Genomic DNA, 554,079 nt, shown 5'->3' with positions numbered 1-554,079 from the left:
AAGGGCAACTGGCGAGGGGGTTTTGGTTTTAATTGGGTTTGTGCTCCATTTTTCTTTATGAAGTAAAGAAATCACCTGTAAGCTTTAAGTAGCAGAAAGAACAGGTGGGTTCCAGCTTTCTTTTTACATTAGAAATATCAAGAATGTCAAGTTTCATCTTGTTTCGCCAGAGGATTTCTTGGGGTGGGGGTCTCAGGTGATGTTTGCTGTGAGCTGTTACACCTCAACTAAAAGTAAGGGGGAAATGATTCTTTAAGAAAAGGCTACCTTTCCCTCAAGCAATCATTATTTGTTGCTCTTAAACAGTACTAATAAAAAATACAGTTTCAAACAGTCCAATTAAACATTACTTCTCATTAGCTTAGCTTTCACTCTCGTCTCTTGTGATGTCACAGCTACACTGTCTCCATGGCAGAAAAGACCAGATTTCCACTTTATCAAACAAGCAGAAACTTCCCTAACTTTCTCCCCTCCCCCACCCACCCTTTTAGACGGAAGGTATTAAAATCTTTATAAGAAAAAAACCCAAAACAAATGAATTCCTACCATACACCTTGGAGGTCACCTTTAGTTTAAAAAAGGTGATTATTCATGGGCATGCAGTTATCAAACACAACTGTATATACAAAGAAGTGTACAGGCCAGCAACCCTGAAGAAGTCTGCAGAACTAATGGCTCTGCTTTGTCCAACTCAGTTCATCGTCCAGAAGTGCTGGAGAAGAAATGGCAGTACCCAGAGACTAAAGTATTTCTTGGGATCCTTTAGAGCTGGGACTGCACATCTGCATTATTTGAGTCTCTTCTCTGTTCCTAGAAACTAGCCCAAGAAATCAGTCGTTATTAACACTGATAAACAAGGTCCACATTTTGTGATTCCCCCTCCACCGGAGCGGTTCTCTGCCACCTAAGCCTCCTGTTGACAGCTACTTCCCATTAAAACCTTCTAGATCAGCGGCTCTCAAACTTCATTGCATCATGACCCCTTTCTGACAACAAAAATTACTACACAACCCCGGGGGGGGGGGGGGACTGATGACCAAGCTCGCCTGAGCCCCACTGCCCTGGGGGGGTGGGGTGGCAAAGCTGAAGCCCAAGGGCTTCCGCCCTGGGGGGTGGGGCATGTAACCTTAGCCCTGGGCGGTAAGGCTTGGGCTTCAGACTTGCTGGGGCCCAGGGCCAACACCAGACTTGGCAACCCTATTAAAATGGGGTCCCGACCCACTTTGGGGTCCCAACCCACAGTGTGAGAACCCCTGTTCTAGATCTTTTGCCAATGTGTGTGATGAATAGACTAACCTCAGATGCAGGCTTCCACCTGAATTAATCTGCAAGGGAAATCATGCGTGTCTTTTTGAAAAGGAGACCATACCCTGCACTGTTCTCCCCGCCAGGCTCTTCATTTAGTAGCCCCTTACTATGAAGAAATCTTGGAAATATCCCCTGGTCAAAAACCCTACGATGGGTGGGATTTTCAAGAATGCCTAAGCAACTTAACAGCACAAATCCATTGAAACTCAACAGGACTTGTGCCAAGTCACTTGGGTGTCTGAAAATCTCAGCCAGTCATTTTGCTACATCTCCTGCATCAAATCATATGAGAGTACTTGACATGATGTCAGAGGACCACAGCATTGTTCAGAGTTTCTGAACTGATGTCGTTTTCCCATTGTGTGTGAGGGGTGGGGGGAGTATGGTTAAATGTCAATCATGAGATTAAATCACGAGCATCACCCACCTGTTTCCTTCTGTCACAGCAGTGCCAGGCATTTGGTTGACTATGTTCCTACATGACAGGTTTCAGAGTAACAGCCGTGTTAGTCTGTATTTGCAAAAAGAAAAGGAGTACTTGTGGCACCTTAGAGACTAACCAATTTATTTGAGCATGAGCTTTCGTGAGCTACAGCTCACTTCATCAGATGCATGCCGTGGAAACTGCAGCAGACTTTATATATACACAGAGAATATGAAAAAATACCTCCTCCCACCCCATTGTCCAGCTGGTAATAGCTTATCTAAAGTGATCATCAGGTGGGCCATTTCCAGCACAAATCCAGGTTTTCTCACCCTCCACCCCCCCCACACAAATTCACTCTCCTGCTGGTGATAGCCCATCCAAAGTGACAACTCTTTACACAATGTGCATGATAATAAAGTTGGGCCATTTCCTGCACAAATCCAGGTTCTCTCACCCCCTCACCCCCCTTCCCAAAAACCACACACACAAACTCACTATCCTGCTGGTAATAGCTCATCCAAAGTGACCATTCTCCCTACAATGTGCATAATTAAGGTGGGCCATTTCCAGCACAAATCCAGGGGTGAGGGGGTGAGAGAACCTGGATTTGTGCAGGAAATGGCCCAACTTTATTATCATGCACATTGTGTAAAGAGTTGTCACTTTGGATGGGCTATCACCAGCAGGAGAGTGAATTTGTGTGGGGGGGTGGAGGGTGAGAAAACCTGGATTTGTGCTGGAAATGGCCCACCTGATGATCACTTTAGATAAGCTATTACCAGCTGGACAATGGGGTGGGAGGAGGTATTTTTTCATATACTCTGTGTATATATAAAGTCTGCTGCAGTTTCCACGGCATGCATCTGATGAAGTGAGCTGTAGCTCACGAAAGCTCACGCTCAAATAAATTGGTTAGTCTCTAAGGTGCCACAAACTCCTTTTCTTTATGTTCCTACATGACAAGAGAGCCTTTTGCATTGGCACATGGATTCCAGAAGCCTAGAGGGATAGGAGACCAGCCAGAGCCTGTTCAGAGGGAAGAGACTGATCTACAGTAAGGGCTCCAGCAAAGCATATGCTTACCTTATGCACATGAGTAATCTCATTCAAATCAATTGGACTACTCCCATGTTTAAAGTTAAGCATGTGCTGACCAGGGCCAGAGGCCTCAGCACCTTGCAGGATTGAGCCAGACATGAGAAATCCTGCTGTCTACTAAAGTTCAGCACCACGCTGATCTAAACAACCAGATCCAAATTCTGACCTCTTAACAGGGATTATTTGCAGTCTATCTGGGCCAAATTAAATTGATATCTTTAGCTACAGTGTGGAAAGTACGTCTCACCAATTCGCCTCCTTCCCCAGGCATAGCTATTGTAATTTCCTCCATAGGAGGCACAACTGGTTAGTAGAACATTATCCACAGACTGTTTTCAGTGTCTCCCCTTCTAAACACAGACTCCAGAAACTAGACTCTTGATAGCAGAATCCTTGAATCCCAGGAATAACTTCTCTGGTGAATTCCCCTCCTCCTCCATACAGCTGCAACAGTCTTCAAGGCCAATGCCTGTCTTGTTCAGAGTGTCTGCTCATCTCTTCATTGGTGCTACTTTTAACCCTTCCATCTTAATTGCTGCAGAACTAAATGGGCCCCTCAGGGAAGTGTCCTTTTCTAACGGAGTAACCAGAAGCTTGGTTCCAAAGGCCACCAGCTGCTCTGGAGACAAGCACAGCAAGCCAGGCTGACTTAGGTTCTTCTAACCACCCACATCACAGTTGTAACCGAACACCTCAGATTAGCTGTGAAGGGATTCAGTTGGTCAGGAATTAAGGGATTTGTCGTCTTCATAGTAAGATTGGTGCACTGAGGAAGGGGCAGTCCTTTACTGGACTCCCAGAATTGTTACCTATTTGCAAGTACCAAGCACTTGCCCCAGTTTGCTGGGGTATCGGCAAGATTTCTTTTGCTTGGAACCCTGTATAATGAGGTGTGACCACACCACTTCCCAATCAACCTACAGCGTTTAGTTACGGCAGTGGAGAGGTGAAGTCAGAGCAAGGCTTGGTATATACAGAAGAATGAAGCACCTAAAGCATTGTCTGCACAGAGGCTTGCTGTGGAATTAGGGGAAACACATTCCTGCCATTGGTACAACAGAGTACGTGGCTAACATGAATCCTCCCAGAGCAAGAGGCAACAATCCAGCACTGAGAAATAAGAGTTAATGGACTCGAATTTAACAGGTGGTGCCCAATTCTCTACTGGTGTAGACCATTTCAGCTCCATTAACCTCACAGGAGCTGCATCAATCTATATCAGCAGGGTATTAGCCATAGTGGGTTTTGACTGAATGCATCATCAAAACTACCGGCATTTACAAGTCTCCCCAGCAACACAACTCTCACTACAAATGTGATCAAGGAAGTCACTTCTAAGGCAGCTTAGCCTAGAAAGCGAAAGCCATAGAAACATATCCATAAGTCACCAATTAAGAGTTCTGTGTACTACCCTGGCTACAAATAAGGAGCAATCCACCTACCCCTTGAGGTACTGAAGCACATCAGAATAAGAGTCTAAGGACAAAAAAGAGCTGATGAAATCCAGGAGGATCCCATTTATATCCATTCCATGATTACCACATAATCCTAAACCATGGACTCAGTGGGCAGCAAAACCCCATCTACAACCTTCAAAATAAGATGTTGCCATTTTAAGTGTCTGGCCCCATCTTCACTGCAAGACCTCTCCAGTCCCCTTCTTTACTCACCAGAGCAAAGCAAAAAAAGAACTCTTTGCACAAGATCCTGTTATCAACAGCCTAGCAATTCATTGCAGCATTCAACCCTGCCACACTGAGGGGAATGTGTATGTGTGTCTGAACTGAAGCCTCAACTCCATGCCTGTAAATACTCAGAGCTCCTGGGGAGAGAAGCAGCCTATCCTCACTGGCCACTGCTGGCAGCAGCAGAACAGAAGGGCACCAGAGGGAGGAGGTCCTGCTCTCCTAGGCCATAGGACCCCTTATAAACATACATCAACCATTTAGAAAGAGATTGCTGCTTATCAGGCTGCAGATAGCTCTTGCCATTCTCAATTTGGGTGTTATTTTATTTACTCATCATCACCTTCAGCTCCTCCTCCAGCCAGGTTACTCACACAATTGCACACTGATCAGGTGAGCAGATCTTGTATGCTCACACCCTGCTGCACCCACTCAGGCATGGCAGTGGATAAACCATTATACATCATGGGTAGTCAAAGCCCCTCTAATCCTCTGGTCTGCAGTGCTAGTGTTGGGTGGGAAAGGGAGTGGTTTAAAGTCGTCTTTCTCCAGGCGGAGATGTAAGCAAGAGAGTCTCTAATTAGCACCTCTTTCACAAGCTCTTTATTATATTTCCCTGATGGTTGGTCAAAGCTACAGCACCTGGTACTTAGAGTACTTGCAGAAGCTACATAGTTTTCCCATTATCATGCAAGGGCATGTAATTATGTGGTATGTGGTAGCTGTCAAATGAACCAAGAGCAGTTGCCAGGGAAGGAGAGAGCTCTTACCTAACATCTGAGCTCTGGAACATTCTACGATAACACAGGTTTCAGAGTAGCAGCCGTGTTAGTCTGTATTCGCAAAAAGAAAGGGAGGACTTGTGGCACCTTAGAGACTAACCAATTTATTTGAGCATGAGCTTTCGTGAGCTACAGCTTGCTTGCAGGTATCTGATGCAGACAATGACCCCATGACCATAAGGTTTGGAGGGGGTTTCATCCTCACTTCCCAATGAACAGTCACGGCATCTTACAAAGTGGTACAGGACTGCCACCTCCCTACATGCAGCCAGCCTGTCTGCCAGCCCAAGGATCAGCCCCCGCTTCCCTGCCTGGAGCAAGGATTGCAACTGTCCTTCTTGCGCTCTATGCTCAGCATTGCACTCATATAGCAAGGGAGGATACAGCAGGCCAAATGAGAGGGTGGGTAAAGAACCATGGAGGTGGGAGTGGGGGGGGGAAGAGAAAAGGTGGGTGTGGACTCGTATGCCTTTCTTTGCCTAGGCACTGAGAAGCCCAGGCTGGCCCTGCTCTTAAAGGCTCTAGTGAGAATTCCTCTTGTATGTCTCAGCAGCAAATGGGTAACTACCTTCACTTGGCAGAACAACTGACCAGTAATGCTGCCAACTAACAGACAAAACCAGGGGTTCATGCTTTATGGGACAGGCAACACATGCCTGCTCTTATCCCCTCCCTCATGTTTGAAAGGAAATACCAGGGCTAGGAACATAGCATGGCATGGTAACTGGTACCCATTGCGCCTCACAACACTTACCACTCTAGGAGATTCCCCTGCTGAAGTTCTCAGCCACATGCTGGCAGCTGTTCTGAGTGGCCTGGAGCATCCTACTACGGGGGTGGGGCCTGTTTTAAAGGGGAAGGGTGAGACGAGTGAACTCCCCTCCCCCCGCTAGCAAGGATTGGGTGTCTGAGAGCTTGGTACTCCTCCCTGATAATTATGTATATGGGGTGACATCAGGCTGACTGAAAGATTGACCTCTTTGGCAAATGGGCCAATTAGCACCAGTTGCGAAGGCTGGTCCACTAGGAGTTAGAAGGAGACAACTGAACAACCGTCCAATGGAAACTGCTGGCCTGCCCGGGACAAGACTTGAGCTTGTGGCAATGAAAGACTGAGCCCCATTACTAGTCTCCCAAGTCCTGCAGATCCTCCCATGTTGACGTTATTGCGTGAAGTGTATTTGAATACTGAGCATTTCTTACGCTGCTTGTCAACAGCCAATAGGCTTGACAGCGTTCACTGCCCTGTGCTTCATTGGCACGGACAAATTATGCTTTCAAGAAAATGAAAGCACGCCAAACACTTGGGTTAGCTGCACCCCCCCCACACACACAGCAGAAGAGAAGCACTGTATTATAGCAGTGTCACGCTGTGCTTTAGTACACATGTAACATATTAATTGGACTAGGACTGGTGTCTCTCTAACTAGTGATCTATACTGTGCCCATCACGGATGTACTTGAATACATTTTACCTGGAGTTGCACTAGGCTATGAGGGAGATCCATGGACTAGTGTTCTGAGCACAGGACTGGGAGCTAGGAATGTCTATGCCCCGCTCTGACACTCACTTCCGCTGGGGCCCTGACCAAATCATTTCAAATTTCCTTCTCAGTTTACCCATCTGTAAAACAGAAATAATACCACCAACCCGCTCACAAAGCTGCTGTGTGGAGTGATGTGTGTTTTCAAGGGTTTTAAGGATGGTAAATGTACAGACTTACCGTTTTGGCTTGCACCAAAATAACACTTGGCTAGTACTGACTATCAGGATACACGGGAGACCTTTACTGCGTCCGTCCGTATTCCAGGCTACAGTTTTGTTGTGGCTCATGCCCTTGGAAAATGCAACTTCCCTGTCCATCCACTTACCCAATGTCACACAAAACCCTCTTCCTGTAAACCACCTCTGAGCAGCATTGGTAGCAGTGTGTGGTGCAGCGCTGAATGGGTTAATGTCATGTGTGCATCTGCTTGCATAAGTGCAGGCCAGGATCCAGGGGCATTTGTGTCACAGCGAAGCCAGGGATCACTTCCCTCTCATTATGTCTGGGCTACCATTGTTCCCCTTTCATCAGGTTGTCTCTTGCCTCCAAGTTTATAGTTTCGATTTCTTTGTACTGGGTCAGAGGGAACTAGTGCCAATTTCCCCAGCTGCACCTCCTGCAGTGGAGAGTGGGAGAGCTTAGCGCTGTCTGTGTGGGTGGCAGCATTCTTCTAATATAAACACTATTGTTGAACAACAGGAAGGGGAAGCCCTCCCAAACCTCTCTTGGGCTGTTCTCTTCTTCAGCCTACCTGCCACGCTTTCCCGTGGCATAGAGGACACTCAGTTTTTCCCTCTCCCCTGCTTGGGGACTTCAGCGTCTCAGCCTCTCTTAAGCCAAGAGAGGTAGTATGCATGGGTAAGTGTAAGAGGCCAAGGCAGGCTAAGCCTCCCTAAACAGCCAGCCTGCTGCTGAAAGGGTGCCCGGGCCATGGCCCCGCCTGCACTCTGCCCCAAGGCCCCGCTCCCGCTTGTTCTCCTCCCCCAGAGCTCTGCCCTTTCCCGTCCCCGCTCTGCCCTTAAGGGGGGCCTCAGAGGCAGGGGTGAAGAGGCACATGCAGGTGAGGGGCTGGCTGGCCAGTCAGCAGGCAGGTAGGGTGGAGGCCTCGGGGGAAGAGGCGGGTGGAGGGGGGAGACCTCAGGGGAAGGGGCAGGCAAGGGGGGGGCCAGGCGGGGCCACAGCCTCCCCAAATGGAGGAGTCCTGTGCCACCCATAATAGTATGGTTAGAGAAAGGGGCAGGGAGACAGCTGCTGGGTTCCATTCCCAACTCCACCACTGACTTGCGATGTGACCATGGGCAAGTCATTTAGGGACCAGTTTCCCCGGCCCCTGCGCAGAATGGGCAGGAGAGTGCAAGGAGGCTTCTCCCGTGGAACCCACCATGCAGGGCCATGGCCCTGTCCCCCTTCGCACCAGTCCATGGAGTGGGGCAGGCTGCATTCTTAAGGGATGGTGCAGTGCACGTGTCCCCCCTGCATGCCAGGGAGCTCAGGAATGGATTGTACCTCCCTGAGCTCTCCCTGGGGACTGGTGGTTCAGCACCGCCTCCAGCACAGGGCAGTGGATAAATGGCACCCTCTGGCCCTTTCCTTTGCTGTAAAATGGGGATGATAGTAGTGACCTGCCCTACGGGGTGCTGTGAGGCTCACTCACTGTTTGGTGCTCTGAGAGCCCCAGGTGATACGTGGTGCAGGGGAGTTGTTATTACTGCTCTCACTTTCCCGCCGTGCTAACACTTGCCGTGACCCTTCCTGCTGCATTATGTGAGTGCCCCCCCGCCGCACAGACACAGTGAGGTTGGCGCTGGGTAACAGACCTTTTGTGGAGAGATTAGATCTAGAACTCAAAACCCCAGTGTGGAGGCTTTTGGAGCAAAGTCCAAGCCACAAGCATCCATGGAATGCCAAGGTGTTACAGGAAATAGCACCTGTACAGAACCTGTGATGTGTTTTTGTGCCCCTGTCTGCACCTTATCCCTGGATCACACCTGCCATTTCTACAGTGGTCTGATTTTAATGAAGCAGAGGCTCAAATACCTTATTTCGGAACGAGGGATCAAATGAGGGGAGTCACCACAGTGACTAAATTTAACATTTTTTCCTGTAGGACAAAATAATTCTATTGAGGTCCATAGGCAATGCTCGCCAGCATGCTGAGCACCTCAAATTTTGACCACCCTAGCAGGTCTGGAATCCATGAATTTTGGCATCATAAGACAACACCGGCAGCACCAAGCCATGAAGCTGCAGCATCGTTACGCCCCGAAACAACATCAGGGTGCAAACATCCAGGATCAAGTAATCTGGGGACCTGTCACATGTCCTGCAAGCCATGTATGACTGCTGTGCGACAATCAGGTCCAGCAGCAATCCACAAGGGAAGCAAGGATTGTGCGTGTGTGTCGTTAGAGCAGAAGTTGAGGAGCTGCTTTACCCCTGGAGCCAGATTCAATGCACAGCTATGGGTCCTCGGCTGCAGAAAGTCCATGAGTAAGGATGCAGAGAAGCAAGGATGCACCCTTACTCTGCTGAGAGATCTGAAGTCAGCCACATGTCTATAAGAGGCTAACCCCAGAGCTGGCCCCAGAGCAACCAAGGCCAGGCCAGATGGAGGGAAGTTGTACTGTTCCACTATCTCACCTGGGCTCCCATTGGGTGAATCCCACCTGTCCCCCCCTCCCCCACTGCAGCAGCTGCAAGGGAGTCACACTTGCTCCCCCAGGGTGAATATGAATCTGGCCTCCGAGTTCTAGTCCCAGCTCTGCCACTGACTTGCCATGTAAGCTTGGGCAAGTGATAGTGCTCTATGCCTCAGTTTCCCCATCTGTAAATCAGGGGTAATGACCCTCACCTCCCTTTCAGGAGCCTTAGTTAGTTAATTGCCAGTGTAATGTAGCTGTCAGAGTGCTCTGCCATCCAGGGGTGAAAAGAGCTGTACAGAAGTGGGAAGGCAGACAGAGGGGTTCCCCTCCAGCTCCCCATTATAAAGACATTTCATCTCCTGTGGCAGGATAAGTGGATGCAGATGAAATACTTGAGCCATGACAGGCAGGGGGAGGAGGAATGCACCAATAGCCTGCAAAGGAGTTAATGCTAGGGAAGAATTCTCCTTGTGAGTCACCACAAAGGGAAGCAGCAGCAGCCACAGCCGCAGCCCTGGGAAAGATTCTTGGTACGAGAGCAGGAGTTCTGGGGATGTGTTGAGAAGAGAGAATAGAAACCAGAGGGCCCTCGCTTCTCAGTTAACCTGAGGCCCTTTTAAGCTACTCTGGCAGCATAAAGGGAGCTTAACGTACGTGGAAGCCAGCCCTTGAGAATACCCCCTGCACAGCTGGCTCCCCAGCCCATGTAGAACTGGTGTAAAGGCTCTGCATCAGCTCTGCTGCCAGGCCCCAGCGTGGAGGGTGAATCAGGCAGGCATATAGCCAGAGTGTACTGTCCCAGGGCTGGTCTCTGCTTCCCAGGGCCCCGAGACAGCAGAGCTTAAGTTTAGAGCAGCTTCATAAGAATAACTTACTTGATCTTATTATTAAGAATTATTAAGAATCCTGGGAAACTACATTAGATTCAAAAAAGGAAAATCTCATGGGAATTTTTGGCTACCGGAAAAAACCCTGCATGCCCCGCCTGGATTGAAAGAGTTTGCCGCCTCAAAGAGCGAATGGTGGCTGGGCGGGGTGAAAAGCCGCATAGCAATGGGAAATCCCCAACCTAAGGAAAATCCAAAACCATTGCTAGAGCAGGACAGGCTCTGAGATCAACCGCAGAAGCGTCCTGCAGCTCCAGCATTCTTTGTAATAAATGAGGGGGGGGTCTGCCCCTCCACTCACAGATGGTTAAACCAGCCCTGCAGCCCTCTGGGTTGTGCAGACTGGCAATGAACGTACAACCCATACACTTCTTTAAGTATTAACATTCTTTCCTGTTCCTGGATCCTGCATTGGGGCAGAGGATGAGGGGGGCAGGGCGGGGGCAACGCGGACGGGAAGTGAGAGGGTGTGATGACGGGACAATGGGTTTGCCATGAACCGGATGGCCACAGCGGGAGGCCGTTCCGCAGAGATGCCTGTGGGAAGAGCGTGGAAGAGGGGGCAGCTAGTGCGAATGGGAGGACACAGCTCCACTGACTGCAACTGGGGCTGTGACAACTGACAGCAGCTGAGGATTGGCCCCAGGGAGCGAAAGGCCTTCTAGTAGGAGGCGACAGCAGCACCAGCGTACAGTCAATTCCGTTTACATCCCAAATAAGCCTGTTTTATGATTGGCAAGCTGAGAGATTCTCTGGACAGGGTTCATCAAGGACTTCGCTAGTATCACAGAACTGCCTTCAGCAATGGGTGAAAGGATGCATTCATATACTGACACTCTCATACCCTGTGGACACATAATATAAAGCAAATATGTCAAGCTTATTCACCTTTGCCCAGGGCAAATTTTTTTCCCCCTGACTGGCAGGTAAAACATCTTTCCCCTCCTATTACAGTCACCTGTGCTGCAAATGTGATTATTATGTGTATTGTCCAAGAAGAGCCCAGAGGCCTCAGCCAGAATCAGGCCTCCATGGTGCATAAACACAGCAAAGAGTGAGCTCCTGGCCTGAAGAGCTTACGGTTTAAATAGACAAGACAGACAAAAAGTGGGAGAAAGGAACCATCCCCATTAGTACACATCAGGGAAACTGAGGCTCAGCGCGATCAGGTGATGTACCCAAGCTCACACCGGAAATCTGTAGCAAAGCCGGGATTGAACCCAATTCTCAGGGCTTTTACACCAAGTCCAGCCCTTCAATTTTGGGCCTGGTCTGGTCCATTTTCATACCAATTTTGCAAAGCGGCTCTACAGCACGGCCAGCACAGCAGCAGCTGAATGGGTTTTTAATGCACATCCTTCTGATGCAGTACAGGCCCCCAGGGACATGCCTGCCTTTGCTCCAGGAGCTTAAATCAGCAGCGTACATCTAAAAAACACCACAGGGAGCGCGGGGATCTTCAGTGACATCATAAGGGCCAAAGCATCATATCACTGCCACAACTTGCCGGCTGGGTCCACCATTATCACGCAGCACAGCGGGCGGAGGGATTAAGGGATGCTGAGCTGTGAAAGTGGCTACAGTGCGAGTTAACCTTCTATGTCGGGCAGAGCACTTACTTACCTCCCCCTGGGAAAGCTGGGCAGGTATCCAGCCTCGCAGACTCCAGTCTGCCCATGAACACATTTCATTGCCTCGGTACTGAGGTGAGAGGTGGCGAAGCTGCCTCCTCTGGTGTCTGTGAGCACGGCAAGAAATCTCACCCAGGAAGAGGATTTTTGAAAGCTCTGCAAGGGGATGCAGCAATAAAGAGCAAAATACTATTGCCCAGTTAGGGGCCAGATTCCCACCTGTAGACATGAGGGGTGTGTCTGCAGGGGCAATTGCGCTGGAATGGGAAGATTTACCCCTGCAGGAAGGGCAGCTGTGAAATCCAGGCAGAGGCTATGTGTGAGAAGCACTGAATTATTATTATTACGACTATTTACAATATGAATGCAGCTCAGGACCCCTATTGTGCAAATTACTCTGCAAACAGACCAAGACGCAGCCCCTGCCCTGAACAGCTTACAGTTGAATCTGTGCCTCTCCTGTCTTGCCCCTGGTTGGCTCCATCCATTTTTAGGGCTGCTGCTCCAGCAGCTAGTTTTGATTACTTGGTGCAGGGGGGCCAAGGGGTTGCAACCCCTGCTCCATGTGAGCTTACTGTAACCAGGGGCTACGATCTGGGGGTGAAGCCGGTCCCTAAATTAATGGAGCTTGCACAGGGCCGAGTGAATGATTCGCATTATGGAACTCGCTAGGCTAATGTAACATCTTTTCTCTGCTCATGCTCAGATTGCGATTTCTTCTGCTCTATTAATGAATCGTCTCTAAGTTCTTGCATTAATCATGAGTACTCAGTGTTCACGCTTGTGCTGCTTGGTAGGGATTGGTCACAAAAGCCACACGGTATTCTGTGTACTGAATGGGTGAGCAGCCGAGCACTTCCAGCATGAATTCTTGCGGCTGCAAATGAAACACTCCGTTTCCTTGAATCCTCCTATGCGCGACCCTAATAGTCGCTTTCCACAAATATTCATGCCAGCAAAACTCGATGGTGTGAATATTTGCAGAAAGCTAATGTAACAGCCCCCTGGTCTGTCACTGGGAGTTGACAACACCACCTCCAGCGCTAAAGAATGAGCCTCTGCAGCTGAGGCTAAAGGACAGCCCCCTTTGTTGGGAGCGGTAGCTGACTCCTGGCTCCTCTGGATGCACAACGGAGGGGGGGCACATAACACAGATGGAGCAGCAGGAGACACAAACATCAAAAGGGCGTAAGTAAGGCTGAAGTGAAATGGTTAAGAAATTCAAACCCATATTTTTGGGGAGTGCTTTGCATCATTCACCCAGCTCTGCTCCTGCATGGTTGCCGTTGGCTGCACTGGGGCGCCTGAGATGTGCTGTGAAGCAAGGACATTTTCCAAAGAGAGCTTCACTGATCCTTTTTCGGAATGCACACAGGCTGTATAACTGCGGCCGGCTGGGCTGGGCGGGCAGTCTAATGAACAATTGCCATCCCATGAGCAAATGGAGCGTGTCCTGAAATAGCAGGCTGTATGCTGCTCCTTAGCAACCCCTTCTGGTAGAGGCACGTCTGATGTAGGTAGGCTCTAGAAGCAATGGTCCTCACTTTCTGCTGCTAGAGGAAGGTGTGGCATGTGGTGAGGAGACTGCATATAAGAGGGGGAAGCCCTCCGCTCTGAGGACACCACCTGGGCAGGGGAAAGCCTTGACTGACTGACACAAAATTATATTTGAAAACAAACCATCCTCAAAGTACACATGCATCTCTTGCCAGCTCGGCCAGCCTGCTCCAACTAATCCCTCCACCATTCAGTACAGCTACCTAGAAGGCCGTGAATGCAGCTGGAGCATACGCAGATAAATGCTGGAATTCACATTTGGAATGCAACACAAACAATGGCACAGTCTCTTATGTGACAAAGCTCTGTCCTTGCCTCCGTGGGTCCCACGTTTCCTGGCGGATTTCACTAGCCTCAGAGGCTCACTGTGACCCTCCACGTAACCCTTACCTCTCTAGAGACAAGGGTCACACTCTACTGAGCCATTTTCATCAAAAACCAGCGAGGGAGGTGAGAAGAAGTTATCCTTCCTTGCACAGTCTCTGTTGTCTCCCAGTCTCAGTGATTAATCAGGGGGCAAAGGGGGGGGAGCCCAGGCCCACCCTCTACTCCGGGCTCCAGCCCAGGGACCCTAATAGTATCAGCTATGGTAGCTGACCTTTTAGAAACATGACATGTACAATTCCCTGGGCTACTTCCCCCACAGCAGCCCTCACTTCCTCAAGCTCCACTTCACCCTTACCTCAGGGTCTCCTTCCTTGTGCCTGATATGGTGTGTTCTACTCAGCTTCTCCAACAGCGCAACTTCCTCTCACAGCTCCTGACATGCACACCCACCTGACTAACTGGGAGGCTTTTAACTAGTTTCAGCCAGCCCCTGACTGGCTTCAGGTGTCCCAATCAACCTAGCATTCTCCCTGCCTTCTGGAAAGTTCTTAATTGGCCCCAGGTGTCTTAATTGACCTGGAGCAGCTGCCATTTCACTTAACCTGGTACCAGGGATTTGTTTAGCCTGGAGCTAATATATCTATCTCCCACTACTTTTCCATAGCCATCTGGCCTTGCCCCATCACATATCTCCTCCCCCCCCACCACCCCCGCTCAACACCATAGAGTTGGGCAACTAGGGATGCCAGGCAGTATGCTCGTGACAGACCATCAGCGTTGCCATAGTGGCATCCAGCCCTGTGCCGTATGCGGAACTGGAATGGTTGCAGGGATAAGAACCAACTGGTGACCCTTGCATTTTTTTCCTTATTCCGCTGCATCCACTGGAGGGGTGCATGGTCCGTCACAAGAGTAAATCGCCGGCCTAAGAGGTAATAACGCAGTGTCTCCATAGTCCATTTGACAGCAAGGCATTCTCTCTCGACTACTGCACATTTCTGTTCTCTTGGGAGAAGCTTTCGACTTAGGTAGAGGATCGGGTATTCCTCTTCTCCCACCATTTGCGACAGAACTGCCCCCAACCCCACCTCGGAAGTGTCTGTTTGTAAAATAAATCCCCTGTTAAAGTCTGGGGCTGTGAGTTCAGAGGGCCGTCCGAAGGTCTGTGAATGCCCATTCTGCTGCGTCGGTCCACTTTACCGTATCTGGACCTCGGGCCTTCACCAGGTCCGTTAGGGGACTTGCCCTAGTGGTGAAGTGGGGAATAAAATGTCGGTAGTAGCCTACCACGCCTAGGAACGCACGGACCTGCTTCTTTTAGGGCCAGTTTTGAATTGCCTCTAGCTTATTCGTTTGGGTCTTCACTATGCCCCTTCCCACAATATATCCCAGGTACCTAGCCTCTGCTAGCCCTATGGTGCATTTAGCGGGATTAATACTGAGGCCAGCCCACCTTAAGGTGCGCAGTACTGCCTCAACTTTCTCCAAGTGGGTTCCCCAGTCTGGCGTATGGATGATGACATCATCTAGGTATGCAGCTACATAACTAGTATGGGGGCGCAGCAGCTTATCCATGAGGCGCTGGAATGTGGCTAAGGCCCCATGTAGCCCAAAAGGGAGGACGGTGTACTGGAATAGCCCATCCGGGGTGGAAAATGTTGTCTTTTCTTTAGCTTCTTTGGTCAGAGGAATCTGCCAGTACCCTTTTGTCAGATCCAGTGTAGTCAAGAATCGGGCACTACCCAGTCGGTCAACCAGTTCCTTGATGCGTGGTATGGGGTATGCATCAAACTGGGATATTTCATTCAGTCGGCGAAAGTCATGACAGAATCTCATGGTACCGTCAGGTTTAGGCACTAGAACTGGACCACTGAGTGTAAGATTCTTCAATAACCCCTAATTCTAACATTTTCTTTACTTCGGCCTTGATTTCTTCTCTTTTGGCTGCTGGGATTCGGTAGGGTCTCAATGTTACCTTGGCTCCTGGGATCGTGCGGATATGATGATAGGTTTCAGTTGTCCGCCCTGGTTTTGTAGAGAACACATCTCTGTTGCAATTAGTCATAGAATTATAGAATATCAGGGTTGGAAGGGACCTCAGGAGGTCATCTACTCCAATCCCGTGCTCAAAGCAGGACCAATCCCCAATTTTTGCCCCAGATCCCTAAATGGCCCCCTCAAGGATTGAACTCACAACCCTGGGTTTAGCAGGCCATGCTCAAACCACTGAACTATCCCTCCCGCATTTTAATCAACGGTAGATAAGCAGTAGATATACATGTTACATATGAATTCCTTCCAGTGAAACATATTCCTATTTAGGATTTTACATGCTGCTCCTACATCTATAATTGTGGTTACAGAAACATTCTCCTTAATCAGAAGGCTGATCTGGGTGCTGTTCCATCTCACCATCTTTCTTCATGACCACAAGCATAGGCATGAAAAAATATTTTGATCTGATGGGTATTAAAATAAATTTGTTGAGTTAAACATGCTTAGCACTGACATGCTTTAGCATTGACATGCTGATTTTTATCTCAGACCCTAAGGTTACCATGCTTAAGAGCCAATCTCCAATTACTCTGGTCCCTTTTCCATTTTTAAAAGTTATTTTTACAAAATACACTAACTTTTGTAGCCCTCCTGCTAGGAGATAAGGACATGAGTTGTCTTTAAAGGGATTCAAGTATTTGAATCTTCAGAGTCACATAAATTTTGCCAATGTGTAAGGAAGAATATCCCAGGCTTAGTGTCTGAACAACTGTTTAAAAACACATGAAGAGTGTAAACATCAAGGAGAATAAATTGATTATTGTGGTCTGAGGAGCTATTCCAAAATGTAGGTGATGCCTCTAATAGATAGGAGTAATAGGGCAAAATTAAGAACTTCAGTTTAACAGTAGGAAACATTCCTAATGGTAAGATCACCATTCCCAAGAGAAGTAATGGAAACCTACCAAACACAAGACAAAGTAAAACAAAATAAAGCAAAAGGTAGCCTTGTAAATTGAAATAAAATTTACCAGCCAACCTAGAATATCATCTGTCCTTTCCCACAAGAATGAAAATAATAATGAACAAAAAAGTGACTCATATTTCTCTCACCTTGGTTGGACAAGTAGAATTTAGCAAAGCTGCTAACAATCCTGAACCGGCAAGGTGGAAGGTGGACAAGATACAGTAATCTAATTTGGCTTTTCTATCTCTAATTTTTATAATTCTTTTAAAACTGATCTGAACAGATGAATGAATGTATTTGTCCTTGTCCACTTTGTTAATATTGAATTTAGCCTGAAGGAAAATCCTGCAAAGGACATTATATGTTACTCAAGTATCACCCTTTGTGATGTTAGAGACAATAGCAAAACTTATAACAGATTTTATTTGGACTGGAAAAATGCTAAACAAGGCAAGTGCTTGCTCATGGAAATAGACCAAGGTGATTTCCAACATGTGAACATAAAATTAGATACAGTAGTAATTTAAGGCAAATAAATTGCATTGCAGGAAAATGCTTATATATTACTCCATATTCAGATACTGTATTTACCCCACATTTAATTTATATACAAAAGGTATATAAAAAGAATGAACTAGTAATTAAGTATTGACTTAATAGTTTCTTGAAAACAGATCTCATTTTGCAGCAGGGCACAAATGACTATGAGGAGTCAGAGGCTATCATTTACCTGGTAGACAGGTTTAATAATTGCTGTGTGAAGTTGAGGCTTTTACATAAAATGTATTGTGTTATTAGCCAATGGCTAGGTTTAGATTCCCGCTTTGAATGCTGTGGACAGACTTCTGCAATTATTACAGCAGAACAGGGTAAACAAAGCAAGAACCAATTACTTCAAAATCTCCATTCCTTCACGTTTTCCAGGATTTCTGATTAAAGTTTCTGTTCTGGGATTGCAGAACAAGACACATGGACACGTTGTATAAATGATATATATAAAGCTTCCCATTTTCAGTTTTATTTAATCTTATATGAAGAAAGAAAGAAAGAAAATTTTAGTGCCCAGTAATGAAGCTGGGAGGAGCTGCTGTTGCTGCAGAAACAGCTTTGGAGAAGTCCCTGACACCCTGAGACTGCTGATTGTAACATTTGCATTTGCAAACATAGCCCAGCAGATTGGCTGGGCCCTTCCACCTCTGGAGAGCCTTGTTGCTTTTTGCGAAAACAGACTCACACGGCTGTTACTCTGAAACTTGTTGCTTTATAGAAATGAAACTTTTACTTTCAAGAAGATCATGTGATTTCCAGGAAAGGAAGTGCCATATTTGGGCAGGACCAATAGAAACCACTTGCATCATCACAGCTATACTAGAAATATGCTCTGAAGAAGTTTCATGTTGTTGTTTTATTAACCCCCGTCTTGGTACAGGGTCCACTCTGATTGGCTACAGGCTGTGATCCCGCGAACACTGTTGCCAATGTGCTGGGCTGACGACATAGTCCAGAAGAGTATAAAAGGGAGACTCGTTGCTGGAAATACTTTGATATTTCAACTATTCACAAAATCCCTGGTAACATCCTCTGGTAACAGCAAAGGTAACTGATCTGTTTTTTACTGATGCTATTAACTGATTAGAGCTGGGGAGCAGTGGGAGGAGGGAATTGAAAATAAGAGATTTGGCAGCTTCTGTGGAAAAAGCAAGCAGAATTCATCACAATCCCATAAAGCTGCCTTCAGTAGCTTCTCTTGAAACAACAGTGCAGTTTTGAATGGGTGCCAGGAGATAACAAACGTTGGCTAGATTTCTTGGTAACTAGTGCACCAGGGGTGAGAGTGTGCATAAACTGGGGTGTGTGAGAGTGTGCATGCACTGGGGTGTGTGAGTGCAGTAGGGTGTGTGTGTGAGAGAGAGAGATTTTATGCAAGTGCTGCAAATTGTGCTGGAGGATGGAAGCTAGAGAAATTCCTTTTCTACACTTTGATTCCTGACGGTGCATGAACTGTAGCTTTGCAGATCCCTCTCCTCCTCCTCCTCTCTATTTTCTTGTGGTTTGCAGAGGTGCTCTGAGGCATGTTCGCCTATATCTGCAAAGGCCTTTGCGCGCCTCAGATGAAAGGCATGCAGAAGTATATCTCCAAATGCCAAATATATTCTGACGAGACTCATGCCTCAGCCTGCAGCTGTGGCTTCCCCTTTCTTCCCTCTATGAATGTCACCAATACATTACTCAGCTGATTTGCACCATGTTTGCAATTCAGGGGAAGAAGGAATAATACAGACTTCTGGTGTTTCAGTGCTTAGATTGAAATACCTATTATTTCCCATCTGCATAATGCCAAACAGCAGGCTAACTTTTACACTGGTTCCTCAGCAGTTATAGTTGCTCACTTAGCACTTGCATTGCAATTTGCATTTGCAAAAGCACTTCAGAATATCTCTGCTGAATCTCTGCAGCATCCATGTGCCATAGGTTGGAATCATTATTCCCACTACACAGATGGGAAACTAAGGTATAGAAAGGTGGGAGCGGGAGAACTAAGGCATATGGAGGTATTTGTAGCTTGCACACGATCATGCTGCAAATCAGAGATCGGGTCAGGATTAGAATTTAGCATCTCCTGACCCAAATACCTTATGGCTTCACCTTGTGAACCACTTCAGCTCTCAGTAAGGGGAATTTGATATTGCATGGATGAGACAGGCTGCCATGGGATTGGGTTGGCTCAAGAGCCAGACATTAGATGCTCCTGAGATAGCTTAGCCGTCTCCTCTACTGAAGATGGGTACCAGCTGAGTGAAGGGGGACTGATCTTGTGTAACATTGGAATACAGTGGAGAGTAAGGTGTGGCATGAATTGCAGAAGATTTTTCTTAAACTCAAGGAGGGCTGAGGGTTCAGCATGTCTGCGAATCCCCTTCCCTCTCTTGTGGTTTGTAGCAGGAAGCTAGAGAGGAGCGTTATAAGAAACACCCCAGCAAGTCAGGTTAACTATTGGTTCCTCAGCAGCAGAATTGTTCATTAGTCTGTAAGCTCTTAGTCGGAGGGACTGCGGGACTGCACCTGGGTTGCAGATGCAGTACAAAGAGGAATGGCTCTATCTGCCAGCAAAGCCTGCCAGCTGCATGTGCCCCTCCCTTTCCCTGAGACTGGCACCTCCTGGGGGTTTCTGCTGGGCAACCGAGCTCCCCGCCGTCCACCCTGCCCTGGCTCGGGGCTCAAAGCCACCAGTCGCCTTGCTCGAGTGGTTGTCAGCACACCCCAGAGAGGGCTCCGGTGCTGACACAGGAGTTGATTTGGGGTTCCATCATGGCGGCGAATGTGAGTGACTCTCCCTGCATCTGCCTCCAGTTCATACAGGTCCTGCTTGGAGGTTTCCAATTCACCCGCAAGAATTCCGTTTGGTACCAAAGGAGCGACCTCCCCAACCCTTCCTCCTGCAATTAACCCAAGACTGGCTGCCTGATGGCCGCATCCGAGAGCGAGGGGTAAGTGGCTTTGGGGGAGCCGGACGCGGGTGCGGTCAGTGCAGCCTGGGTGACGTACACAAGCCGGTGGGAGTAATGCAAACCTGCACTATCTGGCTGTAACCGCTGCCGGCAGGCCGGAAAGGACACACCCCTGAGCAAGTGGATCCCACGGCAACAGCTTTTGCGCTTATCTCCCGCGGACAGCAAAGGCAGCCATGCCTGGCTGATATCTGCCAAGGAACTGCTGGAGACTGGCCCTCGGGGCTGTAAGGGTCGCCGTCGTTCACCTAAGCGGCTGTCTACTGTGGCACATGGCTGCCCGGTGACTAGCTGCTCTGTTAAAGGGAAGGCGCAACTGCCGAATTGGACGTGAGACTGCCGTGCAAAAGTACTGTCATGATTACAGGTTTGCTGAAGTGTGAAATATGACCACTTCTGTCTGCTGCAGGAAACGGGAATGGGAACATCTCCGTGAAGTATTTTAAGTTAAGGAGTGCCTGCCCTTTCTTTATCATTTGTATTCCCTTCGTGCCCACGGCCCAGAGCTGCAAAAGTAACTAGGCTTCTAACGCTTATTGAAATCAACAGGAGCTAGGTGCCTAAATACCATTGAGGATCTGAGCCTAGAGGGCCCAAGTGAGATGGGAACTCAGTGGTGCTAGGTGCTTTGCCAGGGCTCACCACACTGGCGCCTCCTGCTGGTCTTGGATTAGCTCTGCGGGTCAGTACACCTACTCCCAGTGGTGCTTCACCCAGTGTCCCTTCTGCTCCCAGACCCTCATCACTCCAAGGACTGCGGCATTCTCGTCACGACCCAGCCCTCTGGACGTGTCATGATCTGCGTTCCCCCCTTCCAGGGGCAAATGTTGCAGTCTAACCGTCCCACCACTTTCCCAGTGGCAACTACAGCCAATTGTCCGGCCACTTCCCCGTGGTCCCAGCACCCTCTTCGTCCTTCCCTAGGGCTTCAGCCTGCAAATCCCAGCAGCCAGCCAGGAGCTTTTCTCTGGTCCCTGCTAGCCACACAGCTCAGTCCAGGCTGCAGGCTTCCTTCTGCCTGCCAGATACCCAGTCCTCCCTTCTTGCACTCTAGGGAGTAACTGACCCGACTCTTCTTATAAGGGCCTGCTGGGCCTTGATTGGCTGTTCTTCACAGCCACTCTCCTATTGGCTGCTTCTTGAGCAGCCTTCCTTGGGCCCTGTTAACCCCTTGGATGCCAGTGTGGGGCAGACGCCCCATCACAGTGCTGTAGAAACTCATCAATTCATAGATTCCAAGACCAGAAGAGACAATTGTGATCATCTGGTCTGCCCATGTATCACATAACAGTCCATGTGACTTCCCCACAATAATTCCCGTTCGAATATGGAAAGAGATGTACTCAATAGACCAGGTACACAACACAAAAAGCACGGGGAGGGAAAGGAACCATTGTCATCCCCATTTTATAGATGGGGAAACGGAGGCCCAGGAAGATAGAGATTTGCCCCAAGTCACACGGAGTTTGCAGCACTGAGGCACCTAATTTTCATATTAATTAATTATTGACTAACAATCCATTTATAGCATTTCTGTGAACGTGTTTCTTCAGAATAACTGCACACATCCACCTTGTGTGTGTGCTTTTATCTCTTCTGATAGATGCCTAGCAGCTGTTGCTTGTTTGCGCTCACCAGCAACAGAAACCTGCAGCTGATCAACTCTGTCCTCCCCATTCATTCCCAGGGAGAAGGCAGCATTTCCTTGGGCTGCATTTTTTCCTTCAGCAGCACACACTTAGCTGGAACAGCAGATGTCTTCCCTGGCGGCTCTGGTATTACTCGATTGCTGTTATTTGCAGGGGTTGGTCTTTGATCTGCCATTGGCCAATAGGCCTGGCATAACCTCTGTCTCTGTCTTTACAGGGGTTCTCAAAAATTACGGTTTGCCTGGTGGCTGATTAAGCAGATCAACAGTGAAAACTACGAGGGGCTCTGCTGGGTAGACAAGCACCGCACTCAGTTTCGCATCCCCTGGAAACACACTTCCAGGAAGGATATCAACCCTAATGACTACAAGATTTTCAAGGTAGGATCCCAAATGATTCTCTTTTCCCCATCCCCACCAACCCCCATCTCCTGCAGAAGCCAGTCCCAGTCCAGGGTAACTAATTAAGAAGAACTGGCAAAACGATCAGTGTCAATGCTCTGACATTGCTCTGTGACATTTGCCTTATAATGGTGTGTCACTGCGTGATGCCCTTGCACTGGGGGGAGGGATAGTTCAGTGGTTTGAGCATTGGCCTGCTAAACCCAGGGTTGTGAGTTCAATCCTTGAGGGGGCCATTTAGGGATCTGGGGCAAAAATTGGGGATTGGTCCTGCTTTGAGCAGGGGTTGGACTAGATGACCTCCCGAGGTCTCTTCCAACCCTGATATCCTGTGATTGTAAGGATGCATCATTGTCACAGTGTGGCACCGGGCAGTAATTGGCTAGTGCCCTTTCATTCGATGGAGTATCCATCCACCAGGGTAACAGAGCACAGAAGGGTTCCTTGGCAGAATGCACACCAGGCCTCAGAATAATGACCAGCTTCAATTCCCATGGCTGTGGGAGGACCCCGATGACCCTGGTATGGTTTGTAACATGTTCCCTTGCAGTACATCATCCAGTCACTTGCTGGCCCCATGTGCTGAATGTTTCTAAGTAGAGCGTGGTTTCCAGTAAACAAAAGGCAAAGCTGGAACTCAGGCAGCGTGGAAGCTTGTTTCTGCCTGTTGTTTCAGTTATTTTCTTTAATAAATACCTCCTATTTAAAAGACTGTTTCTATACATCATCATAGGGCTGCTGCCCCTTCTGGAATTTCCTGGACTTTCCACATTTTAATGGGGTCTTCCCTGCAGACTGCAGCTTACAGGCAATTGAAAGGTTCCTAGATAAATTCTGAGCATTATGAGAGGACAATGTTGTGTTGAGATGTGACATGAAATGTCTCAGCTCAAGCAGGTTAGAAATTTTCAGATGGAACGTTTTTCTGTTAGAAAATGCTGATTTGTCAAAATGGAAACATTTTGCCGGAATGTGTGTCAACTTCAGTGAAATATTGATGGAAACCAGGCAGGTTCCTAATCACACCCTGCCTGCCAGGGGGAGTTCCATAGAGCCCCTGCTTCCAGGTTCCCCAACCTGCCTCGCTCCCTGCCTGGTGGGTGGCTGGGATTCTGAGCAGCTCAGGGAGCTAGGGAAAGGTTTCCAAAAGATTGGAATGACGTTTTGGAATGTTACTTTTCTGAAACGAAATTTCAGAATTCTCCTTCCCTGGGAAATTTCAAACTTGCATTTTTTTTGTTCCGTTCCAGAATGATTTCCCCCCCCCCCACACACCCTCGAAATTTCAGAATTTCCTGCAGAATGGGAATTCCAGTTTCAGCCAGCACTAGGCACGGCTAAGAGTAGGATTAGACCCTCCCAAAGACTGAGCTGGCAACAGCCCTCAGAAATCCTGAAGCTGGGCTGTCTGACCACACTGAAAATTACAATAGTTGCAGTGTCACGGCTGGTAAAGGCCAAAACAATCTCCCAGTTGATTCTGCTTAACTTTTGTTTGTGATCTTTCCCGTGGCAGCCAATTAACGGGCATGTGCCTTGGAAAACAAAAATAGTCACCCAGGAGACAGATCTCATTTTCAGGCTTGTTACAAAGAGTTGGACAGAACTGTGTTAACAGATCGTAGGCAATTCAGGGCAGGGCCTATCACTATACTTGTATGGTGCATAGCACCATGGGGCCCCAGACACTACCATTATATAATAAATAATAATACAGAGCAGTTGGGAAGTAGCCTATTGTAATGAATGAGCCCAAAACAACAGTAATCGAGGGGGTACCTTGTAAGAAAAAGGGAAGGGGGAAAATGGGATCCACTGATGATTTTGCCTAGTATTTCTCCATTGTACGCTGCATGTCTGTATTTAGACCCACTGTCCAACATGCTTAGATGCTGTGATGATGGGAGACTGTATATGCACCTAGGCAGAGCACATGTCTGAAATCATGCTAAAATCAGCACCAGAATCCTCGGCATCCTAGGAGGAGGCTGGGTCAAGTTCTAAGCTCTTGGGTGTTTGAGTCCTGGACCACAGTAACAAAAAGGGAAAGATTACTCCACCACAGTGGTCTGAGTGGAGGTTGGGGCGGGAAAGGAGGTTTACACTTACGGCAAAGTGCTTGACGGATCCTTTAAAAAAACCAACGGTGCTAATAGAGAGCTTGGAAGGAATTGTACAGAGATCTTCATGCCTTGCTGCCCGTGGGGCTAAGATCAACATGGCTTTCTGCTTGACGGCACTGACAGACTGCTCCTTCTCTAATGCCTTCCTACCTGTCTTCTCTCCCCCAATCCTTCTCTTTATGGAAAGGCCTGGGCCATAACCAGCGGAAAGTACAACGAAAAGCTGAAAGATCCGGCCAAGTGGAAAGCCAACTTCCGCTGCGCCCTGAGAAGCACAAACATGTTCCTGATGATGCAGGACAACTCAAAGACCTCCGAGGACCCTCACAAAGTGTATAAAATCATCAGCCCAAGCCCTGATGCTGTGGCAGCCGCTAAAGCCACGACTACTAAAAGTAAGGATGCTGGCAATACAGGCTGAAGACAGGCGCAGACAGACATGGTTCTGATTTGTGCAAGGAGCTCTTTTGTTTTACTCTCTGCCTGGCACCACTCCAGATCCAGTCTGAATAGAATGTGGCGTCATGTGGGAGAGATGGGATTTTAGGTAACTGCCTTTAAAAGTGACCAGGGCAGGGGAGGGCAATATTTCAAAAATACTTGTCCCCCAGCAACTCCTAGCGTTCTCAGTCAATGGGAGCTGCTGAATACTCTTGAAAATTAGGGCCTGTGGCCTGAACTGTGGGTGACATGGTTGGCGTGAGATCATGGTGCTTAGTGCTGCTCCCTGCTGGTAGGGCAGAAGTGCTAACCGTACCGGATGTTTTCCGAGGGCAATCTCACTGCCCTTCTCCTGCAGATTTCTGCTTTGAGGAAACCCCGTGAGCCAAATTCTAACTTAGTTGCACACGCGTTACCCTGTAAAGTCAATGGAGCTGTGAAGGCTATGGTGACGCAGGTATAAATGAGGGCAGCTTTCAAGGCTTCCCAACAAAGTGTGCAGAAGGTCATGAAGAACTGGATAAACTGGTGGCATTAAGGGCAACATTTTCAGAAGTGCTCACTAATTTTTTGGGTGCACAACTCAACACCGTAAAGGGACCTGACATTGAGAAAGGGGTCTGCATCTGCCCTCTGAAAACTAGACCTCTTCAAAGTGTCTCAAGTTGGGCACCTAAATTCACCAGTCACCTTTGAGAAGTTAGGCCCTTGGTGTCTCCAGTTGGACTCCTAAACTTGAGGGAATCCAAATTAGTGAAGAGTTTTCAACATATGGGCCTTAAGCCCTGAGCAAATCCCACTTCTTGGAACTATGGATCATGCTTAACTTCCCGTGTGAGAGATTCCATTTGCTAAACCACTGGTTTTTTCCTCCCCATCCCTGTGTAATTTGCTGTTGTCTTTTAGACAATAACCTGCATGACAGTAAAGAAGACATCAGCCCCCCTTCTGAAGAAGCCCCTAATCTGCATCACCATATGCCACAGCAACTGCAGGTACCAGAACTGGGGACGGGAGAAACTGGGGAAGTGCTAAGCTTGAAGGAGCCCTGGAATCATCAGAACCTGATAACGTTTCACTAAACTTAGTGGCTCATGGGAAATTAACAGGGATAAACTCCCTACCCCCACGTTGCAGAGTTCTGACTCAATCAACGTCACTGCTAGAGCCCTCCACGTGAATGTGTCTCTAGACAATGTCCCTGGGAGTTGCTTATACCCTGCAGGGACAGAATCTGGCCCCAGGAAAACAGCTAGGCGAATGATCATGCATCTCTTTTTGCAAGAAGTCATGTTTGCAACACCAGATCTAAATACACACACAGCTAGCTCCTGAGCTGCAATCACAGAAGATGATCCAGCTCAGTCTTCTCACTGTGTGAAAAAAGTTTTCCACAACGGAATGAGAGTTTTTGCCTGGGGGAAAACTGCTTTTGTCTGCTACCATGTAACCTTTTCATCCACACAGTGGATTCAGGTGAGGAGGGAATAAAAATTACCTGTTCTGATTTTGGCATGAAAACATCCACACATTCAGGACACGCTCTCTCCCCTCCAGCTCTTCCAGGAACCATGTGTCTGTCAAAGGCCTTGTCTACAGGAAAAAGTCTAAAATTTAACTAAGGGTATGATTCAAAATCAGTTAAGCTAAACCAGGGCAAATTCTTGTGCAGACACTTTTGGTTTGGTTTAAATCAATCTTGGTTTGGTTTAGCTTAAGTCAGTTGGGAATCAGTTTAAAGCTAAACTAGCATAAGCTCCTCTTAAACTGCAATAAGTTCCACCCAGTTGTTTGGAGCGGTTTAGTTCAAATCAGTTTTAAGTTAACCTGGTGCAGCTTTCTCATGTAGGCCTAAGACCCTGGGAAGATTCTGTTGGCCGCTGTGGAACTGCTCTAATTCACAGCAGCTGAGAATCTGGCCCCTGGATCACACTGGGGGGAATTGTCTCCATTCCAGCCTCCAGTGGCCATATGCCAGCATAGCTACAAACCCTCATGTCCATAAAGAAAGCCACCATTTGCATCAGGGGTGCTTATCCCTGTGTCAAGCAGGCTCCCAGGTTCTCAGCCCCTCCCTCTTGGATGTGTCTTCAAGTCAAGAACGCAAAGCGTATTTGGCTTGCCTGCATATCTGAGTAGCCACTCTCCTTGGCTCAGGCTGGCCTTAGCTGGGACTTGCATGTTGCTGCTGGGCCACTGGGAAGCAGCAAGACTAGCAACAGAATGAGGCCATGGCTGAATCCACTTCGCTGGTCAAAGCCTCTCTGTGAACGGGTGCAGAAATGCCCAGCTAATTGTAGGGGTGTTGCTTCACTGATGCACTTTCTCACGCATATCTCTATGATGAATCCAATAAAACACAAAGAAAATGGTCTTGGGTGCTTTGTTTTGCAGCCGCAGATAGAATTAGATTTGGAGATGTCGCTGGAAAACCCTCCCCAAGGTAAGTTACTTGCTGGTTTGTTTGTTTTTTTTTTTTTTTAAAGTGTAAATGATTGGATTCCGGAAGATAAAACCCAGAATAGAAACCGTGGTGCTGCATATGGCCCTATGCTCCTCCATTGTTTGTTCATTGAATTGGATCTCTTTACTGAAGGCTTGGGCACTCGATTGAGAGTTGGGAGCCTGGGGTTCTCTTTCCTGCTCTGCCACTGATCTATTCAGCACCTTGGTTGAGTCTCTCAGCATTTCCACATGCCCTGGGGCAGGAAGCAGGATGAACTAGCCAGGAAATTATCCTGAGGCATACAGACTTTGAATCAAAGTCGTTGCTTCCTAGTGCAATAGCCCTGTGGCTTTTCCACCTTGTCTGGAATTCTGGTGGAAGGTCGGTGTTGCATTTAATTCTAATCAAATAGAACAGGAATGAATAAACATAATACATGCTTGGGAAGGAGATAAGAGAGAATAACAATATGGCGGAGCTGATAAACCTTTGCTCGAATAAGCAGTCAAGTTTAATCCTTGTTCAGTTCAGATTCAGTGCCCAGTAGTTGAACTGTGGTCTGATTGCCTTTAAAACCAGCCTATTCAAGATCAATTTCTAACCCAGCTATCAAAGACACCGCCCCATAGTCGGTGGGTCTGTGGCAACAAGTCTGCCAAAGAACCCCTGCGTGATGCCATCAGGGGCAACAGCCCTGGGCAGGTTCAACCGTGGTGCCAAGGTCATTGGGGAGACAGACCTTGGCCAACAGTGTCACACCCCCAACAGCTCGCTTTGGCCCAGCATGGTGAGGTCCTAGCCAAACCCCATGGGCAGGAGCAGGGCTATTGCAGGCTTCCACCGTGCAAAGCGAACTCCTGAGGAAAACCAGCTTCTAGTGGGACAGGTGGAGAGGTGCATGAGAAAAAACTTGTGACAGGCATAGAGACGTGCGTGTGATTGAGACCGTCCTCGGCTCTTGTTGCTCCACAGAGATGGACAGCGTGCAGAACGAAAGGCCAGCCTACGACCCTGGCAGGAATCTGTCCCAAGGCTACACCACCAATAATTTGGTGCCAAACGGCTACCAGTGCAGCCCCGACATACTCCAGTGGATTCTGCAACAGTGCAGCTTAACCCAGAGTGGCTGCAGCCCGCAGCAGCTGCCGTGGGCTCTGGATGGAGGTTCAGGTAGGCTGAGACCCCAAAGAGCAGAGCTGTACCCAGAGGCACCTACGTTTCATAATACAGCTGGCTCTCACTGGACCTCCCAGTGACTTCCTAGGCTTGTGTTAGAAATGTTGGGTGCGGAGCGTCGGGACAGTCCCATTGTATTCCAGGGGTGAGGGAATCCTGCCCTGCCTTCTGATGTGCTCGTCGAGAGCTGTGGTTCTTCACCGTCCCATGCCAGCAGAGCCTCCTCCCACAGCGTGGGCAGTTCCAGACAGGAAGCCAATGGGCTGCAGGGAGGTGCCTAGGAGGTATCCCTCTCAACAGCTGCTCCAGCCCACGTACTCAGCTCAGAAACCAAGTGGCAGGTTATTGTACGGCATCCAAGCAAAAACAATGAAGAGGATCTAAAGCAGGGGTGTTGCCCGCCCCCACCCTGTGGCCCTTGAGGCTCTTAATTGTGCGCCAAGGGCGACTGCATAGAAGAAAATGCGTACTTGGTTCTCAACGAACATGTGTCCCTGAGCAGCATCATGTGACTTTGCAATGCAGTGTTTGTGTCAGCCCGGTTGCTGCAGCAAGGTGCTGGGAATGCTGCTGCCCAGCCAACGCCCACTGCATCTCCCTCAGCAGCTCTGATGTGAGCCAGAAAGACGGGGAGCGGCTACTCTCCCTTCCCTCCTGCAGCTGCTCAGCAGCACCCCTGCTGGCTGCCTGCCGCATTACGGGCAAGAGAGGTTGCTCTCTTCCCTGTGGGGCTATGGGAGCTGTAGGGAAAGCAGGACAGGAGTTTGACTAGCACGGTGTGGGTCCTGGAGGAAAGCCTGGCAAAGGACTTAGTCCCCTTCCCCACACAGTCATCCAGGGCTGCCCAGGAGAAAGGAAAGCCAAAAGCCATTCTGATTCTCTGCCCCATAGGCTAGAGCTCCAGCTGTGACCCCTTCCTCCTGCATGCCCGCTGCTGGCAGGACATCTAGGAGCCAGCTGTGCTCACTCTGGCTCCTGCTGGGGACTCCCCCACATAAGCGAACAGTGTTGCCCACTCTCAGGATTTTAAGCATTGAGTCCTGGGCTATTTGATATCTTGTTGTAGAGCCCCAGCTCCTGGAGTCATGTGATGAGACAAAATTCCCACCTTTCATTTAAAAAATTAGAAATAAGTTTCTGGTTGCAGAGAAAAGCTTGAAACCGTGAACTTGAGAGGCTCAAAACCAGAAGGCAAATAAAAAGAGCCCCAAATTGGGGGCAGGAGGGTGGTTATGTTTGGGGACTTGCATGATGATTTGAGAGCAAGATGGGCTGGTGACACCATGGGAGTCCTGCTGGGTAGGTTCCATGCCTGCCTCAGCAGTGGAAAGCAAGCCAAATTTTGGATTGGGATCCCCCCTGCTCTTTCTGAGACGTCTGACCTTCAGGCTGGGAAGCTCTGGGGCCATTTCTATAAAACTAAAACAAACGGCAAGGGTCATTCACCCTGCCCACCCTGAGACCAGACCTATGCTAGCTGCGGGCAGCAAGGGCCCTGCACTGAGCCGCTCACCCACATCGGGTGTGTTGCATCTGGGTGGATCAACCCCCGAGGTCAGGGTCGGTCAAAATAGTAATGAAATCCATCTCCCCTCCCTGTTTGGATTCCCAAAAGTGAGGTTCAGGCGAGGGTTGGGAAGCATGGGGAGTGGTGGATACTGCAAAGGGCATTGCCATGGTAAAGCTTTATCCAATAGGAAGATCTTGCAGCATTTCCAAAAGGAGAGAGCGAGCACGCTCAGCAGCTATTGAATTGTCTAATGTAATGGCCAGCATGCTGCAGTGCCTTACCCAACTCTGGTAATTAACACTGGGTTTCTTTCCCCCTCCCCCCCTCCATCAGGGGAAGTACCATATGAAGACAGCCAAGGCTATCCAAACCAACATATGGGCCAAAATGGCTACCCACCGCAGGGGAGCGGAGCGGCAAATGGACCAGTGGAGAACTATCACCAACCCGTTGGCCAGTGGGTGACCCAACCCATGCAAAATGCTTATGACCCTTCTGCGGCCTCACTTCTACAGCAGCCCCTCCCATCCAGAACAGTTCCTGGCATAAGTCAGCTTCTTAATAGTGCAGGTCAGTATATCCCCATTATCTGAGAGCTGGCCGGTGTAAACAGGCACTTGAGACAGAAAAGACTTGTCGGATCATTGGAAGGTTACGCTCCCCCCAATAGCAAATGAAGCAGATATGGAACTAGGCTTCGGAGGGTTAGATTTTTATCGGTAAATGTCGGTAATCGTCGACTTCACTCTACACACAAACCGAGGAATAAATAGTCCATCGATAAAAATTGAAATGTGCAGAGAAGCAGCATTTTTCTTCCTCTGCTGAACAATTCATGAGAGTTTGGTTTAGGGCTATGGGCTGTGCACATTTTGACCAGTGAGGTTGACAATTCGGGTTCTAACAGTTATAAAGCTTTAGCTTTTTGAAATCAAGGTCGGTCGTTAAAGAATTACTGCCTGGCCTGGCCTGCCCTGCCATCTGACCCCCTCCAATCACTTCCCACAACTGTGAACATTTAAACTGGGGGAGGGGAGGAGAGGGGGGAAATGCTTAAAAATAAACAATCGCCATTATCCTCCAGTTCTCAGAAATAAACACTGAGCTCTGCCAAGCCTACTTAGAGCTGATCCCGCACAGGAAGCCAGTTTGCCAGAAGAGCTCAGCTCCCGTTCAGCACCGAAATGAAGCTGTTTGCTAGATCTAAAACTTCCCCAATTCCCTTGCAATTACTCATCCCGCACCAGCAGGACGTGAGGGGCATTCGGGAGACAGTCTCTATCCCAAAGAGCTTCCAGTCTAAATGTGGAGGATGGGAGGCAGCAAAAGCAAAACAACGAGCAGTGACGCTGTGCGGGCATCTGGGCAGTACTGTCGTTTGTGCAGAATGATGATATTGTTTCCTTTGGACAGACAGTTTAGGGCTCAAAGCAGGGGGTTTTCAGGAGGGACTGTAGAAGAGAGTGGGTGAAAAGAGCGGCGCTAAGCAGAAACTAACGGGTTCGTTACTGCCTACCCGTCTCACAAGCCTATTGTTCTCCATCCTAGCGGAAGTCCTGTTTGCAGGGAGACCTCACTACAATAACCACGCGGGCGTCCAGAGCACTTTCCCGAGCGAAGCGCCTGCAGGAAACGCAGTGATCTATCAAACGCTGAATGGCCCGGGAGAGAACAGTTATCACCAGCCGGCGAATCAGTGGGCAGCCCCCGAGCAGAACAGGTTGACCCTGCTGGCCGCCCCTCTCCCAGAGCAGCATCCTCCTCCCCCCAACACAGTGCCATCGCAGAACAATACAGGTCAGTGACGCCACCCCAGCTGCCTGCCCCAGGGAAGGAGACCTGCCCCAAGCACAGAGTACATCCGTCACCCACCCCTCCCTCTTCCCTCTGAAGGTGAACAAGGGCTGGGGCAGACTTGTCAAAGCTTTAGGAAAACACAGCTATTGGAACTGAATGGCACCGACCTTTCCCACCCCACCCCTAGATTAGAGGGCCCTCTTCACTTCTCTTGGAGGTTGAGACATCTCGGCTTCAGGTTTGAAATAGATACCCCGCCCCACCCCCATCTCCGCAGCCCCGTCTCCGCTTGCAGAGGGGGATCCAGGAAGTTCCATGGGGGACCAACTGCAGGGATGGACAGGTACCATAACGCTCAGGCAAATGCTCTGCTGAGACTCCCAACAAGGACACCAGTGGCAGCCGGGCGTGGGGACGATGGGCTCAGCATGTCGGGGGCTAATCCAGCATCCACTGAGGTCAGTGGAAGTGTCTTCACTGACTTCAGTGAGCGTTACATCGGGCCCTTGGCAAGCAGCCTGTTCGGAACCAGAGCACACCTGTTCCCGTCAGGCCCTATATAGTCCAAGCGTTCCCTCGTCTCTTGCAGAAACCATTCCTCCCACTATGGACATCACCATCTATTACCGAGGGAGGCCGCTCCACGAGGTGCAGGTGGCCACCAGCAGCTGCCTCTTCGCATACAATAATGAGGACCCCACCTTTGCTCCGAGCTGCACACAGGTGGTCCAGTTCCCAAGCCCAGATGAGCTGTCTGACCAGAAGCAGGCCCAGTTCACCAGGCAGCTGCTCTTGAACACAGGACTGCTGCTGGAGCAGAAGCACAAGAAGATCTATGCCAAGCGCCTGAATAAGTGCAAGGTTTTCTGGGCCCTCTCCAGGCACTTGGTGAACATGGCTCAGAGCCCTGAGCCCAAGCTGCTGCCACGCGGCACCGAGATGGAGATCTTTGACTATGAGGTGTTCTCAAAGGGTGAGTCTGCATCCGGGTGTGGCTTACTCTATGGGGCCAGATTTACGGGTAGCAGTTAGATTAGCTGAGAGAAACTCCAAGAGATGTTACTTACCATACGTTTTCCCCATGGGGCTCCAGTGTGGTCGAGGTGCGTAGGCTGACCAAGGGCCGGAGCCCAGCCTGCATAAGCACTGGGCTCCAGGTTTTGCCTGGGCACTTCGGGGAGAAGAGAGAATGGCCAGGAGCAAGGGTGAGGGAGCCCCAGAATCTTCTAATCGGAAAGCTCCTCTCGTGGCCACCGTCCCCTGACCATCCCAGGGCAGTTTATTTAATCCAGCCACCCCAATGCCTGCCTTGTCCTTTGTGCTACTAAAACCATCCTGTTTCCTTCTGCAGAGCTGAAGGATTTTAAGGAACATCAAAGGGCTGCATCTCCCGACTTCACCATCTACCTTGGCTTTGGGCAGTGCTTCTCTAAATCCAAGCCCAAGGAGGCCATGTTAATCCTAGTGAAGGTGAGCCAAGAAACATCATTCTCCCTTCGCTATGGAGGGAAGTGATGGCTAAATGCCAAGCATCCTTCGTCTCTGGTGGGATGGTTCAGGGGTTAGTGTTTGTTCACTGATGGTCAGCTCCACTGACTTCAGTGTTGACGTGCAGCCGCTAAGAGGCTGCGCCCCTCTTCTGTGTGGAGTGGCCATGGGTCCATGTAGCTGGTGAGGAGCTAATGCTTGAGTGGAGATCCCTGAGTAACCAGCGGGGAGAGATTTACCCCCCCACCCACTGAGCTTCACAGCCACATGGCAAGAAGTGGAGAATCCTCCTCTGCCTCTAAAGCTTTACAGTCCTGGGAGGGTAACTAAGCATCTCTTTCTAGCTTAATTATTAGTCCTCTTTGACTATCCAAATTCCCCTCCAGTGAGCCCTGCCAATGCACAGACCAGTCCTGGCTCGCCGCTGTTTGGGAGGGGTGGGAACGCATACCGTTTAGCACTCTGACACTACCATGACGGGTACCAAGATGAGAACCTAGACCGATCTGATGGGGCTGCAGCGTAGGCATAAGGGCCTTCTAGGGAATAGCCCCAGTGCAGAAACCCCTTCGGTCCAGTCACAGAGCCAGCCCTATGCTGCTTTCACAGCAGCCCTCGCTGCAGAGTGTAAGTTTAAGGAAGGAAGAGGTGGATCAGGCACAGAAAAGCTGTGGCCAAGACCGACCTGTACCCTGGCTATTCTGCATGCCTGCAAAGCCCACAGCAGGCTGTTGCAGCCAGCACAGGGCTGAATCTGGGGTTGCCAGACATAGGTGAGAGATGCACTTGCCACACGCTTGCACCGCAAGCCCTCACTTCCTTGTCTCTGGGCGTTGCTGACAGAGCATGTCTCCCCCAGCAGTCACCCCCTGGGGCAGGGGAACAGATGGAGGCTCTGACGGGGCCATTCACGTGGCTCATTCAAAAGAGGCAATGCATAGCAATGTGGCAGCACAGATGAATGCCTCCTGAGGGGTGTTTGTTTCTCTCTTGCAGCTGGTGCCCAAGTTCTGTGAGTATGTCCATGACATGGCCCTGCAGGAGGGAGCCTCGTCCCTGAACAGCGGGAACGTGAGCCTCCAGGTGTCAAGCTGCTTCAACAGCTTGTATGACCTCATTGAGCAGTACAATATGCAGATTGACTGAACCTCCTCCCCTCCCTAAGATCTGATCGGCACGTGGGAGAGCAGCATTGGCCCATCCTTGCCTAGGTCTCTGCCTGACTGGCCTGCCTTTGAAAACACTTCTGCCTTTCCCCTGCCCACTGGCATCAGTTTGCCCCCATCAGGAAGTGTGTGTGTGAGATGATGGGTGGCCTTGTGGCTTAGCCACTTCACTGGACTCAGGAAAGCTGGGTTCAGTCCATGCTGTGCCACCTCCTTAGTGACCTTGGGCAAGTCACTGCAGCTGGGGGCCTCACTTTCCCCATCTGTAAAATGGGAACAATTCCTTACCTCATAAGGTTGTTGTGAGGATAAATGCATGTGAGGTGCTCAGATATTACAGAAATAGACAGCTCAGCCTTCCCTACTCAGGGCCACCAATTGAAAATAGAGATTTTTTTTCTCCAGCTGAAATAAGCAGGGTACCAGACACTGTGTTCTGAAGGTAGAAGCAAGAGAATCTTCCTCTCTGCTTCAGGAGCTCAGCAAGAAAGTCAGGGTGTGCACGGGGAGGGGAATGACAGGGGGTGGGGCATACTCATCTACAGCACTGCAATGTAATGATCTTGTGTCTCTGTCTGGGCTGAGCAGGCTGGGTTTTAAGCTGACTGAAGGGTGTTGACAGGGAAAAAATCCTTATCCGCGCCTGTTGCTGACGTGAGTGAAGCAGGAGTCCTGGGGGTGGGTCGTACAGTAGCCCTGGCCAGCTCTCCTGGGGTCACAGGGTTGGTACAAGGTGAACTAATCCGTCAGACGGTGACTTAGCCACAGCTCCTAACTTCCATTGATTTGAATGGAAGTTTGGAGCCTAAATACTTGAGGATCTGGGCTTTAATCAGCTGATAGACCACTATGGAAAAATCCCCACCCAGGGCTAGGAACAGGGGAGAGGCCCCTACAGAAGACACAGACTCCACTTTCTCCTCATGCTATGTCCCTTTCAAGCGCTCGCCTGTCAGAGGTCTGTGAAATAGAAGCACCCATGGTTCAGTAGATCTGCTAGGCACGTCAGCTGTGCCCAAGTAGCATACAGACAGCTGAAGTAAGCAAGCTCGAGGAGGGCTGCTTTAAACAGCTGTGCCATGCCTCAGGCCCTCCCCTTACCCCAATGAGTTGAGAGGGGAACGAGGAGAATGAGTAACACCCTGAACAGTGTAGCGGAGGGGAGGCCCGGAAGCCACAACAGAGGCTGGTCCTGCTCCCAGTGGAATTTTGCCATTGACTTTCCTGGGAGCAGGATCAGTCCTATTCCAAAGTAGCTTGCTCCCCCAAATGTGCCCGGCTAATAAATTAAAGTTTAGCGCCGAACGCTGTATTCTAACCTCTCCACACTCTGCCTGAGTTCAGTTTGCAGGCCCAGCCGCGCTCGGCCTTGCGCATGTTGTATGAGCCCATTTGCCCTACAACTCCTTGTCGTCCTTGAGCAGGGGGCGGTCACTGCCTGAACCAAGTCACACCGACAACACTCCACTTCATTCTTTGCCAGCTTCTTGCCCCACAAAGCACAGTCACACAAGAGAAAAACATGCCGCCACCCTACCCCTTTTTCTGTCCCGCTTCCCTTGGACACCACAGCACGCATGCGCTGGCCTGCTGTCATCTGATGAACACACAGCATACATAAGCACAGATCCATAAAGCTGGCACTTTCCTAACCATACATGCTCAGGGTAACCTGTTGTTTTAATGGGCATAGGCCAGCAGTTCTTAAACTATGGTTCACTGGCTGACTACACCATGCTCCTTATTTCCTGCACCTCTTCTTCTTTTTTTGGTAATTTATTTATTTAGTACAGTTTCAGAATGCTTGTCAGGGGCACCCAGAGTGTAGGCTGGGTGCTTTTTTATTTATTTTTTTTCTTTTTAACTGCAGTGTAGCCAAAATCTCAACACCTTAATTGCCTTTCAAACAGCCGCACGGGCACTAAGTGCCACCGGTGCTCTGCCCATGTGAACAGTTGCGCTAGTGGCCACAGCGATGATATGTGATCAGAGCAACGCCGCTTGTGCGGCGGGATGGGTCATAAGACATTGGGTCGTGACCAACACTGGAGCAGTAGGGGAAGGCCAACTGCTGTAGACTACTGTCAGGCGAGCAGGCTGGACTCTGACAGGAGACCTGTATGAAACTGACATTGCACACTGGATGTTGTTTTCCTCCAAAAGCAACTACAGATGTTAGCTTTAGGACTCTTCCCTGCCCTAGCTTAGGGGTTGCTATTGCTAAGACACCTGAGTATCAGCATGTTATCTGAGCACTGAGCATCTGTGGAAAGCAGCAAGAGGGAGATGAGCTTATCTTCCTCTTTTTGCCTGCCCACAATTCTGAGCTGTATATATTTATTGTGTTAATATGATTCTGGGTAGTTTCAGTGATATGTCATTTGAAATTTCTTGCATTCCATGAGTTTAGGAACTGAGGGTGAGTGAGGCCGTAAACGAGTGGCAATCCACTTGGTCATCGCACTGTGTGCGTGTATCACACACGGAGGTTGGCCTCCTCACCAGCAGCTCTAATTGCTTCCTCCTTTTCCTTTTAAGGCTGCTTGGATCTTTATACAGGTCATCCTGACTGAGCTGTGAGTCTCAAAAATGCAAGTGTCTCAAGGACTGACAGCTGAAAGTTTGATTTAAATAGAAAAATTAATGGACTCCAGGAAGTCTCATCCTCTGCCCTTCCTTTGAGCAGGCAAGGGCATTTTAAGAAAAAAAAAGAAGGGGTGGAGGGGGCGTATATAAATCAGGGAAGCAGGTCTTCCCAAACCTATGCACTGATGGAGCCCAACACACCTTACGAAGGGTGAGTGAAACCCTGGCCCTGCTGAATTCAGCGGGTGTCCTGCCATTGACATCACAGGGGCCCGGATTTCACCTGGTGGGTCTGGCAGAATGTTAAGCACTAATACTAAAATATAATTTATAGAACACCTGCCCCACTGTGGTACTGTCCCTAGGTTTTTTTTATTGCTTAGGTAAATTGGGCATGTTTATGTTTTAGCTTCCTTTTATTAGCACAGGGCTCTGGGTTTCATCCAAATGGACTTTGGCCAAAGTTTTCAAAAGTGATTTTGGGGGCCCCGCTGGGACACTTTTTAAAAGGGCCTGATTGTCAGAACATGCAGAACACCTGCTCTCTCTGTCAGGCCTTTTAAGGTGTCAAGCCAGCACCCACAAACTGAACCCCTCTGCCCCCCATAAATCACTAGTAAATGTAGGTGATTGCAGGTCTGTGTACAACTCCCTGCTCCTGGATGGAATGTCACCTGTTTGAGTGGGTCCAATCTGGGGCTGACCTAGAGGACCAGCACTTGAGCAGCTAGCGAGGCCTTTGGCTTTGCAGCTGAACTGTGACTTCCAAATAGAGGCAAATCCCTTTACATGGGCTAGGGTGTAATTCAGTTGGTCTGGCAGTCCAGCCCTCTCCCAGCCAGCCTGAGAGTGGAGAGGGGCTCTTCTCCTGACATCTTGTACTGGAGTTCAGTTTTACACCACAAGTGGGTTGGTCTTTGCTGCTGGTGGCCTCACAGAAGTCGTTCCAGCACGAGCAGAAAGGCTTTAGGAGTCTAATCTGGCTCCAGTTGAATTCAGTGGCCAAAGTAAATGATTCCAGGGGGAGGTGAATCAGCCTCAAGGGGCTGCTTGCCTATAGCATGAGGAGGAGATAGACAAGGGCAAGAGGAGGGAGACATGAAAACAGCCCCACACGCAACTGGCAAGATGTGCCAAGCCCCTTCTCCCTCTTCTCTATGGAGCAGCAGCAGGTCTGGTGCCTTCTAGCTCAGGTGTTGAAGGCTTTAAGTAGCATTTGACTTTAGTAATATGCCTTTTTCTAATGTCATGTCTCATGCAGCCAGAGGGTTTTTGCACTCGCTGTAGAGCAGGCATTGCATTCACTGGGAGAGGATTGCACAGCCCGAGAACACTCAGTGGTTAACGAGACTGTAGCCTGACAGGGCGTAACTTGTCTCACAGTGTTAGTGCGGTGTGTGGGAGGGATGGATGAGTCACAAGCCAGTCCTTCAGAAGCAGGCTATAACTAGGTTCTAAATGGTCCTTCCTCGTTATCTGCTGTAAGGAGGAAGGACCATTCAGAACCTAGTTATAGCCTGATAATGATGCTCATGAGAAAAATCAAAGCACAGTGTATCCAACATGATTGCGTTACCAACAGCGTGTGTGGACACAAACTGGGTAGGGAGGCAGCCTCAGTACAAGCTGTACAGTAGAAGGGCCTCTCGCTATTGCCCTGAAATGCCAAGCTGATCTGAGTTGGGTGCTACGGACTATTTTGCCTTTTTAATAAAACGACCCTTGTGATTTGATTTAAAAATTGCCTAACTCGCATCACAGGTACAGGGGGGATTGATTGTGTTCTCTCACACCTCAGTTGTGATCATGGGAGTTCCACACAAAGCAACACATTAAAGCCCTTCATTTTCCTTCTCTCCACAACTTGGACTGCAGAAGGAAGTAGGAAATAAAAGGACACTAATGACCAGCTGCTTCATACTAAGCCAGAAAATCAAATTTCATGGATCAGCCTCTGCACTGCACCTTTGGGAGGCAATCAGTGAGAGTGTGTTAATTAAATATGGATTTTTGTAGTGTACTTTTTGATACTTGGTTAATTACTGCTACTTCCCATATGATGGAATAAATAGGCTGCTTCCCCAGAGGTTGTAAACTGGCATAGCTCCTGACACAAATCATGCTTTCAGCAAATCAGAAGACCCGGAAGTTCTGGTTCTTCGTTAAGAGGCATAAGGTGAATATTGTTTCTTAGTGAAGAAACAGGGCCTTGATCCAAAGCTTAACAGGAGCCTTTCCAAAGGGGTTCAGTGGGCTTTGGCTCCAGCTGCTAATGTTGAAGGGATCACAAAATCTGAAAGCTTCTTTCTGTCTTCATTAAGAAATGTTTCTTAGAACTGTAATTGAGGCCAACTGTAATTCTCTTCTAACACCAGGTCAGTTTTTATACATTGTGCCAGTTTTTTGTGTGTATTCTGAGTAGTGCAAACCTTTCAGCTACTGATGTGAGCGAAGCTCTCTGTTCACATTGCTCATCTATGCATCAGCACGGGCAGGAAAAGTGCCCTTTTCCCCTCTTGTGTCTGTGTAAATAAACTGACATTCCACTGTCCTCCAGTGGGTAGAAATTGTTTATTGCACAACACCGCCAGTACACACACTGCAAACAGTGAAATGGATCTTGCTGTACAGAGCGCTTAAGAGATTGCTTAGCGTGGCGCTCAACACGCTAGGAGTCTTGGCTAAAAGGACGTCCTTCTCAATGGACCTCTTGGGCAGGCCGAGTCATTTGTCCAAGATACTCTGAAATAAGAAAGACAGTGAGTAACTGCAGAGTTGCAGCTTCTGTTGCAAGAAAGCAAAGAAACTTGAAGTTTAAGCAGCCCAAAGTTTGGGAGTATTTGGCTCTGGAGTTCCAGTTCAGAACCCCACTTAAATAGAAAGAAAAAAAAAAAAACAACACTATCAAGTTGTCAGACCACCAACCCCAGAGCCCCCTAGGGCGTCCAAGAAGTACACAGTGCCTGTCCCTGGAGCACTGCCTCCTTCAGAAAGGAGGGAAAACAGAATTTGAGTAAAATCAAATAAACCAAACCTCAGCCTGGCTCTATGGTGCTGTTCACAGCACAGCATTTCCATCTTCCAAGGGAAAAATCCAGGGGGGGTTGCTGCTTCCATGTGCCAGACTGTGCAGCACACATTGTTCTGGGGGGTTTCCAAAGCCTGAAGCAAGACCTGAGCCTCTTCACTGACCAACTCAACAGCCACAGTGAGAAGATTTGGAAAAGTGCCTTTTGTGAGTGCATGTGCAGCTAAGGATGCGCCCAGATGCATCCAGCTCCCAAGACAGCAGGGTTCCCCTTGGTTGGTAATGCAACCAGTGCAGTTCCACTGGGCAAGAGGGGAGAAGTACACAAGGGGTACACACCCCACGTGAGATGGCCAAGCTCCGTAGGGGCTCCCTGCACTGGACAGTGGTGGGATCGCTGCCATCTGGGCTGAAGTAGCCTCTAGACATGGGGTTCCAAATCATGCCAAGGGCGTGGGGACGAAAGGACGCTTCCTTCATTCTCCCCCTTGCCCACAACCAAGTTTCCCTAGTGCTCAGCCCAACTATGCAGGCTGGGAACTGGGAAAAATTATTGGCTGCCCTGGAACAATGACCAAGGGCTGCCACGCCACAATGCTTTTACCAAGGCCAGCTCAACCATCCACAAGGCAATTGGCAGAGCGATGCTGCAAGGGTTTAACTTTCATTTCTGTTTGCTCCTTATGTAACCCCCTCATTAACTCAGGCCCTTCACAGGGTCATTGGGTGACAATTCCATGGGAATCTCCATGGGGAGGTAACACCTTGGAGAACCGAAGCCTTAGATTATAAACACCTTGGGACATAATTTCCCTGTCACCCCATATACGCCAACAGCACTATGATCTAAATTGTGCTGAGCACTGCAAGGACGGTCTCAGATTACACACCCATTACACATTTAAAGGAACTGACTTCCATGGATTTAGAATCTAACATGCCATCGCCCAAGTGATTTTTATATACATCAAGGATGGGGCTTTCAAAGTCCACCTGGGGATTTAGATGCCCAAAAATTCCCATCCATTTTAGAAAATCTCAGCCTAAACATACAGCGTCTCCAGTCATTTAGGAACAACACTGATAGACGCAGAAAGACTGATCAGGAAGAGGGGCAGAGACAGAAAGGCATCCTTCAAGCTAGCTGTATTCCTTAATAAAGAAGGATTGCTACATCAGGACGAATGCTGAGTCAGGATGACTGACACTGGAATCACAGGGTGAGGTTCTATGGACTGTGTTATGCAGCTGGTCTGACGAGACCGCCACATCGCTCTGTTCTGGGCTTGAAATAGATGGCTCTATGAAGTCTATCTGACCAGTGTTCCAGAGTGGGTATTTTCAGTTTGGCTCCCTTGTTGTTCTAGGGCCCACTCTAATTCCCATTAAAATCAATGGAAAAATTCCATCTATCTGTCCCTGATCATCGCTGTATCTGAGTGTATCATAATCAGTAGGTCACTTCCCCACCTGGGAAGTAGGGACGGGCTATTATTTCCATATTACAGATGGGAAACTGAGGCACAGAGAGGCTAAGTGACTTGTCCAAGGTCACCAGGAATCCACAGCAGAGCAGGGAATTGAACTTGGGTCTTCCAAATACCAAGTCGGTGCTTTAAACCACTGGGCCATTCTTCTCATTGACCATGATGGGAGCTGGTGTTAGCACAAGCCCAGCTCCCCACAACAGAGAAAGAACAGAAGCCAAAAGCCAAGAACAAAACATGAGGAGCAAAGCTACAGCCAAGTTACCTGGCGATGGACGTGGATGCTGCTGGGGCCGAAAGATGTAGTCCCATAGCTAGTGACATAATAGTGAGCAGGGGGCGGGGGCTGCGGAACCTCCAGGTCACTTGGAACTGAAAGGAAAGAGAAGGAGACATCAGCCTGCCATGCCACAGCCATGCAGTGAATCCCCAGAACCCCCCACCCCACTGACAGTGTAAAGTGCTTGACACATTAACTCATCCCTCCTGGCAGTGGAGGCAGAGCCTCAGCCGGTGCCAGCTGGCTTAGCTCCATTGACTTCAGTGTAGCTAGGGCGATTTATACCAGCTACGCATCTGCGCCAGAACGTGAGAGGCAGATAACAGAAGCCTGTTGTAAGGGAACAGCTGAGGGGCCAGCAGGAGTTGGCTGCCAAGTCACAGTGGTCTTTAAATAAAAAAGAGTGGGGAAAATGGCTCAGAGAAACTTGGGAGTTTATTAGGAGCAGTTCTTAACACTAGGGAGCTGCCTGTCAGAGATGGATTGTAGGACACTGCATTGTTGGGCCTTTTACAGATGGGGAAACTAAGGAAAAATGGTTATGCGGGTCAGGGCAGAGCTGGGATTAGAACCCAAGTGTCCCAATTCCCAGGCCTTGTGTTGCTGTAAGCCCTGACCATGCTTATGGTCATGCTTAGCTGATTACAGTCGTGCACTTAGAAGACTCAACTGAGATCAGGGTGCCATTGTGCTAGGTGCTGTGCAAACACGGCGAATGACAGGCCCTGCCCCAAACAATTCATGATCTACATAGACCAGAGACAGAGGAAGTATTAGCACCCCCAGTGTACAGATGGAGAACCACAGCAAAGACAGACGACGACTCAGGGTATGTCTACACAGGGATAAAAAAAAAACAAAAAAACCACAGCAGCTGACCCCAGGCTCCAGGGCTGAAAAATTGATGTATAGACCTTCAGGCTCAGGCTGGAGCCCAAATGTTGGGACTCTGCCAGGGGGGAGGGTCCCAGAGTTCCCGCTCGAGCCCGAACGTCTAAAGCAATTTGTAGCCCTGCAGCCCGAGCCCAACAAGACTGAGCCAGCCGTGGGGCTTTTATCCCTGTGCAGACATACCCTCAGTGACAGGAAATCCTTCTACCTTCATCTTGTGGCAGAAACTGGCCCCTATGCTATAGCCGGATTCTAACCCTCTGCCCGTACCTTTGGGTAAAAGCAGCTCAGTTCGAAACCGATGGCCACATGTTCCACAAGTTTTAATTTCTTCCTTCGTCCTTAAAATAAAAAGAAAGGAAAAGAAAAAAAACTAAATGAAAGTGCCACTAAACACCTTTACAGCCATGGAAGACTCTTTGGGATTCAAAACAAATCATTTCTAAACAACTGCTCTTTCTAAAATGTTATGGACAAAAAAAGAGAGAGAAAATGTTGCCTGTGGTCTAAAGGGAGGATTTTGTAGTTGAGATACTAGACTGGTAGCCTGGGGTTTATTCCCAGCTCTGCCATGGGCTTCCTAAGAGACCTTTGCCAAGCCACTTAAAATGAAGATTACATAGCAGCAAATGGAGTTCTTTGAGATGAACCCCTGCATATTCCTGCTTGTGGGACCAAGACACCCGGGCCACAAGCCGGTGGCAATAGGGGAGTGGGAATATGCAGAGGTCACTCAAAGAAGGACCACAATTTTCAAAGCTAAGTGTTTAAATACAGATGTAGGGTCCCATTTCCAAAAGGGCTCAGAGTTGTTCCCCTTGAAGTCACTGCCAACTTCAAAAGGAGCAGAGTTAGACCAGGCTCAGTGCTTTTGAAAAATCCCACCCATAATCCCTATTTACACACCACAATCAAAGTGGATCAATTTTCAGAAGCACTCAACTCCCAGTGGAAACAATGGGACTTCAGAGGCACTCCGCCCCTTTGAAAGCCAGTCTGCTTTGGTTTGGATGCCTAAATACGGATTTAAGGCCTGATTCAGCAATGATTAGGTGCTGAATTACTTAGCTGTCTGGGGCAGGGACTGTCTGTTCTGTGTTTGTACAACACCTACCACAATGCGGCCCATGACCAGGGCTTCTAGGAGCTACTGCAATACAAATAACAAATAATAATAGAAGTCAAGCACACACTTAAGTGCTTTGCTGCATAGCAGTTCAAGTGCCCAATGTTAGACACCCAAGTTTGAAAATTGTGTCCTTAACCTCTTGGCGCTTCTGTTTCCTGTTCCGTAGAATGGGGTCAGTAGTTATTTGCTTCACTGGCATGTAGTGAGGATTCAGACCGTTGTAATGCGACTTGCTCTGCTCTGATGGAAGGTATTATAGACATGCAAAGAATGGGTCTGTTTTTAGAACTGATCAACATTTGTACTGTGGTAGCAGGTGCTCACACCCCCACTGCAGATATTTCCTCTAGGAAAAACAGGTTACAGGACATACGTACACGGTGTTCTTGTCATCCACATCTGGCCAGAAAAATTCTGCAGGACATTCTGCCGTTCGACAAGGTGCCTTCATGCACATGTGGAGACCAGGCCACTCCTCTGAGAGCTTCCGGATGATGAAGATGATCGCCATGAAAAAATCCCATGTGAACTGGAATTCTTTAGATGAATAAGGGAAAGAACCGGCTGCTGTTAATCATCACAGTTACCTGGACTGAGTTAGCCCATTTAGAGCACAAATGGTAACGGGCAGGCAAGAGTTGCTTGTAGGCTGGGTTATAGGCAAACAGTTGCACCAGGTGGGTTCTTTCCAGTTCACCCAGACTAGACACCCTGGAGGAGCAATTTAAAGGGTGGGGGAAAGTATTGGTGGCCTGACCCCATCCCACTCTGTGACAAGATCTATGCACTATATGCAGCATAGGCAAGAGTGGTAACGCAAGAGGCCTACAGGCCGGCATCCTGTAAGACTTAGCTTAAGCTAAGAGCATTTGCATATGCTGGGCCGTGGTATTTTGACCCAGATAACGAACTAGGCCAATCTCTAGGCTAGCTCAAGTCCCTAGCTGCCCATTATATGCAACCCCCCCCCTTCAAACCTGCAAAAGCCCCTAGACAAAACGTTGCCACAAGCAAACTGCAGATCTTGATAACGACAAAGTGTGTCAGCACAGTGCTAATTATGATCCTGTTTACTTTGGCTCCTTATAAGGCTTTATGAACAATGCTTGAGTGATAAAAATTAAGGAAACGTATCATTTGACTTGAATGATAAAAAACTATAGAAGGCTGATATTCTAGGGGCAGGGCAGAGAGAGACCAGGGGGGCACCTGTGTGTGACCATCTCTGTCTTCCTCTCCCTGCGTGCTTGTATTCAAATAAAAAGGACCTTAGCCTGTTTGAACCAAACAGATGAGGTGACTCGTTTTCCACAACAGAAGCTGGACCAAAAAACAGTCCCCAAAAGCCACGTCGTGCCCTTCTTTGCTTATTATTTGTCTTGCCATAACACCAAGCAGCCCCAGGCATAGACCAGAACCCCAGGGCGCTAGGCACTGTATAAACCGAACAAAAACAGAGTTCTTGCCCAACAGAGTTTATGGCCTCAAACTTTTATTTAAAAGTATTTTTCCTGCTTTTATTCCCATTATGGTAGTGAGGCCCTTCTTTCTGCTAGAGCACCAGAAAACGGTGACACTAAGACACTGAGCCGTTGGAGGGGAGGGAATGTTTAAAACTCTTTTAGGAGGGGATGGTTGTGCGAGTCAATGCCTGTGTAACTCAAACATCAAGAAGAGTTCCCTTTGTGAAAACTTCAGTCTCGCTCTCCCCTTTGAAGGCTGAGAAAATTCTGTCTCCAACCCGCCAGCAAGGACAGGGAAGATGCGGTCTGAGGATATTGCTCCTCATGCCAAGGTAAAACATAAAACTTAATGAAAGGGAGGAAAAAAAAGTTTACTTTGAAAAATCTCAACCTGATCTTAAATCTGGAATCGGTCTCCTGTCATCCCAGGCAGTTTATTTTGAGAGAGACACTGTGGGACCCCGATTTCATTAAGATCTTGGGAACACCCAAATCTTTAAGAAGTTGGAAGTTCTATTAATCAGGGTTTCCCCAGGTTAGAGAGAGATGCTCCAATGGGACAAGCCAGGGGAAGTCACATGGTTCTCTGTAGGCTAGGGAGCTTCAGAGAGTTCAACTCTTGGAGACACAACCCAGCTGTGGCTAACCAAGAGTCAGTAAGTGGGGATCATGCTGTACATGCACTGGACCAGCATGCAACACAAGTGCCAGTTTGTTTAGGGGAGTTTGGGTGCAGTACACGAAAGCAGATGGCAAGCGGACAACTACCCTCCACTCCCAGGCCAGGGAAAGCGAAAGAGAACATACTCAGTAGAGAAATCAGTGCCTTCATTTTCACCTGTCCTTTGCGCTGGCTTTCTGCTCCGGAGTTCAATATAACTATAGCCCTTCTGGTTGTTCTCTTTGATCAGCAAGGGTTTGCCACTGCATATGAGCAGGCAAGTGACCTTCGCAATCCAGTGGGCCGAGTAGAAGGAGCAAGCTTTCACCATGAGCCTGCAATGAGATTGGAGAGACATCAGCCAAAAGATTGAGACAGTTCTGCCCTCCAGCATCATGGAAACTATTTTCAGCCCCACCTGCTGCCAGAATATATGTAGCCAACCCCAGTTGGGACAACAATGGGGATTGAACCAGGGACCTCTCATACTGTATTAAAAACATGAGCATCTACCGCTGGAGCGAAAGGACTGAGACCCATTGCTAGCAGCTGGAGCAGACCCATTAAGAGAGCTGGTTGGGAATTTTTCTACTCAACATGCAGATTCATTGGAATCAAAACTTTTTGCGAAAATGTTCCAGATTCAAGAAAAAACTTTCATCAGCAAAGGTCTTCGGATCCAGGATGGAATTTCTGGTCAAAAAATCAGACCGAGTGCCCAGAATAGTGCAGAACTCAGGGGTGAGGCAAGTCCCTGCTCTGACTGATTCAGAGTAGTGTCTTGAACCTGGCTCTCCATATCCCAGGTCTGTGCCTCAATCACCATTGGCTAGTCTGGGGTGGGAGGAGCCTCTGTCTCTCTTTGCACAACAAATTTTGAAAGGTGTCAGTTTCGTTCCACTTCGGAACAAAAAACTCCAAAGCCTCTGCATTTTTTGCAACAATTGAAATGTTTTCTGGGCTGTCCTACTCGTTAACCCGGTGATACTCGGACTGAAGCTCGCAAGCCACAAGCACCTCCTGTGTCTCTCTGCAGCACAGGATATTAAAACACTGTGATTTAATTATTTACCAGTCTAAGTTATTAACCAATCAGGATGTTTTTACTATTTTATTAACCAATTGTAGTTGATAAAATGTTAATACTTGGTCAGTCATTTTGCTGAGAGAGAGAGAGAGAGAGAGAGAACACACACACCTACAGTATGTATTATTTAGTATATAATATTTAGTGTATATATACACACTAGATATTTCCCCGTCATACTTTTAAATATGAAGATATTGTACTGTGGTAAATGAAACAATGAATTCATGCTCCTTTGGCTCTTTTGATCCCTTATTTGACTCCTGAATCACTGAGGTCTGAGTATCACTGCACTAACCTCTTCTGAGGCTCAGCCACTAGAGGCTGACAATCACACACACAAACTCACTCACTCATTTGTTTCTCTTTCTTGCTGGCTTTTCCTTCCCTTCTAGCCCTAGAAAGGCCAGCAGTCAAAAGCTTCTTCCTAAAGTAAATAGCTGCCCCATACATCAGACAGCCTGAGTGCTTGGTACATGTTGGGTAGCTAACAATCCCACAGGCAAACCACAATATTATTAGTATGGATGGATGGATTCATACACGCATCTCGGAGAGTGCCTCTTCCCGCTTCTCTCACTCTTGATGCAGCAAGATGACACTGATTTGAACAAGCTACCTTGCCAACATGGATCCGTTGGGTACAAATCACTTCTTTATGCAGAGATAAGAAACTTTAGAATGGATTGTTGAGTCTGCCATTCATTTTCTGGAAGGGAAGAAATGCCCTGGGCTCTAGTGTGTCATTCAGCAAAGAGGCCCAGCTTCCCCACCAGCTGTTAACAAAACCCCTCAATGCTCTAAAAGCTGCATGAACTGAAGCTTGGTGGCCAACTGAAAAGAAAAAAATTACCACCAAAACAAGACACTCCACTACACATACTTCTCCCTTAGTGAGAGGATGAGAGAACAAGTGACAGATGCGTAGTCAGGTTGCTTAATGCACTACTGGAAGGCACTCAGATACTACAGTGATGAGTACACCATAAAAACTTATACAGGGAGAATAGAATTAGATGTTCCTTTGAATATTGGGGAACCCCAGATCCTGACTGGATGGTATGATATGGCTGATAATTAACTCAAGAGGCGATGAATCCAGATCATGACACATTGTGTCCAAACTCATCCCCATGACTGGGTGAAGAGGAGTGTTTGTGAAGGTTCGGAGATGGGCTATCCTACAGGGTATAAGATCAACTGAACTGCAGGAGGAGGGAAACCTCACAACTTCTTCATATTACAATGACTCTGACTCTCAGCCTTGCCCTGGCTGTAAGCAGAGATCAACCAGAAAGGTAAACTACCCTAGCTGGATTTGTTTTTTTGCTGTGCTAACTCAGAAGTCACAGACAGCCAGACTCAAAAGGGAAGGCAATGACCCAGCAAGACACCCAGGACTGTCTGAGCTCATGAGATGAAGTAGAAGATGCACTCCTTCACCATGGCATCCAGAGTTTGGTTTTTGCCCCACCAAAGGGATGATTCCAAGGAGCAAAAGCTAGGTCTGTGGAAGTAGTTCGGGTGTGCTAGACCATATCTCCCTCTTCCCCATGAGTCCTTGCACAGTATATATGCCTCTTCTAGAACAGGGCTCTCTAAGAGATGAAGCTCAGCCATTGCTGGCTCTTTGTGAAAGAGAATATGGCTCAGCAAATGGGATTATGAAAGCGTCCTCCCCGTTCTCCTGTTCTCCCCTCCATAATGCTCCCTGCAGTTACTTTGTTCAGCTCTTCTAGATACTAATAGATGACTTAGCAGACCCATAAAGGCTGGAGACCAATGCTCCAGAGAACCCACCTCCCAGCACAAATCTCCACATGCATGTGGTTTGCCAACTCCCGGCGTTTCAGGATTACTGGCACACCCGCTTGGATAGAAATAAAGCCATAGAGAGGCATGTGACCAAAACAATATGCAATGACTTACACATGCAGCACCAAACACCACAAATGAGAACCATGCGTTATGAATTCCTGGGCAGTACACTGCTAACATGCCCTATTATTAATAATTTATATAACAGTAGCACCTGCAGGCCTCAGTTGAGTTCATAACTTCATTGGGCCGGTGCAGTACCCACCCAAAGAGATTTCCACTCTAGGCAGAGGGAGAATCATTCTTCCCATTTCACAGATGGAGAACCGAGGCTCCGAGAGAGGATGAATTGACTTGCCCAAGGTCACACAGAGTCTGTGGCAGAGCTAGGAGTTGAACCCAGATCTCTTGAGGCACAGTCCAAGGCCTTAACCACTAGGCCAACCTTCCTTTTGATAGCTATGAATTAATGTGTTTGTTTATACTAGTACCAACTACATGCTTCCCAGACAGACAAGAAGGAATGACCCCTGCGCTGACAGGCTCCCCAGCTCACATGGCCAAGGCAAGTGGGCTGGCTTCTTACCTTTGGAAGAAGCCCTCTGGGATCTCAGGTGAAAAGTAGGCCCGGATGTGGAGATCCTCCAGATGATCTCCTCCCCACCTCTCAGAAACCTCCTCGCTCTGGTTGAGATACGTGGGAAACAAGTAATAGGCCTCGCGGCAGTTCTGCGTTGTTTCCCACAGCTTCCCTGGCACAAACTCCCTGGCCCCTGGGTTGAGGTCCTTGGCATGCCTCACCTCCAGGCAGATCTCAAAGTGCTCCAGAAGGCTGAACAGCTTCCCCTTCTGGGCCTTGTGCCCTACCATCTCCTCAAAGACGTCCTTCATCCCTTCCAAGTAGAGCTGGTGCTTGACCAAGGCTCGCATGGCCCGCTGGCACAGCATGGCCTTCGACTTGAATGTCCACACCCAGTTGGACTGGTCTCTGATGGTAGCGTGTTCTCCCACCAGCAGGTCCACGGAGATGCTTTCCAGCTGCTGCACCAGGCGATATCTAACAAGGATCTGAACGGGAAGGAACAAAAGCTCAGCGAGCCAGGAAGATTTCAGTAATGGATGCAGTTTGGCTTAGGTACTTACAACACCCACATCACCATTATATCTGAGGGCCTCACAGTCTTTATTGTATCTATCCTCACAACACCCATGAGGAGGGAGGGAAGTGTTCTAATCCCCATTTTATGCATGGGCAACTGAAGCACCGAGATTAAGCAGCTTGTCAAAGGTCACATAGAGAAAGTCTGTAGAGAAGCAGGGAATTGAACCTGGTTCTCCCAAGTCCTCGGCTAGCACCCTATCCTTCCTCCTAGCCTCATCTCCCTGCAACACAGCAGGCACAAGGCTCCTCCAGCAATCACAGGGAATGGGACCAGGTTCCTTCTACACAGTGCACACCAGTACGAGGAAAACAGAGGCCATAGTTGCATCCAATGAATGAGCTGTAGCTCACGAAAGCTTATGCTCAAATAAATTGGTTAGTCTCTAAGGTGCCACAAGTACTCCTTTTCTTTTTGCATAGTTGAACTGAGGCCGAAAAGGACTATTTTTAAAAAGGGGGCAAGGGGAGGAGAATCCGAATCAGAGGCATTCATTCGCTCTTCAGGATAAATTCAAATGCTATTGGATGGCTTCAAGAGACTGGGGAGAGGATCATCTAAGCCAGGCTGGTAAGAGTAGGGTCTAACTGTATTGTTAAATTTATTCACCAAAATCTGGATTACTACAGATAATGCACTATAAGTATCTTATGACTTTTAAACCAAACTTTGTATTTGTGGATAAGCACTATACCGAGATGTGCAGACACTCGTTCCTTAACCTGTGTATTATATAATTTTAACATTAGCTTTAATAAAATGTTTAAATCTGCTGGCTGTGAAGATAAATTAGAGGCCTCAGTCCAGTTCCTAGTAGACAGTGTCCACATCACAGTGGTTAGATCAGGAGACTGGAATTAGGGACTCGTCGGTTCTATTCCTGTCCATGATTTGCAGCATGACCTTAGGTATTTTGCTTCCATTTACCTATAATGCTGACTCTTTCACACAACTTTGTTAGACGTCATTGATCGCTTGCAAAGTCCTTTGAGAAACTCAGCGGATAGGCCTTAGTAAGTGTAAGATCATCTCCGAGACTTGCCCCAGAAACTGAGGCATGGCTGGAGAGCAAAATGCCTTTCTTTAAGGCTTGTTCTTTCCAAACCACCCATCACTCTTGTGTCTGGACAATGGTGTGCAGGGTGGCATGAAACAGAACACGCAGGGAGGCAGGACACTGCTTCCCAGAGAAATAACCTGGTCATGGAGGGAGGGTTCTACAGGGACCCATACGCTCACCTTGAACATGGTTATTAGAAAGGCTGGCCGGAGAAAGACTGTGCTTTCCAGCTGCTTGATTTCTTCATACCATATAATCAGCCCGATGCGGTGGAGGTATCTCAGGATGTCCCGGAAAAGCTCTGTGCCCAGATGGCTCAGGTGCTCTCGGCGGGTGATTTCACTAAGTAAGTGGTTGAGGTCCATTATGCCTAGAGAGAGAACAGGATCACATGGACACTACTAACACAGGGTTTCAAACAGCAGCTGAAATGCCAGTGTGTGGGTGCTTGCCCGAGGCTGAGTCCTAAAAGGGCCAACATATATCAGTGCTAACACCCAGGTCTTGGCAAATCCCACTCCAGGTCAAAGGCGACTTCTGGCAGAACTGGACTCAGGAATCCTGAAGCACCAGGAGGGGCGGGGGGCACGGCGGGGAGCGGGGAGAAGAGAAGCTGAGTGCCTTTGTTTGCATGACAGTACCCAGGGTGTTTGTCCAACTCTCAGCTATTTCACTGCAGGGCTGTGGTAGGAGTATTCAGAACAAGCCAGAGGTAATTAGATATGCACACGTATACAGATATGTACCAGGCTCTTTGAAAAGGTTACTGAAATACACAGCTCTCCCCGTTATGGACCTAGTCCAGCAGTCCTTACTCAGATTAGTAGCTCCACTGAAGTCTAACCCTTTACATGAGGAAGTGTTTGCAGGATCAGGCCTTTGGCTGTGCACTGCCAATATGTTCCTCTAAGGAACTTAATGCAGCTCAATCTAGCCCAATTTAAACAAGAATGGACTTATTTACTCCCAATGAGCCCAGAGTGGAGACTGATCATTGGGGCTGCTACACTTCCCCTTACTCCGCACAGCACAGGAAGAGAAAATCCACACAAGAGGAACAGAGCCTGGAGCACCGAGATGGCATTTCAGCCTAACTTCTGTGTCTGACATCCCTGGCTCTTGTAGGTTGAGCCAATAGACGCAGGCACAGGAATGATCTACACTGCAGCCAGGAGATCCTGCTGCCTCCCCAGTCTCTGGTTCTCAGATACACTTTGCTCATTATCTCTAGAACCTCTCTAGGTCTAAGCTAATCCAAGGTGGGCTATTTTAGAACATAACTAGGCTGGCCATGTGCAGGGATAGTGCTGCTATGTCACTGGCTGGAAACAGCAGAGCTCCTTAGTTACTAGACATACAGTGAAATCGCAGCCCCCATTGTGCTGACGCGGGAATAAACGGAAGACAGAATTGACTAGAATATGGTTCAATGCTCTGCCCTGCAATAGAATGGGGTTTGCTTCCCAATCTCTCACCCCCTAGCCGTGCAGCGCCTGGGACTTGCTACAGGCCACCACCGGCTTAGCTCCTAGATTGGAAACGGTGTTGAATCTCTGAACTGCCACCGTGTCTCCAGTGGACTAGGGAGCAGTGAGTTTATTGGGCATCAAAGGGAGTCCTTGGCCAGCCTTCCTTAGCCAAAAAGATGGTGGCTGTGGCATAGGTCCCCTAACGCGGTGAACTCTCAGTGGGAAAGGGTGGTGGGGAGAAGAGATGATCTATTGACACCTACCATGTTCTGCTGTCCCCTCACTCTGCTCAGTATCTACGATTGCCGCTTCCACTTCCTTATAGACAGGGGGCAGCACTCGGATAACATTAGGAAATATTTCTTCATTCCTGACATGCTCCAAAATAGTAGTCTCAAGTTTTTTAATATCCCAGTAATTAGTGCAATTGACGGGAACAAGGTTTAAAATCTGGAAGGAAAGCACGCGGTTACTATGGAACACTCAGGGCGCCATATGCCATATTCTGTCTAGCTCGAGCCCTGATGCTCAAGCAAGTACTAATACATAACGGGTACCAAGGTCCTCTTCAGTCAGTGACGAAAGCCAAATGCTGACAGATTTTGGTGGGTTGTGGTGTTGGGGGGAGTTTTGTCGGTCATTTATAAAGGTGTTAAGCAGCTAGTAATCATGGGATGAGAAGGAAGATTGCCCAGTGGTTAGCGTGCTGGTCTAGGACTTGGAAGACATAGATTCAATTCCCAGCTCTTCCACAGACTTCCTCTGTGACCTTGGGCAAGTCATGTCATTCCTGTGTGTCTCAGTTCCCCATCTGTAAAATGGGGATAATAGTACTTCCCTACCGCCCAGGAGTGTTGCAAGGATTAAAATATTAGAGATTGCTCCTACTACTCGGGGCCCATATAGGTGCCTTAGATAGAGAGCAGCGTCCCAGAGGGGTCTAATTTCATGGGAAGAATAAGCAGCAGGTACAGGGACACAGGAGCTCTTTGAAATTCTGTTTTCATTCAGGTGTCCCCAAGAACAAGAGATGGGGTGAGGGGGAAGAAAAGAGAAACACAAAGTATCAGGGGGAAACAACAAAATGAAACTGTTTTCTTAATACTAAGGCAGATTGGACAGAATATTTTAAACTCCGAACTTGACAAAAAATTATGAATTTTGATGAAAAAGTACGGGAGGAGTCAAAATTTGTTGCTAAATATTTCCCCCATCCTCTCCCTTTTTTGTCCATCTTGTTTTTAAATAAAGCAGCTCTACTAATACAGATTTCCACAAAATTCACCATATAACCGTTCTTTATAACCTGGGGGTACCCCAGTGATGGGCTCATGATCCAGAGATTAAATTAAAAGCAGAGATTTAGTTAACCTCTCTGGGGCTGAGCACTAGAAGCTCCTTGGAAAAGAGACTGAGTCTCCCATTGGCCTGTACAGCATTGTGTACACCTATAGTGCTGTGTAATAACCAATCAATAGCCCTACAGTCAAGGTGCAGCTCTCCATCTCCTTCAGTCGGTCCCACTGGTCCACGTAGAACTCAGACTCCTCACTGCTTTCCAGGTTGTTGATGAAGTGGGCGAGGTTTGCCCTCCTTTCCTCCAGCATGGCCTGGATCTTGCTCATGATGTCCCGCTTCTTTTCTTCCACTTCCTCCTCAGTGCAGCAGTCTGTGTGGGTTCCCACGGGCAGGACCACGGAGTTTGGGACTCGCATGAAGAGGTTATTGATCCAGAAGCCAACCAGCTCCTGGAAGATGCCATTATTGAGCTGGTACCTGAAGAATCAATCAAACCAACACTCAGCCAGTTACTGCCAGTGCAGGGCATGACAATGTGCTCTGGGTCATCCCGAGGACTGAACACAACGCTGCCACAGTAAAGAGCCTGTGTCTCTACAGCTTGAGCTAAAGGACTGTGTCTCCTAACTGGGGTCTGTAGCAGACTCGTTTTCCTCTATGCATGAGGCAGAGAAGAGGACAACATACACTGAAAAGTGGCTTATCTCAACACCTTCCTCTAAAATAGCTGGTGTTGGATACATGAGACTGGATGATCATTCTATAGGCACTGCCCAACTGGTGTAGACTTATACATTCCACAATCAGCACTAGATACAGCAGCTGTTCAGTGGCTTCTGTAAAAGGAGTTTGATCTCCATCCAAGGGGCTGGCAGTCACATTGCAGAGAGGGCAGGCAGCATGCCTAGTGGACAGGGCATGGGACTGCACCTTGGGAGCCCTGGGTTCTATCCCCAGCACTGCTGCGGGACCTTGGCCATGTCACTTCCCTGCTCCGTGCCTGTGTTTCCCACACACATGCACACACCCTGTGCCTGTCTGAGCTAGTTAGATTGCGAGCTCTTCAAACAAACCCATTGCAGAACACTTACTTCTGGAAGTTAATGACCAGGATGACGAGGGCCTGTGGGGTGATGAACACATGGTGGGTCACGTAGTACTCCAGCTGCCCAGCAAAGTCCCAGAAGAGAAACGTGAAGTCCTGGATGTGGAATTCGCTGATCTCAATCCCCACTGTCCGCTCCTCCTCAGACACCAGAACCACTTGCCTCTGCTTCAGGCTCTTACAGATAGTGGATTTTCCTGCCAGCGAGGCCCCCAAGAACATGGTCTTCACCCTCCTGTCTTCCTCCACATGGCAGTTCTGCAGCTGGCTGAAGTAGCTCAGGATCTGCTGGATGCCCCCAGCACAGACTTCATTGGGAGGCTCCCGCAGCGGGTTCCCATTTGCCTTGAACATCTTCAGCGGCCTCCCTTCGAACAGCTCCCTGGGGAGCTGGCGCAACGTATTATTCTGCACATAGAGCTCCTGTAAACTCACCAGCTCCAGGACAGCTTGGGGGATGGCTCGGAACAAGTTGTTGGACAGGTTGAGGTACTGGAGGCTGCTGCTGCAGGTGGCCAAGTCCTTGGGCAGAGCACTGAGGCGGTTGTTGCTCAGCCGCAAGTGTTTGAGCCTCGGAAGACAGGAGAAGATCCCCTCCGGGATCACTCGGATTTGGTTCTGATTCAGTTCCAACTTCTCCAGGTGGACCAGGCTCTGTATTTCCTCGGGGAAGTCCGCGATCTCATTCTTGGACAAGATCAGCTTTCTCAAGTTGCCGAGCTTCGAGATCCCGGCGACGTGTTTCAGCTTGTTCCGGTCCAGGTTCAGGCTCTCCATTCTGGGGTCCTGCAGGACCGTAGGAGGCAGGACTCTGAGCCTCATTGTGGAGAGAGTCACTTTACTCGCGCGGTCATCTTGCTCCTGACCTAATGGACGGAACAGATCATTACAGTGTGTGAGCCTGATTTCCAAGAGCACTCCCACTGCTCTCGCCTAGAAATCTGGCTGCTCATTTAGGGGTCTGAAAGGAACGTGTTGGTGGCTGAGCACCATTAGCCCCACGTTAATGTAGCACTTTTCCTCCCTAAGGGGCTCAGAGCACATCACAAACTCTAAAGGGTCATTTACAGACCAATGACAAGCTGCTCCTGCAGTGAAGCACGGGAGCGGTTTTAGCGGTACCTGCCCTGCACCCCTTACACAGCACGAGACGACAGGCGGGAAGAGGACATGAATATTGCGTCTGATTGAAGCTGCAGGGACAGTAGAACTGCAGGGCTGGAAGGGATCACGAGAGGACATCTAGTCCAGCCCCGTGAGGCAGGGCCACATCAACCTAGACCATCCCTGACAGGTGTTGGTCCAACCTGCTCTTACAAAGCTCCAACGACGGGGATTCCACGACCTCCCTTGGAGGCTTATTCCAGAGCTTAACTACCCCGATCATTAGAACGTGTTTCCTAATATCTACACTAAATCTCCCTTGCTGCAGATTAAGCCCATTGCTTCTTACCCAACCTTCAGTGGACATGGAGAACAATCGATCACCAACCTCATCACAGCAGCCCTTAAATTACCTGACTTGAAATTTGACTAGGAGACAAGTTTAAAGAAGCCATACTCTCTCCCAAAGTGCCAAGGGATCTTTCATGCCAACGGCTCAGGGCCCCTGGGCAATCGGCTCAGGGCTGACTCAGCTAGAAATGCTACCTGCTGAGTGCTCACTAATGGGTTTCCCCTCAGGAACCTACTGAGCCGACCCACGCTCTTTGCTGGCAACAGACAGGGTCACAGCGTGAGGCACACCACTGCAGCTGTAGCCAGCTAGATGTATTCATGGCTCAGTGGTCAGGAGCTGAGTTCAGGACCTTCCCTCAGGCCCTCACTGCCCTTGAAGTCTAGGGACCCCCCAGGCAGATATATTGGGATGCCCGGGGGGGGGGGGGGGCGGAGACGGGACAGACACAAGGAGTTACAGCTTGGGAACTGCTGGCAGCCAGGGCGTCAGAGGGACTGGTGTTGCAACCAGAGAGGTCTGGGTGGGAGGAGCAGCTGGGTGAAGAACCACCCCTGGGGGCTCAGAGGGACTAAACCCCTCAAGCAGAAGCCTAGCTGGCCATCCCCAGCCCAAATAGGAAGGGTGCCTACAGCAGAGGGGTAAATGCTGGGGGGGGCGAGGTCTCTCCATGGGCAGAGGGGGCTGTTCTAAGCTAAAGTAAATGAGACCAACTTCTCCATTCTGCTTCCTGTCTGGGCCTACGGCTGTGGTGCATCCTCACACACAGCTCGGAGCTCAAGAGCTGAACTCAAATGACTCTCCCCACAGGACAGATCCTTGGGAGGTCTCACCCCTCATTGAGAAAGAGTTAACACCCCTCCTCTCCCCCCTCCCCGCACATCCTCCCCCCTCCATCCCCACATAGGGCAGAGAAAATACATCTGCCTCTCCCCATTCCCCCTCCCCTCCCCCGCTGGGGCAGTGAGTGAAACAGCAAAGGCAAATCTATCTCACTTCCTCCCTCCCTTCCCCCCCCCACCACGAGGAGTTTGGCGCTGGGCAGAAAAAATAGGGAAAGGGGGTCGTTCGCTACTCACAGGCTCTCTGCTGGGCCATGCTGTCCTTTCCTGCCTGCAGCAGCTGCAACAGCTGGATCCTTTCTGAACCTCAAACGTCCCTTCTGCAGTTCCCACCTCCTGTGGAAATGTTCTTTTGAGCCCTCCCTCCTCCACCCTAGAAGATGATTTCAAAATATCTTTATCACCCTTCTTACATAAGGCACAGTGAGAAGGAACTGGGTATTCATTAGTACACACAGTAAGAAGGAGAGAGTCCCTTGGGACCCCAGCTGTCCACTTCCAGCAGCCTCCAGTTAGCAGGGACAGCAGGTAAAGGTGTTGGTAAGTTTGCTTCTCCTCGCTCCTCAAAGGGGCTGCTGTCCTTTCCTAACGAACTGCCTTTTGAAAGGCAGGACAGGGTGGCTGCGTGATAGAAAAGCAGTAAACATACTAACGACAGATGGCTTGGTTATCCCCACACCCCAGCCAACTTCAGGGGCAATTGACATCAATGTATACCACATTCTCAGGGACAGATGACCATTCTTAGGAATCTTATCACAGTAGTGTCTAGGGACCAACCAGGAACGAAGATTGCGCTAAGTACTGTACAAACCATAGCAGACAGACAGTTTCTACCCCAAAGAGCTCAGGGTCTACATGCCAGTTCTAAGATCATGCCCAAGCCATGCTGTCCAGACCAGCCACAAGCCTTCTCGACACTATGGTTAAAAGGATACATGGTTCAGCACATGTGGATGTCAGGCAGAGGTGCCAAGAATGCAACTGACATCCAACAAGCATTTCCAAGACCATGTAAAATAGACAAAGATTTTCTTCCCGGAGGCCCCCTCAGCAGGGACAGCATTTTAAAGCCAAAGCACTGTCTGGACCTGCCCTCAACTTCACAATGGCCACCCACTCATCAGCCACGGTCAGCAGGGGCCGAAACATCTAAACAAGAGTCAGCAAGGCATCAAATGAGATTAAACTAGCTAGGGATAGAAAAGTGCAATAAGAAAACATTTACAAATACATTAGAAGCAAGAGGAAGACCAAGGACAGGACAGGCCTGTTACTCAATGGAGGAGGAAAAGACAACAGAAAATGAAGCAATAGGTGAAGTGTGAAATGCTTTTTTAAAACAAGGAGTCCGGTGGCACCTTAAAGACTAACATTTATTTGGGCACAAGCTTTCATGGGTAAAAAAACACTTCTTCAGATGTTTATGCCCAAATAAATCTGTTAAGTCTTTAAGGTGCCACCAGACTCCTCGTTGTTTTTGTGGATACAGACTAACATGGCTACCCCTCTGATACTTGACAAAATGCATTTTTGTTTCAGTTTTCACCAACAAGGTTAACAGTGATTGGATGACTAACAAAATGGGGTAGGATCTGAGGCTAAAATAGAGAAAGAACAAGTTAAGTTAGCTATCTTCAAGTCAGCAGGGCCTGACAAAAATACATCCTAGAACACTTAAAGGAACTGGCTGAAAAGATCTCTCAGCCATTAGCAATTATCTTTGAGAATCCATGGAGGATGGGAGAGATCCCAGAGGGCAAATATAGTACCTACTTATCTATAAAAATGGGAATGAGGACAACTCAGGGAATTCTAGACCAGGCAGCTTAATTTCAGTACTGGGAAAGATAATGGAGTAAAATAATCAATTTGTAAGCACCTAGAAGATAATAAGGTGATAAGTAACAGTCAACATGGATTTGCCAAGAACAAATAACGTCAAACCAGCCTAATATCCTTCTTTGACAGGGTTGCAAGCCTTGTGTGTAGAGGGGAAGCAGTAGATGTGATATATCTTGACCTTAGTAAGGCTTGACAATGCTTATGAGAATATCACGTGAGACGAACTAGGGAAATACAGCCTTGAAGAACCTACTATAAGATGGGTGCACAGCTGGTTGGAAAATTGTACTCGGAGAGTAGTTATCAATGGTTCAAGCCGTAAAGTCAACTGTAAAGGCATATCAAGAGGGATCTGTCCTGTGTCCAGTTCTGTTCAATATCTTCATAAATGATTTGCAAGATGACAGAGAGAGTACATTTATAAAGTTTGAAGCTGATACCAAGATGGGAACATATCACAATTCTGGGTGCAACCCAGACTAGTCAGGGGTTGTGTCACCACCTACCCTGCAACCGTGGGTGTCTCACAATGCTTTACTATTTTAACTCCCAACTTGGGTCACTCACAATCAGCCTGCCAGTGACACCGTGAGGTCTGTGTACAGCAATAGCCCTGGCCCAGCAACTCTGACCCCAGCAGCCTGTTAGCCGTGCTTTGGCTTCCAGCAGCCTTGGTTCCTACCTGCAGGTTGACCCCATCACACTCCTAGTTCTGAATTTTCCCTAAAAACATGTGCTCGGCACTGTCCAGCCCTCTCCTTGACAGTTCAGATATTATAGGTTCATTGCCCCTGTAAGGGGTTAATATACAACTCACTATTTCAATTGGATTTACCAAACAATTCAGTTTAACACACAACACTGGATTAGTTTGATTAAAGAATAAAACAAGTTTAACTCCAAAGAGATAGATTTCAAGTGAGTACAAGGCGTTAAAGTCACAAATGGTTACAAGAGAAAAAGATAAAATGTTCTCTAGTAACTAAAACTTAAATTAGACTTAGTTCAAGGTGAAATGCTTACCATGTGTTCCCAGCAACACGGCTGACCAGATTGTCAGGTCAGAATCCCTCCCAAAGGAGTGTGTATGTACGGGTGTTTTTGCCCCTCACTTTTAAAGTCCAGTTACCTTTTGAAATGCATTTTCCTGAAGGTCACCCCTAGATAAAGTTCCTTCCCACCATGAGGACGGAGACATGGAGTCTCATGGTGAAAGAGGTTTCATGTTGTTTGTTAAAATGCAGATCAACCTTTCCTGCTCCCCTCTCTTGCCATCTGGTTTCTAGAATTCCTTCTCCCAAAAAGCCTCTATACACGTGACGTGCTGAAGGCAGTCAAGAAGTTCCAGTACCAGGCCAGGCCAATGGTGACTCATTAAAAATAGCATTTGCCTTTAACAGCATTGTGTTATACACCTTCATTCACTTAGTGCAGTGGTTCTTAAAACTTTTTTTTTTTGCAGACCACTTGAAAATTGCTGAGGTTGTCAGCGGACCACTTAATGATCTTTCCAAGCGTTGTTTGTACCATTAGCTAACTATTCTACGGCGCTTTGGATAAAAGTGCTATATAAAAAAAAAAACCCTTAATAATAAAGTTTTTTTGGTTCTACAAATAAAAGCACACTACTCATATTTTAATATCAGCAGTCTTACCTTTCTAAGGCAATGGATGTGCCTTGTCTCCCCCGCCACAGCACCCACAGAGCTGAGGCTGGGGAGGAGGGCCGTTTCTCCCTGGCAGCCGCAGCCCTGGAGCTGGGGAAAGTCGTCTCTTTCTCTGGCGGCCGCAGCCCTGCACATCCCAAATTCCCCCCACCCCCTCTTCTCACTCCACTGCCCCCTCCCACCTACCCCCTTTCCCCCCTTTCACCACCTCACCTTACATGTGCATCTTCTCCACAGTCCAAGCACCTAATTAGTGGAGTCACGCCTGTGCAGGTCCACTAATTAGGGAAAATGCATTTCAAAAGGTAACTGGACTTTAAAAGTGAGGGGCAAAAACACACGTACATACACACCCCTTTGGGAGGGATTCTGACCTTCATTCTCATGGGCAGCCACCCAGGAGTGCACCTTAGAGGGAACTGTGGTCCATGGACCACAGTTTGAGAACCTCTGAGTTAGTGGTTCTTTAGACAGTGTTCCTTTTAAAACTGGACAGATGTAAGGGAAAGGGTTGTTCTAAGCCACATAATGAGATATCCAAGTACCATTGAACTAAATTACCTAATCTATGAAGTATTCAGTTGAGACAGTTCTGAGTTCATGTCAAAGAGCATGCAACAACGTAAACACAGACGTAGTTAAATAAATAAGATTTCCTGGTATGTTGAATATAACAAGAAGGACAAATTCACACACTTTATGTACTTTTATACATATTTTTCATGCAGTTGATCTCAACAAGTGTTTATTCCAAACAATGGCAGAGCAGTTCTAGTCTATATCTGTGTACTTGTGATCTTGTAACCTGAGAGCATGGCAAACGCAGACTGCATGCCTTGATGTGTTTTCCTTCTACCATGTAATCCTACCACAGATGATATCACATATAAATTGGGCCCTACCAAATTCAGGGTCCATTTTGGTCAATTTCACTGTCATAGGAATTTAAAAGTCGTAAATTTCATTATTTCAGCTATTTAAATCTGAAATTTCACCGTGTTGTAACTGTAGGAGTCCTGACTCAAAAAGAAGTTGGGGGGGGGGGGGGCATCACAAGGTTATTGTAGGGGATGTTGCGGTACTGCTACCCTTACTTCTGCACTGCTGCCACCTGCGGCACTGCTTTCAGTGCTGAGCAGCTGGAGAGCAGCGGCTGCTGGCTGGGAGCCCAGCTCTGAAGGCAGAGCCGCCGCCAGCCGCAGCGCAGAAGTAAGGATGGCCTGGTATGGTATTGACACCCTGACTTCTGCGCTGCTGCCTGCAGAGCTGGGCCCTCAGTCAGCAGCCGCCACTCTCTGGCTGCCCAATCTGAGGGCAGCAGCACAGGACTATGGGTGGCATGGCATGGTATTGCCACCTTTACTTCTGCGCTGCTGCTGGCAGGGTGGTGCCTTCAGAGCTGGGCATCCGGCCAACAGCCGCTGCTCTCTGGCTGCCCAGCTCTGAAGGCAGCGCAGAAGTAAGGGTGGCAATACTATGAGCCTCTAAAATAACCTTGCAACCCCCCTACAACTCCCTTTTGGGTCAGGATCCCCAGTTTGAGAAATGCTGGTCTCCCCCATTAAATATGTATAGTACAGGAGCACACGAAATACCAGATTTCACAATGTGTTTTTCATGGCCATGAATTTGGTACGGCCCTACATAAAGGAGTGATGAATTTCAAACCTAGTATTGTAATAAATACGTCTGGTAATATGTTTTATTAACATATAGCACCACCACATTTCCCTTTGAACAATTCTTGACAAGTTCAAGACTGATGCTGCAAGAAAATACAAATTAGGAAACAGTCAAAAGTTGTTTTAAAAGTCCACATTTTTTTTTATGAAAGTCTGGCAGCAATATGTACATCTCAGCACCCCCAGTGTTAACATTTTAGTGGTCAATTCATCAGAAAAGTAGTTACACAGAGTACACACGCACCCAACATGATGATTGACTCTACAAGCTCCAGTTCAGAACAAGAGCTCACTTCAACATCTTGTCCAGACGTTCTTTTGCTTCCATATGGCCCTGAACGATAGGACCAAAATAAAGGCTTTGCAGCAAGGGGAATAAAAATGTGCCCAACAAGCTGTGGGTTTGGGGATTTTTTTTTTTTTTAAATAATGGGTCAATATCCGATTCAAATAAGTAGAATGTTCACTCTTTCATGTGGCGCTGAAACAAATAAAAGGGAGACCAGATCTGAGAGCTGTGCACGAGCCCTGCAGCTGTGCTGTCGGGATCATCTACAAGCTAGCGAATGCTGCTATTTTTTGGGCAGTGGGCAGGAGGACAGAAGACCACTTCTCCCTCTTTTCCCCCACCTTGGTGGCAGTGCCTGTGAACTTAAAAAACATGGGCTGAGATTTTTTTTAGAGCCAACTAGGGTGTTCAGCCACACAATTTGCATTCAAATTATTGGAAGTAGTGTGGCTAGATGCCTTGGGGAGCTTTGAAAATTTCAACCATTTAATTGGTCTACTATTGCAGTCAACCAAAATCAGCTTCCAGTTACATACACATACCAATTACCAAGGCTAATGAAGGCGTAAGAGGGTAGCGTACTGCAGGGGCTTTCAACCTTTTCTTTCTGAGGCCCCCCCAACATGCCATAAAAGTTCCATGGCCCACCTTTGCCACAACAGTTTTGCTGCACATACAGTAGATTAAAAGCCAGGCCCAGCATTAGGGGGTAGCAAGCAGGGGAATGGCCTGGGGCCTGACACAACAGGCAGCCCTGTGAAGCTAAGTTGCTCAGGCTTCCGCTTCAGCCCTGGGTGGCAGGATTGGGCTTCAGCTTTCTGCCCTGGGCCCCAACAAGTCCAACACCGGCCCTGCTCTTTGGTTTATTTTGGTGGACCCCCTGAAACCTGCTCAGGGTCCCTTCAGGGGGCCCTCGACCCTTGGTTGAGAACCGCTGGAGTATTGTACGCCAAGCAATTATGCACACAAATCCAGGCTATTTACACACACTGTAAAGCCCTGTGTTACCTGGAGTGTCTCATTTTTTAAAATCAAATAGTAACGTAGCAACTCAGAATCATGACCCAACCACAGAGCTCAGAGGGAAAAGAAAGCCAAGGTAAATACTGGAAAGATAAGATAGTTGAAGATATTCAGAAGGGCAATATAAGAGCGGCTAAGGAAGTTCTGTCACATGTGAAGCTTTAGTTAAACCCTTTGGCCAAAAACAAAAAACACACTCAGATTTATCTATCTATTTAATTAAAAATAATGAGATCACCTAGAGGGCACCTTGTTCTTGGCAGATGAACCCACCATCAGTAGGGCACAGTGTATCCAAATGTGCTCCAAGAGGTTAGGTAAGCATTCGTCTTCTAAATTTTACTACACCTACCTTCCACAGCTTCCTACAGTCATGTATATTATATTCTAATTCTTATAACAGAGCCCTTTCCTGATCTGTAGCCTAATCGTTTCCACCTTAATTTCCTTACATATAATTCCCTCCCCTTCCCAAACAATAACATGGACACTGATCAGTTCAGCATATTAAACCCACCAAAAAACAACCTAAACCATTCATCAGCCATTACTTTCTAGGCATCTGTCTTGGAAAAGATTTGTGTCAGCCTGATTCTGCAGTACCTGGGGACAAACATTGCTATTATGAAGAAATCTGAGGTGTTCAGAACTCATTACATGTGCTGTACCACAATAATGTGAGCACCAGAAATCCTAAAAATAGGTAACACGTTAATTCAAGAAATTACACACCCGACACTAGAGGTATGTTTACACTACAGCGGAACAGCTATAGCAGTGTAGCTGTGCTGCTGTAGCGTAGATCCTTCCTATATCCAAGGAAGGGATCTTCCCATCAATATAGGTATTCCACCTCTCCAAGAGGTGGTCGCTAGGTCAACAGAAGAATTCTTCCGTCAAACTATCCATAGCCACACAAAAGGTTAGGCAAACCTAACTACTTTGCAGATGGTATGAAATGTTTCACAGCCCTGAGTGATGTAGCTGGGTCAATCTAATATTTAGATGTAGGCCAGGCCTTAAAAGGATACCCCAGGCTCTATTTAAGACCCAAGAGTGGAGATTTATACAGAATAGCTACTGAAAGAGTAAGATGCAAGGATAAGGACAAATAAATGACACTTTCTGCATGGCTAAAACCATTCAAAATAACTTTATAAATTCTTTCACATTTCTGCTTTGTACATCGTTCCCTCTCACTCCTCAAGCTTGTTACTGAAAATTCACAATCTTTGCTCTTTGTTTTCTCTGAAAGGCAGCTCAGTAAAACGCAAAAACAACCATCGGCACGTTATTTACAAAATTGCAACATAATCTGCCCCCCCCTCAAAAAAAATTTAAGATTCTCATTAACAAGATACTCAACAAAATGTAAATAAATGCCACATCTTGAGCAGTGGTTTCTGAAGACAATTTATAAAGGTTAGCTCACTTTTGCAACTCCTGTACGACTGAGAGCGAGTCAAAGTTTCACTCACCATCGACCAGGCTAAAAATACCACATTTCAAGTATTAAATCAACGTATGAGAAGTTTTTAAAGACAATCCATAGTTTGATAAATAACACAATGGAAACAGTCTCTCTCTTTATGTTCTGAATATAAAAATGGTGTCCAGTTTTAAACTGTTAGCAAGACAGGTGCACAGACCAAAAATGTGATCAAAGTAAACCCTAAAAACTGTAGCAACTTGAGAGCCCCCAAAATTTTAATATTTTCTAAGTCTCCGCTGAACTATGCTGCTGGTTTGGGGGCATTTGATTTCTGTCATTTGGATCTACAACGGGAGTTCATTCAAGACAAGAAATTCTATTCCCACGTGGAAAACAATTCAAGCTTCATTGGCAGATAAATCCTATTATACCCAGCTTCTTTATGTCTTCTTTCCAATGAGATGCAACTGCAGACTATTTATTCCCTCCAGAATAATGTCCTTGGCCAGGATAACCCCAATTTGCCTCATGATGGATCTTACTTCAATTCTCCATTTCATGCAGATCTTCTTCAGTGTCTGTCTTCTTGTGTTTCCTCATATGTTTGTATTTCTCAACATATGCCTTTACCAGATTGGCCACCTTCATGGGATTGATTTCTCCACTTTTGCTATGACAAATCTACAGGGCAAAAAACAGGTCATTCAGTTAATAAATATTGTTACAAGTGTCCAGAAGGATGAGAAACAGATGTCAAACTACCATTTGTACCTCAGACCTGCTTTCCCAATTATGCATTCATTGTGTAATATGAAACACTAGCTGATAAAAAGCATAAAAAATTAACATGTGAGCAGACAGCATATAGCACTGTGTGAACTCCAAGTGTATCCTTTAGCTCAGGGGTGGGCAAACTATGGCCCGTGGACCGGATCCGGCCCCTCAGGGCTTTGGATCCGGCCCGCGGGATTGCCCCCCGGGGTGCCGCAGGCCCAGTGCCGCTCTCAGAAGCGGCCTGCACCATGTCCCTGTGGCGATGGCAGCAGCGGGGGGGCTGAGGGCTCCGTGCGTTGCCCTTGCCTCCAGGCACCGCCCCCCCGCAGCTCCCATTGGCCGGGAACAGGGAACCGGGGCCAATGGGAGCTTCGGGGGAGGTCCCTGGAGGCGTGGCAAGGGCAGCACATGGAGCCCTGTGGTCCCCCCACAGAGCCTGCCCTGGCCCCGGTGCACACCGCTGCCGCCCCAGAGCCGCTTTAGATAAGCGGCACCAGGCCGGAGCCCGAACCCCTCCTGCACCCCTGCCCCCCCAACTCCCTGCCCTAAGCCCCGCCTGCACTTTGCACCCCTCCTGCACCCCAACTCCGTGCCCTGAGCCCCCGCCGCACCCCACACACCTCTTGCACCTCAACCCCCTGCCCTGAGCTCCCTCCCGCAACCCTCTTGCACCCCTGCCCTGAGCCCTCTCCTGCACTCCGCACCCCTCCTGCACCCCAACCCCCTTCCCTGAGCCCCATCATACACCCCGCACCCCTCCTCTGCCCCAATCCCTTACCTGAGCCCGTTCCTGCATACCACACCCCCTCCCACATTCCGCACCCCAACCCCCTGCCCCAGCCCTGCATACAATTTCCCCACCCAGATGTGGCCCTCGGCCCAAAAAGCTTGCCCACCTCTGCTTTAGCTGGCTTTATTGGTAACTCAAACGTAACAGAACACAGATGTCAGTCTAAGCTTGCGCCGCAGAAAGGGCTCCTCTGAGGTTTTCCCTGGAGGATTTCTGTCACTGGAGCATGATTCTCATCATTTCAGAAAGACTGACTCCTCTTATGTACCTACAATGAAGCTTATTGGACATAACGTCCAAGTGGCTTGGCAAAATCTCTGCATCTCTATGCAGAATTCAAAATCCTGAGACAGAATGACCCAAAATAACAACACTAAAAGCTACATTTAAAAGAATGTTTTACAGTTGCAAAGTCAAACACTCAAAAGTTAGGAAATGCCAGAATTCAGGTTGCCTGTGCAACCTTAATTCAGCCCCCTTGTGTTTATGCATTTGATATGGTCTTAAACACATGATCCACATATTATATGTTCCATAGGCCTCCTGCCTCATTCAGGGAACAGGATGGATCTGCTCTAGTGATGAATCAGGGTTGCGTAGTGAAGCAGCCTGTTGTCTATAGGACCCCAGCCTAAACTGTTGCAGAAGCTGGAATGTGTGCAATGGAGGAGTCAGGAGATTGCAGGAAGAGGAAGGGCAATCTCATAGTTAAGGCAGTTGAATGCTACCTTAGAGAATTGGATTCAATCCCTGCCTCTGCCACAGAGTTTCTATGTAATGCTGGGCAAGTCACCTATACGAAACTTTTCACAGGTGATCAATAATTACGTGTTCCTTAATTTCTGAGTGGCTGACTTGCAGAAGTGCTGAGCATGAAGTCACCAGGAGCTGTGCTTTGAATGTATGAAGTGCTCTATAAGGCTAAGAACTCTGAAAAATCAGCTCTACATGTCTCAAATTGGGCACTCAAAATAGTGGATTTCTTTAGGCAACTGTGGCATGAGAGGCCAATCTGCAAAATGGGGATAATGCCACTCACCACCACCACAGAAGTATTATGAAGATAATATTTGTGAAGCACTTGGATACTATTTTGATGAATGCCATAGAAAAACCCATGAGGAAAATAATAATTGTGTCTTTGAAGAATTTGATTAGCGAGCAACAAAAAAGGCCTAAAGCCACACACAGAACAGTGAGCATAAAACAAAATATTAAAAGCTGCTCAAGAACTGAGCACTGTACTGCATGATCATGTAATTAAAGACTGTATGATAATGAATACACACAAAAGGGCTGAATTCAAGTTGCACAAGCAACCTGAATTCTGGCATTTCCTAACCGAGTACTTGACTCTCCAACCTTAATGTTTTTTTAAAATGTAGTCTGTATGTAATTTCCTAGGTTTTTCAACAAAGCAAATTGAAAGTATAGAAATTCAATTACATGGCATCATGTACACATCCCTATGGGTCAGCAGCAGGGTTAAAACCTTTACATCAACTGCACAGACCTAATAGACTACCTGACAGTAGTAAGTTGTCACCCTCTATAGGGACCAGCATTTAGAATAGGATGAGACACATACTGTGCCAACAGAATTCATGGATATTTGCTGACAGCAGAGGAATGGCGAGACTCAAGAATCTCTAATTCTATTCTAGAATCAGGAGGTGAGTATCATCTAGTAGGCACAGAATATTTTGCCCGTTTCCCAAGCTTGATCCCTTCTGCCCTGTCTCCATCCCTGTCCCAGTTCCGTTTCTTCCATACCCTTGGCTCCTTATCCCAGTACCATTCGCCTTGTTTCCCCAATCTCCAGTTCCACTCTTCAGTCCCCAGTCTGCTTGCCCCATTGGTTCTAATAACCCCCTCCAGGCTCCCTAAATCCCAACCTCTCCCATGCACTGCCAGTCTCTCCCTCTCCCAGTTCCTCGTCCACTCTCTCCTGCTTCCTCCTCACTGACTCCTACTCACAGTCATTCTCCTCATTCAATTTCAGCCTCCCTTTGCCTACCCCATCCCTGGCTTCTTGCCCAGTCAGCCAGCCCAGTCTCCTCATCCAGTATCAATGTTCCACCCCCAGCTCTTGTTCGCCACCCCTCCATTTCCTTCATTAGCTCCTAGTTCTAGTCTCTCTCCCTCTGGTTTTGAATCTGCCTCCTTGCCCAATCTCAGTCTCTTCCCAGCCCGTGCCAGTTTCTCTCCCTTACCCATCCCCTCCCAGTCTCAGACACTAAGCCTGATCCAGCCTTGCTCTCCCCCAGTCCAGTTTTTATTCCCTCTGCATTTGAATCAAATGCTTCCTCCAAGTTACATGGATGCCAGCAGGGAGAGGTCAGGGAGAGTGCAGGAGAGAGAAACTCCCTGCTCTCACTGTCAATGCCCAGCCCACCCCAGAGCAGTGGGGATCAACTATTTCAAGGAAAGTCTGGCTTTTCCCCTGGAGTTCTGGGCTGGAGGGAACATGCTCAGCTGAGCTGTGGGGATGGTGCATGCGCAGCCTGGTCAGCACTCAGAGAAGCTCAAATGAGCTCCATGAATTGAGAATCTTCTTCCATTTTAGAAGCTAAAACTAAAGAAGCCCAAGTACACGTGAACCGCGATTTTTCAAAGTCTTACAACTTGGGCAGATTTTCAGGGGGATGGCAAAAGGCACATCTTTGATGAAAAGGCCACCTCCTGCCAAATGTCAAGTCCCTGCTCCAAAGCTTGGGGACATGTGCTGTTCCAAGAAAAGGTCACAGAATTTAGCAGGAGAAAAACAACGTATACTTCCCTAGCTCAGTCTTGGAAATGAGACTGTTTTGGCTGAAATTTTCCAAAGACAATTCAGCCTGAGGCAGAACCCCAACATGGAAAATATCAGCCCAACCAGTTAAAGCTTGGCAAAGTTATTAGCAACCGAAAAACAGGGTATTAAAACGGGAAGTGTCAGAGAACTTTAATAATAGGTGATGCTATCAGCACTGCCTAAAACACCTAGTTCTTATGTCGAAGCTCTGCAAGATCCCATGTAGAGTTCTAGAATCTGCCACTCTGTTACAGCATGTAACTACAAGAGCTTATAAATGTAATCCAAGCTTTGGCACCTAACTGTCCGTGCAGTTCCCCTTCTGTTTTAAAAGTAAACATTTTTTTTTTTTTTTTAACCTTTTGTACTGCTTTTCGGAGAATATCTTTGTATTCCTCCTTGGTAATCTCCCTCTTCTGGTAAAAGGGCTTAATGGCAAGTTTCACTTCTTCCACAGCCCTCTCTTGCATGTGGAGTTTCTTCATATACTACAAAGCAAAAAGGAAGAATGAGTAACCCAAGATTATCTGTAAGCAGCCTCCCAAGTCCAGCCCTATTAAAAAAGTCAGCTGACAAAGTGAAGATTTATTTCAAGACTTAAAGAGTTACAAGTGCAGTGAAACCCACTTATAGTGAACTAGAATGAAAGTCACACGTTGTGCAAACTACAATTTCTGTTCCAGTGAAACCCTGCTCAGTGCCAAGTTACTCTGAAAAAAAATGAGGGTTCTACTACATTTTGACAGTCATTCCTCAATTCACTTGTTTATTAATTTTTTGAACTAACCTCCCTAATCCAGCAGCCTTGAATGTGAAGCATCCATCCATTGATAAAGAGAGTACCTAAAAGGCTCTGAGATTGTTTATGAAGGCAAATCACAGCTGGGAAGATAACACTTCAACTTCAAATAGCCCTAACATTACACAGAAAACATAGGTAGTAGAGAGGTCTCCAAGATAAAGTATTACAAATCACATCAAAAGCAGCTTACAATTCTTCTGTTGCAACTGAATTCACACTACATAAAAATTGCTGCTCAGTCATGGATTATCAGTGTTAGTAAGCCTTTTTTTATGGACCCAGCAGTAGATATAATAAACGTGATTTTTAGGACTTGCACATAGGTGTTAATAACTATTACAGGCCCAAAGATAGATAGTGAATCCAATCAAGAAACCCAACTCAGCATCAAGGCACTGGCAGTGGATGTAATGCAGGTAGGACGAGAAGTAATGAACTTAATATGTAGCAAAGGAAATTAGATTAGGTTAGATTAGATAGCAGGAAAAAATTTCTAATTATAAGGATAATTAAGTACTAGAATAAGTTACTAAGGGAGGCGGTGGAATTTCTATCATTGGAGATTTTTAAGAACAGGTCAGACAAAATACCTGTCAGGGATGGTCTAGGTATATTTTGTCCTGTCTCAGCAAAGGGGGATGGACTAGATAACCTCCTGAAGCCCACTCCAGCCCTACATTTCTATGATTCTCTAACTAAAGTATCTAGACTTCTGCTGTACCCAAATTATGTCCATTTCAAAACAGAAGAGAATTAATTCAGGTATTTATGCAAGTTTGAACATTCTGGCTTTCAGGAATTTACCATTTGGCATTTGATAGTAGGTCAAGCATCCCAAATGTTTTAAACTGCACTCAAACACCCCTGCAGAGAAATTTCACACTTGTGGTGGTTTGATGCCAACAAATAGAAGCAAGAAACTGATGCAGTCCTAGTCAGTTTCATTGTGATGGGCAGGAGAGAGGGGTAGGTGGCTATGCAGAAAAGAGCCTCACCTCCTCTTTCTAAGAGCACTCAGCTACAGCAGAGGTCTGCTCCTGTGGTCTAGCAGAAGCTGCAGAGTGAAACTAACTAGGGTAGAGACCTAGGAATGGGTCTGACACACAAAAGAGTTGTCACACAGAGGAAGACCCAGATAAACCAAAGACAAGGTTGGTCCAGTGTTCCACTGGCAGCACAGTGATCCAAAGCAAAGTTAGTCACTCTGTGGCATTAGGGACAGTGAAGTCACACGGCATGAAATATTTGTGACCCTAAAACAAGTTAAACAAAACAGAACATCTCATTCATCTCTCATTTCTGATTATAGTGACAAGCCACGGAAGTGTTGCTCATGATTTATGACAACACACAAATGCCTCAGTGGGATTGGCACAGCCTGAGCACATAACTCTAGATATATGTTAACATCAGGGCTTTCACTCACTTCTTCATTTTTTGTTTTATCCAGTGGAGGCTTAGGTGCTTTGATTTTCTCTTCCACGTCTCCAACCGAAGCAGCCTGATTTCCTGGTTCAGAAGCCGTAGCCAGGCTGTCTGGCTCTGGAGTCAAACTCTGTCCTGCCACACAGCCAAGCAGAGGAAGACTCCCCTGCATTATGAACTGAACTGTGGGCTGACTGACTGGTGCATAGGGTGGCAGGCTTGAGGGCAGAGGTGGTGTCAAAGGTATATTTTGACTGTATACCTGCAAAATAGAGACACTTTGGCAAACGCTTCTTGATATTACAGTGCAGAAAAGCAGAGTTTAGGGAATTTAAAAGCAGCTTTTACCCACTGAAACAGAGAAGTGACTTACTGCTAAACATTTCTTTAAGTCAAAAGGGCTGAGGTTTCCATGCCACAGCAAGACTTCTGTGCTCCAGCAGCCAGCACTACTTCTACTCAACTTCTCACTGGCGGGCAGCACAGACGGACAAGCATTTATAGTATGAACCATGGCCAAAAAGCTGGGTTTTACAGCAAGACAATTTGTTCCCCAAAAGCAAGATTTTGGGGGGCAAATAAATGCTGGAAAACAGAAGCTATAAGTATATTGCAAAGTAAAGTAATGAACTTTGATTTTTAATCTAAGTGTGAGCACGGTTTGAAGGAATAAGCAGTTAGCGGATTGCTGAAGTGCATGGGCTGTATGGAATGTACTACACGCAGAGGAAGGAGCAGAATTCTGTAATGAAAGGGGCAGGGCACAACGAGGTCACGGATGAGGTGGAATGGCCTTCCATGACACTTCGCTTTTGGAGTCAGAACCAACCTGAGAGGAATCTAGATCAGGAAACATAGGCTCAGGAATCATATAATTGGTTGGAGGAGGCTCATTTAACTGCACCTGATTTAATGTTTGGCTCAAGTCCTCTGCTTTCCAGGCCCCTTCCTTCGCTCTCTGAAGTTTGTAAAATGGCACTCCTAAAATTCCCAAGAAAAAAAGCATTTAACACCAGTGATAAACCCAATGCATCACAAGTACAAAGCAAGCCGTAAGAAAAGCAAAAATCTAGCGATGTGACTGGCTAAGAAAGAATTCTGTGCAGTGACTAAGTTTATATTTCACAACTTCTGCTAAGTGAGGATTTTCAGCTGCAAAAAGAAAATATGATTACACACACTAGCCCACATTTTCAAAAGTAACTAGTGATTTTGGGTGACCAGCTTGAAACATCTGAATTTTAGAGGCTGCTCATCACTTTTTGAAAATCATGCCCCAATAAGATGTTTGTGATGCAGTTCTACTCTGAAAGAGGTTTAACAGCCTTGCAAGGACAGACTTATGTTCATATTGTCTCAATGATTTCCATATCACATGTGCTAAGTAAAAAGATGATTTTTCTCCCAGTCTTGCACACTCAACCTGGGATCTGAGTCCAGCTGGATTCTTTCCATCACAATCACACACAGCACTGAGGCTCCACAGGACAAAGAAGGTCTGTGGCTACACCTGAACAATCTCACTGCCTTTCAATTACGAGCCAAGAGACATCTGTGTAAGCCTATTGTTTTTATTGGGTTTGCACAAGTATAACTGATTGGAACTTGTCAAACAATTCAGTTGATGCACAAGAAGGAACAAAATCCCGTTACGTCCCTCTTAGCTGTGTTGGCTCTGCAGGGCTAACAAGAGTGAAGAGCAGTTATCTGTGCCACTGGTCACTTTAGACAATGAGAGACCTGGTCAGCACCTAAAAATTAGATTGACCCAGCTCCATCGCACAGGGCTGTGAAAAATTTCATACCCTCTGTGATGTAATTAAGCCAACCTAACCCTCCCTCCCCCCATAGATGCAGCCAGGCTGATGGAAGAATTCTTCTGACTACCTAGCTATTGCCTCTCAAGAGGGTGGATTTACTACAGGAATTGAAAAACCCCTTCCATAGCTGTAGCAACTATCTATGCAGTGTAGTTGCAGCTGTGCTGCTTGTAGGGTAGACATACACAGTTATGACAATGACTTTTCTTCAGAGTTTCACTACACAAGTGTGAGACAGCTTTCTATTTCACCAACACGGTCCCTTACAGACAACATACTCAATGCATTATTATTATGGATATGATTTTGTCACAGTAAAATTAGGCAAAATTCACAGAGAAGTCATAGCAAAAATGTACAGAATCATGGTGGGGCTGAAGCCCAAGCCAAAATAGTCAAGGAGATCTGCTAAAGTCATGGAATCTGTGACCAAATCATATCCTTAGTTATGACTTTTTTCTGGCAACACACACACACACACACACGCACCCCCGCACAAACTTACTTGGTGTTTTTTCAGCAATCAATGCATCACTTTCTTCCTCTTGTAAATTCCATGTAACCCTTTTCACAAGTGCTTTAGCTTTCAACACAGGACCCTGAGATACTGCCTCCAGCTCAGGCTTATTTACATCATTGGCTTTTTTATCTAACTCGGGGCACTCATCGTTAGCATCTTTCACACACTCCACAACTTTATTTTCAGATAAGCTTTGGGTTGGTGTTGCGTCACTTTCATCCTGCACAATAACTTCCTTCTCTCGAGGTGATTCTATTAGAGATGGACACACTTCAATATCTTCTATTTTAGTTGTAGTCTCCTCCAGGTTCACACTGTTGTGGCTACTAACCACAGCTGAATCAGTCCCATCTATTAATTCCCTCTCAAGGGAAGCATCTATATTGTCGTGTGAAGCAAGAAAATTTGTGTTCTCTGGCAGCGGGGGCGCAGCTTCATTTGTAAATTCCTCAGAGATTTGCTCCATCTCTGCACTCTCTTGGGCATTTTCCTGTCGTACAACAGTGTCTCTTGGAGTCTCCTTTTCGGGTATGCTGGCTGACTGGAGGTTTAAGGAAACATCTTCCGGTGTTGGCTCTTCCAGCTCTTGTTTCAAAGAATGACAATGTACAAAAACACTAGATACATTGTCATCTGAAGACCTCTGATCCTTCTCTGGAGTAGAAAGCGATGACCCCTCTTTTGGCTTGTGCTTTCTTTCCTTGGAGCGTGATCTAGATCGTGGCCTTTTCCCCCTAGATTTAGTGCTTTTGTGCTCCCTTGACCTCGATACAGAGGGTGACCTAGATCTCCATTTTCTCCTCTCCCGTGACCTGGATCTTGATCTCTTTCTCTCCCTTGGCCTTGAGCTATTATCTTTTTTATCGTATCTCTCATAGCTTTTGTCTCTCCTGTGCTTCCGCCTTTTAGTTCTCTCAATGCTATTTGATCGGGAACGCTCTCTTCCTCTTGATCGAGAGCCAGATCGCCTTTTCTTTTTTCGACTTTCATAAAACTCAAAAGAGGAGCTGTCAGGACTCCCTGAGCGTGACCGGGATTTCTTTCTGTCCCTGGACCAGGAACCTTTTGCTTTTTTGTCTTTCGTTTTATCCTTTGCTTTCTTTTTTTTTGATCGTTCATGACTACTGGAACGATCACTAGAAGACCTCCTGTTCTTGGATTTCAGTTTGCGCATTTTACTGTAGTCCTCTTCAGCTGACCAAGAGGCGGACCTGGAGCTTCTTTCCTTCGAGCGTGTTCTTGACCTGGACCTTGATGGGATTCTCTTATGTTCTTTGAGGAGTGTCTTTTTTCTTTTCAATTTTTTCCGGCTTCGGGAGCTGGAGTTTGACCGGGATCGGGAACGCGACTCTCTCTCCACTTGTTCTCTTTTATGGATTTTTTGCTGCCCATCATTACTAGAATGGCTATCTGGCTCCAGCTTCATATTAACTCTAGCTAGGTCTTCTGCATCAAAGAACACACGAGGACTTTCTCTGCTTTCTTCTTTTAAATACTCCAGATTAGAAGTTCGTTTGACTGCAGAGGAAGTACAGGGACTGCTTTGAGATTCTTCCTCATCCATTTTTTCTTGTTCAGTATCGGAGATCTGTTCCACAATCCTACCCTCTATTGTCACATCATCATGAGACTCTGTGTTACTTGATGGAACATCAGATGATTCAGCACCCGACCCAAAGATATTTTCTACCGTGTAAGGGGTAAAACGACGTACAGTTTGAAATGTTTGAACTCTGGGACTTTCAATCGAAATGGTTCTGGTGATATTTGTTAGCGGCACCCCTGAGACAAGCCTTTCAGGACTGCTGTTTGTTGAACTTGAATCTGAGCCTGTTGGATCAAAGGGATCGTATAATATTTCACTTTTGATCTGCTTTGGTTTTTTAATTGAGAAGAGAGGGGAAGGATTCTCTTTCCGTTGCACTTTGTTGTCTACAGGGCGGAAGGTATTACAAAACCCAGGATTAGACAGTCTGCTGGAATGCCCTGCATTTCCAGGAATATTAATCTTAAAGCTCTCAAAAGAAGAGCTTACACCTTTACTCCTGGATGACCCCAGCAGTGTTGTACTCCCATAGACACCTGTATTTGTGGAAAAAGAGCCTCCACTTGTGTGTGTCTGTTGTTGAGATTCCTTGGTATTTGACTTGTTGCTTTCCATCTTGCTACCTTTTCCTGACTGATTAGTGCTCCCTTTGCCAGTCAGCTGGGTTATACAGGAACTGGGGATGTCACAGTTTTGGTTCCCTGAAGGTTCTGATTCCGAATGCCTGCTGACGACTTCCTTTTTAATCTTTGGTATCCTGGGAAGCTCAGAGATATCAAGCCTCTTGGGAGCTGCTGGTTTTAGCAGCTGTCTCACATCTACACTTTTTGAACTCAAATTAGAGTTACTGTTGAAGGGTTTTGAAAATGTGGAGCAAGAGGGCACTGCATGTTTAGAATCCCCATTAAATCTAGGCATTTCATCTGATTTTAGACCAGGTCTGCTTGGATTTGCCACACTAAGAGTCTGAACAGATCTAGGAGTCATTGAATATTCTAATCTAACAGCTGCTCTTCCCGCTGTTGTCTGTGCCGGGTTCACTGCCTTCTTGAACCTGCTTAATGAGGATGATGTTGAAAATAAGCTTGATGAGGTGGTGTGAGGATTCAGCCCCAATGAAACTAAAGGTTCTGCACTGGAGCTGCTTGCTATGGTCCCTGAGTGCAATGTACTTGGTTGAAGATTTTCTCCTGATCCATCTTCTACTCTTAAGTCACTAAGTGAGTTTCTCTGCAGTGACGGAACTAAAACATACAAAAGAAAAAGTTAATCTTTTCAACATTTACTTCTTTTATTCCAAAATGAAAGTAACATTAACTCTGTACAAGTCTTAATCTTCCACTTTTGCCTGTGGAAGCATTCTTGGCAACAGCAAGCCACCACACCCACTACCATTTTAGTCAAATGCTCAAGGCTTATGTTGGACAATGGTGTCTTTGTGGCAATCAAATACCACTAGTAGAGTAAAAACTGCACTTGGAAACACCAAAGGCCATATAATGAGATGGTCTCTAATCTTTTAGCCATAGACCAATTAACATATGTGGACAGCGATATGTGGGGAACTAAAGAACAATTAGCTTTAAGAATTATGTTTAAGTTTTCAATATGAACAGATATTTTCCAAGATAAGAATGATTAAGTCAGGAGAGTGCATGTACCTGAATATATGAACACAGCACCTACCCTACCAAGTATTTAATTTTCTTGCCCAGCTCTTCATCGCTGTACTTTGAGCTATCTGTTCATACCATTTACAGTGTACTTCACAAATAAGAAGGCAGTAAACATGTAAAATTCCAGGAAAAATGGGTTTTAAGTTCCCTTTGCTTAATCCAGTTCACTGAGAGTTGTGATAAATGACAAAACAGCTACAGTGCAGTACTTATATATAGGGCCCTACCAAATTCGTGGCCATGAAAAACGTGTCACGGATCGTGAAACCTAGTCTCCCCCCATGAAATCTGGTCTTTTGTGTGCTTTTACCCCATACTATACAGATTTCACAGGGGGAGACCAGTGTTTCTCAAATTGGGAGTCCTGACCGACCCAAAAGGGAGTTGTGGGGGGGGGGGGTTTGCAAGGTTATTTTAGAGGAGTCACAGTATTGCCACCCTTACTTCTGCGCTGCCTTCAGAGCTGGGCGGCCAGAGAGCAGCAGCTATTGGACGTGGGCCCTGCTCTGAAGGCACCGCCCTGCCAGCAGCAGCGCAGAAGTAAAGGTGGCAATACCATGCCATGCCACCCATAGTCCTGTGCTGCTGCCCTCAGACTGGGCAGCCAGAGAGTGGCGGCTGCTGACTGAGGGCCCAGCTCTGGCAGGCAGCGCAGAAGTAAGGGTGGCAATACCATACCAGGCCATCCTTACTTCTGTGCTGCTGCTGGCAGCGGCTCTGCCTTCAGAGCTGCGCTCCCGGCCAGGAGCCACCATGCTCCAGCTGCCCAGCTCTGAAAGTAGCGCCGCCGCCAAGAGCAGCGCAGAAGTATGGGTAGCAGCACCGCAACACCCCCTACAACCTCCTTACGACCTCACCCACAATTCCTTTTCGGGTCAGGACCCCTACAATCACAACACCCTGAAATTTCAGATCTAAATAGCTGACATCATGAAATTTACAAGTATTAAATTCCTATGACCGTGAAATCGAACAAAATGGACTGTGAATTTGGTAGGGCCATACTTATACAGTGACAACCACCACCTCCAATTAAACCAGTTCTTCCAATGACCTTGTCACTATGCAATTAAAACAGAAGCATGGGTGTACATGTCAAAAGCTTACTATTTTGACCCTAGTTACTACCTACCACCCTGATCCCATAAACGTTTATGTATATGCTCAAAGTTAAGCACATATGTAGTGTTTATAGGATAGAGACCCATGTGACTAAATACGAAACAGTTAATTAAGAACTGAAGCCAAACCCTCACCTGCCCTCTTTGCTGTTAGTGAACCATCTCTGTTGATGACCACATCAGACCCACTCATCATGAGGAGGCTCTGTCCAGACAGGATGCTTCCCAACAGGTCAGGCGCAGGGGAAGCTTCTGTTTCTTGATCAGGAATCAAGACAGGCACACTTCTCCTGCATGTTACAGATGGGTTACATTTTCCTTACTTTTACATTGCTCTCAGACTGTACAAATGGATTACATTACAATGAGACTAAGATCAGCTATTGGGGGCTTGCAAAAGAACTGTGTGCTCAGCCAGTACAGTTCCCTTTATAGGAGCTGGCTTCACAAAAGGCATTCAGCTTCTGCTGCCCTCTGCTGAGAGGTGGTCAAAATACCTACTCTCTGGACTGGTGCCATACAATGGCAAAGTGAGTGGTTATATCAGATACCTGCATGTCTTCAGTATGCTCTGAAGCATGAAATCAGAATTAAAGCCAAATGCCTTCAGCCACTACGGTGGCCATCTGAAATAACACTACTTGGAAGTGTCACTCAATTGCTCGAAAAACACACACTTTTTTACCAAGACCTTATTAATTTTTTTAATAACCATAATGTGTCATTCAGAAGTTTATCATAAGCATATCTCCCAACATAGCTGTCTGGTCTATCTCAACCTTTCCTCCCCATTCCCCAGTTTACTTTTCAGCAGACCTATATTACTATCTCATAGAATTTACTTAAGTTAACTTAGTGGTTTATGGGCACCTATTGTAAAAGAACCGGAGTGCATGACAAATTAAATCCAAGAGCTAGATTAATGGGCTCAACTACAGACAACACAAAGCCCTCTCCCTGTATTACCTAACCATTAGGGAAATTACTTACCTATACTTTGTCTCCTCTGGAGACATCATTTTACTGGATGCCTACTCTTGGGTCTTTTTTCTAGAACTTCCATAACTCTCAAATATTATTGGCCCACTGAGGCACCAGTAGGCACAGCTGAAGGGCAGACTAAGTGCCAGTGTCTCAGTGCCGTTTGGGGCACTCCACTTCAGTTCATGATGAGCACAACGCAAATAGCAGTCCAACCTTTAAAGTATTATTTGTGCCAGAAGTTTATGCCTACATGACAGAACTACCAGATAGTGTAAAAATGTTTGCCTTCTAGCTCTGATGGGAAGATGAGCAGTAATTCAGTCAAGTGATGTCTTCAGAGCTGCTGAATTACAGGTAAGTAATTCTGCCTTCTGAACAAGAAGCTACCCCCAAAGCCATCCCACAGGATCACTGAGACTTCCCAAAACCTCTTCCTCCAAATGAGAGGTGGGGAAGTGGAGAAAAATATCAAATAGCCAAGAGGCATGACCACATTATTCCTGAGATTATCTTGCTTGCAAACTAAAGACAGGCAGCCACTTAAACCCATCATACCATCGGGGCAGTGAGATGACAACCTGGAGCTCCCTTATTTTTCCAGTGGGGTGGGTGGGTGTGGGTGTGTGTTTCCAGTCTTCTCTCCCCCACACTCACTTTCTCCTTGCTCTAGTGGGTTTTTTACTCTCCTTTTTCCTTTCACTCATACCCTAATCTGTCCCCCGGCCTCCCCTCATTCGCTCAGCTCTGTCCCGTCTCCGCCAGCCACCAACACACTGGAATCCTGAAGCTCTCACTGCACTTCCTTCAGCCAACTCCTCCAGTCAACTGCAACTGAACGTCCCAGTTCCAGCATTCCATTCCTGTTTATTAAAGGGATACTGTCCCAAATATTCTGCTGCTTATTTGAACAGAGGAAAGCTGAATCACTGACTGCCCAGTACACACAACCGGAGGTTAAAAGTGAACACTCTTTCTTCAGTCTCCTTCTAACCTCTATCAAATGGCAGAGGAAACAGATTAGTCACCCAAATCATCTGCTAGTTTACTGATCTCCTTCTCAGATTATATGCAGCTTCTTGCACCGCATTGTGTAGAACCAGTTATATGCCCACTCTTCTGAAGTGCAATATGAGGACCCTTTTTTGTGGTGCACGCCACTTCTCAGACACAATTTTTAACTGAGAGAGACTGCAGGTTCCTCAGTGCTCCCAGACAAATGTTGCATTTTAAACATATAAGGTAACAAATGGCCCGACCACGTCAGAACAAGAAGGGATAACTTCCAAATCTGAAATTTCAAAATGTTAGTTAGATCTACTGAATGAGGAGCAAGCAAGGAGGATGTAAAAATGGGATCCACTGAATCACGAGGAAAGACAGCCAAAGAAAGCATGACAGAGTTTAAAGCACAAGGCTAAGTGCTTTAAAAAAAAAATCTCCCAACTGCAGGTGTCTCAATGTGACTAATTGAACTGTTACTAGTGTAAAATGTATTATAGTTAAGGCTATGTTCTAGTCACAGGTATTTTTAGTAAAAGTCATGGACAGGTCACAGGCAATAAACAAAAATTCTCAGCCTGTGACCTGTCCATGACTTTTAGTATATACCTCTGACTAAAACTGGGGGTGGGGAGGGTGGCTCAGGAGGGCGGCCCTGGGGGCGTGGTGGGTGCTGGGGGGCATGCCGGGTACTTGGGGGGTTGTGGCATGGGGGGGGTGCCACAGTTGTTTGGGGGGGGTGGGAATTGCAGCCCGAGGGGTGCCGCGGGTGCTGGGAGGTGGTTCAAAAGGGTTGGTGGGGCTTGATCAGGATCCCTGCCCAGCTCCTGGGAAGCAGCAACCCCAGCTCCTAGCTGCATGTGCTGCCTCTGCTCCACCCCAAGCCCCAGGTCTGCAGCTCCCATTGGCTGGGAACCGTGACCAATGGGAGCTGCGGGGGCAGGGCCTACAGGCAGAGGCAGCATGTGGACCTAGGAGCTCAGGGAGGGGAGTTCCTGTCACCCTTCCGGGGAGCCCCCCACCCCGAGGTAAGCACTGCCTCGCACCCCAACCCCTAGCTCCCCGACTCCTAAACTCCTGCTGCTGGGGGGCAGGGGAGGGCCCAAGATTGCCTCAGCAGTGGCCGGTGCACCTGGCTTGGGGGCTGCCCAAGCTGCTCAGGCAGCCCCCAGACCAGGCGCATCCATGACTTCCGTGACAAACACAAAGCCTTAGTTGAAGTTCCTTAGCAACTGCCCAAGAAGGGCCAAAATGTGCTCTGATTCTGGATACCCAGAGTCAAAAAGCTCATTCAGTCTTATGACCCAGACTCCTTCGGTCTGTTTTTATACAATTAAAAAATAATAATAATTTGGCTGCCTTACCCAGAAAGTCCCACAGAAACGGGTCTAGCCACAGGCCGATGAGATCTTAATGCTGACTGGGAAAGAATTCTCCTTTTGGCGCTCACAGGTGAAGCTGGGTTGGCTGGAATCTCTTCATTACTGCAAACACACACAAAGGGAAACTGTCAACTTAAAAACCCTTGTTTAAACAATTATCTACTATTGACACCACAGCGAAGGCTACTAGACCTGAAAGAACATAGGAAAAAAGTTTCCTCCCTTTATTTTAGTTAACTTTTTGCATACAATAGTTCTTTATAGTGGTTTGTATGGGTGTCTCAAACTGCACCAGGAAGGAAGTTTTTTTGTTTCGTTTTTTTTAACATATGGGCAAACACAACTATAAAATCACAAAAGTTAGGGGGATATTCAAGGGAAGATGTCTTATCAGAAACAATCTTTAAATCTTTTCTAAAATATATTAGACTTCAATTTGGCAGTATCCCTTTAATGACAATGGTCAAATATGCTTTTTCAATTTAAGATTAAGCTTTAAAAAGAGGTTTCAGACTTATTCATGAGATAAGTGACTCAGAAGTGGCATTTTGACATGATCTGGCAGGATTTCTTCTGATTCAAGATTCTAAAATTGAAGGGGAATGGGAGAGAAGAGACCCATATAACCCCACAGATTCATTGTACTTTTAGAGTTAAGGCACTGCATCATTATAACCCCCAAAATTTGCTAACTACTTCTTAATAAAGAATATCACATTCAGTCACTAGTTAGTTAACAAGAATCAGATTCTAAAGACACTTAAGTAGCTTCACACACAGGTGACTAATGATTTTTGCATGCCCGACATGAGACTTCTTAAAATGGCTTGATTTTCAGCGGGTGGATATACTCAGCAATTTCTGAACATCAGGCCCCTCTAAAAAGTCTGAAGTTGGGCACAACCACTAGTCATCTTTTGGTCTGTAGTTTTATATTACTGGTAAATATTATGACTAAGGCTAAGATTTTGTCATCGTTATTTTTAGTAAAAGTCAGGGACAGGTCACAGGCTTCCATGAATTTTTGTTAATCGTCCATAACCTGTCCCTGACTTTTACTAAAAATTACGGTGACAAAAATGGGACTGAAGGGGTGATGCAAGCCAAAGCCTGAGCCCTACTGTGGCGGTGGGGGGCGGTCCAACACCCACCCCTTGCAGCAGCTCAGAGGTGTGGGGGCCCCCTGCCACCTGAAAGCTCCAGCTCCGCTGCTCCGGGGTGAAGCAGAAAATGTCACAGAGATCTCTGGAAGTCACGGAATCTGTGACCTCTGACATAATCTTAGTCTTAATTATGACCCCGCCTCCAAATACATATATATTTAAAATATTTAATTTTGAAGGCATCCAGGTATTTAGTATTAAAATATTTTAACAGCATTAGAACACATCTGAGAAATTATCAGATTTGTGGTCTTGATCCCAAGATCTTACCTGTCATATGGGTCCAGTTCATAGGGATCTCCAAACACAGACAGAGAAGCTGCACCAATATCTGCTCTCATAAGGCCAAGTGAGGGTTCTATCGTTTTATACACAGAAGGGAATGAAGCTCCATGTACAGGTTTACCAAGGCCAAGAGTTCTTGCAATACGGGAGCGTGCAGTAACCTCATTTTTCACCTGGACAGGATGAGGATAAAAAAGGTGTTAACTACTATGCATTGTAAGATCGGCTTCTATCAACATCCAAATTAGCTACAAGTGTAAGGAGGGAAGAGGGGGTGATACCTGGCACTAAAAGCATGTGGCAGTTTGCAAAAAATTGTTTTACTTTGATTTGGGTTGAAGTTTGCAGAGCGAGCAGGTTAAGAATGCGTGAGGTGTTGGGCATGAGTGTGCTCTGTGTTCGAGGCCCTAACTTCTCTCACTAGTGTCCAGCTGATATGGTGAGGACTGCAACGTTTACTATTTTTATTTAGTGTACTGTAGTCAGTATAATGGAACTTGCATAGGTTGATGAGGGTAATTTTACATTTCTGTGTAAAAACATTTTTATTGAACCTGTACGTCATGCTTCTAGTATATACACTCAGTAAGTTGCACATATTACATTGAAATGACCACTCAAGTTAATTTCTGAAATACGATACTTTAACACAAGGTTCTGTCATTCAAAAGGGATGCTATCAAACTCCACATGATCTTAACTACTCTAAAGACAGTGGAAAGGGAAAATTGTAACTGTAGGGAATAACCACCACTTAAAGCAGAGTATGACAAGCTGCAGCACTGCAGTTGTGCCACTGTACTGCTTGCAGTGTAGACATACCCTTAAGTTTGACATGGATGTAAAAATTCCATAGTTTATCAGTGGGCTTAGAAACAGAGGGTGATGGAGACTCACATTTCAAGTGAGCGTGGACTGCTGTCAAACAAAAGTGGCAGTTCATGCGCAAGAGCAGAGTGTGAAATCTGCAGGGTTCAGTTTATACATTGAACCATATGTTTAATTCCAGGGTTTGGCAGCAAGCCATGCAAATATGCTTAGATGTTAGTTCAAGTAGACTAACTTCCCATTCTCCCATACTGCAGAAGGAGTGAAGAAACTCCTGTTTCCCAGGGATTTCAGTGGAAGAGTTAGGGGCAGAAATGCTCAATCCCTAGCATTACTGGTCCAAATGAGAAACATGAAGAAGCTCTTTTCATACAGTGCTACAGTAGGAACACACAGTTACCAAAAGAAACTACACCATTTGCTCAAGAAACTCCCTGAAAACGCACAAGAACAAATCCGCACAGACACACCCCTAGAACCCCAAGCTGGGGTTTTCTGCTACCCAAGATCCATAAACCTGGGAATCCTGGACGCCCCATCATCTCAGGCATTGGCACCCTGACAGCAGGATTGTCTAACTACGTAAACTCCCTCCTCAGACCCTACACTACCAGCACTCCCAGCTATCTTCGAGACACCACTGACTTCCTGAGGAAACTGCAATCCATCGGTGATCTTCCTGAAAACACCATCCTGGCCACTATGGATGTAGAAGCCCTCTACACCAACACTCCACACAAAGATGGACTACAAGCCGTCAGGAACAGTATCCCCGATAACGTCACGGCTAACCTGGTAGCTGAACTTTGTGACTTTTTCCTCACCCATAACTATTTCACATTTGGGGACAATGAATACCTTCAAATCAGCAGCACTGCCATGGATACCCGCATGGCCCCACAGTATGCCAACATTTTTATGGCTTACTTAGAACAACGCTTCCTCAGCTCTTGTCCCCTAATGCCCCTACTCTACTTGCGCTACATTGATGACACCATCATCTGGACCCATGGAAAAGAAGCCCTTGAGGAATTCCACCATGATTTCAACAATTTCCATCCCACTATCAACCTCAGCCTGGACCAGTCCACAGAAGAGATCCACTTCCTGGACATTACGGTGCTAATAAGCAATGGTCACATAAACACCACCCTATACTGGAAACTACTGACTGCTATTCCTACCTACATGCCTCCAGCTTTCACCCAGACCACACCACACGGTCCATTGTCTACAGCCAAGCTCTACGATACAACCGCATTTGCTCCAACCCCTCAGACAGAGACAAACACCTACAAGATCTCTATCAAGCATTCTTACAATTACAATACCCACCTGCTGAAGTGAAGAAACAGATGGACAGAGCCAGAAGAGTTCCCAGAAGTCAGCTACTACAGGACAGGCCCAACAAAGAAAATAACAGAACGCCACTAGCCATCACCTTCTGCACCAGCTCTCCAACGCATCATCAAGGATCTACAACCTATCCTGAAGGACGACCCATCACTCTCACAGATCTTGGGAGACAAACCAGTCCTTGCTTACAGACAGCCCCCAAACCTGAAGCAAATACTCACCAGCAACCACACACCATACAACAAAAACACTAACCCAGGAACCTATCCTTGCAACAAAGCCCGTTGCCAACTGTGCCCACATATCTATTCAGGGGACACCATCATAAGGCCTAATCACATCAGCTACACTATCAGAGGCTCGTTCACCTGCACATCTACCAATGTGATATATGCCATCATGTGCCAGCAATGCCCCTCTGCCATGTACATTGGTCAAACTGGACAGTCTCTACGTAAAAGAGTAAATGGACACAAATCAGACGTCAAGAATTAACATTCAAAAACCAGTCTGAGAACACTTCAATTTCTCTGGTCACTCGATTACAGACCTAAAAGTCGTAATTCTTCAACAAAAAAACTTCAAAAACAGACTGCTGAATTGGAATTAATTTGCAAACTGGACACCATTACATTAGGCTTCAATAAAGACTGGGAGTGGATGCATCATTACACAAAATAAAACTATTTTCCCGTGTTTATTTTCCCCCCGTACTGTTCCTCACGCGTTCTTGCCAACTGCTGGAAATGGCCCACCTTGATCACCACTACAAAAGGTTTTTCTTCTCTCCTGCTGGTAATAGCTCACCCTACCCGATCACACTCGTTACTGTGTGTATGGTAACACCCACTATTTCATGTTCTCTGTGTATATAAAATCTCCTCATTGTATTTTCCACTGAATGCATCTGATGAAGTGAGCTGTAGCTCACGAAAGCTTATGCCCAAATAAATTTGTTAGTCTCCAAGGTGCCACAAGTACTCCTTTTCTTTTAGTAGGAACACTAGCACTCTCAACATTAAGCAGTCATGGGATAAGATGGAAGGTGCTCTCATGAATTGGTAACTGGTTAAGAGATAGGAAACAAAGGGTAGGAATAAGTTTTCAGAATGGAGAGAGGTAAATAGTGGTGTCTCCCAGGGGTCTGTTCTAGGACCAGTTCTATTCGACATACTCATAAATGATCTGGAAAAAGGGGTAAACAGTGAGGTGGCAAAATTTGCAGATGACACAAAACTACTCAAGATAGTTAAGTCCCAGGCAGACTGTGAAGAGCTACAAAAGGATCTCTCAAAACTGGGTGACTGGGAGACAAAATGGCAGATGAAATTCGATGCTGATAAATGCAAAGTAATGCACATTGGAAAACATAATCCCAACTATACAGATAAAATGATGGGGTCTAAATTAGCTGTTACCACTCAAGAAAGAGATCTTGGAGTCATTGTGGATAATTCTCTGAAAACATCCACTCAACGTGCAGCAGCGGACAAAAAAGCGAACAGAATGTTGGGAATCATTAAGAAAGGGATAGATAAGATGACAGAAAATATCGTATTTTCTCTGTATAAATCTATGGTACACCCACATCTTGAATACTGCGTGCAGGTCTGGTCACCCCATCTCAAAAAAAGATATACTGGAATTGGAAAAGGTTCAGAAAAGGGCAACAAAAATTATAAGGGGCATGGAATGGCTTCCATATGAAGAGCAATTAATCAGACTGGGACTTTTCAGTTTGGAAAAGAGATGACTAAGGAGGGATATGATTGAACTCTATAAAATCATGACTGGTGTGGAGAAAATAAATAAGGAAATGTTATTTACTCCTCCTCACAACGCAAGAACTGGGGGTCACCAAATGAAATTAATAGGTAGCAGGCTTAAAACAAACGAAAGGAAGTATTTTTTCACACAACACACAGTCAACCTGTGGAATGCCTTGCCAGAGGATGTTGTGAAGGCCAAGACTATAACAGGGTTCAAAAAAGAACTAGATAAATTCATGGAGCATAGGTCCATCAATGGCTATTAGCCAGGATTGGCAGGGATGGTGTCCCTAGCCTCTGTTTGCCAGAAGCTGGGAATAGGCTACAGGGAATGGATCACTTGAGGATTACCTGTTCTGTTCATTCCCTCTGGGGCACCTGGCATCGGCCATTGTCGGAAGACAGGATACTGGGCTAGATGGACCTTTGGCCTGATCCAGTATGGCCGCTCTTACGTTCTAAATTTACTGAAGACAGTACTGAGTAGTAAATAGATGAAAAAAGCTCCTCTATTAAGTATCGTTCTCATAGGACTATATTATATACATTGTACATAATTCACCTGTATTCAAGTCATGCTTGTGGCCATTAAAACAATGTATTTAGTGTGTGATGGCTTACAGTGTTACACCAGAGAAATTAAAATAATGGCAGAGACTTTTTTATACCAGCATAAACTGATATCTGAACTTACTCGTATCTTCTTCCCCTTTCTCCTCTTTACTCGACGCTTACGTCTCTTGATCCATGTCCCTGAACTCTTTTTTCCAACGGAAGACTTTGTCTGAGTTCTTTTTTTGCCTGCTTTCTTCTTTCTACCTGAAGAGACAAGCATAGCAAAGTATTTGACTGACGAGCAGAATTGTGTACACACACACGTAAAGTTTCCCTACAGACTACAAACAAGTTTACAAAAGAAAAAGCTGTGATGTGCTGCAAAGGATCCAAAACTAGAATTAAATAGTGCAGTTGGAAGGGTAGGGATATAAAAGCTCGGTTTAAATGCGTCACTGGTTTTTAACTGAATACAAGTTCTCTTTAAACGCATTAGAGTGATGTAATCATGCAGTACCATGGAGGTAAGCAGACATATCTACTGTACTGTTTTCAGTTTGTCTCATGCTTTGTTCACTGAAACCTTTTACTTTGTAGACTAGGAATCCTGGAAGGGTTCTGATCCCCTCACCTGTTTTTCTTTTCTGCCTAGCTGGCGCCCGTGGGTGCAGAGGTCGCTGGTATACCGCTGTGCTTAGCCCTGCTGCAACTGCATCAATTGTTTCATCAAGAAGAGAAGACATCAGATACCTCGGCACATGCTGCATTTCAGAACAAGAAATCACATAAGTTATACATATTGTAAATGAGCAACAAAAGTTTGAGATTGCTTTTTAAACAAGTGCAACAAAACTATTTGTGATTCAGCACCAAAGTTCGCTTTTCCCCGACCATCATGAATCAGGCTGTTAACAAGAAATGGTTCACCTTTAACATTAAGTCACTTGTATCACCAGCACATGCTGCATCTCAAGTGAAAACTGACATAGCATTTTAAATCTGCCTCAATGTTTAAAGCCAGGGACATTTTTACTCCAATGCTTTATTCTGTTGGGAGAATCTCACATCCACTGTCACTGTGAAACCTCCCCAAACCCACACAACTGTCCACTGGCTTCTCCCAAAGCAGGACTAATCCATACTGACCAAAAATGAAAGCAAAGTTGAGGCAGTGTGGGGCCCAAGATCTTAGCTTCCTCACTTTTCAGGCTACATTTTCCCCTTAAACCCCCACAGACACACCAAAGGCAGCAAATCTCAACACCAACATCCTGGAGCTAAGCTTAAGGATAAGAGAGAGACTCCTCTTCAGTGTCACTTCCTCGCAATAAGCAGGAACTACTATTTCATGGCTCAAGTCCCTTTTCCCTTGCACAAGAGGTGCGCACCCACCTCCAAGATCCAGCTCCTGAAGGTCCTGAGTTTGAAGTGCAAAACTCAGGACGTGAAGGGTATGTCTACACAGCATTTTGAAGCAGGCTGCCAACCTGGGCTGACAGGAGTAGGCTAGTGGGGCTTGCACTAGTGCTGTAAAAATAGCTGTACAGACAGCACTCTGAAGATGTGGCTCGGGCTGAAGCTCAGGCTCTGAAACCCAGGAAGGGGGGTGGGTTGTGTAGACCTAACCGAACTCTGATCATCCAGAGGAGATTAGAGAGCTCCCTTGATTGTCCAGTGGTAGCACAGCTTTTAGTAAAAAGGTAAAAAAACAACAACAACGTACTCTAACCCAGTAGTTCTCATCCAGGGCCATTGGGGGTACTCAGAGGTGTTCCAGGGGTATATCTACTCATCTAGATCAGTGTTTCTCAACATGGGGGTGCACAGGATGCATTTAGGGGAGTTGCAGAGTGCAGGGCTGGTGTTAGGGGGTGGCAACCATGCCACAGGGAGCTCCGTGAAGCTAAGTTACATGCTTCAGCCCCAGGTGGCGGGGCTTCGGCTTCAGGGGTACACTAGCTTGGAAAGGTTGAGAACTACTGCTCTAACCTAACCAGCTTGGTTAAGTGCTATGGTTTTGTGAAAGCCACATCTACACCACATATTACATTGAGAGTTCAAGGGGAAAAGCAATTTCAAACCACCATAAATTCAGAGATATTATTGCACTACTTTAGAATAACTCATGCTGATACAATGCTTGCAGTGTACCAGCCTATTACATTTGTATATATTTACATAAAATATGTAAACAAACTTACAAAAAATGACTTTTACATATAAACTCCTATACATGGCATACACAGGACAGAAAAACTGCTCTAGAAGTGTTTTATGGTTGCAAAGTAAACAAAATGGGAAATTAAACTATAGCTGACAGAAGAAATTTCATCTCAATGTGGTGTTAGCATTGAAGACTAATGAACACACTTTAAAATGTGAAACACACCCCACAAAACTTTTTCTTTAAAAGGTATTCATTAGGGCAGAACTGCATTTTAAGCTCTGTGGATGCCAACATGTGCCCCACACAAACATTTTCTGTTGGGGGGTGGGAGGCGAGAGGAGTAGGGGGTACCTAAACATTGAAGATTTTAACTATACCAGGTACATCTGGAATAATGCATGAATTACACAATGAAGTTTCTCCTTCCCCAAATACTAGAGGTAACTGAGGATATGAAATCAACACCTTTCTGTATGTGCCATGGGGCACAGCAGAAGAGCTTCTCTTAGCTATTGGATTTTTACTTGAGCTCTCGGGTCAAATTTAAGTATCAGCTAGAGTAAGAGAGGTGTGCTTTTTTTAAAAATGAAGTGAGCAATAATACCTTTCTAGGGAAAGTTTGTAATCATCTCTGCAGATTGGAGAAGTGGAGCTCGGAATGATTTCTTGAACAGGAAGTACTTGGCACCCAGTCTTGCACTACTATGCAACGATTAAGTCCCCGTGCACCACCTCTCTCATCTGCAGGGAGACAGCTACACACTGTATTTATAAAACAACAGGTAGGGAGAGAGTAATAAAGCACTAGCAGTTACCCTGCAAAACCTTTGATTTCAAAACACTTTTCTAGTGTGACTGTATTAAGCAGTTACCATCTAGGGTGAGAAAGGGAACATCATCTACCAACGACTTTCATCTATATTTTTCAAAAGTGCGTCCAACATTTTGTGGGATTTTTACTGTGTTATTGATCCTTTTTTAATTTGGGGGGCTGAAGATTGGGAGTGAGGAGTTGTGTCAACATACCATCTGGCATGACCTACCTCCAGAAAAGAGACTAACAAATTTAAGGCCTATTAGGGCTCTTTGGGGAAAGTCCTAAGATCATTTAACCTAAACCATGTTAAGGAGGACCCAGTGCATGCTGGAACCTTGCATGCACTTTGTTTTGATGACTGGACTTTTTGCTATATTTCAGATTGCTTTGAGTTTGTTCAAGATCTGTTTTTAAATAGCATTGTTTGAATTAGATGCACTACTGGAAAACTCTGAAAGGAAAGTAATTACTTCTCAGCCCATGGGAAACCAAGACAAGGTATCTTAGACTGAGTAACTTAGAAGGGAAAGTCTTGGTCTTTTGTTCTGCTTTTGTCATTTTGTTGCTTCTTTATGTCTCTACTTTGTTCTTCTTTATTTTTTGTTCCTAATTATAGGTATCAAGGCTATTGATCATCAGGCCATTGTTTTTCTCAGGTTTCATCTAGATTTTGTTTTACTGTCTTGTCTGATTGCCAGCTTTAACCATTGGGGGGATGGGAGGGAGGGAAGAGAAGCATCATCTCACCTCTGATCCAGCTTTCTTCCAAACCAGACCTCAGGATGATTAGACACTTTGCGCATCACTCAAACTGACACCAACCTCAAACTGACAATCACCACCCACTCACCCTCCACTGGACTATGAAAAGAAACCTATTTTTTCTTCTTCTCCCTTCTACTGTCTTCTCTCTTATCTATGTTTGACTATCTCTGTAGAATTTGACTTGACAAAGCTTGCAGCTTTGCAAGTATGTAGAGAACGTTTTGGTTGCAACTTAGATATTTTCAACAACTGAAACACAGATTGTTTTGCAACTTGCCAGTTTTCCTGTACTTCCAGCAAACGAAAGGGAAGGGATAACCTCATATAGCGTTACTGAAAAATTAAGTGTCTGAGACCATTAAAAAGAACCCAAAGATATACTGCCAGTCATGGGTACAGAAATAACCTCTAAACAGTCTATAAGCCATGACAGGTTGGGGCGTGAATTAAGAATTTTCAGGTTTATGCAAGTGAAGCCCTAACAGCATTGGCTAGAGCCTATACAAGAGCTTCCTGAGTTTTCAATGCACTTCAGTAGTTCTCATCTGGAGGACCCTAGTTATTCCAATCATGACCACGGAAGAAAAAAAACTAACAGTTTTGCACAACTGTGGGAGGACTTTGCACTGTGGACTAATATCCTCTGGGGTTTCAGAAGGATAAATTCAATTCCACTTGTGACTCAAGTATTAAAATGCAGGTCTCCAGAGCGGTCTGCAAATTAGTGGACTTCTCAAATCAATTTTGCATCTATATGATTTGCTCACACACTGCACAACTGGTACTGCAATTAGTCTCAATTTACCAGAATGCAATTATTTAATCCTGGACAATCAGAATTCCATTGCTACCAAACCTGCTGAGCTAGTAATGAGCGGGCTTGTTTTAACTCTCTTAAGAGAGCCTTTCAGAGACTTGATTTTAAATTTTAAGTTCATATTTCTAGGGCTATCTGGACACTTCCCAATACCTGAATTTGCTGTGCAGTTGTTATTCGGTTTCTGTTCACTGTTGCCCTAACTCGTTCGCTCTGCCGAGTCCTGGCTATTGCTCGAGTTCGGACGTTAAGACGTAGCCTACTGGTGGTAGGTGTGACATCAGCTACGAGGGCAGCAACCTCTTCTTCACTCACATGATCTGTATCTGAAAAGGAAAAGCCCTCTGGGTCACTTATCAGTATACATTCCTTCAAGAGTTGAAAGTTTTACTATAGAATCTAAATCAAGATACTCATTCTGTTTTCTGCACACATACACCCCCCCCTACATCACAGCAAACTGACCCTTTGGCAAGGAAGGCAGCACAAATATACCCAGAGCCAGATAACGTCACTCCTTCAGCCAGCTAGGTGATTTGCTGGGCATTGAGAAGAGTTGCTTCTACCCTGTCGTTCCCAGCCAGGCTAGGGCTGGTAATAGACCCACTTCCAAGTCACCACACTGTAGCTTACAATCGCTGAATAAAATCTTAATATACAACACTGCTTTCCCAGTCAATGAGCCCAAAAGTGGCTGCCCACCAAAACAAAGGTGTCAAATCTGGGACCTAAACAACTCGACAACATTTCTTCAAAGAACAGCTGTTTTCCATGATCAGAATCAGAGTAAAAAGTGTGATTTGATCAAAATACTTACCAGCAGCAGCAACAGCAGCATTAGCTGGTGCACATGCTGGACAGAACCATTCATCTACAGGTATCTCACTCAGAGGTGGATTAAGGCATTCCATGTGGTATCTAATACAAGAGCAACACACAATGAGAGTCTTATCAACACTGAAAGAAAAAAGCTTTTTTTTTTTTTTTTAATTTCCATCCAAGGGCCATATAAGGTAGTCATCTCATATGCAAACAGACACCTAATAATTCTGAGAACCACTGCCCTAAACTGTGGTCTATGGAGCTGCTTCTATTAGTTTTGAAAGCAATAATGCTTCCTGATAGTTATACCAGTGTCATGGATTCTTGCAGGATTTCCAGAAGTTCCTTTAACCACTTAAAGCTCCAATCCTCAGAAAATTCTGCACCCCTGATGGTTGCTTCGTGTTTTGTTGGGTATTTGTTGTGACTGGGATCAAATTCACAGAAAGAGATAGCAAATACAGAGCAGGAAAAACACTTCAAGGTGCTTTGGAGAAATTAAAAGCAGTGGAAAGGGTAATAGAGACATCAACTTGAAATAATGCTGGTTTCCAAGGATTAAAATAAGTGGTACTGTTGGAATCTTTACTTTGCCACACATCACAGACTGGATCTGCCTCTTAAATCGTGTAGTTTTGAATACCCGCTCCATATCAAACATAATCCAGGCATTACTCAGAGACGACTAACGTCTGCTGAAGTTTTCCACAATATCACAACCTTGTGTAACTGCACAGGCTAGGAGCTTCACATGCTCTCAAGGTTCACTCATATAGAGCTGTCTACACAACTGGGGCCCAAGTTTGCAGTCCTCCACATAACGTTTTACAGAGGCGCATATGTCCAGTTCAATTTTTAAGACAAAAAATGGGATAATGCTCATTCCATAATAAATATTTTAAAATGTTATTTGCCTAGCGATTTGAATTACTAGATTAAATTGTCTCATCAACTGTAGTCAACAGAAGCTGTACCACTGAGCTTTTTAAGATTATGCAACTCTGTTCCTTTTATTGATTCTACTCCATTTTCAACACCATTAATACAAGACAGCATAGCATTAGCTAAAGTCAGGATTGTCAGTGAAGTGTTTAATCTTTTGATGCAGCTTCTACTCAAACTACATGGCTACAAGACAATCAGTTTTGAATGGATTTTCTCCAGTGAATTACTCAACCTAAAAAGCTAAATGCTTGGACTGAGTTACATGCCTGAGGTTATACATTGTATTAGTGGCTCTCTCCAGCACAGATTTAAGACAATATCAACTATCAGATTAGTATGTTTCTATAATTGATGCTTTTTGCCACAAAGGAAAGCCCTCATGCAATTCTTACACATACAGAAAATCTGGACCTGTTTTCCTGGAGCATGTGACACTTTCTCCATTAAAAGAGAAGGATGACCCTATATATGTGATTACAAGCTATAAAGGGTGAACAGTGAACAAAAATGGGAAATATAATTATTGTTCCTGTTTCAGATCACTGAGACACAGGTAATCTTAGAAGTTAGGAGACTTAAAATTTGAAGAAAATAATTCTAGGTTTCTTTAGGACTTATCCTAGCCACAGCGTCCTACGAGAGAAAGCTAGAAGAGATGAAAAGCACTTTCTGAGAACAAAGCACTGAAAAAGTTGTAGTTCTGCAAAGAACAGATCTTTCTAAGAGTGAAGCTTATTTTGAGAAAAACAAAATTAGCTGAGATGCAAAGTGGATGAGGTATTATCTTCTATTGGACCAATTTCCATTAGTGAGTTGTCTCTCTAATACCCTAGGACCAACATGGCCACAACAACACTACATGCAAAATTAGCTGAGACAGTCACTTAAAAAAAAATAAAATCAGAACACAAAAAGTGAGGACAGACTTGCACAAGTAAGAATTTGAGTTAAGTTAAGAGTTCTACTTATCAAATCTTATTTTGTTAGGAGTTCTTTAGTTATAAATATTTACTATATTTGTTCAGTGTTTCAGCAATATGCCTGACTTTAAAGTTTCTACCTCCCAATCCCAACCATGAATGAATGTTTAAGTTCCCTGGGGACTATAGACTGTGAAGGCACGAACAAAGCTATACTTACTGATATCCATTCAATTTATTAAATTTCAATGGACAGTTTTGCAAGGTTGATACAAGTGGTGTAACAGCTTTAAATCTTTGCATGAGACTTTAGCCGCAAGCTATATTTGAATACCTTGATGCATCTGTATTCAAATATTTAAAATAAGAGTATTTTTTAAATTGCCTTAAAGATACTACCTTTTGCTTATTCTAAGTAAGGAAAAACAAGAAGAGAGCGAGGAGAAAGGTAAATAGACCCTTTTCCTCTCCCACTATAATAATCTCCTTGTTATGAATGGTAGCCCACAAATATTCAGTACTGAAAAACAGCTGTGAATTATAACCACTTCACTCCCTCAGAGGGAGCTCTTTGTGACCTCAAAGGAACTAACTCAGGCCTTCAACTCTTCTTACCCTGCATCACAGCCATCACACAGCAGCAGGCGGTCTTCTCTGTCACTTCTGCCACACACCTCACAAAAGGTTGGATCATCCTCCCCGCTATCACCATCCTGAGCTTTTGTATTCTCAACAGGAATCTAAACAAGAGAGTTTCACATTTTAAGTAGAAGCTTCTGTTCTTTTTATCCACCCTGTTACATCAGCAACAATAGTAGTTCACTGCTACAGTGACTGCCTATTCTACCCTAATAGAACCTCCATTTTATTCAAAGTATCTAGAACATGATCGTTTATGAGGTAAGTGCTACAACTTCCACCATCCATCTTCCTTATTTATGGGAGGTTTGACTGGATATCATCAGCAATAGAAAACTGCCATTTAAATCAACACATTAGGTCACAATTCTGAATAAGACTGAGATGAGAAAGGCCCAAGAGGTGTATAACTAAGAAAACTTCAAGTTTAGATGCTTCTGACTTCCTTGACATTAGTGGGATGCCACAAAGAAACACCCCTGGTGGTTATGAAAGTAGCACTATGAGTTGATTATTTCAAATTAACTTCACATAAACAGATATGATTAAAATAAATGGGAAATATGGTAGTAACACAGTAGAAATACATAAACTATCTTATGATAAGATGCCACCAGATCCCTAGAATTCTGAGAGAGGTTCTGTCTTCAAGACGGACAGTATGATGACTGACATGTTAAAGAAAAACGGACAATGCTAACTCATCAAGACCACAGATTATTAGAAGTTATCAATACATTGAACCTCTGGTGCTAGGAATTGAGACTCCATTATCTGATCTGTCATCTCCTCTTGCACATCTATTTACCAGTACAAAACAGTGCTAATGGGAAGAGTTCCATCACCTTATCTCTCCACATACAAATAGGAATAAACCCTGGTTAAATGTATTGCAGCAGCATGCACGCAGTTCTAGGCACTTTCTACTTAGTCAAAGATGGTCTCTGCCCAGAACAGTTTACAATCTAATTCCTTTTTTGCAAAATAGGTAGTTATGAAAGTTAAACATACCATATTCCCATTCCTTGTGACTTAAATAAGGCACCACACTTTGTGATGTGCCATAACTAGTATAGTTAGATAAAAGGTTTTAAAAAGCTAAAAAACAAACTTTCCCAAAGAAGTGATCAAATTAGTATGGAGGCAATCAGTCTAACAACTGAATATTAAATAAATCGTATGAGAGAAACATAAAATCTCTGAATAACTATTTTCTGGTTACATGGACTTTAGTTTTTTGAAGGTTAGTAGATGGCCTACCTTTTTTAAGATTTCACCACCAAAGCGCACCCGAATGCAAATATATTTAAAGAGGATTCGATCCACTGGACAGGAATTGGCATTCTAGAAGGAAAAAAAACCAAAATTTAGTACCTGTCCCATCAGTTAGGGTCATATGCAGAGTTCTCAACTCAAATCAGTTTTAAAAGGGCTGTTTCCATTTACTTGTGTGATATGTACCATCGTAGTTAAAGGACTAAACATCTACATTTTAAGTTTGCTTTCCTGGGTTTATTCCTTGACTGCTGCAACTTACACCAGACTTGCCAGACTAGAATCTTATTTTGCAGAAAAGAACATACTAAATTGTCTAAGTTAGCTCTAGGTCATTTAAATGTCCACACAAAATTGCCGAAGTGGTATAACCATTTTGCCAAACGTTTCCTTGGAAAAAAAAAACCAAAAACCCTGCTTTTTTTAAGACATGCAGACAAGCTTTTTTGAGGTTGGGAGTGGGGCAGAGTTAATGAGACAATGATAGCTGAAGCAGCCAATCAACAATTTTAAAATGTTGAAAAATGTTACTGAGTGCAAACACTACGTTTCTGTTTATTTGTTTAATTCTGGATTAAGACCAAGTAAGTTTCAGAGCAAATCATCTAGTCCGCCTTCTTGTGGCCCTTCCCTATGCTCAAATATGTAACAGATATTTAGCCTGATTCTGCAATAAGCGTGCAGAAATTCCGCTGAAGTCAGTAAAAATTCCATACAGAGCAGCTATGAAACTAGGCTCGTAACATGCATGCCTGCTTTTTAAACATGCAAGAAGTCACCCACTCACTCGGTAGTGACCTGCTCTACTATGCAAGAGACCTAAGATCAAGACTCTGAGCCCAATTTCTTACTTCCTAAAACAGAAGCCCAAGAGACAGTGGAGCAGAAGCAGTTTGTCATCTTGCCATCATTGCTCTCGATTAAATCTCACCCCTCTTTGGCCTTAGCTGCGAGAAGGGAACAAAAAGGGATGCAGGGAGACTGAATGGCTAGGAAGGGAAATAAGTTAACCCTCCACAAAATGTGATCGCTGCCAAATAAAGCAGTATCCAAGTTTTTGAAAATGTTTAATTAAGAAAGTGGATTTGAATATTCCAGCTACTTGCTGATATATCCTTACCATAACTCAATAGATCTTTACCAAGATATTACTGCAGGCTGATCAGAAGACAGACAGGTGTGAAAGCTTAACACGCTATCTTGGATAAAAGAAGATAAGAAAAAGGACTTACTTTAGACCACTCCACTATACAGTCCAAGCAGAAGTAATGGGCACAGCTCTCAGGAGTTCCAACAGCCTGATTCCTAAAGGTGTTGAGGCAGATGGGGCAGTTTTCAGCATCATCATCAGAAGAAATGTCCCCTCCATTTGTCTGTGGCGTTGTTTTCAGAGAAACGGTTGTTTCCCCAACAGCAGTTTCCATTTCTTCCTCTTCAGCATAGTCATCTTCTTCCTCATCTTCAGAATCTTGAATATCTTTAAAAAAAAAAAAAAAAGCTTAAATGTACTGCGGGGTTCCAGCATAGGAAGACACTAGTCCAGAAAGAATCCTGAGTGAGGAGATGCTTTTGGGAGGGAAGGGTAAGTACAATCTTTTTATCACAAGCCTAGACTGATTTTTCTCCCTCTACTTTATCAAAACACTAGATATTCCTTAAAAAAAAAAAAAAAAGGATGCTATTAAAGTCTCTCGGTAATCAGAGTTGTGATTAGTCTTGCAGAAGATTAAAAGGAGACACAGCAAAATAAGAAGTATATCGCTGGTGGTGGTGAAAGAGTATAAATCAGGTTGGTACCATTTTTCCATCACAATATTCAAAAAGAGTAGTCATTCACTTTTTCATAGGAACTCTAAAGGGTATAGAGCACAGCCAGACATTCCCAATCATTCCAGAATAGGAACAAGATTTTTTGGAAGCGACTAGCAATTTTGGGTGTCCCACCAGAAACATTAAAGTCTCGTTAAAGTACAGAGCACTCACCCTCCAAAAATATCAAGCCTATTAAGGTGTCTTCAGTGGTGCACCCAAAATTTGAGATCCAAAAATCACTAATCACTCACTAATTAGTATTAATTCTCATTCGAGGCAAATACCAGGGCATTTCTCCATCCACAATTTTTAGAGAAAGGTTAAGTGTCCAACAAATACATAATTCATCTTCAGAAAGGTTCCTAATGCAGTTATCAGATAACACCAAAATATTATGTAATACTTTCCTCATAAAACAGGAATAGCATATAGTGTATCATATATTTCACAGTCAAGGCTCAGGAATGACTATTTTAGAGGACTGATAAATATCTTTCTGGCACGCAGTGCTCAAATCAAATCTGTACTCAATCAATCTAAACAGAGTGACTTGGAAAACTCTGGTCCATTCAGCACATCTTGCAGGTTGTGGGGAAGAAATAATTAAAATCCTAAAATATTTGATTCTCCTGGTTGAACTTCAGTTTCAGTAAAGTACTACTCTACATAAGCAGACAATAATCACATAATTGTGAAATTCTATTAATTTCTCTCTGCTTCAGTTTGTTTGGTTTTTTTAAGTGAACATTATTAAGGCCAAACACACCTTGAAAAACCTGAAAAGTCACAGCATTTTATTCCCAAGGGTTATGCTCACAATTTTAGCTTTGTAACCTCATACTTACAAAAATCAAGTGTTTTTTGTAATAAGCTGTAGAATGCATTGCTGGCAATCTTACAGCATTTCCATATGCAACCTAGGGCACAAGTACGCCTCTAATACTTTGTTACAGTGCCACTTGGGCAAGCAGGTATTATTGCACTATACAAGATTCTGGTTCTTTAACGAATCCAGGCAATACTGCTTTTGTCAATTTTAACATATTACTTGGCAAGATTGGCCCAGCAGCAGCAGAGAACTGAGCACATTCCACAACAGCTGCAAGCTTTTTATTTTTTGAAACCACATGGCATTGTTCCTTTTAAGTTTTCTTAAATGTCTATTTAGATTGTGGTTGCACCCAGAACATGTTATGCACTTCCTAGACACAAAGGAAGACAATCCCTGCCCTAGAGAGAATACAAGCTATAAGGAGACAGACAGGTGGGGAAAAGGTATATAACATACAACCAGGAAGATTAGGACGATGCTGAAAGAAATTAAATATGTGCACTACAAGTGTAATAGTTGTTCACTGCATTTCTTTAACGAATTTCCCTAAAAAGCACTTAGCACAGATTCAGCACTTTCAGGACTTCAGTTAGAGTAGCTTGAGCACAGTCCATTTCACCAATACTTTCAGAATGACAGACAAAAATATAACCAGTCACTTAATACCTGCATGGATAGCTGAGTAATAAATGCAAAACCAACAAACATACACCCCATTTTACCACTGCCTGTAAAAGAAACTGAAGTTACAAAATCCTACTTTAGTTTGAGCATACAACAATTTCCACTGCTAGACTCTGAGAGACTCCTCTGCACCACTTATTACCTAAAATTGGTGGATTACTTTCCATGGTTAAGTTAGAGGTGTGTTTTGGTTCGTTTGTAGTTTATAAGCAGGGGGTCCCCTTCACCCTCCATAACATCATTTTGCCAACAAGGAAGTTACATTTGAATAGAAATTAAAAATGAATTGGGAAAAAACACAAGACTTCTGAATAATTAGCAGGTGCTAAGAGTACATTATTATTAACATACTATGGTGATAAGTGTCACAGAATATTTAATAAAAAAACATTCATTTATATGGCATGTGTAAGAGTGGCTCAAGGCCATTTCTTACCAAGATGCAGTTGGAGTAAGGGAAACAGTCACTAAATTCTACTTTATTAGCTTAAATACTAGCATTTTAGCCAAACAAGAGCCAAAAATGCTTAGACTCCTCTTTTAATGAATCATGAAAATGGTTATAAACATTGGATTTACATTTTGTTGCTACTTTTTGGAAGGAAAACCATAGCCCCAGTTTCTCTCTTCCAGCCATCAAAAACATTTGAGGTAAACAAACATACAAAAGCATGTTTAACAGACTCACCCTCTAAATCTTCATCTTCACCTTCTTCCTCATCCTCCTCACCCCCATCTTCATCAGTGCCATCTTCTTCCTCACTTCCTGTATCGTCTTCTGAATCCCCACTATTTCCATCATTGCTTTCTTTTAAAATGACAAAAGGGAAAACACTAATTGCATCTACTTTGCACGTGACCACTCAATAAGCATATACTGCAAATAAAAAGTATGTGGGATAGTCAAGTACGTATCAGAAATCCTGCTGTGCACAAATTCATATAGAAACTGAAACGACAGCTATCCAAGGTGCTTTTTGCAGCACATCATTTATTATCAAGCTGTGACGGCACTGTTCAGTGTTTAATTGGCTAGTAGTGTAAAAAAGCCAACAGCTGGAGGCACAGAACCTATGAGATGGCATAAAGATTTAAGTTTTTCTCCCCCAGAACAGATATTTATCTATAAATACTACTTATTTTGGATAGGCAAATACTATTTCTAACCAAAACGGAAAGTATACAAGTACAGAGAGTGGTTTGAGCTACCTGCTTCACTCAGGAGCACTAGATTTGGTTTTTTGCTTAGTGCAGCATTCTTGTTTATCAGTTCGTCCTGATTGTCATCATCCATTGCAGGGCATTGGGAATCAGCTCCCTGAAAAAAAGAAGACTCAAGTAAAACACACATTCTAAAAAGTTTGACAGCTCACTGTTTGAATAAGCATAATAATTTTCTGCTCAGCACACAATGAGAAACAGTGGCTCTAGAGAGGTATATACATTGTAGAGGATGTTTGTAAAATGCATATCATGCTTTAAGTGAAAAAGCCAAAATGCAAATCCCTCAAATGTGTAACTTGTTCCAGTTTTCAGAGATACACATTATGGGTCAGAAGAATGTAAAATTTGTTCCCAAATTTGTAGTTAACGTTTTTCAATCCTGCACCTACTGACATCCCTCTTGCTGAAAAGTGGCATTTCTGACAGCACCATAAGATCCCAAGATAAGACTACTAATATTAAAGCAGAATGTTAAACACTTCAATTGTTACTCCTTAAAAACAATTTTTCTTTGATTACTTATCACTTATGTAAGCTGGAAAAAAAAAAGGGTACTTATGGCACCTTAGAGACTAACAAATTTATTGGAGCATAAGCTTTCGTGAGCTACAGCTCACTTCAGCTGGAAACTGGCTTTACACTGGGCTCCCGAACTAGTCACTGACTGAAAGTGGCCACGCCCACTACACTTAAGGATACAAAATGTAACTAGAAACTTTGTTTTCCAATTCATTTCACCCATGATCCCCAGAGAACCATATTTTGTCAAGTAAAGTTTTAGAATGTTGTGATGAGCTAAATAGAGGCAGCTTTTTCTCAAGTTTGGTTTACACTTACAATTCAAAATTTCTTCGTTTGGGCCAGTGAGAACAAAAACAGGGAAAAGAGAGTATCCCATGTTATATCCAAGAGCCACAACTGTAAGGGGTTTTTTGCTTCCCTGGTTGTTAAAAGTTTAGAGTGGCAAGAAGTCAATTTGCGAATGTCAAGGGTGCTGAGTGGACCATTTATAGAGGAAGTTACAGATATCAGAGTCTACAGCTCACTGTATCCTTTGAAGGGAACCCAATCCTTGTACATAAGTACATAAATTCCAGTTCTCAACAGAATTCAAGGACTAATTGAAAAGAATTTATTAAAGTACCAAAGCACAATCTCAGTATTTTTTCCAGGACAAAAAACCAGGCAAAAGAACACGGTGTTTCAGACAGTCTAAATAAGTCTTTTCCTTGCACCGCTCCATAATGAGGTGTAACAAAAAACCCCCACAGATCCCATGACCAATCTTTCAAAGAAACAAGGAGACATGGTTTAGTGCACACTAATGCAACTAAAATTAATTGTTGTGGGTCAGTACAGGCTGGTAATAAACTGACAAACACTGAGTGATGTGCCAGGATACAAATCCATAATTAATGACAATCAAGCCATTGCTTTTACTCCACATGCTACGAGTACAAACTAAGAAACAAAGATTACTGTACAATTAAATATATTAATCTCTGGCTTGCTTACAGAAATCTTGTTTAAAAATACATGTGTTATGTCAGGATTCCTAGAGGCTCTCTTCAGAAAAGGGATATAGAAATTCTCCTATGAATGTGATGAGGTTCTAATTAGTTGCCTTGTTCTCCCTCCCACTGCGAATAATAGATACTAAAATAAGCTCTGAAACATCTCAGCGCTGTATGTTTCATTGAGATGCTCATGATGTGCCCTGAATTACACATCTTCACTCAGTCATTTCCTTTTGAAGCCATGTAGCATAACCCTGCACTAAATTAACAGCCTTAAAAATGCAGGTTTCACTAACCCATAAGACTAAACTATAAAAGCACTCTTTAATGTTAAGTGAAAAAAACAAAAAGTGTATCCTTAGTCAAAAGTTCCATTGACTTCAATGGGAATCTATCCTGAGTACAGGATTAAGCTTCTAGATGATTTAGTAACAGGGGTGTTTAAAAAACATTTACATTTGATGAAGACTGAATCACTTTCAGCCAAAGTCAATCAAAGTGATGTAACTGAAAGGATAAGAAGCACCTTAAAACTGCTAGTTTCCATTATCAGTTTTTCAAGTTTCAGTAGTGCATATTTATGTATTTAAAATGAGTCTCAAAGCCATCATATACAATATAATTAAATACTACACTAGTTGCATTAACTATACAACCATAATATTGTGGTAAAGTTGGGAAATTCCAAAGCTAAGATTCCTAGAGCAACTTTAGTCAGGCTACATTGCTGAGGTGGTTAAGTTTCTTAGAAATTCTTGTTACATTTATAGAGTACAACTTGGAATTTAGTTAATATTTCTATTAATGTTACATGTATCATCACAAAATACATAGGACAAGCAATGTGGCCAAGTTCACATCACTGTAAGAACCTTAATATTTGTACTTCCTGACCTTTTATTTTAATTTTCCATCTTTAATCCCAATCCAGGTTGATGCATTTCCTCTTTATCTTTTGACTGTTATTATCCACACTCACCCTTTTACACAATTTCCAAACTATCAAAGGTCCAAAATTTTAAAGAAAATGTGAAAGTTATGGAATCCATAGCTAAAATTCAGCTTTATCATAAAGTTCACCTTCTCTCCTTTCCCCACTCTCTTTACAGCATGAACTTCCATCTTTTCTCTCTGTCCTATGGCTTACAAATGAACTTGAATATCCCTATGAAGCTTATTACAACAACAACAAAATCAGACAAGAAGTGAACTGGAAGAGTAAGAATCAAACTTTTAATGATAGTTCTAAGGAATGGTCAAGTACACGTCTTCATGATTTCAAATGTACATGTATTCATTCATTCTGTTGCTTTGGAATGACATAGCCACTAGTACTATCTTAATTTGTACAATATTTTCACTCTGCTTCTCCAATGAAAGGTATCCATGAAGTACAAACGCAGCCAAATTAGCCACTGTTACTCCAAAAACCTACCTGATATAACTGATGACACAGTTATGACCAAGGCCCCATTCTGCATTTGCAATGTACTCAAAACACTCAGTTAAGTTAATGGGAAGTTTGCATTAATAAAGAACACAGAATCAAGCCCCAAAAAAGAAAGTTTCACATAGGCATTTGCTCCATGAGAAATTTGGGATAGAGAAGGGAGAAGACACAGCCTATGCAAATAGAAGGTGACAAACTGAAGCTAAAACAGATTCTAGTTTCTAAAGAGAGCAAACAATGGAGTTCACAAAAAACAAAATCATACTCGACAGCTGCCCCTTAAAAGAAAAACTGACAACGACAATGCATTTAAGGAGCAGTATTTTCTCAATGGCTCAGGTCCATTGTTTCTGGAATTCAATCCCACTGAGCCTGAGCCTAGCCACTTTTAGAGCAAGAGGATCTTTTTTTCCACCAGATCTGGAGTATATCATTTGTGCATTTACATATGTTAACCTTTCACAACTGGAGATGCGGGTGCAAATTTGGTTTGGGCCACAAGTGAAGATAATTTAAACGCTGTCCAGACCCTCACAATTAAACATGCTGTCAGAAATAACAGTCTCTATTCTGGAAAGCAACAGTACTGGAATACCACACTCGCAGATCATGACGGAGACACACTAGCAGACTTTGTGGAGTAAGACGGAAGCTGGGGAAGCTTACACAGTGATAGTACTGTGTAAGTCAGAGCCCTCAGCATCCATCCACCACACCACCAAACCCAAAGAGACCTTCACAGCCTTCTGATGTTCACCTAACTCTGAAACTTGCACTCTGGATGTTTTCTGCTTGGATGTGTCTTGCCATTAAGTGTTGGTCCACTTGCATCCTGTCAACATCCCCAGTTACTCAATCTCACGACACCTGTTCATTGTGCCTTATCATTCTCCCCCTATGAGTCCCCTCCCTCTTTACATATTCCCATCATACTCTCCCAACCCCTTCCCACAATTCTTTCCCCTTACCTTCAAACCCAACAAATGTCTCAAAAAAAATTAAAGCTAAGAGGGGGAAGGTTGTTACTATTTACTTCAAATTCATAAAAAATACTGAAGTGCACCTCTGTGCATATAGTTTACGCACCCTTCACACAACCTGAATACACATCTTATGTACACCAATTTAAAATAAGCCCTAGAAATAATCACTCACACACACACCAAAAAAAAAAAAAAAATTCAAGTGGCTGTAAAAACATTTAAAAGATGAGCTCTGCAACATCTTAATAAAACATCTATATATAAAACAATAAGTAAATGTCAGCTGCCCAGATCACTGCTTGTATGCTGATCCTTTCCCTCACTGTTCTTCTGTCTTCATCTTTATAAACTGTGAACTCAGAGCAGAGACTGTCTTCTGTAGGTGTGTGTGCACAGCACAGTGTGAGGTCTACCATAACATACATCATAACCCCATACTTTCCTGTGAACGTTATTTATTAGTCTCAACATAGAAACAGAGTTTTAAGTCATTTACATTTAATTATGAAATAGTTAAAAAGCAATTTTCAAACTTGTACTTGCAAGAGGTTCTCTGAAGGAACAAAAGATTAAATGCTGAATGAATCTGTTTTGGTGGGAAAGGGGTATAATAGGTCATTTAAAAATTACCCAGGACCCTGACATTTTTATAAATCAACATTTTAATCCAACTGCACTGTCATCTTCTTATGTTGGGTACTTCGAGCAACCTTTAGGTCTACCATTCATTTTAAAAAAATGAAAAATTTCTTTTAGTCTACTTGCAGAAGCATTCTGGATTACAGAGACTCATGAGCCAAGAAAGCAGAAGTCAGTTAGATTTTCTCATATCTTTGAGGTTTTCAATTCCATTATTTTGGTCAATTATTTTGTTTTGATGACAGTAATCGGGAAGATACACACCAGGGAATACCTACAACTAAACTTAAATCTCATAAAGACTCGGCATGTAACTTCCAGACTGCACTAACCAGGAAATGTCTATTTTATTTGGGTTTCATAGTACTGAAATTGTGCAGTTCCCACTTAATGTCTGACATCAGAAAATCACTGGATGTGATTCAGGTTTCAGAAGCTGCAGTAACTAAAAACGCACATAAAAGTTATAAAGATCAAAACCTCATGAGGCTGAGAAAAAGGCTGGAGATACACAGGTTGACGACCACCATGATATGCTGAATGTAAAGCAACTAGAAGTTAAATTGACTCGGAAAAAAAACAATAGACTTAGACATATTAGATAAGCTTTGGGTTAGCAATAATTCCTCTACAGTTTACTGCTGTATATTTCAACTACATTATACATAATGTTGGAATTTGCAACAATAAGTCTAAATCTTTATTCCAGGCAGATTACAATCAGACTTATGCCTACATATTAGGAACTAGAACCACATAACCAAAGCCCTTACTATATTTTAAATAACTGTAAGGAATGATGCAAAACAACATAATCAACTTCCTAGAGTCCCAGAACCCATAACTGCAAAAAATGTGACACCTCTTCCCCCAAAATGAGGAATCTGAGACTATTTCAGATCTCTCTGTAAGCATCCGATTTGGGTTTTAATATCTGGCCTAAAGAAGCTTCCAGTGACAGAAGCCATATGACAAGCTTTCAGCATGAGAAAAGGCAATCAGTGTATGTACAGTATTACAAGACTTGAATCTTGACTAAAGATTGCAGTCTCAGTATTAATGGTTTAGTGTGAGATCTTTAAGGGCTCCCATTCTTCTGATGATTAGATGCTCTAATAAATAGGCCAAAGCAGCTAAAATCAGAGTAGTCATAATAAACAGATCCAAACTATTACAGGAACTCAGAGAACCAGAAAGCCGCAGTTAAACTTGACTTGCATGTGGTTAGATAGCATGGGAGGCAAGAGAGGAGGTTTGCAACTTCCTAATTATCCACTCCCTGGCCTACAGTGGCTTTCACCAGATAACCCACTGACACTTCTGAGGTGAAAGACCAGCATGTTACAGCACTGGCTGAGTATCCCCTTGTGGGCCAACATCAGACTGCTGTATTGGACCCAATCTTTTGCTCCCATGTGCTTTTAGATACACTGGGTCCAAGCTGTGTCCAAATATTGTCTCTTAGTCTGACCCTTTCAGGCCCACTGTCAGGATAGACTCCACCCCTTCTTGGATGTGGTACCCCATAGTCCAGCTGCCCTGAGCCCCAGAACCAGTGCTAGCCCCTCAAATTTGCCCAATATCTTATGCATGCCCTCCCCCAAGCTCCACCATTGGTTCTCTGTGGTACTGTTTAGCCTTTCAGGGACCTCATGAGAATTGAAGTAAGTAACACATAGACTTTACAAAACATCTTTAAACCTTGCACGCTTCACTCAAAAAAAAACAAAAGATATACAGATATATGGAAAAATACCCCCCTGCAAGCAAGACGCTTCCCCAGTTTCCTCAACCTCCTGAGAGACCTGTGTCTTAGGGTCCTCCAGCATCCTTTTGTGTACACACACACACACACACACTCCTCTTTTGGTTCTGATCTCTCTTTGCTACAGAGTCACCTTTTACCAACAGCTTCTCCACTATCATTCCCCTGAGGCTTTTCCATTCTCCCATCCTCTATGGACAGGGACAAAAACAGATCAGTTGTGTCCCCCTTGGACGGCGGTACAACAAAACAATACAGGGATCAAGACCTGGTAAGTATCACTGATTGGGTTATCCACAGCCATCGTCTGCCTTCCTGCAATGTCTGAAAACACCCAGGACTACCTTAACGCTTTGCATCCATGTAGCAAACATCATGCTATAATACTCATAAGAATTATAGCTATGTAACACTATTTGATTATCTCTCATATCAGATCAGAGATAACATTTAGCAACTTAAGTTGCAAGAATCATACTACAGTCAAAGAACTGAAGGCACTGAAAGCAAGGCACCAGTGCTATCTGCACAATGTTAAAATGAAATTAGATAACACAAGGTAATCTATATTTGGGGAAAATACATTCAAGTATTAGCACCACAGGGTCAAATTTTAAAAGTCTCCTTCCAAATCTACACACAATTTAAATGCTGTGAAAAGTTTATACATGTAGACATGAAGGTTCCATGCAAGCCTCACCTATGCAGATAGCTGAGATGCCAACCAGCTGGAGTAATTCTAAATATTACAAAATAGTTTAAAACATGCGAAAAACTAAAGCTTTTTCCCATTGGCTGTTGATATCACACACACACACACAATCCAATAAATGACGTGTGATCATATCAACAAAACTAGCTAGTTTTCTTATCTTTCTGTATGTTTCATATGATCAGTAAGAGGCACTGCAAACAGGGCAATTACTACACCCAACACCCCTGAGGCAAGCTATATTCACCTCAATGTGTCTTTCACATCCAGTTTCATTGCTAAATTGTACTTCAGAGGACATTCGAAACACTGAGATCAAGCCACACAGTGCCCATATCAATGAAGTAAGCAGTTTTGTGATGGTCCGTACTTTACTAATGTTAACATTCTCTGCCTAAAGGCTTGATACTGCATTTACTACAATAAGATAGCTTTTTAAGTAATATTTTTAAGGGTTTCGTAAGAGACACCCAGAAGTTACAGCTCTGAGCTTTTAAAACCCTAGCCCATCTTGCTGGGTGGGTTTGACAGCAACCAGATCGTCAGCCTTTGATTTGACAGAACTGCAGTCCTGCCCCCTAAGTCACACGGAGAAAACGGCCCCTGCCACACATGCGTTTAGTAGAAAAACCGCTTCAGAGGGGTTAGCCGTGTCAGTCTGCATCCGCAAAAACAACGAGGAGTCCTTGTGGCACCTTAGAGACTAACACGCTTATGTGCCACAAGCGAACCTCGCTGTCGTTGTTTTGTTTGTCTTGTTGTTTTGTTTTTTTAAAAGAAAAAAAACAGCGTTTCTGAAATGTAACCTCCAGCACCTCGGTCGTGTTCCCAAAGGCCAGTGGCTACCGCTTATGTAAGCGGAGCTGGGGCTCCGCCACCCTGAGCGAGAGCGACCGCGGGGCGGGGCGGGGCGGGGGGGGGGACACGCTGCGGAGCGGCCCGACGGTGGAGTCCCCTGCCCGCGCGGAGGCCGGCTGGCGGGCGCGGGGAAGCGATGTGGTCTGTGGCCAAGGACGACGAGCGGCCAGGACAAGCCCCCGCAGCCAGCGCGCGCCGAGCCCCCCCCCCCCCCGCAGCCTGCGCGCGCCAGAGTCTCCCTCCCGAGCCCCGCGCGCGCTCCACCCTCCAGCAAGCCTCTCAGGGCGGGCTGCCCACCCGCGGGGCTCCCTGAAGGCGGGGCTCTGCCCGCGGGGAGCGGGGGGGGGGGACGCTCCGAGAGCTAAGCCGGCGGGGGGGGGGGCTCCGAGCGCTAAGCCGGCGGGGCCCTCCCGCTCCCAGCCTCCGCGACTCACCCCCGGAGAAGACCCAGCGCCGCCGTCGCGGCCTCGCTCAGCAAACGCGCCGCCGCCGCGCTGCCCGGCTGACAAGGAACTGGGGGGGGGGGGAGGGGGGGGCAGACTAGGCCAGGACACTGAGTGGGGGGGACGCAACGGCGCTGGGATCCCCACCCGGAACCGGGCTCGTAGCACTTCCGGGTCACGCCGCGAGCGCCGCTTCCCCCACAGGGCGGGGACACAAGCTGCCGGGTTGAACCATCGAGTCTACGGCGGGGATGAGGGGGAGGAAGAGTGGGAAGTAGCGGACCGAACCATTGGGAGGCTGTAAGGAGGGGGAGCGTGTATCTCCGCCCTGCCTGGGCTGTGCCTGTACAAATTTAGGGCAGCTCAGTAGCTGCTGAGGAGCATTCCCCCCTGCTAGGGGGAAGGGCTGTAGCGCTGGCTGCCATGTGGGGGGCACACACGCCAATCACCAGCAAATACTAGTGGGCAGGGGAGCCATATCACCCAGGTTTTGCTTGTCCCACTAGGAGCAAGACACCAACACCTCGAGGGCGCTGCCCCCATCCTCCGTACACCGCCCCCAGAGACCGCCCTGGGCATGCCGTGTGCCTCGCTGCCAGCATCGGGGTGGCGCATGCCAGGCAGGGATCTGCCATGGCCACAGGCCACATGAGCTGCAGCCTAGGGCATGCTGGGCCCATTGTCCACACCGTCATGGGTTCCAAGGCCAAATGGGACCAGTGTGACCTTGTCTACGCTACAAAATTAAGTCAACCTACGTTAGGTCAATATACAACCACCACAACAATTATTGCAGTTTTTCGTGTCCACACTACCCTCCTCACCAGGAGAACTTGCACTGATTGGGGGCGTGGGGGGGCCTCACAGCTGGATCCCCCCCCACCCTGCTTGCACAGGGCTGACAACTTGGCCCACCAGCCTTGAGGCAGAGGGGCACCACCTATGAGCCCACGCAGGGCTGACAGCCAACAGGTGAAGTAAGTAACATGTACATTGTGATCTTAACTACATCGACCCAAGCACTATGCCTCTCACGGAGGTGGAGCAGGTCGGTGCAGAGGGTGACTTACATCAGCGGTAGCAATGTTGTAGCGTACATGCTTACACAGTTAGGTTGGTGTAAGCTGCCTTACATCGACCTAACTCTGTCGTGTAGTAGACAAGACCTGTGATCATCTCATCTGACCTCCTGTGTAACAGGCCATAGCACTTCCACAACATTATTCTGAGAGCATATCTTTTAGGAAAAACATCCAATCTTGATTTTAAAATAGTCAGTGATGGAGAATCCACCACCACCTTTGGTAAGTTGTTCCAATGGTTAATTACTCTCACCATTAAAAATTTACACCCTATGTCCAGTGTGAATTTGTCTCACTTCAACTTCCAGCCATTGGATCATATTATACCTTTCTCTGCTAGATTGAAAAGCCCATTATTAAATATTTGTTCCCCATGTAGATACTTACAAATATTTTGCCCTCCCCTGCTCTAGGATGCTTCCTTCTAGTTGGATATCTCTCCCGTTTACCTTTTCTTTCTTTACTCAGGGATATATTTACAGGCTACAGGCCTGGGACACCAGCAATTAAAGGGCAACACCCACCAACCAAAAAGAATTTACCCATATTATTAAAAAAATCACCTTAACTTGACTTTTGTATAACTGTTGTTCAGACTAGATTTAATGGTCCCTTCTGGTCTTAAAATCTATGATCTCCCATATTACACAGGCCATAGAATTTCACCCAGTTACCCCAGTTTTGAGCCCAGTCACTTGTGTTTGATTAAAGCATATTTTCCAGAAGGGTATTCAGTCTTTATCCAGGGATGAAGAATCCATCCTTCCCTTGGTAGTTTGTTCCAATGCCTAATCACTGTCACTTAAGAAAAAATGTGCCTTATTTCTCATTTGAATTTCTTTGGCTTCCCCTGCCAGTGACTGGTTCTTGTTATGCTTTTTTATTATTTATTATTATTATTATTATTTTTGTTGCTAGATTAAAGAGTCCTTTTTTTTTAAATTCCCTATGAAGGTACTTATGCACTGTACACTCAACTCACCTATCCATCTTCTTTTCAGTAAAAGACTGAGCTCTTTAAGACTCTTACTATGCCATTTTCTCCAGCCCTCAATCAGTTTTGTAGCTCTTTTCTGTATCCTCTCCAATTTTTCAACATCTTTTTTAAAATATGGACACCAAAACTTTATGCCACATTGCTATATTAGTCTCACCAATACTGTATACAGAGATAAAGTCACCTCTCTACTCTTACTCACCCTTTTATACATCCAAGGATCACATTCGCCCTTTTTGCCACAGCTTCAAGCTGGGAGCTCACATTAAGTTGCTTCAGAGTAGCAGCCGTGTTAGTCTGTATTCACAAAAAGAAAAGGAGTACTAGTGGCACCTTAGAGACTAACCAATTTATTTGAGCATAAGCTTTTGTGAGCTACAGCTCACTTCATCAGATGCATTAGCTCACAAAAGCTTATGCTCAAATAAATTGATTAGTCTCTAAGGTTCCATTAGTATTCCTTTTCTTTTTATTAAGTTGCTTGTCCATTATGACCCATAAAACCTTTTCAGAGTTACTGCTTTCCAGGATACAGTCCCCCATTCTGAAGGTATGGCCTGCTTTCCTTGTGCCTAGACTATGACCTTTTATTTGGCTGTATTAAAACACATTTTGTTTGAATGGGCCCAGGTTATCCAGCGATCCAGATCACGCTGTATGACTGCTGTGTCCTCATCACTGTTTACCACTCTGCCAATCTCTGTGTCAACCACACATTTTTTCAGCAGTGATTTTATATTTATTTCCAGATTGTTGATAAAAATATTGAACAACATCAGGACTAGAACCAACCCCTGAAATCCCTAGTCAAGTTAAAGAGTCTGAGGCAGTCTTCGGTTATCTTGACCTCCTACCTCAGTTGAAACCTACAAATTGCCCTATCACTAGGATTTTGCCTCCAACGACATAACTCAGCATAAGAACAAGCCTTTTTTCCTGGTGAAGACAAGACCACAGAGGTTGGTGGAGTTCAGATACTTAAGTTATTGGAGATAAGAAAAAAATTACATATTTTAGCTAATTATCTATTTATTCACTGTCCAGTAATTCAGATAGGTCAAGAGATTTTTCCTCAACCTGTCAAAATCATCGTCGTCAGACTCTGGGCTACCCCAAGCATGGAGAGTTTGAACTCCAACCTTTTTCAGAATGTTATGAGCATGTGAAAATGGGAGGAAGGCTTTAAAATGAACATCTTGACATAACTACAGAGATTGCAAACTAGGAGGCATCTAAGATGAAATACTGGCTCTGTTGGAGTCAATGGCAAAATGTGCATTATCTTCTTATTGCCAGGATTTCAGCCCCTGGAATTTTTTTTACCTAAGGAAGAGGATTGTAGAGTTGCCTAATGTTGTGATTTTATCACAATTCTTGTGATACATGGTATTTTTCTAAAAGCCCAGCTGCTGGAATCTATAGAGCCTGAGAAAATCTTAAGAAGTTAATTGAATGTACTCTAAATGCTTAGAAACCAGAAGGCAAAAAAACCCCAAACCCCGCTCAAAATTTAAAAAAAAAAAAATACTCTTGTGATTTTTTAGCCAATTTCATGATTTTTGTGGGTGTGACTAATGATTTTTGAATGCCTGGGATTGGCAGTACTGGGAATGACAGAGGGACTATGGTGAAAAAGCAAGTTAGGATGGGGAAAAGAACAAGAATGAGAAGCAGACTGATGCATATAAATGCTTGGGGCCTGGTTTTATAGGGTTACTACTGAGCACCCACAACTCCTACTGAAGTCAACTGAAGGTGCAAGGACTCAGCACTTCTGAAGTTTTTCAAAGGGCTCAGCGGACAGCTGTTCCCGTAGTGCCATTATGGCCAGATTTTCAAAACAGTGGCACATCCAACGTTCTGAGCTCATGCAAGTCTAGCCCTGATTGTGGCGGGTGCTGAGATCGTTCGACAACTCTGGCCTTAGCACGTTCTAAAAATTCACGTTTGAGGGTACGATAAAGGAAACAATAAACTAGCTCCACCACTAGAGGTTGCTCCTATACTCATTAAGAACAGCACACCCTCCTATCTGACTAGCCCGCTGACGATGTATGTTATCTGCAGTGTAGCTGTAGCTCTGGCGGTCCCGGGATATTAGAGACAAGCGGGGCGAGGTAATATCTTTTATTGGACCAACTTCTGCCGGTGGGAGAGAGACACGCTTTCACGTCACACAGAGCTCTTCCTCAGGTCTGGGAAAGGTATCCCAGCCTCACAGGACAGGGCATTTTGTTCCATGGGGCGGTGGGTATAATAGACCAGGGAAGGCTAAGCGCTGCCGTCGCCATGGTGGCTCCGCCCCTTCCCCGAGGCCCCCACCACCTGCTGCTACTGCCTGCCATGTCTCCTCCAGTCCACACCCCACCCTGCTGCTTGCCGCGTCCCTCCTCCTCGGGGACAGGGGTGTGAGGAGGGACGCGGAGAGCCAGTGGCAGGCGGGGGGAGTGAGGCGGCTCGGCTGGGCGCTGGGGCCAGTGGCTGGGCCAGTGGCTTGGCTGGGGGGTGGGGCCTTCAGGGGCAACTGGGCCCAGTGCTCAGGGGGCTGGCCTGGGGCTCGGGGGCCAGCGGCTCGGGCAGGGGAGGGCCTTCAGTGTTGGGGGAACTGGCGGCGGTGGGTCTGGCCCAGCACTCACGGGGGCGGCGGGGTGGCAGCTCTGCCCACTGTGGCTGGGATAGGTGGGCCAGGGCTCCTCCAGTCCCGGGGAGGCCCCTCAGGGCTTCTCCTGTTACAGGGGGTGGTGGGAAAAGCAGGGCCGACGAGCTAGCCTCCCCAAAGCAGGGGTTGACCCGCCACCCATGTTTTGTTCCAGCTTGCCTTTTGCTGCGACACCAGGAGTACCTTTCCCAGACCCGAAGAAGAGCTCTGTGTGGCTCGAAAGCTTGTCTCTCTCACCCACCAAAGTTGGTCCAGTAAAAGATATTACCTCATCCACCTTGTCTCTCGTATCACAGTTAATAGAAGGGAGAAACCTCGTGCTATTAATGCTCAGAGCCAGAGGAGAGAACACAGCTGTTTCCATGCAGCCAGAGAATAGAAACTAGGCAGGACGAAAAGATCTGCTGATGACCACTCACCTACTGGCTGCATGCACATCTGAGAGAACCTAGGCAGTGCTCAGCTGACCTGTGCTTCGCTGCACTTACGCATCCCTGAGACCTTCAACTCCAGAGCAGCGATGAAGGACATAAAAGGATGCTGCAAAAATATGGTTTTAACAACACACTGGAAACCTGTGACCAATACACAGAGTGGGAGTTCACCTGAATAATAGAAAAGAGCAAAACTCAAAGGCTGGTAAGCAGTCTGTCTGCTGACACAGATACCTCAAGGTGCTTATTTTAATGGGGGTTGCCACACTAGTCCTGATTCTGCTTTATCAGGGTTTCCCCCGACCCTGCGAGCTGGGGAATGGGGGCACAGAAAAAGATGACACAACAAGGCAACCTTGCATTCCTCCAATCCCCCAGCTACCTCCCACCTGGTCGCTTCTTCATAGTACTCCAGCACCCACCCATCATGCCACTGATGGTACATTCTCCACTGCATTAACTGGTGGAGGGAAGAACTCTACTGGGATTTATGGAGGAATAGCTTCCCTCCTGAACTGGGCCAGTTCAGCTACAAACAAGAGCAATCCTCTTCCCCCTCTAAAAACATGGGACGGAATGCAAAGAAAATACAATGATAACGGAGACTAAATAGTAATATCATAGGTGCTGACTCTGTGGGTGCTCCCAGTGCCTCCCACCTGCCGTCGGCCCCACTGGTCAGTGCCGCCCCCCAGCACCTCCCGCCCGCCACGGATCAGCTGTTTAGCAGCTTGCAGGAGGTGCTGGGAGGGAGGGGGAAGAGCGAGGGTGGGGTGCACTCAAGGGAGGGGGCAGAATGGGGCAGGAAGAGACAGGGCAGGGGCTTGGGGGAAAGGGTGGAGTGGAGCAGGGGTCGAGCACTCTTCGGGAAAGGACAAAGTCAGCACCTGTGAGTAATATTACACTTCTTGCCTCCTCCAGGCCCAGATTCAATGCAGGCAGTGACTCAGGGAAAGGCTGGTGACCCTTTACCATGACATCTGCTTTGATGGTGTGAGTGCCTGGCCTCTGCCTCACATGATGCATAGTTCAGAGCCCCATGTAGGACAGAACATTTCAAAGCAGTTATTGGAGCAACTAAACAAATATATAGCAGATGCAAACATACCTGTGATACCTTATCATAAACATTAGGCATTGTGGGATAAGAGCTACAGTTGCAGTGTGATTCTCTAGTGTAGATGGGGCTTGCATGGGGCTGCAGACCCTTTGCCTAAGGTCGAGATTCACAAAGGTATTTAGGATCCTAACTTGCATTGAAATCAATGGAAGTTAAGAGCCTGTATACCTCTGTGGAGCTGGGCCTAAGATCCCAAGATGGCTGTTGCACTGTCAATGTACTAACAGTTGACCATAGAAGGGAGAAGAATTGGCAACAGGATATAGAGCTTCTGGGTCACCAGCTTAACTCCAGGCTGGAAGTTTTTACTATCTGATGGTTGATGTGCAGTGTGAAAGGAGTTTGGTGGTGCTCCAAGCCTTGATTCAAAGCCCACTGAAAAGACTCCATTGGCTTTGGAGAATTTTAGATCAGGCCCCCAGCTGGTTCATCAGGCCTGCAAGGTGTCAATACTGCAAAATCCTCTCTTGTGTAGTGCCAGCCTTTTCAGCAGTTGCACCAGGAAGGCCAAACAGAATTTCCCTCTGATTCCCTAGAAGTGATCCTCTCCCACCTCAACTTGGACTCTCATGGTTTGTTAAGTGGATAAGCAGAGGACTTCATCTTTCTCTAACCCCATAAAGACATGTAACCTCCATCCTGCACACCAAAAAAACCTGACTATGGTTTGGTGAATCTCATTTTGAAAGGAAAACGCTGGTATTTCTATGTATAGATGAAAGACTTGGAAGGAACGACTTGTGCCATCTAGTCAGACCCCTGGCAACAAGGAGTTCACCATCAGCCTATCAGATCTCACTCAGAACACCTCTGAATTTGCTGTAACTCCCTTGTCAGACATCCTGTTTCTCTCTCTACTTGGGATTTGAGTTGATCTCCCACACCCCCACCATTATCTCTCATTTACTAATGAAAGTGGCCAGTAGCAGCATTCCTATTTTCTAGCAGATGCACAGAGACACAAAACCAGCAGGGTAGCAGCTTTGCTTAATTTCTGTTTGTACTGTAGGCTGTGTTATCAGATGCCGTTTTAAACAGCAGGCTCTTTCTTTATTTACAGGACTGACGCCCACTATCTACAGAACTAAGTAAATGAAACAAGAGTGAATCACATCACAGGGGTGTGGATCTATATTGGTTTCTTTATAGTTTTATCACTTTATCTATACCCTACCCTCTTTCTCATTCTCCCTTGATTTTCCTGTCCCAGGAGCTGAGGTGTTTGAGTCAATTGCTAACCATGCTCCTTCCACCATCAGATTGTTTTGCTAGAGAGTTTTTTTAACCGAGTTAGCTAGAATGGGCAGGTGAGGATTATGCACTGTGACATATCAGCCAAAAATATTTGCTGAGGTTATCCTGATAAAAATTGTACAAAAAGTCATAGGAGTTGGGGGTTCTGGCTTCATTGTAATGGGTCCTCTGAGACATGTTACAGAAGGGAAAGCTGAAATTAACATAAAATAACTTACTGGAAATAAAATTAATAAATACACAATATAATATATTAGAATATTTAAAGATTTTTATATATCTTTTTTAAGTAATCAGGTTAGTTCCTGGTTGAAAATTTGAGATTTCCCTCTCAAATCTGCACAGCTGATCTCAACCTCAAATGTTTGGATCACCTGCTGGGGAAATCACACAAGAAGGGAGAAAATAATTTTTCCTGTATTATTTCATCCTCTACAGTCTTCTATAGGTCTTTAAATCTTGACAGACCATTGGAAAGGGGAACTGAACCCACATTACTCATGAGTCAGTCAAGAAAACTGCCCTATCTATTTATGAAAAAAGGAAGCAAAATAAAGCATTGGATCTGTGAAATCTGTAGAGCAATTACATACAGGTGCACGCATACAACCAAGAAACAGGCATGTTCCAGGGCCAGCACCGGGCTGGCACCTTGTCAGAAGTTGAAGAAAGAGAGAAACAGAATTCCCTTCCCTGATGATCCCAAAGGTAGCTAAGTGAATGTGTCAGTGTATTCTGTTATTTTCTCACTGGTCTGAGAGAGAGATGAAGAGAGAGGGGGGTAGAGGGCTGCCTTAAAGCAACAGAAACTAACCACTGTATACTTTAAAATAAAAACAAGCCCTTCATTTTGAAAATATTAGTTAAACACTGTTAGGATACAATATGAAATTGCACAGTTTTGATACAATACAGCATTTGTGGCCCGCTGAGAGAATCATTCTTATTACAGGGAACAGGAAAAGTCCAATCCTGGTCTCTTTTCACTAACAGAGCAAACAAAATAATTTTGTTCCTCTTTGTTTATGCCAGTTCTGGTACCAGTTTCACCTCGGCAATGACCCTAGCAAGGAGAGAGGCCATGCTGATTCCTATCCTACAGTATACCAGAGGAGGACATCTTCCATCATCCCAAAATGTGATCATCTTTAAAAATAAATTCCATCTTTTGCAAATTCTTGGTTTCAATGTGTTTTGAAACTGAGCTGGAGACAAAGGGCCAAATTCTCCATTTGGGTTAGCAAGTACTACTCCATTGAAGTACAGGGAGGTACTCCCATGAATGTCCCAGGGCCCTGGTCTACACTAGGACTTTAGGTCGAATTTAGCAGCGTTAAATCGATGTAAACCTGCACCCGTCCACACAATGAAGCCCTTTATTTTGACTTAAAGGGCTCTTAAAATCGATTTCCTTACTCCACCCCTGACAAGTGGATTAGCGCTTAAATCGACGTTGCCGGCTCGAATTTGGGGTACTGTGGACACAATTCGATGGTATTGGCCTCCGGCAGCTATCCCAGAGTGCTCCATTATGACCGCTCTGGACAGCACTCTCAACTCGGATGCACTGGCCAGGTAGACAGGAAAAGAACTGCGAACTTTTGAATCTCATTTCCTGTTTGGCCAGCGTGGCAAGCTCCAGGTGACCATGCAGAGCTCATCAGCACAGGTGACCATGATGGAGTCCCAGAATCGCAAAAGAGCTCCAGCATGGACCGAACGGGAGGTACGGGATCTGATCGCTATTTGGGGAGAGGAATCCGTGCTATCAGAACTCCGTTCCAGTTTTCAAAATGCCAAAACCTTTGTCAAAATCTCCCAGGGCATGAAGGACAGAGGCCATAACAGGGACCCGAAGCAGTGCCGCGTGAAACTGAAGGAGCTGAGGCAAGCCTACCAGAAAACCAGAGAGGCGAACAGCTGCTCTGGGTCAGAGCCCCAAACATGCCGCTTCTATGATGAGCTGCATGCCATTTTAGGGGGTTCAGCCACCACTACCCCAGCCGTGTTGTTTGACTCCTTCAATGGAGATGGAGGCAATACGGAAGCAGGTTTTGGGGACGAAGAAGATGATGATGAGGAGGAGGTTGTAGATAGCTCACAGCAAGCAAGCGGAGAAACCGGTTTTCCCGACAGCCAGGAACTGTTTCTCACCCTAGACCTGGAGCCAGTACCCTCCGAACCCACCCAAGGCTGCCTCCTGGACCCAGCAGGCGGAGAAGGGACCTCTGGTGAGTGTACCTTTTAAAATACTATATATGGTTTAAAAGCAAGCATGTGAAAGGATTACTTTGCCCTGGCATTTGCAGTTCTCCTAGATGTAGTCCTAAAGCCTTTGCAAAAGGTTTCTGGGGAGGGCAGCCTTATTGCGTCCTTCATGGTAGGACACTTTACCACTCCAGGCCAGTAACACGTACTCGGGAATCATTGTAGAACAAAGCATTGCAGTGTATGTTTGCTGGCATTCAAACAACATCCGTTCTTTATCTCTCTGTGTTATCCTCAGGAGAGTGAGATATAATTCATGGTCACCTGGTTGAAATAGAGTGCTTTTCTTCAGGGGACACTCAGAGGAGCCCATTCCTGCTGGGCTGTTTGCCTGTGGCTAAACAGAAATGTTCCCCGCTGTTAGCCACAGGGAGGGGGGAAGGTTGAGGGGGTAGTCACGCGGTGGGAGGAGGGAAAATGCGACCTTGTAACGAAAGCACATGTGCTATGTATGTAATGTTAACAGCAAGGTTTACCCTGAAAGAGTGTAGCCACTGTTTTATAAAATGTGTCTTTTTAAATATCGCTGTCCCTTTTTTTCTCTCCACCAGCTGCATGTGTTTCAATGATCACAGGATCTTCTCCTTCCCAGAGGCTAGTGAAGCTTAGAAAGAAAAAAAAACGCACTCGCGATGAAATGTTCTCCGAGCTCATTGTGTCCTCCCACACTGACAGAGCACAGACGAATGCGTGGAGGCAAATAATGTCAGAGTGCAGGAAAGCACAAAATGACCGGGAGGAGAGGTGGCGGGCTGAAGAGAGTAAGTGGTGGGCTGAAGAGAGTAAGTGGCGGGCTGAAGACAGGGCTGAAGCTCAAATGTGGCGGCAGCGTGATGAGAGGAGGCAGGATTCAATGCTGAGGCTGCTGCAGGACCAAACCAGTATGCTCCAGTGTATGGTTGAGCTGCAGCAAAGGCAGCTGGAGCACAGACTGCCACTGCAGCCCCTCTGTAACCAACCGCCCTCCTCCCCAAGTTCCATAGCCTCCACACCCAGACGCCCAAGAACGCGGTGGGGGGGCCTCCGGCCAACCAGCCACTCCACCACAGAGGATTGCCCCAAAAAAAGAAGGCTGTCATTCAATAAATTTTAAAGTTGTAAACTTTTAAAGTGCTGTGCTTAAAGTGCTGTGTGGCATTTTCCTTCCCTCCTCCACCACCCCTCCTGGGCTACCTTGGTAGTCATCCCCCTATTTGTGTGATGAATGAATAAAGAATGCATGAATGTGAAGCAACAATGACTTTATTGCCTCTGCAAGCTGTGATTGAAGGGAGGAGGGGCGGGTGGTTAGCTTACAGGGAAGTAGAGTGAACCAAGGGGCGGGGGGTTTCATCAAGGAGAAACAAACAGAACTTTCACACCGTAGCCTGGCCAGTCATGAAACTGGTTTTCAAAGCTTCTCTGATGCGTACCGCGCCCTCCTGTGCTCTTCTAACCGCCCTGGTGTCTGGCTGCGCGTAACCAGCAGCCAGGTGATTTGCCTCAACCTCCCACCCTGCCATAAACATCTCCCCCTTACTCTCACAGATATTGTGAAGTACACAGCAAGCAGTAATAACAGTGGGAATATTGGTTTCGCTGAGGTCTAAGCGAGTCAGTAAACTGCGCCAGCGCGCCTTTAAACATCCAAATGCACATTCTACCAGCATTCTGCACTTGCTCAGCCTGTAGTTGAACAGCTCCTGACTACTGTCCAGGCTGCCTGTGTACGGCTTCATGAGCCATGGCATTAAGGGGTAGGCTGGGTCCCCAAGGATACATATAGGCATTTCAACATCCCCAACAGTTATTTTCTGGTCTGGGAATAAAGTCCCTTCCTGCAGCTTTTGAAACAGACCAGAGTTCCTGAAGATGCGAGCATCATGCACCTTTCCCGGCCATCCCACGTTGATGTTGGTGAAACGTCCCTTGTGATCCACCAGAGCTTGCAGCACTATCGAAAAGTACCCCTTGCGGTTTATGTACTCGGCGGCTCGGTGCTCCGGTGCCAAGATAGGGATATGGGTTCCGTCTATAGCCCCACCACAGTTAGGGAATCCCATTGCAGCAAAGCCCTCCACTATGACCTGCACATTTCCCAGGGTCACTACCCTTGATATCAGCAGATCTTTGATTGCGTGGGCTACTTGCATCACAGCAGCCCCCACAGTAGATTTGCCCACTCCAAATTGATTCCCAACTGACCGGTAGCTGTCTGGCATTGCAAGCTTCCACAGGGCTATCGCCACTCGCTTCTCAACTGTGAGGGCTGCTCTCATCTTGGTATTCATGCGCCTCAGGGCAGGGGAAAGCAAGTCACAAAGTTCCATGAAAGTGCCCTTACGCATGCGAAAGTTTCGCAGCCACTGGGAATCATCCCAGACCTGCAACACTATGCGGTCCCACCAGTCTGTGCTTGTTTCCCGAGCCCAGAATCGGCGTTCCACAGCATGAACCTGCCCCATTAGCACCATGATGCATGCATTGGCAGGGCCCATGCTTTCAGAGAAATCTGTGTCCATGTCCTGATCACTCACGTGACCGCGCTGACGTCGCCTCCTCGCCCGGTATCGCTTTGCCAGGTTCTGGTGCTGCATGTACTGCTGGATAATGCGTGTGGTGTTTAATGTGCTCCTAATTGCCAAAGTGAGCTGAGCGGCCTCCATGCTTGCCTTGGTATGGTGTCCGCACAGAAAAAAGGCGCGGAACGATTGTCTGCCGTTGCTCTGACGGAGGGAGGGGCGACTGAGGACACGGCTTACAGGGTTGGCTTCAGGGAGCTAAAATCAACAAAGGGGGTGTCTTTACACCAAGGAGTATTTCAGGCAGGACTTCACGGAGGGTTCCAATAAGAAATGGTGCACCTAAGTTATCATTCTTATTGGAACAAGGAGGTTAGCCTGGCCTCTGATTGATACATGGCTAGATTTACCTCGCTGCACCTTCTCTGTGAGTGACTGCAGTGTGACCTAGAGGAATGAGTCCCCTAGACAGGGGAGGAGGCAAATGAGTACAAAACAAATCTGGTCTATTTCTTGTTTTGACCCACTCCATCTATCTTTTACATCTTTGGCTGGCAGCAGACGGTGCAGAAGGACTGCATGCCATCCACATCTCATGGCTGCTCGGCAGAAGATGGTACAATACGACTACTAGCAATCCTCATCTCTTGCCTGCCTGGCAGAAGATGGTACAGTACGACTGCTAGCAGTCCGTATCGCCTGCCCGCTCACCATAAGACGGTTCAATAGGACTGACTGCAGGACTAAAGAGAATGACCTGGTCAAGTCACTCCAAATTTAGTCCCTGCGCCCATGTCTGCCCAGGCGCTCCCAGCCGACGTGGCCAGGAGCACCTCGGACACGACGAGGACGACTACCAGTCGTATTGCACCGTCTGCTGCCAGAAGGCAATGGGTTGCTGCTACTGTGCAGCAAAGCCGTACCGCGTCTGCCAGCACCCAGGAGACATAGGGTGACGGTTACCTGAGCGGGCTCCATGCTTGCCGTGGTATGGCGTCTGCACAGGTAACTCAGGAAAAAAGGCGCGAAATGATTGTCTGCCCTTGCTTTCACGGAGGGAGGGAGGGAACGGGGGCCTGACGATACGTACCCAGAACCACCCGCAACAATGTTTTAGCCCCATCAGAGTGCTCCATTGTGACTGCTCTGGACAGCACTCTCAGATGCCCGATTGTTTGCCGTTGCTCTGACGCCGGGAGGGGCGACTGAGGACACGGCTTACAGGGTTGGCTTCAGGGAGCTAAAATCAACAAAGGGGGTGTCTTTACATCTAGGAGTATTTCAGGCAGGACTTCACGGAGGGTTCCAATAAGAAATGGTGCACCTAAGTTATCGTTCTTATTGGAACAAGAAGGTTAGCCTGGCCTCTGATTGATACATGGCTAGATTTACCTCGCTGCACCTTCTTTGTGAGTGACTGCAGTGTGACCTAGAAGAATGAGTCCCCTAGACAGGCGGCGGGGGGGAAGCAAATGAGTACAAAACAAATCTGGTCTATTTCTTGTTTTGATCCACTCCATCTATCTTTTACATCTTTGGCTGGCAGCAGACGGTGCAGAAGGACTGCATGCCATCCACATCTCATGGCTGCTCGGCAGAAGATGGTACAGTACAACTGCTAGCAGTCCGTATCGCCTGCCCACTCACCATAAGACGGTTCAATAGGACTGACTGCAGGACTAAAGAGAATGACCTGGTCAAGTCACTCCAAATTTAGTCCCTGCACCCATGTCTGCCCAGGCGCTCCCAGCCGACGTGGCCAGGAGCACCTCGGACATGACGATGATGGCTACCAGTCGTACTGTACCGTCCGCTACCACAAGGCAAGGGGTTGCTGCTACTGTGTAGCAATGCCATACCGCGTCTGCCAGCACCCAGGAGACATAGGGTGACGGTTACCTGAGCGGGCTCCATGCTTGCCGTGGTATGGTGTCTGCACAGGTAACTCAGGAAAAAAGGCGCGAAACGATTGTCTGCCCTTGCTTTCACGGAGGGAGGGAGGGAACGGGGGCCTGACGATATGTACCCAGAACCACCCGCGACAATGTTTTAGCCCCATCAGGCATTGGGATCTCAACCCAGAATTCCAATGGGCAGCAGAGACTGCGGGAACTGTGGGATAGCTACCCACAGTGCAACGCTCCGGAAGTCGACTCTAGCCTCGGTACTGTGGAAGCGCTCCGCCGAGTTAATGCACTTAGAGCATTTTCTGTGGGGACACACACACTCGAATATATAAAACCGATTTCTAAAAAACCGACTTCTATAAATTCGACCTTATTCCGTAGTGTAGACATACCCCCAGAGACTAATAGCTAGATCCATCCTCTTTTGAAGTCAGTGGGGGTCTTGCAGTTTACCTCAGTGGATACAGAACTGGACCTTAAAAATCACACCTCTTGCATTTTCCAATATAGCAAATAGAGCTGTTTGCTCGTTGAGACACTGCTTCTTTCCATATTGCTGTGTGGTGTGCTGGTTTCAGCCCCTGCTTTACACTATATGTTTTCAATATGAGGCACAGAGATTTAGCTTGTGCAACACTTACTGTATTAACAGTGGGAATCATGCAGCTAAGCCACCCAGAGCTGCTTTGAAAACACACTCTAGATCTCCTTTGCTTTTCACCTAAGGCTTGCATCCAGATTTAATAGGATTTCATTAGCACAAGGGGGCCTCCATCCCTGATTTGGGCCCAGGGGCACTGCTGCAGTATAAAGTAATAAATAAATAAATAATAACAACAGTTTGTAAGGATAACGTTTTACATGAGAAAACTTTAGATCTCTCATAGCACAAAGGGAACGAAGTGTGTCTTGGAAGTTAAACTAACATCGGTGTCAGATTTCAGAGTAGCAGCCGTGTTAGTCTGTATCCGCAAAAAGAAAAGGAGGACTTGTGGCACCTTCGAGACTAACAAATTTATTTGAGCAAAAGCTTTCGTGAGCTACAGCTCACTTCATTGGATGTATCTACTAGTCCATCTTGACTCACGGAAAAGGTTGAAGCACTTGTGAAATGTAGCCGGTGGATGAAAAGTATTGCAGAAAGAGGGAAGGATCTAGTAACTCCAACACCGAAGTTGTTAACCATAGTCAGAACTTAAGTCATGAGTAGGGAACACAGCAGAGGAATTGATCAAGTTGGCTTTCACATGGTTCTCCTCAGTTCCTCTTCTACTGTGTTTACAAGATCACCCAGGCTAGACAAATCATTGCTTTTGCCTTCATTTCTGAATGCATATATGGATCAGGATTAGATTCTCCAGTCTGGTTCACAGCAGCACAAAGTGGCCTTAAAGCCACTTTGAGAAAGGGCCAAGGGAGAATTGTCCCTGCCCAAGGGAGTTCTGCCCACGGAAAGCTGTAGGACTGTCCCAGGTTCAAGGTGTGGGGCACAGAGAGCGTAGGGAGAAGGGCTCTTACACTGGGGCTGCGCAGCTGTGGATCAGGAAACAGCAGCCAGCCTTCTAGGTTCCCTTTCCACTGTGCTCAAGCAGAACTCAGGCAGGATGGAGAATCAACAAACTCAGTGTACAAAAACAGGGCCAAAGGTAACCCTGGTGCAAGCAAGTGGCACTCCCATTAACTTCTAAGGAGATTGCACCTGCTTATATAAGTTGAATTTATCCCCCTTTGTTAAGCATCCAAAAAGAATCTTAGGTCAACCAGTTACCATGGAATCATGTGATGCATCTTCCAAAATGAGGCCAAAACCAAATGGCCAGAAAGAGCCAAGTTTGTGTCCTGCAAAGTAACTGCGTAGGGCACCATATCAGTCCCTGCTTTGTGGATCCACTCTATGGCCTCCAAAGTCAGAGCCAGCACACCAAAGGGCCACCAGTGAGCACATGCTCTTCAGCCATCTCTGTTCCTTTAAAGTACTATTAATCCTGCAGATTCCCTTATAGTGTGCTGCACTCCGTGGCATTCACCCCCATGGTCAGGCATAGGCCAGGTTAATAGTATCAGCTGTGTTTTCAGCATACTGCTGCAGAGGTGAGGACAAATGGACAGGTGCCAGTCCCCCATAAGATGCTGCTAAATGAAGCTGAGGAGGGAAACTGAGTTCCCCAATGACCCCACAGTGTCTTGCTTTAGCTGTCAAAGCCCTCCTGATCCTCCTGATGACGAGTGCCTTCCTTGACCCCAGTATTCCATATTCCATTCTGACTAGATTGATGTATTTGTAAGATGGGCAGAGCCTCGGGCAGACGCCTCAGATCCATACAGCTGACAGCTCCCAAGGCCCAGAGATTGCCATTATCTGCATTGTCACACAGAAGTACACGCCCCTCATCCTACCCCCCAAACTGCCCACACAGTGGAGAGTCATGGCATAGATGTCACTGCTGTTAATAAAATCACTAGAAATGACATAGGTGGTGTCATGATGCTTACTTACTCTGTAATATGGTAACACCCTGTCAAATAGAAATCTCTGATGACAGTATTTCTGTATAATGTCTCTGTAAACAAAAGCTAACTCTTGTACGGACTGTTTCAGTTCTGATGTTTGCATGGCAAGGATTTGTAAACTTGTTGAAGCCTCCAAAATAAATAAAGAGTTAAAAAAAAAAGAAAATGTCTTTGCTAGTTGGAGTGCTGGGTGGGCACCTTTCTTTCAGAGGTACATGAACTGGCTAGCACCAGTTCTCTGTATTACAGCACGTGATATCTTTAGTGTTACAGAATGAGGAATTCAGAGTAGCAGCCGTGTTAGTCTGTAGCCACAAAAAGAAAAAGAGGACTTGTGGCACCTTAGAGACTAACAAATTTATTTGAGCATAAGCTTTCGTGAGCTACAGCTCACTTCATCGGAGCTGTAGCTCACGAAAGCTTATGCTCAAATAAATTTGTTAGTCTCTAAGGTGCCACAAGTCCTCCTTTTCTTTTTGCAGAGTGAGGAAGTGGACTTTGGCTTCTGACTAAAAACCACCTATTGTCTTCACCCTGTGGATTTGAACCTACTCCAAGCTCTCCTCTCCACTGTGTGTCACGCACAGCTAGGCACTGTGATAATTAGAACAGCAGCTACATTCTCCTCAGAAACCCCATCCTGGCAAGTTCACATCGTGGCTGTAACATTTATCTCTGGAGCAAAAATTAGCAAAGACAGCCTAGTTGGGATGGTGTAGTGAGCTAAATGTCCAAGTTTGAAATCCTGAGAGTCCCCGGTTCACCTCTCAGCAGTGTTGTCTCAGCCCTTCATCTTTCCAGTGAAAATAAACTTGGATCTCTGCAGATTTCTATGTAAAAGCCTTTAACCTGCAACCTAACCACATGCCGGTCTATAAAGATCCATGGCATTCTTCGTAAGAAAACGAGCTTGTCCAAGGACACTAAAACCACCTGTCTCTTCCCCTTACTGTTGTGTTGTGTGCTGATTAGTGGAGGATAGTTTGATCATAATTTGTGTGTTGCTGTGAATGTTCTTGGCACTCCCTGGCAACCTGTGTGAGCTGATCCCCTGTAGTGATTGATTTACTAGATGATACCTGCTTGCCAGCAGCTAATGGAGTTCCTCAAGAGGTAGAAGATGCTGAAGCTTTTGTTTTCAAATCTTGTTGATGACCTCTGCGGGGGGATCTTTACATTTTCCGCAAAATTCTCAGTGAAGTCAATGGACCTGATTCTGATCTCACAGTGCTTTTACACCCATATAACTTTGTTGACTTACATGGCATTACTCTGGATATACGCCAGTGTAAATGAGAGCTGAATCAGGGCCCAAGGGAATTTTGCTTGAGTAAGGAATGCTGAATAGGACACTACATATAAAATATAACCATGGACATTAAAAAAAATAATTAAAAAAAGCTATAGCTGATTCTAAGCCAAACAAGGGTGATAATATATATAGACATTTATGAGACTTAATCATGTTTTTATAATTCAAAAACTTCTCTGAAGTTTGGGTGGGTGGCCATTTTCCTACATTTAATTAATTTCTCACCAGCTTCGGCGGGGATTGCCCAAACTTTGCCCAGCTGAAGGCAGCACTGGCAACTTTACAAGACTCTAATGGTCAAACCAAATTTGCATAAAATGGAACAGAGCCTCCCTCATTAGTACTACAGAAAGGTGGTCTGCAGAGTGCAAGACCCAGCATACCATGCTTCATCTTGATCCTGAAGACCACCACTTAGCTTTGCCAGCTATCCCAAAAACTCCAGGTTCAGGTTGGTTGTTGTGATTGCACCTCTGACAGAATGCTGAAGCTGCATGCCAGAGTCTACCACTGACTCATTGTGTAACCTCAACTAAGGTACTATTTGGGGCTTAGTTCATCTATCCATAAAAATAACTCTGGTATAATATAATTTATTTCATAAGGGTGTTGTTAGGCTTACTTAACTCTTGTAAAGCACTCTTGAGATTCTCAAGTGAAAGATACTATGTAAGTGACAGGTTTCAGAGTAACAGCCGTGTTAGTCTGTATTCGCAAAAAGAAAAGGAGTACTTGTGGCACCTTAGAGACTAACCAATTTATTTGAGCATAAGCTTTCGTGAGCTACATCGGATCCGATGAAGTGAGCTGTAGCTCACGAAAGCTTATGCTCAAATAAATTGGTTAGTCTCTAAGGTGCCACAAGTACTCCTTTTCTTTTTACTATGTAAGTGAAAAGTGCTACAATTGCTCAGAGGACAGCATCAAAACCCCAAAGATTACAGAGAATGTATCTGACCCTTCCAAACCTTCAAAGGATTGTCTTATAATTTGCCCATCATATTTTGGGGGAAAATGCTAACTTCTTTGGCCACACTAAAACCTTGACAATCACCCCAACCCCCTGCAATGTGTCATTTGTGCTCTTCAATAGAATCATACAGACACAATTATATGTACTGTACAATTTCCCCATCACACTTTGTTGAGCATCACCAATATGCTTAGTGGTAGGAGCATAGATACTGTACTGCAAACACCAGCCATGCAGGCTCCAAGGATTTTTACTATCTAGTGGACAGTCCATATAGCATAGTCACAAACATTTATCAGGTGACCAGGGACTTGAAACTCCCCTCATCAAGTGTTGTTATAGGATTACTTTGGAAGATTATTGTATTGCATATTATCATATTGTACAAATTCTTCATGCCCTCTTCATATATCATCTGCACCAGTTCTCCCCCCACCCCCATGTCTGCACTAGTTCTGCAAAGCCCATTGTGTGCAATGGAGTATTGGTACAATGCATATAATGAGCTCGGGGGCGCAATGCAAATAATCTACACCGTATCTATTCTCCGTGCAGATTACTACGCATTGCACTTTAAAGAAGATTCCATACGATGTGCTTTGGGAAGGACTGGTACTGTGGAAATCGGATGCACTATCTTGCACTGTAAAAATCTCTCCTTTCCCCGCCTCCTCTCCAGAGGACAGGTGGCGGAGGCGATTGCACGTTACTTTTAATCATTAGCGCTCAACAGCCCCCAGGCACAGGCAGACACGCACTCTGCGCAGACGGGCAGAAGGCTACAGCCCGGCAACGGGATGTGCAGCTCAGGGCGAGCGCTTCGCCTTGCGACGCTGCAGCCAGCAGGGAAACTTGCACGCGCAGCGGCAGGAGTGACTCCTAGTGGCGCGCGGCGGGGCAGCCACAGCCAGCACCGCGCGCCACCAGGGTCTTGTCCTGCCGCTGCTTCTGCGCTTGCTACGTGCACATTGACACTGTCCTCATGGCAAAGCCCAAACGGACCGTACCACTGCGCATCCCCTGCGAAGGGGGGGGGTGTTGGGATGGGAGCAACCACCACATCAATGGGTGCCGTCCTTCTCCCCCTACTGGGCGCTTTCCTGGTAGCCAGCCCCTGGCTGGGGACGTCTATTACGGGCAGCTCGGGGTCGGATGCGGGCGGGGACGTGAGAGACGGTTCCACAGGTACAAATGGTTCCGCCCTAAAATAAGGACGTGCAGAACCGAACGCGCCCGCACCCCGCGCTGTAACTGGCAGGGGCGGGGAAAAGAGCGCGGGCCGAGCCCGTTGTACAGCGGGGGCGCCCGCTGATTGGAGGGCGCGGCGGGGGGCGGGGCCCCCGGGCTTCCGGGCGCACTCCCCATTGGCCGGCGGGGGCAGCGCGTCACAATGGGTGATTTGCATGAAGCGGGTTGAGCGGGGGAAAGAGGGAGAAGGCGGGTTGCACGGCAGCGGCATGGGCAGGGCGAGGGAGAGAAGTTGCAGGCGGCTCCTGCCGGGGCTGGCTGGGCAGGACGCGGGGTGCCCGAGGCCAGGGGGCGCCTAGCGGGGCAGGGTCCCGGGGCAGCGCCGCGGACGGGACGAGCCCCGGGGGGAGGCAGAGACAGGAGCTGCCAGCGCCTCCGAAGTTGAGGTGAGCGAGGGGCTGGGAAATGGGGGTACGGCCAGGGCTGGGGTGCGCGGTTATCTGGGGGGTGCACCCCTCCCCCCCTCCCCCAAGAGGGGTAACCAGAGGCGGTGACTCCTGGCTTCCCTCCCGCCGGGGAACGTGCGCTGCCGGAGAAGGGAGCAAAGAGCTAGAAATCCGGGCTTCCCTGGCAAACCCAGCCCCCGCCTCCTGCCCGGCTGTGCGGGACTCTTCCCCAGTGCCCGCTCTCCCCTTCCTCCACCCGGGCACCGGCCATGGGTCTCATCATGGCTTTGCAGTCCCCCGTCCCAAACCATGGACCGTGTGTGCAAAGCCCCCCCCCGGACTGTGTCTCTCTCCAAATTCCCCGGGCAGAGTCAGATGCGCTTTCAGTTTTGCAATGGGAATGTTAGGGGTGAGGCTCTTCGAAACCTAATGTCAAGCGTTGAAGCGCCATTGTCATTGCGGCTCAAATAAGCGGCACCTTGCACTCCCTTCTCCCCCATCCACCCCAAAAGAAAATCATCAATTTAAACAAAATGCCAAACTTGGCTTTCAAAAAGAAAAAAGTTCATAATTTAGCAAGACCTGGCAAATAATCAGCAAAAGTGTATCTGAGCAGTTGGTGTTTTTAAAGGCATTTAAAAAAAAATGCATAGGAAACCTTGGAGATTAAAGTGTTCAATTTAGACAAGGGGGTGCTTAAGGTGGATTTTGCTGTGATAACTGCTGACTGCATTGTGTCATCCTCTGAAGACTTGTGCTGTCCCCTGTTGACAACAGGATACTACTCTGGGTGGACCTGATGTAGTAGGGTATTTTACATCATTTAAATTTTTTTATTGGATTGTAAACTCTGGGGCAGGGACCACAGCTTGGTATGTGTCATACAGTGGGGGTCCTGATTAGCACTGGAGCTTCGAGCTGAAGTTACAAGATATGTGTTAAATAGCTGGAGAGAAAGGAACCAGTTCAGAGTTAACCTGACAGGGAACTGTGAGCTGTTACTGACACACTCAAAAGGAAATTAATCAAACCACCAGCCCTATTGCATGTTGTGACTGACTCAAGCACTGCATGAAAGCTTTCTAAGGACTGACTGACTAGATTGCATGCCTTATGCCTAGGTTAGGGAAGGTCATAAATAAAGTACTCTCACGTCTCAATGCATAATGGTAGCTTGTCTCTTCCTGGCTGTTGATCTGATTTGTTTCTTCTGTGTTTCAGGTCAGTGTGCTGGGGTGGGAGGTTGTTGCTGGCTTCTTGGAAGCATGCATCCGTCTGCATTGGGTTAATCCTCCAGAAGCTGGTGAGCCACTGACTAACGCACATTGTGCTGTTAAAGACTCCACTGTGCGTGTGACAGCGGCTAACCTGCTTTTCGGACATCACTGTATACACGCCATCATCCTGCCCCATGAAGAGGCATTACTTGATCCTGGGGACTGCACCTAGCTTCCATCAACTTGGTAGGAGAGAGCTGTTCACATCCCGGCAGCAGCCCCTGACAAATTCACTGACCTGAACTATTGTGAAATCTTCAGAAAAGTTTGCTTGCAATTTGTTTCTTTCCTTTAAAACTCAAGCTGAGAGGGAGCACAGTACCTTTTCTTAAAATAAGTTCATTGATTGTACTATGTTTAATGAGTTCCCCTTGATACATGTGCCTTTCAGACACTGTGTGTTGTGTTTTTTTTGTTTTTTTTTAAATTAGCAACCTCTCAGTGGCAGAGCATTGAAAGACTTAATGCTTCTGGGCCATTCTGCTACAAGGACCCAGTGAAGTGTATACATTATGACGTGAACTAGGGCTTCTGTGACAGGAAACAGCTATAAAGTCTTCCTGGGAAGACTGCAAATGCGATAGCACATCTTCGAAAATGAGACCCTGCTTCCCTCCACCTCACCCATTCCTTCCAAAAAGCTAGTGACTTGGGGCTTTGTTTAAATCATGTTAGTTGGAGAAACTCTTCAGCCAGCCAGTGACATCTTGGTACCCAGTCAATGACTAATTGAACTCCTGCTGCCAAGGGTGTGTTAACAGAATAAACTATGCTTGGTATTGCCCTGGTGAGTCATTTTAAAGACTCTCTTAAATCTGTTTAGAAGAAAAGCATAAACCAGTTTCACCTTCCAGTTTTTCTTAGCACCTTTGCAGTTTCTTGTAGCTGGCTGTGTCTTAAATGAAGGCTCTGCTCCTTTCCAAGCCAGTTTTCTCTCCTGATTTGATCCTGCAGTGAAGTCTTACTGATAAAACTCAAGTGACTCCATTCATTTCTCTAGCAACAGAATGTGATGTCACAAATGCAGAATCAGCACTTCATTGCTTGCGTCATGCGGAAAGCAAAGGCGATGAGAGGGAAGTTTCAGATATTTGTGGTTGCATTAAACAGCAACAGTAAAGAGGACAGAGGAAGTGACCAAGCAAATTGTGTTTGGTAAAGTTCTTTCAGTTTTGCTCCATTATGGAAACTCACTAGCTACAGAGTTTGCTCTTAGGGTGAGGTGTGGGGCTGTTTTACTTCTAGATGACTTCATGACTCCAAGCCAGGTTAGTAGCGACCAGATACTGCTTACTGATAGCTGTTTAGTGGCCTCTGTGAAATGATTTGGTGCTCTCCATTTCATTCCAACCATACCTTGGGGGAAACCTAGCATTTCATCCCATGGAAAAAAAAAAGAGATGTTCTTTTAGTGGCCGAAAAGGCTCAGGTTTGTTTGTACGTAATTAGTAACACAAGAAAGTTTGAAGTCAGGTCTTTCTCATACAGCTACAAATCCGATAAAGCAAGAAACTGCTTTAAAAGAGAAAGTGTAAGTCTGTACCTTCCTGAGCAGCATATTCTTGCTAAGCATTTTTCCCTCACAACCTGAAGTGGGCATGTTTGCTCTCCTGAGAGGAAGTCAACTCTTCTGTCCTCTGATCACGGTAACTAAGTCCAGCTGGCTGGGTCAGAAACACAGCTGTGTCCTCTTAGCCCAAATAACCTGGAAGGGAGGAGAGCAGCTTTGGTAGCTGCTGGTGGCTACATCTACACAATAGCTGCCTGGCTCTCTTGTGATGTTAAAAATAGGATCAGGGTGTTTGTGGTTCCCCTACCCCCAAATACCCTGTCAAGAATCTGCAAATGCTCATAACCTCTCTCCCAAAGTTGGCTTGCTCAATAGAGAGGCTGAGAACTGACTGGGTCGCAGAGAATTAACAACCTTCTCCTAGGGCAGTTAAGAGGCTGGTCAGTGGAAGGGTAGAGCAGGGGACTCTTGTATTGTAGATATCTGTGATGCAACAAGTCTGCAGACAAACAGAGGATGTGAATTTCTGAGGCCTTCTACTCTGATCGCTATTTATATTACCACCAGTCAGTGGCTTAGCTACACAAGTGATTCTACTCACAGAGCTGCACTGGTGGGACACAGCAGTAGGGAAACTTGAAAACCACTAGTGTAGACCAGGCCTGGTGCTTTTGCACCTTTCTCAGTTCAAAGTAGGACAAAACTTGGCTATGGTATGGAAGCCTCCAGGACTGGCTCCAGGCACCAGCATTCCAAGCAGGTGCTTGGGGAGGCAATCTGCAAGGGGCGGCCGTCCATGCGCCATTAGAGCGTTTCCACGGCAGTGGCAGGAATTCGGCACGCTGCTCAGGAGAGCAAAAAACAGTAGAGCCAGCCCTGGAAGCCTCCACTTAATAAGTCTGCACTGAAACTTACAGCTATATAATGGGACAGTTCCTTATTTCATGTGTGTGTACATAGTCTATAACATGCATTGTGCTGAAAAGGAGACCCTTGGACTGGCCATGGGGAGGCTTTATAATGTCAAAATGTGCACTCCCTAGGCTGATACTTGCTGGGTGTGAGATCATCTTTGCAGACATGTTGATTTCAAATTCCTCTTAGGTGGTAGTTGCATTTCTACCTATGATATCGAAGTGTGACAATACCATACCTGAGAACCATATTTCCCCCCAAATTTACAATATTCTTGTACTAGTATCACATCCTGTGCAGCTCCAATAAGATAAGTGGGGAGTGTGAAGCAATAAACTCCCCTGCCCCCCCCTTGTCTATTCCCCATGGAGAATGGTGTGTTGCTGGTTGTTTTTTTTTTTAAAAAAAAAAAAAAAAAAAAAAAAAAAAAGCTTCTATGGTAAGAGTCTAGTGCCGTGATCAGACTAACCTGTTGTCACCTACAGTTCTCAATAAATACTACAATATCACTGTGTATACATTCATTATTACATTCATGACCCTGGGATGATGAAAGCTTAAGCAGATCCAGCTGTGAGGCATGATAGGCTGGCCCAAACAACTGAAAATGAAAATCCCTTCCTTTCAGTATCTCTGCTACATAATATTAAAGCCTCTGGGTTTTTTGCCTCTGCTTTCACTGCCTTGGCAGTAGTGGACTGTCCATTGGCTTGAGTAGGAAAGTGGAGTGGACTAGCTGTGCTGAAGAAGTGTGGTGTTTGGAGGTGTCTGTCTGTACTAGAACAAGCTGAAATGTTCACCTTACTTTCCTCTTCCAATAGCTCTGAGAAGAACCTCTCAGCTTTGAAGCATAAAAACCTTTGATGTAGGTGGGTTATAGTCACTCTGAAAGACAATTCTGCCCCCAGTTAAATGGTGTGTGCTTGTGTGTCATTTGCCTGGGGGGGCAGGGGTTTGTAGAATATAAAAACTTAGCAATTGTTAAACAAATACTATAACCTGGAATTCACATTTACAACAGGAAAGTTCAGGGCTAAATTAAAGCAAGGGCTTAAAAGCCGTTGGTGTACAGTCGGAGAAGTGAGTGTCTTGTAGTAGTGGAGGGTGCTGAAATGAAGCCTGTTTAGCAGAAAGATCCTTCAGATATTTTTATATTTATTCTGCTTTGATTTCAAAGCCTTGCAAAGGAGGCTGGTAGACCAATAGAGTTCACCCATTAGTGCTAGGAAATGCAAGCACCCTTGTGTGTTTGTAATGCACACGCCACTTGCAAATCACATGGTGTGTATTAGGTGCGTTTAGATCTGAATATCAATGAAGAGAAGCTAGTGTGTTAGGAATAAAAGAATAACAAAAAGTTAAAAGAGGGTCTGTGTTACTTTTACATAAGTGGAAGTAGGAGCTTATATAATACTTTTTAAAAAACGCTGCTGTAAGGAGATTCCATTGGGAGAGAAACTTGCTCATCCATAAACCACTAAGAGAATCTCCCAGAGCCCTCCAGGACAGAGCAAGAACCAGTGGGGAAAAAAATCATAAAGCAAGGTAGAATCTATTTTGTCTCTGTTTACCATGGTAGGCAATTATTTACTTTCATCATAAGGAGGAAAATTATGACTGTGCTTCATTAATCAAGTGATCTTCACTCCATGGCTTAAACAAATCACCCCTTCTGTGGTTTGTACACCCAGGAGCAATAAATAGAGCATTTGTAACTCACCTGGAGAGGCCGGGGGGCCAGCAGGTGCATTTTCCGCTAGTCTCCTCCACCTTGCATTATATAACATGCTGAATCCTGAAGAAATGCACTCTGTAGAAGCTACTTGCAAGAATTAAGAACCTAAGAATGGCCATAGTGGGTCAGACCAGGGTCTGGGAAGCTAAACTGCAACTTCATAACTGCAGTTTGCATGAAATAAACAGTCAGAAAATGTGTGTGTTTTGTTGCTGTTTGTTTCACCTAATAGAAACCAGAAAGCTAGAGTAAATTGCTTGTAAGAGCTCATTAACAATCTCAGTGAAGTGTTTTAGGGTAACAAGCAGAATGCTTGCCATAAGAACTGGGAATAAGATAGGCGGATGACTTTAGAAGTGTTTGATGCATGTATTTTTGGTAACTTGTGCTATGTTGAATGTTGGGTGGGCACGTAAGACAAGATACTACAAATTTCTGATCTTTAATTTCATTGTGGGAAGAGTGGACAGATGCCCAAATATGGCTGGCTATTACAGTAAAAAGACAGAACCCACTGTACGCTAGTGTTGTTTAGGGTGGGACGAGGAGTAAAGGGGTGTAACTACTACTCCCTGTAGCCTGTTTCTATGTTTTTGCATCCTGTCTCTTACATCCATGTTCTCTTCCCAGTCACCTCTCTTCCTCCTTTATGATCTACAATTTTAAACCTGTTTTTCCCCCTTTCTGGCTGCCACTAGTGCATGGAGAGTTGCCAAGTACAACTGTCTGCATCTAGTAAGGGTGGCACTTATTCCAGCGTAGTGCATGGCATGCAGGCTCACTGACCTTTGAAGAAAAATCATGTACTTGACACAAGATGACTAAAATTCTGCTCATGGTTGTGATCATTTCCACCCAGGAGCTTTCCAGATGGATGTAGTCCGTAGGTACGTTAGGGAGATCTTACTCATCCACTTTAGAGAGGAGAGGCTGGATTAGGTGGACCATTGGCCAGGTAAAATAAGACATTATATAATATAATATAAAATAAGACACATAAATCGGTATATCCTAGCTGGTTAAAAATCAAATGCCTCCACTGTGGTGAGCAGAGTAAATCCAATACAGCACATTGCTCGTGGCCAGCTGGGCTTGGGGGAAAATCAGTGTAGTCCTGGACTGAAGGGCAGGGCAAGGCCCTTTCTGACAGTCTGCTTGTCTGAATATGGTACTTGCTCTCTAAGGCTGTCCCTGGAAGTCTATGAATTTAGTTCTTTTGCGGTGGGAGCTGAAAGCATTTGTAATAGACTTTTTAGTATAGCTAGGAGTCAAAGTCAGACTGAAACCATCCATTGGCATAATGGCTGCTACTGGTACTATCTACATCAGCTGATGGGGGCATTTTGGCTTTTAGAGAATGACGTGACTGCTCTGCCTATATAGTATCTGCGTTTCAAATATAAATGTGTAGCTGTTAAGTTGTTTTTAAATACAAAGGCTGGGGGTGCATGGCAATGCCACAGGGAAGACCACACAGACTCTTGGAGCCCCAGGCCAGCAGCCCGCTCCATCCCTAGCTGGGGAAGGGAAGGACTCAGCCAGAGGGCGGCACTGTTGAGTGATCAAGCAGCAGCTATGCCAGGAATTCCCATCCATTTCTCTCTGGCCAGGAAGATTAGTGGATACAACATGAGGTCTTGGGGCAGTGGTTAAATGGGCAGATGAGGAGCGGGGCCTTGGGGTTCTGTTGGGGATGCAGAGTTCTTCCTTCCACTGCGGCAATGGAAATGGCAAAGCCCTGAGTTGCACAACAGGAAGAAGCAGCTGAGGGATCTGACTTTTAAGTGCAGATAGGAGTATGCAGTTGTGGGCTCCAGGGAGTTACCTCTGTTAATGACATGGGAGGAAGTTGCAAAAGCAACCTAGATTATAAAATAACTAAAGCAAACAGGAGTCCTTGCTAGACTCATCATCGTTTTCTGCCCCCTCATAATGCAGCAAAAGATGCCTGTTGCCTGTGTTTGTGGCCAGGGGCTAGGCCTCTTTAGTCAAACTGGCTCTGTAGGATGTATCAGACAGCAGTTTTCTATTCTGTGGGAGCATGTGCAGGAGCGATCTTGGGGCTGTAGCTTGCTGACTGTCTAGAGTAAGCATGGGGATGCAGTGTACACCAGGTTCAGGTGTGGGCAAAAGTTGCTTGCTATTCAAATGCATCCAGCCAACCAGTTCCAAATCACTCTGGCATCCCCCATAAGGCCCCCGTGTTGTCCAGAGGAAACGCATGGTGAATGTTCCAGATTAACTGGCTTTGTGGGGAGGCGGGGGACAGCTGTTGAGGGAGACTTTACAGGGTGAAGGGGACAAGAGGAAAACAGTTGACATGCAGCGTAGTTCCCCCTTTTTGGGATAATCCTCAGAACAAATCAGAGATTGGTCCACATGTTTATTACAGGCCATTATTTTTTTGGCTTCCTGGAATAGCTTGATACCAGGGCTATACTATTTTTATAACTGGCATAGCCTGACTCCTGGGGCAGAGGGGAGAAAGAGCTGCTTTCAGTATGAGGACATAGAGAGCCTACATCAATGGCAAGCTCACCTTGGATGAGGGCATCAAAGGTTGCAGGAGTTGTTACCTTTCCTTCCACTTGTGAGACAAGGAAACGGCTGGTGTTGTATTTGGGTGTCCATTTCTTCTTGTTTAATCCCCTTTTTCTCTTTTATGCAGCCCAGGGAACATCAGACTAATTTCAGTATTGTTGCCACTTCTAATTTAGCAGAGCGTGTTCACAGCCATTCTGAGGCCATCGGTGACGAGGCTTATGGCTGAGAATTGCATATGCCACGCTCATATATCCTGCACTACACCACGGGAAAGCATGAGCATTACCCCTTAGCACACAGCATTGAGAGACCTTGGGCCTCTGGCCTTCTTTGGACAGTTAGGATGTAACTGACACTATTGTTGTTAAACAACCTAGGGGGATCAACGCTTCTATCCTCACAAACAGGATTCAGGACAGGGTTGGGCCTGCACAATAATACAGTACACCATCACATGAGACAGGCTTTTATCTGCATTTTAAATACAAGGGATTTCTCTCTCTTCCTTCGCTCCTTGCTACCTTTTAGACTCCCAGTTTCTAGTAAAATCACCCACCAGCCACCTGGAAATAATTACTATGACACCTAATCACTCTTTTTCCTTGCAGACATCTTGTTTTTATTTGTCCATGTCAAGAGGGAATTTTTGTCTTTTAGCTGACATTTGTTCGTTCTTTTCCTGTTAAGTTTGAAGGAGAATTCAAGCCCTTCCTCATCTTGGGAAGAAGAGGGACTGCAGCTGCACATAGGGTTACATTCAAGTGCTGCTCTGGGCCACCTGCCAACACAGCCCAGCTGTTCTAGAAGCCATACCCAGAGAGCTGTGCTCTTCCTTACTGTGCCAACCAGCTGCAGTAGCCCTGTAGCTGTCAGGAACTGGTGGGAAAACGGCCACACTGCCATCAGCTTTCTAGAATTAATGAGGGAGGAGAGGGGTTGGATTTTGTCTAACCAAAGGACCAATAGCACTGACTTTACCTTGGCATACAAGGGGCAGGTATGTGGCAAGATTTACTCCTTCCACCCCACCCTGAAACAGCACTGGGCAGCTCCTGCTTGTCTTACCAATAACTAGCAAGAGCCTTCACATGCAGAGACTGGCAAACTCGCTTCACTTGTAACTGGCAGACTTGATCATATGCAAGCAGCAATGACACGCTAGTATCCTAACCCATGGGTGTCTGGCTCTTGAGGTTTTTTTAAAATCCTCTCTCCCACTGCTTTACAAATACATCTGCTGTCATCAGTTTATTTCCCTTACTATTTATATGTTACTAAAGAAGGGGTCCTGGGGGCTCATCCCTGACCTATTAGTAGACATCTTGCCTTTTGCTGAAGAGATTAATTCTAACACAAAAAATAGCAGGTGTGAGAGAAGCTGGTTTGGAGGCATGGACAGAGCAGTGTGGAAACTCCATCAGAAAGATTTCTAAAAATGGTATAGGTCAGCAATTTCACTGAGGCTTTTCAATGGAGCTTTAACAACATAGTACCTGAATGCCTCACAACTAGAAATCCGTTAATGCTTCCTACCACCCCAGGGGGAGGAAAGAGGTCATTTCCCCAGCTGGAGAAACAGAGGCACACCCATCTAGTTGCCCATGGTCATAGTACATCTGGCAGAATGAGGAACAGATCCCCGCTTAGCACATACAGCCAGTCCAGCATCTTAACTGCATGAGCAGCCCTCCTCCTCGATCCCCAGTACACACACTGCGCTTTATTTAAAATATATTTTTAAATATTGTAGCACAGGATAATTCCTTCCTGCTGCTCTGTCGTGGCCTAGAAAAGGACAGCATCATCTACACTATAGCACAATGGGTTTTCCCAGGGCATAAAATTTTAATTAGGAACAATCAGGCTGCCTTGAAATGGGAATTGCAAGCAGCAAAAGTCAAATCATCAATAAAATATTCAATGGCAAATTGTATTATTGACACAGCCTTAGAGCATGTAAGAGCTAAAAGGCAGAGAGCTGTGGCTAGTTAACCTAAGAGCTCTAGGTGCTGTTCAGTCTTGTTAGGTTAAATGCAGAAGGCATTAACTGGAAGCAAACGCTCACTTCAGGGAACATTGGCGTGGATCGGGGTTGTGCAGCAGTACTCCTCCAGCTATTACAGCAGAGGGGACGTTGGGCAGGGAAGCCCAGCTACTGAGAACTCCATAGACGACACACTTCAGGAGGGATTCTGGCACTTCAGCTCACTTACTGGAATGGTGTGGGGTGGGGGTTGTGCGCACAGGATAGGGGAGAGACTGCCTGGATTACCCCTTCAGTCCAAGCCTCTATGTTCTACAGCACAAAGGCACCAGGGTTAAACGGGAGATATTCGGCTAGAGCCGAGACTAGAAAATTCAGTTTGATCAGAACAAAGCTCAGAAACCTTCACCCGGAACTCGGTGTGCATGCCCCCCACGCAAACAGGTGCCAGGCCTGGGTAATGTATCCCCAGGGGAGGATTTCAGCGGTGCTAGCTACAAAAGGGTCAGGCTGAACTGCTCTGCATTCCCTCTTTCACACAGAGAACAGGCCAGTCGGAGCTGAGCGAGGAGGAGTGGATTGGCCGTTGGCTGCACAATTCTCCTGAACAGTGATGGTGTGAATTTGTGACCAGAGACCTTCACCTGAGAACAGCTAATGACTAGATTCTGTCTACATCAAATCAGAGTGTTTGGCTCCGTTACACATTTCAGTAACAGCTGATGTTCTGATAGGGCTCGAGGAAGCCCGAACTGCGGTAGAGAAAATGCTGTAAACAGCTTCCCTAAATCATAGAAGTGTCATGACATGATTGATATAGGTCATCACAGAGCCCTCTTGCACTGCAGGACCAGCCAGTCTGTCCTAGTTGTACTACAGCCCTGGGTGGACTCCAGGGCTCCGCACTTGTATATGGTTCAGTCCCTCACTTACATTCACTCCAGGTACTAATTATGTCAGGGCCCTGCTTTCTGTACTGTAGCTGGTGAAGGTGTAACTTGCAGCCAGCAAAGCATTACTCCCAAGTGAACCCATTTCAAAGTGCTTTGGGAGATGAATTTAATAGGCATGGTTGCAATCAACACAACCTTGGTAAAGGAAGGAGGGGGCACAAAGTAATCTAAAAATCTTTGATTTGCAAAAGTAGCAGAGGAGAGCATGTCCATGTCTCTTTACTGTTGTCTAAACAGTGGGAACTGTGATACTGAAATCTGTATATAAGTTTGTCTAACGGTGGAGACGCTATTCAAGAATCAACTTGCAAACTACCACCATCAATAGAATCCTCCAGGGACATTAGCACAGTCTCACTCAGGGAGGGGAAGTTGGCGGGCACATTTTCTATTCCACTTGGCCTTACTCCTCTCTTTGTAATGGCAGATGACATTGTAAGACACAAGGAGGGTCATTCACCAAAGGCATTTATTACCTTGTTAAACTCAACTGCCTTTGCAGCGGCTGGACAACGGTTTATATGAGGCCCACAAAATCCCACTAGCAGCATCGCCGGAATCTAACACGATGTAGCTGGTAGCAGTGAAAATGTCACTTTAGCCTTCAAACTGCCTCTCTCCCCCTCTCCTCTCCACACCTACACTTACTCTGAGAGGACAATTCCAAGCATCTCACTTATGGGAGTAAGCAAAAGAGCACCTGATCAAGTGTTCCCATCATCCGAACTTGGACCCATCTTGCCCAGGAATGAAATAATCAGGCCTTTGACAGCCACATGCCTGCTGTAAGAGCAAAACACAGGAGCTGGGTAGTTCAACCAGCAATTAAATGGTTAACAATGTTTAAGAGATGACTCCACCAGCAGAGTTAGAAATGCTCTGATTCAGGGCAATGCAGCAGACTCTAGAGTCTTGGAGAATGCTGAGGTTCCATGCTGGTGGGGTTTTCTTAAAACCATCCCTATAAGTGACAGAGTTTCTTTTGCTAATCTGAATTGAAATACACTTGCCCCCTTTATGCAGTCCATGCACAGCCTGGCCAAGCAGGAGCCTTCGGACAGAGCACTACAAGTAAGCTGTTGAATGGAGGGTGAGGAAAAAGAAGACTTGTTTTTGCATATTGCAAAAACATGACTATACACCAGGGTCACTCACATTCAAGCAGGAGTCACAAGGGCTCTAACTTCCTGAGGACAAAAGGCACATAACTGAGAAATAGCTCATTTATAAAAGAAGAAAGCTGGGTTGAGAAAACACTGGTTTGAAGCAGGGGTTGTGGGAAACCAGAGCGAAAGCAGCGCACTGCAGCCAGGCAGCTCATTTTTACTCTGGAAGAAAGCTAAATGTTAAGCCAAGTCCACCCCTTTTGGAGGGGATTCCCCCTCCCATACAGAATGGGTGTAGCCCATTGCTCAGATCAGCCTTGCGCGGGAGGCTCACTTATTCTCAAACACCCTCCTCTCCTTCATGAATGGGAAGAGTTCAGCTTCTGCCATGCAAAGCAGTGTGCTGGGCTGAGAACTTAAACCCATCTTGGATTTTATTTACACTGCAGGCCCTGGGGCTTCTGTCTCTAACTGTGTTTCATAAACTTATCTCCCTGCTTGCCCCTCCTTTTCTGGCACATACTGCAGATCGGATGCCATGCTCCAGCAGTTTGCTTTCCAGCAGCATCTGCCTCCTTGGCTGATTACTCAATGGGTGGTGAGCTTTAGCTCTGTCCCACTCTTGGCTTGCTGCGCCCTTTCAACAAATTGCAATCATTAAGTTCCTTGGCTTACACAGCCATCCAATCCCTGACCTATGCCACCCTACCTATTCATTCATAGGGATTTTGTGCAAGTGGCCTGGAGCAACTACTCAATCTGAAAATAGTACTGGCTCGAGAAGAACCTGGACACAAGCAGCAAGTCACTAGGAGAGAGCCAGCCTGTTTGCCATGGTAATCTGCATTTGGAAGGAAAGGGCCAAATTCCACCCTTAGAGCTGGCATGCATGCAAAACCTTCCACAAAAGTCAATGGAAGTTATGTGTGCATAGCAGAGGGCAAGCTCCAGCAGCTACACGTGCAGAAACTCAGCATCTAAATACACAAACCCAGTGAGTCTCTGGTACTGTGAAATAAAAAGTTTCTTTCCAATGCAGCCTGAGTGCTTCGAACACTGAATCTGCCTTAGGAGTTTCAGAGCTTGTTGAACCTAAACTGAGAGGGTGGTCAGAAGAGAGCATGGGTAAAAATGACAACTCTCTACTCAATAAATCTGCTCCCGGTGTGGATTCAGTCACATCTGCTCAATTGACTGAATAATGTGATTTTGCTTATCACCATCAGCCCTGCAGAGTCACTACAGCTTCGGAGAGCTCATGGGTCAAAGGGAGATGTCCATTCATTCCAACTGCTGGCCCCAAAATTTGCTCCCTTCTAGGCCTGTGCAGGGACAGGGAAGAGGAGCATAGAAACACACGAAGACAAGATGAGCACAGTTTGGCCAACAGCATGCTTTTTAGGGGGGTAAGGACAGACGAGACAGAGCCTACTCCACCTTTCAGACCCCAACCTAGTTTCCCAACAGACCACAGCAAGCATGTGGTAAAGCAACATAAAGAAGGGCAGGGGATCTGCTATAAGTTTAACAGTAGATATGTAACTAATGGATGGGATACAGACAGAACCAGCGGGAGCATGAGGGTCTGATGCTTTGCAATAAGCTGCAAGTATTGTAATGAACATCCAGTAGTTGATGGGGTTTGGTAGTTGGAAATTGAGACTACCTGGGTTCTAACTCCACAGGAACATACATCCCTAAGCACCTGTGCCTCAGGATTCCCACCGACAACACTTATTTCCCTCTCAGGGGCAGTGGTAACTTCTAAATTAAGCACTTGCAGAGCCTTGAGAGGAGGACCAGCTAAAGGGCTAAACGTTCTCATCAATTTGTATGGGGCTGGGTTCAGCTAAAAGCAAGAGAGGGGCTGTTCCTGAACCAAAGAGCAATTTTCAAACGTGCCTTAGGGATTTAGGAGCACAAACCCCATTGACAGTCCCAGGGAATTGTGCTTTGGAAGATTCCCCTCCACTTTCCCAGGTTAGAGATCTGATCTCCACAGCTGTAAGGCAGCATACCAGAGGAATTCCCCTCCCACGTCAATTGCAATCATCAAGCTAAAGGGAGCTTGTTTACTACATTACAGCACAGGCCTGTTTAGAATGGCAGCTGGAGCCCAGGGTTTATTAGCTAACCCTGACCACAGTTAGTCAGCCTGCCTTGGAGGAGGAAGTGAAGAGTGGTTAAAAGCAGCCAATTGCTCAGGACCCAGCCTGAACCATAGCTCCTTTTCCCCTTGGGGGCTCCATATAATGCTGCTTTTGTACCTGCCTGGCTGTTGGCCCTAGGTGTTCAGTCACTAACTGATCACATCTGGATTTGAGCCACTGCAGTCTGAAGCCACCCTCTAATCGGAGCCGTCCTATGCTACTTCTTTGCCTGTGCTGCCTGGAAGGATGGTGGGTATTTTGACACTAGCAGGACCCCATCTCTTGGGAGCAGAGAGCATGGCAGGGTACTTAGCTGTCACAGATACCTGCTGCAAGAGGAAAGGGAGGCGGTAGGGAAAGAAAGCAGCATGACAGATATAATTTAATGTGTTCCAATGAGAAATTCCAGTGAGGGAAAGGGTGTGGTGTCCTTGCACATAAGCCAACATTAGTTCAAGTCATGACAACGCTAGTAAGCCCTTCCCCCTCCAAAAACACCCAGTTCCTTATGTGATCTCTTCCTTCAGGATTTCTCCAGGAATGGTCTATCACCATTGCAGCTCTACCGGTGGGAGCACTGGTGTACACCAGGCACAGGTATTTCCATTGCATTGGCTAGACCCAACAACCCAAAGAGCCACCCCTGGCCTATAGTAATACTCCTCCCCCGCACTACTCCACTGAGCGCTCAGCCATGGGAGATCTGAAAACGGCCAGTGCAGATGCAGCCATGGAGGAGTCGCTCCAGCTGGTGCTAGCCCATCGCGCCACTTCGGGCGTTAGGGTTGTTTTCACACTTGAGCTGTTGGCACCTTGGTTAAACCCGGGCGGAAGGAGGCCAGACTAGGTGAACGCAATGGTCGCTGCTGGCCTCAAATTCCATCAGTCTATGAAAAGGGGTTTAAAAAGTCAGAGGAAAGACAGCTACAGCAAGCAACCAACCCTAATCTACAGAAGGCAACGCGGGAAGCTACCATGTTTTGTTGTTACTAGAAAGCTTTTCTGCCATTACTGCTTCCAGAAATCGTCCCTGCTGAGCACGAGGTGAGGGGACGATTTCCTGTGAAACAGGATGTTTTCCAGGTGGCAGCAGCTTGCTCCCAACACAGCAGTGAAGAGGTCACAGCTCTTGAGGAAGGGAAACAAAAAGTTCAAGTGACCCCATACTAGGCAGGTGGCCCAAAAAATACATTATAAAAATATTTTTAAAAAATTTCCAGGAAAAACTGAAAAGTTACAGAAAGCAATGGCAAAAGTTTCCCCAACTTTTTCCCTTATTTTTTGACCTGCTTTAGAAGATGAATGACCTTGTTTCATTTCTCTGCTTGTCTATTTTGCAAAAGACATAGTAAGATAGTGCATTAAAAAAAATTTTTTTTTAAAATCTCACAGTAATCAGTTCCAGACCATGTTAAAAGTGGCAATGAGACTTCACCCTAAAACTCTGAAAACATAAGGAATTTTTTTTTTGCCTGTGTGTGGGGGTGTATGCACACGCACGTTAAAGGTGGGATTTCAGTGTTTTTCTAGCAGCACCATGTCTGCAACCATGTGTACAAAGAGGTTTCCCAGTCCCTATAACAAACTCCATCCACTTGCAGAGCCAAGGCCAGAATGGATTCCAGGGGGGAAGGATAGCTCAGTGGTTTGAGCATTGGCCTGCTAAACCCAGGTTTGTGAGTTCAATCCTTGAGGGGGCCATTTAGGGATCTGGGGCCAAAATTGGGGATTGGTCCTGCTTTGAGCAGCAGGTTAGAGTAGATAACCTCCTGAGGTCCCTTCCAACCCTGAGATTCTATGAACTCCTAAACCCATCCCCCTCCATAGACCCCTCCCCTACATTCTCACTGAACTTGTGGCAGAAGACTCCCATTGAAATCACAGAGCCATGATTAAGCCCAAAGCTCTCACCAGAAGTTAACAACATTGCTTAATTACAACTTTTTGTTTTGTTGTTTTTTTATATAGCCAGTGGATGGATGAGTTGTTGGAGAGCTGCAGTTCAAAGGAATGTTTGAGGGGTTAAATAACATGCAGGTGTTGAACTAAAGGAAGGAAAATATTACACAAGTCAAAATTTCAAATCCGTTACATTTTTTTTAAATAGCCTGCAACTCAAACAGGTTTGATGCTTCTTCAAATTTAGGGGAAATGTTCTCTCTCCTCTGCCTCAAGATAAAAGTTCCAGGGCAAACAGATTTTTAATCTCTGGTTCAGACAGTGCTAAAATAGGGCTTTATAATAGAAGTCTGTTTGCAATATACACCATAGTCTGTCTCTTCCTCTGCTTTTCTCCCTGCTACTGCTTAAACTGGGATTTAATAGCAAATGGGAATTTAACTGGGCTTGGGTCCCTGGAAAAATCCACACTTTGACCTGCAGATACCCATTTCAGTAGTCCATTAAATAGCAGTCAGTAATATAGTAAGCAATCAAGGTGTCTGCTGTGTTTTCTTTTGCTATACACATGACAATGTTTATTCTTCTAGTATATTTTGTCTGCAAATTTACTCTTCAGTTCCTTTAAAGTATAAACAAACCTATTTCTCTCCTACCTTGTGAAACAGGATGGCAGATGCATCTAACTGCCTCCAGCTTCAAACAAGCAGGATCTGATGGCAGGGCATCTGCAGTGAAAAGATCCTTTATTATAGACCTCACACTCCACCTTGGCCCAAGAGAGAGTTCAGATCTGCTGACTATAAATTCTTGCTCCAAGGCTTTGGTTCTCAGGCTTTCTGGATGGAGGATGAGCAGGCTCAGATCAGTATTAGTGGTCAGTTAGCAGGTCTGTGGATATTTAATGTGTGCACATGAGTGTGTGTGTTTTTTTTTTTTTTAAGAATCAAACCTAGGGTAGCCAATTACATGTTTCCACTTTGCCTGATCACATTATGCCTAACCCACCCTGCATTCGTCATCTAATACCGTACTCTTCACTTCCTGTCCTAAAGCGTTATGCAGTATTAAAAAGCTGCCATGTTTCATCCCAGAGATGGCTGCTATTTCAGTGACGATTATCTTCGTCTCTTGTTTGTAAAGTACTTTAGGGGTTTTTAGAAAAGGCATCATGAGTGTAAAAATCATTTGCTCATAAAATACTTAAAGCTCTAATTCACTGCACATGTGAATGGCAAGAAGGGGATTATAAGGAAAAATGCTTACTTACCATGAAGATATCACTCCAATGTATATACATTGTCTTGGGGTTACAATTCTGGGCCTTGGCACTTCCAGTCAAATGGGGATTTGTCCCTTCATGGGTTCAGAGCAAGGGAAGATAAAGAACTCCCTGCCACTCTCAACACTTCTTCCTTCTACACAAGGCCTTACCTGCTGCCCTGGTCAGCTCCATTATATTACATGCCCAGTGAGGCTGATGGGAAGAGTTAAGAGAGAACCACTGGGGTTGTGGAGGGGGAACAAAACACTCCTCCAGGTTAGGGTAATCTCACTGGAGATGCAGAGCACACCGGAAACCAGAGCCTAAAGGGCAGGTCAGGTCTGCAGCTCAGCTTCCCTCAATAGCGGACAATTAGGGAGCTAGGTGCATGGAAAGGCCAGAGTTTCAGATGAGTAGAGCACCATAATAGAATTCAATAACATTAATCAAACAAGGGGGGTTGGTATACAGAGTAGCTGGTATTCTCCAGCTCAACAGGAGGAACAGTAGGGTCATACTGGAGTACATGTGCATTAATATCAAACACAGCTGCCCTAAACCCTTCTATGGCCCAATTCCTGGCAGCCAGCCATTGGGTGTTCAGGAGTTAGAGAAATGTTATAGTGGGTGTGTATTTATTCATACACAGAAGGATAAAGCATTGGACTAGGACTCAAAACATCTGAATTCAGTTCCCAGCTGTGCCACAGACTCTGGTACCTTGGGCAAGTCACTTAATCTCTGAGCCTCAGTTTCCCATCTGTAAAATGGGGGTATTTTTTCTGCCTTGTTTGTTTTATGTGGGATTTTCAGAAGCTCCTGAGTTAGAAGCACAAGCCCCATTGGAAGTCAGGGGGATTTATGCTCCTGTCTCTGAAGTGCTTTTGAAAATCCTTCCCTTCGAATGTAAACTGTTCAGGGCAGGGCTGGTCTTTCACTAAGAGTATGTCCAACACCTAGCACTGTGGGGCCTAGATCTTGGTTGCAGATGCTAGGAACTTGTAACAAATAGTGTGTGCGCGCGCACTTCAGAATTCTCCAGTACGCTTCTTCTGCGGGGAAGATGGAAAGCAAGTGGGATAATTTTGTGAAGGGGAATATGAACAAGAAACCTGTGAAGGAAACATACATTTGTGGGAGAGCAAGAGAGGCCCCCACTAAGTGTCTGAAGTCACACACACACACACACACACATTATGGAAATCACTTGACACAAATCCTTTCTGTACGTTTATTTAAACCGGACAATGTTTGAGAACACAGGATACATTCATACATAGAAAGTGTTTTTACAAAGAACACAGCATCCAGGTCACATTTTTGTAGATAGGACTTTTGTAAAACAAAAATCAGGACTTTGGGGCCCTCTAGGTATGTCCAGTCCCATTCCCTAGACTTGCCCATTTCCAATTCACAATTAAAATACAGAAAAACCTGTTAGGACAGAGGGGTTTTTTTTAAAAAGAAATTTTTTACTGGCCATCAAGTAAAAACATTGAGCATGAAATGTTGGACAGCGTGTCCATCATTCCGCATATCACACAACCCAATAATGTGCACTTGTTAAAGAGCTTGTTCTGATGGAGGCTTGAGAACACTTTAAAAAACAGGATTATGGTGAGAAAAGTAACTCCCAAGATGTGCTCACCTGTTCCCAGTCTCTTGCAGTTCAAGCCTGTTTCATTTAGACAAACATCACGTTTTTGCCTGTCAACCCTATCCAATTTGTACATTGAGTAAGATTTGAGAAAGCGGCTTGATTTTTAGAACTGGGAGGAACTCTCAATGAATCTCAGAGTGAATATTAATCCCAATGTCCTGTTCACAGTCTCTTTTCTGACCATCCCTGCTCCCCCTCCCCCCACATTGGAGAGTTTCAAGTTGAATGGTATCCATTCACACCTAGTAAAACAGGTCAGGGACAGCTAAGCAGTTACTCAGCCCTGGAAAGCAGAGGTTTATAAAAACTGATGAATGAGCACTACAGAATGTTTGGAGTCAACTGCTCTCTCTGCTCCTGAAAGTCTCAGGCCAGCAACACAGCCTGCTGCTCACCCTGAGAGGAGAAACATAACACAATGGTCATCTTTAGTTTGGGACGCATCTAGATCAGAAATGTTCCTAATGCAGTATGCATTAGAATGTATTTGTTTTTTTAAAAGGAGGAAGGGCTATTTGGGTTCCATCCTTTGGAACTGTAAAGAGAACCCACAATGAAAGACCAGGCAGCAAGCTTCTAGGGGTAGGAACTATGTCATCTTACACCTGGTGCAGCACCTAGGGACCCTGATCTCAATTGGGGCCTAAAGGTGCTACCATAATAAGTGCAGAATAGCAGCAAGAGGCTGTTTCCCTTCTACTCCTCTCGTTTTAGCTCATGTCTATTGTATGACATGAACAGCAGCCTGGTTCTGAACCAGAGCTTTTTCAAGGAGGAACATTTGGATTCTCTGCTGTGTATTTTAGGCCAATTAGGGCAGTGACAGCCACAGCGGAAAACCAATGGGATGCTCAAGTTAGAGGAAGCCACCATCTGAATAAACTTGTTTGCCAGTGTAAACAGTGAGCAGGCACAAGACAGCTGTCTTGACAAATGAGAGCGGCAAATACCTGACTAATGAACTACTCTTTTCAGTACTTCCATTAGGAAAAGGGTGAATGGCTGGAAATACTGGTTAATGGCAATAATACACATCACATTTTAGTATTGGGGACAACGGCCAAGACACTCCCCACAGAGCAAGCGTTCAACTTTCCTTTCCCCAGACCACAGCTCTCTCTGGATACAATCCAATCCTGGCTCAGTTAGATGTACAACTGGGCTTCTGCAATGTGGAACCAGGTGTAGACAGACCTTCTGCAGAGTTACAGGGCATGGTAGGTAGACATGCAACCTATTCAGCTGGCTGTAAGAGAGAGGCAGACATCTCTGGAGGAGTTATATGGGCGGAGGTTGAAGGACAATGAATCCCAAGTCAGGGTGAAACTACCTGTAGCAAAGATAGCCCTACTGGAAGCTTCATGCATATGCCAGTTTGCCATTCAATCATCAACATTTTTACCTCCATTTTTTCAATGACCTGAATGTGTTTTAGAAAGCAGGAGGGGTCCAGCATGTAAATACAAATATGAGAGTTGCGGTTCATTAGGAACTAGACGTCACTCCAGCTATTCCATTTCAACTCCTCTCTACTTTACAAATGATGCTGTTGGAAGATGATGCACTTGGCACAAGACATCATCATCAGCCCCTCAGTCCCATTATACCACATCTGGAAAGTCTTTGCTGACTCTGTTCAGCATCAGGCAGAAGCTCCTAGTCATGCTTCTGCCTGGTCCAAAGAGCAACAGGTTGTACAATTTCTCCCCCAGATCATACAAACCTGGCTTCCGCAGGACCACCAACCGAGTTCCCCATCTCCCAGGCAGCTGGATAGTTCCTTATGTTTCCCAATAAACATCCATTTTCCTCACGTTGGGTATTAACACGAGCGACCATAGGAGCGTCACAGTGCCTTATATGGGACACAGTCCTGGCTTCCATGGCTCCTTCATTGTACAGCAGTAGCACATAATATCCCCTGGGAAGTGAACATCAGAGCATGGCACAGAAGACCCACTATATGCTTTGAGTTTGTTTAGCCCAGACAAGTCTTGTATCCCTCATCAAAGGCAGTCCTTTGCTTTATCGACAAGGGTCTTTCGTCGTTTGAGGCATCTTATGAGGGCTACATGGATTCCCAGAAATATTTGCATCTTCATTTTTTGTTTTTAAAATAGATAAAGCATTTAAAAAAATACAACAGGTCTTTTTCATCCAAATGGGGTGGAATTGTTTTTGTTGTTATTTAAAACACATCAGTCTGTAAAAATACTTCGTATGGCCATCAACATCCATTCATGATACAAAGGAGTTAAAAAATATATATATATATATATATGGAACATGGTTTTACTTATATACAGTTACACTTGCAAGGCAAATCACTCCTCCAGTGGCTGGGCCTTTCTACCTCCAGATGCTCTGCCTTGTTGATACGACTGCAAGACATACAAAAATAAACTAAGTGACCCCATCTTGGTGGGTTAGTGTTTTTAAGAAGAAAAGAAAAAAGGAAGATGTATGCTGCAACCATGCATTTGCAATATAAAATTATATCCTTCAATCTAAAGGGAGTGGAGATGAACCTACAGACACCAAGATGATTCCCTCCAGATAGTGAAACGAGCAGATACAATATTCCAGGTCTGGTGTTTATGCTCTTAAAATGCTACAAGGGAGAATTACAGGCGGATCTTTGCTGTACCACTGGAGACAGGACTACGTGGAGAAATGCTCGTGTTATGCAGCATCTGTAAGTACTCAAGACAGTGTACACTGCTGTGTGTTCTGATATTGACCCAATGTTATGGTCACTGTCTCTTAGGATGTTAAAAAGGGCAAATGTTTAGCAGAGAGGGGAAAGGGCCAAAGAAAAGATCAGCACAATTCACTTGCTTTTGCTAAAGAGAGCAGGCACCAAGAAGAAGGGTGCAGGTTAAATTAGCATAATTAACTGGACGGTTCCCAGGCTGGTTCTGGGGGAGGGGCAGAGATGCCACGGCCTGGTATAGAAAAGCGCTGTTATGAAGAAGATCTGTGCAAAGTCATTCCTCTCCAGTGCCATAGGCTGGGTGGGAAGAAAGGGTCACCAGGTTTGGCATGCCCTGTGCAGCTCTTTGAAAGTGCTCCAGGGTTTCCTGGAGTTGACTGGGTAGGGCTAGATGCCAAGTTCCAAAGGGGGCTGCTGGGAAGAGCATGAAGCTCTCCCTTGTCAAAGGTACAAATTTCTACCTCCCAATAACTAATTGGGCAATGCCTCTTCGTGCCCTCTCCCACCCCCTGCCACTCCAGCATGAACCAGCTGGAACGAGGAAGAAACACCACCCAGTGAAAATTCAGGCAACAGACACATCCCTATAGGGTTTTGTTCAAAGCCCACTGAGGTCAATGGAGAGCCTCCTGTTGACTTTGATGAGCTTTGGTCCAGGACCTAAATCCTCTCCTTTGCAGGTCTCCATTCCCCTCCACCAGGACCAGCAAGAGCAGCATAAGGATGAAAAATCACAATCAGTGGTGAAGAAAGGAGAGTGACTCAGAAGCGACCGCTTGGTCTGAGAGGGAAGGTGCTTTATTTGAAATGGATGGCATTGGGCGGTGGCACCTCTACCCCCTTGGCTAAGTGTCTCAGATGGACGGGTGGAGTTTGTAGCAGTCCTTTGGCCTGCGAGAGGGGACGGCGCATTACAGGGAGGTGGGGGCAGCTGCGGCTCTTTCCCCGTTGGTCGAGGCAGGATGCTGCACCAGGCCAACTGATCTGGCACAGCAATAACTTGATTCTCTGCAGAGAATCCAAAAAAACCAAGAGACACTCTCCAGGTGGGAGCTGTAACTGCTCTATGTTGGGATCTCCCACGGGACGTCTCCGGCAACTACCAGCACAGGGGCAGGGGATTTGCGAGTCCTTTTGGAAGTGCAATACATCATGGGAGTCTGGGTGCAGGCAAATGGGTTCCTGCATGTGCAGAGCAATGCCTGTCACTTGCTGGTGAGGAAGCTCTTAGTACTCAGCACACAACGTCCCAACCCAGTGAGTTTTTAACGGGCTTGAACTAGCAGAGATGACCCTTTAGCTGAACAGCAAAGACAGGCTTCAGGAGCAAAGTCAACTGCAGCGCTTGCTATGGCAGCGAGCTTCTCCCTAGTGGTGGGACGCAGAGAAGGGGACGCTGCCAGGTATAAGCATCATGGTCACATTGGCACCTATTCGTAGCGCAGACATCACGCAGCAGGATGCTTTTAATGCATTATTTCACGCCACACCACCATGGCCCCACAGCCCATCGTTTCAAGTAGTATGGCTGCCAGACCCCATCCCAGCCCTCACGCTCTGGTTGCCGCTTGCTAACTATTATTTAAGGGCCCTAACGCACAAGGATTTACGGTAGGCACTGCAGGACAACCAAGCCTTTGCTGTTTTAGAGCAGCTATTCGTTTTGCAATCAAATACCAGAGAAAGGAGGAGAGAGCAGGAGAGAAACACCGAACGGTCTGAGAGTTGGGTCACAGCCTCCTCCACGCAGGCGATAGCTGCCACCGTCGCAAGGAGACTAGACCTTTTGCAGGGCTGCTTGGCAAGATTGGGCATTAGGAGCACAACCGGGCTTAGGCCAGTTCAAACATACACACCCTCGGGGTTCAGGCTGGACACCAATGGGTTCTGAAGGTTCCGTGGATGGCCGAGGAACTGCTTGGCGCTTGGTCGAGGAGGAGAGTCTGTGCTGGGATGGAGAAGGCCTAGGGAGGAAAAACAAGTTCACGGTTCAGTGTAAAGCTGGATTTGTTTTGCTAGCACCCTTGGAACAGGTCAGTCCAGAGCCCCCCAGCAGGGACGCTCATGCAAAACATGTCCAGGGCCTGTGCCTGGACTCTTCCCAGTAATAAAGGGGGATCAGAAGGGGCTTCCCCTCTTCTAGATTACTGTGGAGAAAAGCCTACCCTGACTCCACTCCTGGGGATCCTCTTTCTAAACCACTCATATGGCTCAGAGCAGCCTTTAAAGGCTATGCTAAAGCAGCTTCTTTATGGCCCAGCAAGAAGGAGTGCTACTGGAAGAAGTGGCCAAACCTTTGTTCCATGTCCTTCCTCCACCACCCTCAACTCAGATCCCTGTGAATAATCCCCGTCTCAAACACGTCTCTGTAGCCTTCCACACCCCACACCCCACGCGTTCTTTATAGTGCTGTGCCCGCTGCACAGGATCACGTCCTTCATACAGTGGGAGTTCTCAGCTTTGTGCTGCAGTCAAGGCAGGTTTTCCAGTCTAGATCATCAGTACACACAACTCTCATCTGCTCCAGCATCCACAGTGCCAGTGGCGAGCGAACGCCTCCTCGGCTAAGATCTTGCAAGTTGTAGTGGAAGTTGCACGAATATATAACTCACAATGGACAGACTTTACACCAGCTCTTCCTGAACTGAATAGCATCAAATCCCCATGCGGCTGTGTTTCTCGCTTTGTTACAAACCATGTGTAATACTTTGAAAACTAGCTAGCATTTACGCTTCCTTCCCATCAGCAAAAGGGCTTTTCACACCGTCGCACTCATGTCTCTGCACTCAGCCTAGGAATCAAGAGCTCTTCTGATGTCATCTTCCCGTGTAAAGAGGCTGAACTGCTTTTAGGGATGAATGCAGCCACAACTCAGCTAAGATCACTGAAGGAAAGGACTCCCCACCCCACTTCCAAAGTTGCACGTGGCTGCGTGAAGAACCCATCTTTGGCTTGCAGTCCCAGCTCGGCCAGAACAGAGATGAGTTCCGTCTCTGTGCATTAGGAGACACCAGACTGGTCTCTGGAATCACAGGATGTTGATCCAGGGCCAGACCCTCAACTGGTGTCAACAGGCACAACTCTACCGCTGTCAGTGGAGCCGTACGGATTGACACCAGGGGAGGACTGGCCCCGCAGGACATACAGAGCCGTAACTGAACGGAAGCAGATTCCCAGCTAACTGTCACTGCTCCGTGTTCCTCTCCCCCTCCTGCCAGCTACCACAGCATTTGGAATTATGGGTCGGTTCAGTTTCTCAGCCACCTGCTTCTCCACCCAGACACGTACATTTAGTGAGGTCACACAGTCGTCCAGAACGCAGAGCGGCCAATTCAGACACGTGGGCTCCTGACCCAGAGCAGAGCTGCCAATGGCAACAGAGCCGTATGAGACCAGGGCCTCTCCCCACTTCAGCTCTTTCTTGCCTCCTGGCTGGGCAGAAACAGCCTCTGCAGCACCACAGCGAGGAGAGGGCTCAAGTGTACCGTGTGCCTCTCCAGGGCTGGTCACTTCTGCCCAAAGGGGGTGGGAAGCCCCGGGACAATCACCTCAGGAGATGGGAACACCCCTCCACCCCAGACCCACGGGAAGGTGAACAGTCTCCTCTAGTCTCTGCTGCTAGAAGCCAGGAATTGGGTCTCTCTCTCACTCACCCTGTCCACCACTCACATAATGGTGGATGCAGCGGGAGGCCCAGCCGCGGTCCTATCACCCACATTTGCTGACAGCTCCCACCGAGACACTACTGACATTTTCAATGCCCGTACCTACAGCACAGGCTCCTACAGCCATACCTAGGCCCCTAAGTAGAAGCAACCTGTCTTTCAGGGGGCAGAATAATCCCAGCACCCACTGAAGCCACTTCTGTTTTAATGCACCATGGTTTGAAAGTGTTGACATATGGACTGTCCCACAATCGCTCCCTCTAGGAAAGGAGTAGAAGGGGCGGGTACACAGGTAGCAAGCCAAACCCCCAAATCCAGCGTCTAACACTGCTCAAAGTCGTGAGTTACAGCAGCGCAGATCTGTCAGATCACACCAGACCTCTGGTCCTCCAGCCCCGATATCCGGCCGCTAGCAGGGCCTTATGCTCTATGCTCTAAAGGAAGATGAAAAACCCCACAATGCACTTAGCCATGGTGAGGACAATCTGTTCCCAGCCCACATGGCAGATGGGCTGACACTGAAGCAGGAGCCCTGGTGACCCTAATCTCAACACATGTAACAACAGAAGTATTTTGGTCGCGTCCATCCAGCTTTGATATTTTAACTACGTCCAAGCGGTGAAGGAACCAGACAGGAGGCAGTGGCGGGTAACAGAAGGAGAAAGCTACAGACACCTTGACAAGGAAATCTCAGGGAGATGACAACAGTTAGAATGGAGTTAGGAGGTTTTAAAAGCAGCATTTCAGCCCAGCATAGTGGCAGGTCTTAAAGCAAGCGCCCCTCTCCTTAAATAAATGAGTCTCCAAACTGCGTTCTGACCTCCGTTTCTCTGGCAGGCTGGCAGTTCGTGGTTAGTTTGATCCAGCTGGGGTTCATCCTCAGGTCTGGACTGCAAAACAGTCACTGTGGCTCCCGTCTGCTGAATAAACTGCTGCAAATTACATTGCCTCAGCTCCTTATTTAACTCCTCCAGCTCTTGATTCTGGGCCTGCAAAATACAGGGTGAACAGGATGAGCTCCACAGCCGTGCCTCATCTGCCGAGCAGAAAGGGTATCAATACAGTGGGACCTCCAGAGATGAAGCTGCCAGCAAGGCTCCTGATTCCCCTCCCCTTGCTCACCTTTCATCCTACTACCTCCTCCGAGTCCCTAAATCAAGAGACAGCAGGGCCACCAAGAGAGCAAACAACATCACTCCTCTCAATACCAAACACGCCAGCTTGTGCTGAGTGGCCACCACGTCTGTGCACTTCACACGCCCTCTTTTGGGCTGCACTAACACAATACTTCCAAAGCCCACAACGGAACCTGCCATCCTCCACCTGTGAGGTCAGACCTGACAACGACACAGAGAACCAGCATGGCCCGAGGTGATTAAGCCAGTTCTCGGAAGGCAACATTGCCGACTTTGCCTGCTGTTCATTTTTAAATGTAAATTAAAACTCAGATAGGGCACCCAGGCCAGAAAAAAAAACAGTGAGTGCCACAGGGGCCGACGCACCAGCTGGCCACTTCTCCTACTGGGGCTCTTATCCAGCCGGGATAAAGGAGTCTATTTTGAGTCACCTCATCAGACTCACTGGAATGGGCCTTCTGCTACTTCCCCTACCTAGCAGGGCGTGTAATTCCAGCAACGTCCTTCCCACAAACTCCTTTTAGCCTCTTGACACACTACCCCACGGCACTCAAACTCAACTAGGCACTCCGTCACACTCGCCCTCCTTTCTCTCGCAAAGGGCAGACCCAGATAAAGACAGAGCATGCTTCCCAGCTGGCCAAGCATAGGCAGGCAGGGTTATTGCTCAAGGCTTCCTAGCAGGGTTCTGGTGGAGACGCCTGTCTGCAAAGAGATACAAACGCACGCTTTGAATTCATTGGGTGCACATATTTGGAGCTCTGACTACATCCACCTCTACTTCCTCCTCCTCCTCCTCCCAACTCATCTTTGCGAAACCCAGGAAGTATAGCAAAGCAGGTATCCTTGAGAGACCTCTCGTTTGGCTGCATCATAGTATCCAGATGACACAGAGGAACTATTCCTGAGACGACGATGGAGCAGAGCTGGACCAAAAGAGACAGGATTTCCACCCCCGGGCAGAAGGGGCCACAGGAAACCAAGCTGGGTCCTGTCTACATTAGGGTTTGAAGAGCTTTGGTTACAAACCATGCTATGCACTACCAGAGCAGTCTATAGCACTATCCTCATTAATACGTAGCTCTTATATAGCACTTTTCCTCAGTCGCTCTCAAAGCGCTTTACAAAGGAGGTCGGTATCCTTGTGGCTACAGCTAGCAGTCTGTGCACCAAGAATAGGGAAACCACACTACAGGAGCTTCAGCCCGGAGTTGCAGCTGGCACAGCCGTCAGCTGCAATGCGAACGAGGTTTCAAGAGGCATCAGAATGGAATAGGGGTCATCTCAGGACAAGACTGGCACATTCAAACCTACTGACTCCATCTGCAGCCTGAATCAGTCCCTCCACTTTCACACAGCCCGGCGGGAGAACAGAGTCGCCGGGAGGTAGTCTTAGGATTTCCTCCGAGATGAGGCAGCGCGGGGGGAAGGGGAAGGAGAATCAAACAGGATCCTCTCTCCGGTTACCCCACCGGCTGCTGGGCCCAAGTTAGAGAAACACCGGAGTGCAAAACTGCTTCAGTCACGGATGGTCAGTCACACACACATAATCACAAGTCAGTATTTAATCAGCGGGAATGCCAAGACAACATTCCCGTCGGAGGATATGGACTGAGGCTATGTCTACACTCGGAGCGCTTTACTGGGATCCCGCACTGGCAAAGTGCTCCGAAACGTGGACGGAGCCATACCAGCAAAGCGGCACTTTGCGCTGGGATAATCAAACCAACCTTGAAGTAGGAATTTTGAGAATGGTCCGTTCTCCATATGTCCACAAGGTGGCACCAGTGTCTACTAAACAGAAAAGGAAGAAAAACTAAAGCCGTGTGCTTAGCGCTTCTATTTAAGTAAAGTATAAGCACAATTACAAAACAGGCTTTGCAGCTATCCGCTCAGAGCCACCCACGAACAAGCAAGATGCTCTGATGGCTGCAAATGTAAGCTTCCCTAGCGAGGGGTGACTAATGCTGCTCTGTCCCGGGGGAGGCTGGGGAAGAAGTGTTTACGTTAAATCAGGCAGGGGTTAGGTGAACACAAGAGACTGGGAAATGGGGGCAATGTCACCTGTAACAGGCATCATACTAGAGCTGCCCTGCTTTTCTAGGGAGTTCAGGAGGGGTGAGAGCCTTTTTACACCAACAGGAACAAAGACATTACCCCCCAGCCCACCTATTCACCCAGACCCCAGAATCCACCCAGCCCAGCACCCTTGCGCCACCAGCAAGCCAGAGGGGCTGCCGAGTTGTTCCAAGCCAAACATACGCCCAGCTCCCATGCTGCTCTCCTAGCCCAGCATCACTGTTCACACCCTGCTCTCTCCCTCCCTGTTGCATGGAGTGACTGCTGTCCTGCTCCCGCTCCAGGCTTTTGGCCAGAAGGAGTCTGTTAGGGCACTGCGTTTCCAATGAGAAATGCGAGCCGGTTGCCATCCGGATCTCCCACTGGAGGTAGCATGGCCCAGGAGTCCGGACTGAGCCTCAGGACGGCTGGGTTCTGCCACTGACCTTGGGTAAATCACTTCCCCTCTCTGCGCCTGGTTCCTGTTCCACAGAGTTTGTCATCTTAGAGGTGGGGATTGTCCCTCTCTCCCCCCTAGTCCCCGCTCTGAGCTGGGGCCTCCAGGGGTGTCTACACTGCAGTAAGACTCCCAGGGCTGGTCCATGTCAGCTGTCTTGGGCTTGAAGGGCTGTACAATTGTAGTGTAACATTTGGGCTCAGGCTGGAGCCCACACATCTACCCTGCAGTTTTTTAGCCCTGCAGCCTGAGCCCCACCAGCAGACCGGGGCCAGGCGCACGTGTTTTATTGCAGTGTAGACACAGCTGAAGTGGTGCTGTCCTACAGCTAACAGCAACTTCCATTTTACTGGCAAACGAGTGCCAAGTGGCTGTGCAGGGGCTTGGGACGTTTCAGACGTAGCCTCCTCTGGTTAGTGTGCACAGGTCCTCGTCAATTCCACCCCCAGCACCTTATGCCACAAGCAGAGCGCAAGAGCAGCACCAGTCAGAGGAGAGTTCCTGGGGAGGCTGGATGCCAGCCGCACCTGCTACCTTGGTTTATTCCTTCCTAAAGCCAGAAGAGCAGAAGCCTTTACACCACTGGGTGGCTGTGAGGAGAGGCTGGGGATTGCTGTTAGCGAGGCAGCACATTTGGCTTCTGGCTCTTTTCACAGGCAACGAAGACAAAAGAGGGCAAGATCTGGTCTACACAGGGTCTGATCTCCAATTTAAATAGCACGAGGAAGCCAGATCAAGAGCATGTCTACACTACAGCGCCATGGCCGTGCTGCTGTAGCACCAGACTGTGGACGCCTCCTACATCAGTGGAAGTGGTTTTTCCGTCAGCGTAGGCGATTCACCTCTGTGAGAGGTGGTATCTAGGTCAATGGGAGAATCCTTCCGTCAACCTCACTGCTCCTGCAATGGGAGGGGGGGTGTGTGTTTGTGTGTGTGAGGTCGACCTAAACATCACGCTCTGTGAAACAGTTTTCACAGCCTGGAGCAACACAACTAGGTCGCTCCATTTTTAGGTGTAGACCAGGCCTTCGTGCTAAGCGACTCCCTCTGGGTGTGAGAAACTGTCCAAAAACACTAGGCCCAGGTGCACCCCCATGACAGCTGCCTGGGTAGCTTTCAGTCAGTCCCACAGGTTTTCCAGACACATGAGGAGAAAGATGCCATTTCTTGTACCTGCTATTTTAAAAGGGGCTGGTGGGCAAGGCAATTCTCTGATCTCTGCTCTTCTGCATTTTCTCCCTCCCACCCCACAGTCCTTGAAGAAGATTACACAATGAGCGAATTAACCTGAAGCTCTAGCTCACTGTAGCAACTGCTGTCCATACGGGACTCAGGTGTAGTGAGTTTTCCTCTCAGGACTTGTGATCCTCACTTGGGGTGGGGGCAGGGAGAGCAGGCTGAAGAGAAGGAAAAAGGGCCCCTTGCTTTGCCCTGAGATTCATAAAATCTTCCTGGGTTTAAAGTTTTTAAGAGGAATGATGTTTCCCTCCCGTCTTCCCTGCTGCATTTCTACAGCCACTGAAAAGCCCGCAGCACCCTAGGACCGGCTGCATAAGTGCTCCCTGGAGGGATGTCCCGGATACCACAGTCTGGGGAAGGACAAGTGCGCCCCTCAAGCACCAAGATGTGTGGCTGGAAAGCACCATAGAGCATTCCCTGCGCAGATCCCACTCCTAGCCTGAGCAGGCACGACCCAGCACCATGAAGCCAATGCTGCTCCAAAGAGCCACCCTCGATGAGCACTCTCCAGCGTGGACATAGATTCATAGCTATTTAGGTCAGAAGGGACCATTATGATCATCTAGTCTGACCTCCTGCACAACGCAGGCCACAGAATTTCACCCACGACTCCTGCAAAAAAACCTCTCACCTGTGTCTGTGCTATTGAAGTCCTCAAATCGTGGTTTAAAGACTTCAAGGAGCAGAGAATCCTCCAGCAAGTGACCCGTGCCTAATGCTACAGAGGAAGGCGAAAAACCTCCAGGGCCTCTTCCAATCTACTCTGGAGGAAAATGCCTTCCTGACCCCAAATATGGCGATCAGCTAAACCCTGAGCATATGGGCAAGATTCATCAGCCAGATACTACAGAAAATTCTTTCCTGGGTAACTCAGATCCCACCCCATCTAATATCCCATCATATGTTATCCCATCATACCATCTCCTCCATAAACTTAACGAGTTTAATCTTAAAGACAGATAGATCTTTTGCCCCCACTGCTTCCCTTGGAAGGCTGTTCCAAAACTTCACTCCTCTAATGGTTAGAAACCTTCGTCTAATTTCTAGTCTAAATTTGCTGGTGGCCAGTTTATATCCATTTGCTCGTGCCACATTGGTACTGAGCTTAAATAATTCCTCTCCCTCTCCGGTATTTATTGCTGTGATATATTTATAGAGAGCAATCATATCTCCCCTCAACCTTCTTTTAGTTAGGCTAAACAAGCCAAGCTCCTTGAGTCTTCATGTCCACAAGTGTTCCAGCCACATCAGGAGAAGCTGTGTTTCGCAAGAGTCAGTCCCTCTCCCCACACCCTGCACTGTAAGGTTTGCTAAGCTGGAGCCCACATGGCACTGAGCAGCAAAGCAGGGACCCATAGGAGTGGTACCACTGAACTCAGTGGGATTACTTGGGCACGTAAGGGCTTTGATTTGCATGATCAAGCCTCGGTCTGTTAATTCTCCCAGCCATACTGCACTTCTAGGGGCTTTCTATCCACCCAAGTAGTATTGAACCCTAACTGTTGGGGTTGTAACATTGCCCAGACCACTCCCACTATCCATCGATGGCAACCCGACCAGAGCCGCAAAGAGCTCTCTATTGGTCTGAACTGTCAGGAGGGTTCTGGGGTTTCAGGCCAGGTTCAGCAGCTGGTCTCTGGGCAGCTCCCTAACAGTCTTGTTTAGGCCCCGCTCGGGAGGAAGGTCCGAGCGCGAGCGGAACGCGGCTGCATTCCACTGCTGACTCCCAGGGGCACGCGTTACTGAGACTGTACCTGTAAATTCCTTTCGGCTTCTTCCAAGGCCTTCCCCACGCTCTCCAGGCTGCTCTCCAGCTGGGCGCTCTGCTTGGTCTTGGCTTCCAGATCCTTTTTCATTTTGGCAGCCATGTCCTCCAGATCTGCAGGAGCCTCCTTTGCCCGCCTGGCCCTCTCCGTGATCTCTAACTGGATCTCCTTCTCCAGGGCCTCCGTCTTGGTGGTCAGCTCGTGGATTTTCTGGGTGTACTCCTCCATGGTGGCCCGTAGGCTCCTCACCTTCTCCTGCCGCTCCCTCTCGCACTCCTTCTCCAGGTGGAGCTCACTCTGCCAGAACTCCTCTTCGCCCAGCTCCATCTCATTCCGCCTGATCAGGTGCTCCAGATAAAGGATCTGGTCTTCCTGGCTGGAGCCCCTGTCCTGCTCCCAGTGCCTGAGGTCTGTTTCCAGGGAATCCCCATGCACCTCCAAGGAGTGCAGCTGCTCCTGCTGGTGCAGCACAGTCTTAAACAGCTCCTCCTTGGATGGATGGCTGCGACTGGTGCTGTCCTTCGAGTCTACACTGTCCCTCTTGTGCAGTCTCAGCTTGCTCTTGGCAAGCCGATCGCTGGAGCCCATAGGGCCCAAGTTAAAGGTCATAGACTTTTTAGGTTCCCGGGACCTGGGCACCTCTGTGCTGACCAGCCTGGGTTTGATGGGAAGGCTGGCCCGGATGAATGTCCTCTCGGGAGCCTGGGGGGCACTGTCGGAGGAAGGGCGCTCAGCCAGGCTGGGGCCCGTCCGCTGCAATATGAACTGCACGTCATTGGCATACTGTCCACACTTGGCCAGCGACTCCAGAGGGCATTCATGAGGTAGAAGCTGCCTCTCCTTCTCCCGCAGCTTCTGGATGAGAATGTACCTTCCTGTCTGGCCTGAGAAGAGAACAGATGAGTCACTAGGAGCTCAGAGAGAAATGGGGAATATCACACTTGGCAACATTTCATCACGCTCAGCCGCTCCACTCCCCCGGCCTGTACCCGAGAGCCCATCTGCATTAGAAACACGTAGAGCCTCTGGCAGCACAGCTCACAGCCGTTACCTGATTGCAGCTCTTCCCCACCACACTAGGGGACAACTTACCTGTAACTGGAGGTTCTTCGAGATGTGCGGCCCCTCTCTGTATTCCACTGATGCAGTGAAGTACAATAGGGACCGTCACTTGAAGAAGAACCAGGAACCTGGGGGGGAGGGGGGGTGATTTCCGCTTCCACCAAAGACCACCAATGTCAGTGGCTGCAGCCAGGCAGCATGTGTTCCTCCCAAACAATGCTGTGTCAATGCACCTCCATCCAGCCCTATGGCTCCCCTGGTCCTATCTGACTTCACTCCAAGCAGGGGCATCAATCTTCCCCCCACCCTGACTTTTCATAGGTCTATGTACTCCACCCCCACCCCCAACCAACTTTGCAGACTATAATATAATCACACAACGTTCTATATACTGACAACTTTGCCCCCATTCCCCTGAATTCTTCTGAAATGACACCGCCGGGTTCCAAGTCCTAGGCATTGAAGACTCCCCACTGAGTAGCAGTGTTTTCAGCACTAGGAGAATCAAGTCCTGTAATTACCCATTGCACACTGCTGTGGCTCTGGGACTCACACCACCAGTTTGTCTGCTTTCAGGATTAGACAACACAGTGGTGACGATTTTCAAGCCCTAGCTATACTACTGTCTCCACCCTTGCAGCCACCAGTGGGGAATTACAAGTTTTAAAATGTTCCTAGTGTAGATGAGCCTAAAAGACCACATTTCACGTGTGACCTCAGGCAGGATTAGAACCTGGGTCTCCAGAGGGCCTGTCTAACATCTTATCTCACTGTACCACTGCAGCCTCCGCTTGCTGGATGGAAAGGATATTAGTCATTAAATAAGATCATGAGCCAGCAGGTTTTCTGAGAGCAGAAACATCATAACTCAGCTTCAAACACTTTCTGATGCTTCTGAGATGGAGTCAGGAGATTTCGAGCACACAAGGTTTTGGCCCTGAGCATGGGGGTGCTTCTCTACTTGCACGTCCAATTAATGATGCTGCAGGCAGAGACCCGATTTGCCTCATCAGATCAGAGGCATTTGTAACCTGGTGGAGGGCAGGAGCACATATTGATGGAAACTTCAGCTGCAATTTTAGTGAATTTCCAAATCCCTAGACAGGATTGCCACTCACCATTACCCACAGGATATTCAGACAGCGCAATCAGCACTAACATGCACAGCTCAAGTTCAAGGAAACTGCAAGCACAGGCTGGGTGACTCATAGGGTATCTCACGCTCCCAGGCCATGGCCTGGCTTCTGCCTGCAGAAGAGCACATGGCCACTGACTGTTGTTTGTGCCCGGGGAACACCAGAGGAGGCAGAACCTGGGGCTGTCCTGCATTGCTCAGCGTGCTGACGGGAGGAACACATCTGCCCAGCCTCGCCTGCTGTGTGGCTCGCTCTCCAGTACAGCGTTATGGAGTTCACAAGCCAGGAGGGCTCCTCCTCTCCCTCAGTGCAGGCTGGCAAGGCAGGCAGGACGCTTGTGGTTAAGGTACTCGCCTGGGACTCTGGAAATCCAAGTTCAGCTCCCACACCTGCCATGGCCTCTCACTTAGGAAGGCCCCTGGGGTATGTCTACACTGCAATTAAAAACCCCTGCAGCTGGCTGGAGATCGCAGGGCTCGGGCTAAGGGCTGTTTCATTGCTGTTTAGACACTGGGGCTTGGGCTGGAACCTAGGCTCTGGGACCCTGCGAGGTACTCAGATACTAACATGATGACACTCATCCAAACACCCATCTAGATAAAGCTGCAGGGAGCTCCAGGGCCAGACTCAGCCGCCCAGCTACAAACATGACCAAGGAAAGGTGCCGTTCTCGACCGGAAACGCCATGAGAGAGGAGGTCTAAGAACCACAGTACAGTGTTTAGTGCTATGGAAACCAGACTGGACCTAGCCACGTGTAATGGTGCCAAAGCCACCATTTCATGCTACAGACGGTTCAGCGAGCTGAGAGATTGAGCCCTGGCTCACATGGGACCCTTGTCCCTTTGAACCCAGATCTGTGCATGAAGAGTCCTCCAGGTCTCGCCACAGGAGGGTAAAAGATCTTTTATTCCATTCCGAGTCATGAGGGAAGATCCGCAAAGGAGAGATTCTGAAACGGAAACTGCGATCTGGAGATAGGGATCTTTTCAAAATCACAACCACAGTGTATCTGTCAGGCAAGGAGCAGTCCATGGTAGGACTGCTGTCCCCTGCTGGGATTAGAAGCCAAACACCAATTTCAGCCCTTCTGGAGGAAGGAAGAAAAAAGAAAAACCTGAGCTGTGCATCTAATCAAAGCCAGGGCAGCGGGGTTGTTTATAAAGCTGGCATTGTTAAAGATGGGGGGTTGTCACAGCTGGAAGCCCAAGGAACAGGTGTCAAATCAGAACGTTAACAGAGCCTCTCTCTAGTTCATGCTTAACTGCAGTTTTCAAAGACAGGGTTTTATTATCCTCCTTGCTGCCTAACCTGCTTCTTCCCTCTGGGAGCCCAACGGCTGTGGCATTACTGTAGCTCCCATGGCCAGATGGGTGGGCACCTATGCCCATCTGACCGGCTAAGGGTAGAAGGGATTTATGCAGAGAGATGCCAGACTCTTCTTCCTTCTCCTTCCTAGTAATTACTGCATTACCCATGCAATCCCTTCCTTCAATTCAGGCCCCACCCCCAGTACACCTGTAATCCAGCACCGAACCTTCAGTGCAAACAAGGAGTTAGCCACAAACACGGGGGCAGAGATGGGTAACAACTGAGCAGAGATTTCACCACAATTCCAAAGACATCCTGCCAGGTGGGCTGTTATAGCTCACATTTAATGTGACATTAATGACTCTCTGATGCAATAGGTTATTTTATGACTACATCTGGAAAGACAATATACCAGAGTGGAATAGAGGGAAAGTTAGGAGTGTATCTGAATTCTACTGGGAGGGGACGGGGAGAAAAAAGGAGTGAGTTAATTGGACAGTCCCCAGGGGAAGCGGAAGGGAGGTTATAAAGATAATCCCAAGGCATTCTTGCCAACTTTTAAAACCTCACAACAAAGCAGACACTAGTCTGTCTCCTCCACAGCTGCTGTAACCTTGGGCAGACATTGCCCAGGCAGCTGCATTCTCTCCTGGTAAAGTTCACAGCCTTCATGGGAGAACAAACATGCTTAATTCAAACAGAGGAACCTGGCTCAAACCTGAAGCTGCCACCATCACCCGGAAGGTCCCAGTGAGTCGGCAGTTTGATGTGGTATGATGCCTCCATCATACGGAGACAATGTTCTAAAGGTGGTACATTTATAACCACAGTGGAGGGCGTGCTAAGGTACAGGCCTCCAAGAGCCACCCCAAGTTTCTCCAGCAGGCACAGCCCTATGGCAGGCACCAGGCGACTTATTTAGCGCCATAACAGCATTTGCTGAGCTTCCATATGAATAGGGATTGAAATAAAAAGGTGATGTCCTAAAAGCAGAAGCCAGACGAGAGTCCCTGTGCCTAAGTGTATGTCTATCCTGCAATCACAGGGTGTGACTGCAGCTCCCAGAGACATACTCAAGCTAGCTTTCATCTCCCTAGCTTGGGTCCTGGAGCAGCGAAGCCATGGCAGCACATGCGTCAGTATGGGTTAGTACCGCGAGTAATTACCCAGGGCTCCAGGAGGACTTGTACAGCCCAGGCTGAAGTGGGCACTGCCTGCAGCTTCACTGCTCCGGGGCCTGAGCTAGCGGGATTAAAACAACCTCGGGAATACAGGATGCAGTCACACCCCATGACTGCGATACGGACATACCCTGAAGACCTTCAAGAGCCAGAGGCAAACTCAGGCAAAACTACCACAGTAAATTGATCTTAGCGACGCTACTTCAGTTACATGAATAACGCAACTGAAGTTGATGTAGCTAGATCCACTTATCGCAGCGTCTACGCCGTGCAGTGTCGACGGGAGACGCTCTCCCACCGATTTAGTGCATCTTCACCAGACCCGCTAGATTCTCGCTTGCAGCAGCGTTGAGTTAGCTCCTTAGCGAAGATGGGCCTTCAGAGAGCATGTGTGTGGAGCTGGGTCTTTCACAAGCCAACTGAGGCTGGGGCTCCTGGGGCAGGGCTCGGTATTTATGGACAGTGGGTTACTGGAGAGAGGCTGACATTGGCCCATGTTCTCTACTAGTGCAAAATGGAGCAGCTCGACCGACGCCAAGTCTGCACCAGTACTGCATTCGGGCCAGCACCTTGCAAATGTTACGCCAGGGAGTGCTGCTGGCTACTGCCCTAGGGGAGAAGAGGAGATGCCCATAGTCTGAGCAGCAAAACAGCACCTGACACCTATTGGCTACGCTAACAAAGCTTTGTTACTCTGCTCACCCACTGACTTTCCACTGCAGCCAGCTCCCCAATAGCTCCTGGAGCACAACCGGGCCAGAGTCCTGCCTCACTCACAGTGGTGCTGAGACTTCGTCAGTGCTTGTGAAGCGCTCCTGGATCCTCCGACGGGAGGGGACGGTGAAGGACGGGCTATTAGTACGATTAGAGGGATTTCTCTTAGAACATGGAGATTAAAGGGGATCTCAAAGCTTGCCTGTGCTTTAATTATGCACGTGCTCCAGGGCCTTCTCCCAGTGTCTAAGGCCACATCGAGGTACAGCCCTGCAAGCCATGCCTCGGTTTCCATTCTACTGCATAAAGTGAGTATGTAATAGTGGCAACTCCTTATTTCACAGATCAGCGGTGTGCAGTCTTAGATCCGCCAACTCCAGGGACAAAACAACATTTCTGTGGCTGGTTCCTGTGGTTAGCCCTGCAGAGCCAACAGAGCTAAGTGGGAAGGAGACAGCTGGGTTCTAGTCTTTCTTGTGCCTCAGAACAGAACCGTTTACTACAGTAAATCACGCTCAGTCACGCCTAAGCAAACCCAGCAAAAACAACGGTGTGGCTGAAGGCCCAATTACTCCTGGTGGTTCTGTGCAAGATGGAAGAACCCAGCTGGCGGCTCAGAGCCCAGGCTGACTTTCCAGAGCTGGGAGATAATTTTCTTTCTTATCTGTAAGAGTGTATGGGAAATCAGAGATCCTGATTCAGCGAAGCACTGAAGCCTGGGCTTCACTTCAAGAATCTATTTAAGACCCACTGAAATCAATGGGATGTAAGCATGCATTTAAAGGCTGTTGTGAATCTAGGCCCGAGACAATTAAATAGAACCACATTTTGGAGCCCATGTCTGCATCATTTCCTGATGCCAATGACTGACCTCACTGCCTATTTCTAATGCACAGTCTGGGAGGAAAAGGAGAAATAGCTGCAGACACCCTGCCTGTATCCGTGCTCTGCTGGGTCCTGTGGGACAGTCTACTATAGTACATGGACAGGTACTGGCCCAAGGAGGTTTCTTCTCTCCTATGAAGGAAGAGAATTTCCCTAACAGAAACACTTAGCTGTGCAAGAAAACACATACACCGCTTCAGATCTGTAGGTGTAGCCACCTCAGCCAAAGACCCTTGCACATCCACTGTTGAACTGCGGGTCAATTGTTTGACATAGTTCTCTGTGGTACGCTCCCTTTCTCCAGCAATCCCACCCCATCCTGGCGTGAGCTGCTTAGATCCCAAGTGAGGCAGTGCTGAAAGAAACAGCTGTACCAATGCAATTAAACACACTTGTGATCCCACAGACGATCGTTTGCATCATGCTGTTTATGTGGCAAAGATCTAGAGAGTTTAGCTGTGCCCTCCCTGTGGCAAAGACAGCCTCATGCTCCCTGGAGGTCTCCTGCTACCTCAACCGGAGATTACTGTGCAGATGTGGACATGAATTTAATTATGAAGAGATTGGTGGGTTCTGAGGGAGGGGGAGGGGCAGAAGCAGGACTATTTTAATGATCTTAAATTTTTAAAAGGTTGAAAGTTAAAACCTGTCATCAAAGAAGAACTGGCCTGGGTCAAGCCTTTTGTGTTAGAAGTGTAAGACTTCTAGAACTAATCCACCAGGAGGCAGCGTTGGCTGCTGGTAAGAACAGGGGACTGGAGTCAGGATTCTGGGTTCTAGTCCCATTTCTGCCACTCACTGGGAGACTCCCTTGGGCAAGTTACTTCATCTGTATGTCTCAGTTTCATCCAGCTCCAAAGTGGATAATAATCCTTGACCACACCGCAGGAAAGACTTGAGAATGTATAGAAGCACACTCTCAGGTATTGCAATTAAAATTGATGTAGGTCATTAATGAAACTTCACCAGACATGGTGATTCAACACCTTACTTACCAATGGCCCGTGCCAATGCTATGACAACCTCCTGGCATGTGGTCTGATCTGAGACGCCACACACAACCCTCTGGATACCATCGACCCAGACCTTCAGCTCCATCACCAAAGCTGCAGAGGAATTAGACTCTCTGGACCATCGCAAGGTGGCTTCCCTGTAGGGATAGAGAAACAAGCGCTTGATTTCATGTGTGCTGTCTGATCTACTGTGCCAGCCCCTAAACACTTCAGAACAATCAAATTAATAGGCATGCAAGATTCCCCTACAGAATACCCATTTGTCAAAATGGCCAAGAGGCAGTTTGTTAATGACAAGAATGGGAGTTAGCCAATGGAGCCATGTTTCGGGGGGGGCCTAAGATCAGCTACCATTTGATGCAGCCGATTTCAAAGAGCTTTAGAAGAATACAAGACATTTTAAAGGCAGAGGGAACACACCTATAATGCCAACATCTCTGTGCGATCATCCCACAGCAGCAAGCGGTATCCCACACTTGACTGGACCTAAAACCAGCTGCTTGAAACCATTCTCAGCTCAGCTCTTTGCCCCTTGCCCTGTTCCCTGGCTTCTTGTAAAGACCGCCAGAAATTAGTTTGTCTCAAAAGACATCTCGAGTCCAGGACTGGGCCTAGAGGTCAAGAAGAATTTGTTCATCCCATTGTAAACCCAGTAACATTGAGAGGTCTCAGAGAACAGTTCTAGCATCTGACAGATATCACTAGCTTGCACTTTTCACCTGACAGTCTCAGGTTAATCCTGGCTGGAATCTCTTGCTCATAGCTGGTTGTGGCTGCCAGCATTGCCACTGTCAAAGCAGACGATACGCTACACTCAGGTTTTAAGCCCTACTAGACAATAGTCTTTCTCTTGCAGTTTCACAGGCCGCCATCCACCCTGAACAAACAATGGGGATAAGATGTGCAAGTCACAATGACTCCATAATCCTCCACGCACAGGCAACTTCATGAGAAAGTACTTAATGTATCAGCTAACAGTTACCTTGCCTAGGGATTTTAAACTACATGGGGATTTTAAACCATGGGAGAACTACATTTAAACTTCTGAGCCCTATTTTAGAACAACTCATGACCACTCAGACACCACAGGAATGAATAGGGTACAATTGCCAGATGTGGCCAGCCAGCGTGACAGAGCTGGACTCAGATCAGAAACCGTGTTGAACAGTTTATAATTCAACACTGACTAGGCTCTGGGTGTATCTAGCCACCACAAATAGTGCTGCAAATAAAACCTGCAGCTCTGTTTTAGTTGCTGTTTGCCAACAATCAAATGGGCAAGGCTTTGTTCACACCCACCCTGCAGGTTAAAGGAAACTTGTGATCACAGAGTCATCCAATCAGAATGCAGAAACCATTTCATGCAACTTGGGTGACCAATCACAGAGTTTGAAAACATAGAATCATAGCAATGTAGGGCTGGAAGAGAGCTTGAGAAGTTATCAAGTCCAGTCCCCTGAGCTGTGGCATGGTCAAGTTAACCTAGACCATCCCTGACGGGTGTTTGTTCAACTTGTTTTTAAAAGCTTCCGATGATGGGGACTCCCCGACCTCCTTTGGAAATCTATTCCAGAGCTTAACTACCCTTGTCATTAGAAAGTTTTTCTAAATCTCCCTTGCTGCATTTTAAGTCCATTGCTTCTTGTCCTACCTTCAGTGACATGGAGAATAATTGCTCACCATCCTCTTTATAACAGCCCTTGATATTGGAAAACTTATCAGGTCCCCCACCTCAGTCTTCTTTTCTCAAGACTACACCTGCCCAGTTTTCCTAAGCTTTTCTCACAGGCCAGGTTTTCTAAGCCTTTTGTCATTTTTGTTGCTCTCCTCTGGACTTTTTCCAGTTTGTCCACATCCTTCCTAAATTATCACTAAGTATTTTCAACAGCCCGTAGGCTAAAATTTGTTCCCATAAAGTGACTGAACAATTAACAGACTCACCAATAAAACTCACTGTTCACAGGAAATTTGGAAGCAGAATAAAGGGGTTAGAGTTGAATAAGTTGTTCACTGCAAACATTTTAGCTAGTGCAGGCATGATTTGGCTCTGTCTACATTGGCCAGACAAAATGCCTTTTGCCTCATTGTTTCCTTGTGCTCCCAGTCTGTCTGTCTCCACCTGTTGTTGCTTGTCTTATATCTAGATTACAATCTCCTCAGGACAGTGGCTGTTTTTGTTCTGTGTTTGTAGAGTGCCTGGTATACCAGGGCCTACTCTACACTTGGGCTCCCTCAGTGGTACAGCAAAACAAAGACATAATGGGTCTGCACCTTGTTTTGGTTTATTTATAGAGTATTTAAAAGATCTGAGGTGTTTTCCAGCTTGTGCTTTTAGCTTTAGAAATATGAAAAGTGTCAGGTTGCTTCTCCCTTGTCCTTGCTGGGTGAAGCAAGGCAGGAAGCACACCAGATACCAGAAACCGATCGACAAAGATTACGTGAGCCACATCTCCAACAACAACAACGTTCCTATGGTGTGAATGTTCCTATCAAATCCAGCTTCCTATCAAAACTATGAAAAGAATCCCGAGTGAGGACATCTGGTGCTGCTACTCACACACCGGAATCCTAACTAGAAAGCCACTTTGCTGGCCACAATACCACACCTTGGTATGTTCCCTGCTGTCAGCCAAAGCAAACTCCAGAAATAGGACTTCACCCAGAAGAGACCACAATGCTCGGAGATGCCTAGAAAGTTGGGGGAGGAGGGTTCAACTCAACTAGCTAAATGCTTTGAATTCCTCTCTCTCTCCACCTAGGAACCCACTGCACTCTCTGTATGTGACTAACTCTGACATCTTAACTATTCACAGCTGTTGCCAGAAGACTGGGAGAAGGCAGGTGTAACGAGAAGCACGAGTGTTTAAGAGAACGCACTGCATACGTATCTTCTAGCGATGGATGAACTACAGATTGTCTGGAGACTTTGCCAAAGTCTATCTGAACCACAGGCACCAACTTTCCAATGTGCTGGGGTGTGCTTGACTCCCAGCTCTGCCCCAGGCCCTGCTCCCACTCCACCCCTTCCCCCAAGGTCCCACCCCACATCTTCCTGCCCCTGCTCCACCCTGCATCTTCCTGCCCGTTCTGCCCCCTCCCCTGGAGCACACCGCATCATTGCTCCTCCCCCCTCCCTCATAGCCTCCTGCACACTGCAAAACAACTGATCGCAGCGGGCGGGAACTGTTCGGGGGGCGGGGGAGGGTGCTGATTGGTGGAGTCTGCTGCTGGGCGGGAAGCACTGGGGGGAGCTGCCGGTGGGTGCTCAGCACCCACCTTCCCCCCCCCGCCCCGCCCCATGGGTGCTTGAGCGCCGGAGCACCCACGGAGTTGGTGCCTCTGATCTGAACTCTCTACATAAGGGCGATTGCAGCCTGGCTGAATGAGGAAGATTCCACAACCACCTGCTCTAGTAGGGTGGGCAGGACCACCCCAGGAATAGCTCTTCCCTACAGGATTTCAATACTTCCCCAAGCCAGCAAGGGCTGAAGTATATGATCATGGAATTTAAAACAAAAACAAAAACAAAACCCACCTTGAAAAATACTTGGTTTGAGTTTTGGGCAAGGATGGGATGACGGAAGGAAGGGACATTTTAAAGCTATTAATTTGTATTACAGTAACCCTTAGGAACCCAAAGAAGAACATAAGAATGGCCATAGAGGGTCACAATGCCAGATGCCCTAGAGGTAATGAGCAGAACAGGTAATCATCAAGTGATCCATCCCCGGTCGCCCATTCCCAGCTTCTGGCAAAACAGAGGCTAGGGACACCATCCTGGCTAATAGCCTTGATGGACCTATCGTCCATGAACTTATCTAGTTCATTCTATAACCCTGTTATAGTCTTGGCCTTCACGACATCCTGTGGCAAAGAGTTTCACAGGATCAATACCCCATTGGGCTAAGAATCAGATAGACATAACTATGTTAGCCAAAGCAACTAGAGAAACTAACTCATGGAGACAGTCACATTGTACACAACAGTGAAGTAGGTCTATTCCAGGCCCCCTTGTCTCCCCAAAAATTTATATCTGACTGGGAACAGCTGGTTTAAAAACACTCCATGATGAATTCCAGCTGTTCTAACATGGTGCGCGTGACCAGCATGGATGGGGCTGGGTTAGAGATAGGCACAAACTGCTGATTTCAGACCAAGATAGAACCTTTTGGCAAGACTGGACATGGTTTGGACTCATCTCTAGCCTAGAAGAGTCTCTGATCTCCATTTAACCCCCTTCCACAGCAGCCAGAGTACAGACCAAGTTACTACTGGAAACTGGTTCAGGCTATTTAAAAGGGGTTCAGGTTTCCCAGCCCAGCATACACAGAACTCAGAACAAGATGGCATCTCAGTGTCTGGCTGGGTAGTGGCTGTTGAATTTTCTCTGGCAATTAGATTTTCAGCCAGAAATGTTTTCTTCCATGAGGCTGGCTCAGTGCAGCGAAAGTGCCCAAGTATTTCTGCTGAGAGCATGGGTTCTTGTGGGTTAGCTGGATTTATTTCTTCTTTTTATTTCAATTACTCCAATGAGTTGGCAACAATTCACTGGGGATTTTCCAGGCAATAACTGAAGCAGAAAAAGCAGCTCTCAGTCATTCTCCCCGCCCCAGCTGTGGGGTATAAAGGTGATGGCGTAGGTATTTTCAAAAATGTTTTGTTTACTCCCAGTTATCTTTATCTGGGAGGAAATAAAAGACCTTTACAAAACAGCATAAGCCATTAAAAGGTTTCCAAGATGTACCAGAGGAGTGTGCTGAAGAAAACCTCAGAGCTCAGATTGCCTTTGACAAACTCATCATTGTAGAAGGTCTTTGTCAGAGTCCCCCACCAAGTTTATCAGCGTCCGAGTGAAACTCGCTACTTAATGCTTTACAGTGAGACACTGGGAGGCAATTTCTATACTTGGAAAAACGTATAGAGTTAGAACAACAACCTTTCCAGTACCCTGACCCCAGGTTAGAAGAGAAGGGTACTGGAACTCCTGCGCCCATAAGTTGCAAGATCTCTCCATCCTTACCATCTAGCCACAAAGAACGGAGTATAGTCACAACCTCCTGAAAGCTATTGCGAAGGCCAGGCTGAGAACCCATGTGTTAATGCACGTGTTCTACTTAGCACGAGGTTGCCCTTAAACACAACTGTCCTTGTCCACTGTAAGGGCATATTAGTTGGTCCTGGTTAACCCTAGAGTCTTATTTGACAGGATCCAATTAGCAATAGCAAGTTTGCATCTTTATGTATATCACAAGGAAGGGTTGGAAATGCACAGTTTAAATACTGGGGATCACCCAGCGACCATGAAGACCTGAACAGACTGGTTAGCCACAGACACTGCATACAGTCTGTTCCTTACTTTAAGTGAGCCCTCTCTTTCACACATTCATCTAGTCTGAGGTGGGAGGTGTCTCCATTTCAGTTTCACCTTAGACATGTTCTAGAGTTGGCCTACTTGGGTGTGAAGTCTCTCTCATGGACTCCAGTTTGTGTGAGATCATTGGTTCTGTATGTGGTAAGCTCGGTCTTGGTTTTGCACATTCTGCAGTAGTGTCATGGTCCGCTACCATGAAGACTACTGTGGGGACTGATAGCTACCTAGCTTGCTGGAGTTTTTCACCTTCTTTCTAGTAGGCAGTATACATCACGCTCACTAATTTTTGATAAATTGGCTATTGTAGATCCCCACAGCCAAGCGCCTGGAACAATCCTAAGACTTAAAATGACCTGCCAAGGAGTTTAAATATTTGGGCTTGTGCTCTTTATTATGTACAAAGGCAGGCCTGAAAGCTGAGTCTTTTAAAGCTTCCTTCAACTGCTTTTGCTTTTTTAAAACCCTAGAAAGTCAGCTCTGGTCTTCCCTGGATTTGCTGAGAGGGCCTATAAGTTGCCTTTGAGAATGCATGTGGTGAGCTCTCCTGCCTTAACCCAGGAGGCTCTCAGACTGGGGTCTATGGAGAACTGGCTGCCCATATGATGCTAGTGCCTTCTCAGTTCCAGCTCTACAAAAGGCAGCTAAAAATAGTTTCTTAACATGGCTTTTTCACGTGAGCCATCGCTTTAGTTGCCACAGGCCTATTATTCAATCAGCAGGAGGGCATGGTGTCCTGACGTGCTGCACACAACAAGCAAGTGCATAAGAGGAGGGCTGCATGAGGGAACTAGATGCGACAGACACTCAGCTTTGGTTAAAAATGCATTTCTAGCCCTTCTTCCATGCAAAAAGCCTTACAAACAATCCCAACACAAATAGACTATTAGGCCTCAACGGAACAAGCAGCTGAGCCCAATTTAAGCAGCATACCTGGGATGATAATTTGTTGCATTCCTGCAGTGCCTAACAGCTCCAACTAAGATCAACTGTGCTCGGTGCTGTATATACACTAGTAAGGGATAGTCCCTCCTCCAAAGAGCTTACAGTCTAAATAGACAAGGCGTTGTCCGGTGCTAGGGGAAATAGAGGCACAGAGAAGGTAAGTGACTTGCCCAAGGTGATACAGCACGTCAGTGGCAGAGCAGGGAATAGAATCCAGCCTCTCAAATCCCAGTACACTGCCCTATCCACTGGACCGCCACTGCTTCGAAGAGGATTCCTTCCACCCCAACAGTTTTTGGGTCAAATGAGAATCATCATGCCAACCGTCCCCAAAGTCAGGTTTTTACAGTGATGCAATCAATGGCAAATAGGAAGTCAGAAAAAAATGGGTCTGCAGGCTGGCCCAGAAGGGTGGCTTTCTTGATGATGCTAAAGAAATGCAAGTATGTATGCGAGAGAACATTTTTAACAAGCAAGCCACAACATACATATTTCCATTAGCTAGCGAAAGCCATGTAGCCATGTTTATTGATCCATAATTCTCAGATCTATCAGAAGGTTCCTTATTTGCACTCCTCACAAGTATGCCTGCAGAGCACAACTCCTTATAGAAAGGAACCCTTTGGAAGCATGGCAGGGCTGGTCAAATTCTAAGGCTTTTGCCAGTTTTTCTCCACAGGTTTCTACAGGACCATGGTTCTAAATTAGGCAATGGATGCTCAACGCCAACAGTTTCATATAGAAATAAACACACCATGTCTAAGAGCATGATAAATACGATGTTGCAGATAAATACGATGCTGTAGATGGCCAGGGGTATTGAAAATTGAAACACTTCCTGCTTCGCAATACTCCTAAGACACCCAATAGTGACCAGCTATTTTCCCCAACACTTAGGGCCCTAGTCAAAGTTCATTGCAATTGGTGGATGCTCTTTTCATTTGTTTCAATGTCCTTTGGATCTGGCCTTTATTCAAGTGGACAGTTCACGTGCATCGCTCTGGTCTCCTGCAAATTCAGCTGTGCCGATGCTACTTTCCACGATGTGTTTTCTCCCACAAGGCCCAATCCTGAAGGCGCCAAGTACGTCCTGAAGGGGGCCAAGAGTTGCTCACCACTCTCGGCTCCCATTGGCTTCCTCTCTCCGGAGATGGTCTGTGTACAGCCACCACACTGTATTTTTGTGCTGGTAGGCACAGAGATAAAGACTGGGCAGTATTTCCTGAACTGGGCAAGCACAACTTTTCACAGGGAGCAGTTAGTATCACAGCTGCCTTCTTCCCCGCGCGAGGCGAGGCGAGACACTCCTGTCACAGCTCATTCAGCATGACCCGTGGAAACTCGCACCCAGTTGCACAAGCACAGCTACTGAGTCACGCTGCTCAGAAGGATTTACAGGCAACACTTAGTCTGTGGCATCTGAGAGCAACCACTCTGACCCGATCGCAGCCTCCGTGCTGAGCCATTGCCTTCAGTGCAGAGCACAGCATTCAGCCAGTCACCCCAAGGAAAGTCAGACTCATAACAACTAAGGACTTGTTTCAGTTTGTACCATTTCCCATCCTCGTTACCAAGAAACTAGGTTCATGCTGGGCCATTCTCCCTAGTAACAATCCAGTGGCACAAGAACAAGAAATATGTATTTCCACTGCTGGAAGAGTCTGCAAGAGAATAAGGTTTATGCTAGTTTTTATTCTTACCAATCCCCTATGTTGACTGGCCCTGGTTATGTCACCTCATTCTCACAGGTTTCCGAGACTGTAATAGTAGCTGGAGTCAATCTTTGGGCCAGAAGCACTTTTCTAATTTCTTGCTTCCCCCTTCATGCTTTGTTAGAATAAAGGAGACATCCTGTTAGTCTGGATGCAGCGCTAAGTCTGCACTTGTATCCTCCTTGTTCGTCCCCTTTCTTTCGAGCCCAGCCTTGCAGGAACAAGGTTCTAAAAGAGTCACCTGCCCCAGCTGCAGTCCAGAGCGTCTTCCATAATTGCGCCCAAGCTGCAGATCCTCTGAGGCACTGCCCAAGTCAGACGTCCACATGCACAAGTGTAACCAGAGCACAGGAAGAGCCACGCTACGCCAATGGGTCCCATCTGCTTCCAAGCCCACCACAAGGCCCTTTTGACAGAGTGGGTTAGTCACATTGACAGCAGAACCCAAGAATGTTTTTCAGGAGACACTGACTCATGGGTGACTCAGGACCCACCTGTACCAATCATCCCTGCAATGACGTCGCCACACACATAGCCTCAGAGTTGGCTCACCACCTGGGCTCACTACCAAAGCCGCTACTTGTCCATATCGCCCAAGGCACCATCAGCCTGTGCCAGGCTTTCCACCCCCCCAGTCCCACTCTGCATGACTCAGGCAGAGGAGGAAGTGGAGTGGCAGGGATGCCAAATAAACAGACCTGGCAATATAGGAGTCAAACGATCAGGAGGGAGGAAGAGCAAGAGAGTAAGCCAATAGGGGACGGAGGGTGAGGGTAGACACGGAACGGGGTAAAAGAAGACACACCAGACAGAGAACCCCAAGCTAAATATTAAAGTTCTCAGCTCCATGGGAGGAACAGGACTTGGGAGGAAAGGAGGAGGAGAAGGATCAATATTTGCCCCACAGAAACCTCAGCGACTACCGATTTCCCTCACACATAAGGCAATATCATCAGCTAGACTGCAAATATGGTCTTCTGCTAGGACTTCTATCCCATCGTGTTATTTCTCGGATGGACGGTGGTGACAGGTTCCCTCCAAACCCACAACATTGCTTGCACCATGGCTACACGCCTCATAATCAGCCTACTGATATCACTTCAGAAGGCGACGGAGAGCAAGGTCCACAAAATTACGAGTTTATGTCATTACTCTGGTAGAGAGAACTGGCTTAGTCCCCCCCACCCCAAGGAGGTCTGCTATCTTAAAGGGACAGCATGAATTTACACCACATTGCTTTTTTTATCCTACTATTGATATAACACACACAACTATAATGAAAAGATTAGAGGAAAAAATACTTCCTTGAATCTTCTGCACTTGGCAATACATCAAATAGCCCATTTCACAGTTTACTGTTGGTGCAAATCTGAGTCAGTGACAGAGAAGAGAAAAACATTTAAATAAATAGGACATTAACCCCTCCTTCCCCCAAAAAGGCACAGGGATTCGGGGCAGCTAGTTGGTAACTCAAGCTACATTTCACTCATTTTTTAAATTGCCTATATTTCAAGTGGACAGCGTTCCTTTAATCCATTGGTAATCCTTCCCTTGCCTGCGTGTCACATTTTCTAAATGGATTGTTCTGTAGCAATGTCAGGTTCGAGGCATCAGAATTTCTTGGAAAGCATTTAACAACTGAATAGACCATCTGGTTGTTACACCCCCTCTCGCTGTCAGGTGGAGGAGGGAGATTAGCTCATACATTTGGTCTTCAAGGCAAAAACTGGTTCCTTGTTACGTGGCAGTGCCTATCTGACTGGACAATCCAGGTTGAGTCAAGGCACCGGCAGTTTGTACCTTGATGTGGCTAGGTGAGGTCAGCCCTATACCCCTCATCTGCAGTTGACCTTGTCTAGCTACACTGCCTTACAAACTACCTGTGCCTCGTCTCCACTAGGATTTTATAGTCTGACAGGTATTGCTGAAAACACACACTCTGTTTCGCAAGGTAGACATTAGCTATCGAAAAAACACAAAAATCAGACTCACTTGCCGTTCTTCAATAGGCAACGAGGAAAAGCTGGACGGCACAGCGTTGTGTGTGTACCCATCTACTTCCAGACACACACAGCTGTTTTCATGCCCTGGTAGCAAAGTTTACTTTGAGCATGTCAGAAAAAAGCGTTTAGCCCTATTGCCATTTGCTATAGCCCTAGCCAGCTGATTACTTCTGGCAATCATTAACCCACATTCCTCCAGCAGTCTCCCTCCCAGGGCACAAAGGGGGTGGGGTGGCGGGGGGGGGGGGGGAAGGAACCAGCTGAACTGGAGCTAATCATAAAGCAGGGTTGTTTTTTAAAATCACTTAAAATAGCTACAGTGACTAACAATTCTCTTCTGTTTATGGCCAACATAAGACTCCTTCCCTCACCCCAGGTAAGTGATTCTCTGCCCTGGCCTATTTTGGTGAGGAAGCAATACCAGCAGGCAGCATGGACAGCAAATAGAACAAACCGACCTCCCCGAGTCTCCCTAAAAAGAAGGGCTTGTCTTCTAACTGGAAGTTAAACCTTTGGGGGTTGTGTTGTCTGAAAAAACAAATACATCATCTCTTCTGCCTTCTACACCAGCCATGGACATCTCCTTGAAGCCTCTCTCTGTTCTCTTCCTGATTCTCTTCTCCACTGGTGCCCTCTACAATCATCCTCAGGTGACCTCATCCACTGCCCTGGTTTTGTACTTGTGCACCAACAAGTTCAAACCTACCTGCCCACCCCTGCCCTCTGCCCAAGCTGAGGGCAGATCCTCATGGAGATCCTGCCACTTCCTTGTACAAAACATGGCAAAAACTAAACTCATGGTTCCGCCAACACCCTCTTCCCCATCCCTGTTGCCGTCTCCTCTAAAACAGCGTTTTTCAAAGTGCAGGTCGCAACCAAGTACTGGGTCGTGGCATGTCAGGCACTGGGTCGCTCTGGTCAGCACCGCCGACCAGGATGTTAAAAATCCCATTGGCAGTGCTGCCCAGCTACCTGTTCCCACACCTCATTGTGCCCCAGAAGTGGCCAGCAGCGGGTTCGGCTTCTAGACAGGGGGCCACAGGGCTCCACGCGCTGCCCCTGCCCCGAGCACTGGCTCCGCGCTCCCATTGGCCGGAGCTGGGGGGAGGCAGTGCCTGTGGGCGAGAGCTGTGCAGAGCCGCTTGCAGTACCTCCGCATAGGAGCTGGACCTGCTGCTGGCCGCTTCAGGCGTAGCACAGTCCGCGGTGCAGGGACAGGCTGGAAGTCTGCTTCTGCACCCCGCCTGCGCCGCTGACTGGGAGCCGCCAGAGGTACGTCTGGGCCCCAACGCCGCGCTCCAATCCCTTGCCCCAGCCCTGCATCCCCCCCCAACCCGGAACCCCTTCCTGCACCCCAAACCCCTCATCCCGGCCCCACCCCAGAGCCTGCACCCACAGCCCAGACCCTCTCCTGCACCCCAACCCCCTGCCCCAGCCCTGAGCCCCTCCCGCACCCCAAATCCCTCATCCCCAGCCCCATTGGGTCACGGGCATCAACAATTTTCTTCAACTGGATCCCCAGAAAAAAAGTCTGCAAGTGACTGCTCTAAAACCTCTCATTGCTCAGCCTCCTAATGCTGGGGTTGCCTTTGCCTCCTCCTCATCTCGCCCCCAAATGCTCACTGGTTCTTTTTGTTGCTTCTCCCTCTAAAGGCCTTTCTAAAATTCATCCCTTCATTCCTCACCTCCCAATCCCAAGATCAGGCTCTCTCCTTCCTCTCCTGTTGCCTCCGTGACTCCCCTCTCCCCAACCTACCCAACATCCAGCACCTAACACGAACACTTTCCCTCCCTCCTGCCCTGACCAAAGCACCTCTCTCCTCAAGGCCCTTCACCGGTGGCCTACGTGTAAACTCCTCCTGGGCTACATTTTCTGAGGAAAAGGGGCTGTTATTTTTTAATATTAACTACAACCAGTATGTAAAGGGGAAGTAGGTGCAAGTGTAATGTTCTTAACTTCTATCATGCACTTCAGAAGTAACATTTGATTTTAGTTCTGCCTCAATTGTAGATAAGCTTCTTTTTTTTTTTAAACTTATGGCCTCCATCTGTCTATTATCCAGTAGAAGTTCTTAAATGTTCCCCAGTAAGAGGGCTTGAAGAAAATCCAGCACTGAAGTCATATAGCAATCTCTCCCAAATAAGTACTGTCATCTTCAAAATTTCAAACTCTCATTTTAAACATACTATATTAAGTTTCTAGGCTTGTGAAGGTGACCTTCCAAATGCAGTTCCAGTACCTCTGCTGGTATTCATAGCTCTGCCAAGCTGTAAAACCCAGATCAGAATTCCCTCAATTTTCAGGGATGCTATTCAGAATCCTATAGGCAGCACTGAAACTGACAAGAATAGGGTCAATTTCTCGTTGTTGCTTTAGAAAGCTACAAGCAGCAGCAGCACTGGCAGGCAGTGGACCTACCCCTATGGACTCCCAAAAATCAGAGATTAAGGGAAGGATAGAGTGCAAAAGACATTCCCACAATACAGCAACAAACAAGAGACAAGCCTGCTTGACACTGAAACATTAGATTTTCCTAGCTACATCGCTCAGAGCTGTGAAAAATTTCATGCCTTGAGTACCATCATGAGGTTAACCTAATCCCCAGTGTAGATGCAGCTAGGTTGATGGAAGAATTCTTCTGTCAACCTAGCTACTGCCTCTTGGAGAAGTGGACTTAATTTTATTAAGATGATGTTGAAGTAAAAAGAAAACGGTACAGAGTTTAAGCATAGACGTTTCTGGTTATCCGGGAATAAGGTACAGATTATCAAGGGCCTGGCTGGGATGATTTAACTGGGAATTGGTCCTGCTTTGAGCAGGGGGTTGGACTAGATGACCTTCTGGGGTCCCTTCCAACCCTGATATTCTATGATTCTATGAAGGGGTGCAAAATTCGGTTTAGGAACGGGTGGCATAAGGAATACATAATCTGCAATCTCCCCGATTGGGAGTAAAAGTTTAACGGGTCAAAGTACAGACATTGAGATATGAGGGTATGTTGTTCATATAATGACTATGTTCGGGTGTGGAGTGAGCGGATACGATGAGGAGGATGGATTGACCCTCATTTGGTGGGATTTAATGTTCAGTGAGTTTATGGTTCCCGTTCATATGGTCCAATGGAAAAGTCTCTCCGTCCCTTTCCCATAGTTGATGCACGATGTCGTACAATGGAAAAGCCCCTTCTGTCCACGTAGGAAGCGTCTACACAGCTGCATCACCGTGGCTGTACCATTGCAGCGACTGTAGTGTAGACATACCCCAGGTGGCAGAGCAGCAGAGACCATTCTCAGCAGCAAGAGGTTTAGAACGGGAGACAGAGAAGCAAGGAGAAAAAAAGAATGTGAGGGAGTTTTTTTGCTTGTTTGTTTTTAAAAGCTTGAGACATTTATTGTTAATGGAAGTTTGTTTCAGTCACAGGTAGGGCCAGGTGGTCGTTCCTCTCCCTCGGCTTCCGCAGTAACACCCTGTGCAGAGGATGGAGCTCAAGGGATATCAGAAATACAAGCACTCGTCACTGGCCCAGCAATTCCTGAGGCCTTTGAATTTGTCTAACACTTACTAGCCAAAGGCTAAACACTACAGATGAAACTCCCAAGCGGCGTCTAAGGAGAGGACCCTGGAAGGAATCTCAGCAGCTCCGAGGGTATTTGTTTTGCATTAGGACACTGGGATCCCCATCTTTCTCATCAGTCTGTGTGCTAACAGGTTTAGTCTGCTGTCAACGTTCATGCCCACTGGTGAGGATTTTTGAGGGGGGGGACAGGGAAAGAAGTGGAAGAAAGATAAACAATAGGGACGGACACACGCTTTCTGCCTGAGTTAAGTTTATTCACTTCCTACAGCTGACGTCTTTCATGCAGTAATTGCGTAAACTTCTCCAAAGCTACTAAGCGTGTGCGTGTGTGTTCACCTCCTACAAGGAGGAGGGGAAAGAGGGCAGGCGGGGCCACTTCATTCTGCTCCAATCTACTTTTGCCGATTTTCTTATAATCCATGATCTATTTCCATCAGAGATGGGCATGCTCTCTTACCATGTAAGGAACATTTAAATTCTTCAGACTGCTTCAAAACACATCTACCAAAAATCCCAAGACACCCTTCCCCAGGCACAAAACCTGCTGATAGAACAGGATCTGCCCACCAAACTGCCTTTTCAGCATAGCCTCAGCTTTTAACAAGATGGGCCTCAAGCCTTTTGTGTCTATCCCTCCCTCTTCTTAATCCACCCCTGCCCAATTCTTCCCTGTGCAACCAACTGTGTGCAAGGCACGCCCTTGTTTTAGGACTTAGGCAGGGGAGGTGGGGTTGGGAGGCTCAGCATACAAGAGGCCTGGTTTAGAGGGCAGGGGTTCCCCCCACCTGCACTCAGCCAACCTATCAAGAGTGTCATTGGGACAGCTGCTGCCCACACAGCTCCTTCAGGTGAGCAGTTTACAGCGGTCAGGGGTACCAAAAAAATGGGACAAATACACTGGAAAGAGTGACCAGGGTGTCCCAGGGACACACGATCATCAAATTCACACTACTCCCTAAACATCCCCACCCTTCCCTTCCCACGGGCCAGGCGTCTTCTCCCCATCTTTCAAATCCCTCCTCAAAACCCACTCCTTTGGCTTGGCTTTCCACTCCTCCCATCTCAACCTGCCTCAGCCTTAAGAGGCCACATAGAACCGATGTGATTCACCTGCTGTTTATTAGGATTTAATCCTCCTCCCTCCATGGTCTCTCGTGTTCTGCCTTCATCCAAATTGGGCCCCACTCCTGAAATTCATGCACATAGCCCCACTGACCTCAATGGGGCTCCCTGCACATGGATCCCTGCACCTGGACTGAAGCCCATTAAAATCACTGGGGGGGTCTGAGCTGATGCAGGAATCTGCTTGCAGAGAACTCACTGCAGGGCTGGGTCCTTAGACCAACGTCTTCAGGGTATGTCTCTCCTCTTCCTCAAATATCTATGAAGCACCACAGTGCTTTACAGACCTACACAAATGGCTGGTGTTTGTCTTACTTGTTTTTTTTTTTGGGGGGGGGGGGGGGGAGGGGGAGGAGGCAGGGAGAAGCAACCACCTCTCCAGGCCTGCTGAGCCCTTAGCCCTGTTCAGAACACTCGCTGGAAGGCATGGGAAGAGCCGCTGGTACTTCACTGGTATCACCTTTCAGGGACTTCCAATCTGATCTGTTTTGCAAGGTGCACTGGGAGAAGTTTGATGGAGGTTTTAGCAGAATTTATACCCCGGACTCTGCAGGAAATCAAATGCCAGCATCTCCCATCTGCAAAGCCCTCCCAGATCTTAGCAGCCCCCCACTAACCCCTCTTTTATAATACAAAGCAGCTCAGAGCCTTGATGTGGCCTTTCAGGGAAATGCTTTTGGCTTTTGTTCCGTGGAGGCACAAAGGGGGGGCTATTCTCAAGAGGTCAGACAGGCTATTTCCATGCAAACGTTTTGTTTTGTGAACAGAACGAGTTTCCCCCACATAATACCCACAGCTCAGGCATTCATTGGGAGCCTCTTTCTTCCCCTCACCCCACCCAGCGCAATTGGACATACCTCTTTATTGTGCATCCCAGGAGGGCTGGGAAGGAGGAACTGATGGGCTGATGCATAACAACAGGCATGCATCAGAAACCAAACTCACTCACCAAAGCACCTGGGCTTTGCTTGGATACAGCTATTTAGCTGGGCAGATGACTTGGGAAGAACTTTATTCAAGAATGCTCCTTCCCCAGTATTTTCAGGTCTCTGTGTGGGGGGTAATTTTAACTAACAGCTTTATCCCCCGCTCAGCCCAGTTTCTCCTTCTGCCTTGACCAATGAAGTCCTAACCATATTTTTATGACACCACTTTGTTGTTTGTCTAAAAGGTATTTATGTGGCCCGGACCCCTTACCATAGTATCTGAATGTCTCACCCTCTTTACACAAACACCCCCGGCAGTGCTATTATCCCCATTTTACAGATGGCGAACTGAGGAACAGAGAAGCTTAGTGACTTGCCCAAGACAACACAAGGCAGCTATAGCAGAGAAGAGAATTCACCCTAAGTGTCCAAGTTCCAGGCCAGCACCCAAAGCACTAAATCATTTGTTGCCTGAAGTATCAAATTCAAAATCAGGTAAGAAAGGAGTCAACTCTCACTGGAAGACAGCGCTGGTGTCAGAAAGATGAATTTCAGTTCTTGCATGTTATTTGAAAGTGATTCAAAGTATGCAAATCCTTTTAAAGGGATACTTTTACAAGGGAACTCTTATTTTAGAAAAAAACTCCCTATCCTTTAGGTCACCAACATGGTAATGTGGAAGACAACTTCAACTGTGAGCTCTTTGGGGCAGGGACGGTCTTTTTGTCCTGTGTTTGTACAACACCTAGCACAATGGGGTCCTAATCCAGAAGGCGCCAAGGTGCTGGGGCAACGCAAACAATTTCTGTTCAACGAGGAACCATGGAAGTTGCCACACTGATCTCTGGGACAATAATATCTCTGCTCTCCTGACTCCACAGTCCCCCTCTTTTAATTTCTCTGCCTCCGTCTGCACTTTTCAAAACACTGTTAATGCACTTTGAAAATACACCAATAAACGAAACCCCCTCATCCCACCACCCACCCACCTCCCACTCCTTTGGTAAAATTCAGAGAATATCCTGATATAGGAAGATGTGAAGAAACTGTGTCAAGTGAATGCAACTGTAAAACAAAGTTGTATCAAGACATATGTTTAAAAACATTAGCTTCCCCCCTCTTCCTATCATCCTCCCTGTAAAATGAGCCAGTAAAGAATCACAATGGACAACTTGCAGACACAGATTTTAAGGCCAGATGGAACCACTAGGATCATCGAGTCTGGGGGTTCCCAAACTTTTTATTAAGGTGGCTCACCAACTGCATTGTGTCCTTTTGTGCAAATCACCATTTCAGATTTGCACCCTCCACCCTGGCACCACAATCCTCATTGACACTCGGTGCAGAGGGGAGTGGTTGGAGCGTGAGCAAGCCCTACACTCACCCAGCAGGGCTGGGCCTGGCTCCCCTCTCTGGGCATTGCGACCTGGCACATGGGGTCGCAGTCCCCTGGGATCGGAGCCACCACTGAGTGGGAAGCGTGGGATGGGAGCTCGCTCTCCTGTGCGCATCAGGCTGGGTGAAGTGTATGTTTGCTTAGGCCAGGGCTCAGTGATGGGTTAATCTGGCCCTGGACATGGTAACCCAGCTAGACCCTTGTTGAGACATAGCCTTTGGGAAACTCTGATCGAGTCTGACCTCCCGCAGAGCACAGGCCAGAGAACGCCCCGCCCCCAATCCCATTTCTCTCTCTTCCTCCCTAGTAACCCAACAGTGGAACAATTGGGCTACAAAGGTCCAGTAATCCTTTCACAAACATGTAAGGGGCTTATCTCAAATGTTTTATCACTGGGGTTTAATTGAAAGATTTCCAAAAGTCAGGAAGAGCTGTGCCAGGTTCCCCACGTGTATGTCGTGTGTGAGTGTGAGAGAAAAAACCAAAAAACAAGGTCTCACACAGATAAAAGCCCACAGCCTCTCCTCCCCTCCCCAATCCCAAGTAACAGGTATTACCAGTTGCTGGGAAACATCAAACCAGTTCAAATAGACCTAGCTTTCTAAAGCCACCAGATCTCAGACAAAGCAAACCTCTTTATCTTGCCCAGCTATACTGCTTTCTTTGCAGTTAATCCTCCCAGACACTCACTCATTACACACATCCTTTTTCAAAAGATGCATCCCGGGAGAAATAATTGGGATTACTCAATTGCCTTCCCAGAAAGATACGTTCCCCCCCCCCCCCCAGCTTTGCTCTTCACTCCCAGTTAACGGCTACATGGGTCTTTAGAATTTACCCCCTGGGCCCAGGAAGACCAGAGTTCTCCCATAATTTAATGGGAAAGAATCAGAGCACTCAGATACTGAAGCACAAAAAACTACAGGACGTGACTCCAGAAGTGCTCACAACACACAAGTGAGCATGGCATCTGTGACACTTGAGTGTGGTTTTGCAGTGTGGCCGCTCACGCCTATACCAGGCTAACCTAGGTGCCACTTGCCTGAGTTAACTGCAGCAAAGACAAACCCTCAGAGCATACTGCTGTGGCCACTTCGGCCTCCTCTACAAGTTGGATGCAGAAACCACCACTGGTGCAGCTTTACAGTGGCAGCAGCAACAGTGTTAGGCCATGTCTACACTAGTGCCGCTGTAAGCTTGCAACTGGATTGATGCAGCTGCGCTGCTGTAAGATCGCTCATGTAGCCACTCTGTGCCGACGGGAGAGAGCTCACCTGCTGACATAGCGCTGTGCACACGACTGCTATGCAGGCATAATTTATGTCTGGAGGGTGGTTTTTTCCCCACACCCCTGAGCAATATAAGTTTTGCCAACATAAGCAGTGGTGTAGACATGGCCTGAGTGTAGACAGAGCTCCGATGTTTTGTCATGGTGTCATCTAACTCTACTCAAAATGGGTCTAACTGGCATGAGTCTGAAAACACCAGGGGCCCATTCACATTAGGGCTCCCAGCTTTGCTAAAGTTGGTGGAGCCAAACTGGTGTCAACATTTGGAAATTTTTGTAAGCTTTTCCATGTGTGGGCCAGGCATCAGGATATAGTGCCGTTTGTGAGCAAGGCAACGTTTCTATCACTAGCCAAAAGGGCGGATACAAATCCATCATTTTTATTTAATAAAAAGATTTTTTTAAATTAATTTTTATAATCTGAGTCATACTGTGGTTCTTTCTTCCCATATTAAAGTCTTAGATTGCTTATGTGGCTGTTCTATACTAGCTTCTTTCATTCATTTCCTAATTGACAGCCAGGAAAAAAGCTCTATATAAAATCTGAAATTGTACTAAAGTTTCAAACTTCAAATGCTCCTCTTCATTGATCAAGAAAAGTCCAGGGCTTTAACAACACCACAAACTCAAATGCACAAATCAATAAGCAAACAGCCCATGTGCTATTTTCAGCCTCTATCACCTTTCTACAGATAATGAACTTCCACAAGTCAAAAAAGCAGAACCGCTCTGAAAAGGCTACAGCTCTCCATCTAGGTTTGCAGTTTGAAGTCAGTGTGCTCTTAAGTAACTTAACTGCCTTGGAAAATCCCACTCTGACCTATCTACGGATGAGGAGAGAAGCCTAATTTAAAGCTCTTAATTTTTGAAAATGTTGGTCTGTTATGTATAAAGTGTTCTCAATATAACATATCAAAAGTCTAAATAGATTTTAATTATTAACACTGAAGCACTTTTTAAAACAATTTTTAAATTAAAAGATTTTATGCCACCAAAAAGAAAGAAAGAAAAAGACAGTGTTAGCCCCAGATGCTGCAAACAATTATGCAACACGCTTAACTTAAGCATGGAGTAGTCCCACTCACTCCAATGGCACTGTTCATGTGACTAAGAGTTATGTACCTGCTCTAGGCGTTTGCAGAGTCAGAAGCTTACTTTTCAAGGCTTTTAGGGTAAAATTCAAAGAAGATAAATTAGCAGCAGTGGCATTAAAAATGTTGTTATAATTAGGTTCATTATAAGTTTTAAAGTAGCAAAGGCACAAATTTGCATGTTAGTTTTTGGTTTGTTGTTTTTCTGTTTTTGTTTTTTTAAATAAAAGCCTCAACATGATAGAGATCTAGCTATCTGCTAGCCAAGGGATTTTACCTCATGATGGAGTTTCAGTTTCAACCACTCACATGGAAAAAAGTTAAGCCTAAACTAGCATAAGATGCTGGAAGACTCCTGATGCAGGCTTCCATTAGATGTAAAGTTTTAAAACACTCCAAGAGAGATGCTTTAGTCAAGCCATAACTAGGCTTGACATGGAAATTACTGGATGAAATTCTATGGCTGGTGTTCTAAAGGTGGTCAGACTATATGGTCATAATGGCCTTTTTAAAAAAACAACTATGAAACTAAAACACGTATTTGTCCTTCACTTCAAAAAGGCGCTGTTTTCCAAAGTTAGAACAAGACACTATAAAAACGAACACGTGTTTATTCACTCTCCAGCAGTCTCCAATTGCCAGGGTCATTAGTTGCATACACAAGAAGTTGTGCTGGTGTCCTACATGATGGTGTGACCTGCAATAGAAGGCAACTAGACTAGATGACATGGAGGAGGGTCCTTTCCAGTCCTCTGCCCCATGTCCTATTGTAACGAAGCATCCCTGCCCAGGTTTCCTGCACAGACAAGAGCAGCATTTATAAATGAAACATCCAATTACAGATGCCTTTGGGCATTAGCAATGGTTTGGTCTCCTCACAGAATCTGAAATAATAGCTAGACCAGCCAAGGCAGGCAGCCTTGTACGCAAAACACAGAAAAGCTTGTGGATAATCAGGCTTTTATTGGGGTGCTCGTTAGGCAATGGAATTCATGCTCCAATCTACAGACAGGCCACTGGACTGCCAACATCCCCCTCTATGGCTGCTGCCTTGGTGCACTTCTTGCACAGGCTTGGTCCACACACACACAACTAGTTGACATAAATTGGTTTATCAATTTAGTTAAAATCGGTGCAAACCCCTTGTGCAGACACTGTTAGATCAGAAAAAAGAAAAGGAGTACTTGTGGCACCTTAGAGACTAACGTGAGCTGTAGCTCACGAAAGCTCATGCTCAGATAAATTGGTTAGTCTCTAAGGTGCCACAAGTCCTCCTTTTCTTTTTGTGAATACAGACTAACACGGTTGTTACTCTGAAACCTGTTAGATCAGAGTGACCAATAACATTTTAGTTCATTCAATTATAAGGAGGCTGGACTTAATTAAGTAACCAACTCAAACTGATGAGTCAGACAGAGAAATCTCTGCATTTAGACAAGCCCTGTGAACAGCAGCAACTCCTTGCGATTGTATAATAAACTCTTTCATCTGAGAACCGCAAAACGGGCACGATGGCCATGTTACAGAGGAATGTCTGGAGCACACAAGGCAGAAGTGACAGTGAGAAGCCCTGAGCATCACCTGTTTTTTGTATGTTTGCAGAAACAATGCAGGCTGAGATTTTTAATAGGAATCGATCGTCTAAATCGCCAAGGCAGCTTTGAACATCACTGCTGTAGTTATGTGGTATTTTATTCCCCAGAACTAACATACTTCCATGCTTCTTTATAAAGAGTCCATATTGATCAGCAGACCAGCACTGCAAGGCAGTCTTACAAAATGCAGCTTGTGTTCAGCACAGTGGAGGAAGGATAATGTTTGGTTAGGAAACATTACGATTTTACACTCGAGAGAGAGAGAGAGAGAAGTTCTTCAGTGGATGGTTTCCTTTTAACAGAAGTGTGTGCTCTGAGCAGGCAACATTTTGGCCTTGGAAAATTTAGACTAATATCAGGTCTAAACTTCAGAGTAGCAGCTGTGTAAGTCTGTATCCGCAAAAAGAAAAGGAGGACTTGTGGCACCTTAGAGACTAATAAATTTATTTGAGCAATCTGATGAAGTGAGCTGTAGCTCAGGAAAGCTTATGCTCAAATAAATTTGTTAGTCTCTAAGGTGCCACAAGTCCTCCTTTTCTTTTTGAGCTCTAAACTTAAAACACTACATCGGTGCAGCTGCTACAATGCAGCTGGGCCTCTGTAGCACGTTAATGAAGACGCTCTATGCCGACAGTAATCCACCTCCACGAGGCGGTAGCTATGTCAGCAGGAGAAGCTCTCCTGCCGACATAGTGCTGTCTTCTACACTGGTGCTTAGGTCGGTGTAACTACATCACTCAGGGGTGTGGGTTTTTCACACCCCTGAGTGACGCAGTTATACCAAAGTAATTGTGTTGTGCAGACCTGCCCTACATCTGCTCCTAGGGGAGAGTCATGGGGTTGTTTCTACTGTTTATATTGAAAGGTGCCAAACCCGCTTCCTTCCACCACAAACTTCTGCCTCCCCCCTCAAAAAATTCCCCCAAACCAAGCCTCGGTATATCCTGGCTCAAAGACATCCCTTAAGTACCAGGGAGAAGGAAGAGGAGGCTACACTGTCAGTTTTGAACAAGACGCAAAGTGAAATTCAGAGACAGTTAGGATACGTCTACACTGCAAATAGACACCCATCCCATCCTGTGCCAGCTGACTCGGGCTAGTGGGGGTTCAGTCTAAGGGGCTGTGGGACCCTCCTACCTCATGGGGTCTCAGAGCTCAGGCTGCAACCAGAGCCCTAATGTCTACACCACAATTTAACAGCTCCTTAGTCCAAGTCAGGTGGCAAAGGCCAGCCCGGGGTGTCTAATTGCAGAGTAGACACCTCCAGAGGCCTTGTTTAGGAACAGGTATGTTTAAAAACGTATTTTCCATCCTAGGATTAACACCCTTAATAACGTGTTAACTGTGTCTACACTAGGTAAAGATAATGTTTGGAATGTGTTGGTTTTCAGACATGACTTTCTTTTGTTTAGAAAGGGACTTTACCTTCCTATAAGCTTTCTTTATCCACCAGAAAACCTAGTAGCCATCTTCTCACTTCTCATTTTAAAAATGCAGAAAACAGTGTTTTTTCTTGGCTAGTTACAGTACCTGAGCCCTCTCTTGGCTAAGTACGGTATCTGAACCTGACAGACTGTAAGCTCTTCAGGGTGAGGTCTCTACGTTCCAATGTGTCCATACAGCACCCAGGACCAAAGTGCCCCAACCAGAGTCTTTGGGCGCCAGAGCAATATAAACGAAGTAAATCATCCTCCATAGAATGGGCAGGTCACTCAAAATCCAGAGCACCGGGTGGAACGGGCTGAACTTTGGCTCAGCCGCCTACACGAGGAGCATTCCAAACTGCTTGATGCGGGAGAATGACTGCTAACTCTTGTTCTGCCAGAGACCAGTGCCCGGCAGTAGTGGGGAAACTCAGCAACGACAACAGCTTTGCAGCAAGCAAATCTCATTAAACTTCAAAAGGGCCAAAGAAGAGAGTTTTCCTTTCACGCTGTTTATGTCTGGGGTTGGGTTGTGGAGGGGCCCAGGGGGTGACTACTACTTAGAAAAGAGGGTTTGTTTTTGAAAGTAGGGTATTGGTAGCCATGCCCCCACTCGGGCAGATAATGAGCCTTTATGTTGTTAGACACCCTTGCTTTCAGCTGGGGGTGCATGACTCACACCATGCTCCATTGTCCGCTGGCAGAGGCCACGACGACAGGGACTATTGATTCAGTATCGCAGCAGGTGCCGGTGCTCTAGTGACCCGGGAAAATATCATCTGATGAAACTGGATACAGGGGAGGGGCAATTAATTAAAACTACCCTCTTCCCCCCTTCCGCTTTGGGAGAGCCTCAACTTACTTTGATCTGACAGATCATACAAAATAATAGGGCTGGCGGACGGTGGGAGGAGAGGAAATCACATCCCTGTTTGACACAAGGTCTTTTGGTAAATTATTGCAGAGCAAGCCAGAAAATCAACCACGCCCTGGAATAAACTATTCCTCTTTTGCACCTTCAGTCACCAAACAACAAACTTCTGTGTATTGAAACTAGGCATGCAACTAGGTTTTAAGTCCATCTTGTGCCGGCTGTCGTGTTTGTTACATGCAGATTAAATGCCTGGGTAGCAGTTTGCCATCTTTTCCGGTGGTAAAAGTTAACCTCTTCACTGCTGCGACAGACATGCCTTCCTGACGCAGTTAGGCTTTGTCCTCACTACTCACCTTTTAGCGACACAGCTGTGCGGCTACAGCCGTGTTGCTAACAGGTGCTCAGCGTAGCTGCTGTTTGCTGGCAGGAGACAGCTCTCCCGCCGACAAAGCGCTGTTCACACTGGCGCTTTTTGTCGGTAAAACTTGTGTCATTTGGGGGTGCGTGTTTTTTTAACACCCTTGAACAACAAAAGTTTTGTCAACTAAGTTCCAGTGTAGACAAAGCCTCAGATGCCTTGCCTCTCTACGCACAGGTGCTGACTCCGTAGGTGCTCCAGGGCTCGAGCACCTGTGGGGGGGGGGGGGGGGGGGGAGAGAATGGTGGGTGCTGAGCACCCACTGGCAGCCCCTCTATCAGCTTCCCCCTATACCCTCCCAATGCCTCCCACCTGCCAGCGGGCCCTGCCAATCAGCACCTCCCGCCCGCCACCATCAGCTCTTTCACAGTGTGCAGGAGGCTGGGGGGAGGGGGAGGTCAAGGCGCACTTAGGGGAGGGGGTGGAACTGGGCGGGAAGAAGCAGGGCAGGGGTGGAGCAGGGGCAGGAAGAGGCAGGGTGCGGGTGGGGCCTTCCCCCCAAAAGGTGGGCTGGGGGCAGGGCCTGGGGCAGAGCACTCCGCACTTTGGAAAGTCGGCGCCTGTGTCTCTAAGTACTTCCATGCCCTTCCATCACCTTAGCACCCACGCTCCTTTTCCACTTTGCATCCAGGTATTTACCCATTAAGCCCTCTTTGCATAGAAAACAATCACACTACAGTCAGTCTTCCAGAAGGCCTCGGATTCTATCCTGGGGCTAGATCGAATAAAGAGATCTAGCATAAGGAAATTGAAACACACACAGCATCCATCCATTCAAACCGCACCCCACCTGACATATAATTCACTATACTGTAAGCACCATGGCTATCACAAAATATTCTCCTACCCTACCCTTCCTAGCTTTCCCCTCTGCACACACCCAGACTTCCTACCCACCTTCCCCTCCAACACCATCTGCCCTCCCATCTAGCTCCTCTCCAACATGCCCCCAAGCAATTTGCTCCCCTCCACACACACGCTCGCACACACACACACACACAGCAAAGCAGCATTCAAAAGCAACACAGTCATGTTTTTGAATGGTGGAAGAACCCATGTATATTCTGGGGGTCTGGCCACAGGGGCCTTGTCGACATTAAGGGTCAGTTTAGATAAAGGCAAGAGGGCAAGGGAGGTCAGGGTCAACTAACACATGCTACAGTGTTTGGAAATGGAAGACAATGCTTCCAGGTCTACTCCGGCCATCTTTAATTTTGTTCCGCTGTCCAAATGGACCCATTGACAAAACCTCTCTAGCATGGAAATCGCTGGGCTCCCCAGAGCATTCTGTTCCATGCAGTGCATTTAAAAAACAGATCACGTCCTACCAGTGCACCCACGTAACTGAGCTATTGAAAGGCTAGTACTTTAATTGAACCATGACACCTCACAAGTGGCCTTCTTAACATAAATGGCAGCACCCCTGTGCTCAGGGCAAAAATAAAGCCCAGAAAGTATTTGGCAGTTTGGTCCAGCGTGGCCTTGTGGGGCGGGAGGGGGCGTGGTTCCAGACCTTCTTCGAGTTGTGCCCCTCCGTTGCCACAGGTCTAACCACAGAGCACAACTCCACTGAAATGTGCCTGCAACCCTTCTGGTGGGGGGTCATGACCTCCAGGTTAAAAGAAAAGGAGGACTTGTGGCACTTTAGAGACTAACAAATTTATTTGAGCGTAAGCTTTCGTGAGCTACAGCTCACTTCATGGGATCCACTGCATGCATCCGATGATCTAGCAGGGGTCTGGAAACGGGACCTCGGAAATTCTATGTCTAGCTCTAACACTAGCTGGATGCGCCTCACTTTTGCCACCTGTAAAGGAGGGGTTACTCCCAAGCTCCCGCACAGGGCTGTCGTGAGGATTAGGGTTTGTCATTTCAAAGCACAAAGCAGAGAACAACAGGAGTGCCAAGAAGTTCTCGCTAGGACTGGGGCCACAGGCAGCAAGAGGGAGAGGCGGATGCGGTCACCTTGGGGAAGGAAAAGCAACACCCTGGCCATCCAGATAATAGCAGGCAGTCTCTTAGCCATTTCGTCTTGGTTTTTAATCTGCACTTCCCACCACTTGCCCTGCCCCTTAAGCCAGGCTCATTTGTGTTCAGCGCTGTCTGTCACGATACCCTGGAGCTAAAAAAGACCGTCTTTATTTTCTACCCTAATTAGACCTGACAATTCAAAATCAGTGGCTTCTGATTGACAGAGTCCATCAGAAGCAAAAATGCTTCTTTTTTACTTGAAGGCAATAATGCTTTCAACATCAGTGCACAGATCCCCCACCCCTACCCCCTTATGGACTTGGGGGTGGAAAGGTACTTCCCCACTTACGGGTGGCTATAATCTCAGCTGCAGCACGGCCTTTCCATAGAGGTTTTGCATTTTATACTATTCTAATCAGCAGAGAACACGGGAGGGATATGAAGAGCCAGTGGCAAGAGAATCCTTTCAGAAGTTTAAAAAAAAAGTCTAATGGGAAGAGACTCAAATCGTTTTGGGATATGAAGTTAGACGGTTTCCAATGCACCCTTATGAGGTCTTAGGCCTTGTCTATAGTCAGGTATTTTACTAGATTGCAGGGGTAGGTGCAACAGTGCAACACCTCTAGCAATAAACAAGGTAAAGTGCAACAGGCTGGCTGCAGCTCACCTCTGCTTCAAGAGAGCGATTTCCACCAGTGTAAACAGTGGCTTTGCCTGTCTGCACTAGGAGTTTGCAGCTGTGCAACTACGCTGATGGCAAATTCCCAGTGTAGACAGAATCTCCATTTTATGACAAATCTCAGCCAGCAGTACCCACACCTACTACACGAGAGCAGCTCGCTCAGCGTTGGCACAGGAGGGAATGCTGCACAACATCCTGGATGTCAGCACATTCCTCTTCTAAGGCACAAAGGCCCCTGTCACAACTCTGCACTTCCCCGAAAAATAGCTACTTAGGCTGGAGGTTTTTCCACCTGGCCCATCACCACCCCATACAATGGCTTCCTCTGTGAACACAAAGGGCCCTTCAGAAGCAAATCCTAGGCAAGTTCAAAGATGGGATCGTCTTGTTGCATCAATGGCTTCCACGGGGCTTTGACCGAAGGTGCCTTTCACCTCCTCTCAGCTCATAAAAACACAGTGGGTTTCTCCCTCTCCCACAAAGATAGCCAGCGGCTAGATATCTGCTCTGGTTGATAGGTGTGCTGCCATCAGGGGTATGGCTGAGCTGGTGGTAGCAACCCTGGGAAGCTTTATGTAACATCACCATAGTGTGGACCAGGCAGTTGAGGGCCCACGGTCCTGGCCATGACATTACTCCAGAAGATGTCAGCAGGGATCTGCAATTCACCCTCTCGGTTAGTAGGTGATGAGGGAGGGTGCAGGAGGGACAAATCTCAACACTCTTCGGCAAGCTGAGGGCATGCTGGCAGAGATGCCGGGTGCTGTTTTTGGTGGAGGAAGCCTGCGTAACAGCTGGAGGAATGGAGACGATTGGGATTTAATCCTCACTATTGACCAGATGCCACTAGAAGCTCCATGTATTCAGATGGCAGGAAAATTATAAATGCCAGCCAAAGCCGAGTGCGGTCAGATCTGAACATAAGAGGAGCCACGTGCCAATGTCACGTATGTACGCTGGCAGGCACTATGAGTCAGAGCTCAATCAGCTGCTTGCAATGACACATCATAAAGTTATTTAATGCTCCCACAGGCCCCTCCCTGTACGAAAGGTAGCATCCTGCATAGCCAGTACACTAGCAGGGAGACAGATTACTTGTAAATATAAGAAAATAAACTAGCACAATTGGTGATCAAACAATCCTGTGGCAGAACCACAAGACGCTCTGTAATTTAAAGGGTGCTGCACCCTGCCAAACTCCGTGCTGCACAGGACATAGAGGGAGGCCATCCCTGCCCCAAGAAATGTCCAATCCCCAGCCCTTGAGGGCAACTATTTTTAGAAAACGTACATCTGATTGTGGATTGAAAGGGGGCTCCTTGTGCCATGCCCCACAACTTCTAAAACTGCAGCGGTTGAGCCAGCCCCATTGCTATGAAAGGAAACAGGGGCACTGCTGACCTCCCCACCTGCCCTGCAGCCTCCAGAACAGCTCGGGTTTGAGCTGGGAGAGCTCTGCAGCAGCTCTCTCTTCCTCACAGGCAGCCTGCTGCCTTACAGAGGAGAGAGGAGTGGCTGGCTCTCCCTGTAGTTCCCACAACCCAGGAGGGAAGCTGGCAAGGGAGCAACCTGGAGAGCAGGACAAGCTCAGGCAGAGGCCAGGAAAATAGTTACAAGTATTGATTGTGACCCTTTGACCTTCCTGAAATAGCGCTTCACCTCCAGGCTGCGAAGGTCACACACCGCTGCTTTAACGAGCAGTTTGAGCACGGCACGCCCTGGGCGATGGGGAGGACGGCTCTTCACCCAGCCAGCCTCGTTCTTCGCTCAGCTTCGGAGCCAGATGTGAACGGAGAGAGGCTGGTTGTGTAATAGGCATGGGAAAGTGCTCCCGAAGTTAGGGGTGACCGGTGGGGAGTGGGGGGGTGGGAGGAGCATAAAGGTAAGCATAAATAGAAGGCACGTTTAAGGACGGTCCTCCTGAGGGAAAGCCCAGACCCCAAATCCACCTGCTCTCCCCACCAGCAGCCATCCTTCTGCCCAGGAGTTTGCTAGTGACAAACTCGCCTAAGATCCCTACGTGGTCGTGCATTGTGCTGCCGTGAGCTCAACCCGCATTTCCACATACATTTGGAAGCACGGGTGATGGGAAATAATCCCCTGGCAAGGTGCCAATTAATCCCTAAAAGGCAGGAAGTGAGTTAAAAAAATTAAAAAAAAAAAGTCATGTAGTGTCTGGGAATGCAGGTGTATCCTTTTAACTCTTTTACAAGCCCTCTAGTGTCCCTCTCGGTCTTCCATGCTCCAGAAACCAGCAAAACCCTGCCTAGCAGCCTGTATATGAAGCTAATACTTGCATGCCGTCTGCAGCTATTAAACAGGGTTACCTGGACTCCAAACCCATCGGTTGCATAAAAGAGCAAGAGACAACAGTACCTTGGGATCATTCACATTGGGTAGGCCATTGTCTTCAGCCAGTCAGAAAGCACGACTCAACTACAGAGGCTTCTCCCCACCCCTCTAATATTATTCCAAAGTATGACCCCATTATACACTGTATACAAGCATCCCCATGCTAGTTATTTCTAATGACAAGAGCCAGCGTTGAGCAACACAAACACCCAGAAGCCAGTCAGGAGCCTAGTTTGTTAAAAATGAGGGACTGAATGCTTGATTTCCTTTTGACCCACTCTCCCCATATTTCCTGGCAGCAGTTTCCCAAGTCTCTCTCTTAGCTTAAGCGTTTTGTACCGCCACCCACCACCAGAGTATCTAAGCACCTTCCACATTCATTAGACTGACATTAGCAAGTTTAGGGAACTTCACAGAATCTGTCTCTTCCTCCTTTGCAAGTTCCAGAAAGCTTTCTTCAGTGTGGGGGGGAAATTGTGAATGTCAATCTGTCCCAAGCCACATGCCATCCTTGCTCTTTTAAACTGAGGAAGCAATCAGCTTTCTTTGGGGTGGGGGTGGGGGGAGATCCAGAGATGTGTGTGTATTGCATTTACATCATTTGCATTCAGGTTTAAGAATTTGAATGTCTTCATATTTGTGTTTGTTTTTCCTTTTTGCTTCTGGGAGCCTTTGTGGGACCAACACCTCCACAGGAAGGCCACAACTTGTGGCATTTCCATTGTCCAGGAATTCAAATGCCATGAGAAAAAGAGATCGTTGTGGGACCTACAGCGCTATCTGAAGTATTAAAAAAAAGGTGGTGGGGGGAGCAATAAAATCAAATACCAGAACTGCAGCACACCCATAAGAATGATCTCCCTGCTTCCTGTGGGAATGAAAGGAATAGTACACAAAGGTCATTTCATCTGTCCCTCCCAGGAGCAAAGGGTCAGATCCAAGCTGCTTGATCAAGCAAACTTTGGTTTACTTCACTGTGAGTTTGCCTGAACAAGAACAAAGTAAGGATCTCAGGATTTCCTTTGAGGGGCTGCACCATTCTTTCAGAGATCCTGTCGTATTCCTAGAGAGACAAGATTATGGGAAGGAGAGGCCCAACGCCTACTTATATAGGGAATTAATGGGAGGCTCAGAGTGAGCCTGGTTGGAAAACAATTCTATCAGCTTGTGTTTTTACCGTTTCTCTTCTCCTGCATGATAACAAGTCACTCTGGGCCTCAGCTCCCCATCTGCAAAATGGGGATGATACTTCTTGTGTCTGCCTTATCTATTTAGACTGACACTGTGGGGCAGCATCTAGATTACTATATGTTTCTGTACAGCACCTTGCACAAGGGAGCCTTGATCTCAGTTAGAGCCTCTAAGGCAGTGGTTTTCAAGCTGTGGGCCGTAGACCCCCGGGGGGAGGTCCACAGAGTGAGTAAGATTTCCAAAGGGGTCTGCACCTCCATCCGCAAATGAAAAAAGGTTGAAAACCACTGCTCTAAGGGTATGTCTACACTGGAATAAAAGACCCACAGATGGCTCTGGTCAGCTGACACAGGCTCTGGGAGGGCGAGGGGGGCGCTAAAAATTGCAGTGTAGATGTTTGAGCTCAGGCTGGAGCTCTGGTTCTGGATCCCTCCCACCTCGCAGGGTCCAGTGCTCGGGTTCCAGCCCAAGCATACACACATCAACTTTATAGCGCTGTAGCCCAAGCCCCACGGGCCCAACTTAGCTGACCCGGGCCAGATGCAGGTGATTCATTGCTGTAGAGACATACCCATAGGCATTACTGTAATACATGAGAAGTTTCTTCACTAAAAGTGTTCTCTTTAGAGCAGAAATCTGGATGGTTCCTTCCTATTACTGCCCTGAAATAGCTCTAAATGGCCTTGTTTAAAAATTAGCAGGAAAAAAAAAAATACACACACACACACAAAAATCAGCGAACAAAACAAAAACCATCCAGAATGCAGCCAGGGCCTCGGCAGAGTTCAAACAAGACTCTGTAATTCAGTGCAAGCTGCATGGTCTAAGAATTTCATCATAAGGCTGCAAAGAGGCTTTAAGTTTGTAGGGCTTCTGTCACCTGTAGCATTAGTTTATAGAGGTAGCATGCGACTGCATCAACACTGTCGTGTTCAGGGAAGCAAAATGCAGCCAGATAAAATGAGTCTGTCCGTGTGCATCTCTATACATCTGTACAGGACTAATGAATGCAGCAGTTCTAGGGGTTACAACGACCTAGACAGAGAGAGCCAGGTAAATAATGGATTAGCTATTTCTTGCCTGGTTGAAGATGTTAAGAGCTGTGTTAGGATTTCAGTAATTAAGGATATCAACATTTGAGGCACCTGAATGCCTCACCTGGCCAGGAAATAATGCTGCTGCAGATAAACTGGGTCACCTTTGGAGAGAAAGTAGAAGGTAATTGCTGATTCGGACCTTCCAGAGTAGATAGAGGGGCATATTCCGCCATGGTTCAATAGCCCACCCCCACTTACCTACCCACCTGGAAAAAAAGCCACACTACATCACCAGCACCCACAGCCACAGCTGTTCAATTAAAATGCAAGGTATTTTATTCACTGTAACTAAATTAGGTGTGACATACAAATTAAGAGTCCATAACTTTGATAGTTTTATTATTTCTAAGCTGGTAACTCCCATGAGATACAGCAGAAAATTCACACTGATGCTCTAGTGATTAATTAGGGAGGCCTGTTTTCCTGCATCTGCACATCTCATAACTGCAGTTGCCAGTGACATCCCAATACGACAACCTGCTGGATCACTAGAAACTGATTTGAAAAATCTTGTTTCAATGATTGTCTTACTCAAGGACAGAAACTTGGGCTAGTGCAACTGTCCTACTACAAAAATAGAGAAAGTGATTTCAAACATTAAATATTTGAAGACAAATAGGCCAAGGATGATCAAAGGGTGGTCCCTGGTTATTCTTTAATAAGGAGGCTACTTACCTAGGGCTCAGATACTAGAGTGATGAGGGCTACATAAGCATCTAGAGAGGTAGTGCTTGAAAAATCGACTTGTCCTGGCTAAGTGACATGCTGTGTGAGGGGCCTACACTATCACCACCTGCAGAATCCAGGTTCTCTCTGTTTTTAAAGGCTTGTCTACACAGTATGGTGTGGTGTATGCTGTTTCGAAAACACACTTACTCGTCGTCTATTAATTGGTCGATGTAGGCCCTGCTGGTGCACTTTAAGTGTCATTTGAAACAGTACTATGTTGAAGCACACCAGGCAATGTTTAGTTGCGCCAGCAGCGTCTACGGGAACTAATTAATGTGCAATAAAGTAGTGTGCTTCAGAAATCACACCTCCCCTTAGAATGCATTACCTCACTGTGTAGACAAGCCCTAAGTTTCTAACCCTTTTGATTGCAAAGATAGACCTCCACATGATTCTCAGATGGGAGGTTATGAAGTACTGTCTTCCTGAGTGCGCACAGAGCCAGTGCCTCTGCTGCAATGCATAGCTTTTGCCAAGCAGCAATGTGAAATTAACAAGTCTCTGTTCAGTTTCACTGCTTCTGTTCAGAATCTTGTAGGCAGATGTGAAACTACATATGTCTAATCAGCTTTCTACTGCTATTGGGAAAACCTACCAAGGCAAGCACTGCAGTTCTTTGTTTTTTATTTGTATTATCATAGTGCTTAGGAGTCCTAGTCATGGGACTACACGCCCTAGTCCTAGGCTACATGCTGTACGTTTACAAAGTAAATATAAGACAAGAGACAACAGATGGATACAGACAGTGGAGTACAAGGACACATTGCTTTTCTGCCTGCCACCCCCATTCACACTTTTCCATGCTCCCTAAGAAGGGCCAGATACCTCTTCTCCTGCCTCTCCATCTGCAGCAACCAGGAGGGAAGAATGATACCTATAGCTCCTCTGCTCTTTTGGTCATGGGAGCAAAGCTACCAACTCACTAGACACCTATTAACCAGAGGGAGATATAAGAGATGACCCCCAAACAGGATCCTGGGACAGCACGATGGCGAACTCCTGACACTCTCCCTTTTCCCAGTAACACAGAATAGAGCATGTGGGATTTTCACCACCGCTTTGCTCCTGAACCCAACCTCTAGAGCTCCTCTGCCTTTCATATGTATAGCTAGACAGAGAAGGCAGCGGCTGCAAGCTGCTTCATGTTATGCACAAGAGGTACAGCTCCACGAAACGACTTGCCATTCCATCCCTCAGCTAGACAATGTTAGAGCTGCTCCAACCTAGGACATTATAATTTTGAAAGCCAATGACCTATTTAAAAAAAAAAAAGGTTGTGTTTTACACTCCTTAATGCTGGATAACTTAAAAAGTTGCCCAACTGCATTTACAGCGAGCGAGAGCATGTCTACACACACACACGTCAGCCTGAAAGGTGGGGAAGAGGAGGAGGTCTATTTGCTGCTTTGTGTAAATCCCATTTAGCATTAACGGACGCTATCCTGTGGGGAAAACAGATCACAAAAGTGACAATTATGAAATTGGCCATAAAGATCAAGATTTACGAGGGGATTTGCTGGCAGACCCTTAACTATTGCTGTAATCACTGTGATCAGCTCTAGCCAAATTGACTAAAATTTGACTTCAGGACACCATGGCAGTCCTGTCCCCCCACATGAAGCAGAGTTAGCAACATGACCAGAAAAAAGGAAGCCAGGGAAATGAATGAGGTATGGTTCTATGGCGTGAGTCAGACCCTTAACTCTACAGTTTAACTTCTGCACTGATTTCCTCTAGGGCAACTGCACCCTCCCAGATAGTTAAGCACTTGGTGATTACTTGCCTAGGTAGCAATTCTAGAAGAAATGGCAATGGTGTGTCTGCTATCCACCAGTACACACGTATGCACACACGTTTCTGTCCGATGGTGCTCTTGCCAGCAGGGTTTCTGAGTTTAAAAAAAAAGGGGGGGGGGTTATACGTATTAGAGGGGTTTGGAAAAAGTCCAATTTTTCTCGAAATATTCCCCCAATATGTGCTCTCCCCACAGCTCTCCTGGCATTGCTAGTTGCTCAGAAGAAGGCCCACCCAGGAGCTCCCAAAGCAGAAGCGGCGTGATGTGTGCAATCATATACAAAGGAGATAAAATAGGGGCAATCCCTTCCTCACTAGAGATTTCCCAGTAAACATGGACTTTGAGGTCTAAATGCAGAGCGGAAGTGAGCAGCAATTTTAGATGCCTGTCACTAGCTGACTGGTCCCTTTAGGAGGGAACGAGGTCCAGTGCACCCCCCCCCCCATCGCCGCAATTCTGGGAGCTGCCCCCTCCCCGGCGGGCAGGGCCACCCGGAACGCAGGGGTTTTAGGGCCCTGGGCTAAGGGGGCCCTGGCCTGAAGCTCTAAAGCCCCTTTTGGAATGTGGCCCTGTGAGCACAGGCCAGAGGACTCAGGAGGAGCAGGGACAGCTGCACAGCCAGCGGCTGGAGAAAACCGGCGCTTCTCCCTTCAAAGTGGTGCTTCTCTCCAGCCGGCTTTGAAGGGAAAAGTGCCGCTTCTTTCCGGCTGCTGGCTGTGCGGCTGCCCCTCTCCTCCACAGGCCGGAGGACTCAGGGCCCCCCCCTTTTTTTCCCCCCTCCGGCAGTGCTCCTCCTGCTGTGCCCCCCAATCAATCATCTTGCGCACCCCACGGGGTGTGCGCACCCCACTTTGGAGGCCACTGGTGTAGAGGACCAGACTCCCCAGCACACTCATCCCACCACTCTTGTCTATCTCAACTGTACTGTGTGAACGGACTTCTCTCAGTACAGGAGCAGGACAGAATCAAATCGGACATTAGGGCAGGCCCAGTGCCCAAGGTGGCAGAAGTAGGGGTGAAAAACCACCTCTGGAACTCATAAGGCTTGCTGCTAAATGCTGACCAGCACGGAGTTTGTACCAGCAAGATGCTGCACACCCTCAATTCCGTTTTCCCCTCAGTGGAAGCTGAAGACATGCAGCAGCTCACCAGATCAGGCATGCTGGTGGTAGGGCTCCCCCTCCCCTGCCAACTACCAATGGGAAAACTAAGGGTGCTGATGATGCTGTGTCTTGAGGATGTTTTATTTTAAACCCATCAATTGAGGGCTATGGGAAAAGCTATTCAAACTGGTTATTTTGCAGGCCTGTCACCTACAGACCAGACATGCTCCCCTCATTAAATCACATCTCTTAGCGTTATTTGTGCATTAGGCAACCAAATTCTTCCAAGATCCTGCTCTGGAAACAAACTTGCACAAATTCCGAGGCCCTCTCTCCCGGAAAGATCTGTCCATTATTTGAGGCAGGCACTCGTGCTATGTGAAGGAGGAGAGAGTCTAACAAGCACTGTGACAGCAGGTATTGTAGGTAAAACTCATTTCAGAGGCAGGCAACCCATGTGGGGAAACCTATTAGAAGAGGCCAGCCATTTAGCCAGAGAGCAGACCAGGGGGTTTTAATGTCTTAGATGGACAAACATCCAAAGCCTTGAAAGCACAGTAAGCAAGAGTTAAGTCTTGTACTGCCTCCAGTCTGGCAAGGCTTACTTAAACTAAGTTATATTAAAGGATTGCTGGGGTAGAATCTAGCTACCCATCAAAGCTGTATACTTTGTCTAGTGAAAGTCCAATATGGCAGATCACGAACAGTTGTACCTGATTTAACAGGAGCCCACAGTGTGCTTGGTGCTGTACAGATAATACCAACTAGCTCTTGGGGTAAGTAACTTCATTTTACAGATAAGGAAACAGCGGCATAGAGAAGTGAAGTGACTTGCCCAAAGGGGCTCAGAAACAGAGTCAGAAACAGAACCAGGTCTCCCCAGTTGCAGCCAGTTCAGTGCCCTATCCAGAAACAGTCTTTGGGCAGTGATCATCTGTGCTGGTCAGCGAAAATATCCATTCTGTCCTATTCAGATTAGGTAGTGGGCTGTATTTTGTTTTTAAGTTGCCAGTCCTTCCCTTACAGCCAATGGGAGCCCTGTGAGCAGGCAGCGTGTGCATGTATTCAATGCAAGCAACTCATGGCCCTCAGACATTAAGTAAGGGCTCCTGAGACCAGAGAGTGGCTGAACTGGGGGAGCTAAGGGAGATACAAAGATGAGACTTTCCGGGACACAGTAGAGCAGTCCCACCTCCAGATCAACAGCCTCTGTGGTAATAAGGATGAAAGGAAGGAGAACATCAAGCTGGAACAGAGGGAAATGATCCCAGAGCTGGGACCCTCCTTCCAGATGATGTCATGGTATCCTCTCACACTGTGGCTACCTCTCCAGGGCAGGGGACCCCTGTTATTAGGAAGGCAGAGGTAACAGTAATAGGGGGAATTCTATTATTAGAAATATATAGCTGGGTTTGCAATGACCGGGGAAACCGCATGGTGAATTGCCTGCTAGGTGCAAACATCCAAAGACATCTCTGTAGACTTAAGTGCAGTTCCGAGAAGGAGACATTGGTTGTGGTATATATAGGTACAGAAAAGGTAGGAAACAGGTCCTGGAGACCGAATTTAGACTGCGAGGTAAGAGATTAAAGTCCAAGACCTCCATGGTAGCATTCTCTGAAATGCTTCCATTTAGACAGGCAGAATTGCAGGGTCTCAATCCGTGGATGGCACAATGGAGAGGGAGGAGGGATTTAGATTTATTAGGCATTGAGAAACCTTTTTGGAAAGGAGGAGCCTATACAGGAAGGTTGGGCGCCACCTAAACCAAAGCAGAACCAAATTGCTGGCATGTAAAATTAAGACTTTGTAGGGGAGGTTTTTAAATTAAGGGCTGAGGAAAAGCCAACAGGTGCAGAGGAGCAAACAGGTCAGACAGAGGCATCCCTTAGGGCAGGAGTTCTCAAACTTTTTCTTTCTGAGACCTCCCTCAACAGGCTATAAAAACTCCAAGGCCCAAGGGGGGTGGGGGAGGGGACTCAGGGCTCCAGGCCAAGGGGTGGCCCCTTGGGCACAGGCATAGTTTGACTTCTATTTGGGGGGGAGGCAGCTCCGCACAGCGGGGTCCAGGGAGGGAGCGCCACCTGGCACCCCCGATTCACCTCAACAGCCCACCTGGCCTGTATGGACTGTGGGGGGTATGCAACCAAAAAAAATATAACTCAAAGGCAGGGGGACTCAGCTCAAAAAGTTTGAAAAAACTGCTCAGGGTGCAGGCAGGGGGGTAGCTCAGGTTGCAGGGAGAAGGATAGCTAGGGGCTGTGTGCCAGGAGGGCTCCCCTCACAGTGGCTGCTCCCCGAGGGCTCTGCCAGCCCCGGAGCCGGGTCCCGCTGCCTGGGCGGCTCTTACCAACTGCGTGAGCAGCCAAAGAGGGCTGGGAGCTGAGGAGCAGCTGCAATCCCAGGCACCAGCAGCAGGCGGGGGAATGCCACAGCTGCCCGCTCCATGGAACCACAGCAAGAGGAGCAGCTGCCCTGCACTGCCTGGCTCTGGCTTCTTAACCTACAACCTGGCCAGAGGCCTGGGCCTGAGGGAGAGCAGGAAGTGGGGGAGGATGGAGCTGTCCCCGGACTGCCCCACTCTGGGTAAGGCACTGCGATTTTGGGGGGGAATTGCATTGTGCCCCCACAACTCTGCCCATGGGCTCGGGGCTTCTGCCCACACAGAGCGCTGGGGCTAGGGGCTTCAGACCCATGCTGCTCCCAGCTTCAGTGTGTGTGTGGGTGGGCAGGGCAGTGTTTGGGGCTCCTAGCTTTGGCAGAAGGGTGGCCACCGGCTTCAGCCCTGTGCTGCTCCTTGCTTCAGATGGGGCTGGGGGAGGGGGAGGAGCTTCAGCCCTGCACTCGCTCCTGGCTTGGGGCGGGGGGGGGGGGGGGGAGAGATATCGGCTTCAGCCCTGTGCCCACTCCTGGCTTCAGACCAAGGGGAGGGAGGGGGATGCTGGCTTCAGCCCCGCGGGGGTGTTTTGGGGCTCAGAGCACCAGGTTTCAGACAGACCCCTGGATGAGAACCGCTGCCTTAGGGGAAGATTTTATAAAAGGGATTCTTTATATCCTAGATAAGGAGAGGAGAGGATAGAAGTCGATAATGTAGAAACTGAAGAGAAATAGTAGAACAAAAATGAGTCCCATTCAGTTATGTCACATGAAGGCAAACAAATTTTATAAGCGCTTGTATGCGAATACTAGCAGTCTAAATACTAAGATGAGTGAATCTGAGTGCCTGGTATTAAGTGAGGGTATTGATATAATAGGCACCCAGAAACTTGGTGGAGCTATGGTAATCAATGGGACAACGGGTACAAAATATATAAGGATAACAGAGTAGGTCATGCTGGTGGGGGAATGGCACTATATGTGAAAAGAAGCAAAAAGTCAAATACAGTAAAAATCTTAAATGAATCAAATTATATCACAGAATCTCTACGGACAGAAATTCCATACTTGAACAACAAGAGGATAGCAGTACGAATATACTACCGACCACCTGACTGATGGTGACAGTGACTGTGAAATGATCAGCGAGATGAGAAAAGCTACAAAACTCCAAGTATCCTTATAATGATTGAGTACAAATCACCTCTGAATGGGAAACAGAGATAAAATGTCTAGAGACCATTAATGACTCCTTCTTGGAGCAGTTAGTCCTGGAACCAACACAGGGCATGGCAATCCTTGATTTAGTCCTAAGTGGTGCATAGGATCTGGTCCACGGAGATGAATATAGCTGAACCACTCAGTAATAGTGACCATAAGGTAACACATTAACATCCTTGTAGGGGAGAAAATACCAAAGAAACCAACCACAGTAATATTTAACTTTACAAAGAGGACCTACACAACAAGGAAGCTATTTAAATGGAAATTAAGAGGAACAGTCCCAAGAGCAAAATGCCTGGAAGCTGCATGGAAATTACATTTATATCACAAATAAAAAGCAAAATAGTAAGGGGACCAAGAAAATACCACCATGGCTAACCAGAGTAAAAGAGGCAATTAGAGACCAAAAGGCATCCTTTAAAAAACTGATGGTCAAATCCCACTCAGGAAAATAGAAAGGAGGATAAACTGTGGCAAGTCAACTGTAAAAGTATACTTAGGCAGGCCAAAAAAGAATTTGAAGAAAAACTTGCAAAAGGCATAAAAACCTAACAGCAAAACAAAAATTTTAGTACATTAGCAGCAGGAAGCCTGCCAAACAATCAGTGGGGCCTCTGGACAATCCAGGTGCTAAAGGAGCACTCAAGGAAGACAAGACCATTGTGGAGAAGCTAAACTAATTCTTTGCATCAGTCTTCACTGCAGAGGATATGAAGGTGATTCCCACACTTGAGCCATTCCTTTTAGGTGACAAATTTGAGGAACTGTCCGAGATTGAGGTGTCAATAAAGGAGGTATTGGAACAAATTGATATATTAAACAATAATAAGGCATCAGGACCATATAGTATTCACCAAAGAGTTCTGAAAGAATTCAAATATGAAACTGCAGAACTACTAACTGGTCTGTAACCTATCACTTAAATCAGCGTGTGTACCAGATGACTGGAGAATAGCTAATGTAAAAACCAGTGTGACTGGTACTACCAGGGAATTTGTTTACCCAATTTGTAGTTATTGTGTAATTTAATTTACCAATTTGTTTTTTTCCTTGCCTTCATGTGGTTTGCTGCCGTTTGTTGATTTTTACCTGTGTGTTGGTTAAACAGTTTAGCAATGTTACGCGCATTGTAAATGATGTTCAGCAATAATGCAGTAGCCAAGTTTAACTTAACAGTGGTTTCTAGCTCATTGCCAACTTAATTGTTCAAATATGGTAGATTGAGATTTATTTGAACAGTGGTTTTCTGTCATGTTAGATCACAATTTCTACAGAGAACAGCTCGCTTACTTACCAGATCAATGGTCATGGGTCACCAGTGTGGTTAGATGCTGGTAGATGTTTGGCTGCATGTGTTTTCCCTGTGTGCGCCGCCCCAGCACTGCGCAGACAGCTGGTCATGGCAGACCTCAAGCTAACCACCCAAATGACCACAAGATCCGTTAAGGGACGAAGGCACCCAGCCAGGTTTATTGTCGAGGAAGCACGGTATTAGTATCCCACAGACTTTACCAGACCACTAATACATGTATGCCTGAAACAATGGACCCCCTCAGTGAACGGCGGGACTTTCTGTTCCTCCTTAAGCCAGACAAAGATACTCCCTCTGAAATACATCTTTATACCCTGATACAAACAAATTAGTACTGTCCCCCTGACATAGTTAGTTACTGTCCCCTGACGTGAGTATTATTACTCATTACCTTGAACATGGTTCAAACAAAACATCTTTATTACGTACTATTATCCTGACCTTATCTTTTAGGAGGGGTCAGTGTGTTCCTGTTATCCTTGAGGAATGTTTTTGTACCATCCTTGACACTGGGATGTTTTGGTACCAGTTGGTATCAGGATGTGTTTGCGTGAGTACTTTGTGACTTGCACTTTTTAGGAATGTGTATTTCTGCAGTATCAGCCCTGTTCTTGCCAGATTCTGTGAGCAAGTCCTGCCTCATATCAGGCCTCTGATACCAGGGCTTATGTCTTAGGGTCTCTTCCTACTACAGCATCTGGCACCAGCCATCATCTGAAGACAGGCTAGATGGACCATTGGTTTGACTCAGTATGGCCATTCTTATGAGTGAAGCATGTTGTCCATTCTGCATGCTGATGCTACAGAAAGCCAAGAGGGGCTTAATCAGCTGTTAGGGTACCCACACCTCTTGCCACCAAGGGAGCAGATCTCCTTGATGGAGTAAGGGCCCAAAGAACACCCTCCTACCCAGCAAGAATAGCTAGAAGGACTACAAGCTAAAGAATTTTTTTTTTTAAATAATTGATTTCCTTGTTCTCTCCCCCTCCCCCCACAAGCAGGGATTACATAAGTCACCGAGATGAGCAGGAATCTACAATCATATAAAATATTAACTGGATTGAAGGCAGCAGCAGAGAAATGAGTATTTTACGCAAGAATTGGTGCAATCTTGATTATTTGTATTTCCAGAACAGTTCACAATTTTCTTTATAAAGCAGCTAGGTATTGAATAGTTGTTATCTGTGTCTCATGAGAAACTCTGTTGAATTACTCAATAAATATGCAGACACACACCTTTATGAATATTTATTTACACCTTTCTGGATTAAAAAGGCCTTTAAAATGACTGTTTGCCAAGAGTTGCAATTACCCCTCTGCCATACACACAATCAAGTAAACAAGAGACCTAGGATTAATCCAGGTTGAAACCTTTGATAAAAGACACTTGGGTACTTTTGAAGTCTCTGCTTTCAGAGTATCTCACATGTGATTAATTAGCCAAAGGTAGCATAAATCTTAACCAGAACACACACGTACATAATGGGCTCTTTAAACAGCTAAAACCCCACCACATCTGCAGTGAGGCAATTCAATCCCTTATCTTTCACAAAAATGCCTGGTGCTATCTCACCCTCCACAACAGCATTTGAGTTTCAGTTAACAGCCCTGTAAAAATAAACTGTTAAAGGGGGCTGCAGTACAAAAGAAAGAGCTTCCAATCAGTGAATACAAATCACAGTCTCACAGTAAGGTGGTGTTTTGAAGTTGAATGGAAGCAACAAAGATTGTGTTTGTTGCAGCTTCATTGATTTATCTGCACTTTTTAACGTTGCATTTGTAATCTTAGAATCTGATTTGCTAAAACAGAGAATCCTCATATTTATGGCTGCAAGACTGACCCATCTGAATGCTAGCTTAGCTATACACAGACCTGTTTCTCCAGAACCGGACAAACCAGTCCTTCTCAGTATGTAGGTGTTGCATTTTAAGTTCTCAGGGCCAGAACCTCAGCTGGCACAAGTTGGCACTGAGCCATTAAAACACCTGTGGAACTACATCAGATGCTAGCTTACAAAGTTTCCAGGTAATATGCACCATACTAGAACAGTTTAGAGCGTGGTACTTCACAGTTCCTCTCCATAGCATGAATTGGGGGTATATAGAAATCTAGAGTAACATTTTCAAAGGCAAATGACTTAGGAACCCAAGTCTTGTTTTCAAAAGTGACAGGCATTTGGGACTTTAAGTCTCAGAAGCTTTTGAAAATATGTTATCCCCATTTATTTATTTTTAAACTGTTTCTCTCTCTAGGTTGATATTAAATACCCAATAAAGGGACGTCAACTTAAGTCATATATATTATATTTGTAAACTAAGATTGTGTTTAAACATCTAAAATTACTGTAATGGGAAGTGATGAGAGAAAAAATATTTCTCAGTTTACTTTCTGCATTTGACAGCACACTGTAGCCGGTCAATTTCACAGTTTCCCCTGTTCATTGCGGGTCTTTCACACAGTATGAAGGGAGAGAAAAGCCACTTTAAAATACAGGAAAATATGTTTGCAAATCCAAAAGATTGTCAGGATGCCTAAGAGGCAGGTGTTCTTCTTGAAACAGACTAGATTTCAAGTATAGTTAAAAGCAGTTTCATAATATAGTTTTGTCCCCCTTAGACCAAAACCAAACAGGTAATGGTAGAGTCAGTTCTGGGGAAAGATACGGGAGCCATGCTGGCACAGGAATTTTGGCCACAGTGTAGCTACCCTGGGGCAAACCATCAGTGCAGGTAGAATCCAGCACTGTGGCAGATATTCCTGATGAGGGACAGTATGGTAGTGCGTCTGCCAACCAGGAACACAGAGTGTCCCCGCCCAAGGAGTTACGACCTAACTACAAGACAAGAGACTAAGGATGGATACAACAAACAGTCAAAGCAAGTGATCTGGCTTCAGGTCACAAGAGCAAGGCCTTGATCTAGATTTATACAAGTCCAAAGGAGGGGGACACAGGTACAAGAAAAAGAAACCTGGAACGAATAAAAAAAAGTAACATTAAGTTAATTACTGTAAGCAACAAACACTCGAAGGCACTCAAGAGCCCTATGACTATATAAGAAAGTCAAACATAAGTATTATAGCAAAAATTGTCACATAAATGAATACAGCTAAGAGTGGGGAAGGAGCTAAACCTTTCAGATAACTTTAGCTGTCCCTGTTGTAGAATCTGGATGAAATGCACCATGAACATATACAGATGTATAGCACCATAGTCCAGTGGGTAAGAGACATGGGGCTGGAACTCTGGTGACTTGGGTTCTGGTCCCAGCTCTGCAACTAACCAGCTGTGTGACCTTGGGCAAGTCACTTTGCCTCTGTCCTGCACCCTTTGTCTTGTCTCTTTGGGGAAGGGACTCTTACCATGTGTTTGCTCAGTGCCAGCACAACGGATCCCGCATCTTAGCTGGGATTTCTAGGCCTGACTGTAATACAAACCAAAAAGTGATGGCAGATACCACGGAGCTAAACTAAACTGTGTATTCTTTGAGATGGCAGATGTATTTTATCCAGCTCCCCACTTGAAATAGTCAATGTGACACAAACAGCCACAAGCAAAGACAAAACACTTCCCATTGTGCCCCTTGCTACCCCCAGGGAGCTGTTGGTGAAAACAATTCCCTATAGTAATAATTAGACTAACAAGAACACTGGAAGCATTCTTAGAAGACCTTCTTTGACATACTGATTCTGGGTAACTAGAAGTACAAGCTGGAGGCTTGTCTGGTTCTCCCACCTGTAGGCATTTGCTCTACCCAGACAGGCTAAAACAGAGTAAATATACATACTTTTCTCCTCCCACTACTGTGCTGTAGCAGAACGGTCAGACAGATTCAAGTCAGGAAGTAGCCAGTGGAGCAGAGAGCAGACTGCGCTATGCAGAAGTCTCCATAGCTGAAGCAGATTCCCCACCAGCATTTCACTTCAATAGGTGGAGACAATATTCCCCTTAATAGCATGCAAATAGATTTTACTTCACCCCGCCCACCCCCTTCAACTCAAAACCAGAATGGCCAAAGGCAGGTAAATCATTGATCAAGCCCAGTGTAAGTATTCCCATTAAGGTCAATGGTTGCTTGAGCAGGCCCATTGAGTATCTAACTCCTTCAGCACCTGCCTACGGAGAACCACGTGGAGTGTTTCATAGAATATCAGGGTTGGAAGGGAGCTCAGGCGGTCATCTAGTCCAACCCCCTGCTCAAAGCAGAACCAATCCGCAATTTTTGCCCCAGATCCCTAAATGGCCCCCTCAAGGATTGAACTCACAACCCTGGGTTTAGCAGGCCAAACCACTCAAACCACTGAGCTATCCCTCCTGCCCCCCCCCCCAGCCTCAGCCTGTCCCCAGCAGCTGGGCTCGCTTAGCCATTTTGCTGACTGGGGGCTCCCCCGCCAAACCCAGGACTCCCCTGCCCCACTTCCCCCAAACTTGGGGTTCCCCCATCCCACCCACCCCAATTCCCCTTACAACGTTGCTTTGTACAGCAAGTGTAAGAACATCAACTTGTCTTACGAAGAAGGCAAGTCTGGTAAAATATAAGCCTACACTGCAAGGCCAGGACTTGGGAAAACTATTTTCCAGTCCATGGTCTAGACTGGGATTAGGAAGTTTGGGGAAGAGACTCTTTCCATGCATGTAACTCATGGTGACACATTAACTTAACTTCCACTCAACACAAGATAGAGCATATTTCTGGCTGGCTGTTGCTTTAACCATTACCACCTTGTACAGGTTACCCTGATCCAACCATGTTCTTCTGAACCCTTTTTTTAAGTTAACCTAGCTGTAAGATACTGAATGAAGCAAATGTATCTTTTGTAAGATTACTGTCTCTAACTTCTCCCCCTTCCCCCGCAATTTCTCAGTGATCTAACAGTGACTAAATCAGAATGAACACTATAAAACAGACACACGCAAACACACACTCCCCAGCATATAAATGCATAGCTGCTCTCAGGAAGGCAAGACTCACAAGGCATGCCTGTGTATTACACATGGTGCATATCAAGCCCGATCTGTTCAATTATTATTTCAAGGAAACTCAATCACCCATCTATCTCCAGTTATTGTAGGCTGTGCCTACTTAAGTATCTGAAACGTGTCACAGGCTTGGAACTTGTACATCATTACCACGTGACTCAGGTGTTGTAGCATGAAGAAGCCAAGTTCAGAGCCAGATACTAGGCAGTGGGGTGATTGTCATCATCCTAGCAAAGCTAACATTAAGTAATGTGAGAGGCTATTATGTCACCATGAGCAGGTGCCTTTCCCAGCTTGTTCTAAAGAGAAGTCTACACACTGCCTAGGGTCAAACACTCACCCCTCACCACCTTCTTGAGTGTTTGACCTCATGGTGTCAATTATTTTAAACAAAGCTCAGCTCCAGACTTCTCTCCAAGCTTGGTTGCACCTATTTTGGGTGCCTAGTCTGAGGTTCTTGAAAGGGACCTGATTTTCAGCACTTTCTGAAATCCAGGTCCTTTTAGGGGGGAACCTAAAATTTGAGGCACCCAAAAACCACTAGTCGTTTAAGAATCTTGAGTTAGTTTTTCCTCTCCCTCAAAAAGCCATTGCCACCTCCCTTCTACCAAGATGTGGGAGTGAGCCACCTACCTCAGTGACTCAGCAGAACCCAGCACAATCAATACCTGCTAAGAGGGTGGGGTATTTCAAGCAAACAGGGTCAGCCTGCTACAATCACCCATTGTGGAACTAACTACTCCCAAGAACATCTGGAACCAGGGCCAACAGGTCCCTGTAGGGCTAATCTGCACACACAAGTTTCAGGAAACCAGTAGAGACCCTTGTGTAGACACTGTTAAAAGGGTTTAGCTGCATCTGTAAGGTGATCCTGTCTACATACAAGCTTGCAGCGTATGGACACACTTGTATTGGCTTAGTTTGCCCTCATGATTTATAGAAGCAAGTTCAAGCAATATAAGCCAAGTTTAAACACAGATAGGAGGGTTCACAAAGTTGCATGCTTTTTAAAAAAAAAACAACCCAAAAAACCAAAAGATAATTATACAGGTACAGCCCCTAGCGTGCCCGCAGTTCTACCAGTACATAATAGATGGTTTACATCATTAAAGCCTATTTTGTTTTCTGAACCAGCATAAGATATCCTTGTATAAATACTTTTATACTGGTAGAATTGCCTCTATGCTAGGGAAGGATTTCTACTAACTATGCTGCTATAGTTATGTTGCAAAACTTCCTAGTGTACACAAGCCCAGAGGCAATGGGGAAAATCAGAACAACAATGCAGAATAAAAATACCAAGAACAGCAGAAAAATGGAACTTAACGCTAAAAAGTGAACTCAGTCTGCTATCTGGTCATCTAAGGCCTTTGCAGGTCACATCTGAGACTCTGAAGTTCATTGTGCTAAACCAAAAGGAGGCAGAACAGCATAATAACCGAAAGAGCACTGGGCACTGCATCCTCAGATCATTCAATCAAATACTGTGCTGGATCCATTGTGCCAGGTAGCCAGAGCCAATTGCCAGAAGATTTGGACACAACCAGCAAGTTCTGCAGTAGATTTTTCATATTGTAAGTTTTTTTACCCAAGCCATCTGCAGATATTTAGGAACAGATACATTTCTTAGGACTCAGGAGGAGCTGTGGGTTGCTGTTTGCCTGGAGAACTGGATTTAAATCTTCAGTCTGCACATACATGAACATTGTGTGTCCGTTCTGAACAACCACTCACTCCTCTTCCCCATGCACAAGACATACAAGGGAAGCACAGGGCAGGACTGAAGCGTATTTACAGTTGGTAAGGAAGCCTCAATTCTCTCAGCCATGTTAAGCATGGGCTCAAGGCATCCAATTAATAAGCAGGGCTAGTTTCACATAAATTTGTTATTAAGGAAGGAAAAAAGATTTTAGTAAAACCTACACTTACCAAAAAAAAAAAAGGCAGCTGAAAGGTCAACAAGATATCATGCTCAGAGATAAGATAGGGGTTATTTTAAAGACATCCCAGAGGAGCCCATGATATCTGTGACAGAGAGAGCAGCACTGCAAAGCACAGTGAAGGATTCCTGGAATTCCAGCAGGCAAAAGGTCTTCAAATAAGTGAAATCTGAGGCCTCCCACCATGTCTTACAAAATTGCCCTGCACACCCCTGCCCTCTGGGAGTCATGCCTTTTCATTAATGGGATGAGAAACACTGCTACATAACCAGGGCAAGTGGGTTTAAGAGAGAACCTTCTACCCTCCATACACTTCCAATAAAGCTTTCAAGATACATGCACACACAATTTCCATCCAGCCCCCATTTTCCTTGTACAAGTGACTGTGTGTAGCCTTCTTTAGGGACATCCCCAGTACCCCACTGAGGATTCCAAGTACAGTGACTTGAATTTTCCTGGAACAAGGAGGAAACATGAATGGAAGTGTGCACAACCCAGTGTTCCTCTGCTGACAGCTCAAGGTGTCAAGCCACTGCAAGTTATGACTGCACAAACAATTTTCTTCAGAGGTTACCACACTAGGACCACCAAAGTTCTCTTATCCCAGAGCTTACTGGCATCACAGAATCCTGTAGCATTTGTGCTAGGAGTCTGCTGTGTTATTGGAGGGAGTGGTGAAAGTTACATCTTCTCAGAGATGCCTCTTTGGATCATTTCCATGAACACATCAAAACCTTCAGTACATCCTTCCCCCTCCCCAACTGAATCCATGCAAACTCATTTCTGATAAGTCCTTCCCACCCTTTTGGGACACGCTGTCAATCACTCTCCTTCCCACCTCACTCCAAACAACACACTATAAGCTTGATTCTCAGAAGTGCCAGCACCCAAAATTCAAATGGCAGTTAAGGGAAGTGGAGTTCTCAGTGCCTCTGAGGATCAGCTGCTCTAGGCAGGTCTACATTTCATCGGCACCACTGTAGTGCTTTAATGAAGATGCTCTATGCCAAGAGAAGAGAGCTCTCCCGTCAGTATAGTTAATCCACCTCCGCGAGAGGTGGTACCTCTATCAGCAGGAGAAGCTCTTCTGGCCACAGAGTGCTGTCTGTACCAGCGCTTAGATCAGTATAACTTTGTCACTTCGGAGAGTGGATCTTTCACCCCCCAAGCGACCTAGTAATAGTGATTTAATTCTGTACTGTAGAACTGCCCTGTCTCTAACACTATTGCACGGACAATGAACCAGAGTTAAAACCAGCTCCCCCCGCTCCCCAAACTGACCAGAGCAAGGATACTGGTGGTTACTTCTAGCAGGTGATAACTGAGCTTGTTTATGCTGCCAAACACACTTACTTTGTTCCAATGAAGTGCTCAAGGCTAAGTGGCCTCCTCTATGTCCCTATAACAGTATCCTATCAAAGGGCAGCTCCTTCCCCCCACCAGCCTACCGCTGTTTTTTGTAACTATAAGCAACAGTCACAAGGCAAGGGAAATTAAAAGGCAAGTTTATTCCTATTGAAACATGTTATGGACTAAGGATGAAAAAACATGATGAGCGTAATCATACTCTGCAGAAGGAAAGAATCGGAATGATGCAAACACGGACACTGGCCAATTTCTATTAAACTTCGCCACCACTCAAGACTCTCTCAGGTCCCAAGAGCTCCTCCTAGGCAATGTGTACTTGAGAGATTTGGAGAAACCTCAAAGCTTACATCTTTCCTTGAACTGGCAGTAACAGGAAAAGGATCATACAGAAGACACCAGCCTTTTTCTAGGGCTACTCCGGCCATGCCAGCTTCAGTTCATCCACCCACCCCGCCGAACATGCCTTCCACCAGCCAGCAAGCCCACCCTCTGCTCAACTCAGGGTGGTCCCCACAACAGCCCAGCCCGGCACCCAGCTCAAACAGGGAAATTTTTCATCTCTGTTACTGTAGAGATGGAGATGCTGTACGGAGATCATTCCAGCACCCAGCTGGAACCCTCCTACATCAGAACTGACTCCACTCTGGTGCTCCAACTAAAGCCTCCAAGACAGACAAAAATACAGTGCTTCCACTTGAACTCATGTGCAGTGTTTAAGGGATTTATTATTTATAATAGAATATCACTCAAGATGACACAGACAAACCTAAAATGATTTTTTATTCATCCCACATGCCTTTGCTGCTCCAATTCAAGTCCAGCTGCACCGGGGGGGAGGGGGGGAGCCTAAGCTGACTCATAACATTAAACAGCACAAGGACAAGCACAAAGTAGCTTTTAGAGCAGCAGCCGTGTTAGTCTGTAACCGCAAAAAGAAAAGGAGTACTTGTGGCACCTTAGAGACTAACCAATTTATTTGAGCATAAGCTTTCGTGAGCTACAGCTCACTTCATCGGATGCATTTTTGAGAGTAGCTTTTGCCACTGCTGTGCAGATGGTAAATGGGCTTAGAACCCTGCCAATGCCAGGAGGGTCATGGCTAGGACAGTTTGCACAGCTCACCAAGTCATTTTATCCTGAGCTGTCATTAAGAGATTTCAATTTTTATGGGAGCTGCATTACTGCGCCTGAAGCTGACAAACAAATCACGGGATCTCAGGATTTGGATCGTGTCTTCCCTCCCCCCCCCCTTTTTTTTTTTTTATAATACCCGTGAAGCTGGCCTCGCTAAGAGGTTATTTCACTTCAAAGGAAAAAAATAATGGCATTTGCGCATTTATACTCTGCCCACTTGAATTTTCAAATAAAATGAAAACCTACCATTTCTCTGGAGGGACTGACTGCTCCCAATTTATTTCTCAAGTGCCCAAGGCTAATCCCAGCAGGTACTACCTATTTCTTATTTTCAGGGAAGTGCAATGCAGCAGGGACACAGAAACTAACTCACCTACTTCACATTCCTAAATTAAATTACAATGCAAGCTTTTTGGAGAGGACAGTGTTTTACTGCATGTTTGTACAGCACCTAGCACATCCTTATTGTTGCCACTGGGCACTACCACAGAATATTACACCTCCTTATCTACCAGTAAAGATTTATGATCAGTTTGAGTTTGTTTATTCATTTAAGATGAAAGACTGAAGGAAACATATAAAGATATTAATTTCATAAAGCAAAAGTATTTCTACTAGGATCGACACACATTAGTGACTATTATTAGGACCCTGCAAAGACTTACGGGCTTAGCTTTACAGAATTACTCAAGGTAGTACAGTTAAACACAGATGTAACTGTTTTCCAGGATCAGGGTTTGTGTGTTATGAGAGTAATTAACCCCATTATTCTACCTGCTGTACATAGTAAAAGACTGTCCCTGCCCCAAAGAATTTACAATCTAAATAGATCAGCCAGACAAAAAGAATGGAGAAAAGCAACATTATTATTCTGATTTTACATACGGTGGATCTGAGGCATAGACAGATTAAGCGTCTTGCTCAATGTCATACAGGGCATCTGTGGCAGAGCCAGCAATTAACCCAGATCTGCTGATTCCCATCTAGTACCATAACCATTTTCTTCCTCCCCAAAAGCTTTTATAAGTGCCTAGTAGACCAACCACGTTAATACTCACTTCTGGACACCTGACATGTCAGGTCTTCATCTTAAGCATAAATTATACCCATTAAATTAGCAATGGAAAGGCTTTAAAAAACACCCGCAATTATATCATAAACCACACCAAAATATGAACTTTTTCAAAACTGGGACAGAGCTACTGAAACATAGGTTATTGTTCAGACTAAGATCAGACAGTGTGATCATGGGTGTGGATAAAGGGTCTGGAAAGCCCATAGTCAGATGGATGAACAAAGCTTTTACATTTCTATAGCACCTTTCATCTGGGAAAATCAGGAGCACTTTACAAATGTTAATTAGAATCTAACTAGCAACCTGGGAAATAGCTCAGTATTATACCCATTTGACAAAGACTGAGGCAAAGAAGGTAGGACTATGGAAGTTCTTGTTCATATAAGTGACTTAAAAGTCTAAGCTCTTGTTATCAGGGATATCTTGTGGCACATTTACAGGGCAAGGGCATTGGTTTCTATATTAAAATAATAATATTTGCAATTTTATTTTCTAGTCCATTTCTTCTGCAGTCTGACATTGTTTGCTTTTATTTTTTTACTGCAACTGCATGCTAAACAGAAGTTCTCATTGAGTTGTCCACACTGACACCCTGGTTCTTCTCCTGAGGGGTTACAATTAATTTAGAATACAAGGTGCAGGAGTAATTCAGATTAGTCCTTCCACTGTGCTTTACTTTGTATTTGCCCACCTATGTCAAAGGATTTGTCAACAGTCATAGAGCCAGTCAGTGTCAGAACTGGGAACAGAACCCAGGGGACTGCCTGGGACAATAAGGAGTAGAATAGAAGGGAATCAGGACAAGCCCCATAGCAGCAGCAAGGAAGACAGACTTGTAGAACAGGTACAATGGCATGCTGTAGTGTGTCTTAATGGAAAGAGCCATTAAAGAAGGTAAATGGACACAGCTTCAGGGGGCCATTTCACCTCTCACTGCAGATTTTACAGTACCTGTATTAGGCTGCACTGGTCTCACCTTCTCCCCAATATTTCTGCTATTACTGCTCTGTCTGGCATTGGAGTGAAATAGTTGTGGACGGAAAAGAGATCTGTTGTTCACCAAAAACCACAACAGGTCCACTTAAGACACATAAGAAGTGTTTAAACCCTCCATGCAGAAGTTATGCCATAAAACGGTATTGGTTTTAACTTAACAACTAGCTGTGAGACAACTGAAAATCCTGTTGCCCAAGAGAGGGTAAATACAATTACCTACACAACAAAAGCTAAACCTGCGGCAACCGGTGCCACCTGTACCCATTCCGGGGTGGCACAAAATCTCCTGAATGTCAGAGATAGTGACAATTGGCTGTCTCGGGGCACAGAGCCGGCACATACAATGGAATTATTCATTTGTTAGGTCTGCCAATGGTACAATCTTCTATTCACGCACCAACCCTGAGTGACTGGCGGGGGGGGGGGGGGAGGGAATACAGCTGGCTAGACAGCAAGTAAAAGGTTAAATACATGTGAGCCAAACACAAGGTGTAGCATGCATGTCTCTGAGCCGCAGCTGATTATGCCACATGCAAATCGCTTCAGACAGACAATCCACTGCATTAAATGTAGGTGGGTGGTTGTTGTTGATGTCTTAATTCCCACCCTGGGCTTTAATTTCAACAGATTGTATTTAAAAGCTCTTCCTAGGCTAGGCTAAGAACTTTTTAGTACTTATAGAAGAATAAATGAATTTCCTCCTCCACCACCCCACCCCCAAGCCGTGTCCCTCTCTCCTCTGCCTTAAGAAGAATAAACCAGAAACTCCAGATAATCTGATTTCACAGCAGGCTGCACTTCCATCTAAAAACAGCCCAGGAGATGAAAGGGGACTTAGACCTCAAAGAGTGGCATGTGGGGAGCGGAATGAGCCGCACACAAGAAGGCAGGCCAGGTGAAAAGCCCACAGAGAAATTTTTTTTAAAAAAAATACATAAAGTATTTTAAAGAAAGAGCTAAAGGAGGTTTCCTCCGGGGAGGAGAAAATAATGGAGCAGGTTGCCAGGGGGCCACAGGAGAAAGCAAGAGGGACAGTCATTGCACTAAGAGGCCGGGGGCAAAGGAAGGACGCTGGGTGGATGTGGGCTGCGCCCTGGGGGGAGGGGGGGAGACAGGACAGGACAGCAGGGAGGCGAGCGGGGGCACCGATCGCCGAGCAGCAGCAGCTGCACCTACCTGGCTGAATTTCCTCTCCCAGAAGCCGGGACAGACGCAGCAAAGCAAATCCTCTTGGCAGAGCACCTCACCCAGCCCGCAGGAGCAGCGCCTCCTCCCCGCGCACACACACAGAGCTCAGGCGGCGGCTGCTCTCCGCTCCCCTTTGCAAACTTGTTTGCGGGGAGCTCGGGCCCGATCCTCTTCCGGCGCCTCCAAGGCGCGGTGGCGGGGGGCAGCGGCGATCGCCCGAGCTCAGGCGGCGGCGGCGTCTCCAGCCGCAACTCCTCGCTGCGAAGGTCTGAGCAACCTGCAGCCTCCCTCTGCACGGCGCGGCCCCGCCCCCCGGCCCGGCCCGGCCCGGCCCCGCCCCCTGCCCTGCCAGGGCTCGCAGGTGTGGGCAGGGATCTGTGTAAAGCCAGAGGCTTATGCTGCTGGCCCAGGCTCCTCAGCCAGCCCCTCAGCTGAGCACCCCCCCACTCGTTGGGTCGGGGGGAGGGGGTCAAATTCCTACCCCACTCCAATTTTGGCCACATGCCCCTATCTTTAAAAGCCCCCTCCCACTCCCCCAAAAGGCCACAGATCCAAGCCCTGGGGTCTTCCAAATCCAGATCCTGTTCCTTATCCTGTGGCTTAGTCCCCTCACTAAAAAAAAGCCTGGGATTTTAAGGTCCCCTCCTGCACTTTTCAAATGTCTTACTTTTCTACACTCAAATCCGGGGGGGGGGGGGGCTGATCTGCATTCCCTTCAAGTCAAGGGGTGGCCTTCCATTGAGAAAGTCTCTTTCCCACCATTATCATTGTCACCCATGGCAAAATTTGCAGATGATGCAAAATTACTCAAAATAGCTAAATCCAAAACAAATTGCCAAGCGTTGCAAAGGGATCTCACAAAACTGGGTGGCTGAGCAACAAAATGGCAGATGGAATTCAATGCTCGTAAGTGCATGTTGGAAAACATAATCCTAACTATACATACAAAATCATGGGGGTCTAAATCAACTGTTACCACTCAAGAAATAGATCTTGGAGGCACTGTGTGGACAGTTCTCTGCAAACATCAGCTACAATTGCAGTGGCAGTCAAAAACCTCACAAGGTTAGGGACCATTAGAAAAAGGATATATAATAAACAGTGTATCATGATGCCTCTATAATAATCCATGGGACAGCCACATATGAATACTGAGTGCTGTTCTGGTTGTCCCATCTTGAATTGAATACAGAGAAGGGCAGCAAAAATTATTAGGGGGATGGAGCATCTCCCATATGAGGAGAGATTTCCAAGTTGAAAATTCCCGATCTTTTAAAAGAGATGACTAAGGGGAGAGATGATAAAGGTCTTAAAAAATATGAATGGTGTGGAGAAAAAGCATTATTTACTCCTTCTCATAACACAAGAACCATGGGTCACACAATAAAATGAATAGGCAGCAGGTTTAAAACAAAGATAAGGAAGTATTTCTTCACATAATATGCAGAGTCAACCTGTAAAACTTGTTGCCAGGGGATATTGTGAAGGCCAAAAGTATAGCTGGGTTCAAAAAAGAACTAGATAAGTTCACGGAGGACTGACCCAACAATGGCTATTAGACAAAATGGTCAGGGACGCAACCCCATGCTCTGGGTGTCCCTAGCCTGTGACTGCTGGGCTAGATAGGTGGACCACTGGTCTGACCCACTGTGGCCATTCATATGTTCTTATCAGAAATTCTGACCTGTCCCCTCCTCTCTGCCCACTTCCTTCTCTCCACAACTCTATCCCCCTCCTCTGAATTTTGCTTCTATTCTTTTGTTATCTTAATAATTTTTCTTTATAAACAAACTGTAAATTGTGTAATACAAATAACTGATTCATATCAAACTGGTCAAAATGATCTGGACAAACTGGAGAAACAGTGTGAAGTAAATAGGATGAAATTCAATAAGGACAAATACAAAGTCCTCCACTTAGGAAGGAACAATCCATTGCATACAGACAAAATGGGAAATGACTACCTAGGAAAGAGTACTGTGGAGAGGGATCTGGGGGGCATAGTGGACCACAAGCTAAATATGAGTCAATAGTGTAACTGTTGCTAAAAAAAGCAAAGATCCTTCTGGGATGTATGAGCAGGAGTGTTGTAAGCAAGACATGAGAAGTAATTCTTCCACTCTACTCCACGCTGATTAGGCCTCAACAGTAGTAGTATGTCCAGTTCTGGGTGCCACATTTCAGGAAAGATGTGGGCAAATTGGAGAAAGTCCAGAAAAGAGCAACAAAAATGATTAAAGGTCTAGAAAACATGACCTCCAAGGGAAGATTGAAAAAATTGGGTTTGTTTAGTCTGGAGAAGAGAAGACTGAGAGGGGACATCATAAAAGTTTTGAAGTACATAAAAGCTTGTTACAAGGAGGATGGAGAAAAATTGTTCTCCTTAAACTCTGAGGATAGGACAAGAAGCAATGGGTTTAAATTGCAGCAAGAGCTGTCTAGGTTGGACATTAGGAAAAACTTCCTGTCCTGGAATAAATTTAGGGAGGTTGTGGAATCTCCATCATTGGAGATTTTTAAGAGCAGGCTAGACAAGGATGTCAAGGATGGTCTAAATCAGGGGTTGGTAACCTTTCAGAAGTGGTGTGCCAACTCTTCATTTATTCACTCTAATTTAAGGTTTCGTGTGCCAGTAATACATTTTAATGTTTTTAGAAGGTCTCTTTCTATAAGTCTAGAATATATAACTAAACTATTTTTGTATGTAAAGTAAATAAGGTTTTTAAAATGTTTAAGAATGCAGAGCCCCCCGGATCGGTGGCCAGGACCTGGGCAGTGTGAGTGCCTCTGCAAATCAGCTTGCTTACCCCTGGTCTAAATAATACTTAGCCCTGCCGTGAGTGCAGGGAACTGGACTAGATGACCTCTCGAGGTCCCTTCAAGTCCTACACTAATATGATTTTTACCATTCATATTATATATGTACTGAAATGTTTAATGTATAGCTAAGGTTAGCTAGCACATGGCTAATACATTATGAGAAGTTTATATACCATTTATAATGTTTGTTTTTCTGTGTATTTTAAAGTTTAATAAAAAGTTAATAGAAAAAATACTGACCTGTCATGGAAAGCGTTATTTATCCTACATATCTTAAATCACCTCCTGTTATTTGTTCATTGTAGGGCCTTTGTTCCACCTCATCTCCCACCTCAGGGGATGGGGGGAGGGTTGAGAAGAGCTATGTGGAACCATAAAGAAATCCCAAACCAGCCCACATTCCCCTACTTCTGGGTTTCACTCCAAAACTGAAAATTCAGACTATGTTTGTGAACCACAGCAAACCTGGGCCATTTTACGGTTTCCAAGTACAAAATGACCATTCCAGTTTCCTGTCGTAGACAAAGCAGTTTGCCGTTGCACTACCAACTGCATTGTGAAGGCTTAAGAGAGCTCCATGTAAGCTCAAAAGCTTGTCTCTCTCACCAAAAGAAGTTGGTCCAATAAAAGATATTACCTCACCCACCTTGTCTCTCTAATATTCTGGGACTGACAAGGCTACAACACTGCTTAAAACTTCCTCAGCTTCCAGGGCTGTAAAGCTAGCACCTTTTATGAGCACACCACATTTCAATTTAAAAAACAAATCCCTTTCTAGTCGAAGTTAACTGGCACACCAGCTTCTCCGTTAAAACAATACATAAAGAGCAATGTGAATACAATGCTGTTGTTCATTACAAAGTGCTGAAGGTTTATTTCACTTTTCAAAGTTAGTGTTATAGACCAGTTGTTTTAGAATTAAAACCCAGCACCCACTTGCAGCTAAGCATTATAGTTAAGTACAGAAATCAATTATGAGGCCACCTTCTTCTCCTCCAATGCTAAATCTATGCAGAGTTAGTATCAAGGGCCCAGTCCTGCAGTGTAACCATAAATCTCCTCGGTTAGCATTTCAAAGTCAATAAATATTCTCTGATGTTTTACTCCTGGTGAATCTTCCTCTGCTTTCTATGTCACAGTATTGCTGGCCATCCACTTTCATTGACTAATAATAGTAACTTTTTAAAAGCCTAAAGAAATCCCAAGGTTCAGATCCTTCAAGGCCATAAAAGGTTAATGGTTCTTTAAACAAAGCAGCTCTAGGACAATGGCTGAGATAATACACACACAGAGAACTCAAGCTCAGGGCCTCATTGGCAACCAGGTGACAACAGTAATTGAAGCTGATATGACCACACAAGGGGGGAGTGCTCTGCTGTAATCCAAGCTGCACCTGTAAGAAAACAACCTGTTACACCATTTGAGCTGCTGCCAGCTAATCAGCTGGTACTTTCACCAAGTGCACCTGGAGTCCTTATGGGTCCAGTGCTGCTTACTTTTAAGTCAGTTGGAAGACTTCCAATATGAGCACAGGAATTGCCGTACAGGATTTGAATGACTCTATCTAGACAAGTATTCTGTCTCTGCCAGTGGCCTGTACCAGCTGCTTCAGAGGAAAGTGTAAGAAACCCTCCAGTAGGTGGTTATAGCATAATCTGTCTTCAAACAAAGTTTTCTCCTAAACTCCATAGTTGAGGGGCTGGCTTGTGCCCATAAACTGACTGATTTATATCCCTCCCAAACTCTCTTTTTCAGCCTTGCTACTACAACTCTGGATGTTCTTTTTATCCATAAAAATATCCAGTCCTTTTTGAAATCCTGTTACACTCTTGGGAGCAATGAGATCTTGTGACAATGAGTTCCACAGGCTATTTGCGTGGACAAAGCATTTCTTTGTCGATTTTAAAATTGCATTGACTTCAGTAGTGCAGAACCAGGCCATATATTTTTATTCAACTTCTTCCTTCATCCTCCCCTCTCTGTATCAAAGCAGTTTGTACTCAAAGATTGCAGGACTGGGCCCATGATCAGCTGAGAATTATCTCAATGTGAGAGTGAGCTAGTTTTAGATTGTTCAGACTCCACATGGCTCACGTAGGCATATGGGAAAGTTTTCTATCAGCACTGCTCAGAGAAGCAGCTCAAATGTTCCACAAACCAGGGTTACAAAACATCAGTCTGATCATATCACAGCGGCTTATAAGATTCCAGATTCCTTAATTACAGGCTTTAGTCTGTGAATTTTAAGGGAAATCCCTACAGCATGTTGATTTGGATTATTACTGAGTAAAAAGGCCAACAGGGAGTTACTATCAAGCACAGCAAGATAAACTTGCTTCATAAAAATAATTAAAAGCCTGTGTTTTTCCAACGATAGGGCTGTGCCATAAAACTGTCGCCTTTCTTCGCAGAGATCTACATGGGGTTTGAGAAAATAATCTCTGTTTAGAGAGGAACTGCCTGGAATGAAATGTGCCTACTTGATGTTTTCTAAACTCCAATCATCTGCCAAAGCCGTTAAGGATTAGAGCTTTAAAAGATCTGAGACCTGACTAAAGGACTGTGGGGCAGGCCCTTCATTTTAGGTATTTTGCAGTCTACCCACTACAAACTTAACAAACATGATACAAGGAGAAAAGGAGGTTTGGGAACATACAGGTGCCTCCCAGCATGGTGAAGGGCTATAGTAGTGGTGAAGGACTATAGTAGAAGGTCCCTGGTGCTGTGGATGTTGTAGTTTCTCCTCACCATTTTCTCACTCAGAAGACCCATTTCTTCCATGAGGCCCACAACATAAATATCAGTATCTACATAGAATATCTACCTACAATCTAAATATCTTCTCTGTGGGCCAGATTCTGAACCGCTTACTCCTGGGGATTCATACCTGATTCCACAAATCAATGAAGCTACTTGAGGGTAAGGTACTACTCAATGGGTGCAAGTGTATCAGACTCTGATCCTCTATGTATCTGTTAGGCCCTGATCCTGCCAAGGCTCATGTGCACATGCTTAGTATTAAGCATCTGAATCATCTCATCAAAGTCAGTGGGTTTGATGAGATTACTGTCACATGTTTAACATGAAGCATGACTAAGTCTTTGCAGCTTTGGGATCCAAGATTGTTAACTCTCCAGGAAAGGTACAGTGCCAAATTCATTATCTGATTTTAGCAAACAACAGATTACAAAAAATAATCCAAAACTCATCTCCCCCCGCCCCGCACCAGAGATACTTTGCATTTGATTCGCCACTAAATTACTTTATTTTGGTACAACTGCAATGGAATAACACCAGTATGACATTAGAGAAATGCAGGGATGGACCAGGCCCTTTGTTACTAAACAGCATGGGCTGGATTCTCTATTGTGGGCCAACAATTTGCTGCTGGGGAAGCGTCAGAGCTAATTGCCAGCACTCTGATTCTGCGCCACCAGTGCCAGCATTTGTTAAAGCAGCGAGCGGAGGACCAGCATAGCATTATGAAGCATCTCTGACACATCCTTCCCCTTCCCCATCCCTTGCTGGACAGTGGGGGGCAGCTACCTCAGGAGCTTTAAAGCAGCAGGGGGAATTCCACAAGGGAAATTCTCCACTGGCTATTTACAACTGACAGAGGTTCCATCTGTGATACCTGAGAAGTGCAAAGGGCGTGGAGTTCAACAGAGAATCTGGGGTTGTGTGTCATTAACTGGAACATGTACACTTTCTATGTGTTTTTCTATTCCCCGAAAGGTTTTTGTGGTGTGTTTCTATTTTGAGATTACTGGCGAAAGGATAGTATTCACGCTGGATCCTAGTTATTGTGGCGGTTGTTCTGTGACGGGTTACAGGACTGTTGGGCGGCATTACATTATTATACTTACATATGTATTACTTTATACTTGGCTAGAATACTTTGTATCCTGTTGGGTGAGCTGTGTCAGACTTACAGTGTCCCTTGGGGTTTGTAAGTGATGCAATAGGTTAGTATATTCCTGTCACCCAGCAGCTTTAAGTGATTTTTTAAATTAATTTTGTTGTTGTTTTGGATTACTATTTATTATTATTCATTATTTGTTAAGAGCAGATAACGCATCTGTCACAGTATAAAACAGTCCACTGCCCTGGAGAGTTTACAATCTAGAAGAAACAGAAGTGTATCCGCCTCGTCCGCCTCCCCCCACACACAAAAAAGACTATTCTGATAAGATTTATATCTTGGTTTTTGTTTGGACTCACTTGGACGATTTTGATCAGAACCAAACTAAATGGTCTGAGGTATGGTAGACTTCTTCAATTTAAAAAAACAAAAACAAAAAAAAACAAGAACCAAAAGAGATCTAAAATCTAAAGGAGGTCAGTGTGATACCTTATAGGATCCATAAAATAAAAACATACCAGTTTCAGGATCAAAATGGTCCTTTAGTCCCCAATCCTATGAACATTTATGCACATGAGTACCTCTATGCATATGAGCGATTCCACTGAACTTGGAAGCTGATGTGTTATTGAGACTATCCACTGAGATGGGTTTCAAATGTTAACTGTATTTACCACTGTCTTTATGCTCAACAACTATTTTGGAGAGACAAGGTGGGTGAGGTCATATCTTTAATTGGACCAACTTCTGTTGGTGAGACAAGCTTCTGAGATACGCAGAGCTCTTCCACAGGCCTGGGAAAGGTACTCAGGGCTTGTCTTCATGTACAGTGCTACCGTGGTGCAGCTGCACTGGTGTAACTGGTGAAACTCTCCCCTTGACACAGCGCTGTCTGCCCAGGGGGCAAGGTTGGCATAACTGCATCAGCATAGGGGATGTGAATCTTTCACACCCCTGAGCTACGTAGTTATACCAACAGAGGTCTGTAGACATGGCCAGACTATATCTCCCATAATGCACCATGGCTAGGGACTCCCATGATGGACTGCCTCCCTTCTCCAACTGTGGAGACCACAGTACATCATGGGAGATGTAGTCCAACAATGCGGGATCCCTGTCTATAAAGGAGAATGGGAGCTGGAGGCACCCGAACTGCAGTCTCCATGAGTCACCACACCAGCATTTCCAAAGCAAATATTTTGGAAAATGAATTTCTGCCAAAATTGAAGTTTTCCATGGGGAAAAAAACCACTTCTCACCCAACTCTACAATTAAGCACTGTGGGTCTGATTTTCAGGATGTGCTAAGCAGCTTCAGCACCCTCTGATCGCAAGTGGTGCAGTGTATGCTCAGTACTTGTGAAAAATCAGGCTCTCTGCAGTGCCCGAAGTTTATCACTAAATGTGTCTATTGCCTCTTGACCAACCAACCAGTGCAGCCTGGTGAAGGAGCTGGAGCTTATATTTCAGTTTTGAGTAGGGTGCCCTGTTTATATAATGCACACTGCACTATACGTTCCTTGTTTCCTCTTATAGAGGATTTTTCCTTACCTTGGGAGTATACCTCTTGACCTGCTGATGCTCCTGGAGTTTCTGAGTCACAGTTCTTTCCTGACTCAGCAGCTATATTTCATGTACTGCAGAGAAATTACACAGCACACTGGCTGCCTGGCTCAGCACATGAAAGGGCACGTTCTCAAGAGGAGGTTTTCCCACCCTAGAAAAGATAGGAAATACCAGAATCCAAGTGTTCCCAAAGAAGCATTTGCATCAACAGACAAAAAGAATCACTTTCTCAGCCTAAGAGGTCATGTGCTATGTTGGGGTGAAATTTTTCCATGAAGAGAAGCCCACCTAAGAGCTGTAACCTGACACCAGAAGTGAGGACAAGCGACCTTGGGTCTTGCAATAAATAAACCATACCATGTTAAGTGTGTGACAGGCTGCCTTAAAGGCAGACAAGTGCAATCTGGGAAGTATAACCCAGGTAACCACAATGTTACACAGCTGCTCAGTACCCTTGAGGACTGATCCGTTTTGTTTCACTGTGGGCCATGCTGTGAATCCATGGTTAATGTCTTTATTTATAGGCTTTTCGGAGTCATTTGAGCACCACAGTATCTGAGGAATTGGCGCCTGACCTACTGAAGTCTCACTGTAAGCTCTGCCCAGTTTAAAAGTTTCAGTTCTGCTGACTTTGCTGGCGATCAGGGCCCTGATTGGCATCACTGGACAAGAAGTGGCAGGAATAACACACGCTGTTTTGTTTTTCAGAAAGTACTTTCTGATTGATAGACAACGCATTGTGCAGAATATTTCAGTAGTGCCATCATTCAATATCGGTAGCGCTCATCGCCTACTGAGAGCCAGACTCACATTCACTGTGAAGGTGGAGAAAAAGGTGCTGTGTATGGTGAACAGAAGGCACCAACTGGTAGCTTTCAACGAGGCAATCCTGAAGGAAAACATTTCTAGGGAAGATTGGAGCCTCCTGGACGACTGCGATGACGATTATGAGAACTTCAGTAAGAGACTGAAATGTTTGTGAACTCAGCTGAGAGTGAAAGACCAAGAAGAGCTAGCGGAAGAATCTTGGAGAATACAAAGACTTTACTGGAGAAGAGGAGGAAAATGAAAAGAAATGGCAGCGACAGGCTTGAGTACTCCCTTCTCTGCAAGCTCATACGAATGAAGTTGAAGGAAGACTTCAAGAAATTTCGAACCGAAAAGCTCCTAAAGGCTGCTGAAGATCGTAAAAGTCTCAAAAAATTCAAACAGGAACTGGCATTGTACAGGTCATCATTATCAGCTTTGGAGAACAGGGACAGAAAATCAGTAACTGATCGAACAGAGATGGAGACAATTTGCAGGGATTTCTACACCCAGCTGTTTGCATCCCGTATAGATGTCCCAATGCCATCACTTCAACAAACCAATGAACACATACTCCCGGTTCTCATCAGCGAAGTCCGTCACGCCCAAATGAAAGAGGGGAAGGCTCCAGGTAAGGATGGTCTGACAGCAGAAGTGCTTAAGGAGAGAGGTCAGAAAGTTTGGAAAGCTCTCGCCCAAAGGTTCAGCCAGAAGATACCATCCAGTTGGAAAGAGTCCAATACCATCTTGCTGCATAAGAAAGGCAATCGAGAAAATCTAAAGAACTAGTGCCCGATCTGCCTGCTTTCGCATATCTATAAGTTGTTCACTAAAATAATAACAAATCAACTGTCGCGAAACCTGGATGAACAGCAACCTAGAGAGCAGGCTGGCTTTCAAAGGAATTACAGCAGAATAGACCAGATCTTCACTCTAAACCAACTACTAGAGCGTTCAAGGGAATACAAGTGCCCTTTGTGCATTGCCTTCGTGAATTATGAGAAGGCGTTCGACAGCATAGAGACTAACACTGTTTTTGAAGCTCTTTCAGAACAGGGCATCAGCGCGAAATATATCACATTACTAAAGGAAGCAAACTCTGGCTGCAGCACAGACATATTGCTGTTCGATACTCTCCTCCGAATCCCCATCGAGAAAGGTGCGAAACGAGGAGATACACTTTCACCAAAACTATTCACAGCCTGTCTTGAATTGGTTTTTCGACACACAAACTTGAAAGGTGGGATTAATATCAACGGCAAGCGGCTAAACCATCTCAGGTTTGCAGATGATATTGTGCTGATAGCCAAAAATACAGCCAAGCTTGAGAGAATGCTTAAACAACTGAACGCGAAAAGTAGTCAAGTCGGATTAAAAATGAACCGGTCAAAAACAAAATACATGAGATCAGATGTTCTGCCAAGAACCCAAATAACTCTTGGAGGAGAGCAGATCCAAGAGGTTGATAAATACTTTATTTGGGCCAGGAAGTCAATATGCGCCACGATCAGAAAGGCAAATTGTCACGCAGAAAAAAAGCTGGATGGTACGCATTCAATGACATCAAGGACATCCTCCAAGGAAAGATCAGCAAAACAACTTGTGCGAATCTTTTTAACTCGACCGTGCTTCCAGCAATGTTATATGGCAGCGAAACATGGTCGCTGACAAAGATTGAAGAACAACAACTGTTTGTCACACAGAGGGCGATGGAACGAATATTTTTGGGCATTTCGCTCCGCAATCACATCCCCAATGAAATAATTAGGCAGCAGTCTGGAGTGCGAGACGTTGTTGTTGAAAGCAGGCTCAGCAAAATGCGGTGGGTGGGACATGTGGCCCGACTCAGGGACAACAGATGGACCGCAGCTATATCCGAGTGATATCTGCGAGAACAGAAACGGCCATGCCGTCGGCCTCCAAAAAGGTGGGATGACTTCCTAACAAGGAGATATGGACAAGCATGGTGAAGGATGGCCAGAGCGAGAGAAGATTGGAAGACGTGTTGTGATCGGCTCAGTCTCAACTGATGAAAGACCAACAGTCTAAGCAGTTTTGTTTTTCATTAGGACAGATGGGCTCTTACATTTTCCCAATTATTCCCCACACTGAAAGGCCATGCAGTGAGCTGACTCGTCTTTCTATATGAGGAGAACTGGATATGCCTTCTTCTGTAACACAACCCTGCTACCCCTGGGTTCTTTGTCAGCAGTGTCAGATACCTCCTACTGCTCCCAGTGGAGGCTGAGCATCCTGCTACCACACCGCGCACAGCCCGTGGCATGAAGGATTGACCACATGGCCCAAATTCTGATTCACCCACCACTCAGTTAGCGACCAGGTCAGAAACAGAGTGGCTTTTCTGTTTAAACCTGTACAGTAATCAAACAAGCTCCTAGTCTTCTGTAAAGTGCCGCTCTACTATAATTTTTCCCACATTGATCTGAATTACTTTATTTCCACAGAGAAGCTACACCAGTTAGGGTGTCAATCGTGCAGTTTAAAAACCGGTGCTCTACAGATGTGCAGTAAAGATCTTGTAATTTTGATCAACTTAACTGAGGATCCAGTGACCACAAAAAAGTCATATTTCTGCACAAGACAAAACCTGGTGCCACTGACGTCATTCTCATTATTATTAGCATTGCAGTATCACCTAGAGAGGCTCCAACCAAGATCAGGGCCCCATTGTACGAGGAGCTATATATTCACAAAGCAAGACAGTCCCTGCTCCAAAGAGTTTACAACCTAAATAGGCTAGACAGATGTTATCATCCCCACTTTACATACGAAGTACAGCGAGATTAAATGGCACGCTTAAGGTTATACAAGAAATCTGTGGCAGAGCCAGGAACTGAAACCTGAACTCCCAAGAACCACTCCAGTTCCTCAGCCATCCTTCCTAAGTCCTTAACAAAACTCCCATTGCCTTCAACGAAACAAGGATTTGGCTTCCTTTCCTCCTTCGAACCAATTCGTTTCACCTGCCTTCCAATGCTAACCTCCTTCACCTTGCCCTGTAATTGGATAGAGAGGACTCACTGAGGACTTAGGCTTCATGGAATTGTTAGAACTTTTGGAAAGTTTGAAGTCTGGTGACATGTATCATGTTTCTCAAAACCAGATCTCCCCCTAAATGAAAACTGTTCTCCCCTCCCCGAAGAGGAATTTAATTTAAAACCATTATGTTTTGTTTAACTAAGCAGCAGAGTGTGCTGTGAAAGATGCCACCTTGAAAGTAAGTGATCTTGTTTAAAAGTATTTCTTGCTCTGTTTCCAGGACACCCAGAGGAATGAAAAATAAAAGGTAATACAACATCAAAGCAGCTGGGAAGCTGTAATTTGTCAGAGCCAAACAGAGGTCAGGTCTCAGAGTCAAAGATTTTAAGACCAGAAGGGACCAGAATGATCAGCGAGTCTGATCTCCTGAACAACACAGACCAGAGAATTTCACCCTGTGACCCTTGTATTGAGCCCAATCACTTGTGTTTGGCAGAAGCCCATCTTCCAGAGAATCATCCAGTCTTGATATGAAGACTTCAACAGATGGAGAATTCACCACATCTCCAGGTCATTTGTTCCAATGGTCAATCACCTTCCCTATTAAAAACTTTGTGCATTATTTCTAACTTGAATTTGCCTGGCCTTAACTCCCAGCCTTTGGTTCTAGTTCTGCCTTTCTCCACCAGGTTATGTTCTTGTCTAAGGACAGAATTTCAAGATTCTAAAGCTGTGTGAGTTCTCGCATCCCTTGGGGGTACTTCAGGGCAGCCTGAGCATTTCATGTGACTTGAATGTGAACTGAGGGAGCTCAGCAGCACCTTGCAGGATCAGATCTTTACAGTGTAAGAGACCTCCGATATTGAGACCCTGATCTTCTTATGTGTTTGTACAGCATCTTGTACCTATGCAGCTGTATCAGTAATAACAACAGCTGACACTGCCATACGTAGCTGTCTTCCCCCTCCACTCCTATCATGTTGTTAATATTTATTGCATTACACCACTACCTGGAGCCCCAGCCAAGGATCATTGGCTCAATTGCACCAAGTGCTTTACAAACAGTCCCTGACACACAGAGCTCAAAATCAAGACCCAGTAGATAAATGAAACAGAGTAAAGGGAACTGGGGAAGAGGGAACAGTATGACCACATTTTTGTGTAATAAGTAGCACTCTGAGATTGCCACTGGTTTAATCATCTACTAATCCATTGCATCAGCTATTTACCTGAAATACCAGTTAGGGGACAGACCTGAGCGGCCAAATCCTAATCATATTGTGAATAAACACCTCAGAAATTTGGATCAGCTTTGGTTCATCCCATTACAAGGAAAGGAGACAGCAAATACTAATAATAATATTTAATAAAAAATTAGATCTAGGTTTCAGGACTTCCCACCTGCAAAGTTTGCAGGTGAGGGGGTTATTTGGATTTAGAGTTTTGATTCAGGCTCTTGTCTATCTTTATTAGAACTCCCCACTGATGTCCCAGGCCCACCACCAGCAGTGAACTGAGCTGTGTGACATAGGGCAGAGTAGAGGTAGAAGAGGGCAAAAGGAGAGATAGTGGAAAAGGAGGTGAGATGAAGAAGTGAAGGTGGAGGGAAAGGAAAAAAGGAAGGAGCAGAGAAGGGGATACCAGACAAAACTCCAAATACCACCAATGTTTATTTTTCACATGTATTGGCTACTATTTTATATATACTATTTTATATAATCATCCCAGGAAGTAGCACCATTACTTATGTCTCTGGGTATGGGAATGCAAACAGTTATCGGTGTCTCTGCTTATAGGGAAGCCTGTGACCTGAGCCATCTGGATTTCTCAAGCATTTAGCAAATGCAGTCACACTAATTTAGTTAAGGTTTTCAAAGGATTCCAGGAAAAAGTTCTCTCCTTCCCAGGGGCACTGAAGCAGTGACCTCCTGACCCATCCTTTACTGTTAGGTTTAAAAGCAGCACTACAGCTGTTAAAGTTTTTCTTACCACCTCAGTGATTCTGTGATGGGGACTAAAGCTACTGGGACCACGTACTGTTTATCTAGACCTGACCTTTCTCCTTTGAACATGGAGAAGCCTCTTCACTGCAGCACCACACAAGCCCAACCTTAGATACAGTCACTGACTGGCGCTCACTCCTTCCAAGTGTGTAAATATACCAGTGGCGTTGCTAATCTGTCCCCCACTGGGGGTCGGGCTTCCCAAGGGTGATCTGGTTTGTCTATCTTTCTGCAGAAGTAAAGGCATTTAACCTGCCCTGGCTTGTCTATGAAACCTAACCCTCTATTCTCCTACTTTGATCTGGGGCTTCACTCAGCCTCCAGAAATAAACCTTTCACTTTTGAAAATATAACAGGCTAACAGGTTATCATCATCAGTCCCCCAACACAGGGTCCTTACGCCATGTAAATGTCCCGTCCCCCAGCCTCCAGCTTTTTAGCAATTTTAACTTTAGAGGAGGTGGGCTGAGTGTGGTTAGTGCACATCATTGCCTGGCAATCACTGGTGGAGGCAATTTGAGATACTTCTCCTCATGGACCGAGGCCCCAATCCAGCAAAAGCACCTAAGCTTGTGTGTAACTTTCAGACTTAACTCCCATGTTGTGCCATGGCGGGACGACTTACACTTACGTGCTTAAAGTTAGACATGTGCTTGAGGCCTGAGTGTGGGAACTAATATATTCCTTGATTCTCCAAGGATGTAACTTTTGTATTTATTTACAGTGCAAAGTGCTACCAGTCAGAATTCTCCATCACACTAGGGGTTGTTTCACACACACTTCACCCAAGTATGAAGGACAACCCACAGTGGAGAGTGAGGCCTGGGTGCCCAGAAAGAACCCCCATGGAGTGGAAAGAGGGGAAAAGGTGGGATAGGTGTGTCCAGGTGTGAACTCCCATTGCTAGGTTGTATGATTAGGATCAGCCGCCAGTACTGACAAAGGAGAGTTTAATGAAACACAATTGCAGGTTGGGTCATTAAAGTACTTTATAATAAAGGAAGAATTCAGGTCTGGAGAATGGCTGGTGCTCCACAGTGGTACCTGGGCTGGGAAACAGCAGGTAGATTCCCAGCCCTTAGCTTCCCAACTGTGCTGGCATGGGGGAGTAGCATGCTCAGGTCTTGAGGGAGAGCCTTGAGCTCATTCAGGATAATTGAGAGTGTGTATATAATGTCTGCTGCAGTTTCCACGGTATGCATCCGATGAAGTGAGCTGTAGCTCACGAAAGCTCATGCTCAAATAAATTGGTTAGTCTCTAAGGTGCCACAAGTACTCCTTTTCTTTTTGCAAATACAGACTAACACGGCTGTTACTCTGAAACTTGACAGGCTCTGAAGATCATCCTTAAAGGGGATAGCTGTATCTGGCAGGGCAACCAACTGCAAAGCAAAGCTAACCCCTTAGGCCTGCACATAGTATCTGTCACATTTTGAATACCATAGCCAAGTATTCAGGGGTGGGGTGATAAACATGGAAAGGCTTTTGTGACGGGAATGTGTGGGACCCCAGGGTGTGGGAGGGGGAGAGAAACAGCAGGAATCTGAGTGGCCAATTAAATGTAGATCTGGGAGTAACTGTACACCTTGATGCATTGTTTCCCTATGATTAATTAGCTTTACCTATGTTTACACTTTGTCATTGTTCAAAGTTACGTTTCACACATTTCTATAGCACAATCTCATTGTGGAAGACTTGGAGCAACACACCCCTGGCAGTATTTTATTGCACTGGCAAACTTCTCCAGTGATGCTTACCCTTTTCAGAGTGCTTTTACACCTTCATGATCTCAAACAGCTTATCCCCATTTTTACTGAGGGGGAACTGAAGGCACATAAAGGTAACAGAGCAAGTCTCTGGCAGAATTGGGGATAGAACCCAGGCCTCCTGACTCCCAAGCCTGAAATCTAGCCACTGGACCACACTGCCCTCTCCTGCAAGACTCCATTCTATGCTTTAGGTCAAATACAGGTTTACTCCACACACTAGGAAAATGAGGAATCTACTAGTGAAAAGAGACATTCCTTTTGTATTTTGCATGAACTCCAATTATCTATTTTAAGACATTACATTTTCCCCCTTATATGACATCAGTAGGCATGCCCCAGCGAGCCACATTAATGAACCCCCTCCCCCGTTCTTTATACTTTAGAAGTGTGGGTACTCTAGAAGTTGGAGCAGGGATCTGGCTGTCAGAACTACTGTGTTCGCTTTCCCTACTCTGCCACCATCTGACATAGTGAGCTTCATTTTCCCATCAGCAAGGGGTGGGTAGGGAGAATTAATTAACATTTGTAATGATGTTTAAGCTCCTTGAATGAAAGGGCAACGTAAGCATCAGGGATTTATGATTTAAGGGCAGAGGGTTACTATTAAAGAGCAAATGATTATTAACAACCTAGCAGGTAGAGTGGTCTGAGTCCGGAGCCATCTGATTGCTACATCTCTTGTTAGTTTTCCTTCCCTTCTTCCCCTCAAGTGGAAAGCTTCCCCACGCCAGCTGCTACACCCAGTTGCTGGCAAAAGTCCAACTAGAATCTTTCAGCCATGGGAGCTTGATGCCTTGTCCTTTACACAGACAACACTGGTTTGTCAACAGCATCAGCCAGCAAGGGAAGGAGCCAGGCAGGAAAACAATATAAAGGGAGTATCAGGGGGTAGCCATGTTAGTCTTCATCTGAAGAAGTGGGTTTTTTACTCACAAAAGCTCATGCCCAAATAAATCTGTTAGTCTTTAAGGTGCCACCAGACTCCTGTTGTTTTAATATAAAGGGGGGAGGACGCACATGGCCTTTCCACAACTTATGGGCAGGGATGAAAGAGAGGATTTTATAGTCAGTGTCAGGCTTCAGACTTGCTCCATGAGAGGAAACAGATCTCTGAACACATCAGGGCAGATTCACCCTGCCCAAGCTCTGCAGAGAAAGGGGAGCAACAGATAATTGTGGCTCCTTGATCTCAAACTGCCAGGCCCTGGTGTAAATTAAAGTTGCTGAGGAGAAGCTCTAACCTATGCCACCACCTTAAAGCCATTGGTGGCTCATAGTCATCCTGTGATCAACCACTACACCAGGTCTTTCTCCTTCTCTGTCACTTCCCACTGATACGTCCCCAGTTTATAGCAAAAATTCTTGTTGTTTGTCCCTAAATGCATGACTGTGTATTTTGCACTATTTAATTTCATCCCATTTCTATTACTCCAGTTTACAAGGTTGCCCAGATCTTCTTGTAGGATATTCCTATCTTCCTCTGTACTGGTAATATCACCCAACTTTGTGCCATCTGCAAATTTGATTAGCACACTCCCACTTTTTGTGCCAAGATCAGTAATAAAAATATTAAATAAGGTTGGTCCCAAGATCGATCCAGGAATGCCACTAATAACCTCCCTCCAGCCTAACAATTCACCTTTCAGTATGACCCATTGTAGTCTCCCCTTTAACCAGTTCCTTAATTCTCTCATATTAATCCCCATCTTCTCCATTTTAACTAACAATTTCCCATGTGGAACTGAATCAAATGCCTTACTGACATCCAGGTAGATTACATCTACTGCATGTCCTTTGTCTAAAAAATCAGTTATCTTATCAAACAAGGAGATCAGGTTGGTCTGGCACAATCTACCTTTTTAGAACCATGGGTTTTTTTATCCCAATTACCATTAATCTCTATGTCCTTAACTACTTTGTCTTTCAAAGTTTGTTCCAAAACCTGACATAGAATCATAGAATATCAGGGTTGGAAGGGACCTCAGGAGGTCATCTAGTCCAACCCCCTGCTCAAAGCAGAACCAATCCCCAAATTTTTGCTCCAATCCCTAAATGGCCCCCTCAAGGATTGAACTCACAACCCTGGGTTTAGCAGGCCAAGGCTCAAACCACTGAGCTATTCCCCCACCCCGACCTCACATACAACTGAGGTCGAAATAACAGGCCTGTATTTCCCTGGATCACTTCCCCCCGCCCCCCACCTTTTCTTAAAAACAGGAACTATATTAGCAATTCTCCAATCACAGGGTACAACCCCCAAGTTTACAGATTCATTAAAAATCCTTAGAGGGACAATTGTGGGAAATTGCAACTGGAATTTTCTTACTTACTGTCAATAAGAGGACAAATGACTTTCCTTGTTATTCTTTTCCCGCCCCACCCCACCTCGAAAGATGAGTCATGCAGTGGGTTCCTTATCGACTGAGCTTTGCAGTCAAAAGCATGTGGGAAGAAAAGAATAAAATCCCTACCAAGAAGGAACCGATTATCTCTACGCTGCTTGGCCTCTGGAGGAGCAAGATGTTTTTTGGCATAAGCAAGAGATCCTCAACTACTTAGCCTGGACTAGCTTTGTAGGACACAAAGAGCTTGCTGGTTATAGAAGTGTATCACCTTTTGAAATTTAAGATTGTAACTCATTTGTTTATCCGTGTTTATCTACTTTAATCTTATAAGTAACTCTAGTTTCCGTTGCCTAATAAATCTTTATATAGTTTGCTATAGGATTGGCTACAAGCATTGTCTTTAGTGTGAGAGGTAAGGTGCAATTGACCTGAGATACCTTTGGGACTTGGAGTAACTTGGATGCTGCCACATATCAGGGGGTAGCCATGTTAGTCTGTATCCACAAAAACAACGAGGAGTCCAGTGGCACCTTAAAGACTGACAGATTTATTTGGGCATATGCTTTTGTGGGTAAAAAAACCCACTTCTTCAGATGTTGCCATGATTCTTGGTATAAGGGACCATCTATCAGAAAGATACACACACTTGAGACAGACAGTCCCCCTTGGGTACTCTGCTCTGTGACTCCATGTTTAGGTTGTTGTAGTACCTGAGGAGTTTACACTTGATAATTGGTTGGTGAACTCTAAGTGTAGAATTCACAACCAATCTGGGGTTGTGCCCTGGTTCTTAATCAAATGATAGATAGCTTCACTGGGCCTAAAATGACTACACAATCCAATGCGAAAACCAGTGGTGAGAAAAGGCTGCTGGGACTTTACTTCAGCATTGCTATGGCCTGTGTTGAAGTTTGTTTTCATGAAAGTTGAGCTGCAGCTGGAATTAGCAAACTGTGAGCAGGGGGTACTGAATGCCCCCTCTAGTCCGAGTCAGGTTAATAAGCAGCACTGACTACCTTAACGGCAATTCCCCTTTATTTGGGCTTTTGCCAGCCAACCCCCTGGCAGCCTCCTGCTCCAATGGGATGCTCTAGCACTCACTGTCTGTGATAACTCAGCTATCATGGATCCTTAGTGGAACATGATTCAGGGTGAGGTAGGATGGGGCTTTTGGCTACAGCACTGGGGCAGAACTCCTGAGAAGATCTGGGTACAATTTCCAGCTGTGCCACAGACTGCCTGTATGACCTCAGGCAAGTTGCTTACATCAGTCCCCCATCTATGCAGTGGGGATAATATTACTGCCTTTCTCCCAACCTTTGTCTATTTAGACAAAGTTCTACAGAGCCGAGTTTGTCTCTTGGTAGATATATTTACAGGGCCTAGAACAATGATAGTACGGTTGTGGGCCCTCCATGCTACTGGAACAGAGAATAACTATTATAGACACGCTACAGAGGAGCAGGGATTTATTTTCTGTTTTGCAATTTCTTTTATTATAATAACATCACTGCCCTCAGGGGTTTTAAATCAACAGCAAATAGGTCAAAACATTAATGTGTCTTATTTACTTTTCCTGTCAGGAATGTAGTGCTAGGTTAGGCCACAGGACCATGTCTCAGGCAATTGGAACAGTTGGAAATGCAACGATATAATAAAAATGCGTTACCTAGAGAGAAAACAGTTTAGTCTAAGATCTACCCTGTAAGGTTGTATTCTTAATTTAGGGTTCTCTAGTGACTACAGAAATCATAAAACCCAAATATGGTTTCATTTGTACATGACACAAACACTGCGGAGATAGAAATACTGCCTCCATGCACACTCAGGCATGTACTTCATTTTTGGTTGTAATGCTTAGGCAAAAAAAAATAAAATAAAAAAGCAGTTACCTCTAAATACATGAAGTACTTAGAGCCCTCATACCCACAGTACCTGAGTGCCTCACAACCTTTAATGTATTCACCCTCACAACACCCCAGTGAGATAGCATTTCCCTATTATCCCCATTTTACAGATGGGAAACTGAGTCAGACAGTCTAAGGCTACGTCTATACTAGAGCCAACCGGGGCGCCACTGTAAGATCTCAAGTCTACAGGAGACAGCTCTCCCATCGACATAATGAATCCACCCCAACGAGAGGAGGTAGCACTGTCCACGTCTGTCAATGTAACTGATGTCACTCAGGGGGTGTCTTATTCATACCCCTGAGCGACATTAGTTATACAGACATAAGTGGTGGGGTAGACATAGCCCAAGTGACTTGCCCACAGTGTCCAACAGAGCATAAAACTGAGCCTGTGTAACTGACTAGTGATTCTTGAGACAACTTAGAGGGCCCTGATTTTCAAAGGGCAAGTGCTCAGAATTTAAGATGAGCCCAGAAAATGGAGGTACCCAAAAATCCCTAGGCACTTTTCAGAAGTTAGGCCATTTGTTTTTTAAGTAGCAAAATAAAGACTTTCAAGGACCAATGGGGAGAACCTTGCACTTTAGGACGGCAGCAGTTGGGAGCAGGTACTTAGAATTGATTAAAAGTTACCCTCAGGCCAACTTACAGCAGTGGGTAAAGATCATGTTCTATCTGGCTATCTAGAAGGTCTTCCATTGCTGCCCCCTCTCCCCTCCCCCGCAACCAACAACCACAATTGTCTAAGTAATGTTGCCATACCCAAAACACACATTCCAACAACATGACTGGAAATTATCCCCATTCCCAGCTGATCAGGAGGAGGAGGAGAGGAATCCAAGGAAGGAGGTGTTTCTAGAGCAGTGGTGAGCAAAATACAGCCTGCAGGCCAGATCTGGCCCATCTAACATTTCTGTGCGGCCCGCCAGGCTCATTGGCTGCCCCAGGCTGCTAAAAGTCCCATGGCGCAGCAGGGTGCTCAGGCAGGCTGCCTGCCTGCTGCAGCCCCACGCTGCTCCTGGAAGCGGCCAGCTGCTGCTGGAATGTCTCTGCGCGCCTCTGGTGTGGGGGAGAGGCAGCTCCATGCACTGCCCCGACCCCCCACACTGTCCTCACAGCTCCCATTGGCTGGCCAGGGTGGTGCTTGCGGGCGCAGGCAGCACACAGAGACCCGCTGCTCCCCTCCCCACAAGGGGCGCGCGGAGATGTGCCATGGTGCCAGGAGCTGGCCGATTCCAGGAGCAGCATGGGGCCACGGCATGCAGGCAGCCTGCCTGAGCGCCCCGCTGCGCTGCCAGCCAGGAGCCACCTGTGGTAAGTGCCTCCCGGGCAGAGCCTGCACCTCGCACTCCCTCCCACATCCCAACTCTCGGCCCCAGGTCAGAACCCCCTCCTGAACCCAAACTCCCTCCCAGACCCTGCACCCCTCACTCTCTCCTGCACCCCAACACTGTACACCAGGCCAGAGCTCCCTCCTGCACCCCAACTCCCTCCCAGACCCCGCACCCTCTCCATTAATATAGTAGAAATGTGGGGCCAAAGACAAATTACCAAAATTTGTGGAATGGCCCCCCTGTGAAAATTATTGCCCACCCCTCTTCTAGAGGATAGTTACCCTCACACTTTTAAAGCCCTTAAGGAATATAGCTGTGCCATGGTAGCATACCAGGCACTAGTGGTGATTCCACAGTGACTGGCACAGCGCACTGCCCCAGGAAAAGCCAAGAGGAAATTGATTCCTGCACCTGCATCAGTGCAATCTCTTCTTTAGTAATACAAGGCCTGTTCCAAATCCCACGGAAGATTTCAGTGGGGTTTGGATCAGGCCCATAGAGGGAAGCAGAGAGATGGCAGTAAATAAACTCATTTCACATACCTCTCTCCTTTACTCCCACTGTATATGGAGTATTGGTCCATCAGTACTAGGGGCCACTGCTTCGGAGGAAGTAAATTCCTAGCTGTCTATGGACCTGCAAATAGCTGAACAAGAGATAAAACTTCAAGGAAAGTTGCTTGAAATCACATCAAAGCTAAAACAGAGGGGCCCAGCTGGGAATCCATTTTAAACAGCTTCTTAATCCAAAAGCTGATACATCAGTTGCTGATTTAAACATCTGCCTGACAGGCAGGGTGGGCAGGGCCAATGATCTTCCAGCCTGTTGCACATAGATCATGGGAGAAAGCATGTGGTAAACACACTAACTCCTGGGGCTCCCCAGGGAAGAGCAGGCTCTTGTGCCTGTTCTGAACTGGTACCGCTCACTCTGCTGAGTTGGAGGCAGAGGGAACCACCAGACGGTACAATTATTCCCCTTCTCCTGCCCCAATCAACTCACAATTTTTGGTGTTTTTCTTAAAGCCCTAGCTCCAGGTGGCATGTTATTACATAGGAATCTCACCTTCCACTGGAAAAAAAAAAGGCTTTTAACATGCATAGTAACGGAGAAAGGTCTTGTTGTCATGACCTGAGTGTATTCCAAAGGCTCAAAAAGGAAAAAAAAAAAAAAAAAAAAAGCAACTAGAGGGCAAATAAGAAAAACCCATATTTTTAAAAACATAGCATGATTTTGGGAGGCTGGACTCATTATTTCTAAAGGCTTGGGGGTTGGTGATCCTGCTTCCTTTTATTCTATATTATTTTGAGAGTAAATGTCTTGTGAATATCTACATAGCTGACAACTGGGTTGGGGACTTGTCCACATGACCTTCAGGAGACAGGCCTGGGAACGTAAATTCAAAACTCTGCTAGAAACTAAAAATCATGTTCTCACCTACTAACCCTCTTTGTCTTCCGACTGCAGTGGTGTTAAGTGCCCACTTCATTTAAGTGGTTTTATACAACGTGTTAATCCTTTATGTTTAACAATCTGTCCCACCTTGTATTTAGCTTGGTCACCCAGGGCTTGGCTACACTTAGAGTTGCAGCAGTGCATGCAGATGCTATAGCTCTTCAGTGAAGATGCTCACTATTTATGCTGACCGGAGATGATGTAGGTACTCCACCCACCTCCCTAAGAGGCAATAAGTAGGTCGACAGGAGAATCCTCCCATTCACCTAATGCTGTCTACACCAAGTGTTAGGTTGGTTTAACTGGGTTGTATGGGGGAGGGGGGAGTGGATTTTTCAAACCCCCGAATGACAGAGTTATACTGACTTAATTTCCTAGTGTAGAGCAGGCCTCAGAGGAGTAAGTTTCCCAGACCTGAAGAAGAGCTTCTTCCACCAACAGAAGCTGGTCCAAAATGAAAAATATTACCTCACCCACCTTGTCTCTCATATGCACACCACACGTCTCTGTCAAGACTGTGAGAATGGGTGCCCCTGGGCTGGGCAGTAACAAATGACACTGGGTCAGAACTGAGGTGCATTATGCGTGCTATGGGCTCAGGACTAGAGTAGCAGGAGGTGATGTAGGTCCAGATGGAGATGCATTGGCAAAGCTGGTGGGGAACCTGGCATAAGAACAGCAAGGCATGCTATAGATCCGGATTGAGGTGCATTGGAAAAAGGACCCCACACTGTACCTTCCTGCATATACACGGTTCACCTCCTGTAAGCCTGCCTTCCAGGTCCTGCAATATTCAGGACAAGTAGCAACTTTTAGTCTGGGTCTCCCATTTGTCTATATGGCAATCTCACCCGAGAGTGTTTGTCCCTGGGGCCACCCGCTCAGGTCTGTTTTGATGCCAGCTGAGGGGGACGTACCAGGAATAATCTCTGCATCTTGACAGCTTCATCACAGCAGGGAACTATTCATGCCAGACTGACCCACTTACAACACTGCCTGGGACCAGGGAAAGCTTCTGGGTTTGCCCTATGTGTTGAGGGGCATAAAGTTTAGGATACCGAGGACAGTTGAGTCTAAATTTATTTCAGGCCAGATCCAAGTGCAAGCACCCACTGGAGTCCTCTGAAAAGCTATTTCCTACTAAATATGTTGCTTCAGTTCACTTGGCTGACAAGCTTTTCTCCATCTACCTCTGCCAGTTTGTTACAATGTCATTCACTACACATCCAGGAGGATACAGCGCACTGAAGGGATAATTGAGACAATCTCTTAATTAAGGGATAGATGCAACACCCCTGGTTAAAGCAGCCTCTTTGCTCCATTAGTCATAGTCTGTGAGATACACAGCTAAGTTTGTTTGTACTGTATATGCAAAAAGAAAAGGAGTACTTGTGGCACCTTAGAGACTAACCAATTTATTTACATACAGTATGCATACAGTATGCATCCAATGAAGTGAGCTGTAGCTCATGAAAGCTCATGCTCAAATAAATTGGTTAGTCTCTAAGGTGCCACAAGTACTCCTTTTCTTTTTGCAAATACAGACTAACACGGCTGTTACTCTGTACTGTATATGTTACTTACTATATGTCTACTGCTTTTCATCTTCAAAGCAGTCTGAAACATTTAACTAACTTATTTTCTACTCTCCTGTCATGTGGGAATTAGTATCCCCACATTACACCTGGGGGGGAAATGAGAAATAGAAAAGTTAAGTGACTTGCCTGATGCCAGAGAGGGAGTCGTAATAATGCCAGGAATTAAAAACAAAAAAAACAAAAAACCACTCAGTAGTTCCTGGCTTCCAGTCTTGTGCTCAGACTAGTAGGCGATCCCACTTTATGGCAAGGTGTAGAATATATCTAGCTCTCAGATAGTGCTTTTCCTCTGTGGATCTCAAAGTGCTTTACAAAAGGCACAGAAGGGTGAAGTGACTTGCCCAAAGTCACTCAGCAGCAGAGCTGAGAATAGAACCCAGGTCAGAGCCCCAGTCCAGGAGTCTATCCATTAGGCTGCACTGCTGCTAGAATAATCTCCTTTATCTTGTGCACGTGAGGAAGTCAGTTACGTACTCCAATAAGCGAGCTGCATATAACACAGGGAGCAAAAAGACCAGGCAGTTGGTAGCAGAGATGGGTGAATAGTATTTATGAACATGTGTTTGATTAAGAGCTGCAAATTCACTCCTGTGGTACTTGTGGCCCATCTAACCAGTTTCCACTAACATATATACGAGCTAAATTCTGTTTACAAGAAAGTTCACAAAAAGAGAAAGAGTCGCAAATACCCTGTGCATGGAACCTTAAACTCCTCTCAGCATCACTGCTTTTTTACACCGGGGTAATTCCACAGGCTTCAAGGGTGCTGTTCTTGATTTACACTAGTGTAAGTGAGAGCAGATTCAGGCCCTGTGTGTCTACTGATTTATCTACATCAATTAAAAAAAATCTACATAGTTAAACTAGTCATCAATCATCATGTTTCTATTATGCCTCTGGCGTTTAGGGCAGTGACGAAGCTCCTCCACTCCTGTCTGTTTCTGGCAAGTCTTTCAATGGCTCCCCAGCTGTGCCCCAGGTTTTTCAGTTTGGCTTCCACCACTCTTAACCAAGTTGTATTTGGGCAACCTCGTTTTCGCTTGCCTTTAGGTGTCCATCTTATGGCTACTCTGGTGATGGAATCAGCTTCCATCCGAAGCACATGACCAATCCATCTCTAGCGCCTCATGGCAATGATGGTACTCAGAGCCTCCACTGTGTCAACAGATCTTGGTTTGAGATTGTTCTAGGCCAAAAGATATGGAGGATTTTTCTGAGGCAGGTGGTGTGGAATGAAGACTGTTTGGACATGTCATACTTTCTCATTCCCCAGCATTCTGCACTATAAAGTATTGCTGAAAGTACGCAGCTCTGATAAATCTTGAGTTTGGTTTTGGTGTTGTATTTTGATGATTTCCAGACTGTATTTAAGCTCCTGAAGGTATTCCTGGCTTTACTGATTTTGTTCTGGATGTCCTGGCTTGTTCAACCATCCTGGCTGATGGTGCTGCCCAAGTATGTGAATGTTTCTACATTGGTGAGAACATAATCCTCTATCCCAGGGGTGGGCAAACTTTTTGGGCCGAGGGCCACATTTTGGGTGGGGAAATTGTATGCAGGGCCGGGGCAGGGGGTTGGGGTGCGGAAGGGGGTGTGGGAGGGGGTGCAGTGTGCAGGAACGGGCTCCGGGCAAGGGATTGGGGCAGAGAAGGGGTATGGGGTGTATAAGGGGGCTCAGGGCAGGGGTGCAGGAGGGGTGCGGACTGTGGGAGGGAGCTCAGGGCAGGGGGTTGGGGAGCACAGGGGTGTGGGGTGCAGCAGGGGCTCAGGGCAGGGGGTTGGGGAGCAGGAGGGGTGCGAGGTGCAGGCAAGGGGCCCAGGGGAGGCAGTTAGTTCGAGGTGTAGGCAGGGAGTTGGGGGGTGGCGTGCAGGAGGGGTTTGGGCTCTGGGATGACAGTGGTGCACACCAGGGCCAGGGCAGGCACCCCGCATGCCTGCCCTGGCCCCATGCCACGCCGCTCTGGGAACCATGTCCCTGCGCAGCCCCGGGGGGAGGGGGGAGCACAGGGTTCCACACGTTGCCCTTGCCACGCCTCCAGGTACCTCCCCTGAAGCTCCCATTGGCCACAGTTCCCCGTTCCCGGCCAATGGGAGCTGCGGGGGGCGGTGCCTGGAGGCAAGGGCAACGCACGGAGCCCTCTACCTCCCCGCCCCCCTCCCCGGGGCCCCAGGGACGTGGTGCCGGCTGCTTCTGAGAGCGGCGCGGGGCCTGCGGCACCATGGGGGGAAATCCCGTGGGCCGGACCCAAAGCCCTGATGGCCCGGATCTGGCCCGCGGGCCATAGTTTGCCCACCCCTGCTCTATCCGTACTGGTGATGGTGAGGCAATATTAAAGGTCATGATATCTGTCTTATTTCAATTGATTTGCAGTCCAATTTTCTGGCTGAATGAATTGAGTCGAGTTGTTTTTTCTTATATATGGTGTTGGGTATGTGATAGGAGAGCGACATCATCTGCGAAGTCCAGGTCTTCAAGGGATGAGAAGAGTGTCCATTTGATGCTTCTTGGCATGTCTTCTGTTGTACGCCGCACTACCCAGTCGATGACAATGCTGAAGAGGATTTCCTATGTGACACACCCCTGACATACTCCTGTTTTGACTTCAAAACTGAGCTCACTGTGATCAACGCTGCATGTAAAGTTGAAATAGAAGCTTTTGATGACGTTGATTATATGGAAAGGAATTCCATGTGCCCACAGAATGCGCCATAGGCTGGTCCTGTGAATGCTATCAAAAGCCTTCTCAAAGTCTATGAAATGTATGTAGAGTTGCCATTGCCATTCTAAGCACAGTTCTATTATGTTTTGTAGACTGAAGATCTGTCCTGTACATCCACGCCCTTTCTGAAAACCAGCCTGCTCTTTTCTGAGAACGCTATCAACTGCCTCTGATATATGCGGGACTATGATCTTACACAATACTTTGGTTGGCACAGATAAAAGTGTGATACCACGCCAGTTATTACAATCACTGAGAGTTCCTTTCTTTCGTATCTTCACTATAACCCCATTGGTCCACTCATCTGGCACTTTTTCCCTTTCCCAGACTGATGTAAATAGAGGGGCCAGGATAGATGCTGCTAGTTTAGGATTTACCTTGAACAATTCTGCATTCAAGTTATCCTTGCCAGGAGCTTTCCCATTTTTTAACGATCTAATGGCTTGAATGATTTCTTCCTTAGTTGGGGTGTCTGTGTTGATATCAAGATCTTCTGCTTCCTGGATTTTCTTCCTCTTTAGGTGGCTCCCTGTTCAGCAATTCTTTGAAATGCTCTGTCCAGCGCACTTCTTGTTCTTTTTCGGTTGTTAGTAGGTGTCCTTGTTTGTTCCTGATGAGACTGTTTGTTGGTGTCTGCCGTTTACCACTGATTGAACCGTCTACAAAATGACACAGTTTTTGTTCACCATGAGCAGCTGCATCTTCTGCTTGTGTGCCAGATTATCAATATAATGCCATTCGTCCGCTCTCACAAGGCGTTTGACCTCCCGGTGTGCCTTGCTATACGGCTTGTGCTTTAGCTTCTGGGATTTTGTGTCAAACTTTTTTCTTCAGGGCTCATCTGGTTTCTATGGCGTTCCATGTGCTGGGTGTAATCCACCCCTTCCTTCTCTTCTGCCTGTAGCCTAGACAGGCTTCTCTACTCTATTTATAAATTGCTGGTTTCAGAGTAGCAGCCATGTTAGTCTGTATCTGCAAAAAGAACAGGAGTATTTGTGGCACCTTAGAGACTAACAAATTTATGCATCTGATGAAGTGGGCTGTAGCCCACGAAAGCTTATGCTCAAATAAATTTGTTAGTATCTAAGGTGCCACAAGTCCTCCTTTTCTTTTTATAAATTGCTGTTAGTTTGTCCCACTTCTTGTTGATCTCCTCATCTGCATTCCCCTCCTCTTCATCAAGGTCTGCAAGTGCTTGCAATCTGTTCTTTAACTGCAGAACAAAGGCTTTCTGTATTTCAAGGGACTTTAGCTTGTCAATATCATAACATCTATGTCCCTTGTCTGGTGGACCCACACTTCTCAGTTTTAGCTTGATGGAGGCTGTCACAAGGTGGTGGTCGCTGCCAACATCTGCACTGCTTTCCCTTCAGCTGGAGAGAATTTTAGAAGGAAAACCCCCCTAGAAGTACGGTATGCAGTGTTGTTGTAGCTGTGTTGGTCCCAGAATATTAGAGGGAAACTCATCCATTTCATCCTCACCCATAACAATGTTATTTTGTTCAACCTTGGAAACAACCATGGGTACTAGGATGGTTCCCCAATATGCTAACAGATCTTTAAGGTGGCATTGCAAGGCTTCAGCCCCCTTGCGGATCCCACCCTTAGTCACATAAATAGGACCAGGCTCTTTGCTTCAGGAAAAAATACATACGGACATAGGCATCAAAAATCCTAGGAAGACAACCTTCTAGTGTAGAGATTTATTTTGTGTGTAATTTTGTCCATATGCCAGAGGAAGAGTTGTTAAAAAGGAGAGAGAAACACTCCTTTTCTTTGCCTCTTAATCAGGCAAATTGGAAAGGGCCCTGGCAGACAACTGTAAATAATGAGTCAATTTAACAGAGCAATCACAGAGTGTCAGATCCACCTGATTAGCTGCTGTACTGACAGAGTGGAGGTGGCAGTTGTAACAGCCCCTTGGCTATCTTCAGTTAACACTTTCCCTTCTTCACACCATCTCAGATGGCCCCAATCTTAGCCAGCCAGTTGCTCCTGAGCTGTAGCTCACGAAAGCTCATGCTCAAATAAATTGGTTAGTCTCTAAGGTGCCACAAGTACTCCTTTTCTTTTTTGTCTATAAAGTGCGCTTCAAGATTTGCTCATGTTGTAGGCTCCCCACTGCCACCCCCACCTCAGCTTCCATGTCTATAAAATGGGACTGATAATGACCACCGCTGTAGAGCACTTTGAGATTTTGCTGATGAAAAGCACCACATAAGAGCTAGCCATGTGGAGGAGATGGTCCCAGCCTTAGAAGGTGGAATAGGGTGCAGCAGGCAATGGAGGGCTTGCTTCCCTCCTGGCACCTACTCAGACTGAAAACATACAAATAGTAGAGGAGAACGACTGCCTTGCTAGTGCAGTTGCTGCAATGAATACAAGCACCGGGGGGGGGGGGGGGCGTGTGGAGGCGGGGGAGAGAGAAAGAGAGAGAGAGACAGCCCTAAAACCAAGGGCTGGGTGAAAACTCTGGGCTCTCCTGTGCACTCAGGCTAGGTAGTATCTTGAGTGGCCATTCTGTATAGCTTGTATTAGCCTATTTAGATTGGGGAACCCCAAATTCTGGTATCTATCAGTGCTTGAAAGATCCATGCACCCAAGGCAAGCAGGAATCTTTCCTGAGGAATGTCAGGAACATCTGCATTTCATTAAAAAAAAAAAATGAATTACTTGTGGCACCTTAGAGACTAACCAATTTATTTGAGCATAAGCTTTCGTATGAAGTGAGCTGTAGCTCACGAAAGCTTATGCTCAGATAAATTGGTTAGTCTCTAAGGTGCCACAAGTCCTCCTTTTCTTTTTGCGAATACAGACTAACATGGCTGTTACTCTGAAACCTGTCATTAAAAAAAAAGTCTCTAGCCTTTCTGGTTGCCCAGCGCACCTTCCAAATGGCTATTGCCACAAGATATCAGCAGTATCAAACAAGGCAAAAAATCATTCCTGATACATGGTTACCGTTAGAATTACAGTCCTAATAACTACACACCTCTTTAGATAATGTGCATTAACCAGAACTTCTCCAGTCCACTAGCTCCTCATTAACACTTCATCATCTTGTGACAAATCATTCCACCTTAATTACCAGTGCTACAAACTGACAATTGTCAGCTCCTCCAATCAATAGCATACATCCGCATTAAACCTTCTTGGAGTGAATTTACTATTAGCCACAGTCTTGTTCCAGTAATTATTTGCTAGAGATATTTACCTCAGGCGCAAACAGCACAGGGAACATTATAAAACATAATCCCACCCTAATTAAATCAAACTTTCTTCATGAGAGACAGTGCGTGTTTATTCCATTTAAAAAGAAAAAAAAACAGAAAAGACAAATTATTTAGTGATTCTCTGGGATGGCCTTTCTTCACTAATACTAGCTTCCCCAGTTAAAAAGAACAGAACAGCCAAATACAGAGCTGAAATTCCTGCTTACTGCCTGGAATGGATTTGTAGCTTGTTCTTAGATTATTTTACAACACTGTCCAGAGCCTGAAATCTGGCAGATTTTCCTGTTTGACCCACCAGGAAGACAAAGTAGATCATAATTGGATAAAGTGGTCAGGGTCTGTCTTGGTTTGGACGTGAACAGTATTGCCAACCTCAAACATTAAACACACTAAATCAGGCCAACAATCATGGAATTTAAAAAACACACACACATTGGGCTCAGTTCATTAATCATCGGGTTTCTGAGTCTTCAAGGTCCACTTGAGTCACATTCTGAAGCTCTTCTCTTGAACCAGGAGGGCTATTAAGTTAATATCAGCTTTTATTTAAAAAACAAACAAAAAAAAAAGCCTCACATAATCACAAAACCCCAGCTTCTGGGTTCCTAAGAAATGTATCAAATATCATGTAATAAAAATATGTGCATTGGCAACACTGTGTAAAGCACTTTTCTTTTGCTAAAAATGCCTGGCAAATTCCCCTGAGGAGAAGAAGCTATTTAAAACAGGTGATAAATTATCCATTTAGAAGCAATGAAAAGGGATAAGAGGGCTCAAGGAATTGGTCATGGGCTTCTATTTCTTGATCATTAGTTCAAATCCAGGCCAATGGCAACCAAAAGTTGTTTTTCTAAAATGAGCTATTGTGAAGTACATTTGAGGACTCAATTCACTTGACAGATGTCCCCCCACAAAAAATCACCCCAAATGGCCTGCTTCTTAACAGTATCCTCACATAGTCTGTTCAATTCTTGGCCTATTCCATCATTGGTGTGGCAAGTTTTCTTATAGCTCTTTCCCAGACCCCCAAACTTTCCATGTCATCAGGACTCTTTGACGGCCTGTGAACAACAGAATTTGTGGGCTGGAACATGGGCTGCTGGAATCCCACGTATTCTGTGACAGCAGAATTTGTTGTAGAATCCAACCTTTGCTGCAGAACCTCAGCTCTCTTCCTTCCTTCCCTCGCTCTTATGCTTGCAAAAAACACCTTGAAAATGTGAACCAAGTATAAATGAATGCTGTGATGTCTCCTTGGATCGGAAGACAACCGGAACAAAATAGCACTAAATGGGGCTGAACTGGTCAATCAATCCCAGTGTATTGTTAATTTTGGGCCTAAAAATAATTTATCAACATTGTTAACTATTTCACTGCTGATTATATTATTAGAAACATCCAGCTAATGTGCTCCTCCTACAATTCCCAACTGCCTACCTACACTTCCTAATGCCACAAATGCTCCCTGCTTGACTGCCACAACTTGACGCTTCCTCCTGACAATTTATTTGTAGAAATCGTGTTACCCATGCTTACTTTCTGGTATATCAAAAGCTGAAGACCACATAAAAATGAATATACTATCAGAATAAATACAGGGCAACTGTACTGCTATTCAATTTCATTCATTATTTATTATTTGCATTGCAGTAGTGCCTAGCAGCCCCAATCATACACCACTGTGCTAATCACTGTACATACACTGAACAGTGAGACAGTCCCCACCCTGAAGAGTTTACAATGCAAGTACAAAGCAAGAGACAACAGGTGGATACAGACAGATGGAATAAAAACAGGGAAACAATGAGACAATATCAGTCAGAATGATAGGCAGTAGTCTCAGTACACCAGCTGCCTAACCTTTAAAACCATTAAAGACCTATATTTTATATGTAAATTAAACTACTGCATATTTCCAGTCTGGTGCATGAGTGTGTCACAGAATGAAGGAATCCTTCCATAGTGTACATGAGAACCCGCTTATAGAGTACAAGTTTGCCTCCAAGCTTAGAGCTGCTTGGGGTGGATATTATCAGCTACAAGGAAACTGTGATCTTCTGTGATCCTTAACTGACCAAGGAAGGAAGCATGGTCTTGTGGTTAAGGCACCAAACTAACACTCAGGAGACCACGGACTCCCTGTGTGACGTTGGGGAAATCTTGTGCCTGAGTGCCACATCCGTAAAATGTGGAATAATAATACTGCCTCTGTTTTGTCTATCTACAAGTTCTTTGGGGGCAAGGACTATCTCTGACTAAGTGTATGTACAGCACCTAGCACAATGGGAGCTGGGTCTCAAGGTACTACTGCAATATAAGTAATAAGCTGCAAACAGAAAGATCTTTGCATTGTGACAGTGTCATCACATAGTGACGCAACGTGTTATGACACTGCATTACGATGTCACATCATACATTCAGGACTGTATCCGTCCTCTTTCACAAGCCAGGCCTGCAGAACACCCCCTCAGCACAAACTGGGGCTCTTCTGGGGTGGAAGGCAACCCTAAGAGAGGATTTATAACTCCAAGAGCCTTGCATGATGACGCTGTTAATTTGCTTGCTCATATTTTCACAAATGCTGCTCTGTGATTTTTTGCCTTTGCACAACACCTTGCAATTCTTGCTGATAAGAGCCCTTCCCCCACAAATGATGATTGGACTCACCCTCTGTTTCTGCACTCTGCATGCCAGATTTCTCAGACAGCCCCTTCTTTACAATGCACTCTTCACAATCCACAGCAGCTTCCCTAGATTTAACTGAGCCCTTCCTTTCTCACCCCTCCTCCAGGCTGCAGAAGAACAGAACATAAGACAGGTTTTTCTCTGTTTGTGCTAAAGCAAAGTGATCATTTTCAAGAGAAGCTCTCTCAGCAAGACAGCCCAAATCCACCTTCTCTGAAGCACAATGTATCCAGTATAACTGCAAGTCCTGGAGGTCCTGATGGATTTTGATCAATCAATGAAACCAAAACCAACCTGACATCACTTGCTAGTACTAATTTTTCACCTTACCAAAAAAAAACACACACACAAAAAACAAAAAAAACCCTGAAGCCCCTAAAATAATTTTGTATTTTTTTAAGCCTTTTTCAGTGGACACGTCTTGAGATATCCCTCTGTCCCACAGTCAAACCTGCAGTAAAGAGCATTTCTAGTAAGCATACATTCTAGATCCTCAGCTGGTGTGGCTGCACTGAAATCAGTGAGGCTGTGCTGACTTAGACCAATTTATACCTGCTGAGGATCTGGCCCTGAGTCCTCTCTTACTCAACCATTTTAAAGTTTTGACGACAATTCTGTCTGATTTGTAGTTGCACACCAGTCTGAGGCGATGGATTTCTTTAATAACCTCTTGCAACAGGTTCCCCTGTACATGTACAGGTTTGGAGTGGCCTGAGCGCACTCTCCTGGTAATAGGAGACAGAAGGGTGATGTGACAAGCGAGTTAACACAAATAGTGACCCCCGAATGCACACCGCAATAGACTCAAAGCTAGCTGCAACTCAAACATGTGAGCAGAAAGGAAGAGGACGGCTGGGAATTAACACAAGCAGGTACCTGGAGAAGGCCTGGTGACCCACTTGATGCTTCTTGATGTGTGCCGCCTGCCTTTCTTCAGCGCCTGGGGCACTTCTCTGGGGGCCAGGAAAGCATGGCTGGCCTGCTTCTCGTTGCCACGGCCACCTAGGCTTTCAAACAGGAGCTGGTGACCAATCAGACCTCGGGCTGGAGCACACTCAGCCTTGGGTCATGTGACGCCAGCATTTGTGTGAGTGAAAAGGATGACAGTGTCCAGAGAACCAGGGGGAGCTGCCTTTGAATGGGCAATTCCATCCCCCTCCCCTTCACCCCCTTATTACTGGAAAAGCCCATTCTATTGAGCTACAGCCCCTGAGGGAGGGAGAAAAGAAAGCCCCCTGCTTGAGAGAATAGAAAGGGCTGAGCCAGTGCACTAAAGCCTGCCCCATGCCTACCAAAATTGGATTCAAAAGCTTGGCCCTTTCTACTCATCCTCTTCACATCCCCATTTTATTCCACCCCAAGATCCAACAGCTGCTTCCCTGGAGAACGAATGACTCAGCCAGCCGGACTGCGAATGAAGAGAGTTTTCTCTCACCAGGCCCTGGTGGTGAGTTCTTTTGGAAACTGACGTGATCCGGACTTTTCTCGCCATCCCCAGGACCATCCCTCTGCCTGCACTGCTCCTGCACAACCACCTGCAGCTCCTCTGGGTCCTGTATCTGCCTGTATCCTGTATCACAGATACAAATGCAGACACATGCACTCAGCAGTACTGCTTTCTGGGGCTGGTGCAGAGCTGTGCCTCTCCCCCTTGGGACACAGGAGCAGCGGCAGCATGTGTGTATTCTGACATGATACCTGTAACCACACCATTGTCCTTCTGTTCAGTTCATACACCCCATAATATGCTTTCTGAACAATCCACAGCAGCAATACCAAAGCCCTCCTAAGGCAGGTGATGATGAGGAACACAATTCAGCTACAGACCCCTTCATGCCATTCATTTCCATTCAAATGCATGGGGTGTTCACACTGGAAATTAAAGAAAGCACTCTCCCCTTCTGCTTGTGGGTTAGCGATGGTGGGGCTTAGCTCACTGTTGTTCTATGGGGGAAGTTTGAACCTTCCATAGCTGGTGACTGTAATAGGCTGGCAGTGTTTACCTGAAATACTCCACCCAGTTAGCTGGTATTGATCCCAGGGTTAAATAGGTTCTGCTGGCTCACTAATGCACCGGACTTATTACCCACCCTGAATAGAAGGGAGGTGAAGGTGGCTCTCTCGCAGGAAGAGAGGATCTAGGGTGTGGGCTCAGCAGTCTGGAGGGAAGAGCCATAGAAACAGCCTGGGGAGAAGATTTGAGATGAGTTATTTTATTGTTTTCTTCATTAATAAATCCAAACCTCGGGGAAGGGGTGAGTTTGGCTTCTATGTACAATGCAGAATGGTCTATGTGCCTGATTCTCAACTCCATTACCTTAGCTACTGTATCCTAGTGTGCTCAGTGGTTTGAGCACTGGCCTGCTAAACCCAGGGTTGTGAGCTCAATCCCTGAGGGGGCCATTTGGGATCTGGGGCAAAAAGTGGGGATTGGTCCTGCTTTGAGCAGGGGGTTGGACTAGATGACCTCCTGAGGTCCCTTCCAACCCTGATATTCTATTATTCTAATTCCACTGATTTACTAGGGTATAGTGGAGATGTGAGGCATACAAACGCATAGCTCAGCACAGTGTGTTACTGAGAATGATATGCTGCTCACTGGTTCCTCATTGTTAGTTACAGAATGCAGGAAAACAAAGAGCTCTGTGTCTGCTATTAAAACAATTAACAAAACAATGAGGGTGAATCATCCAGTCCAGTCAGAGAAATGGACAAATGAGTTTTACTGGCTGTTCAGAAACAGGCCTTTTCCTGCTGGACTTGTTTTCCTACCTGTACAGTACCCAATGTCCATACACCCATCCTGGCCTCTGGGCTCAGCAAAACCATGGACATTAGGGTCTACTGAAACCAACAAGGGATGGATATGTTCCGGGGGTAAGAATTCATGCTCCAATTCTTTTTAATCACGCTGTTTAACTTGAGTGGGTGTGGAGCTTTGGCACGGCAACAGCTCGAGCACCCTGCAATGTCAGGCCCAGCCTTTGTTTCCCTTGTTTGTCCATCCATGAAAGGAACATTCTCTCACTGACTGATACAAAGCCCTTCTCTTGGCCTAGTGTGTTCATATACACCAGTGCATTAGTTCCCCAAAAGCCTTGTAATAAAAGTACTCTCAAATTCCCACAGAAAACATACAGGGTGGGGGGGATTTCCATTCCCATCTCCAGGGGCCTCACCTCCAAGTCACCCACCTGAGAGTCAACAGCCGCACTCTTCGTCCTCCTCCTCCCCCACCCCGTTCCTTTTGCCCCTGATGCAGGGCTCCAATTTCCAATTTCCACACTTCCCTGCCTGAGAGTGGCCAGTCTTCCCACAGCCCTTCACCCAGAGGGCTTCCTACAGTGTTCCACTCTTCTGGGTATCCCTACCTGCAAGTCCTACCCCTGCTCAGCAGGGCCCATCCTTCCACACCAGCTCTCTTGCTTCCTGGCACAGCAACCCTGAGGAGCTGGATCTTTCTCTTTTTCATAAGGGTCACTGCCCAAACTCTCCTATAATGCAGCAAGGGCTCCTCAGCTCTGGCCATGGCCACTGCTCACCAACAATCTTCCTCTGAGCTCATCACCAGCAGCTCACATATATACTGTCCTCCTTCAGGTCTCCTGCAGCCCTTTCCCTCTGACAACTCTCTCTACTGCACCTTCTGTCTCTCCTCTGGCCTCAGGCAGCTCACCTGCCCTACTTCTCTCAGGCTCTGACTTACCCAGTCTCCAATTTATATGGCCCAGGGGCCTTCTCTTGAGCTTAACTGGGAGGCAGCTGACTAGTAGTCACAGGTGTCCTGGACCCCGCTCCTTCTTAAAGGGGCCAGTCAACCTGTCACAGGAATAAAACCGCTGTAGCACCCAAGGGGAATGGTAATAATGCCAGCAGCCCCATTAGTGACCCCACAGGTGGGATGATAGCAGACCAGAGTGATAAAACAAGGGCAAGTCTGAGGAACTTCCTATGGGCAGCTGAGAAGGAAACAAGGGAACTGCCTTTCCATCAGATCAAGCCAGTCAGACATTAAAGAACAGCAGCAGTGTTATTATATTATATTATTACTGTTATAGATATAGCTATATAAACACCGCCTCCCAGCTTATAATTATATGGTTACATAAAATGGCACAGCAGGCTGGGCATTATTGCATAGTAACCCCACACCACAATGAGTTGCATCATTAGGCATGAATGATGAAAGATAAATCACCACCGGCCATCAATGAGGAGTGTTGGTTATTAGACCGCAACTTACACTTGGGGATGTTTTATCATTCCAGCTACTAAATGGCCACACTAATGAAGAAAATAAAATGCCCAGTGTTTCAAACACAATAGGAATAGTGCCTGTCTGTGCTAAGCCACTGTTCCACTATGCCGTTTTAACTGACACTGCTTGGGCCAACAGCAGGGCTGGAATCGGAAACCTCAGCGCGAAAGCATGAACCGTTACTGTTTCAGCTAAAGCAATAGTAGCGTGGCTCATAAACCTCTTTAAACCGGAAGTAATAGTCGTAGACTCATAAACCTCGTATGTGGAGCAGCCCCTAGAGGGAGACAAATATCCACATGCTCCTTGCAGGTTACACTGTCACCACAGGGGTCTCTAGAGCAGCCTGCTGAGCTCAATTCCACTCTGTCAGTGCAGCAGGTTCCAGGGATGTGGCTAATGTGACATATTTGACAACGGGGAGGGAGGGAGTATCCCACTTGGCTTTGATTTACTAGGGTATAGTGGAGATGTGAGGCATACAAACGCATAGCTCAGCACAGTGTGTTACTGAGAATGATATGCTGCTCACTGGTTCCTCATTGTTAGTTACAGAATGCAGGAAAACAAAGAGCTCTGTGTCTGCTATTAAAACAATTAACAAAACAATGAGGGTGAATCATCCAGTCCAGTCAGAGAAATGGACAAATGAGTTTTACTGGCTGTTCAGAAACAGGCCTTTTCCTGCTGGACTTGTTTTCCTTAGCAGCTTCCTGTGGATGAGATGGGGTGGAGCTGATGTGCTCCAGAAGGAGTTCCATTCAGCCAGAAGGAGGGGGCCATCAGATGAGACATGCCTTGTAGCAGAGGATTAAATAGATCAAATGGACGGGGATCCCAGAGGACACCTCCTCGTTCCCAACAATTACAATATTACTATGCAAAAGGCCAAAGGATAATAACGAAACATTAGACAGGTTTAACGATGGGAAAATAACCCATTTAATAATCCATGTCTGAAAGTAAGTAATGTTTTCCAGGCTCTGTTGGTTTGTTTCGTGACTAGCATTGCTGCTCCTGTTCAATATCTCCTCGGGACTGGCACAGGAAAGCCAATTATTAATATGGTGTGCTAATGCCCCATCAACATGATGGTCCAGCTTCACAATGCTTTCATGCACTGACTCAGTGCTGCAACGTGAAGATTCAACATCAAGATGCAGCATCACAATGTGATTTTCGTTAAGGGGCCAACCCCTCTGGGAACCCCCCAAAATGCGATATGAAACCACTAGTAGGGCTTGTCCACACTAGTGAGCTTACAGTGGCACAGCTGTACCGCTGCAGCTATGCCGCTGTAAGATCACTCATGTAGCTGCTCTATGCTGAAGGGAGACATAATAGAACCACCTCCACAAGGGGTGGGAGCTAGGTCAGTGGGAGAAACTCTCCTGCTGATGTAGTGCTGTCCACACCAGTGCTTTTGTCGGTGTAATTTATGTCGCTCAGGGAAGTGGTTTTTTCACAGCCCTGAGTGACAAAAGTGATACCGACAAAAGTGGTAGTGTAGACAAGTCCTTAGAGATAGAGACAGGCTGACAGAAATAAAACCCAACCCTAAGTAGAGTGCCTTCTCTACTTCCGGATCTGGAAGAAGGCCCAGAAAGTATTGATTTAATTCTTAATTGAATGCATGTTTATGTGAAGTAATTCAGACTTATTCCATCAATGCAAACTTGTCTAATAATATTATCCACACAACCCAAGAGCTTCGTCAGCCTTTCACAAAAGATCCATTATTCTAGGCCAATTTATTACAAACAATGATAGAATCATCAGATCCCAAACTGATACACCAGGAGGCTAGCACCGAGGTTGTTTTTCTGAACAACAGAACTAACTAACTACGTGGGAGCAGATAAAGGGACAAACTCACAGAGATTAAGTGACTTGCCCAAGAAAATCTGTAGCGGAGAAGGGAATTGAACTCAGATCCCCCCAAGCACCAGACTAGTAGCCTAACCACTAGACCATCTTTTCTCAAAAACACTGTGGTTTGAACCTCTACTGGTATAAATCATTATAGTCACTGGTCCTTGAACTAATCTCAGAGCCACCCACAAACTGGCTAAGAAAAGTTGAAGAAAGTTCCCCCTTGGTGTTCATCAGCATCAATCTTTGATTAGCCAGCAACACAATGTCGTGTCTCTCCCTCAGGGTCTGAGCATGCTGCTGTGGCGGCTTTACCTGCACATGGTAACCTGGGGAGGCAGGACCAGGAATCTTACTTGGGAGTCCATGGTAATGCAGAAAGAAAAGGAGTACTTGTGGCACCTTAGAGACTAACATGGTAATGCAGAGCACTGTTACCAGGCCAACCTTTTGGTGAGCTATATGCATGTCTTCTAAGTGGGTTGTAGTTGTTTCCCTGGCACCTGCAGCTTTTCATTATTCCTGTGGTACATCCTTCTCTGCAGTACCTGAAGGAGGAACCAGGTGAGCATCAGAGAATTGGGGATCACTTTGAAGGAACAGGAACTGCAGGTTTTGGTGCATTTCTGAAGCTGAGCTGTGCATCACTGACCCTTTCATGCTAACAATTGTAGGAGGGTTTAGCAACGGCACACATAGAGCGAGTTCCCTGTCAGAGAGCATTGACGACCTAGTTGAATATTAATGGACGATGGTTGTGCTTTCATGGGCTCTCCATCTTTAAAGGTCTCGGTCTCTGACAGAGCTATATCAGATCCTATATCTGCTGATGTAAAATTAGGCAGCAGAGTTTGAAATCTAAGAAGAAACATCCCTGTTTTATGGGAAGTGAGACCTTTCATTTAAGCACTGAGGGATCCAACTCATCTCCCATTCCCTTCTGTGGAGTTACTGCAGGGTTGAATTTGGTTTCCAGGGTGGAGTGAGCCAGAAGCTGAGTTTCCAAGACAGGTGTCACAATTTTTAAAACCCTATCTTTTTTGGGGTGTGTGCTAGGGACTGGCCTTCAGTCACGTAGTCCTGTGAGTGAGCCTAGCCTCTAACTCTACTCCTCACTCAGGAACTTCAACCTGGATCTTTTCAGCCAGCCACAGCACTGCTTAGAAGCTCTACTGAGACCTTGCATTTCCAAGCAATGTTCAGAAGTTTCAATACAGCCTTGATCAACACATGCTGCAGGCAGAGCACAAGTAGTAGTGTTATTAGGAATTTGGAGATCTGAGGCAAGGTTAATGTTGGGGAACAACACCCTCATCCCGAGATGATAATCATCAGTATATGCAAATTGCCATGGTGCCTCCATCTTCACAGCCAAGACTCACAAGGTGATAATGGAACTTTGAAACTCATCTGTCCTTGCTGTTGTTGGGGGAAGAGGTCCAAAAAAAAAAATGAAGTTACAAATTGGGGTATATGGACACATGACATATAGGAGAAGGGGGAGGAGGCACCTAAAGAAGAGGCTACTGCCAGGCAGTGTGGCGGGGAAGCAAAGGGAAAGGTGGAAAAGAGGCTGGGCCACAAAGCAGAACAGCAGCCAGCAATTGTGAGCCCTAGCAACGCCTGCTCCTTATCCCCTCACAAATCCGGATGGCACAAGGCAAGAGCATCAACATGCACAGTGTCTGTCCCTCTCCCAAGGAGTCAGTTTACACGTGGACCCCCAGCGTGGGAAGAAACCAAATGTGCAGTGGGTTCATAACCATGTAGCCGCTCAAGAGACCCATTTCCTCTTAAGATGCTAGTTTTGTTCCATGGCAACCAGCCAAAGCCTGGGATTCTCCCTGACTCCCAATTAAATCAGAGAAGGATGAGCCTAGGATTGAGATCTGAGACCTGGAGTAAGATGAGGAAAGCATCGACTGCTGCAAGGTACGTTGCTTTATTAGGGACAGACAGCCATGCTAAACACGGACTGCCTGATACAGAGAGCACTACCGGTTATACTTCCAGTCCCAGTACCGCAGCCAATGCCTAGGGCTACACAGGACAGCAGGACCCTCTGTCAGCCCAGAATGCAGTATGCTTTCTCCTACCTATATGCCCCATGTAGCATGTCTAGTGAAGAGAAAGATAGAGACACAAGGAGACAGGGGGCAGTAGGGGTTGGGTGGGCAGAGGATCCATCTATACTATAAAAGAGGGTCATTTGTAAAAGTACTTGCAGCGAACAATTTATACCCCCAGTCTGGGTGAGGCAAGAGGTACTCTCTGTGGCCCTCTCTGCTCTGTCCTATCCAGGCTGACAGGTCAATGGGAAGGGAGAGGCTAGGAGTGGAAATAAGTTGTTGGTGAGCAAAAAATAGAATGAAGAAAACCAGTCCATTGTCAGCTGGTGATGCACCCTGTACTTCCTGGAGTGTGAATCTGACCTTCCGAGCTGGGATACAAGCACTGGGAACCATCCACTTAGTACCAAAGGATGTGGCTGTCATCATGGCAGCAGAGCTGGCATTCACGCAGTAAAACAACCTAGGTGGGACTGTGACTGACTGTCTCGTTTTTGGAAAACAATTGTGGTCCAGGCCAGCAGCAACCTTGAGATGTGCAGCTTCCATTAAATGGAACTCAAATAACAAAAGGACTAAAGATGTCTGAGAAGAATTCCTCCTTCCATCCTCCCCAGCCGTTCTGGGTAATACTCATCTCCTCAAGTTTCCTCTGTGGCAAATCATGACCCAAAAGAAGCTCCCTACAATCCACATTGATATCATATGCAAACGGACACCCAGGAAAGTATAGGGCTGAGAGCAAGGTTTTGCAGTCATTGCTAAATGTGATCTATGGAGGGATGATGTGCAGGTCAGAACATATGACCCCCACCTATACAGACACTCCATACACATCCTTCCCCCTCCCATGAAGCCAGTCTGGGTTTGAACATGTGCCCATCCCAGTTAAATCAAAACCATCTCTCTCTCACACACCACCAACCAGCCACCCACACTCAAATTGACCCTTTATTTTTTTGCTCATCACTCTCTTCTCCAGACTAGGCCTTCTGTGACAGCTCTTCCCCCCCACACCCCGCCCCACCTGCCTCTGTAGTAGGGTCTCTTTCCCAGGGATTTTTTTCCCCAGTGTAAATAAAACTGAACAGTGGGAAAGTGCTCAGTGCAAACACACACATATATATCTCCAGTTACAGGTAAGATGTAAACACTGCTGTGAATCACAGCCTTAGCCATAGCAACACATATCAGTGCTATAGAGACAAAGGCTTTGAGATCACAAAGTAGCTGGAAAGGCACAAAAAGGAGGAGGAGATGGGCCAATCAAGGCCTAGGGAGTGGCTGGCTGGTTGCAGAAGGCAATGGCGCAGAAAGATGAAAAGCCAGGCATAGTAAGAAATGGATCAGGTGTCTCTGGATTTGAACACTGGTACGTCTGACTCTTTCTCCCCGTGTTTCACACTCACTCTGGCTGTTCAGTGAGACAAGGGCTTGTGTTCTGACTTAAACTGCTACCACCAGCACCCCTCTGAATATAAACATGCTGCCTTGGCCAACACACAGAATAAAGCATGCTTATCATTCCATGGTGCCCGAATAAAGACATGCCACAAACAAAGAACCAGATTGTCTAAAAATAATGGTGCTGCGTCAGTGTGGGGGCTGTGAAACAAAATGATATGAAGTGTTTGTCTCAGCTGCTTTATCCCTCTATTGTAAGGCAGGCTGGGTGATTAGAGCACCGGGAACCAATGGTCATTCATCCAATGGCTGGATTTCCACATTCCTTCCAAGTGAGACTGTATTTCATTAACAGGCTCTCTGGGCTGGGGGCGGCAAGACAGATACCACAGGTGCCACATCATCGCCAGTTCTGCAGCACACAGAGTACAGACAACTTGGGCCATAACCTCAGCTGGTGTAAGTCGGCCTGGCTCCACTGATTGCCACGGAGCGACACTGATTTACGCTAACGGAGGATCTGGCCCATCATTTATCACTGCACAGTTAGCCCTGAGATGGTGCTGAAGGGACAGCCCTGCGAACTGAACTCTTGCTTTATCCAGAGAAGAGATACTGCACGTTACAGCAGTGCCATGAGGCCCCAACTGAGATCAGGACCCCATCCCACCACGTGCTAAACAAACGCACTGTCAGTCCCTGTCAGGACTCAGGGGAGCTGGGTTCTATCTAGTCTCAGCTTGGCCACTGGCCTACTGAGTGCCCTTGGGTAAGTCCCATCCCTGCTCCGTGCCTCAGTTTTCCTATCTGTAAAATGAGGATAAGGCTACTGATCTCCTTTGTAAAACGTTTTTAGATCTATGAATGACAAGTGCTATATAAGAGCTGGGTATTACTATCATACATACAGTATTATTATTTTACAGAGAGGGAACTAAGGCACAGTGAGACTTGCCTCAATGCAGAGGCAGGATTGCTCTGTAATTTTCCGTTTGACTAAAATCAATTATTTTTTTCTTGGTGTAAAGGTTCAGTTCCAGACTTTTAAGGATGACCTGGATGTCTAGCAATTAACAATCTGTAATGCACCCCAGGAAATTAGGGATTGCTTTCTGGTCTTGATTGTTTGCTCTCTCACCCAGCCTGGGGCATGGATCCCAACAAAGGACAAAACAGAGGGATAGCTTTTAATTGCTCAAAGCCAAGATTTTCAAAAGCAACTAGTGATTTTGGGTGCCTCTGTTTTTAGGTGCTCAACTTGAGATACCTAAAAGGGGCCCAGTTTTCAGAAACTGCATCGCATTTGTCCTCTGAAAATCAGACCTCTTTAAGGTGCCTCCCACTGGACACCCAAAAATCAGTAGGCACCACTGGAAATCTTGGCCCAAACCTGACTCCTCTTGCAGATCACACTGTCTGGTGCAGAAGGGATTTCTGGCTAGTGCTCATAAGCTCAGAGTGGCTACAAGATGGGGCATACAAGGGTGGAAAAACAGAGAGAGGCTGAGGAATTCTTAGAGTTCCTGTAAGAAATCAGATCACCCCAAGTCCTCTATAGGGAAAAAAGAAAGAGTCTCAGCTTTCTTAACCTCTTTCCAAAATCTCTCCAGGAGCATTGTGACCCTTTTGGCTCTTGCAGAGAACTAAAATCTCTGGGCAATGTCCTCTTGAAAAATGTGGGGTTTTTTAAACCAATTTGATCTTCGTCATGCTGCACCACCCAAAAATAGAAAAAGAGATTACAATAAACCACCCATCGTGTACAAAGAGAATGAGATTAGAGACAGTGATACAGGTTCAGAAGCCTTCTCTGGACAGCTTACAAAAAGAAGCCATGCAAAACAAGATCAAACCTAAGCATGATTATTTGGAGAGAAGGGAGGGAACTTGAAAGACACTGTTTGGAGCAATGCAAATTGGAGCTGTAGGCATGTGTTGAGGAGGGCACAGGAGGGTAACTAGGTTGGGAGGCAGAGATGAAAGGGTGTTGAAGGGTTAAAGGGCTATATTGAGCACACAGAGGAGACTAAATAGATTGGAGGGTAAAAATCCAATAAGGAGATCTAACAGTAGGGAGCCAGGCCCTGAAACAAGGAGGATGATAATGTTAGCAGCCAAGGAAAGGATTAGAGAGGAGAGGTAAGAGCAGATTTACAGCTGGGCAAGAGGAAGATGCCAAGATTTTAATGAAAAATAAATAAAAGAGGAGTTTTACCTGGAGAGGAGTTCAAACTAAAACGTTAGCTTTGGCAACGTTCAAAATCCAAATATCGCAGCTGGCCCCTAGCTCTTTAGTAGCCCAAATAGCTTCAAACTTCAGGGAAGTTTGAAACTAGATCCAAACTTTCCAGAATGGGTCCCCTCTCCTCTAGTATAATGAAAAGGAATAAACCAGGAAAGAATGTGTTATTATGTTGGGGTTTTCCCCCCTATCTTTTAAATATCAACCCACGGTAAAATAAAAACTGAAAAGGAAAGGACCTGTTATGTCATCTAGTCTATTCCCCTCAACTCCCAGTCAAAGCAGGATTGGGCTCTAGAGTCAATTCTCTAGTGTTTGCAGTGGAATGTCTATAGAGAAAAACAAAATGGATTTAATGATGGGAAAAGTGTGTTACTGCAGTCAGCACATGGCAAAATACCTAGACAGCTCACAAAAACAGGCTACATAATTATCTCTTTAGAAGAGAAAGGGAGAACTGTATACAAATTATGAAGAGAAAAAAATAAGCCGATTACCCACGGTATGCAGTGCCAATTACTTAAGCAAACAGGATCAGGAAAGCTGGCACAGCTAGAGGCTGTGAAACAGAGAGTCTGGGCAGAGGGGAAGGCTACAAGGCCGGTAATCTGATCGACTGACCACAGTTGTCAGTGCCCCGAATACAACCCTTCCCCATGGCATCAAAAGATAGTTAGTTGCATGTAGCTAATCGAAAACAACTTACCCAAAAGTAAAGATGGGCAAGAGAGGCAAAGTGTGGGTCTGAATCCAAACAGATTACAGGTTTTCATTCAGACCCATTAGAGAGACCTGGATTAGAACTTCCCCAAAGCTCTGCAGCGGAGGAGGGAGTCTCTATACATGGGTTTCTGGTGCAGGCCCATTTCTCTATGTGATGATTGTTCTGACGCGAGAGTGTTAGAAAGCCGCATTCTAGTGTCTTTGATCCTGCATGAAGCTGGGATCACAATGATCCAGGCACACAATCCTGGCATCACTAAACTGTTAGTGTGTGTCAAGGGGGCGTAACAGCCTCCTTAACTAGATGTTACGATACAATGCCCATGGTTCATCCTCAGAGCCAGAATGGCATGGGAAACGGCAGAATAAGATTCTCCTCATACTGTTCCACCACACCTGGTAGACAGGGACCACCCCTACGGCCAAAGGAGTGTTCAGTCTTCATGCTCATTCAGTCTTCTTCTTCTGTGTTTACCAACAAGGAGGCCATGTAATGCTCCTTTGGGGAAGGTGGACACTTGTCCACTGGGAACCAAACCAACAGCGTCAAGCTCATTTCATGCCATTCAGTGGTCATCAGATCGAAACAACTTTTAATCGCTACGAGTTCTTGAATCTCCAGCTGAAAGGTAAAATAGTCTATAACCCTTTACCAAGCTCCTGGGGCATCCAGTCTCCCTGCCAAGAATTAAAGCTCACTATCTCTAGTGGGGAAGGGTACAGTGATCACAAGGCGGAGTTATGTGGCCGCAGCTTTAACTCCACTAGAAAGTGACTTATAAGAGCACTCCATCCCTAGGGCCAAGTTCACCCTCGGCTATTCCCATGTCACTAAGGCGTACATGTACCCAGCATAAATGAGAGCAAAATTTGCTTCCTAGACATCAAAAAGCTATAGAGAGACCAGCATCTTGTCTCCCTCTCCTCCCACTTCATTTCTACTGGCTGAGTGGTTAAAGCACTCAGCTACCATCCTGAAGGGCATGAGTTGGAGTCAATCTCAGGCTGAAAGGCCACCTTCAGTTCACCCAGCTGCAAAATAGGTACTTGCTCCATCAAGTTCGGGCAGTCAAAGGCAGTCAAATGTGATGCTGGCCACATCAGGCCTCTGTGGACAGCTGGCTGTGAAACTGACGTGCCTTAACCTGCATCAGCCCAATGAGCCATTGGCTTGGGGGAACTTTGTCTAAATTTCCTTCCCTCCTTCTAGGTCAGCCTATAGTGAGACCACCAATGGCCAGTCAGATACTATGGCCTCATTTGTAAAGCTGCTCAGGATCCATAACTCCAACTGAAGTCAGTGGGAATTGCAGCTGTCCAGCACCTCTGGAAATCAGGCCCTATCAGTCCATCTCTCATCTACATCATCGTGGGGAACTATACTGTTTTGGCCAAAAGATGGAGCATACAGCCTCAGAGGTCTTTTCCAGCTTTCTTTCCTATAAGATCTACCCTTCTCTCCCCTCCCCCCTCCCCTCCCCCCAATGACCAACACTTGGCTTTTATTTTGCTACTAAATAATCTGACAGATATACAGCTCAGTAGCATTACATTTTGCATGTGTTATTGGCTAGGAATTAGATATACTGGCTAGGACATAATGAAGGCCAGTGACAGCCCAGGCTAGAACACGAGCAAGCGAAAGCATCATTTAAATTTCAGTTGCTGCAAACACAAAGAAGGATAAAATCTTGCCCAAGCCTAATGTTAATTAGATGGCACAGTCCCTGGGTAGGCTTTGTACCTTCTCCCTTTGGGATTAAGGAGAGGGGTGTGAGGATCAGCAAACTGAATGGCTGACAGTTGAAGGTTAACATTGGGTCAACAAGCTCTTTTCCCTGCCTTTCAGTTCTGAGACCTGGCAGGGGGTATAACCAAGGGCTTGCAGGGACCACATTTAACAAAGGGAATTCTCCTTTCTTTTCAGCCTCTTCTCCTCCATCGGAGATGAACGGTCTTTCCCTCCTCATTTTTAGAGTTGGGCAAAACTCCCCCAGTCTGCCAAATTGATTCTAATTTATAATGGCTCTGCTGATTTATCAGCCTGATGCATTTGCTTTCCAGACCCAGCTAACACCTGGGTCTGGCCTGGGAACCCAGCCCAGATCCCTTGGATGAAGGATGCAAGAGGAAAAAGCCAAGCGATTATTTTCCTCCCATTCAAAGCTAACTAGTCTCTCTTATGGAATAGCACAGCCTCTCCTTTGCATCTCTGACTGGTGATGTAGCCAATCTGCTTGTATGTTGACATTATAATTTGCATGGACCCAAACTTCTGGAAGGGTTTATCACTGGATTAGGACTCAGAGCACTGGGTACAATTCCTGGCTGCAACACAGGCTTCCTATCCTATGTGACTTTAGGCAAGCCTGATTCTCAGTTACACTAATACCCCTTTACACAACAAGAGTGGTGGAAAGAGGGCACTGTATAATTATACTGGATTTATAATGCCTGTAAATGTTCCTGTGTAGACAAGCCCTAAGACAGCCTCCAACCTTGGAAAGAAATCCTTGAAAGTTTGGAAGAGATGTTTGGATCGGGGGTTTTGGTTTGTGCCCATGCCTATGATTGCCCATGTCTATTAATAACATGTAGAGGGCTTCACCTAAACAAAGGAAGAGAGCTGCAAAAAATAAAAGGTTCTGAGAACCGTTGTCCTAAAATAAATGAAAATAAACTGAAGCCTGAGCACTTAAGATCCATCCAGGAAATAGAAATTGTTTGTCCGGCTTTGGAGCCATTGATCTCAGAGCTGCACGCCCCAGTCGCTGTCGTAACCAACCATGAATTAGGAAGCATCACCCACCTCCCTCTGTATTTTTAAGTGAAAGGACCTTGCAAAGTCTCATTGCCAGAGTGTTACCTGGGTGAGACAGTCGTGAATTCTGACTCCCAGAAAATAAATGCTTCCTAGATTTTGTCCAGTCCTGGGTAAATCTGCTCCTTTAACTGAAGACGGCCAGTAGAGCCAACATTTTCAAAGGTCCAAGGTGGACACAGTAGTTCTCTCACTATGGTCTACCAGAATAGACAGACTGCCATGTGGAAGATACGGGGGGGTTGTGAGAGGAAGTGACCCAGGATAGGAGCTTTCTGTTATGAGACGATCGGCATGAGATAAAAAATAAGAGAGAACCAGCAACACAAGTGAAACACTCTGCATGCAGCATTCAGTACTTACGGTCTTTCTCCTGCATCTCTTTTCTCCTGCCAGCTTATCCAAGTCTGCCGGTTCCAGGACCTGCTGGATTTTTCTGGAAGATAGAGATTTTGTCTGTTTATGATGTTATTCTGCGGCCTATTAAGTTCTTTCCCTCCCCAGGTTTGTTTAGCCATCATCATGTTTAGCCTATGATATCAGGAGCCAAGGCAGCCATGTCACAATGTCCCACTGCAGTGTACTATGAGATGGCTGCGACTCCAGATATTATGGACATGGATGCCAGCTCCCTTGGCATGTGCTGCTACAAAGCTGGCATAACAGCAGCCACTGGATTAACCCACCCCATCACCTTCAGCTGAAAGAGAAACCTGGGTCCAGTCCAATCACCTTGCCACTCTCAGGACTAGTTCCTCCACTGATCTCTCTCCAGCACACAGTGAAAGCGGATCACCCACGCCTGCCCCATCTGACCTAGACTGACTTTGCTTTACACTCTCCAAACATGGCTCTTTCCTGCCACTCTGCCTCTCAGCAACAGGTTTCAGTGGTCTGCCCCTCCCTTTAGCACGGTTACTATGGTGACATCAACAGAGACCTAAGTAGGCCCCAGGGACAGAGACATGCAGCCAGTATGATTATGATCACGAAACCCACAGAGGAGCAGGAGCTGGCAGCTGGTGAGTTATAGGGACATAACTGTGTGGGGCAGGCACCTGGGCAGCTCCATCTACTTGTATTGGGAACATTTACAATCCAGCCTGAGCTAGTCAAGCTGTATTCAGATGCAGCCCTTAGGGGAAAAAAATCTTACAGAATGTAATCACAATGACTAATCTTTCTATAGACTTCTGGGCCATCCAGTGCCATTTAATTGTATCCCTACTACAGGACAATGCAAAAAACAAAAACAACAAAACAAAAACCAACCCAACCCTACAGAAAAGTTACCATTTTCTCTTCACTGCTATAGTTTATTTTGGGATACAGTAATTGCTACAGAACTCCATTACATTTCCATACAACCCTGTTACATTCTATAATCTGTTTCCCTAAGGGAGTTTGCATTAGTAATGACTATGTTAATACTTAGCACTTACATAGTGCCTTCCATCCAAGGATCTCCAAGCACTTCACAAAGGTGATTAAGCATACTTATCACTGTTTTACAAATGTGGAAATTGAGGCACAGAGATTAAGGCCACTGATTTCAAATACCTCCGTTTTTGGATGTCCAACTTCAGACACTTTCATCCCAGTTTTGCCAAGTGTTGAGAACCCACAACTCCAACTGCCACCAACAGGACTTGTGGGTGCAGAGCAGCTCTGTAACTTGGGCCCAGAGTGCTTTGAGATGGACACCCAGAAATTAAGGCACCCAAAAATCAGTGGCTGAGCTTAAAAACATAGCTGACAATGATTTCTCCAAGACACTCAGCAAGTCTCCAGCACAGATGGAATTAGGAGCCCGGTCTCCTGTCACCCACTCCTATGCCTCCCACAATCATGCTCATAAAACCTCAAGAAGCACAGTAAATGTGGAAAAACCTTTCAACAGATCATTGTGGAGCAGACAGGTGGAGAAGAGGGCCTCCATGCAGAGCTCAGAGGAGAGACTGTGGCAGGGAAGCTGTTCAACAGGGGAGAAATCAGTGACTTCACAGAGATCTGTCTGTGACATGTGAACCAATCAAGAGCCGTTCTAAGCCAAACCTCTGCCAGGCAACAATCTAAAGTAACCTGCAAGCCATCCATATACCTACCAAGAGCTTCTCCCCCTTATTATTTTCTCTAGACTCTGTTGCTTCTATTATGGTAACGCTGCTCTAGATCCATAGGTTATAAGGTCAGAAGGGACCACTACAATCTAGCACAGCGATACTCAATTAGATCTACCTGCGGGCCAATTTGAGAATGTTATAACAAGAGGCGGGCCATTTGCACAGAAGGCTGACAAAATAATTATTAAAAAAACCCCACTTCAGCTGTCAATAAATAAAGACCTTGATTACAACATAAGTATTAGTTTCAGAGTAACAGCCGTGTTAGTCTGTATCCGCAAAAAGAAAAGGAGTACTTGTGGCACCTTCGAGACTAACCAATTTATTTGAGCATAAGCTTTCGTGAGCTACAGCTCACTTCATCTTTTTACTGTCAACTTTGCAACATTTCCTCCGGTTCACATTCATTTTTTGGCTCCGTTTCCATCACTAATGAAAAAATGGGTAGGTTCATAGCTCCATTGCAACTGATGCTATTGCATGAACTTAAGATCCAGTAAGCAGGGCTTAATTTGTGCTGGGCTAGCTGGGGCTGAGCCCCAACACCTCAAGGCTTGGCAGTTCATAACCCCAGCACCTCTGGGCTCCTTGCCAGCAGCCACCGCTTTCCAGGTGCCCAGCTCTGAAAGCAGCACCGCCGCCAGCAGCAGCGCAGAAGTAAGGGTGGACATACCATTCAGCTTCTTTGCCTGTCTACACTAGGGGCTTACACTGGTGCAACTATACCAGTGGCTGCCCACTGATGGCTGTGATGGCAAAGGCAAGATCTTAGGTCAGATCTATGCTATAGACCTATATCAGCATAACTACGTTGCTTAGGGGTGTGAAAAATCCCCATCCCTGAGCAATGTAGTTATACCAACTTAGCACTGTCTACCTGGAGGGTTATGTCAAGGGGAGAACTTTTCCTGTTGACATAATCCACCCCCCAAGAGACAGTAGCTAAGTCTGCCGACAGGAGAAGCTCTCCCATCGGTGTAGTAGCGTCTTCACTAAAGTCAGAAAATACAGGGAATCATGAAATACACTCTTTCCTACTCCCACAAGTACAAGAGACAACGTTCCTTCATTAATTAAATGAGATGTCCTGGATCTGAAAAGGAAGTTTCATCACCTCTTCCCTCAAGAGTTACCCTGACAAACCTGCAGGCCACGAACAGGCCAGGTACATTATGGGGAGAAGAGTCATCTTTTCTGAAGTAACCGGAGCAGACAGACTAATTGCCTTCTCCAATAGGGCAACTCGGCTGTTCTCAATTATCACAGCTCACTCACTTCATGCCCCCGCCCCCTTACTTTCCTGTAACTTATCAGAGTAAATTGCACCAGTTCAGCACATCTACCGTAGGCATTTGGACCAGGTTAGTAGCTACATCAGTGCAAACTTCTAGTGTAGACAGAGAATTTGCCTCCTCAAGGGTATGTCTATACAGCAACTAGATACTTGTAGCTAGCCTGTGCCAGATGACTCAGGCTCACAGGACTCGGGCTGTGGGGCTGTTTCATTGCTATGTTGACTTCCCGGCTCAGGCTGGGACCCAGGTTGTAGGACCCTGTGAGGTGGAGGGCAGCAGCCTGAGCCTAGAAGTCTACGCAGTAATGAAACAGCCCCACAACCCGAGCCCCGCAAGCCCAAGTCCAGGGCAGCCACAGGTTTTTCTTTACTGTGTAGCCATACCCCAAGAGGCTTTCAGTTGTAGGGTTTCACTTGGCAGGTCCTTCCATGATCTAATTGACTTCACTGAGGTAATATGGTTCCTACCTGCTAACAAAGATTTCTTCTCTTCTTAATTGCAGATCAACCTATAACAGTAACTCTTTGGAGCTGGTGTGAAGAGCCAGATAAAGAATGGATGGGTAAGTACAGAGGCAGAAAGTGATAACAATGGGGGGCGGAGGGGATGCAGGACAGGAAATTAACTCCTTTTCCTTGTCTCACCCCTATAGGATACACCTGTCTGCAAGGTCACACATAGACAGCAGAGGTGTTCACAGGCCACTTCACCTTGAATGGTCCCTTGAACTATGTGATAACTATTTATGTTGAACAATCTGTTCCATCTTGTAGTTAGCTGTGATACACTGAGTTCCTTTCCCAGACTGGAATAAGAGCTCTGTGTAGCTCAAAGCTTCTCCCTCTTCCACCAACAGAAGTTGGTCCAATAAAATTTTATTAAAGCTAATATTAAAAAAGTATATAATACATAGGTTGGGAAAAGAGTGTCTGTACATCTGGGTATAGTGCTTAGATTATCCACAAATACAAAGATAGGTTTTTAAAAATCATATGATCCATAGAGTACATAACCAGCAATAACCCAAATTTAGGTGGATAGATTTAACAATACGAATACTCAGGTACATCACTCATGAAAAGTTGTGCAGAGATTTGGTTGTGGAAAGCAAAATATATCAATGAGTAGAGATTGTCCCTCAGTAATTGAGAATTAGGTGGGTTGTCCATTTAGAAAATACAATCCATGAGGAAAGCATTTGTTACTTTCCTGACTGCGCTTCGCATAGGTACTCCAGCTCCTGGTATTGCCTTGTATTGTATTGTCCTTGTAGTAGTTGGAAAGGCCCAACAAAAAAAATAACAGAACGCCACTAGTCATCACCTTCAGCCCCCAACTAAAACCCCTCCAACGCATCATCAAGGATCTACAACCTATCCTGAAGGATGACCCATCACTCTCACAGATCTTGGGAGACAGGCCAGTCCTTGCTTACAGACAGCCCCCCAACCTGAAGCAAATACTCACCAGCAACCACACAACAAAACACTAACCCAGGAACCTATCCTTGCAACAAAGCCCGTTGCCAACTATGCCCACATATCTATTCAGGGGACACCATCATAGGGCCTAATCACATCAGCCACACTATCAGAGGGTCGTTCACCTGCACATCTACCAATGTGATATATGCCGTCATGTGCCAGCAACGCCCCTCTGCCATGTACATTGGCCAAACCAGAGAGTCTCTACGTAAAAGAATAAATGGACACAAATCAGATGTCAGGAATTATAAACATTCAAAAACCAGTTGGAGAACACTTCACTCTCTCTGGTCACTCAATTACAGACCTAAAAGTCGCAATTCTTCAACAAATAAACTTCAAAAACAGACTCCAACGAGAGACTGCTGAATTGGAATTAATTTGCAAACTGGACACCATTACATTAGACTTGAATAAAGCCTGGGAGTGGATGTGTCATTACACAAAGTAAAACTATTTCCCATGTTTATTTCCCCCCACACGCACTATTCCTCACACATTCTTGTCAACTGCTGGAAATGGCCAACCTTGATTATCACTACAAAAGGTTTTTTTTCTCTCCTCTGGTAATAGCTCACCTTACCTGATCACTCTCCTTACAGTGTGTATGGTAACACCCATTGTTTCATGTTCTCTGTGTATATAAAATCTCCCCACTGTATTTTCCACTGCATGCATCCGATGAAGTGAGCTGTAGCTCACGAAAGCTTATGCTCAAATTTGTTAGTCTCTAAGGTACCACAAGTCCTCCTTTTCTTTTTATGGTAGGGACTAATCCAATTAGTGGTAGTGGACTAATCCAATTAAAAATGCAATAGCTGATGTAATTCTGATGTTGATTTAGTGAAGCCCAGGAAAATTATCCCAAGGAAAGTGAAGAACAGGAACATCAGACACTCACAATAAGCCTTACTCCATAAGGGCCAGCAGTTAAAACTTCTCAAATTCTAAAATACAACAAAGCCACACGAAGGGGTCAAGCAACAGACACTTCTTCATCTATTTCTCTCCCATACCAAATGGCTCAAGTCTCAAGTGCTGACGTCAACAGAGCGACTCCTGATTTACACTAGTGTAAGTGCAAAGGAAATCAGACACACAGAATTAGAGACTTGGGGTCTTTTGCTGACTAACTTGCAGTGTTATTTTGCACAAGTCACCTGCCTCCAAATTTTCAGAAGTCGTCAATAATTTGAGATACCTTCAGCTTTGGGGCAAAAATCAGCGGCCCTTTAGAAAATGTTGACCTTCATGGCTCCGTGCCTCAGTTTCTCCAATTGTGAAATGGGAGTAAGAACCCTTGCAACTCTTTGTAAAACATTTTTAAGATCCCAAGAATGATTATAAATCAGTGCTTCAGAGGGCATGCACAAATCTCGGAGCAATTAAGCCACTTAGCATACCCCACACCACAGTAATACAAAGAGTGGATTACACAGGGCTCTTTCAAACCTCCCTAGCTCAGTGCAATTAAATCCTTACTCTTTTCTTTAAACTAGACAATGAAATAACTATATGAGGCCAGTATCGGCACACAACAGAGGTGAGCAAACAGTGATAAAACATCAGAGAGCCCATCATGAGTTTATCTTAAGATCAGGGACTGCCTGATGGGTACATCTACACTGGCAATTTTAGGGAGATCTCCTATCTTTCCCTTAACAATGGTATTTGGGAGGGTGCGAGGGCTAGCACATGGAGCAGGGCACATTGGTGCTACCACCATACAAATAAAGAAATCAATAACAATAATAGTGTAGTCTTGATGCAGGCATTTTTATCTCCATGTTGTCTTGCACAGATCAGGTCTAGATAACATGATGGTAAAAAGGACAGTGGCTTGTCACTCTCCCACTCTTAATCCCAGTGGTAGGAGATTGCCCTAAAATTGCTGCTGTAGACAAGGCCATAAAATAATTCCCATCCTTTGATGCCAAAGGCAGAGGGCGAAACATCTCATTCCTAGTTTCTACACATATCTGTCTTTTAAAGGTCAGGCTAATTGTGGTTTAGCCCCTTAACGCATGCTCCCAAGGGAAGAGATTGGAACAAAGAACCCCATTATCACCTAAGGCTTTGTCTTCACTGCTACAAAAAGGTGTGCTTTTACCACAGGTTAACTCAGGCCTGGTCTACACTGCCATTTTACCACACTGCAACTGTCTTGCTCAGGGGTGTGAAAAAACACCCCCCTGCGCGTTGCAAGTTTCAGTGCTGTAAAGGGGCAGTGTAGACACTGCACCAGCACTGGGAGCTGCACTCCCAGCCCTGGTAGCTACACCCCTCATGGGGGTGGTTTCTCCCAGCGCTGGTGCCGCGATTACACAGTACATGCTTTAACGTTGCTAGTGAAGACATACCCTTAACAGGCAAAAACCCAGTGGGGATGAGGAACTGTAGTGTTACTATGAGGTAGACTAGGTGAGGTCAACCCAGGTAGGCGTGTAGTGCTGACCTCCCTTAGCCATCTTGTGGTAAACACGACAGGTGCCTGTCTCCACTAAGATTTTACAGCAAGGAAACTGTTTATCCCACTCCAAAAAACTCACCTTTTTGGCAGTGAAAGCATAACCTTAGTTGACCAAAGATGAGTACAGGTACAAAGGAATCTGCAATGTGACAAAAGCTCATGACAGCTCTGTGTGTACTTATGTATTTACGCACTAGCCCACAAAGCATGGCCTGCCCTGGGTCAGACTGTGGAGACCGTAAAGTATTCAGCAAAAGTGGCTGATTCCATTTTTACCTTTTTTACCTTTTCAATTAAATGTTACTGACTTTAATGGGATGGCAAGGTACCCTATACCGTTTACTCTTGTATAAGCCATAAGCTAACCCTTCTACTTTGTAGGGGTAGGGCTCAGTGCCTCAAAATAGGGTCTCATGTTCTTTGTAAGGGGCTTTGTGTCTTCCAGAGGGGGAAAAAGCTGCCCACCAGCCCCTACTTCTTCCCTCCCTACACCCACAATCCTACAGGTTCCAGCTGATTGGCCGGAGCCTTTCTCCAAAAACCTCCACTAAAGCAGAGCCTGGTGGAGTCTGCCAACTTGTGTGGACCCTGTTGTAATAATTACAGTCCAGCAGAGGCTCTTCACAGCTTTAATGCTAAGCAAGCAGAAAGTGCACTGCGCAGAGCATTTCGGATCCCAACCAAAGAGCAAAGGGACACAAGCCTCGAGGCTTCCCGCCCCCTCCCTGTGTCTTCTCACTGGGCAACAAACACCGTGCACATAGCACACCACGCAGCCAGGATCCTGAGCAGCGATGCTCGCTCTCACCCTCCCGCACTGGCTGTTCCGACAGAGCTCCACAGCAGAACTTGTTTGATCTTCGTTCACAGGCAATGACCTGGCATGGCATTGCTTTGAACCAGTAATGAGCTCTTCCACGAACGCCCAGACTGGAAAGTGTAATGTCCCAGAAAGATCCGACCACCACCACCTGCCCGCTCTGTATTCATGACCGAGAGAGACCGACTCTCCTTCCCCCTCAAGAAGAATCCATCCCAGTCTTTACACAAGATCCAGTGCACACGGGGACAAAACTTTGGGAGTGTTAAGTTACTGCCACCTACACATGGAGCTGGAGAGTGGGTGTGTTTCAATTAAAATGACAGGCCGAAGAGGAAAGGCATATTGAGGGTCACATGCTGCCTGGGAGATGATGACAGCTTGATGTCGGCTCTCCTCAAGTGAAATTTGATCTTATTATTCATCAGTGTTTTCATATCTCATTAACTACAATGAGACAAACTCACCATCCCAGAGCGCCCTCTCACAGTGAGGCCCAGCATGGCAACACTTCCACCTCCCCTGGACTCCTATGGCCTAGCGTGATGATATGGCCCTCAGGCCAGGTCATGCTACCATCCAGCCCTTCCGGAGTATCAATGCCCTGCACTGCACTAGTCACCAACACAGGTTCCATCCCCTCCAGGGCTCTTTCAGAACAGGGGATTCCCAGACCACTCCCTGGGGCTCACCTGCAGAAAAGCCCCAAACAGAACCACACATGACGTAAGCCACTCTGACCATCCTACGCTTCAGCTTTAAGTCTCTCTGGCTTCTCCGCAGCTCCGTGCTCCTCTTCCAGAGCACCAACCCACAGGGCTACCTGCCTGGGGTCTTGCTCCTTGGTCAAGACCCGCCACAGGGACTCAGGCTACTCCTGTTGCTTCTCAGTGTCTCTGCCGTCCCTGGCCCTTTGGCAGAGCTCCCTTCTCCGATGAAGTGAGCTGTAGCTCATGAAAGCTTATGCTCAAATAAATTGGTTAGTCTCTAAGGTGCCACAAGTACTCCTTTTCTTCTCAGGAGAGGCTCCCAAGGCCTTCTTGCCCTCGCTGCTTTGAGTGCCTCCCTTTATGGGATGACCCAGCTCCTACCCAGCTGGGTCTGCTAAACAAACTGTACCTAATGCACCCTCCAGATGCCACGAGTGAGCTAGCTGAGCCTTTGGGCTCCCAGTAACCTTTTTGCTGTCCACGTGAGGTGTATACACCCCATCAATCACAAAAATTCAAAAAGTTTAAAAAAAGCACACCAAAAAACACTGCCCAGATATTTCTTGGATTGCCACAGATGGATTCAGATGGCTAAATACATAAGAGGCCAAAGACTCACTTGCTTAAGCAATCTCCTCCTCCCTAGGACAGTGGGATGCAGAGCTTAGCACAGGAGATAGCAACTGAGAGAAAAAAACCAGGCATTTTAATAGACACACATTCCCTCAGAGATGAGGGCTCTCATGTTAAATCCCAAATGTCTTACTTAGAAAATGAGCTACTAAAAGTAGCTGGTGATACAAGTGGCATAAAGGGGGATTTGTCTTCCATGATCTGAGGGGATGAGCAGCTCTGAGGAGAAATTGGATGACCTGGAAAACAGGCCAAGGGAAACAATCTCCATATTCTGGGCATTTCAGGTTTAGAAGGGAACAATGCCATTACATATCTTTAGAAAAGCCTCCAGGCCTCCTCTGGTTAGACGCACAGCTCTCTCGTTTTGAAAAAGAGAGGGCGCACAGTGAAAAACAGGTGGGAAAACATGAAGCCCAGGGAAGGGAAAGTCATTTATAAGCTCCTAATGTGGGATGGGACTAGGAAATGGAGAGAGTTGAGCAAAAGTTGAGAGACAAGGAGCAGGAGCTTTATATCTTTGTTGAGCTTTTCAGCAGAGCTCAGCAAGAAAAGAGCAGCATTTAATGAGTGGGTGCAGATTCCCAGGTGAACTGGCTGTGAGATACGGTCTCACATGCGCTGCTATCTCCACCAGGCATTTGGCTGCTTTGACCAAATTCTTTTAAGACTTCATTGAAGGGTATGGCTACACTACGAAGCTTTTAGTGACACAGGTGTCCTGCTACAGCCGTGCCGCTAAAAGCCACGCAGCGTAGCTGCTGTTTGTCAGCGGGCGAGCGCTCCTGCCGACAAAGCGCTGTTCAGACCGGCGCTTTTCGTCAGTAAAACTTTTGTCGTTCAGGGGTGTGTGTGTTTTTTAAACACCCCTAAACGACAAAAGTTTTGCCGACAAAGTGCCGGTGTAGACAAAGCCTAAGGCAAGACACACAGCTCCAGACACACAGCTCTGAACTGACTGGAAAGAGGCCTATGTATCAACGGGGTCCATTCCTCTACAAGGTCAGGATATAGATCCCCAGTAAAGGAGCATCAGCACAACTCAAGTCTTAGGTCTTGTCTGTATTAGAAAGGGTTTGGCAGTACAGCTATACTGGTACAGCTATCCAGGCAAAAACTCCTAGCGGAGATGCAGCTTATTTTAGCAAGAGTTCTTTTGCCAGTATCGCTTATCCCAGTTCCCCGAACGAAATAAGCTACACCAGCAAAAGGACTGTTTTGCTGGTATAACTGTGTCTCGACTAGGACTATGTCTACACTTACAGAGTTTTTGTGCTGTGAATTTCACCAGTGATAGAGAACCGGCGAAAGTAGAACTCTGGTTTGTGTACCCACTCAATTCTTCAGGAGTCAGAGTGTTTTCACCAGCAGCACTTCCATCCCCGATGAGAGCAGCGCTGTAGGGCAGCTATCCCACAGTGCAGCTCTCTCAATAAGTCTTGTGGGAAGGCGGGGGTGAGAGGAAGGCATTCTGGGTCCCTGCTCAGTGCTCCGTGCTGCCCTAGCATGTCCCAGCAGCCCTATTACTTCCTGGTTTCTTCCATGGCATTTTTTAAAAAACTGCCTGCTGTCTGGCTGCTTTCCCTGCCACATCTACAAGCAAACGGAAAGTAGGGTGACCAGATAGCAAGTGTTAAAAAATCGGGATGGGGGTGGTGGGGGGTAATAGGTGCCTATATAAGAAAAAGCCCCCAAAATCGGGACTGTCCCTATAAAATCGGGACATCTGGTCACCCTAACGGAAAGGGAGTTTCAAACTTCCTGGGGCTTATAGGGGGAGGGGCGGACCTCCGTGCAGCAGAGCAGCAGAGATGCTGGCCAGAGTGGCCACTTTTGGAACTGTGGGATATCCTTCAGAGGCCAAAGGGGGTTTACGCTGGTAGAACGTGTCTTCACTTTCACAGCAGCACAAAAAGAACAGCGGTAAGAGCTATATGCCTCTCGTGAAGGTGGTTTTCTTTTTGCGATGAAACTTCTGAGTTTCACTGCAAAAAGTCATTAACAAGTATAGACACTCCCGCTGTTTTAGTGTAAAAAAGGGACTTTTTGCACTTTAAATGGTAAGCATAGGCATACCCTAGGGCTCTTGTGGACAGGGGTGTGAGTTTTTTCACATTCCTACCCGACATAGCTATGCCAGCAAAATTTTTAAGCGTAGACCAGGTCTCGGTGTCATTAATCCCAGACTCTTAGAGGTCTGATGTACAACAGAGAGGTAGAAAACCATAGGTTGCACCTGTTCTGTCTGCTGCCATACGTGCAGGGACTGACCTATTTTAGAACACAGACCTCTCTGGAGACATTATGAGCCTGATCTAAAAACAGCCTCTATTTTTATAGGCCCAATTTTTCACCCACTATTAATTACAGGCCCAAATCATAGCACTTAGACATCTAAGGCCTCACCTACATTCAGTTTATTCACTGATTAATTAAATCAGGGCAGCCCCCTAGCAGAAATGCAGTTATGTCGACAGAGAAGTGTTTAATCAAAACAAGTTATACTGAAATAACCATGTTTCTATTGACATAACTGAATGCACTAGGGGACTGCATCAATTTAACTAAATTGTTTTTTCTATAGACCAGGTTCAAATGCTATGGATTGTGTCCACAAAATTGGAAGCGCTATCCACACAATAGGAGCTCTCTTCTTCCTTGTGTGTACTAGATCCACTTACCTATGTATTTTGTACTCATCAACCATCTTTCCCTCCCATGTTTCTGACCCTCGTCTCAACCCAACCTTGCCCCTAGTTTGGGCAGTTCAATTTCTCTGTTGGGTGGCCCATATGTGAAATGAGTCTGATACTGTCAGTCCAGTTCCTAGCGGACAGGTGTCCACATCACAAACGGAAGTCAGTTAGCACCCTGGCTGGCAGTCTCAGCAGGGAGGCTGGGGACTGAATGAGCCATGGACACTTTACAAGAGGTTTCCCACATCAGAGCTGAGGCCTGTTAACAGAGCAGCGTGGGGAAGGTTTGCACTCTCATTGTCCATGCCTAGGGTGACCAGCTAGCAACTGTGAAAAAACGGGACAGGGGGTGGGGGTAATAAGTGCCTATATAAGAAAAAGTCCCCAAAAATGGGACTGTCCCTATAAAAACAGGACATCTGGTCACCCTATCCATGCCGCATCTGTTCTGTGGACAGAGGACTTCAGTCTCCAGTACCTTTCATAAGCACTTTATTTGCACACACAGTGCGCACAGTGCACACACAATGCGGCATGACTTCAGCTTCACATCAATTCTATCTGGGAAAATGCTAGTGTAAAACTGGAGTAATGCACTGTTGAATCGCATGCACAATTATCGATGACATCAAACACCACACATACAATAAGGCGGAAACGGTTAATCTTTTATTAGCCTATACAACATGTTCGTGTCTATAATTATCATTAATAGAATAAGAGAATGGGGAACGCTGCATATGCTAGTTTCTTATACTCCTGATTTTTAGTAACAAGTACAATAGAGGCAAATAAGCATCCCCCTCAGCCTTAACACTGAGGGCTGGACTGTGACTTGGGCCTGGTCTTCATTAGGAAATGAGGTTGGTATAACTACTTTGCTCAGGGCTGTGAAAAATCCACACCCCTGGATGATGTAGTTAAACCAGCCTACCCCCCCTCCCCAGTATAGACAGCACTAGGGCAATGGATGAATTCTCTCACCAACCTAGCTACTGCCTCTGCAGGGGGTGGAGTACCTACGCTGTGCGGCAGCGTTTTAAGTGCAGGCAAGCCCTTGGACTACAGACCCATGCAGGGGAGTAAAAAGACTAAGGTATCCCTCTGGGGCATCTGGCACTGGCCACTGTCGGAAGACAGGATACTGGGCTAGATGGACCTTTGGTCTGACCCAGTAAGGCCATTCTTATGTTCTTAACCCTCCCCACCCCCATAAATCCTTGTGTGGGCTACATGGGTGCCCGGGAGCAAACAGGCACGCAGCTCCCACTTTACTTCACATTAGAGCCCTGCCCAGGACAGGTGTAGAGCCCTGCAATGGGACCAGGATCCCGTGGGGCCCGCAGGACCCGCTGCCATAATAGTGGGAGTGGGATGGGAGAAGAATTTAAAATAGTCCAGCACTGGGCTCTACTTCCCATCTAAAGCAAGGGAGCAGGGAGCATGCAGGAAGGGGCGAGGAATGGGAGTCCCCCCACCAAATGCACCAACTAGTGGAGCTGAGCCGGAAAGGGGGTGTTGAAGTTTGCTGCTGGTACAGCCTACTCCTCATCCCTCTTTCTCCTGGAGCAAGGAATTATGTCTCGGGCATGATGCCGCCTGGGGTTATTCTTGGTTGGGGTAGCTTATGTAGCGCTCCTTGATTGGGGCTGTGCTTAAAGGCACAATCTATCCCAGTGGAATTACTTATAAAGTCTTACTCCTCATGACTAAGGCCCTATGGTAAGCAAGTGGTAGCAGGTGGGGCTAATAATAATGTACATCAGTGGAGGTGAGAGCTGGAGGGTCATTTTCTGATATCGGAGAGGTCCCTGATGAGAGGGAAAGAAGGAAGGGCATCATTTGGCTCGCTTGGTAGGAGCAGACACTCTCTATACACAAAAACAATGATGAGTCCTTGTGGCACCTTAGAGACATTTATTTGGGCATAAGCTTTCGTGGGCTAAAACCCACTTCATTACAATTATTTCTCCTTTCCCAGGAGGGCTCCAGAGAATTTGCCTTTGCTGCCTGAAGATGATCCTAGAGCCATGGGAGAAACACAGAAAGAGGACAACCTGCACAGACATCACTCCAATAGGAGTGAGGGTCTGGGAGAAGACACCTTCTGCAACCAGGCTCCTCCCGTAGACACTGAGAGCAGCATGCAGCCTGCCAGAGAGGATGTGGGCCAGGGAGAAGATGGCACCAGCTGCTATGGGATTCTTTCTGTAGCCCCCGAGCAACAGCCCAAGTACGTATTAATGCACTCACTTTGCAGCTAAGTTTTCAAGTGTGCCATCAGCATAACACCCCCTTTGTATAGCATCCTCTGAAGAGCTGAAAGCCCTTTACATCCATCGATTAATGCAGCTTCACAAATCTTGTGTGGGAAGTAAGTATTGTCCCTATTTTAGAGGGGCTAAATTAACACACAGAGATGTGAAAGGACATACCGAAGACCGCTCAAAACTCTGAGGCAGAGAAAAGAATAGAATCCAGATTTTCTTGAGTCCCAATACCATGTCCTACCACAAAAACCTCTCTCTTCTCATGGCTCTCATTTCCTACCACTTGCCCGTTCTATTTAACACATGGAATACAATTTTCAAAATTGGGGCTTTACTAGGACTGGCAGTCCTGCATTCAGATACACAGCATGCAGGTAAGTCCCCTTTTTACACAGCTGGTGGCAAGCACCAATTAGAATCCTCTAATGTGGGATGTAGGTGCTCTCTCAAGCCCCTGGTGTGAAAATTGGGCCCAGGGGATTGCTATTAAAATAAATTGCTGGTCACTGTTAGCAAACTCCATCTTGTTACCTTGTAGCAAGGCATGTAAATGAGAACCAATGTAGTGGATTTACATGCCTGAGTTTATTTCCACTATTAATTTGAAGGCGTGGTTTCTGGAGGGTTTTGAAAAGCAGGCAAGCTCGCTGGCATTTCCCTCCAGATGCAGAATGTTAGCAAGTCATTTGCATAAGAGTACCCATAATGTGCAGCACCTTCCGTAAGAGAGAACTCTACCTGGTCTGTGTGAAAGTAAGGAAACCTGGACATCACATGATTTCAGATGGCACCGCTACAAAGGCCCTTTATCACTTCCTGGGCCATACACCTAACACAGCTCTAGTCTAGCAGAGAGCAAGGGTGGAGTCTAAAGGGAACAATGATGCGGCCACTAATTAGCCAGCAGGAGCATCACTGAACAATGGTTAACCCTCACAAGATATTTCTGATAGCTTTCCACTCTCAAATGGCTCAGAGAACATGTGACCCTGTCTAGCATCCATACCTGCATAGCACATGGTGCTAAAACTAAGAGAATACTACTGCTAAAAATTTACATTGTATGTTACATTCCCAAAGCACTGTACACATATCAGCCAGCTCCTCCTCTCAATACATTTGCAAAGTATTATCCTCAGAGATGTTGCGCAAATCACTTTAGACAACATAATGACTCAATGGCAGAGGCAGGGCTGGAACTCTGAAGTGGTTCCTGGTCGATGCTCGAGCCGTTCAACCTTGCTACCTCTTGGATCTAGTAGCACCAAGCTGGTCTTTCTAGTTTGTACATCTATAATGTTAACTCTTAAAGGAGATCCCTTTGCATAGAAAGTGCATCAGGGTATCTCCCACACAGGTGCAAACTGCTTCAAGCCACAACATAAGCCAAATAGAGCTCATCTCCATATCATTGCAGGTTTGTACAGAAATCCTTATGCAACAATGTCCCTGTCTCCCTCTCTTTTCTCGAGGAATAGCAAAGTAGGCAGGGATCTCATTCACATTTATGCCCCAATAGCTCCTGGAACTAGAACTGCTCACATGGTTTTCTCATACCCATCTTTGAATTAGGCAAATGGACTGCTGCAAGCTTCACTCTTAAATCTGATTTTCTGTTTCAGAGTCTCTAGTAGAGCAGTTTTGTAACCTTGTGCTGGCTTAGGCTGGGGTGAGATGGATAGCAATATGCACAAAGGGAAGTCAGCTAATGACCATTAAATAATTGATTTGTAACCCAAAATGTCATCAATAATAGTGAATTTTGTAACCACTCAGGAAGGAAAAATCAAATGCACAAATAACTGGCTAGGTAGCAAATGTTGCCAAAAAGGATCTTGGGATTAGAGTGGATCACAGATTGCACATGAGTCAGCAATGAGATGCACTTGTGAAAAAGGCTAATATAATTCTGGGGTGTATTAACAGGAGTGTTGTTAATACAGGATGTAATTGTCCCACTCTACTTGGCACTGGTGAGACCTCAGCTGGAGCACTGTGTCCAGTTCTGGGCGGCAAACTTTAGGAAAGATGTGGACAAGTTGGAGAGAGTCCAGAGGACAGCAACAAAAATATTAAGAGGTGTAGAAAACCTGACCCATGAGGAAAGGTTAAAAATACTGGATATGTTTAGTTCTGAGAAAAGAAGACAGGGAGGACCTGGTAACAGTTTTCAAATATTTTAAAGGCTGTTAGAAAGAAGACGGCAATCAATGGTTCTCCATGTCTAGGAAGGAAGGAGAAGAAGTAATCAGCTTCATCTGCAGCAAGGGAGATTTAGGTTAGATATTAGGAAAAACTACCCTTAGAGTTAAAAAGTTAAGCACTGGAATAGGTTTCCAAGGGAGGTTGTGTAAACCCCATCATTGGAGGTTTTTAAGAACAGGTTGGACACCTATCAGGGATGGTCTACATTTATTTGGTCCTGCTTCAGCACAGGGGGAAGGACTAGATGATCTCTCGAGGTCCCTTCCAGGCCTACATTTCTAAGGGCTTGTCTACACTACAGGTTATGTCAATATAATTTATGTCACTCAGAGGTGTGAACAAGCCACCCCACTGAGCAACGTAAGTTACACCAACCTAAGCACCAGTGTGGACAGCGGGAAAGCTCCTGCCGCCGACATAGCTACCGCCTCTTGCAGAGGTGGTTCTATTATGCTCTCCCGTCGGCATAGAGCATCGTCACCAGCTGTGGTGCAGCTGCGCCGCTGTAGCACTTCTCATGTAGACGAGCCCAAGATTCTGTGATGGCCTGGAGGGGAGTAAATGAGGGATTCTAGAAGATCCCCTCAAAAGAGAATATGTTTACCGGTGATTGTGCTCCTTTCTGTGCCACAAAAGACCAGCTCCCTGAATGTCCTTTGGGACAATGTTCCCAAGGTGGTGGATTTCTGAAATGACCCACCTACTGGTGGGAGAGTAGCTCCTGACACTTGATTCCTGGGATGGTCTTAGCATGAGTTTCTGAGAGTGGAGCAATAGCAGCTGCGTACTAGGCCAAGGTGGCTCAGGGGCTCCATGGGGGAAAGAGACTGGATAACAAAGGAATGTCATCATCTTGTCAGCAATTGTGTTTGGACTGGGTCGGTCTGGGGGCACTGATGGGGATTCCCCACTAGAATGCCAGGGGCACACGGCTTTAGACTGTTTTGACCTGCTTGTTTGAAATCTCTAACGACAAGTCAAGAAAGTGAGGTGCAAGGCCCAGGAGACAGCTCCCAATCAGAATCACTCCTGGTATCGTACACCTGTCATGGGATTATTGCTCGGCCCTCAGTTATCATCACTGATGCTGAAGGACACTGATGCCAACGGGGGAAAAAAATACCCTTCACTATCTCTTTTTGTGGCCTCCTAGCAAGGGGAGTCACATTCCTTTGCTATTTCAGTCTTTTCCATGGCAACAGATGGATGTCACAATCACAAAATCACCACTTTGCCGTATGGCGAGAGGGAGGGAGGGAGAGGGGAAGACAGATGGTGTTTGAGGAAAAGCTCCGATTCTTAGGGGTCTAAGAAATCACAGGAATCCCTGATTGCTGGAGCCAAAAAGCTGACCCAGAGCTGTGGGAGGGAGGGAAGGAAGAGGCGGGCGGCTCTGCTGAGCCCAGAATAGCCGACCAGCTGTTAACTTATCACTTGTAATTATTATAACATATGGGGAGTAAAGAATGGCTCTGAAGGGAAAAACAAGTAGATAAATAAATAAAAAAGCCAACAAGTAATACAGGCTGCTGAAAAGCTGGTTCTGTGCGGACAAGAGAGACAACCGGTACCTGCAAATAGGGAGGGGACCTTAGCGAGGTACCATGTATATAGGCAATTCCAGCCTATCGGAAAGTGGTCTGTGGAACAGACAGAGGCACATGAGAGCAAAATGTTACAGAGCCACTGGGTGAACGGGTACTGCCAGCCAAGGGGGTCAGGGTCTGGGCAGCAGGGAGGGGACATTGCAGAGGCACTAGGTTCATAGGCACTGCCATAGGAAAAGGGCCTGTCACCAGACACATGTGCATGTGGAAGAGACGTTACAGAATCAGAGGGGTGAAGAGGCCTGTACAACAGGTACCTGTGTAGTAGTAGCCCCATCTGTTTACAGCAGAGTTTAAACCCAGGACCTTCGGCTCAGGCCTCTACTCCTTGAACTAAAAGATGAACCCTCCTAGCCAGGAGCGGTGGCAGGTGGTTAAACTCTGTGGATCAGACACAGAGAGAGGCCACATGACACACCCAGAGTGGTGGGTTACACCTGAATGTAGGGAGGAAACATTACAGAGGCGCCGGATGCCTGGACACCTCTAGGGGAAAGGGCCCTGTGCATCAGATACTGTCAGTGAGGTGGTGACATTACAGATGCATGGGCACTGCATGCCGATGGGCAAGGGGGAAGAGTGTGGGAAGTCGGGTACCACAGGAGGACGTTTTCCTGTCGTTTTTGCGGAAAGTGAGGAGCACCAGGAAAACAGAGTTTTATTGTATTGCCTGGTCAAGGTAATTCTAGGAAAATATTCCAAGAGGCAGGGAGTGAGGAGGAAAATCCACCCCACACATTACATTTTCCCCTTGCTGTTTATTACTGTTTATTTTCTGGGGCTGCCTTCGTGACCTTCAGCATCATATCCCCAGAGCTCCTGAGCCCCTTTATTTTCCAGCTGTTGCCTGTCCACCTAAAGCAGCACTAATGTGTCTCAAAAGGTTTGTCTCCTGGTAAACTGCAACAGTGAATAGTAAGAGGTAGTGATGGGCAAACTTCAGGAAGGTTCCAGGCAGCAGCGTCAGATAGGCAGTCCACACGCTGTGTTTATATAGTTTGCAGGACACTCAGATAATCTAAAAAGTTTCTAACCTTCATAGCTGCAAAGGTAATTGTGCAAGTGTATCCTGAGTGCAGGTGATGCCGGGATGGCCGCCTGAATCTGCAGATAGCCTGAAACAGTGACTCAGCTGTGTGAATTTCCTAGTCACCTATTAATCTAATCGGAGTATCTGTTGTAAAACCCAAATGTTGATGTTTCAGTTTCCACACAAACTATTGAATCACTGTTAATTTTAGTGCCCTGAAATGGGAGTTGGAGGGTATGGCGGGAGGGAAGCCCACAGGAGGAAATGGGGAGTTGCTTCAAGGGAAGGAAATGCAGAGAAAAGAGCAGAGGAAGTTTAATAAGACCAGGAAGAGGGAGATAAACAGAAGGAGGAGGATGGGGAAGGAAGAGACACAAAGGACAGAAGTAGCAGTGGGAGCAGATTGTCTCATTCAGTGATGAATGGGATGATAAGCAACTAAACAAATGATAAATAAGCACGAACGGTTTAGTTACTACACAGAGGCCATATTCTCTGCTTGATCACTGTGAAAAGCTCCTACTGACACCCATGGGCATGCACGCCACTGTGCACTGTGGGAAGTATACCAGTCCTGAATTTACACCCTGGCCCAATGGACTATAATGAAACATAAAATCCAGCCCTCTCACCCTTCATCCAGAGATTTCACTCAGATGCTGATAGGGCACCAGACTGAAAGGAACTTGCATTCTATTTCCTGCTCTGCCACTGACTTACTGTGTGATCTTGGGCTTGTCACTTCACCTCTCTTTGCCCCTGTTTCATCCTCTATAAAACTGGGTGATAATGTTTACCCATCCCATCCTTTGTTCAGTTCAATATGCATGAAAAGTACCATGGCCAAGCTTTTCAAAACCAGATGACTAAAGTTAGATTCCTAAATCCTTAATGAGCCACTTGAATAAGTGGCCCGTATTCTAGAGATGCACAGAATGTTTGAACCTCCCCATGATCTGAGCATGGGTTTGGATCATTATCATTTTAATGGAATATATATCCTTTGGTTCCATTGCAGAGCCCCTCCTGTGCAGCCGAAGGTCCTGCAGAAGAAGGACGACACCCATGTCCTGCGCTTGTTGCTGCATCAGAGGGACCTGGAAATCCAGGGGCTGAGATGCGCCGCTCAGAAGGAGCCAACTTCCCGACTCTCCTTCATTTTGCAGGAGCTAGTGAGCATGAGGCAGAGAGTGAGTGCAACCCCGACGAGGTGAGCAGCAGAAAACAAGGGGTTGAGGTCAGACACTGGTGGGAAATGTGACAAAGTCCCACTGAGTGACAACACAAAGACTGGCAAAAGGAGGGGAATCTGCCTGTGTGAAAATGCCCAACTCACCATTATGTATCTACATTGCCTCCATAAAAACGACAGTCAAACAACATTATTAAGGTTGCAAAGTCCAGTGCTCAAAAGTTAGGATACACCCCTCTTGTGTGTGTATGCGTTATATTACAATCTTCAATGCATGATCACAGACTACTTTTGCCACAGGACACCTGCCTCAAAATGTATTGGTATTATTTTACACTCATGATTTTGAAGTGAATCTCACGATTTTTTGGGCCCTGATTTACAATGGTCACAAGTGCGTTGAGGCTCACGCTCTAGGCCTGGTCTCTAGAATCAGGGCGCACACTGTAGGGTGGAGAGAGTATAAGGAAACATGAGTGATGGAGAGGGTTGCCATAGATTGCAGGGGGCTGCGGGAAAGCAGAAATGAGGGAAGAGGGTCAAAGACAGCGGCACAGGGGAGAATTCAAGGGAGCAAATCTTTGGGGAAGGAGGGAGAACAGAGAATTTATGCAAATGATATCATGCATATTTGTCAAATTAGGACACTGCCTTATTTCCATGTTCTGACATCTCCAGATTTCAGGCCCTACCTCCTTAATTGGTGATGACACAGCTACTTGGACTAGCTACTTCAGTTTCTGCAGCCCAGGAAAAGAATAAAGTCACTCTAACATAGATAGAGAGTCTCTTCCAGTGAGGATGAGAAAGCTTAGCCCAGCTTCTGTTGGCTCCCCAAGTACAGCAGCTGTCTTCGGATGATGAGCCATGGTAACATGCAGAATATGTACACCCAGGCACTGATTTTCAGAGGTGTTGAGCACCCACACCTCCTACTGAAGCCAAGTGGAGCCATAGATGCTCGGCAGCTCTGAAAATAAAAACCTTGAAGCAAATCCAGCTGCCAGATGGATGCAAGACTCTGCAAACTGGTGGTAATGTGTGTCAAGGTCTCAATTTGCTTAGACCTGATCTTGCTTCCATTAAAGTCAATAGAAGCAGGAGCAAGCTGGTGGGGACAGATTTCCAGGATGTCAGCACCCACAATTAGGGTCCAATTTTCAAAAGAGCTCAGCACCCAGCATATCCCATTGCTTGCCCTGCGTGCTGAGCCCTTTTGACAATCTGGTCCTGATTTTGGGTGCTGAGCACTTTTGAAAGTCTGGCCTTTAATGCTGAAGAGTTTAGCCAAGAATCATCTCACTGGGATATAGACCAGAGTGAAAGAAAGTGATGTGACTGCGGAAAGGAACTGCGCACAGCACCAGCCCAAAACAAGACTAGAACAAAAGCAAAGGCTCTTTGCTCAAATAGACACAATCCCTAGGGGGAAAAAAGCCAGGCAGCTCTGAGATTTCTCTGCAAGATAAACACAAAATGGAACTTTGGTTTTGGTGCAGCCTGCGATGGGAAGATGAAAGATTTTTGGGAAACCCACTGAAAAGAGGATCCCGCTCCTGCTGGTGCCATTGATTTGAAAGCCTGCTTTCTGGCGCAAAGTTCATGCCACTGGGAAATCCGGTGAGCTCAGGGCACGGGAGGGAGCGTTCTACATCATGGGTCTGCCTATGAATCACAGTGCAAACAAGGCTGCGCTCCTTCTGAAAGGGAGGCAGTGGAAATATAAACAGCCATTCAAGCTCCATGATCCAGAACATGAATAAATTGTATGTGGCAGAGAACAGCCACCATGCCTATTAAAAAAAAACCCTCCCTGTATCCTAGGAACCCGTATGTATACATTATATGACACACCTATATGGGCCAGCTCCTCAGCCACTGAAATCAAGGAAGCTATGACAGTTTACATCAGCTGAGGATCTGGCCTTATATATCCTAAATCACTTAGGGCTCCAGAGAAGGGCCTATGGGATCCTTCTGGATAGGCCAGGGGAGCAATGACCATACTGCCGCGAGCAAGGAGCAATGATGGTACTGCAGTCACTGCTGTCCTTAGATCACTGCTCATCCCAGAAAAGTTCTTGCATGAATGTCCAGAATTCAACTCCACAGCATAACTGCATGAGCTGTTCTGTGTTACAAACTGGCCTTTGACGTAAGTCACATGTGTTCCTGCTTGCCTGAAGTGGTGCTGACAAGTGATGGTTGTGGGTATAGTTCTCACGCTCTGGGGCTGCTATTTAACTGGAGCCGCATCACCGGTGCTCAGATACTGCAGGGATGAACACGGTACAAACACCTCAACAGAACAAGGCACATTTAGGGTCAGCTTCACCTTTGTAAAGCCCCTAAGTCCTAATTCTCCCCTGTCTCGCACCTTGTGTAGTCACTGACACCTGCTCCAAGTGGGTGTGTTGTGTTACCATTCAGATTTGCTTGTGCTTTTATACCCACTTTGCACTGACTGTGAACATATGTAAATGACTGCATGGGGCAAGTTAAATCGAGTCTCTGGTGCCTGCAAAAGAAATTGAAGGGAGGGAGATTAGCACAGCCTTTCTGCTGCTGTTTGCTGTGTTATTACAATGATCTCTAAGCCTGGCTGTGGGAGACAAGAGCCTGCAAAGAGCTTCCCTCTTCAAAGCAGATTTGGTGAGCCTTTTGTGCATTCCAGTTCAGCTCCTGGAGTTGGCAAAGGCTGAGTCGGACCCGACTGGGGTCCTGTTGGCTGAACCTCAATCTGATGTACTTCCACTCACCTTTTCATCCTTGGGATCACAGCTGGCACTTGGATGGTCTGTGTTGCCAGAGTATTTCCTCAGAGGGATGCTTACTGCTTCAACAGGCACGTGCGCACATGCACACACAAGGGAAGACTCACACACACACACACTCTTGTGGTTTTGGCTTTGCTTCCAAATGCTGACTTGACCCCTCAGATCCTTTTGGTTTCCTCTCTCTCCTCCGACAACTCTGGGTTTCCTGCATTTAAAGAACATACCACAGAAAAACCCGTGTTGAATCACATGCGCACTGCACTCAAAGCCAAGAACGAGCACATCCTGCCTGGGAGCAATGTTCCCATCAGAAAGGCAAGCTGTCTGACCAGTCGTGACACCAACACATCAGAGGTGATGTCAAGAAGACACAAGTCACAACCAGCAAGGGGCGGAAGCCCTGTGTGGCTCCCAGCCTTCCCAGAGGAGATAGTGCTCAGGCTTCATCTCCTGTTAACATGGCAAGCTTCCTGGTACCTGATCAGAGAGCTCACAGGCAGCCCTTCCACCTCAGCTTCATGGGCCACCAGCGACAATGTCTATATACCCAGGCACATCACTTACAGTAAGAGCCTATCACTTAACTGCTAATCGGGAGCCCTGATCTGGCCCCATCTGACTGCATGTGTTGATGCTCCAGTTAATTGCATACTAGTTACTTGCATAACACGGATTGGAGGTCCAGATCCTGCGTGCTCAGAATGGGATGGGGGTGGTGGTGGCAAAAAGAGCCAGTCAGAGTGCATAGCCTCTCCACGATCACTCATCTTGCTTTGAGAGGGCATCTGGATTTGAAGCTGGATCTGCAGTTAAATGCTCTGCAACTGAGGTGGTTCTCAACCTTTCCAAACTACTGTACCCCTTTCAGGAGTCTGATTTGTCTTGTGTACCCCAAGTTTTACCTCACTTAAAAACTACTAGCTTACAAAATCTGACATAAAAATACAAAAGTGTCCCAGCACACTAGAACTGAAAAATGGCATACTTTGTCTGTATGAAATTTTAGTTTGTACTGACTTCACTAGTGCTTTTTCTGTAGCCTCTTGTAAAACTAGGCAAATATCTAGATGAGTTGATGTACCCCCGGAAGACCTCTGTGTACCCCAGGGGTACGCTCACCCAGGTTGAGAACCACTGTGCTATATCTCTCATCCTCCTGCTGCAATGTAACATTTTAAATGGGGAAAAGTTGAAAAGAAAATGGGTGTTCCTGTAAACGATAAAGAGCAGCATAACCATAATAAAACTCCTCCCAAATCCACTATGTTAATAATTAGAGACAGACTATCCGCCTCAGCCTCTGCACACAAGTTGCCTCAGGTACATAACTTTTGAGGATTCTTGCTCCTCCCTTTCTGGGTGGCCTTTTTATGCTGGGGCCTCCTGAGCTTCTGTTATTGCTCCAGAGTTTTCAAAATAAGGACACCAGGCATTTAAATTGGCTTGGCATAAATTGGTTAATGTGTCACAAAACTAGTTAGGCGGGACGGGGGTTTCAGTCCCCAGTGATTCCACCCCCATCAGGAAAAGTTCACGTACAATTGGTACAAACTGCTTTACGGCTACGAGTGGAAGAGGATGGGGGAGCTGGAAGGGGTTCAGGAGTGTAATGAACATATTGATCATATTGCTGATGTAAAGATCATAGTACTAACCCATGAGCAATGTTGATGCATTCGAAAGGGAGCCCCTATCCAGTCTTGCCCAGGGGATGGAAAGGCAGTGTAGGTAGAAACTGAAAAGAAGACAATGATGGTAATTCTTGTGACCTCATTTCATTCATCCTTTGGCAATAAGGCAAGCAGAAACACACACACACAAACACACATGGAAACAGAGGAAATTAGGGTTAGCTGTCTGTCTAGGCATTTATAAGGCACCAAGCACTGTGGTTGTCTCTAAAATGTCTGAAACATGTCTATTGTATTGAGATATCTCTGAACATGGTTTGGAATTGGACAGAGAAGTGTAATGATCTTGTGGGTTTCTGTAGGTACCAAACCAAAAGAGACCAGCCAGAGCATCTTCAAAAGGAAATAGACAGACTGAGCTCTGAACTGCAGGCTGAAAAGGAGCTCCATATGAGGGTAAGTCACTGAAACCCAGCAAGGGGGGAGGATCTCAGACCCTGGACATCACCCAGAGCGGGAACTTCCACATTGCTATTTTTAGCCCGGGCACTCCAAACCCTGCGAGACCAGTCAGTTGACCCAGGCAGGCTCTGAGACTTGGTGCCACAGGGAATTTTTGCAGTGTAGACACACCCGGACAGACCAGGCTAGCCGGGGCTTGGGCACCCCACAAGCAATAGAGGTAGTGAAAGAACTGTGGAGCTGGATAACAGAACAAAATCGCCTGTGATTCTCAGGGCTAAGGCTACGTCTACACTAGAAACACTCTAGTGGCACAGCTGCCACACAGCAACCGTGCTGCTGTAGTGTAGACACTTACTCCAGCGAGGGAGGGGTTCTTCTGTCTGTAGTAAATCCACCTCGCAGTTAAGTTGATGGAAGAATTCTTCTGTTAGCCTAGCGCGGTCTACATTGGGGTTTGGGTCAGATTAACCATGTCTGAATTTTTCACACCCCCGAGCAACGTAAATAGGTGTTGACCTAAGTTTTAGGTGCAGACTCGACAGGCCTATGTAGCATGCAGACATACCTTATACAAATGTTTTATAAGTGCGAACAGAGAGATCAGTTCTGAAAGAGGCAGGCGTGGGCATTTAATGGGCAAAATGAGGTCCAGTGGCATCCGTGCCACATCTGCTGAGTGGCTGACAGGCCAATATTCACCGATAAGAACTACAAACCAATACAGAGTCAGTCCAGCAGAAACTGGCTCCGACACCCAAATACATTTAAACAACAACCACATCAGTGTACTGACTGTCCAGTGTAAGTAGCTGTTGTCATGGTTAACAACAGGGCTCATGCAATGCTCTGCTCTGAGGCCATTATAGCTATTATAGACTGAACGTAAGAAAATATGGAGGGAGCTGTGACAAGATGGACTGTGCCCTGGATGTTCAGTCTAGTCCAAGACCCTCCGGTGAGTGGGATGCGGGGGTTCTTACCGGCAGCCTGGCTAGTGTGAACTGATGGATGGGTGTACTGATTACTGATTAACCTCTCAGACTGCATTGGTTAAAGATTCAGTCTCCTGAAGGCTACAACATCGGGAATATGATTAGTATTAAGAGACCCTAGGAGCGCACTGCTGCAGTCTAAGAGATTAATCAGTAATCAATACACCCATCCACCACTAAGGCTACGTGGAACACAGACTATATCTTTTGGGACTGACCTTTCATTGGCCAAACCACTTGGCCATCTCCTTTCTCCTTCTGAGTGAGCTGCAGGACAGTGTGTTTGTGGTAGTGGCTCGGGCTTTGGAGGTAGTAGGTTCAACCCCTGCTGACAGCCCAGCCTGGGGCTGGTGTCATTACAGGCCTGAGGCCAATTTGACCGCCACCATCCAGGCTCATTCCAACAGCTGGGAAACGGGGCAGATATCGATGGTGAGGGAGCGAAGTGTCCCAGGGTAAAAATGAGAGTCACACAGCAGCGTAGGTGCTGAAACTAGGGCTGCTGGGGGTGCTGCCAGCAGGGAATACGGCCCCAAGTGGTTGGCTTTGGCACTTACAGGTTTCCTTTTTTAAAAGGAGATGCAAGTCCTGAAGGAGAGACTCTGCAAATCAGAGCTGTTGGTGCAGCACCTGTACAAAGAGATCGTGAGGCTGAAGAAGTCACAGCCTGGGAGACCCGCCCAGGGCCGCAGAGAGCCACAGGAAACAGACCCCAGTGTGAAGGGGGGTGAAGAGCCAGAAACAGAGAGTTTCGAGGTAGGAACGAAAGCTTTAGAGAGCCGAGAGCAAGCGAGTGAGAGCAAAGAAACAGAGGGAGAAAGTGGGGGAGGGGGCTGGAAAGGCACTACGGGTCAGAGATGAAGGCTGCACAGTCTCCAGGCATCAGGACTAGAATGAGATTAAATTGCCTGCTCTACAGACAAATCCACTGGCCCGTGATTTAACCGCCCAATCAACAGGGAGAGAAGGATACTGGCACTGTCAAAGCATCCTCTCGAAATGAACACACACACCACCCCAGAGACAGAAACCCCACCCACTCTGTAAAGGGGTGGCCACTATCCTACAAGCTCTCCCCCTTCCCCCAAGCTGTCTCCATCCACACACCCCCGGGCCCCGATTCTAGTCACTCACCACCCTGATATCCAGCCTTGCTTCCCTGCAAACTCTTTGCCATCCCTCAGGGCCTTAAGCACATGGCCCTCGGCTGGGATGGGGGCTACTCATCCCTCCTCCTGGATGGAGTCTTAGAGACAGGGAGGGATGGGCTGGGAAATGCAGAGGCTCCCTTCCCAGCCGCCTAATGGTGACCCCTGCCACTTCCATTCCCGGCAGGGTGAGGTCATGGTATACGAAGAGGAGTGACTGTGGTGCAGGGGTGGAAGCAAAGAAATAGAACATGCCAGGGGAGGGGGCTGCGAGCCTCACTCTGCTCCTTGCTGTCAGTGTGAACCATGCTCACTCTAGAGCTGCCCTGTTTCCAGGAGACAGCACCAGAAGGAGCCGGGCTTAGAGGCAGCTTTCTGTGCTGCCTCGCCTCTGTGGCACTCTCTGAACGCTCTTGTTCCTCAGATAGTCGCTCTGCCCTTGCTGGGAGAGGCTTGCATGCAGACTGGCCGGCCAGAGATCTGAGTCCATGTCACTCCCATGGTGTAATTCATTAGCGGCTGGGTGTTCCATTACTCCATCTGGTGCTTGGTCACTTCCCTGCAGATTCCTCCACCCAAGAACCGTTCTCCCACAGATTCTCTTTCCAGCCACCTTTCTGTAGCATAAAAACAAGAAATGCCCTGCTGCTTTTCTGCACCACAGACAGCTAGGTCACTCCCAGAACCGACATGTTTCACTGCGGTGCCCAGTACGCCGTGCCCAAGCTGTCTGCCATGCCGGTACCCTCGGTGCTTCCCACCCTCCTGACATGAGGCTCTCAAGACACTGAAGGAGGAGAGAGGTGGCTAAAACCGAAGTCACACTGAAAGGACAGTCATTGCTGGTTCTCCCAGTGCTTTCTGTCCTCTGCATGGCTTTCCTTCACATCGCAAGCTCTTGCGGGCAGGGATTGCAACTATTGGGTGCATTGCACCGTGCCCACGCTAAACAAGTGATACTAAGCAAGCAGCCTCCGCTGGCGACACTCCCTGCTCCCACATAACCTCTGGCTCCAAGCTGCCACTCATCCCCCGATATTTCTGGATGTTGCTTCCTTTTCCTGTACCTGATGCTGGGGATTCAGAAGCCCTCTACTGGCTGGGCACTGAACAGATCCTTTCCCCCACAGCTCATTCGGGCCCTGATTCAATAAGGTATTTAAACACAGGCCTAACTTCAAGCTTTGATTTCAGTGGGATTCTCCCCATGTGCTTAAAAGGTAGGCCCGTGCTTAAGTACGTTGCCAAGTTTGGGCAGGGGGAAGGTAAGCAGTAAAGATCCAGCAGATTCATCCATGGTATGCACTGTGCCTACTGCTTAGCGCTCAAGTGGCAGTGACATCTTCTCTTTGCAAGCCCCTAGGCAACAGAGGGCGAGAGCTTTGCAAAGCGATACACACTGGGGCTGGCCTGACCGATCCCGTCCAGTAATGGGCAGTGGTACACACCACAGGGAGTCTGACCCTCTTTATTCCCTGCCCCAGTGAGAATTAGGATGGGAACAAAGAGCCATCCGCCCCTCCTGTGAGCCAGCCAGGTCTAAATGAAGAAGGTGGCTGGACCTGGAGTAGGGGGCAGATTTGAGAAGTCCTCTTTATTTACCCTTCTAGTCCATGCCTGCCTCCCTGGGGACGCTGAGCGGGGATCAGCTGTGAAAGCCTCTCTGGGAAAAAGGAAATGCTCTAAGCTGAGGCAGCGTCCCTCAGACAGAGATGTCAGTCACTCGAGCCTCATGGGGAGGCCTGTGTGGCTGCACTCTGGGAGTTTAGCAGGAAAGGTTAGGAAAGGTGTATGGCTGTATCAGGGAAGAACAGCGCCTGTCACAAGCAATTACTTTATTATCATCAGTACATAAAGCCAGAGGAGCAGTGCAACCAAGTGGCTAATTCAAGGAAAGTGGAGAGGGAGGGGAGAAGGAAGCAGCGACATGTATCATCATGTATATTCCTCTATTGCACCCTTTTTATACAAACATATTCAGGGCCCAAGCATTTTGCATGGGACAGACAGAAAAGATGGGCCTGCGCCGAAAGCCCAGATTCAAACACCCACAGATTTTGGAGATTTCAAAATCGTGAGCCCAGAGTCAAGTTTTGCAGCTTTGGTTATAGCACAATTAGAATGGGGTGAATGTGGCTAGGAGCCAGTGTAAGTCAATCTTACAGGAGAAATGGATCTATCAAGAAAGAGTGAATGGACAGGCCTTACATAAGTTTCTGTGCCATACATGCAGAGTCTGCCACAGGGCTGGAGGGAGTGGGTGCACTGCTTTAGGTTGCCCCTTGTGGCTCAGAGAGAACTCTTAAGAATGCAGGAGACTTGCCAAGTCTCACTCTTTTAGCGCTTGATCCAAAGGAAAGGGGAGGCTGTTCATGGACGTTAGTGCATGTTTGATGAGGCCTCTTGAGAGAGACTCGCTCAGTTGGGCTAACAATTTTTAACATCTCTCACTCTTCAGCTGAAGGAATTTTGAAGTCAGTGTCTTTTTACAGGTCTGACGGATTCAATCTGGTAGTTTAGTCCCACAAATTTAGGTCTTTTTGGAGAAGAAGGATGGTCTTGTGGTTCAGGGGTTGACTGGCCTGGGATTCGGGAGCTGTGCATTCAACTTCTGGCCCTGCCACAGACATCTTATGCAACTATGGCTGTATCACTTAGTCTCTCTGTGCCTCAGTTCCTCATCTGTTGAATGGGGATAATAATGCTCCCTTTGTCTGTCTTGTCTAATGTAGAGTGTACACATTTCAGGGGCTGTCTCTTAGTATGTGTTCATACAGCACCCAGCACAATGGGGTCCTGCTCTCAGCTGGGGCCTTTCCGCACTACAATAACAAAGAGGTTTTGTGAGATCTAACAGGCAAAGAAATGTCCCTGCCCCCAAGTCTAATGAAAAGCATGTTTAAAAACACACTTTTCAATTTGTCATTAACATACTGAAAAACAATATCAAATTATGTAGATATTTATCCTGATTAACCTTACCTAACACATTCATCCTTCTGCACCAGTACAATCAATCTTAATCATAACCATTTCCATGTATCTCTCGTCTCCTAATTCCACTTTATTTAACCTTTAACAAAAATCCACACAAGAGGCACTTAGACCTCTAGACTTTGACAAAACAAATAAAAGTCTAGTTATCCTCCCCTGCACATAGTGTCCAAATGTGAATAGTTGTTCTGCCTTCCATGGAGGAGACTTTCTGGAAGTGTTCCCTTCTTCTGCTGTTTTTTCCTTTGTAAATCACATATAAGTCATAATCAATTGCTATGTATATCCCTTCATATAGGATCATTTGACCTGTTCCTCATCTGCTTTCCCCCTCTATATCTGTCAAGTTTAAAAGTCCCATTTGCATTTGGTGAGCCTCTTATTGTTGTCTCTATTTGTTTTGTTCAAAAGTAAAAACACAGTGACCATACACTAAAATCTGCTTGATCCCAGTATAAAGCAATCTGTCATTTTTTCCATGGCATTGGTTTCCCAAGCTTTATTTCTCCATGCCATTAATCTAATGAAAAGATTTGTGTTTACATTTAAAACTCCCTGGCATTGTTTGGGAGTATTGGGCTGGTGAATGAGAACTAAGAAGGGGAAATGACTAGTCTATTTCATTCTCCAGTCTGAGTAAAGAAAAGGAAATGGTGTAACAGGTAATAAGTCAGTTATTGAGCTTGATTTTTAATTTGTTTCCAAGTCTAATAACCTACATTAGTAACACAGGGAAAGAAATGTGCTTTCTTCCACCCCTAAAAATCTAAGATTTGTGACTCAACAGCATCCTTTAAAAATCTCATTTGTCACAGGTTGGCAGCATCACCGGGGGCACTATTAGATCAGAATTTGTTCTTTGCACGGTCGCCGTGTCAATCCACTCCTTGTGGACAATATTTTGAGTAGAGTTCTCCCACCTAACAGGAAGGCTCAGTAACTGCCCGAAGCCAGGTCCTTCTTGCGGATCTAGGATGGGTTGGTGGATCAGTAACAATCCTACATATTATTCCTAATAGGCAAAACCTTTGTTGCAAGGCTCTGTCACATCACGCCTTTGCTCTTGGTCAGCATATCAGCAGCGAATATGCCAGGTTGACACGAGTCTTTCCTGCTTCCAGGATGTTGACAAGAACCTCACAAAGGGTTATATATTAATTCTGGCCGTTTGGAGGCCACTTTCCCTTGTTCCGTCTCCGCCTCAGTTTTTGATGGTTTTGAGCTCTGGGTTTGTGGGATCCTCTATCGTAAACAATCCTTATTCACCAATTGAGGGCCTGATCCAAAGCCCTTGATGTCAATGGAAAGACTCCCACTGACTTTGCCAGCTGTAGGTTCATAGTCATGGAACAGTTACAGCTCCCTCTTTAGTTCAAACCCAGACCCTTGCTTCTTGCTGTGGACTTAAAAAAAAAATAATAGCAGCACCCCAGTCTGCCTGCTTGGAGCTCAGCACCTTCAAGGTCAGGCTGAAAGTGTCTTCCTACAACAGGATTCCGACTGAATTGCCTCATATAACGTGAGCAGCTAGACACGCTGAACTCAGTAAGGTTTGACAATGACCCCGGTATTGACCTGAAAGGATGTCAGGTATCACTGGGATGGGACAGGCTACAGAGATATTCAGTGTGGTTCTAAGGGTACAAGGCTGGAAAGGGTGCCCAGTCTACTAGCTTCTGGTCAAGGGTGTCACTAAGCTGCCATGGTTAACATGGCAAGGTCTGGACATTGAGGACCAGAAGAGCAATCAATGATCAAGAGGCCTCCTTGCTGTAGTGCTGCTCTTAAGAATAACTAGCACATATCTAGATGGTCTCATGGGAAGCACTAGCTCTAGGGCTCATTAGGTTAGTGCTGAGTTCTGGGCTGTGCCTCAGACATACTGTGTGAACTTAGGCAAGTTGATTAATCTGTGCGCCTCAGTTTACTCATCTGTGAAATGGGGCTAATGATACTTCCCTACCTCACAGGGGAGAGGTGGGGATAAATTCATTCACATACATGCTCAGATACCTGAGAGAGGAGCAACTGGAGAGAGGGGAGGGAGCGATTTCTTATTAGCTGGAGTCATGCCTGTGCATAAAAATGTCTCTTTAGTGCAGAACTCCATTTCGTAACTTGCAGGGGAACTATGACACTCTTAATTTTATATTAAATTATTTAATGTATTAAAACACTGCCTGAAGCACTGATGGGGGATTTGCTTTTAAATTCCCCCACCTCCTCACACATACAAAACATACTTGGTTTTTAAAATAAGACTGGGTGTGCATAAATACCTGTCCCATAGGGAAACAGTTTGTTTTCCTTTGCATTTTCTCTTCTTCTCTCCCTGTTGCTCCCTCTCTTCCCTCTGCCCCTGCCTCACACCCACCTTCTCATGTGTATATTTTAACAGACACAATCATGGGCAACACAAGAACGTTGACTATTCAGAGTGGAATTTCTTAGAAGGTGTACATCATTACAGGGCTTTTAAAGCTGAATGGAAGTATGTGTGTACACTCACACATGTGCATGCATGGCCCTGTGCACACTGGGACAATAACTGCTCTAGCCAGTCACGTTTAAACAAGGTTATGGCTCGCAGTATTCAGTTTCCATGCCCAGTTTTAATAGGAGCTCCTTTTGTTGAATGAGACTCATGTAAGCCAAACATAAACTATGCATAGGGCCATTTGTTTTTTTATTTTCATTTAATTTTTCCTGGGAGTTTATCAGTGTTTATTACCACAGCAACAAAAACAGGTGAAAATCAGTGGAAAAAATAAATAATATTTCTGGGTAAATACTGGGGTTTATTTTGGTGGACAGGGAAAAAGGTATTCAGTAGATTCATGCTTTGATGAATGGAATTCAACGTGGTTTGCTGCAGAACTCAAAACCCAATGCCACCTCTGAGTTTAACAAAACAATATATTTCTAATCCCCAGATAAAACTTTTCATTTGAATAAACAGTTTACTGTTGTAGACTTAGAACTATTAGCCTATAAATATTTACATATTTATAAATATATATGGGCCACACCATTTGCAGCGCCTATACTCAACTTCATCCTTTTCCCCTGTTTTTTGAACACTTTTGAATATTCGGATACAGATTTTTGTTTTCTCCCCATTTTAGTGGGTCAGATTTTTAAACCATTATCTGCTAACAGCTTGAAAGGTGTACGTGGTGGGCGTGAGGTTCGTCAGTACGTTCAGATGCGCACGCGCTTCAGAGCTTGTGTGTGTGCCTGTTTATTGTGTGTATCTTTTAGACTAATGCAATGGCCTTACTTCAATAGGCAGCTTTGCATATACACACAGACTAATGTATTATCATAATACATACATCTCATGCAGCATATTGCATTTTCCTAATAAAACAGTTATTTTTTATATATTTGAATGATACAAAAGTAGGGTGAAAATCGGAAAAAACTAAACAACACTGAAGAACCCGTGATTTTTTCAGTAAAGATCAGTTTAAACTGAAAAGAAAGGCACTGAACTATGCAGCCTATAAAAAGAAAAGGAGGACTTGTGGCACCTTAGAGACTAACAAGTTTATTTGAGCATAAGCTTTCGTGAGCTCCAGCTCACTTCATCGGATGCACGCAGTGGAAAATGCACCCTATGTAATCCATAGCATGGTTTTACAACACAGATCTCAGACAAAACAACAACAACAACACTTGCACGCACTGGTCAGGGAAAATGTGCTGGAGCCCTGCTAGTAATAACCTTGTTCAAGCACTATTGTAGCTATCAGTTTCTATATCAGTGTGAATAGGGGCCAAAAATACAAGGATCCTGCAGATAACTGTCTGCTAAAATGCACATAAGCCTGGGAGAGAGAGCAAGTCACAGGCAAAAGACAAGAGCAGAAAGAATAAGAAAGGTGCAAAATCAGAGTTTGGGCTGGTTCCCACTGAAGCCAATAGCAAAATTCCCATTGACTTCATTGGTATTAGAATCCAGCCTTCAGCCCCCTCCTGGACAGGTGCCCTGTTATAAGGAATAAATCCTGCTTCATGTGTGAGAGAAATTCCAACGCCAATCTAGCTAAGCACAGTGTCTCCTGTTCAGGAATTAGAACCCTAATTTGGCACAGAAACCTTGGCAGAGGGATGAGAATGTTGGAACAGGTTTGAGCCTGCAGTGCTGGGGGATCTGCAAACTGCATTACAGCAATGGTATGTGGTATGCAGCTCCGCTCTAATCCAGAAGAGGATGGAAGCTATGCAGTGGGCAAGCGTGGCCCCAGGCCAGGGAAACTCACAGCGCTGAATGCCCTGGATGGCTCAGTTTTGATGTAATGTGGTTACGGAGCAGGGCTTAGGCAGAAGGCATCCAGTGGGGGTGGGGATAGCGTGGGGGTGCGTGTCTGGGCAGGTCACAGCCAGGGCTGTCCTTATATCACGACAAAATACCTCCCCTGCAATTGGAACTAGATTTGTAAGGAGCAGCTAAGGCGTTCCCCCTTTGGGGCAGGTCAGCTCAGGCTGGCTCTGTCGGAAGTTACAGAGACATGAGGTGAGGACTGGAAGGCAGAGCTAGATTAGCTGGCCCACAGGCTGCTGGAGTGCCCGTGGCTTCAGGCAGCAAGGCACATTTTGCTGCGACTCCCCCTATATCTGGTAGCGTGGTTTATGTGGAGGGGACTCAGAAATGCTGTGGGAAGAGGAGTTAAAACCCATTAAGAGAGGAGGAGATATGTGCTGAGTCAACAACACTCCTCTGTCGGGTTAGAGGCAGGTGCTGGGGCCTGCTCTGGTGGCACAGTTGCAGGAAAGCCCGTGGGTCTGGCCTAAGGACCACCCTGCAGAGGGGACTGCTAAGGACCCTTCACCCTCTTCGCCCCAGAACAGGATTAGAGGATCCTAGGAACCAACGGACTGGGTCGGACCAGCGCTCATCCGGCTAGTCTAGGCTCTGGGTATGGCTATTTTTAGTGTGCTGGTCCAGCAGCATTAACACACGTCTGTGCGCGCAGTATTCAGCAGTGCACATACCCCTGCTGGGGCCCGTACCCGCTTCTTCCGAAGAAGATGCAAGAAAGCCTTCAGCAGGCCGTAATGGGATAACACACCTCCCAATTTCTTGTTTGTTTAACACCCTTAGTGTTGTAACTCAGGGTGTCCTGGCTAGCCATCTAGCTCTCTTCTCCCTTTTTTGCGCCCTCAACAGTATCCTGTGACAGTGAGTTCCACAGCTTAACTTCGCAGTGTGTGTGTGTAAAAAAATATTTTCTCTGAGCAGTTTCAGATTTGCCACCTTTCCGTTTCATTGTCTGTACCTTTGCTACCTGTTTATTCACCCTTCTTGTAACACTTTCCTGATCTACCTTTTCGGTACCGTTCATTTTGCGGTGTCCTTTGAGGCTGGATGGCCAGAACTGAGCACAGTATTGCAGATCAGGGCATCTCAGCAATTTAAATAATGCCAGTGACAAAAGCCAAAAAAGATAAAATTAGAAAAATAAACCCAGCATTGCCAAGCTGTCAGAATCCCCTACTGGCTGAAACCAAGCCCATAATTGTACTTGCTAAGGAGGGAGCTGATCCTGCAAAATTGAAGCTAATAAGAATTTGGCCATTGATTTCAATGGGAGCAGAATCAACCCCTAGATTCATTACACCATTTGGCCACTAGGGGGAGATAGCCAATAAGCCTTTGCTGCATATGGAATTCACATGTTATTGCTCCCCACATGGCTAAGCTTCCTTCTGTTTTTAAAATCAACCTTTGTGACTTTAGGCAAAACAAACGAAGTAGTGGAAAAGCAGATGGCCCTGTTTGATTATGGGCATCTTCATGCAGGCACACAAGAAAGGAGCGGGGGATCCTTTGGAATTTGAAGTCAAAATGTGACACACCCCAGTAAAATAAGCAGAACCAGAGCTAAACTAATGGGGGGAGATTATATTTCAAACCTTAAAATCAATCACGAATAAGGCAGATGGATCCCCAATATGTAAAGAGTGAAGCAGGACCAGCGAGGGGTATGCTCTTCAGCAGCTCTGAGGGGCTGCAAAGTGTACCCCATCCCATTAAGAGAAGGGAATAAACACGCCTGGACTCTTTACAATTCACTCCTTGAGATTCAAGAGGAAAACCAAACCTGGGGCTGGAGGGAGAGGCAGGAGAATGTTGTTAAGCAGGAATTTAAAAATAAGTTAAATGTGAAAGAGAAGCAGAGACCCAGCGGAATTCAGAACAAACACAACCAAAACAGCAAAGCCCTCTCTGTCAGCTAGTGGCTCTTAGGTGTTGCTTACACTCTCATAATTGCACCCATGGGTGCAGCTGAACAGGGTGTGGACCATGACTCAGCTGCGAGAATAGCCAAGCACAAACCAGTTTCTGAAATGATGCTAGAACATGGTGCGTGCTTGGCTACTCTTGCAGTTAAACTGGGACAACTGCACTTATTGCTGACATCCATTGGCAGTAGGGGATATTTCCTGTCCCATAGACAAGGGTTTTCAGGACTGCAAACTTTTAAGCATTGTCACCGACTCATTGCCATCTTCTCCTGTTATCTGATACTGTAGTAAGGGTTAGCTGGGGGAAGTGAGCCTGGCAAAAGCAACAGGTTTTTCTTCTGACACCAGCTAATAATATTCATGACTCCACTTGCAGAGACACCTCATCACCTGTGAGCGAATTGATTCTGAGGCACCCTCCCCACTAGCTGGCAGTACAGTTGCACCAGTGGGCATGTTACAAAATCATCCCATTACTTGGCACAAATATGGCACCTTTCCTCCAATTTATCTCCAAGCTCTTCGGGGACAGTTAGCTTTGGCCCACTCTTGGTAGGCAGGAAAGCATTGCTGTGCTTTAGGGAGAGGGAATTGGAGACTTAATGAAGGAAGGTGACTTGCCCTGTGTTCTTCTACATACAGTAGCAGAGTCAAGGAGCAAGTTCTGATTCTCCTTACCCTGCTGTAACCACTAGCCCATGCATTGGTTACAGAGACTGCAAGTCTAAAACAAGACATGCATGGTGTTTTTCAGGCCAGACCTTTGATTCTCAGAGATGGTATTTTCTTCTTTCACATCTGCTTCAGGTGACAACTTAAGCATGGTTAAAAAAACCTGAAAGGAAATATCCAGCTAGCACGGGGACAGAGGATAAAGAGCAGTCTGACTCTGGTACAGTGGGGTTAGAAGTCCTGTTCAGGGTCTTCTCCAGGCTCTATGCCAAGTGAATAAACACACCCTCCACCCTACAGATCAGAGTGCAGACCTGATTGGCCCAAATAGTGGCCCTCAGCGAAACACTGCACTAAATTCTGGTTTTGCTTTTTATGATCTTCCCCCAGTGCTGCGAAGTCTTGATGGTCCCTACTAGACAGATCTATAGCTGCAGGGGACATAGGGACCAGGAGACAGCACAGAGACTGCTCTGGGGGCAAAAAAAAAGCCACTTACAGAAATGTCCCAAAACCACAGAAATAAACATGCCAGCTCACAGTCATGTTAAGACCATTACTGGAGTTTGGGGGTCGAGAGGGAGGTTATTTAAAGACAGAACTGAATGCTCACCCTTGAGTAAGTGAACACGGATTGTGCTTTAGCGTGTCCACAAAGAGGGTGTGATGTTGGCCGAGGATCACTGCTTTAGCTTGTTTCATGTCAGGCCCCCTCCACCCTGGGACTCTTCCCACATCTAGCCAGGAACCTCCTCTCATCTACCAGTATAGGAAGGGTGGGTGGTCACACGCCCCTGGGGCCCCCGTTTTGATCCCCACATTGAGAATCCATGAGCTAGAGGATCAAAGCGCATGCCCTGCAGTGGGGCTGCAGCACCTGAGTCCAACTGATGGCGGGGGGGTGGGGGGGATATGATAAAGGACGACCGAAGTTAGGACTCGGAAAACACTCTTGCACACAGGACAAATCACACGTGACGGAGTGACTCTGTTAACGTGCTGCTTGCATCTCTCCATGTAGCTTTGGTCAGAGATGGGAAACAACGTAGAGGCAGAGCCTAGTAACATGGTGCTGCGGAGGATTCCCAAGCACATGAGCTTCCTGGATTCATTCTTCAAGGTCAGTCCAGTGCACAGCTCCATGGAGGGCGGTAGAGTCAGGGTTAAGTGCAAGACCAGGGACTGGAAGCCCCTTCTGACAAAAGACTCCACTTCGCTGCTTGATGTGCCATCGGTGTGCGATTGTATTAAACAGCTGGTGAGGGGCCAGGAGGGGAAGAGAAATGCTCCTGGCACTGGTAGTGAGGCCCTTGTCCAACCCTTTCAGTGAACACGGCAGAGCCAGATCTTTGGGCTGTCCAAAAGCTCGTAGGGAACCCTGCAGCCTTGGGCTTAGAACAGACACAATAGTCACTCTGCCACCATTTTTGGCTGTGGCATTTGTCTCTAGAGGACACCAAAGGGGCTAGCAGTTGGCACACAGATCGCAGTCCTGGACAGCGATTGGCAGGTTCACCAGTTTCTTCCGCTTTTTTAGGATAGAGATCCAGCAACACTTGAGAGGGAAAAGGACAACGGAGGAACCCAGATGGCAGAAGTAGTTCAAGCAGAATTCAACGTCAACCCCAAGTCCTCTACAGAGTCAGAGGCCAGGTACGGCAAAGCCAGTGACTGCTCCCCACCTGCTCTCCATTACCACAGGGCTAGTAGTTAATCCCCACAATACTGATGTTCGCAGCACCTCTAGCGGCTTCATATTAGAGTCAGGGGTGTCCCCATGAAGTCTATGGGGCAAATTCACAGTGACACCAGTTCTAGCCCAGTGTAACTCCACTGACATTGTTAGAGTCACTCCTGATTTACACTGGTGTGCATGAGAGAGAAACAGGCCGAATGGATTTACAGCAGGGCTGTTTGGTCTGTAACTTTCAGAGTAACAGCCGTGTTAGTCTGTATTCGCAAAAAGAAAAGGAGTACTTGTGGCACCTTCTGTTACTGTGAGCTACATGCAGAAGAAACAGGATTTCTACAGGGAGTGCAAGATTCACACCTGCCACTCCCATAGGGGGACCCTACCCCCTTCACCTCGCTCTTCTCCATGCCATCACACTCGGATAAGGGCATGAGGTCACCCCAGTCTACCCCTTTCGGCCAGACATGGTGCCACAGGTGAGCCCTGCCTCACTCCTCTTCACCCAAGCTATAAACCAGGCTAGAAGTTTTAATCAACGAGCACCCCCCCTTTCCAAGGTCCATGTATTGACTGCAATAGGCATAAATAGGTGCTTACCCCAATACACTGAGGGATATTTGTTGTGCCATGCTCAGTCCAACCAGCAATCAAGGACTGGATTTGGGGTGAAAGACTTGGGGGACACCAGGCTTGGGTACTGTTTTTGCTGTTAGTGACAAAAGGGAAAATAGAATGTTTGAAGTAAAATATTTCAGGTATTCCATAGGTGAATTAATTTTTCACTAACATCCTAGAATATTCTGGACCTTTGTAGAATCTCATGGAACTTTAGAGACTTTCTGAGAACTACATTTTCCTTGAATCCCCTAGAATATTGTGGGCCGTCAGTCAATGAGATTAAGAGCGAAGTGAAGTGAGAGCCTAGCTGTGATATTGTGAACTTCATTTTATTGTGTAATTGTGAAAGTGTATGTGTGGTTGGCACGGAAATGGAGGTGGGGTGCCAAAAACACTCCTCGACTGGGGCACCATTTGGTCTAGGGCCAGCCCTGCCAGCAATCTCTGGCTCCTTCCTTCAGGACACTCTGCTTCCCCACACCTGTGAGCAGTCTGTTTCTGGGACTCTCCCTGGTTCTGTCTCTGGGTTACTCCTTTTCAGCCCTTCCTTAAGCAGGAGTCCCCCATTCTCCCCTCTGAAGCGGAGTTGTGGATTAGCCAGCTGTAGGGTCTTTGCCAGCTTCCCCCTCAGCTGGCCCCTTTTCCCTCAAGGAGCCTTCCAGCTTCTCAGCTAGCCTTTCTGCATTGCTGGCTGCCCTGCTATCAGGGAAGAGGCAGCATATGCGCTGCTCCCCTTCTCCTAATTCATCCCCAGTTGGCTGGGGACTTTGCCCCACCGTCTCTGTAAGGGCCCTGTCCCTTAAAGAAACAGTATTGGCATTTCCTCCCAAAACACTTCTTACTCCTAGAACCACTTCCGCTCTCCCAATATCACCCAGGCAGGGGTGGCAGGTTTGTATAATTTTTGGTGGTGCCCAGAACAGGTCCAAGTCCTGTCCCCCCCAGCCTTGTAAGCCAACATACAGTAACTCCTCACTTAAGGTTGTCCCAATTAACGTTGTTTAGGTAATACGTTGCTGATCTGTTAGAGAACATGCTCATTTAAAATTGCGCTATTCTCCCTTATAACGTTGTTTGGCAGCCGCCTACTTTGTCCACTGCTTGGAGGAAGAGCAGCCCCTTGGAGCTAGTGGTAGGGGCTTGGAACCAGGGTGGACCGACAGCCCCCCGTCAGCTCCCCTAAGTTCCCCGTGCGGCTGCCGCCCAGCAGACTATCAATTGCCGGACAGTTCAGGTGTCTCTCCCCGCACTGCCACGTGCGGCTCCTGCCCTCTGCCTTGGAGCTGCTCCATGAACCTCCTGCTTGCTGTGCAGGGGCGGAGGGGGAAGAGGGGTGCTGATGTTAGGGTGTCCCCCTCCCCCGTTCCTGCCCCCCCATCTCCACAGAGCAGGGGTGGGATACGACAGGGCTCAGAATGGAGGGAGCTTGCTGGCAGCAGCTGCTGTCTCAAAGTCTCTCTCTCACACACAGGGTGTGTGTGTCTCTGTCTCTCTCTGCCATGCTGTTCTCCCCCCACCCCCATTTGTGCTGCCTTATAGAGTGTGAGGCTGCATTAACAACGTGTTAACCCTTGAGGGCTCAGGGGAGTGCTAGTTCATCATTTAGCAGTAAGGCATTCCCTGGGAAATATCCCACCCCCTGACTCCACCACCTCAGCCAAGCTTCCATTGGCAAAAAAAGTTCCCTGGAACCTAATCTCCCTATTTACTTTAATTCTTATGGGGAAACTGGATTCGCTTAACATCGTTTCACTTAAAGTAGCATTTTTCAGGAACACAACGACAATATTAAGCGAGGAGTTACTGTATATTTAAAATAATGTAAAACTGTGAGGGCTCTGGGGTGGGGCTGGTGATGAGGGGTTTGGGGTGTGAAAGGGCTCAGGCAGAGGGCTGGGTTGAGGTTGAGGGGTTTGGGAGGGGCTCAGGCTGGGGAAGAGGGTTGGGGTGCAGGGGGTGAGGGCTCTGGCTGGGGATGTGGGCTCTGGGGTAGGACAGGGCTGGAGATGAGGAGTTTGGGGTGCAGACAGGCTGCCCCAGGGTAAAGGGCCCGAGAGGAGGACTCCCCCCAGCCCTCTCCCTGCAGGCAGCAGCAAGCTCCAGGGGAGGGCCCCCCCACTTCCCCCCTGCACCACACTCACCTTGCACCACTGTCACTGCACATGCTCCTAGGGCCCCTCTCAGGTACAGGAAGCCCCCCTGCCTCCCCTGTGGTGGGTGCTGGGGGGAGGGGAGGCTGCCATCACACATGCACCTCCTCCCCTGCTGCTGCCCCTCACTGTAGCCTCACTGGGGGTGGAGGGTGGGGCTTCCCCTTGCCCAGTGTGGGGCAGGAGCTGTGACTGCAGGTGTGGGGGACCCCTGTGCTTGTGGAGGGTCCTGCTGGAAAATGAAAGGGTCTGAGGGAGAAGGGCAGGGTCAGGGTTAGCCTTCCCTGGTGCTAGGGAATGGGGGGCACTAGGACCCTGCGGGAGCAGTTGATGCAGGGAGGCAGCATGGAGCTGCAGGGGAGAGACAGGGATGCTCTGCACACAGAGACCCAGGGAAGGCACGCCCGGGCAGCAAGTGGAGGCCAGGGGGCACTCAGGGCAGACATGAGGGGGCGGCAGGTGGGGGCCCAGGCCCTGAATATTGCTGGAGCCCAGGCACCACGGGCCCATACAACTTGCTGCCCCTGCTCCCAGGTCCTTGTCTATACAGTCGGACATTTCAAACTCTTAAAGGCTTGCTACATGATGGGGTGGGCTGACCATTAGGCCCCACTACTCTTAAGGAGCATGCCACCCCATCACACTGAACTACCATCTTATAATCAATCCTTTTTAAGAAGGGGTCCCATGTATCCAGAGAAACCCTCACTCTACCCCAGGATGTCTCTCAGAATGAATAGCCACAATAGCCACTATGGTCTGTTGCTTCATTGTTTTCCATTGTGGATGTATGGGGGGGTCTATCCCCCTTCCTACTGGGGAGTCTCCCCACAGCATCCTCCAGGCATTGATCATAAACTCAGATTCCCTTGAGTCAAGGCAACACAGCACTGCGGCGTGTGTGTTTTGTAGTGATTCATATTATGGAGAAACTAAACTAGAGAGGAGGAAAAATGGCCTTATATGAGTAACCCAGCAAGCAGTGGAGCAAGCCATTGGGTTTTCATGTCAGCTGATACAGCTGCAATAGGCCTGCCTTTTTCTATAGTTGTCTGGTTATTAGCTGTCTAATGTGCTAAAAAGTGCTTTTGTAATCCATTTGATTAGGTGCCAGTGTTTGACTCGTTATTTAAAGGGTTACTACAAACAATATTTTTGTAAGCCCAGATATATCAGTTTTATGTACTGTCTGAGGGGCATGGACCACAAAATGGGCTTAAAATTTGCCGATTTTCAAGTTCTCCTGTGTTAAGACTACCCCCCTCCAGCCCCAGCATGCACTCCGCTAATGCTATGTAAAGCGCAGAACTCCACTGGAGAGGACAGCGGCTGCAATGCAGGTCTACCTGCATTATATTATTCAGCCACTAGAAGTCTGTTTTCTGGATAGAGTTCCAGACAGAATGTTGTCCTTGGTAAACAATGAAGAGGAAGCTGGAACTCAAGCTGTGTAGAAACTAGTTTGGTGTTTTATATAATAATCACAGGTCTGTCTGTTATTCCATATAGCAAGACAGCAGCCACTTGCTCCAGCGTGGGGTTCTACACTATACTGTATTTTGCAATTTTTTTAAGAAAAACCCTTGTTTTACAAAATAACGATAATCTGTAAGGGGTGGGTATGAGGTTACCAGCACAGTGCATGTTGGGGCATTATGAGGCAGGAAATGGACTTTGTAGAAAGGCACATTTAAAGTCCAATCTGTATTGAATGCCTGTCATTGCTGAGCTATCTGAAGCATCCAGTAAAACATTCTAAAGTGGTTTGCTTTTAGTTTACAAGTCAACGCACCTTTAAATGTACTACCGATAGGTGATATGCTACCCCCAGGGTCTGGCCAGAACATACACAAGATATTTTTTCTACTTATCAAACTGAATAAGGATTACTTTTCCATCACCCATAGTTCATTAGTTAATTCATTCTATTTCTGGGGTAGAGACTGCCAAACATTATAAACAGTACATCAATCCAGCCAGACTTTAAACATTTTATCTTTTCCTACAGATGGAAAATAAGTGATTTTAGCAGCTTCAGTTCAAGTCTAGAGCTGGTTAGTTCACCTGCAAGAAAGGAGAGGAAACTATACTCAGAAAATTCTTGGTGGGATGTCATCTCTTCTCCAAAATCAGATCTTGTTTCTACACCAAGCAGGTCTGAAATTACGGTATTGTTCCCCAGTCTCCCACCATCCTGGGAGAACATCCAGCCCAAACACTCTGGTTGTAAGTTTAAATTCTGCCACTTTATACGATCTGGCATTAGGGGAGTCATGCATGGGCAACACTTGCAGACACATGGCCTGGGCTCATGTAATCTAGATTAATCTGTCCAAGAGGGTGAGAATTAGTTACAGTTGACACTAAACGGCTCCTTTACAATGTGATAACTACTGTCCTGAGGGATCCAGTTACAATCCTGTGGTCCCCTAATAGTTAAAAAATGTTCTCAGTTATTCTACCAATTTCAGTACAGTCACTCTGACATAACTGAAATCAGGGTCCAGCTGGCAAACTACAGGAACTAAGTATATTTTAACCACACTGGGGAGTTTATTGAATTATTATTATTATGCTAATGTCTGGATTCCCTATCCAATGTCAAGGCCCCAAGCATGCATATAGTAAGAGACAGCCCCTATTCCAAAAGGTTTATAGACTAAATAGACAAAGGGAGCTTTATTATGCCCATTATGTAGAGAGATTAAGTGACTTCCCCAGGACCACACAGGAAGCCTGTGGCAGAGTTGAGAATGAATGATGTCCCCTGAGGCCCAGTCCAGTGCCTGAACCACAAGATGATCTTTTCTCCCAGGATATAAATAGTTCCTGCAGCCACCTCCTGGGATCTACAGCAGCTGTAACTTGATGACAGCTTTAACTAATCTCCCAACTAACAAAGCTTAGTTCAGAAAACCCCACCCAGTCGCACTGTACTGTCATGGGAGAGAACCAGCCATCCCAGGCACCGATTGCCCTCGGTTTTCTGAAGTACCGGTCACACACCAGGCATCACCAAACACTTGACACTTACACGTATGCCTACACCTGGCACTGGGGGGCATGATTCCCAGCTTGAGGAGACAAACCTATGCTAGCTCTCGTCACCACAACAGCGCACGCGGCAGGAGGGGCTAGCCACCCTGAGCTCCTGCCCAGAGATACTAGGTATGTATTTGGAGCAGGTAGTCCTCTCCCACCACTCACATCACCCCAGCTAGGCTATTTTTAGCCTGCTAGCTCACTGCGAGCGAGTGCAGCTATGTCTCCTCCAGCTGGGAATCACACCCCCAGCTCCAAGCAGAGACACCCCAAAACGGAATTGATTAGCTAGCACTGGGCCCTGCCAGTGCAGGATTGCTGCTTGCAGTGGATTCTGGGGCACTCTGGCCAGTTAGAGATTATAGGGACTGCACAGGAAGACAGGGCACCCCTGGGGCCCTGAGCACAGCTCACTCATCACAGCTTTGGATGTTAAAGGGCCCAGGTTGGAACCACTGACGCACAGTAAAGTTGTGCCGGGGTTTTCATTAGTAGCAGGAGGACACTAGTGCACAGGGAAATTCGTCAGAACACACGGCGTCATTCCTTACTCTTTTCCAAGAGCTTCTGGGATCTTGAATAGCTATCGGCATGGCCACCAGAGAGTGGGGCATCACAGCCCCTTCACAGGCACCAGGTAGAAGTCTCTCCTAGGAGAGACGATGCTGGCCAGGACATCAGCGTTAGGCCTTCTCCTTTGGCGACGCACCGTCGAGACACTGGCATCTAACACAGCCAGGCAGGCATTTTGTGTTGAGGACAGCCCCTGTCATAGCACGGCATCAGGCACCATGCTGCCAGGTCAGCGCCCAGAGCAGTGTTTGAACCTGCAGCCTGGCTGGGGCTGGGAACAAGGTGCACGTTTAACAGGGAGGGGGATTAACCATTGAGACACCTGGCCAGGAGATGTGGTCAATTTGCCATCACTTGGAGTCTTCAAATCAGGAGTGAACATCCTTCGGAAGAGGCACACTAGTTCAACCACGAGTTACCGTGAGAATCACGGAGTAGAGTCCTACGGCCTATGTTAAGCAATGGTCTAACTAACGGATCATAATGGTCCCTTCTAGCTTTAGAATCTGTGAACCCCCCCTAAAAAGCAAGAGTACATAGTAAATTGGATGTTATCTGAAACCAGTTCTACCTCTGAGGAGAACTGGGCAGACTGAGCTCCACCTCGGTTTCCCCTTTCAGAGGATTACATTAGCACATGTTAATATTCAGTAGCTGTCCCCCCACTTTGAGTTTGTGTCTCTTTCTTTTAAAAGTCCTGGATCTGAAGACAGAGCAGTCCCAGGATCTGTGCCGTCTCACTCATGCCAGTCTTGATGGGATAGGAGTTTGCAAGACATCTGCGATGCCCTCAGGTCGGAGCAAAGGCGAAGAATACGAAAGGTGAGTGCCATGACCTGGCACCCCTGAGAACGTCAGACACAGATACAGGCAGCTGCTCTCATGTAGCTGGGACTCAGGAAGAATTACAGAAGTGTAGGACTGGAAGAGACCTTGAGAGTTCATCTAATCCAGTCCCCTGCACTCAAGGCGGAACTACATAATAACTAGACCATTCCTGACAGGTGTTTATCCAACGGACTCTTAAAAATCTCCAATGATGGAGATTCCACAACCTCCCTGGGCAATTTATTCCAGTGCTTAAATTGCTGCAATTTAAGCCCATTACTTCTTGTCCTATCCTCAGAGGTTAATGAGAACAATTTTTCTCCCTCCTCTTTGTAACAACCTTTATGTACTTGAAAACTGTTATCATGTCCCACCTCAGTCTTCTCTTCTCCAGACTAAAGAAACCCAATTTTTTCAATCTGCCCTCATAGGTCAAGTTTTCTAGACATTTAATAATTTTTGTTGCTCACCTCTGGACTCTCCAATTTGTCCACATCTTTCCTGAAGTGTGGCACCCAGAACTGGACACAGTACTACAGTTGAGGCCTTATTAGTGCAGAGTGAAGCAGAAAAATTACTTCTCGTGCCTTGCTCACAACACTCCTGCTAATCCATCCCAGAATGATGATTGGTTTTTTTTTTGCAACAGCATTACCCTGTTGACTCCTATTTAGCTTGTGATCCACTATGAACCCCAGATCCTTTTCTGTAGTACTCCTTCCTAGGCAGTCATTTCCCATATGTATGTGTTCAATTGATTGTTCTTTCCTAAGTGGAGTAGTTTGCATTTATCCTTATTGAATTTCATCCTATTTACTTCAAAAGAAGTTTAAGCTCCGACAGTGATAGGTCTCTCTCTCTCACACACTCGCTCCTTGTCTGCTAGCAGTGGAGGAGGAAGAGAAGCTCCTATCCTCTTTCTTCCTTTGGTGCATTATTCCTTCCATTTGTCTCCCTACCCCCAGGGCTCCTGGGGACACAGGCTTCCTAAAGATCACCACCGTGAATCGCAAGGGCAAATTCGTTCGAATCCTCAACACCTCATTGGACCAAGACATGGACCTGAGTGGCTTCATCATCCAGCAGTGGATGGGAGGGTACCCGGTGTCCATCTACCGCTTCCCCCCAGACACCACGCTGCCCGCACTGCATCACATCACGGTAAGCAGCAGGCCCATTTGTGGCATGATGCACTGCCTGCTCAGTGGCTCGAAAGGTGAGAACTGAGTGACTAAGAAAACCAGAGACTCTGGGCCCCATTCTCCATTACACTACAGCCGCTGCAGACACCTCTGGTGGCATAAAAGTGCCCTTAAAGGGGTGATAAATGGCCCCCTGAGGGTACCTCCTGTGCAGGGCTGGCGTGGAGGTGGCCCAATGGCTTGTAACAGGGTACTCACTGCTGGAGCGTCTCCTCTGCCCGATCAGACACTCCCTTCCTTCGCTCAAGGAGTCGCAGTGCCTCTCCTTGGTGGCTTGGTCTCCAGCCAGCTCCTATGCCGTCTTCCCCTGCCAGGTTAAGAAAGTCTCACCAGACCAGCAGCCGGGGTACCTTTCTAGGCAGTGCCACTGTCCCAGTGGCTGGTAGGGAAACCCAGCCCCACCCACTACTCTGCTTTCCAGTCCAGGGGCCCACAACCAGCAGCCCAGGTCTGCACCATCTCAACCCTTGCTGCTATTTCCCTGGGCCTCTTCCTACTCCACAGGCTTCCTCCACCACCCCTGTGGGTAAACCCTTCCCACCAACCACAGGGCTCGGGCTCGGGCTCCGAGTTTCCTCCTCCTCCTCTCCTCACTAGGCCCAGAGAGAGACTGCAGCCCCTTCAGCTCTCACTTCCTGGCTTTATACAAGCCCCACCTATTCCTAGCCAAATGGGCTCCATCTTCACTTCCGGCTTGTCAGTCAAGCTTATGTCTTCCCCCAGGTGCAGCCTGCCAGGTTAATTAGCCCCTTCTGAGCCACCTTTACCCCTTCAGGGGTGTGTGGGGAGAAGACCCCATCACACGGCTCTAGGCCAGCCCTGCTCCCAGCCCCCAGCATAAGGGATATGTCAGGGCCCGTCAGGGTTGTTGAAAGAGGGGGCCGTGGTGGGGAGGGGATGTAGGGTGACCAGACAGTAAGTGTGAAAAATCGGGCCGGGGGCAGGGGGTAATAGGTGCCTATATAAGAAAAAGGCCCAAATATTGGGACTGTCCCTATAATATTGGGACATCTGGTCACCCTCAGGGGATGTGTCTAGAGTGCATTGAGCTATGGCTATTCTTGCTTCCCATAGGGGGGCATGAAAAGCAGAGTGTAAATTAGAGCAGCCCTGCAGCTGCCCTAACTTTAACCAAGCGCATGGAGGTAGGCCCCAGAGTATGAGAAAAGCAAAGGGGGCTTAAAGCCACCTTAACACTTTCCCCTCTCCACCCTCCCCCACACACCTCTCTTCCTGCCCCAAGCAAAGGAGGGGAGGGAGGGAAAGGGGCCCTGCCTGCTGCTGCAGGACAGACAAGAGGATGAGGGCAGGACAAAGGCTGCCTCACGCATTAGGGTTCAGCAAAGGACAGAAGGAGCCTCCTCCAGTTGAGTTCTTCATCTCACAATGTCCCGGGTGCTGTGCTGTCTCAGAGGTGCCTGACTCAGTGGGAAGGGGAAGCTGGTGAGGGAAGAGCCACAAACAACACACAGAGCTGTATAGAAGAGTCAGTTGCCAGGCTAGGCAGCATCTCCCTTCAGGGGTTCCCCCAGCATTCCTGAGATGGGTGGGGGAAGTGGCAGAGCCCAAGCTTTGGGGGCCCCAGAGCTGTGAAGCTCACACCCCCAACAGGATTTCGCCCAGCCCAGCCCTCCCCATTTTTAAAACAACACTTGACACTGTGTGTTTGGCAGAGGCCTTTTCTGGTTTAGCCACTCTTGGCCCCAGTGCAGCAGGCCCTGGCCTCTCATCAGTGATGGCACAGCAGCCTGGGAAGCCGCCTGGCCAAACTGTAAGGTGGATGGAAAGCTATCGCCAGCCAGAGCTACAGAGCATAGACATGGGCTACCAGAACAAGGAGTAAAGTAGGCAGTGCAGTCTAATGGCTAGAGCAGGGGCCTTGGAGGCAGGATTCCTGGGTTCCATTCCCAGCTCCACCACCGCACGCTGCGTGACCTTGGGCGAGTCATTTCTTGGGGTCTCTCTTTACCCATCTGTGAAATGGAAACAACCGTACCTACCACACAGGGGTGTTGTGCGCCTTGGGGCCCAATCCTGCCCCTGTGCTTATGCCAAGGAGAACCTTGCTCTGCAAGCGGCCCTGCTGGCTAATGTCAGGAAAGTACTTGAAAGCCCTCAGATGATAGGCGATATAGAGAGGGATGTGCTGGCGTAAGCGATACGGCGTGAGCTCCAGGAGCTGCACAGACACGATTCCCTTTCCCAGGGGCAGGACATGTTCATCCGATTGTAAGCTCTTTGGGGCAGGGGCTGTCTTTTTTTCCGTGTTTGTACAGCACTGAGTGCAATGAAGCCCTGGTCCACAACTAGAGCGCCTAGGCATGCCACTAAAACAAATAACCAGCAATAACAATCTGCCCTGGTTTTTAGGTCTGGGCTGCAGGAACTGATTGCACCCATAAAAAATCCACAGACGTGACAGTGAGGGCCCAGCAGTATTTCCGAACAGGCCCAGAATGCACCACAGTCCTCAGCAATGCAAAGGGCCAGGTGAGTTGCAGTTGGGGGCATGCCGGGGTGGGAGGGGTGCTGTATTCGTTTGTACACCTCTCTGTGTCAGGCAGAGCGGCCGTGGGCGGCTGATAGCCCCAAGGTGGGCTCACATCATGGGAACCTTACCACGGGGCTGCAAGGCAGACAGTGCGGATCTACCAGGGCATGCCTGCAGGACGATCTCCCCTGCACACACATAGCGGTGACCCTGTTACTGACCTGCTGGATATGTCAGGGCTGGGGTAATATGCAACAAGTGATTCTTCACAGGCAGCCTGAGCCGTAGGTTAAAACCCAGGCACCTGACGCTGCTTTCAGGACCTGTGTTCCCCCATGGCCAGCACAGGCAGGAGGGAGCTCCCCTCTCCTTCCCCTAGTGAGGGGCGAAACTAGCTCGGGGCTTGCTGAGAAGTGTAGTCCCCCGAGCAGCCAGGGTCATAGTCTGGGATCTTGACAAAGCCTGCTGGAAAATGGGACTGGGTTTATAACGGGCTCCTTTCAGAGCTGGTGCTCGGCCTTGGCATAAGCAGACTAAGCAATTGCCTAGGGCCCCAAGCAGCTCAAGGGGGGTCCCCCATTCACTTGTTTAGTATGTGTTGCCCCCCCTAATTACTCCTGCTTAGGGCCCCCAATGGGCTAGCACCACCTCTGGCTCCTTTTGCCACAGAACAAGGAGAGACTTGGAGGAAGCTTCTGGGACTTCTCCTAGAAGAAGGGGGAAAGTCCCCCTTTTGGGGGGCTGCTCTTTACTGTGGTGTAACTGGGGTGGCCCTTTCCATTGGTTCGCCTTGCCACAGTGACCCTTTCCGCTTCCAGTGCGGAAGGCAGTTCCTTGCTGGAGGCACAGCTGGATCACGCTCATCCCGCAGCGGTGGTTCCTGTCCCGCGGGGCTGGGGCTGGCTCCCGCTCCGGGCATTGTGACCTGGCACGTGGGGTCATGTTGGAGGGGTGGCCCGGCCGAGCTCACGCGGCATTCTGTGACCCCGTGCACCAGCTCCTAATGCCCGGAGCGGGGAGCCTCTGCCTCTGCAGGGTGGGCTCTCTCTCCACTCCCACCCCAGGGCCTGCCCTCTGCACTGGGCTGGGATTAGGGATGTGGTCCCATGGCGGAGGGTGGTGCTGGGGTATTGGAGCCTGCTCAGCAGCTTCATATAGTGCACCCAGTGAATCAGGAGGCCCCCTGCACAGTCCTGACTGGGGATGCATTTCAGTCCAAGGAGTCTGTATAACCAGGACAGCAAACCAGAAATTGTAAACCAGCTGGGACCATCTGGCGACTAGGGGGATCTCTCGGGTCTGGAGCACAGTGTGTCTGTTTCAGCCAGAGCTTTGTCTGCCTGCCATAGAGCTGACTCTGTGCCCTACAAGCCCCATCACGTCTTCTCCACCCAGGAGCAATTGCTTGGTGCTTCTGCAGAAGTGAGGGGACTGAGTGCTCCATAGGGCTGCCTCGCTGACTCTCCCTCATCTGTCGGGCTCATTCCCGTCCATGGAATCAGTAATTACAGCCCAAGGCCTCTGCAGTCTTGCACAGCAGCTTATTCGCCACTTCCCCTTGTATCCAATTAGTCAAGTAAGGCATTTTGCATGCGGTAATGCTACACATTTAAATTCCTAAGCGCATCTGTAACTTACATTTAAAAGGGACAGTGATTTTGATTTTGATTTAGCTGGGGCTTGGTCCTGCTTTGAGCAGGGGGTTGGACTAGATGAACCTCCTAAGGTCCCTTCCAACCCAGAGGTTCTAGGATTCTAGGATTTTTCTGTATGTTAAACAAATACCAATTATTCCAAACTGGCTGACTGAGCATGCACATTAGTGTCCGAGATTATAGCCACTGCTGGTGTTGAGGTTGAGACGCAGTGACTGGTTAACAGCTCCTTTTTCTAATGCACATGGTGACTCAGACGATCTCTAGAATGGCTGGACAGCGTGGGGAATCTGGAGTAGAGCCGGTCAGAAAACCATTGGCGGAATCGTTTTCGGTGGGAGAACACTGTTCTCTCAAAGTCAAAACACTTTGGTTCAGAAAAAAACCGGGACCAAAGCTTCAACAATGTCCCATTCTGACATTTTCAGATCGCAGCATTCTGATCTTTTGTTTTGAAATTATTTTTCGTTTCAAATGGTTTTGGTTTTATATTATATTGTAATCTAAAATGTAAAAAGTCACTTGAAACATCATTTCAATAAACCCCAAACTTTTCTTTTTTTTTTTGCCATTTTCTTTCATGGAGAACTTTGCAATGTGCGGATTTTGTTCTTAAGTGGGACAAAGGCAAATCTCGAAAGCTTTTGCTCAATGGAATTTCTGTCTTCGGAACAGTTCTAATCAGTGGTCCAAATTTGAGAGTATTTGAGTTAACAGTTCCTGAGATACAGCCTCCTCTCCTCCCCAAAAAATCACTTGATAGCAACATTTTACAGTTCTTATAATGTTTTGTGCACACCTGGGGCTCAACTATAAATCTAATCCTCCCCAAACTGAAGTCACCTGCTGAGAATTGATCTCTGCTAATGCCCAGCACCCTTTGCCCCTTCAGGGAAGCAATATTTAAAAGTTAGCCAGTGTAAAAGTTGGATCTACAATGTGGTTTGAGCCAAGTTGACAAATCAGTGAAAGTCGTTTGTGTATGTGCAGCAAGTCTGGGGCTCTACTGAAAGCTAGAGGGCTTGCAGGCAGCCTGCTATATAAGAGTAAGGTGATGGCTGAGGGTGTTATGTGGTGACCCTTGATCTGCCACAGCAGTACTTGTGTGCTGTGAGATTAACTCCCAGCCCTTGGTGGCGCTCCAAGAATGTGTGCTCTGTGCAATTGGCAGATATGCCTTTGGAGAGTTTTGCTTCTGGTTCAAGAGCAGTTATTTCAAAGTGTTCTAAAATCCACATGCACACTCAGCTGGGTTTGAAAATGACTATGCCATATCAGGGCCAGGGATAGAGTTAGTGATCTAAGTGTGGGGTCATTGTCCTCTAGTTCCTCAGATAACCCCCCCCCCCAGGAGCTGCTTTTAATAGACACATTACTCTAAAACTCACATGCACAAGGCGATTGTTTTGAAAAGTGGTATGCTGCAAAATGGTGTGGGGTAAAGTAAATGGTGAAAATTTGAGATCATTTGGTCAAGGGGTTGCTGAAATATAGCCCCAGCCCCCCCAATATAACATTTTCAGCTTCTAATAGCGTTTTTTGGTGCAGATCTAAGGAAAAATCTAAGACTCTGCCCCTCATTAAATGCATAGCATGGAGTGGCCTTGAGCTCACCTCATATTTGTACTTCCCGGTTTTCATAGGTTTAAGTATAGGTGCACATTCTGGAAGGGGATTAGGCAGCGCTGGGCAACCTTCATTACGTATTAACAAAGTTTTTGAGCAGTTATTAAAGATCTATGGCACAACCTCAGAGAAGGAATGTTTTACACCTAGTACTGAGCCAGCCGGTCACTCTCCTTAGACTGCTTCCTCACTCCCAACATAGCAGATATGTCAGGCAAAGCATGTCTGCAGTTCTGCCCCGCGGCCCTCACCGCTGTCCATTGGGACTTCCCGAGAGCATCAAAGGAGCCCGCCAAGGCGCACCACTGCGGCTGGGCTGGGGGACCTGCGATGAAGCAAGTAGTTCAGCGTTAGGTGCAGAAGGTGGAGACGTTATCCTCCCGCGTAGTGAGGGGGGACGGAAGGGTAGCACAGAGGATGGCTCCTGCTCAGGGAAGCTCAGCAGCACACAAGCACCGTTCCCCATTTCCTCCCGTGGATGTTTTCCCTCCACACACTCTCACCAGCTCTCTTGGAGTCCGGGCGAGTGAAAGCCAAAAGAACTAGGTTCTATTCCCCGCCCTTCCACTGCCTCAGTTTCCCATCAGTACAGTGGGGTCAGGAGAGCTGACTCACACCTTTGAAGATCCTTAGCTGAAAGGTGCTGTGTAAGCATTGCACGGGCTTCTGGGGAGCTTCCAGGCAGAGTTCAAGGCGCTGACTTTAATCTGTAACGACTGAAATGGTTTGGGTCCTGGTAAGCTGAGAATCCATCTCTCCCCACCTATGCTGCAGCGGCAGCCGACAGAGGCCTTGGAGCCGCAGTTCCTGGAATTAAATTAGAGGGATCCGTTAGCAGAGTGTCCCCCTGGAGGCCCCTCTAAAATCGACTCCCCTCCTTGCTATACCGCAGATGAGTTTGTGAAGCTTGTGGGGGAGGAGTGGGCTTACAAGTGGTCAGGCAGGTTTGCCTGTGTTGGTGTATTTCTGTAGGGGAGCTTGTTAATTAGAGGACTGTGCAAGTGAACATGGTTCTGTGGTTGAGATGCCTGGAGCCGTGGCCCGGTGTCCAACAAATGGAGCTAGATACTGGCGATCTAGAGTAGCAAAGCATTACGGAGGAGGAGGATGAAGATTGGGAGAACAGGGAGCAGCCTCCTCAGTGGGATTCTCTGGCCCGTTACACTGAGTTTTCAGGAGACATGCACTCAGCTCTCTCTGTCACAGCTGCCACTGGGGGCGATGGACACAGGCCCCGGCTGCGTGACAGCAGCCAGGAAGTAAAGCTGTCTCTAACCAGCATGCTGGCGTGTCTCCGCTTTGCTTCCCCTTGGCTGCAGGGGGGAGCACCAGGTGTGTAGCACACAAGCAGGTATCCTTCCCACGAGCAAAAGGTTTTGATTTTCAACTTCCCAGCTTTCATCTCTCTGGTGAAGGCTTTCCTGCTGTACCTCTGCTGCTCCAGGTACACTGCCCAGCAGCTGCCAGTGGAATCATCTTCCCAACAAAGCTGCCTCCTTGTGTCCGAGTACAGGAAGCACAGGGATCTGAGCTGAGATGGATGCTGGAAGCAGGGCTAATTGCAGCCCTGAGCTTGGCAACAGCCTTTTTGCACTCATGTCGCCTTGTGGCCTTGTTGCTGTCCCCTGGCCCGGAGCCTCTCCTGGGAGCTATGTCTGGGTTAGACAGCATCCCTCTGATTCCAGGAGGGGGAAGGATAGACAGTGAAATCTGCAGGTGTTCTCAATATTCTAAGGTTTCAGAGTAGCAGCCGTGTTAGTCTGTATTCGCAAAAAGAAAAGGAGTACTTGTGGCACCTTAGAGACTAACCAATTTATTTGAGCATGAGCTTTCGTGAGCTACAGCTCACTTCATCGGATGCATACCGTGGAAACTGCAGCAGACTTTATATACACACAGAGATCATGAAACAATACCTCCTCCCACCCCACTGTCCTGCTGGTAATAGCTTATCTAAAGTGATCATCAAGTTGGGCCATTTCCAGCACAAATCCAGGTTTTCTCACCCTCTACCCCCCCACACACAAACTCACTCTCCTGCTGGTAATAGCCCATCCAAAGTCTCTGTGTGTATATAAAGTCTGCTGCAGTTTCCATGGTATGCAGCTGATGAAGTGAGCTGTAGCTCACGAAAGCTTATGCTCAAATAAATTGGTTAGTCTCTAAGGTGCCACAAGTCCTCCTTTTCTTTTTTCAATATTCCAAGGCTTTCCCCAACGTGTCCCGAACCCCAGCTTTCTCCTAGGGGCTGCTCCCACCCACAGGCTTTCCCATCACAGCAAAACATCAGCCACTTCCCTGTCGGTCACCACACCGCCCCAAGGCCACAAAAGCTGCGCTGGTCATTCCTCTGTCAGCAGTTGTCCTTTGCCTCCCTACAGAGCCAAGCCCAGCCTCAGAAGCAGCGTTTTCTTCCCTCCCCACAGTCTGCCATGTGGTGGTCGGTTTATTGCTCCCACCCGGGTCAGAGTTTCAGTAACAGGCTGTGGGGGGGCCATGACAAGCACCGAGCAGGAATAAATCCAGCCAGTGGAGCAGTTGGAATGTGAGGAGGGAGAACCAAGGGATAGAGGGGCCTGGAGAATAATCCTCTCTCTTTCCTTTCCTCCCCTCACTCCCTTGGCCTGTCCGAGACTCTCTCCAGGTACACGGCCCCTCACAGATTCACAGCAGCCGCAGACGCCTACAGTGATAACACGGACCTTTCGGTGGACAAGTTCCCACTCGCTGGAGAAGGAGAGGAAGCAGAAGAACCTCTGCCCCAGAAGGATCAGCAATGGGTCCCTGCAGCGCCATGCAGAGGGAGGACAGGCAGACCACCAGCTGTACTGCAGGAGGCCAGGTAAAAACCCTGGCTGGAGTGAAACACTCAGCAGAGCTCCTCTCCTGGGCCTGGCACAAGGGGCCTGATGCCCAGTCACACAAAGGCTCCTTTGCCCCATCCCTGCAGGGGGCCTCGCTGCTGGTGTGGAGCTGCTGTGAGAGCTCTGCCCCAGCCCTGCTCCCAGGCCCCAGTGGAGAGGGCAGGTTGGAGGTAGGCCGGGCAGGGGAATGGGAGGCTGGGAGTGGAGACTGGCTGGCTGGAATGTGCTGTGCTCGGGCTAGTCTCTTCTTCCTAACACCCACTCAAGGCCATGGGAGGCAGAGCATATGCTGGAGCTGCTCTAACTTACTCCCGGAGGTGGGGAGTCCACCACCTGCCCCAGACCATGGAAAGACCAAAAGGTGCCTTGAAACTGGCTTTGCCAAGCTCTCCCCTTCCTGCCACAAGGGGAGGGGCAGAAGAACTGAAAATCAGGGCCAAGGGGTGCAATGTCTGATCCTCTAGGGTTTTTCTGGCTCAACTAGGCCTTTAGCACTGATATAGCTGCTACATTATGAGTCAGGGGCAGGGAGAATCATACAGCAGCAGCAGATAGCGTGAAGGAAGTTGAAGTTGGGAAATCAGAGAAGAGGCAGAGGCTAAGCCAAGTTTGGCCAACACGTAGCAGGGAGTTTATTGAGCCAAGAGTGTGAGGCACCCCCAAATGGCCAGGATATAAGAGCTGAGCTGTAACAGTGATCGTATTTGTGCTGAGAGTGGGTGTAACGGAAATTCATACTTCAGGGGCTCAGCTGGGTGCTGCTGCTGGGGTGAGGCAGGAAAGTTCTCTCCCAGGGACAGCATTGCATAACTGGCCAGGTGCATTACGGGCTTTTCACGGGCGAGATGTAGGACGCCAAAGCAGACAGAATATTGATCGGAGCTGATATTGCACATTTCAGAAAGGCTGGTGGTTCCTCTAAATGAGATTCCATACCAGTAGCTGATGGTTTGAAACATTCCCAGCAGTAAAATGAAGCCCCTGAATTGACTGAGACTGATGAAAAGTGTTGGTAACAGATTACTAACACTCATCCAGCTTACGTGGTGCATCGTGAATGGGTCCTGTTTCTCCTCACAGGGACAGGAAGCACTTTCCTGTTGGCTCTTCAAACAGGAACCATCTGGGAGACCCTTCAAATGGCGGTAAGAGGAAAATCCAGCCTGGACCCAGAGAGACAGTTCACAAGACTGTCTCTTTCTCAGTTGAGAACTTACCTTCCATATCAGGTGCGTTGGTGCAGAGCAGCACAGTGCTACATACCCTACAAAATAGTTTGGTACTAAACCAGCTCAGCCAATCCAGCACTGACTTGCACAGTGGCACTCACCCTCGGTGTCAGGCAACCTGCATTCAGATGATTTTGAACAAAACAGTTTCATGTCAGTGGATACACTACGTGAACCAAGTAGCCATGAAAATGCTCCCCAACCCCCAGGACTGTCTGGAAAGCACCTGTTCCCTACTTTCAGCCTGTGTTTCCTCTGCCCAGAATGCCAGGCCCTCGCCCAGGTCTGGAATGTATAATCACCCCTTACCCACAACCCCACAGCAGGTTCCAGAAAGAGGGCACACCTCAGACTGGCAATTGTAACGTTCTCTTTACTATCAACATCAAGAAGATCCTCCCATGGCGTAAAGCGCCCTAGTGTTGCTGACTTCCCCAGAACTCCGCCAGCTTATAGCAGCTGAGGGGCTGGCTCACACTGGCAACGTGAATGTACTCTCCTTAGAGCACCGAGCATGTTCCACCAACCACCCAGCATAACCCTCCTGTGCCCTCCCACAGATCTCCAGCCCTCCACCTCGCTGCACCTCCCCTGCCAGCGTCGGGACTCTCCCACAGTCCCCGTGTGATGATATGGTGGTCACTCCCGTGCAGCTCCGGTTGGCTGAGCATGGCCCAGCTGATGAGCCCTGCCTCACTTCCCTTCGCCTGGGTTATAAACGAGTCCAGACAGACCTATTACATCAAAGCCCACCCCCTTTTTCAAGGGTCTCAGTTATTAACAAGAGCCAAAAGCACAAGCAGGAGCTTACTCAGATACACCTGGGGACATTCATTGTCTCAGGTTCAGTCCAACTAGCAATCTCTGGCTCCTTCCTTCAGAAGACTCTGCATCCCCACACCCCTGAGCAGTGTTTCTGGAACCCTTCCAGGTGTCTTCTCTGGGTAGCTCCTTTTCAGGCCATCCTTAGGCAGGAGTCTCCACAGCTCTCCTCTTGGGAGCTGAGCGAGTTCTGGGTTAGCATTGCCCTGCTCTGCCCCTTCAGCAAGGCCCTGATCTCTTAAAGCTACAGGGATGGGATTTCCTTCCGGACACCCCTCAATCCCAGCACTGCTTCCTCTCCATCCGTATCCCCCATTAGGGCCTTCTGTAGTCTACTGGACTTCTCAGATCCTTAAGGGCTATGCCACCTGGTGCGGTGGGCTGACCACGAGGCATTATTGCCCTTAAAGAGAAGACTACCCTGTCACACGCCCCTGAAACAAACTCTTCAACCCAGCTCCCCATTCTGGTACACCGAAAGAATGTCAGGGTTTTATTCACCCAGCAGTGAGATGCAGCCACCTCTGGGGCTATGTAGGGCACTCATTTTGGACCACATTTCCAAACCTATGTATAGCCCTGGGGGAACAATGGGTGGAACTGTCAGGGGCCCCTGGCTCTTCCCACCTAGGACAGGCTGAAATGTTTGGCTGAGATTTACTGCTCCTGCTTCCTGGGTGTGCACTCCGTGCATAGCACACTGAGGCCCTGGCTTTGGTGGAGGCTTTTGGCACTACCTAATCCAAACAGCAAGTTAGGAAACTTCCCCAAGTCTCCTCACGATTCAATTGTGTTTTCATGAGAGAGTGCCTCTCCCATTGAAGTCTCTGGGGTTCTCTCTTCAGTGGCAGTCAACCAGAAACGCTTTTCACCCAGCAAGGAGAAGGAGGATGAAGAGGAGGATTTTGCTCCTCATGGAAGGCAGCCTCCAACTGCAGAGCCAAAACCCAGAGTAAGTAACTCTCTGGCAGCGCTGGACACAGAGGGAGGGGAGCTGTGTGAGAGGAGATGGGTTGTTTAAGGCGTACATTATGTCAGACAGAGCTGAAAAGGGGAGGCAGGGCCCGGCTAGCCATTTGATATCTACACCCTCAGCTGGCTAGTCTATTGTTCTCCCTTAACCAGCGTATCCGTCAGCTCCCTGTGGCAGGGTCAGGGGCTGTAGAACTGGACAGACGCTTGGCAAAAGTCCCAGGATATTCATTGCTCCCTGGTGGCAAGCGTTGCCTGGGGCATTAAGAAAGATCCTGCAGCTGTTAATACATTGCAGCAAGGTGCGGAGGAAGGTGCAATATGTCTGTTATCTGGGACAGCGCCAGAGCATGGCCTAGTCCCAGAATAGGCAGGCTTTGCCAGCAGCAGATAAACAGCCAGCACAGAGCAGCCTGTAATGAAGGCATCACAGCGAGGCAAGAGGAAAGAGGTGGCAGGAGGGAAGGGGTTGCAGTTGCTGTGCTCAGGAGGAAGCGCTGTAGGGAAATGAACAGACTCACAATGAGCAGCTTGTGTCCTGAGGAGCCTCGGCCGTCTGGCAGAAAATTCCTCCCCTTGGACCTGATTTATTAACAGCTGGGGGGAGGGAGGGTGGTTCTTTCCCCGTCTCCTGCTTAGACTGTAAATATCAATTTGGCAGCAAAGAGCAAATCCCATTAATTCTGAAAGATTCTTGAAGGCATCAGCAGTTCCTGTCCCGTTACAAGACTGAAGGGACCTGTCTGCGATTCCTAGCATCCTAAGCTGGGACGCTGCAGAGATTCAGATGAAAAGAATGGGGTAGGCCCCTTAGATCCCTGGGGGCCAAGGCAGGATTCTAATCAGGGAAACATACACAAAGAAATCCACAGCTAATCTCATTTCCCATTTCATCCAAATGAACCCCCCTCACAGGCATCCCATCACACTCGGCATTTCTTAGTAGATTGATAAAACAAGGCCCTAGATTTTTTTTTTATTTTTTGTGTATGTGTGGCAGTTATAAAGGTGGAGGGTGTATTACACTAGCTAAAACCAGTGTCAGCTTCTCACCCCACAGCTCTGCCAGGACAGCTCAGCCCTGATGTGCAACAGCCTGTTCCCTGTGCCAGCCCTGGAATCAGGGACTGATAATTGTGCAGTGGTTCTCTGCCGCTTTGATGTGGCATCCGCTAGCAATAGAGATGAGACCACCAATCTTCTTCCTTTGTATGTCAGGCTGTGATGACAAGTTTCCTCTCTCTAACCAGCCTTCCTGCTGTTACATTCTCACTGGTGTTATGCTGCTCTGCATGTCTTATTACACATTAAACCTCATTGTACATATGCTTGCATGTAGTATTCAGGAGGTCAGGCCCCCGGGAAGGATGTATTGAAGGCTGAGTGTAGAGTTCAGACCGGTAATAGAAAATTGCCCACTAAGCCCCAACAACCATTAATTGGATCTGCTCTCATCTGAGCTCCCCTTACCCCATTCTAGAACTAATTAGCATTTTCCCAGAGAGTGAAAAGTTAACTATGCCACAAATGGAAGGAGGCAGTGTGGGCCCCTGGGAGTCAGCAGCTCTGCCACTGGTTTGCTGTGAGACTTTGGGTAAGTCATGTCAACTACCTCAGTTTCCCCATCTGTAAAATGGGGATAACAATGCTCACCCTCCTTTGTAAAGTACTCTGAGATCTGCGACTGCAAAGCGATGTATGAGAGCTGGGTGTTATTTATGGAAAAGTGGGAGGATAGTTCATTTGTCTCCTGTGACACTGACTGGGAACGTAGCCATTCGTGGGTCCAGTCAGACAAAGCGTGTCAGCCCCGTGAAGCACAATCCCCCTCTCCTACACTTTAGAGTGATTGCTGTGCCTACCTCCACTTTTCTGTAAGGTGACTGTAGCAGCAGGCTGAGAAAAGGGAAGCACAGGTAAGATGGGCAACTACTTGTTTGTGTGTCCCCGAAGTTAAAATAATGACTCTGTGTCATCAGGATGCGGGATCATGCATGTTTGGAGAGCCTCCTGGTGTGTCCACATGGGATAATCTGTCCTCGTGCCATGCTGCATCATGAGCCTCTATCACAGCATTATTTGTGCAGATGCATCATCGTGATGCAGCAAGGTGACATAGTGAGACCCGTAGTAAATTCATACGCCTGTCATGTCCTCTAAGAGCAGCTTTCAAGCTGCAGGCAGACCCATCACAATGGACTAGGCTCTGAATGTCAGAGGAGAGGGGGCAACCCTAGGGCTCCTGGGAATAAAAAAATCCCTCCCATTAGAGAACATTAGACATGGATGAACTCCATCGTGGTGTTCTCTGGAGCTTGAAAGGCAAACACCAGCCAGGTACCCAGTGGCACTCCCCATCTGCTACAACATGCCTATTACTTATGATAACTTTGCTTTTCAGGTCTTCAAGACAGCTCTGGATACAACAATTCCTACGGTGGGGCTGACAGGACAGAAGAGTGCTCGATCTAAATACGGCTTCAAGCACATGGCTTACCTACCTACCACTACTGACATGCAGTTTAGGAGATACTGTCCTGCTAGATGATGCACGGATTAATAGGTGACACAGGAAGCTTGCACAGGTTCTTAAATACACGCCATGCTGCTCCAGTGAACGTGCTGCCATCTGGCTTATTTCAACCAGGGGAGAAGAGTCAGTCAGTAATAGGTAGGGTGGCTGTTTTGAAAGGATGTGCTGCCTGCAAGGCTGTTATTTATCACTTGAGAACTCCACCAAGAGCAAAGTCAGGACACTGTAGGCAAGATCATCATGGAGCGGCCGTTGGTGGCTGCAGTTCCCACCCTTCCAGTCAGGAGGCCCATGGTGAAGGCTGGGAGTAAGGTCTGCTGGTGATGTGTTCCTCATCTGATGACAGTAGAATTACTGGGGCAAGAGAGAAGGTCTCTATCACTGAGATGAATGATGACAAAGGTCAGAAATGGAAGGGATTGCTCCCACTGAGCCCACAAAGGCACTTCCCAAAAGTCTCTTACTCTGCTTCTGTACCATGGTCCCTGTTAACTTGCCAGTCCATAGACAAAAACACTACTGATCATTTCTCCCTGTCCCCCACCACAGGAATACAGTGGAGAGGCCCCTTGCCTGATAATGGTACAGAGCCAAGCCTGTGTTTTCCTGGAAAGATCCCATAGCCATTTCCAGAAGTAGCTTCTATATCTGTGCCCAGTTTGTGTGCAGAGCAGGCAGACAAACCCAACTGCCAGATTTGCAAGCCGAAACCCCATTTATGCATGAGAATTTAGGATTCTGTACATACAAGTCACAAGCACAAACTGAGAGAGTAGCTAGGGGCCATTTGCAGCAGATGGTCCTAAATACCACTCACTTTTACACTAGCTTTTATACGCAGGGCCTGCTTTTCACAAGTGTTGAGCATCTGCAACGCCTATTGACTTCACCCCGGAGTGTGGGCACTCAGCACTTCTGAAAATCAGGCCCTAACATTCTTCTCTTTTCTATCCTATTGAGCCAGACTGTCCCTTTATTTTGTTCATGATCAGTGACACGGGCATAGAATCAATTTGAGATGCCAGTTTAACTACACAAGCACTTTGTTGGGCGATGAGTGACTGGAAATCCCTCCAACACTCACGATTTTGGGGAACTGCTTGCCACTCAATACTTAATGTATCTGATTGATGATTCTTTCTTATGCCCGCTGAGAGAATATGAACTTGACTTCCGCTCACAACTATTTTATGAGAAGAATGGGTAGCAGGGCAGTGGGACCAAGCTGAAGGATTTGGGTTTATGGTACATCGTATTCCTTTAGTTTATATTAGCAGTGAGGTTCAGGCAACAAACTATACAAGGGATAATTGCATAATTTAATGTATTATCAACTGTTTCCCAGAAAATATCTGTAACGTATTAATTTGAAGGTAGAAAAAAAAAAGATTTTCTGATGCTTGGTTTGAGAACACCTGACATTGTTCAGATCATACACCGCAGTCACTCTTACCTATATCACAGTATGCAATCATTTAGATCAGCTCATAGCACTTTACATCTTACCCCAACATAGAATAAATACCCTGTGGAAAACAAGAACTGCTCCTTCCCTACCCACTTCACTGTTACTGATGAATCACTTAAAATAATGAAGTCACATTAATTTGGAAAATGTAACTGATCTGAAAGAATAAACAGGGAATGTTTGATTCTGCATGTCTGTTTGCTTGTCACTCATTTGGTCTGAAATGTCAGGGTGACAAAGAGAGTTTTCTGGGGAGCCAGCTGGACCCAATTAAACTTATTTACAAAGGTCGCTGGGTGAAATTCAGACCTGGGATGTCTAGCCATAGAACAGGTTTCAGAGGAACAGCCGTGTTAGTCTGTATTCGCAAAAAGAAAAGGAGTACTTGTGGCACCTTAGAGACTAACCAATTTATTTGAGCATGAGCTTTCGTGAGCTACAGCTCACTTCATCAGATGTTTACCGTGGAAACTGCAGCAGACTTTATATACACACAGAAATCATGAAACAATACCTCCTCCCACCCCACTGTCCTGCTGGTAATAGCTTATCTAAAGTGATCAACAGGTGGGCCATTTCCAGCACAAATCCAGGTTTTCTCACCCTCCACCCCCCCACACAAATTCACTCTCCTGCTGGTGCTAGCCCATCCAAAGTGACAACTCTTTACATAATCAAGTCGGGCTATTTCCTGCATAGATCAAGGTTTTCTCACATCCCCCCCACCCCCATACACACACAAACTCACTCTCCTGCTGGTAATAGCTCATCTAAACTGACCATTCTCCAGGTTTAAATCCAAGTTAAACCAGAACATCTGGGGGGGGGGGGTAGGAAAAAACAAGAGGAAACAGGCTACCTTGCATAATGACTTAGCCACTCCCAGTCTCTATTTAAGCCTAAATTAATAGTATCCAATTTGCAAATGAATTCCAATTCAGCAGTTTCTCGCTGGAGTCTGGATTTGAAGTTTTTTTGTTTTAAGATAGCGACCTTCATGTCTGTGATTGCGTGACCAGAGAGATTGAAGTGTTCTCCGACTGGTTTATGAATGTTATAATTCTTGACATCTGATTTGTGTCCATTTATTCTTTTACGTAGAGACTGTCCAGTTTGACCAATGTACATGGCAGAGGGGCATTGCTGGCACATGATGGCATAGATCACATTGGTGGATGTGCAGGTGAACGAGCCTCTGATAGTGTGGCTGATGTTATTAGGCCCTGTGATGGTGTCCCCTGAATAGATATGTGGGCACAATTGGCAACGGGCTTTGTTGCAAGGATAAGTTCCTGGGTTAGTGGTTCTGTTGTGTGGTATGTGGTTGTTGGTGAGTATTTGCTTCAGGTTGCGGGGCTGTCTGTAGGCAAGGACTGGCCTGTCTCCCAAGACTTGTGAGAGTGTTGGGTCATCCTTTAGGATAGGTTGTAGATCCTTAATAATGCGTTGGAGGGGTTTTAGTTGGGGGCTGAAGGTGACGGCTAGTGGCGTTCTGTTATTTTCTTTGTTAGGCCTGTCCTGTAGTAGGTAACTTCTGGGAACTCTTCTGGCTCTATCAATCTGTTTCTTTACTTCTGCAGGTGGGTATTGTAGTTGTAAGAAAGCTTGACAGAGATCTTGTAGGTGTTTGTCTCTGTCTGAGGGGTTGGAGCAAATGCGGTTGTATCGCAGAGCTTGGCTGTAGACGATGGATCGTGTGGTGTGGTCAGGGTGAAAGCTGGAGGCATGCAGGTAGGAATAGCGGTCAGTAGGTTTACGGTATAGGGTGGTGTTTATGTGGCCATTGTTTATTAGCACTGTAGTGTCCAGGAAGTGGATCTCTTGTGTGGACTGGACCAGGCTGAGGTTGGTGGTGGGATGGAAATTGTTGAAATCATGGTGGAATTCCTCAAGGGCTTCTTTTCCATGGGTCCAGATGATGAAGATGTCATCAATATAGCGCAAGTAGAGTAGGGGCTTTAGGGGACGAGAGCTGAGGAAGCGTTGTTCTAAATCAGCCATAAAAATGTTGGCATACTGTGGGGCCATGCGGGTACCCATAGCAGTGCCGCTGATCTGAAGGTATACATTGTCCCCAAATGTGAAATAGTTATGGGTAAGGACAAAGTCACAAAGTTCAGCCACCAGGTTAGCCGTGACATTATCGGGGATAGTGTTCTTGACGGCTTGTAGTCCATCTTTGTGTGGAATGTTGGTGTAGAGGGCTTCTACATCCATAGTAGCCAGGATGGTGTTATCAGGAAGATCACCGATGGATTGAAGTTTCCTCAGGAAGTCAGTGGTGTCTCGAAGGTAGCTGGGAGTGCTGGTAGCGTAGGGCCTGAGGAGGGAGTCTACATAGCCAGACAATCCTGCTGTCAGGGTGCCAATGCCTGAGATGATGGGGCGCCCAGGATTTCCAGGTTTATGGATCTTGGGTAGTAGATAGAATATCCCAGGTCGGGGTTCCAGGGGTGTGTCTGTGCGGATTTGATCTTGTGCTTTTTCAGGAAGTTTCTTGAGCAAATGCTGTAGTTGCTTTTGGTAACTCTCAGTGGGATCATAGGGTAATGGCTTGTAGAAACTCGTGTTGGAGAGCTGCCGAGCAGCCTCTTGTTCATATTCCGACCTATTCATGATGACAACAGCACCTCCTTTGTCAGCCTTTTTGATTATGATGTCAGAGTTGTTTCTGAGGCTGTGGATGGCATTGCGTTCCGCATGGCTGAGGTTATGGGGCAAGTGATGCTGCTTTTCCACAATTTCAGCCCGTGCACGTCGGCGGAAGCACTCTATGTAGAAGTCCAGTCTGCTGTTTCGACCTTCAGGAGGAGTCCATCTAGAATCCCTCTTTCTGTAGTGTTGGCAGGGAGACCTCTGTGGATTAGTATGTTGTTCAGAGGTATTTTGGAAATATTCCTTGAGACGGAGACGTCGAAAATAGGATTCTAGGTCACCACAGAACTGTATCATGTTCGTGGGGGTGGAGGGGCAGAAGGAGAGGCCCCGAGATAGAACAGCTGCTTCTGCTGGGCTGAGAGTATAGTTGGATAGGTTAACAATATTGCTAGGTGGGGTGAGGGAACCATTGCTGTGGCCCCTTGTAGCATGTAGTAGTTTAGAAAGTTTAGTGTTTTTTTTCTTTTGTAGAGAAGCAAAGTGTGCGTTGTAAATGGCTTGTCTAGTTTTAGTAAAATCCAGCCACGAGGAAGTTTGTGTGGAAGGTTGGTTCTTTATGAGAGTATCCATTTTTGAGAGCTCATTCTTAATCTTTCCCTGTTTGCTGTAGAGGATCTTGATCAGGTGATTCCGCAGTTTCTTTGAGAGCGTGAGGCACAAGCTGTCAGCATAGTCTGTGTGGTATGTAGATTGTAATGGATTTTTGACCTTCAGTCCTTTTGGTACGATGTCCATCTGTTTGCATTTGGAAAGGAAGATGATGTCTGTCTGTATCTGTACAAGTATCTCTGTCAAGCTTTCTTACAACTACAATACCCACCTGCAGAAGTAAAGAAACAGATTGATAGAGCCAGAAGAGTTCCCAGAAGTTACCTACTACAGGACAGGCCTAACAAAGAAAATAACAGAACGCCACTAGCCGTCACCTTCAGCCCCCAACTAAAACCCCTCCAACGCATTATTAAGGATCTACAACCTATCCTAAAGGATGACCCAACACTCTCACAAGTCTTGGGAGACAGGCCAGTCCTTGCCTACAGACAGCCCCGCAACCTGAAGCAAATACTCACCAACAACCACATACCACACAACAGAACCACTAACCCAGGAACTTATCCTTGCAACAAAGCCCGTTGCCAATTGTGCCCACATATCTATTCAGGGGACACCATCACAGGGCCTAATAACATCAGCCACACTATCAGAGGCTCGTTCACCTGCACATCCACCAATGTGATCTATGCCATCATGTGCCAGCAATGCCCCTCTGCCATGTACATTGGTCAAACTGGACAGTCTCTACGTAAAAGAATAAATGGACACAAATCAGATGTCAAGAATTATAACATTCATAAACCAGTCGGAGAACACTTCAATCTCTCTGGTCACGCAATCACAGACATGAAGGTCGCTATCTTAAAACAAAAAAACTTCAAATCCAGACTCCAGCGAGAAACTGCTGAATTGGAATTCATTTGCAAATTGGATACTATTAATTTAGGCTTAAATAGAGACTGGGAGTGGCTAAGTCATTATGCAAGGTAGCCTGTTTCCTCTTGTTTTTTCCTACCCCCCCCCCCCAGATGTTCTGGTTTAACTTGGATTTAAACCTGGAGAATGGTCAGTTTAGATGAGCTATTACCAGCAGGAGAGTGAGTTTGTGTGTGTATGGGGGTGGGGGGGATGTGAGAAAACCTTGATCTATGCAGGAAATAGCCCGACTTGATTATGTAAAGAGTTGTCACTTTGGATGGGCTAGCACCAGCAGGAGAGTGAATTTGTGTGGGGGGGTGGAGGGTGAGAAAACCTGGATTTGTGCTGGAAATGGCCCACCTGTTGATCACTTTAGATAAGCTATTACCAGCAGGACAGTGGGGTGGGAGGAGGTATTGTTTCATGATTTCTGTGTGTATATAAAGTCTGCTGCAGTTTCCACGGTAAACATCTGATGAAGTGAGCTGTAGCTCACGAAAGCTCATGCTCAAATAAATTGGTTAGTCTCTAAGGTGCCACAAGTACTCCTTTTCTTTTAGCCATAGAACAGCAGTTCTGGGGAAGTGCTGAGAGTTCCTTCAGAGCAGAGACCCAGCAGGCTGACACACTGATTTTCCAATGAGTTGAATCTTCAGTATTCCTTCCCTTAGCCATATAGCTGAGGGGAACAATTAAAGATTACAAACAGATCAAAGTGGTAAATGTCAGTGGGAGAATGGAAATTAGTGCTAAAATCAGACAGACTTCCTGCATGCTGGACTTCAGCTATCCCAGGTGAGTAGGGAACACGCACACTCATCTGCAATACAATCACTTTAAACTGGTCTTTGCAGCAATCCCCCCTCCACTCAGAGTTGTTTCACTTGTGTGTTGAACATATAGGATCCAAGGAGCGTATGCAATGCGCCTGTTTAGATGACAGCAGGCTGACACATGCATGAGTATTTTGCACGATGAATGCAAGAGGGAAAACTGAGGGCCCTCAGATGCCAGCTGCCCAGCACTGAGTCTAGGGGACTGCAACTTTCCCTTTCCTGTGGGGCATCACTGCAGACTCCCTAGTAACATAGCTGGGGATTAATGCAGAGAAGCCAAGTGTGCCAAGTCTTGTCCCTTTCAGCACACAAAGACTATACAAATAGCTGCTTTTTATTTAATAAGAGGTTGATCAACTGTTGAGTTGATTAGAAGGTGCTTTTTCAAGCAAGCATTTCTGACCAGCTGTAGCTTTAACTGAGACCAATCAAGCTGTTAGTTCTGCTTGTGCAGCTCCATCAATGTATTCAGCTCTCATAAGAAGTCAGAATACAGCATTCGTGCTGCTGGTGTTAAGTGTGGGGGACGCAGACTCCAACTGAGCACTGTGGGCTTGTCCGACTCGGCTCCAACATACATGGCTACTTGGGGTATTTTCTATGACTTTGGCATTTTGCTCTGAGTAGCTGTTGAGACACTGGGCCTGCTTGGCAACCTCTGCAGAGCAGCCTTGGCCGTCAGAGGACGGACCACATTCCTCAGCGCAAACCTCTCTGGGGTTTTTGTGGATGAGCGGACAACTGGCTGGTGATGGTTGATCACTTTGGGGGGACTCCTATCCACAGTGGCTCTGAAAGGAAGAAAAAATTGCTATTGTGAGATGGCGCAAGTTGTTATGGGGAACTGAGTGAGCCCCATGGATTCACCCGAGAACTGCACCAAGCACTTCCAGCACTGGACACCACAGGAAGGTTGGCACAACAGGACTCTCTGAGGAGTCCACACTGCTACTTCAGTTAGTTTGGCAAACACTAGACTGCTTGCCAGTCTCTGTAGATGTGCAGAGTCTCCATATGGATGAAGGACTGATAGAAAGGCTGATATTGGAGTTCTACCCTGAGAAGACAGATCGGGACACAATATGAAAATGTAATTCACTGGGTCTTTGGTTTTTTGGGTTATTTTTAACTCGTTCACTGCTGGCCCCCCTCATATCTGCTGTGTCATCATTGTCCACCAGCATTTCATAGGTAGGAATCCTACCTTGGCACACAGCAGATGTCTTTTACCTGGGTATAGCTGGAACACGGAGTAGCATGCAGGCAATTGAAGAGTTAGATTGTAAAGGGAAACTTTTCTCTGTTTTAGAAAGTAGCTAACCCTCATTTGGAGTGACCCGAACAAACAGTACAAGGGACAGCTCCTGTGTTGATCCTATATTATAACTATTATGTTACCTGGAAATCAAAATGTCCACATTCTGGGCAGCTCCAACTTTCAAATGAGCAAATAAGATGCTGATATTACAATAGAAGGGTCCAATCACAACCAGATTTGCTTTACGTAACACCTATCTACTTTACATCCACTTTTATCTTTAGAAACGCCTTTCCCCCTGAATTTCCTTTTCAAGTGAATTACTGTAAATTTCAAGGAAAAACTGCGTATCTGATATGACTAATATCGAGACTGAATGTTAGACGTAACCAAGGTATGAGTAATGTAAGATCGTACTAGTTTAGTTTTGGAAGGACTAAATGATGCATAGGTCACCAAGATACCAAGCAGTGCTTTCTACAGAATATACGGTAGATACCATCTAGCTAAGAGTTTGGACTCTGTGGTGTAGTAAACATCAGAGTCAACAGGGCTTCACCTTTTCTCCCCCAGTGAAGTCCCTTCTATGCTTACCAGAATTGTATAGAAAAGTTGCCTAACTAGCGAGCATACCTGACACTTGTTGATCCAATAGCTGCTGGTCCTGAAATAGGCCTCCTGGTTTGCCTGCCAACATTCTCACTGGTCCAAGTCCTCCCTGCAGCTCTCAATGGTGATGCTTCATATGCGGCAGGTGTGTTGTGCAGACTCAAACTAGCAATCTCTTCACCCACAAGATGGGCTGCCATTTCTGTGCTAACTCTTGATTGGGGATATTCCTTCAGTTGAGCTGCTTCTCTCTGGTTGGGCACTTTCAGACGTCTGACCCTGATGTCTCTCACTTTCGAAGGTCTAGCTGCAACACCCTGCATGGACGAGGGTGAGGGGCACTTTGGAGGAGAAGGTACCAGAGAACGATTCAGACTGGTGAGCACCACACTTTCTTGGGCATGCGATGAATCTGAAACACAACAAGGAAGCACACTGATTTCCTGGCATGGCTCATTCACCTAACTTTTAATGGGCCAATCTAATGTTTACTGAAGTCATTGGAAAGGCTGTTTTTCACTTCAATTAGCATTGGATCAAGTGATGAGTCCCCGCAACTCCGGTTACTTCCAATAAAGGTGGAGGGCTCAGAGCACTTCAGAGGAGTGCATCCCAACTCACTGAAGTTTAAGGCACAAGAAAATTGCAGATCAAGGGATACTGAGTTTTAGCAAATACAGAAGTGCAAACACGGCTCTCACATTAGCATTAGAATAAGGGAAAGCACCTAAATGTTTAAAAATATTTTTGTATATTCTTTATACTGTTTATAGTTCAGCTCATATGATCCCTAGCTGTAACACACACGGAAGGAGAAGAATCCTGATGATGATGTATGACTGACCCCTTTGGTTTTCAGTTTAAACTGATTTTTACCGAAAAATTCCCGGGTTTTACAAAAAGTATTATTCTGTTTTTTTCAAAAAAAGAAAAGGAGTACTCGTGGCACCTTAGAGACTAACCAATTTATTTGAGCATAAGCTTTTGTGAGCTACAGCTCACTTCATTGGATGCATCCGATGAAGTGAGCTGTAGCTCACGAAAGCTTATGCTCAAATAAATTGGTTAGTCTCTAAGGTGCCACAAGTACTCCTTTTCTTTTTGCGAATACAGACTAACACGGCTGTTACTCTGAAATCTGTTTTTTTCTGATTTCCACCCTACTTTTGTATCATTCAAATATATAAAAATAACTTGTTTTATTAGGAAAATACAATACATTGCATGAGATAATACATTAGTCTGTGTGTATATGCAAAGCTGCCTGTTGAAGTAAGGCCATGCATTAGTCTAGAAGATACACACTACAAACAAACAGGCACACACACAAGCTCTGAAGTACGTGCGCATCTGAACGTACTGATGAATCTCATGCCCACCATGTACACCTTTCAAGCTGTTAGCAGATAATGGTTTAAAAGTCTGACACACTAAAATGGGAAGATACCGAAAATCTGTATCAAAATATGTTTCAGAACACAAGGAAGAATTCAAAAGTGTTCAAAAAACAAAAACAGGAGAAAAGGATGAAGTTGAGTGTATGCGCTGCAAATGGTGTGGCCCAGTTATTAAATGAAAATATTTATAGGCTAATAGTTCTAAGTCTACAACAGTAAACTGGTCATTCAAATGAAAAGTTTTATTTGGGGATTACAGATATATTGTTTTCTTAAACTCACAGGTGGCATTGGGTTCCGAGTTCTGTTTTAGTTCTACAGCAAACCACACTGATGAACGGAATTCAAAGCATTAATCTACTGAATACTTTTTTTCCCATCTTTCTGTCCACCAGAATGAACCCAAATATTTACCCAGAAAAATTATTAATAGTTTTTTGCACTGGTTTTTGCACTATTTTTGTTGTTGTGATAATAAACACTGATAAATTCCTGGGAAAAATTAAATAAAATAAAAACTGAAAACGAAGAGCCCTATGTATGACACAGCAATGTTGTGTATGTTTATCCTTAGCAAGATTCTATATATAGTAGAGATCCATTTGCTGCTGGCCATAAAAAGATTGAACAGTACCTAATTGACTATGTACAGAATTTAGGCTAAGGACACAATCAAAAGAATGGCCTTTGAGTAGTTCGCAAAAAGAAAAGGAGTACTTGTGGCACCTTAGAGACTAACCAATTTATTTGAGCATAAGCTTTCGTGAGCTACAGCGATGAAGTGAGCAGTAGCTCACGAAAGCTTATGCTCAAATAAATTGGTTAGTCTCTAAGGTGCCACAAGTCCTCCTTTTCTTTTTGCGAATACAGACTAACACGGCTGTTACTCTGAAACCTTTGAGTAGTTGTGTCACTAAACCTCTAGGAGAGAAATACAGCCTTATATGTCCTAACTGAATGCAATTTATTATACTGCTTGGGTGACAAGAAAACACATTCCAATGTACTGCATCTCCAGTATTTCTTCTCATAGCTATGTAGCTGAGAGGAACAATGAATGATTATATTCTTTCTTCGGCTATCCTTCGATGTGAGGATGATGTTTGCCAAGGGGGTTCACTGGTGGGTTTTAAAGTGGCTGTGGAGCCCAATTCATGCATAAGAACATAAGAATGGCCATACTGGGTCAGACCAAAGGTCCATCCAGCCCAGTATCCTGTCTACTGAGAGTGGCCATGCCAGGTGCCCCAGAGGGAGTGAACCTAACAGGTAACGATCAGTGATCTCTCTCCTGCCATCCATCTCCACCCTCTGACAAACAGAGGCTAGGGACACCATTCCTTACCCATCCTGGCTCATAGCCATTAATGGACTTAGCCTTCATGAATTTATCAAGTTCTCTTTTAAACCCTGTTATAGTCCTATAGCTTTCACAGCCTCCTCAGGCAAGGAGTTCCACAGGTTCACTGTGCACTGTGTGAAGAAGAACTTTGCACCCTCCAGATTTTCCTACAGAAGTGACAGGTGTAGTCTTGGAGAAGAAACAGACAAAAAGTAATACATGTCAACCCTTCCCTAGAAAGTGAGAAGGCTAACTGAGACCAGTACCTGAGGAGGCCTGGGAAAGACAGGACTGGCAGGAGGAATCTGGTGAAATCCTTTCAATTAGGTCCTCGTCGTAAGTCTCTGTCAGCTCATCCTCACAGCTGTCACTCAGGCTGCATTCTTCATCCTCCTCCTCCTCATCACTGTGTATCTTCAGCACCTGGGGGGCCTTCTCCATCTGAATGATTTGCAGACACCTGACAAATGTTAAGCTCCACAGTTTTAGCTGGCCCCCACATGCTATCTTAGAGGAGTGTACACATGCATGTACAGTACTCAGAAGAGTTCAGGTGGGGTCGCGGCTGTTTAGAGACAAATATAGGTAACGTGGATTTACATTCACCTGGATTGGCTTACCTTTCACATGCAAAAATGGGCTATGAATTAGGTACCTAAACTGCCTGTGTTTTATTGTTTCAGATTCAGCCAACCTTTAATTAGCCAAGTGAAACATGACAGATTTCAAGGAAGGGCATCAGAGTTGAAAAAAAGGCATTTTTATCTCTAAGTTAATAGTCACCGCTCAGATCCATGGAGGAAGCTCAGCTCAATATTATTTTCTCCTGTGGTGCATAGAATATCGGGGCAGAGATCTGCCAGGCAGACCAGAGAAGAATTTTGCCCATAAAGTGGCCTGATCCAAAGCACACTGAAGTCGGTGAGAAAACTCCTATTTAGTTAGGCAAATGCCAAGTGCTTTTGAAAATCCTGCCCTTACAGTCTAAAGGAGAACACTGCTAGGATCAGTAATAACCTACATACTGGTAAAAGAAAACACTTTAACTGCACCCTTTATTGCAGGTATTGCCCTTCCTGTGTAGAAGGAGAGCCCAGTTAACTACAGGGCAACAATTTCCCACTGATCCCACACACACTTCACAACTTGCCATCAGCCACACACAGGGCACTCCAGAGGTCTGAGATCTGCAAGTGGTGAGGAGATGGGAAGTAATTGCTGGCCTGGGGGAGGAGTAGGAGAGCTAGGCATGGGTAGTGGCTGTGGAAGGAGAAGTCCATCTTTCCCTTTCTGCTTTATGGAATTTTGCCAGTCTGTATTAATTTTCCTCTGCCCACTCGTCCCTCTACAATAGGGATGTCCCTTTAAGGAGGCTGCCAGGAAGTGGGCTGAGGGAGAGCTCACAGACCCAGAACCAGCATGGACATCTTGGCCTTCCCTTGGATCAACATGGACAATGCCCCAGAGATTTCCTCCCCCTTTGTCCCTCCCATAAGGTTTCCAGCAGAAGGGGCAACTAAGCCTGGAGTTTGCAAATAGATTCCACTGTGTTGTCTCTGCCTGCCTAGATATGAATTTACAAAATTAAAGGCAATTCCCCAAAACTGCCAACAGGTGGCTGAAGAGTTTGCCTTATTACAGAGGCGGAACACTGAGTCCCTGCTTTATTGTAAGATAATTTAGAATCATCCCAAACTCTTACTGGTTATGCTGCTCTCTCCATGCCCTCAGTTCAGCAAAGACATCTTCCCGGCTTAGGTCTTCAGCTTCTTCAGAGTCGTAGGTGTGCTCCATCTTGGGACCAGGCATTTGGAAAGGGTTCATTGCTACAGACTAAAAAATAAAACTAAAAAGAGTTACCACCGATAACTTGATGTTTACTTTACCGCTCACCTCGTTTTGCCAACAACTCTTCCTCTAGCTCAATTTCCAAACTCCGGGCATCAGAATTTTGATGCAACTTTTGATGTAATGGTTGGGTTTTCAGTTTACTCATGACTGTGTTCTTTATTTTGACTTTTTTTTAAAATTGTACTGAATATGATAATCCCAGCTACAACCCCTGTTATGATACCATGTTTCTTATACATTCACTCCAGAGACCCAGCATTGTGATGACTGGAAGAGTAATGACACATTTGATTCTGGCCACACGGATATGTAGCTCTGGGTACACTGACCCGAACCTGTAATAGCTGCACCGACAGGCATTTCAGGCACATATAGTAAAATGTGACTGTGTCGCATATGATTATGGTCCCCTTATACTATTATTAATTCTCATTGTTTTAACTAATTTCAAAAAGCTTCATTGATTGGGCAGGGCAGAGAAAAGGGACACTTCAATCCCCCCACCCCCAATGATTTTTCTAATATCTGTTGTCAGGGATGACATGTAAAAATTATATATATTGTAGTGATCTATATTTCATGTAAGTGACATGGCCCCAATGCAGCAAAGCACATCTAAAGTTACGCACATGCTTACATGACTTGCTGAATCAGGGCCCACAAGGGTACGTCTATACTGCAATTAAATACCTGTGCCTGGTCCATGCCAGCTCACTCAGGTTCATGGGGCTCAGGCTATGGGCCTGTTTCTTTGTGGTGTAGATGTTCATGCACAGGTTGGAAGCCAGGATCTGCGACCTTTCCCCCTCCCGGGGTCCCAGAGCCTGGGCTCCAGCGTAAGCCAGAACCAAATCCTGTGGTCCTTACCTGTGCTTTGCTCAGGTCCCAGGGAAGTTGATGCAAGTTTTGTGAGTGAGGAATGCCAGATGTGGCATGTAATTTTCATGAGTTCTTTTACAGTCCATTGTTTTTAATGTCCTCTAGTGAAAGTAACGGTTCTCCCTACTGGTTGTTTCTCTCCTCTGTTTCTTATATATGATCACAGCTGATATCTGAATACATTCTTATTAAATGACACAATTGGTTTGTTTTGGGTTGACACTTCCCTCCCAGCTCTCTCCAATCTCTCCCAGAACAGGAAGTCTGGAATTCTCAGATTCATGACCCCCTCACCATTCTCTATTTATCCATTGATCTTCCAGCTCTCCAAGTGTCCTCTCCTGCCCTTCTCCATGCCTTATTTGGCCTTCCATATCTCCTGACTCAGCAGGACACTTAAGCACATGCTTATGTGCTTTGCTGAATCAGGGCATTTAGACCCCTGCCTTCTCCAACACACATTGCTTTTGTATATAGATTTCTGGACTATAGACTGGAGTGGAAATCCATAAAATACATTAGGGGCCTCAGCTTATCTCAGCAGAACTCATCTGATTTGGGTGTGTCAGGCAGGACTGGAAAGCATATAGGAAAGAAAACGTACACCTAGCTTTTGTCTCCGTGCATGAAGGGCTTTGATAGGGTTCCCACATATAACTCGGCTGATTCCTAGCAAAAAGAAACAAAACAAAGCATTTCTCACTAGTTTTTAACACTTCGTACAGTTCTTAAATCAGTTTACAGTCCCAATGAGATTCTGTTCTCGAGGATATAACATATTTCATTCATCGACTGTCTGGAGCTGGTCTCCATTTCCTTTGCTAAATGTGGAGTATCCAGTTCTAGCATGGTGCTGCTTCATGGCTCTGGATGGCTTCACTGGCTTAGCTGGTACTGCTGAGCATTTGAACTACCTGCCTCAGAGAGCTGAGAAGGAACTGGTGTTTACTGGAAAGACAGGCTCAAAATACTGGGGCAAATAAACACAAGCTGACACACCTAATCGGCATCCAAAGAGCTGATTAGATTGCAGCACTCTGGTCTTCTCAGTGACAACTGACCAAGAAATCCTAGGCGGCCTTCAAAACTGGATCAAAACAGGACTCTGCCAGACATTTCCCATTCAGCCATCCTTGGGCATCCTGCCAGTGGTCCTCAGGGGCTTGTTTGTCTTCCCCTTTAAGGTTTAAGATCTGATAGTATATCAGAGTTGGAAGGGACCTCAGTCATCTAGTCCAACCCCCTGCTCAAAGCAGGAGCTATCCCCAATTTTTGCCCCAGATCCCTAAATGGGCCCCTCAAGGATTGAACTTACAACCCTGGGTTTAGGAGGCCAATGCTCAAACCACTGAGCTATCCCACCCTCTCCTTGCTCCTCAGCTCTTTTGGCATATCTATACTGTTGTCTGCTCTGAGAGGGGTCTTGGATGTAGCTATATCCAAATCTCAGTCATCAGCAGTGAGGCTGAATTAGCCAGAAAAATTGCTGCAGAGCGACAGAAGGTCCTCCACTTCCTTCTGAGGGGCTGTGCTGACTCTGCAGTATTCTCAGGAGGGGAGAGCCAGCCACCAGGTCGCTGAGTACTGCGCTACAATTAGAACTCTGGGCTGGCCAGCAGGCCAGAAATTTTAAATCAGTGACATGATCCCTCACACCGGGAGACTGAAGCCCTGGAAACTGATGATACAGTCACTTACAGCAATGATCCCTACAGGAATATAAGTATTGAGCTTGGATACCATGTACTGTGACCTTATGACCCATTTGTGAAGGGGGCACGCAACACAGCTTCTGAACTCCAGATGTTCTGTAGGGACAGTTTATCTTAGGACATTACTCCAGTGTTTTAACACAATTATATGTCCAAATAGTTCTGAATGTTTTCATATAAACTAGATCTAAGTGACCCCAGCAAATTTGGGGTCTATAGATAAGGGCTAATGAGAACAGGTTTGAATAAAAGTAGGGGGAAAAACCCTACCTGAGAGCAGACTGCTTAACAAATAGCAGGCAGGGAGACATAGCCAGCCTTTCATTAGGGCACTTTGTAGCAATGTACAACTTATGAAGGGGGATTAAAGAGCAAAATGGGAAGGTGGCCCCAAAGGACTTTCACCTTCTGCCTCAGGAGAAAATGAAAAAGCACCCCAACCTCACTGTGCGGGCTTCACACTTGGAAACCTATGGACAAGCCAATGTGCCATCAGTACCGGTGTGTGCCCTTGAGAGCACATGTATAAAGCAGGAAGAACTTTGAGAGGGGGTCGAAAGAAGGGTGGGTGGGGGAAGAACAGACAAAGAAAATTCATCACCATGTGTCAAGTCACTTGCATCATCTTCTAGGAATATCTCATCAGAGACAGTGGATTCTGGAAGGGTGCTACCACTGGATAGCAAATGGACATTGCTAGATATCCCTGCACTCGCAGGTCTCTGAGCAGTCCATGGTCTGGAAGCCGACATGAAGTGAGCTGCAGTAGGTCTCAGACCGGAGCCAGGTCTTCTTCTTGTTGCCTCTGGATGAGTATCTGAGAGATTTCAGTAAGATATAACTAAGAATGCAACATTAAAAATATCCTATCATTTGCAGAGTCATGATAAAGCAATGGCAACAGGCTTGGTGCTAGAGAGAACAGAAGAAAATGCAGTTCCTGCTTCAAGAAACTTAAATGGAAACACTACACCCAGCACAGCCACACAGTGTCTGCCATTTCCTCATGTTGGGACACTTATCTGGCCACCCTCCAGCATGAACACCTGCACTCTTCACACAGTGTCTAAACCACTTAAATATTAAGCAATAGGCTGGCAAAGGAAGAACAGTCCAGCAGTACTGGGTGCTCAACGCTCTTAATAATCAGGCCATTTATTTAGGAGCTTAATTTTAGGCACCTATTTATTAAAAATATCTTGGCCTTTGTTATTAATGCAAAACTGTAAAACACATAGCATGTGCAAAGCAGCTAAGTTAACACTGCTAAAGAAGAGAAAATGTTTGGAATTTCCTAACCTTTGTGCTTAATGTCAAAGGCAAAAATACAAACATGAATAGAATATAAAGTAATATGAATGCCCTATTCTGTGTTCCATTCTGTGCTCTTTCTGCTTCCCAACTTTACTATTTTTCTGTAATTCAACCTTATGTTGCCAACGGAGGGATCACCAAAGGATCAGATTTTTACAGACTTTTCCTACGATACCTATTACTACAACTAATGATTTGGACCCACTGGGATTAAAACAAATGACAACTGTGTGCACTTATTCCAAAATAAACTATATTTTTAATGGCGCACAGTTGGCAAGCATACCACAATAGTGGGGGTCAGGAAGCCAACAGTATTGCCCACACTAATGGGAAGCAATAGAAGCAGTGATAGGAAATACTTTGTAATATTTAACTGACCATGGTAAAGCATATGTCATGCAGTATATAAAAGCATAACACATGAACCAGGGGTGACCAAGGAAATTAATAGGCAGCAGGTTTAAAACAAAGATAAGGAACTACTTCTTCACACAACACACAGTCAACCTGCGGAACTCATTACCTGGGGATGTTGTGAAGGCCAAAACTATAATTAGGTTCAAAAAAGAATTAGATAAAGTTCATGGAAGATAGGTCCATCAATGGCTGTTGGCCAAGATGACCAGGGTGTTCCTAAACCTCTGACTACCAGAAGCTGGGACTGGATGACAGAAGATGGATCGCTCCATAGTTGCCTTTTCTATTCATTCCCTCTGACGCATCTGGCATTCGCCACTGTCAGAAGACAGGATACGGGGATAGATGGACCATTGGTCTGATGCAGTATGGTCATTCTTATGAACCAGTTTTGCCAAACAATGTACTGTCATGTAGTTACATGGGTCACTATTTATGAGCCATCACACTGTTTACCACATTCATTTCCAAGATTTCACTTGAATTGCTCAGTTCAAAGCATACATACAAGAAGAATACTAAGGGCTAGAACCTCAGCTGCAGATGAGACATGCTGGGTGGTTTAAGCCACTTTTACATTTCTCTGATCCTGGGGCTAGCATCAGGGCTGCTCTAAATTACTCTAAATTACATTGTTTCATAGCCACATTTGGACAATCACCGGAGAGCAGAGGCATTCTAGCCATTCTCCATTTCTCCTAGCCATTCACCAGACTCAATGGCATAGCAGCCAATATGGCATCCTTAGAGTACCGAAGGATTCCCCAATGCAGGAGGGAAGAATCCTCCACTGGCTGGTTAAGAGTAGCACAAAGCAGCCTCAAAGTGGTGGAGGTTCTGGCCATAAGTTTGAAATTTCAGTTACATTTCAAAGAATGACCATGAAAATGGCACGGGGAAGTTCCATCTTTATTGTCCCACAGTGAATTCCATAGCCAATCTGCTCAGTTTCCAAGTGAAGAGATTGAGTTTCCTTCCTCCCAGCCCTGAAAGCTCAACTTGGGATCTTAGAGTCCAGCTGCACTCTTTCTTTCTTACACATCAGCACCAATAAATGGTGAGAAATTTGACATACCAAACTGAGAAATGTCTTTGGCTAAACTGCCCTCCTTAATGGACTCCTTGACAATTAGCCAGTCCTTGTTCATCTTCCTAGAGGGAGGGATGGTGATTTGATTTGCTAGTATTTCATCCAAATACTTTAAGTGAGGGATGTGTTTTTTCACTTCAGCTCTGTAGTTATAATCTGGCACCTGAAAGAATTGAGAATGTGGTCATTTTAACAGATTGTTCAAGAGAAACTGGACTACTACGAGCAATGCGGAGCTGTTCACTTTGTATGAATGCTGGATAGTTTGAAGAATGCTTTGAAGGGGCAAACCAACCCACCTCAAAGAATAAACAGAAATGTAACCAGACTTTTCAAATCTCACTATGCTTCTCTCTGATGGAACTGCTGCTCAAGCTGCTGATGTATTGACAACACAAGCTGCACAAAATAAAAGGCGAATTTGCAATGTATTTAGTCAATTACCTCAGCACCTATTACCATAGCATCTGGGTGCTGTACAAAACTGCAAACAATACACTGCTCTCCATGGGAAGATTGGACACACTCAACCCAGAGGCCCCCCCCTGCTACTTTTGGACGTCTCTGGTTGCAGCATCAACTTCAGGCCATAGTGTGACTAAAAAGATATGCCTGGGCCAGAAGGCTGCCAAACCCAGTGTCTGATGGACCAATAAGGAGCAAACCTCTCAGAGCTAGAGCAAACCTCTCAGAGCTAGATTGGGACATTCAGCAGAACTGTAAGCCAGGTGCATATGCAGCCCGGGGAGGCACTGTGAGTGCTTTTGTATATGAGAGGAGATGACTCAATTTAAACCTAAGCCCTTTTTCTGCAAGAGGACGCATGCCAAGGACAGATGCACAAAGGCTAAAAGGAACTGTATCGAGGTTTCTTTTCCGAGACTTTGGAATGTTCCCTCCCATGCGCACATGCTGGTTATGACACATGTTGAGGGGCACAGCTTCTTCTGGAGTAATACATCAGCATTTTGGATTATATCTGAAATGGTCCATGTGCACATCGCAATGATGGAGGAATTACGAATCGTAGGAGAGAAGAGTTTAGGGTTACATACAGTGGTTATTTCACTATGGTTCTGAATCTCCTGGTGAATATTGGGCATTTCTAATAGATTAGGACACCACAAAGACGTCTGTACATGGCATCTCAGCTTTGGGAAAATGTAGTGAGGTGTACAGGTGGGTTGGAACATGCATTTTGCAACACCGGTTAAAAAAAATTAGGTTCAAGAAGGCAGCAGACAATGTTTGACTGTCTCAAATACACTAGCAGTTTAAAGAGAGCACAAAGCAAGATTGTCCTGGTGATGGAGTGTGAGGGGATGGCTCATCTGAATGTTAACATCGATCTATAAGTGAGGCTGTGAGTTTGTCATGGAGGTCACGGAAGTCATGGATTCCGTGACTTTACATGACCTCTGTGACTCCTGCAGCAGCCGGTGCGCCTGGCCTGAGGGCAGCTCAGACAGCCCCTGCGCAAGTCGCACCGCCTGCTGCTGGGGCAGTCTCAGGCCACGGGGAGCTGCGGGGGTGGTACCCTGGGTGGAGGCAGCACACAGAGCTGCCTGGCCACACCTCCGACTAGCAGCTGATCGAGGAGGATGTCGCTGCTTCCGGGGAGCCCCCAGGTAAGCGCTGCCCAGAGCCCATCTCACCCTGTCCTGTGCCACCAACCCCCTGCACCCTCCCACACCCAAACTCTGCCGCTGCTGCGGGGTGTGTGTGTGTGCGTGGCATGGAACCAGGTAGGGAGCCACCAACCCCTCCCCAGCACCAGCGGGGGTCGCAGGCTGCATGCCGCTGCCCACTCTCCCTCCCCAGCTCCCGGGGCACCCCCAGGCAGCCCCCTCAAGTTTTAGTCAGGGGTATATAGTAAAAGTCATGGACAGGTCACAGGCCGTGAATTTTTGTTTAGTGCCCGTGACCTGTCCATGACTTTTACTAAAAATACCCATGACTAAAACGTAGTCTTACCTGTAAGTCACTCATTTGGTCCTGATAGAGTTTTTGTCTTTCACAATGTTACATGTTATACCACCAATTCCCAGTCAGCCAAGTCCTTGCCCACCAGTAATGTTGTCACACAAAGAAATCTTTCTGTAGCAGCAGTATGTATAACAACTGTCCATTCCCTTCCCACAAAACACCACACTGACCGGCAGAGGGCATTTGTCAAATAAAGCATATATTTGCTGGCTGCTGCTAAGAAGAGGCAGACACTGACCTGACTAACTGACTCTTTAATCTTAATTTAGGAACAGCCTTAACCAATCATCATCCCTTCACGTAGCACATGAACTTTGTACAGGGCGCTGGCTATAGGTTTACAATTTATAGTGCTGTTCTGTTTGAGAGATGATGCATCATATTACACTCACACGGCAATACTGCAAACAGCAGCTGTAATAGGGGCTACAGTATGTATCATCAGGTTGTTGCTTTTGGTTTAGATGACAGAGGAAGATGAGGTCATCTGAAAATCAAATTACACAAAGCAAACAGGGAGCCTGAAGAAAGAGCAGTAAATCTAGTTAATCATTTTGTAAATAAAAAAAATACACATACTCTTACTGAGGTTGTACTATGGGGTACAGCATGCATGCAGCTTGAAAGGTTAGACTTGCCCAACCAGGGAACATAAATGTAAGGCCACCTCTATTTTTTCTATTTCCCAGCTGAATTTTCTATATCTCAGTCAGTTGGCAAAAGCATTAATAGGAACAAAGCAACTGACAGAGCCCAGGGTGAAATTCTCAGGAATGGAGGTTAGAATGGGTTTTGTGATGGCCTCAGAGCTGTGGAACTCCCCACTGAGGGGTTAGAGTGAATTTGTGAGTTGCCTCTTTTAGAGCATGGTGGAAGACATGTCTCTCTGAGGAGGCCTCCCATCAGTAGAGGCAACAAATGGCTGATTAATCTGTCTTCTAGAATGACCCAAAGAAGTAAAATCCAACCAAGCGAGAGGCAGAGAAGATGGTCCATATGTGGACAGCAATGAATCTTCTTAAATTCTTATATTTTTCTTTAAATCTAGCTATCCCAGTAACTGATGCACTTGTTATGCAATGACTGACAGAAAGACATGCATGCAATAAGATCTCTGGATTGTAAAGTCTTAGCTAGCAATTACGTAAGAGATCCCATTTTGCAAAACTTGTGTGAGAATGTGTCTTGTGTGCAACATACTCTGTCTGCGTACTCTACTTCCAAAAACACATTGCACTTCAGCATATTATAATACTGATCAGTTCCTGGTTTCATCACCTAAACAGGTCAAGAGCAGTCATGGCATGACCCTATCACAAGTGGTTTTTAAGGACTGAAGACACCAAGTGATAATTATGTCTTCTGAATATGTTACTACATTTGGCGATGGGCGATATGAACTCCTTATAACTCTAGTACCTATTGTGTAGGTTCTGATAGTACTACAACTATGAAGTGACAGAAACTGCACTGTCTTATTTCTATGGGAGTAAAAACAAGCAAGAAGACATGATCTTTCCACTAGAAGCAGGCACGGATTTCTTTTTGTGGAGACTTTTGATTCTGATCACGTCTTCTAATCACGTCTCCAGCAAGGAATGAAATGTCAATAACAAACATTTCAATTATAAATAGTTACAGTATCTGCCTCTGAAGTACACCTCTGAAAGTACAAAGAAGGAAAACAAATGTAGAGCAATTTGTTAAGGTACAGCCTACTGGATCTCTGAAAAGAAAAAACATGACAATTAAAACACTACACTGTGCTGGTGCCTTCAGTGACAGATGTGATCAAGCCAATAATTAAACATAAGAAAGTGATACAAATCTTCACGATTATTATATGCATGGGTTGAAATACCCACACTTACACTACATGACTGAGCTTTTAGGGATGCTATCTAAGCTTTCAAGCTTAAATTCCTACACAAATTAATTCTGTGGACATGAATGGTTTAGAGTAAACGGGGAAGTTATATGGCACGTGATACAGAGGAACAGGGCCGGCCTTAGTGAAAATGGTGCCCTGGGCAGACTTGTATTTTGGCGCCCCTCCTCCCCTCATCACCCCTGGCTCCTAAGGGTTCCCTGGGCTTCCCCCTACAATCACCTCCAGGCCATTACCTATACTTCATATGGAATGTCCACAGGAAAGTCCATTCAATGTAGATGGGCATCTTCCATGGTCCGTTGTGAGTTATGTGTCCCCTGATGAGCCATTTACTTTGACTAGTTTCAGAGTGGTAGCTGTGTTAGTCTGTATCAGCAGAAAGAACGAGGAAAGAAAGAACCTGTGGTACCTTAGAGACTAACAAATGTATTTGCACATAAGCTTTCATGCTCAAATAAATTTGTTAGTTTCTAAAGTGCCACAAGTACTCCTCGTTCTTCCTACTTTGACTAGTCCCTTCAAGATGTGCTGGCTAACTACCTTGTGGGCATTACCCCAGAAGCAAACATTGAAATACAGGTATAGAGACAATACTCATAATTTCAAATACAAAAATGATACATGCATACAAATAGCATAAACGTATTCAGCAAATCATAACCTTTTCATAGACATCTTAATGCCACATCTTGTACAAGATCTGTTGCAAATATATAACAGTGGTTGCAAGAATGATCTACATGGTCATGTTTTACTCAGATAACATCACAATGAGTAACTGCTACAACTAGCAAATTCCTAGGCCACTGTCAGCATAAGCGCAGAAGTAAGGGTGGCAAGGTATGTGGTGTATTGCCACACTTACTTCTGTGCTGTTGCGGTGGCTTGTAGTGCCTGGCGCTTGGCCTGCAGCTCACAGCAGGCTTTGCGCTGTCACATGGGGGCTGCATCTTGCCAGAGCCCCCGGCCCTCCTGCAGCCCCTAGCCACTCCTTGCTCATCATGAGCATTTTGACAGGAAGTACCAAGCAGTAATAACAACAACAGTAATACAAGTGTGTGTGTGTGTGTGAGAGAGCTAGTGTGTGAAAGAGAGACAGAGAGAGAGCCAGTGTGTGTGTGTGTGTGTGAGACTACGTGTTGGGGGATTGTGTGCCAGAGTGTGTGTTGGGGAGTGTGAGATTCTGTGTGTGTGTGTGACAATCTGTGTTGGGGGACTGTAAGAGCCAGTCTGTGTGTGAGAGAGACCGTGTGTGTGTGACTGTGTGTTGGGGGATTATGTGAGAGATAGTGTGTGTGTTGGGGAGTGAGAGTCTGTGTGTGTGTGTTAGGGAAGTTTGAGAGACACTCAGCGCATGTCACTTAAAGTCTCCCCTCCCCTCTCTCACATGGAAGTTTTGCTCCTCCTGGCCCCAGCCCGGCCAGCCCCCACCAGCCCCCAAGCAGCACAGGGCCAAAGGCTGGGAGGGACTCGGCTCAGCGGCAGCGAGTGGTGGGCCGCGCTGCCAGTAACTGGCCCCGTCCGTGCCACTCTGGGCTCCCCGGGGCTGGGGCAGAACTGGCCGGCTGAGGAGCGAGGAAGGGAGGGGCTAGGGGGTCGGGGCGGGGTCAGGGAGAAGCCTGCTGGCCCAGCCGGGGAAGGGGCTGGAGAAGAGAGGAGTCCAGCCACAGCCAGCCAGGAGAGGCCCAAGCCCCTTGTGGTGCCCCCCTGGTTATGGCGCCCTGGGTGCGGCACCATTTGCCCGGCCCTAAGGCAGGCCCTGCAGAGGAATCATAGTACCATCCCTTTGTTTTCTGTCTTCCTCATGCATTACTGGTCCTCTGTAACATCAATGTGGAATGCTCCAATTCCTAGAAAATACACTATCTCCCAAAACATCTTGATTACATATACTGTATCTTGGTTTTAGCCTACCACTAATAACTCGGGAGACTAGTGCTACAATTAACATTTAACCTAATTTGTTTGTCTCATGTTTATCTCTTGAGAATTGAAGACCTGCAATTACAGCAATCTGAAGAAAATGATAGTGGATCATTTGTTTTAACCCAGAATAACTATTCTCCATACACAGAAAGTTTTCAAAGAATATACATTTATTCAATTTATCAGATTAATGTTCTAAAACAGTGATTCCCAAATTGTCATCCACAAACCACCAGTGGTCTCCAGAGCGCTTGCTGATGCGCCTGACAACTGGTTGATTGAATTATGCTGACTCCGCTGATTGTTTCAAGATGCTACAGTGCGAGGATTTAAAGTTTCCAGATTTAAAGAGTCCAGTTTTAGAGCTATTACCTGTTCCAAGGGTAGTCCTCATTTTAAGTAAAAGGCATATTGCTGGAATCAACATCTCTAAAACTGGAATTAACTTGTTAAATGCATGCACTGTACATCACATTCAGCACTTTTCTAATATCATTTTTGCATGTATACAATTACTGTAGTTGCCACTCGGATGTTATGCAATCCAAACACGAAGGGAGGAGAGATGGTTATTTTGACTGCAAAGAGGATGAGCATGTCCACAAGACAATCTCTCTATTAAGACCCTGATCTATGCTATGAAAAAGTTTGATAACTTCTTTTTGAAAGAGTCCCTCACTTTAACATGCCACTTTAAAGTTTTATTTTGGTGGTCTCCTCTCCTCTTGAAATTCCTTGAAGTCACAAAACAGATTATAAGAATGATCCAGAATCACTGTATTAACACAAAAAGAAAAGGAGGACTTGTGGCACCTTAGAGACTAACCAATTTATTAGAGCATAAGCTTTCGTGAGCTACAGCTCACTTCTTCAGATGCATATCGTGGAAACTGCAGCAGGCTTTATATATACACAGAGAATATGAAACAATACCTATTCCCACCCCACTGTCCTGCTGGTAATAGCTTATCTAAAGTGATTTCGCTTTATTTATAAACCTGTATTAACACATAAATTTAAGAGACAGGAGAAGGATCTAATATGGATGGACAGATAATCACGTGTGTGTGTTGCTAACTCTGGGTGCTTTGCCTTGCTCTTCTGCATTGGTGAGAATATGCTTTTTACCACTGTTGCCAACTTTCACGCAGTAAATAAGCACTCGACTTTCACAATGAGCCAAAAATCAAGCTAATCCCATTTCAAAACAAGGCCAAAACAAGCCAATCCCTAAGAACCCCAACACTCTATGTGACTAGATCCCCCTGGCGTGCAGTCTGGGACTGTGGTGGGCCCGCTGTGCACCCCTGACTCTCTCCTCCCTTTGCCCCTGTTTGCCCCCCCTCCTCTGCTTGCCGGAGCCGTTAAAAAAAAAAAGAAGCAACAAGCTAAAACAAGCAACAAGCCAAAAACTAGCCAACAAGCAACTCACAAGCCAATAAAGCCAAAAACAAACCCAATTTCTGTGTTTTTTTCAACGGGTTTGGCATGTCAGCTTTTTACTACTACACCCATATGAAAGTAATAATGAGAGAAAACAACCATGCAGTCTCAAACTTAAAATGGTCGTTTTGGATTTCTCCCAAAAGCTATGAAAAGAGGGAGGTGAGGAAAGGGAGAAATGGACAGACTAATGCTGTTACACTGTATTGCTGACACCCTTCTGAAATCCCAGCACAAGAGGCTGCTGTTTTTACACACCGCAGCAGGGTTATCTGACACAGCCACATGATCTCTCATGTTTGAGAAGTTTAGTCCCCAAAGAGCAGAGATAATTTAACTGGTTTCCAGAGGCCTCTTGGGCACTGCAAGGATCCATAAGAAATGCTGAGGGTAACTGGCCCTTAATGTGAGGATACAGACCACTTGGGTGGGGCCATATTAAGCGATTAAAAAAAATATTATTTAACTAGGGCAAAATGCAAACTGGTGTCTTGGCTGAAAGACTTTGACCTCATTTCCAATAAAAACTGGGAACCAATGGAGACAAATAACCCATTGGTACCAGAAAGGCTACAAGAGCTGACACCTTTCAGAGCAGCTGAGAACTTGCAGGTCAATCTGTTTTACCTGCAAGGCGCAGCTGATACCAGTGGGATCATTTGTCTCCACTGGCTCTACTTCACACCTTAGGGAGACATGCAGGATCTGTGCTCTGCAATGCAAGCTGTGGGAATAGGTGCCCTATGCCTAGCAGTAAAGCAGGGGACTTTGAAAATTTTCCCCCTCATTCCATGCCACTAATTCTGGCTTGGCTTCAGTAAAGGGAGCTTCAACGTGGCCCGTTCAGCTGACTCTTTGTGTAGCTTGTCCACATGTTCAGCCAGGCTTCCCTGTGGCCTGCTCATATCTCTCAATGTGGATCTTGCCCACATACCAACTGAAAGCTGGTTTAATTGTGGCCTGCCCAGCTCTCTCAGTGTGGGTCTGACCCATATGCCATCTGGGGGCCAGTTTCACTGCAGCCTGCTCATGCTTCTTGGTCTGGACCTTGCCCACACGCTGTCTAGGAGCTGGGTTCCTGTGGCCTGCTCAATTCTCTTGGTGTGGACCTCACTCATACGCCGACTGTGAGCTGGGTGCAGGCAGTCCGCTGTCCCTGCCATTTCTGAGTGGAGGAGAGGTGCTGTCCTTCAAACCCTCCTCAGAAAGCCACAAGAATTTTTTTTTTTTTAGTTTAGCAGTTTTGAGAAGAAACCCTCAAAGCCATAAAGAAACCTGAGAGATGGTTAATTAAAAATCTTTCAAAAATCCTCTGAAAGCTCTACTCCAAGGGGTACCCTAGAGTCTGCTTGGAGGCAGAGAATTCTGGGAAGTTCTTCTGGAGGGCTGGTCCTAAGCCCAGGCTCAGTGCAAAGATCTCGACTGCCCCACTGGCCATGGAAATGAGGAATGCCCACTGCGAAGATTGACATGGGGACTGAGAAAATATTATTTTCTTGCTAAAAGGTAATGGAGGTTTAAAAAAAAAAAAAAAAAACTTAAAAGCCTGCTCCATGCTCCCTGGTGAGCAGTGAAAGGAGTTTGGGCTGGCTAGAAAGCAGGAAGAAATTAAACTCTAGCAACTCTTGGGCAGGTTCGCAGCAGATGGTAATAGATTTAATGTTGCACAAATATGTCCACTAGCATGTGGGAGAAGTGTTTATTCTTGTCAGAACAATTTGCTTGCTAGTTTATTTTACCCTAACTATGAAAGGGATTCCTACTAATATCAACACTCCCCTGAAGCCATTAGGGAAAAGGCCTTGTCAATTAATACTAATACTTCCTCTATTTTTCCCTCTGTTCATGTTTAAAGAAAAAAAAACTATAGAAAAGGAGGGATAGAATAGAAAAGAGAGAAAGAAAAGACCTACTATAACACCACCACCACCACCACAACGGAAGTATTTCTGTGGATATCTGATTTACCAACTCAAGATAAATGTGCAAAATTTAACACAAGAAATCTAAACAAGGTTCTTACCTCTGAAGACTCTGGGTTTGGCTTAAGGCAAATAAGATTCCCCTCCACTGTGAGACTATTCAGTTTGCCGCAGAGTCCCAGGTACTGAATCTGGTTGATGTCCTCAATATTGTTTCCTTCCAGGTCCAGAATCTCAAGATGATCCAGCAAGCTCACTTGGCTCAGGTCAGAAATATTGTTATAGGCTATATAGAGTTCCTCAACAGAAGTAAACAGAACATATAAACCACAGACTTGCCCAAATTACATTAAGCCACTTACTGACTTACTTCAAATCTTTAGGAAATTGCATACTACAAAGAGCTAGAAATATCAATTAGAGTGCTCAGGTACTAGCTTGGGCAGAGTGTTTCCTATCATGGCTAATGCCATTTTAAGTGAATGAGACTATCATGGAAATAAGTAAGTGTGTTCAGGATCAGACCACAGTGCTGTAGTAAAAAATAATTGCTTTAGCATCTTCAAAGATTAATAAATACAAACTCAAGGTGCCCAATCAAAATCCTTTAAGAACTTTAAAAAAAGTGACAGTACAATTACAGAAAGAGAAATATTAACTAAAGATATTGACCGTAGGAGCATATTTGAAATGACCCAGTTTTACCTACCTTCAAAGAGATGCAGGAAGAGATTCCATCTAAATCTGTGAGCCCACAACGAGCCATCCACAATACTTGGAGATGGGACAACGTGCTTCCAAGGTCCCTTGTAAGAGAAACAATTCAAGCACTGATTTAAATGGGAAAAGAAATTTAGAAGACATTTTGTTTCCCCCACATTGGAAAATCTGATTGTTTCCTCATAGCCTGTATCCTTAACAGGCAGGAAACATAGAGAAACAGTGCAACTCTCATAGATGAAGAAAGAGATTAAGGCTGTACAGTGAACATTTTATTCTAATCTTTTCTCCCAAATACACTTTTGATCTCCAGTGACAATACGGCTCATGGAACAGTATCTGCTCCCAATTCAAGAAATCCATTTAAAATTCTGCCAAAAGTTTATACTTTGGTGATTTTTCCATAATTCAAAGCAAATTAGATAAATGCTACAAATTTTGTAAGAATTTATTTCTGTGGTTTTCACTACATATTGTATAAGCATAATCCAAATAAATACATCTGATTTTAACCCCCTGCTCTTGCCTTTTATCAGTTTATGTGGCACCTTTCCTCTCCTTGCACTGGAAGTGATAAACAAATAATATTGCTTGGATCAGTAGAAAATGGTAATCCACCCCATTCCATCTGTCCACCTTGTAGGCCTAGCAACAGGTGAGTAAGGGATTGATTCTGCAAGGTTCTGAGCATTATGGCCCTAATCCAGAAAAGCACTTAAGCACATTTAACTTTGTGCACGAGTTGTCCCATTGACTTTGCACAGACATAAATAGCTACATAAAGTACAAAAATAGCGGCAAATCAAGCCCAAGGTCTTTAGCACCATCAATCTTCTATATCATTGAGCTACAAGTGCGTATCATTCAAATGTAAATGAGATACAATGGCTTGACAAACCCAGAAGAGACCACGGTATCCAACCCCAGACTTTTCCCACCATAGAAAAAACACTGCACCCTCTCAATATTAATGAAAAAAGTTTTCCCCACTTCCTAGTACATTGTGTTTATTTTAGATTCTTCATAGAACAAAGCAAACAACAAAACCTAAGAACCACCACAGAGCACTCTCCAGTCCAAAGCCTGTGGCTTCCGTGATAGCAGAGAAAAGTGATTCCTTTATGTCTCTATTGTTTACTGTGTCACTGCTGCTGTTAAAGGCAGAGCCTCATGTATATTGGCATAGATGCCTTGACTTCACTGGAGTGGTTTGACACCAGCTGAGAATCTGGGCCACAGCAACAACGATAAAGTAAACAATAGACACAGAAGAATCACTCTTCTCCACTATCAGTCCTTTCTGTGGACTCACTGACCAATCTCTGCTGATGTCAGCAGGTTATACAATTCCTTAACTGGCAGGATCATAAAGCTAACCTGATGAACAAACTTACTTGCTTAAATCCTGCTGGTACTGAATAAGACCCTGCAGAAGAGGCAGAATTGTTAGGTTTCTTTCCAGGAGCCAGCTTAGGTCTGTTCATCCAGAAGGGTTTGCCCCTGAACCCAAAGGGTCACAATGTGCCATCACAACCACCCAGCATTTGTAAATAGCCTCTCCAGTGAATATTTCCACTGTACATACTTTTGAATAAAACAAACTGATTTCAAGGCATCCTTGAGGCAAGAATGCACCAACTGCAATATTTACTGAAATTTATAATCATAAAAGCAAAGGGTGGAGGGGAGAAACAAAGTAAAAATGAAGCAGCTGCCACCAAGCATGGCAATGCTTACTGCCTGAGCAACACACCAATAAACTCAGACCTGTTAGTTATGACTAACATGAAGAAAATGCATTGCTCATTTCATGACCCATTTACACGCTGATCAGCCTTTGAGAAATGTGGGCGGTGTTATTTTGGTGTGAAAGTCTCCTTTTCCTTATATCATCAGACCCAGGTAAATGTAAAATGGTTACCCAGAATATTCACATTTTCACACTATTAAAGCGGAAAGCAAATTATTTCTGTTAAATTCTCCGTATGTTGCAGTGAAAGACAAGACTGAAAACAATCATAACTTCATATTTTACCAAATTTTAACAAAAAAAAAAATACATTTGTTTGTGTCTTGTACTTTCTCTTTTAATGTGTATCTTTCAAACCATAACTTTTGGTATTATGTTTGCCTCCTAAGAGTTCCTCCGAATGCTGAGTCAAAACAATATATTAATTTACGTGCATTTTTCACACATGACTGTTTTAGAGTGACTGCCACCACTTCATAGTTACAGCCATGATCCTGCAGTGAACTCTACACAGGAGACCCCGGCACCCTCACAAAGCTCCACTCCAGCAGTATTATCCAGGTTAATAATAATTTTGCCTGTAGTGTGTACAAGGACAAGTCATGTTTGAAAAGTGTGTTAGCTGGTCAAGTTTAATCTCAGTCCCTTCCGAAGAGTTAATTATGACCCGCTCTCACATTTGTAAACATGAATTGCCCCTGTTTACAAATGTGAGATGCTACATTGTGTTAATTAAAACGTGTTAATTAATCCACAAGTTCTCAAACTTTTTCTTGCTGAGGCCCCCCTCAACATGCTATAAAAACACCAGGGCCTGGGTGCAGGAGCGCGGGGTTCCGGGCCGGGGGGGATTGGGGGAAGATCCTTGGGTACAGGCACAGTTTTACTTCTATTTTGGGGGCGCAAGGGCTGGCGGGGCTCGAGCCAGCTCCGCACAGCAGGGTTCAGGGAGGGAGCGCCAGTTCCACCCCCTGACTCGCTCAGCAGGCCACCCAGTCTGTCTGGGCTGTGGGGGGACACAACCCAAAAATATAACTCAAAGTGGGGGACTTGGTTCAAAAAGTTTGAAAACCTCTCAAGGTACAGGGAGGGGGTAGCTAGGGGCTGTGTATTTCCTAGTGTGGACACAGCCTTAAGGGGGCACTGTAAAATAAAAATTACTTTTTAAAGTTCTTACCTATGAGCAAACTTACTTGTCAAAGTTCATGCTACATCATAAAAATACATATATCAGTTCTGCTTCTGTTTATAGTTTTTGGAACTGATTCTGATCCGGCTAGCCCTTGTTGCGAGCAACTCCTTTAAAGCTAACGTAGTTAGAACTGGCATGACAAAGGAATCAGAGCCTGCGTCTCAGGCTCACATGCACATGTGGAATGCTGCAATGTTTGGGATGCAAACACAAGCAAGACAATTTTTGTTACTGTTGCTGATTTACAAAAATGATTTCTTTGACATTAAAAAACCCCAATTAAAACCTTTATCTTGGTTTTGCGTTTTATAAAAACGTATTTATACAATGCCGAAATATGGGGCTAAACTTGACTGAGAGTATCCAAAGCTGCAAAGCTGACCATTAACTCAAACCAAAGAATGCATAACAATAAAGTTCGAGAAGCTTAGTTTTATTAGATGTACAACTTGATATCAGTGGGCCTGATTCTGTGCTCGGCTTTACTAAGGGGGCCACAAAGCAAAGCTAACTGGGCCCTGGGAAATACAGAAGGGCAGCATCGGATTAAAGTAAGTGACCCAATGCCACTCCTTCCATGCAGCATCCAGTGTAGAGGGATGCCAGCAAATCTTCTAGACCAGGAGGGCGACTGGCCAGAGCACTTTGTTCTTTGTCTATCCTGGGCTTCAGAGAAGCTACTGCAAGTCGAGACAGCAATGGGGCTCCTCTAACTTATGCCGTGGGCTGTGCCAGCCATTGGAACAGCCCAGAATCCTGAGTGGTACAGCTCCAAATTTGTCCCAGGGTATTTTTATATTACTTCTATAAAAAACAATGTCAAGTCAGATTGCCTATTACAGCAAGGCACATCTGCAAATATTTTATTTCTGAACTAACACAAGAAGCATTTGGAAAGCTTTGGATCACAGCTGAAAACAAAACAAAACAAAAAAAACAAAAAAAGTTCACGCTTGTAGCATCAAAAAAATTCCCAGATTAATTAACGCACAGTAATTCCCACTGAGAATGCTGTTGCTAAAAGGTTGCAAGGTAAAACAGCAGTTGAACTCAGAGTAAGCTGGCCCAGACAAGACAACTGCATGTACCTACATTTCTGAAAGTATTTCTACATTTTTGTTGGCCATTTGCAAGAAAAGTTAAGAAATTCCAAAAGATGGGCGTGCCTCATCTGGAACCAGCTCTGCTTCATTTGGAATGTACAAGTTTGAGGGGGTTAGCGAGTCTTGGGAAATATTGCACATGTATTGATCACATTTTGTGTGTATGTTCATATATTTAAGTGCAACGCTCAACTGAACCTGAACTACAGAGCCACAACTGATGCCTCCCTAATAAAAATAAAAAAGAGGAGATTTACATTCTAATCATAATTTATGATGGAAATTAGGAGGAAAATCCATTTCCATTATATTTTTTGTGTGAGGAAGCCCAGAAAAGATTACAATTTTTAGGGAAACAGTGTTTATGAAGATTGTTGAAGATACAAAATGATCCTTCATACCACTATGTGAGGTTAATTATTATTATTTATATTACAGTAGCATCAAAAGGCAGAAATCAGAGACCAGGGCTCCATTGTGCAGAGCTCTGGACAAACAGATAACAAGACAGTTCCTCTCCCAAAGAGCTTACCATTTAAATCAGCTCTGTGGGGCAGGGATTATCTAACTAATAAGTGATTTCTGGGTAGAGATGAAGTTCCACAAAAAGGCTGAGGCGTTTCTGGCAGCTAGGAGAGGTGGCAGGTAAGAAATGTAGGGCACAGCACTAATGAATGATGAAGGTAAGTTGGATAGAAGATCATGTGCAGTATAAAACTGATCCTGGGATGATGATCAGTACTCCACTCTAGGGGGCACCAATCACACAAACACATATAATAAGAGACACTTCTGTTCCTAGTGGATAAGTGTCCCAATCACCACAAATCATGTTAATTACCAGAAAGGCTAAGGAATGAAGGGGCATAGAGATTAAACTACCCTCTCATTCCCGCAAGTGTTTTTTCCAGGTCAGCTTTGAGCCAGACTACCAAGGCTATGTGTGAGAAGCTGCCACTTCCCATGCTGTACATTCTCTTGATGAACAAAGGACTACAGTTTCCAGGGGTTTCCAAACCAGCAGCTTTCAGAAGCAATCATTTCACACACAGGCCTCATCTTGTGTGTGTGAGGAACGCGAACAGAGTTCCAAAACATGCTCTTTATTATCCAAAAATATAGAAAGAACATGTGCTAAGAAACCAATATGTACTCACACAGCCACTGCCTCTTATGTTGCCATGTTCACAGGCCATGAAGAATGCTGGAGAGTTCTATTCATGAGAGCTTAAAGCTGCACTTCACATTTATTTTGGCTTAAGAAAATGAACAAAGATAACAGTATGAAAACTATGCTCCAATTTTCTCCACATAAGTTTGTCCAGTGAGTTCCTACCACTGCAGTACTATATTCCTGTCAGGGTGTTGCAACATCCTTCCAACTTGCACAGAACCATTCATGATTTCTTTTGTGAAATCCAGTTCTCCAGACAGCTCATCACTCTTTGAAATGAGGGGAAAAAACAAGTTTGGTTTACAACAACTAATGACATTTTGAAAAACAAAAACTTGTTCTTCTTTTAATCCAGCAGACTGGTTCTTTGGGGATTAGTTCACTTGAACTAAAATCCTACTGGATGGAGACCAGACTTTAAAAGCAAAATTCTGCTCTCGGTTTTGCCAGCGTAAGTATGGAGAAGCTCCACTGATGTTAACGGAGCTACTCCTCACTTACACAAATGCAGCCTTGAGCAGAATCTGGTCCTAAATGTCTATCAGTGGGAACACTGTACTGTTTAATTTGGAAGTTATTCAGAATCATTCCCTAAACCACAAAGCATCTAAGCCACTCAATTTGCAAACAATAACTATTTTCTAAACACGTATATCTTTGTTTAATGAATCCTAACATGCAATATTCTTCCAAATTCATTTTAGAGGCTATTCTTTTCATTTCTAAAGAAGGCCATCCTAAAGATGAATATGCTAGCTATCAGCCAACTTTCACCATTAAATACAGATTTTAAAATAATGACCAAGTTACTGGCTTCCTGCTTAGGAAAAAACAATCTCCTCACTGATCTATAGAGATCAAGACAGATTTATTAAGGAGTGTAACGATAACAGTGATCTGGTCCATATGTCAGTATACAATGGTTTGGTTGTACGGGTAATTCTAACATCAGAAGCAAAAATGTTTAAAGTTTGTATGTTACTTAAATCAATAACATATGCTTAAATGGAAAGTTTACATAACAGTATCATTGTTCTCTCAAATGGCTATAAAGGACGCAAAACTGTAAAACAGTGTGCACTTCTCGTTTTGTTAAGTCTGTGACACAGCCCCCAACTCAGCAAGCAGATAAGGGGATATCCTTATGTCCCTGTGGTGTCCCTTTGCAGCCAAAGGGGCTCCATGAAGGGGCAAAGACCTACCCAAGTGGATCTGATGGCACAATTGGAGACTTACTTTGTATATTTGCTAATATAATTAGGGCATACTGATTCATCTTTGTCTTGCACCTCGCACAGTCATCTACACTTGAATGCAGTGGGTGGAAAATGTTCCCATTCTGATATGTTAATATCTTGTACCCACTTTGCACTAGTGCAAATGATTGGCCCTGGTGCAAGGCAGTGGCAAATAAGGTCCAGACTTTTGTTGCCAAAAGCCTATTGTTACACTGAAATGCTACGTTGTTGTAATGCCTAATATTTTATCCTCATTTCGCCTTCAGAATTGAGCAGTCTTTTCTTGACAAGTGTTCCTAACCTTGTTCTGCAACATCATCCTCAGACTCTGAAAACTAAGTGAGAATAAGGCTTCATCGAGCTATTTTTAAATTTACAGGTGGAAAACATCAGTGGAACGCAAGTGTGCTCAAGTCACATGCGTTGAATAGGAAGCCTGCATCTGTACAAGGTTTGGGTTTAATAACAGGTGTGTTATGTGAAATTCTATTTCCATTTTTTTTTTACACACAAATGCGGACTCGCATTTCACTGTGAATGAAAAAGGTGGAGTTGGTGGGTATCTTTGCAGGCCAGTGTCTGTTGCTGAATGTTTTTTATAGGGTTTTCAGGCAACCTTCATACTAACGGAAACCTTTATTTTCCAAGTGTTGATGACAGTCAGTTTTTCTCCTAATAGAAATATTTTATGGGTTTTTCTTGTTTAAACATTCAGATTTGGAGTAGGGGCAAAAGCACTGTATAGCGCTTTTCTTCTATAGAGCTCAAAGTATCATTATTCTCCATTTTATTGATGCAGAAACTGAAGAACTGAGAAGGAAATGACTTGCCCAGACACACAGTAGTCAGTAGAAGAGTTGGGAACAGCACCCTGGTCTCCAGGCTCCCAGTCTAGCACCCTATGCACTGGGGACACCTTTACATCTCCAGTCTCAGAGTTGCTCTAATTTACAGCCAACAGCAACAGCTCCTGAAGAGTTGCTGCAGCAGCCTGTGATCACTGGAGAAGAGTGCACGCTGGCCAAACCCCCTCTCCCCAACACGTCCCCTAACCTGGGGCCAGATAGGTGTATAGATGGCTACAGTACCAGGGATTCCAATTGCTGAAGCAGCCAGCCTATTCACGTCTTAGGCTGAGGATCTGGCCCAGAAGCTGTAATGACTGTACATCTTCTCTTCAAACTGTTTTTCTCCTCTGAATCTCACTGCTGCTGGTAGTTACTTGTCTTGAGTGTTTGCTGTTCAGGGTTGGAGTCAAAGATGAGTGCGTGCAAGCACATTGGTAGCTTTAATCTGGAAGAATGGTTGGGCTAATCCATAGACAAATTTGCTACGAACAAGGCAGCTAGAGACACTCCATGGGTGAAATCCCAGTTTCATTGAAATCGATGGCATAACTCCCATTAACTTCAACAGGGCCTATATTTCACCCCAGGAGTCTGTCTTTCATAGGGGTGAACTCTCTGAGCATCTTTTACTCGGCTAGGATTGCTCTGCTGAAGCAGATAGGAGTGGAGGATGCCAGTAAGGATACAACCAACCCCTCCAAGTTGTGTTTCAGGGCTACGTCTATCTTCATTTTGGTGGTATATTCATGTATTATGGTTTCTTAGGCCACCATTGCATCCACTGTAGCAATCACAACATAAGACTAGCAGCACCATCTGCAAATATTTTGTTTCCCAATTCAGAGCATATCAGAGTAGAATCCCATTTTATATGAAATCAGGCTCAACTGAATTAACTGAACCTACCAAGGTAGTTTCAAATGAAATCAGGAGAGCTGATCAATACACTGGTTTTGTAAGGGGTCATAATTGTGTTTTAATTAACTAAGAGTTTTTGTTCAATTTAATAAGTTATAATGTACTGTGAAGGGGAAGTCTCTGAAACATAGCTTTAATTTAAAATGTTCTCATTTTCAGTTGCTGTCAAAAAACCCAGAGCAGAATAATTAGCTTGATGAAAGCTGATGTACCTGGAATGAAGAATAAAAATTCTCTAACACAGGAATATATGTATGCGTGGGTGGGGTACATGTAATTTTGTGTTAATTTCCTTTCGATCTTGAAAATTGCTTGTCATTTTATCTCCGTGGTAGTCTTTTAACAGGTAACCGAGTATTAATGATGAAATATTAACAGCTTTAACTGAGTTTCCACAAATTTAAAAATAGCCAGATTTGCTCAAATGTGGCTCATAAACCAAATACAGCCCTGGAACTTCTTTCTACATTATGTTTCTACTCCTACCTTTGCCACGGAGTTGTGCCCATAAAGGCTGTACACCCCAATATGCAATGCGCCATCTTGACATCAGCATTACATATTCTGAATTGGCAACTGAACTTTCAAATGGAGGAAAATTTAGATACACTATAAATAAAACTGCATCTCAACTGTCTCCTCTTTTAGCCCCAAAGCTATCTATGCTGCACAGAAATTTGGCATTCCCTCATTTTAACTGTTGAAAATTATGTACAACGGAAAAAAAGACTAATAAAGCTAAGGTTACAGAATGAGTTATTTACACTAAAGGAATACATCCCAGCATTTTCAATTTACTGCATGGTTAATGTCTTTGTATTTTTCATTTTGGGTCTTTGTTTCACATTATCCCAGATTTGAGGTTTGGTAAGATAAGAGAGATGTGCTTCCACTTTGCTTTAATACAGTTTTGACACTTTAAAATCAAGACCCCAGAAACTTTCTATACTGGAGAGAGTAAGTAGGAAGAAAAGGAGGACTTGTGGCACCTTAGAGACTAACAAATTTATTTGAGCGTAAGCTTTCGTGAGCTACAGCTGAATGCATCCGATGAAGTGAGCTGTAGCTCACGAAAGCTTATGTTCAAATAAATTTGTTAGTCTCCAAGGTGCCACAAGTACTCCTTTTCTTTTTGCAAATACAGACTAACACGGCTGCTACTCTGAAACCAGTAAGTAGGAAAAATATCTGGTAAAAGTGCTTTGATTGTGAGTAAGTAGGAAGAATTTTTGGTAAAAGTGCCTTGATTGCATGATATCAATTGTAGAGACAGATCACTGGTGTTTTAAAAAAAAACCCTCATTTTGTTCCAACAACTTTAACACACACAAAAATCGGAAAAAATAAAATACCAGAACAACTGGACATATAAAAATTAGGAAGAAAGATGCCAGTCATTAGATTTCTATTCAACTTCTGTTCTGTTGGAAGCTGGAAATAAATGTTCTCTCAGAAAACCAAAATAAATTGCTATGAGACCAGATACCTAGATGCCACAGAGATGGGTGTGATATTAAAACAGACAGAAAATGTTGAGCCATTTAAAAATGACTGAACAGACTCTCATTTTCAAGATTGTTTAAATCTAGCAGTTTCATACTATGCTAAAATGTAAAGCCCTCCATGAATTTTTAATGTCTCCCTATAATTCTCCAATGCAGCAGCACAATGATTTCCAAACTGATGTTCCTGTTAATTTTTAAGTAAACCAACTGGATTAGTTTGCACCTATGGGTGCACCTACACTACGGGGGCTATACCTTCATAGCTATGCCACTGTAGCCATAATCTCGTAGTTTAGACACATTAGAAGGGACTTTTCTGTCAGGGTAGCCGGAACACCACCTTTCCAAATGACAATAAATCTAGGACGATTAAAGCATTCAACTGCATCTGACATATCTGTGTCTACATTGAGGGCTAGGTCGGCATAGATTTTTCACATCCGTGATTGACATAGCTATACTGACCTAAATATTAAGTGTAGACCAGACGTTAGGAAAAATTCCCATTGAAGCCATTGCTAGAGTACAGATGGTACAAAATGAGATAATTTTCTTTAATAGATATGATTTTCTTTCAATGTATGTTAACTGCTTTAAAATGAACATTTAAAAAAATTCTGCAAGATGCAAAAATTTTGGAAACAAACAAACAAACAAAAAATCCTACATAAATAGGCTGTGACTGGCACTTGCGCTCTTCGGCTATAATGTAAAGAGAGAGATGGAAACCTTACTTCATCTAATTATTACACCTGTGTATTTGTGAATTTCACAGTAAGGAGGATTTATTTCTATATCGCTAACCCCAGATTATTTATCAAATGGGAGATTTGATTGAGTAAGGACTGATGCTGAGTGAAACTTTTTGGGGGGCTAGTAACTGCATTTTTTAGTGCACTTAAACTATTCACAAATTCAGATTGAATTGCGCCAACAGTTTCAGCCACAGGAGAGAAAAAAAATGCAAAGCCATTTGTTTCAGCCATTTTGAAACAAGTTGTCATGAATATAGGGGGAAGGGTAGCATAAAATCCCTCCTTGGCAGCGGTACTGGATTGCCTTCCTGGAAAGGGTTAAGCAGTTCAAATAACCTAGTTGGCACCTGACCAGAAGGACCAATGAAGAAAGAAGATACTTTCAAATCTAGGTGTGGGGGGGGAGGATTTGTTTGCTGTTCTGTGTGTTGTTTCCTCTCTGAATGGAAGAAGCCAAGCAGGTACAATATCTCCTGAAACATATACCTGAAACAATCCATCTAAAAACACAGAAACTGTGAGTAGGGCAAGGAAATGTGTTAGGTTATCTCTTGTTTTGGCTTGTGAATTTCCCTATGCTACAGAGGTAGTTTCATTCCTGTTTTTGTAACTGTGAAGCTGAGCCCAGAGGGGAATCCTCTGTGTTTTAAATCTTTTTATTACCCTGTAAAGTTACCTTCCATCCTGATTTTGCAGGTGTGATTCTTTTACTTTTTTCTTTATAATAAAAGTTCTTCTTTTAAGAACCTGATTGAATTCAGTGTCCTAAGAACAAAGGGTCTGGTGGAGCTCATGTTGCTAAGGCAACTGGTTGGTATTTTAGTCTCAAGCTTCCCCAGGAAAGGGGGTGAAGGGGCTTGGGGGGATATATTGTTTGGGTTAGGGATTCCAAGTGACCCTTCCCTGAATTTTTGTGTAAATCACTTGGTGGTGGCAGCAATATACCATTCAAGGACAAGGAAAGAAATTTGTGCCTTGGAGAAGTTTTAACCTAAGCGAGGAGAATATAAGCTTAGGGGGTCTTTCATGCATCTGTACCCCAGAGTTCAGAGTAGGGTGAACAGATGTCCCGATTTTATAGGGACAGTCCCGATTTTTGGATCTTTTTCTTATATAGGATCTTTTTCAATATTCTTATTGCCCCCCCACCCCCGTCCCGATTTTTCACATTTGCTGTCTGGTCACCCTAGTTCAGAGTCAGGGGATACCTTGTCACAAGCCTTTTTGACTTTCCATTTAGGAATGTTTAGTTTCAAAATGGTCAAAACGTTTTGTTTCAACACAGTGGTTCATTTAGAAATGTAGCTAAACATAAAAAAAGGGGGTGGTGGTGAAAAACATTCCAAAACAACCTGAAATGAAAAAATGAAACAAAAAACGTGGGGGATGGGGTAAACAAATCATTTTGTTTGACCCCAAACTGAATTGTGTTGGTTTTTCTCACCAAAAAGTGGGTTTTTTTTCTGGATTTTTTTGATTTGGCCCCCAACGTGTCCTAGTTTGCACAAAGCAGCTGCAGAGCATTGGAGAATCAAGCCCTTGATGCACAATAGAAATTACACAATTTATACAGTACAAAATAGTGAGCACAACATACAATTGCATGGGGCCAGATTTTCAAAGGTATTTAGGCACCTAAGCAGGTCAATAGGAGTTAGGGACCTAACTCATAAAGGCACTTTTAAAATCCCACTAGCTGTCTATTTGCATCTTTAGGTGCCTACATACCTTTTGAAAATTTTATCCTGGCCCTCTCTACCACCAAGAAACCAGATTGCATGATCCCAGCACCTCAGCGAAGCAAATAACTCTGCCATTACTTACATTTACTATTACGAGGTGGTAATTACCAGAGCTAAATCATGTTAGGAGGACTTCCAAAATTCAAACACTAAGTTCTTGCAATCTTCCAAAAAGAGGCTACCATTATTTTAAAAAAAAGTATAAACACATTGATTACCCACAATTTGTTTAGTGTATTTTTAAGGTATAGTGTCAACCAATTACAGATACCACACTAAAAACTGTGAAGCGTTACAGAGAGTCAGGAGTATGGGAACAACAAAATTAACACATGCAGATCTAAACGAAAAAAGGATCACTTCTTCCAGCAATTAAATCCAGCCATATCTGGGGTGGTTCTAACATTGTGCCATAGCACTACATAACATTTTAAGGCAGGAAGTGAAGAATTCCTTTTCCATATGAAACTCCCGCGTGAATTTAGGTGAAAAGAATGTAATTACCCAAACTGGAATGTGGCCTGAACACCAGTGTCACAAAGAGTGCTGCGGTATCTTTAATGGCCACACGTAGTGAGGAACCTTGTTTTATGTCTCATCTAAAATATACCACTTACATAGGCACCATAGCATCTGATACCACACAGAGAATACCGGTGGCGAATCAGAGGGAACTGTGCCAGCTCCTGAATTACCAACACCGCTTCCTATTACATGGAGGCTTTGATTAATTTCTTTTATGCAAGTACTGACTCATCCCAACCATGCCTGACTTGTGCAGTCTGTTAAGATCACAACACATGGTGGCATGGCTATCACAAACACTGAGTCCAACAGAAATAACAGACCTACAGGGAAAGAAATATATGTGCACGTGTGATTTTTTTTTGGAATAGCAACAGGTTCTCTTTGCGCTGCAATGCGCTCATGTAAGATGACAATCACTAAATCAATTGCATTCTGAATATTTTACAAAAATCAAACTCTCAGAACTGATCATATATATTATTATCTGCATCTCTTCTTCACCTCTTCACCCTCTAGTCATGTTGCATGACATTTACCAATAAGCAAATAAATCTAAATTGCTTCATTTCCCCCTTTTTGAAACCAGCAGCAACCTGGCATTCCAAGCTCGTAATTTTCGATTCAATGTTATTGCTTCAGAAAAAACAAAAGCTGCAGACAAGGGGCTCTTCTGAGGAAAGAATCAAAACAACCCACAACCCCTCATTACACTATTGTTATAGATTGTTTTCCGACCTATTTCTGTAAGGATATACCTTTCTGATGGCTGCTTAGACCACTGTTGTCATGGAGACGGTTAAGGTTGGGCAGCTCTACCAGCAGCAGTTGCATTATCATTACTCCCCAACTCTCAGGTCTTTGGGTTTCCTCTAGGGTGACCAGACAGTAAGTGTGAAAAATCAGGACAGGGGTAGGGGGTAATAGGAGCCTATATAAGAAAAAGCCCCAAATGTCAGGACTGTCTCTATAAAATAGGGACATCTGATCACCCTAGTTTCCTTGGAGATTGACTGTAATCATTCTCTTTCATCACGGACTAAAAAGATCACTTAGGCCTAAGTTCACATAAGTGAACACTAATATGGTGGGTAGAAAAGTTGCAGATGCAAATGGTAATAGCTGGGCATCTAAATACTTGTCTCCAGATACAAAACCTTTAGTTATTACTATTATTGTTTGTGCTACAATAGTGCAGAGAGGCCCCAGCTGAGGTCAGGGCCCCATTGTGGTGGATGCTGTAAACAAATAGAGCAAGAGACAGTCCCTGACCCAAAGAGCTTATAATTTAAATAGACAAGACAGGCAAAGGGAGAATTATAACAATTTTTTTTTAACAGATGGGGAAGAAAGGTGCAGAGAGAGTAAGTGACACACCTAAGATCATTGTGACTGATCAAGGTATTGAACTTGATTTTCTGAATCCCAGTCTAGTGTTTTAACCCCAAAAGCACTCTCTCACTCAAGTGAGATACTACCATTTCTGTCTGCTGGAGGTGCAAAACTGCACCTTGCAAAATTAGAGACTGGATTCAGGCCCAGCTGAGACTGGGCCCTTCAATTTACTCATTTATTACATTGCAATGTGGCTATCTGAACTAGTTACCTACTGTAAACTATCAATATTTGTAAGAACAAACCAAACCAATAATGATTGGCTCATTTAAAACATTTTCTTTGGAAATGATGAAGTCATCATCTATACATTTTCATGGAAGAGGAAAGGAAGGGAGAAGGGGTACCCAGAGAGTGAGAACCAGAAGAGGTTCGGGTATACAGAGTTTTTGCTTCCTGCCACTAATGCAGGAGTGGGGATAGTCTCTCCCCTCAGTATGCAAAAGGGCAGGTCATGATCTCTCTATTCCCAGACCCTTCACATAGGAAGGGGCAGGCTGGGAAATTCACTTCATTGCCCTTAACTGATCCCACAGGAAACCAACTGTACAGCTGATACAGCCTAAGCACACTACGTATGCTTTTGATTGAGCCACTCTGCACTGTGGAATCCCATTTAAAGAGGGGCTCCAGAGACAGTGCCACATGGAAGAGGCAGAGTGAGAGGACCTTGAATTAATACACAGGATCAGAATTTTATGCCAGTGCCCCTGGCCTCCAGTAGGTCTCAGGAAATCCATTAGTTTTGGGAGCGGGCTGATTTCCCTGCTTTTTCCATGATGAAAACACTTTCCCCTCCCTTCCATGGAAGAATGATCACAAAATGCTGAAAGGGGAATCCAGGACTTTTTCATTAGGAGAGCAGGCTCTAGTCATACTGGGAGGTTCTCTACTAAGGGCTTGGCTACACTTGCAGATGTAGAGCGCCGGGAGTTGAACCAGCCCTCGGAGACAGCAGTGGGGAAAGCACTGCTGTGTGTTCACACTGTGCTCCTTGTGACTGTGGAGCGTGTCCACATTAGCAGCTCTTGCAATGCCACAGACAGCAGTGCATTGTGGTAGCTGTCCCAGCGTGCAAGTGGCTGCAGGGTGCTTTGGGAAGGGTTTGCAATGCCTAATGGGGCAGTCACAGCATCACATGATGCCGATTTCCCAATCCCCTTGTTCTATGGGCATCCGACTAGATTGCCAGCTGCTTTTCAAATGAGGGGGTGGGGAGTGTGACAGGGAGTGTGTTGTGTGTATGTGGGGGGAGAGACAGTGTGTTTTCGGGGGCTGAGTGTGTCAGCATGCTACCTTGTAAGTTCAGACAGCGGCAGGGGCAAGGGGGAATCCCGACATCAGCCCCCACCCTCGCCTCTCTCTCTCTCTCTCTCTCTCTCTCACACACACACGCGCGCCTGCCTCTGCAGTAGGAGCATTCCACAGTAAAGGTTTGCTGTGTGTCCCAGAGCAGATAAGCATGCAGGATGTCAGAAACAAAGTTTTGAAAGGGGATATCCGCAGGCCTGCAGCTGAGTTCAAAACAATGACCAGAGTGGCCACTGGACTTCAGGGGATTATGGGATATTTCCGGAGGCCAGTCATAGTACAGTAATGCAATACGTTGTCCATACTGACACCCTGGCGCTCCAGCTGGGGCGCAGCAAGCTCTATGCTTCTTGTGGAGGTGGATTACCAGAAGCGCTCCAGCTGCAGAGTCCAGGCGCTCGAAGTGCCTTGCCAATGTGGACACTTCAGGAGTTATGGCGCCTGGACCTGATTTAATGCGCTCTAACCTGCAAGTGTAGACAAGACCTAAAATAATTACCCAGAGTTCAGATAGTGAGATGGTGCCCTGAGGTGTCAGGGATCTAGGGCTACCAGAATCTAGTTCCCAGATGGTCCTGCCACAGTAGAGATATCAGCCACCTGGAAAGAAATGATTCAATTAACCATTTTTTCAAATTATCTAGGGCAAGATAGCCTACCTCCCATTCACACTGTGACCAGGGATGGCAAAATATTTATGAAATTATGGACTTGCATGAGCGAAAGCAGTGGAGAAAATAAGAGTGTTCTGGGCGTGAGCATAAAAACAGAGAACCAAAACAGTGCAACGTTCAGGCATTATTTCTTCCTCAACATACATATATTCCTTTCACCTCAAACACTCCCTGAAATAAAGTTCTCAAAGGGTATTTCTACATTGCAACGTTAGCCCAGGATTCGAACTCAAGCCTCACCCCCTTTCCATCTACACACAAATCACACTAACCCAGGGCTTGGACCCAGGGTTCCAGGACTCCACGGGGGTGGAGGGTCTGAGCCTGAGTCAAGCCAGGACCCAGAAGTTCAAGCCCTATGGCTCTGCAGTGTAGATGCAGCCCCACTGGACTCGTGCAGGACAGACAAGTTTGGTGGACAGTGAAGTTTCCCCACACTCAACCCAAAACAAAAGGCTAGAGCAACCACATTTTGGGAGGGCCCTAGAACGTCTGGGATATGGGTGGTTGGATTGGGCCCACATTAAGCAGTGTAGATGCTGGCATCTCAAGATGGGACCCAGGGTTGAACAATTTCTTACCCGGGGTTACAAATGAGTGTAGTTGACCAAGCCCATAATCATATGATGATGACCCTGTTAGGAAGCTGTTTATCACAAGGAGACAGGCAGATTTGGGGAAGGGCCTGGGAGAGGGCTGTGTCCGCTGCACCTGTCAGGCAAAGAGTCTGTGCTGGAGAGTTTCAGCAAGCAGGAGTTGGCTGCAGAGATGCCTTGGCTGGGGAGGGCTGTAAGGACGGAGAAGCCCTGGAGTTGTGGACTAAGACAAGACACAAAGGGGCAGTGACATTGTTCTGAGTTGCTCTGCATCTTTGCTGCTAAATTAATAAAATAAATAACTTCCATACTGCTATTGTAGCGCTCTCGTCCAAGGAAAGCTCATGAGTCTGTCTACCTGCAGTAGGACTCACACCTCTCAAAGATTACAACAATGTAAATAAATAGTAACAGTAAGATGTCAAGAATTATATTTATCTTTAATAAAAAGAGCAAACGAATGTGATTTTACCAAACAGTTTAGAATTTCACAGAATCATAGAATATTAGGGTTGGAAGAGACCTCAGGAGGTCATCTAGTCCAATCCCCTGCTCAAAGCAGGACCAACACCAACTAAATCATCCCAGCCAAGGCTATGTCAAGCTGGGCCTTAAAAACCTCTAAGCATGGAGATTCCACCACCTCCCATTCCAGTGCTTCATCACCCTCCTAGTGAAATAGTGTTTCCTATTATCCAACCTAGACCTCCCCCACTGCAACTTGAGACCATTGCTTCTTGTTCTGTCATCTGCCACCACTGAGAACAGCCTAGCTCCATCCTCTTTGGAACCACTCTTCAGGTAGCTGAAGGCTGCTATCAAATTCCCCCTCACTCTTCTTTTCTGCAGACTAAATAATCCCAGTTCCCTCAGCCTCTCCTCGTAAGTCATGTGCCCCACCCCCTAATCATTTTCGTTGCCCTCCGCTGGACTCTCTCCAGTTTGTCCACATCCCTTCTGTAGTCGGGGGACCAAAACTGGACGCAATACTCCAGGTGTGGCCTCACCACTGCCGAATAGAGGGGAATAAGCACTTCCGTCAATCTGCTGGCAATGCTCCTACTAATACAGCCCAATATGCCATTGGCCTTCTTGGCAACAAGGGCACACTGCTGTCTCATATTTTGGAACTTTCATATTCTAAAAGAATCCAGACAGATTTATTTTGAAGCCATCACTGAGAATTATTGCTTAAGGACTACTGTATGTATGTACAGCATCTAAACTATATACCAAATGTAGTATCCCAGAACATGGAAAAGTTAAAGGTGAATGGGAAATACCGGAATAATGGAAATGAAAGATATGGGTGAAAGTTGACAGGCAGAAAACCAGACTGGGGAGAATGGTGCCCCGCATTTCAAAGGTACCTGTCCCAAATATCACTTATTGGGTGGGATTTCTATCCCCCTATGCAGTACTGCACTATCCCACTTTCACAGTACTGATACTTCAAGCTTCTGTAACTGATATGCTAGCACTTGATCTTGCAACGTACTGAGTACTCTGGACTCTCTCCAACAATGCACTTAAGCACATGGTTACCTTTAAGTACATGAGTAGTTCCACTGAAGTCGGCAGGACTATTCACGCATTTAAAAGTAAGCATGTGCTTAAATTCTTTGCTGGATTGGGGCCAGAGAGGAATACTGTCTATTCCAAGCACTGAAAAATCATGAGTCAGGCTCCCCCACCCCCAAATCATCAGATTGGCTGGCACACCATGAAATTAAAAAAACAAAACCATACAAAACCAATAAAATTTAGCTTCTTTTTATTTGCCTTCTGGTTTCAGAGTGTGAAATCCTGGCTCAACTGAAACCAATGGCAAAATTCTCATTGATGTCAACGGGACCAGATTTTCACCCCAAGTCTTTAGGGTGCATTCACATGACATTTTCAGGCTTTTCTACACAGCCATGAGAGCTAGGGACTTACTTTAAAAAAAAAATGTGGAGATTCTCATGTAATCATTTGCCTCCAGCAGCTAAGCTTTAAGATAAACGTGTAAGAGCAGGCAACAGTTGTAGTGCTCCGAACCTTGCAGGAATGAGCCTTTAGTTAAGGATTGCCACCTCCTCGTCTCCCTGCAACTTTTACTGGACACTAGCGCTCCAGCACGACTTTCCTCTCATTCAGCTGTGCACGGACAGCTCCAAAACTGAATGTAACACGGACTGCAACACAGACACATTTTAAATGTATCTGTATTTGGATAACAGAGTTCTGCATTATCTTTGCTCTGTTCCTACTTCCCTCCCACACCCTCTGAGCAATACGTTGATGTGCACCCACCTTTCCCGTCTCCATGAAACCACATACATGGAGCAACATTAATTTCAGCTCCTGAGCTGCAGATGTTACTTCTCTATTGTAAGGAATTGCAAGAGTGAAGTCTGGAGAAGCCCAGCTGTCTTGTGAGCTACAGTCCCTACAGCTGAATGGGAGAGTGGGCAGTAGCTGGTAGAGCAGAGGTTTCAGTCTGGTTAACTATTGCTTGTGCTATGAACTTATGGGCACAAGTTACCGAGAATTTACTTCAGTTTAAAAAAAAGCCTTCCAAGAAGGCAAATGTCTAACATTTTACACAAGTCTCTCTATTCATCCCTGAAATTAGAATGAAAGCTATTAGATAAAACATATAGGATGCTAGCCATACTAGAAGAGAGCTCATTAGTTTTGAAATATTGTTCTTTTTGCTGTAATCATTAGGAAGACAAGTAACGTGTCATCACAAAACAGTGAAAGAGAGTCTTTTAACTCACACTCTTCAGAATAGGTTCCATGTTTCTTCCTTAATTATCAGTTCATAAATCTAGAGTTTCTTGGCTGATACGAGAAGGATGGAGGTAATAAGTGAGAACCTCATAAAATCAGTGTAATTTAGCAAATTAACAAGGACCTGAAGTAATTCCTTTTCATCATATACTATATTCTCAAAAAGTATTTCCATTTTTGAAAGAGGTCTGTAGGAAAAACATTGAAACTGAAAAAATGCAGATATTTGACAAATAAACTGGGACTTATTGACCACCTATATGGTATATAATAATAGTTTGCAGTTATATAGTGCCTTCCATTCTGAGGTATCCCAAAGTAATGCAAACTTTATAAACTACCCCCACAAAAAAGACAACTCATTAACTTATGGCTAAGGCTGCTCAGTTACATTCCCTACCATTGGAATCATAAAAATTCCAGGAAATCATCTTTCAAGCCAACAATCAACCTCAACTCACGAGACATACCAATGAAATGTCAGCTTATTCAAATGATTCCTCAGCTCCACATCAAACTCCTTTTCAATTCCAACATACTACATAACCAACGTCTATTTCCTCACAATCACACACACAACTTTAACTCCAGTGTGAGGTAGGTGACTTAAATGCCAAGATTTTTATAAATGGGTACCTACAGGTAGGTTCCTAAATTCTCATTTAAGCACCTAAATATAAGTGGTTTCATTTCCAGAGGTGGCCTTTTCTTGTTTTCAGATTTTAAAAAGTGCTTTTATTATTTTCCATCTTAAAAAAATAGGAAATTCCAGACAAAACCTACATTAAGAGAAATTTAAGGTTGCCTGGATAAGCACACAAGTTGGAAAGTGACAATATGCATCATGCCTCCTCATATGCATGAATTATGATACAGTCTTTAATTACATGACCACACACTATTTATCATATCATACAATATAGAATCTGATATTCTTTCTATCACATTAGAGACATGTGCAACATCTGGGAAAAAAATTCCAGTCTTCAAAATGCTAAGGATTGTATTAAAGAGGACTGTGATCAATTGTTCTCCATGTCCACTGAAGGTAGGACAAGAAGGAATGAGCTTAGTTTTCAGCAAGGGAGATTTAGTTAGATATTTGGAAAAAAATTCTAATTGCAAGGATAGTTCAATTTCTAATTCCAAGGGAGGTTGTGGAATCTCCATCACTGGAGGTTTGTAAGAACAGGTGAGACAAAGACCTGTCAGGGATGGTCTAGGTTTATTTGTCCTGCCTCAGTGCTGGGGGCTGGACTTCTCGAGATCCCTTCCAGCCCTACACTTCTATGATATACTCACCATATTTTCATTGTTCTAACAGTAGTCCAGTCTATCTTTAACAGCTTGAAATTTATCTCTAAAAATGCCTCTGCCAGTTTTCAGCTTCCTATTCCCAACAATTCTGGCTTTATGGCTATTCAAAAAAGTTAATAGGAATTATTTTTATAATGAGAAAAGTGCATTTCTCCCCCACTGTCCTCATACTCAAAAATATACAATCTCTTATTTGCTCTTTAAGAAAAAAAAAATCACCTTTTGGACAGAGACCAAGCATGGAAAATTTCAATCCCAAAAGTGAAATTTCTTTGACTATGAGTGACTAAAAACAGAGGGTTAGGATGGAAACCATTATGCAATATTAATTATCACAGTCATAGCTGCTCCCATGATAGCATCTTATTTTAGGATGTTGTAATAACAGGTATTAAACTGACACAATACAGATGCCCAAAAATATAGTTCAAGTAGACACACTATGCTTGTGTGGGCTTTGCCCCTAAGTACTCCCAGTTTATCCCAAGGCTGGAGACTGGAAGTAATGTCTGAAAGCCACTGCTGTGTTGGGCTACCAGAGCTGCTTTTTTTAACTCAGCTGGCAGAATTCTGCTCTGGGAATGCTGCCAGGTTCTAGTCCCTCCTTTGCCTACTCCCTGTAATTTCATTTAATTGACATGTAGAAGACATGCTTATTTAAAAGAGGTGTGGGCTGGCTTCTACTGGTACTTCTGAGCCTGGCAAGTGTCATAGGTAATATTAAAGCAGATATCCATGCCAAAACAGTTCTGAATTGTATTTGATCAAATTACTGCTAAATTTAAGACTAACTCTCACTAGTTTCCAAGACCAAAAGAATGTCAGGTGTCAGGAATTATTTTGTTAAATCTTTTCATGCCAGGAGTTGGATTCCTCAAGTACAGAGACAAGGGCAAAATCTCCTAAAGCTTCAATTCAAGTCAATGGGACTTAAGGACATACTTAAATCCTTTCTTGAACGGGGGCCTAAATGCAAAACCGATAGAGCTGGTCGAAACATTTTCATCAAAACTTTTGAGGAAAAGTTGCTTTTTGCCCAAAACAAAAAAATTCATTTTGGGCAAAATTTTCATTTTTTTCCAATGATAAAATACTTCATGTTTGGGGACAAATTCAGTTTTTAAAATCTGAAACTTTTTATCAAAAATTATTTTTAAAAACTGAACATTTTTGTTTTTTTGGTTATAAACCAAATCTTTGAGGGAAATTTAAAATAAATGCAAATATTTGTTTACATTTTACTAAAAAATGCTATGCTTTTTTGACCAGTTGTAAATACCAAACAATTGCAAAAGACAAAATAACAACAGGCAAAGGCCCAGCAGAGAGTTCACAGCAAATATGTAAACAACCTACTAGAGTGTATCCTGCAAATACACAGTGTTCATTTCAATTACTTGTGTTTCTGCTAATAGTTCCAGAGTGACAATGCCCCTGATTCTCTACTGCCCTGCAGAGAGGTCATTGATACTTGTGCCAAATACTGCTATCCAGAAATGTCAATCTAGCACTTTTCATGAGCACAAAATCCAAAGTTTTCTATTGAGGTTTGTTTCTCTTACATATTTTCACCCAGGTATTTTAAAGCAGTACATCTGTGACACCTTGATGTAAACTACTAGCTTGGAAACACCTGTGCCCACAACTGTTCTCACAAATTGGGAGGCCAAACCTCTTCCAATTAATCCTCTTTAATACCTAATTTGTCCTCTCAACTCTCCAAAAGGAGCAAAAGGCACCATTCCCTGTGAAGGGCAATAGAGTAAAACACATTTTGAGTGGCTAGGCCATCCCGGTTTTGAAACATTACAGGCAAAAAACAGAACAAAAACACCTGAATTGAAAAATGCCACATTTTTGGAACCCTAATATTACATTTATGCACTGTTCAATTTTCTTCAAACATTCCACAAAATCTCTACTATGAAATAATATCATGGAGAAGAAATTTTGGGAAGTCTGTTTTGTTTAAAAAGGGATTTTCTGACTGAGGCAAACTAGAATGCAAGTTTAATTCAAAAAGCAATATACTTTGCCATATTCCCTTGGATATTGGCAAAAATGGTTTCAACAAAATAATTCCTTTCACCATATATTTTTTCCTCCTATGCAATCCTGCAGCAAAATTGTAATCCTATGCTTATGACTTAACAGCAGGTTGCTATGAAAATGATTGAAGTGATGTAGTTTCAGCATTTCAGACAAATAGGTAAAGATGGGGCAGGATGAAAACAGGCTTTATTCAAACCACAAATACTGTATCTAATAATTAATAAGGGGACAAGGAAAACTAAATACATAAAAATGAAACTCCTCACCTTTCATACTAAGTACTGCTTGTTTAACTGTTTTCCTATTGACTCATAGCCCCTATTTATAAGGACATTTGTGACTGAATGAGCATTTTGTGCCTGAAATTGACTCCAAACAAATGGCATCATAGGGCTCCATGTCATCCATACTCTTAATAACTGTCTCATCAAATCTGCTCAGCTTATTAGTAAGATTTCTTTTCTTTAATTGGGAGAACCCCGTAGATGCCTGTGGTACTTCGCTGATGGGGAAAAGGCAGGGTGGGAACAACCACTACTAATGACAGGGATCCAAGGTCATAAATTTCTTAAGCATCTTTTTCAGCATCTTACTGAAGCATTCCACCAGCTCATCTGTCTGAGGGTGATAGACTGATGTCTTTAAGGCCTTGATTTTCAAGAGGTCACACAATTCCCCCATTAGCTTTGAAGTAAAGTTGATCCCCTGGTCAGTCAATATCTCCTTCATTATCCACCTGTGCAAAAACCTTCATTGATTTGGTGGTGATAGTAGCCGCAGTGGTTGTGCAAAGGGAGATGGCCTCTGGGCACCATGTGATGTAATCCATTATCACCAGAATGCACTGGTACCTGGCCGCACTCTATTCAGTGGTCCCATCAGGTCCATACTGATCCTCTCAAAGGGTACTCCAACCACTAGGAGAGGGAGTAGTGGAGCTCATGGGTGGCGGGTATCATAGGCTGGGGAAGGCTCTGCCTCCCCGAACAGCCAAGCATGGCCCCACGGCCCCTGCTTCTGCTCTGCAGCCCAACTCCAGGGGCTGGGGCCACGCCGCCTGCCCTCCCGATGCTCCGGGGTTGGGGGGGCTGAGGTGACGCCAACAGCCCTCCCTCCAGGCGCTCCGGGGCTGAGGGCACTAGCCTGGGGCAGGGGTCAGTGGCTGTGTTGCTGGAGCTCTGGGCTCCAGAGGGGGCGAGGCAGGGCCTCAGGTGGAAGGGGCGAGGCTGGGCACTAGCCTCCCCCAGCCGGCGGTTCATGCGCACGCCCATGGTGGAACTTTTGGGGCCCTGTCCATTGGCACGCCGGGCACAATGAGCAATAGTCCGTTTTTGTTACCCCGACAATAAAATTTGAGGGCCACCCTTTTAAGAGTCTTCTCTCACCCCATTTGTCTCCCTCAAGGTATTGCATGCGCCAGTGTAGTACTTCGCAGCAGAGTTTCTTCAGGACAAGAAGTTGTACTCCTTACTTCTCTGGTTTGGGGGTCCTTCGCCACCTGATACAGTCTCCCCTCCCTGAGTTCAAATAAAAGCCACTGCTTCATCCACCATGTATTTATCATCTCACCAGTTTATACTGGCAAGTTGGTCATACGCCCTGCTCAGGGTTGTCTTGTCTTTCTGACTGCTACAAAAATTACATCTGCCGCCAGTAAGTTTATTTCTAGGGAGTGTGAGATCCTCTGCTTCCCCTGAATACAGGGAGGGCACAGCTCCTGCCGGGAGCTCCCTTTGCTCGGATCTTCTGCCTCTCTGACTCCAGGGGGCTGTTATATTAGTTCTGGTACTTCTACCCCATTAGCCCACACAGGAACTAATATCTTGATCCGGCCTCTTTTCCTAGCCATGGTATTAGTTGTCCAAGCCTGTTCAGAGCTGCTAACCATGGCAGTCTTGGCAGAAATGTCCTCACTGTCCATGTGAAAAACAACTTCTGATCGAGGGACTTGCCCTGTCCCTTGACTGCCCTAGGGAAAACTGGGTGTCTGAGGGGGGTCTTCCCTCAGGATTGGGTTTTCCTCAGCACTTTGTTCCCAGTGAGACCAGGCTTCTGAGGTTTTGCCATAGCTGTGGATCATCCAGTGGACTAAGCTTTGTATTTGGTTCCTCGGAGCTTGCTCCCATTGCCAGGCCGAGAGATCCGTAGTCTACACAGTCTGTAGATCTTAATGAGCACCTTCAGGCCTGGGTGTTTCACTGGCTGGGCGTGCAGCTGCCATAGTTTTCTGATAGCTGTACTGTGAGGGCCAATGTCTCAGGCCTGTGCCGCAACACCCGCTCCCATCCCCCAGCCAGGAGAATTTCCGAAAATTGCTCCAGCATGACCTGCTCGGCCACCAGCGCCACCAATAACAATATTCTTTAAATCTCTGGGCTGCTGCACAAAGTCAGGTCCCCAGTGGAAATTTTTCCTGGTGAAAGCGCTGTCAGTGGGTCTCGGCATTGATATCAAAGATGTCTAAAATAGCCACCTTGACCTGTGCATAGTCTTGTTTGTTCACAGAGCTGAGGCTCCAATACACAGCTTGAGCTGGCCCAGTAAGATAAGGTGCCAGCAAAATAGCCCAGTGTACAGATGGCCATCGAGCTGCTGTGGTGACCCTTTCAAAACTGAAGAGGAAAGCATCCAGGATGTCCCGAAGTTCTATCTTTGTGTGTTTTATGAGAAGCCTTGGGGCTGGGGTGTGGTTCAGCATCCTAGCTGCTAGCCCCTCATGGTTGTAAAAGGGTTGCCACTTGCTGGACCAGGCATTATTGCTGCTCTTGCTGTTTCATCTCAAGTTCCCTGATGAGCTGTTGTCGTTGCTGTTGATGTTGTGCGGCTTACTGTTGGGTGGCCATTTGTTGAAATAGCTGGTTCTCTTCCCGCTGTTGTTGGGAGGCCTGTAGTGGTTGGCTGTCTATCTGCCACTTTATCAATTTGTCTATAGCTGTGCTTCCCCTCCCCCCCACACAAGGCCTTACAGAAGACCTGGGATGAGAGACCACATTCTCCATCAAGTTGTGATGGGCAGTGCTCACTGCTGGTGTCGCCTAATGTTCAGGATATTAGATATCTACTCACCCCGCCTCCAGTGTCTCTCACTGGCCATTTTCATGCCCCTTGGGGTCTGCCTTTTGTTGGGTGTTGACTTGACACTCTGGTCAGGTCACTAATTAGGCTCCAAGGAAGATATTGGGTCCCATGCCCTCACAACTGGGGGGAACATCAGTCTATCTGTTGACCCCCTGCAGGCATCCAGTCCCAGTTGCAGTGTTTTCAAAGTCTCTACCCCCCCTTGCTTCCTCAAGGGTGAGTTTGGAAGTGAGGGTTTTCATGCTCTTCATAACAAGGGTGGTTGGTAGGGCAGCCCTGGCCCTGTCACTCCACTGGACCCTAGCGGAGGACCCAGCTCAGGACCCTGTAAGAGGCAGCATGTCTAGCACTCAGGAATGCCTTTAGGCTGCCTCCCTGGGCCACTTCCTACCGCCTACTCTCTCAACAAAGGCTTATAGTTTGACACAAGGTAGTGAAGAATGAGTAACAGAACATTCCATCCCTCTGGGCTCAGAAGGCAGGCTCTTTTTCCCAGGGAAAGGCTTCTGGAGCATCCTTCTTTAAGAGCTCTCAGGTTAGGTCTATCTCCCTGCCCTGCCAGGCATTTGCTGAGCTGTCTGGCTCCCTTTTAAGCCCCACCTCCAGATGTAGCATGCTCTGAAGGTGGGGTGGGCAGGGTCGCCTTGGGCCAGATTTGCTCCTTAACCTCTTCAGTCCCAGTGTGGGGCTTATATACCCCACCACAATAACCCATCTGACTACAGGCTGGGGTGAAATCCTGTCCCCATTGAAGTCCCTTCGACTTCAAAATTCCCTTTGACTTCAGTGAGGCCAGGATTTCACCCCAGACTCTCAGTTAGGGTATACCAGTGTAACACCATTGATATCACTGGAGCTATGCTGATTTATACCAGCTGAGGTTCTGGCCCTAAATCTGTAGGCTATTGGACATATATAGAATTTTTCTACACTGCTTTTAAGGGATGGCAGGGAATAAAGGCAGCAGAAATGAACATTTTACCACCCAAACAGGGAAAGGAAAGGTGTCATATTCCTCATGTTTATTCCAATTATGGTTTCTTTCTTACCTCACAGATACAAGTAAACTGTTGTTCAATTTCAGTTGTCTTAGATTAGGGAGATAAGCACCTGCAGGATCAGAATAAAGAATCATTTTGTAAAACTGGTTACAGAACATAGGAAACATATGTCCCACCTCACAAGCTCAAGCAGCCCACAGATTTTTCAGATGCACTTCTTACCCATCTCGACCACCTCTAACACACTAGACAATGTCTGAAAAGTTAATTACATTATTTCAGTTGTGCAACATTCCAGCCTCTGCATCCTCTCATTGTAAGCTTGCATGTTAGCTGCAGTGGTTTCACAGTTACAACCTTTGAAACTCCCCTCTGAAAAGCACCATGTGGCATCATTCCCGACAAGATCAAACATTAACACAAGGTTTGCTTGGAGGTGATCATGTGTTGCTTTGTCTGATTCTATATCCTTATTGACTAATAATGACTTATTCTGAAGAGTTAAGAAAGATTTACATTATCTCCATGTGTGCAACATATCCCCGTGTTTTTTATAGTTCGCTCTCGATTCTCTCTTCTACATCTCTCTCTACACTGTTACCTATTGCATAATAACTGGTGATGGAATTGCAGTATGTGTGTCTTACAGCCAAGTCATACTTCATTTGAGGAACTGAAATCTCCCTACTGTATATTCTTCTAACTGTGATTTTTGAGCCAATCAGCAAAAAGCGCCATCTTATTTGTCACAAGCCAATCATGTTATAACTAAGGCTGCAGGTTGGTCACGAAGGTCACGGATTCTGTGACTTTCTGGGACCTCCGGGACTTCTGCAGTGGCCGGTGCGGCTGGCCTGGGGGCTGCCTAAGGAGCTCGGGCATCTCCTGGGCCAGCCTCACTGGCTGCTGCTGGGGAAGTCTTGGGCTACTGCCCACCTCCTCCTCACATTTACTGCCCATGACCTGTCCATGACTTTTACTAAAAATGCTTGTGACTAAAACGTAGCCTTAGTTATCATTGCATTGACCAAGATCCCCAAAATCCTACCTTTGCTTTGTTATCTACTTTCATGTATTTTCTGCATATAATCTATTGTTTACTGCTTGGTTTTGTAAGTTTCATAATCATGAGCAACCTTTATTTAATTATTTTAAATTTTTCACTCTCATCCCTTTGAACATTTTCCTTTTCACTTATTTCTAGAGGCAGTTCTGAACCAAAACCACAAAACCAAACTCCTCTAAACCTTGGAGCAATTTGGATACAGGTACAAATTCTGTATCTCAGCCACCATCTCTATTAATCTCTGAATAATTATAGATCTTATAATTCAGTCCAATGTATTTTGTTTTAGTTACGGTAGATGAAGGAAAGACTTTAAAATGGTGTCTATGGGCATCTCGGTTTCACTATATGGTGTAGTTGTATGACATATTTTATAAAACACAGTATGCTAGAGCCCCTTTTAATGGTCAGAAACAAATGTTCTATTTAAGTGACAGACACAGAAGCTGGCAGAGTTGAGCAACAGACCTGGCATGGTTCTACCTCCACCAGTTTTCTACCAGCGGAAATTCCCCTAGATAGGGAGAATTCCCCAATACAAACCTCCAGTCACTTTGCAGACAGAACCCTTTCTCCAAACCATAAGAAAAACATCATCAGTTTGATGCCATATGGTGCATTGTAAAGCTATACGGGGCATTTTACAACCTCTCTCTCCAATACTACAGGCTCTCCCTTTAAGTTTTAATACTACATATACAATTGCTTCATTTATGTTAAGAGTTCATTGTCTGTCTAATTGTTTCAATGATCCTGACTCGTTACGCATAGATCCAAGAATGGATCCAACTTAGAATGGCTGCCAAAAGGCAACAATTGAAACAGAATGCACAGCACTGTAGGCAACTTGATTAAAATCACATAGGCAGAAGAGAAGCCATGTAATGTCTTAGATGAATGTATCCAACATTACTTTAAACAGGGATTTCTACAAGTTGGTCATGAATACAGCTCCGGATCTGTCAGCAATCAAAATTGAAGGGGTAAACCCATAGAAAAAAATATGTTTACTCTAAACTAAACACCACATGCAGATAAAGAAGAGTGCACAAGTAAATCCAAATGCTGTGGACCTTGAAAAGAGACTTGCCAGGAGAGTTCAATTTTTTGCGTGCCATTCAACAAGACACATAGAAAATAAAGCACCAGAGACTTCAGCAACAACCTTAAACAATAATGGGGCTTAATTTTCAACTGCTGACATGAAGCCCATAATTACTTTAAAATAGTCCACGTGACAGCATTTTTGCAAGGATCTATCTTGTAATACTTTTGCACACACCCTTTCTTTGCGAAATATAACCAGCTCCTCTCCACCATGATCACATCACTGTGCAGAGGGCTGGTCTGACAACTCGAGAGAAGGTCAACTGGATTATTCATTGAAGTCCTCCATTCCCCAGAACTGAACTGACCAATTTTATATAACAGGGGAGATCTTTAGGTCACCCCTAACCTTGTGCTCTGCGAGATGCGGATCTTGAGGGCTTCTGCTGGGGTCCGTACATAGCTAACAACACTTTAAAATTTTCAAGAGGAAATTCTCCACGCAAATTGTGGATTTTGGGGCTACCGGGGTTTCAGCTACTGGAGGGTTTCATGTACTGCCTGGTGACTTTATACAGCAGTGAGGTTAAGTGACCTGATTAAGGCCACAGAGAAAATCAATGTCATAGTCAGGTTTAGAATGCAGGACTAGCTTACTTAGCCTATTCTGTCTCTCAGATTAGCTACCAGAGGCCACAATAGCTGCTCAGCAGAGAAGTGGTTCAAGTGCAATTGGCTGGGCAGGTATTTGTACTGAGTCTGGCACCTTCACTGGCAGCCTAGGTGGCACTGCCCCTTCCACAAAGGCAAATTGTCTTGGGATAACCCTACAAACCCAGGCCCTGTTCCACAGGTCCAAAAAACAAACAAACAGAAAAAAAAACCAGCCTCAGATAGCTGTCAGGTGCAGAGAGATAATGAATTACCAGTGAAATTAAGAATAATCCAAGTAGCAAACTTTCCAAACTAGCCACCTATTGCCATTTTCCAGGGTGTTTTCAGAAGGACAGTGGCTAAAAATTTACTTATGAAAAATTACAGTTCAGATTGGCTTGATATTTTGCAGTACTCAAAGTCATTGGCGACTTACAGCTATGGGATTTGTAGGATCCAAAGGCCAGCTCTCTGTGTAGACTTGGACTAAACAGTGTCTGCATGCAACCCAGAGATAGTTCACTATATAGCAAAAGTCTATCGGAAGGGACTGGAGAGTGACAGATTTATTCCAGTACTAGGAGGGAAAGGGAACCATGACCTGAAGGGAACACATGAGAGAGGAAAAGAGAACAGTGAGATGGTAAATAAACAGTTTTCTTTGTTCTTTCTTTCTAGCAAGAATGATTGGGAAGATCTAATAAACAGATAATTTTTTTTTGCATGAGCATAGGAGGAAGAACAGACAGCAGAGATAAAGACTGAAGCAGGCAATGGAAGGGGCTACACATTAAAATAACCAGAAAAGGCATGGAGGATGTACATCTTGTAACTGGCTTGTCATATACAATGGAAAAATATGGCAGAATGGAAGCTCAGCTTTGGGGAAGAAAAGAATGGGAAAGGCAAAAGGAAATTTCCTGAGGGAGATGACCAATGCCTGCCGATAGTGGAGGGGCAGAGTGAGAGCAGCTGGCTTCAGCAGGTTGCTGAGCATGTTCACTCTGTGTGAGCATGTTCAATACAAGCCAAGCAGCAAATCTGGATGGGCACATGCCCCTGCATGCCCCCGCAATGCATCATCTCCATTAGGGAAATCTGAGTGCATTATGAACTGCAAAGGAGATGGTTTAATTATGTACTAAATTATCATGTGCATGTCATAAAAAGATCTGGGCATCAAAATTATCCAAGAAAACGGTGCAAAATGGCTGGACAAATCAACACAACTCTCGTACCACCTTACTTCTCAACCCCTATCTAAAAGTCTTTGCTAAATTAAAAGGCTTCCTTCAAAAGATCATCCTTTGCATATTAAAGGTGGCCATCCACAGACTTTGGTGGACTGCAAGTGAGAACAACTTCCTTGAGTGAAAATACCCTGCCAGTGCCATCCACTTCCTGGAGTTGGTCTCTGGGTACAGAGAGCGAGACCATCCCACTGTACCATAGTTTCTGTGTTGGAACATGGTGGAGGAGATGTTTTTGTGATGATAAGAATCAGCATGTTGCTGAAAGAAAGGGCTAAACAAGAATTGGGGGGTGGGCGCTGACAAGCTCAATGTAAACCTTCCTATACAAGAACTTTTCTCAAACTACCTTACTTCCTTTTTCTCGAGCCCACTGACATTCACAGGGAGAAGACCAATAAGTGACAAGTATTGACAGCATTCATCAAAATTGTGGAGCACACAGAATCTCTCTCATGTCCATTCTCAAACATAGTTAGATGTGCCGTTTTTAACAGGACTGGATGAGATAGTTAAGTACCGTACGCAGATACAGACTGACTCTATGCAAAAGAAACCAGGTCAGCATGAGCTGAGATCTTCCAATCTCTATAGCAGTGAGATAACAAATCTACCTTGGTCACTGGACTTGTCAATGATTACAGCTGGACAAGAGAAAATTAGTTCTGTTGCATCTGGTCACAGATCGACTGAAGAATAAAGGGACTGACTGCCTGATCTGGCTAAGATGAGTATTTTGCAGAACTATGAATGGGGAGGCAAAGGTGGCCAAAAAAGCTTGGAACTGTGCAGCTCCTGATCTGATCAGCAGCCTCAGGATTGCACTATCTTTCACCCCATCTCATATTGCCCCAGGGGGCTGTTCCACCGGCCAGGGAACACAGAAGCCTCTATCTGTACCCCCTTTCTCCCAGACATCTCTTCTATCAGGGGCGAAAAGGATGGACCTATCGCCACTAGAAGATTTCCATTTATAAATAAAATCTTCTACTGGGCAGTTAAGATGAGTTTAGGCTGTTTTGTCCACCTGGAATAGCATAAAGCAGCCTTAATGGACCAGAAAACCTTGCACACACTAGTTTAAAGACTATGGGTGTTGAATGCAGCTCTTCAAGATTACTGCAGTTTGTGATTTTGAAGTTGGCTCACAGGTCTCTGAACAATCATAGAATCATAGAATATCAGGGTTGGAAGGGACCTCAGGAGGTCATCTAGTCCAACCCCCTGCTCAAAGCAGGACCGATCCCCGACTAAATCATCCCAGCCAGGGCTCTGTCAAGCCTGACCTTAAAAACTTCTAGGGAAGGAGATTCCACCACCTCCCTAGGTAACGCATTCCAGTGTTTCACGTCGTGAAAAAGTTTTTCCTAATATCCAACCTAAATCTCCCCCACTGCAACTTGAGACCATTACTCCTTGTTCTGTCATCTGCTACCACTGAGAACAGTCTAGAGCCATCCTCTTTGGAACCCCCTTTCAGGTAGTTGAAAGCAGCTACCTAATCCCCATTCATTCTTCTCTTCTGGAGACTAAACATCCCCAGTTCCCTCAGCGTCTCCTCATAAGTCATGTGTTCCAGACCCCTAATCATTTTTGTTGCCCTCCGCTGGACTCTTTCCAATTTTTCCACATCCTTCTTGTAATGTGGGGCCCAAAACTGGACACAGTACTCCAGATGAGGCCTCACCAATGTTGAATAGAGGGGAACAATCACGTCCCTCGATCTGCTGGCGATACCCCTACTTATACATCCCAAAATGCCATTGGCCTTCTTGGCAACAAGGGAACACTGTTGACTCATCACATCCAGGAATAGTGGTAATTAATCTAGACTGGAATTTTCCTATTTGTTTTCCTTTGTGTGCAGCATTATTCATCCTAGCAGCATAAAATCAGGCATGAGACACCAGAAAAACAAAATCAGCTAAATCTTATTGCCCAGCTACAAGCAGCGCAAACTGAATGGAGCTGAAATTGAACTGGTATTGCTCATCACATTTACATATAATATTTATTGTTCTATTCAGCTCTTCACAGTAAAAAGCTGATAAGATGCTGACTGATGCCTGTGTTTTAAGAAAATCTCTAACAAGACTGTATTTCACACATTCCACTGCTTTCTGAGCCACCAGCCCCTCATGTTCAGCATGCTTCTCCTTCACGCCAAAATAAATGAGTAAGAGATTAAGTACAGGATGAAGTGTTTTCTCACCAAAGTTTCCCAAGCTGTTCTCTCTCGTGTCCACACGCATCTCTAGGGCCTTCACTTGCTGCAGATCATCTACCCCCGTCAGCGCTTTCTGTAAAGATAAGAAGAAATAGATGTGAACTCGCAGAAAGTAAGGCAGGTGACATGGTGTGGAAATGCTTCCAATCAGTACTTTGGCAACATGTTCTCCACATCACAATGGCCCTCTTCCAATATATTCTAAATGAATTTCTTCCAATAGCTTCAGATCACTCCGGATTGCATGTAACACTTGCACTGTTTACAGTGACAAAAAAAAAATCTGCACTCAGGGTGAAATTCACCCTTGCACTGAGACGCAGCCCAAGCCCTACACACTACTTAAATCTAACTGAAGCATTATTTTGTGGTCTTAACTACTAGATAAGCTTTGTGCTAGGACTCTGCACAGGGATGAACTTTGTTCTTGATGCACACTGCAATCAAAGACATGTATATAGTGAGATTAATGTAACTTTTTTTTTTTCATAGTCATGCCGTTTACACTCTTCGGAAAAAAAACTGTAAATAGAAACTAGCGATTTTAAGTGCCCAATGTCGAATGTCTTAATGCGGCCTGATTTTCAGAAAGTGCTGAGCACACACCCTCTGAAAATCAGGCTCCTTTATAAAGTTGGGCACCCAAAATATTTAGTCACTCCTGAAGATCTTGATCATAGGGCTAAATCCTGTGAAATACTAAATAATACGAACTGAATGCATTCCATACTTTGCAAGAGGCAGTCAATACCTCACTGGATCAGGCTCAAAATAACCAAAAGCTCCAACAGTCCACATGCACATGCATACTGACATTCTGCTTTATACAATCTGGGTTGTCCTTTGCCCCTGTATTAAGAAGAGGATAGGGGAGCAGAAATCAATTAGTTGGTCCCCATGTATTGGAGAAATTTTAACATTAAAAAGTTACAGCATTCTTTGTTTATTTTGTTTTAATCTGGAGAATAACATTAATGGCAGGGAAATGATTTATGGGAAGACAATATGTGTGAGTCCACCTCTATTTATGTGTTTTAGGAAAAACACAAGCATGTAGTCCCTGATCTTCAAAGGTATTTGGCCACCTAATTCCCATTGATTTCAATGGGAGTTAAGTGTCGAAATATTTTTAGACACTTAACACAGAGATGTGGGAATTACAATATTCCCACTCACTGGGTCAAATTCAGATGTGATGTAAGTGGGCACAACATGGTTTAATGGGCCATGTCCACTTACAGAGAGGGGATCAAACTCAGTCTTGATCTAATCATTAGATTAGTGCATCTAATCATTTTCTTCTTTAAAAGAGGACACTGTATTAATACAAAACTGAGTTTTAAGTATTTGTTAAACTGATTTTTAAAACTACAGTTTTAAGTGCACTGGGTCCAATAAAATTTATAGAATGTATTTTGTTCCCACTAGATTTTATTAGGTGAGAGGTAAAAAGGCGTAAAGCGCTAGCCTAAAGCTCCCCAAGCACATCCAGAACCTCAGTGAGTGTCCCTGCCACAACAACCACAGAGAAGCCCTCATATTCGTCTCCCACAGAAACTGCCCTGCTTCATGGAGGTAGTTTCCTCCAAATCTGAGTGACGTTATCCTCACAATAAATCAGAAATTCTTCACTGTTGCACTCACTGTTGCAGTAAGCTTTTCCAACAGATAACATGGTTTGTGCATTTACTGGTTTACTGCTAGATGCCATCCTCCCTCAAACAGTCCTGCAGAAGGGTAAAACTGGATGAGAAAGCTCAGCTGTTTTAGCATTTCTGATCCTTCTCTCAGTGAGGAGGAGATTGTGGCAACTCACAGAGGAGGCCCGTAAACTCAGCAGATTCAAAGATCTGCAGAAAAGGACTCCCTACAGTCCTCTGGCATTCCCTCTGCACAGTTGCCCAGTCTCTACCTTCACCAGGACTCTCTTAGGAGTGGTGCTGCTGTTGACTCCCCTTTGTTGTGGCTATACAGTAGAATCCATCGACAGGCCTCTGCTGGAGCCGATGTTTTTAGCATGATTAACTCCTGCTCAGATTTCAGGTCAAAAAGCCCCTTGGATTTCTGCTCTGTGCAGGGCTCTGAGAGAAGCTTGCCACAGACAGCATCATCACACCTATGGCTCCAGGCCAAGTGTCTCTGGCCAGGAACATGCAAACTAAGCATCAGAGTGTGTCTGAGCAGGGTTTTATTTTTGGGGGGGGGGAGGGCGGAGGGGAGGTTGGAAGAGAGGAATCATGTTGTGCTCATGTGAGTCTCTATTTCTTTATTATTTAACCTGCTCATGAGGCTCTTCCAAATACTTTACCTGTTTGGCTCCCGGGTCCATCAGCTCAGCTGAGCTTCTTTGATTTGCTGATGTTCTACTAAAATCACCATGGAACCAACCTCATGACATACCTGGTACAACAGGCAACAATGAGGAAGGAGTACCTGGCGTAACAGACAGCAGCAGAGCAGGTACACCCCTTGCAAGTGACACTGCTACCCACAGGACGAGTATGCACGTTTATTAAAGAGAGAATCTTCACCTGCGGGTGCAGCGATCACTTTATATCTGACCTATAAGTCCTCCTCCTCAAAGGAAACCTGCACAACACCTTCAAAAGATAAGGTTGGGAACTTAAATTCATAACTTCGCTAGACACAAATCACGGACTGAATAAAGAAACTGGATTTATGGCGTATTACAACAATCTATAACCCACTAACAACTCCCCCCCACCCACAGCTGCCTTCCCCTCCCACTTCCTTTCCCTCCTGGAGGGGTGTTAACGGGTCACTTCACTTTCATCCAGACCACATTACACGATCCATTGTCTACAACCAAGCTCTAAGATACAACCGCATTTGCTCCAATCCCTCAGACAGAGACAAACACCTACAAGATCTCTATCAAGCGTCCTTAAAACTACAATACCCACCTGGTGAAGTGACGAAACAGGCTGACAGAGCCAGAAGAGTACCCAGAAGTCACCTACTACAGGACAGGCCCAACAAAGAAAGTAACAGAACGCCACTAGCCGTCACCTTCAGCCCCCAACTAAAACCTCTCCAGTGCATGATCAAGGATCTACAACCTATCCTGAAAGACGGTCCCTCACTCTCACAGATCTTGGGAGACAAGCCAGTCCTTGGTTACAGACAGCCCCCCAACCTGAAGCAAATACTCACCAGCAACCACACACCACACGACAAAAACACTAACCCAGAAACCTATCCTTGCAACAAAGCCCATTGCCAACTCTGTCCACATATCTATTCAAGGGACACCATCATAGGACCTAATCACATCAGACACACCATCAGAGACTCATTTACCTGCACATCTACCAATGTGATATACGCCATCATGTGCCAGCAATGCCCCTCTGCCACGTATATTGGCCAAACCGGACAATCTCTGCGCAAAAGAATAAATGGACACAAATCAGATGTCAAGAATTATAACATTCAAAAACCAAAACCAAAAAGTCGGAGAACACTTCAATCTCCCTGGTCACTCAATTTCAGACCTAAAAGTCGCAATTCTCCAACAAAAAAACTTCAAAAACAGACTCCAATGAGAAACTGCAGAATTGGAATTAATTTGCAAACTGGACACCATTAAATTAGGCTTGAATAAAGACTGGGAGTCGATGGGTCATTATACACGAAGTAAAAACTATTTCCCCATGCTAATTTTTCTCTTACTGTTACTCAGACCTTCTTGTCAACTGTTTGAAATGGGACATCCTGATTATCACTACAAAAGTTTTTTTTCCTCCTGCTGATAATAGCTCACCTTAATTGATTAGTCTTATTACAGTTGGTATGGCAACACCCATTTTTTCATGTTCTCTGTGTATATACATCTTCCTTCTGTATTTTCCACTGCATGCATCCGATGAAGTGGGTTTTAGCCCACAAAAGCTTAAGCCCAAATAAATTTGTTAGTCTCTAAGGTGCCACAAGTACTCCTTGTTTTTTTTGCTGATACAGACTAACATGGCTACCACTCTGAAACCTTTCATCTTGAATGGTTCCCTGAAATCTTATGCTAAACAATTTGTTCCACCTTGTATTTAGCTGTGACACTAGTATGTTTCCCAGACATGAAGAAGAGCTCTGAGCTTGCCTCTCTCACCAACAGAAGTTGGTCCAATTAAAGATATTCCCTCACCCACCCTGTCTCTCTAATCTTTGAACCAACATGGCTACAACAACACTGCATATAAGCTGTTTAGCAAACAGAAGGCAGAGAGGGCAGTTAAAGAGGGTGTTGAGTTGTGAAGAAGAATAGTTGGAGAAATTCCTATTCCAAAGGCATTTTTCATGGAATATTAAAGTAGTTGGAAATATGAAGTATATTTCATATCAGAATGTCACAACTAGAATTATGGAGCCTGGAAAGGAGAAGAGTTGGGGAAGGGATTTCATGGTGACATTCAAAATTATTAAGTTCATACTGAACACTCACCAGTCTCTCTCCTTTTTAGGCTGGTCCATACTATGAGAACATGGAGACACTCAACAAAATTAACAGGGAGAAAATTTAGAACAAATAAAACGGAATGCTAAGAGCCCCTCAATGCCCACTGGCAGAGGGCCCACTATACTGTAATTCATATCAGGCCTGACACACACTGTTGTCATAATATGTGTCCAAAAGGTATCTTCTAAGGTATCATATGTAAACTGGTGACACACTGGGCAAGAATATCAATGCATGATGTATGTACAGGTTGTGTATAAAGAATACAATATGCATGCTGGAAATATATTCTTAAAATGTGTTTAGGAGACAGTGCATAAATCGAGTCTGCCCTAGATAAAGGAAAGTTGTTTCAGCTGTTTGCCTGAGTCTCCAATGTAAATTGAGCAAGGTGAGGCCAGAGATACTGGAAGTACAGTTACATCTAAAGTAAACAAAGTGATTACGCCAATTGAAAATAAAGTTGACCACAGGATGAGGAAGACAGCATGGCCTCTACAACCCAGCAGGGGAGAGGAACTTTGTCTGGGTTTACTTTTTAAAGAATATTTTTCAAAATCTTACTGGACTATGAAAAGAAAGGAAGAGAACCCTTTAGTTATCTATCACTCAGCACCCTCTGAGCATGTGAATGGGTGATCTTCCTGGCCTGAAGGGCAGGAGCTGCTGCTAACTTGCTGTAAGTGAGAAACTGTTTAGAGAAAAATATAGTTTGCTAAAGTTAAGACTTAGACACTGGATAGAAAGCATGTGGGGGTTTTTTTTGTTTTTTTTTTGTAACCATTTCTGTTTCTCTTACATCTGCTTAGTATCACTTACATTTCTATTCTTTGTTAATAAACTTATTTTTAATTTTACTACAAACCCTCTTAGTGCTGTTATACTGAATTAAATGTGAGTCCTCAGTTAAACCAAATGACTGTACACACCACTGACTTCTTGAGTAAACTACAATCCATTGGTGATCTTCCAGAAAACACCATCCTAGCCACTATGGATGTAGAAACAATGAGAAGTCCTTGTCGCACCTTAGAGACTAACAAAACAACTCTCTACCCCAACATTCCACATAAAGATGGACTACAAGCCTTCAGGAACAGTATCCCCAATAATGTCACGGCAAACCTGGTAGCTGAACTTTGTGACTTTGTCCTCACCCACTATTTCAGATTTGGGGCAATTTATACCCTCCAGTCAGCAGCACTGCTATGGGTACCCGCGTGGCCCCACAGTATGCCAACATTTTTATGGCGGACTTAGAACAACACTTCCTCAGCTCTTGTCCCCCAGCGCCCCTACTTTACTTGCGCTACACTGATGACATCTTCATCATCTGGACCCACGGGAAGGAGGCCCTTGAGGAATTCCAGCAGGATTTCAACAATTTCCACCCCACCATCAACCTCAGCCTGGATCGCCCACACAAGAGATCCACTTCCTGGACACTACAGTGCAAATAAGTGATGGTCACATAAACACCACCCTATACTGGAAACCTACTGACCACTGTACTTACCTACATGCCTCCAGCTTTCATCCAGACCACATCACACGATCCATTGTCTACAGCTAAACTCTAAGATAAAAACATATTTGCTCCAATCCCTCAGGCAGAGACAAACACCTACAGGATCTCTATCAAGCGTTCTTAAAACTACAATACCCACCTGGTGAAGCGAAGAAACAGACTGACAGAGCCAGAAGGGTACCCAGAAGTCACCTACGACAGGACAGGCCCAACAAAGAAAGTAACAGAACGCCACTAGCCGTCACCTTCAGCCCCCAACTAAAACTTCTCCAGAGCATCATCAAGGATCTATAAACTATCCTGAAGGACAATCCCTCACTCTCACAGACTTTGGGAGACAGGCCAGTCCTTGCTTACACACAGCCCCACAACCTGAAGCAAATACTCACCAGCAACCACACACCACACGACAAAAACACTAACTCAGGAACCAATCGCTGCAACAAACCCCGTTGCCAACTCTGTCCACATATTTATTCAAGGGACACCATCATAGGACCTAACCACATCAGACACACCATCAGAGGCTCGTTCACCTGCACATCTACCAATGTGATATATGCCATCATGTGCCAGCAATGCTCCTCTGCCATGTACATTGGCCAAAACGGACAGTGTCTACGCAAAAGAATAAATGGACACAAATCAGACATCAAGAATTGTAACATTCAAAAACCAGTAGGAGAACACTTCAATCTCCCTGGACACTCAATAAACAGACTTAAAAGTGGCAATTCTTCAACAAAAAAAACTTCAAAAACAGACTCCATGGAGAGACTGCTGAATTGGAATTAATTTGCAAACTGGACACCATCAAATTAGGCCTGAATAAAGACTGGGAGTGGCTGGGTGACTACAAAAAGTAATTTTCCCTCTGTTGATACTCATACCTTCTTGTCAACTGTTGGGAATGGGCGACGTCCACTTTGATTGAATTGGCCTCGTTAGCACTGACCCCCCACTTGGTAAGGCAACTCCCATCTTTTCATGTGCTGCAATATATATACTGTTTACTGTATTTTTCACTCCATACATCTGATGAAGTGGGTTTTAGCCTATGAAAGCTTATGCCCAAATAAATTAGTTAGTCTCTAAGGTGCTACAAGGACTCCTCATTGTTTTGCTGATACAGACTAACATGGCTACCACTCTGAAACCTGACTGTATACTGTTTCTCTGGAGGCAGTAAACTTAATAATTTATGTGAGTGCTCAGAGACAGGTACTGGAGAGTACAGAGAGACATCTCTGGGGAACTCAGGTTCACTGATTACTACTTGCAAAGCAAGGTTTAGACTGGCAGAGTCTTGAGGACTTTGCTGGTAAAACAGACAGACTAATATGGCAGGAAGCTGACACACAGTGTAATCTCTAGCAAAGCTCACTCTTGATAAGACAGAGGGGTAACACAATGGCTTATAGTTCTGGGCTGCCCTGAGGAGAGCATCACAACACAGTACACAGACAACCTGTGGAATTTATTGCTATACATATAGTGTAAGTATAATAAGTAAAGCTCAAAAAAAAAGGAGTACTTGTGGCACCTCAGAGACTAACCAATTTATTTGAGCATAAGCTTTCGTGAGCTACAGCTCACTTCATCGGATGCATTACGTGGAAAATACAGTGAGATTTATATACATACAGAACATGAAAAAATGGGTGTTTATCATGCACACTGTAAGGAGAGTGATCGCTTAAGATGAGCTATTACCAGCAGGAGAGTGGCGGGGAGGGGGGGTTAAAGCTCAAGCACTGGGCAGAGCTTTATCTCAGCTGGGGCAGAGAAATGTTTGGTGCATATGGAAATGGAGAGTGGGGTAAAACTGGATCTCAGTCATTTTTGTACCTCTTTGTTCTTGGGGCCAGCCCTGGGGCCAAAACAGTTTTTGGCATAAATTAGAGATGCCTCAGGGCTGCTCAGAGTTATGCCTGGCTGTCCACAGGTCTAATGGACATTTTGGTAGCTAGGAATTGCTGGAGCACAGAGTCACTCTTGCCATATCTCTTTTCTCCAGTATTGCCTACTATGCCAGGAGCCAGGAAGGGGAAGGGCATAAAGCTAGATATGCAGGCTCTATGCCCCCTGAAGATCCCTTCACACCAGAGGAATCTTCAGTTGTTTTCAGCTGCTTTGTTCCAGCCAAAGCAGGCAGAAAAGGGTGACAACCTGGTCTAACAGCTGGTTTTGAAAGATGGCTGGATGAATTCATGATCACTCTGTGAGAGAAGATAAATTAAAGAAATCAAAACTTGTGTCTCAGGGGATAAAATGATCATCTGTTGGTATCAGGAAAGAATTCCCCATCCCACACCCACATAAAGCACTGCACAAAAAAGCTAGGTATTTTATGGGCAGAGGAGGTTACTTTCTGAAGAATCAGATATTAATTACTTTCTGATGTGGGATGCTGTCAAGGTTCCTCCCCCACTCTGAACTCTAGGGTACAGATGTGGGGACCTGCATGAAAAATCTCCTAAGCTTATCTTTACCAGCTTAGGTCAAAACTTCCCCAAGGTACAAAATATTCCACCCATTGTCCTTGGACTGGCCTCTACCACCACCAAACTAATACTGGTTACTGGGGAAGAGCTGTTTGGACGCGTCTTTCCCCCCAAAATACTTCCCAAAACCTTGCACCCCACTTCCTGGACAAGGTTTGGTAAAAAGCCTCACCAATTTGCCTAGGTGACTACAGACCCAGACCCTTGGATCTTAAGAACAATGAACAATCCTCCCAACACTTGCACCCCCCCTTTCCTGGGAAATGTTGGATAAAAAGCCTCACCAATTTCCATAGGTGACCACAGACCCAAACCCTTGGATCTGAGAACAATGAAAAAGCATTCAGTTTTTTACAAGAAGACTTTTAATAAAAAATAGAAGTAAATAGAAATAAAGAAATCCCCCCTGTAAAATCAGGATGGTAGATATCTTATAGGGTAATTAGATTCAAAAAACATAGAGAACCCCTCTAGGCAAAACCTTAAGTTACAAAAAAGATACACAGACAGAAATAGTTATTCTATTCAGCACAATTCTTTTCTCAGCCATTTAAAGAAATCATAATCTAACACATACCTAGCTAGATTACTTACTAAAAGTTCTAAGACTCCATTCCTGGTCTATCCCCGGCAAAGACCCAGCATACAGACAGACACAGACCCTTTGTTTCTCTCCCTCCTCCCAGCTTTTGAAAGTATCTTGTCTCCTCATTGGTCATTTTGGTCAGGTGCCAGCGAGGTTACCTTTAGCTTCTTAACCCTTTACAGGTGAGAGGAGCTTTCCCCTGGCCAGGAGGGATTTCAAAGGGGTTTACCCTTCCCTTTATATTTATGACAGATGCTTAATTAGATGACCCAAAAGTCTGATCCAGCTGAGCAAATCCTATGGGCTGTCCTAAGTTTTCTGTACATCAGAGATTAAACAAATGAATTTCTGAGCGTGTACTATTTATTTATTTATACGGAGAGACTTCTGTGAAAAGTACTTTGCAATTCCTTGAGTACTGATGTATTGTCAGTATAACAGAGAGACAAAAAGTTCACTTGACATCTCTGGGCCTCTTTCCTAAAGAACAAACTGCTTAAAGCATTTTCCCATGTGAAAATGTAGGGACAATTAGTAATCTACACTGCCAGTATTTTTAGCAAAATACTCCATGGTATCTTATGCACTACTCATATCACCAGAAGGGGCTCGTAGGGATTTAATGGTAAAGTTTGCACTAGTTTAGAAAGCTATTCTTCCTAATGACAAGTAAAGGCAATAAATATTTTACATAGAGTTCTGAGTTAAAATAAAATAACAAAAAATAAAATAAAACTTTTCTGATCTGGCAGTGCTTCACATCTGCCAGAACAGTCACCTGGGAATGCTAGGAAATAAGATTCTAGACCCTCTTGCAACCTCTCTATATAAATTCCTTAACTGGCATGTAACATTTGTTTAATACTAGTGCATATAACTAATGTTTTCGCTATTCCTCAGTTTTTTCATGAACTCCTCTAAAAGCAGATACGCGGTGCAAAGCCTTGAAGAGCACGTTGTGTACAGTTGTCACAGAAGCTTTTCCAGCTGTACATTTGTTCTGCCAGTCCTGCTTAATTTGACAAATTCAAGAATTCCTTAATGGTGAGCTTATTTTCTGACTAAATACTATATCTGTATGCAAACACTGGAGTCGTGTCCATTCATGTTTTATTTGCTTTTCACAGAGATTCCAAGCTCATGTTTCCCACTGTAGCTTAAACTCCCCCAGAAAAAAAATGTTAATGTTGCTATAAGGCTAATAATTTATTCCTTTTAAAATTAAATTTACTAGAACTTTATAATTGAGAATTTACACAATACAAAGTCAGGAAATTCTCAGGTTTCAGAGTAGCATCCGATGAAGTGAGCTGTAGCTCACGAAAGCTTGTGCTCAAATAAATTTGTTAGTCTCTAAGGTGCCACAAATCCTCCTTTTCTTTTTGAGGAAATTCTCAGTTAAGGTTCCATTACAAACCTTTCCTCTGTCCCCCATATGCTCCCCACGTACAGGCTGGAAACACCCAGCATTGCTACACTAACTTTCATTCTGCCACCTTGTGCATATACATTACCTACTCTCTCTTCCAGCTGATACTGAGAGGTTAAGCTAGGCCTCTAACAGATAATCAAGAGTGTGGATGGATGGAAGATGGGTGGGAATGGAGCATTTCCTGGCCTTTATGCGGAGAGTAGGAAAGGGTACTGGTGGCAGAGTTTAGGACGGGGATGGAAACTTCGGAGCAATTTGCAGGATTAGGAGTACTTGTGGCACCTTAGAGACTAACCAATTTATTGTCTAACAATAGAGACTAACAATTTATTGTTAGTCTCTAAGGTGCCACAAGTACTCCTTTTCTTTTTGCGAATACAGACTAACACGGCTGTTACTCTGAAACCTGTCATTTGCAGGATTGGAGCTTCAATGCTTAACTACTGAACAACATATTTTTCATTGCTGAGAACCCTCAATGACCACTGACTTCCAAAGAAATTTATGGCATTCAGGACGTTTCAAGAGGTGCTGAGCATCTCCCAAGATCAGGTCTTACATTTTCTGTAATAAATTCTCAATTTTAATTGTATACAACATTCAAGGTTTTTGCTGGAGTGAGTAAGAGACATACATTTTTATATCAGTTTTTGTTTTTAATTTGTTTTAAAGATTCTCCCTCTCCCCATAGGTAGATACACAACAAGATATACCAAAAGATCTACTTGTTATGCAATGATTCTTTACCTTGTTTACCTACCAAGTAGTTAAGGCTAGAGTGATACAACATTGAGGCAACAAACTCATGAAATGATAAGAATTTTTAGTTTGTTGTTATGGTATATTAGCTAGGCAGACATGACCATGTAAAATCAAAATCTGATTTATGAAAAAAATGAACAAGGTTTTTGTCACGATGTTCTCAGTGTGCAACGTCAGATGTTGTCTAAGCAGCCGGATAAACACTATTACAACAGATGCAAGCTTTCACTATAATTTCTAACAGTATTAAAAAAATAGGTAAAAATGCATAAAAGAAAAGACTTGGGACTAAATAGGGTCTTGATGCAGAGATTCCTTCCACATAGTTTTAGTCATGTTAACATCCATAGTGAGCTACAATAGAGCAGAGCGTCATTAGATCCCAATGAAGCTAATTCCCTCTCTCTCCTTCGTTTAGACCTTTACTGCACTTGTAATTGTTCATCATGATTTTGCACTTGTTTGCTCCATCTGTGGCTTTCATGTCAAACTTATGTTGTTTACAACTCAGAGGCTAACTTGCAGCCCAGGAAAAAAGGAAAGTATTTAGTCAGTTCAGTAAGAGTCCAATCTGTAGATGCAGGACCCTCCGATATTTTCTCTTCTCCCAAGAAAATGAGCACATAGCACATGAAATACACCCGAACCTCCTCAGCAATGGAAGTAACAACCACTTCTGAATACGTGTATATCACTTTGCAGAGCAAAACACTGCTGCAATTTATCAGGCAAGGTAGTGGAGCAAGATCAATAAAAAGCAAGACAAGTAAAACGCTTCCTTTCGGCTGTAAAGATCACACACACACACACCTTGACAGTATCAGAAATTCAGAAATGGAAATTGTGATGGGATCCCCCGGGGTGCAGCCTGGGACTGTGCCCCCTGAACTCTTCCCAGCCTGGGTTCTCTCTCACAATGCCTTGCCAGTGACCAGCAGCAACCCCTCCAGGAGCTGTGATCGCTCAGCACAACTGCATATGGAGCTCCACACCCAGCTAGATTGCATGAATGCTCCCAGAGCCACTCATGAATCACACAGAGAAAGGCACCAGCCAAATCCCCCCAGTGCCCAGCACTGGACCCCAGGAATATACGGTCTTGCACTGCTCAAGATGGACAGTGCAGATTTATGAATTGGTTCACCACTTCAACAATGGAAAGTGGACATACTTTGCCAACCTGAGTAGATTTGCCCCACACTTCATACAAACTCACTGGTAAAGATAAATAATTAAACACATTTATTGACTATAAAAGATAGATTTTAAATGATATTAAGTGATAGGCAAAAAGTCAGAGTGGTTACCAAAATAAAATAAAATATAAGCACAGTCTAAACTCTCAACTCTATTAGACTGGGCAAAGTCTAGAGTTAGCAGTTTTTCTCACCACACTGGATATTGCAGTCCTTAATATACAGGTTTGTTCCTTAAACCTGGGCCAGTCTCCTCTGTTGGACTCTTGTCTTCCTCTCAGTGTCTTAGGGCTAGTCTACACTGGCAACTCAGTGCTTTAACGTGGCTTGTGTGGTTGCAGCATAGTGCTGGGAGAGTGCTGGTGCACTGTTCACACTGGTGCTTTACAGCGCTGAAACTTGGTGAGTTCAGGGGGCTGTAAACTGGCAGTGTAGACAAGCCCTTAGTTGCTTGCAGCGAAGGTAGGGGCAGGCGAAGGGCCCAGTATGAATCCACTCTGTCTGTTTTATACCCTCAGTCCATGTGCTTGGGGAGCACAAGTTCAGGCATGTCCGGGGGGCATTGCTGAGTCTCTCCAAGGGCGTGGCTACACTTGCAGATGTAGAGCGCTGTGAGTTAAACCAGCCCTCGGAGACTGCAGCAGGGAAAGCGCTGCAGTGTGTTCACACTGTCAGCTGCAAGCACACTGGGGTAACATGCATGACATTGTGGCTGGCTTTGCACAAATGGGTTTCCCTAACTGTGGAGGGGCGATAGATGGGACGCATATTCCAATTCTGGCACCAGCCCACCTAGCCTCCGAGTACGTTCATCAGAAGGGGTATTTCTCTATGGTTCTCCAGGCAATTTGTGGATCACCGTGGGCGTTTCATTGACATTATCACAGGCTGGTCTGGAAAGGAGCATGACGCATGCATCTTTCAGAACACAGGCCTGTTCAGGAAGCTGCAAGCTGGGACTTCCTTCCCAGACTGAAGATCACCGTAGGGGAAGTCAAAATGCCCACTGTGATCCTTGGAGACCCTGCTTACCCTTTAATGCCATGGCTCATGAAATCCTACACAGGGAGCCTTGACAGCAGCAAGGAGCAGTTCAACAACAGGCTGAGACGGTGCAGAATGACTGTGGAGCGTGCTTTTGGTCATTTAAAGGGCCACTAGTGCTATCTGTATGGGAAGCTGGACCTGGCCGATGACAACATCCCCACGGTTAAATCCGCATGCTGTACCCTCCATAACATTTGTGATGGGAAGGGTGAAAGATTCACACAGGCATGGATCTTGGAGGTTCAACACCTGGAGGCTGAATTTGAACAGCCAGAGAGCTGTTATGGGCTATTAGAGGGGCCCAGCGCTTGGCTGCAAGGATTAGAGATGTCTTGAGGGAGCAATTTGAGGCTGAAAGCCACCAGTAATGTTTGGTGCCCTGCATGGGAGCGAAGTGCAGTGGTTCCAATGTTAGTAGGAATCTGTGTTTGCTGCTTATGATGCACTGATTTTCAGTGCCTGTTGCTTTCATGGGCTACGGTATCTTTTACTTAATGCAATAATAAAGAATGTTTTCAAAGCCAAAATTTTCATTTATTGAAAAGAAACACAACTGCTTGGGAAACAGAAAGGGCATGACACTTCTGTGTTGTGTGGGACGAGGGAAAGGGGTGGGGTGGGGTGGGGAACGGGACAATTACAGATTTGCCTATGTCCTGTTATCATACTCAGCCTTCCTGTCTGGAGTGCCGTGCAATGAGTGCTGCACTTCAAGCTGGCGAAAATGCATGGTGCATGGGTTGAGTGCAGTGGGTATGGGTCATAATTTGCAGGGTGCAGGGCTGGGTGGTGAAACTACAGGTGTTGGAGGCAGCTGGTGGCAATAAGAACCCGGATGTTGGGGAAAGGGGGTTGGAGGTGACATGGGGGCACAAGGGAAAGAGTTTTGGAACAAGGGCTGCGGAGGGAGGGGAGGGGGGTGGGACGCGGCACAGAAGTGCTCTGCCTGCTACAAGCACCTGTATCAAGTCCACTTGGCGTTCCATGATGCTTAGCAGCTGCTCTGTGCTTTAGTGCCGGCGATCCGCATTCTGCTAGCGGATCCTCCTTTCACTCTCCCGCCACTCCTGCACTTTTTGATTTTCATTAAGGGACTGCTGCATGACTTTATGCAGCATGTCCTCTTTGCTTCTACATGGCCACTCCCTGATTCTTTGGAGTCTTTTGGCTGTTGATAACAGGACAGCTGGGATCTCAAGGTTGCATCTGTAAAGTCAAAATGCGACACTTAACAGAAGCAGCATTGTTCACACCAGACAGAGCAATGATTCGGCCGTACTTAAAGACAAGCACAGTGTACACAATAGCAGAAATTGCCCGTCCCAAAGCAAGTGCACATAACCCACAGGAGCCCCAAAATGGTGAGTAAGCACAGGGGCAAGGGAGACTGATTGTTTCACGGCCCTACTGTCCTCTGGGGTTCTGTGCCTTGGGGAGAGCTAACAGCTGCAGGGGGCCCCTGTACTGAACACTCTCCCCACAGTTTCCACAGGAGCTTGTCCTTGAAGATATCTCGCTGCTGAGGGTGACCTGGGAAGCAAGGGAGGGTCTTTTACTACAATGCGTCTTCCGCCCTGGCCCATACGCAGCTTACCTGTGTGCAGCAATGGTCCCCCCACCCCTCACAACACAATGGCACAGACATGTTAGCCTTACTGGGACAAGGAGCACAGTAGCTCTGCCAAGGAACCTGTGCAAGCGGATTGCCCAGCTTCTGCATGAGACCTTTGAAGAGATCACTGAGGCCGATTACTGCAATGTGAGAGAGCACATCAACGCCCTATTCCACATCTAGGCATGCATGCAGCCCTAACCCTCCTCGTCCCAAGAGCCTGCACCGAACAATTTCCTTCCCAAAATAAAAGCCGCTTACCGAGCACCTCCTCTGGTGTTTGTCCTACCCCAAGCACCGTCCACTGCAACTGGCTACCTTCCTCCTGGCTTGAAAACAGCTCCTGGCTGCATGCATCTAGGGATGCCAGGCTGTCTCCCTCCTCCACAGCACCCTCGCTCCCACTTTCCTCCTCCTCCTCCTGCCTTGTTGAACTGGGCTCTGAAGTATCCATGATGGTCTTTGGAGTGGAGGTGGAGTCACCCCCAAGTCTTGCATCCAGCTCTTTGTAAAAACGGCAGGTTGTGGGGGCAGCACCGGAGCGGCGGTTTGCCTCGCAGGCTTTGTGGTAGGCATTCCGCAGCTCCTTCACTTTAACCCTGCACCGCAGTGCGTCCCGGTCATGGCCCCTTTCCAGCATGTCTCTTGATATCTGCCCGAAAGTATAGTAATTCCTACAGCTGGAGCGCAGCTGGGACTGGACAGCTTCCTCCCCCCAAACACTGATGAGGTCCAGCACCTCGCCATTGCTCCATACTGAGGATCGCCTGGCACGTGGTGGCATGGTCACCTGGAAAGATTTGCTGAGAGGACTCCACGCCTTGCTGAGAAAACAGGAAGGGGATTTTCAAAATTCTCAGATAATTTAAAGGGCAGGTCTGACAATTGGTCACCTGAGGGCAGGGCAGTAGAGTTCAAAGTGATGAGCAGAGTGGCTAGAACAGGCATTGTGGGACACTTCTGGAGGCCGATCAGAGCGCACTGATAGACCAGGGCGTCCATACTGGTGCCATGGCGCTCCAGCCGTGGTGCAGCAAGCGTTATGCTTCTCGTGGAGGTAGATTACCAGGAGCGCTCCAGTCACGGAGTCCGGGCGCTCTACATGCCTTGCCAGTGTGGATGCCTCATGAGTTAGGGCACCTGGGGCTTTAATGCGCTCTAACTCACAAGTGTAGCCATGCCCCAAGCAAGGTTGAGCTATTCCCCTGCAGTGGTCTCATGCAGGTGAGTCATTGCATTGTAGCTCTCTTGCTGGACAATGGCTGTTGATGGGTTGTAGAATACCCCGCCCAGGCGTTGGTTACTTTCCTTGCTGTTGCTTCTGGGGAGCTACTTTCTGGCTGATTCCCCCAATTTACAGCACGTTTTAGTGACCACCATGCAAAACAATTCTTACAACTTCATATGCATTAATGATACACATCTATGGATAGAGAAATGACTTTCAGCAGATCATGACCTTTCCCCTGATACCTTACAAGGCATGCTTTATACGTAAGATCACAATTATATGAAAATAAGGAATATGGGGGTTACAGTACGCTTCTCCAAGGTATAGAATGTCACAGAAATGATTATTTTTAATAACATGAAATATCTGGAAGAGCATTTGACTTTCTAAAATGGGTTTAATCTGCAAAGGAAGAAGCGAGTCTTCCTGACACTCACATAAGGTTTGTCTCTCAAAATTGAAAGTCAAAGTAGTGATTCAAGCCAGATGCAACCATTACGTTCAATACAGAACCAAACCTAATGGGAAGTCTGGGGCAAAGACCTGACAAACTAAGCATTACACCTCGAGTATTTCCTCACAGTTAATCAGTTTGGGCCAAATTCTTCCCTTCTGTGGAAAAAAAAAACTTTTGAAGGGGGCAAAGCAATAGAAATATTGCACCACTTTCAGTCTTTAGCAACAGAGCCTCTTCACCAGTCCTTAATCTGAAATCTTCATTGGGGGATTTCACAAAGTACCAGAGAACACTAATAAAAAGAATCAAAACTATACCATGAAGATTACATCAATATTTCCTTAAATCAACAGTGCTTCCATAAAACAAGAATCAGATGCAAGAGTGGAACACCCTGTAGAGCTATAAACCAAGAAGTAAGGCCCTGAGCCTGCAACATGTTCTGTGCAGCTGGATCTCTGTGCCTGCATAGAGCATCACAGATTTCAATGGGGGCTTACACTATGCTTCAAGGTGTGTGTGTGTGTGTGGGGGGAATAAGGCTCCTGATCCGGCAACTTACTGAGTCTGTACAGAGACCCATTGGTGGTCCTCACTGGAGCTCAGTGCAAACGCAGAGGTCTGCCCACATGCAGCAGGTTGAAGGATCAGGTCCTAAGTGTGTTCTCACATGAATGAAAAATACAGCTCCGTGTGTGTGTATTTTATTTTAATTTCACTCTTGTATTCAATCTCTTTTTTGGAAGACTGCAGAGACTAGAACACAGCAATAACACCCAAACCCTTCACATCTAAAGAGACAATAAGAAAGATACTGTAAATGTGCTTTTAAAAATAAAACCAAGTCTTTCACACATCTTGATAATTAATGGCATGTGGTTGTTTTAAAAACGTCCCACATGAAGATTTGTTTCAGATTAAGTGTTTGAGCAGTGGCTCTATTTTTACCTTTGAAAAAGCTGAGGAAGTGACTTTATGGAAGCAGCTGTTTCAACTTGATCAACATAAAGGTGAAAGAATAGATAAATTAGATATGTTATTAAAACAAGCTGTAAACATTGTTAATGTTTCCTTGACAATGTCATATAATTTTTCCTTTGAAGGGGAAGTGTGATCCAACAATGCCATCACAGAAGTCAGGTTCTAGGCCAAATAAGTGACCATACACAGTAGAAATCAGACAGACAAAACACGTTCATTTAATACTTGTTCTGATAAGTGGGCTTCCCTATCAATTTGAAAACATGCAACCTTGAAGTGCTTGGATTTGATCAAATCCACTAGGATATGGACACAAAGTAAACTGCTTTAGCTTCACTGAAAAAAAGGAAGAGATTCATATTTGTAGGAGGATCTAACTGGTTGTTAATACAAGAAATAAAGGGTATAATGAAATTTCAGTTGCTAGGGATGATGGTAACATTAAAGCTTTTCTCATAATAGTTTATTATTTAATAAAAAGCAAATGGCTTTGGAAAAAGAAGGGATATATGCTGACTGAAGTAATGTCTTAAAGCCTTATCCAAAGCCCACTGAAGTCCATAGGTATCTTTTCACTGACTTTGCAGTGGCTTTGGATAAGGCTCTCTAAGAAAGCAAAAGGCTACTTTAGAGAGAAAGGTGCGTGAGACAATATCTTTTATTGGACCAAATTCTGTTGGTGAGAGAGACAAGTTTTTGAACTACACAGCTCCTCCTCAGGTCTGGGAAAGGTACTTAAAGTGTCACAGCAAAATGCAAGGTGGAACAGATCGTTTAGCATAAGTAGTTAGCCAGGGCCGTCCTTACGATTTATGGTGCCCTAGGCGAGATTATTAAAATGGTGCGCCTATGCCTGACTTGCTCTTAGCAACACAAACGTAAGCTTACAGTATTGGAAAACTTGCCACATGCACTTTATTAAAAACATTTATTTATTAACTGAATTAAGCACACTGTAATGCTGATGGACGAGCACAAAAGAAGTAGCGCTATAGAAAAATTCTGATTTATTGACAGAATGACGCAAATAATATAATTTTTTAAATTTGTCAACATTTTATTGGAAATTTCTATGAAGAGGTATTGAAACAAGGATCTGTTTTTAATTAAAAGCGATCTTTCTGGCTTTTTTGGCTGCAAAAATCAGTAATAATGTCATCACATGACAAAGACAAAATGATGTCTTGTTCAATTGCAAGAATAGCAAGACCAGTCAATCATTCCTGACTCATTGTAGAACGGAGATAGTTTTTAATGAGCTTTAGTTTTGAGAAACTCCATTCTCCTGATGCTACTGTTACAGAAATTGTCAGTAGAATACAAGTGGCAATGTACACATTAGGATATAGGTCAACAAGTTTGCTGATATGAATAAACTGTACAATGTCCATCATCGATTTTGCATGTGGCAACATTGATGACAAGGTACTCAATTCTTCATACAGTTCAAGTCCATTTAAATCAAAACTATCACCGTGCTTCAGGAGGCTCTCTAGGTTCTTGCACTTCGTCATTTGCTGCTCTTGTTTTCCTACTTCGTTGAATTTTGTTATATCATACAAAAATCCAAACTGTTCATGGTGTGCTCGTAAGGTATTAAGCCTTTCATCAACGGCAGATATTGCTTTACCCATCACAACATGAAAAAAATCCAACTTCAAATTTCTTTTCTGGATCGTCTATGGGCTCATCTGCGCCTTCATATTCTGCTTGCTGTTTTTTCCTTGAAACTCGTGTCATGTTCGGACATGGAAATTTTGGTTTTACACCAAGTGCCTGTGCAAGCTCTCTTGCTGTAACCTGTGCTTCTTTGAATCCATTTTCTCTGTATTTCACTAAAAAGTCTCGTGTGTTGTTTAATAAGGTAAGTGTTGAATCAAGCTGCCTCACTGGACTCTGCATGATTTTGCTTACACTTGAGATTTTAACAAGAATGTCATACCAGATTACGACAGATGTTAGAAACTTGAAGCTGGATATTTCAGAGGCCAATGACTGCTTCACTTTTAGCTTTTGGATCTCTGGCTTCTTCCGAAATAGCAACCAGTGCTTCATAAACTTCCACAGATTGATATCTCAATGTTTTTGCACTTTCTACTCTGCTTTCCCAGTGTGTCTCAGATAGAGGCTTAATGGTAATACCATTGACATGTGCTTTGAATATTTGCCATTGTTGAGTGGAAGCTGAAAAGAGCACGTAAATGCAGCAAACCAAAAAAAGAAATGGCTTCTACAGAAGACCTGGCCATATCACACAAAATCAAATTAAGGCTGTGGTATGAACATGGAACAAAAAAGGCTCATGGATTTTCTGCCAGCAAACTAGCTTGCACGCCAGAAATGCATCCTCTCATATTGGCACCATTATCATAGCCTTGTCCTCTAATGTTCATTATGGACAATCCCATTCATTTTAGTTTATCAAGGAGAGCTTGAAGAAGTCCAAAACCTGTAGTGTCCTCTACTTCTAAAAATGTGATAAATAATTCCTTAACTGTAATCTGTGCTGAATCACTAATGTCAATACATCTCACTACTAACGCATCGGTTCTTGATGACTTATGTCCGGAGTGCAATCTAGAATTACGGCAAAATATTTTGCCAAAGTAACCAATGAAACAATTTTGTCTCTCACTTTATCACTCATTAGCGTGATCAGTTCATTTCGAATTCTTGGTTCCAAATAGTGGTCATGTATTTTATTTTCAGTTACTCTTTGGAGATGTTCACTCATCACTGTGTCAAATTTTCCCAGCAGTTGTACAAGGCCCAAAAAATTGCCATTTTTGGGCTGGAATAATTTTCTCAACGCTTCCTCTAAAAGCAAGATTGTTTGTTGATAGATATTCAACAATAGATAATAGACATTCAAGAACATGACACCAATGCTGCTTCTCTGACTCCAGCAATCTTTGATTTTGGGCATCAAGAGTTGTCTGATTTTTTAACCTTACACTCAGCACACACCATTTGTGCATACTTTCAATGTGGTGTTGTGCCTTTTCATGTTGCAGTAATATGTGACTAAGATTTTTCCAATCATTAATACCCATGGTTGCTATCTTAAAATTGCAACTATTGAAAAGCTTGCATGGGAAACAAAATATAGCATCCTTGCATTTAGAGTACACAAGCCACCGTCTGTTGACAATTTCACCATTAGAAAGTCTTTTGTAGTAATAGTTTTCTGTGAATTTCCTACCTCTAATGTCTTTAGGATATTTAAAACCTTTTATTCTCCCAGGGCCTCTTTCAAGTATAATGGCACGGAATTCGTTGTTTAAAGATTGCAGCCATGTGCCAATGTCATCTATATCCCATGCTAGTACAGTTTCAACTGTTGTAATTTCTTGTTTTGTGTCTGCGTCTGTTTCAAATGATTGTTCTGTGTGTTGTTGAGTTTCTTGAGCTTCGTCGGCATAAAAATTTTCTTCAGCAGTTACTTGATGATCTTGATCAACTTCGTTGTTTTCATGACATACAAACTTAAGTATAGAATTAGCTGTACAAGCACAGAAAGGTTCTATTTCATCTTTCCGTTTTCCTATCTTACAAAAAGAAGGATTCTAGGTGGACTCCTCCTGAAGGTCGAAACAGCAGACTGGACTTCTTCCGCTGACGTGCACGGGCTGAAATTGTGGAAAAGCAGCATCACTTGCCCCATAACCTCAGCCGTGCAGAATACAATGCCATCCACAGCCTCAGAAACAACTCTGACATCATAATCAAAAAGGCTGACAAAGGAGGTGCTGTTGTCATCATGAATAGGTCGGAATATGAACAAGAGGCTGCTCGGCAGCTCTCCAACACCACTTTCTACAAGCCATTACCCTATGATCCCACTGAGAGTTACCAAAAGCAACTACAGCATTTGCTCAAGAAACTTCCTGAAAAAGCACAAGATCAAATCCGCACAGACACACCCTGGAACCCCGACATGGGATATTCTATCTACTACCTAAGATCCATAAACCTGGAAATCCTGGGCGCCCCATCATCTCAGGCATTGGCACCCTGACAGCAGGATTGTCTGGCTATGTAGACTCCCTCCTCAGGCCCTACGCTACCAGCACTCCCAGCTACCTTCAAGACACCACTGACTTCCTGAGGAAACTACAATCCATCGGTGATCTTCCTGATAACACCATCCTAGCCACTATGGATGTAGAAGCCCTCTACACCAACATTCCACACAAAGATGGACTACAAGCCGTCAAGAACATTATCCCCGATAATGTCACGGCTAACTTGGTGGCTGAACTTTGTGACTTTGTCCTTACCCATAACTATTTTACATTTGGGGACAATGTATACCTTCAGATCAGCGGCACTGCTATGGGTACCCGCATGGCCCCACAGTATGCCAACATTTTTATGGCTGATTTAGAACAACGCTTCCTCAGCTCTCGTCCCCTAACGCCCCTACACTACTTGCGCTATATTGATGACATCTTCATCATCTGGACCCATGGAAAAGAAGCCCTTGAGGAATTCCACCATGATTTCAACAATTTCCATCCCACCACCAACCTCAGCCTGGTCCAGTCCACACAAGAGATCCACTTCCTGGACACTACAGTGCTAATAAACAATGGTCACATAAACACCACCCTATACCGGAAACCTACTGACCGCTATTCCTACCTACATGCCTCCAGCTTTCACCCTGACCACACCATACGATCCATCGTCTACAGCCAAGCTCTGCGATACAACCACATTTGCTCCAACCCTTCAGACAGAGACAAACACCTACAAGATCTGTATCAAGCATTCTTACAACTACAATACCCACCTGCGGAAGTGAAGAAACAGATTGATAGAGCCAGAAGAGTTCCCAGAAGTCACCTACTACAGGACAGGCCTAACAAAGAAAATAACAGAACGCCATTAGCCGTCACTGTCAGCCCCCAACTAAAACCCCTCCAACGCATTAAGGATCTAGAACCTATCCTGAAGGATGACCCAACACTCTCACAAATCTTGGGAGACAGGCCAGTCCTTGCCTACAGACAGCCCCACAACCTGAAGCAAATACTCACCAACAACCACATACCACACAACAGAACCACTAACCCAGGAACCTATCCTTGCAACAAAGCCCGTTGCCAACTGTGCCCACATATCTATTCAGGGGACACCATCACAGGGCCTAATAACATCAGCCACACTATCAGAGGCTCGTTCACCTGCACATCCACCAATGTGATATATGCCATCATGTGCTAGCAATGCCCCTCTGCCATGTACATTGGTCAAACTGGACAGTCTCTACGTACAAGAATAAATGGACACAAATCAGATGTCAAGAATTATAACATTCATAAACCAGTCGGAGAACACTTCAATCTCTCTGGTCACGCAATTACAGACATGAAGGTCGCTATCTTAAAACAAAAAAACTTCAAATCCAGACTCCAGCGAGATACTGCTGAATTGGAATTCATTTGGAAATTGGATACTATTAATTTAGGCTTAAATAGAGACTGGGAGTGGCTAAGTCATTATGCAAGTAGCCTATTTCCCCTTGTTTTTTTTTCCCTCCCCCACCCGACGTTCTGGTTAAAGTGGTCACTTTGGATAAGCTATTACCAGCAGGAGAGTGAGTTTGTGTGTGTGGTTTTTGGAAAAAGGGGTGGGGGGTGAGAAAACCTGGATTTTTGCTGGAAATGGCCCACCTTGATTATCATACACATGGTAAAGAGAGTGGTCACTTTGGATGGGCTATTACCAGCAGGAGAGTGAGTTTGTGTGTGTGGGGAGGCAGAGGGTGAGAAAACCTGGATTTGTGCTGGAAATGGCCCAACTTGATTATCATACACACTGTAAGGAGAGTGATCACTTTAGATAAGCTATTACCAGCAGGAGAGTGGGGTGGGAGGAGGTATTGTTTCATGGTCTCTGTGTATATAATGTCTTCTGCAGTTTCCACAGTATGCATCCGATGAAGTGAGCTGTAGCTCACGAAAGCTTATGCTCAAATAAATTGGTTAGTCTCTAAGGTGCCACAAGTACTCCTTTTCTTTTTGCGAATACAGACTAACACGGCTGTTACTCTGAAACCTAATATAGGATGGTCGTGAGTCTGTGACCTTGACCTAGTGTGAAGACACCTCACAAGGCGCTCCACCCTGACTGATACACAGTCGAGCTGGAAACCCATGTCATTTTACAAAGCCATTTTTTAGTTTTAAATGTATAGTGGGCATCAGCCTTAATGTTAGTTACAACTCTGTATCAACCTTATATTGTAAATAGATCAATGGCATTATCCAGTTTAATAAGCTGGGTTTCCAAAAATATAACCCTAGTTTTACTCCTAGGTAAAGCACAAAGTGACCAAAATGACATCAGCACAGAATTATCTCCTCTCGATTAAGGCAGCACAGAAATGTGACAGGAGTCCTATTGTGTCCTATTTTTGTTTGGAAAGACGTTATCAATAGCAGCACATTTTGGGCATGGCCAGAAAGACACGATAAATCACTGCCTCTAAAGTTCCATCAAAACCTGACATTTTCACAGCTCCAGTGTGATCTGCTGCACAGATTCTTCACAAGGAAGTGTCCCTGGCCTTTTTAACTCATATGAACCGTGTATTTACATTATGAAACTTGGACAAAACATTGTGAAAACTAAGAGATTGGCTGCCCAACCTCTGGGCTTGCAAAAGCTACACTGACTCACTGGAAAAAAAAGCAAGAGACTCTTAGTACAACATGTGGTCACTCTATACACTAGTAAGGAGATGAGCATATTGCAGTTGTTGGAGGGCTCTATTTAGCAGTAACAGGGCTATAGGAAAGCCAGTCAACATATATTGTTTCTCTGATGAAAACTGGCCCACTCCCTGCCCCAAACCAAAACTTGTCACAAATAATTGTCAACAACTTAATTTTCGTTTTTGGCTAAGATATTGATTTTTTTAAAAAAAAGTATTGAAATTGGATTCAGGATTGTTAGCAAGCATTTTTGGCAAACCAAGTTGTTAAATGACAATCTAAATGGCAACACAGTACTGCTTTCCAGCTTGGCTCACTCAACCCCCAGCCTGCTGGTCCAACAGCTGCAGTACAGGAGGAGATAGGTGGAAAACTGCAGGACCCCAAAATCCACCTCTTGGGGTGCAGAGTGTCAACAGCAGCAACAGCAGCAAACCCTCAGGTCCGACCACACGCCAATGGGCACCACCACCAGCCCAACGGACCATGGTGAAGTTAGCCCAGCATCTGATCTCAGGGACGGGGCACCCACGGAGCCACAGCAGCTCATCCTGCCCTGCGCAGCTCCCCCCGGATGAGATGGATCACTGCCAGCCCAGGGGAGAGACGCGCTCCCCAGCTAGGGTGACCAAATGTCCTGATTTTATAGGGCCAGTCCTGATATTTGGGGCTTTGTCTTATATAGGCACCAATTACCCCCACCTAAGGTGACCAGACAGCAAGTGTGAAAAATCAGGACAGGGGGTGGAGGGTAATGGAGCCTATATAAGAAAAAGACCCAAAAATTGGGACTGTCCCTGTAAAAGTGGGACATCTGGTCACCCTACCTCAACCCCCATCCTAATTTTTCACTCATGCTATCTGGCCCAGCCAGCTGCGTGTGACCCTTCCAATCCTGGCTGGCTGCTGACGAAGTGAGTTACTGTCACTCTCATTCCTCAGCACACAGGCAGTCAGCCCCCCCCTTCCCCTCACCCAACCCAGTCCTGCCAGAGGGGAGAGAGGAGAGAGGGGTGCTCCGTGGGGGGCGGGGAGAAGAATGGGCGTTATGGGGGGCAACAAAGGATACTGCAGCCGCTGAGCCTGCCTCACCTCACACCGGGGGAGAGAGTCACACTCACAGGTGAGTTCCTCCTTCGCCCACCCCTACCTTCTCCCCTTCCCAGAGACCCCAGCAGCCAATCTCCTCCCACAGACTGTGCTGCATTCGGCTCTCTCTAGGACCCAGCAGCCCTGCTCTTACATGCTCCACTGCTTCCTGTCTGTCCCGACTCCCAGCAAGTGTGCCCTGGGCAGAGTGGTGCCCTACGCGGCTGCCTATTCTGCCTATGGCTAAGAACGGCCCTGTAGTTAGCACATATTCTAAGGGACCATTCAAGGTGAAGAACTCTGTGTAGCTTGAATGCTTCTCTTTTTCACCAACAGAAATTGGTCCAAGAAAAGAAATTACCTCACCCACCTTGATTCTCTCATATCCCAGGACCAACATGGCTACAACAACACTGCATAAAATCCTGGGCACTTTTTAGTCCACACACACATATTATATGTATACATATTACACTGGACATAATCTATTGTCAAAGACTAACTAAGAACAAGCAGACATGCACACACATCAAAGTCATTAGGTGTAATCAAAAGAAACAGAACAAGATATACCATAAAATGTGGCAACTATTCAGAGGTTTATATTCTATATACTCACCAAGAAATGATTTTCACACCTAAACATTTCATGAACAGGAAGAGCACCAAATATGAAGGGGGTAGTTCTCAGTGTAACTAGTTATCTAATCAACAGTGCACTGTCAAGTTCATGTCTTTCATTATCATTTGTATTACATAGTACCTAGGAGCCCTTGTCATGGACCAAGAAAAGGAGTACTTGTGGCACCTTAGAGACTAACCAATTTATTTGAGCATGAGCTTTCGTGAGCTACAGCTCACTTCATCAGATGTTTACCGTGGAAACTGCAGCAGACTTTATATACACACAGAAATCATGAAACAATACCTCCTCCCACCCCACTGTGGGAGGAGGTATTGTTTCATGATTTCTGTGTGTATATAAAGTCTGCTGCAGTTTCCACGGTAAACATCTGATGAAGTGAGCTGTAGCTCACGAAAGCTCATGCTCAAATAAATTGGTTAGTCTCTAAGGTGCCACAAGTACTCCTTTTCTTTTTGCGAATACAGACTAACACGGCTGTTCCTCTGAAACCTGTCATGGACCAGCATCCCATGATGAGTCTTACATAGTAAAAAAAAAAAAAGTGTAAATTGGGAATTTGGAGAAAGAAATAAGATAAATTAAACAGTATTTTAGTTCTTTGAAAGATATAACCTCCACGGATCAGGTCTTGGGAACTGATATTTTCTCCTATGCATAGAGCCTTATATGTGACATATTCTTCGGCACAGAGAGGAGAAACAAAACTTTTCAACCTTTCGTTTCTCTCAGCTTAGACTTAGTAACTCTTCAGAAATATGTTGCTCACACCACAGCCATTCACTTCCATAACCAATATCACCATCATCTAATCCTCTTTTGTTGCTGCTGTGCCAATCCCCACTGCCTCTCTCAAGCCGAGTCACTAAAAGGAGCCAGCTACAGGATCAGGCAATCAATCAGGTGCCCTAGGCATGCCATGACAAGGAGGCTCCTCATGACCCTGCCCTCAGGCTATGGTGTGGCCCTGGCCCCACACAGCAGAAGGAGGCCTGCCTCCCATCCTGGGAAGGCAGGGCTGGCAGCAAGTGGTCCTCTCTGCCCCTGAAAGCAATGGCAGGGGTAAAACTCGAGGCCTCTCCCACTCAGAAACAGCAGGGTTCACCTCTTACCCCAGAGAAGTGGTGGCAGCGGAGGTGCCCCCCACAACTTACCCCAGCAGATGGGTGTATCTGTATGGGTGGGCAGGCCCACTGCACTTCTTCACCTCTCAGGGCTATTGACACAGGCTGTCTGCAGACTCAAGCAAACATCACTTATTGATTACACTCAGGTCACGTGTTCAATCCTTTCTTCCCAACTGTGAGGGCTACAAAATTGCTTTTGTTTTCTTAAAATGAAAGCTCAGAACCTGAGGTAATCATGTGACTCCAAGAGCTGCTGTATACAGCCAGTTGCAGAGTACTTGTACTGCACTTTGTAGAGCAGAATGCAGAGGAGCACTTAAACTTACCGGAGTTAGACTTCTCTTCTTCCTACAGCTATGACTGATTTTTCATTTGGCTTTTTAGTTGCCATCAACTTACCCTCCCACAAAACTGGAGTTGAGGCCCAGGGGATCTAGGCAGTTCACAGATGCAATGACCATATTCCCACCACTCCCCTGGCCTGTCCAAAACACAACCTCAGCCCCATCACTCTTGTACAAAGTTCTGCCATGAAGCTCAGCTGTGTGACATGCAGGGAGGTGCAGTGTTTATTGCAACTTCTCTGTTGCTTAGCTCTCTCCACCTCAGCATTCCCCAGCTTCTCAGGACCACAAAGGTTTCTGTTCTTCACTAGTACTCAGTAAATACCATATACTGTGAAAGAAAGGGTTTCTTCACAATAGATTTCAATGCATCATTCTCTTACAAGAGGCTGCACCAAGATCATTTTCCCTTGTCAAAAAGCAGAATGGCTTTCAATTATGCTTTGACAGAAGTGGAAAACTATAGGCACTTTGATAAATATAGAACATAATTAAAATACTTCCAGTACTTTATAATTGGCTCTCAAGACTAACATATAGGCAAGTGAGAGTGGCGTTTGGATGATTTTACTCTATTCAGGAATAAAAATTAAATGATGAATTACGCTTCCAATTTCCAGCACACAATCCATGTAGAAATCCCTCTTCTGATGTTCTGATAGAACTCAATGCACTTTAGAAAGAATTAATTAGATATGTTTTGAATTATGATTATGCTACATGCACTATTTTATGCCTACCTCACTAGGTTGATAATGAACATGGAAGGAACTACATTGGTCATATCTGTATATGAAACAGACAAATGTATATGTTAAATGATCTTAAGATAGAGGCCACTTTACATGAAATTCTAATTGTCAGCTATTCCATATTTATGCAGTCTTGATTAGAGCTGCTAACAAGCAAGGATAATGTGACTATATGCTAGCGTGCTCCTCACAGCTGCATTAAAAAAAATGAGAGGCCACTCACCAGTTTACTGGGGGAAAGGTATTCATCCATAAGTAGCTCTCCATCATCTTTAACCAATGGGCTAGGATTCAGGAGACCTTGCCACCTCAAATCAGTCACCCGGACTGTGGTTGAGCCTGGACGGAGGACTCTGCCAAGGTTCCAGTTTAGTTCCATTTCGATATGCCCTTAGCAATAAAAACAAGAACTAGTTTTCTTTTTCAGTATTTATTGCATACTCTTAGCAAAGGTTAATTTGACTTATCTTGGGAGCTGGCGGGATTTCCACAAGGCGCTATAGATCAGTCGTTCTCAAAGCCGGTCCGCCGCTTGTTCAGGGAAAGTCCCTGGCAGGCCAGACCAGTTCATTTACCTGCCGCGTCCGCAGGTTCAGCCGATCGTGGCTCTTACTGGCCGCGGTTCGCCACTCCAGGCCAATGGGGAATGCGGAAAGCAGCGCAGGCCAAGGGACGTGCTGGCCGCCCTTCCCGCAGCCCCCACTGGCCTGGAGCGGCGAACCGCGGCCAGTGGAAGCCGCTATCGGCCGAACCTGCGGATGTGGCAGGTAAACAAACCGGTCTGGTCCGCCAGGCGCTTTCCCTGAACAAGCGGCGGACCAGCTTTGAGAACCACTGCTATGAATGATCAAAAACAAATAGAAACTAAACTGATACATAATATGATACCCAAGCAACTTCAACCTTATTCTGTATGTTTCTTTTCTCTCTCCTCCTTTAGCCTCTCGTGATCTCCTCTCAAGTCCTGTCTTGCCATGATCAATTTAGACTGTAAGCTTTTGGGGGCAGGGACTTTGTCTTTTACTAGCTATATAAAACACAATGCTCTATATACAAACATTCTTTAACAATAATAAACTTAGGATATTCATGTGAAAGGTTTTCCCTCCCACTCCTCTCATTACACTCATCTGCCTCTTCCAATAACACCATAGCCCACTTCCCCCTCTGCCACACTTGCACCTTACCCAACCCCTCTGAGGATTGTAAATGACACAGAAAAGAACTTATAGAAGCTCATACTGCCAGTGTAAGTACCAAAACATACAATTACTTTTCTCCAACTTCTTAAGCTTTAACCATGGACAAAATAGATTGCACTATAGGATGTTCTGTACTATGTGAAAGAGATATGAATTGTTAATGTCAGTCAGAACATGTCGACTAGTTCCTACTGCTGGAAACTGTCTTTTTTTTTTATAAACAAAACAAATCACACCTATTTCAAGGGAGGAATAAGGTAACGTTTAAGGGGATAGGATTGAAGTAGTTATCTAAATTAATTCATACTGAACCAGACCATTATTTGGTTCCCAGATCTACTACTCTGGACAAAACTTATAGCAATTGATTTTGAAATATCAAAGTCAACAGAGTGTGCGTGTGTGTGCAGGCTTACAGAGAACTCTTGTTCCGGTCATTTATCATTTTTCTGTGTGAGTTCATTTGGGAGCATAGTGATTTTCTCATTTCCCCACAGTGTTGTTATTGAGGCATTTAGTGCACGGGAGGAGGTACACCACATATTGTGACAGGCATGCATAGGACCCATGGATCTTGAAAGGTGTAGTGTGGGTGGTATTGATCATTGTAGCAGTAGAAATATTGCTGCAGATTTTGTATCTGTTGTTATGGCAGGTCTGGTGCCACTCTGAATTAGTGTCTTACACTACATTCTCAGAAGCAAACTAGGGAAATGGGGTTTAGATGAATTCACTATAAGGTGGGTGCACCACTGGTTGAAAGACTGTTCTCAAACAACAGTTTATCAATGATTCACTGTCAGTCTGGGAGGGTGTAACTAGTGCGGTCCTGAAGCGGCCAGTCCTGGGTCAAGTTTCATTAGTGACTTGAATAATGGAGTGGAGAGTATGCATATTAAATTTACAGATGACATCAGGCTGGGAGAGGTTGACGTGCTTTGGAGACAGGATTCAAAAGGACCTTGACAAATTGGAGAATTGGTCTGAATTCAACAAGATTAAATTCAATAAAAATGAGGCAAAGTACTTCACTTAGGAAGAAAAATCAAACACAGAACTACAAAATGGGGAATGACTGGCTAGGTGGTAATACTTCTGAAAAGGATATGGGGTTTATAGTGGATCATAAAATGAATGAGAGTCAACAACATGGTGCAGTTGCAAAAAAAAAAAAAAAAAAGGCTAATATTCTGGTGTTTATTAACAGGAGTGATGTATGTAAGACACGGGAAGTAATTGTCCCGCTGTACTCAGCGCAGGTGAGGCCTCAGCTGGAGTACTGTGTCCAGTTCTGAGCACCACACTTTAAGAAAGATGTGGACAAATTGGAGAGTCCAGAGGAGAGTAACAAAAATGACGTAAGCTTTAGAAAATCTGACCTATGAGGAAAGCTTAAAAAAAAAATGGACAAGTTTAGTCTTAAGAAAAGAAGACCAGGCTGGGAGACTTAATAACAGTCTGCAAATATGTTAAGAGCTGTTATAAAGCAGATGGTGATCAGCTGTTTTCCATGGCCACTGAAGGTGGGACAAGAAGAAATAAGCTTAATCTGCAGCAAGGGAGATTTAGTTAGATATTAGGAAAACATTTCTAACTAGTGGGGTAGTTAAGCTCCGAAATAGTCTTCCAAGGGAGGTTGTGGAATCTCTGGCTTTGGAGGTTTTAAAGAGCAGGTTGGACAAACACCTGTCAGGGATGGTCTATGTCAGTGGTAGGCAACCTGTGGACCGTGTCGCTTCCCACAGCTCCCATTGGCCGGGAATGGCAAACCGCAGCCCCTGGGAGCTGCGGGTGGCTATGCAAATGTAAACAAATGGTCTGGCGGCCCGCCAGCGGATTACCCTGATGGACCGTGTGCTGCCCACAGGCCGCCCACCACTGGTCTAGGTTTACTTGGCTCTGCCTCAGAGCAGGGGGCTGGACTTGATGACTTCTCGAGGTCCCTTTCAGCTCTAAATTTCTATGATTCCATAGAAAAAAACTGCCTACTCTGTCATTTCAAATTCACTAGCTCTGAACCATAACATAGCGTAATACCTAAAAATATTAAAGAGCTGATTCCTCTGCACCCACTTATTGCTTTTTATACTTTTAACCGCTTATACGTAAGCACCATAAAACTACACTTGAGTTGAATCATGAGGCTCGTAGCTTCTAAAACACCAGAGTTGCCCATTAAAATGAAGGAGTGGGTGGGGAAAGGATTTTGAAAATCCTGAGTTCCTAACCTGTATATTTTCATTACTTTGTTTTTTCCCCATAAGACCTACCATTTTATTTTTTCCATTGTAATTTCTTTCACTAACACATCATTCTTTTACAAAGTTCTGTTCCGAGGGGAGACCCTTCCCCACCCACCTCCATCCAGTGAGGGCTTGAATTTTTCAGCTAGGGCTTCAATGAATATACTTTTCTTCCTGTAAAGAAAGAGGGTTGGGTTTTTCAAAAGAGCCTGCATGACTCAAGAGTATAACCTCCAAGTCTTGGTTTTGTTATATGGTTGGCTCTTTCTTACATGTTCCTACAGAGTAGGAGAATACCAACGATCCTGAAAGGCAAGTTTTAACTTAAAACCTAGGGTCAAACTCCAGCTGGAACATAAAAACATACATAAACAGCTCCCAAATGGACATATGTCCTGTATTGGTACAGAAGGCATTAAATTAAACCCATATTATTGCCATGACCAGGTTTGCAGACCCATTGAGAATTTATTCCTAATAAGTACGAGAATAATCTATGTGAGAGAGACCCCACATTAGACCTGAACAGGAAGATATTAATGGTCTGTCCTTGGCCAGGGAGTATGGACATATCAGTGTGAAGCATGATCTCTGATTTCCAGGCTATGTCGGGTAACACTCCCCTGTGTTTTCTGTCACCCAAGTTTTGTGAAGTATACTTATACTACTGTTTCAGATACACCAGAAATCAATTCAATCAGCTTTGATCCTTCTTGTCACTTGTTGAGCGTGGGTTTTCCAGCATACTCCTATGCAGATTGCTGGGAAGAATTTGGTCCAATTCGTCTAGACAATGTTAGCTTTATTCAAAACTTTGGGTAATACTAGTCCCCAGTTGTTCAAAAAAGTCAGATCTTGCTGATATGAAGCAGAACAGAAGACTAAAATAAAAAGACAAAAGTAATCAAAGGAATCCTAGTTTTGCTTGGAGAATTGATTGTCCAGTGTCTGACTGGGATTACAGTGTCCATTGTATGGCTGTATGACCACATGGATGACAGATAAATAAGTATGGCTGTTTTGTTAGATTATTTATAAAGGTTTATCATTCCTTTTAATTCTAGCAAAGATATCACCATCAGGTGAGAGATTTGCCTACTGTATACATTCAGTGTGTTTTTCTGGAGCGGTGTAGATTGAGAGTCTTGAATTATTGATATGATCCATCAGTGCAAAATGCAACTGTTCTAACAGCAGGAGTGTGCAGAGACTGGCACTAAAGAGTTAACCCACTTACATAAAAGAAATAATTTATCTCATTGTTTCAGTCCATCGCTACAACATTTCAAAATGTCCTCCCATCTCTGGCACATGTGTTGATGCAGCACTTACTTAAGGTTTGACAAGCAGATCAATTTGTGGTTTAATATCTGAAGTGATGCTCCCAATTCTGTACTTCCTGCTATTGATCTGTTACTCATAACTACTGGAGTAGTAAAGGGAACTATATTTTCATGATAAATTGTCTGTGTTGAAACAGAGTTGTTGTCTGTAAACAATATCAGTCTTCTAGGGTGCACTTTGACCATGTCAAAACTTCCTCAAGAGGAGACAGAACTTTGAGGAATAATATCCAAAATGAGGAATACAAGACAGTGATACAGGAATCCTAAAGGTAAAGTATACTGTTCAAACAAAAATCCAGTTAATCCCAGAAATATGTGCTGGGATAGCTGGCAAAACTACTGCACCCACAGGAGATATATGCAGTATATGGTAACAGAACTTCCTTTGTCCAGGTGAGAAGCAAGGGAAAAAAATTAGGCTAAAGAAAATGATGTAAAGTCATGGAATCTATGTCTTCTGTGAGCACATGCTCATGTGCTACTTTGTGTACACGTCAATTGTGGGAAGATAGTAACCACCAGCAACAGCAAAAGTCACTAAGCATCTGCCCTAGGGTACACTAAGCATAACCCTATTATCTGCACTAAGCATAACCCTATTGATATTCTAAAGCTTCCCTAGGGTTCTCCTCTACTCTCAGCACAGATTGGCTCCTGAACTCCTTACACATTGCAGGCTTTCCTTGGGTCTACCATATCCTACACAATAACATTAAATTCTGAAACAGGTAAGGTAGATCAAGTATAACCACCCTCAGCCCAATCATTAAAAAAACCCAGGAAATCCACGTTATGAGTAGTCCTACTGACCTCAGTGGGACTACTCTCCTGAAAACATGCCATATTAAGAATATGCATCAGTGATTGCAGGATTGGGGACACAGGCCTTTATTCACAAGGGACTTAAGCACATGACTAGCCCCACTGAAGTCAATGGTTAGGGCATGGAGTCAGGAGTTCTAATCTCCCAGACACTTACTGCATAGCCTCAACAAATCAAATCACATTTTAAAATGGGGGTGATAATACTGACCCTACCTACATTCGCTATAGGTGTGTTGTGAAGATGACTTGTACAAAATTTTGAACATGTAAGGTTCTACAGAATATAAATGATAAGGATTATTATCAAAATTGTCCTTGGACTATTGTGTTATTAGAACTCCCTGTAGAACAGACTAATTAACTCTTCTCTGCCAATTTCTTCCTAGTAAATTGATGTGATTAGGTCCTGGCAAGCTGGTGAAGCTCCAAGACTTTGCTGTCTTTCTAAAAACATTCATATGAGAGTTAATGATGATGTAGTGCATTCTTCATTAAATATATATATAAATATGCATTTCAACCATGGCAGCTACCAGAAGCATATGCCTCTACATTAATTCCCACCTCCCCCCGCTTTTTTTCCTCTGAAACCTGGGAAAGACCCTTTGGACTGTGCCTGGCCCTTAGCACTTCTAAGCTCATACATCAAAGTATTAGCAAAAGCTCTTGTCTACATAATGTAAATAGGCTGTTGTTTTTAAAAACAATATCTACACAGACTGATCCGGCTTTATGCCGGGAAAATTTATAAATCCACATATTAAAGCTGTCCTAGCAAATATAAAAATAAATACAGCTGAATGCCCCAAATGTCTCAAGGGAAGAGGAGGACACAGCACACTGGGATTGGAAGTTTTACCATTTGCAAGTCCCTCAATGTCACTGTTGCTATCTTCTGTTGTAAGTAACTCCTCAGTATACATTGCACTGGTGTCACCACATGAGCCACCAAACGCCACTGAAATACTGAGACAGCCCTAAGTGACAAACTGAAACCTTTGGTTAGCTTTTAGTGCCTTCTGGACTAGTGATATAGTCCCTATGGTTCTTATCTGAAGAATGGGAGCCAAAAAAACTTGGTTTCCATCTCTCTGCTGTCAGTCACATCCCTCCTTGTGCTTCCACCATTTCTTTCCCTCCCATCTCCTGATTAAGCCTCTCTTCTCACCTCTTCAGGCTCTTCCTTAGCTACCCCAGCAAGCAAAGAAATCAGTCAGCACTCCATAACAAGCACAGTCCTGCTCTCCTAGCCAGCTGCTGAAGAAGCAGCCTTTTCTGCTTTTTGGCTGCTCATGCCTTCAAAAAGTTACTCTGCACAGCAATGAGTCTAATTTCAGGTATGGCACTGGAGTTCCATATTTTCTTCCTATGCTGCAGGTCTGAATATTCTCTATACAAAACATACTGCTGTCTTCTCAATACATGGAACGTCCACTGGAGTATTTAATTTTTCCTGCAGTCCATGATTATGTAATTATTCATTTAACTGCAGAATCACAAGCCATGGCTGGGCTCCCAGCATTACCATCGTCACTAAATGAAAACAAAGAATTCTGTGTTTACCAAGGATTCAACTCTGAGTTACGTTTAGAAGTCCTAAGGGAACTGTAAGTGCCCTTTTAAGTGTAATTCTGTGTAAGTGCACTGCAGATAACCTCTTCTGGAAAATGACTGTTTGGGCAGCTGGAATCTGCTATGATGTCATCAGGAAACTACCGTTACTTTAATCAATCCCTAAAGGGGAAAAACAATTCCCTGCAACATTTATGTAATATGCAGCATCCTACACTACTCTATTTTAGCAGGTGTAATAAAAAAAGTTAAAAATATGTTTTTTATATATAGCAGTCACCCTCAACAGCTTTTTACCTTGGATAACTAGATGTTACTGCATTAATCTTTTGTTATTCTTAAGTACGGGGAAAGAAGTGAACACTGCAGTAATGCTATCTTGTTTCCAAAGACAAAATTGTAAAGGGCTAAGAGCAATCACTGTATAAAGCATTAATAATCATTCCATTCACATATTCCCTGACACGTCTCTTGTTTTCATAAAAAATTTGGACTATCAGGCCCTGATTCTCCTCTTGCCTACAGCATTGAAAACCCAGTGGCTTTAAGGTAGTCATATCCAATTTACACTGGTGTAACTGGGATCGGAATCAGGCCCTCCTCACTCTACAACCATATGAAGGCTCGATTCAGCAAACCACTGAAGCACACACTTAACTTTAAGCACAGTCCAACTGACATCAATGGGAATTAAGCCCATGCTTTAAATTAAGTATGTATCTAAGTGCTTTGCTGAATTGGAGTTTGAATTCGTTGGGCCAAATTCACTCATGGTAGAAAATCTGATTTGGCCCATTGTTTACATTCTTCCTGCCTGAATTTACTGCTTGTGAAAGCTACCAAGGCCTCTATTTAGCCATAACAAAAGCTGCCTCACAGCTTTTAGCAGTGTGCATAAACCCTGACCTAGAGATGCCACTGGGGTGAAATTCACAAGGCCTATGCCCCACTTAAGTTCCACTTAAACTCTAAAAACAGGTAGTAAGTGGTGCATAGGCTTTATGCCAGCCCTCTGTGTAGGGGTGAATTTCACCCTGAGTGAGAGGCGTCTTCAGTCTTTATGCTTATTCAGAGTGAAATTCACTTCTGTGCAGCAGGCCCACGCCATAAACCCAGATTGGATTTGAAACAGCAACTTGGAGGTGAAAACTTCGTTTCATTTTCTTACAAAATGTAATATAGATAAATAAAAAAGCAGTGTATTTTAAAACCACAAGTTGATATTATATACAAGTATAAATCAGAAGTTTGTGGCTTTTAAGTGCCTATATAATGCAAAGCCTGCACACACACACATATTGCATGTATAAAGAGCAAGATGTATAATACTTTGCCAGATCTCTGATGTAAGTGAGAAATTTTTATCATATGTGCTGGAAATGCCTCTAAGTTAAATAAGTCTGTGATTAGTTGCCAAATGTTGTTCTTTCTCCATTATATGTGCTATTAGGAATCAGTAAATCAAAGTTGAATCAATTGTTACAGTCTTTATTGTTAGCAGCCTTTATTGTTAGCAGTGGAGGTAGAATACTAGTTATGCACAGCTATGTATACCACAGAGGATGTCAGTGAATATAAATCCACAAATTAATCTGTGGCTACAAACCACCAAAGGATACAGAGCTAGATTCACTGGCTCCTGTGGCACAAAGTGGCCAGAGAGTGCTGGTAGAGAATTACTCTTGCATAGGGAGACCCTCTGGTGGCAGAAATCTGGCAGAGGTGTCTCTGCTTGCTTCTGCACCAGCCTCTTCCCACACCTAACATAAGGAAAGGAGAGAGGCTTACTGGGGGCGTGATGTGGACAGCAGGGGTTGTGGTGAAGCAGAGCTCTTCTACTTCTGATCCTTCACTGGTGTAAGACCTTACACTAGTGGTGGAAGTCAGCACTGCCCACCCCTTCCTGTTCTAACTTCCACCAGGCAACCAAGGATCAGGGAGCTATAATTGGCTTCCCATGGCTGCTACTCTTCACTACATCTGAGCACAGCTTGGATGTAGTAGAGAATCAGAGCCACAGTGTTTAAATTCTCCCTATCATCATGGATGATGATACAGAAATTAAGATGTCAGCTAGTTGTGTTTATCATAAACACATAGTAACCTTACATGGAGGATACCCCAGAGAGCACAATATTGGGGAAATAATTAAAGTTGCGGAGGAACCTTAATTTTATTTAAAAACATTTTTTTTTAAAGAAGTTAGTATATCTAAATTTCAATCGTACTCCTCCCACCCATCCCCAAGATATAGGTATTAATTTTAGCGTTAACTCCAATGTAATGAAGTTTTTTGCCTGGGAGTACTTAATATCCTTCTTTTTACACTCCAGCTCCAAAATCCTCTCCAAGGGATGGAGTCTACAGATAATTGTATTCTCTTGAGCCAAGTAAAGATTTGATCTACAGTTCAGTATTCTGCAAGTTCTCTCAATACACATTGGATCTTCTGTGACATTTAAGGGACAATAACCAAGTACTAATTTCTCAGTTTACCTAATATTCTCAGGCTACCCTTATGTACTGAAGTATTATTCAAGGTGCGGTAGCACCCATCGTACTAAACACTTTCCAAATACAGAAGAAGTCTCAGCTCAACATTCGGTTTTAGGCCCTGATCCTACAAAAGCTTATTTACATGTTGAACTTTACTCACATGCTTAACTTTACTTACAGTAAATAGTCCCACTACTCACTATAAGTAAAGTTAAGCATGTGAGTAAAGTTTTGCCTAAATGTGGCCGTAATCATTTAGAATATAAAAAGCCATCCCTGTGGGTTACCAATGCTTTATATTCCTTCTTCACAGTAGCTCTATCAGAAAGAAGTCTGAAGGTCTCCCTTTTCCTGATCAGCCATGCCAAGTTAGCATAAAGTCTCATAGGTCTAACTGAAGTTGAAGTTAAAGTTGTCTCTGACTTCATTTCCATGTAGACTTAGGACTTAGACTTGGTTTTGGTTAGGAGACTTAAAACACAAAATCTAAGATCTGAGACTCTAATGCTAGGACTGGACTGCAGAACTGAGACAGGATAGTGCTGAATGCACCAGAACACCGTAGCACATCCCATTTCTATCCCTACTCCATGTTCAAATCTTTGTATACTGCTAAAAAGAAGTTAGTTACCTCCAGGGGTCTCTCCTCTTACACAGCAGATTTAACAACTGGGAACAAAAGGGTTGCTTCCTCAGCATGTAGTCTGAAAAATAATATACAAAAATTATGATTTGCCCACATTCTAGAAAAGAAAGTAACATTTAAGCAGCTCACGGTGGGGCCTTGGGGAAGGGGGTGGAATTGGGGCAGGACGGAGCAAAAGCGGGGCCCCCGCACTTTCCTGACACATACCACCCCTTACCCCCTGCTGTGAGCTGCTCAGGGCAGGGGGCTGGGAGCACCCCCACGACCCCAGCCCACACCCTTAGCCCCCTGCCCTGACTCCTGTACCCCCCTCACACTCCCAGCCCTGACTCCTGCACCCCTCTCACACCCCCCCGAGCCCCCTGCCCTCCCGCACCCTACAACACCCCTTAGCCCCCTACCCATCCTGACTCCTGCACCCCCCACATCCCCACCTGCACCCCTCGCACCAAACGGGAGCTGCCCCAGGTAAGCGCTCCACTTCCCAACCCCCTGCCCCAGCCCTGAGCCCCGTCCCCTACCCTAATTCCTAGCCAGACTCTGCATCCCAACCCTCAGCCTGCTCCTGCACTCTAACTTCCTCCCAGTCCCTGTATCCCCAACCCCGAGCCCCCTCCTGCACCCTAAGTCCTGGCCAGACCCCACATCCTAATGTTTTTTTAAATAAAGCTCTCTTATCCAAAGCACTTTACAATAGTTATCTAATGGTACAAACAATATTTGGAAAGATCATTAAGTGGTCTGCCGAGACCCTCAGCAATTTTCAAGTGGTCTGTGGAAAAATAAGTTAGACTGTAAAAAACAATCAAGGTACCTCACTTTATTTTCATTTATTTCCTATTACTTATAGGAGGAGGATGAAGAAAAAAAAAAGAATGAAAAATGGGGGCAGAGGGAGATAAGAGAGAATGTTCTTTTTCTTGGGTGGGTCCCAAGGAGGGGCCCCAAAAATGAAGCTGAGCACAGGGCCCCACTAACTCTAAATCCACCACTGAAGAGAGGTCATATGAGTTGTGGCCATGGTCACAAAAGGAGTCACTTTCAGTGTTGAGATTAGAACATAAAATGTCCTCGCTTCCAGTGCTGTGCTCAGACCAAGTTTTCTGGTAAAGAAACCCAGGTCTACCAGAAGTCAAAGGAAAACATCAGGGAACAGAAAACAGCTCAGGAGCACATTTCGGTACAAAATGCTCCCAAAAATTGGCAAAGAAAAACAGTTTAAATTTAAAGGAACACTGTCAAATCAATGTAGGTATTGTATACACAATAATCAAACAAAATGTTTCTCTTTTCGATCCAAACACTACAATATACCGGTATTGTTGGGGACACTGGGGCATGGCCACTAGGTAACTCGAGGGGATGGAAGACCACGAGTGTCGATGAAGCCCCCTCACACTAGGCCCAGGTGTCCTTGGCCCCCCTCCCCCGCCTGGAGGCACTCGCAGCAGCTATGCGTACTAGGCCCAAGTGTCCTTGACCCCCCCGCCTGGAGACACTCGCAGCAGTTATGCTGAGGATCTGCAACAATATGTTGCAGAGTCAAACTGCCTGAAACTAAACAAGGCCAAACAGGGCAAATATGGAAAAACCATGCTGAATAAAGCAGCTTTATGTATGGTTTAACAGATAATACAGAGAACAAGGGAACTAACTGGAAACTGGATTGACTGGCTATATGGATACTTAGGGCAGCTTGCTATTAAATAAATATGCTAAAAAAAAAAAAAAAAATGTATAAAAACCTGTGTAACTTCCTGCTCTGTGTGCAGGATTTGAGATTCTATTCTCCCTGTACCTTGTTTGCAGCTGCAAATAAACTTTTCTGCTTCTCCACCCCGTTGTGATTATTGGGTGACGCACACTGGGTAATGAACCCCTGCTGTTGTTTTGCCTCTCGGCACTGGGTGCCGGCAACAGCATTGTATAAAAAGGAGGACATGAAATGGATTAGTAACCAACTATAAACAAAAGTGAAATGGTCTAAGATCAATGTAGTGCAAGAAGTAAACCAGATACTTTTCACTGTGTAAGTTACACTTTTAATATTCCTCCAGTGTTAGTAACCTGAGATGTTAATAGTTATACAAGTAACACCATCTGTTTTTTTAAAAATATCCAAATTTTAATCAGACAGTGCCCCTTTAAAAAACCTTAGCTCCCGAGCCATGATTTCCCATTTTTAATGCAGTTCTATTAGCCTTTACACAATACCTGCCATGGCAAATCAACTTTCAACTTGTATAATGGCAACTATTTGTAGCCCATGTAATATCATCAAATACTACTTGGTGGATTTGTTACCATGTTCTGTGAACACGTAATGGTAACAAAAACACTAACCGGACTCAGTTTTACTAGCAAATTCAAGTCAGCTGAATACTTCTAAATTCATTTTGGTGAGTTGCTCAAGGATGTTCTAACTCAAGAACATCATATCTATAATTCTCAGAAGTAAAAATCAAACTTTTCACACTAATATGAAATGTAGTAACTCCAAGATGAGGAATTTTATTCATATTATTTTGTGGCATTAACAATTTTATACTATTGCAGGTTGAAAAGATTGGATGCTATATTCTAGTTCTGTCCCAAAATACGTTTCAGTTAGACAGTGGAACAAGTAGTTACCCACCCTGGAGAAGCCAAACTCACATCTGCTCAAAAGACAGCTCACATACTGAATCTGACCCACAGTGTCATGAAAGGCAGCTTGCTGACATCATAGACTTTTTTTTTTATTCTTTCCACTGACACATGAACACTCCACTGTGGAAAGATACAGACCAAAAGATTTTGTTACAGATGAATTCAATAGGACACCAGATCCTTACACTGAAAACTGCTGTTCTTCCTTCCTGCTACAGAGGAACGTATGATCAGCAACTACTCCTCCAACATGTCAGTCTTCGGCAGCATGAATATATGCAATCCTATTGCTGAAGAATACATTTTACAGCTACCACACTTTATACCAGAGCCAGTCCTCAGGCTATTAGTTCTATGCATCATTTGCTCTTCCTCGGTGACTTGCTGGTAATAATGAATATTATCTAAAGCTCAAACATAGGAAGAGAGCACAAGCATCAGAAAAGCTTTTAGATTGCAACAATCCTGAACTCTGACATGACTGCACACTACTTTCTTATCCAGGTACTTGATTAGGCAAAACTTTCAAGGGTTGGGGAGGTTTTTGAAGGAGGGGATGGAGGATGGGAGAGAGAGCGAGAGAGCACATGTTATAGAAGAAAAGATTTTTAAAAATGCAGAAGTCTGAAACATTGTGGGTATTTTATAAAAAAATTTTAAAAACAAAGTGAAGTCGTTCACCCCCTAGCTGTTATCTTTCACCTTTTCTTTTCTATCCACCGTTGTTCTGCCTTCTTCTCATATCCATCTCCCTCTCCTCTTATGGGAATTTTCTTTTACTAGTCACATCTCCATTGGTCTTTAATAGAAAATGGGCTTCTAGTGCAGTGTCTCATGACTTTTCTCCATGTCCTATTAAAACAACATTAAGATGCTTGTCTTCAATAAAAAGAAAAGAAAAAGGAAAGTGGATTCTAAAGGCTGGAGTATTCTGTAATAAATGGGAGGAAAACTGTTGCTTCATCAGTCACAATAGCAGAGGACTGTGCTCAATATGTCCTAAAAATGTGACAGTACCTAATGGAATATAACTTAGAACTGCGTAAAGAAATAAAGACTGAAGGCAACTTCCAGGAGTAATCAGGACAAGGTAAAGGATTTAATAAAGTACAACTGATGTGCCTGCCAACAGTTATTTACTGAACGCCAGAAACAATAGTTGTCTTTGTGGCCATAAGAAGCAAACTGACTCAATGTCGTAAAAAAAGTGTTTGTTTTAGCCTAGCATTGAATAAAAGGCTGAAGTCAACATTTACTGCATTTTCACTGCAGAAAGTATTGTCTGGAAAAAACAGTCAGAATGAGAAATGCAATAGCTGTTTACATTAGAACAGTCACATTTGTTCTCATAAAGAAAACAACTAAAGTATTCAGGCGATTACTGCACAAAATAGGTACACAATATGGAGGCCTTCTGTATTACATAGAAGGTTCATGGCTGAGTGCTGGCCATGTTCCCTGGAGCATGCACTCTCTAGTTGGAAATCATGGGCATCACCTGCACAATGTACCATCTTGCCTTGAACAGCGGGCATCCCAAACACACTCCCAATAGTGCATTGGGAACATACTGCACCTGAATAAACTATGGCTCAGTCTTGTAAGGTGAGAAGCATATCCTGCATGGTGCTGAACTCCCATGAAGGTCAATGGGAGTTGAGGATGCACAGCACCTATGCAGCATCAGGCCCCTAATGCGCTACAGGACCAGCACTTCAAATACTAAATAAATAAATGTCTTTGTCCATTTCAGAACCAGCTAAAAGCTATGAACAATAAATTATTGCCATCTCTTAAAATAATCAGGGATAATTCCCTACATTTTGGGATTAGCCTGGGTTATTTATATTTCAATATGCTTCCCCGCAAAGCTTGACACACTTGTACAATTTAAATGTGCAATCAAAAAAAAAAAACAAACAGATTAATTGTCAGCCCTGAAACAAGCAGAGAACAACAAACATTCTGTATAAAGGATTTTTCCTCCTCCAGTACGGTAGATGCTCTAGAACAGGAACACAAACTGTCTTTGGTCTTAAAACCTTAGAATTTATTAGACATATTCACTAAAAAAGATTTTTGCTTCTTCTGAAAGGCTTGTCTAAATCAGTGTTCCCAGTCTTTTCAGATAATTGTATGAGTTTAACTGTACCAGTCAGTGCCTGCTGCCTCTTGTTCAACTGGGCATAGATTACTAATAAATAATAATAATGAATCGTCCTTTACACTTTACAGCATTTTCTATTCTCCAAGAACTACACAAACATTAAATAATTTTCAGAACACCCCCATCAAGTAAGCAAGTATTCTCATCTGCATATTATAGATCAGGAAAAAAGAGGCACAAAAAACAGAGGGACTCGCCTAGGGTCACACAATAAGCAGAGCCAGGATTAGAACCCAGGAATTTCCGGCTCCCTGTTTTGTGTTCAAACTGCGATGTCTCAAAATCACAGGATTGGGATTTTCAGAAACACAAACTTCACAGCAAGTGGCTTGGAAAGGAGATAGCAGCCTGCACCAAGTGCAGCACAGGGACATATCATTAAGATAGGGGTAGTGGAAAGCTAAGCGTACCAGCAGGGCTACCACGTCTAAGATATTTACGCAGTCCCATGGCCGGACACCACTTTGTTAGCACGTCACTAACTTTACACTGTAATGTCCTTGCGCCAGGATGCAGCACCCCAAAGGCAGAACCATGTTTGCTCAGACTGGGAAAGGACACGGGGGTCACCCCTCAGAAGTGAGGAGGATCCCACAAACACCAGGCTGGGCTTCAGAGGGGTTAGCCGTGTTAGTCTGAGTCCTCCTGGCACCTTAGAGACTAACACATTTATCTGGGCATAAGCTTTCGAGGGCTAAAGTGGGGGACAGCCCACGAAAGCTGAAGAAACGGGTTAGCCTCGACGGTGCCACAAGGGCTCCTGGTGGCTTTTAAGCGGGATGGGCAGCTCCTCTTCATACCTCGGCACGAAGGGGCTGGCGTGTGGCAGCCCCGGTCCCAGTGCCTGCTTGGGCCGGGGGCGCGACGGGCACAGGGAAGGCCGCTCCTGCTGTTTCCCCTTTCTCACACCCCAGGGCAGCTGTGTCTCCCCCCATCCTCCGGTACAAACATGCCCCGGGGGGCAGCCCGCCCCTGGGGGGGGCGGCGACTCCTACCTGCTGCTTATCGCCTGCTGCCAGCACAGGTGGAAGGAGCTCCGCACACCTCCCTCCCCCCACCGGGGAAAAGACTCAGCCTCTGCCCCGGCAGAAGTGAAGGAGCTGGGGGCGCCCCACGCAGGCCGGCCCGCAAAGCCCTTTCCGCTTCCCTCCGGCCTTCCAGGTCGGGGTGAGCCGCCAGGCCGCAGGTTGCCCCGGCAACTGGCCGATTTGAATATGCTCATTAAATATTCATGACCTCCAGTCACTTGACCCAGCCCCTCCCTCCAGGCCCCGCCGGCGCGCGCTGGCCCCGGCCAGCTCCTTGGGACATGCCGCTAGCAGCCTTCCGCCTAGAGAACATGCTCCCCGCGCTTGTCTCCTCCCCAGCCCCAGACTGGCGCTCCCCAGGGGAATAATGGACTAGCGCCCCCCCCCCGCCTTTACCTACCCATCCCTGCCCATGTACCCACCTCTCCCTCTCCTCACTTTCCAGCCCCGTCTAGGGCCCCTCCCCCCCACTTCTGCCTAGCCACCTCCACGCAATTCCCCACCCTCCTCCTTGTTGGTCCAGCCAGCATCTACCTCTTCAACACACCTTGCCAGCCCCCTCAGTCCTCCCCTCTCTTCTGGTCTTCTCCATCTGCGCATGCCCACTGCCCCCATCTCTGCATTATTCCCCTATCAAGTCCTTTCAGACCCAGCCTCCCCATATCCATTCCCACCCCCAGCCTTGCTAAGGCCTCCTCCAGCTCCATTCCCCACCAGACATACATGCGCACATACCCAAGCTCCAGCTCCCTCTTTACCACCCCGCCCAGTCCCCTTCTGCCTCTCCCTGCATCAGTTTATGCAGGCCCTAGCCTTACTATGGTAACCTTTTGTTCCCAGCTCCCACACACCCGTCTGCTTATTGCCTCATCCAGCCCCTTTGTTTCTGCCTTGACTAGCTTCCCCCTCCAATATACACTCCCCTGCTTTTGCACGCCCCGCTGTTTAGAGCCCTTTGTGTGAGGTCTCTCACAGATGTGAGAGGAGTGAGCCAGACTTTGCATGGGGCCACATTGTTTTTCCCCTCCCTCAATTCCCAGCTTCTTCCATTCCCCTCCATGACCTGCCAACCAGTGCAGTGCTATAACAGCCCGTGCCAGCCACCATCTCTGCCAGCCAGCCGGGAGCAGCTAGACAGGAGGAGAAGCACCTGGCCTAGCTGCTTTACAGGTACCACAGCAACTCTGAGACCAGGAAGAGACTCTGCATGGGGAATCCCTGCTGTCCCATTGCTGCCTGCTGTACTGGTGACTGACACCTCACCAGGGCTGCGGGCAGGCATGACACTTATGCATCTGGAGCCCTGTCACCCCTAATGCCTGACACTTGCAGCACTGCACATACCATACAGACCCCCAGCCTCCTCATTACAGCTGTGACTGGTCCCTACACCTACAAACATATACACACCCTCCTCACCGTGGATCTAATTCCCTCACCTCTGTGTCCCCATCCTCACACCCACATGCCTCATTAGAAACCTGTCTGATCCTGTGCCTACATGCAAAGCTTCCTCATTGTGGCTCTGTTCACCCCTCCCCATCTCTGTATCCCCATACCCACACCCAGTCGTCCTCACTACGGCCCAGTCCAGTACTCCCCACTGCCACATACCCTCCCCATCACACATGCACATATACAACCTCCTCACTGTGGCTCCATCCAGTGCCCCCACTTCTGTGTACCCACTCCACACACTTTACAAAGGACCCATCTCCTGCCCACCACCTCTGTGTATATTCTCCACACATCCAGCCCCTTCATTACAGCCCCGTCTGATTCCCCCTATTTCAGCTTACTCTTGCCTCACTCATACACACCCTCCTCTCACTACAGCTGCATCTAGTCCCCTCACCTCTGTGTACTCATCCTGTACAATCAGCCATCTCATTCCTCTCCACTTCTATATGTACACCCCTCTAAGTACTCAGACCCAGTTGCTTCAGTATGGCTTCATCTGGCCTCCCCTGCCTCCGCATACTCACTCAATTGCCTCAGTAGGATCTCACCCAGCCTCCCCTCCACTTCTTTGGACCTAACCCCACCGCTCTCCTACATGTTCCCAGCTTCAACAGGGCCCAGCACAGTTCTCCCCTCACATCTCCTTTTAACTCCACCCAGGCCTAAAATATATCACAAAAAAAGTTATGAAATATTTAAGGTTGCTATACACATAGTATGCCTGACACAAACCCACAAAAGCAAGGAAATGAAAAGTTAAGCCATATCACAGTATTTATCCTCTACTTCACCCAGAGGAAGGCACTCTACCATTGCATGCCACAGATCACTCATCACAGTCTTAACTCTGCCCCCATAGGGATGCCAGCCTTCCAGCACCCCCTTTACCAAAGCACCCCACAAACTATTCCTTAGCTTTCCCTTTTCCACCCTCCTTTATTATTATTTGTATTACAGGACCACATAAAGCCCCAGCCTGTTCCATTGTGCCAGGCACTGTAAAAGCGCATAAGTAAGAGACAGTCCCCACTCTGGAAAGCTTGCAATCTAAACAGACAAAATGGAAAAGAGAAGGAGGGGAAACAGAAAGGCAAATTGACTCATGTTAATAATAAAGCTAGGAATAGACCCCAGGTCTCCTGAGTCCTAGTTCAGTACCCTCCCACTTGGACTACACTACTTCGGCCTGTCCCTTGCTATCAGTTGTGGAAGTCTGGCATGCTTAAAAGGTGAAGTTTGGCAAAGGGTGTACTGGAGAGTGGGTATCCATAGTGAGGGAGAGTTAAGGTTGTGGTGTGTGACTTTTGTGTACAGTAGTTGTGGTAGTGGTATGCTTCATCAGAGAATTGTCCTTACCAGAGAGCGAGGGTGGGAACATAATCGAATCCAATCTTTTACTCAAGATCATAAAAAATCTGCTCCTCACAATAAAACAGCACTGTTGGTGTTGGAATTAACCCTCACACTCAATATAAACAAACAAACAAACATGCAGTGCAGGTAGTGACACCTGTACTTAAGGTTGCTTGATGCTTCCCATTATAAAATCTTTTTTTCAGTTGCTTATAACTTTGCCAAATTTAAATTGCTTGAGCTGAAATTTTCCATGGCAGGTCTTTGCTTCAGACTGAGGTTTTGGGGAAAGTTTCAGCTAAACCAGTTCATCTGTTTCTCAGAACAAGGTTAGGGAAAAACAGATTATTTTGCTGATTGTAAAAAAGTACATATAACCATTTCCTTGGGAAGCTAGCACCTTCATACCTTGGAGCAAGGACTTGAAATTTGGCAGGAGGATTGCCTTTGTGTTATAGATGTGCTTATTGCTCTTCCCATGAAACTATGCCCAAATTTGGTCAAATTATAAGGTTCTGAAAAATCATAGTTCACACATGCTCAGTAGATACTTGCTACTGCTAAATTCTCCTGCCCCTCACAGCTCCTGTGTGTGACCGGACTGTGCATGCATCATCCCTACTGATCAAATGAGCGTGATCCCGCTCAGGGCTACAGAGGCTGAGCAGAACTTTCCCTGCTATTGCTCCTCCAGTCTATAGAGGCCACTACGGCAACACGAACCAGAACCGGCAGCAGGGTTACTAGCTCTCCTGTGCTCCCGATTCTTGCCATGCTGGTGCCCAAGCATCCAGGAGAAGGAAAAGGAAACAAAGTGCCTGACTCAGATGCAGAGAGGTGAAGACTGAGGGAAAATGGGGGAAGGGAGAATAGGAGCCTGGGGGTGGAGGGTTAGGAGGTGGGAGTAGGAAGGGGGCAGGAGCAGAGGGAGACAGAAGAGGAGGTGCCATATGAACAGGGTTGGAAGAAGGTTGTGGTGAGAACATTGGCAGAAGCAAGGGATAAGGGCTGGAGCAAAGGGAGGGACACAGAGGAAGGAAACAAGGAAAGCAGGCACAGGACTGGAGCAGAGTGGGGACGGGCAGGATTAGAGTGGGGAGTAATGAACAGGAGCTGGCAGGGGGTAGGTGGATAGCAGCAGAAGAGGAGAGGTTACTGGGGGACAGGGGAAGAAGTGTCCAAATAACCACTACAGATCACTCCTTTGAAGAACGTAGAATGGAACCTATTATTCCTGAGTCCCACATTCCTTTGCTGTAAGCTGTGAAACTCACTGGCAAAGTTTGTGTTTCCATACCCTTCTAGTTTTGATTTCCTCATCACTGTAGCATCTGACTGCTTCACAAACATTAATACATTTATCTTCACACTGCCCCTGGGAGGGAAAGTGGCATTATTCTGATTGTAGAGATGGGAAACTAAGGAATAACGCCATTAATGTCAAAAGTGTCCACTAATTTGGGGTACCCAATTTGAGACACTATGGCCTGATTTAAAAAAAAAAAACCCTGAGAATTTTATAGCACTTTATTTGTTCAGGGCAGAGCTCCCATTGACTTCAGTTGCTGCAGTGAGGGCTCAGCACTTCATCACCTCACGGTTTCAAATTGGGCATCCAGAAAATGAGAATCACACAGTAGTGGCCAACTGTTGAAAAGTCTGGCAGAGGTGACTTGCCCCAGCATCACAAAGGAACTCTGTGGGGGCAGAGTATCATCATTTATGTACACTCCAGTCTATTCCATGCAATGTTGCTCTGGAATACGCATATTCAGTTCTCCATCTGAAATATACACAGATGTGATCATTTTTGAATTTTTAAAATTAAATACACCTATTAAATTCTATTTAGAGCTACAAGAGCAGATTTAAAGGTGTGTTGAAGCTGCTGAGTGTCAATAACTCCATTCACTGGTTTCTTTGCATGGAATGGAAGCTAAGGTTGGTGTCAGAACTCTTTGTATAACATAACTTGTGATTTCCAGTGGTTTAAAACGATGTATCTAAAGCAACTTTTTCTTTGGAATAACAGTTACCAAGCTTGATGCTCTATTCAGAGCAAGACAAGTAGGAGGGCCAGTAACGGGCTAGTTACTTGGAGCTCCTTGATTTTTGTGCCAGCCTTAACCCAATGTCATTTAGCACTATGCCACATCCACCATACTGCTGCAAGTGTGTTAGAGCTTAACCACTGCTGATGGCTCTTGGATACAGTATTGCAAAGAAAACACCACAGTGCTCTTAAAAAAATAAACCTTAGACATTAGATCAGGAAATGAGGCATCTTCTGGGCCTGATGGTCAATCAGCATCAGAAAATATCACTCAGGGCCTGATCTTTCACAGTGTGGAGCACTCTCACTCCCACAGGTGTCAATGCAAGCTGTCAGTCCACTTTCACAGGAAGGAAGGCCGTGGGAGGTAGCATGCTTCGGGAAAGTAGTATGATTCAGTGGAAACAACACTGGATTGGGCGTCTGCAGATGGGAGTATTTTCCGCAACTCTGGCAGACCTGCTGTATGACTTAGGGCAAGTCACCTCTCAATGCCTCAGTTTCCAAGATGTAAATTGGGGGAAATGATACTCTCCGATAGGCTAAGTGTATGTATATGTATATGTATTTGGTAATATTAACCATTTCCCTCCTTCCGTTGGAATTAAGCTTATGATTACTCCAGTCTGAACTACTTTTTTAAACAATTCAAGGAGAAAATGCATCTTTCCATAAGCAAGTAAGATGAAATCTGGCACAATCTCAGAGTAAATACAGGAGCTTTGTGCCTGAACTGCGCAGAGTTAATGTAATGGCTCTGGGGATGGAGCCAGAACAAAGCTAAGATCAGGAAGAAAACTGTAAATTAAAAACTACAGTACTGATGTGATCCCTCTCCAGGAACTATCTTATACATATAAAACCATAGAGAGGAGAAAAAGGTCTGACTTCACTCTTGAGCTACCAATTTTCTTATACTTGGAATATATAAAATAAACAGTTTATGAAATTATATGGAAATTCTAGTCCTGATTCCAATCTCACTTACACTAGTAGAACTCCACTGATTTAGAGAGAGTTACTGTGGATTCATACTGGTGGTAAATTAAGTTAACGAGAGCTGTGGGTGCTCACCCACTCTGCAAACCAAGCCTAGAATGCCTCAGATTGGACATGCTTAGCCCTTGGAGTCATGCCCTGTCTACTTATGTATTTAAATGAATATATGGCCTTCATCACCTTAGAATCTGAGCACCTCACAGTCATGAATGGATTTGATTTATTATTAATTGATTTTGTAATTTGTATTACAGTAGCTCTTAGAGCAGAGGTGGGCAAACTATGGCCCGCGGGCCACATCCAGCCCGCGGGACCGTCCTGCCTGGCCCCTGAGCTCCTGGCTGGGGAGGCTAGCCCCTGGCCCCTCCCCTGCTGTCCCCCCTCCCCCACGGATGGCTCCAGCCGGGTGGCGGGGCTGCGAGCTCCTGCTGCTCTGAGTGGCATGGTAAGGGGGCAGGGGAGGAGGGGTGTTGGATAAGGGACAGAGGGTCCCGGGGGGCAGTCAGGGGACAGGGAGTGGTTGGATGGGGCAAAGGTTCTGGGGGACGTGGTCAAGGGATGGGTGGGGGGGTTGGACAGGGCGTGGGAGTCCCAGGGGGCCTGTCAGGAGGCGTGGGTGTGAATATGGGTTGCGGGGGCAGTCAGGGGACAGGGAGCGGGGGGGGGTTGGATAGGGGGTGGGGTCCTGGGGGGGGTGGTTTGGGGCAGGGGGTCCTGGGAAGGGGAGGTCAGGGGACAAGGAGCAAGGGGGGTTGGATGCGTCGGTGGTTCTGAGGGGGGCAGTCAGGGGGCAGGAAGTGGGAGGGGGCGGATGGGGGTGGGGGCCAGGCTGTTTGGAGAGGCACAGCCTTCTCTACCGAGCCCTCCATACAGTTTTGCACCCCGATGTGGCCACAAGTACTCCTTTTCTTTTTGCGGATACCGACTAACACGGCTGGTACTCTGAAAGGTAAAAGACAGTCTCTCTTCCCCACAGAGTTTATAATCTAGATCGGTGTTTTTCAAACTGTGGTCTGTGGACTCCTGGGTGTCCACAGACTATGCCTAAGGGGTCCGTGAAAGGTTCTTGTTACCATAGAAAAGTGGTTCTCAACCAGTGGTCCGTGGACCCCTGGGGGCAGACTATGTCTAAGATTTCCAAAGGGGTCTGCACCTCCATTCAAAATTTTTTAGGGGTCTGCAAATGAAAAAAGGTTGAAAACCACTGATCAAAGACAAGAAAGACAAAGAAATAACTGCAATCTTCATTTTACCGAGGGGTACTAAGGAAAGGGTAGATTGTCCAAAATCACAAAGGAAGTAAGGAATTGAACCCTAAAACCTCATTCCCAGCCCCTGAGCCACTAGATCATCCTCTGTTCTTCAGCAGTGCTTTCTTTTTTGTGTCACATAAGTGGGGTATTTGATTTCTTTTGTAATTTCTGTAGCAATGATGATTTGATCACTGTCTTGGCAGCTAATTTTGCACAGGCCCCTTTAAAGAGAAACTTGTAATTGGCCCAGAGAAAACTTTATTTCAAGTCTATGTAACTACCTCATAAACCTGTTATCTTTAATATGGTTGAAGTCATTGTGCCCAGTTGATGACATCACAATAATTTCCATAGAAACAGATGTTAAAAGCATAGGACTTCTTCACAGTCAGATAAAGTAGAAGGAGAAACTGAAGATATGAGGGAGAAAGCACTTATTGAAAGAGCTAAAGGAAGATAGGAAAACATGTGATCAATGAGTTTATTTTGTTGCAACTGTTCCTTGTTTTCAAGCTGGACCCAATGTGAGAATCCAATTTAAATCACTTTCCCTGATACACTGAATCAGGGCATTTGTTTTAGCTTTTGAGAAGAGCATATTTGAATTTGTAAATTGTAGTATGAATGGAAAATTTTGTCAGGAAACATACAGCGTATTGTACAAAGTCTTCGTCTTTCAGGCCGAGCTGGGCCTGGGAAAACTTGCAATAAGGGTTTCAAGGATATTTTTAATCCAATTTGGAGTGGTGGAAATATTCATCTCTTCCTGTCCCTGCTCCTTCAAACAAATAAACCAAGACATTAGTTTGTTGAAGCAACCCAGAAATACTGTTCAGAGTCAAGAAGCAAACAAGTACTTTCCAGAGGCTACATTGGGGCCAGACCTACAGATTAGTTCCTGCCCTCTCACTGTTATGTAGTTTGACAAGGGAAATGTAAACCCATACTTGACTCTGTGGGAATGCAATCAGATTATCTGGGTACTAACAACAAAACAAAACAGGAAAAGATATCCACTCAAAGTAATGGTTCTAACAGCAAAGCTAATCTGTATGATCGGTTTAACACCTCAGGCACTGATCTGGGCAGATCTCCTTAGCTAAAGCACGGCTGAGCCTTCTGACTACTTAGATAGGAGATCCCCAAGGAAAATCCACTCACTTCAGAAAGTGGTGTTGGTGACTCAGTAGGTGGCACTCTTCGCTCAGTCAGTTTCAACGAATGCACCAGCCTAGTGTTAGGGATGCTGTGAGCTAAAGGTCCCATCTTTCAGGGAAGATGTAAAACCAAAGGCCTGTAGTCAATAAAGAATCCCCTGGCTCTTTTTGGAGTTCGGGAGTTATAGCTCAGTTGCAGATTTCACCTTAGATAATAATTCTACCTCCCTCAACTGCTCTTTAATGGGTATGATTTTGTTTTTCACTTGTATACTGTTGCTGTCTGCTGCTAAACAGCTGGTGTATTCCATCCCAGAAGTGACAGCATTTCATTGGTGGTTGAAGTGATTCTTTAGTGTGAAAGACATATTGTACAATAAAGGCAAGAAACTGTATTATGTTAAGTGTGACCCATTGATTTTGGAAAACCTTTTAATTTCTAAAGGCCTCCCTCCCACATCTGCCTTGAATTGAATTAATAGTTTCAATACCAAAATAACTTTTGCTGGGTCTTTTTCTCCCTTCCTATTTATACAGGAAGAGAGGAACATTCTATAGCTGGGAAGTTATTGAACATTGAGATCCAATGTCAGCTAGTTTAGAAGGGGAAATTTCCCTGGTTATATCTTCTCCATCTCCCAAATAAATCACTGGAATCAGGGGAAATGTCAGTACACAAACTAAGGCTTTGGAGGAAAGTCAGATTCGGTGTGGTTCCTCAGAAACTCACAGTAGATGGGAGATATCCTCTTTACCCCCTGAAAATCATCAGCTTGTGTTATTTTTCATCAGTACACCTACATTTTCAGATTCCCATTAAACTAAACCATTTCCTGTGTGCAAAGCCCAAATATGCTGTATTTGCACGAGTGCTTCCCCGGGGAATGGGATCCTCTCCCAAGCTCAGGAGCACCTCTAGAACTGCTCTGCAGCCATCATTATGATCACTGTGCCTCCCACCCCACACAGAGAGGTTTGCTAAGAGGAACTGCAGATCCTGAAACTATATTTATTATTGTGGTAGTGCCTAGGAGTCTTAATCAGGGCCCTACCATGCTAGGTGCTGTACAAATGTATATCAAAAGATAGTCCCTGCCCTGAAGAATTTACAGTCTAAGTAAATTGTAAGAAAATGTAACTAGTGAAGATGCAGGCATTTTTTAAAAGAACTCTTTGGTATGAACTGTAGCATAAGTCCCTGTAGGACACAGAAGTCATCGTGGTGATGCTATTTATAATTTACACCTGGTTCATGCTCTAGGTGGTCCCTTGCCCCCTTCTGGGATAAATTCTATTGTTGATGATTGAATTACAACTTTGTTTTCAACATTAACCAAGAAAAAAAGTAAATTGCTTTTGAAAGGGAGTTAGGGTCACTGACCATACCTTGTTTTCCTGTCATTTTCAGGAGAATCACTTGTTCTCTGCAATGCAGAGGAACTTTATGACATCACAGCCTTTGTAGTTCTGGCATCACACTCTTTCCATAAGAACTTGTTTTGCCAAGCATGCATTAGCTGTGAAATTAACCCCCTGCCTATATGTAGGGCCTGATTCTCCAACGCTCTGACCCATGTGTCATCATTTACATCAGGGCAAAGTAAATGTAAAATGCTACCAGATCAGAAAGACAGCATTTTACATTCCCTTTTCACCAATGTAATTGACAACAGATGGAGAACAGAGCAATGGAGAATCAAGTCCTGATTTTTAGCCAACAGTGCAGACCCCTAGTGTACACCCAATTTACACCAGTGCAGCACAGTTTGCATGGATGTAGCTTACCCCACATTACACTGCACCCATATAAATCACGTTTACACTAGGGCTGTCAATTAATTGCAGTTAACTCACGTGATTAACTCAAAACAGATTAACTCGATTAAAAAAATTAATCGTGATTAATTGCAGTTTTAATCGCACTGTTAAACAATAATAGAATACCAATTTAAATTTATTACAAATATTTTTGGATCTTTTCTATATTTTCAAATATATTTCAATTACAACACAGAATACAAAGTGTACAGTGCTTACTTTATATTATTATTTTTGAATACAAATATTTGCACTGTAGAAGAGAAAAGAAATAGTATTTTTCAATTCACCTTATCCAAGTACTGTAGTGGAATCTCTTTAACATGAAAATGCAACTTACAAATGTAGATTTTTTTTTTTTACATAACCTCTCTCAAAAATGAAACAACGTAAAACTTTAGAGCCTACAAGTCCACTCAGTCCTCCTTCTTGGTCAGCCAATCACTAGGAGAAACAAGTTTGTTTACATTTATGGGAGATAATACTGCCCACTTCTTATTTACAAGCTCTCCTGAAAATGAGAACAGGCGTTCCCATGGCACTTTTGTAGCCAGCGTTCCAAGGTATTTACGTTTCAGACATGCTAAGCATTTGTATGCCCCTTCATGCTTCAACCATCATTCCAGATGACATGCTTCGATGCTGATGACACTTATTAAAAACATTTAATTACATTTGTGACTGAACTCCTTGAGGGAGAATTCTATGTCTCCTGCTCCGTGGTTTTACCTGCATTCTGCCATATATTTCATGTTATGGCAATCTTGGATGATGACCCAGCATATGTTGTTTGATTTAAGAACACTTTCATTGCAGATCTGACAAAACTCAAAGAAGGTACCAATATGAGATTTCTAGAGAAAGCTACAGCACTCGACCCAAGGTTTAAGACTCTGAAGTGCCTTCCAAAATCTGAGAGGGATGAGGTGTGGCACATACTGTCCAAAGTCTTAAAAGAGCAACACTCCGATTCAGAAACTATAGAACCCGAACCACCAAAAAAGAAAATCAACCTTGTGTTGGTGGCATCTGACTCAGATGATGAAAAATGAACATGTGTCAATGCTTTGGGTCATTATCGAGCAGAACCCGTCATTAGCATGGAAGCTTAGAGATTGGCTGAACAAGAAGTACGATTGAGGGGACTTGTAGGCTCTATTTTTTTTTTTTTAACATAACTGCACTGAAAAATAAAACAATCTACATTTGTATGTTGCACTTTCACAATAAAGAGATTGCACTATAGTACTTGTATGAGGTGAACTGAAAAATACTATTTCTTTTGTTTATCTTTTTACAGTCAAATATTTGTAATAAAACTAATAAAGTGAGCACTGTACATTTTGTATTCTGTGTTGTAATTGAAATCAATATATTTGAAATGTAGAAAAATCCAAAATATTTAAATAAATAATATTCTATTATTGTTTAACAGTGCGATTAAAATTGTGATTAATCGCAATTTTTTTGATCACTTGACAGTCCTAGTTTACACTAATGCTTTGCACCAGGGCCATCGCTATTACACTGGTTGATAAAATCCCAGTATAGACAAGGGCTGAGAGTGGGAGTTAATTTCTCAGTTAGTGTTTGTCCTCAAGCAAAGGAAATGGGCTTTATGGAAGGAATTCTGTGGCAGTTTGGGGGGAAGAAATCTATCCTCCAGCTGATGGTGCATACAGTTCTGATGTTTTCTGTGGACTATCTTCCAGGACTTAGACTGGACCAGAGGCCGCATACCCTGTACACCTCTACTCAAGGGTTTGGTGGCAACTGGATCTATGTTATCATGGTCCTAGTGACCATGTCCCCGGGACCTCTGCCTTCCCAGACTCTCTGTTCTGGGTTTTGCAGAGCTGAACAGAACCTAAATCCAACATGTGGAGTTCATAGCTCTCTGTGCGTCAGGACCATAGTGGTTCCTCTGCCTTGGAGGCTTTCCACAACTCCTATACCCGTGGGTGAATTTCACTCTACGTAAACTACTAGAAACTTCATCTGAGCTTGTTCTTTGTACCCTGGGCTGGCCTTACCATGAGGCGAACTGAGGTGGCCGCCTCAGGTGCCAGACTGTGGGGGGGCTCCGCTAGGACCCAGAGTGTAGAAAACTGTGTCTGCTGCTGGCGCATGTGGATTCTCTCTGCTCTAGATGCACAGAGAGGGTGGAGTGCTGTGCTGGAAGAAGGAGGGCACAAGAGACATAACAGGCAGGCAGGAGAAAAGGTGAGAGGGAATAACAGAAAGCAGCAGGAGCTACAGGGAGAGAGAGGAGAGGAGGAGGAGGAGGAGGAGCCTCTTCTGTACCTCTCTAGCACCCCCAGGAGCCTGGACTGATTAACACGTGCTTTTCAGGGAGCTTCTTGTTTTCTGCTGCTTCCCTGAACCCACTTGAGGAGAACAGGCAGTCAACTGAAGTAGTAGGAGCCAGTTAGGCCCTTAAGAAGCTGATATCTTCCCTCACTCAGGCCCTGCTACCAGCCAGCTTATTTGTCCCCTTCAACTGAGTGTTGAGAGCTACTGTAGCTGGCACAGAACAGCAGCCATGAGTGAAAGAAGAAAATGCCCCTCTGGGGCAGCATTCAGAAAAAGAAAGCAAGCAAAGGAAGCATTTCTATCTAAGCAGGAAGGCGCTCTCCTGAGATACATAGACACAAATGTCCATGGTGAGCCTTCCGGCACCAGTGAGGATGTGAGTGGTGAGGAGATGCCTGATCTTCCAGTTAGTCAAAGTGCAGGTGACCTGGCAGCTACTGCAGCATCCATATCTCCATCTCAAATGGACGTAACAATGCATATTCCTGAAGAAAAGTGTAGATCAGAGAAGAGCGTGGTGGAGGCGCAAGAAACAGCTGCTGCTGAGTTTAGTTCCTTAAGTCTAGATGATCCAGGACTGTGGACCCACTTGAGCAGTAGCCTGAGGGACTTCCTTGTACTGCATGGGCCACAGCAAGTGAAAAACTTCATGTTCCCCAAAGACAATGAAAATAGAAGTTTCCATCCAACACATTACTGGCGTGAAATCCCCAATGGTGATAAAGTGGAGAGGCCACGGCTTATGTACTCAAAAACCCAGAATGCTGCATACTGTTTTTGTTGCAAACTCTTCCAGTCTAATGTTCCAGCCACATTGGGTTCTACAGGAACAAAGGACTGGAAAAATCTGGCTAGAAATCTGGCATGCCATGAGAAAGCAGCAAATCACCAGAGAGTATTCCATAGGTGGAAAGAGCTTGAGATGAGACTAAGGTTAAAGGCCACCATAGATGATCAGCATCAAGAGAAGATTGCATCAGAGTCTCTTTACTGATTAACTCCCATTAAGAACTCCTGGTAAATGACTGTGGAAAATATGCTTATTATTGTAGTATGCTTGGTGTAACAGGTTGCCTGGTACATGCAATGAAAATAGGATCATTAAATTTAGCAAGTGAAAAATCTCATTTGTGACTAATTCAATTCTCCTGCAAGGGCAGGAGTCTCCTAAGAGTGGATACATATCATACAAATACACCTTCATGTTTGTAATCTTATGCACAAATTACTTCCTCATCATTTACACTGTAACCGTCAAGGGAATATGTTCAGTGAATATCTCTGAGTACTTGCAAACATAGCTTTGTGATATAGCAGGTTTTTGCTCATGCAGGCATCTTAACCTGCTCAGAAAACAGAAGTGGCTTGCAAACACAGCACCCTGAGGGTTTCTGTGTTATGTTCTGAATCTTTGTTGCTGTGTGTAATATGCAGTGTGAAGTGAAATCCTAGGGATCAAAAAGTTATAAGAACATCTGCAGACACAGGAATTGTTAAACTGTGATGAAGTAGGCTGCCCCCTAGAGTAGGAAGAAAGAACAGACAGTGTTTCATGCTAGGAGTCTCAGATGGTTTGAGCGAGATGGCTGGGAACTCAAGAGTTACGAAAGGCAATCTGATTGTCTGAAAAGGAGATAATGACTTGCACGAGGGATAGTGAAAGAGTCCTATATCTGGATGGCAGTAAAATGAGGGAAAGTAGATAAAAGCATGAATTAAACATAGGGAATGTTTCAACCACTGCCTCTGAAATGCCAGAGGTAAGGAAAGAGCTTAGAGTAGAAACAGACTCCGACTTGGACACGATGGAAGCCGAATACCTAAAACTCAAACTCCTTTCATCCAGGAAATGCTTAAGAGTGTTTATGCAGGAACTTTATATTATCTTACCTCCTGGAGTGTGGTATCTGCTTAAGCATGATATTTTAAAATACTTTTTGCATACTTGAGACATGCAATATATAACTGAGTGCAAACATTTAGATCTCAGTTCTGCCCTTTGATAGTTGCCTGCATATCAATGAACAGCTTGTGACATTAGCAGCTAGTAGATGCTTCTGCAAGCCTGTATATAAAGGTGTATTAAAGCGTAGTCCAGCTTCCGCAGTCATTACTTATGGCATTATGGATTATGCTGTTTGCTAGACTAAACAGTTTTCTGTCATGGCATGACTAAGAATAAAGTGGCTTTAGGATCTGGAAAAGTCAAGGATAAAATAGCTCAGAGGAACTGTAATCTTGAGATAGGGAGCTGGCTTTTCACTGCTAGATCAAGGCCAACTGAGAGTGAATGCAGTTTATTGACATGAGAGAAATTTGTATTTTCTGCTCTCAGAGCCTGATCCAGAACCCATTGTACTCAGCAGGAGCTATTCCAGGGTCAGTGGACTTTGGCTCATGTCCTTACCTCTTTGTGGTGTTAAGGTACTAGATTGCATTAAATAACTGTTCTCTTAGCCTACAGCTGATCCCTCCTGCCCAAGATTGCACTGCATGGACAGTGTGGTGTGTGGAAAGCACGTACTGCTACTGTCCATGCTGTATCTGTTCTATGGAGAGGAGTCACCAGGCCATGCTTCTTCCCAGCCCCAGAATATGCACTGCCACACCCAGTCTTTGGCAAGGAGGTTCATTTTCCTAGCCAAGGTTGGCAAGCAAACAGGAAAACTGTCTTTTAACTTCTTTCTTAGCCTCAGGCCCATCCTTCCCTGGGGTCTCTGGCACTCCTGTTCCTGGCAGCCTCCCAGTTTCAGTTAGCTCCGCTCCCTTCCTGGAGCGGCAGCTCCTGGGCGGCTTCTCTGAGCCCCTGTGCCAGGGACCCACCACAGGAGCTAACTCCACTCCAGTGTGGCTTTCCCTCTCCAGGGCACAGCCAGTCTCAGTCCATCCCCCACACTGCAGTGCTGCCCAGTGCTCTTTAATTGGCTGGATTGGACTCACCTGCTCTGGGCTGGGGCACTGGGCTTAGTCTATCCACAGGGACCAGCTACCCTGTGACAAGAGGACTTGTCTAGGTTTATCATTGTAACACCTTCTACAAATCCTAAATTTGCTTAAAACATATTCATAAAGAGAAAAGGAGTACTTGTGGCACCTTACTTGTGGCACCTTGATGCATCCGATGAAGTGAGCTGTAGCTCATGAAAGCTCATGCTCAAATAAATTGGTTAGTCTCTAAGGTGCCACAAGTACTCCTTTTCTTTTTGCGAATACAGACTAACACGGCTGCTACTCTGAAACCTGTCATATTCATAAAGATTTGTCACAAGGAGTCTTGGTGGATGGGATGTGGGTGCTAGGTGCAAGGAGAAATCTGTCAGCTGACCTATTCAGTCAGTGACTTAAGGTAAATCCTTAATTTATATCTTTATCTCTGATATATTGTGTGTGCAGCTATAAACAGATACACAAACATGCCCTGATTATCGTAGGAGTGGGATATAAAATAAGAATCTATACAGAGGGGATGTATAGATATACTGATATTTATATAAATGTACATAATTCCATATGGTGGAATATGTGGTAATAATATCCATGTGATCAGTTCCTGTGTTTCTGCAGCTATGTAATAAACTGCACCACCCTGGTGATAAACCAGTGTGATGCTTCCCAAGGGTACCTAGGGCTGTAAGGCATCTTACCACCACCTGTCCTTAGCTTGCTTGTGCCTATTGTGGATCAGCTCCCTGAAACCACCAGCTTCCGGCAACACACGCCCTGCCTTCCAGGCCTCTGCAGGCTACCTCTCCAGTACCTCTCTGTACAGGTAGTGATAGGCACACACCACACACCAACAAATGTTCCCTGTTGTGTCCAGCCCCTTATCCACTGAACGCTCACAGAATTACCAGGCTTGCTGGTCCCAAAGGAACAGTCTACTGCAGTGTATTAGATATACCTTAGAACACAGCTCTGCTGAACACACAGCACTTTGATATATTTATAATGAAAATGAGAATAGGAAAACAGGGATAAGTTTATTATCAAAGAACAGAGATTCAAGTGATAGTGAATAAGAATATTGGAAATAAATGGTTACATGTACAACAAAACCATAACATGCGCTCTAAAACTTAAACTTAATTAACAGGATAACTTCTTTAGAAAGGAGGTTTTCTTCACCCAAAATATTTCCAGCATATTTCAGCCATGTTAGGCTGTGATCCTCCTTTAATGAAACAAGCCGCACTGCCGCTTGCTGCCTCCGTGAAAGATACAGCCTTAGGGCTGGTCGGCACTGCAAAGTGAGGTCAGGTTAACTACATTGCTCAGGGCTGAGAAAAAATGCATGCAAAGTAATTAAGCTGACATAAGCCCCAGTGATGTAGACGCTGCTAGGTCAATGGAAGAATTCTTCCATTAACCTAGCTACTGCCGGTTGGAGGGATGGATTTACTATAGCAATGGAAGAACCCCTTCTTTCGTGGCAGTATGCATCTACGTTACAGTGGCGCAGCTGCAGCTGTGTTGTTGTAGTACTTCTGGTGAAGACGTATCCTTATGCCAGGTCTACATTATAATCTTACTTCGGTAAAACTACATCACTCAGGGGTGTGAAAAACCATACTCCTGAGCGCTGCAGTTTTCTTGACCTAACCCCCGGTGTAGACAGCACTATGTTGATGGGAGGGCTTCTCCTGTCGTCCTAATCCACCTCCTCAAGAGGCGGTAGCTAACTATGCCAACGGGAGAAGCTCTCCTGCCAGTGTAGCAATGTCTTCACAGAAGCACTACCGGGGCACAGCTGCACTGCAGTGTTTTAAGTGTAGGCCTTCCCCAAGTCTCTCTATCTATAGTTATAGCCTCAAAGTTGATTGTTTTCACTTGTAAATGGGGATCCCTCTGCTTGTTCACTTCTTCCTGTAAATTTAGTCTCTTTGGGGATATTGCAATACTTGGTTAGCATTTGGCTCAGACTGCAAATGGTTCCCCATTCTGATCCAGACAATATGCAATTTACATGTAAACATATAGACAGATAAACATTTCTTGCTTAGAAAAAGCCTGCTTTTCACCTTTCCTGGGGACCAACCCCCTAGTTGCACACCTTTAGAACATTATTTTCAGTATGTATACATAACTCCTTACACAATATCTGTACACACATTGCACAATTATGATGATGATCAATGTGACACAGACCTTCATTAGACACCTCACGTCACCCTCTGGTGAACTATTATGTACACATCAAACTCTGGGGATCCCTGTCACTCCTATGCACCTCCTTCTGTGCCCTTTGCCAGTTGGTATTAAGAGGTTCCTGGGTCACAACCGTGTTTACCACACTCCTTTGACCTCCCCTGGGCTCTGCCCACTAATACTTCTCCACTGGGACTGCTTTAGGCATTCTGCATTGCTTAAAAACCACTGTGTTTCGTAAGTGTTTTGCAACAATCACTTTGATTGCGCTGGAAGTTTAAAGCATCCACATTTTCAAAGTGCAAGCCAAAACTTGAACTTCGATTTTCAGAAAAATGCATCATTCTTTCCCATGTCAGGGTTCAATTCAAAATGTGTTGGATCATTTCCCAGAGATAATTTTTAATAATGTACTCACTGCAGTGGTGAATGAAGCATCAGTCATTTGTTATCTGGCAGGCAACATGCTAGTGAAGCGCTAGGCAATAACATGCTAACGGTGATTCAGGAATAAGTGATGAGGGAGCTTTTACACTCCCACCTGCTTGATTACTCCACACAAATGGCTGAGAACTGCATTTAGATTTACTGTGTTTTGCACCTTTGTTCTGGTGACAGTTGGATTAATTGTCTCAGATTGGTTGTGTTCATTTAGTTTCTTCAGTTGCATGCGTGAACACATGCACACAAACTGCTGCAACATGGTTTAGCCAGTCTTCCCTCTGGCTGGGCACTGTCCTCACCCTTCTGCTCTGTCTATGAAGGTTAATTTCTCTCTTGGGCTGTAGTCAACACTTCTTGGTCCAGTGGGTGGTGCAGGAGAATGGCATTCAAGGCTCTGGGATTCTACAGCCAGCTTTGCCAGAAACTTGCCTTTTTCTCCTCTGAGCCTCAGTCTACCCATCTATAAGGCAGGTATAAAGATATTTACCTTTATCATAGGGATGTGAGGAGGATTAATTCATGTTTGAGACAGATGAAAGCTGTGATAAAAATAGAGATTATTGCATTATTATTATTTTAAAAAGTGACTTAAAAACATAGACCATGCTAGCCACTTCCATGGTAATCCAGAGTGAGCAGCTCCACTCTTGCTCCTTCAAAGGTGAGGTGGGACTCAGGGAAAATCTGTTGGTGCTAGTGGCTGAAGTGCTTCAGGATGTTGTGGGTTCAGTTTCCACTTGGGTTTCATTTTTGTTTGAATGGATAGAGACTTTCGAACAGGAGAGGAGCATTGCAACAAGGCATGTGCTTCCAGGGCCTCATCCAAAGCCCATAGAAATCAATGAAAAAAATGCCATTTGTTGGATGAAGATTCACTTACTCAGCAGATGGGTCTACCAAATATTTATTAAGGCAAAACACTCAGAGTAGTGATCAGTTACTCACAAGTAGGAAGTGCATCAGGACAATCTCATCACAGTCACCTCCAGCACCAGACAATACAGCTTCAATCTCCCTTTATCACACCAACTTACGTGATGTCTACACTGCCACCTTACTGCAGCACAGTGCCGCTGTAAGGTACGCAATATAGCCACTCTTTGTTGGCAGGAGAGTGCTCTCTTGCCGACAAAATAAAACCACCCCCAACGAGGGGCAGTAGCTTTGTCGGTGGGAGAGCATCTCCTGCAGACAAAGTGTTGTCCACACTGGTGCTTTTCGTCAGTAAAACTTTTGTTGGTCAGGGGTGTGAAAAGTCAGTGGTGTGTTTTTTCACACCCTTGACCGACAAAAGTTTTAGCAATGAAAGTGCAGTGTACACATAGACTTAGTTATAACTTTTTGTTATCTTTTCTTATACATATGTATTAGTCTCTCATTTCTATATTAACTCTCTTCTCCCACCAGTATAGGTTTAGTGTTAGTTCAAATCGGTCCTTTCTAGCTTTTTAGTTATTATATCTTTTCTTGTTCTTGCAAACACGATTGCTCTGCAATTTGTTACTCGTGTTCAACACTATATATGATTATTCTGCAATTTATCACACATGCACGTCTTATTCTTTTACTTATGGTTACGCTGTTAAACGTTATCAGAATAGACTCTTAAAATCTACAGCAGGCTTCTGTCAGGCCTAAATATCACTTCGCTCCCTCCCAACACCATTGACTTCAATAAGCTTTGGATCAAACCCCCAGTGAACAGGTGGGAATGCTCCAGACAGACAGACTGGGGCAAGCTCACTGAGCATGCACATACTACTTTAGGAGAGCTGCTATCACATGTATGTTCCTCAAAGTGAACAAGTATAAGGTTCTGGGGGGATTCACACAGCACCTTCCTAAGTTCCCCCAACCCAGAGACCAAGCATATCATACCTAAAATATCCCATGTCTATTAGCTTGGGGAACTGGACAGTCCTGAGGTCTATCATATAGCATGACAGACAGACAGTATTTCATGATGTTTTAGTTCTTTGTGATCATATAAGTCCCCCAGATCCCTTTGCCAGGAAACTTTCTGATGATTAAACAGCATACTGCAAGGAAACTATATCTAACACCTTCTTCTTTCTTTATAAGATGGGTTACTAATGAATACTGGGAAATCACTCAGCGTTAGTACAGCATCTGTAGATTAACATTAGCTTAGTCATATATTTTCATAAAGGGCCAAGGGCTGGAATTCAATCAATTACTTGAATTCATATAGCCCTCTTCATGCGGACGTCATGCTTTGCCAGTCAGAGCAAACAGAGGCAGCTCAAAAATTCATGGGCAAGATTTACACAAGTGGTTAGTGGATTTTGGATGCCCCCAAGCTGAAGGGCCTGACTTTCAGAAAGCCATACTTCTTTAAAGTGTCTCAAATTGGGCATCCCAAAATAAATTAGTTACTTCTGAAAATGTGGCCCAAGCCTTTAAACTTACATTTAAATTAAGGTAATGGTGTTACAACCATGTAGACAAAAAGCGTCTTCCGGTCCCTCGTGCCCAGATCACAGTTCTGGAAGAGGGGAAAACTTTTCCTTACTGCAAGAATATGTTTTTCTATCTACAGTGAGGCTAGCTTTGGAATTAGCATCTCACTCTCCCAGGTGGGGGAGCAGAAGGAGAAAGAAGGGGGATAACTGAACTGGGAACAGAAATGGGGGAAACAATTATCTTTATTATATGGATGTGTGGCTCTCTAGACCCTTCCTGGAAAGATCTTTGGGGCAGAGAGGGGGATGTAAACCCATGGCTACATGTATATAGCTGTCATAATCATGAGCATAGAGGAGGGATCAGAGATAGAACTCAGGACCTCTGACTCCAAAAACACATGCCCCTACCACTTGAACTAAAGGAGAATCTCTGTTTCACATACCTAGTATTGGGGTTGATATCTCCTGTTGCCTGTAACAGCTTGAGAGCAACATGAGGAAGGTAAGAGAATTCTGGAGTTCATTGAAGGGGAGGTGGAGAAGCTTGAATTTCATGTCGCAGAAGCAGGAGCACAAGCACCATCACTAAGGCTCAAGAAAGCAGATATAGCAAGAAGGTTGCAATAGCCAAAAATGGGAAATTACCAGAGCACATACTCAGGCCTGGGTAATAGGGATGGAAAAGCACAGAGGAAGGTTGGGCAGCATCCTTCATTGTATTGCATGTTGTGTAGCTTTTTACACCTTTGCCATGTAGCTATTTAAATTGTGAGTTGGTACCATATTACACCAACTGGGTGTTGTGTGTAACCATTTCCACCCAGGCAAAGTGAGAGCAATGCAGTGGAGCATCAGGCTCCTTGCTGAGAAAGGAATGACAGGATTTTGTGAGGCACTGGCTGCGAGAAGATAAAAAAAGATGATCCTAAGATTATAAGCGTGGGTGATTGGAAGGAAGGTGGTGTGGTCAGAATTGGCAGAGAAAGGAGTGAAAGTTCAGCCACTACATTAAAAGGTGACCAAGAAAAAGAAACCAGGAGTTTAGCGGGATACATAGGAATGTCTTTAGAACTGTCTGTAGTTTTACTACCTGTGCATGAATTGATCAGACAATAAAACAGAACTTTGCAATCTTCAAGTGACACAAATTTCTCCAACAATTGTTTTCTTCAGTGTTAATTTGAGGGGTTTTGAGAAATTAGCAGAATAAAATTTTGTTGAATCAGAGGAAATGGGTGATTTAAAAAAAAATAAAAATCTTGTATTGACTCTTCCAGGGGAAAAACTGTACTGGTCAAAGGTTTAAACGTGGACTCATCTGGTGCAAAGAGGCCTTCAAGTATACAAGGATGAATCTATTTGACCACCAGATGTGGACACTGCACAAAGAAGGTTGAAAACTCAATTAGCAACTGGACCTGTTTACAAGCCTGGAATTCAGACTCCTAGCAGCTGACTGGACCTTGTAAGCAACCTTAACATTCTTTTGCATCAATATTTTCTTTACTGAGAGGCATGAATTTAGAAGTATTATATTAAACTGCATTTGCACTGAGGGCTTGTCTACACAAATGGTTCTCAACCTTTCCAGACTACTGTACCCCTTTCAGGAGTCTGATTGGTCTTGTGTACCCCCAAGTTTCATATCACTTAAAAAGTACTTGTTTACAAAATCAGACATAAAAATACAAGTGTCACAGCACACTCGTACTGAAAAATTGCTTACTTTCTCATGTTTACCATATAATAAAATTAATCGATTGGAATATAAATACTGTACTTACATTTCAGCATATAGTATATAGAGCAGTATAAACAAGTCATTGTCTGTATGAAATTTTAGTTTGTACTGACTTCTCTAGTGCTTTTTGTGTAGCCTGTTGTAAAACTAGACAAATATCTAGATGAGTTGATGTACCTCCTGGAAGACCTCTGCATATCCCCAAAGGTATTCATATCCCTGGTTGTGAACCACTGATCCAAACTACTGCTTAAGTCTATGTAACTTACATCATGCAGGGGTGTAAAAAAGCCACCCCCCTGAGTGATGCAAGTTACATCGACCTAAGCGCTGTCCACACTAGTGCTACGTTGGCAGAGGTGCTCTCTCGCCAACATAGCTTCCGCCTCTTGCTGAGGTGGAGTAATTATCCTGACGGGAGAGTGCTCTTCACCAGATGCACTACAGTGGTAGCGTAGACTAACCCTGAGTTTAAAATGCAAAGTAAAGGGGACTGGATGATTCAGGGGATTGTTAATGGAATACAGAGACTTCCATCTCTGAGGGCCTGTTCTGTTGCCCATGAAAGTAAACAGAAAGCCTCCTACAGCTTTGAATCAGCCCTAAGTCAACACTTGAAATCTAGCTCAAGTTCACATTGGCTAAAAGTCCTTACCATTTGTTGGCCTTTGTACTATGAACTGGTGGCATTACTGTAGCACCTAATGGACAAGTTTTCACCAAAATCCACCAATACAACTGATGTTTCTTGGCACCCTCACTGGCAGTCTCAGCAGAGAGGCCTGGGATTCAATGGACATGGAGCTGAGACAATTCTGTCAACTGCCGTGTTGGTCCCTCATGGGGAATGTCTGCCCTTCAAGCTGGAGGTATAAGTTCCAGCTCAAGGAGACACACCTGCCCTAGCTCTGATGAAGCTAGTACGCTAAGGATAGAGGGTAGCTGCCCCGAGTACATGCCTAGCATCTAAGATGGGTACATATGCAGGGAAGCTAGCCCCTACTGCCACCACAGCTACACTCTTTAGTGCGCTCGCTCAATCAGAGCTAGTGCGGGTACATCTCCTCAAGCTGGAATTCACACTTGCAGCTTGAAGTATAGATATGCCACTGCTGCCATCACATAAGTAATGAGAAACCTGTACAATAAGCCTAACATGCAGGGATTTGAACCAAAGTCCACGAAAGCAACTGGGACAGTAGTCTTTCCATTGATTCAATGGGCCTTGCATCTCTCTACCCAATGTGAGAGCTAGGTCATTGGGTAGAGAGAAGCAACTTCTAAATACAGTGTCACAAATAAAACAAACTTTCTTTCTATTTTCACATTCCATTGCCTATGGAGTTCTGCCCCCCGCCCGATTTGGTTCAATTTAACGTTAAATCCAATACATTCAGGCATCTGCCTGGGTTAGGTCTTCACACTAGAAATAGGTTTCTGTACAAAATATGCCGTTGGTATGATTGTTCATTTCTAAAACAGAGGCAGGTTGGCCCATAACGAGAGGCAGTTCTGCCATCTCCTTCACTTCTCCCAAAGTTATGCTCAGTCCTTCTTCTTTGTTTTTTAAATGGGAGAGGGTTTTCTTGATCAGCGTTCATTCATATTTTAAACATTGGAATAGAAAACGTTTCTCACTTTCAGTCTTTCCTCTGCTTTACTGATTATAAAGTCCTTGCTCTCTGTGTTTCCAGGGAATCTGGTCTCTCCCAGTTTCTATTTTCAGTTTATGATTGCTAAGGGCCTGATTCAAAGTCCATGGAAATCAATGGGAATCTTTCCATTAATCTCAGTGCGGTTTTGTTTCAAGCACTAAATCCCTATGTGGGCAAGGTCTCCCTGACTTTTGCGTCTTGCACTGTAGAATGATATTTTGTTAAAGGAATCAACAGTACGTCAACTTCTTAGTCCTGATCTGCCCTTCCAGGATGCTGTGCATTTTATTTTTAAGGGTTTGATTTAAGGGAATTTTGAGCATTATTTGTTTTTCAGTAGGATTGTTTGTATCATGGATCTTAGTGTCAAATGTTTTTTGGGTCTTGGTGCAAAGCTGCATAGGAGTGAAGCGTATAACGAATTTCAGGTGTAGGTTTTTTAGTGCTATATGATGAAGGGAACGGGTGGTGCTGTAATTGAGATGGTAATAGAAACCATTTTTAATTGTTCATTAATTAGAACATGGAATCCTTCTAGTTCCGCTCAGCAACCTTTGCTGGTAGAGTCCCAAAATGACCTAGGAGCACAAGTCCTTTTGGGTTTTCTCTTGTCTCTGTGCATTTTCCTAATGGCACTTATGCTCCTAAGTCTCTTGGACACTTTTGAAAAAATCCCACTCCCTCTGAATGTGTAGTGCTTGTTTGTAGAAATTCACGCTGTTCCTCCTAGAGCTTTGTCCTTTTTGGTACAATCTGCAGCTGATCCTCAGACTTCTCTTGTGTAACAGAATGAGTTGAATTATACTACTGAATAATTTTAGTGGTGTTTTTATCAATGGGTTGCATTTATCTCGTGGTTTCTTTATGGCGTAGAAGGCTCACAGAGCTTTTCCTTATACAGTAATACTTCTACAGCCAATTACAATACAGTAATTCATTTTATGCAATCAGCTAGAGCTTGCATCTCAGTATAGATTTGCTCCACACATAAAGAACCTGCATAATAGCACCAGTTGGAAAGAAGCCTATCATTACAGTTTGTTATCTCAGAGTTTTCTCTACAGCTTCAACAACAAATTAGGAAGGGATCTGTCATTAGCCACTATAGTTTTATCTGCAAATTCAACAAGAGTCCAAGTGACAGGAAAAGGTTGTCTGTCCTTTCTCAAGCTTTGTGAGCTTTTCCACTGCATAAACAGCCTGAACTTTAAGGGATCATTTTTCAGCAAGAGAGAGAGCTTCCACTTCATCCCGACATGCGGGAAAGGGGATCCTAATTACAGCTGGTATCAATAGCATAGGGATCATAAACCTTACCCAGTGTCTAAGAGAGATGAAAGTCTATCCACCAGTGAGAGTTTGGTTACTGCAAATTACTTCTTCCAGAGAGGTACTCATTCTGGGTATCACTGGGAACAAAGGCTTCCACATCAGAGACACCTTTATGGCTGCATAAAAACAACAGCTGCCTAAGAGGATGTGATACTCACAGCTGCAAGTATCGTGTGGGCTTATTGGTCTCCCATCTGCTTCTTTCAGGTCAAGAGTGCCCCTGGCTACTGGTACTAACTATGCACTTATGTTTTTAAGCGCACACAGAAGCAGACTCCTAGGCCACTGGCTCCTCCTATTTGCATGTCAGTCAATGATGCTGATAACCTTTCAGCCTATGAAATCAACCAGAAGAGAACATGCTTCTGTTGGCATCTTCATTTTTAATGGAAAAGAATCTTTGTATTCTGACTTCATACTGGGTCCTGTGAACAAGCAACATCCTCACCCTATTCTAGCACAGAAAAAACACACACTGGGTTAGAACTTGATTCTGCAGACACTTCCACACATGCTTAACTTTAAGCATAAAGCAAGTGAGCTTGGTGTAGCTCAAAAGCTTGTCACTCACTAACAGATGTTGGTCCAATAAAAGATATAACCTTACCTACCTTGTCTCTTTCATATCCTTGGACCAACATGGCTACAACACTGCATATAACTTTAAGCATGTGAGCAGTGGGGCGGCTTGTGCTTAACTTAGTGCCCAAATTCACCCTTTTCCTAGGCTGTTTTTGTTAACTGTTGAAATAACATAATAAGATTCAGCCTAAACACACCCCCACAGTCGAAGTGAGGAAGTTTCTGGGATTCCCCATCCTCTCTTTCTGTCCTGAACCAGTTTCCTCTGCCCACTCTCACTTCCCAGAGTGGACTTAATGAACTGAACTTTCCACAATGAGCCAGGAGCAATCAGTATTTTCAAACAGTCCCAATATGTGCTAAGACGGTGAGTTAATAGAACAACTATGCCTGCCTAGTCTACCTTGAGGCAACAAGAACTCTATGGCTAGCCTCATCTCTCAGATCTATTGAGAGGAGCTTTCCCATTGGACAAACTTTGGAAAAGAAGATCCTAAATATAAAACTTGATGAAGATGGTAAGTCAAATTCAGTCCTGGTGTAAGCAGATGCAGCTTCCAATGACATCAGCAGGAGTTGCACTGCATTACACTTGGACGGAATTTGGCCCTGTATTTCTAAGAAACCAGTTCTGTCCCTGCCCTTGTACGCATTTCCTTAATTCCTACTGACGACTGTGTTTCACTTTTGATCCATGTGCCAGACAATGCAATGCAAGCCCGCTACCTTACAAGCCTAACAAGGACTTTTATTGACTTGGACCCTCCTGCCTAGACGATGCATGGCCACCAATGAACAAAGAGGAAAAGGTCTCAGCTTCTCTCTTCACCATAGCAACCAAACACCTTATGCTCAACACTTTTCTGTTTCATAAGCTGGTTGCCATGGCAAATTACTTATGTCAGAGGGGAACAGGAAGCATTCTGTGTTCTCTAAAGAAAACAAAACAAATTCTTAAACTTTATTTCTTATTAGTTCACTTTTTGCCATGCTGCAAGTGACCCCTAAGCTCTGGGGAGAGCCAAGTCAGTGAAGTGGCCACAGTCTTCTAAATGTGTTAAAGGTACCCATGATTACTAAATCTGGTGCATCTGCAGGAGAGTTGGATTCAGGGAGCCTAAGTGGTGTACACTGAGGTGGGGAGGAGGGGGGAACCAATCTAAGTTACGCAACTTTAGCTACGTGAATAATGTAGCTGAAGTCAACGTATTTAGATCTACTTACCGCGGTGTCTTCACTGTGGTAAGTTGATGACTGATGCTCTCCCGTCGACTCTACCTGCACCTCTCGCCCTGGTGGAGTACCAGAGTCAACGGGAGAGTGCTCGGCGGTCGATTTATCGCGTCTAGACTAGACGCAATAAATTGACCCCCGCTGGATCGATCGCTGCCCGTCGATCCCGCGGGTAATGTAGACAAGCCATAAGTTTTCTGGGAAGAATAGCAGCAAAATGATATTGGGGAGTCCAGCATTTTCACCAGGGAGACCAGTTTTCTCAGTATCCTCCGGAGGAGGAAGTTCTGAAACCATGTGAGGCAAGAATCTGCACAGACATTAAGAATATAACATAAGAATGGCCACACTGGGTCAGACCAAAGGTCTATCTAGCCCAGAATCCTGTCTTCCAACAGTGGCCCTTGCCAGGTGCCCCAGAGGGAATGAACAGGTAATCATCAAGTGATCCATTCCCTGTCACCCATTCCTAGCGACATTCTCCTCTCCCCCCACCCCCGCAGATGCTCCAGGGAAGCCCTGATTTCAGTTACACAGAAGATGCTTATGCACACTATGAGAAGGGACCAAATGAACGTGTGGTAAGCAAAGGATGGAACCATGGAAATGAGCAGCAACGTTCTGCTACCTAAAACCACCAAAGCTAAGCAAAGTTACCCATGATGACCCACAGTGCACCTCAACCTTAAAATGTTCCAAGAAGACAGTAAAGGATTCAGTCCAGCTACTTGCAATCAAGATACAACTGGGACTGATAATTCTCCTCAGTGTCCAGGACAGGGGGCCAGGTTTTGATCTCCTTTACAACAGTGTAAAGTCAGCCTAACTCTATTAACTTCACTGGAATTACTCTGGATTTACATTGGTGTAACCAAGGGCAAAATCTGGACACACTCACACTTACATCCCTTTGATTCTAGCACGCTCTGGTGTTTGCTATGTCAGTGAGAAAGTTATCATGGAGAAACAACTTCTGTGATTAGCTGGAGGGGCGGGGCATGGGGGAAAGATAGTTCAGACTTCAACTTAGCTGATTCCTGGGTTTCTCTAGTGGAAATAGATACATCAGAGTACACCCTGCAGAATTATTTTGGATGATCTTCATCTATAATGGGACTTAAAAGACCATTTTTTTAATTGTACCCTGTGTGAAGGTTTCTCTGACACAGGGTGGAAATCATGCCAAAGTACCTCAGGATACATATGTGCCTGTTGGTAGAGAAGATCAGACCGGGGAGTTGTGGATCCTACAGCATAAGTGGCACTATTGCCTGAGCTAGAAGACCCACTCCTTATGACAAGAGGCTGATATCTTCTGTTTTTCCAGAGAACACATACACCATGGGCAGCAAAAATGTGAACGTCCCTACGCTGCCTGGCCAGAGTACCTCAATACCAGTGGGACCACTTGTAGGAGGGTGGTTGCATTCTCATTCTGTGCTTTCCCTCTTTCTTGCCACTGGCATAACCAGCATCCATTTTGGCAATTATGGTGGTTGCTTTGTAAAGTGAACGGTTATTGACGAGGAACAGGATTGAGGTGATCAAGGCAAAAAATTAACCATGAGTTGGTAATGATTTTCACTGACTGTAGACCAGCTTCGGGTGCAAGCCAGTGACCCTGAGATAGTGAAAGAACAGCTATCGCTGGTCTGCTGATACGGGCATTGTGCACTATGCTGTGCAGTGAGACAACAGATTTGAATCTACACTGGCAAAATTCAGGACCTGTAATTCACCACCAGGGCAGCTCCACTGTTGGCAGCAACTTTTGAAGCTGTACATCAGCTAGTGCACATGTGTTTTTACTAGGGCTGACAAGCAATTAAAAAAATTAATCGCAATTAATCGCATTGTTACTCAATAGGAGAATACCATTTATTTAAATATTTTTGGATGTTTTCTACATTTTCAAATATATTGATTTCAATTACAAACACAGACTATAAAGTGTACAGGGCTCACTTTGTTTATTTTTGATTACAAGTATTTGTACTGTTAAAAAAAAAGTATTTTTCAATTCACCTAATACAAGTACCGTAGTGCAATCTCTTTATCATGAAAGTTCTACACTTGTAAGTTTAATTATGTACAAAACCCCCCCCTGCATTAAAAAATAAAACAATGTAAAATTTTAGACCCTGCAAGTCCACTCAGTCCTACTTCTTGTTCAGCCAATAGCTCAGACAAATAAGTTTGTTTCCATTTGCAGGAGATAATGCTACCCGCTTCTTGTTTACAATGTCACCTGAAAGTGAGAACAGGCATTCACATGGCACTGTTGTAGCCAGTGTCGCAAGATATTTATGTGCCAGATGCTCTAAAGATTCATATGTCCCTTCATGCTTCAACCACCATTCCAGGGGACATGCGTCCATGCCAATGACAGGTTCTGCTTGATAACAATCCAAAGCAGTGCAGACTGACGCATGTTCATTTTCATTATTTGAGTCAGATGCAACCAGCAAAAGGTTGATTTTCTTTTTTGGTGGTTCGGGTTCTGTACTTTCCGCATTGGACTGTTGCACTTTTAAGATTTCTGAAAGCATGCTCCACATCTCGTCCCTCTCAGATTTTGGAAGGCACTTCAGATTCTTAAACCTTGGGTTGAGTGCTGTAGCGATCTTTAGAAATCTTACATTGGTACCTTCTTTGCATTTTGTCAAATCTGGAGTGAAAGTGTTCTTAAAATGAACTACATGTGCTGGGTCATCATGCGAGACTGCTATAACATGAAATACACAGCAGAATGCAGGTAAAACAGAGCAGGGAACTTGCAGTTCTCTCCCAAGGAATTCAGTCACAAATTTAATTAACACATTTTTTTTTTAACGAGCATCATCAGCAATGGAAGCATGAAGGGCATAAGAACGTTTAGCGTATCTGGCACGTAAATATCTTGCAATGCCAGTTACAAAAGTGCCATACAAATGCCTGTCCTCACTTTCTGGTGACATTGTAAATAAGAAAGAAGGCAGCATTATCTCTTGTAAATGTAAACAAACTATTTGACTTAGCAATTGGCTGAACAAGAAGTAGGACTGAGTGGACTTGTAGGCTTTGACGTTTTACATTGTTTTGTTTTTAGTGCAGTTATGTAACAAAAAAAAATCTACATTTGTAAGTTTCACTTTCACAACAAAGACTGCACTACAGTACTTGTATGAGGTGAACTGAAAAATACTATTTCTTGTGTTTATCATTTTTACCATACAAATATTTGTAATAAAAAAATACACTTTGATTTCAATTACAACACAGAATACAATATATATGAAAATGTAGAAAAACATCCAAACTATTTAATACATTTCAATTGGTATTCTATTGTTTAACAGTGCGATTAAAACTGATTAATCGCGATTAATTTTTTTGAGTAAATCGCATGAGTTAATTGATTAATTGACAGCCCTAGTTTTTACCTCTGTCTCATGCAGCCATAATCTGAGCAGGGACAGACAGGACAACACTAAAAATGCCCAAGCTTCGACCAGCAGAGCTCCACCACTAGTGAATTTTACATTCCATTTCCCCTAGAATAGGTGATGCCGTGCTACAGAGACTAGTGGAGCTGATATGTTAAAAAGGAGACAGTCTTTCTTCTATGACTGGCAGAAGCAGTGACTACTTCCTCTTTAGACTCTTGCTCTGGCATATTAATAAAACCAAGTGAATGCCAGGATGATAGAAGCCCTTGAGTTATACCTCCCTACTGCATACATAATCACGATGGTGGTCAGGAAGGATAGGAGGTATCCAAATGAATGGGTAGACTTTGGTGTTCTCTATCCACAGTGCAAGTTCTCTTTTCTTTGTGCTCATGGGAGCACGCTGAAATGCCCCCCATTTCTCCCCCCTCATATACTTTCATATCAGTGGGCCCCACGTCTGACCAGCCTATCCTTCCAGTCCTAAGAAGGACAGCACTATACCTCATCTTCAGGTAGCCAGTGCCACTGCAGGTTTGGCTGGAAAGGTTTCTAGAGAGCTGCATACCCTGCCCTCTGCAGTCTAGGGCTCTTCCAGTGGGGTTGCTCATCAGCGAGAGCACCTCTTCTTGGCCAGACATGGTACAGCAGTCTCTCCAACTCTGGCCCCCTCTGTCAACTGTCCCTCCAAGCCTGTGGTGGTTTGCCCCTTCTCACAACTCAGCCTTCCATCCAGGTACTTATAGTCTCTGTCCCTTCCCGAGTAGTGAGTCCAACAAAGAAGAAGTCTAATGACCTTACGCCAGGTTTTCAGCCCCACCCTGTATTCAATAGTTCTTGTCCCCTTGCATCAGGGGGGCTTTTACATCTTTTTTCCAGGTAGCTGGCAGGGAGAGCCTCCTGCCGTCCTCTGGGTTCCAACCCAGGCACCCTGTTTGAAGCAGCTTAGCCTGTTTCTTCAGACTCATTGCTGCTTCCCTGGGCCACTTCCTACCTTCATATGCCTCCCAGCCCCTTTCAGAGAGAAACTCATTCTAGTGCTTTGTCCCTGGAGGGTCCAGCCACTTCCTCCCAGCTTACACTTGATTCAAAGCCATCCCCTTCTACCTGGTCCATAAGCTTTTATCCCAGCTCTTGATGGTCCACCAGTTAGCTGCAGCTGAGGAGGTATTTATTCTGTCTCTTAACCACTTAGTGACTGTGGCAGGATAAGGGTATATACCTCATTATAGTTCTACATAGAATGTGCAAACTGCATCTGATATCTGCTTGATGGCTAGTGAGGTTTCAGACCAGTTCATATTAGTGGACAGGCATTCACATCATAGAAACCGCCATGAAGGCACCTTTGTTGGTAGTTTCACTGTGGCCAGGTCTACACTATTACTCCTGGGGGAATTTTGCATCATTGCGCATATGCAGAATTCATGGCCCCCGGAGATTTCTTTGCTTACCTGCAGAAAATGACTTCTAATGGGGAAGTAAAGAGAAGCCACAAAAAGTGGTCATACGCCCACTTTCTGGTAGTGCAGACAGGTTGGTTTGGGCATCCAGAGCAGCTGGTAGAGACATAAATCACCACCTGGGATGCAGGGGAGGGGGGGGGGCTGGGTAGTCATGTCCTCTGTCCCTCTTGCTAGCTATTGCAGCACGCTCAGCGTGGAGGGGCAAAGTTTGGGGGGTATTTCTGAAGGGGTAGGCATGGGGCAGGCTCTGTTGCCTCAGGCAGAGGAGAATGTAGCAGCCTGCCTGCTTAGTGAATTGTTCCCATTGTTGTTAGTGAATTCCCCCAGGAGTAGAAAATAGGTATAACACTTTAAAGGCTCCTTTACATTGCCAGAGTGGTGTAAAGGAGCCTTATTGTAAAGGACAGTGTGGCTGCATAAATGCTTATGGTGCTTTAGTGATTAAAACGGGTCTACATTTTTGGGCTGAAAAAATTTCCTGTCAAAATGTGCTCCATGAATGGTCTGCTACTGACCTTTTTGGAAATGGTCAGTAGCCAGTATAAAGGCGAGTTTGAGTCCCCAGCCCTCACTTGCTCTTCAGGTGCCTATGATGTAACACTGAGCATATGACTGCATGTATTTGTTGACTAATAACTAGAAGTAAAGGGTGAATACTAGCTACATTACTATTAGACAGAGGGGGTTTGGTGATTTCCTCCAATGCTCCCCACTCCCATTCTTCATCCTTTGTATTGTAGTTTAAACTTACATCTGTATAACCCCGTTGTGAAAAATCCACACCCCTGAGCAACACTTATACTGACCCAACCCCTGGTGTAGGGAGCGCTATGGTTCTCCCTCCCATCAACATAGCTACCGCCTCTCACAGAGGTGGATTAACTATGCCAACGGGAGAAGCTCTCCTGTTGGTTTAGGAGCATCTTCACTGAAGCACTGCGGCAGTGTTTTAAGCGTCCCTTTCCCTGTGACTGGAGAAGCCCAGGAGCGTCCTAGCACAGGGACTGAACGACCCTAACTGGCACAGCAGTGTGGGAGTTGCCCAGGTCCTTTATGTTCTGTGGCTAAACAAAAGACTCCATCCTCCAGGGTCATCAAATAGGCCAGCACCTCTCACCACCACTAAATCCAAGTTACAAGGAAGTGAGAGAGGCTGGCAAGGCAGGATGCCTTGTTGCTGCGAATATAAAAGGCCAGATCCTCAGCTGGTGTAAATCAGCACAGCTCCACTGAAGTCCACGGAGCTAGGCTGCTTTCCGGCTCCTGAGGATATAGCCCCAAATGTCTGTTTTTATTTAAAAAAATAAAGAGAGAGAGAGGTGGGAGGAGACCAAGACTTATTAAACAACGTCTCGGGGTCTGTCTGGACCATTCGGGTTATCAGCCAGAAGCGCGGTTCTAACTCACCATTAGCGGCTCAAGTTCTTAGTGCACCAGGCTGCAACCAAACAACCCTCCCCACGTCTCGCTCCTCCACCGGCCGGCACCACGGCTTGAGCGAGGCGCTGAAAATAAGGGCTGAGCAGCAAGCCCCCTTCGGCGGCGGCGGCGGCGGCGCCTCCCCCCGGCCCAGCGCCCCGGCGGAGGGAAAGGGAGGCGCCTTTAGCGTCGGTGACTGACGCGGCCCGCAGCCCACCAGGAGGGCGGAGGAGCCGGGGCGGGGGGCCCGGGGGCCCGGGCTGGCGGGCGCCGAGCGCCTATCAGCGGCGGCGGGAGGCGGTGAGTGACTGGTGGGCGGGGAGCGGAGCCTGGGCGTGTGCCGCTCGCCGCTGCCGGGGCTCGCCGAGCCGCCGCTGGTGCACGCACCCCCCCCCGTACATTGTCCGAGCGAGCCGCCGCCGCCGCCGCGGCCAGAGAGCGCCCCAGGGCTCGGTGCCAATGCGGGCTGGGCGCTGCCAGCCGGGGGCTTCTCCACCACCCCGGTGGAAAGTTCACCTTCGCCTGGGCCCGCCGCTCCATTGATCCAGAGCGGCCGCCGCCGGGCAGGGAGGCAGGATCTGCGGCTCTGGCCGGGAGGGGGGATTTTTTTTTTTTTTTTTGGCCTTTTCCCTCCAAACTTTGTGCGCGCGCCTCCCGCAGAAGCCCCCCCCCACCGCCACCAGCGCACCCGCATCTCCGCTGAGGATTTGCCTCTCTGCCGCGCAAGGATAAGCCGCCCGGGCGGGGGTGAGCGCTGGTAAGTGCCCCCGTCTCCTGCGCCGTGCGGGGCTTGGAGGTGGCGGTGCAGCCCCGGGAGTTGTTTTTGCAGGTGGTTTCCAAAGTGCGGGCGGCGGCGGCGGCGGGGGAGGGGGGGGGGTGATGGTTCTCTGCCTGTGCGACCCCCCCGCTCCCACGCAACCCCCCGGGAATGCTCCGGGCGGCGGGCGTGCAGCGGGCACTGCAGTGGCAGGGGCAGCGTGTCCCAGGGAGCATGTGTGCGCGGTAAGGACTGGTGGCGGCAACCGGGCATTGCAGAGCAGAGCTGGCTTTGCTGAGCAGGAGGCGGCGGCGGCTGCTGGGGGGGTCGCTCGCGGGAGCCCCGTCGATCCTGCACCAGCTGGGATACTCGGCTCCAGAGTGAGCTGGGAAGGTCAACCCACCCCTCTTGGGAGTCGGAAAGCGGGTGCCTTTGAGAGAAAGAGTGTGTGTGTGTGTGGGGGGGGTGTCCGTGTGTGCCTGCCGGGATGCATCAGTTGGGAGGGAGCGCTTGTATAGGGAGGAGGACGGGGGGCTATGCTTGTGAGAGGGCAGCAGCAGTGGGAGGGGTTACGTCTGTTAGGGGAGAAGGGAGACAACAATGGGTGCGTCTGGGTTGGGGTGGAGGAGTAGCTTTGGTCTTGGATGTGTCCGCCGCTGCACCGTGGTGGAAGAAGGTAGTGAGGGGAGAGGGGGTAGCCACCTGTTGGTGTTTGTGGGGGGTGGCTGCAGTTTTTCTTCCCATGATTCTCTGAGCATTTGCAAATTTGTTGCTCCTCCATCCTCCAAAGGCTTTCACTCTTCCTCTTGATTTTTAGACCTTCTTGTTTTGTGAAAATCAGGCCCCAGCAGCCTGCTCCGGAGGCCACTGCGGTGGTTCTCATACCTCCAGATTTAAAAGCCTCTGCGTTAGCAGAAGGAGATGGTGGCATTCACGTATGTGTCTAGGTTGTTTGGCAATGGTATAGATTTCTCCTTCTGTATGTCCCAGCCCAGCTGCCCTCTCTCAGCTGGGGCACTCCACATCCCCCTGCTGCACCTTTTGCACCTGGGAGCCAGTGGCAATAGGATCTCAAGGCAGCTGCTGATGACTTCTGCTCTTTCTTCCTCTCCACTTCTTTTCCCTCCCCAAAATGTGACAGGGCTTCCAAACAGGAAAGGAAGGGAGAGGAGAGAATCACCTGCTGGCCTGCCCTCCCAGTCTTACAATGACTCTGCTTTCTGTAAACACTTCCTGCCAGTCCAGAAAACATGGGGAAATAAATGGGAGGGGCCCTGCATCCTTCAGGAGAATACCACAGCCTGCTGTCACATTTCCCTTGCCTGTTTTTTTTCCTGCCTCTCTCGTTTTTCATCTTTCCTAGATCCCTTGGTATCGCTATACTGATGCCTACAGTGATATCACTGTCGACAGAAGCTTTAGGGCGTGGTCTATGTCGATAGCACAGCAAGACTTCTAATAGCTGAGCCTGGGTGGCCACTGTTCTTTCAGTCGTCATGTGCCATTGAATCGGTGCAGTAATAATAACGCCTCTGAGTGCCTTTCATTCCAGAGGGTCCCGCAACCCGTTACAAGGCAGGGGCTAAAGCAGAAATACAGGGGGGTGGGGGGCTGAAGAGAGGAGTCTCTCTAGGATCCTTCCTCCTTCCAGGGTGTGTCTTGCTTTCTAGTCTCAAGCATTATACCACGGCCACACACAGGTAGAGGAGGGATGGACACAGCTCCCAGAGCAGCGTCACTTGAGAATGATGTCAGGGAAACTCTTTATCCCTTCTGTAGCTCCAGGGTGAGGCTTGCTGTCTCTGCAGTTGGAAAGCCAAATGGAAGTCTGAGCTGGGATTAACAGACTCTGTGTGGCTGATGGTCAGCTCTTGAAATGCCTTGTACAACGTTGTACATCACAGTGGGGCGCACACAGGGGTACTGAGGCTGAGAGTTTCAAAGAAGCCTAAGGGAATTAGGTGCTGAACTCTTAGACCTGGCTTACACTCAGTTATCCTAGTTTAACTACAGGTGTGCTTTTAAACTGACTTAAACAGGTGCAAACACTTGAGTGGATACACTCTTTGCATTGGGCCGAGCTTGTCTTATATTAATTGAGCTTGCATTGGTAAATTTTACAGGTGTGAGTAAAATCGATAAAACCTGTTTTAAACAGATAGAAGCATGTCCACAAGGGGTCTGCCCTGGCATAAATAAAGAGTTATTAAAGGAGTCTGAGGCCCCTTTGAAAACCCCAGCCTAAATGCACAAAATAAGCAAGAAAATTACAGGTCCAAGGGGGGACTGGCTGGCTCCAGGGGTTGGTGTTGAGAGACACATCCTTTATATGTTTAAGACCTTGTCTACACAGGGGTTTTAGCCAATGATGTTGCACTGCTTCAACATCCCCACCTGGCAGAGATGCATTGTACTTGCATAAACAGTGACTTGCATTGGTGCAGCATATGAGGTCATAGAGTTTAAGGCCAGAAGGGAACATTAGATCATCTAGTCTGACCTGTATACCACAGGCTACCAGCACCCACTGAAACTAGACCAAAGCATTACAGTCCATAGGACACTAGACTATTATGCGCCACAGGCAGAGAATAGGAGGAACTGAGGTGGCCAGTGCCTGAGGCCTCTACAATGGCAGGGAATTGACTGAGAGAGAGACCCAGTTAATCCTGGCAAATGATCTGCACCCTATACTACAGGGGAAGTGGGGGGGAAAGACCCCCTAAAGTCATTGCCAGTCTGACCTGGGGGGACATTCCTTCCTGACTCCATATACGGCAATGAGTTAGACCCTGAGCATGTCAGCAAGAACCAGCCCATTAAGCAGGTGACCAAGGGAATACTCAATACCACTCCAGAGTCCTGGCCCATCCAGTCGAATGTGCCGTCTCTTGATGAAGCCATCTCTGATGCCTCAGAGGAAGGAGACCAAACTGCTGCCTACTTCCAAGAATACACGGGGCAGGGCAAACCCCTTCCTGACCAGGGTGGATTGATTTAACTCACCAAGTGGAAAGTCTCGATTTAAATTATCAATTTTAATCAACTTTTCCATTTGGATTTCATTTATGTTCTAAAGAAAAATTCATTCTCATTGGTGGATATCACTATTAAAACTTTGATTTACAACTAAATAGAACCTTTACACTAGATTTGGTACATCTTTTTGCTATCCAGAGAGGTACACTATAACTATGCTTATTTAAGCAAGTGTGTACCTTAATATTTTCAGATTCTTCATTGTACATTTTTAGTAAGTTAGAAAATGGTGAATATGTTGCTTATTTACTAGATCATTAACTTTTTGCTCGTGATTTGTGTAGAGCTGCATTAGGATGGTCAGTGGAATTTAATTGCACACAAAACAGCATATAAAATTTATTTCTATTAAAACAACCTTAAATGTTTTGAATACATAAACTTCTGTTATGAAAATGTTTCACATTTACAGCTTTTTTATTAAACAGAGGGATTGACTGTTGTCAGTGGATTAAATTGATCATTCCAGGTCAGCCTGGGAAAATTTTCAAATATGCCTACGTGAAAGTGACTGAAGCTTAAATTCCTACTGCCCTACATCTCTTGAAAATGAGTTTCCCAAGATACTTAGGCTGTCCTTCAAACTTTAAAACTAGTAGATCTCATCCGCTCCCTCCTTTGTCTTCATAGACTGGAAGAGAGAGACAAATTTTCCTTTTTCAACTGAATCAATTTCTCAACTTTGAATGAATTAGTCCAAATGAAGAAAATATTTTTCTGTGCCTGCAGAGGAAGCTACTGCTGTCAAAAGCTGGTTTAGCACTTCAAGAAACTCTGGTTCCAGGTGCTTAGCTAATAACTTCCACCAGTTCAATGGTGTGACTTTCTTTAAAACGTCAGCAAGCATGACATGCACTACTTGACTGTTTCCCCTCCAGCCCTGACATTTATTTTGGTTGGTGATTTGGTGCCCGTGTCTTAGCAGCAGCATCTTCAGCAGTTAGACATCTACCCTGATACTTTGGGTTGAGAATATTGGCAAGAAAATGAAGTGCTGTAAAGTTCTCGATCCATTTGCTGCTTGCTATTTAACTTTGTTGCTGGGTAGTTTTTTCTCCGGTATCTCTTGAACTTCTTTCCAGATTTAAAAGCATCCCAGCAATACAGCAGCAGTCTTTCTGCAGTTTGTCCAAGGCTATGGAAATATGCTGAAACCTATCTTCTATTTAATCCTGACCCTGGCAGGTGACTGGGTGAACCATCAATCAGGAGGGACTGTCAGGGTTGTCGAGCCCTGCCCCCACCATCACAAACAATCCCATAATACTAATCCACTCATAAATATGTCCCACTCTCTTGAAACTCATTAAGTTGAGTCAGCAGGTCCAATCTAGTCTGGGTCAATGGTAAATAACCAGTCTGATGGCTTTTCATTGGTCTAGTTATCTTCGGTACTTATATAGTCCCCATTACTGCAGTGCCTCACTGTCTTTAATGTATTTATCCTCACAGCCTCTCTGTTATCCCTGTTTTACAAGTAGGGAACTGAGACAGAGTGGCTAAGGCCCAAATCCTCAAAGGTATTTTGGCTCCTAATTTCCACTGAAATACCTTAGCTCTCTAAATCTGAACCTAAGTGATATGCTCAAGGTCACACACTAAGTCTTTGGTGGATCAGGAACTTGAAGTGCAGTCTCTCCCAGGTCCAAGGGCTACTGCCTTTAATCACTAGACCGTCCTTCCCCTCTGTTCATCAAAGATCTTCTCCATCCTGTTCCTAAAAGACAAACTTTTCTATGGCAGAAGCACCAGCACAACTGTGGCTAATTGGTACCCTTGTTCACAGTTTTATTAGAGAGGCCAAGGATTGGCTGGGCCTGGATAATGAATTTCCTTTTCCTAGAGGAAGTCCCTCCATGTCAGGGCTGAGTCACGTTTGTGCGGCACCCGCCATTGTGGCACATATCAGCAGGAAACGCACTTTGTTTTTAAAAGTGAAAGATGAAAGGAAAATCTCCTTTTAAAAAAAAAAAAAACCCCGCTTTTAAATTAGCAATAATTACCTAAGTGCAGGGCATCTCTGGACTGCTAATGATCAGACAGGGCTTAGGACCCAAAGTGAACTCTTCTAGCTGGCATCCGGTCCCCAGAAATGCCCTGAGCTTGGTTCTTCAATCCTTAGCTATGGTAAATTTTTGATATTACATAGTAATAACATGAACAGCATTTGATAGCCTAACATGCTGGCAAATTGCAAAGTGCCAATTTCCCAGACTGGTGCCTTATCACTTTGAAAGGGATCTACTCTATTGTACTCTGTGATTGCGTATAAAGAGGGACGTCATCGGCTTATTATATTAGTTCTCCAAAGGAGGTCTGGAAAAAGCTAATAGTGTGTGCATCAATTTCCATATATTTTCATCTTTCTTCTAAAAAATTACATTTCTACCATTATAGTTGCACAGATAATCATACAAATATGAACTGATGCAGTGCTGGCTTCCTAAGTCTGCAGGCAGACAACTCCAGTGCCTCTTCTGCTGCTTATGCAGACGGAAGACATTGCACTGGTTCATGCCCAATTCTTCTTTGAATACTTGCAAGGACTAGAACCTTAATTGCATGTACCCAAGAAAGCTTCCAGCTTGTCTTATGCAGGTATATGTTTCAGATCCTGGAGATACTACGTTATCCTGACCATAGTAAGGTGGGACTGTAGGGTTGGTTCATTCTTTGCTGATGATGAAGATGGTGGCTATGGGCATGGCAAAATAACTTTACTGTTCTTAGTATCACTGTAGTTAGTATCTTGAGATCTATGGTCATACATGTTATGCGTGTTCCTTGAGACAGATGGCAGCAGAAGGCACATGGTTTCTGTAGTGCATGGGATCCTGCATGCCATTCCCCATGGTGAAATGGATAAATGCCTGATGTCTACGTGGCCCATTCTACTCTAGTGATGTCTTATGCACTTGACTGTAGAATTCCACACCTTTCCAAATTAAAGCTGAACATGGGGGAATGCCTTACTTGTAGCAACCAGTACAGTCACGCTAAACTGTTTGAAGAAACCAGCTTCATCATTGCGTGGTTCTTGTGTAGGTCTATGGGGGAAGGAAGGAGGGCCATCTAGGACTTATCCCTCTGCCATCCTAGAGGGGCCAGTGGTCAGGGCTTGAAAAGAACGACCAGATACTTACTAGCCAGGGTAAAAAATAACTGCAACCTACAGTTGAAAGGAACAAGAGTTATGTATTACACTGTATCAACTGTATCCTATTGTCATGCGTCTTTCTACTTAATGTTTTAAAATGTAAACTTGCAACCATGTCTCATCAAATACCGACAAAAAAAATCAGAGTATATTTGAATTCCACCTGCATTATTTTAATCTGATAACTAATATACAGCTGATCGGATTCCACAGAGTATTATTTGAATACATTATTTGACAAATGCTGATAAACTTAATCAAATGAATTATTTGCTTAGTGCTGTTTAACCGTCCTGCCTTGCTATATTTCTCTTGGTTGTTTTTTTAGACCTTCGTTCTCTTCCTGTCTTCATTCCACTTGTTTGTATAGTAAACTGCAGTGTATCTTTTCCTGAGCTATCTTCACTGTCTTTTTTTCTTCCTTTCTTCCCCTATCCCTCCATTGTTCTTAACATCTTCCCATATATCTTCTTTCCTTTTTTTCTTCTCCTAAAACCTTTCTCTGTCTTTCTAAATTATCCCATTATTCCCACTCTTTCCCTATTCCCTCAGAGGAATTGCAAACAATATCAAATGCCTCACGGCCAGATTAACTAAATCTACTAATTGCATATGAATATGAAACCTGGGAATGACCACCGGGGCAATGCTACTCCATCTTTCTCTTGGTTTTCTGGCTGTTGCAAGTAGGGTGTTTCTGCAGTTCGATGTCTCTTTCAGCATTCATATTTGATTGGAGATAAATTATATTGGAATTGGATACTTGAAAAAGTTCAGAAAAGGGCAACAACAATGATTAGGGGTATGGAACAGCTTCCGTATGAGGAGAGATTAATAAGACTGGGACTTTTCAGCTTGGACTAAAGGGTGACATGATTGAGGTCTATAAAATCATGACTGGTGTGGAGAAAGTACATAAGGAAGTGTTATTTATTCCTTCTTCTAATACAAGAACTAGGGGTCACTCAATGAAATTAATACGCAGCAGGTTTAAAACAAAGAAAAGGAAGTATTTTTTCACATGCAGTCAGTCTGTGGAACTCTTTGCCAGAGGATGTTATGAAGGCCAAGACTATAACAGGGTTCAAAACAGAGCTAGATAAATTCATGGAGGATAGGTCCATCAGTGGCTGTTAGCCAGGATGAGCAGGGATGGTGTCCCTAGCCTCTGTATGCCAGAAGCTGGGAATGGGCGACAGGGGATGGATCACTTGATGATTACCAGTTCTATTCATTCCCTCTAGGGCACCTGGCATTGGCCACTGTTGGAAGACAGGATACTGGGCTAGATGGACCTTTTGGTCTGATCCAGTATGGTCGTTCTTATGTTCAGTGAATATCTCCAGTGCCTCCTTTTGCTATTGCTCCCAGAGATCCCTGTCAGCTGCAGAATGAAATTGACCAGATTCTTGTAATTTTCACTGCTGCCCAGAGAGAGCTTGAAAACAAGTAGTGAAAACTGATAAATCTCATCAGTTTTCACTCTGCTGCAGCTTGTGGGAACTCTGAGCAGCAGTCATCACATATGACTTGTCTGCAGGCTCAGAAAGGCAGGGCTTTTATCAGTTTGTTTGGAAAGTTTTCTTCACAACAATTAGAGATATGTTACTTATCTTAAAAATTTAAAATCTTGATTCTGCAAATGGAGACTGCATTTGTACTGGAAAGATTCCATCTTATCCTGGACTCGTGAATTTTTTTTAAAGACTTACCAGTAGGTCCCCACCTTCTTCATAGGAGAGCAGGGATCCACTTCCCCCGAGAACTGGTCAACTCACAAATTACGTTTTAAGTGTCACTTTCATTTGTGTGCTTTCTTCATTGTTCTTGCTAGTATTTTTTTAAAAGCTAGGATCCTCTTTAGGAACAAAGGACTTGCCAGACTGGATCAGACCAGTGGTTAATCTGGTCCAGTATCCTGTCTCCTTTGAAGCAATTGATAGTCATTGGGAAGTGCAAAAAATCCTTCTTTAAGCCGTGATGCCCTCAAGGAAAGAGTCCTCATGACTCCCATTAGTTAGAGGTTGGCTCAAGCTCTGAGATGCACAGGTACCACAATAATGGGCCACTGCATAAAAGCCTACATAGATAGACGCATGAGGGCTTCTATTACTTCCAAAGCTATTTTAATTTTAATTTTTAGTATTGTAATTCTGGATGTTATTGTTACCCATGCAAATGTCCAATTACTGCTCTTGGCCACCATATATTGTGACAGTGAGTTCCACAGACTAATTCTGTTTTGTGTAGGGAAAGGAATCTTAAACTTTCTGACTTTAAATGTCATTGAATGGCCTTATATTACTACACAGAATGAATAGTAGCATATGATATACTTTCTTTGTCTTATTCATCTGCTGTCTAAACTAAATAGTCCCAGTCTCTCTTCATTTGGAAGTTCTTCTGGGCTGTGTAAAGGACTGGAAAGCTTTAATAGGCTCTTTCCCCACTCCCACTCCCTTCCGTGGTTTGTCCCCTGTGTATGGTATCAGAGCTCAGAAAAATTGCTCTTGGAAGGTATAGGGAATTGTTGCTGTTTGATCTCTTGTGGTGGTAGGACTTTGAGCATCTGTGGGCTTTCTGACCTGCTGTTTTGAGAGCGCAGGTGGCGGCGGGGACAGGTTGTCATGTATGATGGAGGCAAAGACTTCGGAGGATAATAGCCCTCTTCCAAATGGTGACCTGAATATGATGCTCTCCGTCTCAGGTTAAGCTTGCCTCTTGCATTACTACTTTGACGCTTCCTATTCTCCCGTGTTGCAATATACTGGAAATGTCCTTTTTGATAGAGGTAATTAAAAAAAAAAAAAGCTTTGTGTTTTCAATGAGGATTGTGTCTTGTCTTGGATGCTTAGCTCAGCAGGCTGAGAAGAATGAATGCAGTTTACATCACTTTATGCTTATACATCACCTTACATTATGTTTGGTTTACAGCAAAAGAACAGTGAGAGGGAAGTGTTCAGGTGATGTCTTGTGCACCAGTGCCTCTCAGCTGTTAATCACAATGTTAGCTGACTGTGAGCAGGAGGCATTATATGTTGTAGCCTTCTGGTTTCAGTACTGGGAGTTGTACAATGACCTCCTCGTACCCATAAGGAGATGCCTCTGTTTCACTTGAGGGGGGGCCTTTATGAAGTGTTGGAACAATACTCCAGTGAATAGCCCCACTTAAAAAGTCAATAGCATATATTATATGCTAAGATTTGTCCTGGGAGGATATTCCCTGGCAGTTAATCACCCATGATGGGGACAGGATGAAGCTGGCAGTAGTGGTTATAAAAATAAAACAGGTTTTTCTTCTTTTGATCATCTAGAATAGTCAGAATATGACTTGTGTGTTGTGCCATGCACATGTTCGGTTTCTAATTCAGAAGTGTCTCTAAAACTACAGACCAGTACAATAAGAAAGCAAAACTTCATTTTTATCCTCCGGTTGGAATGAAACTTTCAACTCCTGCACATGCAGCAGAACGGTTAAGAATCCATGGTCGAGAGAATGGGGGTGTGTACTGCAGTACTTTGGGTGGACATCCTAATGAGACAGGACGTATGGGTGGCTCATCTGTCTAGGCCAGGAGGTGATGCATAGTTTCTGTGGGCAAGGACTGAGAATGCAGGTCTCAGGGCTCCATTTTCAACTGTCACAGACCTGATGTGTGACCCCACTGTGTCTTATCTGTAAAATGGAAATAATACTGAACTGCTGATCAGGGATGCCGTGAGGATTAATTCATTAGCATTTGCAAAGCACTTAGGGGGCGGGGGGAGTTGGATGGAAGGTGCTATATGATTGCAAAGGGAAAAAACAGACTTGGTCCCTGGGTAATAAAGAATGGGCCTATCTAGGGGTGACTTTGGATTTTTATTTTTGCATAAGCAAAATCGGTGCAGTTCAGATGCTGGTCCCATTTTCATTTGAACCCTGGAAGTTGGGGGCATCTGGTTAAAAGACCCCAGTTTGGCCCATCTCTAGGGTAATAGCTCCAGTTAGAACTCTCACAAAGGGATGTCTTCACTGCTGCCTGTACGTCTCCCTATTGTTTAGCAGTGGTATGTCTGTAATTTAGTTTCCAACATGGGGAAGATGTTATGCCCTGTGGAACAAAGAGGACGTTTTACTGTAACTGGGAAGAGAAAAGAGCAAGAGCTGTGAGCAAGTAGCTAGGAGAGAAGGGTGAGGCTCGTGCGAAGGTGTCTGTGATGGTAACCAGTTCCAAACAGACACAGATTCTCACTCGCACCTGGGATGATCAGGAGGAACATGTCTGAGTCTGTTGCAGTAGCTCTCTGCAGGAAGTAAAGTGAAGAGCAGAGGGAAGGGACGCTCCATGGGAAATGCCATTAACCAGGCTGCTGTTGTGTAACAGGTACAGCCAGCCATCCTGCCAATCCAGATTGAATCAGTGTACAGACAGCTGAGAGTGGGAGCATTCAGTGAATGTCACCATGAGGGAAAGCAGAATCCAGTGAAAATATTCCAAGGAGATTCTTCCCGGTTAATGGTGGAGTCTGGGGTGGGGAAGGACCTTATTTTGAGGCTTGCAGAGGTACCTGGTTCAGTAACGCTTTGTTGGAACGACAGATTATACACATGCAAGAGAGACAGAGACCTTCTGTATTTGTCAAAGGTGGGTATATCCTGCTCAGGGGAGGATAACAGAGTGGTAGTTTGCTTTAGGAGTCAGGACTCCTTTGTCAGCCTGACCCAAACCAAAGAGGACAGATCAGGACAAAGGGAAGGAGGTGGGGTCTAATCTGGGGTCCTGGGTAACTTTGCCCAGGCTTTTGTACTGTGGATGACCCACTTATACTGGAAGAAGTCGCCCTTGCTCCTGCTAGCACCAAAGGAGATGCTCCTTGGATGGTCCTAGCTCACTCCTTTTTCCAAATGCTGCAGAGATTGTGGCATGCGCGCACTCTCTTGCTGTACAATACACCCAGTTTAGGCAAAAAATAGAGCTGCTCGAGGTCTAGAGCAGTGTGGCATTGTTAGTCGTCGTCTTCAAAAATGTGCTCTTGAAAAATCAAGGCATTCATTTCTCCCAAAACCTGTGAATTGGGTGCAAGGACAAAAATGTCTGTCTCTCTCTCCCTATGAAATCACCTTGCCTGGGGGAAAGTCACAAGAGCTTGTGGCAAAACATGCTAAACCAGCAACTAATTTCACATCGTGAGCCTTAGGCTGGGGCTATGATGCTGTGGCAGCTCATGCCACCCTGTATTACAGTGTTGGACTGCCTGTGTGTTTCTAAGTTCACTTGGCGCTCTCGCATCTTGAACCCTTTGAGTGCAGATGCTTTGCAGCATGCGAGTTGAGCAGATGCCGGAGGGGGGGTGTGATCTGCATGTGCGCACGCATGCACTGTGTACTGTTCGTGTAATGTCTCCGAAAGGCCAATAGCATATTTCTCCCCTAACCATCCTGTTTGAGTTGTGTGCAGAGAATGGAAGTGATTTGACCCTTTCAGTATTCGTCCCACACTCATTACCCTTGAATCTTCCTGATTTGCATGAGGAGATATGAGGCCAGCAAACTAGCTTTTTACTTGAGGGCCTGTCCCAGTTTCCAAGCAGCCAGCCCTAGGCAGTGGCCTACTTCTTGACCTGCTTGGATAGGCACTAGCTGGCTTGTTCCTCCGTTGGTGTGGGAAGAGAGGTGCAGATATCCATGTGGGACTGTGTGGGAAGGGTTTAGCTTTTGCTGTTTGCATCAGGACCTCCCATGCGTGCAGTGAGTGTACATGCTTATTAACAAGGAGTCTGAGCAACTCCCCACTTCGGGGTTGTCTCCTTCCTTTCTGCTTCTGCTGGGGATTGTCCCAGAAGGGTGCAGTGACATTTATTTAAACACACTAGAGTGCCCACCTCCCGCTCTCCTAGTGCTCTTTACAATATGTAAAATGCTTTAGTTGCCACCACTTTCCCCTTGAAAACACCTGGTGTCCAACACAGAGGCATTGCCTGTTTCACCTAAAACGGACCCCCTGGCCTTACCAACCAAAGGGGACATGGGCCTCGTCATGCCCAGATGCCAGCGCTTCTTGACTTTCGTTGAACATTGCTGGTTGCAACTCAGGCAGAGAGGAACATCCATTTATCCCTTGGAGACGTTGCTCCAGACCAACCAACATGGCAAGCTCCATCAGAATCTGAGCGACTTAATCTGTGGAGCAAATGGTTCATTCATGGCAGCTCTACTTTCAGGTGAAGGCAGCGTGGATTAATCATGCTGAACAGGTCTGCAGTGTGCTGCTTAGTAGTTGCCATCATTGCAGTGGCTTGTGACTTACAGCTGCATTCCCCTCTTCTTTAAACCATCACTAGTCCCCTGTAAACCACACTGGCCAGTGAGGGTGGAGACTCATTCAAAGATAATTGAAACAAATATTTATGAAGTCACTGGGAGGTGAACTGTCTCCAGTTCAACAGGTTAATCATTAATATTTGGAGGATTTTCTTGCCATGCTGTATGAGGAGGAGAACATCACCAGACAGACACTTAAATTGTTTTATTTAACTAAAACAACAACATTATGTATTCTTATTTTTTTCTTCAACAGCAAACATATAACAAAACAGGCATATGAATTTTTGAATTTAGTTAAACATTTAGGTTTTTTAAAATCAGGTTTGTTTTTGTTAAAATTGTTTTTAACTAAAATAATTAAATGAAATATTTAAAAAACCCACAAAAATTAAATCGACTATGTCAGCCAGGTCAACATGAGAAACTTAAAAATATTGGCTTCTGCAGCTAACCTCAGTCGTCTTCACCTTCATTTTCCTGTTTGTTCATAAGGTGGAAAAGAAAAACAAGCTTTCCTGCTTTTTCAGGTCCCAAACGATCTCTGAATTTGGAATGAATTAGAATATTTTCTTCCTTTGGACTTTCTACACCGGCAGAAGAAAGGTACTGCTGTTAAAAGTGAGATTATCACTTCAACAGTCTCTGACTCCAAGTGTTTAAGTGACTTCCACCAGTTCACTGGTGTGACTTTCTTTAAAACATCATCAGCAAACATGCATTTCTTGAATGGTTCTTATTCCCAAATTGGGTCTCTTTTACAGCCTGCTGCCATTATAGGTTTTCCCTTCTTGTGAGAGAATGATATGGTAGATCTCAAATCAGTGAAGGCTATACTCAGAAAGACCTCAAGACTTCTGGAATATGCTGCTCAAACAGTTTCACTTTTGTTTCTACTGCCTGTCCCTCCCTTCTCACATTTATCTCCAGACTTCTTCTCCTTGACAAGATCTATGCCGCCCCCGACAATCTTCTATTTATTGAACTTTTTGAAACTTTGCACTTTTAGAAAGAGGTAAGGGATTGACTCTGTGTACACAAATTTGCAGAGGGACAATAGAGTTGAAATCTGTTATTTCTCACCTCTATAGATTGATTATTTATTTAAAAACATTTTTGCAGTTAACAAGCATGTTATTTCTGGACACACAAATCCACAGTTTGAGAACTGCAAAACTAAGCATCTTTGATGGTATCTTCTAGACTGAGCACTGAGTCCCATTGGGTAGATAGAAAGATTAACCTAAATAATATATACAGAAGCCCCTGGAACCCTATAAGATTGGGTCCCTAATCCATGAACTATTGGAATTCATTTACAAAACTTTTCTTAAACATTACATGAATATATTGTCTCATACTATAGAATTAGAATTTATAATCCCCATTCCATGATGATTCCATGACATTTGAGCTATAATGTATCTTAATTAAAACTATCCTCAGGTTTATTTCCTCAAAAAGCATTTTACCAAAAAATCTGATTTAAATAAAAAAAAAATTAAAAATTGTTTTTTATCCACCCTGAGCAGCAGGAAGTGAGTCACAGGGCTTGTGACTCCCTCCCTCCACCTCGCAACTCATGTGAGAAACTTTGAAGTCCTTCAGGCTAACACATACGGACTTTATAAACTCCCCAGAGCATTCTTACACTTTTGAGATTAAAGTATCTGTAGAAAATAACTCCAAAATGAACCATGCTCCTGTCCCCCAGATACTCCAAGGCACTCTTTACAGAGAGACTAGTTAATTAAAACAAATGTGGGGTTAATGGACCAAGCCTTTTATAAGAAATGGCTTTCCAAGGAAAAGTTAGATCTTTCTTCTAGAAGTTAAAAGTCTTTCATTTATTCACACTCCTCTCCCAGTCACTTTGGTTGATTAAACTGGCACTTTCCAAAACAACTGTGACAGGGTCAGGCCAGATGGCTACAGGAGAGTGATAGAAGGCAGATATATTAGCCCCAGGTTAAGTAGGTCCCTTTTCCCTGGGTAAGATAACAGGGAAGGTTTCAGAACAATCAGGAACTTTCTGGAAACAATTAAGGCAGACAGGCTGAGTAGAACACCTGCAAGAAGCTGCTAGAATCAATTAAGGCAGGCTAATCTGGGCACCTGGGTTTTAAAAAGGAGCTCACTTCAGCTTGTGGTGCGTGCGACGAGCTGGGAACAAGAAGCTGAGAGTGGGAAGGCATACTACTGGAACACTGAGAAGTACAAGCATTATCAGACATCAGGAGGAAGGTCTTGTGGTGAGAATAAAGAAGGTGTTGGGAGGAGTCCATGGGGAAGTAGCCCAGGGAGTTGCAGCTGTTATAGGAGCCACTGTAGACAACTGCAATCCACAGGGCCCTGGGCTGGAACCCAGAATAGAGGGTGGGCCCGGGTTCCCCCAATCCCTCCATCTCCCTACTTGATACCGGAGGAGTTGACCTGGACTGTGGGTTCCACCAGAGGGGAAGGTCTCTGGCCTTTTCCCCGATCCACTAGGTGGATCAGCAGAGACTGCGGGGATTGTTGCTCTTCCTTTTCCCCATGCTGGCCAGTGATGAGGCTAACTGAGTGAACGGCAGATTTGAGCAACAAAAGTGGCCACACTGAGGGCTGCCATGAACCTCTGAGGTGAACAAACCTGCCAATAAGCGTAGGACCCACCAAGGCAGAGGGGGAACTTTGTCACACAACACTCCTCCTAAGTAAAATTTTTCACACGTGAAAGCAATTTTTTGTGCAAGGTCAACTTGGCTTAGAATAGAAAGCTATATATAAACTTAACTAATGAACTGCTACCATGCTTCCACAAATAAGCCTCACAGCACCTTTTTTGGTAGATAAGGGATATATAGTGATTCTTAACAGCACACAACACAGCAGTTTAGGAGACATAGTGAACAAAGGTAGCTCATTTAGATGAAACCACAGAGTGATGTTGAGCTGCACAAAAATGTAATTACCTGAGAGGGAATTTGGCTAGAATTTTGGGGTTGACATTTTTATTTCCTTTGAAAGTGTCTAGGGCAGGGGTTCCCAAACTGGGGGTACGCAAGTCATCTTGGAGGGGTATGTGGGAGAAATTGTGTAATGGTGGATTTTATTATTTTATTTCATTTTCATAATAGGCTACTCAGGTGAAACTTTAAAACTGTGTGGGAAATTGTTATATAAAAAACAGTAGTTAATTTACTTCAAGATGTACCAATGAGAACACAGACATGCTGACTTACAGAGCCCTCGCCTCCAATCACCGTACAGCGTAGGTTCAATTGCCCAACAACTGTCCAGTGTAACATAGCTCAGAACTTAGTGTGTTTGTGGGGGGTTTCGGTTGTATACGTTGCACTATACATCTGTACATAACAGTGAAATATGGGCAGATGGCTAATGATAGTTGGTGTTTAAGAAGAACACAAAGTATCAGTGATGAGAAGGGTAGGGAGATGTGGGCAGCTGGGAGATCTGGAAGGGGGTATGCAATAAGAAAGGTTTGGAAACCGTTGGTGTAGGGGGGTCTTTAATGACCACAAGTAGTGATGACATTGGTATTCCATACATCCTAAAAGATAGCACCTCTCGCTGTATGGTGCTTCCTTATACCTGGCGGAGTCAGTTGGTCATTGCGGACTCAGTAGTAGTTGTTCTCTGGAGGTCTCCAACCTGAGTACTGATCAGCCCCATACTGTCCAGCTTATAATATGTGATAGGTTTATAGAATAAGGTGGATGGCTATAGGCCCTTAATAAAGGCAGACTTTTGTGTTCTTAAAGACTTGTACTTTGGTTACAGAATGTCTGGATTTGTACAGAAAATGGGCCTCTCACTGATTTGTTTTACTGGTGCCGGCAAATAAGAAATGAGGAGAAAAGACTCTCGCCTTCCCCTACTTTCGCCTCTAGTACATGCAGGTACAGTTCTGTATAATGTGGACCTGTCCCTCCAGCTCTGTCCTCTTGGGATAATGTGATTCAGATGCCAGACTCTTTAAAGAGAGTATTTGTGCTGTCGGTCCCCTTCTCTCAGACTCTGCCATGCTCCAGACTGCATTGTTACGGCAGGTAAATGACGGTGCAGTCTTTGGAAAGCTAAACTGTTCTGCATTATCAGACTTGCATCAATGGACTTTCACTCAGGGCAGCAAGGCTAGAAAAAGAAGAGGGTGTTCAGGACTTGGAGGGTTTCCTGGAGGCAACAGAGTTGCATTATTTATATGAGGTTGGCTGATGTGCCGTGCTGTACAAAACTGCCACCTGTATGGGCTACTGATTCTCAGTGGCAAGTAGTAGCACAAAATCTTCACAGTCTTAAGCAGAAGGCCAGCAGTACCTGGTGGACAGTACTGGGACACGGAGGGGAAGTCTACTGAGACTTAGAGGAAATGAGGTGATTTAAAGAGAAGGAAGCTTGTGGCTGTTCCTATGGCCCAGTTTAAAGTACCAGAAAAACTGAAGAGGAAGGTTGCACACAACAAATCAGTGGGAAGCATGGTACGAAGTGCATCTGGACCATTCTACAGGTGCACGGTCGTTGGTGAGACTTGGTAGTGTTGCACTGAGGTCTGATCCCCACGGTTGGGTCAGGCCGGTAGTCAGCACAGTGTCTCACTTAAGAAGTCATCCGAGGTGTCCATCTCTAGTTTCCCATTGGGATGCCAAGATCAGGCTTATTCTTTGCACAATCTAAAACAACACTACTGCAACCCTAGCATGGATCTCTGAAAGTCAAATTTTCCTGCTCGCTATCAGTGAATGCGGTGGGAATCAGTATTTGATTGGCAATTGTGTTGATGTGCTGGGCTAAATGGGTCCAACTCTCTCTTCTGCAGCTGTGTTGGCTCTGCTGGGATGATGGGAGTAAGTACTTGTTTTTTTTCAGCATGTTGAAGAGATTCAGTTTAGAGTCTGAAGAGACACAAGGGAGCCAATGAGGGCAGGAAGAGGTGGCGGTGGGAGTGGGGGGACTTTACTTGCAATAATTCACTCTTTCTAGGAGTTCATTTGAACCTGGCCCTTCCCTTTTGTTTTCCTCTGAAGTCTTCAATCCAGTTTCTCTCCAGGCAAATGTCATGCAGTCCCTAAGTTCATTTTTCCTGTTTGTAGTTGATGGCCTCTCTTAATGGTCTATTCCATATGTTTATCCCACTGTCAGAGGAAAAATTACTCTGCCTGCCCTCCCTGTTTGCTCTTAATTTCCTTATTTTCTATAACATCAGGGCTGATGGCTCAAGAATCATTTACAATAACTCCTAAATCTCTCTCCTGGCCAGTCCAATGGCATGACATTTCTTTTTAATATGTATTCTCTGCTTTGGCTTCGTGCCCCTAGACTCATTATTTTACATTTGTCTGCATCAAAACTACAGTGTTGCCAATCCCAAAGGATCATATATCAGAAGAAGTAATGAAAGAAGAAAAAGAGAGAGACCTTGAGAGCAGTCTAAAAATCCTAGGCCTCCCCTGGAGCGTGTTTTTTTTTTTTTTTTTTTTTTATTGGTATTGTCTCATCCACCCAGTATACATGTTAATTGTATCTTCCCCTTCTCCCAGCCCTATTCTTCTATGTCTGTCTCTCCTGCTCCAGTCTAGGAATTAACATCTGCAAAGTGAACCTACCAGACTCTCCAGACACCACAGTTCTTGTTACACATAGTGGCTGGAGGCCTGTAAATTTCACTTTTCCTACTGTGGGCTCAGAAGGGAGGTTACACTTGCAACATGGTCTTCCACTTACTATCTTAGGTGTCCCCTGTCTTCTCCCCGCACCCCCCAAATTGACCTAGATCCCTCTGAATCTTGTTGGGGGGGGAATATTGCTGAATATTCTCTACAGAAAATAGGACTGTTTCCAGGCATGACCCTGTCTTTTATTGTTTGAATTACAGTCGCACCTAGAGGCCCCGCTTGGGGATCAAGACTTTGGTGTTAGGCACTGTACACGCACAATGAAAAGATAGTCCCAACCCCAAGGAGAGCTTACAGTTCAAGATGAAAGACAGTGGGTGGATTCAGCAAATAGATTCAAACAATAAATGACCAGATCTTGTATTGTTTGAATTACAGTCGCACCTAGAGGCCCAAATAGATGCAAGGTAACAGTGAGACAGTTAGGGACCTACTTAGGGACTACCTCCTCTTGTCCTTTCTGAGCTGTCTCTCTCTCTCCACCTACTCTTCTTGCCTTCCCTCCCCCCAAAGGCAGCTCCTCACCTGGTGACTTGCTAGCCCTGAGCCAGTGGAATGTTGCTCCTGGAACAGCTGGAGGACTTCACTAAATATCTCCTGGGAGTTGCTGCTCTCCTCCCTGTGTATGGTACAGTGGGGAGCTCTCCCAGTATCGGAGCACATGATTATTTTTTAAAATCTGATTTAAACTCATAAATGGCAATAAATGTAGCCTGATGAGAAACCCAAGGGCTCAGCTTCCTATTCTGGCTAAGCTATGTTCCGTGTTGTTCTGCTCCCCTTACCGCTCCTTGTATTCTGGGGTTGCCCAGCCCCTGGCATAAGTTAGGGTAGCGTCAGGGCTGCTGTAATTTACATGTTGCTGCAGTGACACCTTGAGGACCAGTGTGGCAGGTGGGAGTAGCAGGAGCGCAGTGATGCTCTCACCATGCTCCTGGCACTGTGGGTGAGGTGGTGTGGTGGCACAGAACCAGATATACCAGTCGTACCCCTCTCTCTTTACACAATGCAGCCATGAAGATGGTGGATCTGCTTTCTGAGCAACATTCCTAGCTTAGGGGCTTCCTTGGAGGGTGAAAAGCGTCCTTAGAGCAATGGAGACTTGGGGCTGCTGATACTGTTTATGGTGGTTTTACAACCTGTTAGATCCAAGCCGTCACTTATTGCTCTGAAACCCCTGTGCTGCTTGTGCAGAGCAGCTGGCGATAGAGCAAGAAGCCTCAGGTATCAGCCCTCTGACTTCGGTGGATTTAAGTGAGTCCCTCGTTGTAGCCTCTGTCCTTGCAATGAAAGGTTGCATGGTGCTCCCTTCAGAGCTCTCTCATTCTTGCTTCTCACCTGAGACCAAGCCTGCTGCCTCACAGCACTTCCAGCACCCTCTGGTTTGGGTAGCAAGATGCCAGGAATGAAAGACTGGGATGGGGGTGTGAGATGCTGGGAAGATGCCTTGCAACTCTATATACAGCAAGTGCATTTCCTGCGAACAACCCTGTTGTGCGAGGCGCTGTACGGACACACAGTGAGAGACCGTCTCTGTTCCCGGGGTGTTAAGTCTTGATGATAAATTACAGAAGGATGTGTGTGCTGGCAATGTAAAATTTTTTGCTAGAGCTGGATGGTGGGGCAAGACCTGATAAAATGAGTGGAATTCTCCTGGCTGGCTGAGTTTTCCCTTTGATCAAAAGCACTTGTTCCATCATGCCTGATTTCGCACAGGTTGGCCCAATGGGCATGGCGGCAGGAATGTGGCGTACCAAGCATTTTGGAAGGAGTGTTGCTAAGGAATCTGTCAGGGGAGGGAACCTGTGGAGTTCAGTAGCTAACCTCTGAAGACTTTTTCTCTACAGTGGATAATACAGCTGGCATCATCAAATTGCATCTCACGCGAGAGGGTGGTGCCAGGTTGGTCATTTCACCCCGAGTGTCCTGGGTGCATCGCTAGCACTGGATATCAGAGTTGCAATAGAATCACATATCTAGGCATCTAGCCTCTCTTTGTGGTGTTAGGTAGACTTGTGCCAACCCAGGGGTGCTGGAGAGATTTCATTGTGTCACGTCTTCCTCCAGCAATCTCAGTAATACTTCCAGAAGGGGCTTTTCCAAACCTTCCTCTCTTTCCACCCCATCCACATGTGCCTACTTGCTGTCAGGGCACGGGCAAGCAGACTCTCCTCTGCTTCCAGAATCTACTGCCACAGGACAGAGAGACCTTGTGCAATGAAGAGTGAAAACATAAGACAGTCCAGGATAAGGAGCAGTTCAGGGTGGTGGTTGTGTTTGTGTCATTGCCCAGTAGTTAAAAAAGATTGTGTGTGTTTCTGCTATTTTCACTGTTTTCCTTCCCCCACTGAACTTTGGTACAATATATAGTTTGTCTTTTGATAATTCTCACAGCAAAGTGGTGTCTGGCAAAGCATCAAGTACTCTGAGACTCGCACATAGTCGCTCAAGGATGGAGAGAATCTTTGTTTTGCTTAGGTTTTAGAGTAACAGCCGTATTAGTCTGTATTCGCAAAAAGAAAAGGAGTACTTGTGGCACCTTAGAGACTAACCAATTTATCTGAGCATGAGCTTTTGTGAGCTACAGCTCACTTCATCGGATGCATACTGTGGAAACTGCAGAAGACATTATATACACAGAGACCATGTGTATATAATGTGTATATAATGTCTTCTGCTGTTTCCACAGTATGCATCCGATGAAGTGAGCTGTAGCTCACAAAAGCTTATGCTCAAATAAATTGGTTAGTCTCTAAGGTGCCACAAGTACTCCTTTTCTTTTTGTTTTGCTTAGTGTGTCCTCTTGCTGCTTGCGATTCCTGCTTCTTAACAGGTGGATCTGTGGGCAATGTGTATAAGCCCAACTCTTCTAGCAGTTTGTCTGTAATATCTGCTGCCATTATTTCTCCCAGTTAAATTGGGAAAACAAATAGCCAAAGCCACAAAGATACATTAATTCAGGCCTTTTGGTTTACAAGACCAGTGCTGTAACCCCTGAGCTCTCAACCTGTTGTGTATGATTGCAGTCAGACACAGTACTTTGCTCTGCTCTTTTATGACTCCATGCTGATAGGCACTGTGCAAAAACTTAAGCTAGATCTGTGTAGGCAATGAGAGGAACACAGTTTCTGTAATTCTTAATGTTGGTCACGGCTGAATAGAACTCATTTTTGTTTGTAAGAAAATCATCATTGTTGGGTTTTAGCCCTTTGGCCCAATCATTTATTTCAATTTGCTTCTGTTTGGATATGCCCTCCAGAATGTGCTTGTTGAGTTATTCATTCCTATGCCTCCAATAAAAAAAGAGAACTATATGGGAAGACACTAGAAACTGGTGACTGGACAATTTGTAGGACAGTGGGAGATGCTTAGTGACATGCTTGGGATTTTAGCTCTCCTAGCTAATGGGTCAGATGCACTGACATTTGATAAATGGTTGGAATCAGCATGACCTGAACATAATTTGGATAAGAAGGTAGGTGTGGGGGGGGGAAGGGAAGGGGGGAGAAATTTGGTTGCTACCTGAATCTTTTCCTGTGCTTGTTGAACCCCTGGTATAATTCTGGTACTACAAATAAGAGGGCAGTGCCGAATCTAGCCAGAAAAACGCCTAAGATTTCCTCTTTAGAGGTGCTGAACACCAGCAATTCCTACGGTGGGCAGTAAAAGTTGCACTTTCTGTACAAGGGCAGAACTCAACCCTTAGGAATTATATAGCACTTCGTAACTTTAAAAGAGAGGAAGGATGGTCCAGTAGTTAGTCTAGGACTCCAGAGACCTGAGTTCAGTTCTCAACTCCATCACAGATTTCCTGTGTGACCTTGAGCAGGTCACTCGGGCTCTGTCTCTCAGTTCCCCCATCTGTCACAAGGGGATAATAGCATAAGTGTGCCGTGAGGATAAATGAGTTAAAGATTGTGATGTGCTCAGATACTATGGTAATGGGAGACACATGAGTACCTAGGATAGAAAGAGGTTTGCAACCATTAGCTAATGCTCCCCAAGACCATATGAGGTAGGTCAGTATAATCCCCTTTTAAATAAATAAATAAATAAATAAAGGACTGGAAGTGGATGGAAAGGTTAAGTAACTTGTCCAAGGTGATAGACTGAATCAGTGTCAGAGTCTGAACTGAATCTCTGTAGATCCTAGGGAGAGGTTCTTGCTTTTAGGAGGCTTTTGGTTGATATTTTTGTCTCGCACAACTCTCTTGTCCCTGAGGTGTAGGTGGATTTTAACTTTAATTGTTTAAAGGCAGGTGTTTGTTCTCTCTCTCATGTTTACTTAACAAATGGTCTACTTTTGTTACCATTGTGCCATTGGTATTCCTAATCATTTTGCTATTTTGAACCAGGCATGCTCTGGTTGGGAGCAAGTTGTTGCTACAAGTTAACCCTCTGAGAGATTCTGGGAGCTTTTTTCCCCTAGTGGTTGTGGATGGGAAGCCATTTAATATACATAGCACTTACAATTGCTCTTTCCATAAGTTTTGCCAGGTGGAGTCTATGCCGGCCAATCATACTAGCATGTTCATTTACTGGTGTGTGGCTAGCAGACCAAGAGGTACCTAAACCACTCAAAGAGCAACAGGTCTAGTAGTAAAGGGGTGAGTATCTCTCTCCCTTACACCAAACGCAGTTGGGAAGATAGTGTAACACAGTGGTTCTAAACCTTTCCAGAGTACTGTACCCCTTTCAGGAGTCTGAATTGTCTTGCATACCCCAAGTTTCACCTGGTTTAAAAACTACTTGCTTACAAACTCAGACATAAAAATACAAAAGTGTCACGGCACACTGTTATTGAAAAATTGCTGACTTTCTCATTTTTACCATAGAATTATAATATAAATCAATTGAAATATAAATATTGTACTTACATTTCAGTGTATAGTCTATAGAGAAGTATAAACAAGTCATTGTCTGTTTGAAAGTTTACTTTGTATTGGCATTGCTAGTGCTTTTTTTTGTAGCCTGTTGTAAAACTAGGCAAATATGTAGATGAGTTGATGTGCTCCCTGGAAGAACCCTGTGTACCCCTGGTTGAGAATCACTGGTGTAACAGAAGTAAAGTTATTCTAACAGGATGTTATAGCAGGATCAGTGTCTGCTGATTTGGAAATAAAAATGAAGGTCTGTGCTATCTCAGCCTTGTTCACCCTGGACATAGCATAGAGCTTTATTTTTAAAGCACCCTAACCCATCTTATCTCACTTTACAATTTTGTACAGTCCTCCACCATCGTGTCTCTCAGTTCCTTTCATGTTAACTAGATTTGCAGTTAACCAAGTCCCAAGTGCACTTCATGGAATCTCTCTCTTATCCAGGTTATCGAAAAGCTCTGCTTGAAATAGTATTGCCATTTTTATTTTATTTAAAGAGTGGGGTGTGAGGAGGCAATGAAGAGCTGGTTGATGTTGCTGTGAATATTATTCTTGTTATGGTAAAAAAAACAATCTCATGAGGCAGCTTCTTTGCAGCAGCAGGAGGCCATTACTCTTTGACGCATCCTATTCTCTGTCGCAGGCTACTCCCTTTTCTGAAATGAAGCGGTCTCAGCAGAGCAGAGCTCACGGATGCTGTCTGTGTACAGTTATCTGCCTCCCCAGAAGCTGTAGGTAGCCTTGTCTCATTTAACAAATACTAAATGAATTCATTCTAATGTCTGATCATGGAATATTTCAGTAGATTAACTTGAGGGTGCTTCCCGATAAACCAGGGGTGGGCAAAGTTTTTGGCCCAAGGGCCACATCAGGAAATACAAATTGTATGGAATGCTCCCAAAATTGGGGTTGGGGTGTGGGAGGGGGTGAGGGCTCTGGTTGCAGGTGCGGGCTCTGGGGTGGGGCTGGGGGTGAGGAGTTTGGGGTGTAAGATGGTGCTCTGAGCTGGGACTGAGGGGTTCAGAGGGTGGGAGGGGGATCAGGGCTGGGGCAGGGGTGTGGGAAGGGGTGCAGGTTCCAGTGGGGGTGCGGGCTCTGGGGTGGGGCTGGGGATGAGAGATATGGGGTGCAGGAGGGTGTGCTGTGCTGGGATCAAGGGGTTTGAGCAGGAGAGGGATTAGGGCTGGGGCAGGGGTTTGGGGCATGGGGAGAGGCTCAGGGGTGCAGGCTTTGAGCGGCACTTACCTCAGGCGGTTCCCAGAAGCAGTGGCATGTTCCTTCTCCGGATCTTAGGCGTGGAGCGGCCTATGACCCTCGGAGCGGGGCCGTTCCGCAGCTTCCAGGAGCCGCGTGGTGCAGCCCCTGAGCCGGTGCCTCAGCTGGAGCACCAGAGTGGGGCCGAGTCTCATGGTGCGGCTCCCCCACCCCGGTGCCCCAGCTGGAGCTCGCTGGCCAGCTTAAAATGGCTCGCCGGCCGTAGTTTGCCCACCTCAGTGATAAACGGTTATTGCAGCAATTTAAGTTTGGTCAAGACTTTGTATTGGTGGTGGGGAATATTATATACAGAGTAAGATCCATAAAAATGTTTCCATAATTAAAAAATCCAGTGAAAACAGTTGCTTCCAAAGAAATGCACTTTTCCTTGCAGTGTTTGAAATCCAGACATCGTAGCACTGAGAATTTGTGGAAGAGAGACTGGCCTCGTTTGTTTGTTTGTTTGGGGTTTTTTTGCCCCTTCCTTCTCCAAGTGGGGTGTGATGTTGATAGTAATTAGAGTGACAAGCAAACTGGATTTCAAAAATTACTGCCATCTCAATAATCGAAGGTGTGACCAGTAACACAGATTTTCCACTGAATGCATCCGATGAAGTGAGCTGTAGCTCCCGAAAGCTTATGCTCAAATAAATTGGTTAGGCTCTAAGGTGCCACAAGTACTCCTTTTCTTTTTTGCAGATACAGACTAACGCGGCTGCTACTCTGAAGCAGATGAAGATGCTTGTTTTATGATTTTGAGTCGACTGTCCCTTTTAACATGGTAACAATCATAATTGTAGGCTAAAAAGTACCCAGGTTTGTACTCGGAGGGTACATCTACACTGCAGTAAAACAGCCATGACTGGCCCCTATCAGCTGATTCGGGCTCATGGGGTGTGGGGCTATAGAATTGCAGTGTAGTCATTCAGGCTTGAGCTGTGGCCCAGTACTGCAATGTTTGGGGATGCACGCACTGCTTATCTGGAAACAAAGCTGTGTTCACTGAATTTATTCCTGTACTTTTTAAGATCCATAAAAACGTTTCTATTAATAATATTTGGCTTCATAAAAACATTAACCACAAAACCAAACCTAGAATTTTAGGCTTGCGCCACCTGACAGTCTTAAACTCTTCTGCATGTTTATTATGAAGAAGGCAGAAGGTTTTAAATTTCCCAAAGGAAGGGAGAGGCTGCAGACCGACCTGTGAGTTTAAAAGTCAGAAGTAATCTTGCAATTGTCAGGTTAGATTTGTCAATGTAAAACCTGCCAAAGGAAGATGATTTGACTTAAAAGGATACATCCTCAACTAATTTACACCATCTGAGAATCTGGCCTAGCATATTTTAATTCAGAGCGTTGGTCAACCTGGAGTCTTTATGCTACAGGAGGTTTTAAGAGACATTCTTACAGTTTTTTTGTTGTTGTCTATTATTTGTATTACTGTAGCATCTAGGGGCCTCATCCTAAAATAAGGCTTCATTGTGCAGGGCACTGTACAAACAGATTGAGACATCCCTGCCTTGAAAATTTTACAGTCTAAACAGCCAAGACAGCAAAAAGATGGAAGGGAAAACTGAGGCCCAGAGCGTGCCCAAGTTCCCACAGCAGGTCAGTAGCAGAGCTGCGATAAGGACCCAGGTCTTCCAGACTCCAGTCCAGGGTCCTATCTGCTAGACTAGGCTGCCTCTCTATTTTAGATTCATCTTCTCATCTTTAGTAAATAACAGCAGATGCTGGGATTTTTCAAAAGACACCAAAGACATTTTTCTAGCTTCCCATATCATGACGATATGAAGCCAGAAGGTGAAATTGAGATGCAGAGACATTGAAAGAAACCCAAAGGTAGCAAATATAAAACCAGAAAAAGGAAATAGTTTTCTGCACACTGTACAATTAAACTGTGGAACTCATTGCCACAAGATGTCATTGAGACCAAAGAGCTTAGCGGGACTGTGGAAAAAGATTTGAAGATTTTATGGACATAAGAACATCTGTAGTAAGAACATAATTTGTGAGCTCTTTGGGACAGGGACAATGTCTTTATTCTGCATTTGTACAGTGCCTGGCGCAGTGGGGTCCTGGTCTATGACTGGGGTTGCTAGGCACTACTACTAAATAATAACCTCCCTGGGTTTGGGAGGGGTAGAGACTCTCCTGCTTCAGGGCACAAGTAAACTTGTAACTAATGGGGGTTTAGGAAAAGCTTCCCCAGTAGGCCAGTTATACTGCAGGTTTGTTGCTCCTTCCTCAGAGCACCTAGTACTGGCACAGGATATTGAGGTAAGTGGTCCAAAGGACTGATCCAGTATGAGACTGCCTGTGCTCTTAACCAGTTACCCTAGAGAAAGTATCTGAGTTGGGAGCTGAGTGAACTGCCATTACTCCCTACTCCCACCCCCCCAAACAAACACACACCATAGTAGTGAAAAGTATATTAGAGTTTGAAAATTCCTTCTGTATTTTTAATATCTGATGATCTAAGATGGTGGAATATCAGTACAAGGAGTGTGTATGTATGTGTGTAAAATTTGATCGCGTTCCTACACATCACTACCTTAGTCCTCTGGCATTGCATCTTGCCTGTACTAACACAATTAAGAGGAACATTCTGCCAAATATTTTATGGTCTCTATTAATTTCTCTCTCATTTTGCTTAATACTTGAACAACAATCTCTCTCTGGTTAGCCAACTGCTCCATTCCATTTTCTTGCTTCAGGTTGGCTGGGATATTTAAGTCCTTTCCTGGAAAAGTGGGTATTGGCTCAACTCACGCTGGAGATGCATGTAGCATTGGGGCTGGCTGGATCCCATAGGGCTGATGGTTGAAATGGGGTAGAGTTAGTGGGATTGCTCTTCATTTCTCTGGGTGACTGGCCTGCGCACGGCTATGGTGGGGCAGGCTCCTGGGTCAAGCATCGGTGCTGAAGGGGAAACCGTTCACAAACCAGACATTCCACAGGAAGCCTGCAACCCTGGAGCTCTATGATCTGGTACTCTGTAAATTGGGACCATATGCAGTGTGCGTGAATGTATTGTACTGTGGCTCGTAAAGTTTCCAGCGGGGATGGGTGTGAGGAGGATGGGGGCAAGGAGTCTGTTTATAGGTTGTCTGCAGAATTTAGTTATCTGGGAGACATGTTTTGACTTGGCACCAATAGGCTTTAGGAGGAGCACTTAGCGGCGCTTCAGGTCTTCTCTGTGCTGTGGCTTCCCCCAGATAGCTGCACGGGACTTTCCTCCTCTCCAAGGAGTTCATCGTTTAGAGGCTGAAATTCAGGCTTCTCTCAGAATGATGCCTTTGGTCTGTTCAGGTCAAAAGGGAACCGGATGAAATCAGCTGTTGTAAGTGAACTGGACTCTGAAGGTCGCCCCAGAAGCCTTATCTTGAGTGCAACTCTGACCCTGTTTCCTCTTCCTGTTCCTTTTGGCAGTGCCTGCATCCTTCTACTGGAATGGCTGGGGGATAAAATAGCTGTAGCCTGGGGGACTGAATTGCTTCAGGCAGTGCTGACCATTCGGAAAGGCCATTGCTAATTCCTGTTTGTTTGCTAGGGATTGTATCCTCCCTTGAGCTGCCGTGTCACTGCAAGGAAGGTGCTGCCATGCAGGAAATGGGGAAGTTTGTTTCCATAGGTAACTTTTGCTCTTCCCAGTAGTGGAGCAGGTGGTGGAAAAGGGGAGACCGAACATGAGAGAGAAGCCTATGTGGGGAAAAGAAGAGGAGTGAGAGATGTAGTAGGATTTCAAAAATTGGACTAGAAGCTGAAAGAAGTGGATCAGTAAAATGTCCCCAATGATCCTTTTCTAAAGCAAACTCTGAGCAAAGCTGAAATAAAAGCACTGCTTTGGGCTGCTAGGTACTGAGACATAGTGGATGAGTCTGACTCAACTCTTACCAAGTCAAGTAAGCTTTGTTGAGGCAGTGGTGGTGCTGGACTAGGAGTCAGGGAAGTGCGGGGGTCTATCTGTGGCTCTGCCACTGAGCTACTGTATGACCTTGAGCAAGTCACTTATCTTCTCTGCCTCTGTTTTTTCCCTTTGTCTGTCTTGTCTGTTTGGGTTGTAAGCTCTTCAGGGTAGAGACTGTGTGTTTTATAATGGGTTTGTACAGCACCTGGCACAACAAGGCCTTGATTTCAAGTGGAGTCTCTAGGTGCTACTGTAATACAAATACTAATAATCACAGATTAAGCATCTATGAGCAAAGTCCTCTCTTTAAGTTTAAAAATATTCTACAGTAACCGTCCCCAAACACTGTACTAACAGTCTGTTAAACTGGTAGGTGGGTGTTGAAAAATACATATTGCTTGCACATTCTGTATATATGTCTGCTAGGACATCAGTGGCTTTTTGGGGAGGAGAGCCAGGAGCTAAGGTGAAAGATGTTTTGTCTTAGGGTAAGAGGGTGCCTTTAGATTGGCTTTGAGGCTCACTTTCCTGTTTTGCCTGGAACTTTGTTGCATGTAAGCACATGTACCACGTATGAATCTTGCATATGCTGGTCAGAGAGTGCTTTCATGGAATGTTCTTTTAAATTACACCATTGCCTCATGACCTGTATCATGTGAAGTGTCTAAGGATTAGTCTGCTGTGTCCTATGGTTTATCTAGTAGTGTGTATTACATTCGCTTTTATAAATGTGCCTACAGATGAGCACTAAGGGTTTAATTTCAGTCCTGCTGCCAGTGGACTTGAGCCCCCTTTCCTTTTTGTGTCTTCCCTTGTGCACCTCCACAGATTTCATATTGGGAACGATGGTGGGGATAGAATAGGTGGGCTTATACGTAAGGGGTGAGCATAGTTGCCTAAAGTGCACTAGATTAGCAGTACAGGTCTCCCAAGAATCATGCAGCAGGTTCACTGCTTTGTTTGAACTATCCAGCTATTTTACTCTAGAAAAGACTTGACTTACATAGGCCACGCCACCTACTTCTTCGTTTTCCCTTTGCTCCCCTTTCCAGTTTTTTTAATTAAAACTTAAAACGTTGGCTAATTTTTTCTGAGGTAGAGCCTTGTTCCCTGCAGGTCTGGGGCCTTGCTTTCTGTGTGTTCTGTTCAGCTTTGATCCATCTCTGCGTGTGCTGGCTGGTGAGCCTGGCCAAGCCCTGCATGTCATCGCTGCAGCATGTTCCTAAGGAGGCTGTGAGTGGGGGGAACCCATTTTTGCTGACCATGCAGATTTATAGGCAGATGCTGGAGGCTGGCTGGGGTAATGGAATGACCCTCTTTCTCACAATGCTCTTGTCTCCTGCATAACTGACCAGCACAACTGACCAGGAGGACAGTCTTGTGGTTAAAACCGGGGCTTGCATAATCAGAAATCCCCAGTTCTGCCATAGGCTTCGTTTGTGAACTTGGACAAGTCACTTAATCTCTGTACCTCAGTTGCCAATCTGTAAAATGGGGATAATATCTTTGTCTGTCCATTTATAAGCTCTTTGGGGTGGAGATAGGGATAGGAGAAATTGGACCACTTAAACTGGAATCCTCATGAAGTGTTCCCATGCCTGTCACTCCAAAACCAAGCGGCGCATCCGTCCTGTTTCAGTGCCAGCAGATTTCTGTAAGTCTAGGAGCAGGCAGCCACGCTGACAGTGGTTCAGGTCTGTGCAGAGGATGCTGAAGGTGAACTAAACGGAAGAGGGCAAGCTGGCCTTGTAGCGAGAGATGGATTCTTTGCTCCGTCCAAGCACCATTTGAATCCCAGAACGAACTCCACAGTAGTAGAAGTCAGACTATTTTATGCTTCTGTGGCACCTTATATTAGAATATCTTGAAGAACTCAGCAGATGTTAATTGAGTCTCACAAGACCCTTGTGGTTGGCTATTTTTACAGATGGGGAAACAAAGAGGTTATGGGGTGAGATTTTCAAAAGCATTCTGCGTTGGCCTAACTCTGCTCTCCCCTAAATCTATGGTAAAACTCTCATTGACTACAGTGCAGGGTGGATAGATTTTTAAATCGGAGATTTAAATCACCAATTTTAATTATGATTTATATCAAGCCGGAAACCTTGATTTAAATAATTGATTTTAATCTTGTAATTTGTACTTTTACTTTTTAGTTATTTTACAAAGAGAGGTTGATTCTCAAAGGTAGGTGTAATTTGGTGGTACTTTTTGTTAAGCAGGAGGGAATACACTATATCAGTGGTTCTCAAACTTTTTTTTTTCGCGGACCACTTGAAAATTGCTGAGGGTCTCGGTGAACCACTTAATGCTCTTTCCAAATGTTGTTTGCACCGCTAGCTAACTATTGTAAAGTGCTTTGGATAAAAGCACTGTATAAAAAAACAAACTTAATAGTAAGTTTTTGTTCTACACAAAAAAGCACACAGCTCATATTTTAATATCCATAGTCTTACCTTTCTTATGCAATGGATGTGCCCCCTCTCTCTTGCCACAACACCCACATTGGTGGGGCTGGGAAGGGGGGGGATCTCTCCCCGGCAGCTGCAGCCCTGGAGCTGGGGAAAGTCACCTCTTTCTCTGACTGCTGCAGCCCTGCGTGTCCCAAATTCCCCCTACTCCCTATTCCCCCCCAAGGCCACCACCTCACCTTACATGTGCGTCTTCTCCAGGGTCCAGGCACCTAATTAGTGGAGCTGCGCCTGGACTACTTAGGTGGGTGGCCCTTCATTCTCTTGTGTGTGGCTGCCCAGGTGTGCACCTTAGAGGGAACTGTCCATGGACCACCTGAATGGAGCTCCCAGACCACTGGTGGTCCACTGACCACAGTTTGAGAACCTCTGCACTATATCTATACACAGTTATTTAAGCAATTATATAGCTTAAGATAATTTTATTCAGATTCTTTTTAATTTTTATTATGTTAAAAATGGTGAATGATGCATTTTGTATTTAATAAGTTTATCTTTTTATTTGTGATTTTGTGTCCAAGCTGCATTTGGGGATAATTATACTGATTTCCTTTATAAAGTGCTTTGAGATCTATGGCTGAAAGTGCAATATAAGAGCAAGGTGGCATTATGATGTCATATTTGGATGGATATTGGAATTCAGTTTAAAAATGCAAAAATCAGCATTTTAAAATTGTTTTTTAGTAGTTAAAGAAATCTACCTTAAATGTGCTGGATATATAAGGAAAAAAATATCCAAACATGTTTTGTATTTAAAACTGACTTATTAAACAAAAGTATTCCCTGTATTTAGTGAACTGTGTGCAACAAGAAAGGAGCAATACTGGTATCAAAGCGAGGAAAAAGGGACAACGTTCTTCAGAGGGCAGCCTCTAGTGTTGATTTCAACACTTGGGAACTGGAGCAGGGGAAAAACCTGCTATGACTGCAGGTCATAAAAAAGACCCTATTAAGTTAATTATCTAGTCAATAAGCAATATATCCCTCACCATTTTCTGACTCACTAAAAATGTACAATTAATAAGAATCAAAACATTAAGCTGTATAATTGCTTCAATAAATGTATATAGTTATCATGTCCCCTCCGAGGTGGCAAAAAGATGTACCAAATTTAGCATAACGGCTCTAGTTGTAAATCAACATGATTTACTGGTTATATCTGCTATTGAGAGTGTACCTTTTTTAAAGAAAATAACTAAGTACAAATGGAAAATCTGATTTAAAATCAATTATTTAAATTGAGGCTTTCCATTTGATTTAAATTATTATTTAAATCAATGACTAGTTCACGGAATGAACTGAACTAGTTGATCAACTGAAATGAAGAAAATATTCTCTGTACCTGCGGAAGAGGCTACTGCTGTCAAAAGCTGGTGTAGCACTTCTGCAGTCTCAGGTTCCCGGTGCTTAGCCAGTGACTTCCACCAGTCTGGTATTTTGAATTTCTTTAAAACTTTAGTAGAAAACGTATACTGCTTGAATATTTTTCTTTAATTTAATTGAAATTATTTTAATAGATGATAGTAAATTTAGGCCTTAACATAGGTTGCCATAATTTCAAATTTAAATAATATTTAAATAATAAAAAATTAAATAGGTTAATTTATAAAAAGACTGATATAAATGAAAACAGATTTTTTTTATTTATTAATTGATTTTTATCCACCCTGCTTAGGTGAGCGCGTATTTAGACCAACACTGAGGGACTCCAAAAATCCAGTTGTTTGATTTACCCAGGGCTACAAAGTGAGGCTGTGGTATATCTGGGAACAGCACAAGCTCCTGACTCCCAGTCTTGTGCCTTAACCCTAAACCCAGCCTTCCTTCCCCTTTTGATAAAACGCTTGCTGGGGGTGGCCTCTCAGTAGTGCACACACACTGAGTCAGTGGGCTGCGTCCAGGACGCAGCATTAATTGGCTTCCTGGGCAGTGCTCTGAGCAGCATGAGTATGGAGACTTAATTGCCTCCTGACCTCTAGAAATGGTCCCCCCAGTTGCTGCTGGCTGGCGTGGCAGTGGGGTGGAGCTTACACTGCTGCTGCTGTGCCTGTTTTGGAAGAGCCAGACAGAAGACTCAGGGAGGTCAGTCTGGCACCTTTCACCAACACTAGCACTATAGAGGTGACTGGAGCCTGTGGACTCTGATGTCCCTTCCAGGCACTCTTCCCCCGTATCTTCTACTCTGTACTCAGGAAGGAGACCCTTCAGTGCATCCCTGGGCTGTTCCAGACAGCTCCTCACCCATCTTTCCCTGCTTTGCACTTAGTGATGGAGTAGCTGTCTTCTCTTCCCGTCCCAATCCCTGCATTCCGCGTTAATTCACAGCACCTGTCAGTGCAGAGCAAAGAGGCCAGCGTGAGCATGTGGGGGGTGAAAAAGGGATTTGTTTAGCAATCCCACTTGGCCTGTAAATCAGCAGTGTGCATGGGATCAGCTGCTACATAATAACTGATGCATATTCATGCTTGCTAGCTGCAGCAGAGTCATTCAGCTGGGGGATCCTTGTGTCCCTGTGTTGTTAATGTACCCCAATGGGAAGGAGGGAGGGAAAGGGGGGATCCCAGCGGCAGGTGCCTGACTGCTTGTCTTTATCTCCTCTCCCAGCTGCCCATCCTTCCTCAGCGTCCTGAGATGGGGGCACCATGGTTCGCTTGCTTTTCATCTGCATTTTCCCCAGCCTTTGAGCGCACTGAGGCTGATTTGAGACTCCACAAGGGAGATTTTGTTGTTTTGCGGCTTTAAATCACTCCTGTCATACTTCCATCCTTCCTTGCATCCCTGTTGAGCTCATAACCGAGGTGATGTACCAGCGACTAAATAAAAATAGACCGATCCACCTAGTTGGCTTAGAGTTGCTAAATGAGCATGGTGGTGTTAGTGTGGAAGGGATTTGATCATGTCAGTTAGATGACTTATTTTATTTATTTATTTTTTAAAAAGAGGAGTCTATGAACGTATCTAGAATTTGACACAGAATATGAGAGCTGCCCCATCGCATCTCTGCCAGTGCACTTGTTCCTGGTTTCCCCTATTGCCCCTCTGCCTACACATAAATCTGCATCATAATCCCGACCTGTAGCTCTCCCTGATATTCAATGCCTCTCCCACCATCAGCTCTGACAGCGCATCTCCAACCTCGGTTGTGTCAGTCCTGGGCCTCTCCTGAATGGAGAGGCTGCTGTGATGCCATTTTTTTCCCTAGATGGCCCATTAGAGATTGAGATGAAACCCCCCCCCCCCACACACACACACACTCATTTCCGCTTGAGGCCTGGCCCCGGAACTTGAACTGTGGTCTCCAGAGTGAAAAGCCTAGTGTACCTAAGAATATTTCCAGGTCTCCCGAATCCTACTCCAGTGCCCTATCCACTAGGCCACTTTGGTGTAAAAGAATGTGTAAGACCCTGTATTGTTGAGAGGGACACAATTTACTTCCCAGTAATTCCTCCCACAGACTGCCACAGCCAGCAATCCCAGTTGCACTTCTTCAACTTTACTCCCACTTCCTCACCCAGTGGTACTCCACTATCTCTCTAGGTATTTGTATGGCCCTCATCACTGTAGTATCTGAGCTTCTATAACACCCTTGTAGCAGGGGCTGCAAGTAACCAGATGTGGGTGCAAACAGTGTTACCCAATTTTGAGAGGCAGTGTGGCCCAGTGGATATGGGACTTAGAACACTAGTCCCAGCTCTGGCAACTGACCTGCTGTATGACGTTGGTTGGCAAGTCACTTCACCTCCTTGTCTCTTTCCCTTTCCATCCTTTCTCTAATCTGTTTAGCCTGTAAGTTCTTCAAAGCAGGGACTACGTGTGGTGCCTTGCACAGATGGGTCTTCTTCTCAGTTGGGGCTTCTAGGAGCAGCTATAACACAAATAATAGGCTTGGAAGGATTAGTTTTTTATTGGTATATGTCGGTAAATGTCAATATCCAACCAAATAAAAAAAAATTTCCACTGATAAGCAAAGTAAGGAAAATGCTGTTGGAGAACTTATTAGTTAAAATCCACTGATTTAGACTTTTGAATGAGGCTGGTTACAAACGGACTAGCGAATGGATAGTAAAAACAGATATGGTTTGTTGCCTTAAGGGTAGTTATTTTGTGTATTTTTGACATGTGATGTTGACAATTTGTGTTGTAATGATTTAGAATGTTTTAACTTTCTGAATCTCTGCATCGGTCACTAAATAATTGTATGACCCCCACCCCTCTATTTCCCATAGCTGTGAAAATTTAAAACGGATAAAAATATAAAAAAATTCTTAAAAACAAACATTGAAATTATCCATGAAAATTATTTTAAAAAGTAAAAATTGAATGCTGCCAAGCCTAATTATAAACTGTGTTAAGAGACTGTTTGCCAGAAGCTGGGAATGAGCAACAGGGGATGGATCACTTGATGATGACCTGTTCTGTTCATTCCCTCTGAAGCACCTGGCATTGGCGACTGTCAGAAGACAGGATACTGGGCTAGATGGGCTTTTGGTCTGACCCAGTATGACCGCTCTTCTGTTCTTAGTGGTACCCTCTCCACAAAACCAGACCTCATTGTTTTCTCTCACTCCTTCTCTGTGTTCTTTCTCAGGGGGAATTGAGCCATCCCCGACAACGAGGGGACCACCACTTTCTACAGGGCCAGAGTGGCCATCAACAGGGTGAGTGGTGCATTGGGGGATGGGGGATGAAACCATCTTCACACTGGGGGAAAGCGGTGTGCTGAGACACTCGCCTGAAATGCTTTTGGTTTGTTCCTGACCAGCCATCCCCTTCTTCCTCCCTCCTCAAGCTTCATCCCTATAGTTAGTTGTTTGGACCTTTCTGTCATGTTGGGAACAGAGGGATATGGTACATGCTACTTGAGTTGGTTTGCTCCTTAGGGGTAGAGCTGGTCAAAATGTATGGAAGAAAAAATTTTGCATCAAAAAGTGGTCTCTTGATCCATTTTTTAATCTAACATTTTCATGGAAAAACATTTTTATGATGTTTCACAAAAAATGTCATTGTAGAAAAAAAAGCACTACTAAAATGGCTACCCAGACTGTTTGTTTGGCTGCAGAAACCCAGTTTCAATAACATTTTGGATAATGTTTTTCAACACAAATTTCAAAAATATCGTAAAAATTAAAAAAAGGTTCCATTTAAAATCTCTCTCAATCAGAATGGCTGAGATGTTTTCCATGAAACTAATTTTTCATTTTCCGACCCGCTCTCATTTACAAGTTCGAATGAAGAGAACGCAGATGGAAGTCTTGTCCGTCGAGACTGGATGCCTGTCTGGGAGATATGCTGTAGTCAAGTACAAGTTAATGTGCTCAATACAGGGGTAACTGGAGGAAATTTGTGGCCAGTGCTCATGTTCCTTCTAATTTTTGATGTCCATGTGTAGAATTAATTTTATGTGCACCAATATGGAGGTGATGTGATGTAGGGGGTGGGGCCGCGGGGTTCGGCGTGTGGGAGGGGGCTCAGGGCTGGGACAGAGGGTTGGGGTGTGAGGGCTCTGGCTGGGGGTGCAGGCTCTGGGGTGGGGCCCGGCATGAGGGGTTTGGGGTGCAGGCTGCCCTGGGGTTGCGGTGAAGAGAGAGGGACGCCCCCAGCCCTCTCTCGCCGCAGCAGCCTGGGGCCGGGGAGAAGCACCTCTCCCTGCCTGCGTGACCTTTGATAGCCGCTGCGTGGCCACGCAGCTTAGAGGGAATTTAGGCCAGTGCTATACAGGGGTCAGATTAGCTGATTATAATGGTGCCTTCTGACCTTTTAAATCTGTTTGTCACAGTTTTTATTGAAAACCCTATCCCAACCGTTATTGAAACTGAGTTTTCACACCTGAAAAGGTTTTCAATAATGCTTTTAATCCCCCATCCCCCCCCAAACACTCCATGTTCAGTTGTGAACCCAGCAGTCATAGGGGTTCTCTGGCTGAAGAAGCCAGAAAGCAACCTCTCAACCCCTGATTTAGCCATTTAACAAATCTGTGCTGTAATACCTAGTGGCACGTTTCCTGGTGATGCATTTCGTGGCATGTAGAATGGACGGCTGGCTGCTGAGTATGGAGCTCAGTTTTTATTCTCTAATCCTGCAGGAACACTCTACAGTCATCCCAGAACAATCTGCAATCTTTCCGTGCAGATGCTTGTTCTTTGCCCCTAGGTTGGCTGTGTATTGCTGCTCTGTTTGATGCCTATTAGCTCAGGTTAGAAGATGACCTAAATCCTTCTGCAGTAAAAGCCTGCATGAACGGGAGCTCGCTGTTTGTTAACCTCCCCCAGCCTGAAAATCAGTTTGCTTATTGAAATATCTCCATCTTCTCTGCAGTCTGCCACGTGCCAGCTGGTGGCTCTTTGTGGAATCACTTGAGAGCTGCAGGGACTGTGCCCTGGCTTGTCACTCAGGTGGGATATGCCCCAGTGTGTGGTTTCAGGGTAGATTGTGAGTGCAGATGCCTGAAGTGCGAGTATTAATGCAATTGTTCTGGAACCTCTTCCTTCAACACATGCACGGTGCGGATATCTCAGATGTGCTGTCTGTGACCTACACAAAGCAGGTGAAATACTGTCTGTTTTGGTTAAGTCCTGTTAGTTGCTTCAGCTTCTGTGTACAGGTCAGTTCAGTTCCCTCTTCAGCTCTTGTTGCCACACCATACTGGTGTGTTAGTGTGCCCATGCCCTGCCTGCTTGTAACATCCACCCTCATTCCCCTTATGACGCTGCTGTGATTTGATTGGAATAATTGGAGAGCAGGGCCCCTTCTGGGAGCCAGCCTTACGTTCCAGCTCCGTGATTTGCTTTCCCATTAGAAGTGTCTCGGGGCGGGGGGAGCTCCTCCGCTACAGGGAGGCTGTCAGCTCCAATGAGAGGAACACAAAGACCCAGTATAAAACAAACGGTCGTTCCAGCCAGAACCTATAAATGGGGCCTTTCACCAAGCAGTTGTTGGGGCAAACTGTGCTCGCAGCATGGCCTAGTGGTTAGGACACAGAGTCGGGAGACCTGGATTACATTCGAAGCTCTGCCGCTGACTTGCTGTATGATGTTAAGGGAGACGGTTGGCTGCTCTGCCTCGATTTGCCTGTCTTTACGGGGTGGGGGAAGGATGGAATTGCCATACTGACAGTGGCCAGCACCAGAGGAAGATGTAAGAAACACAACAGGGGACAGTTTTGGAATAACCTCCTTCAAGGAGGATGTTTCTTCTCAACCTCCATCAGTTAGTGTTTGGCTTCTGCCTTGAAGCAGGAGAATTTATGTCCCTGTTAACACTGATACCTGCTGTAACTGCAGATGTTCTGATGAGCTAGATAAATGTCTGCTCACATTTTATATTCTGTTCTGTTCAGAAAGGGCTAAAAAGTGATTAATCGGTATTTAATAAACAGGCACTCACTTGTTATAGATTGTTACCAAGTCCAAGAGGTTAATAGCCTGCTTATAACCATAGCTTACAATAATCTACAATATCTTATAGCAGCGTGCTTATAATCTTCTGTGACATGCCACTCATGTCTGTAACATGCTTAGAGCATCTACAAACCACTTGCTACATAAGAGCTAAATGTTATTATTTATTATTAACCAATTTATAAATGGAACCTTAATAGTAAGTATAATTAAAAGTCTAATCCTCTCTTGAATTTTCCTAAACTCTTGGCCTCAGTGGCTGTGTGAAATGAGTAATTCATAGTAGGTTTTTCACTCCATGCATCTGAAGAAGTGGGTTTTTTACCCATGAAAGCTTATGCCCAAATAAATCTGTTAGTCTTTAAGGTGCCACCAGACTCCTCTTTGTTGTGGATACAGACTAACATGGCTACCCCCTAATACTTAATTCATTAGTGTTCTCAAAGTGCTTTGAGATCCTCAGACAGAAGTAGCTACTCTTTGGGCATGTAAAGTATTGTTAAGCATTGTAGTTGGGAGAAGGAGCTATTGTTCTGAGTCGTCTGCTTGGCACTGATGGGCAGAAAGGGCAGGCAAAAACTGAGAGGGTGTTGAAGCTCCTTCCTTGAGCCTGGATCTGAGCAGTGAGAACTTTCTCTCCTCCTCCTCATATGATGCAGCAACAGAACCCTTAGGACTTATCTACACAAGAAAGTTCCCCCCTGCATTCAATTTAAGAGGTGAATTTAAACCTCATTTAGAGTTATGCTGTGACTTAAAGCAGTGCGAAAGGGGAGATTCTTATTTTGCTTTAAACAAGGTTTTTCAGTTTATTTTAAATTTTTTTAAACTGGTTTTAAATAAACTGCTATAAGAGTGTCCACAAAGGGGATTGCATTGGTTTAACTTAATTGGTTTTAAAACAGATTGAATTTAAACTGGTGCAACTTTCTTGTAAAGACAGGGCCGTAGAGAGGAAGAGCTGTAGTCCGAGTGATACCCCCATTTTAGATGGACTGCAGCCCCTACTGCTGACTTAGCCTTTCAGAACCTTGCAAGCCACCCCTTGCTGACAACCTGCCCAATCCTCAGTACCTTAGAGACACCCATTCCTTCTCTACATCCCATCGCTTCCTTCATTCCCTTCCACAAATACCCAGCATGTTGTTGTTGCTAATTCCACTCCGTCTTAGTTCTTTACATCTGTAAGTCTCAAGGCACTTTACAAAAGAGGGTATGTAGCATTGCCTCCATTTTAGAGATGGGGGAAACTGAGACACAGGGAGCTGAAGGGCCTTGCCTAAGGTCAGATGGCAGGTCATTAGCAGAGCTAGGTCTCCTGAGTTCTAGACCAGTGCCCTATCCACTGGACCATACTACCTCCTATTTCCCCAGCTTGTCTCATGGCTCCTATGCCTAAGCCGCCAGGCACCTCAAATACCATAATCGAGGCACCCATGAACACATCATTCTTTCTTGTGGGCAGAGCCAAGTAATAATGAACAGGACACCATTGTAAACAAGGTGCATCTCTTCCCTGGAGGAGCAGTTGCTGCCACAAATCATAACTGACGGTGCTCGTTGGAAGGTTGAAATACACGTGTGTCCTGCAGGGAGGAAAGTGCCACATTCTGAGTCTTTGGTTATTTTAAATGGTTAGTCCTGCCTCTGCGCCAGTGTTCCTAGAGAATGATGTTGGCTGTCTCCCACGTGGTTGAGATGTTAAGCCATTGTGTTTGCTTTCAGGAAAGGGGAGTGTTTGTCAGCTGTGGGGCTTCTCCCTAGCAATTCAGCAAACTGATGAATACCCTTTCCCCACTCTGTGCCCAGCCCTTCCCCCCAACTTTGGTTTTGACTCTTCAATCCTTTTCCCGCTTTGCTGGCAGCTAGACCTTCAGGGAGGGAGTTCCATTTTGGCTCTAGATGTTACTTAACGACCAGCTGTTTGCCTGGCTTATTGGTGAGACCAACCCTCTGCAGAAAACACAGTGGGCCAGCCTTCTTTGATTCAGGACATGGGGATGGAGGGACTTGGACACAGGTCCCTCTGTGACTTTGGTGCATTCCTCACTGACCCCATCAGAGTCACAAGTGGGGCCCTGAGACATGGATGTCTTGATTTGTGGGAGGAAAACATTGATTACCTAGACGAAATCTTGCATTTCTTTAAAAGTCATGTATAGGTGTTGCTGGACAGGATTTGACCATTGGGCCAATTAGTCCACTGAGGAGAACAAACCCTGCATTGCACCTGGCCTATTGAACAATGCTGCAGGTGGAGAGGGGAAAAGGCTTTCTGCCCTGCTACAGGAATATTTCATAGACAATGACTAGATCCATGCACCTTTCTGTCCCACTCGTAGGTATGAATATGCTGAAGGAAATAAAGAACAGATCACGTGTAACTCTGTGGAGGATGCAAAAGAAAGATAGGAAGAATAATAAGAGGCCAGTGTTGCTCCATTAGGAGCTGTTTAAGGAGCTGAAAATCAAACAAGAATCCTACAAAAAAGTGGTAACCTGGACAAATTGAGGAGGAGTCTAAAAGAATAGCACAGGCACATAGGGATGAAATCAGAAAGGCTAAGGCACAAAATGAGTTATATCTAGCAAGGGACTGAAAAGGCAATAAGCAGAGATTCTATAAATACATTAGGAGCAAGAGAAAGATGACAAAGTATAGGTCCCCTACTTAGTGGAAAATGAGATCTAATAACTGATGATATCAAGAAGGCTGAGGTGTTTAATGCCTATTTTGCTTAAGTCTTCACTAAAAAGTTAGTGGTGACCAATACTTAACACAATTAATATTAACAAGGGAGAAGGAATGCTAGGCAAAATAGGGGAAGAACAGGTTGAAGAATATTTAGAAAAGTTAGATGTATTTAAGTCACGAGTGCCTGATGAAGTTCACCCTGGGGTACTTAAGAAAATAGCTGAAGCAATCTTGGAATTGTTAGCATTTATCTTTGAGAACTCATGGAGGATACGTGAGATCTCAGTGGACTGGAGAAGGGCAAACATAGTTCCTATCTTTAAAAAGGGGAACAAAGAGGACCCACGGGAACTGTAGACCAGTCAGCTTAACTTCAATACCTGGAAAGATACAGGAACAAATTATTAAACAATCATTTTGTAGGCACCTAGAGGATAATAGGGTAATAGGTGATAGCCAATATGGATTTGTCAAGAACAAATCTTGCCAAATCAACCCAATTTCCTGCTTTGACAGGGTTACTGGCTAGTGGATGGGGGAAGCAGTAGATGTAATACCTCTTGACTTCTAATAAGGTTTTTGACACAGTCTCACGTGACCTTCTCATAAGTAAACTAAGGAAATGTGGTCTAGGTCAGTGGCTTGCAACCTTTCCAGACTACTGTACCCCTTTCAGGAGTTTGATTTGTCTTGCGTACCTCCAAGTTTCACCTCACTTAAAAACTACTTGCTTACAAAATCAGACACAAAAATACAAAAGTGTTATGGCACACTGTTACTGAAACACTGCTGACTTTCTCATTTTTACCACAGAATTATAAAATAAATCAATTGGAATATAAATATTGTACTTGCATTTCAGTGTATAGCATGTAGAGCTGTATAAACAAGTCATTGATGAAATTTTAGTTTGTACTGACTTCACTAGTGCTTTTTATGTAGCCTGTTGTAAAACTAGGCAAGTATCTAGATGAGTTGGTGTACCCCCATGGGTATGCGTACCCTTGTTGAAAACCACTGGTCTAGGTGAAATTATTATAATCTAGAATGAGTGCCCAACTGGTTGAAAGGCTGTACTCCAAAGAGTAGTCTTGGTCCTCTGTCAAATAAGGAGGACATAGCTAGTGGGGTCTGTCCTGGACCTGGTACTAGTTGATATTTTCATTAATACCTTGGCTAATGGAGTGAGAAGAATGTTTATAAAATGGGTGGATGACACCAAGTTAGCAGGAGTTGCTAGCACTTTGGAGGCCAGGATTAGAATTCAAAACAAGCTTGATAAATTGGAGAATTGGTATGAAATCAACAAGATGAAATTCAGTAAAGAAAAGTGCAGAGTACTACACCTAGGAAGGAAAAATCGAATGCACAACTACAAAATGGGGAATAGATGGCTAGGCGATAGTACTTCTGAAAAAGGATCTGGATCACAAATGCAATGAGTCAACAATGTGATGCAGCTGTGAAATAGGTTAATAATCTGAGGTGTATTAATATTCTGAGGTGTATTAACGGGAGTGTTGTATGTAAGACACGGGGTAATTGTTCCACTCTACTCAGCACTGGTGAGGCTTCAGCTGGAGTAGTGTCCGGTTCTGGGCACCACACTTTCAGGGAGAGGTGGACAAGTTGGTGAGAATCCAAAGGAGATCAACAAAAGTGATTAAAGGTTTAGAAAACCTGACCTATGAGGAAAGGCTTAAAAAAACAAACAACTGGGCATGTATTATCCTGAGAAAAAAAGAGTGAGGTGAGGACCTGGTATGTTGTCTTTATAACACCCTTAACATAACAGAAGATGATCAATTTTTTCTCCATGTCCGCTGAAGGTAGGACATGAAGCAATGGGCTTAATCTGCAGCAAGGGAGACTTAGGTTAGATATTAGGAAAAACTTTGTAACTATCAGGGTAGTTAAGCTCTGGAATAGGCTTCCAGGGGAGGTTGTGGAATCCCCATCATTGGAGGTTTGTAAGAGCAGGTTGGACAAACACCTGTCAGGGATGGTCTAGGTTTACTTGGTCCTGCATCAGCACAAAGGGATGGACTAGATGACTCCGCCAGTCCCTTCCAGCCCTTCAGGTCTATGATTCTGTGCTCTCCTGAGTATATTTAGAATCTAGCAAAACAATAATTGGTATTGCTGTCTTGCCTAGAGGCCCCAACTGAGATTGGTGCTGTACATATGTGTAAGTCAGAGACAGTCCCTGGAGAGCTCAGGTTTGAACAGACAAGACAAAGGGACAGGGAAGGGGAAAGTGACTTGCCCAAGGTCACCCAGCAGCTCGGTGGCAGAGCTGGAAATAGTACCCAGGTCTGCTGATTGCTTTATGCTCTGTGACTGGCACTGTGCCTTGTAGTGAGGCCTTCTGAAGTTGTGGCTCTGGCTGACCCAGTCTGTGTGGGATGGCTGGGCTAGCTGGATATCTCCCCAACGGAGTCTTCCCTATGCTCTGGGTACTGATTCAGTGATTCCCAGCCACTGGTAGTTTGGCCTGGGTTTGTGACTCCCTCCCTTAATGATCAGCCCCTTGGCTGGGCCTTGGTGCATGGTCTCTGCCCACCCCCTGTTCAGCTGTGCACTTTCTATTCCACATTGGAGCCTGGTCTGGAGCAGGCCAAGTCCCATAGGTGGGGGGAGGGGGTACATGTATTTGAATGGGGGTGGAGGGCACAGCCAGGGTCTGATAAACTGGAATGGTTGCCTGCGTGATAGGCAGATGAAGGGTTAAAGGGGAAAGCTCTCTGCACGCCTTCCCCAACATAATCCTCTGATTTGGAAGAAGAGCGCAGGCTGGGTAAGCCTACCCCAGGTCTGGGGCAGAGAGCTCCATTCTCATGGCCCCTGTGCGTGGCTGGCAGATGTTTCTTGTTTCCTGAAGCTGTGCTGCTCGTACTGCCTGGGAAACCCACAGAGCGGGGGAGGATCTGCGGGCTACTGGACTGGGAGCGGCTGCTGCCAGGCGGAAGCGCTTAGTTAGGTTTTCCTAGACAGCTCTGAATGGGAGCCAGCAGCCCTCACGCTACGGGAGAAAATCCACGAGGTCAGGAAATCCAGCAGCAGCTCCAGATCCGTGCTAGGGCGGTCTGCTTGGCATTGCTAATCCCAGCCGTTCTTTCCACCTCTTCCCCCCCCCCCCCCCCCCCGCAAACGATAACCTCCAATGGCTTTTGACTCGATACCTTGCTTGGCTTCTGATGTACATCATTTGGCATCATTCTGAGGTATCTGCGTGCAGGATGTTAGTTCGGTGACGAGGGCAGAGGGGGTGACTGTAGTTCGAGTCAGTCTCGCTGAACAAGCACCTGGGCTCTGGCTTTTCCTACTCTGCCATGTGTGTACCACAGCATCCAGCATGGAACAGAGACGTGGAGATGTTAGTGGTTTTTTTCCTCTTTCTCTTTGCTTTAAAGTCACCCCTGTTTGAGAGCTACAAACTCCTCCTCTCTTCCGCTTCCAGAGATTATTTGTTTTAGGCCAGAAGGGATCCCTGTGACCAACTAGTCTGAGCTCCTGCAGAACAGGCCCTAGAATTTTCCATCCCATGAGTCCTGCACCAAGGGCAGGAACGAGTGGTAACTGTTACCACTCGAGCAAGTGACTGCTTTCCTTCCCTGCCTCCCCCCCCCCCTTTTTTTTTTTTTTTGACAGCCAAGAAGCCTTCTCCAGAATGACACGTCTTCGCAGGCAGGCCTCATCTGGTGCTGGGGTCTCGGTGGGCGCCCAGGGGCGGGCGGGCTAGCTAGCTAGCACTGTAAGCTGTGCACACACCGGCTAGTCCGTCCACGGTATAGCTGCAGTCTCTGTGGGTAGATCTGCTGTTACATACAGCATGAGCACTGCAGCACCATGTGCGCTTACTAGACATAGGGCAAGAGGGGGATAAACAGAAACTGCCCGTCCCTAAAGAAATGTGGCTGCCAGCAGCACTCCATAAAACCCAGCATGCTGTGGCCTATAGGCCTTCTGTAACCTCTGGCAGCTGCAGGACGGTGCCTTCTGCTGCTTAATAATTAATGGGAAAGTCCCCCATCTGCTTTGTGAACAGAAGAACTTGGGTACTATAATAGCAAAACTATTTTAGTCCTCCTTGCTCCACTCCAACCCCCCAGAGAGTTCCCCTCCCAGAGGGTTGTGAGCTATCAGGAAGCCCTCAGCACCCCAGCTTGTACTGGTAAACATGACCTGCGGAAGGGGAAAATATCTTGGGCTTCTGTCTTTTTCCTTATGGCGATTGAGGCCCTCTGAAAGGTTTTATTAAAAAGGAGCCTGCTTATTTCATCCCTTGAGAAACCCAGGTCATGTGGACCCTGGAAGACTCCATGGCAATTGGAAGGCTAATTAGATGATGACCTCACTGGAGAAGAGACTGAAAGCTGAGCAGAGAAGGGATTTTTATGCCTTGTCAGTATCAGGCTCTTGCTCTGATTGCAGCGATGAGTGGCCTGAAAATGATGTAGCTGCACTGGGGAAAACCCCATGTGTCAGACTCCATTTGCATCTCGTGCTTTCCTTGTGTAAAGCTTAGGGTTTGCACTACTGCACCTACATCAGTGACTGCCAGAGCACTCGTGATTAGAACTGGGGCAAATTCCCAATGTCAACAAGGCCTCAGTCACTGATTAAAAAATAATTTGGTTTTTAACACCTTTATTTCCAATGTAGTATAAACTATTTGGAGAAAAGATGTCTCTGTTAAAGAGTCAATTAAGTCAATTAAACAATACACAACCTCTGAGAGACCCAGAAATTCCTCCAATTTTACCAGCCTCAACACACCTGATATTTTTAAAGTAAAAATCAAGCAGAAATCTTGGTTTTGTGTTTTAAATTACTTTTCAGGCTTTCTCCAAGTGAGCTGTAGCTCACGAAAGCTTTATGCTCTAATAAATTTGTTAGTCTCTAAGGTGCCACAAGTACTCCTTTTCTTTTTAAAAGCCCACTGTTTGACATATGCGTTGCAGGTGGTTTTTAATGGACCAGTAAGGAAAGGTGTCCGTCCAACTGGTTTCTGGAATTTGGAAGGTGCCCAGGAGGAGACTACACCAGGTGCCAGCACCTCTGCTGCTCTCACTTGAACACAGAAGTTGGCACAGAGCACACCAGTGCCTGGTATGTATATGTACTGTTAGCAGTCTGAATAGATATGATTGGATCTGTGTGTAAACCGATGGTGTGCCACATAAGGGAAGATCACAGTTGATCTGAAGGGGTATTCTAGAAGATGTCTACACACATTTGCAAACAACTCAGCTCCATGTGTAGACACTCGTTTTTGATTTGAGTGGCTAGATTAAACTGAAATAAGCGTGTCCACACAGCTTTTTGCACGAGTTCAGCTAAACTGGTTTAAAGTAACGCCTTTAGATAAGCACATGCCACTCTGTGTGTAGATAAGCCCTTGGAGCACATTTTATATTACAATTGATTAATACTGGGGGAAGGTCCTCAAAATCCAGTCACCTCTTTATTGGGGGATTATTGAAAAGAGCTAGATCGTAATTTTAGTATTAGAATTTGGTATGTAGCTACCTGCCACCCAGCAATATGTAATATGCATGGCTGGCACCATGGAAATCTCTCCTCCCCTCTTGTGCCATTCCTATGGCTGTTAGTAGTGTTCGTATTCCCTTGTAAATAATCCATCATGACAGCCTCATGTTTGGTTCTGCAGTGTTTGTAAGTACTTCTCCCCTCCTGATGCCACTGGGAAGCCATTTTCCAAGGCTGTGGTGGCAGATGGCTCTTTTCCGTTGCAAATGGCCCCAAAATTGGAAATGATCTACTCAGTACACCTCAGACTTTTTACCCCACCCTTTCTGCATGCACAGCAGGGATCATGTCAAAAGTGGGAACTTGTTCTAGAGTGACTCCCTGTGCCACTAACCTACAGCACGTATAGCTCGTTAGCATGCAAATGTCCAAGCCAAAGTGTCAGTCCTCTTGCTCCCATCACATAGTGATAGGCTGTTGTCCGCCTAGGAGACAAGCGGGCATTTGTTTGACTTCCCGTTGCATACTGACATGGGGCCACGTTGGGCCCTCCCCATGTCAGTCTGGAATGAGTGTACACTGGCTTCAGTCGAGTTACTGGTGTGAATCTGGAGTGCAACAGAGAGCAGGATTTGACCATGGAATATTCATCTTCTGCCCACAATTTTCCCATACCACTTGTGCTGTGTTCTTCCCAACTTCCTGCAAAAGGGGTGCATTTAGGATGAAGACTGTTGGATGACTTTGGGAGAGGGAGGCTTCCTTGAATGTTGATTTAATATTCCTTGAATAGTCTGTAAGCTTGCATCAGAAGCTGGGCACATAGCCTGCAACACCATCCCCTTTCCAGCTTCTCCAAACACTCTTGTAACCCTTTATAAACATCAGGTTGCATCTGCATCCTAAGGAAAATCCTAAGGGGACCTTAACTGCAGTGTCACAGAAATGCTGCTGTAACAAGCAACCTGTCTGCACCCCAGGCAGTCTATGCTGGCATGTCTAGAACCAAGAATAAAGCCTGGAGCAGTCAGAAATGGACTTATTCACCGACATCCACCAGATCAAATTTTGTGTTACTGGCTGACTGTTAGAAAGGCCAGCCTCTTAAACTTAAATTGTAAGCTCTTTTGCGCAGGGACCATTTTGTGGCGTGTGTGTGTACACAGCATCTAGCACAATGGGGCTCTATCCCTGACTGAAGACATTGCAGATTAATAATAATGGGACATTGCCACATTCCTCCTGCTTTAAAGTTAAAAAAAATTTAGCATTTAGTTCTCAGTGGCAATGATCTCTTCTGCTCACTTGATTTCTTAAATCAAATGCCTCACTGTGACGTGGGCTGTAATTATTGGGCTGTTTGTCAAGTGGGAAGCTGATCTTCAGGAGACTGTATGGACTGTGTAAGTGACCTAGTCATTCAGCAGAACCAACTGAGAATTGCCACCCAAAAGTGGGAGAGGGGAAGGAAGGGAGGGAATCTCTAGCTGAAACCTTCTTTAACTTCTGGAGTAGAGCTGTCTTCAGTCTTTTCTGCACTTACCTCATGATTCTGCTGCAAAGTGGGGGCTGCTGCACCTCTGATCTAGCAGACGTGCAGTTAGACAGGGGTGTGCACACCTTTAAATTTTCCTTTGTTTGCATTGAGCGCTAGCTTCAGAGTGGCAGTTACATCCCTGACCCTACTGTAGTCAGCTGCATTGGGATAACCAGCGTGGTTTGTACCAGTGTGGTCTGAGTATGCAACAGGGTGTTCTTAATCCTAGCTTTTGTCACTGAACCTCCTCTATAATGCCCTAGAGCAACTGGTATAGCTGCACTCTAAAGAAGTATTAAGTATTATGCCCACCATGCCAGCACCATCAGCAAACAAGCAAGTAGTGTGGCGGCTGTGACGGCTAGTAAGCGAGGAGGATCCGAGGGGACTACTTTGGGCACTAACAAGGAGGCAACCTTTCCTTCTCCTCCAGTTACTGAGACAGCATCTGATGAAAGGGCTTGTGTTAGAGAGGTTTGTGTCTTGCTGTTCAAAGCTTTAGTGTTTGAAGTGTTAAGTCTGAGTGTTTGGTCTAGTTTATACTGGAAAATGTTTACTGCTATCGCTATACCAATATAGCTATAATGGCAAACCCTCCTAGTGGAGGCGCGGCTTATACTGGCAAAAAATGGCTGTTTCTGGTATAGGTCTTACCAGTACCCTGAATGAAATGAACTACACAGGCAAAAGCATTTTTTGCCATCATAACCGTGTCTACAATAGGGTTTTTATCTGTCTAAAAATGTTGTTTAAAAAAAATTGCATCTCTAACCAACATTACTATACTTCCAAAAGTTTTAAATGTAGACATGGCCTTCCTCTTAGAGTTTGTTCACTGCCTAAAAGCCCACAGCCTTTCCAAGGGACGTTCTTTTGCAACATACAGTGCTGGTTACAATCTTCACTTGGCATCATTGCTAACCCTGACTGTTCAAAAACTCAAGTCTAAGCCCCCAGAAATCATGAGATTCACTTACATTTTAAATCAAGATTTTTTTTATGTTAATTTGCCTTTCGGATTTTGAGCCCCTAGAGTACCTGTTTTTCAAACCTTTCTCTGCAACCATGAGTGTGAGACACTTGCTTTTCTTCTTTCTTTTTAAATGAAAGCTGAGATTCTTAATTAATCATGTGACTCCAGGAGCTGGGATTTTAAGAAAAGCACCAAATATTTAATTTGCAATAAAATTGCCAGAGTTGGGAACACTGCTGTGAAGCTATTGACTTGGCACCATGATACAAGGTATAATGTATGTGGGTGAATCTTCCTCTGCTAGGTCCCTGATTTCTGCAACAGATGGGAAATTCCTCAGCTATTTCACTTAAATTTTTAAAAACTGTTTCCACTGACTTAAATATGAAAATAAGTATCAGTGCAGTAATCCCCAAGTTATTTAATTTGATCCTAAATTCAATTTATTGTACATTGTCCCTATATTTTAAGTTTTCGGTAGACCAGTGGTTCTCAAACTTCATTGTACTGCGACCTACTTCTGACAACAAAAATTACTACATGACCCCAGTGCCCTATGTCACTCTAGATTTTAGAGTCTAGAATCAGGGCTGGCATTAGGGGGAGGTAAGCAGGGCAATTGCCTGAGGCCCCACATCACAGGGGCCCCTGAAAAGCTAAGTTATTCAGGCTTTGGATTCAGCCCTGGGCAGCGGGGAGTCTAATGCCGGCCCTGGTGACCCCATTAAAACAAACTTGTGACCCACAGTTCGAGAACCACGGCTCTAGATTTTTATATTGGGAGAGCCTGGGGGTGGGGAGTGGAAGTGGAATAGCGAAAGGTGTTACAGTTCAGAACCAAAGAGCTTTGGCAAAGCTGCAAGGGAGCTTTCCTTTTGTCTTCTCTGCATGTGCTTTGAAGGAAAGGATTCAGTCCAACGTCACCGCCTGGTAACCAGGGATTGGGTGATTGTCAGTGGGATTCCAGCCCGGGTGGTAATTAGTTTCCTCTTGGCTTCTCAATGGTGTAGGTGAAAGACTGTCACCTGTGTCTTGGTTGGGTTGGCACAAACCTGGTTCTTATTCTAATAGGTTTAAAGCAGTGGTCACCATCCGGTCGATCGCGATCTCTGGCGTGGCTGCTGCTAAGGCTTGCTCCCTGCCTGCCTGCCCCGGCCCCACGCCACTCCCAGAAGCTGCCAGCACGCCCCAGGGGTCTCCCTCTGTGCGCTGCCCCTCTCTGCAAGCGCTGCCCCTGCAGCTCCCATTGGCTGGGAATGGGGGATCTGTGTCCAATAGGAGCTGCAGGGACAGTGCTTGCAGAGAGGGGCCGTGCGTGGGCCATGTGCTGCCTGCCCCCCTGCAAGGGTGCGTTGCCCCCTTCTGGGAGCAGTTTGGGGCCGGGGTAGCCAGGAAACCTACCTTAGTGGCAGCCACGCTGCACCGCCGACTGGGAGCCGCTGCACGTAATTGCTGCCCAGCAGGAGGCCGCACCCCAGCCCTGAGCCCCCTCATGGAGCCAGCACCCTGAACCCCCTCCTGTGCCCCAGCCCTGACCCCCTCTCAGAGCCAGCACCTTGTATCCCCTCCTACACCCCTGGCCCAACCCAGAGCCCCCTCCTGCACCCAGACTCCCTCCCAGAGCCCACACCCTCTCCTTCACCCTAACTCTGCCCCAGCCTGGAGCCCCCTCCTGCACCCAAACTCCCTCCCAGAGCTTGCACCCTTCACCTCCTACTGCACCTCAAACCCTTGCCCCAGGCTCAGCCCAGAGCCTGCACCCCTTTCTGAAACCCAACCCCCTATCCCAGCCTGGGATGACAGGGAAGTGTGTGGAGTGAGTGGGGTGGGGCTTTGGGGAAGGGGAGGGGCCTCAGGGAAGGGGCGGGATAGATCCTGGGTTGCCCTTTAAATTCAAAAAGTGATCTTGGGCGTAAAAAGGTTGGAGACCAGTGGTATAAAGTTTGCTCGATGCACATGTCACTCTGTTCTCAACAGTGGCAAAGCCCTCCTCCTGTGATGTGACGCATAGATCACTGGTTCGTATGTAAAATGCCTATATTGCTCTGTATGGGCTGGTCATTGGTATCTATGTTGAAGAGGATTGGTGCTGACACACTGCCCCATGGGAGGCCATTTTGTCATCTCCTGTGGCTCTGTTTCGTTTCTGGCACAGTTCTGTGTGCAGCGCTGAGGGGCCTGGGCAGAGCAATGGAAGCGGCAGGACTGGAGGAGCAGGAAGTGCCATGGCTCAGCGCTGAGGTGCACGGGCAGGGCTGAGGGGGGCAGGGCTGGAGGAGCAGGAGGGGCAATAGCTCAGCGCTGAGGGACATGGACAGGGCTGCGGGGACGGGTCTGGAGGAGGAGGCGTTGCAATGGCTGAGTGCTGAGGGGCAGGGCTGGAGAAGGAGGAGCAATAGCTCAGTGCTGAGGGGCATGGGCAGGCCTGGGGGGGCAGGAGGTGCAACGGCTCAGCATTGAGGGGCACAGGCAGGGCTGGGGGGGGGGTCAATGCTGGAGGAGCAGGAGGTGTGATGGCTCAGCACTGAGGGGCACGGGGTGGCTGTGGAGGGAGCATCAGGTCTTGAAAGAGGCTTTCTTTTAAATTTATAAAACCCTCTCATCCAGCAGACTCCAAGCGTGCGCGCCCACACTGTGCAAAGTATTACTGACTATGACAAACTATAAATGGGCTGTAACTTAGCTGTCCCTCCCCACACCATTACACACACACACAAGCAAAAGCCTGAGCGAATACACAGCCTTGAAGCTTAGCAGACTGGCTGTGAGCCAGCATGGGAAGTGAATACTAGAAGCCAGGGCCTGAGCGAGCACAAGGCCTCCAATGCCTGGATCTGTAAATCCAGGGACTCATCCCAGTAGATCACAACTGTTCTGACTGCTCACAGGATCTCGGGAGTTGCAGCCCAAGATTGAGGAGCACCCAGGTCGAGCGTTGCAGGGGGTTACAGTACGCTGCGTGGGAAGGCCTGCTTGGTAGCAGTGTCCCTGCCGCCTGGCTCCTCTCCAGGAACACTAGGTTCGATGGCAGAGCTTTAAAAACAAACAAGGAAGCTTGAGTGGCTGGTTCCGTTTGTGTGGGAGCCAGCGAGTGCCTCACTGTTCCAAAAAGAGATGCTGGGACAGTGAGCCAGGGGGGAGATGGGCTTGGGGATTGGTTGGCATTACGGCTGATATCGACATGCTGATTCCTGACCCTCGGCTGACTTCTGGCAGGCAGTAGCCGTAGTCTGATGGGGGGGTGGATTTCCATTTAAACCGTTAGGGTTTTGTAATCTTCCTCTTGTACATGCTGAGTCAGAGTTCCTCTTTCACAGTGGAATTGGGACAAAAATAAAGGGTGTGTATGTGGGGGGAAATAAAGGGTGCACGTCCCTGCCCACTGCTGGTAATGGCAGTGCAGGTTTCTGCCGAAGCCGGACTTCCCAGCAATACCAATAACAAATGCCCTCTGCCAGCACCTTTCACATTGCTAATGAGTCAGACTGGCTGAAGCTGGGGAGACGAATGCCTAATGTACGCTCAATTCCTTGGGAAAATTAATGAGCCTTTTTGAAAGATCGTCCCCAGCTCAGGAGCACTGAAGAGACGGGAGGGCTGAGGGGGTTGGGCCCTACTTCCTTGCTGTTGCTCCTCAAACAAGGCTTCAAGTAGCCAGTATAGTAATAGGGGCTTATTAGCTTAGGTGACTAGCAGGTAATGTAGGTGCCCTGCCCTCTGACGTGTGAACCTGTTGCAGAAGGCTGTAAGTGTTTAACTCAGTTCTGAAGATGGTGGCATAATTTGTTAGTGCTGCCTAGTGATTAGTGCAGAGGCTGAGAGCCAGGACTCCTGGGTTGTACTCCCAGCTGTGCTGTTAACATTAACAACATAGTCTCTGATCTTAACCAAGTCATTTAGGCCAAGATTTTCAAACCCGACTAGTGATTTTGGGCACCCAACTTGAGACTTCTCTAAAAGGGCCTGATTTTCATAGGACGGGTATTCAGCACTATCTGAGAAATCAGGTCCCTTTAAATTGGGCAAGTTAGGTGCCAGTTTTGTCTTTAATCTCTCTATCCCTCAGCTTCCCCATCTGTAAAATAATGCCCTACCTGACAGCTCAACCCATGAATGTATGCAGTCACATTGAGAGCATCAGATGGTGCATGCTGTCGAAGTGCATGGTGTTCTGTTTAGGATAGAATTTGTGAAAAGGTTTTAATTCAGATTGATTTTTCTTTAATTATTTGAAGTGACTTCGGTTACTGATGATGGATGCTAGATAATGGGTCTTACCAGTAAAGTTGTCTATTTTAGATGACTTCTCCCCCCTGCCCCTCCAGTTTTAGGCGAAGTTCACATATTTTTAAGCAAGATGAATTCAGATTTAAATTCGAATGAATTTGCATTCAAATAGCAATCTGATCATTAATGCAGAATAAAGCCAGTTGACCTCCAAAGGCAGACATGTGTGACAGAAGGAAAAAGGTATGAATTCAGAGAGTGTGAACCAGTGGATTCTAACCAGCCTCAGGGATTCTAACCAGCCTCAGGGATCACGAAGGTGAGCTGGCCCTCCAACAAAGCCCCAAATCTCACAGCCCCAAAAGGTACTCAGCCATGGCCAGGGATGATCTGACTACCACAGACATGCTGGGGGGAGAAAAGGAGGCCAGAGGGACTGCAGCAGTACTTAGCAAAGGGGTGTCTCTATATTCAGGTTATCACAGTCTACGCCCAGTCTTTAGTTCCACTTCCCCATATGTTCTCTTACATCTCAGGTAAGTCCGGAGTTTCCCAGGGAGGCATTTCCCAGCCTGTGCCCAACTCTCCCCAAACTCTACCTTGTTCCCAATGTGTCTGCCTCTTCTTCTGCCCCTCTCTGGAGCTGTTTTTTCCCTTGGTACTCCTTCAGCCTCCAATTGTCTTGGGTGCTACCCTCTCTCTTCTCTTCTCTGCCATCAGCTGGGTCTGGGTTATATAAATTCCATGTCCCACCTATTCCCAGCAGCCTCTGAGAGGAGTGATTGATTGGAGTCAGCTGCTTGGGTGGGTTTTTTTTCTCTCCCAGTGTGATAGTTCACTATGTCACATATGGATACATTTCCAGGGAGTTCAGTGCCACAGGAAAGCATAAGAGGTTATAGGTCCTTTGGGTGGTTTTTGCTTTTCTAATTTGATAGTCTTACAAGAGAATATCTGGAGGGTGGGATGGTTTGTATGTGTGTGGGGAAAGAGAGGGTAGTGCAGTCTGTGGGTAGAATTCATCCCTGCTGTAATTCCATTGACTTGGGCCAAGTTACACTAGAGATGAGTGTAGGCCTGGGTCCCCCTGGTGATTAGATTTCTTCCAAAGGAAGGTCACATTGCTGCTGCTGTTGCTGTTATCATCATCATCTGAAACTCATTTTCAGAGGGGAATGGGTTGGACAACAGCATCATACATTCACCTGCCTGCCTAAGTGTAGTGTCCATGCAATGGGAAGCCTTTTAAAACACTCTAGAATGGGAGGCAGCCTGGGCTTGTAAGGCCCTGGACAGGAGTCAGGAGATTTGGGTTCTGTTCCCAGCTCTGTCACTCACCTGCTGTGTGACCTTGGGCCAGACACCTCGCCCCTCGTGTTTCCCTCATACGCTTTGGCTGTCTTGCCAAATTCTCAGATTCTCTGACTCTGTTTGTACAGCCCCAGTTTCTGCTGGGGCACATAGGTGCTACTGGAATACAAATAATAAAAGTCAGCCGTAACTGGCTGGGTTTTGTGGGAATGGGACACCCTCGATACTCATGCAATGAGGTTATCGTTTCACTCCCTTCTAACTTCAGCTGTCCCCACTTTGTACCGGTGCCTCTTGCTGTGTCATGCTGCATAGCCACCGCTGTCTTTCTCCTGCGTGGCTCTGGTGCAGCAGTGGCAAAGCTAGGTGACAATAAAGAAGCACTAACCTAATGCTGATGGTGTCTGTATCTCTGTCCTTGCAGGTGGTGGTGCTGCTGGAGACGAGACCCTGAGCTGGGGTCAGCGGGAAGATGACCGAGTATAAGCTGGTGGTGGTTGGAGCAGGTGGCGTTGGGAAGAGCGCTTTGACAATACAGCTCATTCAGAACCATTTTGTTGATGAATATGACCCCACGATAGAGGTGAGCACCCTGCAGACTCTGAGATGGGAGTGAGTCTGAGAGTTTCTTATATGATCTTCAACTTTTTAACTTTGCGGTGGATTCCAGGGGCTGTTTGTTTAACCAGAGAATTCAGAGTTAAAACATGGAGAGATCAAATCTGAGAAGCCAACCCAAAGACCTGAGTTACAACTCCAGGGTTGGCTGTAGCCCTGTGGTTCTGAACCTTTTCTTTACTAGGCCTTCCCAACCAGCTGGGACACCTCTCCTAGTAGAAAGACGGGAAAGTCAGGGTATCTGCAACCTGTGCCCCCCTGCAACTCCCCTTTTAAGAACTCAAGATTCAGCCATAGGAGGTGAGGTTCAGCTTTCCTAACATTTGATTGCTTGTGCTTCCAGTACACGCATTCTCTTCTTGAAAGCACAGTTGAGCTCGAATGGATAACGGCAGAGAAGAAACACGGGCCAGATCTGGTGGAAAAACTACCAGCTGGAAGTGCATGTGAAAAAAATCCTCAATGAGAAGAAAGTGAAAATACAGGATCTTGTATCCCTCCCAGGTTTCTGCAGCTGGTGGCGGGATCAGCTTCCTTAGTGTGGCTGGGGCTCCCTTAAAATCAAGAGCTCCCTTTTCTAGGGCTGGGCAGCTAATTCTCTGACCTTCCATCCTTGGGGAGCTGAGTTCAAATCTCGCTTCAGTCCCAAATGAAAATGCCTTGAGTCTGGTCTCAGCCTGAGCCCCCGGGAGATGTTCCTCCACTTTACAAAGCTACCACATGTTGCCACAGCACCCCTAAGTGTGTCAGGGGATTGCAGTGACCTAACTTGCGGTGGGTGGCTGTGTCTGCTGAGGAAAGGCCCCGGGCTGGAATAGCGGTAGGTGCTGCAGGTCAGGATGTTGCATGGGCATAGCTGTGGATGGGCTGAATGGCAGAGGGGGTTGGGAGCTAGGATTGAGGTGTGTTTGTTGGAACTTCTGGGGGGTCTTAAGGGGTTGGGTTTGTATGAGCTGCTTCAGATCAGGACTGAGATGCAATTGAAGACCTGGGGGCAGAAGGAAGTTTGCGTAAGGTCTTTAATGTCTATTTGTGTCTGTCTTTACTCCGTATAGTGACTTTCTCTCTTTCCTTTGGGAGGCTGATGTGACTGAGTGGACAGAGCACTGAACTGGAACTCGATCTGGTTTCTATTCCCAGTTCTGCCATTGGCCTCCTGGGTGACCAAAAAAGGCACAGAGAGGCAAAGAGACTTAGTTTCCCCTTCTGTAAAATGGGAACAATGATACTGACTTCCTCTGTAAAGCACTGTGAGATCTGCTGATGCAAAGTGCTGTATGAGTGGTGGTGGTGTTTTATTGTCGAAAGAAAGGATTAACCCTTCTGAAGTGCCCAGAGTGTGGTGAGGGATGTGGCATAATCTCCTGAACAAAACAGAACTTTGCTTCCCTTCAAATAGTAGGGAGCTACTCTGCTGTCTTTAAAATTCAGCCCCCTGCCCTTGCTGCTACCACCAGTCCAGCCCACCAGAGGCAGCAGTGGCGAGAGCACTGGTGTGGACACAGGGCTGGTGGACAGCAGCACTTCAACCACTCTGTCACCTAACCGTGCTTGGAGTAAGTCTGTGCAACGTTGTGCTTGAAACCCTGGTGGACGCTGGGCCTGTCCACTCTGTGGCTGAAAGGGTGCTAGCAATTAGCCCTGGAAATTCATAGCCCAGAAATGTGTCGCGTTTCTCAGACACAAACTCCCTGTCCTCACTGCTTGAGGATGTTTTGTACTGGCACCCTGTTAGCAACAGATGGATCTAAACACAGCTTTTTGCTAGTATCACCGTTATAGTGATACCTTGAGGGCCCCACTTAGGATCAGAGCCCTGCTGTGTCGGGCGCTGTATATACACAGCCATTGTCTTAAAGAGCTTGCAACCTATATAGACAAGTTGGAAAAGTTATCTCTGTTTTACAGTTAGGGAGATGAGGCAGAGAGAGATTAAGTGACTTGTCCAAGGTCACTCAGGCAGTCTGTGGCAGGTCTCCTGAGTCCCAGGCCTCCACCTTAACCACAAAGCCCTCCTCCCTCCCTGGGACTTCAGCCACCTTGTGGGCAGGATCTAGAACAACTATGTGTGGCGGAGTGAAATTACAGCCCATCTCACGAGGTCCTGGAGCCTGGGCTACCGTCTGAGCCTAACCATGTGCACCACAGTTAAAGAGCCCCTTAGCCTGAGCCCGAATCAGCGGGGATGGGCCAGCCGGGGTTTTTAATGGCCGTGTAGACATCCCTTAGGCTTTTCTGCTCCAGCCCCTCTTCTGGGCTGTTGCTGCAGAAGCTCCCACACTTTCTTAGAAATCTACTCTCAGTCGTTTTGCAGGAAAGCACCATGACAGCCCCACGTGACAGGAGATGCCTGTGCTGGGAAGTAGAGGTTTCCACTGCTCTGTGAGGAGCAGAGCCCTGCTCTTCCATTGGACCGGGAGAGGTGGAAACGGCCCCTCCCCTCCCCTGATAATGGACAGGAGAGAGTGCCCTGAACTTTCGAGTGGCTGGTTTTCAGCCTTGTTGTCCTCTCCAGCCTCACAGCCTTGTCTCTGGTGTGCCTGCCCTACCATTTCCACGTGCTGTAGAGATTCACTCCACGTAAACACGGTGCTGGGAATGTAAACCCTGAGCATTGTTTAACTGAATGTCCCCTGCAACCGGCACACTGCTACCGTCCCCTCTCTAACGTATGTCTGCACCTCCTGTGCCTCTAAAACACTTTTCCCCTCGTCTGCTTTGTGCAAGCCAGGCAGTCCCCTCCCATAGGTATCTACGGTTCCCCTGCCACTTCATACCCTCACAGGAACCTCAAACCACTGAGGCTTTCACTGCTCTGATAAATAAAGTTTTCCTCCTTTCACTTAAATATATTTGCCTGCTGCTCCCCCCCCCCCACCCCAGAGTTACACTAGCATGCTGTGCTGTGGATGGCAGGAAGGAATCTCTTTTCAGTAGCAGCCCCATCTTCCTAAAAATACACCATAATACCTTCAGCTAGGGGCTTTATGGGAGCTTTATCAACCTGTCTCTGAAGAACTGTGTAGAAGCAACAACTGGAGGCAGGATACTGGACAGGATGGTCCTGCAGTCTAAGGGGCATAGTTCAGGGGTTAGGTACCTGGCTCCCATTATTGGAACTAACTCACTTAATGTCCCCCCCATGAGTAGGGAGAATTCTTCTCACTGCACTTTACATTCATCCTGTATCTAGGCCTTGCGTTGGATTACTATGATAACAGCAGCTCCCTCACTGAGGAGTCCTCTCTGCTCCATTCCCGTGCATCAAAATGAGCCTTCCAGCTTCCTCTCTGCCATAAATCTCCTGTTATAAATGAAACTTGCTCAGGCAGATACAGCAAATCCCTCACCTGCAGATTTGGTGCTGAGCTGAGGCTGGGGGAGAAGTGCTGTGAAATTGTGCTAGAGGGCACGGCCCCTTCAGCTATGGGAGAACATGAGCCCAGGCGCCCTCCTTCTTCAGGGAAACCATACCTGGCATGTCTGGGGCTGATGCCCTTTTCTGGCGGTTGCATTCTTTCTGCACTTAAGAGGACTTGTACTGGGCGAGAGATGTTTGGAAAGCATGCAAGTCAGAGTCTCCCAGTGCGTTGGAATAGGTCCTACATGTCTCCGCCCGACCCTTCGCACTCTCCCAGCGGGTCTCCTGCTTAGCCTTTCTGGCTGCGGCTTCAGGAAAGCTCAGTGCTCTGAGCTGCCTGGGTCACTATCGATGTGCATCTGGGATGCAACAAGCCGCTAAGCCGCTGTTTCTGTAGCAATGGGGTGTAGCAGTCTGCTCTGTCTTGTTGAGCTCCGCGCATATGAAGTGGGAGGAGGGTTTCAGTCACCGTTCCTCTGATGAGCTCAGCTCAACCTTAGATAAGCCTCTTTCTGTAGTGTATGGAGTGTATGTAGTGAGTGTTGTCAGGTTTAAAGGGCTCTTAGAACTGGAAAGTTTCGACATGGTGGAAACTGCAGGTGGCCGGGACTCTGGCTCCAGTGGTCTGATATGTGCCCCTGTTATGACAGTGTCTTCATAACTTGGCAGCCGGCAAAAGGAGGGGCACAAGTGATGGTGCCTGGTTTAGGGAGGGGATGAAGCAGAAAGTAACATGAGCAATGAAAGAAAACACTGTGGCATTTTTGGTTCAAGCTGGGCAGAAAACCAGGAAATTCTTCCCTTGAAATGATTTCCTGGTAATATCTCCTGGGAACCTTAGATCCCATCTTACCCTGTCAGACCTGAAAAAATGCAAAACATTCTCAACAAAACCTCAAGGAACTCACCTGTTTCCTGGTTCTGTTATGAACTTGAAACTGAACCCCAGCTTTGTTAACAGAGTTAGGAAACTTTCCACGTGACCCTGGGTTCACTTTACCCTCAGGCCAAACTCAGAAGTTTAGCTGGAGTTTCACTTTGAGTTTTTGACTCCCTGCAGCCATCCTTCCCTGGGTAGTGAATGGAACATGGATACTTGCAGCCAGAGGTTTGTCCTCCAGACACATGCCAGGGACCACTGTCTTGTCAGTTAATGAAGGATCTGGATGATAGTAACCTGATATACACAGACTGATCTCCGCATGCTTCCTCCCTTGCTGCCAGCACCAAGAGGAGGCTTGGAATGTTTGTGAAGATGTTGTTTAATTGTAGAAGAGCTGGTGATGGTTGAATGCTGACACACTGGCCCCAAGCTCCATCACCTTCATGGGACACCTTAGTATGCAGGAGGAGATTAACGTGGCTGGGGACAGCATGTCCCACATCCAACCAGTAATATTGCCATAGTCTGAGGGTAAAAGGGTTTCTTCTCATCCATCATTGGGTCCCCCCAAATCTAGGCATGTAAGACTGTTTTGTCTATGTGGTGAACACCCTAGTGAATCTGGATTCTTTCCACTCAGGGACAGATCCAAGCATTTCTGACTGCAGATTCCCCATCTCTTTCCTGTATAAGACCAGCTTTGATAGGAGTTGGTTAAGCTACTTCCATGAACAAGCGAGCTGTGTTTACAGGTGGAGTTCCCCCTGTTTACACCCCCGGGGCCAGTGGAGGTGTGGGCTGTGATCTCAGAGACCAGACCCGTGCTTCTCTTGGCTAGTGAAAGGCATCAGGCAGGTTTCAGATATGTTAATGGGGAATGTGAATGCCTCCCTGGATGGCAGGATGCCATTCGCCTTTACAGAGGCTTGTGTCTTGCCAAGCAGTCACTCAACATTGGTGCTCTCTTCTATTACTGCTCTGTCTCTAGCCTTCCCTTTATGGGGAGGGGTATCGAGACGGTCACAGCTCTGAATTCTTTTGACTTCTTGGATCCCTGTGGGTCTGGTTTCAGGCCTCACTGTATGGTATGGAGTGTTTATAAGGCGTGCTTGTGGTTGATTTCCTAGCCATGAACAAAGGGAATGGGTCCATGTCAACTTCATTAGCTCAGTCTACAGCCTTCGATACTGTTGCTGACCTCTGCTTCTGCTACTCTTTGGTCGAAGAACAGTTTTTCTTGTGGCAGGGGTGAAGGGGCTATAGCCCATCTGTTTACATTATGGTGGCTGAACCTTAGCAACTGAAAGAGCCAAACATTTAATTTTGGTTTTAAAATGAAGGCTTAGAATTTGCAAAATATCACAAAGTGCAGCCAGAGCTGCAGAACGATCCTTAAATCGCAAGATCTGGAACAATGATTTTTTTCACACCTGTGATTTCCCTCCCACCCTTTTTCTTGCTATGAAGGGATTTGGTTGTGAGTCTTACGCTTTTGAGGTTGGACTGGTGGGAAGAAAGAGACTAAGCTGTTTCTGTGATTTGCATGAAACATGACAGTCCCCTTTCCATGCAGATTGTCCCAGCAACGTCCCCTGTGGTTAGACTAGGCAGGGAGGAAGTGTGATGATGTCACTAAGGGGCAGAGCTTTATGAGGCCCTGCTTTTAAAACTCTTAAGATTCCCACTGAGAATCTCCAAAAGTGACTTTTTTTTTTAAACAGTTTTAACTTTTTCACACCCAAACCTACTTTCTAAACTGAAACACTCCAGAATGAGCCCCGTTTACATTACGCATCAGATTTCAAGGTTCAGCCATTTTTGCCTTCTCCATGTGAAAAATGGGTAGCAGCAATCCGTTCTACAATGGGGACAAGGATTTGGGGCTTTTGCATAACTGAACGGCTTTTTCTCCAGCTGTCCAAACTGGAACTTTGAACATAGACCAGTTGTGGGAAATGCCTGCCGCACAAGAGAATTTTTTGAGACGTCTGAATGAAAACAAGGGGTTATAATTAAATCCAGTTGGCAACCTTAACTATAGAGTTTGCTACCAACCTAGTACTACAACAAACGTTCAGACAAAAGGGAGAAAGATTAGTGAACTTGGATGCCCACCTTGAGGTGCTTTATATGTGCCAGATTTGCTGAGAGTTGAGCATATTAGGGAATCTAAAGCCATTAGTGAAGTCTGGAAATCTTGGCAGCTCTGAACTGGCTAATGGCTGGCAGAATTAGGCTGGATTTTGAAAAGGGAATATGAGGAAAATCTTTGCAAGGGAGGTGTCCTAGGCCTGGGAATTCCCAGGGGAATTGCTGGGAGGCCTGGCAGCTGGGCCAGTCAAGGTTAGGATGGATGAGATGCGGTAGAACATCTCCCATAGGGAGTAGCACTGTGTTTGCAAAGGCTGGACTGGATAATTTAGCAGGTCTTCTCTGTCTCTGATTTCCAGGACTGATTAGCTACAGGCTGCACTAGAAGTGGTTGGAGGTGTCAGTGACTCACATGAACTCCAGCCCCCACTCGCCCACACGCTGTTTGCATGTCCCTAGGTGTGGCCGCAGGAGGTGACTGAACCACCACTGTGCCTTGCAGCTCCCTAAGAAAAGCTGCATCAGGAAGGGAGGCATGAGGAGGGTTTAGCCTGTACTAAATAAAGTTAGAAAAATAGTTGTCTGGGCTGGGTGGCCCTAGTGTGAAAGGCGCACCTTGTCTGCCGGGAGACAGCGTCGTAAAGAGGAGGAACAGAGGTTGTGTTAGCTGCTGCTCTGGCACAGAGGGGAAATCTGTTCTGCCGCTCCCCCCCCACCTCATTCCATGTTTAAAAGGGGTTGAGTCAATTTAAGGCTGGCTAGAGCCAGGCGTAATGTGGGCAGAGATTGTGTAAGTCCCCTCTGCACAGCATAGCCAGTGTGCCATAGTCCTGGATGGCAGCACCCTCTTCTAGTCCAGTCCTGGGCCCCCACCTGCCATGCTGCCCATGCACCACAATCCTGACCTGCAGCACCCCCTGCTACGCTGGTCCTAGGTCCCTACGCACGCCTGCCAGTGTATTTCTCCCTGCCATTCCAGTCCCTGTGGAATTGAGGCTCCTAATCCTGGCAAATGGGGTGGTGGTATTTGTGGGGTGTGTGCAAACATCCACTGGGGGTGACTAGGGTGAGACGAAATTCCCTTCTGTTTGTTAGCTGCAGCACGTCAGGATTGGAACCCCAAGGCTCAAGCAGCGGAAGACCCCTATGGTAACTTCCTGCTCATTCTCTCCTAGTGACTGTCCCTTTCTGTTGGCCCTGCAGGATTCCTACAGAAAGCAGGTAGTTATTGACGGAGAGACCTGTCTGTTAGACATCTTGGACACGGCGGGTCAAGAGGAGTACAGCGCCATGCGAGACCAGTACATGCGGACGGGGGAGGGCTTCCTGTGCGTCTTTGCCATTAACAATACAAAATCCTTTGAAGATATTCACCAGTACAGGTCAGTATCCCCTCCGAACTCTTCCCCTATGGTCAGGGCTGCTGTGCTGCCTCCCATTTTAAAGGGCAGGCCTGGCTGGCATACTGTGCCGTTTGCCAAGACCAGGCTTGTCCGCTGTGGGAGCGCTGGCTGCCAGCAAAGACAATTACCTCAAGCAGCCATTCCCCAGAGAAGGAAAGGAGCAGGCGGCTAATGTCAGTGGCTCTGATAAAATCCATCCGAGGGGGATTGCTGGTGGCCTTGGGGGACATGGTAATGTAACGTTTAAGTGTTTACAATGACTAAAGAGAGAGCTGATCCCTTCCATCTCTAATTAATGGCGTTGCACTGTGAGTGAAGCTGATCTCAGCAGCTCCTGCTGTGCAGGAAGGCTGAGAGAGGAGGGGAGAACCAGGCTCAAGGGTAAGGAGAGGCAGGGTGCCTGATAGGCAGGGCTGCTTCAGCCTTAGCTACTTATTAGAATTGCAGAGCACACAGCTAGGGAGAGGCCCTGAAGAGTATATAATGTGAACAAACAAGACAGATAAAGGCGGGGAAGGAGGGCGAGGTGACTTGCCTGCGATCACCCAGAAGATCAGTGGCAGAGCTGGGAGTAGAACCCAGGTCTCCTGGCTCCCAGACTAATGCCCTATCCACTGCACCAGGCTGCCTCTTAGACACCACACGTAATTTGGCAGTGGGAGGGACTAATGCACCCAAGGCAATAGCTGCTCTCTGGTTGCCACCCAAGGAGCAAGTGGCTGGCCCAGGTTGGACGGAGTGTGGTTTTGTGGTGTGACCCTGGCCCAGGTGTCTCACTGTAACCTAGCTGCCTTACACCTTCTCCCGAGGACTTGGCTTTGGGGGCAGGAGGGCTTTATGGATGTAGTCTGTTTGCAGTAGGAAATGCGGGAGGGGCTCTTTGTAAGCACATGTTTCACAGGCCTGGGAGCAGCTATTCCTTAGGCAGGCAGGCAAAGGAATGGGAAGGCCTGCCAGCACTGTCTGTCGCTGCTAAATAAGTGTTCTTCAGGGAGGGGTTCTGTGCTGTCTGGAGCACGAGACAAAGAGCGTGTTCAGCAAACATTCGGGGCAGTGAAAAGGTTCGTGGCTTCTTGGGCTCCCAAGGATCAGGCCCTCCGAGCAGGAAGTGCTGACTGACCATGCTCCAGCCCTGGGTGCCTAGAACAGTAGTATCTTTGACTTCTGGGAGGAGGTTTGCTCTGTAGGGTGGTTCCCAGCAGTCATTCATGCTGGCTGAGCAGGAGCTGGAGTCTGAAAGCCAATGTGATAGAGTGGAACTGTTCAGACAGTGGCTGACACACATGCACGAAGGGCTGCCGTTTGGTGCTCATGAAGTTGGGGGAGAGGGCTAATGGTTACGTATTGGTTTATCTAAGTAAAGGGTAGGTTGACATAGTGCAGGGCCCTTAACAGCTCTGCCAACGCACCTCAGGCCTGACCTGCGGCCCCCCTGCTGTCCCAGTCCTGAACCCCAGCCCACAGCTCTGCCGGTGCAGTCCAGATCTTATTTGTAACACCCTTTACTATTCCACTCCAGCCAATGCACCTCAGTCCTGATTTGCTACCAAGGCCAGCCCTAGATTTTTGCCAGGGTCCTATAAGAAGTGACACTTCGCAGGCCGCCTCTAGCCCCTACCCCCCACATTTGACCAGGTTCCCCATTTCTGAGTACCATCACTCCCTCCAGTGGCGGTTTCTGTGTATCTGGAAGCTGTCCCCTCCCAGCCTTTGGTGACCATCATTATCCTTTGTACACATCTCTTCTTCTTCATATTCCGTGGGTTCTAGCAATCCCCTTCCATCCGGGGGTCGAGGGAGCTGAGGTGGCTCTTGGTCTCTGCCACAGCTCCCAGGCGATGGGATCAGACAGGAGTGTGAAAGGGGAATCTGGAGGAATGGGGTGTGTATGTGTGCAGGAAGATCAGGATCCTGTGCACCTATATTGGCCGAAGGCAGCAACTGCCTGCAACACCCCTTGTTATTCCAGCCCAAGGTATGTCTCTTTGAGTAGACGAGGCTGGTTACAGAGGCCCTGATTTAGCACATTAAGCATGTGCTTGATTTCCATTGAAGCTGAGGAAAGTTAAGCACATACGTACATGCCTTGCTGAATTGGGTCGATAGTGCAGTCCATGGTTTTGCAATATGGACAAATGGGAACTGAGATGATGAGCCCGTTCACTTGTGAACGTCAGGATTTGAAACCAGAGCTCCAGGATTGAAAGGCCAAGAGGCCAGCATGCTAATTCGCTGCTTCTCACCTCCAGGGGATTTTGAACATGTTGAATGAGTATCCAAAATGGGGTTGGAATAATGAGAGGGATTAACGACACCTTGTTTGGTGGGGGGGGAGGGGAGAGGAGAGGAGAGTGAAATGCATGTGGCTTTTTATTTAGATCATACGTCTGTTCTCCCAGCGGGGCGAATAACCAAGGGGAACAGTTGTTGCCTTGGAAAAACACCGCGGAATCCATCAGCTCATGGTCCTGAGCATTCTCTTTCTCCTTGCTCGGTTCAAATTGGCAAGCAGATCCTAGCCAATGGCTGCTGCACATGGGCTCCATGTTCATTGCTTTGCATTTCCATATGAGCAAGTAAGACTTTGTTCCTGCCCCGGGATACGGGATGTTTCTTTGCCCCTGGACAGCTGCCTGGTGACTCTGGGATTACAGTACTGAGCCTGGCTGTAGTTTTGTTGCTGACAGAGGGAAGCTGTTCCCAGACAACCCTCAAGACCTTATGACAGGTCAAAGCTAGGCACAGCCCATGTTTATCCCGGAGCCAAAGGGGCCACTTTGGTTCTGTGTCCCCAGCCTTCCAATAACAAATATGCCCCACGTAATCCTTTTTAAAATGTATGAGCTTGTCTTGGCTCCACAAAACAGATGGACAAAGAGTGGGATTTTCATAAGGCACCTAAATGACATAGAAGCACAAATTCTGTTGACTTTCACTGGGGCTTGTATTAGCGAAGCAGAATTTTGTTCCTATCCGTTACAAGTGGCACGTGCTCTGCTCCCACGAGGATCTTTCTGAAACTAGCTGCTGCTGTTGTGACAATGAAATGGCTTTTCCCCTCCTCACTTCAGCATCTCTTATCTCTGCAGAGAGCAGATCAAGAGAGTGAAGGATTCAGACGATGTCCCCATGGTGCTGGTGGGAAACAAGTGTGACCTTCCGGCCCGGACAGTGGAAACCCGGCAGGCGCAGGACCTGGCCAGGAATTACGGAATCCCCTACATAGAGACATCAGCGAAAACCAGACAGGTAGGAGGAGAGATGGTTTTAAAATGTGAACCAATAGCAGTCCTCAAAGGCCCCCTTTTTATACACCTACAAACCCCTATCTCCATGTGACCCATCTAAACATTCCAGACTCAGCACTTAGTGTAGGTCCTACTCGATTTCTCTGTGGTGACAGTCACGTTGGGTTGGATAGGTTGTGGCTGGTGGGATTTCTGTAGTAAGTGTTTTGCCCCTGAATCCAGGTAGGGATATCTCTGGTAATGCCAGAGATGGGTGTGTGGATTCAGCATATCCTGAAAGACCAGGGCTCTGGGATTGGTGCCCGGAGAGCTGCCCCAGCACTAAAGGCTACACCAGCCTGTCTAGTTATCTCCTCTTCTCAATGCTTCATTCCATTGTTGTGGCTGTAAGAAATTGCCTAGTCAACTCAGCCAGAAGGAACCTCCTCCCCTGCTCCTCCCACAGCTGCCATCTGCCCCCTCCCTGTGTTGGGTGAGGAAACAATCCCTGAGCCGGCCTCCTGCTTCCCGCAGCAGTTCTGCGTGCCCTGTGACTGACAGCAGCAGGGCTGACGCACAGCCCTGTTGACAGAGCAACATGCATTTGCTGTCAGGCAAGCAATGCTCCAACTGCTAATTACACAGTGTGCTGAGCCTCCTCTGACAGCTCTGAAGTGCCAGTGAGCAGGGGAGTGAGCATGAATTAGAGCAGGCCAGCGCTGGCAGTGATTTACCGCAGTCGGGATGCTGGGATAAAGCTGCCAGGAAACCCATCTTGGGGAAGGGCTGCCACCTGGGTGAGCTCGGAGTGATGGTGCTGGAGAGATAAATCCACAGCCGGATCTCTCCCACGCCCCAAACCCTTCCCAAGGCTGCTACTTCTGTCTTGGCCAACCACGCTGGTTTGCTTTGTGAGGATCCGATGCTGTGTCACAGCATGAAGGCCCATGTTGCGCCAGTGCACCGGGATAGTGTATTTGTGCTGCACTCATCGCTGTATTACACGAGTGCCTTGCGGGATTAAATGTGCCCCCCAGGAATCTGATTAATGCTACCCTTGCCCTATCCACAGCAATTCCTGATGGAGCTGAGTGTCCCGGGTGCTAGGCCTGGGAGAACACACGAGGTTCAGGGTTAGTGGCTACCTCTTCTCTGCCTCCCCTCTCTAAAAAGAAGTGTCTTTTTTGTGTCTTGCCTGCTCTCCCCCTAACTTCTTGGAGCCAGTGCCTAGAGATGGCAGAAACGACCAGTGAACTATTGTGGCGGTCGCGTGCCGTGTAGATCAACGGGGAGAAATGCCAATGGTTGGCGGAGTCAGTTGCCACCTCAAGGCTGGATGTTCCAGGAGAGAATTCCTCTCCCTATCCCAGTGAGCTGGTCCAGTTCCCTGCACAGTGGGGGCTTGCCCTGTGTGTGAGCTCTGGAGGGGGTGGAATTGAATGCACAGGCCAGAAAGGCGTGGTCACAGGGTAGCCTGTGTGGAATGAGTCCGCATCTCCAGAGCACTTCCATGATTGGCACCAGTAGGAGCTCTTCTTGGTAGTCTCAGCAGAGAAGCCTGGGGCTGAATAGGCCGCCTTGCTGCTAGAGGGGGTCCCCACAGGTCAGGGCTGAGACATGCCGGCAGAGGGTTGTGGGGACGCTGCTTGCCCTTTGGACAGGGAGGACTTCATTCTTCAGGGCCCTTGATCTGGGACATTTGACCAGCACCCAACTCACCGGAGGGATTATAAAAAAGGGTTGAAAAGCCACCCACATGCTGCAGTTGGGTGCGTCCTAGGCTGGCATTGGCAGCAGATTGTTTCCAATGCACCTTTGTGTAGCATCCCTGTGTTTATCTCCTAACTCTTCATCCTTAAGTGTTTTCTCTGGTCACTGACCTCACTCTCACTCTCTCTCTCACCCTAGAGAAGCGATGTGTCCCCTTGCTGTAGGGAGGGCTACATCACAGGCTTGCACAGCTCCAAGTGGGTCGTAGGGAGGGCTATGTGGTACATAACTTCCATAGAGTTAATAAATACCTGCAGCCCCATATGATTTAAAATTGCACCTTGATCTTCACTCCCCATGGTCCCGTAGCTTCTGCTGATGGTCTCTTGGGGCCATGCTGCATTGCCCCATAACGCCTGTCAGGGCAGTCTGCCTGGTTGTGAGGAAAACACCCACAAGAAGTGGCTGCGGAAGGGCGAGAGGGCACCTATGACAAATGGCTCTTGATTGCAAGCCCTCATGGGCTAGCGCAGCACAAGAAGAGGATCCTCTCGGGTTTGTGGTGCAAACAAGCACGTGCTCAGCCCCACATTTGAAACATGAGAGAATGCGTGAACCAAACCCAGTCCAAGGCTGAGTCCTGGCTTCTGGTTCAATCCAGAGGGAGGGACAGGGGTATTTGCTCCTTGGGCCAACATGGTTTGCTCCCCAGTTTCCCAATGTGTGCACCTCGGGGGACGAGAGGTGTGTTAAGGGGCTGAATGTTCAACAGAAGTTCTTTGATGTCTGCTGTATTGAAATGAAGCTTTCTGCAGGGCTGTGGGCTAGTCCTTATGTTCACTGCATAGCTGTCTGATCCTGAGTTGTTTTGCTAACCACCTTGTCCTGCTGTCCATGCAGACATGCACACATTACGTATGGGTGCAGTTTCTGCAGGGAGTGCCCCTGGTTTGGAGGGTTAGAGATGGGAAAGAGGCAGTCAGCTCAGGGCTGTTAGTTCAAGTACAATTTCTAGTGGGATGTCCAGTCTCGTTTTAGGTGGCCCTAGAGATGGAGCTTCCGTGTCCTTTGGTAGCCTGGTAGTTATGTGCCACATTTTGCCAGTAGGAACCATTTCCTGGGATTCCTCTCTGATTTCTTTGCACAGTTTCATCCCTTTAACTCGAGTCAAAACCCACTTGAACTACACTATGCAGTTCTCTGCAGGGGACTTCTAGTGATCATCTAGATCCATCTGCCCTCACCTCCGCCCTTTTTCCGAGCGGCTTTGGCGCTCTTTGAGCAGAATGTTATGCCTCTCTTCCAGGGTGTTGAAGATGCCTTCTATACCTTAGTGCGGGAGATCCGGCAGCACAAACTACGCAAGCTGAATCCACCGGATGAAAGTGGCCCAGGCTGCATGAATTGTAAATGTGTGATATCATGACCAAGGTGAGCCCAGTTGGAGGGAGAGGGGTGTGCCAGAGATGGGTGCAGGCTGCAGCCAGGCGTGTACCGGAGGCAGGGATTCATTGACCGTGTACCAGGCTGCAAAAAGAGTAGGTTGAAATGATTTCATTGAACCCTTTGTTTCCCCAACAAAAAAAAACCAGCTTATTGGCCAAAACAAACATTTCCTCAGAAAGCCCTTGCTTTGGTCAGCATTTTCTGGTGGTGTGTTTTTGTTTGTTTGTTTGTTTTTTTTAATGAAAACCGAACAATTTTCATTTAAAAAAGCTGGATTTTTTGGTAAAGGTGGTCAGTTTTAAATAAAAAAAAAAAACTGACAAATTTTTACTAAAAACATATTTTTTCCTCTGTTTTTTATTTTTTCATTAAAAGGAAAAAAAAAACCCAGCTCTAGCTGCAAATGAAGTCAGGTTCTATTACACCCCACCACTACCCTCCTGTGGCAACGGCAGGGCAGTGAAGGAAGTGGGCAGCTCAGTGATTCCCTTATACTCGCTCTCCCTACAGGAGTCTGAATAAGCGGGGCTGGGGCTGCATTTCTGATTCAAAGTTGTTTGCAGTGCTGTTGTACCCGTGTTGAGGGAAACAAGGTGGGCGAGAGGCAATCTCTCTCTCTTATTGGACTAGCTTCTTTTGGAGAAAGAGACAAGGGCTGTGAAGCTCAAGAGCTTGTCTCTGTCACCAGCGGAGGTTGGTCCAATAAAAGGAATTCCCTCACCATCGCAGCTAGGGCAAGTATGTCTCTTTGAGCTGGAATTTACCTCCCCAGCGCCACTGTAGACATGCTACCAACAGAGTCAAGGGTGTCGTGAAAGGGCTGTTTGCCTTTATAAATCATATTAGTCAGAGCCAGAGCTGCATGTCTGGCTTTCCTTTTTTAAAAAACTTCTGATTAAGTAAAAGGGTCCTGGGGAATCTGGCCCCGGATGGCAGTGAGCAAAGGCTGCTATCAGCTCTCTGGCGGCCAGCATGAAATGAGCATGGTGGCTTTAGTTCATGTCACCCAAACCTCTCTGCTGACACTGCTGCAGGGTAAGCAAGGGCTGAATGGGTCAGGGAAATTGAAGTAGCCTCTTTCCCCGAAGGGCTGGGGTTGAAGTGTGCTAGTCAGGGAAGCTTGCACGGCTGCTGCCCCGATGAGCCTTTTCCCTGGATAATAGAGGACGCCAGGCGCCAGAGCTGTTCTTCCATCTCCTTTAACAGGTACTGAATTCCCAGGGGAAAAGCTGGGGTTATCCAGTTCCAGGAACTCTGCTAAAGGGGGCTAGTTGAATGGGCGGCAGCTGTCTTCCTCCATTGCATCTCGACACACAGCCTCTGGCAAGGCGGTGAGCTCCACAGAGCTCTTCCCCAAGCTCCCCCTCCTCCCCCCCACATTCTTTCTCTGTAAACAAAAACAGCGGAGCGCCCCGCCCCATGGCTCTCTGCTGAGGGGAGAGTGGATCCTGGATGGGATCTCTCAGTGGGACTGATCCTCGTGCTGGGCCGAGTGCAACTATTGTTACAGGAGGTTTCCAGATGTTCAGATAATCCAGATGTTCAGAAGCATTTCCTCCGGATGGGGATACGAGTACTGGGGCTCGTTTCCTGCTCTGGCGATGATCGTTTTCAGCTGAAAGCGCGCACACAGCTCCAAACATCTCCTTAAACTACTGTTCCCTTCTCCCTCACTAGGAGGGATTGTGCTGCCGAAGCAGCAGAGGGGCTGGCGTCTATCGCTGACATGGACAATCTTTCCAAAGGGGCCTTGAAAATGTTTTGATCTAACTATTCTGTGAGTTACCCACATCCCAGTGGCAATGAAGAGCCTTTACCATTTCCCTGCAGTGACAGAAAACTAACACTTAAATGCCGAGTGGACATCAGAAATCCACACAATGCTGCAGGGTATCAGTCCAGCTGTTTCTCTACGCGGAGGAAAGCGGAGCCTCTTTAGCCTTCTTTATTTGCAGTGCAAACCACAATACAGCTTTTAACTGGGAGAGCATCTGACACACTATCCCAAAATGCTCCAGGGAATTGCGTAATCCAGGGCAGCCTCCGTGACCAACAGCGGAGGAGTAAAATCAGAGCCGTATTAACAGTGAGCCTTGCAGTGCCCCGTGACGTAGATTGGGGCAGTACACCTATTTTTATGATGAGTAAACTGAGGTACAGAGAGGTAAAGCGACTTATTCATGGGGCCATGAGTCAATGGCCAAGGAAGGAATTAGAACCTGGGCGCTCAGCTCCCTTTTAGATGCGGTATCTGGTAAAGGGCAAGAGTAGAGGGGGAGTAAAACCAGAAGTGCGGGGAAAAGAGAGGCCAAGATGCATTGGTGGCTGGGGCCTGGGAGTCGAGATGCCTGGGTTTGATTCCTGACTCTGCTCTTGCCTCACTACGGGACCTGATTTGTCAGAGGTGCTGAGCGCTCTGAATGCCCCCTGAAGCCCAAAGGAGCTGCATGTGCTCAGCATCTCTTTGGCACCCAGTTGTGAATGTTTTAGCCAGCAACATAAAATGTTTGCCTTCCCAGCGCTGCCTATGTCCCATCCGGGAGAGGGAGAGGCTGATATTTTCCCACCTTCATCCAATATGTGGAGATTTGTGGGTGGAACATGCCCTGTCAGGGTGCAACACCAGCATGCTCATCATCGACGTTAAAATGCCCCTTATCCATAAAGGCTGGGGCCTTGAAAGGCACCTAAGGGAGTTAGGTACTCAAATGCCAGCATAAAGCCCCATTCAGCAAAGCGCCTGCTTGCTCGCTTAAGTGCATCTTTAAAGTCAAGCATGCACTTTGCCAAGCAGGGGCCTGAACTCTCAAAAATTAACACGTTCTCTCAACCCCCCGCTCCCCAAGCCCCGTGTCCCCTCAGCAGGAGGCAGTGGGAGCGGGAGGGCTGGGTAGCGGCTAGCAGAGGGTAGGATAAGAACAGCTGCTGATTCTCGTTCCTCCTCCCCCTTTTCATTTCAGTTGACCAGACCGTGACTTGGAGGGGTTTCCCCTGTGCGGCGCAGGCAGACGGCGGTGACACAAAAGAAGCAGCAAATGGATTCAGGGGAGGAGTGTGGGGGAGGAGGGAGACACAGAGGGTATCTTGAGCCCCACACGGACTGTCTCAAACTTCATCAAGGCTTGTGACAAGCAACTTTTTCCCCCCCTCCCCGTCTCCTTTTGCCTCCTCCTCCTCTCCCAGCAACTGTACAAAGCCACAGATTGAATCGCAGTAAATTATTATTTGATGGTCTCAACAAATGGTCTCTGTGGCTCTGTCCTACTTCAGAGGTGGCTGCTGCTGCTGGTTTTTGTGGGTGGAAGGTGTGGAGGTGGGGTGAACTGTTCACTTGATGGGTTGAGGTCCTATTTGCAGACAGCCAGGTTTGAAGATTGGGCAGCCAGCCAATTTGAAGGTGGCTCAGCTGAGCATAGCCCATCTGTTATGGAACCAGTCGGTGGTCCTGGAGATATGGGGTACCTCGATTTTAGAAAAGGACGTGTGGTGTGGGGGCCAGTATGACTATCCCTTGGTCTCCAGAGAGAGAAAATCTCTTCAAAGCACCCCACCAGAAAGATCCTACCCAGGGTTACTGCCAGCCTATAGCGGGGAGAGAATAAGGATGGTCATTCTGTGCCCAAATGGGCATGGGTGATTTTCTGGAAAGATGGTTGGGATTTGAAGATTAAAATGTGGAGGTGCTCTGTTTATAGTAGGTCCTGCACTAACTGAAAGTCCCCAGTTTCCATGGGTTGGTTTGCTCTGATCATGTTTTGTGAGATGTATGCTGCTCCAGAGATGGGAAGTTGTCTTTGTAACCACCATTGCTGCTATAATGCTTCTCTCTCTTGCCCCTTCCTAGGGAATAGGAAAAGTCCTGTGAATGTCTTCGCAGGGAGCTGAGATTTGGTCTGGCAGGAGATCACTGCATGCCTGGGTCTGCCCTCAGAGCGATGGGGGAATGATGCCTGTCAACATGTGCCATGTGGTATTTCTGTGGGGCTGAGAAAGCTTGTATATAAATCGCTGCTCTGCACCTGGTTGGTAGGGAGTGGGGTCGCATTTGATGTGAATTCTAAGCCTGGTGTTTTATTGAGCCAGCACCAGGATTTACTGTGTGTTGCTTTCTGCTGCTGCAATTTGATTTCTCCTCAGTGGGCACTTTCAAACAGTGGGAGCTGTTTCCATTCCCCAAAGTGTCGTGGGACGGGGGGGGAGGGAGAGTCATGGGAGAGTAATTGTATATACTGTCAGCTCATCGATTTGGCCACTTTAAACCGCTCTTGCCTGGGATGGGGCTGATTTTGTCCATGTGACTGTTTTGAGATGTTTGTAAGTTCTGGAGGCAGGAGGGGGCCCCTCTGCCATAGATGTGTCTGTGTCTGTTCCCTGGTAGCCTCTTCCTTGGCAGCAGCTGGCTAACTGTGACCCCGCTGGGCATGTACCGCTTGGCTCTTGTGGCAGTCGCATATATTGCACGTCTATGTAAATCTGTGACTATAGCTAGTGGGGCTAATTGCAGGTGAACCAAGAGCAAAAGGAATCTACTTACTGAACTAAAGCTCCTCGTAGGACCCAAACCAGATGCTCAGCGACCACTGACAAGGTTAAAGGTCAGGAGTCCCCAGGCACTTCATGTGGCTTTATGCTGCAGAGGGTGTTGCAGCTGCTCCAGCGTCGGACAACCCCAAGTGACGCATTGAGAAGTTATGAAATTTTCTCTTTCTCAAAGTGCTTTTGTTTCGTTTTCCTGTTCAGCTGCTTGTGTCCCATCCTCCTGGTGCGCCTGCTGGGGCTGCAGCTCCTCCGCGATAAAACCGGGTGCGTGCTTTGGGCAGCTGCCGTGTGCGCCCTTTGGGACAGGACCCAGGCAGGGGTGTCTGCCTGCAGTTTGTCAGTGGCCGTGCATCGCTGAGCCAGTCCTCCCAACGGGGGATTCGGCTGGCGCTCCTGATGCACTCAGGAGCGGAGTCAGATGATGATTTCTTAAATTCCATGAGTGCATAAAGGCCCCTCTCGGCATTGTGGGCAGGGGGTGAAGTGCTGGTGCTCTTCATGCTCTGCCCACAAAATAAGCTTCACCCATGTGAGTTGCCAGAAGGAGCCATCGTGCACTGTGAATTGTGCACAGCTGTGACCCTCCCCTCACGTGAGGAGTGAAAGGAAACAAGGCTGATATTGGCAGATATGTCTATACTGCGAAGAAAAACCTGCGGCTCTGAGCCTGGGTCAATAGCAGTGTAGACGCTCCAGCACGAGTCCAAATCTGTATGCTGCTGTTTTGCAACCCCACAGCCCAAGCCCAGTGAGCCTGAGCTAACTCACCAGGGCTCTGAGACTCGGTGCCTCAGGCTTTTCTTTGCTGTGTAGACACCCAGTGGTGATCATTTAGGGTATCTGAGATAACTCCTTGCTGAGATGATTGGGGCGGTTGACACCTCTGAGGCCTAAGCACACTCTCAGACCTCTCTGCATCTGTTATGCTTGCGTCATGACTTGGAGGTGTTCTTTAAATCTCTAGATTTTTAGGGTTGCAGTGTTTTCAAATGAAAGCTGAGATTCGATATTACACCGCAGCAGCTTCAGCGAGGAACCAGTACACCCGACTGACTGACTGAATCTGCGCCCCGTGGGCCCCAGAGTGCTGGGTGCCTTACAAACGCAGGCTGTATCCGCAAGCATTCAGGACATGTGTTTGCAAAACATGGAGGCATGCACCAGCAAGCTTTAATCTAGCTAGTGCAGCTAAAAATAGCAGCGATGCCATAGCTGCACGGGCTAGCCAACGTACCCCGGAGCCCAGGCAGTATTGTGCTCGGGTAACTAGCCCATGCCATAGCCACTGCCAAAACGTCACTGCTATTTTTAGCTTTGCCTGCTAGCTTTAAGTTAGCACAGTGTCTCTGTCCATTGTATCTGATGATGTCATGGCATCACTTGTGTTCTCATGTGGCTGAGTAGCCCGATGGGTGAGCAGGAAGGTGGCAGACAGATATCCTGTAGGAATACGCAGGCTGCCATTGAAGACTTTGCATGAGGTTGGCCTTTTTTTGATCCATTTTTCACATCAGCCTTCCTCAAAGTGTTTAAAGCCTTTTATTGATAGTTGCTCTCCATTCAGATCTGTCTGGGGATGTCTTCGAAGTAATCAGTATTTAGGGCGCATGAGGTGAGAATCTGCTTACGGGTGTCTTTGAAGCATTTTCGTTGTCCCGCTGTTCTTTCCGAGTTTCAGCTCACCAGGGAAAATTTTTTTCAGGGGTCTGTTGTTGCCCAGTCTGACTATGTGATCTGTCCATCTAAGCAGAGCTTTGCTGAACATTGCCTCGATGCTGGTTGGTTTTGCCTTTTTTCAGGATGTTAATATTGGAGATTTTGTCCTGCCAGTGGACCTTCTGACTAGAATGAAGACAGGACATGGGAAATATTTCAAGTTGCTTAATGTGTGTTGGTCAACTCTCCATGTTTCACGTCCATATCAAAGGGATGCGAGCACTGCTGCATGGTATATCCTCCCTTTTGTTGCCTGTTGGAATGTGTGCCCACATGTGCGGCAATCACCTCCTACTTGCTGTGCAGACACAGCAGCTATGTCCAAGGCCACCTACTGTCAAATGCTTATAGACTAACCAGACAAGACGGACAAAGGGTGGGAGTGGAAACAGATGTGGAGTGATTCACCCAGGGACACCCAGCCGGTGAGTGGCAGAGCTGGGAATAGAACCCAGGTCTTCCACCGCCCCAGTGGGTGCCTTAACAACCAGATCATGGTTTGTCTCAAAAGATTGGCTTCCTTTTATAGAGAAGAATGAACAGTTGCCAGGATTCGGACCAGACTTTGATAAGAAAAGGGAGAGGAAGTGGCGTGTGGTTTCTTAAAATTATTCCCAACCTCTGTATCAAAGGTTTAACACACCTTCGAAAGAGACATCCGCTGTCATCAGTGACCAGCCCAAGTCAAAGCCCAGGCTGGTGCATGTGCGATGCTCTTTGGCATTTGTGCCAGCTGATGATGTAGGAATCCTGCCCATCAGAGTGAAATCTTCCACAGCCTTCCCTACCTGGCCCTCCATGCAGTTTCGCAACCCTGATGTGGCCCTCAGGCCAAAAAGTTTGCCCATCCCTGTTCTAGAGTGTGTGTTTTTTGTGGTGTCCCAGGTTAGTGAAGCTGGGAGGGAGGGGGGTAAAGAGGGTTTTCTGATCAACTAGGAATTATTCCCCACCACCCCCACGTGCAAAGGGGGAATGATGCACACACTAGCCCATAATATTGTCTCTACCAAGGCAGCAGGGAATGAGATTGTGGGGCCTTTCCAGGTGCATGAGATGCCTGCATTGTACCTGATGTTACTGGAAACCCTTAGGTTGCTACAGGCCAAATCAGAGCCTTGCTTCTGTCCTCCTCTCTGGAGTGTGAGCAGAGAGACAATCCCAGGGAAATGTGCTCTGGTTTGTTTGGTTCCTGTTTCCCCAACACTGGGGGCAAGGAGTTGTGGTGCCATTTGCTTTACCCTGCTGATCCTAGGGAGTGGAGGGCAGTGGGGGGGGGGTTCAGAGGGGGCCGAAGCTGGTGCAGAGGGAGGGGTTACCCAAGGAGAGTGAGTTCAAGTTGGAACTCTTGACTTCCTGGATTAGCTTGAGCCCTCAAGAAGCCTGACAGACTTGGGTCCCACCTTACAACTCAGTATAGTGTGCAGACCCCTTGGAGAGCAGCTGCAAGGACTTGGGATGGGACATAGCAAAGTCCATGAAGTCTCCACCCTGCATGATGGTGCAAGGCATGTATATACTGAAGCAGCTCTGTGCATCAGCCAGAGGCACCTGGGAACCTGCCTCTCTGCTGGACTGGGTAGCCTCGACTCATCCTCCCCTTCTTGCCTGTGGAAGCCTAGCTCATGGCTGTATCCCAGGAATTGCTAGGTGCAGGGAATCCTGTGGCCATTTGACGCAGGGATCATTGCTGTATCTGAACCACAGACTAAACTGGCCCGGTGTGCGATGTCCTGGTCGTATTGGCAGGCAGGTGGCCCTTGGGATTGCTTACTCCAGGGCTGTGTTGCTCAGGCTGGTGTGCAGCAAGGCTCGCTGTTAGAACAAGACTGGCCACAACAGGAAGGCTTAGACCGCAGTCCAGGGTGGGCCCAGCCTGAGCTGTGGTGCTCACAGGCTGTATATCTTACAGCCCTGGAGTGAGAATGCCCTGCCCTTGCCCCTCTGGCTTTGAACCTGGCTTCTGTGAGCTGTGGTGCTCCTGTGGAGTGTAGCTGCGGTTGTGAGATAGGGGTGTAGACGGACAGTTGCTCAACCTGGTGATCTGTATCAGGGTGTGTGCTGGAGGAAGGGTGGTCGCATCATACAGAGGGGAGACAGGTGACGAGCTGCACTTTGCTGAATTACAGGCTGCTGTGACTCAGAGGAAAGCTCTCTCAGAGCTTATCTCATTGGAGTCTGCAGCTGGTTACTGGCAGGAGACGTGGGGAGCCTGTGGGTTTGGGACCCTTTGTTCTTGCAACCAGTGAACTACAGTGGCTTCACTTACACCTCGGGGAGGTATCTCCCGTCACCCTAGTGTGCGCAGGCCTGACGTGCACGGACAGAACAGATTGTGGAAAAGCGCTTTGACTCTGGATTTCATCTCTAGCTGTGGGAGAGTCTGATTGATCTTTCGAGCTGGGATGGTGATTGAACTGGGACCAAGTCCCCTCTACAGTGCAGTCCTGAGGCAAGAGGAAGGGCAGCGACAGGAAACGCACGCGCACTCGCTTCTGGTGCGGTTGCTGCCCTGTGGAACGATCTGATCTAATGTCAGAGCCCCTCTGTAGCTACAAGCTGCTTTGCGCTCAGCACCTGCTCAGACACTAACTGATGGCACCTTAGCAGGTAAATCCATCCAGCACAAAAGACAAGGCCGAAGAACAGTGCATTTCCCAGTGTTTGTGTGCCATGCCCAGTGGCCCCAGGCAAGCCAGCCACAGGCAGGAGCATGTACCCTGGGCCCGTTTGGCTGAGACTTGCTTCAGCAGGGTTGCCTGCCAGGTTGGTTGTTGGCATGATGACAGCGTCTAGAGGCTGCAACTGAGATCAGATCTCCGTTGTCCGTGCCCAGTGTGAGAGACGAGCCCTGCCCCAAAGAGCTCACAAGAGCAGGGAAGGAGGGGGATGCCCAGGCCAAGCCCAAATGCTCAGTACTTCGTCTGTGGCAGCAGGGAGCATCCCACCCTGCTCTGGCAAAGAGCTGGTGGCTAGGAGGTCCCAGCCTGAGAAGCAGAGACCAATACTGAGTCCGAACTGAGGTGCTACCTCCATGCAGCCTTTAAAAGGCTTCTTTACCCAGCATCCCTCTCCCAGACCTCTGTGTGCCTCTGCAGTGCCCCCTTCTGCCTATTGACCGACTCCTGCTGTGCCACGTGTCCTCCTGCCCTTCGGAGGGTTTGAGCAGGCTGCGGAAGCCAATGACACTGCGACCTGTTCTGGCCACGTGGACCGGGACACAGAACTGCTCTTCCTTTCCCTGCCGCAGCCCAGCCTCTGGAGCCTGACATAGCCCAAAGCTTTGCTTTCTATCTTGGCTCCACTCCAGACTCCACTTAGCATCAATTATTTAGTGCTGACTCATTGAGTTGTGAGGGTGGACGGCAGCAGTCAATAAGCTCATAGCAACCGTGGGCTGGGCAGGCTGAGGTGGCGAGGGCTGATGGGGATCAGCCGCATTTGGTTCTGCTACTGCCATGTCCCAGACTGCAGGGAGCCTATGACAGACACACTGAGACTCATCGTAAAGGTAAGACCCAACCTCTCATGTCTGTTCTGTTTCTCCTCATTGCTGAGGCCTCTGGTGGGAGCCACGCCAGGAACCCTGGAGTGCTCCAGCCAGTATAGGGGATGGCTCTTTCCCAGAGCTGGAGCAGGGAACTGAGGCACCAATTGCAATAGCATGGAACATGCCTCTGTTGGCCAACTGCAGTTGAACACTGGGCTCTAGCAGAGTTTGACCCCTAGCACGGGCAGGGCCTGTGTGGCTGGGAGCTTTCTCCCTGCAGCAGCTTACTGAGGGGGAGACTTTACAATCTAAACCTAGGGTGGCTGAGGGCTAACACCTGGGACAGTAGGACCTGGGCCTACATGAGAGCTCTGCACTGAGCAGCTCCCATTGAGAGGATGGAGGATCCCAACCCAAGTTGAGAACCATGGGAGCTCTGCTTCTTTGATAGTCTGGCTCCTACAAAACATAGGGCACCAATGTTTTTACAGTGTGGATCTGCTCTGTGCTGACAGCTGCTCTCCTGAGCTGGACTTGGCTCAGAGCTCCAGGAGCTTACCCCTGCTCTTACAGCTCCCACAAGCTTTTTAATAGGCACAGCGGGTCTGGATCTCTTCTGAAGAGCAAGCTAAGGCACTAAGGAATAGGACGGGACAAGCCAGTTGTGTTTTGAGAGTGGTTGGGGCTTGTTCCATGAGGCCTTCATTGGTGGTTGTGTCCTCCCCTCTTAAAGGGCAGGACTCAGACCTAAAGCTCACTTATGAATCAACACTACAGGGGTCACCAGTCCTCTAGTACAAGGGCTCCCATTGTGTGTATGTGTGGGGGGTGCCATAGAGGGACCTCTTCCCCTGCCATTCCCTTATTGCTAAAAGGGAGGGGGTGGAGAACTAGTGCACTAAATGGCCAGCACCTGACTGGAAGGAGGAGCATGGTAATGGGGAACAGGACAGGGGTTTTGTGCAGGGATCAGTGGTGCCCTGTGAAAGGGCATGGAATAGTGCTGGGAGCTAGTGCATCTGAGAGGGCTCAGTGTGGATATGGTGCCATCTGTTGGCTATAGTGTTGCACAGCATTCGGGGGTTTACCCTAGAGCAGCAGCTCTCAACCTTTCCAGATTGCTGTACCACTTCCAGGAGTCTGATTTGTCTTATGTGCCCCCACGTTTTACCTGACTTGAGAAGTACTTGGTTTTTTGTAAGCAAACGTCACAGCAAACTGTTACTGAAAATGGCTTACTTTCTTGTCTTTGCCATGGAGTATAAAGTCATTGTATGAAATTTTAGTTTGTACTGACTTCACTAGTGCTTTTTTATGTAGCCTGTTATAAAACTAGACAAATATCTAGATGAGCTGATGTACCTCTGGTTGAGAACCACAGCCCTAGACATGGGTTTTCAATCCGTGCCTACATGTGTGACATTATCTGTTTGTCAGGGAGGGGCTGCTGGCTGTGTGATATTTGCCTCCTTCCTGCCCCTTGCTGACTCCAGGCCTTGGGGGTACAACATGAGCAGTTCTGGGCCTGAAGCAGCCATGTCACACTTGGAGGGGAGGAGAAACAAAAGGGAGCTGTGAGTGTCTATTGCACATCACAGCTTCAGTGGCTCAGCTGTAGGGAGGTATATCCTGAGAATGCCAGTAGGCTTGGTGGGGGCCTAAGGAGGAGAAAACCCTTCATTACTAGGGTCTAATATACATCTCAGCCTGTTTAGGTGTCTGGCTACAGCTGCTTGGTGGTTTCTTTGAAAAGGGGGGCATTGGGGTTGTGCCTCTAAGGCTGGTCCACAGCGGTTGCAATGAATGGCTCCCACCCAACATCCTGTTCTATTGATTTGTTTCCTCTTCCTTGCCAGGGCCTGGGCCATGACCAAACCTGCTGGCAATTTCTGTTTAGAGCCACACTGACCTTCCAGAGGGGCAGCTCTAGGCCTGCACTTCTGTGCTTTTCTCCCACTGTGCCACATGGATGGCAAGGTTTAATTTTTTTAATCATTTGAAGCCTGTAATGAGAGTGATGGCTCAGGAGTGAAATGGTTGATTTAAGGGGTCTAGCTGCAGTCAAAAGGGGTGTTAGAGACCTTAGTAATAGCACTTGTCTGAGATAATTTATGCTCTAAGCAGTATCGGATGCCTTTGGCAGCAGCATTCATTCCCTGCTCTTACCATCTGGGGAATATACAGCTACTAGGATTTGAGGCTGCTGCCTGGGCGGGAACAGACAGACTGAAGGTAGGTCGACACAACACGTGGAGAGTGCAGATTCCAGCTCAAGGAGACTTAGCCACATAACACTCTGCTTGAGCTAGCAGAAATGGAGCTGCAGCAGGCGGGGGCTCAGCACCCTGAACGTGGTACGTAGTCCAGGGCAGCTATGGGCTGGAATGTCTTTTCCCCTGCCCTGGCAGTCATACCCTTAAAGAAGGTGGGATTGGCAGAAGCCCTATACTAAGTTAGGCAGACCAGTTCCATTGGGGTTTGCACCACTTTGGAAAAGCCCACCTCCTTCATTACATACTCTGGGGAGCTGCTCCATTGGGGATGAGAGTTAAGGAAGGTGGGAGTGGTAGGCTAGCCCTGCAGGGCCTCGTGTAGCACGTGTGTCTCTCAACCTGATTGCTGCATTGTGGGGAGAGGCAGGGCAGCTGTGCCCTACCCCTCTGTCATGATACTAGACTCCATAAGCCAGGCTGAGCA

At 45.9% G+C, this 554,079-nt stretch overlaps 7 protein-coding genes and 1 long non-coding RNA gene across 36 annotated transcripts; 4 read left to right on the top strand and 4 right to left on the bottom strand.

The window, feature by feature from the left end:
- Positions 1 to 18,249: 18,249 nt before the first annotated feature.
- On the top strand, positions 18,250 to 79,894 carry IRF7 (interferon regulatory factor 7). 4 transcript variants are annotated; one of them, XM_073347129.1, is made up of 13 exons: positions 18,250 to 18,449; positions 20,205 to 20,341; positions 22,229 to 22,391; positions 24,723 to 24,930; positions 25,883 to 25,971; positions 27,371 to 27,419; positions 28,395 to 28,592; positions 30,442 to 30,678; positions 31,657 to 31,905; positions 32,495 to 32,878; positions 33,257 to 33,375; positions 34,390 to 34,405; positions 49,478 to 50,096. In XM_073347129.1, exons 2-13 carry the CDS (start codon positions 20,319 to 20,321, stop codon positions 49,612 to 49,614), a joined length of 1,872 nt encoding a protein of 623 aa, XP_073203230.1. In that variant the 5' UTR covers positions 18,250 to 18,449; positions 20,205 to 20,318; the 3' UTR covers positions 49,615 to 50,096. The 4 variants fall into 4 exon arrangements, with proteins under 4 accessions (XP_073203230.1, XP_073203233.1, XP_073203232.1 ...); XM_073347132.1 differs by lacking the exon at positions 49,478 to 50,096 and adding an exon at positions 79,863 to 79,894 and having other exon boundaries at positions 18,251 to 18,449; XM_073347131.1 differs by having other exon boundaries at positions 18,251 to 18,449; positions 50,007 to 52,597.
- Positions 39,698 to 60,318, bottom strand: LOC140912554 (malignant fibrous histiocytoma-amplified sequence 1 homolog). 3 transcript variants are annotated; one of them, XM_073347126.1, is made up of 11 exons: positions 57,618 to 60,318; positions 55,069 to 55,948; positions 54,163 to 54,454; positions 52,942 to 53,128; positions 51,389 to 51,579; positions 49,576 to 50,057; positions 46,262 to 46,419; positions 44,338 to 44,497; positions 43,102 to 43,172; positions 41,926 to 42,032; positions 39,698 to 39,887 (listed from the first exon to the last, which is right to left on the bottom strand). In XM_073347126.1, the coding sequence occupies exons 1-11, from the start codon at positions 57,634 to 57,636 to the stop codon at positions 39,870 to 39,872; spliced, it is 2,565 nt and encodes an 854-aa protein (XP_073203227.1). In that variant the 5' UTR covers positions 57,637 to 60,318; the 3' UTR covers positions 39,698 to 39,869. The 3 variants fall into 3 exon arrangements, with proteins under 3 accessions (XP_073203227.1, XP_073203229.1, XP_073203228.1); XM_073347128.1 differs by lacking the exons at positions 51,389 to 51,579; positions 52,942 to 53,128; XM_073347127.1 differs by lacking the exons at positions 39,698 to 39,887; positions 43,102 to 43,172 and having other exon boundaries at positions 41,939 to 42,032.
- PHRF1 (PHD and ring finger domains 1) lies at positions 65,021 to 110,166 on the bottom strand. Of its 2 annotated transcripts, none has more exons than XM_073347124.1 (18): positions 109,985 to 110,166; positions 101,612 to 101,720; positions 101,091 to 101,210; positions 98,307 to 98,551; positions 97,060 to 97,143; positions 95,776 to 95,900; positions 93,291 to 93,391; positions 92,627 to 92,799; positions 88,539 to 88,668; positions 88,047 to 88,171; positions 83,385 to 83,572; positions 81,934 to 82,053; positions 78,722 to 78,876; positions 74,229 to 77,033; positions 72,808 to 72,884; positions 71,905 to 72,165; positions 70,036 to 70,164; positions 65,021 to 65,999 (listed from the first exon to the last, which is right to left on the bottom strand). In XM_073347124.1, the coding sequence occupies exons 2-18, from the start codon at positions 101,694 to 101,696 to the stop codon at positions 65,862 to 65,864; spliced, it is 5,061 nt and encodes a 1,686-aa protein (XP_073203225.1). In that variant the 5' UTR covers positions 101,697 to 101,720; positions 109,985 to 110,166; the 3' UTR covers positions 65,021 to 65,861. The 2 variants fall into 2 exon arrangements, with proteins under 2 accessions (XP_073203225.1, XP_073203224.1); XM_073347123.1 differs by lacking the exon at positions 109,985 to 110,166 and adding an exon at positions 108,940 to 109,583.
- A 20,284-nt stretch (positions 110,167 to 130,450) lies between these two features.
- Positions 130,451 to 132,316, top strand: LOC140912552 (uncharacterized). Its single transcript, XR_012159313.1, has 2 exons — positions 130,451 to 130,645; positions 131,867 to 132,316. It is a non-coding gene; the product is annotated as an uncharacterized lncRNA (long non-coding RNA).
- Positions 132,317 to 149,199: 16,883 nt separating this feature from the next.
- RASSF7 (Ras association domain family member 7) lies at positions 149,200 to 271,574 on the bottom strand. 7 transcript variants are annotated; one of them, XM_073347118.1, is made up of 7 exons: positions 271,419 to 271,574; positions 271,088 to 271,160; positions 169,960 to 170,114; positions 162,665 to 163,560; positions 156,841 to 157,009; positions 154,212 to 154,319; positions 149,200 to 152,023 (listed from the first exon to the last, which is right to left on the bottom strand). In XM_073347118.1, exons 3-7 carry the CDS (start codon positions 170,060 to 170,062, stop codon positions 151,992 to 151,994), a joined length of 1,308 nt encoding a protein of 435 aa, XP_073203219.1. In that variant the 5' UTR covers positions 170,063 to 170,114; positions 271,088 to 271,160; positions 271,419 to 271,574; the 3' UTR covers positions 149,200 to 151,991. The 7 variants fall into 7 exon arrangements, with proteins under 7 accessions (XP_073203219.1, XP_073203218.1, XP_073203223.1 ...); XM_073347117.1 differs by having other exon boundaries at positions 271,457 to 271,574; XM_073347122.1 differs by lacking the exons at positions 271,088 to 271,160; positions 271,419 to 271,574 and adding an exon at positions 222,218 to 222,509.
- An 18,025-nt stretch (positions 271,575 to 289,599) lies between these two features.
- LMNTD2 (lamin tail domain containing 2) lies at positions 289,600 to 334,124 on the top strand. The gene is made up of 14 exons (XM_073350315.1): positions 289,600 to 289,700; positions 291,086 to 291,277; positions 296,030 to 296,123; positions 297,701 to 297,880; positions 309,212 to 309,310; positions 309,728 to 309,843; positions 314,660 to 314,877; positions 316,962 to 317,088; positions 318,060 to 318,255; positions 320,667 to 320,786; positions 326,702 to 326,910; positions 328,013 to 328,077; positions 329,829 to 329,935; positions 332,357 to 334,124. Exons 1-14 carry the CDS (start codon positions 289,600 to 289,602, stop codon positions 332,501 to 332,503), a joined length of 1,971 nt encoding a protein of 656 aa, XP_073206416.1. The 3' UTR covers positions 332,504 to 334,124.
- A 5,112-nt stretch (positions 334,125 to 339,236) lies between these two features.
- Positions 339,237 to 472,014, bottom strand: LRRC56 (leucine rich repeat containing 56). 11 transcript variants are annotated; one of them, XM_073347098.1, is made up of 17 exons: positions 438,508 to 438,724; positions 436,048 to 436,197; positions 435,332 to 435,465; positions 432,682 to 432,754; positions 425,927 to 425,985; positions 422,590 to 422,756; positions 393,865 to 393,952; positions 387,684 to 387,744; positions 360,673 to 360,769; positions 360,065 to 360,262; positions 350,781 to 350,958; positions 348,573 to 348,788; positions 346,864 to 346,928; positions 345,232 to 345,362; positions 343,796 to 343,989; positions 340,815 to 341,202; positions 339,237 to 339,714 (listed from the first exon to the last, which is right to left on the bottom strand). In XM_073347098.1, the coding sequence occupies exons 4-17, from the start codon at positions 432,747 to 432,749 to the stop codon at positions 339,522 to 339,524; spliced, it is 2,103 nt and encodes a 700-aa protein (XP_073203199.1). In that variant the 5' UTR covers positions 432,750 to 432,754; positions 435,332 to 435,465; positions 436,048 to 436,197; positions 438,508 to 438,724; the 3' UTR covers positions 339,237 to 339,521. The 11 variants fall into 11 exon arrangements, with proteins under 11 accessions (XP_073203199.1, XP_073203200.1, XP_073203198.1 ...); XM_073347099.1 differs by having other exon boundaries at positions 435,352 to 435,465; XM_073347097.1 differs by lacking the exon at positions 435,332 to 435,465 and having other exon boundaries at positions 438,508 to 438,723.
- A 44-nt stretch (positions 472,015 to 472,058) lies between these two features.
- Positions 472,059 to 544,882, top strand: HRAS (HRas proto-oncogene, GTPase). 7 transcript variants are annotated; one of them, XR_012159312.1, is made up of 9 exons: positions 472,130 to 472,575; positions 507,857 to 507,926; positions 518,325 to 518,472; positions 527,326 to 527,484; positions 535,058 to 535,236; positions 538,347 to 538,506; positions 541,501 to 541,625; positions 542,729 to 542,846; positions 544,601 to 544,882. XR_012159312.1 is itself a non-coding variant. In XM_073347110.1 (8 exons), exons 4-7 carry the CDS (start codon positions 527,374 to 527,376, stop codon positions 541,618 to 541,620), a joined length of 570 nt encoding a protein of 189 aa, XP_073203211.1. In that variant the 5' UTR covers positions 472,094 to 472,118; positions 507,857 to 507,926; positions 518,325 to 518,472; positions 527,326 to 527,373; the 3' UTR covers positions 541,621 to 541,625; positions 544,601 to 544,882. The 7 variants fall into 7 exon arrangements, 6 of the variants coding, with proteins under 6 accessions (XP_073203214.1, XP_073203211.1, XP_073203210.1 ...); XM_073347110.1 differs by lacking the exons at positions 472,130 to 472,575; positions 542,729 to 542,846 and adding an exon at positions 472,094 to 472,118; XM_073347109.1 differs by lacking the exon at positions 542,729 to 542,846 and having other exon boundaries at positions 472,131 to 472,575.
- The last annotated feature ends 9,197 nt before the right edge of the window (positions 544,883 to 554,079 follow it).

This window comes from Lepidochelys kempii, chromosome 6, assembly GCF_965140265.1.
Source record: "Lepidochelys kempii isolate rLepKem1 chromosome 6, rLepKem1.hap2, whole genome shotgun sequence".
Lineage (NCBI taxonomy): Eukaryota > Metazoa > Chordata > Testudines > Cheloniidae > Lepidochelys > Lepidochelys kempii.
Note: the sequence above shows the minus strand (reverse complement) of the source record. Positions and strands in the feature narration are given on the sequence as shown.

Excerpts from the sequence above, each read along its gene's own strand:
- LMNTD2 (XM_073350315.1), top strand. The coding sequence starts at position 289,600 with ATGGGCAAGGGGGAAGAGTGTGGGAAGTCGGGTACCACAGGAGGACGT. Across the intron at positions 317,089-318,059 it reads AAAGGCGAAGAATACGAAAG|GGCTCCTGGGGACACAGGCT; the intron begins GTGAGTGCCATG and ends CCCTACCCCCAG. Across the intron at positions 320,787-326,701 it reads TCAGCAATGCAAAGGGCCAG|ACTCTCTCCAGGTACACGGC; the intron begins GTGAGTTGCAGT and ends GGCCTGTCCGAG.
- IRF7 (XM_073347129.1), top strand. The coding sequence starts at position 20,319 with ATGGCCGCATCCGAGAGCGAGGG. Across the intron at positions 22,392-24,722 it reads ATGACTACAAGATTTTCAAG|GCCTGGGCCATAACCAGCGG; the intron begins GTAGGATCCCAA and ends CTTTATGGAAAG. Across the intron at positions 32,879-33,256 it reads CTATGAGGTGTTCTCAAAGG|AGCTGAAGGATTTTAAGGAA; the intron begins GTGAGTCTGCAT and ends TTCCTTCTGCAG.
- PHRF1 (XM_073347123.1), bottom strand. The coding sequence starts at position 108,993 with ATGTCCTCTGAAGTACAATTTAGCAATGAAACTGGATGTGAAAGACAC. Across the intron at positions 98,552-101,090 it reads TGAAGATGAAGATTTAGAGG|ATATTCAAGATTCTGAAGAT; the intron begins GTGAGTCTGTTA and ends TTTTTTTTAAAG. Across the intron at positions 95,901-97,059 it reads GTGGTGAAATCTTAAAAAAG|ATTCCTGTTGAGAATACAAA; the intron begins GTAGGCCATCTA and ends TCTCTTGTTTAG.
- LRRC56 (XM_073347101.1), bottom strand. The coding sequence starts at position 432,749 with ATGCTGAGGAAGCAACCCTTTTGTTCCCAGTTGTTAAATCTGCTGTGT. Across the intron at positions 393,953-422,589 it reads ACCTTTCCCCCAGTAAACTG|AAAGCGCTGACGGGGGTAGA; the intron begins GTGAGTGGCCTC and ends TTATCTTTACAG. Across the intron at positions 348,789-350,780 it reads CAAAGACATTTCTCAGTTTG|ATACTCATCCAGAGGCAACA; the intron begins GTATGTCAAATT and ends GAAATCTCTCAG.
- HRAS (XM_073347113.1), top strand. The coding sequence starts at position 527,374 with ATGACCGAGTATAAGCTGGTGGTGGTTGGAGCAGGTGGCGTTGGGAAG. Across the intron at positions 527,485-535,057 it reads AATATGACCCCACGATAGAG|GATTCCTACAGAAAGCAGGT; the intron begins GTGAGCACCCTG and ends TTGGCCCTGCAG. Across the intron at positions 538,507-541,500 it reads CATCAGCGAAAACCAGACAG|GGTGTTGAAGATGCCTTCTA; the intron begins GTAGGAGGAGAG and ends CCTCTCTTCCAG.
- RASSF7 (XM_073347116.1), bottom strand. The coding sequence starts at position 180,056 with ATGGGTACACACACAACGCTGTGCCGTCCAGCTTTTCCTCGTTGCCTA. Across the intron at positions 170,115-179,994 it reads TGCCTATTGAAGAACGGCAA|GGAAGCCACCTTGCGATGGT; the intron begins GTGAGTCTGATT and ends CTATCCCTACAG. Across the intron at positions 157,010-162,664 it reads AAGCCGAAAGGAATTTACAG|GCCCAGAATCAAGAGCTGGA; the intron begins GTACAGTCTCAG and ends TGTATTTTGCAG.
- LOC140912554 (XM_073347126.1), bottom strand. Across the intron at positions 50,058-51,388 it reads TTCTAATAACCATGTTCAAG|ATCCTTGTTAGATATCGCCT; the intron begins GTGAGCGTATGG and ends CTTCCCGTTCAG. Across the intron at positions 46,420-49,575 it reads CCAGAGGGCTTCTTCCAAAG|GCTCATGGTGAAAGCTTGCT; the intron begins GTAAGAAGCCAG and ends ATCTCATTGCAG.